This window comes from Aedes aegypti, chromosome 3, assembly GCF_002204515.2.
Source record: "Aedes aegypti strain LVP_AGWG chromosome 3, AaegL5.0 Primary Assembly, whole genome shotgun sequence".
In the NCBI taxonomy this organism is placed as follows: domain Eukaryota; kingdom Metazoa; phylum Arthropoda; class Insecta; order Diptera; family Culicidae; genus Aedes; species Aedes aegypti.
The window spans coordinates 227,035,685-227,612,400 of NC_035109.1; the positions used below are offsets into that span (position 1 = coordinate 227,035,685).

General features: G+C 37.3%; 6 protein-coding genes and 1 long non-coding RNA gene across 13 annotated transcripts; 4 read left to right on the plus strand and 3 right to left on the minus strand.

The window, feature by feature from the left end:
* Positions 1–2,631: 2,631 nt before the first annotated feature.
* Positions 2,632–47,233, plus strand: LOC5572990. 3 transcript variants are annotated; one of them, XR_002501295.1, is made up of 13 exons: positions 2,632–2,838; positions 2,901–3,097; positions 3,186–3,413; positions 15,833–16,094; positions 28,560–29,484; positions 36,797–37,052; positions 37,112–37,291; positions 37,947–38,454; positions 38,520–38,848; positions 38,907–39,331; positions 44,742–45,614; positions 45,673–45,757; positions 45,832–45,924. XR_002501295.1 is itself a non-coding variant. In XM_001654267.2 (13 exons), exons 2-13 carry the CDS (start codon positions 2,915–2,917, stop codon positions 47,147–47,149), a joined length of 5,385 nt encoding a protein of 1,794 aa, XP_001654317.2. In that variant the 5' UTR covers positions 2,632–2,838; positions 2,913–2,914; the 3' UTR covers positions 47,150–47,233. The 3 variants fall into 3 exon arrangements, 2 of the variants coding, with proteins under 2 accessions (XP_001654317.2, XP_021705665.1); XM_001654267.2 differs by lacking the exon at positions 45,673–45,757 and adding an exon at positions 46,145–47,233 and having other exon boundaries at positions 2,913–3,097; positions 44,742–45,575; positions 45,832–46,081; XM_021849973.1 differs by lacking the exon at positions 45,673–45,757 and adding an exon at positions 46,145–47,233 and having other exon boundaries at positions 2,633–2,838; positions 44,742–45,575; positions 45,832–46,081.
* A 4,168-nt stretch (positions 47,234–51,401) lies between these two features.
* LOC5572989 (NEDD8 ultimate buster 1) lies at positions 51,402–55,332 on the minus strand. Its single transcript, XM_021850440.1, has 6 exons — positions 55,220–55,332; positions 55,015–55,163; positions 54,700–54,959; positions 54,427–54,637; positions 52,646–52,888; positions 51,402–52,589 (listed from the first exon to the last, which is right to left on the minus strand). The coding sequence occupies exons 2-6, from the start codon at positions 55,144–55,146 to the stop codon at positions 51,555–51,557; spliced, it is 1,881 nt and encodes a 626-aa protein (XP_021706132.1). The 5' UTR covers positions 55,147–55,163; positions 55,220–55,332; the 3' UTR covers positions 51,402–51,554.
* A 17,677-nt stretch (positions 55,333–73,009) lies between these two features.
* Positions 73,010–99,659, plus strand: LOC5572988 (ATP-binding cassette sub-family A member 1). Its single transcript, XM_001654265.2, has 8 exons — positions 73,010–73,109; positions 73,381–73,671; positions 73,746–74,983; positions 90,495–91,848; positions 91,909–92,218; positions 97,477–98,420; positions 98,492–99,223; positions 99,289–99,659. The coding sequence occupies exons 2-8, from the start codon at positions 73,406–73,408 to the stop codon at positions 99,464–99,466; spliced, it is 5,022 nt and encodes a 1,673-aa protein (XP_001654315.1). The 5' UTR covers positions 73,010–73,109; positions 73,381–73,405; the 3' UTR covers positions 99,467–99,659.
* Positions 99,660–110,521: 10,862 nt separating this feature from the next.
* LOC5572987 (pheromone-regulated protein PRM7) lies at positions 110,522–414,452 on the minus strand. Of its 4 annotated transcripts, XM_021853726.1 has the most exons (5): positions 413,331–414,450; positions 304,098–305,066; positions 229,309–229,363; positions 176,408–176,434; positions 110,522–113,974 (listed from the first exon to the last, which is right to left on the minus strand). In XM_021853726.1, the coding sequence occupies exon 5, from the start codon at positions 113,929–113,931 to the stop codon at positions 111,856–111,858; it is 2,076 nt and encodes a 691-aa protein (XP_021709418.1). In that variant the 5' UTR covers positions 113,932–113,974; positions 176,408–176,434; positions 229,309–229,363; positions 304,098–305,066; positions 413,331–414,450; the 3' UTR covers positions 110,522–111,855. The 4 variants fall into 4 exon arrangements, 3 of the variants coding, with proteins under 3 accessions (XP_021709418.1, XP_021709419.1, XP_001654314.2); XM_021853727.1 differs by lacking the exon at positions 413,331–414,450 and having other exon boundaries at positions 304,098–305,086; XM_001654264.2 differs by lacking the exons at positions 176,408–176,434; positions 229,309–229,363; positions 304,098–305,066; positions 413,331–414,450 and adding an exon at positions 114,715–114,736.
* LOC110679339 lies at positions 345,809–346,281 on the plus strand. Its single transcript, XR_002502408.1, has 3 exons — positions 345,809–345,848; positions 345,905–345,982; positions 346,048–346,281. It is a non-coding gene; the product is annotated as an uncharacterized LOC110679339 (long non-coding RNA).
* A 76,721-nt stretch (positions 414,453–491,173) lies between the features above and the next one.
* LOC5572986 (actin-1) lies at positions 491,174–494,694 on the minus strand. Its single transcript, XM_001654263.2, has 2 exons — positions 494,556–494,694; positions 491,174–492,756 (listed from the first exon to the last, which is right to left on the minus strand). Exon 2 carries the CDS (start codon positions 492,723–492,725, stop codon positions 491,595–491,597), a length of 1,131 nt encoding a protein of 376 aa, XP_001654313.1. The 5' UTR covers positions 492,726–492,756; positions 494,556–494,694; the 3' UTR covers positions 491,174–491,594.
* Positions 494,695–549,260: 54,566 nt separating this feature from the next.
* On the plus strand, positions 549,261–552,939 carry LOC5572985 (actin, indirect flight muscle). Of its 2 annotated transcripts, none has more exons than XM_001654262.2 (3): positions 549,261–549,373; positions 551,177–552,130; positions 552,191–552,939. In XM_001654262.2, the coding sequence occupies exons 2-3, from the start codon at positions 551,206–551,208 to the stop codon at positions 552,394–552,396; spliced, it is 1,131 nt and encodes a 376-aa protein (XP_001654312.1). In that variant the 5' UTR covers positions 549,261–549,373; positions 551,177–551,205; the 3' UTR covers positions 552,397–552,939. The 2 variants fall into 2 exon arrangements, with proteins under 2 accessions (XP_001654312.1, XP_021710979.1); XM_021855287.1 differs by having other exon boundaries at positions 549,267–549,617.
* Positions 552,940–576,716: the final 23,777 nt, after the last annotated feature.

Genomic DNA, 576,716 nt, shown 5'->3' on the forward strand with positions numbered 1-576,716 from the left:
CAAGGAAGTGGTTGCTTTGCAGCAATTCTGTTTATATTTGGATTCTCACAGCAAACAAAAGCAATGTTGTGACAGTTTTCACAGCAAACAAAGAAAATTTTGTCAACATTGCACTACTACGCAGGCAATTGGATTGGACCAGGTCCGTCCCACTCGGGCTCAGATTGGGTACCACTTCTAGTACTGCATTTGGTCCCTCGGTAGTGCAAAAGGTACCCAAGTTTGACAGATCGCAGTACACTTTGTACGGCATTCTAGATTACCTTATGAGCCATAAAATTTTGGGCAATTACAAGGGACATGGGGGTCTTTAATTTGTCTTTGATTGGACTATGGCTCATTCCCAGGCCCATGACAACCATATATCGATACACAGTGTTCTTCGTAGCCAGGATGTCCCGGGCGATAAGTGAATATCGCCCACTGTCAGTTGTAAGAACTGTGAAAATAAAGGCCATTGTTTTGTTTAATTGTTTGCTATGGTTTGATTATCAATTTTTGATATTGTTAAATCAGCTGCTAATGTGCCAAATAGTTGAAGCACATTCAACATTTCGATGGTTTTGGAAGGAGAGCAAACATTAAAAGGCATCCTGCAAGCCTCCAAGCAAGCAAACAGTGATTTGATTGCGACACTTGCTCGATTATCCACTTATCCGCGAGCGGGAATGGCGGCTAGTGGGTGCTGCTTGATGGTGGGTGGGATTCAAAATTTGACGTTTGTTGGAGGTCGTCAAAGCAAATTTCACCTACCGGAGACAGCAGTCTTGTCACCCAGAGGAGAAAAACAAGCATCTATCGGAGAGTATACTATATTTATAAATTTGGCAATTGTCTTAAACCATGATAGGTGATGATAGTTTTGGAAAAAAAAGTAAATCTGAATGTGTAAATATATTTTAAAATGCATCCCGGAAAGTGTCCTTCCACAGATTCCCATCCTATCCCAATTCTAAGCAATCAGAGCGATGCCGGTGGTACAAACAAGCTAGGATCACCCATGAAAATGAATGAACTCTCGAGCTATCCCGATGCTACGTTCCTGCGGAACACATATTTCTGAGGAACAGGATGTTCAGATAGCGTAGGTTCCGGATATGCTACAAGAAGAGTGTTTTGTTTTACGAGAGGAGCTTGGTGAGCAAGTTCTTGTTATAGCTTCTGAAAGCTTAAATTCTTACGAAATTGATGTTGGCTTGGTAGGGCGAATTCCTGGTTATGGTTGGTATCCACTTCGTAATGGCCGGTACGCTGATCATAAGTACTGTGCAAAAGGATAGGACAAGAAACGGTCAAGGAATGATTTCGCTACCGAAATTACTTGAGCTGTACGCTGCTGCGAAGTAGAGCTGATTTCATAACGTCGGTAACGCCTGCCGTACAAATCAAAGGGAGCTGTCACTTTTCCGAACGGAAAAATGTGCCGCTCAATTATTCCGCAAGTAAAAGTGACATTACGCTCATACTGAATCAGCTGTCAAAATTACTTCGGTAAAAAGGAGAAATTTTACTTGAGTGATTTACGTTTCAGGTCCGTACTTGGCTTAAGTACTGTGCAAAAGGATAGGACAAGTAATGGTCAAGAAATACTTCAGCTGTTCAAATTACTTGAGCTGTATCCAGTTGACAAGTAGAGCTGATTTCGTAACATTGGTAACGCCTGCTGTACAAATCAAATGGAGCTGTCACTATTCCGTACGGAAAAATGTGCCGCTCAATTATTCCGCAAGTAAAAGTGACACTTCGCTCATTCTGGATCAGCTGTCAAAATTACTTTGGTAATTAGCAACAAATTGTACTTGACCGCTCTACTTAGGATGTGGATACTAGGCTTTAAATATAAAAATAAACTTTTTTCGGACAGTGTGCTCAATCTAGCAGTTGGCATTTCAACAACTTTTCTACAACGGAATTCGAATTGTTCAAGTTAAACTTTTATCAAAACGTACCGCTCTTTCACATTGATATTTTGCAAAAATCAAACCCAGCGTGTACAAAATTTTCACTGGTGGGTGCCCTTGCTTTGACGACCTCCAACAAACGTCAAACTTTGAATCCCACCCACCATCAAGCAGCAGCCACAAGACGCCATTCCCGCTCGCGGATAAGTGAATGGATCATAAACATTAAACAAAACTTCGCATTCTGATTGCACTCTCGATTCAAATTACCCGAAAATGAGTAAACACATGGAGATGTTGACTAGGGACCGTTCAAATATAACGTAACGCAACAGGGGGAGGGAGGGGGTCTAACATAGTGTTACGGTCCATACAAAAATTCAAAATTGTTCATACAAAAGCTGTTACGTGGGGGTGGGAGGGGGTCTAAAATTGACAAATTTTGCGTTACGTAATATTTGAATGAACCCCTACGCTAAAAGTTGTCCCGTGCCATGGGTCTGCTTAGAGTGCCTGTAAATAAGAGTGACGTCATGTTCCAGTTTTGACAGGTCTCCTGCTCGATTGGAACGCGGATTTGTATGGAAATGACAGTTCGCCGCTGTTCCAATTTTGACATTGACGCCACTCTTATCTAGATCCACTCTGGGTCTGCTCATTCCTTTTCTTGTCAGTAGCAAACCAGCCTTAAATAATCAATCGCGAGCACCTAAGAAAATCTGGCAACGCTGCCCATTTCGCCGCATGCATCCTGGCCCGGCGGTCTGCAGACCGAAAAAGAACGCCACCGAAATTTGTGTGCACACAACACAAAACCCAAAACAGAGACATCCATTTTTTCATCGATTGATCTGCACGCATTTTCTTTTTGCAGAAATTTAAAACTAACGTAGATCGGTGATTGTACTTTCGGTTTTCGTTTCAAATTAGTTTGAAGGTAAATATATCTTAAATTGTTACTTTTGCAATAGTTAGTTTTAGCTAAATGCATAATTGCAGACCCAATTCCAGCTATGGAAGACGACACCATCCGCATTACGCATTTCATCAATCCGCACATGTTTTGGTACAAACCGGTGTCGGCCTATGTCCACAACCTGGAGGAAAAGCGGTTCCAGTTGGCCATTGACGAGTATTGCGAGGAAAACTTCCGGCGAATCGATGAGGACCGTGTGTGCGAATCGTTTCCGGGAGAGGTTAGAATACCATCTACTTGGGAACAATGGCAGAACCGAGACGCCATATTTTGTTGACCTCGCACTGTAATCGTTTCCTTGTTTTCAGACCGTAGCCGTTCTGGACTTTGACCGGAACAAGTGGTGCCGGTGTGTAGTGGACCGGGTCCTAGAGGACAGCAACGGCGAAAAGCGGTACAATCTGTGGGCCATCGATGATGGAGTGCCGATTCAATCGTCTTCCCGCTATGTCAATCCGTTGCCGGATAAATTTGCCAGAATCTCCATCAGTAAAGTTCGTCGAGGCGCCATCAAGAACATTCTTCCTTCGGAACAGGTGAGAGGATACGTTTTTCGGTACAGGGCTGGTAGCGGGTCTTGTGAGGATTGATTGATGGATGTCTCCAAGTCTGTATTTTCAACGGAAGGTCTCTAAAGTACCATGACCCCACAGTTATGGATCAAATAGTGTGGAGTCCAACCTATAAAATTCAATAAAACGACATGGAAAACCTAAAATTGTAATTTAAAAGCACGAATTGAATCGTTTCAAATTGTAACTTCGGTTAGTAAACTGTTTTGAGTGTAATATTTACATAGGATTGCATAAAAGTTAAAAATTGTATCGGTTTTTGAAAACCATATTATGGATCAAATTGTGACATATTACGGATCAGTGCGCAAAATCAAGAGATTTTTAACTCAATGCATCTGTATTGCAGGATTTGGCAAAAGTTAACAATGTGTCACATATTACAGCAAAAAATAGCAGTGTTAGAGCTGGAAACAAGGGTAAAATGCCATTTTTTTTGTGATATTGCATTGTAGTAACTGAGACATGTAGGGGCAATGGAGGCAATATGAACATACGGGGCAATATGAACCACCCCGGTTTTGACCTCAAAAACAGTGTTTTAATGTCTAGTGTCGTTACGATCTGCTAGAGGATGCCTCAAATAGCCACCACAATAAAAACCGTAAGAATATTCGTTTAAACACTCAAGATATTTATCAACATGTACAAATTTGTCCTTCGTCATGAAAAGCTTATAATTTTGGCAGTTTTTAATTAAGCCTATAAGACAATTATATTTATAATTCTGGTAAATTTTACCAATCCATTGAAACTTCTGATCATAATGAACAGTTCGTGAGCGAAATTAGATTCGTTCGTAAACAAAATTATTGAAAAACAATATATTATTTTCAAGATGAAGGGGCGGGGCAAAATGAGCCACCTAGATTTAAGCAAAACAAAGGATGTTTTGAGCATAAAAATGCATTGCCTAAATATACCAGATTATTTTTTTACTGCATAGCCATCTTTATGCACCATTACAAGTGGAACACTTTGCTAGAAAATACGTTGAACCAAGTAGCGCAATTCAGTACTAGTACAACATGGTCTGTTTACTATGTATTATGTATCTTTAAAAAATAAGCCGCTAGAATCAATAATTTCAAGCAAAGCTAATACAATTTCCTTTCCAATGATGTACTCTTCACCACTAACTCTTCTCTATACTGTTTAAATAAAAATTATTCGATTGAATGAGGTGGCTCATACTGCCCCGTAGGGTGGCTCATAATGCCCCATATGGTTGGTGACCACGTAGAAAAACATGGTTTTTCAAAAAGTTCCTGAAATAATTTGCAAGTTGATGTTAACATTATTTATCGACGTAACATGGAAGATAACATTTTATAGTACAAGTCACTTGCATTTAAACCATATTTTTTGCTGTTTTTCTAAGCATTCCATGACGTTTTCCTTAGGCGGCCCATATTGCCCCGATCACCCCTACTGTTTTCGCTCCACACCAAATTTTCCACCCATTTCTGTCTGCTAAAAAATGAAAATTACAGACCTTGATGTTTTATTAGTTTTATTCTTAGTGCTATTGTCTGAAAATGTCGATTTCAACGCTTAGAATGGCAGAAATCAACATTCTTCGGAAGTGATCCATAACCGTGGTTAACAATCATTTCCTAATATTCGGTATTTAGAATCAACAATAATTTGCTAATATTCGGTATTTAGAATCAACAATCAAGAAAAATGTTTTCCAATGATGAATTCATACTAAATCGAAGCGGACGAGCATGTTTTATGCTATAACATTTGAATTTTACCACCTGTAAGAGCTTATGAATGCTGACGGCACTTCTTACATAAAACGACCATATAGTGATAGCTGTGTAGTACCAAATAAACATTTGTCAAATACACCGTTATTTAGCGGTTGAATGTTGTGATTAACGTTACAAATGGTAGAAGACAAATAGTATAACATGGGAAAAATATGTTACGTCAAAGTTTATGTTTTGAGCGAGTTATCCGATGTTGAACGCCAAAGTGATCCGTCACTGTGGGTGATCCGTAACTGTGTGGGCAGGGTAAATGTAGAAATACAGGTCGATTTTCAACCTACAAATGGCCACAATAGAACATCTTTTTCAAATTCTAATGTTCGTATATATGGGCTTATATGTTCTTTAATGCATCAACATTTTGAGCTTCTGTTCAGTTTCAAGTATTTTATACTAATTTAGATAATTTTGGTTTAGCCGGGATCCCGGTAGTCCAGAAAAAAGACCCTATTTTTTGGATTGTTCTAACAATGTATGTTGGAAAATCAAAGTTTTAGATTTTACAATCAAACCTTTGTGCCAATCACTGTCGAATGCTTTTTCTATGTCTAAAAGAGCAAGACTAGTTGAAAAGCCTTCAGATTTGTTGGCAGGAATCGAATTTCACATGTGAAATTTAATGAGTGCTTAAATGTCCATGTCGAAATCCTAACTATTCATTGGCAAACATCGATTTTTCGTTGATGTGGACCATCAATCTGTTCAAAATAAATGTTTCAAAAAGTTTATTAAAGGGGGAAATCAAGCAAATTGGGCGATGACTAGAATGTTCGGCAAGATTTTTAACCGGTTTTAAAATTTGATACTTCACATCTTCCAAGTCAGTCCCCAAGAATTTTCGAAAACGTTCTCGTGATTGAGAATTCTTTCAAAATTTTGAGCAATTTGATTTTCAATTGATCAAGTGCGTCGTAAGTAAACATTGTGCGCGCTTTTAAACTGCATATTGAGTTTTTGAGTTTTTTCGCAATTGTTTAGAAAAAAATTGTTTTCCTTTTTCAATGCCAAAACCGGCTTTTGGAGTTCTTTTTTTTTCAAAATTTTAGACGATTTCCAAAAAGGCTTGAAGAGTTTTATTCAGAAATTCTGTTTTGAAAATTTGTGTTTTTTAATTCAGAACAATTTGTGTTTTTTAATTTCTCTTTGTAGTTCCTGTCATAAGATTTTCATAGCAGGGTCACGAGTGCGTTGAAATTGCCTTCTCCTCGCGTTTTTAAGATCTTGATTCATCTTTAAGATCGTCGTCTATTATCACAGATTCGAATTTTACTTCACATTTTGGTTTTGCAATGCTTCTTGCTCAACAATGGAATTGGGTAAAGTTTTGAGACCATTGTCAATATGATGTTTTGTTTGTTAAGAAATTCACTTAACAAAAATAAGCCCATTTCAATTATCTCTATTGCTGATAGCTTGCAACTCAATTTTGCACCTATCAATTATTGAAGTTTTGCTAAGCAAATTAAAGGGATAATCTGTTTCGTGCGACGCGCGATCTCAGACCTAATATTCTCTACACGCTCAGCGCGATGTATGCTGTGCAATAGTTTGTTCTAAGCTACACTTTGCCGCTGTGACGTTAGAACTAACGCGTGCACTCTCATCGGTAAACGCGTTGCCCTGTATCGTACACGCAATCCTATATATGTGGTAGAAAGCTTTTTGAACTATAAATGCCAGTGTGTAAGTAGCCATAGCGTCAACTTTGGCCGGTGCACAGTTTTGCTGCATCGATCAGTGCGCGCGTGCAGATGAGGAGACAGGAGAGAAATCACTCCACAAGAGAGTATCTGATTCATTAGCTTGCTCTCTTTTGGCCTTCGCGCTCACAGCATCACCACGCTTGAAGTTTTAAGTACAGGCGGCTGACGGTATTCAAGTTGACACTCAGTATTCACGATGTTGTTTTTTTATACTGGTAAAAACCTAGCTTTTAAGGTGAAGATAAATCGAAGCCAAACCTCAAATTTTCAAACGCACGGATTTGGAGAACCAAACATCCGTTTAAGGGGCGGTCCATTAATTACGTAAAGGTTTATGGGAGGAGGGGGGGTCTGAGATTTCTTACGCGCCATACAATTTATTTTTAATTTTCATACAAACAATCTTACTATGGGGGGAGGGGGTGTTGAAAAACCCCGAAAAATGTCTTACGTAATAAATGGACAGCCCCTAAGCTGAAAACCTAATCGATTGGTCACTCGCTGTTGGTGACCGATCGATTAAGGTTTCACATCAAACGGGTGTTCTCCAGATCCGTGCTTTTGAAATTTTTAGGTTTGGCTTCGATTCATCTTCACTTTAAAGGCCCAAGTAAAATTGGACCAAATGTCAAAACTGAAAAAGCAGTTTTCTCGAAATTAATCAACAATTCGGAAAAAGTAAAAACACACAGCTGTTTTATTTGCGAAATAAAAACAACTGTGTGTTTTTACTTTGTTCTATTTGTCGAATAAATTCGAGAAAACTGTTTTTTTAGTATTGACATTTGCTTCAATTTTACTTGTGCCTTAACATACAGTATTAGCGCGGTGGTACTTACGATGGTCAATCAGATACCAACCAGAAAATTAACTCAAAAGTGCGGTCGCGCCCTCCGTCATCGCCAGCATCTTCATGCTTGTGCTGTGTTTTAAAAGCAATGATGCGATCTATTACTAATTATAAGCAAAGATATCATAAACCGGGGTGAACAAAAGAAGTGGGCGAATAGAAACAAAACGACTTACAGTTAGAAATGCTACTATTACGTAATGATAATCTTAAAAAAAAAAAAAAAAAAAATCAGTGCGCATCGTACCTTCGTGCTGTGCGTACACGAATTCTCTCTGCTCTTGGAAGTTTTCTTAAAAACTACCTAAAGCAATAAAACAGTACTTTTCAGTGCTACAAAAACAGTACTTTTCAGTGCTTAAATTATAAACGGTACTTTTCAGTGCTACTAAAACAGTACTTTTCAGTACTATTTTTTCTACTATTGATCCCTTTACGATCCTTGTTTGGACCCGTGCCTTCGATTTTTCGTTGGACCCGTTGGCGAAAGCTAGCGGTGGTAATCCTTCTTGGACACCGTCTTGGGAAAAAACCTTTCGAAGGTCACGTCTTCTTTCGTTTATTAATTAAACATGGTATCAACAACAAACAAAAGGAAGGGTGAATCTCTGAATTCACTACTTCCTTCCAAAAAAGTGGGTTTTAAAACTGTCACTACACGTGGCAAGAATGGAAGAAAGGACGTTTCCCCGGAATGCGAACTTTCTTCCAAGGGTGAAATGAATAATTGTATCGAAATGAGCAATCAGTTCGATGCTCTAGACAAATTTTCCGAACACCAAATCGAAGCAGCCTCTAGCCCAGGCTCTTTGATTCAAGTGAGGAAGCAAAGAGTGCCGCCTATCGTGGTCAGTTGTTCCGAATTTGGGGGATTTAGGCAGGAGATCTTCGTTGGTGGGGATTGCTTATCAAACCTTCCGGCCCGCCTCATAGTTACGTACTATTTGGTGCTGGGTGTAGTTCTTGTTTTTCCAGCTGTATTGAAAAGCATGAGCCATAGTCTTTGGCATACAATCGGGTCTTTCTTTAGCAGAAAAGAACCGAAATGTCTATCGACGACCGGTGATTGCTAGCAGATATAGTGGAGAGCTTGTCTTGATACGTTCATCGCTTCAAGCTAGTTGAAAAACTGAATACACTGATTGCCTGTCGATCAGAGCCGAACTAGGCATAGATCGTCTACATACATCTGAATCTACATGTCTCCGATGTATTACATCGTTCCAGGTGGGAGTTATCTGATATGTGAATATGGTACCATAACAGAATTTTCCATCTGAACGAAGTGATAAATCATAATATTCCGCAAACTGTATCACACATCTACAGAATGTATTGCGTGAAGTTAAGACACAGCAGAGTATTGGGTACATAGGACCAAGTCCCTGCCGGGTGGCGCGAAACTGATGAGCGATAGACAATAGAATCAACAACACTGCCATAAGGGATAGTAAGCATGTGACTATTGTCGAAACTATGATTAGGAGGCAAATCAACATCCCAAGATCAAATTTTTGTTACAACCCAATGTAGGTATTATTAAATTAGGCTGTAGAAAATGATAAATATCTGATCACTTAGGAACCTTGCAACAGGTAATAAATGCCCGTAGTCTGTTTTATTCGAATACACATGTATACATTGTTAAAATTGCCGAATCATACGCGGAATTTATTAAACGGATCATGAAATTAGGACTGAAATCATAATGATGATAGATTATCAACTTTCCTTTCGTCTTACTATTTGTTACCGTTAGAATCACCAAACTGATTGGTTTCCCACTACTGACACCAATACAACAGCACGAAAACTGAAGTATTATAATCGCGCGTTGGAACTTTCAATATCCATATATTACATCAATAGTGAATTCTTGTATGTAGCCAGTATAAATAACAGAATCATCAACTTCTTGAACATTCTTCAACTGAAAACAGGATGCTTGTTTTATCAAACATGCTCAATCTGCACCTAAAATCTCGGATCCAAATAGTTTTCTAAATAAAAATTGTATCTAAATAAAACGTGTAGGCCAACAAAACATAATTGAGTAGGAGTTTACAAGTTACTTAGCACATGAAAAGCAGTTTAAATTAATCTATTACTAGATCAACACTAATGCTCACATTTTTATATTCTCATTTCATCATGGTCCTCATTGCTCGAGCGGAGACGAACACCCTGGAGATGGAAAAATCGACAGCGCTACGATAAGGAAACGTAACAGATGAGAAACTATCGATACATTTATCAATTATAAAACCCCGTTTTAATGTTAACACTTTGTTTCTGTTTTTTCTGTTTTTTTTCGTTTCAGCAATCAAATAACCGAACCAACTCTACTATCTTTTCGTTTCTTCTTCGTTATACTTATAGTCCTTCTGGCACTGAACCGAGTGGTGCGCCTTCCGCTTTCTTACTGGTGCTGTTTTTCCTGTACATTTGGCATAGTGTCGGAGGTGGTGTACTGTATTTGCTATACAACGCACTACTTTCGATATTGTGCTTGGCGTGTGGGGAAGCAGTACTAGTGGTGAAGCGGAGGGCGCCATTCGGTTTAGTGCCAGAGGGACTAAATCTATTTAATGTATCTGAAGCTTGTGGGACCGCTTTAATTCCGGCGCCTGCTTGTGGAAGATCCCGGTGTGCTAAACGGTATAGGACATGTTAACGGGGGAGGCTAGGTAGGTCCTCACCCAGCCCGTGTCTAGATGGGCGGATAATTGTCTGCCAGGGTGTGGATTGAGCAATTACAATTACAAAATTACAATTTAGGCAGGAGATCTTGAATTCCATTAGGGGAATCAAGGTTTCCTTCCAAATCGCAAAGAAAGGAGACTGTCGCGTTTTGCCGGAAACTCTTAAAGATCGTGAGCTTCTTCTCAAACATCTTGAAGAGAAGAAGCACAATTTTTTTACTTATGACGACAAAACTGAACGTTTGTTCAAAGTTGTCTTGAAAGGTCTCTCAAGTGACTATAAATCACCTGAAGAGATCAAAAATGGAATAAATGATTTACTTGGATTTTCCCCAGTCCAAGTAATCATTATGAAAAAGAGAACCCAATCTGGCATTGTTCGGAAAGGGCTTTCTCAAGAATATTATTTAGTTCACTTTAACAAAAAAAGAACTAAATGATATTAGAGCTTTAGAAAAAGAAAAACTTTTGTTCGATGTCCGTGTGACATGGGAACATTTCCAGAAACCTGGAGGAAATTACCAGAACCCCACTCAGTGCCGTCGGTGCCAAAAGTGGGGTCATGGTACAAAAAATTGTCGCATGGATGCTAAATGCATGATTTGCGGAGGTTCTTCTCACGCCAAAGACGTCTGTCCAGTGAAGGAAGATACCACCAAATTCATATGTTGTAATTGCGGGGCTAACCATAAGTCCAATTTTTGGAATTGTCCTTCACGCAAAAAGGTCATTGAGGCTCGTGCCAGGCAGATGAAAGATAATATCCGTTACGATAACGGTCGTTTCCGGAATTTGCCTGGTAGAGTATCGAACAATGCTCATTTTTCAGTTAACGATCGCTTGATCATGAATCATACCCATCAGGAAGATCATAATCATACTCATTCACAAACTAATTTTAATCCGTCGGGTAGCCGTTCGAATCTTTCTATTTCGAATGTATCTACCCACGGTAAATCCTTTGCCGATATCGTAGCAGGAAATTCGAACTCCTCCCCTGTTCGATCCATGGGTACCCATTCTACTTGTTTCAAATCAAATGGAAAAAACCCTACCGCCACAGGTAATTCCGCTTCTTCGTCTACCGGAAAATCCAATGGGAAATCACATGACATGTCTGCCTCTGATTTTAATTTTCTAACTGAACAATTGAATCTAATGATTGATGCAATGTTCAAAGCCACCACTATGACTGAAGCTGTCCAAGTAGGTGTAAAATTTACAAATCAAATTGTTATTGGATTACGTTTTTCTAATGGATCCAAATAATAATTTAAATATTTTAAATTGGAATGCTCGTTCTCTGAATGGTAAAGAGGACGAGCTGTTTAATTTTCTTACTGTTAATGACGTGCATATAGCAGTTATTACCGAAACGTATTTAAAACCTGGATCTAAACTCAAAAGAGATCCTAACTTTTTTGTTTATCGTAATGATCGACTTGATGGGGCATGTGGGGGAGTTGCAATCATCATTCATAGGCGTATAAAACATCAACTGTTTTCATCATTTGAAACTAAAGTTTTTGAAACGTTAGGTGTTTCTGTTGAAACACAGTTTGGTAAATATACTTTCATAGCTGCCTATTTGCCTTTTCAATGCTCTGGGCAGCAAGTTAATTTGCTCCAAACTGACTTGCGTAAATTGACTCGCAATAAGTCAAAATTTTTTGTCATTGGTGACTTTAATGCCAAACATCGGTCATGGAATAATTCTCAAAGTAATTCCAACGGCAGAATTTTATTTGATGAGTGCTCTTCAGGATATTTCTCAATTCAATACCCTGATAGCCCCACATGTTTTTCCTCTTCTAGAAATCCATCTACGATTGATTTGGTCTTAACCGACTCTAGTCATCTTTGTAGCCAACTGATTACTCATGCTGATTTTGATTCTGATCATGTCCCTGTTACATTTCAAATATCCCAAGAAGCGATTCTCAATCCTATCAGCTCCACTTTCAATTATTTACGTGCCGACTGGAATATATATAAAACGTATGTTGACTCCAATCTTGATGTTAACATTTCTTTAGAAACTAAACTTGATATTGACAATGCTCTTGAAACTTTAACAAATTCCATTGTTGAAGCCCGGAGCATTGCAATTCCAAAATGTGAAGTAAAATTTGAATCCGTGATTATAGACGATGATCTTAAACTCTTGATCCGTCTTAAAAACGTGAGGAGAAGGCAATTTCAACGCACTCGCGATCCTGCTATGAAAATTATATGGCAGGATTTGCAGAAAGAAATCAAGAAACGTTTTGCTCAATTAAGAAACAAAAATTTTGAAAATAAAATTTCTCAATTGGACCCTGGCTCTAAGCCCTTTTGGAAATTATCTAAAATCTCGAAAAAACCTCAGAAGCCAATACCGGCATTGAAAGAGGAAAACAAATTATTACTAACTAATTGCGAAAAAGCTCAAAAACTTGCTATGCAGTTTGAAAGTGCGCACAATTTTAATTTAGGACTTACTAGTCCAATTGAAAATGAAGTTACTCAGGAGTTCGAAAATATTCTCAATCAAGAGAACGTTTTCGAAAATGCCTGGGAGACTGATTTGGAAGAAGTGAGAACTATTATTAAAAAATTCAAAAATATGAAAGCTCCTGGCGATGATGGAATTTTCTACATCCTCATCAAGAAACTTCCAGAAAGTAGCTTATCATTTTTAGTTGATATATTTAACAAATGTTTTCAATTAGCATATTTTCCTGACAAATGGAAAAATGCTAAGGTTGTTCCAATTTTAAAACCAGACAAAAATCCTGCAGAAGCTTCTAGCTATCGTCCAATCAGTTTGCTTTCCTCCATCAGTAAACTGTTTGAAAAGGTTATTTTGAACAGAATGATGGCCCACATCAACGAAAATTCAATTTTTGCCAATGAACAGTTCGGATTCCGCCATGGACATTCGACCACTCATCAACTTTTACGTGTAACAAATTTGATCCGTTCCAACAAATCTGAAGGCTATTCTACTGGTCTTGCTCTTCTAGACATAGAAAAAGCATTCGACAGTGTTTGGCATGAAGGTTTGATTGTAAAATTAAAAAACTTTAATTTTCCAACATACATTGTTAGAATAATTCAAAGTTATCTGTCAAATCGTACACTTCAGGTTAATTATCAGAACTCCAGATCTGAGAGACTTCCTGTAAGAGCTGGTGTTCCTCAAGGCAGCATTTTGGGACCAATATTATACAATATTTTCACATCTGACTTACCTGAGCTACCTCAGGGATGTCAAAAATCTTTGTTTGCGGATGACACAGGCCTCTCCGCCAAAGGACGAAGCCTGCGTGTCATCTGTAGTCGATTGCAAAAAAGTTTGGATATTTTTTCTTCATACTTGCAAAAATGGAAGATTTCTCCTAATGCTTCCAAAACTCAACTAATAATATTCCCACATAAACCAAAAGCTCTTTATTTGAAACCTTCAAGTAGACATGTTGTCACGATGAGAGGGGTTCCAATAAATTGGTCAGATGAAGTTAAGTATCTAGGGCTCATGCTAGATAAGAATTTAACATTCAAAAATCACATTGAGGGCATTCAAGCCAAATGTAATAAATATGTAAAATGTCTCTATCCCCTTATTAATAGAAAATCAAAACTTTGTCTTAAGAACAAGCTGTTGATATTCAAACAAATTTTCAGGCCAGCCATGTTGTATGCTGTACCAATATGGACTAGCTGTTGTAATACCAGGAAGAAAGCTCTGCAGAGAATTCAAAATAAAATTTTGAAAATGATTCTGAGACTTCCTCCCTGGTATAGTACCAATGAGTTACATAGAATATCCAATGTTGAAACATTGGAACAAATGTCAAATACAATCATTAATAATTTCAGGCAAAAATCGTTACAATCTTCTATTGCCACGATTAATGCGTTATATGTTTAGGTTAAGTTAGGTTAAGTATATTAAAAAGGTTTTTTTTTTCTCTTATAAGCAGGTGAAATCAACTCACCTGTAAAAAAAAACTGAACTGCTACGGCAAATGAAATGTAATATGTTGTTAACAAAATGTTAATTAAATCTTAAATTTGTTTTACCAAATTAGGATGATAGTGTTGTCAAATAACACAGAACACCTAGATATAAGAAATGAATGTAATGTTTGAAATGATACTAATAAAGAAATTTAAAAAAAAAAAAAAAAATCTTAAAAAAAAAACACTGAAATACAATTGATATTATTTTTTAATACCGTCGTGCGGGGTGACATTGGTCCATAAGGGTGACTTTGGGCTAAGATTTTTACAGCAAACTAAAACCAGAATAATGAAAACAATGTGGCAAGCTTCAAGAATACGTTATAAATAGCCACTGGATGGTCATGGATTAGTTTTTTGCCTCCCGTGCTAGTCAAGAGATGCATCGAAAAGGGCGGTCAAAGTCACCCCCTAGGACCAATGTCACCCCGCACGGCGGTAGCAAAAGAGTAAAGTGTCTTTATCTATAGAATATTTTCAATTTCAAAATGTTGCTACACTTCTCATAAAAAGTAAGAAATCATTTTTGATAGCTTCAAACATCCGCATTTGCAGATGTCATCTTAAACGTTTTAAATCAACTGAAAGACTAGAAGAAAATTATATTTGAACACGAAGGGATCAGTGATTACTAACCTTCGTGTTCAAATACATTTTTACTGACTTGAAAAAATAGTTTGAGTTCAAGGTATACCTAATAATATCAAAAATAAAATGACACTTATTCAGAAGTGCACAGGTTGATAATTGGGCCACGCGACGCCTCTGAGATTATTATCTTTGTATGTTTTACACGTATTCCAGTCAGCTCTTAGATAACTGAAAGCAGATAGGATTGAGAATCGCTGCATGGGATTTAACAGGAACATAATCAGAATCCATGTCAGCATGAGCAACCAGTTGGTTACAAAATTGACTAGGTCTGTTAAGATCAAATCAATCATTCTCGATCCATCATGTATTACTTCAGAATGCTCTATTTTTAGTGAGTGAATTATAAAACCCTATAATTTCCGAAAAGTCGATATTTTTCTAAAGACATCTCTAAAAAAATTCTTTGTAGAAAAATCTCAGGAAGAATCTTTGGAGTTATCCCTGTAACTATTAATAGAAAAAAATTGAAATCTTGAACAAATTCCGTCATTATAGTCTTAATGATAAAATAAAGTTAAGAAGGGAGTTATCGAAAATGTCTTAAACATATTGTTAGTCTCTTTTTGGTTCCCTTTTGGTGTTTTTAGGCAAGAGGTTTGCCAGTCCCTATTTTCTAGCCACTTCGTCGCTACCAGCTCTGTCGATAGAGTTTTTGGATTGCAATTTTTATACGTTTTTTTTCTTCTTTCAGGTGTACGACTTCCAAGCGGACAGACTTATGCCAAAAATCAGCTCACGTTGGGATCCAAGTGCAGCGGAAGTATTGCAATCCATCATTCGCAATTCGGCGCAGATCCACTTCCGCAACGTGACCAAGCATACGGTGCACAACATGATGATCAATTTTGGCGAGTTGAGGCTGGAAACCAACAAGAACAACGTTTACAATGCGGCCCAAGTGTTGAAGGAAATGCGAAAGGCATTCGAAGTAGAACCGAGTGACTTTATCGCAAGTAAGTACCTACCGTATAATCCGGAGTCGAACCGATCGCTGATGTGGATTGATTAGTTGCAAACTAGTTGGCAATTCCTTTTTAGATTACGGACATTTAATATTTTATAGTTTCTTCTTTTCGGCGTTACGTCTCAATTGGGACAGAGTCTGCTTCTTAATAGTATTTTTGAGCACGTCCACAGTTATTAACTGAAAGCTTTCTTTTCTTCTTTTTTAGAATTGGGCCATCCTGGTTTAAATTCTGAAGGCTACAGAGAAAATACTTCTATGGAGTTATCTCTTTGGCTTTTTTTCCACAGATTTTCCATAAATCTCTTCTTAGATTTCGCGATGAAAAGTTTCAGGATTTTATTGGAACACTGTCAGGGATTTTTTTGTGGGCTTCTTGGCCGTGCGGTTAATGTTACCACCAAGCATTTAGTCGCATCGAGTCAAGTAGTGTAAGTTCGATTCCCGCTTCAGTTCTGAAAACTGTTCGACAGTGTGGTGCTTCCTTCAATGGACAAATCGTCCACTGGAAGCATTACCGTGTCGGTGTCTTTTTTTCTTCGCAAGAATTTCCTCCACAATTTTCTCCAAGAAATCGTTGAACGTTACACTACTATCTCCAAAGGCGCTAGCCAGCGCCTTAGTTTCATAATTTCACTCAGATACTTTTCGGGCTTTCCCATTAGTCCAGTATTTCCTCCAGAGATTTGCCAACTAGTTCTTTCATCGTTTTAGCCAAATGTTAACTCTAGAAGATTTTCTAAAACTTCCTACTGCAGCTCATGCAAGAAAATCCTCAATGCTTTATTTCAGATTTTTTGAAGAAATTTGTTTGGAGATGTTTTCAAGATTTTGTTTTTGTTCGGATGAACCTCTGCGATCATAATGTTGTGCATGTCGCATTACTCCATTTCCATTGATAGGTAATGAAGTATCAATGTATGTACAGTTCACGTTTTGATTCCTTAGAGATTGATGGAAACAGAATATGATTAAAAGGTCACGCTATCTACACCCTTCAGAATGAAAAATCTGGTCAAAACTCAATGATAGCAAAAACACCGCGAAATTTTGAGTTTTCAATAAAAGCCGACCGCAAAATTTAATTTCCAGAGATTACTTTAGGATTTGCTTTAGTAATACCTCTCGAATTTTTTGAGTTTCCTATATTACTTGAGGAGTTCATTGAGAAAAACCATTTGTTAGAGAATACCTACATTGTACCTTAATGGCTACAGTGTATCGTCACGCCTTTGCCGGGTGTATTGTAAAGCTCCTTTTTCGTCGGTCTTAGGCGATACTTTTCCAGTTTTCCCGAACATTTAGTATGACCAGATCCTCTTCCATTGCGTACAGTTACGAGGTCTTCCACGATGTCGCCTACCTCTACCTAGTTCCCTGCTGAATATTATTTTCGCAATTCTTTCTTCCGACATTCGCATTAAGTGACCAGCCCACTGAAGTATTTCCCACGCTCAATAGTATTCGTATCTGTACCCATTTGATACAATTCGTGATCCATGCTTCTGCGCCGAGTTTCCTACCGAGTATTGATCGCAGCACTTTACGCTCGAAAACACCGAGGGCTTTCAGTTCTGTCACTTTCAACGTCCACGCTTCGTGCCGGTAGAGTCACCGAAAGAATAAATATTTTATACAGGGCGTATTTTGTTTCCGTTTGCAAGTTGCAGGATCCCCATCAAACACTACCTCAGCACCTACACCACCAAGTCTACTTCTATCTCTAGCTGCAGTCATGTACTTCGTTTTGGTACATTCAAAATAATCCAAACGTCATTGTTACGTGAAAACATACGTGATTCTTTCCATCGCACTTTTTGCGTACCGCCGTGCGGGGTGACATTGGGCCTAGGGGGTAACATTGACCGCCTCTTTCGATGCATCTCATGGTTAGTAGGAACGTCAAAAAACTAATCTATGGCCATCTATCGGCTATTTATAAAGCATTCTTTAAGCTTGACACAATGTTTTCATTGTTCTGGCATTAGCTTGCTGTAAAAATATTGGCCCAAAATCACCCTTATGGACCAATGTCACCCCGCCTTACGGTAGCTCTTACGTGAATCATAGGTAGCCCAGAATGAACGCATGAACTTTTGAATTTCGTCCATTCCACCGGCGCTACACGTAAGAGTTACGTGGATTTTCCGGTAGCCTTTACGAAGCGTTTTATTATGACCTAGATGGTTTTGCATTAAATTTAACTGTAATAAAAACCAATCTTATTTCTGATAGGCTTTGGAAGAAAACTAATTCCCAATTGGAAAATGTAAACAAACTTAAAAGATTGTGATATTTTTATTGTCAATCTGAACATTTTAAATCCTGTTTCACGTGAATTTCACGTAAGTGCGATAGGTAACTTCAGTAAAAATTACCGAGTCACTACATATTTGGTGGTTATGAATGGTTTAGTGATCTTTATCTTAGTCAGGTGAAGTGGAAGTAAAATGAATTTGGAATGATCTACGTGATTTTTCACGTAGCAATGACGTTTGGATTTTTTTGAGTGTAGAATTAATGGTCAGACCTATCCTCGATGTTTTTCTTTTAAGGGGCATGAAAGCCTCCTCCACTAACCTGCGATTAATTCCAATAAGGTCGATATCGTTCGCAAAGCCGAGGAGCATGTGTGACCATGTGGTGATCTCCTCATAGCACCTTCAAGTGCAATTTTGAACAGTATATTCGTAGTACGTATCGGCCTGATTAGTTTCGCCGGAATACCATGTTAAGACATTAGCTGTCATAACTCATTTCTTCTGACTGAATCGTACGACGCCTTGAAATCAATAAACAAAGTTATACTCCCGGAATTTATCTATGATCATTTGCAAGGCATACATCTGGTCCTTGTCGAGCGGCTCTAACAATACCCAGCTTGGAATTCGCCGACGAAGGACTCTCGGGCGGTCTCAGTCTGTTAAACAGGATGCGGAATTCAGCAGTGTAATTCCTCTGTAATTGACACACTCCACTCTGTGCCCTTTATTGTAGATTGGGCGTATACAGAAGTATTAGGTACAGGTGGCCACCGAACCGGGAAAAGCGGGAAAATGACGGGAATTCGAATCCACCGGAAAAAAGACGGGATAAACCGGGAATTTCAGATGGTCACTGGGAAAATCCTATTGAACATACGTTTTTGAACTCGAAATTTGCAAACCATCAACAATAAGTTGTAGAAAGTTGTTATGTTTTACTTTATTTTAATTAGGCATTTGTAATTTTGTATACCTAATTGTGTAATTTTGGAATGTATTATAAAATAAATTATTTGATTTTCTAGTTTGCTACACTACGCTTCTCTGAAAGTTTAGCTTTCTCAATATTTAACGACATTTCGAATTATTTTTTTTAACTTGCCTCCTGTCGAGGGTAACATTTTTTGGAATTATTCGCTAGCTTTGACACTTAAAAATATTCAATTGAAATCTTTCTCAAGAAACTGAACATTTACACCACAATTACTTACAATCATTTATTTATAAGAACTTCTAATATGTCTTTAGTCAACTAATTTACTAAGCAATGAATAAATAACACAGCGCAACAAAAATTACATTTTTGCGTGTCTCAAGGATCAAATTATGTGTCTCTAATAGATTTGGGGTCTCAGAAATATTCAAGAACGTCACAATTTTAAGCTACAGGTCGCCAAAGTTGCATAAAACACTGGTTTCATTGATGTTTACATCAAATTTAAACAATGATTTATCAAAAAAATGGAATCTAATCCACCAAGCATGCAAAAGAGGACTTTAACTTTAATTTCAGATATAATTTGGTTGAAATTACACGATTAAATTTTTTCAACATGCTGGTAGCCTCCATACAAAATTCTTTATTTCTCTTATATGGCAAAGTACAATACTTTTCTAAACGAACACAAAATAACTATGGGGCATCGGAAGTATTATGAACTTTGTAGATAAGTATTGTTATATACATGAAGTTTGAGTTCTGAGGCAAATTAAGCAAATAAATTGCCGTACATGCTGGAAAACTTGCATGCAAGTTGGCTGAAATAGTCAAAGGAGATTGGGCAAATCTGGGCCCGGAATGTACACAAATGACTCATATGACATTTGAAACATCTAAATGAGACAAGAAAAAGTTGGTATGGGGTCAAAAATATCCGTCGTGGGAGAAAAAAGTTATTCCGCATGGTTTGAGATGGATTTTCTATGTATTTTATTATATTTTTGCTATATTTTTTTATCGATTAAAAATGAAAACATACAAGGTGATGTTAGACCATAATAACATTGAAAATCATTTTAAAACGATTTTACATACATATGTATATTCAGTAAAGTTTTCTACCAGACCCTACTACCCACATTATACTAATCAAAATTCCCAACGGTTTTTAAACCGACTTATACGATATTTTTTGTTCGTAATAAATATTACCCGACTTGTATTTAAGTAAAAAAGTCGGCCCCATTCGATGAAAAATAATTGGGAAACAGTGCTTAAAGAAAAGTTTGTGGTGTCTTATGAAAGAACTGACTGCAATTGTTTTTGCTGAAGTAAATATTTCTCCAGAACGAATTTTGCGAAGACATCAATAAAACCATCAGCTCAACCTCAATTAACAACATCATCAGCATAAAAAAAGTTTAATGTAAGTTGAAATGCTCATTGCTAAATGCTACGCAGAAACATATGCGTAGTTTTAGGATTTCATGTGTATAAATCAATGACAATCTATCTCGCTAGTATAAACCATCTCGTGCTGTATACTGCATACTCTGGAAGATGGTATGATTACTTCTAAACATTCACATTATTGACATCCTGATGAGTATTTAGCGTTCTTAGCAAAGCATTTGTAGAGCCACATGTGCTCCGGCATCGCCAATGGAGCTGACATTGATAGCAAACTGAAGTGGTTCTGCTCGGATTATTGGCAGCTTGTTCGCAGCAAACAGTCAAACATTACAGTTACTTCTAGTTCAAATGATCTCCTTCTCTAAAAAGCAATAGCATGCTAGTATAATGTTATTGATATCAAAGATATTAGTGTGGTAACAGTCGCGCGCATTTCCAGCACGCTAAAGCTGTGTACGATAAGCGAGGTATTTCTTCCATGGTAGTACACAATACCACAAGGCAACCACTGTAATGTTAAAACGGATATAGTCTGAAAATCCTCCCTGAGTAAACCACCGGTTTATACAAACATATTGCTAGAACACTGAAATAAGATAATACGATTTGATATTTGTGTCCAACTGTTATCTAAAGTGACGTGTTTGTCAAACGCTCATACCTATATCTTTATATTATTTATCTCCGTATGTTTTAAGTATTCACATTTCAGCAACTCAAAACGTTCTGAAATCTGTGTCAAATCACAACATTTTTAAAATATTTACAATTAAGATAAAACATTCCTAAGCACATAAATAGGCACGAATTCATTACATTAGCGCAAGCAAATATTATTAAATAGAAATCTGTCCAAAACATACCTCTTTTTACACCATTCCAGCACACATAACTTTTTTCTCCCACGACGAATATTTTTGGCCCCATATCAACTTTTTTTTGTCTCATTTAGATCTTTCAAATGATATATGTGTCATCCGTGTACATTCCGGGACCAAACTCCATACATTTTTGCCCAATCTCCTTTAGCATTTTCAACAGCAAATATGTCAAAAACTAGACGTGCTATGATATTTCTGAAAATGGCAATGGAACCCTTAATTAAGTAAATAGCGGTATTTTGATACTTGAGACAAAACCGTGTTCCGCAGTGTAATGTAGGTAGATATACATTATTTTACTTGCGTGGCTTTGTTAGAGGCTGTAACTAAGGGAGCGATCCCCTCTCTTTAATTGCCTCAGGGTCGGCGTACGCGCTTGACTATCGCGACCAAGAACACACTTACCTATCTTTACTGAACACAAACCTACTTTGTTTCCAATTTAGCACAATCAGGTACCTTTATTACTCCCCCTTTTTAACGCTATCTCCTACCTCACTTATTCTCATCTTCTTCATTATTGGCGGGCCCCTTCTTGTCCCGCTACTTCACCCATGCTTCCTCCTCTAATAATCGGCGCTCCGGCTGGATTGCTGGCGCCCTTCTACTCCTCCGCACAGTATTTCAGCTTCCTCTTCACGACCTTGTCGGGCACTTCAGACCTTCGGAAGTTGGCTTGTACTTCTCCTCTTCACACTGCCCTTCGACTCCGAGCTTCAGGCCGTTCACAAAATGGCCGCCTCTATTCACCGACTAGGTGACGCCTATGGCTCGCTGTGGCAGGCTACGGAGTGGCACCCTTGTCGACTCTAGCCAACTCCGAACTATGCCGAGGCCACGATGCTTCGGACGGATCCATTCTCCGGTTCAGGGCCAAACCCAGGGGAAAGCTCAGGGTTGAACTATAGGGTCCTGTTGGAGAAGGTGGCGGTGGTGTGCACTCAGAAACACGTGTAGTCACAGAATGACTAAATTTTAGTAATTTATGACTATTTTCTATCTGCCTCTCTTTCATCCTGCAGGGAATTTTATTCCTATTTGTCAATTCACCTGGGTTGAAGCATCGCTAAGCTTCAACCCAGTCGAAATGACAGTTAGTGTGAAAATACACAGCAGAATGAAAGAGAGGCAGATAGAAAATAGTCATTGATGCATAAACTTCAGTATTTTTGTGAAATAAAAATATCTGAGTGTGGTGGGTTTTGGCGGTTAGTAATGGGGTTCTAGTTTTGATGGGATAGTGGTTTACTTGGATTTATATCTTTCCTCACTTGTACCACTTTACACTATCTTTAACGATAGTTTTTTTAAAACTCTTGGACTTTAGCATTCAACTTATATGCACGTCTTTATCTTATGATTGCTGCAGACTTAATGATCTTTGCGATAGCGGTTACTTATCGACGATCGCAACCGTTGAAGCATTTTTCCGCCCATCCATATTCGCCTCATCATGGCCCCCTTTACACCACCCACTATGGCCGCCCATCCTTATGCTCCTGTGACGCCTGGTGGTGAGTAGCGGAACTAATGATGCGGCTGCGTTCTTCACAGTGGGAGTTGGGAAGTGTCCAGTTTTATATAATTTTGTTGTGAAACCATTTGTAGTAAGCCATGATTTATGTGACGTTTGACTTAGAAAAATAAATTTCCTTATTCTTGTTCCAACCTTTACACGAGCAAGTCGTTTATTTCTGCGCTACTCCCAATAGGTTATGGGCCGTTCGCATTATTAATTCGACGCAGAAATTGTGAAACGTTTTCTCGATCAAGAATCCAAGATGACCTCGAATACCGCCAGATCCTCAAGCGCTGCTGGTAGTAGCATAGTCTCTTCAAGCCTTCCTGCAATCGATCGTTTGATTGGAAGAGAGAATTGGGCGACCTGGAAATTCGCTATGCAAACATTTCTGGAACTTGAAGATCTCTGGTGCGCTGTGAAGCCGAAGAAGAAGGAAGATGGAACCTACGAAGCCGTGGATGCAGCCAAGGATTGCAAAGCAAGATCGAAGATCATCCTGTCTCTTGAACCTACGAATTATATCCACGTTCAAAAGGAGAAGACGGCGCGTACAGTTTGGTCGAAGCTGGAGGAAGCCTTCGAGGACTCGGGTCTGACCAGGCGAGTCGGGCTTCTCCATAATTTAATCAAGACTGATCTCCTGTCGTGCGGATCCATGGGGGAATTCTTTAACCAAATTATATCGACTGCTCATCAACTCAACGGGATTGGATTTGCCATTTCCGAAGAGTGGATCGGAACGTTGCTGTTGGCTGGCTTGCCCGATGAGTATCGTCCGATGATAATGGCCTTGGAGAACTCGGGCATAGCCATCACCGGAGACAACATAAAAACCAAGCTGCTTCAAGAGATGAATACGTTCTCAAGCGAGGCGGCGTTTGCTGCTAAGAAGCGATATGGAAATCCGGGTAAGAATGTGAAGAAATCGGATCCTCCCAAAGGTCCGAAGTGCCGGAAGTGTTCCAAGTACGGCCATATAGCAAAGGACTGTCGAAGCTCAAGGAAGGAGAATGCGTTCTGTGCGGTGCTGTCTACATTCAGTCCGATGGAAGATGAAGATTGGTACTTCGATTCGGGGGCGAGTGTCCATATGACTCGTAACAGCCATCTTCTGAAGAACGTGAAACCTTCAAGTGGCACTGTGGTGGCAGCTAACGGTGGTAATATGAAGATTACTGCGACTGGATCGTTTACGCTGAAGCCATCCTGCAACGAAGACGAGATTCCTGTTCACGACGTGCAGTATTTGCCAGACCTATCTGCGAATCTTCTGTCGGTCAACCCGATCGTGAAGAAGGGCCACACCGTTATCTTCAACAATAAAGGATGTAAGGTGATCGACCGGGACGGCGATGTGATCGCTACTGGAAGCCATCGAAACGATTTGTTCAAGCTTGATGAACGGAAGCAAGGTAAGCAAAGTGCTCTGGTTAGTTCTTCGGCAGGAAGTCTGGAAGTTTGGCATCGACGTATGGGTCACCTCAACGTCAACGGCGTGCGCAGCCTAGCCAACGGACTAGTGACTGGTGTCAATATCGTTGGAGGAAGCATGACGGACTGCAAGGTGTGTCCGATGGGTAAACACAGTCGACATCCGTTTAGCAAGTATGGATCCCGTGCTGATGGTATACTCGATCTGGTGCATTCGGACATCTGTGGACCGATGGAGGTGAAGTCGCTTGGAGAAAGCCGCTATTTCATCGCGTTCGTCGACGACAAGTCACGCAGGATGTGGACGTATTTCTTGAAATCGAAGTCGGAAACTGAGGTCGTTCAAACTTTCAAAGATTTCCACGCTATGGTGGAACGACAATCTGGACAAAAGCTGAAAATGCTCAGATCAGACAACGGTAAAGAATACGTCAACGCTGGATTCAAGAAGTACTTGAAGCAACATGGAATTGTTCACCAGACGACGAATGCTTATACCCCGGAACAAAACGGCATGGCAGAGCGTGCCAACAGATCAATCGTGGAGCGTGCTAGGTCCATGCTGCATATGGCGAAATTTTGGACGGAAGCTGTGGCAACCGCCGTATATTTGCTGAATCATTCCCCGATCAAGAGCCATGATGTCACCCCGGAAGAAGCTTGGACCGGTAAGAAGCCTGACTTGGGTCACGTTCGGATCTTCGGAACATGTGCGATGGTCTTCGTTCCGAAACAGAAGCGCAAGAAGTGGGACGCCAAATCTGAGGAGTGCGTCCTGACCGGCTTCGACGAAGAAACAAAAGGGTATCGATTGTACAACCTTCAGTCCAAGAAGATTATCATCAGTCGTGAAGTTAAATTCATCAACGAAGGTGAAGCTGTTCCTGTCCGAGAAGCGTCTCCTCCGAAGAAGATCATTCTCCTAGATCAAGAAGAGGTCGTATCCCTATCACCATGCGAAGATGACCAGAATGAAGCTCACTCAAGTAACGATGAAGACGACGAATTCTTCACTGTTGTCAACGATGAAACTTCCGATGACCCAGATGACACTACCGATGGCGACCCAGTTCCCAGTTCCCTTCCTTCTCAGCAACACACCGTCAGCCAGAGCGAAATTGAAACCACCATGGGGCCCAAGAGCCAGGGTCAGTCTAACGATGCCGCGATTACTCGAAGCGAGGCCTGCAGTTCACGTACGGGACCCGAGAGCCAGGGTCAGTTCGGCGGGATCGCAACATCCAAATCCGAGGCCAGGAGTTCAGCTGCAGTGGAAGATCCGTACACTCACCAGGATGCACTGTCGTGTAACGACTCCGAACGCTGGAAAATAGCGATGCGAGAAGAGTACCAGGCACTGATGGACAACAACACATGGACGCTGACGAACCTCCCCGAAGGAAGAAAGGCGATCAAATGCAAGTGGGTGTTCAAGACAAAGCACGACGCCGCTGGAAACATTGACCGCTACAAGGCGCGGCTAGTCATCAAGGGCTACTCTCAGCGAAAGGGGGTGGACTACGACGAGACCTACTCGCCAGTGGTTCGTCACAGTTCGCTTCGGTACTTGTTCGCGCTTGCTGCCAAACACAATCTCTACGTCGACCAGATGGACGCCGTTACCGCTCTTCTCCAAGGTGACCTGGAAGAGGAGATATATATGGAGCAACCCCCGTGCTTCGAACAACCTGGCGAGGGACCAAAGGTGTGCCATTTGAACAAAGCTCTGTATGGGCTAAAACAGTCAAGTCGCGTATGGTACGCAAAACTGGATGCAGCACTCAAGAAGTTGGGTATGAAGTAATCGAAGTACGATCCGTGCTTGTACCACAAGATCAACAACGGAAAGATTCTGTTCATCGCAATCTACGTGGACGATCTGATGCTGTTTTCGAACGATGAAGACTGGAAGAACGAAATCAAGGCAAAGCTGAGCTGCATGTTTCACATGAAGGACCTCGGACTTGCTTGGGGATCCGAATCACACGCACGGAGGATGGCATAGCTCTCGATCAAGAAGGATATGTCGAATCAGTCTTAGCCCGGTTCAAGATGCAAGATTCGAAGGCCACTCCGACACCGATTAATGCAGCCATTAAGCTGACTAAGGATATGTCACCGCAAACCAAGGAAGAAGTCGAGCAAATGGCAACGGTACCATATCAAGAAGCTGTTGGGTGCCTGATGTACCTTGCCCAATGCACTAGACCAGACATCCTGTTTGCCGTCAACCAATTGAGCAGATTCTACACCAACCCCGGACCGAGTCACTGGCAGGCCGTCAAACATCTGATGCGGTACCTCAGAGGGACGTCGGCAATCAAGCTTCAGTACTCCAGAGCCGGAAACGAGGAGATCACGGGATATTCTGATGCTGATTGGGCCGCTGACGCAGATGACCGGAAATCAACGAGTGGGTACATGTTCCTACTACAAGGAGGAGCGGTATCCTGGAGCTGCAAGAGGCAATCAACCGTGGCGTTGTCTACCTGCGAAGCAGAGTACATGGCGTTGTCCGCAGCAGTACAAGAGGCTTCGTGGTGGCAAGGACTGCTATCACAGTTTGGAAGGAAACAACCGATCGATTTGTACTGCGATAATCAAAGCACTATCTGAATTGCTAAGAATGGCGGATATACACCAAGAACGAAGCATATAGATATACGACATCACTATATTCAAGACGCTTTGGATCGGAAGATAGTGAACATCACGTACGTTAGCACAGACGACCAAATAGCTGACGGGCTCACGAAACCACTACAACGTATTAAGCTGGAGCGGAATCGACGAGCCATGGGAATCACACAATAATTGGCTTAAGGAGGAGTGTTGTGAAACCATTTGTAGTAAGCCATGATTTATGTGACGTTTGACTTAGAAAAATAAATTTCCTTATTCTTGTTCCAACCTTTACACGAGCAAGTCGTTTATTTCTGCGCTACTCCCAATAAATTTAATATTTTCTTGGTATTAGCTATTTGACAATAAAACGATACACAAAATCACGATAGTCTCACAAATCTTGGAAACTTCAACACAAGGCTGTACCTATTAAATATTCAGAACTAAGATCCCCCCTCTCCCCTAAATGACCTCGTGGTTCATGGGTATGGCCCGGTATTTTTACGAGATGAATCAGCCTTGGGCTGCAAATCTATCATATAAAGATATCTGTATAACTGTTTAATGTTCACCGTTAACTTATTTTACAGAACTTACTAGTTTCATGAAGAAGAAATCTATAGATTAGAAGTTGGGAATTGGTTACTTCAATGATTTACATAGTTGGGTTTTTGTAGGCCAAGTTGTCTTGGCAGTAATCATAAAATATTGTTGCTAAAATGGGCTCAATAGCTTTCAAAAAATCTCCCTGTCAAAGTGAAAAAGTTCCAGGAATAGAATCCTTCTCCCTGCACAATTAAAAAGCGGCAAACAATCTGGAAATTATACCGGAAAAACCGGGAAAAAAGCGGGAATTTGAAAATGAAAATGTGGTGGCCACCCTGGTATTAGTAATGACACTACTACACTACTATTTCAAACAAATTCTGATAAAGCTGCTGATTTTCACAATGCTTCCTTTTATCAGAAGCAATAATATGGGTATTTTTCAAAAACTACCACGTCACAATACTAATAAAAAACAGTGTTCATGTGGGCACCATAGCCTAGTCCGTCTGAGTATTGGTCCTGGTAGAGGGGAAACTTGGCAAAAGCCAAACCGAGGGTTCAGTCTTAACAAGTTAAGCTGTCAGGCAGCTCCAACTGAATACCATACAAAAAAAAGTAGGCCAAAATCACCTATATCGTTCGGAAAGCACGAACTTACACGAAAGCAACGATAGTTTCTAACCCGGTATGAATCCAACGTATGACCCTTGAAAGGACTGGGATTTTCAACTTGGCACTACAGCATGGCTTGCAACTATACGAATACATTTGAACTTTTTCATGCATTATACATATATCGACTAACGATAATACTATTACTTAATTTTAGGACTTGCCGAGATCCAAACTATGAATGTCAGTCGATGTCCTACCAATAACGCAAACGGAAATATCGTTAAAGACAATCAAGACAAGCCGATTGGCGTGAGCCCGATGAAGCCGTTGAGCCGATTGGAGCATAATGGGTACACGAAGGTACCAAATGGAGTACCTGACAATACACGTGATCTTGATTTCAATGCTATTGAAGACGACTACGATTTCAATGAAAGCGCTAGTATGATAAAACCAAACAATGTTCAAATGACTTCTCGTAAGCCGCTGGTGGATCCTATTTCAGAAGGCTCAAACTCTGGCGAAGAGCAATATCCGCTTACGTCGCAATTGAACAAATCCGGAATGAGACTTGATTACGAGAAGGAACTTTGGAAACAAAAAGTTCGTCCAGTTAGCCAGCAATCCATCGCTTCAATTGAAAATCGTGAATTGGGCAACAAAACTAAAACTACCATCAACTCCAACGGTAGCTATTCGGGTGGAAATTCGAATAGCTATTCGAACGGTGCATACTCGAAACAAGAAGACGTATTGGAAAAGCCAAAATCAACAGTCTCGTTCTTGCATAAGCTTGAAATGCGCAAAAAGCAACGAGCAGCAGCCGCCCAGAAACAACCAATTTCTGAAGAAGTGGAAGATAGATCGCGCTATGCAGAAATCAACATCATCCCAGCCGGATATCAGATTGGCACCTTGAAATTCGAAAACGGGAAAGTCATCGCCGGAGAGAAGGCGGATCCACCGGAAAGTAAGCCAAATTCGTGGGGTTACAACAAACCGCGGAACATGGGACAAGAGCGTAGCAAACATCAACAACAGCAACAGCAGCAAAGTGACGAGTATGATACTGACCATGGAAAAGTCTACGTGACCAAAAACGGAAGTCGATTTGATCGAGTGATTGAAGACGAAGCATGGTAAGCAATTGGGGTTCCTCGTCATTTCTAATTATATGATCTGATGGAGAAATTTTGAGAGACATGTGGTGTAATTACTGCCCATTACACAAGGTTTTAGCTAGGAAACTCAATAACTTTATTGTTTTATGCAAACACATCAATATTTTTAAGTTATTGATTTTTAGCAAGGCGAATAAACGCAACGTTCACTTAGTCGTCTTCATATTGACCAAGGTAAACAAAAAATAGATTTTAACAAGAGAGAACTGTTTTTTTTTCCAACACTGTCAATTAATGTATTCCTAGTTTATTGAATACATTATAAAATACACACACCTTGAAAGAGAGAACAGTATTAGGCTGATTAACAGTTAATACAAATCCATTTTCTAAATGTTGAAACTATTCTGGCCTAAATCTAGGTTAAGTATTCAGGATTTTGCAGTATCTTTGATATTTATTTAAACATCAGTTTTTACCTGTTATAAATTGTTCAATTCGTTAAGTAGTTTTTGATCTTTCCAATATTTATACAGTCGACTCTCCACATCTCGATATTGAAGGGACCATCGAGATAGGGAGAGATCGAGACAAAGAGCACATTTCTGATGAATACTAGATTGAAAAACGCTCCGTTGTCAGGAAAATAGGAAAAATAATAGACGTCATCTCGTATTTCTATAAAATTTAATATAATGGGCTTCGATAATGGGCATATCGATATACGGAAAAAAAAATCGAGAATAAATAAAAATCAACAAGAATACATCGAGGCATGGTGATATCGAGATAAGCAGAATGAAGGGAAAGAAGAAATCATCGACAAAGGGAGAGATATAAAGACATCAAGATGTTGAGAGTCGACTGAATTACAAGCCAGTTTCCAGTTACACTATACATGTGTTTGAATAATATTAATTCCAAACATTGGTTACAAAGATTCTGAGGAGGCGAATAAATTGTTCTCCTGTTAGTCTGTCATGCAATAAGTGAAAACATTACCTATTTATCTGAGAGAGTTCTGATTATTTATGATTATTGTAATTCACCAACTTCCAACTGGCACTAGCTGACTTGAATTGGTACGATGTTAATTGCGAAAAACTTTTACGCATGTTCTGCTCATAAGAGCACTACATTATTGAAAAATGAAGGCATATTAGTCTCCATATGTAATTTCACCCCCATAGCAACAACGAAACACGACTTATGTTCAAGCTTATGTTTTTATGATCAATAGTGTCAGAATGTATGATCTGTCAGGTGACCCAATAATAGATTTTTTTTTCACAATTTGGCTGCGTTAGTAAATGGCGTCTCGAATAGACATGAAAGCAAAATTGAAGAGATATAAATTAATTGCTTATTGCACCAAGAAAAAGAAGTTGAAAATTATTGTCATTCAGATTTCACCTAGTGAACTTGTAATTAAAATTGAATTTCGGCTCCGTAAAACGTTACATGCAATTGAGCCAGATAAATGAATTATAATAAATGTCTAATCACCTTACGACGAAATTTTGTTCAATTGACACAGACAGTTTACTACACTCTTGCTAGTAAATAATAGGGATTTTTTATATGAAAGATTCGCGGAAACGGTTATTGTCGTGCTTTGCTGTCAAAATGTGAGTCAATCAAGTAGCGGAAGCTGCCAAAGTGTAAGCCAACCGAAATGCGTTATGTTTGTTTTGAACTTTTTCTTGTAGAGTAATGTAGGTAATCCAATTAAAATTGTTCGGGTAAAAATTGTTTTGCGTAGAGAAAACTATATGAAATATTGTATATTTTACATTTTTTATTGTGATGTTATGTATACACTAAGATTTAACCCTTTCTTCCCCATGACAGCTCTAGAGATCATGCATAATTTTTTAAAACGACGTTTCTAAACACTCGGAATGATTCGAGAAAAATCCAGTCGTGTCTAATGTAGTTCTTCCATAACGACCGTTGTCGAAACTTTAATAACAAGTTGAGTTGGAGTCAGATTTATACAAATAAGTTAGCGTGCTTATTATGCGTGGCGTGTGAGTCGAGACGACTCGCTCTCACCGCGAGTGACGTGAGACGACTAATGTTAATCAAATGGGAGCGAGTCGACAATTGTCACCTCATTCGACTCGTGTCACCTCACACGCCGCGCAGAATAGGCACGTAGGTGTTGCTGTTTCTTTATATGATTCCTTGTCCTTATTGGCCAGAACCTGAAACACCTATGTGCAAGAATATAACAAACGAAGAGAAAATAGTCAAGATAATCGAGCCGAAAGAAAAACGTCGCCTTCCGCTATGATCAACCTCATGTAATATTATAAGTAAGAAACGAAACGAAGCGAAAAGCACTCCATTTTTCCAAACTTGCTTTATTCCGAGAATTATTGAGTTTTTCACTATAACTTCGTCGGTTTTCTTTCGTCGTTGGCTTCGTCCGATTTTGCGTCCCGGTCCGGAACGATGGAAACGCTTTTGAAAAGCGAAATGTTGCGTTCGAACGGAAACATGCTGGTGCGAGACAAGTGACACAGGAAACAACAAACTTCGAAATATTTGATTGACTGCAAAAGTTGGTGGAAATGCAGGAGAATTCCGATAAAATCCAGTGCGAAATCGAAGACGCAGCAACAGAGGAGGAACTGCCATCGGTGCTGAATGTTGGAGAGGATTACGAGAAACTGTTCTATTTTACCAAAGGAATGTTTACTCGTTTGGTAGAGTTTGACCGGCCGAGAGGATCTTATTGCGGAAGTAGCGACGGATAGCGGACTGTAGGAAGCAGTTCGTGTGCTATTTGAAACGGAAAGATTAACAAGCTGTAGCTTCATCTACCATGGCCAGTTTCGTATGATGTGTAAACATCCAATCGCCACACAACTACCATCATTCAATCCTCCGTCGTTCAAGGGCGACAGGAAACAGTGAGCATCGTTCAAGGATATCTTTGTCAGCAGTGTGGACAAGAGAAACCTTACGAGTGCGCTTAAATTGCATCTTCTCACTTGGAGGGAAAAACAAAAAGCCGCGTTAGTAGTTATGCAATTACCGATGTGAACTATAAAGTGGTGTGGGATACAAGCCAAAGTTTGCAGTTTTGGCGCTTGTCCAGGAGTTTTGTGATCAGCCAGTAATCAAGATAGCGAATCTCATAAATCTACGGAAGTTCGTATCGACCTCCAACGAGGTTCCAGCGACTGCAATCAGTGAAACTGAACACAACACTGAACTCGTTTCTTGTTCGACGAATGTGAAAGCAACTACTTCAGTCTTCATAACTACGTTGCCGACTGCTGTTGTTCGTGTGAGAAGGAAAGACAAGCAGTTTCATGAATCGAGGTTGGCAGCGGTGCAACGGAGACCACCAAAGGGGTGGTGAATTTGGAAATCTCTTTTCGCTTCGACAACAATCCGATATGCCGAACGAAGGCATTCGTGCTGAGTAAACTTGCAACGAATCAACCAAGCCGACAAATCGATACTAGTCGTTTAACTTGCCTTGAAAGAAGGTGCTTCCAGTGGCATTGAAAACCGCGTTCGGTTGGATTGTTGATGGTCAAGTCAGAGCTACAACTGATCTAATATGCAACACTGCTATTGTCACTATGTGCACCGAATTAAATGTTGATAAAACGCTACAACAGCTTCGGGAAATCGAGGAGGTGATCAAGCCGAAGCCGATAACAACGGAGGAACAAAAAGCTGTCGAAGTATTCCAAGCCACCTATCAAAGTGACGAATCTGCGTCATATTTGTTCGATGAAACTACAGCACAGCTAGGGTAATCTCTTCCAGCAGCCGTTTATCTCAAGTCAATGCTCCGGAAATTTGCAAGCGATCCTGTTTTTAAGAAGCTGTACTGTGATTTTATGGCGGAGTATTTGCTACGAATTCCTGATGCAGAGATCGAGATGCCATCGGATTAAATATATTGACAGGTCAAGGTGCGCAAGGAAGATACCAATTACCAACGCATTGTTTGGTCTCCTGAGCCCGGAAAATCTTTCGATTATTATAGGCTACTAACCGCCACGTATGGCAGCTCATGTGCTCCGTACTTGGCAAATGAATCACTCCGGCAAGCAGCACGAGATTGTCATTCGCAGTACTCGGAAGCAGCAGAGCGTGTTTCAAAGAACTTTTATGTGGATGACTTGCTCTCGGGTAACAACACGCTCGAAGAAGCAATCATGCTAAGGAACGAAATTATCCAGGTAAAGGACTGAGACGGACGCTGCAGTTCCACTTCATTTGGCGCCAGATGCTGACTCGGTGATGGCATTGTGAATACAGTGGTAACCTGCCACTTTCGGATACCAGGTAAAGATGGATTCCAACAAGCGAAATACGAAACGTCAAATGTTATCAGACTCAGCTCGACTATTTGATCCTTTGGGCTGGGTCGCTTCGATCATCGTTCGTATTGAGATCCTCTTTCAATCGTTGTGGTTGCAGGATTTACTGTGGGTTGATTCATTACCGACGGCAATAGATGACGCCATCAGTTGACAACCGCTCTCCGTGCGCGACAGACGCCTTTTCGTACGCAGCTCTTACCAATCGTTAATTGAATCACCCGTGACACCTGCTGCGGAAGAGTTTTGTAGTCCATGCAAAATGTCTTCCCACAGGAGAAACACTCTTGTCGTCGACTTCAGTGTCCTGCCAAGACGGCCAGGAATGTCCCAAGTGGAGGAATTCATCAAAGACATCCTCAAAATCGACATGGCCGATGTGAAGAACATTCAGATCCACAACCTGAAGAGCTGCGTTTACATGGAAATGAACGACCCAGGCATCGCGCCACGACTACAAAAGCAACACTATCTGCGGCACTGGTTCAATCATGAAGGTATTAATTACCATATTCCAGTGTATGTAGATGGACCAACTACAACTTTGAGGATCCACGAACTTCCACCGCAAATGTCCAATACTGTCATAATGGACCATATGCAACAGTACGGCAGAGTGTTATCCATCCACAAAGAAGTATGGAAGAAGTTTTTCCCAGGAGTACCGAACGGCGTGCGAGTGGTAAAAATGAAGGTAGAGAAACCGATACCGTCTCATATTGTGATCGACAATTAAACCACACTCGTCACTCATCCGAAGGCATGCGAACAGTCATCTCTCAACGACAAACAGAAACAACTCCCCACACCACGAAGCGCCAAGAAACAGCAAAGTAGAAATGAAGATAACCAATGCGGCATTGTTGATCTACTACCGGACCAAAGCGACACTAGTGGATCGGAGTCAGATGACGACACGGCAGAGAGCAACGATAAAAAAGCAGACGTGCATAGCACTGAAAGTGAAAATGGAGCGGAGATAGACCTAGAATGCGGCAACTGGAACATCGAGTGGGTCGAAGGAAGAGAATGGACCAAAACGATCGTGCGCGCTGAATGGCAATATAGATGATGCGGAATGGAAAGTTCATTATACTAGATCCAAGAAGAAAAACACGAAATTGTAGTATAGTATATTATGTTATTATAATTGAATTTAAAATACGACACGAATGCACTTCTCAAGTGTAAAATGTCGAAAATAAAACAAACAAACAATAGATGACGCGTGGAACAAAATAAAGAACGACTTGCAAGCAAGTGAGAAGATTTGTATTCTAAGATGGATTCCACACCATGGAGGCTGTTTGAATTTGTCGATGCTTCGGTGGCTGCACACGCGGCAGTGGTATACGCTCGGTCAACCGACCAATAATGTAAGATTTTCGTATCTCGGATAACAAGCGAAACGAACGTGGCACGAATCCAGCAAGTGTCTCTTGGATTGGAGCTCAACGCTGTGGTGGTGCTTACCGACCTCATGAAGCAACTTATGCGGTTTTTATCGCAATTGAACGTTACGTGCTACGCGTTGTCGGATTCGGAGATCGTTCTGGGTGGCTATCGTCGCATTCAAGATCGCACATCAACGATCTTAGCCCAAGACAAAGATAGGTGGCGTGGTACAGAGTTGTTTTCTTTTTTCTCTGGTACTGCACACAAGATGTACATCCACAAGACCGTTAAGTGAGAACCACAGAGCCTAAACCCCATGTGCTCGCCAGATAGCCGGGTTAGGTAAAAGCTTCCAGCTTTGCTAGAAGTGCAAAAACTCTAGAAAAAAAAACATCTTGCTGGATGCGTCGGTTTCACAGTTTGTTTCGCACTTACTCCACATCAGATACACCGGTTTTTATTTTTAAGTTGCACATACGTCGATTTGTAAATGAAAACTTAATTATATTAGTTATTTTGTCAGTTCAATTACGAATATCAATTATCAAATGTTTCCAATTTCACCTCGACTAACAGAAGCACCGGACGAAGCCGTGAGTAGAACAGTAGAAGTAGAACAAACATTTGTGATACATATTGCCTAAAACCGAACAATGATGATGTTCCACATCATTTTCCTGCGATGTAGAAATCCAAATCTCTCAATTTCCAACATGTTTAGTGATTCAGAAACAGTATGACGCATCTGCTGATTGAAATTTTATGTTTTGATTCTGCACATAGGTCGTTTTACTATGAGTACGGTGTATGTGTTAGCATGAAAAATATTTACAGTTGCAAACGTTACACCCCATGTAGCGAAATAAAAAAACTCTGAATAAAGTACACATAGGACAAAATTAAAATTTATTTTGAAAAATCAAACAAATGTTTTATGAATACTTTTGTGGACTCGTTTGTCACGAGCACATGTAAAGCAAGTCTCGATTTGTTTATTTTTGCATATACGTCGGTTTGAAAAATTATGCTTTTATTTTGTAATGAAATAGTTGATCAAAGTCGTAGGAAAGATTATATACCGAGCTCGGTTTAATTTTACACCAAATAACGTCGGTTTATCAATTGGTAACGACAAATTAGTTAAACTTTAGTTTTTTTTGGCAATATGTTATACCTAGATATCACAACCTAGATCGCGGTTGATTGGATGGGTTTGAGTATGAAGAAATTGGCTAAGAAATGCTTGAGCAACATCGTGGGAAATGAAGGCCTCGAAATCTCTTGGCAATCTGTTGTAGTGCCCTTTGGGCATTGTTTCATAACATTACGTACTATGTCGATACTAGTGAAATAGATAGTAAGGAAAAAATAATGCTTAATAGTATGCAAAGTAGTCCAATAAAGAATTTTCTCTGACCTAAAATCGAATTATTTTATTCTATCACGATGAGAACTCTTTACGTAACAAATTAGATCAGGCTCTCTAGGCGTCATCCCGTGCGGTACTCATCGAAATAACCAGTTAAGTTTTCATTTCGGATTTATCCCCACTGCAACCAATGCCTTATCTGTTCTTTTCATTGCAGCATCCGGTCAAAGCTGAGCCACCAACGGTTGCTAGTGCACGGTAAGCGAGTTCCGAAACCGGTGGAAAACCTGGAGAGTGCTAACTTCTGCCCAGAGGTGCACCGCGAACTGAGTATGCTGAATTTCCGATCGATCCACCGCATCCAAACGTACTCGTGGCCGCATATACTTCGAGGGAACTCGTTCTTCTGCGTCAATGCGGCGACTACTGGCAAAACGTTTGCATATTTGCCAGCTATTTGTTCGTCCGTTATGGTAGGTTCTAGATAGAACATTGGTTATGATTGAATATAGCATCATCATTACAATTTTAGAAAATGTACGACGAAGAACTCGCAGCTAAAGGTGCTGGTCCGTTGGCGATTATCGTTTGCAAATCCTCCAGGGAAGTGCAACGTGTAACAAGGCATTGCAGGAAGATGTTGAATAGCGCAGTGAATCCTTCCATGACAGTGGTAGAAGCATTCGGGGCCAGAGATATTCCTAAAGCCTGTGTAAGTTGTCTTCTCAAACGTGCTATGTCCATAGAATATTTGAGGGTCCTAATGCAAAGGAGTGTAGGTGACGTATTGGTCGATTTTGAGTTCAGGGCTGTTTGCAGGTTTCTTTATTTATTTTTATTGTCCTTGCAATGAATTCTGATTCGAAATAGCTAGCCAGGAATTACTCTGAAAGTTGATTCAGAGTTTTACTCCAGATTTTGCAGTAGATCTTTCAAGAGCTTTTCCGAGAAAGGGTTTATTCCAATATTTCTGAAGAAATTCGTTGAAGGTTTTTACAAGAACCCCTACAACAATTCCTCAAGGAGCTACGCTGATTTTTTCAGTTATTTCATTCAATCATTTTCATATGAATTACTAAAATTGGTTCATAATTCTTCCAGAGGTTATTCCCGGAAACCCATTAAGAACTCTTCCAGGAAACCTTTCAGTTTCTCAGAAAAATTTCATCCACGAATCACTCCTGCAGGTCGTATTTTTTTTTCGAAAATTTTTTTCATAGATTTTTCAAAATGTCTGGCCGGATTTTCGGAAAAAAAATCTTGTCAAATCTTTAATTGCTGCACATTTTTCAAGCCGTTTTTATCACTTACACTCTATTGCTTCTAAATCCCTCAGTTTGGAAAGGTAATAATTTTCTATTTTACAGAACCTCTTGTTAAACGGATGCGCCATCCTCGTAGCCACTGCCCCAGGTATAAGACGAGTCTACGAAAATATGCCCAATGCACTTGTCAAGGAACGCGTTCAGTCCGTTGTAATCGACAACATCGATATCATAATCGAGCGCTTCGGCAACGAACTGCAGTTGCTTTGCAAAATATGCGATAAGCCTGAACTGCAGATGGTCATCACAACGACATACTGGAGTCCATTGTTCTTTGGCTTTTTGAAAAGATACAAGAATATGATTATGTGCATTGGAGCATACCTAGAGGCGGCCATATATGGGAAATCAAACTTGTTGTTGCAACTGAATTCCAAGCTCACGAAAATTGACGAAGTTTTGCACTTCGTACAGCAGACCAATTATCAAAACGAACGAACCATGATCGTATGCAGCGAAGCTGAGGAAGTTTACGAATTGGTTGAAATGTTGAAGTCACAGTCGATCTCTCACATGTTTTGCAACGATGCAACCACATTGGCGCAAATGGGTAAATTATAATCGCAGAAAATTGTGTGTTCTTGTTATTAACGCGTATGTCTTTCTATCATCCAGATGGCTTCAAAGAATGGGACAATCAGCTGCCTGGCGAGATGCACGTGTTGGTTTGCTATGACGGAGTTATCCCCGATTTGGAGATCAGCAAAGCGCAACATATAATACACTTCTCGTTGCCCAACTCTTGGACCATGTTCACCAGACGATTCGCCTGCTCGTTTGGGTATTACCGAGATCCCTTCCGTGACGATGACAGTAAGTCGCAAAAACCTGCATCTTCGGTTATACTGTTAGACGAGAATAACAACGAACAACTTCCCAAGCTAATTGAGTTTCTGAAAATTCACAATCATGAAGTGGCAGAGCCAATCATCAAATTGGCAAATGTAAGGATCTGTTTAACCTCGACCGTTTTTGTTCTAATCATAATTCTATTTCGTATAGAATATTCGCATCCAGCAAGAGGAACAGAAGCTCGCGGAAGGCAACTACGTGGACTTTTGTCCACAGGTGCTTGAGTTTGGAAAATGTCGAACGCCCGGGTGTATGAAGCGCCATCTATTCACGATCAGAGATCTACCGTACGGCGATGTGCCTTCTAGTGGCATTGTCAAACTGAAGGTCTTCAACATGTTCTCACCGACGCACTACACGGCCCGGGTTCTGGAGCATCGGGACTACGGCGCCAAGAGCTGGACTCCGGTGAATAATTCCCAAGACTATTTCGCCCTGGACTTGGCCATACAGCAGCATTATGCCAATGAAGATCGCCATTGTGATCACGGCCCCGTACACTACAATGATTGGTGTACCATATTCGACGAGTTCCGCTACTGGCGTTGCCGGATTGTCAGCATCGAACAGAAAAAGTAAGTATAGAAATGAGCTTTAGCTTCCAAATTTGAACGAGACTTCTCTTATGAATGACAGGATCATGTTCATAGCTTTAGCTGGAACCAGAAACTGACAAGAGATTGTTTCCTTCGCTTCTAATCTTTAATCATTATTTTGTCCATACTAGTATAACAGCCCCATTTATATAGGAAATCCCTTAGAATATGGGACTTCTAAGCGACTATGGGCAGTATAACACGCCTTCATTTACGCCTGATGCTCTGGTAACCAAATAAGCAGAGCGAACATCTGTCTTAAATCGCCTTACCCCCAATACTTACACAGTCTTGTATGAACTTGCATAGATGCAGTGGGATATACTGTAGACCATATATGGGCGAAATAAATGCAACACCAATGCTTCCCACTTTCCCTCATTTGTCAGCAAACTGGGTATGCCTGTTAGCATCAGGCAGTCATTTAGTTCTAAAGCTCAAAACTCATACGACTTGCTAAGCAGCCTCTATAGAGTATTTCTTTAACGCTTCAGAGGTCGCACGGTTGTATTTTATACAACACCAGTGGGAAAACCTCACTTGTCAACTGCATGGTGATTCTGATGATAGCAAACAGCGTGACAGCTGGAAGGTTCAAAGTTATTCTGAATAAACAAAAATTGGCGGTCAGTATGGGCCACCTTTGATTTGAGCTTGAAAACAGATTCTGACCCCGAAAACCTTAAGGGTCCATAAAAGATTGTTCAACTAGCCACCACTGTGAAAACCGTGCAAAAATCTGATTTGATACTTCATATATTTATGAAAACATTCCTTCGCCGTGTGGTTAGAGTCCGCGGCTACAAGGTTAAGCCATGCTGAAGGTGTCTGAGTTCGATTCCCACTCGGTCCAGGATCTTTTCGTAATGGACATTTTCTTGACTTCTTTGACTTTTGCAAAGAATGCTCTTAGTTAATAACTGTGGGAGTACTTATAAGAACACTAAGCCGAGAAGCAGGCTCTATCCCAATGGGGACATAATGCCAAGAAGAAGAAATATTTATGAAAATGTGAAAATCTTACAAGATTTTGGACATGAAAATGAGCTATGCAAAAAGTTTTGTCAATCGTATTAAGATTTTGCAAAAGTAGCGCTGCAGTAGGTGTGTTGCACAGGAGTAATGTTGCGAACGTTTGGAGGTAACCATATCATCTACCAGAGCTGCGATAACACATGTGAGCTGGGAACAGCTTTTATAGTCATGGACGATATGCAAAGGCGCGTAATCGGGAGGTGGTCGATCAACGAAAGAATGTGCAAGTTGACAATTAAAGGCCCATTCTTTAACTTTTATCATAATCAACGTGCATAGCCCACAATCCGAAAGGACTGATAATGACAAGGACGCATTTTACACGTAGCTCAAAGCACGACGTCAAGCTCATCATAGGAGATTTAAACGATCAGGTTGGAAAGAAGGAGGAGTTCAGACCGACGATTGAAAAGTTAAGAGCCTAGCGGTCAACGAACGAGAACGACCTACGTTTGTTAGATTTCTCGCGTTGAGTATCATACAAGCGTATCTGCAGTAATCGTTTTCTCTTTGTCGATTCTCTCATTTGATTAGTACACGAAGTTCAATCATTTTTGGTAACATTTTACGATGCAACATGATGAAGGACAATTAGTTCATTCTACTGAATCGAAAAGAGCAGTCGTAAATAGTTGCCCGACTAAGTAATTGGCTAGAGAAAATCGATGAAGAGAAATCGATCATTACGCCCTTATGATACTGAACGCGAGATTTCGTCGCCTCCAAGAATATGGCCATTCTCCGACATAACCGACGTCAGAATCTATCGTTGACCCCGACCACTACCTGGTGATGGTGAAACTGCGCCCAAAACTATCCGTCATCAACGAGGTACAGTACCGACGCTTGCCTCAGTACAATCTAGTACGACTGAAACAACCAGATGTCGCCAATGCATACGCACGTACGTGTTTGTCGAGTTCATCTACCTGTGATCCTTGCTGACAAGACGACTGACAACAACGATAGTCGGAAAATACGAAGGCGCATTATCTGTGGAAGTCGTGCCTTCTATGGGCTCCAGAAGAAACTGCAAGAAAGTTTCACCTCCACACCAAATGTACGATGTACAACACGCTCATATGACCTGTAGTCCTCTACGGACGTGAGACGTGGACTATGCTCGAGGAGGATTTGCAAGCTCGTGAGGTTTTTCTATACCGAGTACTAAGGACGATCTTAGGCAGCGTGCAAGAAAACGGTGATTGGCAGCGCAGAATAGAGCACGAGCTCGCTCTACGGTGAAGGTGGCTAAAGCTGGGAGGATACGCTGGTCAGCGTATGTTGCAAGAATGCCGGACAACAGACCGGTAAAGATGGTGTTCGTTTCGAATCCGGTTGGAGGAAGCGTGGACTGAAGAATGAACTAACTTTTGAGTACTTCATTTTCTCCGTGTAGGGAACCTGCTGAACAGAGCAAGTCCCTGTCATAAATCATCTTTTTTTTTTGGAATTTAGTTGGAGCCGCCTGACAGCTTAACTTGTCAAGGCTGAACCCTCGGTCTGGCTTTTGCCAAGTTTCCCCTCTACCAAGACCAATACACAGACGGACTAGGCTATGGTGCCCACATGAACACTGTTTTTGTTAGTATTGTGACGTAGTTTTTGAAAAATACCCATATTCCCTTGCTTCTGAGAAAAGGAAGCATTGTGAAAATCAGCAGCTCCATCAAAATTTGTTTGAAATAGTAGTTTAGTACCGTGCTGCATCAATACTCGGACGCTTAAGCCGACAGCAATGCTTCTTCTTAGATTTAGGTATGTTTGGTTAAAATATTCTTGTAGTGTTATTATTCAATATATTTTTACACTTCAGATCGACGTAAGTTTCTCCCTATACTGTTACAAAGAACAACACGTAACTAATGTTAGTGATTTCATTACCTGAACTGAAACGCGTGTAGCTTGAACTCGTTAACGTATGGCTGGAATCTCAGATAAACACAATCAATTTAACATCACACCATTTCTTTAAACTCACAACATTCTATATGTATATATTGCTAGTCTTCTCTTGTTTTATATATCAAAAATACAACTAACACTAGTAAAAAAAGGGGTCTTCCACGCGATGTCCGGGTTTAAAATCACTGACCCGTAATCCCGGACAGTTTCTTCACACTTCTTTAAATGCACATTTGCTTCATAATTCACAACAGCTACGTTACGAAACATTGAAAGTATGTCTCTGTATTTGATTGTTTCAAAACACTCCTTAAAAATATACTTTACACACTCTTTCTTCAACTTTTGGTTTGGGTTGTGCGTTCAAAGATTGTTAATCTTCAATGACGTCCGATAGAAATGATTAACGTATTGTTATTTTTATTAATTATTTGGCAGTGTTAACTAGATTGAAAATGAAAGTATAATAATCTTAAATGTTTAAAGTATAGATTATGAAACAATCCCAAACATAAAATTATTCAAATTATGCATAAATTAAAAAAAATTATCAAAGTGTCCGGATTTTGATTCACCACGTGTCATTACTACCGTAAGGACGCCATTCTCCGCTCATTTAACAGCATTTCAGCATGTTAAATTCTGTCAAAAATCAGTCGTTTGATATTTTTCATAACTTTTTGCGCTAGACGCAAGATAATCCATTTGTTTTTGCAGGAAAAAAGTTGAAATGTGAAAAATGTATAATGGTACCGAATAACATGTATGCCAATGAAACAGGTTTAGGGCGCCATTCACCGCTCATCCTAAGTATGAGGCCTTATACACAGCACTAGTTGGAATCAATTTACTTTATTTAGCTGATTGTTATCTTTGTACTATAGTACGGCAACATATTTAACATAAGCAGCTAAGACGCATTTTTTTGATCGGCCATAGTAAAATCATTGTTGAACTCATATTTATTGCCTTAAACAGCCTAAAATTGTTTTTTAGAAAAAAATGTATAAGATAAAATCATATAAATTTCATTCTGATACAACCCTTTTTGGTATACCAATACATGCTAATAACTTTTATAGGGAAAATGTGTTCAGATTTTTCAAAATAATTCAATGAGCGGTGAATGGAGCATGAGCGGTGAATGGCGTCCTTACGGTAATACTGTCTAGTCAAAATGGTTTTGAATAATTTGTCATTTAAGTGCTATTCTGATTACTCCTGTCTTTTACGTAAGATTAGAGGCTTAAATGTCAATTGTCGTGAAGTCCTAACAAAATTAGGCTGTTTAGTAGTAGTTCTAGTTAATTTCTTTTTTTATTGTTAAAAGTATTTATTGGTCATTACGTTCATGTATCCTCAAAGAAAAAAGTCACTTTCCTGGTCTGTTTATCAATTTCTCGAACCTAGCAAGTGAACCCTAATGATCGATCTCAGCGTCTTATTTTCCATAGTCATTTCTATAGTGAATATTTGAGAGTAAAGTTACTATAGGCTTCTATAACAGTCACCTACAAGATTCACTTTTCGGTGGCAAATGCAATGCTTCACAACGCCTACTTTCTACTTGTAAATTTTGCGAAAATGAAGCTGGAATTAGATTATTTATACCGTTGTTATAAAAGAGGTATTGCTTTTTATGGCAATGTAAAAACCAGAGTTTTCATTCCCGGGAATTGAGATTTCCCGGGAAATGATTTTCTGTTTCACGGGATTCCCGTGTTTTCCGGGTAGCTTTTTAAAAAAAGGATTTACTATCTTTTTTCAAACAAAAACCATCATATGGGCTAATGGATTATGCCCTCCCATCGCGGCAAGGTCGCATAACCAAGGGGAGGGAAGTCCTTGTCATAATGTCATAAATCATCTTGCCTCAATACATACACCTCTGTGTACCTTAACGCTTTAGTAAGAATCAATCATTTGTCAAAACTGGAATAGAGCTACTTGGGCACTTCCAAGATTCACTTTGGCATGGGGGGTTTTTCTCGACCAAATTGTCTGAAATTTTGAAGCACTTCATAGCGCCGCATATTGTGGCCAAATATGAGTTCATTACCTTTAAAAAGGTGTGAATCAAAAGTGCTAAGAATAAGATCCGGCTCCCTAGCGGTTATTTTTTCGACTGATCAACAAATCAGCAACAAACCTTTTTCCTTGATTCAACCCTCTTTTTCTCATGATAGCTTCAGAGCTCCATTGATTTCCGTTGAACGCGAGACAAATCGAAACTTTAGCCCTTATGTAACATTGTTTCTTCCAGCACTTTTTATAGAAACGATTTTTTGGTATAGGAATAGTCAATCAAAGTCCTGGGGAAAAGAGGGTTAAGGAGTCCTATCCTAACGTTTATTCGTAGTCTATTTTGTCCTAGCTATTCGTAGATTTTTACGTATAGCCGTCCTAAGGCACCTACCTGAATGATTTTTTATTATTTGTATTATTCCAGAGAAATTTCGGTAACACGGAAGGTCAAAGTAAAATTGCTTGACGTTGGCCGAACTATTGATTGCGTGTCATCCGAGTTGCTGCATCTGCCGGAAGAATTCCGCCGATTGCCACCGCAAGCAATCGATATCCGCATCGTGGGAGTGGTTCCACATGACTTCGAACTGGAGTGGGACAAACAGGCTACTCTGAACATTCGTGAATGGATCTACCGGTATACCAACAATGACAAATTCCACGTGGAAGGCAAAGTGATGCTAACGATCAAGGATACCATTTGGGTGGACACAATCCGGCTGGTGCAGCACCTAGAGGGCATCAATACCGAAATAATGGAAATTCACGTGAAATCAGAGATTGTTGGTAAGAACTTTGGCGTAGTTGATAAAGAGCCACTGGAATTGTTATCTCAGATGGTGGAAAATTGCCAAGCGTTCCGAGAGAAAGCGATTGCGGAAGGACTTGAAGAAGAAATGGAATCTGTAAGGCAGGAGATCGACGAGAATGACGAGGGTCAAGTTTCCAAACTAGACCAGTTTGTCCAAAAAATGGATAAGTTGGATATAATCAACAGGCCAGTGCAACCCAAAATACTGAAACCCATGGAGTTGAGTGAAACAGACTCGGATGATTCCATCTCAGAGCAAAACGTACCTGAATATCACGACAGTGATGTAGATAACGAATCGAAAGTGGAAAAAGAACTGCAGCTGGTAAAACCAACAATGCGCAGCTTCAATGAAGTGTACGACGAAATCGAAGAAGACGCTACCCATGAAGTATACATTTCCCAGTATTATGCCCCAGACGATTTTTATATTTGTAAAGTTGACAAGTATGTTTCGTAAAATCTCGATAGCTTTTTCAAACAGATGTAAGTAACACCATTATGGATAAAGTTAAGTGAATTCAAATATTTTTCTCTTATGCAGCCATGAAAACATGATCATGTGATCTAAGATGCTTAATCATTAACATTCATACGATTCGCAGTACCGCAAAGCTTACTTCTGTTACGTACGTCTCTTTGGAAAACGTATCGAGAAAGCTTTTATATTTAAACTTTATTGAATTGAAATTTTGCTTGGTAGGTTTTCTTTTATTTCGTCTATGATTCACAATTTCACTGAAGATGAAACAAACCTGATTCCCCTCGAAACGGTTGCAGTAGGAGACTACTGTTTGGCGTTGTACGATAGTAATTACCAGCGCGCCAAAGTGACGCACATTGAAGGACGAGACATCCGGCTATTCTTCCTGGATCTTGGTGGCTACGAAACCTATAGACAGATCGACTTGTTCAAACTCCCAGATGATCTTCTTAAGGCGTCAGCCTTTTGTGTAAGTGATGGTCTTTCAACGAACTTATAGCTTTTAATAACATGTTTTTTTTTCCTATTACAGGCCATCAAAGGAGAGGTGGCATGCTTGAAACCACGTGAGAATGAAGAACAAGGCTGGAACCCAGAGATTGGCGATAGAATCTACGACGAAGTGCTTTGCCAATACAGAAGCTTTAATGCGAAAGTGATCGAAAAAATCTCCACTGCTCATGTGGAATCGCTCATCAAGTGTAAATGTTATCGATTACTGCTATTCAGCCCAGAGCATGAACTTGAGTCGTGGATTTATGACGATATTGTTGAGCTGCAACTTGCCCGATATATTGAAGAAGAGAGGCCCTTTTCAATCGACATCCACTTTGAAGATGATGTTGTTCGGCATTTGTTGGACCCGAATTACAAGCAGCAAACATCTTCAACCGATGATGAGCAGGAACCTCGCATTGTTGAAATCGTCGAGCCTAAAGATAAAGCTTCTTCTGCAGAGGACCAAGTTAAGACAACGAAACCATCGAATAAGCTTGCCTTGCTCAAAAAACGATTGCGAAGGAAGAAGTCCATTACGAGCATTGCTTATCCTCGCCTGAAATGTGACTTCCGTAGTCCCAAAACTATCTGGCGTCAAGACGAACAACTAATTGTGATACGTGCAGTGGCTCCGGAGAATGTTCGGTATGATCTACTAGTTGACTCTGATTCGCTGAAATTATGTTACATCGACGCTGACGAAAAATATCTTCTGTCGATTGTGTTCTTCGCTCAAATTATGCCTGAGTTGACGGTTCATGAGGTGCGTGGACTGTCAATTGTGATACGTTTGGCAAAGTTAGTTCCGGTGGTGCAATGGCCATCACTGATGCGAAATGGAGACAAGGTACCCTGGCTGCAGCAGTGTATCGAGTTGTCCAACTCGGATGAAACGGACGGAACGGATGGAATGCGCAATACTTCGCCAACAGTGCCAAACCTGGAATCTACGGACAGTTTAAGTGAAGAGACCGATTACGAAAATGACTTCGACCGATTTGATCCATTGGCAGATGATTATTTCCTGCGGGATGGTTAAAAATGGTCTACAGTTTGTTTTAAACGTTGTAAAATAGTTTTTTTTTATTACAAATAAATATAAACCGTTAATGACAACCATGAAGTTCTCTTTTTTATGTACTAGATTAGAAGTAGGTTTCGTGGCAGTGCGGTTAGCGGCGTCAGTCGTTTAGGCGTATTGTGTTACGAAGGGTGGGTTCGATTCCCGCTCCAGTCGGAGGAAACTTTACGTCAAAAGAAAAAAATCTTCACTGAGTGTACCGTGTTGTCCGTTGCCTAATATTACACTGAGGAAAGCGGTCGTAACACTGTCATAAGATTTGCTTATGGAATTACGACACAAGAAAAATCTTTGAAACTCATGAGACCAACGTATGATTTTCGGCAGATGTTGTTTCCATAACATACCTCCTAGGAATTTCATAAGATGATCTTATGATCCAGCATTGACATGATAACAAAATCCATGGATAGTCTTATGAATTACGTTCTATTCTTTGCTTGGTTCCATAAGACTGTCTTGTGTAATTTCAGCTTCAGATTATAAATTTCAATAAATGAATTATACTATTCCGCGTTGAAAAAAAGATTAACCATCTTGCAAAAATCAAGTTTGCATCCATTTTGTCACGCCGCAATTCGAGAGTGCTTCGTGAAGCCCAAGCAGGACAGTTCGGTTTTGCGTCGTCCGATTGATTTTGCTGACGGATTCGCGCGTGTTTTCGTTGCCGGAGTTTTTTTCCCTGTTTTGGAGCGTCTTGCTGGGTAGTGCTTTGTGAAGCCAAGCAGGACAGTTCGGTTTTGCGTCGTCCGATTGATTTTGCTGACGGATTCGCGCTTGTTTTCGTCGCTGGAGTTTTTTTTCCCCCTGTTTTGGAGCGTCTTGCTGGGTAGTGCTTCGTGAAGCCCAAGCAGGACAGTTCGGTTTTGCGTCGTCCGATTGATTTTGCTGACGGATTCGCGCGTGTTTTCGTCGCCGTAGAATTTTTTTTCCCTGTTTTGGAGCGTCTTGCTGGGTACGTATTTGGGAAGGCCCAAGCAAGACGGTTTGTTTTCGGGACGCCAAGAAGTTTTGCTGTCAGTGTCAGTTTTGTGTTCAGTCGAGAATGGATTACCAACTGGTGAGTTCGTTTCATGCTTATGATAACACATTTTTTCTTGAAAGCGTAACTTTTATGTAATATTAAAACAAACTTTGTATGGTTCGTCACTATATGTGTCGGCATTATGCTTTTTTCTTATACAATTTCAATATACATATATTTTTCTCTTTTTGACATTATTAAAAATTATCTCTTGAATTGTTCGACATTGTGAATGTTGACGTACTTTCTAAAACTTCTACCATATCGAGACAAAATGCACAGTAATACTCATATGTAATTTTCAAACAAACTATGTATGGTTCGTCACTACAAGTGTCGGCATTATTCCTGTTTCATATAAGTTAAAATATATACATGCAATTTTCAGTTTTCGTCATTAATAAAAACGTCTTTTGAATTGTTCGACATTATAGATGTTGACGTATTTTTTCCATAAACTTCTCGAGACAAAAATACAAAACTAGCTTTAAATACAAGTCGTATATTTCCCCCTTGTCCATGGATCGCATCACCGACCAGAGGTGACTCCCAGATCTTTTCCTCCCTCACTATTTCGGAAGCCATATTTAATTTCTGATAGTGAAATGCCTGTGCCGAGAAAATTTGCCTCATGTGGCTTTTCACAATGATGAGTAAAGCGTAAGCGTTCTTATGACATTGACAATTGATAGTTATGAAAAAAAAATACACTAGTCGTATAAATTTCAATCTCGTCGTATGAAATACACAAGTGTCTTATGAACCAACAAAAAATAATAAAAAACGCGTTCATTAGTGGGGCACAGATAGCCGTAGCGGTAAACACGCAGCAATTCAGCAAGACCAAGCTGAGGGTCGTGAGTTCGAATCCCACCGGTCGAGGATCTTTTCGGGTTGGACATTTTCTCGACTTCCCAGGGCATAGAGTATCTTCGTACCTGCCACACGATATAGGCATGCAAAATGGTCATTGGCACAGTAAGCGCTTAGTTAATAACTGTGGAAGTGCTCATTGAACACTAAGCTGAGAAGCAGGCTCTGTCCCAGTGGGGGCGTAATGCCAGAAAGAAGAAGAAGATTTGTCTCAATAAGGTATTTTAATTTAATATAGCATTATAGAAGCACATGTTTTGAGCATAACATCAAATATAGAAAGATATGAAACAAAAAGATTGCTTGAAAAATTTACAAACTTTCGATAAAAACTCTAATCTATAAACTAGCAACACGGCCAGGCTAGCAACAAAGTGCCCTGTTGCAATCCAACTCAACGATGTGAAAGTAGCCCTTTGCCAAAACGACCAATGGGAAGTGGTCTTTTTTGACAGGCAATTGGTTTCATTTTTGTACTTTGACCTGTCACGGCTTGTCTTAGGCACGTACAGAGGCTCATACAGTGTTGTTATAATGCGACAAGACTCGAGCACCATTCTCGCACCAACTAGCAACGCAAAACAAAAACAAAACAATATCCGAAGAAAAAGACATTTACCACTACCAAATTGCACAAGACGTTAACCAAAGACCATGGTTTTCTGAAATAAGACTTCCAACACAGCACACTATTACTATTAATCGACTAAGGACAGGACATTTAGCAACGAAGGACACCTGATGCTGCTGCTGCTTTGCGTTTTGTTTGACTGACAGAATCGATGAACTGTGGCAAATTGTGGTCACAGTTCTCAAGCCTGCTTGGAAGTGTGCAAAATAAAAACTTTTCAACGCGAAAGCAAGATTTCTATATAAAAACCATCAGCAATAGGTCTATTCAAATGACGTCTCAAATCAGCTGATCGAGAAGCACTTTGACATTTCTTCTATGAAAATGACAGGTCCGTGTTAGGGTTCGTTCAAATATTACGTAACGCAACAGGGGGAGGGAGGGGGTCTTACATAGTGTTACGATCCATACAAAAAGTTAAAATGTTTCATACAAAAGCTGTTACGTGGGGGAGGGAGGGGGTCTAAAATTGTCAAATTTTGCGTTACGTAATATTTGAATGATCCCTTAGCACCGGTCCTCCACCGATGTAAACAAATGCATAGACGGATCTGTCACATGAAAAGGCCTATTATCGTCGTCTTCATCTGCTTATTGAGAAAATACAGAAAGACTTTAGCTCGGCACATCCCACGAGCCACTGTATTTTAGATCTACGGTCAAGGCTTACAGAAGTTGCCTGAACAATTTGTTTCGTCATTCTGGATCTCCCATAAAACAGATTAGCTAGATTCGTCCTGAATCAGGTTGTTCTCGAACATCTCGAATCATTTCCATTGGATTCCATTTCCGCATTATCCAAAGGATGATCATCTGGGTCTATCATGACTGTAAACGCATTCCACATCATGACGTGTGTTTTGAGAAAGTATTCAATCCGATGCTTTTTTATCTGGTGATTCATCCATGGATATACAAAATACTGTCCGTAACTCGCTATTCCAAATCTCGATATTGAATTATAGAATGTGTAGTAAATGTGGGGTTTCATGGATACCTCGATGGTCCCTTTTACCAAAGTTACCCTGATTTTGTGTTCTTTAACACGATATTTCCCTAACTCGATAGTCGCCTTAACATCGAGTTACGGAGAGTTGACTGTACTGTAATAACTAAATGTCTACGGCCAAAGAATATAAATTGCAAATGAAACAACCAGTGCTATTAGTGTTTTAGTAGCTGTCGAACGAGCCTATGAACATGATGGGACTGGTATGCAAATATGTTGGTATATTAAATCGTATATATTCGCATAACAGTCTCGCTACGATTTTTGTGCATTTTTAGGCAAAAATATTCAACTTGAATTCAAAAGAAATTTATTTGGTTTGTTCGTGTACTCAACAAACAATGATATGTAGAAATATAACACATTTTAGGCGAAATAGAGACTCAAAATGGAGCGAAATTGTTTCCACATGTCAACCGTCTTTTTCTCAGTTTGTTGTTTTCCAACATGGGACTGTTGTGCAAAGAGGGGCAGTTAGGGTGTCCAATGTCCATACTGCCCCGTGTCCCTCTAGTAGTAACCATTAAAGTTTTTCTTGTTTTTTTTTTTTTGTTAAAGTATTTTTTAGTAATCACGCCAAAGTATGCGCTACCATATAAAAGTAATGCCATGTAACATAAAAAAAAAGTCTGTATTACAGGTGTTGAGTGTCATAAAATTTAACTCTAAGATATTTGGCGATCGCTATAACCATATTACTAATATCCGCATTATTGCTGCGTATCTCTATTTTATTGAATATTGTATATAAAATCAGGTTTGTAGTACAAAAATAAAGTTATTGTATTAGGTATAATGGCATTTCCACCTAAATCACTATCCTTCTTTACATGTTCAGTAGCTTTTTATATTCATTCAAGATCGTTGCTTCCTCGATCAACGGTAGATCTAGATAAGTATCACTGCTCGTATCCATATCCTTGGAGAAACTCTTATACAGGATATCCATCATCTCCTTTTTAGCGTTATTACTGTCGTTTTTGGCCTTTTTACGGGAAGGACCTGCCTGTTGTTCCGTGTCGGTTGCTTGATTAGATGTCCTTGCGGTTGAATCTGCGCTGTTAGTTGCAGGTGTCGAGGCATTTAACGATTGCAAATCAGTCAACAGTTTGTCATATTCATTGTTCTTTCTTGCAGACACGAGAAACTCAACAGATTCTTCAAAATTGTTAATATTTTGCCGAAGAGCTGCTATTGCTGCTTCTCTATGGAACCCTAGATCAATTAGTTTGGTGATGAGATCTTCAGAAGGAGTAATGCTACTTGCAAGCTCTCGCTTGAGCACTTCGTGGTTATTTTGCAGTTCATTCAAGGCTACCAGAATATCGTTATTCGACTTCTTCAGTGCAATGGCAGCATATGATTCTGAGTAGCCCATTTCAACTAGCTGATCAACCAGATCAACGTTAATGCGAACTTCATCAGCGTTTTCATAACCAATCTTCTTATACAGGTTTTTCTCTCGCTTTGACTTCTTCTCGTTTGCTGCAACAATTTCCCTCCGACTGTTGATGAAATCTACTGCTGCTTCTACATTATTTGACGTAGCTCTAAGGGCGATTCGAGATTCAGACAACTCGAACCCAAATTCCAGCAAGGTGGTCAATGCGACATCATCGACTCTGAGAGATTGAAGTTCGGTTTCAACCACCTGGAACATGATTTTTGCCTCTTCCCGTTTGTTCTGGTGAAAGAAGAGAACTGCCTTTAGCAAATGCAGCCTAAGTAGTAGTGCTTTCTCACTGCACTGTTGAGTGCCCTTAATGGTCGCAACGCGACGCATGTTTTCTCCATAGCTTTGCCGAAATTTTTCCTCGCATAAACGTAATCTCTGTTCGGCATCAGGCAGTTGATTGATGTTCTGAAATAAGCACTGTAAATTTCGAGCTTTATGTTCAATATTAATACAACTTATACCTTAAGACAAAGATAACACCAAACTATATCTAAATTCAGGAGGGCATAGTTATCGACCATTGTCAGTAGTTGAGAATTACAGGTTCGAAAATCATTATCGGCTTCCAGAAACAGTAAAAGGGCTTCTTCAAAGTTTTCTTTCCGCAGGGCCACTTTACCTTTCTCGTAGAGAGTTAAGGCCATCAAAAGGGAAGACTTCTCAGCCTTGGGAAGATGAATTGCGTTGCCATCTTGGTCTTCCAACTAGAAATAAAATGAAGTTGATTTTGAAAGCCGCGAGAATGGAACATACACAATAGGGTGGGTAAACCGTTATATAAAAAACCAATCCAACCAAATCAAAAAAATGTTTCGGCGCGGTCGATTTAAACATAGATGCAGAAATACAATATATTCAACAATAATGATTTCCTACAACTTATGGTTTGTATATTTAGAGTTGAAAACATCTTCGTTCAAAACCGGCCACCGGGGGTGGCGGGGTTGAAAAATGCTCAAAATTGCCTTACGTAATTAATGGATCGCCCTTAGGAGCTGATTAATTCAATTTCAAATTAAAGGCCCGCATAATTTCTCTATTTTAATTTATTACCTAACAAGTTACATTACTATTGTAAAACCTCTTAATTTTCGACGAGCACTTGAGCTATTTCAAGAGGTCCACCACATAAAAGTGTCCTCTACATGGTAGAAAACCATAGAAGCTGCAATATTGACCATCAGTTTCTCTGTTGTAGTCAAGAAAATTCTTCGAAAAAATCTAAAGAATACGGTAGACCACCAAAAACTGGATGAATCAATTAAACATCTACTTGAAAAACATCTTTATCAATACCATGGCCGTTCCCAAACTCGATGGTGGCTCTTTCAGTTGCCTATACAAGTTTACCTGTCTAGCACAATATTTTCATGCAAAATTTAAATGTGTTCAAATTTGATTAAAATGAACATTTAAATGACTGTTTCGAAAGCATTTTGTCCAAATAACGAAAATTCGGTCCTTCTGAGGAATTTCGTTCAAACATGTCTAGTGATGTCCTGGTAAAAAATAGCACGAAACTAAGATAAAAGTGTGCGCGCTGAAATAGACTTTCACAATAGTAGTTTACGGAACAAGTTGCAGAATGATGATTTTTACAGCACGAGTCGTAAATTTATCCTACGAGGCTTGCCGAGTAGGATAATTACGACGAGTTCTGTAAAAATCGAGTTTTGCAACGAGTTACGTACAACGTTTTTTGCAATTTCGTAGAAGACCACTTGATGGTATCAGAAATTATATCGGAATGCATTCACCATTATTTTACAATTTCTGAGGAATTGTGTTATGATTCATTACGCAACTCAAAACAGTTGCGTAATGAGAAAGCGTTGCGTAATGAATCATTACAGCACTGGTTTCAGTTAGGTAAGGAATATTCCCGCACTGCGTACTCCAGTGCAGGAAAGTAGGCCGTTTCATGACAGATTGGCGTGATGGAAAACAGCCTATTACGATGAGAAATTGCAAAAAAATATAAAACTTGTCATGGCGTTCATCGTGTTCGAAAGATATGGCCAATAAACTATTACTAGGTCCGAATTGGACCATGTTTTCCCATAATAAGCAGGGTTTCCCATAAAAATCCCATACAAATTTCAATTGTGTTGCTCACATGCATATCAGATGAAACCGATCACTCTTAAATTTTGCAGTTATTTGCGGCCCTAAATGAATCCGATACCTTGATCAGGAAAAATGGTCACAATTACCCACCTTAATATACAATTTCTATACATACGCTAAGAAAATCCGAATGGTCGTTATCACTGATCAGTAGTTCAGCATCAGTCCGAATTTTATGAACACGATCATACAGACTATTTTCCTTCTGAGCTGCATCTACGCTTTGGGCCATAATCAACGCCATTACAGTTGCCCCGTTGGGCACGTTCTGCTCGGAGAGGGTCTTACTGTGGTTTAGAACTTTGCCAGCACAAACCAGTTTGATTCTGATGCAAATAAAAATGATATTTAAACAATAAACTTTTATAAAGCGAAGGCAAATATTCACCTGAGAGTATTGGCTCCCAAATGTCCAGCAACGGTTTCGGCCAGTTCCTGCGCTTTGGAGCTAATCTTAACTTTCGCATTGAAGTGTTTATTTGCTGAGCCTTGCATCGGAGTCCTTATCTTCAACGTCGCTGTTCCGGTTTTAGTGAACTCGTCTTTACTCTTCAGGTTATCCAAGGCATTTCGTTGCAGTTTTTTGATGGCATTCAAACAATCCTTGACAGATATTTGCAGCTGCTCATGAAATTCTATTGCTAATTTCTGCAAAAACACGTATTAGACAAATGTTGAGTAATCCCGAATATGACAAAATTACTTCCATTTCCGGAATGGAACATTCTTCGGTAGCAGCATTATAGTACGGAAGTTCCCAGAGCTTAACTTTTTGCTGGTTCAGTTTGGCACGGATTTGAATCACGTAACTTTCGTCCTCCAATTCATTCGTCATCCTTAAACTTTTTAGTTCTAGAATAAAGTTCAATAAAACTGGTTCACGGCAGATTTCTGGAAATACGCTGTACTTCACTTAAGACGTTTTGTTCACAGGATGAGTCTGTTAATAAAATTTCGATTCAATTTTCCTGTTCTTTCCTGGACAAAAATCAAAATAAAACTAGCGGAGCAAAACACAGCACAGAAAAATAAATACGTAAATCAATCGTCCAAAGGTAACGCGTTACGTTGTTACGTGCCGTTACGTATGATTAACACACTGAAAAATTGCGGGTGCGTTTTTAAGCCAAGTACGGACCTGAAACGTAAATCACTCAAGTAAAATTTCTCCTTTTTACCGAAGTAATTTTGACAGCTGATTCAGTATGAGCGTAATGTCACTTTTACTTGCGGAATAATTGAGCGGCACATTTTTCCGTTCGGAAAAGTGACAGCTCCCTTTGATTTGTACGGCAGGCGTTACCGACGTTATGAAATCAGCTCTACTTCGCAGCAGCGTACAGCTCAAGTAATTTCGGTAGCGAAATCAATACAGTACCAGATTAACGGCCTAACTGACAAATGTAAACAAACTGAGTTTTATTCACCTAACAGTTTGTTTGATAAATTGCAATTATATAATGCACATCTGTTCCTTAAAAATAACGTTTTTCACGAACTAAGTAAGAAAAACATAAAGGCGCATTTGATATTCTCTTTCGATTCGAATTCTGATGTCAATTTCGCCCATCTTCCCCCTCTGCGCTAACCGGGCGCAATTGAGCTTGAGTGTGGCAGCAGGGCGCATTTCAAACTGAGTGTGCAGAAGGGCGTTAGTGATAAAGGTTCGTGCGAGAGAGCGTAGCAGAACGGCGAAGCTGATGATAGTCAAACCAGAAGGACGAGGTCAAAAGGCGCAAACGCTGTTGCCAAACTGAAGAAGACGAAAAACCGAGGGGCGCAACAGCTCTAAATTTTGTTGAATGGCGCATGATGGATTTTTATTTATTTTAACATGTTATTCATAATATTTAAATAAGTTAAATGTTTTGCTACAAAAATAATATTGCAATGGATCCTACAAAAATGCATCATGCGATTAAATCGATCGGAATCATAATATAGAATTAAAATTAAACCCGCAAACTTCAAACCGATTTTACAGAGAATGTATTAGTCTTCACATTCGCCCTAGTTCTGACTCTGTATTGAAATCATTCCTTGACCGTTTCTTGTCCTATCCTTTTGCACAGTACTTATGATCAGCGTACCGGCCATTAGGGGTTTTAGGTAGTGCGTTGCACTTATCAAATAGGGTTAAAGGCCTTTTCATGTGACAGATCCGTCTATGCATTTGTTTACATCGGTGGAGGACCGGTTCTAACACGGGCCTGTCATTTTCATAGAAGAACTGTCAAAGTGTTTCCCGATCAGCTGATTTGAGACGTCATGTGAATAGGCCTATAGGCCGTCTCAAATCAGCTGATCGGGAAGCACTTTGACATTTCTTCTATGAAAATGACAGGCCCGTGTTAGCACCGGTCCTCCACCGATGTAAACAAATGCATAGACGGATCTGTCACATGAAAAGGCCTATTGAGTGATATGAATAAAAAACTTTGAACTTTACTACATGTAGATGTTTGAACTACACTTTGGGGCCATGCACAAATTACGTCACGCTCCAAGGGGTGGAGGGGGTCAAGCCAAGCGTGACAGGCCTTACAAAATTTTCGGAGGACTCATACAAAAATTGTGACGAAGGGGGGGAGGGGGTCGAACAAGTTGAAATTTAGCGTGACATAATTTGTGTACCATCCCTTTTGGTATGAATAAAAAACTTTTCGAACATGTAGTACTTACCTGAGACGAGACTCTCGAAGACGGTCTTCTTTTTCTGTGATTGCTGAGTTTTTTTCTTATTCCACTTGGTGTTTATACCAATTATGCGCAAGCCGTTCAAATCCTCACATGAACCTCTCAGCAAAAAATGTTTGAGTTTGCATCATATCGAATCATAAATAGCCGTTTGAGTGAAATTTCATGCCAGCAAACGTAGCAGATATTAGACATAATTAATCTTCTGCTTAGATTTATCAGCAACTTTGGAAAAAACTGCTCAGCTGACTGAGGGTTTCAATAACAATTTACTTTGAACACAATACTTTTCACTTTTTCAGCCATAAAAACGGTGGGCTGCATTTGACGTTTCGTGAGAGGGGAATCTGGGCTGCATATGACGTTGATATTTTTCCTCTTCGCGAGTCTCTCTCAGGTACTTACTACTTTCGAACATGAGCAGTGACTGAAGCTGCACGTTAAGAAATTTCCATTCAGAGTGCAGAGTGATTCTGCACGTAAAGAATAATCTATTCAGAGTGACGCTTAAAATTAATACAATCATGTATATGAAGAAAATGCATGGAATCTAATCGATTACGTGACAATTTGCACAAATCATGAAGGTGCTGTTATTTGACAAGATTTGTAGTGTAATTTTGCGATTAGTCTGGTATTCTCTCTATGTCCATGATTTTATGATGATGGTACATCAAAGAATTTTCTGGGTGGTTTTCGGCCTTCGCCAACGCCGATGATTTTTTAAATACTAGCTTAACATTTATGAAGAGATCTTGAGATTACAGCTATCAAATTTGGAACCACATATTTTCTAGCACCAGTACTGAGATTCCATTTCCGTCAGACCTTACCCCCATTTTTTATATTTTTCTTCGAAAGGCAATTATTTTTAATAATTATTGACGCTTTCAGATGTTTTTTATATGCACTCCTGATTTTCTTACAATTTTTTGAAAAATAGGGAATTTGAGGTGAGTTTCGTCATGCGGCACAGTTGTTTCAACCCTGTGGGTATAGAAAGTGGAGACTTTTCCAAAACTTATACAACATCCCTGCATTGGATGTTTGTAGACCCAACAAAATGTCAAATCCAGCAGAAATCAAAATATTGACTCGCTTCATTAAAAATTCATTGAGCTGGAAAAAAATTAATGGTCTTCTTCAACAATGAAACGACCATAACAAATAACCCATTCATCTCATTATCTGAACCTGCTGGGGTGCGCCGGATGATCCGCGGTAGGTTTCGAAAAGGATCCTGCTCTCTTGTGGTTTTGTAGTCGGCGGCAGACTGGCAACGAAGATTTCACTGTGCAAAAGCGTATCATTGTTATTCCCGGATATCCGTGGAAGCCGGGCGGAAGCTCTTGCAACCTTCCGGATTTCCATTCGAGATCAAATAGCTTCAATATGCTGCCATGCAGTGAAATCGATCGCCAATTTTCCACTGGCCGCAAAACCAGGAGAGAGTAGAACTCTTTTCGGAAATTATTCAGCTGGAGCACCACAGCAACTTCATGTGAAGGACATGAAGAATTTCGTCGTGACGGCTCTCTTCGTGTCATGATGATTCCAGTTTCCACTTGGTTGGTGTATTGGGAATAAAACGGGGAAATATGTCTGCGCACGCAATTAACATAAGGGTTCCGGTGTTGAACCTGTTAATATAGATATTTGAACGGCCAGTACCAGCACCAAGGTCGTTTCCGGGACGGATGAGGGGATTTCAGTCACCGCCATTACCAAAAAATGAAAAAGTAGTGCATTCAAATCAGAAGATCAACAAAGTTGAGACCAATGTTCTGAATTTACTTAGGTGGCGCAAATCATAGACTCGTGCCACTATTTCTTTCTTTTATTTTCCGGCTGACGTCACTATTTGCTCTGCATAAGAATAGCGAAAGAATAAAAGAGAGAACTAGTGTCACGCATCAATGATCTGCACCACCTGAGTAAATCCAGAAGCTTGAGTGGAGACCGTAAAGGAACAGCGGGAACAGCTGATCAAAATTCACCACAACGTGGAGATAAAATCATAGGGGAAAAAGGGGTCTGATAAAAATCGGAGAGTAATAAATTGTAGGGGACCGTCGGGCGAACTGTCGTGCCGCCAGTTTTTCATTGTTTTTCAATGGTTAGGAGCTTCAAAACATATGGGTTCCTTAGAGAAGTTTGTCTAGTAAATTGAAAGAAAGCTCATGAGCAAATAAAATTTTTTGACGGAAATGGTCTATTGCGGTAGAATTTTGATGCTCCTCGTGTGTTTTCTTAACAGCATAATGAATTCCGATGTTCTAAGTGTTTCTGTGATATTCTCGTTATTTTGGTGGGGTTTCTGATAGTATCCTTGGAATGTCTAGAACTTAGAATGTAGAGATTTTTATGAGAATTGTAGTGATTCCATTGGTAGTCGTTAGAATTCAATGAGGATCTCCCCTAAAACACCAGGGTTCCCTTTGAAATTATTAAAATTCTTAACGATTCCACAAAAAATCCCATTGAAATCTATAAAATATTTACCGACATTCAAATCGTTTATATTAAATCGATATATTCAAGGTTTACTTTGAAATTCCAACGGAACTGGAGATCAACGGAATCTTAAAGGTTTTTACAATAATTACAAAGATTGATTTTCGGAATTACAAATATTCACACAATAATTCGCAGGAATCCCACCGCAATCTCATAGATTCTTACAGAAATATCGTCTCAAAGATACTCACAGAATTCCAAGAGATTAATATTCGGAATCCCATTCCCACCCCAATTCTAGAGTTTTTACCAGATTCCTAATATTTCCGCAATATTCCTAGAATGGTATTTAAATTTTCAGAATTATCATAAAAAATCCGACATCCCTATCGGAATCTCAAAGTTCCTACAGGAATTCCGGAATTCAAAAGGAAATCTGAGATGTCAGAATTTACACGTAAAATTCAGAACTACTTTATCAATATCTGAATTCCTACCGACATCCTAAAATTCCTAGAAAATAACATAATTATCGTAATGCCAGAATTCACACGGATATTACAAATTGCTACTGCCGGTAATCTTACCGGAATCTCAGATTTGGCGGAGCGAAAGTTTTCGTAACCTCAGAATTCCTTAGCAAAACTCAAAATACCTTCCGATATATCAAAACTCATATCGTTTTCCCATGATTTTTACTCAAAAGTAAATTATTCCATTCAATTCCGCAAACTCAAAGCATGTGTAGCAACCTCTGAAGCTAACTACCAGTAGCTTTGTAGTAAATGCTACCTTTATTCATAGCAATGCGTTGTTTGTAGTATGTTCGAAAGGTGTAGAAAGGAAAATGACACAAACATGTTCCACTCGTGTTCCACATATAGCGTTTACTACCGAGATTGTAGTAAACTCAACTTTACTACATTTTATTCATACGGCCCATTAAGTCCGAAACTGGCGTTCAGTTTGTGACTCAGAAATATAGCCCATAGGCCTATTCAAATGACGTCTCAAATCAGCTGATCGGGAAGCACTTTGACATTTCTTCTATGAAAATGACAGGCCCGTGCTAGCACCGGTCCTCCACCGATGTAAACAAATGCATAGACGGATCTATCACATGAAAAGGCCTATTTTACTAGACGTTTTTGAACAGCTGATCGCTTTTTTATGAATGACATTTGATAAATATTCACGTAATTTCTTCACGTGATATGTCTCATATTTCCCTTGGAACACAAAGGAAACTTAGTGGCATCGTATAGAGGAAGGATATAGCTTTCATCAAAGACTAAAAAATGTTGCTGGCCATTTTGAATTTGGCCGCCATCTTGAATTTTGTAAAAAAAAAAAACTATTTTTCACCATTAGCGCACCGCTCGTTTGGCAGCGTCCATTTATTACGTAACGCTAAAATTGGAAATTTCTGACCCCCTCCCCCCCTCCGTAACGCTTTTTGTATGAAAAATTTCAAATTTTTGTATGAGCCGTAACGCTTGAGCCTACTCCCCCCCTCCCCCTAGAGCGTTACGTAATTTGTGGATGCCGCCTTTAGAATAGACCAGGGCTGCCCAACGTACCCAACTAACAATAGGGTCCTAAAATGTTAAATGAATTCTTGTTTTCATTTGATAACACGAAAGAGCATCCCAACTAACATTCAGTGCAAATGTAAACATTCTCTAGGCCCTCTTTATACGGCTTTATGCTGAGTAAAGGCGCTGTACATATGAACGAAAGCTTCTATGCGATCCTTTTATCAACAAATCTGGCGAATCTACTCAGCTACTTTTAATCTGTGTTGGAAGCTCTTATTCATACCGATCATTGCTCTATCTCAACAGTTATACGACAAGTAGCTGTGTAACATCTTCGGAAGGCGCTTTCTCAACCATTTCGCAACTTTTGAATAATTATTATACAGCTTCGCTGTATAATCGATTAAATATTATTGTCAAGCTGTTTCACAGCTTCCGGAATTCATATCATAAGTATCTGAATTTAATGTTCCCAACGTTACCTGCCACCGCTTGGAATCGAACTCACGATCTCTGCATCCACAAGTCTCGACGCTGTCCTTGTTGCCACCACAGTCTATATCGAAAGGCAAAGAAAACACACCGTTTTGTTCTACATCGAAAACGGTTCACACAATATTTTATAATGATCGTAAAAGATGCCATAGCCGCGCTTACACCACTTCATCAGGCTGTAAAAGGGTGCGAAACGTCAAACGCAATGTTTACATCCAACAAGCTGAGTAGATGCGTCACAAGTTGTTGTTTTACAGCATACTGCTGTATGCTCGCTGTATAACTAACGACAAAGTGCTTCTTAAATATATATTGAACAGCATAACTAATCATATTGTATAGAAGCAGCCGGATTGATGATGGCGAGTTTTATTTCACATCATTAGGTTTCTATCTTTTACTTTATCTTTTCTTATCTTTTTTTTTTTTTATATAGAGTTACAGCTTAGTGAAAGCAGCAAAAGCGATAACTGTCGAAATTTATTCAGCTTAGATTTGTAGCTGCAAAACGTTTGCGTTACAGCTGTATTAACGCTAATCGTTCTATTTTTGACAGCTTTCATTTTTTGCTGCGTTCGCTGCTTCAATTCAACTGTTATACAGCACAAAGCAAATAATCTTGGCTTATAGCGCTAAAATTGTTAGTTGGGATGTTACTACAACCTGGGAGGGAGGCACAGATACTACACACGAAATATAGAACAACGTTTGTTTGAACTGTAAGATAACTCCAGCTTGCCAACAACAATCAAGGCAGGCTTGAGGAAAATCGCTAGTTTTCTTTTGTTGTGTACTTTCGATCTTTCCTGACAAACATGGAAAAAGGACCACAGTTTTCTATGCACTAAATATTCATTTTCATTGGAAAAAGTGAAACGATGCGTTTTTCAATGCTTTATATTCAATCAGATTGAAAGGTGCTCACGTGACATTACTTGCATTTTGTGCATGGATTGATTTTCATTCGATTTTTGTCACTTTTGATGAAATGCGAAAATGTGTTTTATTCAGTTACGCGCTTTTTCCATGTTAGTTCAATGTTTGAGATCTGGGCTCACAGTGACAGTTCGTGACAGCGGAATCTCGGCTCACTATGACGTACAGAAGTTTTGTATTGGTTTCTCCCTCCCAGACTACAACTACTTTAGCCATTTTTCCCGCTCAAATAACGGATATATCATATAAAAACTTTAATTTTGAAATTGGATCCATAAATGAGCCTTGACACTTGAGATCATGTTTGACGTTCGCTGAGTCGATAAAAATACCACAGGGGTTTTAGTTTTAACACTGGGGTTGTTCCTTTCTGACATTTTGGAAGGGACACGGAAAACAAAATACACCTAAAATTTGAGTTTAAACCAAGGGGTGTGACAAAATCTACAAAAAACATAAAAAAAATGTTTTTTTTTTGTACTTAAACAAATAAAAAACATTAAAAAATTGAGTAAACATGTGTTTTTGGCCTAAACTTAAGCGTTTGGCACTAAAATTGGGACATGGTTTTAGGACCCTATTCAGAGCCACAAACAAGCATGCATGTTTAATTATTGTTCAATAATGGTATTGGTTGGTTGGTTTGACTTTATTAACGAGATTTTTAGCCCTGGGCTAGTTCATCTCGGGACCAACGGCTTTACTTCCCTTCCGAAGGAAGTCGTCACTATAACTTTTTACGTCATAAGTGACTATGTCGGGGATGGGATTCGATCCCAGGTCCTCGGCGTGAGAGGCGAGTGTTCTAACCACTACACCAGGTCCGTCCCCAATAATGGTATTGACCATTGCACGAATTTTTAGATTCTAATGAAATTGTTCATGTGCTAGATACAATTTACACACTCACTAACATCAGCAGGCGTATGCTTTGAAAGCTGTTCATGACGTTTCAAAACAATTCAAAGCAGTCAAATAGATTGCATCGAAGCTCTTTCATCGTTATGTTTATTTGAAAGCAACCAGTATCGGTGTTAAAGAAAAATCCACCGTATTGCCAGCTACATCCCATCAACATACTTCATCTCCCAACGAATGATCCTTAAAATCGCGAACGGCAATTAATAGCCAGCAATCGTAAAGATCATCGGGAAGCTTGAGAAACTCCCCAATGAGCTTTATTGTCGTTTTCGAAATCAGATTCGTTTCCCGTTGCCAGATTCAGGAAGTAATCGATTGGCGATTAAGTATCCCGACTAGCGGAAGAACTTTCAGAGGTCCATCAACAAATTTCATAACGCTAAAGGGGGTTGGTGGGTGTCCTTAAGTTATTAAATCCCATTCAGTTTTAGGAGAATATCCATACAAAAAGTATTGCAAATGGGTTTGGGTGGGTGTCAAAAATGTCATTTTCAGCGATAAGAAATATACCCTCAGCAACTTGACCTTCGTCGTTGTCTATCGATTCACCCAACACGGAGAAAAACGGCCTTAGTTTGAAACAACCATTTCGTTGGTTGAAATTCAATGTAGAATTTTGGTTGTTTTCAACTGTAGTTTTGTTGATGCAAATTATTATTTTTTATTGAAACAGAATAGATTCATAGTTGGTGTCAACCTAAGAAATTAGGTTGTTCTCAACAAAATGTTGTTCGATTTAAACTGTCATTTTATTTGTTTTTAACAAAAGTTGGTTTTATTTTTAACAGAATGTGAGTTGTTATATTTCACTGTCACCAACATTATGTATTTGTTTGTACACGGAGAAAAACGGCCTTAGTTTGAAACAACCATTTCGTTGGTTGAAATTCAATGTAGAATTTTGGTTGTTTTCAACTGTAGTTTTGTTGATGCAAATTATTATTTTTTATTGAAACAAAATAGATTCATAGTTGGTGTCAACCTAAGAAATTAGGTTGTTCTCAACAAAATGTTGTTCGATTTAAACTGTCATTTTATTTGTTTTTAACAAATGTTGGTTTTATTTTTAACAGAATGTGAGTTGTTATATTTCACTGTCACCAACATTATGTATTTGTTTGTATGCTACATATTAACGAAGTTTGTTTCAATATGTAATTGCCGATTAAGTTATTTTTAGTTTGGAAGTGAAACCAGGTAATGTTGATTTGTAATATAATACTGTTTGTTTCATAGATATATAATATTTTGATTTGATTCCAGAATCAACCAGAAATACGAGCTTATATCTTTTGAAATGTTTCCTGTACTTCACCAAAGATGGAGAAAGGTATTTATCCATTAGGTATTCAAATTTTAACACCAAAACATTTAAACTCTTGTTTTATCCACAGAAACATTTTGATATCGCGTCACCAAAATCCAGCGATCCTGGCGAGAAAACCAAGAAATCTGGGCATATTAAATAAAAGGAAAAATCAACGCAGGATGCATTCGAAAAATGTGGATCAACTTTAAAATCTCATTAAGAAATACATAGTTTTTTTTTCAAATGCAACATCAATTAATTTAATTATTATTAAAAATTATAAATCAACCTGAAGCGAGAAACAGTAAACCTAATAACAAGCAATGATTTGTTTATTTCAAACAAGAAATTTGTTTGCAACAAACTCAAGATTGGTAACTTCGAACTAATTTGCGTTATTTGAAACAACCTAAAGCGTTGGTTGTTTCTACAAATGTCAAAATGAACAACCAATATTTTGTTTGTTTTGAACAAATTTTTGTTGAATCTAAATGTAAAGCTGTGAAAAAAAAACAACCAAAATGTTAGTTTGTTTTAACCACCATGCTAGGTTGAATCAAACTAAAATTTTGTTTGTGTATAATTTAACCTAAACTTTAGTTTGAAAATAGCTAAAATTTGGTTGTGTTTACCATATTTTTTTCACCGTGAAGTACTCCACGTTGAAGATTGAGGAACGAACTGAATTCGTCATCTAGAGGTATAAATTCTCTGGGTACTGGAGCATTCTTCCGGCGGTGTTTCTGGCAATATTCGGTTTGCATTCTTGAACCGAGTGAATTTAGTTCACCGGTTGATAAGTCAATTATGTTCCGCTTAACGTTCGCACCAAATCAAAACAAAGATGAAAAAAGTTAGTATCGGAGCAGCCGTCAAACTGTAATGTAAGTGTGTGTGTGAGGTGTGCAAATGTTCACTGTGCAAATATTTTCTGCACAGTAGTCTAATAAGGTGCAAAACGCTCAATAATGACAGCTGAATAAAAATTTTGCCCTATAAAGAGCTGAGAAGGTGCTTTTTAATACAAACTTAGGTCAATGTTCAACGTTATACATTAGAATGAACAAAAGTTGAATCGCCACTTATTAAACGTTTCCAAAGATTCTCATTCGACTAGTCAAGATTGTTTTACTAATGAGCTGAACAAGACATTTTTCCCCCACTTAAAAAGCCAATATTCCACTAAACAAATGTATATGTATAAAAGGATATTCAGAAGACGAACTTATGTTTTGCTTGCGTCGCACTTCAGCTATTTCTACATGTTTAACATAAGCGTGAATAAGAGCTGAATAAGTGTCTTATAAAATCCTAATTCAGCTTCAGTATATTATAAGGCCAGTTGATCCAATAGAGGCCAAAAATGACGATTTACAAACACATTGTTCAGCAATAAATAAGCCTTGTAAAAGCGATCACACTATAGCTAAATTTCATAAAATGGACAAAATATCCGAAATTCGTGTTGAGTTCTGAATGCATTTCAAAGCTTATCACTTATGCTTTCTCAAAACTTTTTAAATAGTCGTTCAGAAAATAAACATGGTCAACCTCCAGAAATTTAGGATTATTTTGAAAAACAAAAACAAACATTACGCATCCTAGTAGGAGCGAAGTACTGACAAACAAAGCGTGATATTGACTTAATTGACATAAAATTTTGTTTGTTTTTTGTATGTAGTTAATTTTAGATATCGTTTCCAGATCTTATATATATTATATCTATCAAGTAACATCACTATCCATATTATAATTTGCTATTGCTAAGCTTTTTTTGCCTGCTCGGGATGTTGTTTGCTACATTTGAAATGACATTTTTTCACAACTGAATAGAGCGATCTAAGAAAAATGATTTACATGGCCATTTCTGAAAAAATCCAACGCGTCAAGATATTTGAACATTTTTCTATTCAGGCGCATAGTCCTCAGAACACTTCAAATGATTTAAATGTATTCATACAGAGGACTTTTTCTTTCATGCATAATAGGTTTATGAAAAATACAAATCTATAATATAATTAATGAATACTATTAATACTATTAATAGTCCCATGTTTCAACATATGCAATCGAGAAAAACGCGTTTAAAGATTTTAACTCATTTTGGCCTCGTATTGCCCCGGTTTGTGATAAATCAAATTGAAATCTTTGCAACGGTTTAAAGAATAGCGTGTTCATTAGAATCAAGAGTTTGGATTATGGGAAAGCCCTCACAGTTGAGGTCAAAATACGCGTAGGGGAATTAGGGACACATTAAGCAAATGTTCGATTTAAGACCATAAAATGGCATTGTTTTCAATTTACCTCCGGCTAGTTTTCAAGTTTGATGTTAGCACGACGTGCTACATTCATGCATGGTGATAAAAATCATATCATATGTCAGAAAAGCGAGATAGAAAATTGGCTTGTTTAGGGGTATCAATTTTCTTACATATTCTAAATCTACGCTAAAAATTGAACTAGAATCCAAAGTTTCACAATTTTCCGTCACCTGGAACTATTTTTAAAACACGTTTGAAATTAGTATGGAAATCACTTTTGAATCACCCCTCGGCAAATTTTACTTCGGGACGAACTGTCATTGTGTAAATTGAAACGTCATTGAGTCAACGGATTGAAATTTTTGTTAATCATTTATAATATGAACATTGAGATATTGGAGTGCAATAAAATCGTGTTATATTTAGAATGATGTGCTCTTTCGATCAAGCTGCAACAAACTGTGAATTTTTCTTCACTAAACAACCCAATTGGGTCGAAAACAAGGCTGGTAAAAAGGTTTCAGGGCGAAATGAACACTTGCATGAACTTTAGTGATTTCAATATATTTAATAACTGTCAATCGTTCCGATTTACCAAGGGCTATCATAATAGCTAAAAAGAACCTTTCTGGATTCGTTAATTTGCTTAGATTTTTCCACGGCCTTACTTATATGCCAATTTGGAACTGAGAAAAACTTTAAGTCAAATTTTGAGGGTCAATTGAAGCGAAAAAGGAACTTTTATACCGTCAAACATTTCGAGTGCAATACAGATTTCATGCAGTGTATAAATTTTCGATGAAGTATGCACATTCTCAGATATTGAGAGGGTGTCCATTTCACCCCGTATGTTCATTATGCCCCTAATCACCCTATCTGTCAAAGATACAAACTATGGTAGAATTAAATGGTATAGTAAATAATTCGGTTTTTCATCTACTTATAGGTATTCCACTAAACAGCTCGAAGATTATTATCACGATTTTATAGTTTGGGATGGAAAGCAAAGTTTTCTGTATGTATGATAATGAGAAAATGTATCAGTTAGTGGAAGAAAGAGTGGATGAGTAAGTAAAATAGTTTATAAGGTTTAATAAAATCCTATATCGACTCTTCCAGCTGCAGCCTTGAAAGAAACTCATCTTCAAATTCAAGGTTTTTATGCGGAGTAAATATTTAACTCAGAAATCATGTCACAAATCTTAACATGATTTGTCATTTCTTTGGACGTGGTTTGTAAAATCATGATAGTTGATACATCGCAAATTAAGTTTTAGATTCGTCAACAAATTTGCCATTTGCACCGGAAAACCAGTTATCCGGAGTAACCCAGTATGTGTCCAGGTCATCTAAGATCTGTTGAACTATTCTTCTTTTGACTTGAATTGCAAACTTATAAATTTTGATATGTTTCAAGATAGGTCTCAGAATTACCAATACAATAGCCACTTCCTCTGGGGAACAGGGTATTCAACCTGACATCAAGTCATCCAAAAACGTTTGAATTACCCTTCTTTAGCCTTGATTTGAGAATTTATGAAGTTTGATGCCGCCAGCTATGTTTCAGAACCGCCAATTTAGTGGCCATTTAATTTCGGGTATCCGGAACATACTATTTTTATTTATACTTGAAATGCTTAATCATGAAGTTGATTCGTCACAAGCCATGGACTCAAAATTGAAGTTGGGTTAACTCAGTACACCCCGTGATAAATCCGGTAAATTTCAAACCGATGACCACGGTTCCAAAAAGTAGAAGAATTTTGCGATCAACCCAGAAAATTCAACAACAATTCGTTAAATAATGGTTGAGAAATATTATTTGGAATTGAATATTTCAATCAAATTTGACGTCAGGCACGCAGGAATGATGAAAGCCGCCCCAACAATACAAATAAATAAAACAGTTTTTGTTCAACATGGGATGTAAAGCCAACGTAAGAAGCTCATTGTATAGTATGACAATTATGCGTAGAAATATAGTAGTGGGACAGTTATGCGTAGAAATTCAACAATGGGACAAATTGACTTGACTTACTTTTCATTGAGTTTCCGAACAAAGTTATTTTTTTGGTAAATGTTTTCTAAAACTACAAGTAAAAATGAAATGTTTGATGACAAAAAGTCAAAATGCACAAAAAGTAACATGGGACAATAATGCGTATAACGGCAGGGTGGTCCTCTATGGACATGAATCATGGACCATGTTGGAAGATAACCTGCAAGCACTTGGAGAACACGTGTTCGAACGAAGGGAGCTTAGGTCCATCTTTGGCGGTGTGCGGGAGAACGGTGTGTAGCGGCGGAGAATGAACCACGAGCTCGCTAGGCTCTACGGCGAACCCAGTATCCAGAAGCTGGCGAAAGCCGGAAGGATGCGCTGGGCAGGACATGTTGTAAGACTACCGGATAACAATCCTGCAAAGATGGTGTTCGCGTCGAATCCGGTTGGCACAAGAAGTCGGAAGTATACAGCCATAGACCGAGTAAATTGGCGTAACATTGTTAACGAGATTTTTTCAAATTAATTGATGTAACACCAACTACATAAAATAAATAATAATTGTAGAACATTTTACTGTGCTATATTTTGTAATAAAAAAGTTTGAGAGCGAATTTCAAAAGCTATAAAATTTGACGCTTAGGACACTTTTGCATATAACGTGCCTTGACCAGCAAAATAAATATTCATAAGACACCAAATATTTATCAAGTTATTATTTATTTATTTATTTATTTATTTATTTATTATTTATTCCACTTAATTTCGTCCCCTGGCCTAATGTGCATTCTTTGTAGATCTTTTTCCAATACCTAATAGCAAATGTCATCAATTAGTTTTAGTATTAGTATTTGCATTAAGCAATTCGCGCAAATTTGTAGATGGTACTGTCCTACCTTTGATCTACCTTTGTAGGTGGTACAGTCCTAATTTTTGACTCTTAGACAAGATTGACGGATCCTCTAATAGTTGAAAGCTGTCCATGCGAATGCTGAGGAATGGGAAGGAATGCTTTTTTTCAGTTCATTTATTTAACAGGCTCAAACGTGCTTTGCACTTTACGGAGCCGAAACACATAATTGGAAAATTATTACAATTTTAACAATTTTAAAGTATTTAAATTTACAATTACCGTGGTGAATCAAAATCCGGACGGTACCAATATCCGGACACTCTGATAGTATTTACCAATTAAATATAAAATTAAACAATAAAAGTAGGTTTATAATTTATAATTATAGCTATCAATGTTGCTCTTCATTTTAATTCAAATTTTCATCTAGTAATCCTTTGCAATAAAATATTAGAAATAAAAACAAATAGGCCGCACCAGTTGAACGTCGTTCCTCCAAAGCACCAATTCCATTAGTGAAGTTTTCGACAAGGACGTCAGCTACTTTCGACTTACGATGAAGTTACTTAATCATACAATTTTAATATTGTACGTCTCTGAAAAGTGTTTGGAATAATAGTGTTGAAGTGTAGTGCACGAAATAGTGAGAAAACTTGTGCAAATAAGCATTTGCGGTGTGAAACTAGGCTGCCTCGAACGCTGTCCGGATTTATAGCCTAGTGATCATTAATCCGGACGCATCGAAAAACCTTATATTTATTGAGCTTTTGAAAAATATTGTAATGTGAATTGGGGCAAAACTGTACAATAACATAACAAAAAGTGTAACAAGTTACCTGATAATGGATTTACGCAAGAAAAGTATTAATATTGAGGATCATTTCAGTGAACCTAAACTGCAGGCTGTTGGCACGGGGTGCAGATAAAACTACAGTAATTTTCGTCAACGTTTTGGCCTTTCATATATTTTTAAGCATATTAATGCATCGAATTCTATTGTAATCAAGATTTTAGGTTTTAGTTATGTGTCTTTTATTAGTTTTCCATATGTTTTGTCAACTCTAACGCTTCTGTCCGGATTTCGATTCAAAAACGTCCGGCATTTTGGTGCATGTGTCCGGATTTAAGAACACGACATGCTTCAGTAATTTAACGTTTTACATGTTATATTTGTATTTTTAACTATATTTTTGGTCCATGATACAAAGTTTAGATGTGTACCTATGTGAATAACAATAACACTTGCACTAAATGTGGCAGAAACATATTTAAACTAGCGTTTGAACTTTCGGAGTTGCTTAAGTGTCCGGATAATGATGCATCACGGTAGCTCTTTCGCGCTGTCTTTTTTGGGTGCAGCACCTCCGTGGACATGGATCCCGCCGCTGCGAATTGGGCTCGTCGCTCGTTCGCTTGATGCTTATCCATGGCAGTGTTGGCTATGTTGACCATTTTAGCCAGCTCGGCTAACGCCTTTTCCTGCCTTCCTTTCCGTTCAAATTCTTCCTGTTCTTTCTTTTGCTGTTCCAATTGTAGCTGAACCGTTGTATGTCCTTCTGCTGACTGAACTACTGTCTCCTCAATAATTTCTTCCTCTATAAATTGCACATCATCCTGAAAATCCGGCTCTCCGCATTCCACAACTCCAGCATACGTCTTACCAGCCATTTTCTTTTCCTTTATCTTCCTGGTTTTCCGCTGTGGGCAAGCATCTCTATGATGGCCTTCCAGATTACACAGAAAGCATTTACCTTTCAGGCCCTCATAGAAGATCCTCGCCTTCCATCCATTGACTTCCATTGATGGTGGAATCTCCTTCTCAATGGCAATGAATGCCCCGCGAATTCCGGTGTAAAGATGATCCAAGCCTAACCCAGAAGGAAACTTCTCCCTGGTAATAGTTCTTACTTTTCCGTACTCCGCGAACATCACGGACAGCTTATCGTCGGGCACCTCCGGGGGGAGATCAAATATTCGCACGTAGCTGATCCTCTTTCCCGCAATAGACATAAAAACGTCCACTGTTTTTCCATCGGCGTAATTAAATTTCAATATTTCCTGATTGTGCCGTAGCGTTTCCTCCATTGCCTCAAGCGATTTGTTTTTTATACAAATGGATCTTTGTTGAGGCAATTTGTAGACCACTTCCATTGACATGGGATTCGAACGCAACCGTTTTGTGAACTCCGCGATTTACACCCATGACGGCGGCGAGGCTCCCTCAGGAAATCTAATTTGCACTGTGTTGCAAACAACCTCCATCGTACGAAATCGAAAAATTTCAATTTACAGTATACTAATCGAACAGCGTATTCCGTACGAACAAAAGATCTACCTAACAAAGGGAAACCGATCGACCGAGAGCAAAGTTGCTGCTGCGTCCAACGCAGGCTAATGCAGAAATGTAACTGGGAAGGAATGATTAATTGAACACCTACTCAATGAAGATGCAGATATAACTCTACTCTTACGGGATATTGTGGTATGTGGTAACGGGATGGGATGGGCCATAGGATACGTTTGGTAGATGTTGGCACATACGAATAATATTTGCGCATTGGATCATTATTGGAACCAACTCAACGAATTCTGCAATTCCAACCTTTCTGCAAGTCAACGTTCAATTGACCGTCCAAATTAAAAATGTCTGCACACGTGGTTGTGTAAATGATCCTGATGGCTTGAGTCGCCGTCACAAAACAAATGCCATTGATTCGACACAAATCGATATCGATCGTCAAAAAAATCACTTCCTATTCGTTGCTCGGGAATTGCCTTTCTCAAATTTGTATGTTGTGATCCGCAAAAGTGAGTCAATCGTGTCACTCTGTGCACATGTACTTGAACTAGATCTGTAATATTCATCATATTTGTTTGATCTTTTCAAGTGTCTAATGTTGTCGCCCAGTATGAAACGATGATTCATAAAGCTGTGTTGCAAATATATCGGTGAATCCTTTGCGCTTTGTATGTCTTTGCTAATGAGATTTAGATGGGCGTCTCGATTGATTCACACATTTCAATGTACGAAAATAGGTATATTGCGATAACAGCTGTTTTAACCTGTGTTATCAATTTTGCTAGAGTTATGCTACTGTGCATATGTATTCGCTCATTTGTACTTCCGCTGTTTCGTGGTTCACAGGCGATTACGTTTATCGACAATTGATATGCTTTGTTATCTAGTTTATCGACAAGTAGTTTTTATCAATTCACCGATAAACACACTGGAACCTGTCGGGGTAGATTCTTTTTCCGACCCGTAATCGGTTTTACGCTTTAGTTGTGCGAAGGAACTGCAGAAATACGGACTAGCGTTGTTAAGTCAAGTAATTAGAACGAGCAAATTTTAAGTGTGAATACAGTTTAATTTATCATTCAAAACCATTCACTCACATTAGTAAAGCTTACTCAAATCATAATAACAAAAGTTTATCCGAGTATTTGCAATAGATTTATGACGCGCTAAAATTGTGAAATTTCATTAAGAACTTATCTTTGTTCAGATAGATTAAACTGATAATGAAAATCCCTTTCGATACGAGTTGACTGAGTTTCGGTTTGCATTTCTAAAAGCCAAATTTAATTCGCATTTTGTAGGTTAAAAAGTGTGAGTTGCCAATAAATGACCGTCATCACTGCTCAAGGACCATCTACCGCTAATGTCCTTACACAAGCAGCAGGAACCACGAACGGTGCAAAGTTCGTTCTACTACTATGGAAGAACTTCCTGCTCCATTGGCGGAGCAAGATCTCTTCTATGGTAGAGATATTTATTCCGCCATTCTTCATGCTTCTTCTGGTAGGCCTCCGAAGCCTAACAGAAGTAAAGATCAATTCTTATGAATCGATATACGATCCGTTGGATGTAACCAACTTTACTGGAATTAGGTAAGCACATGTCGAGATTCCCAAGATAGCGATTCGGTTTGTGATGACTCATTTTTTTTATTCCCTCGACACAGAAATAACCTAGTGGTTCCCTTTGCACCTGTGATAGCTTACACACCGAATACGACGTTTCTTCATGAGTTGATGCAGCCTGTAGCAGAATGGACCGGACTAAGTTTGGAAACCTTTTCTACAGCTAACGAAATGCAATACTTTCTAATGGCTTCGAATTCCTTCGTTGGTGTTCAATTCGACGATCGTTATGCGGAACTAACCAATCTTCCACAAAAACTGAATTACACGCTGCGTTTTCCCGGTGAGCTCCGAGCACAGTTTGGAATAACTCACACTTGGCGTACGTTTTCGCGCTTTTCGTCACGACCTGATGGAGGCGCTCGGTTCTACACGTACGACGATGGTGGACCTAGTCCTGGCTATTTCCGCGAGGGATTCCTTAGCATTCAGCATTTTATTTTCAAATCGTTTGTGGACAAAGTAAAAGTGTTGAATGAAGATGTACCAGATGTGATAGTGCAACGATTTCCATACCCACCGTTTATGGACGATAGCTTTCCATCCAGTTTGACAACGTTCTTGCCCATATCAGTGATGCTGGCATTTATCTATCCGTGTATCAGTATAGTGAAGTCAATAATTTTTGAAAAGGAAAAACAAATTAAAGAAGCTATGAAAATAATGGGACTAAGTAACTGGATTCTGTGGTGCTCATGGTTTGTGAAGTGTTTATTTTTTATCGTAGTATCAATATCGTTGGTGGTCTTGTTTCTTAAAGTGCCTTGGTACACTACTCCCAACGTTTCCGTACTCACGCACTCAGACTGGGGTGTGATATGGCTGTTTTTCTTTATCTATGGAATCGCGATTATTACGTTTTCTTTCATGCTGAGTACACTGTTTTCGAAGGCAAATTCTGGAGGAGCTGTGGCTGCGATAATTTGGTTTTTGGCGTTCGCTCCATTCGCTGTTATGGATCAGGATTATGGAAGTCTCACTAAATCTGACAAATTAGCGGCATCGCTTTTATTGAATACGGCTATTGGATTCGGATTGCGATTGATAGGAGTCTATGAAGGAACTACCGAAGGAATGCAGTGGTCAACGTTGTTCCATGATAGTGACGTCGATGATATAACTCTCGGCATGATTATGCTAATGCTGTTGGCCGACGCTGTCATATACTTGCTGATCGCTTTGTATATAGAACAAGTATTTCCTGGAGACTTTGGATTAGCGCAACCTTGGTATTTTCCATTTTCGAAACGGTTCTGGCTGGGAGAATCTCCGATGAAAGGTAAGGATGTTAACCATATGCAGCAAGATATACGAAATGACAATTTGAACAGCCCATGTTCTACACTCAAGAGAAACAATTTTCAATGTGTCAGGAACATAGAAATTCAGTGAGGATTATGTTTCCATATATGATAAAGATTCCGTTAAATCACATCAAGCGTTTTTTTTTTCAAAAGCGAGTTTTTTAAAACAGTTTTTTTTAAATTCTTCATTAGTATCATTCTAAACATTACATTCATTTCTTATATCTAGGTATTCTGTGTTTGAAAACACTATCATTCTAATTTGATAAAACTAAATTACTTAAAACATGAATTTTGTTAACAACATTTACATTAATATTTTTATTCGACATTTGTTCCAATGCTTCAACATTGGATATTCTATGTAACTCATAGTAGGTACAGTCGAATACTTTTTCTATGTCTAGAAGAGGAAGACCGGTAGAATAAACGCAAAAAATGTGCGGTAAAAACTACCATTGTAGGGGGTTAACTTAAGCGCTCGCACATCGGCAATTTTCAGCAGACCAAAAATGCGCTTGATTTTATCATGTCTGTGGTCGAAATCAGATTGATGGTAATGATTTCTGTCAAATGTACCAGTAATGTAGTGGGATGTACTATAAACATAGTTATTTGTTTTGAAATTCCATGGTAATTTTAGGAATGAACACAGTTAGCTAAAATAGTATTTTTTACCACAGAATGTTTAGCCTTCAGATTTGTTGGAACATATCAAATCTATCACACGTAAAAGTTGGTAGGTTGACGAATGTCCATGACGGAATCCAAACTGTTCATTGACAAAAATTGAATTTTCGTTGATGTGGGCCATCATTCTGTTCAAAATTACCTTTTCAAAAAGGTTACTGATGGAGGAAAACAAACTGATTGGACGATAGCTAGAAGCTTCTGCAAGATTTTTGTCTGGTTTTAAAATTGGTACAACCTTAGCATTTTTCCATTTGTCAGGAAAATATGAACAGTTATATAAGAACTAAACTAAACTAAGAATGATAAGCTACTTCCTGGAAGTTTTTTTTGAGGAGAATGTAAAAAATTCCATCATCGCCAGGAGCTTTGATAGTTTTCAATAATATTTCTCACTTCTTCTAAATCAGTTTCCTAGGAATTGTCGAAAACGTTCTCTTGATTGAGAATACGTTCGAAGTCCGAAGTACCTTGATTTTCAATTGGACTAGTAAGTCCTAAATTGATATTGTGCGTGTTTTCAAACTGCATAGCAAGTTTTTGAGCTTTTTTGCAATTAGTTAGTAGTAATTCGGTTTCCTCTTTCAATGCCGGTATTGGCTTCTGAGGTTTTTTTCAAAATATTAGATAATTTCCAAAAGGGCCAGGCTCCAATTGATAAATTTTATTTTTAAAAGTTTTGTTCCTTAATTGTGAAAAACGATTCTTGATTTATTTCTGCAAATCCTGCCATATAACTTTCATAGCAGGATCGCGAGTGCGTTGAAATTACCTTCTCTTCACGTTTTTAAGACGGATCAAGAGTTTAAGATCATCGTGTATAATCACGGATTCAAATTTTACTTCACATTTTGGAATTGCAATGCTCCTGGCTTCAACAATGGAATTTGTTAAAGTTTGAAAAGCATTGTCAATACAGGTTGGACTCGATTATCCGGAGTATCGAGTTTTTTTTTCACTCCGGATAATCAAATCTTCCGGATAATCGAATCAATAAGAAAAAAATGAATTCTTGTGTAGAAGAACTTAAGTTTTATCTTATTCCGTTGTTTTATTTATATGATGTTTTGGCGTAGCCAGAAATTATTTCTAGGAACAGTAGGGGTCTTTACAAAAAAAAAACAATATTTGACCAGCATACACAAAAAACACTTTTTCAAACCCCTTTTTCTTAAATACTTTCAAAACTGCAAAACTATTCATATTGTATATTGCAGAGGCGCGTCCACGTTCGAAACCATGGGTAGGACAAACGTTGACAAATATTTTGTGCACAGTGAAGCTAAGAAAAGTTTGAACCCAATGGAATCTTAGGCTGGAAATAGAAAGTTACTATATTTGTGGGGCTCAAACGCAAAGAAGTGTGACATTTTTTTTTGTTTTTGCGTTGAAAATAAAAACAAAATCTACTGTTTTCAATCTTTCAAACGATATTTTTTCCGAGCGATTTTTCCTAGCAACAGTAAGAACATTATTCTTATAATAAAAAAATGCTAAAAAAGTTCAAAGTAGATTTTTTCAAAATTAGGTTTTTGTCCCTGACACCCCTTTGCTTCTAATCCCCTAATTTTCATGCCAGTCGTTACTACAAGACTAAGAATGCGCTTTCAGGGTATCTACCCATTTACAGAATTGAAATTCCTTGTTATTTCCAGTTTTTTCCAGGTTGAATACAAATATAATCCTGAAAGGAACAGACTTTTCTCTAAGAATATTTCTAACACTTTTTTTGAATTCCTTGTGGCATTACGATTAGTATTACTGCTCGTTTCACTGTAGTTTTCTTTCACATTTTACTCCGAAGATCTCTTCAGGGGGTTGTTCAGTGATTTCTTATGAACTTTGTAAGTAATTCTTTTTAGAATTTCGTTTAAGATACATTTAAGAATTTAATTTGGAATTTTTCTATGGATAGCCACATAAATTACTACAGAGATTTCCTCAGGAATCCACCCACAGATCGTTTCAGAAATTGTTCAAGGTCCCAATTTCTCCATATATGTGTCCATTGATTTACCTATGTGTTCCTCCAAAATTCTCGTAATTCTTTCAGAAATTCTTCCAAATTGGTTAGAAAATATCGATATCGAGTAATGGAACATCGACCCATGGAGGTTTCACTGTAGTTTACCTGGTGTGGAACATTGAAAGAATTTTTTTAAGAAATGTCTGAACCGTAGCAATAATATTTTAATAAAATGCTGTAGCGAAATTTCTGGAGAATCTCAAGGTCGAATCCCAAAGGAATTCTTGGAAAATTTTATAATAGATTTCATCGAATAATGAGCAGAATTTTTTGAGCAATTTCGGGGAGTGATCCTGGACGACTTTCTAAATTAAACCTTATTAAAAAGTCTGGAATAAATGAAACAATCGGCATATGAATTATTGTAGGGTTTCTTTGAAAAATGCCGAAACATTTTTTTTTTAACTTTGGAATAAGCCTTTGTGACCAACTGGAGTAAACGGTGAAAGAATCAGTGGAAACACATCTGGAAGAATTGGTGAACTCGCCAAGGGCGAAAACCCACAGAAATAAAGATAAACAATTATAATTATACATGTAGAGAAAAAATGTTTAGTATATTTTATGAGTACATTACTGGAGGTAAAAGCGTTGGTGGGCTCTGATTTGCCAAAAAAAAAAAAGTTAAGAGAAATTGGTTCCGAATACTTACGGTTAAAGGAGTTTCTTGTACGACCTTTATCGAGTTTGTTTGTATATTGAACAGGTCATAGGTCTGTTGATCTTTGTTTTTTATTGTTGAATCATGAGTAGGACAAATCATTGACTGTCCTACCCAGCTATTTTTGTGCGTAGTACATGCCCTACCTGTCCTACCCACTTCCCGCGCCACTGGTATATTGCAATAACAAATCATTTCAGATTTATGCATAAAAATTGAAAAACAATAACATCAAAAAACAAATTCCAGATAATCTAGTCTAAAATTCCGGATAATCGAGACACCGGATAATCGAGTCCGACTTGTTTTGTTTGTAAGAAATGTTAACATCAAGATTAGAGTCAATATATGTATATTCCAGTCGGCTCGAAAATAGTTGAAAGTGAGCTGATGGGGTTGAGAATCGCTTCATGGGATATTTGAAATGTAATAGGGACATGATCAAAATCAAAACCAGCATGAGTAACTAATTTGCTACAAAGATGCCTAGAGTCGGTTAAGACCAAATCAATCGTAGGATTTTTAGAAGAGGAAAAATATGTAGGGCTATCAGGGTATTGAAATGAGAAATATCCTGAAGAGCACTCATCAAATAAAATTCTGCCGTTGGAATTTCTATGAGAATTATTCCATGACCGATGTTTGGCAAGACAAATTTAAACAAACGTTCAGTTTTGTCGTCATAAGTAAAAAAATGTGCCTATCCTCTTCAAGATGTTTGAGAAGAAGTTTGCGATCTTTAAGTGTTTCCGGCAAAACGTGGCAGTCTACTTTTTTTGCGATTTGGAAGGAGACCTTGATTCCCCTAATAAGTTCAAGATCTCCTGCCTAAATCTCCCAAATTCGGAACATCTGACCACGATAGGCGGCACTATTTGCTTCCTTACTTGAATCAAAGAAGACTGTTTCGATCTGGTGTTCGAAAATTGGTCTAGAGCATCATACTGATTGCCCATTTCGATGCAATTATCAACATTATCCATTTCACTCTTGGATGAAAACGCGCATTCCAGAGAAATGTCCTTTCTTCCATTCTTGCCACGTTTAGTGACGGTTTTAAATCCCCATTTTTTAGAAGAAAGTTTTGAACTCAGAGATTCATCCTTCCTTTTGTTTGTAGTTGCAACCATGTTAGTGAATAAATGAAAGAAGACGAGACTTTCTAAGAGGTTTTTCCCAAGAAGGTGTCCAAGAAGGATTACCACCGAAGGCACGGGTCCAAACAAAAATCGTAAACGGATCAATTGTAGAAAAATAATACTGAGAAGTACTGTTTTTGTAGGGTCAAGAAATTTCCTACAGAGAACCCCATTTGAAATGATATTCTTCTCAACTGCGTACGTAGTGGAAAAAGTACCGTGTTAATTCTGAAATCGGTGTAAATAAGAAAAAAAAAGCCGTGTTAATTCCAAAATCCGTGGAAATAAGTAAAAAAACCATGATAATTCCGAATTTCGTGCAAAAAAAAGTACCGTGTAAATTACGAAAGGCGTGTAAAAAAAACCGTGTAAAAATAAAACGTGCAAAAAAAAACGTGTAAAAAAAACTTTAGTGTAATAATGCAAAATGGCCACTTTGGCAAAGCGAACACTTGGTTAACCTTTCAGTCGTCGCGTGATTTTCGATCACCAGAGCCACCACGCTGAAGCTGTGTTCGCCAAGCGAGGTTTTCCTACCATTGTTGTACACAATACAACAGCGTGACGACTGAAATGTTAATAACTATGGAAGTGCTCCTAGAACTAGGGACGTTACGATACTTCCGATATCCGGAATATCGATATTTTGCTTTCGATATTCGATATTTTGGTATCGATATTTTCTATTCGATTTATCGGTAATATCGATATTTCCTTCCGATATATCGTACATTAAAACAGTCAGTGACAAAAGTTAGAAACTGAAGGCTGTTTTCCCATACAAAATGCCCAAGTTTGGAGATCTGTATCTTAGCTTCTGGTAGTCCGAATTGGGTAAAATTTAGATGGCGAACTACAAATAACCTGAGGTAATATGTATACTGATATTGTTAAATTTTAGACATTTTCCAAAGAGTTTCAGAGGGTTGTTCAAAGGAAAAAGTAAGTAACCAAGAGATTTTTTAATTTAGTTCAAAAATGATAGGTTGGTTGGATTGTTCGGCAAAGTTGTTCAGTTTCAAAAGTTACACAAACTTACAGAATACCACACCAACCAACTTACCGCTTTTCGATAAAATCGAAAAAATCTATTGGTTACTTTTATGTTTGAACAACCCTCTGAAACTCTTTGGAAAAGGTCTGAAATTGAATGATCTCAGTATGTACAAAATTTGAGATTATTTGTAGTTCGTCCTCCAAATTTTATCCAATTCGGACTACCAAAGCTGAGATTCAGATCTCCAAACATGGACTATGGAAAAATAGTATTTGTTTACTTACTTATGTCACTAATTTTATATGGTAAACAATTGTGGTACAGTCCTAGACGGCTGTATGAAGGTTCCCGTCCGTTACCATAAACAAAGATTTGGGACAAATCTGCCTCTTAGACGAAATTGACGCATCTTCTGGCAGTCGAAAATTGTCGTGGCCACATCCTTGCGAAAGCTAAGAGATAGGAAATAATAATTGACTGAACACTTATTTTGGAAAACACTGGTAGGATTTTCTCTATATGAGGTACAGTGGGGGAAGTGTATCAGTGGGGTAAGTGGATCATTTGTCAATATAAAACCTAAACACTTGGATATGTTGAATGTTTTCGCACCATTGCTTCGTTTTAGGTTATATTCTTACGCCCTCACTGATACTATTGCAAAACTGGTACTACACGTACACTAACACAAGCAAACTTGTTCGCTGTAAAAAGTAATTAATTTGAAAATTGTTTTCCATCAATCAAAAATCCATTGTATCTCTGTCTAAAATCAAATTCTATTATTTTTTTCGACACATGGTGAGCATTTCAGTTCTAATTGAATGAATCACAATGAAAAATATGTCATTTTTATGAATAAATACAAATATATTGGACATGGTACACTTACCCCTACTTTTTAGTGGGGTGGGGTAAGTGGATCAAGAACAATTATCATTTATTGGCAGACTGCTTAAAAAAGTTTTAATAAGCTTCAATACCCGCAAATGTTGTTTTCCTTTATTTTGTTCCATTCCCAGCTTGAATTTGTTAAATTGGCCATAGAAAATTTGAATTAATCCACCTAAAAGTTTTTTTAACCTTTCTGGTATAAAAAAAATATAAAAAGAATAATAATTTCAAAATTCACACGAAACTTTTCGTGGTTTATCTAAGCTGAGTTGAAAAGAGCAAAATATACTAATTTTCCAATCGAAAGCATAGTCTCATACATGATTTGACCATATAAATTGTTTTAGACAGATGATACACATATATTCATAAATAAAACAGAAGGATTTCAGTTTGTTATTCAAAAGTGACTGTAACTAATATTTTTAAACCAAGAGTGCTTTTTGAAAATATCGTTAGGAATAATCCTACAATGCTTCTGTATAACTTATGCGTATAAATGGATGAATTTTCTCCAAACTTTTCTTTGTTTTTTTTGTTTTTTTTTGTTCTAATTAGTATGAACTAGTATATACATACTTTTTATTATATTTTGATTAAATAAAGATACTTTTTAATTTTAAAGTAATAAAATGTAACATTACTAGCACTACTAACAAGTGCGAGGGTAATATCATTCTTAATAATCATAATCATACTACATTTGTTTCGAGAACAGATTTTTTTTAATGGTGATCCACTTACCCCACCATGGTGCAGCAAGTGGATCATTTGGCGCAAATTTTTAAGTTTCTCATTCTCAAAACATAACAATCAGAAAAATCAAAATAAATGACGATTTGAAGTATAATAGTCCCTTATTTGTTATCCACAGAAAAAAGTTTGAGTTAAACTATTCACGTTAGCTGTACATAACAATGAAGTTAACTATTGATTTTTCTGTATCCACTTACCCCACGGTACCTTATATTATTATTTGTTTTGTATTGAAAATAGCAATAATCTTGAATTTTTCTCCATTTAAATATCCCAAGTAACAATTTTAGTTTTACGAATTACACCCAGGGTGCTATAAATAAACGCCCATAAAACCACGGTCAAGGTACTTTTGTCTTCATCGTGTTCCCCAGTGAGATTTACTGTGAAATGTGATGAAAAAGAAGCAAAATTGCGTGTACCCCTTCTGAAAGTGCTATATTTCTAGTTATTTAGCATTTGCTTAAATAAATCGCCAAGTGATGAATTAAACACATTCAGCAGTTCTTGTTTTGTTTGGGCAGTAATTGTGCTTTAAATTATACTTCATCAATTCAAACATCATACCATCGCATCTTTTGATCAAATTAATGAAGATAATTCGATTCGAAAATAGTTAAATTGTGCCAACCGGAGTGAAATTAATATGGCGGAACCATAATTGATAGTTATGATCGACAAATGCTGTTTTGTCATCATAAATACACAAATGAGAGCACAATGTTATGATTCGGCATTTGTGCATGTAAAATTGCCTTAATAAATGCTGATTGAATATGATTCAGCTTTTTTTCACTTTTTATGGTAGCCAAGCAGCATTCAACGAAGTTTGACAGTTTGAGCGTGTTGTTATGAAGAATATACGCAAAGTCAATGAAAATGGGTTTTAGTTTTGTATTTTTCCATGAGCATTAAGTGTTTTTGAGTATTTACGCAACGTAGATTATCATTATGTTGGTGTAGTGATTAATAAATTCGCAATGCTAATGGTGTAATCGCATCTTGAGAGCCCAAAACTGATCTAAGAGTAAAAGATAATGTAAGTTCTCAAGATACAATTTTAAGTCAATCAGTTTGAAAGCAGCTTTTATGGCAACAAGATTTCTTATATCAATCTTTTATCATTGCCGTTACAAATAAGTGTCATTCAGCCACTACAAGCAGTTTCAATGCGGTGTTATATGCTGCAATGAAGCTGGTTTTGCAGCCACAAATTTAGATTTTATATTTTGCCTCCAAAAGGTTTTGAAAACAACTAAGAGCTGACTTACAAAATATCATCTTCTAGCATCGTTAAATTATTATTATTATATTTTAGCTTTATTAAGGAGATTTTCAGCCCTATGCTGGTTCATCTCCGTAGCAGCATCGTTAAATGTCGCCTCTAGCTACTACAGCACTCATGTCATAAAACATTAATAAATCCACACGAATGCCTAATTGCTGTGGAATTGTTACTTAAGATATCATATGATATTCCGATATATCGATATTTTGAATCAATATATCGGTGGTATCGATACTTTGATTCGATAATCGTATCGAATCAAATATCGATACTTTGCAATATCGGAACGTCCCTACTTAGAACACTAAATTAAGAGCTTGGGTTGGGGCGTAATGTCAAGAGTATGAACGACGCTGTAACTGCTGCTCATCTTTTGAGTTTGGTTGTACACATCCCGACTAGACGCAAGAAACATGTTTAGAACAGAATGTGTTTCCCTGATATGATTTTTTTATATCACCGGTTGTTATAAATCATGTACCGTTAGTAGTTAAAATAACAAAAATTCTAACAAAATTTGCACCAAATTAAACTAAAATATAACAAACCCTGTTATAATTATATCAAAATTATTACAGAATGTGTTGCAAGGATGTTACAAATTAACAAAATTATTGCAAACTATGTTACAGTTTATGACATCAGATGTTATTTGCAACAAACTTAAAAAATGGATGTCAAAAATATAACAAATGTTGTTATAAATGTGTTACTAATAATATAACAAGTTGAGAACAAAGCCATCTTGATAACAAAATTTTATCAACATCTGTTATTTTTAACAGCTCCTGATAGGAATGTGCTATAATTTTGTTATGTGGTTCTGGTCGGGATATTATTAGAAAATTTTTCATCAGAGATTATCCCTTCTTTATATTGAAGGTTGTTCTTTAGTGGGCTTCGTGGCCTTGCGGTTAGCGGCGTCAGTCGTCTATGCGTATTGTGCCACGGGGTGTGGGTTCGATTCCCGCTCCAGTCGGTGAAAACTTTTCGTCAAACGAAAAATTCATCACTGGGCTACTGGGTGTTTCGTGTTGTCAGTTGCCTAATGTTAGTGATCGTTCAGTTTGTGCAGCCTATGTGCTGAAGACGGGGTGAATTGTATTTTCTTTTTTTTATAGTTATACTGTCGACTAAATTATTACTAATAGTGCTGCTAATGTTTTAAACAGAAAATGTTTCTTATTTTATAACCAAACTGTTCTTTTGAGACATACTAATGTCACTATTGCTCTTAAAACTTTCATCATACATTTTCCCTTCTTTGAATCATACCCAGACAACCAGAAGTCGCATAGCAGTATTCAAACAAAGTCGTTTATTTGTACAAACTGCATCACTCCCGCACTACATGGTGGATGAAATCGTTCGATCGATGAGTTTCCTCAAATAAAACGCTATTTTATGAGTTCATATGTACATTCTGTTTCGTCCCGTATACTTTTACAATGTAAGTCGGGTCAATCCGTAGCAGCTATCAAATAAACTTTGTTATCATAAATTAAGTCGCATAAGAGTACATACTAATTCGCAAGAAAATCTGCATACTCGCATTGCATGTTGTGTTTCATCATATAAAATATGAACGTATATCGCCTCCACTTTTGCACGTATAAGGCACTTTCGCGACATCTTATACGTGAAACTTTGCACATATAAGCGTCGCATAACGCAAAAGGTGATTTGGTTATACGTACATTCTGGTTGTCTGGGTAGGCTATTCTTTATACTTGTACGGTCAATTTAATGACTGTAACAAAGGGACCTTCTTCCAAAAATATGCTGTTGAGGATTCTTGCAGTTATAATAGTCATTGGAATTGTAGATGTAAATATTGCTGTGTGCGTTTGAAATGCAAATTTCAAATGCAGGAACACCAAACGCGGTAAGATTTTTAACAAGGAAGGCGATGTCAAAGTTTGATTTACTTTGCTGTGTTGGCGGCAGGCATTGCAATCTCATCTGATGAATAAGATCATCTTCGGATAAAGGAAAGATATTATCTTTAATCCAAGAGCGCTCTGGAATGATATCATCTTTCAATCCTGAGCATTAAAAGATAATCTTGACAGCTGCTTGGTGGTTTGGCCCAAATTACCTTCCTAACTAACTGTTCTTATTATGCTTCATTTTCCTTTTCATTTCCTTTACAGAATTAACAACGTATGCCTGGACAGCAGTTTTGGAAAATATCGTCGTGTTCGGAAATCAAGAGTGGCAAAAAATAGTCTTAGAATAATGAACAATTGTGGTCAGCCTTTGACTTTTCAAGCAGCGAAAACTGAAATTTCTGGAATTTATAGTTTGAACAACAATGTCAGACTTGCATTATTGTTCTTGTAAAATAATAGTATTTCAGAGAATAAAAGGCATAATGTTTTGGCATAGAGTTACTATGGAGGTTCTCTTGAATTTGTTTTTCTGAATACCTACTATTTAATTAGATTAACGAATGCCCACATATAAGCGGTTTCTTCACCACCGCTTAGGCCTTAAACCTAGTTTGACCATATGAGAAAAGCTGTTTTGTGGCGTAAGCTGAGGTTAAGAAATCGGCCCTTAGTGATTGGTTGAGTTTTGAGTTGTTCAATAATCAGGGAAATCCAGACTGTATGACATTTGTATCACGAACAGTTTGTTTACTTATCTTGCCATATATAGCGCACTTCACCTACGTGGTGTCCTTGTGGGATGGTTTCGCGTTAATGAAAATTCGTAGCTTACGTCAATTTAGTTAAACAGCTATCAAACATAATTTTCGTTTCAGTGGATATTGGAGTAAACGCATTGTAATTGTTATCGGTAAGAACCATGTTTGAAATAATTGACCAGATTCCTTAATGCCACGGTTGTTCAGGGTACGTGAGCTAATGCGAGTCGTACATGGGGAAAGCTGAAGGTACATGCTTTATGAATAAATCACAAATATCAAAGTGCAATTATGAAGATGAATTGAAATAAAAAACATGCAATTCTTCATGTTATCAACTAAAGATATTTTTATTGATTCCAGCAACTGTATTACTTCATGTCATCACAATTTTATTTTTACTTCCGTCTTTTCTACAGAGGTGAAATGTAGCAAACCCTAAAAAGTTAATTAAGATGAAAACGAGATCTCATTTTAATAAGTATTCCTCACTAACCTTAGTTGTGATTGAAGGGTTCCGCTATAGCTAAGCATTTGCCCGGTTAGCCATTTCACTATCAATCCCTTGTCAAAAGTGTGTATTCATACAAAGTGTGTGCGTTTTCGCCAAGTAAATCAAATGCGTGGATTGCTGAGTTCAAGATGATCATCTGAGCATGAGATACTGAAAGAAAATCTATCACAGAGCTCTATGATGATATCTCACAATTCGATCCATATCATGCTCAGATGATCGAAAGATGGGATGAAATGCAATGCCTGGTTGGCGGTGATATAGATCGTGGTTGCTAAGTATCCTTTGGTTACTCTGTGTTACCGCGTTTGAAGCCCAGTTCGGCTGGATTTGCACGTCAAACGCAAACAGCAATATTTCCATAAAAAATGCTACTAATGAATACTATGCTATGTTTAATTTGAGCATGTCTGTTAAATTAACTTTGAAATCACTTTGAAAAGTAACAAAACTCATCGAATTTCACATATTTTAAAGGTGCTTTCAGTGTGGCTGACCAAATTTTTTGAAAATCATCGGAAATTGTTGACAGAAGAGGTAAAGGAACTGCTTTTACCACATTAAATTGATGAGCAAACACGGAGTGGGAATGTAGCGCCTTTATTGGCGTCACACTACCAGAATATTATTGTTGAAGATAATTTCACCTATCATAACACGAATTTTTGACTTGTCCCTAGATTAAAGTGACCAGACGTCCCGCGTTTCGCGGAACAGCGCAATTTTCAAATTGATGTTAGAGCGTCAAATCTTTTTTTTGACTGAAAATAGCATTTAGATCATGTATTAGGCCTAAAATGATTGTAGAATACATATCCAATACGGAAAATGTTTGATTGGGAACGAGATCTGACAGGGCGTCCCGCGTTTCGCGGGACATATATGGTCGCTTTACCCTAGACTAAAGTGACCAGACGTCCCGGATTGTGCGGGACAGTCCCGGGTTTGAGCAACCTGTCCCGCATCACCAAGCGTCCCGGAAAATGTCCCGGATTGTAGAGATAGCCAAAAATAACGGAATTTATACTTGAAATATGAACAATGTAATGTTATTCATTGTTATATGGACATTCAATATTAACATCCACATACTGGTCGGCTTTCTCCATGGTCCAAGAAGATTCTAATCGGGATCTTAACAAGACATTGTTCTTATTCCTACAAAATTTATGTAAAATATTGGCAAAATATTATTGGCATTCTAACATAATTCTCTTTACAATAAAAAATTGTTGCAACTAGGGTAAAAGCGCCGGTTTTGGCCAGCCTAAGAGAAAATGTCAATAAAAAATAAATGGGAAGCCGTATTTATACTACAAATATGTCAAATGCAAGCTTTCAATCCATATTATGTGTGTAAAATATCAAAACTGAGCTAAAACCATTTTTTCGCTTTCAAAATCCCGTTGGTCAATATAGGCCAACGGAACCAGTTTCGGCCAGAGATTTAACTTCAGTTCCTAAATTGGCCAATTGCATTGATTTCTCATGAGAGTGGCCAAATTAGGAGTGCCCTGGCCAAATTAGGTGTATGAAACTTAAAATTATAAAGAAAATGAATTGTTTTTCTTACGTTTTGAATCAATTTGGACGAGTAAATGAATGTAGCTCTATCATATGAATGTGATCTACTGAACACAAATGAAACCTTTTGGCTGATTGGCTATGTAAAATGGTGTATAATCCACTATGGCTACAACTGGCGTATGACCAAAACCAGTGCTTCTACCCTATTTATTTTCTGATCCAAATTTATAGAATCCACAAATTTTCCTATAAACCGGAATCCAAACAAAATTCAAGTAAAAATTATAAATTCCAGATTGTTCACGCTTAGAAACTTTTATAACATTTCAGTCGAAGTCTTGTCAAAATACTTTTTATTATATTTTGACTAATGATTTGGTTCACAATGTTCTCATGCAAGTGTTAAGAAACCTCTCTTGATTCTGTACAGAATCTTCCAATATTTTGAATTTATTCTGTTCTAAAAATGTTTTCTCAATTTCTGGTATAAAAATGAATGGAATCAGTTCTGAAATCTTAGGATTATGCTAAGCAAAAGTACCTGAAACAAATTAAGAATCGGTGTAGATTTAGATTCTTTCTTGGATTACATATATTTCACAAACTTCCAAGGATTTTGATTGCAACTCCTTAACAATTCTGGATCGAAAATATCACCGTGATTCAGAACTAAACTTATACTTATTTTGTCATCATTTATCTGCACAATATTCTCAACAAACAATTTTGCTGAATAAGAACTTTACAAACCTCTATTAAGCTGATTTCAGTTTAATAAATTATTGTTCAGTAACAAATGTTACTTGGGTTTAAAAGAACAGGTTTTGGAAATCTCACAACAATACTAGAAAACACATGTAAATTTTTGAGCAATAGTAATAGTGCAAACTAGTAAAATAACTGTTAAATTAAAAATTTCATAGAAATAACCCGAGGAATCTATAATTTTTGCTCGAAAATTTTATTTTTTATCATTTTCAACACAAACAATAAGAAATTGTGTACTTTTTAATATTCCTTACACTTATTTTCAAAAGTTTACCATTTTTGTCCCGCATTGAGGCCAAACATATCTGGTCACTTTAGACTGTTGTTTTCAAGTAAATCTTCCATATTATAATTAGTAATTATAATGCAAATGATTGCATTATAATTACTAATTATAATATGGAAGATTTACCTTGTTTAGACTTAACCCAATTATGTAAGAGAAATATAATAAAAAATGTCAAACTAATCAAACTAAACATCTATAGAAATAAATAACACTTGCACATCGCAAATATAAATGGATACTTACGAAAATGGATTGAACTGGGCTTTAGAATGATAACAATGACCATGATTACAATCTTGCGACAATGGATTCATTGTAAAATTTCATAAAACCGGAAATAGTAATTTATAAGCAACCAATTAACCCACCCTCTCGTAATGCTTTTTGTAAGAATTTTCAGCAAATTTGGCCATTAAGGATAAATCCCTAAAGTGTTCTAGTACCAGAGAATGGTGGAATATTATTGTTTTTTAAGCTAGAGTAGTAAAGGATACTAATTTGTTCATAAAAGCAAGGATTTTTATTATGCGAAATATAATGCTTAACTATGATGAACAATTTTTCTTAGGAGTTTGGGGAAAAGTTATTTAGTATTTCAACCGAAAGCATTGAATAAGATTTTATATTTTCATAATATTGTAGAATAATAGTTGAACGATGCACAGAAAACCGATGAAGATTTTATGAATAGATAAAAAGGATACAGCATAAACAAGGTGTCCACTTTATAAAATGAACAGTCCTTAGTAATGACTCAGAGAATTCCTTCAGAGTTTATTATAATTATTTTTTTCAGAAATTTTTCTAATACATGGGATTTCTACAAGAATTATTCAAAAGCTTTTCTTCTGATCATTTTGCCATCAGGTAGTTTAATTTTATACACACCTTAGTAATTCCTGCGAAAAATATTTAGAAGTTCTTTGAGAAACTCATTTAGAGATTATGTCAAAAATTTATCGAAGGAGTGTATCATAGGTTGCAACACAGCATTTATCGGTGATTTCCAAAGAAACTGTAGAATAAGTTTCTTCAATGATGCGTCCTACAAATGTAAAATATTGATAAGACATGATTGGGCGTAAACTAACTTTTTGATTAATAATATTGTTAAATGCATTTTGTGCGTCATTATTTGGATAAATTTGTCGGTAAATGATCTCACTCTTACGCCTGAACATTAAACTAAGCTTGAAATTCAAAATTTGAATTGAAATATTCTTGTATTCTAGAAAAAAAAAAATGATTTAATGTATCTCTCGCATACTTTTGTTTTCCTATTTTCAGAATCAATAGAAAGCGAACCCAACTCTGTTGACGAAAACATTGAGGATGATCCGAAAGGACGCCCGGTGCGCATCCGAATCAAATCGTTGCGCAAAGTGTACTCCAACAAAAAGGTAGCTGTCGAGGGATTGACTTTCAATTTGTTCGAAGGTCACATCACTGCGTTGTTGGGACACAACGGTGCGGGTAAAACAACCACCATGTCGATGCTTACCGGTATGAAGCGGCCAACGTCAGGAACGGCGGAAATTTGGGGCTATGATATTCGACATGAAATGCAAAGCATAAGAAATTCGCTGGGATATTGTCCTCAGCACAATATTCTATTCGATCAGCTCACAGTCCGGGAGCATTTGTATTTCTACGGGAGATTGAAAGGATTATCGAAGACACAAGTCGAATATGAAATTGAAAAATATATAAAGTCGTTGGAGCTGGTTGATAAAACCAATGTGCAGGCCTCGAGTCTGTCTGGGGGTATGCAGAGGAAGTTGTGTGTTGGAATCGCTCTTTGTGCGGGATCGAAGGTTGTTCTTTGTGACGAGCCAACTTCTGGAATGGACCCTGCAGCAAGAAGAGCTTTGTGGGATTTATTGATAGCTGAAAAAAGTCGACGCACTTTGATACTGTCAACACATTTTATGGATGAAGCGGATATGCTAGGTGATAGAATTGCCATCATGGCCGATGGTAAATTAAAAGCGGTTGGTTCCTCATTTTTCTTGAAAAAGAAGTACGGCGTTGGATATCGATTGATTTGTGTTAAATCGCCAGAGTGTAACGTAGATGTAGTAACCGAATTACTCCGAAATCATATCATGGATATATCGGTGGAGTCGAATATTGGATCTGAGCTATCGTACTTGCTTCATGAAGAACATTCACATAGATTCCAACCAATGCTGGAAGAACTTGAGAATAATTGCGATGCATTGAATATACTGGATTTTGGAATTTCCTTGACAACTTTAGAGGAAGTGTTCATGAAGGTTGGATCAGATTCAACACACATTAGTGATGCGGTGAGCATGTCAAGTCTGTTAACTAGCTCAACTGATGTAGAAACGAATTCCAGTGTAGGAGATTACGAGTTACTCGAGGGATTCCGACTATTCCTGTGTCAGATAAAAGCATTATTCTTGAAGAAGATATATCAAACGTATCGCAACTGGTTCTTGCTGTTGGTGCAAATTGGCATTCCCATCTTGTTTGTATCAGTTACTATTGCTGTAGTTCGAGCCTGGGTTGGATCACGTGATATGCCACTTCGAGTACTATCTATCAGGACCCACAATCCATCGGTAACGCTCGTGCAAGTGGATCCGCAGGAACAGCGATCCGGGTTAACAAAAATGTAAGTACTCCATAAAAAATGTGTATCTATATAATTCATATTTTTCACCCACCTGAACAGAGTATTGGAAAATTACTTAAACCATCTTCGCTGGACGGAAGGCCTGGTTATAAGTTTGATAAAGAAATTCATTATTGAAATATTTTTACTACTCGCAAATGAGAACCTCATTGTGGTGAACCGATTATACGTAATCGGTGCTAGCATTCTCAATGACAACTACACGGCATGGTTTAACAATGAGGCACTTCATTCTCCTGCGATCTCGTTAGCCACTATGCACAATGCACTGCTGCGTACTTTTGCAAACTCGACAACATATCGGATTGACGTTGCGAATCATCCACTTCCCTTCACGGACGAAACAAGAGTAAGTATTGTTTTGAAATCATTGTAAAATTGCACTAAATATGGTCAAATCCAAATTTGTTATCTTATTGCGTTCAAATAAGTTTACGTCCCATTTTAATCGCATTTGTCTTCAGCTTTGCTAGAAATAGCAACAAAGCAGATAAATATGAACAAAAAACGCTTGTCTCGGTAGGTTTGAGCGTAGAGTCCAAGCGATCCTTTAAGCATTTAGGGTTAATGATTTGTAACAAACCCAGGTTCACTTCTTCTTCTTCTTGCTATTACGTCCCCACTAGGACAGAGCCTGCTTATCAGCTTAGTGTTCTCATGAGCACTTCCACAGTTATTAACTGGAAGCTTTCATTGCCAAAGTTGCCATTTGTCGCATTCGTATATCGTGTGGCAGGTACGATGATACTCTATGCCCAGGTAAGTCAAGGAAATTTCCCTTACGAAAAAATCCTGGACCGACCGGGAATTGAGGACGTTGAATATGTCTGTAAAAACTATTGCGGCGCTTACTGAGATGATAAATGTCCCTGTGGTTGTTCAACTGTTGCATTGGCTGAGGATTCAGTTTACGCGTTCGGCGTGAGGTGGGGTTAAACGACAAAATAATATTCAAAAGCCGCTCAGTTTCCGGTTCTGGGACGAACTTGGATGAGCCCTCGAAACGCCATATGCTACTGAGAATTGGTGTTTTCCAAAAACATGTCCAATTCATGTTTCTGAACGTTTTCGAAAATTTCGGATATTGCTTCATGTAATTTGATGGTGCCCAACGTTTTCAATACTGGGGCTATTCCAGCTAGGAAGTCGTCTACTGGATGGGGTTCCTTGGTAGAGCTTTCCAAATACTTCAAGAGCTTGACATATGTAGAACCTTTTTCGTCCTTGCTAGTTCATGCGCAGTTATGTAGTAAACTTTTCTCCGACGATGTTTTCCTTGATGTAGTTGCATTCTGTGCATTGGGTACATCCGCCATTACTGATTCTAAAACATGTAAGATTCCAAATCATTATTTGGGTGATTCATTTCGGTTCCCGTCGGTTTCAGATTATTGCAAAGCTCCCATCATTCAGATTATTGCAAAGCTCCCATCTCCCAAACTTCAGAAGTGTGGAAACGTTTTTTTGTATTTTTGCCTCTGGCGGGCTAGTAATGACAATCACAATGGTCGGAAAAAAATTAAGTATGGCTAAACTCGATGAAATAAGTAATCTGAATATGCCAAATAGCTTTTATTGCTTGAAAAAGGGTTATTCACAATTATAAAAAAGTTTTTTTTAATTAAAAATCTGGGTTGAAAACACCTTTTTTTTGTATTTGACCGATTTTGATCAAAATGTGTACGAACAATGATTAAATATATTTTAAATGAACTTTGTATGAAAAATATCTTTTAAATACATATATGTAAAATATTGAATTATTCAAAGAGCTCCAATTTGCAAATTAGCAAATTTCTGCAAAAAAAACATTAAACGTTTTTTGTAAAAAAAGTTAAACGTTTTTAGAGATCATAACAATATGATACATGAGGTGTATTTTAAAATGATAAAGAACATAAAAAATCTCAAAAAAGTTTTTGGTAGTTTTGACCGCTCCTTTATCTGGAGCCCAACCATTGTGCTGTATTCATAAGGAAGGGAAATATTTGTTAAAAAAAAAAAAACAAAATTGAAATATAAACACCACAAAGGAGTCTAAGGGGTCTATTTTGTAAGTCGAGCAGATTCGTGTGACTCGTCTGTAATCACTGTCGATCAAAGTAAGCATGCATATTTCAGATGTCACCCGTCGACTTCCATAGTAATCTAGTCACATAGAGTGACAACAGTCGAAAAACTCGAGTGACAGAGCCGTGTCGAACAAATTTTTTGGTCGACGGTGACTCCAGTCGAGTCATTTTGATCGACTCGACTTATAAAATAGGGCCCTAAATAACGGTGAACACGCAGCTGTTCAGCAAGACTATATTGAGGTTTATGGGTCCGAATTCTTCGAGCGGCAAAAGGCATTGATTGCATCAAAAATTTCCTTGACTTCCCTGGGCACAGAGGCACATGTAAAAGTATGGTAAACTGACAAGGACAGCTCTCAGTCAATAAAAAGCATATTTTACCTATTAAAAGCCTAAAAAATGTGTTACAAGTGGATGGGTTGGTGTCGAAAATGGACATTTTTGGCGTTATGAATGAACCCTAGATCTGCGTAACTGAGCTGAGGAAGCACTGACCCGAAAAAAGAAGATGAAAATAGATTCCAACAGGATATTTCGAGAAAATAGCTGATATAAGAGAGAAGGGAAAGTATATGATGATAATTTTACCGATGAATTTTACGCATCATTCTATTTTGTAAATCGAGTGGATTCATGTGACTCGTCTGTAGTCATTGTCGATCAAAGTAAGCATACATATTTCAGATGTCACTCGTCAACTCCCATAGTAATCCAGTCACATAGAGTGACAACTGTCGATAAACTTGAGTGACAGAGCCGAGTCGAGCAACATTTTTGGTCGACAGTGACTTCAGTCGAGTCGTTTTTGGTCGACTCGGCTTATAAAACAGGGCTCTAAGGGGCCTATTTTATAAATCGAGCAGATTCATGTGACTCGTCTGTATTCATTGTCGATCAAAGTAAGCATGCATATTTCAGATGTCACCCGTCGACTCCCATAGTAATCCAGTCACATAGAGTGACAACTGTCGAAAAACTCGAGTGACAGAGCTGAGTCGAGCGAATTTTTCGGTCGACAGTGACTCCAGTCGAGTCATTTTGATCGACTCGACTTATAAAATAGACCCCTAAGTTGACACAAAGACGCATACATGAATGGTCAATCTGTCATAACAGTATGGTCAACATTTTTTGTCCACTGAACAAAATACTGCACAGTATCTTTACTGTTCGCGGTAATGGCTCATTCGGGGTAGTGGCGTTCGGGGTAATGACATATTCGGGGTAATGGCTTTCGGATTAGTGACCCATTTTGGGTAGTAGTGTTTGGGATAATGAAATGGAACCCACCCTGGTTTAATATGATTCTGGATTATGGAATTCAAGGTAATGGTATATGTGGTACTCGTTGACTTGACAGCATGAATAAAAATGCAATCTATAAAAAGCACGGCCTGCTCAGTGTAATCCTTTCTTCGACAAAACATGGGCTTTTGATCTAACTAAGGAACTTTTATTTATTAAAACTCACATATTGCGCTAAATACTGGTATGAAGACTGCTATAATTAAACCTTTTTATTGGAAATTGGCCTCAAATGTGTTGTTTTTTCTACTTCTTTACAGATTGCTCGCCATTCAATCCCCTTCGTGACTCTTCAATAATATCTGAATTGATTTGTCTTGAGAATGAATGACTATTTAAGAAGCGCTTTCTGATTTGTTATACATTTCTATTTTACAATTCGTTACTACATTAAATTTTTATATTTTTACACAATGGATCTGTTTCGTCTATTTTTTCCTTGAGATTTAATTTTCTTTGTTTTTTTTAAGTCGATTAATCTGATTTACTATGACTTACCCAACTAACAATTTAAAGGAATAAGAGTTGAACAAACCGCTGATAAACATATTTCAGCTGAATGAACTGTTATTTAAATACTTATGTTTTTTGGGTTATCCCTGTGAAGTGAGCTTCCGATTTTACCGCTGGACTGATCGCGTCACTTGCTCTTGCGTGGGCGTGTGATGAACACTTGTTTGGCGTATAACGCGATTATCGAATTATATCGTGAATCCGATTAGGCGTGATTATATCATGGATTGTATCACCAACCACTGGTGACTCCCAGATCTTTACCTTATCCCACTAACCCAATATCTATTCCATGACAACTGTGGAGATGCAGAGGTGATCTCGGTCTCTAATAACTACGGTTGTCGAACTAACATTACTTCCCTTTCCCGATGACCGTAAGGACGCGCCCGGCGCCGTTATTGACTTTTAAAATTTGAGCTCTTGATTTGTGCACATTGAAGAATGGTAAGCTAACCCCAAGCCTCATTCATTAAATCTTTGTGCAATTTCGATCGTTCTGGGTTTTCACCGTTGAGGCGTCTCCCTACCATTAGGCGAGACATTTTTCTTGCCTTCTCCAGTCAGATTTTCATTCGTCGTTAAGGCGTCTCCCTATTTTCAGGCGAGATTTTTCATATCCCTCATACCTGTTCCGATCAGATGTTATCCGTCGGAAATTCAAGTAAATATTCTATATTTACCCTTGATGAGTTGAGATTCAACTTGAAATCCGTTCTTATCTTGAATCCGATGCAGTTTCTCTACGGTAAGTTCTTGCTCGTCGCCAATATGGTACTAGTTGACTTGACAGCTTGAATAAAAATGCACTCTATAAAAAGCACGGCCTGTTCAGTGTAATGCAAAACTACCACAGCATATTTAATAATAAAATCCAGAGGATGCGTGGAGTTGCTGTGATTGCAGTGCCAAGAGTCAGCTGCAGAGAGTTAGTTCTGTAGACGTTGATCGTTTATAAAAATATTTTAGTCGGATAGATGGGGCTGTTTGTCGAGGCTACTTTTGCTATATGTGTTCAAAAAATTCCCGTCGTGATTTCTTGGACCGCGTTCACAATATTTGGTAACCTTTTAAGAACGTTTAAAACGCTATGGGTACCAAGATGAACCTTGGTGTTCTCTTTTTTTACATAGATTTCTCGCACTTCTAGCAAAAGCTAGAAACATTTACCATCTACGGCTGTCTTGGCGCCGATTGGGATTTGGCTCTGTGGTTCTCATTCGTATGTCTTCTATAACTACTCCGATTCACTTGAGTTGCTGGGAAAGAGGAAAAAAGGGGAAAAAACTCAATCACACCACATATAATCGGCTTTTGGAAAGAAGTCTATGTGTCCCCCGGAACTAGTGTTCTCTATTTACCCCTCATAAACTCTTCAGAGTACCTAGAAACCTTCCGGGCACGCCAGTAAATATCTAAAATCTTTTGAATATCTTAAAGGGATGTTTAAGAATCCTCTAGTCTAGAAACCTTTAACGATACTCTCGGAGATTAATCATAATAGCATTGTTTATATTAATATTTATGGTAATATTTTAGAAAAAAAAAAATGTTGCAAACACAATTCTAAAGGAAAACTTTGTTTTATGTACTTTTCTCTATTCTTGGATTAATCAGTGATCATTTTCAATTAAATATCTGATTCGTATTTGTCACAATATATTGCTCATATATTTCTAAAGTTTACTAATTCTAAATCATTTGATCATTGCAGGTGCAAATGAGCAGAGCCCACAACAATCTAGGCTTCCAATTGGCTTACAACACGGGCTTCGGTATGGCCTTCGTATCTGGATTTTACGTGATATTCTACATTCGCGAACGAGTGACCAAAGCCAAGCTGCTACAGTTCGTCAGCGGAGTTAATCGTTTTGCATACTGGTTTACTGGCTTCATTTGGGACTACTTCACATATTCCATCGTTTGCCTGTTCATTATAGCCACTGTTGCCTGTTTCCAGGAGCCAGGGTTCAGCACAGGAGAAGAAGTGTTCCGGTTATATGCAATTCTTTTGGTCATCGGCCTTCCAGCGCTGCCACTAACCTACATTACAACACTTTATTACACAATACCGTCTTCTGCATTTATACGCGTCAGTGTTGCATTTATCGTCACTGGAACGGCGCTGTTCATATTCGTATTTTTATTGGGCACAGACATGTTCCAGCTAGACGATCTTGCTGAAACGTTATCAACGGTGTTCCTTATATTCCCACATTTCACTCTATGCGACGCCATCGTTAATTTAAGTCGCATGTCGTTAACGATGAACATGTGCGAAGCGCCAAGACCTCCAGGGGTAACACCTTTGCCAGTTTGTGGTGAAGATCTGCATTATGTGCAGTGGGATCGCCCTGGAATCGGTCGACACTTGTACTACAGCTTAGTAATGACTGCGGTATACTTCGGTTTATTATTTTTACTAGACTTTGCAGTATTAAAAGTACTGATTCAGAAAACGAGAGAGTGGTATTATAGAGGACAATACAAACTGGAGGAAAATAATCATGAGTTGGATTCAGATGTTCAAGCAGAAAAAGAGCGAATGGAAGCGATGACTGATGCGCAAAAGAAGGATACTAATTTGGTTGCTCATAACATGACAAAGTACTACAATCGTTTCTTAGCCGTTAACAAGCTGAGTGTAGGAATCAACAGGTAATATTGATTATGAGAGCGTATCATAGCGCTATCCTTTCGCCAATAATGATGTTCGATTCACATTTCAGCTATGAATGCTTCGGTTTGCTTGGGGCGAATGGGGCTGGAAAAACTACAACCTTCAAAATGCTGTCCGGTGATGAAAGCATTTCATTCGGCAACGCCTGGATCAAAGGCCACAGTCTGAAGACAAATTTGAAAAAGGTTCACAAGCACATCGGTTATTGCCCTCAGTTCGATGCGCTAATAGAAGACCTTACCGGGCGGGAAACGTTAAAACTGTTCTCACTGCTACGGGGTGTACCGAATGATACGATCCCTCAGATAACGCTATTTCTGGCGAAAGAGTTCGGTTTCGTGAAACATTTGGATAAGCAGGTAAAAGCCTACAGTGGAGGAAACAAGCGAAAGTTAAGCACGGCATTGGCTTTACTCGGAAATCCATCGGTTATTTATCTGGATGAGCCAACGTCAGGGATGGATCCTGGGGCAAAGAGAAATTTGTGGAATGGAGTTTGTCGTGTGCGAGACAGTGGAAAGACTATCATTTTAACATCACACAGCATGGAGGAATGTGAGGCACTGTGCACACGACTAGCCATTATGGTGAACGGAGAGTTTAAGTGCATTGGGTCAACGCAACATTTGAAAAACAAGTTTTCCCAAGGATTTGTGTTGATTATCAAAGCAAAACGAGTTGAAGCAAACCCAAAGGCCAAAGAAGGATCGGAGTCTCATGTGACTGATCTACAGAAGATTAAGGACTTTGTTACAGTTAACTTTTCCAACACACAGCTAAAGTAAGTACATTTAAACATCTTATTGAATCGATTCTAATTAATTTTGAAAATACAATGATTCACAGGGAGGAGTACCAGGATTTGCTCACATACTACATCCACTCGCAGGATTTGAAATGGTCACAAATATTTGGTTTGATGGAGAACTGCAAACGAACACTCAATGTGGAAGATTATTCGATTGGTCAAACTAGTCTAGAGCAGGTATTTCTTCTATTCACAAAGTTTCAAAGAGAGGAATAGACGACGGGCAATGTATTTAGATAGTGCGATATCGAATATTGTTAACGTTTTAAATAGTTTAATATTAAGACTTATTGTTAGGTATTTATTTACACGAGCTAGAGAGCACACCGGGAAAGAACGAACGAAGCGTTTATTATTAAGCGTTGTCGGAATAGCTGAAAATTAGAAGAACAATTAATGGTACTCTTTATGATAATTTAATATCTATTTTGTTCCGAACCCCTTGGCTCATGTCATTGTCTTTAGTAAAAGACTTATGAAAACATCAACGTATACCAGACGATATTTTAAGGGAATCCAAATCAACACGATATCTGCGCAGTGACGGCATACCTATAGTTAGATGAGATTGTTTTATAGTAAACTGATGTGTAATACTAGAAACGATCCAAATAATTCCGCAAATAATATGCATTCTATGATTAACTACATTTAGAATTTTCTCCGAAAATTCGTGCTGAGATACCGCTGAGAAAATCTCCAGATTTTCAGCAAAAAATTTTTTATTTGTTATACAAATAGTACCAGAATTCTTACCAATAGTGTTGATGAACTCACCTTGAGCTGAAAACCGCTATAAAGAGCAAGTGTTAATTTTCTAGAAGCTCTGGTAACGACATGTGATTTCTAATGTATTCCTTCAGGGATTTCAGGTAAAAATTGCACTCAAATCAACACCGAGCATTGCTCTGATGATCTTTCACTGGGCACTCGTAATTTAATACAGTACTAGTGAATTTACGCTAATAACAACTCAAATATCGTCCTCATCCGTATCTGACCGAATATTTTTTTATTGTGAACGTTCAATTCCACTGATTAAGATGCGGTTTTCACTACATGCAGCAATGCTTCTAGTTTTATATGTTGGTATAAGTGAACCAATTTATTTCCTATAGCCGGAAATATTCCGGTGTCCTTTTAGTTTCAGGTCAGGTAAAAATTCGATCAATTTCCTTTCCTGAACAGTGAAATCATAGTAAATACAACAGAAAACCGATATTATATATCCTCGGGTAATATTGTGGTATTGTTGGGTAACCGATTGCGGTCAATGGCTCCTTATGGTCCTCCGGAACATCCGTAAAAGTGAACGTATACTAAAAGTTGACCTAGAGAGCAGGGCTTTTTTTTCAAACGGCACTACTGAAGTGCTAGATAAATGTATTTTTGAGGTTATCTTAAAAATACGTCATTGAGTCCCTGCGATTTTTTTTATTTTTGTTGAAAAAACTTTAAACACTGGTTTTTGGGTGATGCTAATCTTAAAAGTGCTGCAGTACTTGGTATTGCAACGATTCCATACTTTTTGGTGGGTAGTGTTTAAGAAAACATGCGAATCAAACAGAGAGTGAAAATCACATTTTGAGTTACTTGTTGCATTGCCTCGCTCCCCCCTAAAGTCCGTAGAAAAAAAATGAATGAATTAGGGTAGAAGTACCAATTAGGGCAAAACTGGGAACAAAAAGAGATTTTTTCTTATTTCTCCACTAGAATATAATGGCTCATGAATGATGAAACTATTTGTTTTTGATGACAACTAGACCTTGATAAGGACATTCGTGCAATACACTTATTAGCAGTTTCCTAAAGGAAACCAGTTACTTATGCGATGTAAACATGAATACATGTAAAGTTAAGTCTGAAATCATGCAATAATGAGTTTTATGTCACGTAATTCCTCAGGACCTGTTGGATTACATGGCATTCAATTGAAGTTTACATGACATATTATGTAACTATTAATTATATATCACTGAAGTTTACACATTTCGTTCAAACCGTGTACTTCTATGATAAGTGTATGTTGCCTAGCGAGAAAAAATGAACAAATTTAGCTATGAGCTCAAATTTACCTTTTGAGGTTAGAAACCCATGGCGATAACTGGTATAAAGTGTGTATTAGAACCTAAATATGGCGAAATTCTGAAAGCGGTTTGTTTCCTTTTTTGTTAAGTGAAATAAAAGAAGTTAAACTATTTTACGGGTGACATGAAATGTGAGTTCATTAACCTTTGCAGTACTGCGTGCCGACAACGAAGATTCAAAATTCTTTAACTTCACAATCGTTCGATTAATTTTGATGAAATTCATGAATTGAAAATTTCGAATTCCGTGATGGTATTGGCCTTTGGATCAAACTGCTTGGGGTACCTAAGGTATTCCGGAATGGAAATGATATTCCGGTTGGGTTGTAAGGCCATACACAAAAAGAAGCATATGCCGATATTTATATTCAATTCTTTTCGAAAAATCATGATATTCAAGCCGTCAAGGAATGACTGCACAAGAAGTTCCAAAAGTGGTCATTGGAAGCCCTATCGGAATCTGTCACCTAGTGTCCGAAAATGATCAGAGTCAACTTATAATTCATGCCATGGCAATTATACTCTTATGGGTAGAAATCGTGTATTTGTGTACGTCAAATCAATAGGCTCTTTTGGCCCCAATTATTGAATCTTATATCTAGTTAATAAAAAAACAATAGTTTATGGCAAACAACAACAAATCATAAGTAAAAACAATCGAACTTTTACTGTTAAACGTTGAATTTTTAGTACACTCTTAATTTTGTTCATTCTTAAGGGCTCCATACAATCCTTTGCTGGTTGATAAATTCGCGGCATTTCATTTCGCGTGGCCAAGTATCGGTGCTTATAGCTGCCTTTCTCCACCTCTCGTCAAGATCTACTTTGAATGATATGTAGTCTAGCTCCTCGCCTGCCTTCTATTTCAGTACAAGTTTCGTAACTTTGAAACATTCATCGTTTGAAATACCGAACCGCTCAAACACAAGCCTATCAATGTCTTGTTCCGTTCGTTACTCGTCAAACGACATTAGACAACAGTAATGAGAAAGAATGATCTCTGCCATGATCGCGACACGAACGATTCACATAGCTAGTACCTACTATTGTTCGCTGATTTGGTTGCGCCATCGCATTCAGGAGATGATATCGGTGTTGAAGACTGTTTCGGCGGTGTTGACTTGTGCAATCCATCAGCAAGCGATAATATTTTAACTATCTCAGCCACTTGTGCTTTCAACTCGTCCACATCCTTCATAATTTTAGCTTCAAAAGTGCAGAGACACCTCTGAGAAAATTTTTAGGAAGTCTTTTTGAGTAGGTATTATCTAGAAATGCCACATATTTTATAGAATTCTTTCAATTTTTTTAGAGCGATTACATTAGAAATTTTGACAAGAATGCCAGGATTAAACTATTCTTTAAGCTAAGGTGAAAAAGTGAAAAACCACTATCTATATAAATAAAAATGGAATGGTGTTTGTATGTCACGAAATAGCTTGATAACTGGCTATCGTATTTTGAAAATTATTCCTTAGTTATGCTCCTGAAGTGTTCCGACGTGCTAGTGTGTACATAACAGCTCAGAATGTTCAGCGGGAAAGTTGTAAAAAATGGGAGTGGACGGAACTGTAATTTTATATGGGACGTTCATAGCATTTTTCAGCAGCCTACTTGATGGCAGGGCGAAGTTTGCCGGGACCACTAGTTTCTAATAAAGCTAATAATAATATTACATCATTTCCTACTAGGAAAATTTTTAAATTTATCGAAGCTTTGAGCAAGAAAATCCTTTAGTCATTCCTCAATTCTTTCAAAGAGTTCTCGAAATATCTCTTCAGGATTTTTTCAAGGACTAGAACACTTCCATGTACTTATAGAGACATAGACTGCCGTGAATTGCAAGTCAGTACTGTGGTGTACAGAGTCTGCGTTACGAGATTTGGATAAATCGTATTTTCTCGTACATTTCTGAAAAGCTAAAAATGATAGTCTTGTTTGTTTCAGTGTTTTCAAATGTTAATAGCTCATGATGAGCTTTGCATCTGGCAAAAGCTTTTCAATTTGAATCGACGTAGCCTTCGTTTGTATTGGTAAAAACGAGAATGAGCTGCGTGTTCAGTCAAATGCTGTACCTGTTGCATAGCCGTGAATGATAAAAGAAAAAGAAAGATGTTCGGCAGATGGGTGCGAATGAAACAGCGCTGATGGTTGGTGCGGGATGAGTAGGTATGTGTGTCTTTTTCGAAGCTGTTGTCAGTGATGCCACATACACAGATTTATCTCTAATTACACAGATTTTTTCCTGTTCTTGCCTACAGATATCTTTGATCACAGATCACAGATTTTTTAGATGAAAAAGATTTTAAGATATTTCACGGGTTTAGGACATGGTTTTGAAAGCTACAAATCAAAAATGCCATTACTCTGTTTAAGTTTTCTCAAAAACTTAAAAATTTCAAATTTTAAAATCAATTATACATCTACAACTTACTTTTTGAACAATCAGTTCAAATTAAAAATCTCTAACATGCCAAGAACAGCCAAAATACGTTCGTAAGAATACTTTTTGATCAAAAAATAAATAAAATTTTGGATTTTTTGCAACACAGATTTTTGCTAAGATTTTTTAAGCTTGACTTAAGATAAAAAAGATTTTTTCAGCCGAAAACACAGATGAGAGTTGGAAAAAATGTGGCAACACTGGCTGTTGTGAGGTTGAATAATGTTCGGCTGGAGGTTCAGTTTGTTAACGGATTTTGCGACGAACACACGCGAAAAAACATACTCTCGAAATTGAGCCGGCGAGTATCGGTTACCACAAGTACCATCTGCATTTTTGTCAAAATTAAGTTGATATCTAGAGGAATTAGCGATTAGGGCCTATCTGACAAATCAATAACAATGATAAAATAATCAATGAAATTTTCATGTGCAATTTTAAATCCCAATTGGAGAAAATATACTCAAACTTTAACTTTTTCACATCAAAACATATTTCATAAACCAAGTTTTAAAATCCTCGTCAATACCACACACATCTCCTACAATTCCCCTAGCTATTTCGTACTCAAAAAATCTTTAAAGGTTTCGCCTAAAACGTACTCGAGAATGCCAGTGTCGCCCAATGTTATGAGCCTGTAATCGATATTATTTTCAGTGTCGCCTATTACTTTTGCGCCGTGTTTACATTCTGGTTTCAATTAAGCCCGCCATGTACGCCTTGTTTATTTTTTGTTTGCAGTGTCGCCGTTTACTCTCACCGTGTTTTGATTTCGATTTCAGATGCGCCCATCACTTTGATAAACAAAAACACAGGCGTAACCAATAAAGTGTGTGGTTTGGCATGAGGTGAAGTTTCGTCTTCTTCAAATTTGCGTTTTTTGAATTGTTAAATTATCGATAGGGGAAATCGAGCTACAATTTCAACGCTATATTTTCTTAAATTGTGTACATTTTGTCAGTTTAGCCTGATTCGCGAATCTTTCTAGATATCAATTTTCAACATATCTTCTTGGTCTTAAACATGTGTTGTTCGGTAAAATTAGGAAAAAAAAAACACCAAGTTGGATTGCCCCATCTAAAAAAGTAACCGCATAGCAGTCCCACTACAGATTTCCACAACGTGTAACACTAATATGAGTCGTGTTTGGGTCGTCTTCATATTTTTCTCGGAAAGTTTCTAGGAAAGTTAGAGTGAAAAGAAAATTGTAAAAGTTTCATTCAGTTTCAAAACTATTAAAATATTTTGGATTTTTTTGAATATTCATATGAAAAACGAGTTTGTAAACTTCTTAGTCCATTTTCTCAATGTCTACTTTTTACAGATGGGACTGATTTGCGATTCACGGCAGTAGATTTTCCACAAAACACCGTTGGATTTCTTTTCCAGGTGTTCGTTGCCTAGTATATTTTTATGTTTCACTATTTGTAGAGGAAGATCCTCTGACATTCTATCTACGAAGTTAAATGGATTTCCTAAAGGGATGTCTCTTTGTTTTTTTCACAAGCGTTGGGGAAGGGGTGGTAAAATTAACATCTTAAGAAGCATATCATCTTGTTTCTGATAGAACAACGAGGAATTATATTGCACAACATCAAAAATAGTATTGTTATCTATAGCAGCGACTCGAATTCAAACTGAAATAGCTAAATTTTCACTTTTTTTTATCGCTAGCAAAAAAAAGGAGATGTAAATGTTCATTTTACCTGCACTATGAGGGTAAAATGAATAGCTGTTGGTGGCAAAATGGACATCATGCAAAAAAAAACGTGAGCAAAACAAATATTTTTGAAAATTTTCATTGCATTCCCGAAACTATATCCATTAATGGTTGTAACCCATTCTAAATGAAATCTAAGGGTATCAGATTTGACATCATATATCATAACGATATTTATCTGACTGAAAAACCTGAAGACTCCCGAGCTAAAAGTTACGTCAATTCTAATTATCAAAAGTGCCGAAAAGCTAAACATTACATATAACACAGCGTAACTTAAATGACATTTTTGCGTGTCTCAAAAATCAAATTATGTGTCTCTAGTAGATTTGGGGTTGCTGAATCTGATGTCGTTCTCAGAAATGTTCCAGCACGTCACAATTTTTAGCTACAGGTTGCCAAAATTGTATAAAACACTGGTTTCATTGATGTTTACATAAAATTCAAACAATGATTTATCAAAAAATATTATGAACTAATCTACCAAGCATGCGAAATAGGACTTAAACTTTCATTTCAGATATGATTTGATTGAAATTGTACGATTGAATTGAGCTTAAATCGTTTTTTTCAACCAGCTTGTAGTCTCCATACGAAATTCTTCGTTTCTCTTATATGGCAAAATGCAATACTTTTCGAAACCAACAAAAATGAACTTTTGTGCATCGGAAGTATTATGAACTTTGTTGATAAGTATTGTTATACACATGAAGTTTGAGTTCTGAGGCAAATTAAGCAAATAAATTGCCATACAAGCTGAAAAACTTGCATGCGAGTTGACTGAAATAGTAAAATTTAGCATTTTCAACAGCCAATATCTCAAAAACTAGACGTGCTATGATATTTCTGTAAATGGGAATGAATTCAGCAATTCCTAATTAAGTAAATAGCGGTATTTTGGTGCTTGAGACAAAATCGTGTTCCGCAGTGTAATTTGCAGATGGACAAATTGATGTGAAGATTTGCGAAAAAGTTACACGTCTTCTCAGTGAGAATCGAACTCACGACTCCCTGATCTCTAGTTAGGGCGCGTTACCCATACGCCATGAGACCGGTCGTTAGAGAACGTCGCAACCCATTGGAAGCCCACACAATAGAAACCTCAGCCAGTACAGTTGCTGGCTAGTGTTGTGTGCTATTTCATTACCTAAAAAATAATGCGCTCTCGGGCCAAAATTGGATATAAATAGAAAGCGTTGTGTTTGGATGGGCATCTAATTCTTCCGAAAGAGGTGCACTTTACGAAAAAGGACCACGTGATTATTGAGCTGAAATCTTGGCTGAAATCGAATTCAGGTTAACTTCTGCGTTCATGAGTCCTCTCATGGCGTAGGGGTAATGCGCCCTAACTAGAGATTAGGAAGTCGTGAGTTCGATTCTCACTGAGAAGACGTGTAAATTTTTCGCAAATCTTCACATCAATTTGTCCATCTAATCAAATTGCAAATTATATGTAATGTTTAGCTTTTCGGTAGTTGCTAAACTTCCACTCGGCTGGTTAGCCGTAAACCACGATTCACAATTAAAAACAAGTATCAAAAGTGGTTTTCTAAAATCTTAGTTTTCGTTAATATTTTCACTTCAATCGACCCCCGTATCAACCCGAACACTCCGATTTATGCTCTAAATCGTCCGTACGTGATTAAAATTTAATCAAATTTGTTTTTTATCGGTAAAAGGTACGGTGCTCATTTTATACCCCCCCCCCCTTATTCATTTTGCCACCATTTCCCCTACCTTTTCGGATTCTTCCAGGAATTCTTCAGTACTAGTAGTTCCGGCAAACGTCGTCTTGCCATCTAGTAGGCTGTGCAAGAATGCCGTGAAAAGTGTACTCACGGCATAAAAATTAACAAGGCAGGCTCTCTACTGCCCATAACTGCATATTTGTAACATTCAACAAAAGTAGGCATTGAGTAAATGGAGCACCAAGTGTGCGTTTTGTGGCAGTATGGGTAGAAACTAAAATTTATAAAAATTCCTAAGAACTCAAAAATGCTTATTTGAGGCTGAAATTGTGTACAGCTAATATTGCATATTAGGTGAATAGTCAAAAAATATTTCTGATGGAAATTTCATTGCTACTACATTACTAAGCGCATATATAATCTCAATGTGACTGTTATGCGGTTATAATTACCAATGTGACAAAACAACTTGGTATTTTTTTCGAATTTTCTAGAACAATCTCAGAGACTTCAATAAGTTGATCGAAAGTATTTGTCATTTGATGACTCTCCCCGGTATTAACTCCAAATTGTCAAAAATGTCGAATGTGACTGTTATGCAGTTATGGGCAGTCTACTGATGTGAATATCAAGTTTGATTGTAAACATGTGACGTTACTCCTATCGTACCATACACCTGACGGACAACTAGATCATTTTTTTCGTAAATTTGTTCGAGGTGGATAGGAATGACGTCGTCAAGAAGCTGTCAGTTTTCGGAATATATTGTTCGTTTTGTTGACGAATAGATTCTCGTGCACATTTTCAACGCGGAAAAATAAATACTCACACGTCAGTTTACATGGCACTTTAATAGAAGCCCGCACCTTGCATACAATGTACAATCCAACAGAATGCGTTACTTGTGCGTTAATTGTTGGTTTTGTTAGCTACGACGCAATCCAATATATGGCAAACATGGTGGGAGAATATTTTGGTGTGACAAAATTATTTAGGTGTGAGTTTATTAGCGGGCAAAATCCTCAATATTCGTTTTGAACCGTTAGCGATCGCCATCGTTGGTCAAAGATCTATAAAGAATTATGAAGACTGGTTGGTCGGGTCATTTTATGAATGAAAATTTGACAATAGGCGGTTGCGTATCGTTTAAAAGTAACAGCAATATCATCAATGTTGTCGTTTCGTAAAATGGATTATACAAGGTGGTTTGCAAATACCCTCTAATGAAAAAAAAAAATCCTTTTTAACAGCTTAGACCGAGCAGAAACCTAAAGCGGTTGGAAAACACGTATAGGATCATGTGCTCAAGAGCATCATAGCCGGGATGACACCCATCGGGCTCATTATCAAGGAAGATGTTTAATGCTTTAACTAAAGAGGTACCAGAGGAGTCCGCAACTCGTGTAAAGAGGCAACGCTCAGGCAGCAGGAATGGGATAACTTCACCAACTCCAACTAATACCAAATGTGTCAGATAGGTATAAACAAAAATCAACGGGGAAGTGAACCCAGTAAGCATATGATCGTGTATAATTTGATATGATAGTACGATTTTGTAGGCGATATACATATGTACATTTTGCATGCATCCTAATGGCGTATGTACTTATATTATTTATTGCCTCCACTTTTTTTTACTTTTATGCGAGTTATGTGCTATTCGAGTCTTGTGTTTATCATATACGAGCTTGTGTTTACTGGGAACTTCCACCTGACACAGTTTCTGTCAGGACATGGTTGCTCTAAGCAGTGCCTGCATAGGTTCGGGCACTCAGAATCTCCTGCGTGTCCCAATTGTGCTAGTATGGAGGAAACAGCGGAGTACGTGTTCGATTGTCCCTGTTTCATTGTTGTGAGAGATCGCATGCTCGCTACTTGCGGAGGGAATACGTCACCCGACAATATAATAGAGAGAATGTGTGTGGATGCCGAGTGCTGGAATGCAGTAACTTCATCTATCACTCATATTATGTTAGAATTGCAGCGCCTATGGTGCGCCGATTTAGAATTGGCTGCAGAGGATTAGCGCTGCCGAGGCTGGTCCCTTATAACATTGTTTAAGTCGGCTAGGAGAAGCAGTTTGCCTAGGCTACTTCTGCTACATGTGTTGTGCTATATGAACTGGCCCCTCCCCGAAGAAATACCGTAAGGTGATTTCGGGGAGATGAGGGTCTGAGGCCAAGGGTAATGTCGGTGCACTCTGTACATCACTTGAGCAATTCAGCGAGAATTGCTGATGTAGTTAGTGGGTCGTCGTTGGTGCGGCATCCCCACACTCCCTGAGTTACCTTCTCAGGGCTACTGTAGTGTGAATCTCATGACTTTTTCAAATGGGCGCGTGGTACACAAACACCATTCCAATTTTATTTATATAGATAAATATTGTTTAGATATATTATAATATTATAATGATCTAGGAGAAGTTAATACTATCAATGGGTATTGATCACCATGAGTGTAGACAACTTATTGGCTTTTATGGACAATAATTCGGATACCACCCAGGAGTCCCAATGGTCTCCTTTAAATAAACTCACAAGTGTTTTTAAGGGTAACTCTGAACGGAATTTTTAATTACATCTTGAATGTATTCCATTAAAAATCACCTGAGAAATTTCACAGCAGCAGATTTTCTGGGTCCGATTTCTGGAAAATTTCTTAGTTAAAGTTAAATCTGAACATTTTGTGAAATCCTCAGAAAATTCCTTCATAATCCTTAAAATAATTTATGGAGGGTTCTTTGCACAAATGAATGGAAAAACTCTAAAACTAAAGATAGCAGTCTTGTGCTTTCAAAAGCAAAAATATGAAGTTTTTTTCCTGCAAAAGTCTCTTCCAGAAAAATATCTTAAATATTACTTAGATGTCTCTAGAGGAATGTTGAGATAAAAAACAGAGAAATCGCTATTGATGGATTTTTTCTAAAAATCTTTAGAATTCTTCTAGAAATTCTGATCAAGACGTCTGCAGAAATTCTGGACTTATGATCAGAAGAAATGCTAGAGTAATTTCTTTTGATTTTTTTTATCGGGTCTCTAACTAGCCAGGACACAACCGCCAACCTCATCATCAATCTTTACTATTAACTAGTCAAGAGATAGAATTAAGTAGCATTTTTACCCCATTTTGGATGATTCACATCTTTCATAGTGTTATGTTTCATGTAGAAGTTTTAAATAATCACTCAAAAATGACGATGAAGGTGTCAGAGATTACCCCTTTGGGTTGAATTGACGACAGACTGCTTTGGGGACGTTTGCTCTGAGGTCTGAACTATCTTTTCAATTATAAATTGGAAGGTCATCATAATTCAAGCATAGAAAAAAATCAACATTTCTTTCATCAAATAGTTTTCCGATCAACGTAGAAACTGGTAGGCAGCTACCGACCGTTAGTTTATTTTCTGCTCATTCTTTGCGCGTGTTGAAGGTTTGCATCCTTATGCGTCGAGGTTTTCTACCTGCTAGTCACATGCGTGTTACGATTATAGTAATTTCAATATACATAGTAAAACTTTTGGCAATTTTGCAAATATTTTGTGTGTTCGCTGCTTATGTTGATTTCGCTTTGGCACCATGCGTGCTGACACTTGACAGATATTTTTGCATGTATCTTTTCATTCGCCTTTACAGTGAACATTTGTGCTCGAGTAATACCTTCTAAACACTAATCAAGTTAAATTAAATATTTGTTGTTTTGTTTGTGTTCGGTGATTAACAATATACACACTAAAACATTCATAATCCTGTGAATACTAATGCCAGTTAGATCTGCTCGCAGGAGATTCGCATTCCTTAAGTATATTTACAGATAGCGTTATCCGTTCGTTCATCAAGTATGGTTGTGTGTGTGTTCGAAATTTTTTTGGACTGCTATTGCATTATTTTTATATGATAAAAACATGCAAAACACGCAATCTTATATAAATAACAGTGATGATTTCTTTTAGCGCTTCATAAAACATTGATTTTTTACTTTTTGGCACATACATACATGTAGGTATTTTTCTGCACGTTTCATTAACGTTTTTGATTTATTTTCGAATATACTGATGAGCGGTAGTATGGGAGTTTTGTTACATCAGATTATGTAGACATTTGTGATAACAGGTTTTTCTTATAAAACTTTTATTCGCCTGACTTTACAACACAATAAAAAAGATACGGACAGTGGATATGTACAATAAAAGGGAAACGCTTGAACTATAATAAGCAAGGATAAAATGTGCCTCCTAATTGAAATGGTTTAACCTGCTGAAATGTGAGGATTCACCGAATGAAGCATACGATTTCAATATTTTATCAGTTACGTGATAAAACAAAATCTGTGCAGAAAGTGTGAGTAAATGGCGTTTTGATTTTTGTGTCAAAGGAAGGTATTTTTAAGAGCTAAAAATACTCCTTTCGGGGGAATTACAAAAAGGGTAAAATATCACAGTTGCAACGCAATTTGTCATGAAAATAACATAAAATACTCGTTTATAAAATGGTGAAGTTGGCATTCCTCACATTTCCCTGGCGTGTGTACGTGTTTCTTTAGGGAGTATGGTGGGGGATCCTTGAACCATAAATCGTTGTACCTCTAGTTTTGTTTCGTCTATACACATTTTCGTTTCAATTAAATAATACTTAAAGCTGAGAGAGAGACCGAGACAACCGCTGGTGACTTTATCTTTTGTGGTTTAGCTGATGGGCATTCAGCACCTTGTAGACGTCCTGCGACGATACCTCTTTGTAAAAGTTCTCGCTGGGGCTCTTGGAGTTACCCCTGGGCGACACCGATGATGAAGCCGTGCTGCCTGACGAAGGTCGCCATCTATGAGAGTTATTATTGGTGCTGAGGCTTGTAGTGGTCAATGATTGATCTCGCACAAGTGGCATCCTTGACCAGAACCGTAACAACATAGGCTTTTGACCGGTCTGATCTACTTCCCAGCCGGAGGGAAGCCACCAGAACGGTGGTCGCTGAGTTGTACTGTCTGGTGATTTCTTTGGGAAAATATCGGGAATTCGATTGGCATGCTGAGTGACTCGATTAGAGACTGATCCAGGGAAACGAACTATTCCATTGCTGCTAGAAGCAGAAACCATATGATCTTCGTCTTGCGAAGGGAAACGAATCCTAGAATTGCTGTTGGCTGTCTGCTGATGTCGTTGTTTATTCTCAGCAACAATGTCATTGATCATTTTTAGTTGATCGACATAGTTGTGGTCTTGTGTTGTTGTTGAAGTAGAAGGAGTTGTTGATGGAGCATGCGATGCTGGCAAATGATGATACACAAATCGGTTGTTTGTATCCATTGACTCTCGAAGGGTATCTTTCATTTCTTGCCGATGAATGTTGTCTCGATTTTTCTTATCATTTTCGGTATCGTTGATGATCACAAGCGGAGCGTCAGTTGAGCGTTCCAATGCAATTGTGGTAGTCTCGGGGGTAGCTCTGGTTGTGCGTTCTTGCTGGGTATAACTGGCCACGATGAATGGCGGAGGGGTTACACCTGGTGGGCTGTACCATTTTGTCTTCACCGGTGTTACAATTTGAAGGGGCTTTTGAGACACAAAAGTTCTCCTCGTTGTGAAGCGTGGGATGGCAAGTGTCGTTGACTTTGTCGTATTTATGCTATCTGTCGGACCCTCGGAACTTTCAGTTGATGTTCTATCCACATCGACCTCAAAATCAGACATGTCAGTTGATGGCAGATCAGTAGTTGTTGAAGCCGATGGTTCCAGCATGAAAGATTCTTCAGCTAGCTCTGCTTTGAAATTCTCGATGTCTTCATTTGGCGAATCATTGAAACTAGCTTGAGTGGTGGTAGCAATAAAACTTTCACTTGTTAGATATTGCTCTGTTGGAACCACTGTAGTTGTAACGGGTGCTGAAGTGGGACTCTCTGTAGTGGAGCTGCTGAATTCCTCTACAGTAGTGCTACTAAGTGTAGAGGTAACATCAGAGACACTACTTGCCACAGTGCTAGTGCTAGATAACTCAACAGTTTCTGCATCAGTAGTATCGGCTGTTGTGATAGTTGGTACAGCAGGTGTAGAGGAAAGTACAATTTTCTGAACAAATGTCCCATTTTTACTGTCCATTTCGACGCGACTCGATAGCGTTCCGTTTGGTAAGCTTTCGAAAGCAAGAAATGAAATATCGGTATGACTTTCTGCCGCGGTTTGATCCATCGGGTCTCGACTTGATTCTGTGAGAAATGTAGAATGTGGCTTTGCTGTAGATGTTTGCTTCAAACTGGACACTTCTATAACAGAGCCATCATAGAATGTTTCTTCCGGAGCAAGCTGTTGAACAGGCTGTTCCACTGGCAAATCTATACTCAAAGGCAGATTCACTTGGAACGGCCCCGATGAATCGTAATAGTCGTAATCGGTATCCACGTCGGTATTCGGTGATCCACCTCCATTTCCCAGTATACTCTGTAGTTTGGTCACTAGAATATCTGCCGGGTTGATATGAACTACTTGAATGCATTTTCCGTCATAATCCAGTTTGCTATTTGGTGGGCACAGAGAATTGTTGAATCCAACTATTTGAGGTGCGATGAAGATAGATCGGTCGGATTTTTTCTTCGCTTTGCCTCCTATGCCAACATCCCACGTCAAATGGTCCGGACTGTTGTCCAGCGGTTTCGACGTGATTGGTAGACCATTCGCCAAAGCCAACATACAGGTACAGCAGCACATCAGGGTAAGCGCCAGTGAGGACATTGTTAATTTAGCTCGTTTTTTCATTGTTCCGGTCGGAATAGGACTCACTGCATTTCCAGCAGGCAATCTGCAAATAGAACGAAGAATAAAAAAATGTTAGGAGAACCAGCGGAAGTTTGCCTTATTCCGAAGCGAGCCTTTGCCATGATTGAAATTCATGCAAACTGACTCTTTCGGCTCTATTGACAGAGTTCAATCGACGGGAAACATTTTGGGGACTCTTTCCAAGTGAATAGAAATGAAATGTGCACTATTTCCGTTGGGATTGGTTCGAAAACTGCTTTCCGCTATGAAGAATGTCTTTTGTCGGCGTTAGCGACAGATGTTAAAAGTTTATCCAAGCTTCCAAGGTTTAAGCAGACTAATGTGCCATTAATGCCGTCAAGTCAGTTGATAGCTTCTACACGTTGCACCGCACGAGTCGTATCCTATGGCGAAATTAATGCTGTCGATTAACGATGCCAAACATATAAGTTGCCAACACGCAACCTGTCGAAGAACGTGACGGATGCCACCGCCGCCGCAGGAAAAGTTGTATGACAAGACCATCAACTGGCTTGGCATCTTGAAAGTGATTTTCTAGGTCAGAAAGTGAACGTTTGAGCGCGCGAAGGAATCATGGGGGTGCTTATGACTTCGGTTTCATTCGATTGAATAGTGACCGCCGTCATCACACTAACTGGTATCACGTAATTTATATAGGGTTCAGAGATTTATCTGCAACTGGCCGTCAGCTGCAGTTGCAGCTTGATGCTTAATATTTATAGCTTGAGATATCACTTTCATTCCTATTTGTTTTATAATTACCTCATTTGTTGTTGTAAAATCGTTTTCGAATCACCGCACTAGTTTTCGAAGATTTCTCATATTTGGAATTACACACATAACTCTTCTATAACTGATTATAGCAAGTGATTTTTTCTTTAATATATTAATATCGTGTGTTGTCGGATCGTGAACTCGTAGCTTATGACTTTGCACTAAAAATTGCCATGCATATTATTTATGCCTCACATCACCATCGTATACCTGGAAAGTTACGTACGTTGTTTCCCCGATGTATAAATACATGCCGAAAAAAAACCGTTAACGTCAGTTCAAGATCTGCATGCTACCCAACTTTGGGACAAATTAGAATTGCCTTCCATTCGATGGAATCCCCTTTGAGCGTTCTGTCTGGATGCTCATTCGTTGTTTGGTATCGATTTAAAAATGTGAGAACGATTTGAAAAAGTCATTCAAATGAACATTCGATATTACCTGATCATACTGTGTAAAAATATAGTCACTACCCGCATGGAAGCTTAATTATTGGGGACGTAAGAAGGCCGTATCGTCATTATTTTCAGACATAGAGCAGTGGCGTCGTATGTGATTGCAATAATTGATTTGTCATGTGCGAATACAATTTATTATGCGACGTTTACATCAATCAAAGTTTAGAAAATCCATCAGATTGATTAGTTTATCCAATTAGTTATACATTCCACGAATGATGAATATATTTGTTATGATCCAAATTAATCATCAGGTAGATTCCATGTCAAATCTATCAGTTACAGAACTCGGCTATCCTCGATGATCGATGATATGGATTACATGTCAAACATGTTTACGGTATGATAGAATATGTATTTCCCATAGATAAATCAATAATTTTGAATCAATCATGTCTTTTGAAAATGGTCTATGAGTTTTTGTATGCAATTTGTTTGGAAAATTGTAGTTCCATAACTGCTACTTTTAAACAAAAACGTTCTATGGGGAAGTTGTAGTGAACTGCTTGGACTACAAGACAAAATACACTGAATTTAAAAAATATTTTTGTCATGAAAAAAAAACAATTAAATTGTAACTTAGAATAATATTGAAAAAAAATGTGTAAAATTTCATTCAAGTCAAAGATTATCGGGCACGATTTCTAATAATTTCGACCCATTCAAGATGGAAGTCGTCATTATAATTTTCAATCCATGTAGGAAATCTACGTCAACAGATGTCTAATTGCAAAAATAAGATTTCTTACATATCGTACTGGAAACGCATTGGTACGTTTCTTTACACAAAAGGGCCAAGTTTAGAGATCTTAAACTCGTCGTCTATGGTTCCAATGGACTTGAAATTTTAACCTTAGCTCAAAAATAACATGATAATTACACTCAGCAGAATATTCACATTATTTCAAACAGCAACATTTGAGTTATTGCAAATCATTAAACAGCATTTATATATTTTGTAAATGTTTTGAAAACAATCAATTTTATTGGAAAATGTTATTCCACAAACTAGTTTATCATATTAAATTAAACAATTTTGCATTTTGTTTTCAATTTGCGATTTAACAATTTATTGTTTGAAAATCATATATTATACAATTTAAGAGTTGAAAAACACACCAAACAAAAACTTATTTTTTGAAAAATAAAATAAAAGATTACGCATTCGGAAAAAAATATTATTGATCCATTTGTTCGAGAAAAAAAATAAATACATCAAATATGTTTCAAGGGATCAAAAATATGTGTTTCTGCATCCAAACAATAAAATACAAAAACAAAACAAATGCAATAATGATAGAAACCAAACAAACCATAGTTTTCTATATTCTTTACTACAAAACTTAAGTTTAGTGCAATTTAAGAACAAAATATTTTGTTATGTTTGTCATGTCTACCTATCTTAAGTGATAGTCATTATCATACTCTATGACTCTGGTACCATCTACTTGTTCGTACCTATGAATTAAAAAAAATGTATGTGTTTTCCGAAAAAAAAGTAATTCATTTCAAAAGATTTTTTTTTTCAAAAACTGATCTTCAATTTTGTTAAATGTTTTCCATTCGAGCCTACGTTTTAGAAAAGTTGTAGAGAGTTTGTGATTTTGTGAAAAAGGTATTTATACAAAATCATTCTAAATTATTTTTATCTCTACAATTTTTGGTTAAATAAATCATTGGAGTTTATTTTCTAATATTATGTTTGAGATAATATAAAGGGTGTTAGTTTGGTTGATAAGTTCGTTTCAATTTAATCCCAATACAATATGTGTATTTTAAAACTGTAAAGTATTGCTAAGGACATAGGGTTTACCGAACCGGAACCTGGCAAATAATTGTACCGCATGTGAAGTTGAATTTTGCGCGGAAGATGTAGTTGTATGCTGTGAGAGATTTTGTGAAAATCTACCGTAAAATCGGGTGTAATTGATCAGGAGGGTGAAATTGATCATCGTATCACACGATTATATTTTTTCGTAATGGAGCACAAATATCAATGTAAGCTGCAGTAAATGAACGTTGCTTGTCGTAACTATTGTCGAATTGTGTGTTGTGAAGTTTTTTTACGTTAAAGAATGTTTAATACTATGAAAATAACGTAAAATTTCAAAATCATGCACGATGCAGTAATGACAAACACATATGAACTTCTATTTATAAGCAAGGATTCGAACATGGTATAAACCTGAAAGTTTGTGAGGATGCTTGAGATATATCCCCAAACCAGATTTCATCACCAAAACTCGTACCAATTTGCTCATATGGTTGAAATAATTGAATTTCTGTTAAATATCATTTAATTCCTTAGGATATTGCATACATTTAGGCGTTTTCGGCGTAATTCTTGAAATTTAACTATTCGTTATTTATATAAATATTGCATTGTTAAGAATTTTACAGGCATATTCGGATTCAGGGAGCTCAAATTTATCATATAGAGTTGTTTTGGAAACTAACAATAATGGCATTGACCAGTGATCAATTTCACCCCGAAATGAGATCCTCTGATTTTTTATTTTAGAGATATTTGTTAACACTAAAATGACATTTGTTAGAAAATTTCGGTACATTAGTCGATGAGGCTTATCTTCGTACTTGTTTTCCTGCATTTAGTTGTTTGTGATTGTTAACATTATAGAAAACAGACTAGAAAAACCGTGAAAAATGATCAATTTCACCCGAAATTACGGTACCTCATTTCGACGCAAAATGTGTTGCATATCCTACGATGAAGGATACGCATGCGTACACCAAAATATATTCTGGAATCTGTGATGCCTTCAGTGTAGGGTGCGGCTTATTTTTCAAAAGTTCTCCAAACCAAAAATTTGTGTGCTTTACTGAATTCAAATCACATTAAAAGAGAAACCTCAAAATCTGAACCAAAAATATTGACATTTAGAAGTGGCGCAAGCGTCTTGAAGGTGAATTTTCAAATTTTAAAAATGACCTTCAATGAAGTACACATAACTCTGGTATTTTTCGATTTTAACACTTTTAGCATCAATACCTTCAAAATAAAATTTGTAAAAACTTTGTTGAACACCAAGTTTGTCTAAAATCAAAACAAGTTTTAGTTAAAAGGAATTTATTACAAATTTTTCCTCATGTTACTAAAAATTTCATCTTTGTTTGGCCATAACTTCAAGATTGCTCAACCGATTCCAAATCTTTGAATATTATCTCTAAAGCTGAAACTGGGTTTTCTTATCTTTTGAACCTTTTGAAGGACTTTGCAACAATTTTTAAATAATTTTAAAACAAAAATATTTTTGCATATGTTAAAAAATATGTGCACTATTCAACTCGTAATTAAGGCAAGATGCTTTATAAATTCAAGTTTAATAGAAAAAAATGCAATTTCCGGCGAAAAAACTTAAATAATCCAAGGAAATTTGATTTTTCCATTAAAAATCATGGTTTTGGATAGGTTTTGTTGAATACCTGAGTCAAAATTATTTTTTTAGAAAAATGTGTTATATGAACAGTTTGAAAACAACTAAATTTTCTTCAAAAAACATGTGAAAAGATTCGAAATCGATTGAGTATCAATGAAGTTATGGTCAAACAAAAATGATTTTTCTAGACAAAATTTTGGAAGAAAGTATTTTTAACTAAGACAAGTTTTGATTTTAGACAAATTCAATGTTCTACAAACTTTTCATAAATTTAATTTTGAAAATAATGGTGCTAGAAGTTTCAAAATCGGTTGAAAAATAACAAAGTTATGTTTACTTCACTGAAGTTTATTTTTTATAACTTGAAAATCCACCTTCAAGACGCCTGTGCCACCTCTAAGTATTAATATTTATTGCTCATATTTTGAGGTTTCTCTTTTAATGTGATTTGAATTTAGCTTTGAGAACTTTTGAAAAATAAGCCGCACCCTACTGCAGAGTGTAAATTGAAAACGGTCGTTTTCGCAGTACAAAGAACGAGGAAAAATCTAACAATTTTGCGACGAAATCGGATGTTACTCTATTGAAAGCTGAAATAGAGCGTATTGAGCATGAACATTGATGACCGTACAATTCGTAGTTGCTACTCGGTGATTGACAAGAATCATCGAAATTGTACAGGGAACCAAGGTTTGAATCTGTAAATTTTATAAAACATGAATTAGCGCTTATGTCAACACTTAAAGTGACGAACTATCCATCATTTGTTCAACAAATTCTTAAAAAATACATGTTATGATACAAATGTGTTATTACAAGCATGAAACGAGCTCACCAATTGGTAATCCATCCTCGACGCAGTGTCAACACGTATAAGCAGGAATATAAAATAACTCCGATGGCGCGCGAATGAAGTATTAACTGAACGAAAAAAAAAACACTCCGAGCGCGCGAAAATTGAATCGGACAGCTTGGGTCTTCGCAAAGCACTACCCAAGCGAACGAAGCCATCGAACACACACTCCGAGCGCGCGAAAATGAACCGGACTACTTGGGTCTTCGCAAAGCACTGGGCAAGCAAACGAAGCCAGCGAAAAACACTCCGAGCGCGCGAAAGTGAATCGGACTGTTTGAGCCTTCGCAAAGCACTCTGAAAGCTGAAATAGAGCGTATTAGCCAGAAAGTAACCGAAATGTCATCACTTTGCTGCACCGAGTGAAATTTCACCGCACCAACCAGTACAATTTGAACATTCTATGCACGCTTCTCCATTATCGTCAACAAAATTTGTAGCTGTGGATCAAACTGTTTGCGCTCCAAGAGATACAAGCTTTGACTTATACGTATGAAAAATCGTAATCGATGTTCCCGAGTATGAAGTTGTCCAAATGGTGTGTAAATATTTGGGAGCAAATGAAGTTCTACCTGCCAAACGATTAGGGTAAATTATGTATTTCGGACAGGCTAAGGATATATCTGGAAACGGCGATCGATTAACAGCATAAGATACTGGTATTTTATTACGTTATGAAACTTATATGCTTATGTCTCACTGTACTTTGAGTTTCTGGGGGAGAAAAAGCTTACACAGTTGGAACGAAACGTGTAAATTTCTGAGACATATAATGCACATAATTGGAGCGTGGAATATCATGGATATTTATATGATACTAGTGGTCCCGGCAAACTTCGTCTTGCCATCAAGTAGGCTGTTGAAAAACGCTTTTGATCGTCCCATATGAAATGACAGTTTCGTCTGCGCTCGTTTTTTCAACTTTCCCGGTGAATATCCTGAGATTTTTATACACACAAACACGTCGGAACCCTTGACGAACAAAACTGAGAAGAAATTATTCAAATCCGTGGACCCGTTCGTAAGCCATTTCGTGACATACAAACACCATTCCATTTTTATTTATATAGATGTCATATAAACTTCAATTATATGTCATGTAATCCAGCAGGATTCTGTGTGGTTACATGACATATAACACATTTTTACATGATTTCAGACTTAAATTTACATGACGTTATGTTTACATCGCATAATTGAAGTTTACATGACGTGTAATCTTCATTATTTTTAATAGTGTACAAACTGTAGCATTGGCTGCCAAAATAGCGCTTTTAAGCGGCCTGTCTATTATACATTTTGGACACCAAATATACTTTTTGGACACCCTCGTGTGAACATAATTTGGACAGAGGCGTTATCTCAATGTTCATACAATGGTTTCTTAAAAAGACGATCATATCATAACATTTTACATGTGACTTATGCATTTTTTTCGCTTATTGGATGTGTAAATTAGTGATAATTGAAGAAATTATTGTCTTTTAATGCATGCAAATATTATCAGATTCACGAAAAACGCCTGCAAGTATGCATGCATGCAACATTTCAGTGTGTTTCATCAGATGGCCAAATTATATCAACTGAACAAAAACCATAATTTATTTTGGGCACCACCCGTTTTATGCCTTATTTACTCCTGTTAAGATTTTAGATGAACTTAGCTTAAATTTATTTTTTCATGTTTCCACCCCTAAAATTTTTATGAATGCCAATTCTGAGCGCTATTATTGCGTTAAATGTATGTACATTTTACATCCTCTTGCATTCATATTTATTTATATAGATGTCATATAAACTTCAATTATATGTCATGTAATCCAGCAGGATTCTGTGTGGTTACATGACATATAACACATTTTTACATGATTTCAGACTTAAATTTACATGACGTTATGTTTACATCGCATAATTGAAGTTTACATGACGTGTAATCTTCATTATTTTTAATAGTGTACAAACTGTAGCATTGGCTGCCAAAATAGCGCTTTTAAGCGGCCTGTCTATTATACATTTTGGACACCAAATATACTTTTTGGACACCCTCGTGTGAACATAATTTGGACAGAGGCGTTATCTCAATGTTCATACAATGGTTTCTTAAAAAGACGATCATATCATAACATTTTACATGTGACTTATGCATTTTTTTCGCTTATTGGATGTGTAAATTAGTGATAATTGAAGAAATTATTGTCTTTTAATGCATGCAAATATTATCAGATTCACGAAAAACGCCTGCAAGTATGCATGCATGCAACATTTCAGTGTGTTTCATCAGATGGCCAAATTATATCAACTGAACAAAAACCATAATTTATTTTGGGCACCACCCGTTTTATGCCTTATTTACTCCTGTTAAGATTTTAGATGAACTTAGCTTAAATTTTAGACATATTTTTTCATGTTTCCACCCCTAAAATTTTTATGAATGCCAATTCTGAGCGCTATTATTGCGTTAAATGTATGTACATTTTACATCCTCTTGCATTCATAGGTTTCATCGATGCTCTGTTGATACAATTTAAAATTTTGATATTTTTGAAGCCAGTTTGTAATTATTATGAAAATGGTCATCATTAATAAGTAGCATAGTGTATTAATAATGCAATACATGATTTCCTGTACATAAATCTGTCAAACTGTCAAGTCAAGCTGTTATTGTTTGTTTTGTGCTCCGCTTTTTTTGAGTTGTTTATGCTGTTTTAATCGCCCAAATAATATACAGTCTGCATTATACCGCTCATTGCATCCACCCACGCCACAATCAGCCACAGTTTTATCCGTCAAGCAAAGGTAGGACCCAAAAACTCGCCTCCAAAAGTAGGCTCGAGAGTGCTTAGCTGTGTACACCCAGCAATTGTTCTACCTCGCCTCGCTGCCTCGCCAAAATCCACCACCCACCGCCACCGCCCACCGCTACCGCCGCCACTCAAGCCTCATTAACCCATCTACCAATAATTGCAACCTGCCACTTCTGTCACCAAAATAATTGCAAGTCCGTATCTGCTCCAGTTACTTGAACTTAATAATTGCGTCGTTCTGCCAAAGAGCTGTATCTTCGAAACACCGTTCGCAATAAACATCGCCCTTTGCTGCTGTGTTATCAATCCACCGTTAATCCGAAAGACCCACAACAACATTAGTCTGCATTGTTTCGCACATTCATCGAGTAAACAAACAACGTACCTGCTTTCTCGTCAACCCATTCGCCTCGCTCATCATCCTCCAGCTACAAGTAAGTTTGTCTAATAGTGTGAGAGTCGATACAACGTCAACGTTTCTATCAGTGAATCGTACGCACACGACCCGTACTTCGAAAGGGGTTCGTCGATTGCCAATTTCGATCAGCGCCATCTGTTTGTCAGTCTGCATAGAAAACCACGGATTACGTATCAGAGGTGTGCAGCTTTCATTATGGTTGATGTGTGCGAAAGTTGTGATCATGAGCTGACTGATCAAATCGTTGTAAAATGTAACGCACTTTGTTCGTCGAAGTTCTGCCAGCGATGCTCGAGAATGCCTGATGAGATACTACGCGCTGTGAATAGCTCTCAAAATCTGTTCTGGGCCTGCAATGCATGTACGGACTTAATGAAAAAGAGCAGGTTTCGCAACGCCATGGTATCTGTGAATGATGTCAACCACACAACGATTGATGAATTAAAAGCAGAAATTCGTGATTATGTGCTGGGAGAAATCAAAACGGAAATAAGGCTTAATTTCAAAAATTTTGCTGACAATATGCCGGTAACTCCTATCGGAACACTTCGTCCGTTGGTGCAAGTATCAACAAGAAGCAAGCGCAACCGAGAAGATGACATCGATCAGACAAGAACACGTCCGCAGAAACTTTTCCGAGGGACTGGTGTTGCAGCTTCATCAGGAATGACTACTACTGACGGTGGTCCAACCATCCACGAAGAAGACCGGTTTTGGCTGTATTTGTCAGGAATTTCTCCTGAGGTGACTGATGATGCAGTATCCAGCCTCGTTTCCAGCGCTCTTGAAACTAATGATTCCATCGTTACGAAGCTCGTCCCGAGAGGAAAAGACATGAGCACTAGACTGATGCAAATTTTGAAGTTTTTGCTCCCCTATGCTTAAACGATGTCAATTATGATGAAAATGATCCTCCCAAAATTTGAAGTGATTCGGAAGAAATTTGGTTGTGCACACGCTATTTGAAGTTTATATGGAAATTACTATGGAAAAGGCAAACCTTTTGTGTTCAGTCCCCTAACTGCTCGTCAAAATAATTTATGGAAAAGTGAACACACTCATCTCATGTGAAAACTTCCCAGCTACAACTTTGCCGAAGACCACATTTCGATGGGACGTAAGGATAATTTGTTATTATTGATAACAAAGTCTTAATCATGCTGAGATGATCATTCAATTACTTTCAGAACAACACTGCTTTTTTGCTGTAGAACATAGTAGCCTGGATTACTTTGATCTATTCTTCCCGCCAGGAGCACCACTGTTGCCTGCCGAACAGTTGGTGGAGCATGCTACATGCAAACCAACTTTATGATGATGAATAACAATTTATCCTGAGGTCCAATCAAAAAGTGGTCTTCGGCAAAGTTGTAGCTGGGAGGATTTCACATTAGAAGAATTTGTTCACTTTTCCATAAAATATTATGACGAAGAGATAGAGGGCTTAACACAAAAGATTGGCGTTTTCCATAGTAATCTCCATATAAACTTCAAATGGCGTGTGCACAGTCAAATTTCTTCCGAATCACTTCAAACTTTGGGAGGATGCTATTTACCATAATTAAAATCGTTTAAGCATAGGGGAGCAAACATTTCAAAATTTGCATCACTCTAATGAGCACGTTAAGTTTCATATCTTTCAAGGTAGGTCTCCACCCCAGCTTGAAAGAAAAAGCTATGACAGCGTCGTCTTGGCCTAGGGGCCTCGTTTTTCGTGAGTTCGTCGACGACACACGTGACAATCGTCGGGGTTTTTGGAAACCGTCGATCACAACAGCAGACACAGGTCCAACTCCAGCGACGATCATTCAGTAATGTTTCCAAATTCGCATCTTTCCGCTACACCCGCCAAATCGAAAATATCCGTGTACTACCAGAACGTTGGCGGTATGCGTAGCAAAATTCGTTCATTTTTTCTAACCTCTGTTTCACTTGACTATGATGTCATCGTTTTGACCGAAACATGGCTGTATGACGGGATACGTAACTCAGAGCTGACTGAGGAATATACGATTTATCGCTGTGATCGCAATTCAGCATCTAGCAACTTTACTCGTGGCGGAGGGGTTTTGATCGCTGTAAGAAAAACTTTGCCATGCTCATCCGTACACCTCCATGATAGCGAGCATCTAGAACAAGTAGCCGTATCCATCAAACTACCACATCAGTATGTTTACGTTTGCGCTATTTACATTCGCCCGAACAGTGATCCAACCATATATTCTACGCACTCTTCATCTATTTGCCAAATTCTTGACATGGCTAACGCCGATGATTCCGTGGTTGTCGTTGGTGATTACAACCTACCCCGCTTAACATGGCACTTTGATGACGAAGTTGATTGCTACTTGCCTATTAACGCTTCTTCTGAACAAGAAATCACGCTCACCGAAAATATACTTGCATCTGGACTTAAACAGATTTGCGACGTTACAAATGAAAACGGAAGATTACTGGACTTGGCATTTGTGAATACTGTTGCCTATGTAGAATGCATTGAACCTCCATCTGCTATTCTACGCGTGGACAGACATCATACGCCATTTGTTTTGAGAATTGACGTTCAGCACAATGATGAGTCTGAACCGCCACCCTCACCGTCCGACGATATTTTCGATTTTAACCGCTGTGATTACGATGCATTAATTGATGCTCTTTCTCAGTATGATTGGAATGTCATGCTACTTGGCTTGACCACGGATGAAGCCGTATCGCGTTTTTACGATATGATCCACGACCTTCTTCGACGATTTGCTCCGCTCGCTCGTCGTCACACAACCCGCACAAACCGGAAACCCTGGTGGAACTCGGAACTTCAACATCTGAAAAACGTTCTTCGCAAGGCACGGAAACGCTTTTTTCGAAACAAAACTGTTCAAAATGGACTATCAGTTAGACGTTTGGAGGATGAACTCAAGAGTAAAATGGACTTGCAATACCGAATGTATTTAGGAAATTTGCAGGATGACCTAAAGGTGAACCCATCCAACTTTTGGAGATTCATCAAAAATAAACGTTGCGCCAATACCATTCCTTCCAACATCACATACCATGGACAAAGTTCGCACTCGACAGTTGAAACCACCGAATTATTCGCTGAATTTTTCAAAACTGTATACAGTTCTCCTATCAGTACCATATCCGATGACTACCTTCAGAGTTTACCGTCATACAATATTCATCTTCCTCCGATATCCGTGACTAGTAACGACGCACTCGCCTCATTGAAAAGATTGGACCCCAAGAAAGGCCCTGGCCCTGACGGTTTGCCGTCAGTTTTTCTAACACGTTGCGCTGTTCAATTAGCAACACCTGTTTCGCTCATTTTCAACAAGTCCATCGCGGAGGGAACTTTCCCTAGGGCATGGAAATCTGCCGCCGTTACACCGATCCACAAGACAGGAAGCATCCATTCTGCGGAAAATTACAGAGGGATTTCCATTCTGTGTCATTTATCGAAAGTTCTGGAATCGATTATCTACGATAAACTGTATGCAGCTGCTCAACCAATACTCTCAGAATTCCTGCACGGTTTCGTGAAAAAACGTTCGACGGTGACGAATCTGCTTTCATATATAAGCACGCTGAATAGTAGCTTGGAAAAGCGGTTACAAATCGACTCGATCTATATCGATTTCTCGAAAGCCTTCGACAAGGTTCCGCATGAATTAGCATTGAAAAAACTTGATCGTCTAGGATTTCCGGTATGGATTGTACAATGGCTTCGCTCTTATCTATCGGAAAGAACATCGTTCGTGAAAATAGGATGCCACAAGTCAGAATCGTTTCGCACGACATCGGGCGTGCCTCAAGGTAGTCACCTAGGGCCACTGATTTTCATAATTTTTGTCAATGACCTGTGCACTTATCTAGAGTCGTGCAAACTTATGTATGCTGACGACCTAAAACTGTACAGAATAGTAACCTCTGTGTTAGATTGCGTCGCTCTCCAATCAGATGTACAGCGGTTAGAAGAATGGTGCAGCTTGAACGGCATGGAGGTGAATGCCAGCAAATGTAAAATAATTCGATTCAACAGAACCCGATCCGATATAGTCTTTGACTACAAGCTGATTGACAAGACTCTAGAGAAGGTCACATCAATACGGGACCTAGGTCTGATTGTGGACAACAAACTACGCTTTTCTGAACACATTTCAGCAACAATCGCCAAAGCTTTCGTCGTACTCGGATTTGTGCGGCGTAACGCTGCTGACTTCGAAGATGTTTATACGCTGAAATCTCTATATTGTTCGTTAGTACCGTAATCCGGGGTATCATTGATCAGCGGGGTAACATTGATCGGCATGACTCATCTCATCAAAAATACGTATTATCATTTATTGATGAAACATTTCCAAATTATGAATGGTGCTTCTTTTTCTTATATTCATGAGCTAATGAAAGTTAATGTTTTTGAGAAAATTGAGTTCACCTTATACGTAAATTTATCAACTTTTTGAAATAATGATTTTAATTGTTAAGGATGACACTACCGAAGATTCATGTCTCACACAAGTTCTGCAAAAGATATAAGCAAGGAAAATGTGATTCTTACTAAAAATGGCATCGCCGAAAACGATTCCGTTGTCAAAACTTTTATAAGTATGCTCAATTAGGCAACATTACCGAATTACTGTTAAGAATGTAGAATTCCCTTAGGAAATTGCCTACCTTTAGGCGTATTCCGTGGTTCGAGGTGTTTTTAATTTTAAAATAACTCAAAAAGTAAATGACTTGTAAGCGTTTGGCCTTCATATTCGGCTTCAGGAGCCATGGTTTAAGTAATTAACGACATTTTCAGTATTACCGAACTTTGTTTATATATGTGATCAATGTTACCCCATATCAGATAATTCAAAAAATCGCCTAAAACATTTTTTTAACATGCTTAAATCTTTCAATTAACAAAATACAGTATATAGTCTCGAGCTATGGGTGGCAGTACTTGTTTTAAAAATATAAAATTTGCAACATTTGCATTTTCAAACGAAATATTAAAGAAACATTCAGAAAAGTGATCAATGTTACCCCGGATTACGGTACGCAGCATTTTGGAGTACGCGGTCCAAGTCTGGTCTCCCTATCATGCCATCCAAGCAAACAGGATTGAACGAGTCCAGAAGAAGTTCTTGCGATTTGCACTCAGGAGGCTGCCGTGGAATGACCCGTTGCGTCTACCACCGTATGAGCAAAGATGCCAACTTATCTCCCTGGAGACGCTTGCTTCGAGAAGGACACTTTCTGAGCGAATGTTCGTATTCGACGTGCTGTCTGGCAATTTGGATTGCCCAGAACTTCTCCAAAGGATTAATTTCTCCGTTCCGTCACGTTCGCTCCGTAGACATTCTGCACTGTGGCTGCCCAGGCATCGCACAAATTTCGGCGAGAATAATCCGATAGATCGCTGTTGTCGCAAATTCAATGAAATAGCTCATCTACATGAATTTGGCATATCCAAAAATGTTTTTAAATGTTGCATCCGTAATGTTTTATAGTTTTAAGCATCAGTCTGTAGAGTTTTTTTTTAACTGAAGACGTAGAACAATAAATAAATAAATTCCTCACCATCTCATTGTAAATTAGCATAAAACGACCAGCCTGTCCAAATTATATGCATGTTCAAGTTATATACGTTACCCTAGTTGCTGCTAGAACAAATATTTCCGAACTGGACTACGTGTCGTATAAAATTACCGTCGACTCAAGAATAAACAGTTCTATGATCGCGTGGAGACCTGAAAGCCGAAAGGACCAAGGGCTAGTTAAGCTATTTTTCGTTTGATAACTGTTAGTGACACTGTTGTTTATTATTGGAATGTCGTATTGCTTTTTGTTCTTCAAAGTTTTTGTATTGCATTTGGTGAATTAGCGTTAAGTCTTGTCAAATTAGTACATAAAAAAGTAATCTGTGCGACTTAGTCGAAGATGAATAAATAAATAAAAAAGGTAATTGTAACACACTCGGAAACAGAGGTACGTCCGCGTTCAAAACCATGAGTAGGACAAACGTTGGCAAATATTAATGGAAATTTAAATGAATTTATATATATGAAGGGCTCAAACGCAAAGGAGTGTAAGTAACATTTTAGTCGGTTTTGAGTTGCGTTGAGTCGAGTTGAGGAACTATTCTCTAGTAAAAAAACCGATGTACATCAGCACAAATTCTGTCAGTTTGTGTACTTCTTTTCTTTGCACCGAAGTGACCTGGCTAAATTTTCTTGATAAACTTAAGATGGTTAAAAAATGTTCCATCGCGCAGAAACTTCATCAATCCTAATAAAATATTATATAAAAAAAGCAAAAAATACTATTTCATATTCGATTATGAGCTTGAATAAAATTTTCATCACAGATCAATGGTATTTAAAATTATTTCTAAACTGTAAATTAAAAAACATGCGGAAAAGAAGTGGTGAAATTTTGCTGAACTTACCATTGGGACCAAAACTATAATGCTTCATCCTCATTCAAGACTAATAAACAGCTAGAGATTCTAACGAATGCATATTCAGAAAACTAATGGATATGCAATTGCATATTCGATTAATTTGGAAAAGGGTGTCATTTTCAGCTCAAAAAAGCCGGAAGAACATATGATCAAAAAGGAGGACATTTTTTCCCAAAGGATACCATCTGGAATGCCTACATTTTGTATCTTTACTATCGAGATCATGTCAGGTCAATTTTACTCCGTGAAGGTCACCTCTAGGTACCGTAATTTCGGGTGAAATTGATCATTTTTCACGGTTTTTCTAGTCTGTTTTCTATAATGTTAACAATCACAAACAACTAAATGCAGGAAAACAAGTACGAAGATAAGCCTCATCGACTAATGTACCGAAATTTTCTAACAAATGTCATTTTAGTGTTAACAAATATCTCTAAAATAAAAAATCAGAGGATCTCATTTCGGGGTGAAATTGATCACTGGTCAATGCCATTATTGTTAGTTTCCAAAACAACTCTATATGATAAATTTGAGCTCCCTGAATCCGAATATGCCTGTAAAATTCTTAACTATGCAATATTTATATAAATAACGAATAGTTAAATTTCAAGAATTACGCCGAAAACGCCTAAATGTATGCAATATCCTAAGGAATTAAATGATATTTAACAGAAATTCAATTATTTCAACCATATGAGCAAATTGGTACGAGTTTTGGTGATGAAATCTGGTTTGGGGATATATCTCAAGCATCCTCACAAACTTTCAGGTTTATACCATGTTCGAATCCTTGCTTATAAATAGAAGTTCATATGTGTTTGTCATTACTGCATCGTGCATGATTTTGAAATTTTACGTTATTTTCATAGTATTAAACATTCTTTAACGTAAAAAAACTTCACAACACACAATTCGACAATAGTTACGACAAGCAACGTTCATTTACTGCAGCTTACATTGATATTTGTGCTCCATTACGAAAAAATATAATCGTGTGATACGATGATCAATTTCACCCTCCTGATCAATTACACCCGATTTTACGGTACTAAGTACATGGAAACTCGGAGGACGTGAAATTTCGACAAATGGATACAGTGTTGGTAAACTCACACCCAAATCTCAATCATTGAGTTCTTCCGCGAGAGCATACTCATTTAAGGTCTGCTTCGCAAAGCTCTCGCATGAGATTTTGATGCAAAATCACTAGCAAACAACGTCATCAGACAACCTACACTCCCGTGCATAAGTTTGGGTTCACCCCTTAAAAAACATGCAAAAGTGTTCTGTCCATATCTCTGTGATTACACGTCCAATTGAAATTCTCTAAGTCGCATTCGAAAGGCAAAAAGTTATTCTTACTTCCTATGTATTTTTCCAAAAACATTCTTTGAACTTTGTGTACTAAATTTAAAATTATAACTGATTTCCTCAGCATTGGGTCGACTAAAATTTTAAATCAAAGTGTCATTAGAATCGTAATCTTATATTCTTTGGAGAGACCCCACGAAATTTTGGCGGAAAAATCTGGAAAGTATTCAAAATCAATGAAACAGTCAGTCAAGTCATCGTGCAAAAGTTTGGGTTCACCCCTCAGTATGATGCAAATCGTGCGAAAGTTTGGGTTCACCTGAGCTGCACGCACATCATTTTTGTCAATATCTCTGCCATTTTTCAACCGATTTTAATAGTTTAAAGCTTTTTTGAGCGCAAATAATAACACGTACATGATTGGTTTGAGATTTCACAGATTTAAGTAAGTTCAGGTGAACCCAAACTTTTGCACGACACACCATACTGAGGGGTGAACCCAAACTTTTGCACGATGACTTGACTGACTGTTTCATTGATTTTGAATACTTTTCAGATTTTTCCGCCAAAGTTTCATGGGGTCTCTTCAAAGAATATAAGATAACGACTCTAATGACACTTTGATTTAAAATTTTGGTCGACCCAATGCTGAGGAAATCAGTTATAATTTTTCAGTGTGTATTTTGAAAAATGTCACAACTTCAGGTAAAAATTTAGTACACAAAGTTCAAAGAATGTTTTTGAAAAAATACATAGGAAGTAAGAATAACTTTTTGCCTTTCAAATGCGACTTAGAGAGTTTCAATTGGACGTGTAATCACAGAGATATGGACAGAACACTTTTGCATGTTTTTTAAGGGGTGAACCCAAACTTATGCACGGGAGTGTACATATTGCGGTCACTTTAACGCTTAGACAAAGAGCACATGGTGGGGATTCCGAGTGGATCTCTATTTTATAAAAATAACCAATTATGTATGTACTTCACTGCCCATAAAGGCATAACTGTCCCATACGAAAAAAGTAGGCATCGAGAAAAAAGCATTCAAAGTTTGAAGTGTTTCTGCTCATACAAATATTCATATTTAGCCATTACATGAAAATCCGATCTAGCAGGTCACCGAATTCCGTGAAAATTTGCTACAGTGATACCTCAATGAGTCGATGTTCCATGACTCGATATCGACTCATGGAACCATACTAAAACAAAATTTTATGGTTACTATGATGGTCCCTAGAAGCACTCTTTCCAAAGGATTGCTGTTCCATGACTCGATATTTCCATGAGTCGATGGTCCCTCCAATCTCGACTCATGGAGGTTTCACTGTATTTTGTTGCTTATCCGAAATAAGGATACACGTGTTTATTGGATTTTTTGATTAGTTGGTTAGTTGGTTCTCTACGTAAAAATAAATCAATAATTTCCGTTTTTTTGTGTTTTGAAGGCCTCGGGACCAAAGAAGCTATTGCTGCTCTCATTTTTTTCTTGAAAGTTCAGTAAATTTTCCGTTTACTGTCGAATTCTCAGCGATGTATTTTTTTTTAATTTTTGAGATATATTTTATGAAAATAAAAAATCAGTCAGTAGATCTCAGCGGAATAGATTTTTTATTTAAAAAAAAATCATAACTTTTGAACAGCTTTTTTATGAAATGAAAGCTTAGGATTTTAGCTTTTCAGAAAAATATGAAACCTCGAAATTTGTTATTCAAATGAAGAAATATAAAAAAATCATGTTTTTAAGCAAGTTGTTTTTTGAAGCCTTAGGCATGATCAAAATATATCACAGGTGTTGTTTTTGTTGAAATTTATTAAATTTTTGAAGCATGAAAAAGTGATGTATTATCACGATTATTTTTAGCGACGGAGTAAAACCGCCCACCTACGGGGTAAAAGCGATTACCTTGATTTCCGTACACAATTTTCCAATTTCACAATGATTCTAAAAAGTATAATGTTTTATGAATTCTACATTGATTAACGTGGATGTTGAATCATCGTTAGGGTTAATTTATTCAATAAACTTAGATGTATACCTATCATCACCTCAAAATACCCATATTTTTGAAAAAAAGCGGATTTGGATTGAATTTTTGATAAAATGATTTCATTTTACTAAATTATGAATGTACAACGTAGTTTTTCTTCTTCTTTCTGGCATTACGTCCCCACTGTGCTTCTCAGCTTAGTGTTCTTATGAGCACTTCCACAGTTATTAACTGAGAGCTTACTGTGCCAATGACCATTTTTGCATGCGTATATCGTGTGGCAGGTATGAAGATACTTTATGCTCTGGGAAGTCGAGAAAATTTCCAACCCGAAAAGGTCCTCGACCGGTGGGATTCGAACCCACGACCCTCAGCTTGGTCTTTCTGAATAGCTGCGCGTTTACCGCTACGGCTATCTGGGCCCTACAACGTCTGGGTACTACAACGTAGTTACAATATTAAAAATGTTTTAGCCATTTTATTTGGTATAAATTAGGGGTGGCGGTCTTACCCCATCAACTGTGATCGGCTTTACCCAGCTTGCGCAATTTTCACAACTAGGGCCTTATGTCAAAGCTACATATTTACAATTCATATTTCACTTTACTAAACCATATTTCACATTTCTGTTAAAGCATGGACGGGTAATTTGTTATGTTTTTGTGTCATGCGTTATTACAACTTTATTTGATGAGATATTCCCGTTTTAATCCAACTCTGATCCATATCTGTGTGCTATCCATAACTGTGGGGTGACTGTAAATATCATTCTTAATGGTTCGGAATGTCAAAAATCATGTGTTTATGGATTGTGCATGGTGAACTTTTAAGAAAAACCGCCATTTTCAAGCCGAACTGAAGGTGATCCGTCTTACCCCGTCTTCCCCTACAGCAAACCGCAAAAGGTGATGAGCAGATTGTTTTTGTTTGATCATACCAAATATTTTTACTTTTGTTATATTGTTCACACTTAATTTGGGCAAGTTACTTGAATTAAGATAATATACATCATAAAACTAAAAAACTGAGTTTCCACGGCAGAAAAAGACTGAGAGGAAATGGTGTTTAGAAAATGGAAAATGGGAAATGGCAACTCTCCATAACTCGATATTGAAGGGACCATCGAGTTAGGGAGGTATCGAGTTACAGAATACAAAACCAGTGGAACTGCGAACCAAGGAACCACCATGTTAGCCATGAAAACCATCTTTTAGTACGATTCTCTAACTCGATATCGAGATACGAAAAATCGAATAAGGGAGAGTTTACTGTTATAGGATTGATTGATGTATTATTTTCACGGGTTACACTGGCTCCAAATCTATAACAGAACACGAATTAATTATGTAATTTTCGTTTTAAACAATTGGGCATTCCAGTGCTTATTTAATGCCAGAAAAAAAGGAACATGCCATCTTATCCGTATCAGTCTTTTTAATTTGTCTATCTAAACCCCTCTACTAATAGCATCATATTTTCACTACAAAACATATACTCAAATCGCAATAACTTTTTTGTATTTCGATATTTTTGCTCCATTTTTTCACAAGTCTTCAAAAAACTCATCTACTTTTAGAATCCGTGATTTTGATTGTTGTTCATCTGGATCTGAAGATATTTCGAAATTCCATGGGGGCCGAAGCGCATAAATTTCGCAGGCTATATAATTTTTCTAATGTTCGACTATTTGCTGTTCAAAACAATACTTTGATGAGAACCTTTTCTGATAATAAATTAAACAAATTGTTTGAACCGTTTTAGAGTGATAAATACTCATTTCTGGAATCACTGGCCAAGAAAGATGTTGAAAATTAAAAAAAAAACGTCCTATTATAATATTTAAATTTCTTAGAAACAACTCAACCGAATTATATGATTTTTTTCAGAGAAGCTCCTCATTACCTGACATTGTATAGCCCACATTATATTTTTTGATAAACTTATCGAAAAAAAAAATCGCGGCCAGAGCAATTTCACATGGAAAGCGTCGGCCCAAGCAATATCGGAATGTTTTCAAAATCAGATGAATGATGGTCAATATCGACACAGATTCTGAAAGTAGAATAGTTTTTTGAGAAGTTGTGAAAAAATGGTACAAACATGTTGAGAAACAAAAAAAATTTCACGATTTGAATATTTTTGTGGTAAAAAAATGAAGCTGTTTGTAGAGGGATTAAGGAATTAAACTCAAAATTGCGTGATGTTACACTGCACAGTGGTCCAGGAATCAGTTTTACGCGGAAAGATGCATTTTGAGCTTTAGAATGAAACATTAGACGAAAACGGTCTTCTACAAAGTTGTTTGCATTAGTTAAGCCCTTGGTTTAGTGTTATTGAAAATTAGGGTTGACCACATTTCCATAGAAATTGTGTAACTAACTTTCTTATTTTTAGAAATTATATTATACATACTTCAGCAATGTTGTAGAGCATTAAATTTCAAGCAACTTTGCCAAAAATAGCTTTTTAAAGTATCTCTTAAATAGATCGATTTAGTAATTTAGTATTATTTAATATAATATACAATTTTATTTTATCTTTTGAATGCCGTCAAAAAATATTTTTCATGTTTGCCCCAATCAGAGATATTCACAATTGAAGTAGGCATGTTTTTGTGAGAAAAACAACAATAACTTCCAAACGGAAGGAGATAGCGGGTTTCTACACTCACCCAATTACGCATTTTCCAAAGCTCTAAAAGTGTTTCAAAGACAACTTTGATGAGATATTTAAATTGAAAACGCTAGAGCCAGAAAATCAGTTTTGTTCGGACCAAACCCCCACCGTAGAAAAAAAAAATCCAAATCGGTCAATTTAAGAGATACAAAATAAAACTTTTTTTGCAAAGTTTGCTGAATCATGTATTTCTACAAATAGGAAAGTTAGTTACACAATTTCTATGAAAATGTGGTCCACCCTAATTTTCAATAACATAAAAAAGGGCTTAACTAATACAAACAACGTTGTGGAAAACCGTTTTCATTTAATGTTTAATTCTAAAGCTCAAAATGCATCTTTCCGCGTAAAACTGCTTTCTGGACCATAGTGCACTGATCACTAACTGTTTTAGGGACAAATGGGGTTTTAAGCCGCACTCAAAAACAACAACAACATTACTAATTGACAGTGAGATAGAAAAAAATAACTTCAAAATGATACATTCAATTTTTGTTTCGCCAAATTCACGGATTTATTTTGTGGAAAAATTACTTTTACCGCTAAAAAAATATTCAAATTGCGATAACTTGTTTGTTTCTGGTATTTTTAGCTCATTTTTTTCACAATTTCTCAAAAACTCTTCTAGTTTAATAATCCCCCAAAGAATATCGCAATATCTCCGGGTCCAGATTGCCAATGATCAATTTCGGCACAGATTCCTAAACTAGAAGAGTTTTTTTAAGAACTTGTGAAAAAATGGTGCTAAATAAACAAAAAAGTTGCTGCGAAATAAATATGTGCGTGATAAAAAAAATGATGTTGCTAGTAGAGGGGTTAACAATGTTAAATTTTGCAATAAAATGGTCAAATTGTGAGAATTTGAATTCATTTTTAGCTTCAGGAGACCTAAATTTAGTAGATAGGAAATTTTTGTTATGCGAAAACCTGCTTTTCTATATGCTGATGAATTTCGCCAAGTGTGTCATTTTCAGTTTTCGATTTCAAAACTTATATAAAAAAGTGATCTAGGGCAATTCGCCTAATGTTAAACGGATAAAAACGTCGCCTATTGTTGAACAGTCCGTGTATTCCTTATGGCGAGTTCAACAATTAGCGAATTTTCCAATTTGATTTCGGATTACGGTGCCATATCTCCCCTTTCGGCAGGCGATAATGACCTGTGCCTTTCAAAGTATTTTCAAGCGTTTCTACTTTCAAATAAATAAGCCTTATGAAACACAAATCGGTCAATAAATTGTCTATTGCAAGTGATTGAGAGTTGTGATGTTTAGATAGACCACGTATTTTAAAATGTCTTTCAATTTTGTAGAAGGTATGAAAAATGTTAAAAATCTTGGAAAGCACAAATATGAAAAACCCTTCTTTTTGTTTCTGGTATTACGTCTCAGCTGGGACATGCCCTGCTTCTTACGAGCACTTCTACTGTTACTACGTATGGCTATCTGGGCCCCAAGAATCTGAGAAGTTTATTACACTACACTAGTGGTCCCGGCAAACTTCGTCTTGCCATCAAGTAGGCTGTTGGAAAACGCTATGGATCGTCCCATACAAAATGACAGTTCGGTGCACTCTCGTTTTTCCAACTTTCCCGGTAATTTTCCTGGGAGTTTTATACACACAAACATGTCGGAACCCTTCAAAAAAATAACAGTGAAAGAATTGTGTAAATCGGTTGTCCCGTTCTCAAGCCATTTAGTGACATACAAACACCACTCCATTTTTATTTATATAGATAGATATAGATAAAGTTGCAAAGACTGAATCTACCAAGTAACTACCACGGGATGATCAATCCTAGGGCAGAAAATATCAATAATGAAGTAAAAAAGCTGCTCTACATAATTATTTCAGGTAAAATTTACTTGGACTCAGAACACAAACTAGCCAATTCGCACGTACTTTTGTTTCTAATTACCCTCGATGAATGGAAATAAATATTTCTTTCTCTCTCTCCTAGTAGGAATGAAATCACCACGCTAAAATCATTGACCAGCGTTTTATTGTACTAGCCTCGTTTATATGCACGGCATAGGAATTCCGCAATAATGTTGAATTGTTGAATAATTCAGCCATTCCAAACTGGTCCCAGCCAAAGGCGGTGGACCAATTTTCCATTTCAACGAAAGTGAACGTTTTGCCTCTTTTCAGGCCGAATTCCGATCCGGCAAATTTCGTGTTTTAGTTTTCTTTCCGGCTGGTTTGGCTTTGAGCTTCCTCTCCAGCGGAGGCAATTCAATGGAGTAGCAAGTATCAACATCTTGACACATTCTCAGACGCACGATCAAATGAAGCCATTGACGAAAGATTGGCTTCCCACACGTATAAAGAGTGATTAGCGCTCGCAAGCGGAGGAAAAGAGCATCAAACAGATGCCGTAGTTTGGATTTTGACAAGGAAACCCACCGAAATCGGATTGCTAACGACTTTTTATTACACGCGATTTTAATCTAGTGCTGATTGGCTTCAAACGGTGGAGAACGGTGCGGAACAGAAGATGACATATTCATTTTGTTTTAATTTGCGCTGTCAGGAGCACAATATATCGTTTTTAATATATCTTTATGTATTATCAAAGTAACAAAAAAAAGGTGTATAATGTATAAATTTGAAGGTACATCGACCTGATCGAAGAGACGTTACAGAAAAAATAACACAATTTTATCAGTAATTCATGGTTATGTCATTTTTTTTAAATATTTTGCTGAGTATTGATCTGAAACACCTTTCCATAATACAAAAATTGCTACACTTTCCTTTTCGTGGTCTTTTGTCCAAACAAAAAAAAAATCAAAATTTGTGAGGTCTTTGACCAAATTTTTAGCCATGAATACACTAATGTATGAGAATTATAAGTATTAAATTTCAAAACCGATCGTAATGAGCCACTATGCAATTGATTTCAGTACAGGGAAGTAGGCCGTTTCATGACAAATTGGCGTTTTCTATCAAGGTTTGCAACGCGGAAAAACAGGAAGCTTACTTTTCTGGAAGCAAAGAAATCCAACTATCGTTACAAAGCTTCTCCCAATTGAAAAATTTGCCGCAGAAGGATGAATGGTGGTAGCAGAACATCTTCTCCGTGAAAGACCTTACCAACCTTTACCTTTACCTTATCGTCGTTCAATCTACGAGTTATGTTTGTTTTTATTTACCTTCCAGAAACTGGTTGAAACTGTGCTTCATCCTGGGGGTTACACTGTTTACCTTTTATCCCTTATCATTTCCCCTGGATAAAAAAAAATACTGTTTTGTTTGCGCAAAGGTCTTCCGGACCCACCCGTGCTAATGGCATTGTGCCATAGCATCAAAGTGGATTTCGAACCGGATTTTTTACTTTTCCATCCGATGGAAGATTTAAGAAGTTATTTTTTTCCTAGGGAGATATGCCGGTTTCCTTTGAATGCTATTTACTGGAGACATTTTATTTTTGTAGAAGCTTTGAGATTTAAAACTTTTTTTTTTATATATACAGTTTTGGACATATAAAATTCACCAAATCCGTTTTCTCATACAAAATAGTCAAGTGTAATTGTGGGCTTCGTGGACGTGCGGTTGGTGTTACCAAGCATGTAGCCGTATCGAGTCAAGGAGTGTTGGTTCGATTCCCGTTGCAGTCCGGAAAATTTTTCATCAGAAATGTATTTCAACTGTGCCACTGGGCGTTGCATGCTAGTCCGTTGTCTAGTGTGGTGCTTCTTTCAAAGGGCAAATCGTCCTCTGGAAGCATTAACGTGTCGGTGTCATTTTAACTTCAGAAGCTATATCTACGCCGTTTCTCAACCAATTCTTTTCATTTTTTCTGTGACGAACTACAAATTGCCTCAATTTTTGAAAACTATTGTCAAATTTGTGTGAAAACTATTGATTCAAAAGTTACAGATAGGGTTAATTTTGACATTAAAAATGCAAAAATTGAGGCAATTTGTAGTTCGTCACAGAAAATTGTTCCTTATCCGAAATAAGGATACACGTGTATTTGGATTTTTTGGTTAGGGTTACCATTTCCGAAATAGGATGACAAGAAAAACCGCGACTTTTTATTTTTTAAGAAATGTTTTTTTTTTGTGTTTTGACGGCCTTGTGACCAAGAGCGCAATTGTTGTTCTCATTTTTTCTTGAAAGTTCATAAAATTTTACGTTTACTGTCAAATTTTTAGCGATGTGTGTATTTTAGTTTTTGATATATATTTGTTGGAAAATAAAAAATAAATCATTTTTGTTCGGCACACACTGTAGGTCTCAGCGCATTAAATATTTTATTTCTAAAAATCAGAACTTTTCAACAGCTCAACCGATTTTCAATCTTTTTGTATGGAATGAAAGCTTAATAGGATTTCATCTTATCAGAAAAAATATATAATATATTTTTTTTACACGAAAAAATATAAAGTTTTTAGTTTTATAGGCTTTTTCCAGTTTTTTGTTTTTTTTCGGTTCTGAGACCAAAGAGGCATTACTGTTTTCATTTTTTCTAGAAATTTCAAAAATTTTAAATTATACCCTAAAATTTTCAGCGATGTACAGTATTGGACAAAACATTTGCAACTTTTTTGATTTTCCATACAAAATGACCAACTTTGGTAAGCTATATCTGTTAATGGACCGATTTGGACGAAATTTTGGCCGAACATCATACATAACTTGAATTTTAACATATATTTTTGAGTGATTTTGCCAATCACAAGTTCAAAAGCAATAACGGTTTGACTAAAGTGAATTTTTTGACGATGTTTCTATAATTGACATAACTAAACATATTGAAGGAATAGTCTTATAGTATATTCAGCAAAGTTGTAGATTTTAACGAGATGAACAAGTTTGCTGAAGACAGTTTTTGTATAGAGGTATCAGATTTTGAGATAAATAGTTTGAAATTTTTCGCCAAAATTACACTTCAGTTAAACCGATATTATTTATAAACTCGTGATTGGAAAAATTATTCAAAAATATATGTTAAAATTCAAGTTATATCTGATGTTCTGTGAAAGTTTCATTCGAATCGGTTCATAAATAATTGAGATCTAGCTAGATCTAGATTTAGATCTATAAATAATTGAGATCTGAAGTTGGTTATTTTGTTTGTAAAATAAAAAAAGTTGCAAATGTTTTGTCCAATATTGTATGTTCTTTACTTTTCGAGATATATTCTTTTAAAATTTAAAAATCTGGTGTCCTACAATGACAGATTATTTAAAAAACTAGTGAACTTTGATGAAACACAGCTAATACTGATTTGTATTTATCAATCAACTGGAGTTTTAGGAAATTCATAAATAAATGGAAGAAGGTTGAAAATCGGCTTAACTTATATAAAAATACTTTATAGAAAAATGTTTTCGTCTAAAGTTTCATTCTATAAAGCTCTAAATACATTTTTCCGATTCACACCCCTCGTCATATGACCCTGCCTAGCCCAGAGTCAATATGATTAACGAGTCCCAGTGAGAATTCAATCAATTTATTTTTCATTGGATTCAAAAATATGCCTAAGCCCTCTCAATCCGAGCAATTCAATGTAACAAATGCATTGATGAATGTTTTGACAACAATCCACATTGGCTCCGCAACGGCATGGCAGCAGCTCGCGAAACGTGCGTCGAATGCCGATATACTCTTGCATTGGATTATATCCTCGACCGTAGGGAAAGGCCGCATTCAGTTCGGTAGCCGGCAGTTAAAGAGTAAGTCTCTATCAAAACATGAACGCAACGCATTCATGTGTGCACTTATTTATGAAGTCAAGAGCACTACACAGATTGTGATGAAATGTAGCTCTTTAGGTGCAGTTGTATTGGGATTTCCAACATATTGTTTAGGAACAGATGCGTGGTTGAAAATACTTCAGAACGCAAATTCAACTGTAAAGGAACAAGTAAGATTGCAAAATTTAAATAGGGTAGATGTACCGATATTCGCCATAGCACCAGTATTTGTCGCTTTGGATAATATTCCGTTTAATGTCACAGATGCGCATAATTCGTTTAGTGCTCATTACATTACTTTGAAATAATGTTATCAGAAACCTCAAAGTTTTCTGAGAAAATAATAAAAAAGGAAAAATCCGTATGCATTTTGATCCTTTGTATCTTATTTTGCCTTGGTGTTCCCAAATTCGCCAGATTCCATAAGCAATCAATGTATATAGCGAATTTAGAAAGCGAAGTCAAATAAATTTCCAGTACAGTAAGTTGGAGTTCGACTTTAGTGATTATTTCTAGGAAAAACTATAACAGTAGAAAAGAAACAAATACCACATGATTTTGCTGGATGAAGCTTGTTTTAAATTATTTACCCATTACTCCAAAAAGCATACTTACAATAGATTTATACATAATTGATTTATACATAACATATTTTCTTACGGTGGTGATAACTGGTACACTTACCCTCCTATAACATTACCGGGAGCATTATTCTATTAAAAAATCAGGATTTTGCTCCCGCAATGCAATAAGGGAGTAAATTGTAATATGACCGTCATAACACGATGTTGATATACAAAAGTATAGCAGAGGCTGACATGAAATATGCATTGTTGTGTCTCATAATCTCATTCGTTATACCAGGAACGTGATGGAATTGTGTGTCAGTCGACGGTAATCACATTGCGCAAAATAATTTGCTCCAATTATTATTATTATTATTATTATGCTTTATTAGAGACACTTTACCACATATCTGAGCTCCAATTATGTTAACAATGTTTTCTTGCTGCGAGTCGATCGTTTAGGCAATTGGACTCTCTATCGTTCGTTTGCATTTGGCTACTTGTGTATGTATCAGGATGAGTTGTGATACAGAAAAGCTGAAAAAGTGGAACTTAGTGACTCACAGTAGAAGCTTAGATATAAAAACAGGAAATGCGGTGCTTGTTGATTTGACAAATTGAAATATAAATTCGCAAAACACACATTTGTGGATTCAAACACATGACATTGTGAGTGTTGCAATAGTACCAGTTAAATAACTTAGCCTCATGAATTATTTAAAATTTAAAATTAATAATTAGTTTCAAATTATAGAGCAGCTTGTTTGAACAAACCACAACCTTAGACACATCAGAAATGAAAAATGTATGACTCACACAGAGTTTTAATCATCGCCTCAATAGTCTCGCCTCTTCAGTTCACTGTTCTTTATACTGTATGGAATTTTATGCATTGTGTAGAAAAAGCATACCGCAATAATAGAAACAAATCAAGCAAAAAGTCATGTCTCCTAATTTTATTTGGAATTTCAACAAATAAATTGCGCCATTCAAGTTAGTTTCAGAGATGTCAACATATGATCCACAACTTTGGCAGTAGCTGGAGAAATTAATGAATACAGCTTCGGAAAAACATAAGTTACAACCCCCAAATGTGTTCATTTGGTCCTCTAGAGAATAGACTGCCACAAACCCGAAGTCAACAAAAATATAGGTTGGGAAAATAAAATTCGGGTTTCTCCTTGGGTGGAACGATGGGTTTTAAATAGATGTACCAACCTTCTGTTTAGGTGTTTAGGTTGGAGTATACTGCTCTTCATATTAATATTTAAAATAAAGTATGTTGGCCATATGAAGTATTAACCTTCTAGTAGTCGCGCGGTTTGCCACCGTCAGAACCACCACGCTGCTGTTGTGAATGAAGAGTGAGGTTTTTTCAACAGTGTTGTACAAAATACAACAGCGCGACGACTGAAGTGTTAAAAATGTTCTTTACGAGATCGTGGTGATCCCTAACTAGGTATCCTATATTTTTATGGTGGGCTTCTGAAAATTTTTAGAACGTATTCTTGAGGGTACTGAATGAAATGTGAATATTCCTATCGGACTTCAGAGGTTTCTTGTGGGATTATGAGAATGTTTAATTAGTTATTAGGAATGCAGCACGAAATTTCAAAGGCGTTCTGTGAATTTCTAGCGGAATAATGTGAATTTTGAGTATCTGTGGCAAAATTTTAAGGGTTTTGATTAGGTCTCCAGAAAAATTTGGGGATTGCTAGCGATAGACTGGAAATTCCTAATAGACTTTGAGGAATTTCCATCGGATGATTTTCAGCAATATCGCAGAGGAATCTTAAAACGTCCTCAAAATTCCTTGCTCTTGGGCAGAAGTCAATTTCTATTTGAATCCTAAGCAAAATCCAAAGAACTGTAAGCAAGATCCTGTAGATTACTAGCAAGCTACTTAAGTATCCTAGCGGGCTTCTGTGGATTCTTAACGACCACCTGAAGATTCCTTCGAGCTCTTGGGGTTTCATAGCGAGACTTTGCGAATATTCGTTCATTTCATATGGTTGATTAATAACTTAAAATTTCGCAAACACAGGTAAAACTTCTTTCAAATTTAGGTGATAAGAAGCTTATTTGTGTATTTTGCGAAATTAACGGACACAGTTATGGATCACGAGGGCTGCATGCTGAGCACCACTATACCGTTTATAATAGGTTCGTTTGAAATATAACATCCATATAGGGCGTCCCAGAAAATATGGGCACTACTTTGATAAAGAGAATCAAAATATTTTTTCAAATAAATAAATATTTTTAATTTTTTGTATTTTTATTTGGGGGATTTTATATGCTGCCTGTGAAAATTTTGTTTGAATATATAAACTTTTACATGGAAATTTTCGATCAATTCTTATCTAGCCACCACTGACCCCACTTTTGTGTTTTGTAGGAACTTGCCTAGTAATAATTGTTTTATCATAATCCTTTGATGTGATGAGTTTAAGTACATTGTCTCTAAGACGTTCCACAAGAATTTTTGTTTAAAATTTTATTTGGCTTTGCTGGAAAACATTTGACAAAGTGGTAAAATTCTAAAATAATGCAAGTGTTTCTCTCCACCTACGATAGCTTCAAGAAATCATAGCTTTTCAGGTATTTTCAATACGAATAAAATTGTTTGATTTCAAATTTACTTACGTCAAATATCTACACTTTTGGATAGGCAATGCATATTTTAGGTATTTACATGTTTTATTTGATATACACGGACTTGATTTTGACCCTTTCAAAAATCGACAACAGCAAAAATCGGATTTTTAGTTTCTATTCACATTTCATATAGTTGAATACATAATTTAAAATAAAATTAGTGATACTCTGATTATATATCGTATCGGCAATGATAAATATTTTTTTTTTTCAGATTTCTATTGTACGTACTTTATGACCCAGCACAAATTTCGAACAATAAAGTCGCTCAGAAATAATGCAATTTGTGCAAACCTGATAAGAAGAGCTTCCAGAAGTGTGGCACCATCAACAAACAGGTAGCGAAAACAATTGTTAAAAATTAAATAACTTCTCTTGTTCATGCTTCACAATATGCTTTCAAAAGCCCTAAATAGAAAGATTCCATTGTAGTCGAGTGATGTAGATGAAGCAGAAGATTCCCTTCATGTTGCCTTTGTACATCAGTATTGTTTCATTTCTCGATAGATACCGAGCGCGAATATAGTTCAATTTCGACCAAACTTTAGTGTTTCAATCCGCAATAATCCCGCAGGATTACAAGAGTAGAACAAACCAGAAAGGTGTTCTCCGGCTATCGATCAACTCTTGATAAGTGATGGAATAAAATGTGAGACAATCAGATTTTTATCTGCATTAGTCTCGAAATGGCAGTATGGTAAATTCGTGTCCATACTTTCTGGGATATCCTATAACCTATTGGAGGCTAAGTCAATATTCTGTGATTTATTGTGTACATCAATTAATTTCAGCTGTTTCTGTAGTCATTCGATATGAGGTGCCTTATTGTGCAAGAGACATAATTTCGAAGAGCCATGTCCAAATTACCACTAGGGCAAGATAATCTGTGGTTTTAGGTTTATTCATTTTAAAAAATCATTCAGTTTTATAAATAATAACCAAATTATTTTTTTGTAAATATATTTCTTGTTAAATTCGCATATAGTTTTAAGAAATTGTTCAGTTCTTGAATAAAGGTCCCTTATGCGATTATTGATTTTATAGGAGTGCTTCGGAAAGTCCAAGCAAGACGGTCCGTCTAAGGGACGCGGAGAGTTTGTTTTTATTTGTTGTTTACCAAAAACTTCTTGAGACAAAAAAGCAAAACTAGCTTTAAGTATAAGTATTTTTTTCTTTTTATCCATATATCGCATCACCGACCAAAGGTGACTCCCAGGTTTTTTCCTCCCTCACTAATAAACATCCTTTCCGCGGTGATTGTGGAGATGTAGAGATATTCTCGGTCTCTATAAGCAACAATCATTACAACCTAACATTCCTTCCTCATCCCAACTGACTGTAACGACTTGACCGGCGTTGTTATTGATCAATAATAGGGTAAAAGCACCGGTTTTGGCCAGCCTAAGAGAAAATGTCAATAATAATTAAGTGGGAAGCCGTATTTATACTACAAATATGTCAAATGCAAGCTTTCAATCCATATTATATGTGTAAAATATCGAAACTGAGCTATAACCATTTTTTCGCTTTGACAATCCCGTTGGTCAATATAGGCCAACGGAACCAGTTTCGGCCAGAGATTTATCTTCGGTTCCTAAATTGGCCAATCGCATTGATTTCTCATGAGAGTGGCCAAATTAGGAGTGCCCTGGCCAAATTAGGTGTATGGAAGTTAAAATTATAAGGAAAATGAAATGTTTTTCTTATGTTTTGAATCAATTTGGACGAGTAAAAGAGTGTAGCTATATCATATGAATGTGATCTACTGAACGCAAAAGGTTTCATGCTGATTGTCTATGTAAAACGGTGTATAATCCCCTATGGCTACAACTGGCGTATGACCAAAACCGGTGCTTCTACCCTATGAGATCTGCTAAAATGTGCACTTCGAGAGTAAGCGGAAACTCGCATCCCTTATTTATTTGTATCGTAGTGCAATTCTTACCAGTTCAGATCAATCACGGACTAACAACCATTGGCATGTACAGTCAGTCTATGCTATACTGTGCTATAAAAGTTTTAAAAATTGTCACAACTTCGAATTTTTTAAACGAAATTTAAGGAAATCAATTTCTTAAAAACCGTTTTACCTAAGTTGTATGTATTTTGTCGCAATTGATGTTTCTGCTAATTGTAGACAGTAATTATATTGCTTATCATATTATTTGGGGCATCTCAGATATTAATTTAAAAGGTTCTAGGTTCAGTGGAATACTTAAGGAGATTATAAAACGAAGCCAAACTTTGAATTTTCAAGTGCACAAGACTGGAGAATCTGACAACAGTTCGCGTTGAAAATCGATCAAATTGTTTGCTTGCTGGTGGTGACCAATGGGATAAATTTTCATCGAGAATCGAACCTCCAGTATAGATTTGCCATTATTCATGTGGCCACGAATTCCACAAATTGAAAATCGCCTTTCCCCAACAACATTGCACTCCTACGTCAGGGAACGTGATGGTCATTCGCCAAAATGTCACGTGCTACCGTTCGTTGACGCCATGCCAATTCAAGGAGAGATCGGATCATACCAACGAATAATTATTATTCTAATCATACAATGCGGTCACCCTTTAGAGAATGCTTATGAAAATCGAACGTTGACCCATATATTCATTCTGTTGGTAGTTGGTGTATGAATTTGCAGAGTGAATGCAAATGATTCTTGACAATAACAAGTAATTTGTGTATTGAATTAAACATATCCATCATATTTCAGGCAAATCAAAACATTTGTTTGTCATCCGACAAAATATAGGGTAAGGTGGGTCAGGTCGATGTTTCACGAGGAAAGGTACCGTTTTGATTCATATTACGGACACTTAAGGCCTCAGTGAAGTATTACTGATCAGAAAGCATATAAAATAAATCATTCTGTATGATTCCTCCACGTTATTGAGCCTTCAAAGCGCTTAACTTTCGAATGGCGGGTGAAGATTTTGATTCCACAACATGAATAATTTTAAATAAATAGAATTTAGTGGACTTTTCATGATTCTTATTCCGGACGCTTCCTTACTTTTGCCTCATATTCCGGACACTTCGATTCGAATTCCAGACAGCTCGTGAAAATCATAAATAGAAAAGTCAAATCATCAATTGAAATCGGTAAACCACTAAACAGACGTATCAGGAAGTTGGGCATTATAAATTTGCATAGATATTTATGGAAAATGTTTATTAAAACGAGCCTCGAAAGTAAGAACATTTGAGCGGCAAAAATTGAAACATTTCGTGTGAAATATTTCCCATACAAAGTTGAGTGTCCGGAATTTGAAGCTGTCCGTAATATGAATCAAAACGGTACGTCATTTTTAAGTTTTTTGGTTTGTGTAAATAATCGTCAAAAGATGAATTCCTTTCATAAACTGACGTTCCGTGTAATCTGCATTCTTTCGTCAACTCGTTTTTCTCCGCATTACTTATTTGTTATCCAAACTATTGTGAGAATTTTGATGCAACTCACTCATACATACGATAAACTCCCACGACATGACCAGGAGCCGATGCATCATCGAAAAAGTATACCGATTGCGTGCCTTGTCTCCTCCAAAGTGTGAATTACTTGTGCATTGCTTTAGTAATCTGAACCACTTGGAAAACGTACCAACTTTGGCAGCGCCCTCAAGAATGCGGGAGCGGATTTATTTGTTTGAGTAATAAATTCCATCGTTTACACGACGAGAGCCAGCTGGGAGCACCAACAGAAGAAGTAGCTGAACATATTTGTCGCTTTTCCTCTGAAATATTCGCTCTGTTTAGCAAGTACAGTTAGTGTTTGAAGTGAATATATTGTGGTGGTATTTTGCCTTAAGGCTTTCATATCGTTTACCACCCTTGTCAGGTGAGATTCAACAGTTCATAGCACTCAATGGTAAAAGCACTTTGGGTAGTACCAGTACATCGACTATGTGGTGTGCTATAACGACTCGACGGGCAGCATAATCATACGTTTATACTTCGGGGTACCGTCTTGTTTGTCGTTTTATGTTCATTAAGGAACAGCGAAAGCCACTTTTGAGCAGCTGCATACCGATAATTATTGTCACATAATTAGTACCGGCTTTATGATCATTTTACATATTAATAAACTGTGGTCAGTTGTTTGAGCAATCCCCAGGAATGATAAACGTAGATGTAAATACCATCAGCCAGACCACACAAACCACTTCAATTGAGCGGAGAGTGCAGGCACGCGTATGGTGAAGATAATGATGTGAATATTTCAGAACTGTTTTACATATTCTATGTGCATTGGCATTGTTTATCTGAATTTAAATGACAGAGCTTGCAGTGCCGGAGCAATGCTCGTAAAATCAATTCCCAATTTAATTACTAATTTCATTTTTTCTTTGAAATTGAAACTAGATCGTTTTAAATTAGATAACGAATATACCTATACTTTGCAGTAGGATTAAATGGACACATTGAAGGGAAATGCATCCTCGTGGTCGTGCGGTTAGTATTGTCAGACATTTAAGCGCATCGTGTCATTGGGTGTGGGTTCGATTCCCGCTTCAGCCACTGAAACTTTTCGTCAGGAATGTTTCTCGGCTGTGCCACTGGAGCATGCTTGTCCGTTGTCTAGTGTTAAGTTACAGTCTGTGCAGCTAAATGGCTGAAGACGGTGTCCGTGTCTTTTTTTTAATCTGTGGCGCTCAGGAAATTGAACATTTGGATTGATCCTGGTACCTTTTTTGCTACAAATCAAACTTCATGGTTTTGCAAATCAGTTTAACTACAGTTAAAGTAATACTTAAAATTTAGTATACATTGAATTGTTAATAAGACTTCTGCGAGCAGGCATACACTATGTTTCATCTTTTAAAGGAAAATTGTCTGATAGTCCGAAAGATTTCAAGATTCAAGAACCTGAAGATGGTTCAAGAAAATTGATATAAACATTACTGTTTATATGGCCCTAGATAAATTACTGAATTTATTGCCCAAAACAAGTGTTAAAATTTAAATGAAGAGATTATTGTCCATTTAAGTTTTCAACATATTTGTCCAATATTCCAACTATTTTACAGTTAATCTTTTTAAGCTTAGCTTAGCTTAGCTTAGACTGACTACACATATCAATGGTTGCTATTCCGTGATTGACCGAAGTCAGTGAAAATGCACAAAGAATCAACTAGAAGTTCGGCTGGGATTGGTCATAATCTTCTTCAATGTGCATAATTCAGTGCCTCAGGTGCAGTCAGGTGGGATTGGGGGAAGGAATGTTAGTGTGTAACCTTTGCTATTTGGAGACCGTGTTTGCCTCTGCATCTCCACAAAGGTTACTGGGAAGGATGTTTGTTAATGGGAAGAATCGTTGGGTCACAGGATTCACTTTGATAAGCGATTAGACCATGATAAATAATGATTTGTGAGATATATACATGCTTATTTGTAAATATAATATTTTCATTTTATATGAACAATTTCTATGTAAAGGAAAATTATGCCGACACTTGAGGTGACGAACCATTCAAAGTTTGTTGAACAAATACCTAAATGTAACATTCCTACAGCTGTCAGGACGAAAGCATGTGTTATTATATTTTACTTATTTGAAAAGAAACAAAAAACTCGATTGGTTGGAACATCATAGAACACTCTTATTCTTATGCCGACACTTACAGTGGCGAACCATCCAAAGTTTGAATAAGTGAACCCTTCGCAAGTCTACACTTGTAGTGTTGAACCATTCAAAGTTTTTTTTTTAAATACAAAAATAAAGGTAAAAAGGGGTGTTCTGAAAATTAAAAAAAAAAGAAAATGTGAAACATAAGTAATTCATGAATCAGAGTTTGTGTCGACACTCACAGTGACGAACAATTCATAGTTTGTTGAAAATTCATATTTACGTCCCACAATTGTAACGATTAAATGTGCAGTCATACATATTTTATAGATTAGAAATAGTAGCATGAAACGAGCTCACCAATTGATCCTTTATCCACCACTGTGCAGCCACAATCCACTCTCAGCCTCACTCGTTTGCTCGGCTATATAAAAGCACTCAGAAAAAAAAGGGGTGCGACCCGAAAAGGAAAAAAAACTTGGCTTTCTTGACGCACTGCCCAGCAGCAAGCGTCAAGGTCAAAGGATCAAAAAGAACTAACCGATCACGCCACTTTTTCACTTACTAGACCGACGCGCGACATGTTTGATCCTGCCCTCGTCGCTGGCCCCCGTAGGAGCAAGCTTCAAGGTCGAAAGATCAGACAGAACTCTATTTTACAGTTAATCTTTTTAATGCTATTTATGTGCCATATTTTGATCAGCTCCTTCAATAAAAAACAATCGAGAGTTTGTCGAATATTTTCGCACACAAAGCACTACAAAGAGTTTATGCAAATAATAAAAAGAAGTTTTGATATTTAGGACAGAGAATATTGCCAAGATATCCTCTAGAAGTTTAAATAAAAATAACAGAATAGAAAACTTTGTCACTAGTTAATAAAAACTTCTTTGAAATGTAACAGATAGTTTTGTACAGATTTTCAAGAAATTTTTATTACCAACATTTTCATGAATTCAATCGGTTTTAAGTTTGTCCGGAACATTATGTTGGAGATCGTAGAAAGCCGCGCTAGCGACTGGTCGCAAAATTGCTCCTGTCACGAACTTTCTCGAGAATTTTCACTCTATAGTTTTTTATCGTTTTGGATTTTTCGGCTGACGAGTGTGCCATTTGAAAGTGACTTGGAATTTCCAATTTTGTTGAAGAAGAGTTTGATGTAATCATACGAAAAGTGGCCTGTTTTGTGTAAAATTGATAACTTTCCTGGAACATAGTGAACAGTCTTTGCAGTAAATCTGCAGGCAAAAAATAGACCATACCAATCTGAAGAAACTGAAACTGAGAAAAGAAAAAGTATTTCTCATCGGTCAAGATTTGTAAAATCGAAGCCTTCGTGAGATAAGGAACAGCAGGATTCCAGTTGGGTTTCTTTTGAGCTAAAAAAATAGTTGCGGCGGCTACAATGGATGAGCTTCCTATGAAGACATGATCTGAAATTGTGACTTCAGTCGAGGATTCCCAACTGGTGAGTTCGTTTCATGCTTGTGAAAACATACAATTGTATCGTGGCAATGTTTCATTTATTTAATCATTAAACAAACTATGGATGATTCGTCACTGTAAGTGTCGACATAAGCCCATATTCCTGTTTTAAAAAATATGAGCTACACGAGCATATTCTTTTATATATTTGTCGCAATAACTAGAAAAACCTTTGAATAGTTCAACATTGAAATTGTCGACGCAATGATAGATAACTTTTTAAAATTGAGGCCAAGGTGAATCCTGATCACCTAGATAAATTTTCACATATTTCCATCGCTATCAAAAAGCGATGCAAATGTTCATTTTACCTGCACTATGTGGGTAAAATGAACAGCTGTGTGTGGTAAAATGAACACCATGCAAAAAACGTGAGCAAAACAAATATTTCTGAAAATTTTCATTGCCCCACCGAAAATACATCCATTAAAGATGGTAACCCATTCAAAAAGAATTCTAATGGTATCAGATTTGACATCATATCATAACGATATTCACCTCACTGAAAAACCTCAAGCCTTCCGAGCTAAAAGTTACGTCAGTTCTAGTTTTAAAAAGGAGATTTTCTAAAATCTTAGTTTTCGTTGATATTTTTACTTCAATTGACCTACGTATCAACTCGAACACTTAGATTTATGCTCTATATCGTCCGTGTGTGATAAAAAATCATCGAAATTTGATTTTTCTCGGTAAAAGTCACGGTGTTCATTAAAAATGTCTACAATATTTTGGGTTACGTCAATTATTAAAAATTGTAAAAAAACCTTAATTTTTGATCACCACGTATTTCTGCAAAATCAAATGGGCCGTTGGCCACACTAAGCAAAGGCAGAAAGTACCCTTTTGACCCGTTCCTCTAATTTACGAAAAATTACATTTGACATGTGATCATGTAAAAAGCGCAACATTTTGTTTGTATATATATTACATGCGTCGTAACTTGAAACATATCATCAAAATCGGCATTTTGGGAGAAGTTGCATAATTTTGTTAGTAAAGTTGTTGAATACATCTTGATATACTTGACTTCATAGATGCATTGCATTGCATTGCATTGGTGAGAAAACTTGCAGCAAAACTTGTCGTTTCAATAACGTAAAACGTCAAACACGGTGTGAAATGCAACTTCATTGGAACGGCGATTAAACTTTATGAGGTTTTGAACTATGTAAGTTAAAATGAATGCACAAACTTTGAAATATTGCATAAAAATGTTTGTGTTCCTGCGAATTGTGACATACTTTTCTATGCCACAGATATTGACAATGGGATATGTTGCTGAATACATATCGAAATACTACTTCATTGCTGTTTGCAGAGAATATTTGCAGCAAAACTTGTCGTAAGCAAATGAAAAACCGAATTTAGTACTATACTATTTAATTCCACTAGAGTTTGTATCCTTTGATAGATACGCGTATTTCGAACTCAACTGTAAGGCCAGGATACGGATAAGGAAATGCGACGGAAACGTCTTTCCGTTAGTTCTTTTTGCATCTGCATAGAGGCTGACACGGAATAACCTCGATAGTTTGCTCACATGCAAATTCTCGCGTAACTTTTCAAAACGACTTATCTCTTCTTCTAATTCTTGGCATTAACAGCCAAGCTCAGCTTAGTTTTCTTATGAGCATTTCCATAGTTATAAACTGAGGCAGGTGGCCGTGTGGCAGGTACGATTATACGCTATGTTCAGGGAAGTCAAGGAAATTTCCATTACGAAAAGATCCTGGACCGACCGGGAATCGAACCCAGACACCTTCAGCATGGCTTTGCTTTGTAGCCGTGGACTCTAACCACTCGGCTAAGGAAGGCCCTAAAACGACTTATCTTATATTGAAATGCCCTCTTTGTTTACTTCTTCTTCAATCAATAACTAAACCATTGAGGCCCAAGTAAAAACGGTGCAAAACTCGAAACTTTTTTTTTTTTTAAATTTCTTTATTAGTATCATTCCAAACATTACATTCATTTCTTATATCTAGGTGTTCTGTGTTATTTGACAACACTATCATCCTAATTTGGTGAAACAAATTTAAGATTTAATTAACATTTTGTTAACAACATATTACATTTCATTTGCCGTAGCAGTTCAGTTTTTTTACAGGTGAGTTGATTTCACCTGCTTATAAGAGAAAAAAAAGTTTTTAATATACTTAACCTAACTTAACCTAAACATATAACGCATTAATCGTGGCAATAGAAGATTGTAACGATTTTTGCCTGAAATTATTAATGATTGTATTTGACATTTGTTCCAATGTTTCAACATTGGATATTCTATGTAACTCATTGGTACTATACCAGGGAGGAAGCCTCAGAATCATTTTCAAAATTTTATTTTGAATTCTCTGCAGAGCTTTCTTCCTGGTATTACAACAGCTAGTCCATATTGGTACAGCATACAACATGGCTGGCCTGAAAATTTGTTTGAATATCAACAGCTTGTTCTTAAGACAAAGTTTTGATTTTCTATTAATAAGGGGATAGAGACATTTTACATATTTATTACATTTGGCTTGAATGCCCTCAATGTGATAAAAAAACTCGAAACTAAAAAAGTAGTTTTCTCTTTTTAAACAAACAAATCGAAGAAAATAAAAACACATAACTGTTTATTTACCAAATAACAGAGCTAGGGTCGGTGTTTCCTATAATCGCACTAGTGGCTTTTTGCGGCCGTTTTTCTATAAATCGTTGCAAAATATTTTCTGGTATGAAGGTCAGGAGCTATTTTTCTAAGTACCATTGATACACAGCTCGATTTTGTTCAAAAAATGATCGAAATAAATAGTTTTGCTTAACATTTAAGCTCTATTGCACCTATAGTAAACCTATTGTTCCTATACTAGCACTATTAAAATAAAAAATAAAATTTATTAAACGAAAAAGTTGATGAATTAAGAACTTCTTAACATCAATTGAAAGTTTTTGGTCCACACTGTGAAGGAAATATATAAAGGTTTTGTAAACATACGGTTTTGGTTTGTATTTTACCTACGCCTTGAAGCTAGTGCAGGAACAGAAATTAGAAATAGTGCTACTATAAGCACATATATTTCTATAGTGGCACAAGCGATAATAAATACAAAAATTAAGCGTGTGCTGGAATAAGGGCGTAAGTCGCATGATCAAATTCTCTTCATCGATCCTTTTTTCTGTGAATAAAGGTGACAAAATGCGGGTTTGTTAACATTTTTTTCACTTCAGGACGCTAGGCAGCGATGCAATCTTGCGTCCTGAGGTTAAAAAAATGCTGACAAACTTGCGTCTTGTCACCTTTATTCACAGAAGAGAGGATCGACGAAGAAAAATCGATGTTGTTACATAATCCCTTATTCTAGCACACGCTTGAAATATGAGTTTTCGTAGTTTTCATATTTTTCAACAAAATCAAGATAAAAAGCTTTCAGATGATGTAAAAATAATGTCGCAGTTTCCAAACATGATTCAGATGTAAAAAAAGTTAAATATTCATTTAGGGGGAAGTCCTCTATGCCCGGACACTTTTTGTATTTTGGTAATATTTCAAAATCTACATTAGTTTTACCGTTAATTTTTGTACAGTATAATAAAATCACAATATTTTAAGTACAACAAAACTAAATCTTTAAGATTCCTTTTTATGATGGATTGCATTATGTACCAAAAATGGTGTGCACTGAAATGTGTCCTCTATGGCCGGACACTATGTGCTCTATGCTCGGACACTATGGTTTTCACCATCAAAGTTTATACCAAACCCACAGAAAGGTCGAGGGATGCTTCGTATGTCAACACATGCATTGTGGGTTCAATCTTTGCATGATATACAGCGTATAAAGCATATTTGCGAGATCATAGGTCAGTTCCATAAACTCTTTCTTGATCAACGCCATAGATCGGTTCGCCATATGTCGCCGTCTATGTTGCATTAGCGGTTGCTCGTATTCAGATAAAAATGTCTAACGCGTTTATAGTTTTTACAATTTCTTTGTCAGCTCGAAGGTTAAAGTGTGCTCTTAGGTACAGTCAACTCTCCCTTACTCGACCTCCATATCTCCATATCTAGTTTGAGAACCATAGTAAAATTTGGCGTTCATGGCTACCTCGGTGCTCCCTTGAATCGCATATTAGCACGGTTTTAATATTCTGTAACACGATATCTCCCTAACTCGATGGTCCCTTTATTTCCGAATTATAGAGAGATGACTGTTCATCATATCTTGTGGCTGCTTCTCGTGCGCTCATTTCCCTTAAAAGCATCATAGTTAGAGCACTTAATAAGGCTTCCAAGGACCGAAAGTTTTGTTGTTTATGCTTTATTTTTGATGCTATTTGTTTTTTGTACCCTACATTTATGAAAAAGCGAATTATAAATTTGATCCCAGTTATTAGGTGAACATTTTCACTGTCCGGTCATAGAGGACAAGAGGTGTCCGGCCATAGAGGACTTGCAATGGTTCACAAAAAAGGTTGCATTTCTTTGTAATTATACATTTTCTTAATAAATTTTGCATTGTGATTGATGCAAAACATACTAAAGTCAACGTACGTAGACAATTCAGCATAAGTTATAAAAAACATTTGTGGCTACACTTGTATGAAATTTTATCGTTTCACATTTTTTTGGTAGATTGTATCAGAGTGCAACTTTTAACAGCTACTGTTTGTTTACGTTTCGACATGAAAACGTCATAGTTTGTACACACTGCAAAAATGTGTTTTGGTATAATCCTGGAATACTAAAACCTTAATATCATTATTCGTTTTTGAAAAATTCAAACTGTCCGGGCATAGAGGCTGTCCGTCCATAGAGGACTTCTCCCTACAATATCAAAAAATTATGACCTCATACAAAAAATACGAAACAAACAATTTTAGATTGCAGAAAAACACAATTTTAAATATTTTAATTATTTTTATCATATAATCTTGATAGGATACAGGTAGTTGGACAACATTTCATGATGGAGAATTTTTTTTATTTAAAAGTTTTTTCTAAAGGCAACTTCTGATCGATTTTTTAAAATTTGTTTTATTTTTTTCAAAATAAATTCGTTTTAATGATACTATTGTATCATTAAATATATACATTGTAACCAATGTATTTTGGACCCCTTTATATTTTGGACCCCCTTGGCCATTTTCCTGCAAATTTCCCAGTTTAAATCGAAAGACCAACTCAATTTGCATACCATTTAGGAAGATAGGACTATTCCGCACTTGCATCAACCGTTTGTACAAAGCAAATGTGTTTATTTTATCTGAAATTAATTTAATTGAATCGGTGCATCCATGCAACCGTTACAATAAGTTACACACAGAAATTGAAGCTGTCAGAATTTTTTCAAATGTAAACAAAAACTTTTTTCAAATTTCTGGCCAACAGCGTAGAATTTTCTTCGGTTGTCCATTGTCGATCGATTGATTAGACTTTAGACTTTGAGGGTCCAAAATGTGTTGGTGCTTCACAATTCTATTACAGTTAACTCTCTCATACTCGATATTCCGTATCTCGATATCGAGTTAGAGAACCATATTAAAAGCTTGTTTTCAGCTTGGATCGCAGTTGTACTGGTTTTGTGTTCTGTAACTCGATGGTCCCTTCAATATCGAGTTAGGGAGAGTTGACTGTATTTTCGACGTTTTTTGGATCCTACATGACCGTTTGGGCATTTTTATCTCGTAGAGGAAGTTTTTCTCTACATTTTGACATGTTCTTTGACTTGGTTACGCTGTGTAACCGTTATCCTAAATATCTTGGAATTATTGTAAACCATATTGGCCCAAAGTCACCCTTTTGGACCAATGTCACCCCGCACGACGGTATTCTTGATGGAGAACCGCGAATAACTAATGGAAATGGCCTATTTTATTATTTTAATAATACATTTTTGTATGAAACTCAAAATAACTTTAAAATGGTTCTAGAGAAGTTATCGTGATAATCGTTATATTATATTATATTGAACTGATCTAACACAAGGTTTGACTAATGAAAATGTTTTCTTTCATTCATGTCCATGGCCTACTGCTCTCTAGCAGGGTCAAAACATAAATATAATTTGAAATATCTCAGCGAATGCACTGGGCAAACTAAGTTTAGGACTCATAATAAAAAAAAATATCTCAGCAGATATTTGAAATATGGATTACAATTTCAAGAGTGTATTTGTTTAAGTGTCAAAAGCTTCTATCAAAAATTAGATCCTTGGGACAAACAGTTCATTTAAAATAAGTAATCAAAAAACAAGTTGTAAATAACACCTTTAGACGTAACGTCAGAAAATAATGATTTCAACTGCCGTAATCATTCAAAAATACTCTAAAATATAAAAAATCAAAATTTTTGGGACAAAATTGAGAAAAATGGGCACTGTCACTCATTGACACTAGTGTTCTCCATCTTATTACCCAGATTATTCTAAACTAGATAATAATACATTTATTTAGCCAAAATGGGGGCAACTTATTTCCAGTAAATCATTTACTTTCGTGTAAAAACGTCAAGGAATCGAATGGTGGAGGTTTGCTGAGCCACAACCAGTCGCATGAATTAGGTGCCATTTTGGGCCTACTTTTTCCCAAAGGTAGACTTTTTATGATTCGGTAGCGGAAAATTTTAATCGAAAGCCAATTATGACTCACTGTCTCATTTCTAGCGGATTGTAACATTCTTTCAGATTGTGCAGTGCCCAAATACTTGGCTCACTCCAAGAAAGTCATAAACGAATATTATTAGGTCATTAAGTTGCTGCACACCCTCTTCGATGCACTTTGTATTTGAAAACTGCGCTTCTGTCCGTCATCATCGAGTCGAGCCGTTGATCTTTCGATTTTCATCGCCATCATTTCGAGCACACTTCTGATGCTAGTGATGATGCAACGCACTTGTTTCTTGTAAAGGCTGGCTTTTCTTCTGACACACTGACTGCCTTCCTGATGCAGTCGTCGATTAGCTGAAAAAGAAACCACTCTAAGCTGATGAAAACAAAACAGAGAAAATTAAGTTGCAAGTTGCATAATCGAAATGGCAATTTATGCATTTCAAGTTTCGTTAAATGGTATCCAGATGGAAGAAAAGTGGGAGCGCAGAAGTACTGATTTTGTGTTGTGCTCCATGTTCGAGTTGTATTATCATTTCGTAAAATGTGATATCAACTGTATTATCAGCTTTCAATGTCGCTTTGATTTTACATGAATAGTACATTTATCATTTCTAGATGGTCCTCCAATTGGTCTAAATTGCCCTATAAATCAATTCAAAATCACTGAATCATAAATAACAAGACTGCACGTGAAACAACCACATGGTATCTTCCGTTATCGACCCTGCGATGATATTATTGGCTCTGATTGCAGTTAAATTTATGGTTATCAGTTTCAGAGCCGCCAGTGCCGAACAGTATCTGCTTTCCTAGCTACTCAACGGATCACTTCTGAAAATTCTTACCGATTTCGTCACGTATTATTTACGATCGTGCATGAATTTATGAATGTTTGCCCGGGCACTTAAAAGCGGTTAGCAGTGTTGTAAATGAGTTGTTGATTTGTTTATTGGAGTCAATGCAGCAGAATGGTTTGAAAGCCATTAGTTGCGATTGTAGGATCCATATTCTTGACGGAACAGCTAAGATAGGAGTTTTGAGGTTTTTCGGCTCACGGAGCACTTTTTGAAGGTTGAATTGTTGCACTCATTTGGTTATTAATGCCAAGGTGGAAAAATATGATTGAAACTTTATACTTTATATTTCTGGCCAAATTTGTCGCAACTGTAGGTGAGCTTCTGACATTTGATTTAAATCAAATGAAATTGTGGATTTTTACGTGAAACGTTCTGATTCCCGTGTAAGTTTCAACATTAGAGTTAAAGTAAATTATTTTAAGGTGATTATAAAGCGAAGCCATGCTTTGAATTTTCAAGTGCACAAGACTGGAGAATCTGACAACAGTTCGCGTTGAAAATCAATCAAATAACTTGCTTGCTGGTGGTGACCTAGGGTTTAAATTTTCAACGCGGAGCGCTTTTTGTTTCTCAAGTCTTGGTCTCTTGAAAATTTCAGGTGTGGCTTCGTTCTAAAATCACCTTAAAATATAATAATCATATGCAGGTAGTCAGGTTGAAAAACATCAAAATTGTCTTTCAAACACACTCTTGACAAAGCATGTAGTGTACATACAAACAAAAATTTAAGAACGTTAAGTTCAATCATAAGTATCCTCTAAGGGCCGCGTATCACCAAGTGCTCCGGGGAGCACGATCTGAAAACCGCTTAGTTAAGGCAACACCACCCCGTGAGTTTGGGTGCGGGAAAGAGAAGGGGGATCCGAAACGGTCACAACATTGTGTATCGAGTACGGTCGCGAGACTTGTTTTATGAGTGTCGATTATTATGTCAACATGATACCCGCGGTGTAATGAATGCACAATTCTCGGTGAGCTTTGCGCTGCCGTCGATCGTCTATGAATTGGAATATGGAAATGCTCCCGAACTAACCTTGCCAGACGGTATCTGTTTCAGCTGTTGACATTTGAAATGCACGCATGTTATTAATTAGCTGCTGAACGTGCTTTTTTTTCGTTTGACATGATATCCATGGGAAATTGAGTTTATCAATTGAATGCAATTCAATTTTGAATGCTTTATTTGTTTTTATTTTTGTTTATTAATAATTTAGGGCAGCCTGTTTATCACGTGGCCAGAATGGACTTTTTTCCCTTTCATGTGAATTTGTCTAACAACTCGTTTGTATCCACTCAATCTGATCAAATGGACGCCAGTAATAATCTTACTCGTTCCCGCTTCAAAACCTACCCGATCGATATTTGTTTCCTGAAAGTTAAAGGCATGTTTGAAAAATGTTTTGTGCGATTTTTTTTAAAGTTTATATAGGGTAACTATAGTTGTGATTTGTGAAAAGCATATTATGGAATGCTTTCAGTTTAGAAACCACCGCTCTACAATAAGGTTAGTAACTTCAAATAATCATTTTTTGTGATCGCTCTCCAAAACACTGAGAGAAGTGTGGGAGGAGGGAGCGGAAAGCGAAGGGGGAAGTAAGGTGCCATATTAGAGGCCATTTTGGTACTCATGGGGATATGTCCTTAATCACTCGCGTTAAAATTTTCCGGTAATTTTAAAAATTGATGACCCTTGAAGCCGAATATGAAGACCAAACTCATACAAGTCATTTACTTTTAAAGTTGTTTCCAAATCAGGATGATTATAGAACGAAGCCACATCTCGAATTTTCAAGAGCTTCTTGAGAACCACACAGTGCTCTTCGTTGAAAATTTATCCGATTGGTTCCCACCAGTAAGCAAGCAATTTAATTTTTTTAAGGTTGGCAGGTTCTCCAGACTTGTACACTTGAAAATTCAAAGTTTAGCTGTTTTAGCTCAACTAGGATTAATTTCAAACCGCTGCCTGGCCCATATCGACCTATCAGTGAGTAATTGTATCGGAAATTTCCGTTTTAGTCAAACTGTTTTTGGGTTCATTTTAGATAGTCATTCGTTTGAATATTGCGACAGCAGATGAAAATTGTTTTGTTTGGAACAAATTGATGAGTTCCTGGCTTGCCAAAAGGCCAAACAATTGATGTAACATTAGATTTTTCAATAGTTTTTGAATGTTTTACCTCAACCTCTTTTCGGTAAACAGGCTTTCTTTTCATTTGGGATAAACAAATCTTTAGTGCTGCCTCTGTTTATGGTTTTGGTACAAGATCTTTAATATAATTAAATTTATTTACTATATAAAGGGATTTCCGGCCATTTCGTCGAATGCCGTGATTAATTTTAAAATCAATATCAAAAGTAACTTGCTGATCTGTCATTGGAAATTGTTTGCATGAAATATGATGATAGGTATATCAAAATACCAACAGTGGCAATTTCAATATAAGACAAGTCGTTTTGGTTAAAATACAGTTAACTCTCTCTTACTCGATATTCCACATCTCGATATCGAGTTAGAGAACCATAGTAAAAGCTTGTTTTCATGGCTACCTCGATGGTCCCTTGGATCGCAGTTGTACTGGTTTTGTGTTCTGTAACTCGATACCTCCCTAACTCGATCGTCCCTTCAATATCGAGTTGGGGAGAGTTGACTGTATATATAAAAAAGTTTTTTTTAGTTTCTTTGAAAAACCATTATATTTGTAGAAAAAGTTGCACTAAAACTTTTAATTGCTTTCCGTGTGGACAACCAAAACACTACGAATTGATTTTTCAACAAAACTGAATAAATATCTATAGTTCAATCAATAATAATTAGTTTTCAATGAGTAGGGTACCTTGTTTCTGATTATTATCATGCTTTCACTGTAGTATATTATTGAATAATAAAAAATACGGTATTGGTCAAGTTTTTGATAGTTATCTTTAAGAAGCACTGTGTGTTGCATGTTACCCTATATTAGGTGTTGCAAGAAAAATCTAAATTATCATGAAATAAATACCGCGTGGTGTTCTTTACGAGGTGATTAGGATATCATTTGAATCCTTAAATTTTTCATCCATATAGCATTGAAGTTGAAAACTGTTGCAAGTTACTCCATTTGACGGTACAATGACAATTTTTAACTCGTTTTTTTTAATGAATAAAATTGTTAAAAAAGGAGAATGAACTGTTAAAAAAAGGAAATGTAACAGTACAACTTGAATCATGTCAGCAGATTAGAATGTTCCATCGTTATTTGAATAAATTCAAACTCTTAGATATTGATGAATCAAAAATTTCGAAGCCGGGATAAAGTTTGCTAAAATAGGGGAAATGCATTAATTTTCGACCTACAAGAATTCTGTGCCAATTTTTGGATTTCCATACAAAGTAGGCCAAAATCGTATGGATGGGTCGAAAATTGGTGCTTTTCCCCTAGTGGGGTATTAATTCTTTTGTTATTGCTTGACGTGTAAAATTTTCAATATTGCAACGCATCGCAAACATGCTCTAGGAACCATCGGATCATTTTATGGCGTACGTATTTGGATGAAAATGTTAGACTTACAACACCGAGGGAAAGTGTACCAGTTATGACCATAGTGGTTTTCTATTTGGCCATATGCAAAATGTTGAAAAAATTTATATTTTTAATCTTTTTGAATGTTTCAACATCAAGATATATCCTACATTTAACTGCTAAAACACAAAAAACTTTTCAAAATGTGAAGGCATTCAAGATATTACGTATGGCGAAATAGGGAACCACTATGGCCATAACTGGTACACCTACCCTACTTCCTATTTTTTCAAGCCCATTCCTAGTCACATGGGACAATTTTGCATTTATGGGCAGTAAAGTGCTACCGTTTTTTTTAAAACAGGGTGATTCGTCAAATGAAATACCAATTAAATGATGATAATTAGGTAGCGATCAAGTTGATCAGAAATTATTTCTATCTTATCGACACATGTTAGTAAATTTGAAATAATGACGACTGTCCCTTAGGTCAAAGAAGCAAAACAGAAACATAAAATTCTTTAGCTATCAGTTTAAAATACTTTAAAATCATATCAATGTAGGGTTACTCTTGAATCGCCCATATTTGAATAGAAGACATCTCGCATATTTAGGTAACACATAAGACCGTGTTATTTTCAGGTTCCGGGTCATTTGGCCGAATGCCGTTTGGCCGAACGCCATTTGGCCGAAAGGGTCATTTGGCCGAATGTCATTTGGCCGAATGCCGTTTGGCCGAAATAGGAAATAATAGTGAATTACAGTTAGCATGTTATTGTAGTGAGTTCGAAGCTGAATTTAAAAGAACTTATTCAACTTATTTTTAAAGAAGGTTAATGATCATTGATATTCACATCTTCGATGTTAGTTCAACAAACAGTCAGTGCTGAAAGAAGAACATCCTAAATGTAAGCAAATATTCACTTTTCTGTTAGCGGTAATAGCTGCCAGCAGAAGTTTTTGTATTGTGTTTGTAGTCGGCTTTTGACAGTAACTAAAACGGTTCACGACTTATTAGTCCTGCTGCAGGACTGGATTGCTTTGATCCCTCGAATCGTATTAAGTATATAATTCTAGTAACCGCAAATTTTGGCTTCTTCTTTTCACAACGGAGAAACTGTGAGCTTTTTCCACGTAATTGTTCACCGAGTCAATCGGTTTACTGCTATACGCAAGCAACGGTGCAGAGCTCTGTTCACACGTTATAATCCTAATATTGGAGGAGAAACAGAGAGAACAGCCTATGATCAAAAGAAGGAAAAATCTCTTATGAAAATTTAAGCAAGTGCGATGCAAACAATTTTTATATTAGTATAACTACAAAGAACTGCCAATGATTCAAAGAAGGTAAAATTCCCAATTAAAATATAAACTGAATTATTGCCAATAGTAACGAAACCAGTATAACTCGGAAGAATAGCCTATGCTTAAAAGAAGGAAAAACTTGTAATGAAATCATTAAAAAACTGGAACCTTATCATACCGTTGGTAGCCCCACCCAGATGAAACAACCATGAGCTTTGAGTCTTGATGCAATGAGTGGAGTTCACAACTTAGTCCTAAATGAGCAAGTAAATTTTATCATTTTCTTGGAGCACTTATATAGTGACAAACATGACGTCCCGTAAATTAATTAGCTGATCAATTATTGGGTAACACCTAAGAATCTAACACATAAGTGTTGCAGTAATTTGATAATTTTTTTTTCGTAATTCGGCCAAACGGCATTCGGCCAAATGACCCGTTCGGCCAAATGGCATTCGGCCAAATGACATTCGGCCAAATGGCGTTCGGCCAAACGACATTCGGCCAAATGGCCGGACACCTTATTTTCCCTATCTTTTGTCTAATTGTTACAATTATAATCAAAAATTTGCAGAAGCAAATCTCGAGTTTAAGTTTACCTTTGCAGCTGAAAATTTAATGCGTTTTGAGCTAAATATATAGAATTAAAGAGATAAATTTTCACGTCGATGTAGAAAGTAGTACTTTAAATTTGCTTCTTCAAATGGAAAGGGTCAATACAATGACTTCTTGTACGGCTTTAAGTTATTACTACCTAGAAAGCCATTGATAATCATGTGTGTAGCTTGTTATTTCTGAACATATGATTGACTTTAAAATTTCAACAACAATTTCAATATTCATTTATCTTTCAGTGGTAATGATTTGGATGCTAGTTAATGATTTTTTCCAGAAACAACCTGGTTATCACCTGTTTACAACCTGGAAGGACCAGTACATTTCGCACTTTAACACATGTAGCAGCAGTAGCATAGGCAATCTACTTTTCCTAGTCGACAAACATTGTTACAGGGAATAAGCCTCGGGGAACCCTCTGCAGCCCATTATTGGTTTGCAATTCCAGCATAATGTCAGGGACAGCCGTAGTTACTGTTACTGCTAGAGTACTGATGCATGGTCAAAATCAGTATCATTCAATCAGGTAATGGCCGAACCAGAATGAGGGGCGTGCTTTCGAGAGTTTAATGGGGACAAACTGTTTTCTTTAAAATGTATATCAGTGTATCTGGAGAAGTTCTTTGCCAAATGTTAAAAATAACACAGCGTAATAAAAATGACATTTTTGCGTGTCTCAAGGATCAAGTATTATGTGTCTTCAGTAGATTTTGGGTTTCTGTATCTAATTCTGTTCTCAGAAATGTTCCTGCACCCCACAATTTTTAGCTACTGGTCTCTAAAGTTGTATAAAACACTATTTTCATTGATGTTTACACAAAATTTAAAGTATGGTTTATCAAACTCTTGTGTGATCTAATCCACCAAGAATGCAAAATAGGACTTACACTTTCATATAATTTGGTAATATAATATTATAGATAAATATAATCTGGTTGAGACTACACGATAAACTTTAGAATAAACCGATTCTTTCAACATGTTTGATGTCTCCATACAAATCGACCATGCGTAATGAAAATTCAATCAAATTTTGTTTTACTCGGCAAAAGACACGGTGACATTTTACCACCCCTCTTCATGTGATTACTACTTTTCCTATCGTTTGAGCATTGAAAGTGAAATGAACTTTATTGATAAGTGTGGTTATACACATGAAGTTTGAATTCTGTAGCAAATTAAGCAAATAAATTGCCATACAAGCTGACAAACTTGCATGCAAGTTGGCTGAAATAGTCAAATTTCGCATTTTTTACAGCCAATATTACGGTTCTTTTGAAAATTTTGTTCTGCGGTAGCCGCCAAGTTCTACCGCAGCTGTCAAAGTTCTACCGCAGCCTTGAGAATCATTTTATCATTGAACCAACCCATCTAATCAAAGTATGCTAGTAGAGTCCAAAGCCTTGAGGAACAGCCGGAAACAACAATCATCAGTCTGGTCTCCAAGGTATCATCGCAGCCGATCGATGATGATTTGGGAAAATCAGTAATGTGACTGCTGCGGTAGCTTTCTGTTCAACCGTAAAACGGAAAGTTATCTCTAAAATTGCAATATCTCAAAAACTAGACGTGCTACGCCATTTTTTAAAACGGCTATGGATTCAGCAACCCTTGATAAAGTAAATAGCGGTATTATGGTGCTTGAGACAACAACGTGTTCCACAGTGTAATGATTGTATAGAATGACAACTAAGGACAAGAATGTACCGTAATCCGGGGTAACATTGATCAGCGGGGCAACATTGATCGCAATGACCCTCCTCGTCAAAAGTTCAATTCAACGTTTATCGATGAAATATTTTCAGTGCATGAATGGTGATTCGCTTTCTAATATTCATGAGCTAATAAACATTAAGGTTTTTGCAGAAATTGAGTTGTGTTCAAGCGTAAATTTTTCAACTTTTTGAAACAATGATTTTCATGATTATGGATAACACGCTCAAAGAATCATGTCGCACATGAGTTCTGGAAACGATATGAGCAGAATAAATGCAGTTTTTACTTAAAATGACATCGCTGAACACGATTCCGTTGTTAAAATTTTCATATATATGTTCAGTTAAGCATAATTCACAAATAACTATAAACAATGCGTAAATTCCTCTGGAAATTGACTACATTTAGGCGTATTTCACATTTAAAGGTGTTTTTAATTTTGAAATAACTGAAAATGTATATGACTTGTAAGAGTTTGGCCTTCATATTCGGCTTCAGGGACCATGATTTTAGTAAGTAATGATATTTTCAATATTGCCGAACGTTGTTTTCATGGGTGATCAATGTTACCCCATATCAACTAAATCAAAAAAGCACTTAAAACATTTTGTTAAACATGCTTTAAACTTTCAGATAACAAAATACAGTATATAGACACGAGCATTGGGTGCCAGTACTTGTTTTAAAAATATAAAACTTGCAACATATGCATTTTCAAATGATTTTTTTAAGAAATATCCAAAAAAAAGATGATCAATGTTACCCCGGATTACGGTACAACAAAAGATCAGCCACTGGTCGCAGTGGTTCATTTGCAGTTTAAAAAGCTCATGTTTTTATCAAATATATGAAATGGAATGGACCAGTTGTGCTACAAGCTGTTAACCTAACTCTTAAAATGTGGAACAACACTTCTACAAATAAATTATGGTAAGTTGCTCTCTTTCCAATTGTTGCCAATTTGACCTATATCTGATTACATAAAACTGTCAGCAAAGAATGCACAGATGCTTCAGAGCCCTTAACAGAACTAACAAAATGAAACATCGCTGTTTTCTCAAGAAACAACACGTTGATCGCTGAGGCTCTTCTTTATACACGACGCTAACGTGCAGATTTGTGCCATCGCGTTTCAAAAGGTGCCGGCCGGCAGGAAGCAGAGTGGAACGGTTCCCGGCAGTTGGTTGAACAGGCCATTTACTCGGCTATAACGTGAATTTATATGTTTTTTCAGCATTCCCATTCTGTATCTCAATCAGTTCCCGGGCGCAGATTCTCGTCATCGACCTCTACAGACGGCAAACGGAGTGATCACACGTAGATGGGTTTGCGGTGGCCGACAGCAATGAAATAACAACATCAATGAGCGGTCCGATGGGATTCCTTCCCATTATGTAATTCGTTCCAAGAGATTCTTTCACTCCACTTCGATGGATGCTGGCGCAACTTCAGTTTTATTATCTTTCCTCAACCGTAATCGTCTACGCTGGATGACGGACATTATGTGTAGCTGTACCAGGCAAGGGGAGGGAACACGTTTTGGGAGAAGTGCCGAAACGAGGGGTTTGTTTTGATTGCTTCTGTTATGTTGTTCCCGTCAGGTTCCCCGATACGTTTTGCGCTTTGAATCCCACTTTTCGAGTTCTGCACTTTCGCTGTTGACTGTTGAGTGGTTCCCGGCAGAAGATGACGCCCCAAGACCGGTGATGACGGTGAACCGGTTGGATGAGGATGACGATGGTGTATTATACGATGAGTTGTGGAAAATGTGATCACGACTTACTTTTTTAACCTGATGGTGTGGAGTAGATTAACCTGCCATGCCATCCATGTCATTAAACTGAAGTCAGTGAATGCTTAACTGATGATTTCTGAAATATCTCGGAGCCAGAAAGTTGATGGATGAGCAGTATTTATGCTAGAGCTATGGAGATGCATAATGTGTTATTTTGTGTGAAGCGATTGATACATTAGATTTGATTGACAGACAGAGATTTTCTTCTCTATTAGTGATTTAAAAATTTAGGTATAGAGTGGATTATCTTATTGGTTCGACCGAAATGATTGTTAAATAGACAATAATATGTCAATTGAGTGACAACCATTATGATTGTAGAATCAACAATGATTACAGGTTGAATTAAGGTGAAGATGAATCGAAGCCAAACCTCAAATTTTCAAGAGCACGGATCTGGAGAACCGAACACCCGTTTGAGCTGAAAACTTAATCGATTGGTTACCACCAGCGAGTGACCAATCGATTAAATTTTCAGCTAAAACGGATGTTTGGTTCTCCAGATCCGTGCTCTTGAAAATTTGAGGTTTGGCTTCGATTTATCTTCACCTTAAGGCTCAAGAATCCATCATTCAATCATCAGCAATCATCAAAAATGAAAAACCAGTTTTTTTGTTCAAATTTAAAGAAATCCTCATAAAAATCTATCATTGCAATCCAGATAGCAAGTATAATGCAATGATAGATTTTCTTGAATATTGCTTAAAATTTGAGCAAAAAAACTGGTTTGGAAAATTTGTAAAACGATGATGGTTATTTTCCTCTTAAAGAAAAGTTACTGTAAGTCCTGATATGACGAACCAGTTTGCCGAGTATATGCTATCTTTGATTGAAGAATAAATTATTCTACGCAAATGACGGGGCCTATTTTGTAAATCGAGCAGATTCATGTGAATCGTCTAAATTCATTGTCGATCAAAGCAAGCATGCATATTTCAGATGTCACCCGTCGACTACCATAGTAATCCAGTCACATAGAGTGATAACTGTCGAAAAACTCGAGTGACAGAGCTGAGTCGAGTGAATTTTTCGGTCGACAGTGATTCCAGTTGATTCATTTTGATCGACTCGACTTATAAAATAGACCCCGACATTCTGTTTTTTTTTTTTTTTCAGAAAACCTTGTCTAGGGTATCATTTTCGATACTTCAAATTTTGTGATAATTCTACATACAAAACGCTTAAGGGTAATCCCAACAAACATTGTTACTGCATAAGAGTTGAACAAAACATTCTTCAGTTGAATACCTAAAAAAAAGCTGAATAAGCTATTTGGGATGCTGATTAGACACCCGGCTCGAACAAAGAATTTTATGTAATAACATAAACATTTTATGTAGCAACATTAGTGATGCCAAAATCTGCTATTTTTGGGTATAATAAAATTAACCTTGACACCGATGGGGCAAAAGTTTGTTTAAAACTATTTTTAAACTATCAATTTTTAAACTATTTCAGTTCATTCTTCATAACTCAATAATGAATTGACCATCAATTTACAGAACACAAAACCAGTGAAACTGTCGAACATGCCAAGTTTGTTGAACGTATCAGTAAAATTCTGGCGCCACATATGCGGACGACTTGCGAATCATCGCTATGTATCAATGCTTTTCGCATGGAAGCGCATAATATTGCCGAATATTAGAAGATTTGACCATAAAAAATCCTTCATGACGAAAAGAACAAGACGGCTGAAAATACGTAAGATGCCCTGTATAGCTTTTTCAAAATAGTTAAGAAATTTTGAACAACGTTTCAAGAACAACCATTTATGAAAAATTCACCATTATCACCAAATACCAAATGGGCTTCGTAGCCGTGCGGTTAGTGTCACCAGGCATTTAGCCGCATCGTGCTAGGGAGTGTGGGTTCGATTCCCGCCTCAGGCCGGTAAACTTTTCGTGAGGAATGTTTTCCGACTGTGCCGCTGGGCGTTGCATGCTAGTCCGTTGTCTAGTGTGGTGCTTCCTTCAAAGGGCATAAATGCCCACTGGAAGCATTAACGTGTCAGTGTCTTTTTTAAATACCGACATTTAACATTTTTCAGAAGCTAGTTGTTTTCATTTTTTATTATTATATTATTTCAAATATTTTTAAGAATACTGAAATTTTTCTATTGTCTCTGAAGGTTGAAAATTTTTTTTTTTGCGCAATTAATGCTGAAAAAAGAAATGAACCTCATGTTCATATTAAAAAGTTGTATAACCAAGCAATAAACGGTAAACATGAAAATCTCGAAGATTTTTTTTGTGTTTAGGATATTTTTTTTTATAAGGAGATTATCAATTATTCACTATTTAGGACTTTGGCGGTTTGTGTATAGATTGCAACGAATTACTGAGTTTAAAATTTATTTACAATACATTATTTCTAAGTGTGCAAATAAATTTGAACATCTCTGGTTTGACATTGAAAATTAAATTAATTTGGGATTTCATTCAAAGGTAACTTGGAACCTTTTATGTTGTATCTAGAAAAGGATGCGCCACGTCATTCTAAGAAAGTTGTTAAGGGCGCCATGAGCTCGAAAAGTTTTGGGAACCTCTGGCCTAAAGCCTAATGTGTTCGGAAAACACTCACAAGATGGCGCTAGTGGGCAAACATTTTATCCAGTTATGAGATACAACATTGGTGTCTTCGACAAAGTTGTACAACTTAATGAGACCTAATCGCATACAACATTTCCAAGATGGCGCTAGTGGGCAACAAATTTATTTGTTTATATTTCAGTCAAGCGATTAGATGTAAAGTTGGTGTCTTCAACAAAGTCGATCAACGTAATGCAACCGCCCAACGGTTATGCTACTTTTCCGCGAATGCCCAAATGCCAGATTTCCGAAGGCCAGTTCCCCGAATAGCCCATTTCCCCGAAAAGTGTTTGGTACTCAGAAATGTGGCAACTTCATACATTTTATTATGGTAAACGAAGTGGCGGATCTTCAGAGTTACATCGACCACGTCATCTTTGGCAATTTGTGCATAGTTGAGACTGGCCATATATCACCTTCTTTTGATTGCTTATCGTTCTTTCTAGTGTACCACGCTGTTACTGAAGACTATTCTTGCCTTTTTTAAACTGCATCACATTTTTGTGTAAGAAAGTTGTCGACAATCACAAAATTATTGTTTTTTCACGAAGACACTAACTATCTTCATCATCTTCCTTTAAATTTTTTGCGGCATAAGGACAAACTTTTGTTTGGCATCAATGAAATTTTAATATTGTCAGATATATATTTGGGTAGCCTTCAGGTTCCAACTTCATTGTGAACTATTAACTTGACTCAGAAAAAAAAGTAAGATAAAAATGTTTTCACTATCAGCTGCCAAGCTTTATAACATCAGACAAGTCTTCAAAGGCCTGTAGTTTTATTATAACCAAAGTTTTAGACGCAACGATGATTTTGATTTATGTTTAGTGTAAAGTGTGTTAGTGTGTATGATTGTGCGTGCATGCATGGTTATATATGCCTATGTCTTACTTACGTCATCTCATTCTTCTTCTTTCTGGCGTTACGTCCCAACTGGGACAAAGCCTGCTTCTCAGATAAGTGTTTTAATGAGCACTTCCACAGTTATTAACTGAGAGTTTTCTTTGCCTATTGACCATTTTTGCATGTGTATATCGTGTGGCAGGTACGATTGTACTCTATGCCCAGGGAAGTCAAGGAAGTTGTAATAGTAATAGTTATTTATGCAACAAGTTGCAAAATGATGATTTTTTCAGCACGAGTCGTACATGTATCCGCTTGCCGAGTTGGAGAAATACGACGAGTGCTGAAAAAATCGAGTTTTGCAACGAGTTGCATACAACATTTTTTGCTATTACGAAAAATGCAGTTTCAGTTGGATTATTTCCAGGAGCACAATCAAAATTGAAAAGAAAATTCACATGAACAGCCATGCGTAGAAGCGCTCGGTATTTTCAATCAGGTAGGCTGTGATGCAATATAATATGACCATAAACGTAAATGTCACAATTTTTTTCGCTTCATCCAAACTCAAATGGATCTTGATTCTTAATTCATGAAAGGGACAGGTAAAACGCCGCTTGCAGTTTTCGTTTGTGTTGTAGGTACAGTTATTTATAATGGGTCAAGCTTCCTACATAAACTGTGTAGGAACAGTTTTGATCTGGCTCACCTACCGCCTCTACGTTCACTGGACGAGCCGATTCCGCATCCGTATGGCTCATCAACGGATACGGATCACCAAATGAATAAAAAATCGTAAGCTTGTAGTCATTGAGAACCACAGAGCAATTTTATGAATTGCGTATGAAGAGACACCGTGAATTGCGTATGAACTGGGAGGGAGAAACCGGTACGAAATTTATGTACGTCAAGGTGAGCCGAGATTCTGCTGTCACGGACTGTCACTGTGAGCCCAGACAAACATGATAAAAGCGCGTAACTGATTAAAACATATTTCTGCATTTTAACAAATGTGACAAAAAATCTATTGAAAAGCTATTCATGCTTATTCAAAAGTAATGTAACAATAGCAACTTTTATTCTGATTGAATATAAAGTATTTGAAACGCATACTTTTACTTTTTCCAATAAAAATGAAAATGAAATGCATAGAAAACTTTGGCCCTTTTTCCATGTTTTTCCAGAACGATCGAAGGAATACAACAAATGAAAACTAGCGATTTTCATCAAGTCTGCCTTGATTGTCGTTGGCAAGCTGGAGTTTTCTTGCAGTTCGAAATAGCTTTGTGCCATATTAGGGAAGTAGGCCGTTATGTTGTTCAAACTACTCATCAAATGTAGGCTAATATGATGCGGAATTGCAAAAATAATATACTTACTTACTTATTTGGCTTTACATCAATTATCTTGATAAAGCCTCGCCAACAATATTTCGCCAATTCCCTCGGTTCATGGCCGCTTCTCTCCATCCTCGACTGTGACCCACACTCTCCAGGTCCTGGTGTACCTGATCAATCCACCTAGCTCGCTGCGCCCCACGCCTTCTTGTTCCGACCGGATTCGTGGCGAACACCATCTTTACAGGGTTGTTGTCCGGCATTCTTGCAACATGCCCTGCCCAGCGTATCCTTCCAGCTTTAGCTACCTTCACGATACTGGGTTCGCCGTAGAGTTGAGCGAGCTCGTGGTTCATCCTTCGCCGCCACACGCCGTTCTCCTGCACGCCGCCGAAGATCGTCCTTAGCACTCGGCGTTCGAAAACCCCAAGAGCTTGCAAGTCCTCCTCGAGCATAGTCCACGCCTCATGCCCATAGAGGACTACCGGTCTTATGAGCGTTTCGTACATCGTGCATTTGGTGCGGGGGTAAATCTTTCTTGAACGCAGTTTCTTGTGGAGCCCATAGTAGGCGCAACTTCCGCTGATGATGCGCCTTCGTATTTCCCGACTAACATTGTTGTCAGCCGTCAACAAGGATCCGAGGTAGACGAACTCGTCCACCACCTCGAAGGTATCCCCGTCTATCGTAACACTGCTTCCTAGGCGGGCCCTGTCGCGCTCAGTTCCGCCAACCAGCATGTACTTTGTTTTCGACGCATTCACCATTAGCCCGACTCTTGTTGCTTCGTGTTTCAGGCGGATGAACAAATCTGCCACCGTTTCAAATTTTCTTCCAATAATATCCATGTCGTCCGCGAAGCAAACAAATTGTCCGGATCTCGTGAAAATCGTGCCTCGACTGTTAAGTCCGGCTCTCCGCATGACACCTTCAAGCGCAATATTGAACAAAAGGCACGAAAGTCCGTCGCCCTGTCGTAGTCCCCGCCGAGACTCGAACAAACTGGAGTGTTCGCCCGAGATCTTCACGCAGTTTTGCACACCGTCCATCGTTGCTCTAATCAATCTTGTGAGCTTCCCGGGAAAGCTGTTCTCGTCCATGATTTTCCATACCTCTACGCGGTCGATACTATCGTATGCCGCCTTGAAATCGATGAACAAATGGTGCGTAGGGACCTGGTACTCACGGCATTTCTGGAGGATTTGCCGCACGGAAAAGATCCGGTCCGTTGTCGAGCGGCCGTCGATTAAACCTGCTTGATAACTTCCCACGAACTCGTTTGCTATAGGTGATAGACGACGGAAGAGACTCTCGGATAGCACTTTGTAGGCGGCGTTTAGGATGGTGATTGCACGATAATTTTCACATTCCAGTTTGTCGCCCTTTTTGTAGATAGGGCATATAACGCCTTGCTTCCACTCCTCCGGTAGCTGTTCCGTTTCCCAGATTCTGACTATCCGCCGATGCAGACAAGCGGCCAACCTGTCCAGGCCCATCTTGATGAGTTCGGCTACGATACCATCCTTGCCAGCGGCTTTGTTGTTCTTGAGCTGTTGAATGGCATCCTTAGCTTCCCCCATCGTGGGAGCTGGTTGATTTCCGCTGTCCGCTGTGCAGACGTAGCCATCGCCTTCGCTGTCCTGACCTTCTGTGCCTGTGTTCTCTGCGCCATTCAGGTGTTCATCGTAGTGCTGCTTCCACCTTTCGATCACCTCGCGTCCGTCCGTCAAGATGCTCCCATCCTTATCCCGGCACATCTCAGCTCGCGGCACGAAGCCTTTGCGGGATGTGTTGAGCTTCTGATAGAACTTCCGCGTTTCTTGAGAACGGTACAGCAACTCCATCTCTTGGCATTCCACCTCTTCCAGGTGGCGCTTTTTGTCCCGGAATAGGCGGGTTTGCTGTTTCCGCTTCAGTCTGTATCGTTCCACGTTTTGCCGCGTACCATGCTGCAGCATTGCAGCCCGCGCTGCATTCTTCTCCTCTTAAACCTCCTGGCACTCCTCGTCGAACCAATCGTTTCTTGAGCTCCGTTCCACATATCCGACAACGCTTTCGGCAGCGTCGTTAATGGCTGCTTTGACTGTTCTGCAGCAGTCCTCAAGAGGGGCCCTATCGAGCTCGCCCTTATCCGGCAACGCTGCCTCAAGATGCTGCGCGTACGCATTGGCGACATCCGGTTGTTTCAGCCGCTCGAGATTGTACCCGGGCGGGCGTCGGTACCGTACATTGTTGATGACGGATAGTTTTGGGCGCAGTTTCACCATCACCAGGTAGTGGTCGGAGTCAATGTTGGCGCCACGATAGGTTCTGACGTCGGTTATGTCGGAGAAGTGCCGTCCATCGATCAAAACGTGGTCGATTTGCGATTCTGTCTGCTGAGGTGATCTCCAGGTGTACCGATACGGGAGGCTGTGCTGGAAATAGGTGCTACGAATGGCCATGTTCTTGGAGGCGGCAAAATCTATCAGTCGTAAGTCGTACTCGTTCGTGAGCCGGTGGGCGCTGAACTTTCCAATCGTCGATCTGAACTCCTCCTCCTGGCCAACCTGAGCGTTCAAATCTCCTATGATGATCTTGACGTCGTGGCTTGGGCAGCGGTCGTACTCGCGTTCGAGCTGCGCGTAAAATGCGTCCTTGTCATCATCAGTGCTTCCGGAGTGTGGGCTATGCACGTTGATTATGCTGAAGTTAAAGAATTAGCCTTTGATTCTTAACTTGCACATTCGTTCATTGATCGGCCACCACCCGATCACGCGCCTTTGCATATCACCCATCACTATGAATGCTGTTCCCAGCTCGCGTGTGTTGCCGCAGCTCTGGTAGATGGTATGATTACCTCTAAACGTTCGCACCAATGCTCCTGTCCAGCACACCTCCTGCAGCGCTACGATGTCGAAACCGCGGGTCTTCAGTACATCGGAGAGTATGCGAGTACTTCGAATGAAGTTGAGAGATTTGCAGTTCCACGTACCGAGTTTCCAATCGCTAGTCCATTTTCGTCGCTGTGGTCTTTGCCGATTGTTCCGATCCGTATTCTCTCGTTGACGTTCCTGTGCTGATGTGTTTTTACGGACGGTTGGGTTGCAGGGCCTGACACCAACCCCCTAGATTTCCGGAGGACCATTTCCCCTAAATGTTCGGAGGGCCATAGTGCGCAGTTTAGCTTAGAGTCCTTCTCTGGCACTCGGACGATGATCAGCTGCCCCTGACATGGGGAACAGACGCTGTTGTGAGCCGCTCCTAACGTGGAGTACAGACGCTCCAGGTTTGCAAAAGCAAACCCCCCCTTCCCTGTCAGCATACGACCAAAGTTCCCACCGGGGGTTGGTTACCCGATCTTCCCCAAGGTTACTCGTACCCCGGCCAGTACCACGAGGAGGTAGGGATAGGAGTTGCTGGGCAGGAGGCTAAGGACCGCACAAAGGGGTCGATTTTATTCCTGCAGGTACGCGAGGTACCAATGGTACGCCATGCCCAGCCATTTACCGCGCCTGCAAAAATAATATATCAAGTTAAAAAACTATCAGGGAAATCTGAATATCGTCGGAGTGTTCCGGCTAAGTAATCTAGTGTTACTTCTTTTCATTTGTTGAGTAACTCTTTTCGATTCTAAAGTTAATACCTGCTTGATAGCAACATTCCAGAAATGCTTTACTGATTTTTACAATGGCAGCATTCTTTGTCACTGTACTCCACTGGAACTATTAGAAAGAAAACACATTAGTTTTTTCGATGGTGATGCTGGATGTATGAGGAATCAAAGCGACTTATAGCGGTGTTTTTTCATCAAAGCAGTTACGCCGTTGTAAAAAATTTTCAACGGGTTGTTTTATTTGTGGTAAATATGATTTTATATGGGTTTAACAACATTGTTTGTGTATGCGGCTTGTTGGATTTTTCATGAGTTGTTAAAGAATAAAACAAGATAAATTTGCAGAATGCTGTTTTATTTTATTAATTATATCATGGCGAGCAAACTATCGGAAATAAAAAATAAATAAAATTTAAAATTATGAAATAAGAAAAAATAGTCAAAAAAAATGCAAAGTATAAAGAGATGAAAAGGGAAAAAATAATAAAAAAATGTTAAAAGGATTGCTGGAAACCCTTCCGGGTAGCTAACGTATTGTATTTTTTCTTCTGTTAAAATGTTTATTGCGGTTTTATTTGATGTTACGTACCTTTCATGTTTACTGCCACTCGCAAGTCTGAAATGATAATAAGAGAAATATTAGTTAATCAATTAGCTTAGGTTAAGTTTTGTTCTTGTGGCGATAATTAGTCTTGACTCTTGATTATTGTTTACAATAATTTGTTATATAGTGAATCATTTTAGAATTTTCTGTGAGATAAATGTACTAACATATTATTTGAATCATTTTGCATATCTAACCAAAATTTCGATATCTTCCAGACTCAGTAATGCACAGCCTTACTTTTATTATCAGACTAAATATATTAAAATCATTAGATCTGGGTGAAATAGGATCAGTTTTACCTAGTTTGAAAATCAAATATATTTCGATTGACTTTTTAGAAAATCGCGAATAGCCTATCGTGCGAAAAAAAAATGTCGCATAAACTTTCTTAGAGAACGAAATTCCTGTTAAATCTTATACAACATAATATTCGCCTTATTAATTTGCTTTTGAAATAGCATTTTTTATAGGATATTGAATTTGGTCGAAAAATAGTAGAGACATATAAAAAAAGATTTTCATGCGACGCTGGTGACCTCAAATGTGAATGATAATTTCATTAATATTAAGAAGTTTTCAGATTTTTCCGCATAAATTTTGCAAATGATCATCAGAGTAAAGAAATAGGATTCTAATGCCACAATGATTTAAATTTTCGGTAGTTACAATGCTGTACAAATTAAATTAGTATATCAATGTAGATTATGGGAAATTTCATACTCCCATAGAAAAACTAAGTGAGCCAATTTCAATCAATATTTTGAATTTAATACACATGCAATAAGATTATTTACATTATTGTTTTTAGAATGACCCATAGTTGAGGTAATCACAGATATGTACAGCGCAACGAGCAAGGAAAAGGTGTGCCGGAAAAGGACAGGCACGATGACAGATGGCAATCCGTTGTCAACACCAAAGATAAAAAAAGAAACATAAAAAGAAGGTGAAGAAAAAAAGTACGAGAAGAAGAATGCATAGAGACGACCGCAGCGTGAGTGGCCGAAAGGAGATGCCATGCTTGGTAAAGCAAATGATCAAAAAACGTACGCAGATATCTTTCGAAAAGTTAAGGACGACCTGAACCTGAAGGACCTCGGAGAAAACGTGGTTAGAACGCGACGCACCCAGAAAGGGGAGATGCTGTTTGAGCTGAAGGGCTAACCAGCGATCAAGAGCTCGGCCTATCAGGAGCTAGTCGCGATGTATTTGGCGAATGAGGCGGACGTGCCTCTCAGTAGGCATTTACTCATTTACGAAGTAGTTGTTGAGTGCAGATATCGGGACGAGATAACAATCGTGGGCGAGGTGAGTGAGTCGTACGACGGCACACTACCAGCGACGATTCGACTACCAGTTGACACGGCGAACAAACTGGTGGAGAAAGGCAAAACGTGAATTGGCTGCATATCGACCAGCCACTGAGGCACGTCACCCATTCGACGGACAACTTCCATTGCCGTGCGATCGCAGACCAACAGTAACGGAGGTAACACAGATCAACCTGAGTCACTGCGACACCGCACAGCAACTGTTGTGGCAGTCGATAAAAGCTGAACCGTATTGAGTACCACTCAATAACGCCAATTGGGTGGCGGATAGCATAGGCGCAGCGGCGATATGAAGTAATTGCCAGCTCGCGGGTTTCGTGATCGCGAAAATCAACGGAATTTACTTTTGCAGCTGCTACGGGCCTTCAAGAAGGATGCTCGGAGAATTTAGTCCGATGTTGGAGGAGTTGACCGACGAGCTAGTTGGTCGAAAACCAGTGCTGATTGAAGATCACTTTAATGCATGGGCCATGGAGTGGGGTAGCAGGGTAACCAATGCCAGAGGTTACAACCTACTGGAGGCTCTAGCAAAGCTAGACTTACGATTGTCCAACGAAGCGACCATTCGGAAAGATAGACGGGAGTCGATCATCGACTTAACATTTTGTAGCCCATTACTGGAGGGCAACATGAACTAGAGGATAAGCGCTCCAGGCGATACGCTACAGAATTGGCCAGCGGAACACTGCAGTGCAGAGGAACACAATTGGCGACCGGCAGTGGAAGACGGAGGCTTTGCACGGAGATCGCTTCGTTGAGGCACTTCGCAACGACAGCGATGCCCTGAACGGTTGGATGCGTAGGGCTGGCAACAGCGATGGTAACGATCGACGTCCCGCGTACTGGTGGAATGAGGTACTCAACGCCCTCCGCGCTACTTGTCTCAAAGCCAGGAGGCGTTACTAAAAAGCAACGAACGTAGAAGCCAATGAGAAGCGAAAGGTCGTATTCCAAGCAGCCAAAGCTGCTTTTAAACGCGAGGTAACGCTGAGCAAGTTTGAGTGCCATAATGAGCTGTTCCGAGCAGCTCGCACCAACCCCTGGGGGGACGTTTATCGAGTGGTCATGGCGAAAGTCCATCAATGCCGGTTGATACGTGTGCTGAAAAGCTGATGGTTTTTGGCGAGGGTTTCTTCCCAACGCATGATCTGACACCGTGGTCATCCACACCTTATGTCGAAGGAAGAAGCAAACGCCGAAGACGAAGGTCACTTCCCAGATATATGGAAGATTCAGAACCTGGTGTTGCTACCAGGAAAACCACTGGGCAAACTCTTGGAACGAGTCATCCTAAACAGAGTGGCTAAATGTACGGAGAGCGAGAACGGATTATCAAAAAGGCAGTTAACAGATTCCGGAAGGGAAAGTCGACGGTACACACAATCCGGACGGTCCTGGAGAGTTCGTTGGTCAAGTGGCAGCAATCATGGGAAGCCTCCGAGAGTCATCCAGAATGTGTCGACCTGGGTAAGCAGAGTGCATGGCGAAATGAACTTTCACCTGACACAGTTCCTGTCCGGTCACGGTTGCTTCAAACAGTATTTGCATCGAGTCAGCCTGACGAAGATCTCCCCTGCGATAGCCGCCGGTAGTCGGGGCACCATCAGTGCGTAAGGGAAGAAGAGGATGAACGACGGAAGGAGGCAGAGAAGCGGAGGAAGATAAATAGGTAGTCTGCTCAACATGCAAGAGCAAACCACTGAACTGCCAGACTGCGCCCCAGAAGAAGTCGCATATAGTGGAATCCGATAGATCCAGGCTACCGCCGAAAGTGAGGACTAGTGTTTAGTGGATAGGCACGCAAGTGAATCCCACACAGTGCCGAAAATACGAAATGAAATATAAATTATTCTTCTAAGTAATACTGCTAAAATGATTATTGTTACTCAGCTGATAATATTTCAATCAGAATTGTTCCAGTTATTTTTTTTTTCATTTAAAACGTTTTTTTCATGTTCTTTCGCATTATTTTACAAAGATTCTTTGCATGGATGCTAAAGAATGCTGCGAGTGGTGATCGAAAATCTGTCAAAGGACACTCAAACGCACTTTCGATTCTTTTTATGGAGATTCTGTTCAGAGAGTTCAAAAATCGTAAAAGAGAAAGACACATTAGACACCACTCGAATCAAAAACCACTCACTGTATATAGTTCCTACTTTATAAAATCTTATCAAATCGTTTCATTTATTTTAGATGCTGTAGTAGCTTTGTTTTATATGTAGATCTTTTCAAATACTGATATACACATGAATGTGAAGAAACGTCTATAAAACTGCACATGCAGTGGCATAGGGACAATATCATGGCTAACATGTAAGTGAACCTGGAGTTAAATGCACCAGTTAAGGAAGATGTGCCGAAATGAAGACCATACGACATGTAGAGTAAAGTGGGGCAAAAGTTCGAGTGGGGTAAGAGTTTCTTTTTAAGATTTTTAGCTCAATTCAAAACAAATCTTATAAATGTCATGGTGGTTCGAATGCTTTTCAAGTAAGAGACTTTCACTCCAAATATCTTAAAAATCGATTGAGATTTTGAAAAGTTATGGCGATTTGTTGTTTTTCGACGTGAATATTGTAATTTTTGGTCAAAATTTCGTTGCATGGAACCAATTGAAGATAAAACCTTTTCCAATATTTTATTTAAGGGCGTTTTTAGGCCAATCATAAGGTTGCTTTGAAGTGTATTAGTTTTTGCATAATTGCTTGAAAACAATTTTTGGCCCATAGTGGGGCAAAAGTTCGAATCAGCGGGGCAAAAGTTCGACCCATGCATAAAATCACGGAAAAATTTGCAAATTGCCTAAAATCCACATATTATCTTCAAATTTAATTAAATTTGTCTGATCGTGTGAAAATTGTCACCAAAATTTTACATTTCCACTTAGTTTTGCAAAAAACTGCTATTTTTGAGTATATTTTGATCAACCCGGTTTTGGGAAATTTTTTGATGAAAATTTAGTGTGTATTTTTCGTCAAACTTAAGTTTACGGCTGGTGTGAAGTGTGCCTGTCATAAAAGGATTGATATTTTATGTTTTAGTCAGCGAACTTTTGCCCCACACTAGATTCGAACTCTTGCCCCACCGGTGGGGAAAAAGTTCGAATAAGACAATCAATTTTGAAACTGTTATAACTAAAAATGGGTAAATATTTTAACACAAGTTTGTTCAGCAAAATTATAGCCAATATATTGAAGGTTCACTGTATGGTATTTGTTTTGTTTTAACTGCTATTGTTTTCTTGGAAACTTTGATTATACCACTAAGGTCGAACTTTTGCCCCACCTTACTCTATGCAGTGTAAAAGTACATGGATCTTATTGGCTTTTGTCCACCCTGCATGGTGATGTGCCAGCTTTTATGAGAACTGTATAACTATATGACTATATGATACAGGTACAAAAGATAAACTTTTTTCAAGCACTAGTTCTGGCTTGTTTTTAATTATGAAGCGTGGTTTACGGCTAACCAGTCAAGTGGGAGTTTAACAACTACCGAAAAGCTAAACTTCTGCGTCCATGATTCCTCTCATGGCGTAGGGGTAACGCGCCCTAACAAGAGATCAGGGAGTCGTGAGTTCGATTCTCACTGAGAAGACGTGTAACTTTTTCGCAAAACTTCACATCAATTTGTCCATTTAATCCAATTGCAAAGTATATGTAATGTTAAGCTTTTCGGTACTAGTTCTGGGTAAATTATTAGTCATGCGGGGCATGAGTTTTGGATGATTTTTGCTTACAAGATGATACAATAGAGCATAATAAAGTTGATGAAGACTTGAAATGACCTTACTTTTATGATTGTAGTTTATTTTGGAATGAATCATTCTGCCCTATCCAGTCGAGTGCACGTTGCCTCAACCGGGAGTTTAAGAAAAAAAAAAAGGTTATGGAAAATATAAATCATCTTGTTGATGAGACCCAGTCTTCAATTATATGTTTTGCTGTTGTGAATAATTTCAATTACCCTATTTTATATAATTAACAAGAGAAATGATCAGGAAAGTGACACCAAAACCGTGCTTTTCAAATTAATCTGCTTTTTCCAGAGAAATTGGTAAGGTGCAATTTGCCTTGACAGTGCATTTTACCCCAGGCACACCTATTTTGTCGCTGCGAAAATATCGCGTCGATAATGAGATGATACAAGTATTCAACACACGCGTATTCAATAAATTTCTTCTCAAATAAAAAGCTAACAGGAACAGAAAAAGACAACGAATGCATTCCTCTTAAACACAAGGTGTTACAATCTGAGTAGAATTGTCATATATGAAGTTTTACGGTTCTGTGAATAATGATCGTAATGAGTTTATATCAATCTGTCAGAAGAAAAAAAAAATATTGCCAGTCATGATTGATCATTCCTGAATACAGACTCGGATGGATATACAACCTGTCTGCGAAATTTATGTTATACGTTTAATTTATTAAAATATTTATGACATGGGTGAGTCTAGTCAAACAAAGAAAAAGTATCATGGATAGACGCACCACGTTTGGAGCCGTTCTTCATTATTCAACGATGGTTTCTTTATTGACTACAACAAAACTTCTGCTCATGAGTATCTTCCTTTGGCTCCATTGTATTACCTTCTCGAGGGGTATCTTCCAGAATCGAATTACTTGCAAAGGGCAATGGGGCATCCCAGAAGCATGATCTTCTGACGGTATTAAATTCAATTTAAGCCTATGGCTCCCATTAGCAGAGCTTTAAATGAATTAATTCTCTTGTGATCTTCTCGTGGGACGCTTCATGTTTAAGCGGTTCCGGGTTAGAGCAATGTGGCAATTATATTATGACACACCGAACAGATGACAACGGTGCGAGTGACCGATGTTGTTGAGAGTTTGTATACAATGTGTGCGTGATTACATGTGATGTCAGAGTATGACACTCGTAATATCGCCATCGTCAGGCGGCGGCCATTCAAGTGGGGACCTTGAAGACAGTTAACTTTTGTTTCTATGACATCTTTTGATGTTATGTGACAGTGATGAATGATGCATCAACACGGATACTTAACGTGAAAAGTTGTACAGAAAGCTCAGCTTGAGTTCTCATTCGATTTTTTTAAACCAAAAGTGACAAGTTCATAGACAATTTTTTGGATGTATCAATGGATTCTACCCCATTACCCCGAATGCCATTTCCCCGATTACCATCACCCCGAATTCCATTACCCCGAATGTACCATTACCCCGAATTCCATCACCTCGAATGCAATTTCCCAGAATTTACAATTATCATGACATGATGATATTGATGACATTTCCCCGCGATATTGGAATTCGGGGTAATGTCATTCTGGGTGATGGGACGTTCGGGGTTTTGGAATTCGGGGTAATGGCGTTCAGGTTAATGGCATTCGGGGTAATGGGATTCGGGGTAATGGGGTAGAATCTAAACAATGAAATGCAATTTATTTTCATATGCAAATTGAAAATTAAAATTCACATACTAGTCGGTTTTCTCTATGAACCAACAAACTTCTAATCCAGATTCATACAGGATCCATACAGATTGCTGTAAATATTTGATTTCTGATCGGAATTTATGAAATCTTCAGATTTAGCTATAGCCAGAGTCACAGAAGGTGTTCATAGGTAGACATTTTCACAATATTTTAGCCAAAGCTGATCAAAATACTTACAGGATACGGAACAACATTTATCATATTTTCAGCTCATGATTTAATTCAGGATTTTCCCTTGGCACTGTTGAAAACTTTCTCTTGATTCTGTTCAGAAGCTTCCAATAATTTGTGTTTGTTCTGTTTTCAAGATATTTTTTTCAATTCCTGCAAAGATTTTTCCTATAATCAATTCTAGATTCTGAGGATTTTGTTTAGCATACTAACTCACCGAATCTAAATAGATTTAGATTCTTTCTTTTAGAATATTCAGTCCAGAATCTTAAAAGGATCCAGTTCGAAAAAAAAACATACATTTTTGCCTCAATGTCTTTGAAACTGGTTTGAAAAGCTGACAACATACTGGTTGATAACCCTTCAGAATTCTGGCTCGAAAATAAAACATAATGCAGATCTCAATTTATACTTGTTTCGTTATTCCTTATTCATTTCATTTATTTAGTTAACATTTTAATATAGAACACTGAATCAACAATGTCACGCATGTTATTCTTTATATATTTCGCATTTCTTTCACCACTATCGCAGAAGTTTTTACAAGTGCGGAAACGCCAATAAAAGTGCGCAATGGCATCTTATCGGGTTGGTGTCTTCGGGGGACTTATTCTTTGTAAATCAGAGAATAAGTGCCAACATGATTCGATGCAATCCCGCACTTTTATTCACACTTTCGCACTTATGAGGCCACACTTCGCAGTCCAGTAGTGAAAGAAATTCACAATCAATATCGAGCAATCAACAGGTTATAAAAATAAATGTGAAATTTTCATTAAAAATGCAAAAAATCCTGAACATTGAGTTTTTTATTTATTTTAAAAATTAATAATAAGAAAATGAGTAATGTTCAATGTTATTGACACTAATTTTTAAAAGTTTATTTTTTGTGTCCCGCATTGAAGTCTAAAATATGTGGTCACTTTACATTTAATATATGTCCAAATCCCATCAATAGTGAATCACACTTAATACGGCCACGAGATTCGACTTTGGAAATAAGTCAACGTTTCAGTGAACTGCTTTTGTAACTGACCGCTAACACAATCACCTTCGATGGTAGACTGGACAAGATCAGCACCAGTTGCCATTTTCGGATTCGTACATCATATGGCAGTTACGATGATACTCTATGCCCAGGAATGTCAAGGAAATTTCCATTACGAAAAGATCCTGGACCGACTGGGAATCAAACCCAGACATCTTCAGCATGGACTTGCTTTGAAGCCGTGGACACAAGAATAAGGGAGTCTCCTTACTCAATATTGCGTATTTTAATACGCTCTTCAATACTTACACCATAAACCAGTATAGAATTATTGCCTGTTCAGCCAATAACATTTTGGAGCTAATTTCGTCAATGCTGTACCGGATATGCATCTGCAACGTTCATTGAGATCAGGTGCACAAGATCTTGGTGCTAAAACGATCGTTGGGTGATTGCCAGCACGTGTACGCAAAACGACTAGGAAACGGTGCCAGATTGCTTTCATTGCGGTGATTTATTTCTGCTACGTTTCAGTCACTTCCTTTGGCAGTCACGCTTATGAATGAAAGATCCATACTGTGGGTTTGACAACAGTTAGTTCGACTTCATTCAAGAAACCTGCATGACGGCAGCTGAGCTGATATATTTAGAATTTTCGCCAGTTGGCACTCGAGTCACACATTCAATATTGTTGGTTTGCTTTTCAATACTTTTCCATGTGTTATTTATATACAGTGAAGAACAAAATAATGAGACCATTTGAGAATAAAAACTATAACTCTCAGGGATGTATTTGTAATAATCCAAAGTTTTTGTTACAATTCATTCACATTGAGGCCCTCTTTGTCCTTTTACACATTTAGAGAACAGAAGAATGACTAAAGCAAAACAGAATGACCGTCCACTTCAATGAAACAATTTTTTTCCAATGAACATTTCGGATTTCGACCTGTACATTCGATCACTCATCAACTTTAACGTGTAACGTATTTGATACGTTACAAAAAATCTGAAGATTATTCAACTCGTCTTGCTCTTCTAGACATAGATAAAGCATTCGACAGTGTTTGACATGAAGTTTTGATTCCAAAATTAGAAAAAAGACTTATTTTCTATCCTAAAATGTTAGAATAATTCAATGTTATCTAGCAAATCATACACTTCAGATTAATTATCAGAACTCCAAGTCTCAGGAAGTCTTTGAGTCTTTGAGAGCTGTTTCTCAAGGCAGCATTCTGTGCCCAATATTATGGAATATTTTCACATAATATTCTCACATAAACCAAAGGTCTTTATTTTGAATTTTCAAATAGACATGTGGTCACGATGAGAGGGGTTCAAAAAAATTGGTCAAATGAAATAACATATTTATCTATGGCTCATACTAGATAGAAATTCAACTTTCAAAAATCACAATGAGGACATTCAAGCCAAATGTAACAAATATATAAAATTTCCTCCCTGGTATAGTACTAGTGAGTTACATACATTGGATAATATGGAAACATTAGAATGAATGCCGAATAAAATTAGTAAAAATTTTATAGAAAATCGTTGAAATCTTCTATTACTAAGATTAATGCGTTATATGTTTAAAATAATACTCAATTAAAGGGTTAATGTGAATAAATAATCACTTGGTTTTACAACTGTTTTTACGTTGAAACTTCTTTGTTAAAGGTGTCAAATTGTAAATGTCTCTTTAGATCCTAGGACCTACGAGCACAAAGATCATCTCAGGCAAGATTCAATTACAATTTAATTTAATTATACTGAGTTATATACATAGTCTATGCCCTGAAGCTACCCCTTACACTTTGAGTGCAAGCAACGACAATAGTCCACAGAGGCTGACCAGCCGACACATCGTAACACTTCAAACAAACATCATCGTCGTCGTCGTAGTCAACGGAAGAACAAGTTCCAGCAATTGTAATAAAATCTAGCACCACCGCACTTTGGGGCAGAAACCTACATTGGTTGTCCAAAAGCTCGCGCGCTCTGAAGAAGAGAATACAGAATTTTGAGAACAGGGTGCACGCTATGTCTGAACCAGAAGATAATAAAAAACGAATGTAGGGTAAATGTTCCAATAGTGGAGGTACTAAGCACGGTTCAACTTCATTTAACCCCTCAAAATTCAAGTAGCGCAATGAATGTACATATTATTCTTGTAACGGGAAGTAACGACCATTCACTTAATGCGAAAGTTGATTCTATCGCAGTAACCATCGGGATGACAGTAAAAAATAATACCTCCACTATTGGTACTCCGTTCCTTTAGTTGAGGTAAATTTTAAATTTGTGTTCCTTTAGTTGCGGTATCCGTTGTTTTCTTATGGGATCCTCCATTATAGGAACACTTTGCCGCAACTATTGGTACAAGCAGTGAAAAGGGTAAGCACTTTCGCTGGTATTTCATCAATTTCAAAGGAATGCCAATAATATTTTCAACTGTTTCAGGTATCAACAAGCCAACATTACGATTGCCAGTGCTTATGCAGCGCCGGATCTGTTTCAAATTCAATGAAACCAGCATTGAAGTCATTACCGCAACTATAGGAACACCCACAACCATTGGATCACTTACCCTACATCGGGTATTTTTTTTCGTTAGATTTCATTATTTTGGTTATATTTTCATAATCGGAAGGTCTTCAAATATTCACTCTCATGAATATTCATGAAAATCTTTTTTTATGACGCATTTTCAGTCTATACGAAATGTATGAAAAAAAAAATCACTGAAATATTTTGAAACCTTTCGATTATGAAAATATAGACCAAATACTGCTAGAGATCATCAGAAACCATCCGACGACACTCGATTTCTTATAACCGTCTGGTTCTGACTAACCGTCAAATATTTTTTTCATGCATATTTTCACGGAAAAAAATCGGTCAAAAACGATTAGTTTACAGAAAATTTGACAGAGCACAACTTTGCAGAAGATACTTTTTGGTAGGACGCTACAAAGAATTAACTAATTAAGATAAGTTGTTATCTAGATCGAATTCAATTCCGTCAAAAGGAAGCTCTTGTTCACCCAATAAAAATTGACAAAGACATCAAACCTCTAAGACGCATTGAGAACCTTAGAACGCTTGAGGTTTTGGCCAACCAAAGGCGGTTTCTGCCCCATAGTGCACCGTAGCCGCATGCATGCAAGAGGTGAAATAACAAGTCCATTAAATTTATATACGTCTGTTGTCTCCGAGATTGCGGTCAGAGATGGGTGCTAAAGAGTAAGGGTTGCATTGCAGATGATGATCTGAATCCGGCACCCGAGGCACAAGGGATTCACACTGCTGCAAAGTGAACATAATTGACGACAAGTCTTCATTTTGCATCTCTAGCTGTCGTCACGGGCGTAGTCAGGATTTCCATCAGGGGGGGCGAGCGACCTCAAAAGTTTATTCACGATTTTTTTCAAAAGCAGCAGCAAGTTCCTCCAAGATCGTGTAGGGATGGTTGTAGAGATTGTTTTCATGATTTTGATTATGTTTTGCTCTTCGAGAAGTTTGCATTCTACAAGGAGTCCTTCCAAAAACTCTTCGATGTATTCTATCAAATTGATTGCTTTGAAGACACAATGCATGCGTTTTTGAGGTTTATACTAACATTTGTTTCAGAGGAGTAGTGTTTGATTCTTCGATCTTGACGCTTGCTCCTGCGGGGGCGGATGATGAGGGCAGGATCAACCATGTCACGCGTCGTACGCTCAGGGAAATGAAAAAGCGCCGCGGATCGTTAGTAGTGTTTGATAGCGTCGCTTGCTCTTGCGTGGGCGAGTGACGAACACTTGTTCGGCGTACAATGCGATTATCGAATTATTTCGCGAATCCGGTTAGGCGTGATTATATCATGGATCGCATCACCAAACATTGGTGACTCCCAGATCTCTACCTTATCCCACTAACCCAATATCCTTTCCATGACAACCGTGGAGATGCAGAGGTGATCTCGGTGTCCAGTAACAACGGTAGTCACACTAACATACCTTCCCTTCCCCAATGACCGTAAGGACGTGGCCGACGCCGTCATTGACTTTTAAAATTTGAGCTCTCGATTTGTGCACATTGAAGAATGGTACGCCAAACCCAAGCCCGATACGTAAATTCCCTGTGCAACTTCGATTGTTCTGGTCAATCACGGAGTAGCAACTACGAATTGTACGGTCATCTATGCCCATGCTCAATTTGACAAGTACTTGAATGACAGATTCATCCACTTCCCCTAGCCTACTATTTATAACAGATTGTCCAGCATATAATATCGTTTGCAATTTCATATTCAAGATGCAAGAAAGCATGCAATATTGGAGAATGTTGCATACAAGATAATAGTTTCCGTACAGAAGGGGCTGTAGTCAGATGTTGTACAAGAGTGGTGTTGAACGTAAAGTGCTAGCATTCGGTTTTGGTATTGACGTTAAATGAAATAAATGTGACAAAAGCTTTAATATTGAACACGAAACGTCTTCTCTTAACAAATATTGCATGCCAAACGGCTAGGTTTACATGATTTTCACGCTGAAAATTCAATCATAAATAATGCACATCAAACGAAAACCCGTCGATTCATCCGTTTGCATTAAATATGACAGAATATTCAGTGTAGAATCATGTAAACCAAGCATTCTTGTTTGCAATTTTACTTTCTTAAGGGCGAACACGAAATTATTGCGACACATTCAACAGGGCATAACTTTTCTACCATTGGGTAAAAATCAACCAAATTTGGCACACTTTCTCAATCGACGACTAAAACTTGGGCACGGAAGCTCTACGAGAAGATGCTGACAAAATATGGCTGCTGTGTGATGGAGGACGAAACGTATATAAAAGCCGATTTTAAGCAAATTCCGGGGTTAGAGTTTTTACCGGCAAGAGTAAGTTTGATGTGGACGACAAATTTAAGAAGAAGAAAATGTCGAAGCTTGTCTCCAAATATCTCATTTGGCAGGCCATCTACTCTTGCGAATTGAGGAGTGAACCTTTCGTGACAAAGAGCACAGTAAATGGCGAGATCTTCAAATCTGACTGCCTCGAGAAGCGCCTTTTGCCGTTCTTGCAGCAGCACGACGAAGCTCCGCTATTTTGGTCAGATTTGGCATCATGCCACTATTCTAAAAGTGTCCTGGAGTGGTATGAGGCCAATTCTGTCCATTTTGTTCCAAAGGACATTAATCCGCCAAACTGTCTGGAGCTGCGCCCGGTGGAACAGTACTGGGCAAAATGAAGCGGGAACTTCGGAAGAGCAAGAAGACAGTCAAAGACGAGAAGGACATGTTAAGAAAATGAAAAACAAAAAAACTGAGAAGCCGGAGGTACCGGATAACACTGTAAACACTTTGATGGAGGGCATCAAGCGAAAATGCCTTCAATTTTACACTCAAGGCTCCATCGATTAACTTTTCTTTTGATTTCTGACGTGAATATATGTATACTGCCCATAACTGCATATCAGTCACATTCGACATTTTCGACAATTTCGAGTTAATACCGTGGAGAGTCATCAAATGATGTATACTTTCGATCAACTTATTAAAATCTGTGATTTTGTTCTAGAAAATTCGAAAAAAATACCAAGTTGTTTTGTCACATTGATAATTGTAACTGCATAACAGTCACATTGAGATTATGCATGAGCCTCATAATGTAGTTACAAAGAAATTTCCATCAGAATTATTTTCTGACTATTCACCCAATATATAACATGAGCTGTACAAATTTTCAGCCTCAAATGAGCACTTTTGAGTTCCTGGTAATATTTTGAAATTTTAGTTTCTTCCCATACTGCCATTGAATTCACACTTGGTGTTCCATTTTCTCAATGCCTACTTTTGTCGAATGTTACAAATATGCAGTTATGGGCAGTATAAAACTACCCTAAAATTTTGGTTTGATTCTAAACATTATAAGAAAATTGGAATGACATTTTCGGTGTCGCAATAATTTCGTGTTCGCCCTTTAGATGGAAGAAAACATTCAATATTGGCAAATGTTGGATAGAAAATCATGAAATGTTCCAGTTTCACTCAAGATTGCAAGCATTTTCGAATGCAATGAGACAGTGTACATTATTTATCGTTGAATATTCAGTTATAACTCGTTTTACATGATTATCATAAAAGTTTACGTGTCACGTAAACTTATGATTTTTTTTGCTGTTTGTGTACACATCAAACGATCTCCCAAAGCGGCAAAACGTCCGACGCTTCTCACAATGGAACACTCTCTGGATGAACTTCGTTGGTGACTGAGACAAGACAGCAGCAGCAGCAGAAATAGTAATAGTGAGTGTAACGACGCCTCTACGTCGATAAAGTATAAATAGTCAGTTGATACAGCAATAAAAATAGGAATCTATGACATTTGGTCGAAAGACATTTGGTCGTATGACATTTAGTCGAATGACGTTTGGTCGAAGGTACATTTGGTCGAACTGACATTTCGTCGAATGGACATTTGGTTGAAAAGTTTAGTTGCAACAGGAAGCATATGATTTTTAGTCGAACCGACATTTCGTGGAATGGATAGGGCTCGAATCTAAATAGTATGTAAACAAAGTTTTACGTTTAGTCTGACTACCGTCGACGTATCATTTTGTCGCTAATAGAGAATGATTGAATAATTGAAAAAGTATCAGCCATTTTACCAACAATCTATATGCGATTAGCAAAATTTTGTTATTCAATTCGATGGACGCTCTTCCAACATATTGATCAACCTCTTACGTTTTCCACGTTTCATGCTGCTTTTTCGTTTAGGCATGTTCTGCAACTCGAGATAAGCGTATCTTAAATGTAAACAAGCCAACTTTTGTCACCTCAGACAACTCGTATTCCCTTACCCGATATGTACATAGCATTAGCACAATTTTCATTTTTAATAATCCATATTTTCTAATAATAGCATCTACTTCAAACTCTGTTATTCACCCGAGCTCACCAACACTGTCAGCAAAGCCATATATTTGCTTGAGGAATGTTGTTAAACTGGAAGTCACAATAAGCCAATTGGCCATAAGTAGACTTACCGACAGCTAACATGCATTTCGCCATTTTCCTCAAGCTGGCATTTTAATTTTAATTTCCACATTCAAAAATCTTACCCACGTCCGTGAGCTGCAAGACCTGAAATTCAATAAATGATCCCGAGCACTCTCTTCGAATGCTTCTATCAGATGAGCCAATCTTCATTACGAAGAACGATGATATTTCAACAAAATAATAAATAAATAAAACATTATGTTTACATCGTTGAGTAATAAAAGAACTTGTTAAGTAGTTTTACAAATAATGATGATATTTTAAATGAATAATAAATTAACTAGAGCTCATTGTAATCCCAGTTTTTGGCAAAACATCAACTGACAAAAAGGTTTATTAAATTTAAAAGTAAAACTACATAAAATGTCCCATTTTTTATTGAACAATGATGCAAAAAATACGTTATATTATCAACTTTGCAAAACTTAGAAAACAATAGTCAATTTTACCAAATGATCTTTCAATAAACCATTTCAAAAAAAGCTTACAACCAAATTTCCGCTCAACTAATAGACGTTCTAAAGTAATTCGACCAAATGTCCATTCGACCAAATGTCCATTCGACCAAATATCCTTTCGACCAAATATCCTTTCGACCAAATGTCATTCGACCTACACCCATGTGCTGTTGTGCTGTGCTGCAAGGGGATTACCTAGCTCTATGGTAACGATGATGCGGTCTTCGTCCATTTGAGCGAGATGAAGTCCAGAACATCGTTTGCACGTTTTTAATCAACGAATTGTTCTCCACTAGAAGGGTTCTGCTGAACGATGGTTTTTTTCTTCTGCGTTTCAATGAAGATATTCAACTACAAGAAATATAGTAATGACACAAGAAGGTCATTTTAATCAAGCTAATTAAAAATCTTAACGATTTTGCACAATATAGGGAGCCAGCCTCAGTTGGCTAGCTGCTTTGGGTCAACTGTATTTGTTAAGCCATTCACAACGCCATGACTGCTTTATGTAGAATAGGTAATCATACCAGCCAAAGTCAACAAAATTGTTGTTTATATAAATTAGTCTTGCGATGCCTGCGGTCTACCATTCTAAGCGCTCTTCTTATCGTACAAAGTAGAGTACTTACCGACCGGTAGAATGTGCCCGCAATTGCTTTCAACCCAGCAGTCATTTCACATCGGAATGAGGAAGTTGACGGGACTGATGGGACTATCTGATGGGAAATTTATACGACTGCCGTAGGCAGGGCACTGTTCATAGTCTATGGGTAGAAGAGACCATCTTTCGAAAGATACTATGGGAGCGCAATGGTCGGGGAGTGTAAAGTTCTTGAAGTTGGTATCTACCCGCCGTGGCCGTGCAATTGGGTATTCGTGGTGGGGGTGAACGATGGCAGCGGGTTGGCTATTGGGAATAAAATTTATACGCCCAGACAACGCTTTCCGTGTGGCATCTTGAGAACATGAAAAATGCATTAGGCACCCAGCGGAACGTTCTGGGTTGGACGTAGGAAATGGATTACAAAGGTGGAATTTGCTCTACTCTACCATAGCGGTGAGAAAGTATAATCACTATACCTGAAGCATAGCATAATTCCTGTAGAACAAAACGGTCGCTAAGAGCACTTATGCCAGGAAAGAAATATATCATAACATCTGTAGGGGACAACTATGGGTAAGGCTAAATTGATAAAAAAACAATGGTAATATATTCGCGAAATGAGATTTTCGTTTTCCATTAGGTAATGTTATATCAGTTGGAATCATAGGCTAGTCATTTACGATCATGTTAATTATAAAAGTGTCAAAACGTACACGTTTCCTACAAACACAATATATATATATTTAAATTTCCTTCTTAGTGCATTTCACACATTTCATTTATGCAGATTAAAATGGGGTAAATACGTGTATATTGAAAATCACAGCCGAACTTTCATTGTATGGAACAAAAAAAAAATTAATTTGATTTTTTTTATGTAAGGGCGCTTCTAGAGCTATCATAAGTATGGTTTTAGGTGTATTAGTTTTTGCATAAATGCTCGAAAAACTCTTTTGCCCAAAGTGGGGCAAAAGATCGCATCAGCGGGACAAAAGTTAAAGCCATATTTTATCTCGCGAAAAATTTCAATTTGCCGAAAATCAACATGTGTAGTCTCAAAGTTTAGCATTATATGCCTGAAATAAATCACCAGAATTTCATGTTTTACTTTAGTTTTGCGAAAACTTGCTATTTTTTGGGTATTTTACATGTATTAAAGTTTTAAGTATTTTTTATCTATTTCATTTTAGTATGTATTTTTCTGCAAACATAAGTTTATGGCTGGTTTAAAGTATCTCTGTCCTCAAAGTATAAACATTTTGTGTTTCAGTGCGCGAACTTTTGCCCCATCTTACCCTACCGGTGAACAACACAGCGTAACAAAAATGATATTTTTGCGTGTCTCAAGGATCAAATTACGTGTCTCTAGTAGATTTGGGGTTGCTGAATCTGATGCCATTCTCAGGAGTGTTCCAGCACGTCACAATACAGCCGACTCTCCACATCACGATGTTCTACATCTCGATGGCTTCATCCCATTACCCCGAACGCCATTACCCCGAACGCCATTACCCCGAACGCCACTACCCCGAACGCCACTACCCCGAATAGGTCACTACCCCGAAAGCCATTACCCCGAATGGGTCATTACCCCGAATGGGTCATTACCCCGAACGCCACTACCCCGAATGGGTCATTACCCCGAACGCCACTACCCCGAATGAGCCATTACCCCGAATAGTATGAGATATACTGCAGTATCTTATTTTGCGGGCAAAAATGCGTCTCTAATGAAAGCTGGTAATTAATGGCGCGTAAAATTCGTCGGTAAATTATACACCAAATATTTTCCCTTCTTTTATATGTCAGTTATTCTTTCAAAATATCTTGTTGGCTCAGTGGGCACTTTCGTAGTTCAAGGGTTCATTCACAAATTTCATAACGCCAAAAATTGCCATTTTTGACACCTACCCACCCCCTCATACTTTTTTTTTGTATTGTATGGAAATTCTACATATTGTGTATGGGCTGTAACATTTTGAAGACAACCACCCACAACATTTTTTGCCTCCTTCAGGGTTATGAAATTTGTGAATGGGCTTTTTATAAAATAAGCCTTTTATTGACTGAGAGCATTCATTGTCAATTTACCATTCTTGTACATGTGCCTCTATGCCCAGAGACGCCAAGGAAATGTTCAATGCATATGATCCGCCGCCGGAGGAATTCGAACCTGTAACTCTCAATATAGTCTTGCTGAACAGCTGCGTGATCACTGGTATTTGGACTTCTTGGTGGTGCTCATAATTCAATTTTGTTTTTAAACAATTATCTTCCTTTCTAATGAATATAGGTTGTGCCATATCATCACGTTGTTACAGTGATCATACACGTCATAGTTGCAAACATTTCACCAGATGTTTGCCCTTCTTTCTTAAATAGGCTGTTCTTTCAAGTAGTCGTTTGATAAGCTAGTCACTAGTATTTCCACTTAGAACAGCTTTTTTAAAGGAATATATCCTGAAGGCATTCACTAAAGTGAATCCTGCTATAATTCTAAGAAATTTTCCTTTCTTTTATTTTTTTGTATTAAAACAGACAGGTCTCTTATGGATTTGCTCATCACTTTTCTGCCATCATAATTTCTTCATTGTCTTGAATCAAAAAAAAAAATATATATATATATATATATGTGGTTATCTCATCGAAATTCTTAACTAATGATCCCACAAATCAACGAAAGTTTTTACTGTAGCGGCAATCAGAGGCCACCGTTTTTTCTAACATGTACAAGTGTATTAACGTTTCCTAGCTATAGCGGAACGATTGTCTATCAGGTTGTCTTTAAGCGTGTTCCATAGAACAACACTTGCAGTGACTATCTCAGGGTGATCATCCTTCGCCATCGTTTACGAAACAAAATCTTTATGGAGATCTTAATGCTAGTAGCCTGACACCTACAAAAATAAGTAAAATAAGTGGGTACCGATTTCTAATAAAAGACTTTACTACATCTTAATTTTGTACATAGCTGTATAGCTATCCTTTTCATAATAAATTCACCCTTCTTTTTGAAAAGGCTGTTCTTCAAGTTCTTTGCAATGTGGCTGTGCGAATCTCACCAAAATAAGAGGACAAATCCAAAGAAAACTTAGTATGAAAAAATATTTGCTAAAAAACTAGCTGCTTTTTTATCTTCTGATATTTCAAAAATACATAGTTAAATACTCATAAGGAATCGTACAATTATCTCCCCACTCTCTAACTAGCATAAGCCTCAAAATGTTATGCATTCGGGGTAATGGCGTTCGGGGTAGTGACCCATTCGGGGTAGTGTCGTTCGGGGTAATGACCCATTCGGGATAATGGCTTTCGGGATAATGGCGTTCGGGGTAGTGACATTCGGGGTAGTGGCGTTCGGGGTAGTGTCATAGAGTCACATCTCGATATCTCTCCCTATGTCGATGATTTCATAAGTCCCTTCAAACTGCATACATTTTCACTCTCCCCTATCTCGATATCCTCCTTATCTCGAAATCTCCATATCTCGATGTGTTTCTGTTGATTTTTCGTTCTTAATTTTCTCTCCGTATGTCGATATGACCAATATCGAAGGTTACTAGACCAAAGTTTTGGGATTCAAAACTAATTAGGAGCACGAAATGACGTTTGTTTGTGTTTTACTTTCTTGGCAACGGAGAGTTTTTCAATCTAGTATTCATCAAAAATTTGTTCTTTGTCTCGATCTCTCCCTATCTCGATGGTCCCTTCGATATCGAGATGTGGAGAGGCGACTGTATTTAGCTACAGGTAGCCAAAGTTGTATTAAACACTGCTTTTATTGATGTTTACATGAAATTTAAAGTACAACTTTTTTGTAATCTAATCCACCAAACATGCAAAATAGCACATTAACTTTCATTTCACATATATAATTTGATTGAAATTGCACGATCAAATTTCGATTGAACCGATTTTTTCAACATGCTTGCAGTCTTCATATAAAATTCTTCGTTTCTCTTATATGGCAAAGTACAATAATTTTCTAAACCATAAAAATAACTTTTCCGCATCGAAAGTATAAGAAACTTCGATGATGAGTATTGTTATACGCATAAATTTTGAATTATGTGGCAAATTAAGCAAATAAATTGCCGTACAAGCTGGTAAACTTGCATGCAAGTTGGCTGAAATAGTCAATTTTCGCATTTTCAACAGTCAATATCTCAAAAACTAGACGTGCTATTATATTTCTGAAAACAACAATGGATTCAACAACCCTTAATTAAGTGAATAGCGGTATTTTGGTGCTGGAGACGAAAACGTGTTCCGCAGTGCAATCAATTTTTAAAGTGTGATAACCAAAAATTGGTAATTATTTTGACACAAGTTGGTTTAACAAAACAGTAGCCAATATGTTTCAGCAAAACTAAATGTAATAACAATTTGGTTTTACCACATTAAGTTTTCATTTGCACTTTGTTTATAACATACTACATTTCATTTGCGGCAGCAAATCTGATTTTTAAGTGAATGAAATCCACCTACTAGTAAGATGGAAAAATACTGCAATAAACTGAACCGATTTTTTGCATATTATTTTGATGATTTTCATTGGCTTAGCTGGGTTTTTTCTTCTGGGCCTTGTGGGGGCCAGCAAATTTTGATTTTAATGAAGAAATGAAGAATTTCGTAGTTTGCATAGAATTGTAATGATATTATATATTTGTGGTTTTGTCTCATATCGCTGCACATTAGAGATTTATGTAAACTTAAATTTTCACTACGGAAAACATTAAATGCATCTATTTAAATGTTATTTAATAAAAAATCTTAAAAAAAATTTCTAAAGAATTTCTTCTTCTTCTTCTATCTGGCGTTACGTCCCCACTGGGACAAAGCCTGCTTCTCAGATTAGTGTTCTTATGAGCACTTCCACAGTTATTAACTGAGAGCTTTCTTTGCCAATTGACCATGTTTGCATGTGTATATCGTGTGGCAGGTACGAAGATAGGGTTTTGTTCTACTTCGTCGTAAGCGCTACTATTCGTCGTATCAAACTTTAAATGTTCCACTACGGCGGATATTTAAACTTACCTGCAACATAGATTCATTATCCAAGTGTAATTTTGTGAAAGCTGTTATGGTTTGTACACTTGTACACCAAAAATGCAATAAAACTACTGTATTGCGGTAAATAACTTCAGTTCAATTATCCACTTTGCACTTTTTCACCGAAATCGCATGGACGAAAACGATTTGAGAGAAATGCTTAGCGATCGACTGAGCCACACCACTTTCCAACACAAGTTTCTTCCCGCCCCCGTGGGTGACTTACTTTGCCGGGCACTTATTTTCACTATGGAAAACCATCGTACTTCTTCACTGAAGGATTTCATTCCAATCACACGCCGTAAAACTTCAATAAATCACCAAATTTTACGAAATTTTCTCAACCGCCGCGTATAATTGAGAATGTAAACAAAGTTCAATCCGTCGTACTGAGAAAAAAAAGCTTGTGCGCATCAATGTGAATATAAGGTTTCTTTGATTGTGTTGTTTTCGCTGTACTGTGAGCAAATGCCATAATTGTACGGTCAAAAGGAATTGTGTTCATATGTTTGGGCTGAATTTTGATAACGAACAATGAATTTCAAAGGAATTTAGTATATTCCATCATGCTGAAGGAATGGAGGGAGATGCCAGTAGATCTATATATTCTAGTAAAACATTTTATTATAGCGTTGATATGTTGTGTTTTAACCATTCAATACACACAGTGAGCCGTAAGTTGTGAGACGAATCTGGAAACTGATTGCGACGGAGTTGAAAACGATACGACGGACTGAGAATACGGTAAGATGCATTTTCTTTGCATTATTTCTAAAAAGAGGTCAAAATTTATCAAAATGTTATTGTACAATGCTAAAGCCGTTTTGAGAAAGAATTGTTTGGCATCGGTTTGTGTCAGCATCATTCACTGCAATACTGGGAAAATTGCAGTTCTCACTGATCAATGCTTAATACGATGGATACTAGCACATCACCCTACTCTATGCCCTGGGAATCGAGAAAATTTCCTTAACGAAAAGATCCTCGACCAGCGGGATTCGAACCCACGACCTTCAGCATGGTTCTAAAGAGTTCTAAGTTCTAAGTTCCTCTTGGGATTACCACAGAAAATCAGTAGAACTAATCCCATAATCAATATTCAAAAGAATTTTCTGTAGTTTCGTTAGACTTTCCGTTCTTACTAGAATATTTCTAAAACAATTTTCATCAGATTGTTAGAAAAATCTTTTGAAGGAAGAACATGCCTAAGCAATTTTTGAAAAAAACTCTTCAGATGACATACATTAGTTTCTATAATAATTTGAGAAAGATTTGATAGAATTACTAAACATTTTTCCAAGTAATAGTTCTAGAAATTCTATGATGAGATTCATGAATATGAATTCTGGCAGAAGTTGCGAAAACAATTTTGCTAAATATTTCTTCACAAATTCCTTAACTGCTATGCTACTTTCAGAAGTATATGTATGTCTTGGGGATTTCAACAAATTTCCTCAAGAAATTCCCAGAACCAAATATTGAGGAAGCATTTCAGAAACATGTTTTGTGGATATTTCTTTCATGATACAGGGATTTGAAGCAGAATTTACAGAATAAAACATAAATGTAAGTAGATGAAAAAACCGAATTTAGTACTATACCATTTAATTCCACTAGAGTTTGTATCCTTCGACAGATACGCGTATTTCGACCTGGAATTAAATGGTATAATACTAAATTCGGTTTTTTCATCTACTTATAGGTATTCTACTAAACTGCTCGAAGATTTATTAACATAAATGTAGTTTATACGTATTTTGTGATGCATTATGAAAATATTTCTGGAGAACTTTGCGAGAGAATTATTTGTAAAATTTTTGGAAACAGTATTTTAAGTAATTCAGAGAGAAATTTCTAATGAAAAATTCAAGGAAATATTTCGATATAAGATTTGTCGTAGTTCTGCTTTTTTGTCATGGAAACTATGGAGCTTTTAAAGGTTTAAAATGTATGGTTGAATCTGGGAATATCTAGAATTAATTTGTAAATAAAAAACAGGCGTAGAAAGAATGATTATCATATAATTATCATATAGAATATTTTTATGCTAAAATTCCTGCTCTCTATTGTCTTAGAAATTCCTCAAGCAATTTTGACTTTTTGCAATTGATTTTATCGGACATTATACAAGTAATTCATGTATGGAATATATAATGCAGTAAATATGGTTTAGATCTATAATATATATAATTACATAATTAAGAAAGTACAAACTATTTGGAGCTGAATTTGCAGTATATTGACACACTTTTGTATTTTTTGGAACGGAGATGTTGAAAATCTTCGCTTATCGCGCACAACAAAAACAAACTGGTTTTAGTGGTAACAAATCCAGTGAAAGCCAAAAGATTAGTATTTTGGTTGTCGCACGATTCATCGAAATCAGAACAAATTTTTGGGGAGGGCCTGGACGGTTCTAGAAGGGGCCTGGCCCATCTGGCCCCCTGTCCCTACTCCAATGGTGATTTTATTCGTCATTTGTACTAATGTTTTAAGACCTAATAATCAAATAATTAGTTTTATACCAGAGGGCAGTTCCAGAACCATTTTCAAACAAATGTTGGATGCTCTTTAGAACCTTATTTCTGGTATTACAACAGCGGGTCTATTTTGGTACATCATTAAGCTTCTGTTAAAAAGTAGATAAAGAAATCATAAATGCCCTTAATGTTATTTATTAATTTTTTTTTTTTATCTCTCATGAGTTTTATTCACTAAACTTCAACTGACTACTTTATTGAAACCGTTCTCATCGTGACAACATGTCTGCTTGAAGGTTTTCAATAAAGAGCTTTCGGTTTATGTGGAAATACTATATGTTGAGTTTTGAAAACGATAGGGAAAATATTAAGGTTTTGCAAGAATAGAGAAAACATATGTAAACTTTTTTTTGCAATCTTCAATAGTTGACACGCAGGCTTCGTCCTTTGGCGGAAAGGTCTGAGTAATCCAGAAAAAAGATTTCTGACATCCCTGAGGTAACTCAAATAAGTCAGATGTGTAAATATTGATCATTATTGGTCCGAGAATGCTGTCTTAAGGAACACCAGCTCTTACTGGAAGTCTGGCAGTCTTCGACTCGTGGTGAATAAAGTGAAAGATTTGATGTATAACTTAGTATTGTTCTAACAATGTATATATGACGGAAAATTAAAATTTCCTTTGTTTTACAATCAAGCCTTCATGCCAATCGTCGTCGAATGATTTTTAAACTAAACTAGTGAGACCAGGGCAGCTGAATGGCTTTCAAATATATTGTATTGGATCAAATACATTAGACATAGAATTTGATGAATAGTAGAATGCCCATGGGTAAAGAATGAATTTTCGTTGTTTAAACCACTATTCGGACCAAATAACTTTTTTCGGATAGTTCACTGTTAGGAAAGCAAGCATATTGGACGATGGAAAGAAGCTTGATGTGAAAATCGAGCTTAAAAGTCATAATTTTACAATTTTCTGCTCAATATATTCAATTTGAGTTTAGAATTTTGAATGCGGTTATATTTGAGGATTGCTTTCCGCATTTTATTCTGATTGATCGATAATAAAAAAAACTAATCCTGGTTCGCCTTGGAATTTTGGATCTGGGAAAATTTACTGATCACTTAGATTAGTTCGGTATACCACAAAAAAAAAAACTGAATGATTTAGGTACTCTAAACTCAACTTAATTACACGGTGTCTGTGTGGAGCAACTTTATTACAAAAAAAAAATAGGTAAGCCTGAAATTTCAAACTAAAAACAATTAGACTTTGCTCTTTCATTTGCGACCAAAATCAAAAAAATCGGTCGGGGGGTCCAGAACATTTTTTTTAATTTTGTGTAAAGAATTTATAGATATGTGTTTTTGTACCGACGCACATTGCGTTGAACGTATGGAAATACGGGACAAACTGCAAAATCAAACCATTTGAATACCTTGGCATGGAAATTAAAGTTGTTCTTGGTCAAAAGAGCTGCAATAAGCATAAATGACATATGATATACGCATATTGTGGGCATCGTAGCCTTGCGGTTAGCGGTGTCAGTCGTTTAGGCGTATTGTGCTACGGAGTGTGGGTTCGATTCCCGCCCCAGCCGCAGACATCATGTATACGCGCTTCATATCAAGAGCTTGAGATCAGCTTGCCATGAGCGCACAAAAATAATCGGGCGCTTGAGCACGTGCTATGGTGAGACACATTTTTTTTAGATCCCATGTAGCAATGTACTAGCTCAAACGATCACATCTGCACTGGCTCATGCGCCGTCTCATGAGAAAATCTCAATGTGACAGTGCATTTGAGCCTCGAAGCGAAGGTTTTAGAAGCAAGGAAAAGAGATTAAACTATGAATTAAACTGCCCGTAGGCAGTTTGACAGGACTGAAATGGTTCGACGCGGTTGAGGTTCTAGCATTTGAATTGTGCTGACCACAGAAGAAGCATAGGCATAGACCGAAGTCGTATCCGTATGCTTCCGTGGGGTTATTGTACTAGGCAAACATAACTGCATAAAAGTACTCCTAGTAAGCGCATGCGACGAGCCTCACGAGATGTCTCATGAGACTCGCTCACTAAGATACATTTTGTACGTATCCGTATCTCGTGTCTCACATAATCTTTTCTTTTCTTTCTGGCGTTACGTCCCCACTGGGACAGAGCCTGCTTCTCAGCTTAGTGTTCTTGTGAGCACTTCCACAGTTATTAACTGAGAGCTTTCTATGCCAATGACCATTTTTGCATGCGTATATCGTGTGGCAGGTACGATGATACTTTATGCCCTGGGAAGTCGAGAAAATTTCCAACCCGAAAAGATCCTCAACCGGTGGGATTCGAACCCACGACCCTCAGCTTGGTCTAGCTGAATAGCTGCGCGTTTACCGCTACGGCTATCTGGGCCCCTAGAATCACATAATCTATGAGCTGCGAAATGAAATATCGCATGGCACACTAGCTCATTTAGGTATACATGAGAAACACGACACTCTGCCCAGCCGGAGAAAACTTTTCGTCAAACGAAAAATTCTTCACTGGTCCACTGGTCGTTCTGTGTGTCCGTTGTCTAATGTTAGTTATGTTCAGTCTGTGCAGCATATGGCTGAAGACGGCGTAAATTGTCTTTGTCTTTATAATCGAAAAACTATCTCAAGCATCATTTTAATTATTTTTCACGAAAACCCTTGAAAATCGTACTTAAATTGGTCATAATGATGTAAGAAGTTATTAGAAAATATTTCTCGTATAACTTATGATCTCGTCCTAAGGTGAAGATGCATCGAAGTCAAACCTCGAATTTTCAAGAGCACAAATCTAGGGAACCTTACAACCTTTTACGTTTATGTTTATGTTTTATTGATTGGTCGCCACCAGTGAGTTATCGGTTGTCTGCTTTCCTAGACTCGTGCTTTTGAAAATTCGAGGTTTGGCTTCTATGTATCTTTACTCTTAAAACCATTTGTAACCGTGTGTGTAGCTCGTTGTTATTAAGCAGATAAACGGACCAAAATAAAAACTGTCACCGCTGGGAGACAGAGGAGGATCTTCTCTTCATCGTAGCATTGTAAAATAACGTTTAAATCCATTCGTTTTGCTCAGTAACAACAAGCTGCACACTCTGTCACCTATGGCTTTTAGGACGTGATCATAAATTATGCAAGAATCCTCTTTTCACTCGTAGATACAAAAGTGAAATATCTTTTCAAATGTATTACATACTTGCACATAAATTGCAAATCTTGATAAATTATTTTTTCATTGATAAAACTTGCTTTATCTGTAAGTAGATGAAAAAAACGAATTTAGTACTATACCATTTAATTCCACTTAAGTTTGTATCCTTTGACAGATACGCGAATTTCGACCTCAACTGTAAGGCCGTCTTCATTCGGTTTTTTCATCTAATTATAGGTATTCTACTAACAGCTCGAAGATTTATTATCATTGCTTTATCTGTTATTATAATAGGTGGATACTAATAGATGGATCACATTTTTATAAAATAACCGGTCGCATTTGAAAAAAAAGCACTGAAATCTCGACTAATATCCATTCTCCAGTATTCCTAGTAAACTTAAATATTAACTTACAGATATACATACGTACATTCATTTATATATACATCCAAACATATGTACATTAGTGCGATTCAAATGTTTAAAATTGTTTGAAAATCCAATCTCCCATATGCTCCGTAGCATGCTTACCATAAAAATAGTGTTCTGTGAAATGTCCAGCTTTCTAGGTGATGATTTAAATGTGGCCCAACGACAATGTAGGTTTATATGGAAATTACTATGAAGAAATTTTGAGAAATGTTCCAAACACGCTAGTACTGTAATTTAAGTAGAAACTTATCATCACATATTGAAAACTCATTATTCAACCTTAATGAAGGATGTTGCTTAAGAAACAAATCCCTTTGAGCTAATTTTGTTTGTGATTTTTGTACATGTTTGCAGGGCTATAATCTCATATTAAGCTAAAAAATAGCAAACAAACTCATGAATATCTCTTCTGCTACCCGTCGGATTGAATTTCTCTCTTCAGCAGATTTCTTTATAATGCTTTGAAGAATGAGTTTTCACTATGGGATAATAAGTTTGTACTTACATTACAGTACAAGCGTGTTTGGAACATATCTCAAAATTTCTTCATAGTAATTTCCAAATAAACCTACATTGTCTTTGAGCCACCTTTAAATCACAACCTAGAAAGCTCAAAATTTCACAGAACACTATTTTTATAGTAAGGATGGCAAGGAGCATATGGGAGATCGGATTCTCAAACATTTTTAAATTTTGAACCACCCTAATGTACATAAACAGATAGATACGCAAATACAAACGTATCAGCAAGTATTATTCTTTTTACAATTTTACTCTTATACACCAAAGGAAACATTCAAACGAAGAAGTTTTGGTAGCGATGACTGTGAGCACCATCTACACTGAAATGAATTTTATTGTTGAAATTACTGAATCCATGGTAAAATTAAGAACTGCACCAACGATTTTCAACCGACTACATTATTCTGTCAACTTTACCAAAACATAGTGAACATCACTACACAAGAAAATATATTCGATTTATTTAACTACAGTTGCAGTATTTCTGACTAGAAACATTCGTGATTTGACAAGTTTCGCATTGTACTTTTGACCACACTGTGTTTTTTACCAGATTATAGTAAACTTAACAGATTTTTGTAGTCGGTTGAAAATCGTTGGTGCAGTTCTTAATTCTACCATGGATTCGGTAGATTATACAACAAAATTTGTTTGCGTGTATGAAGAGCGACTAGGTAAGGATTTTCAATTGTTGGGAATCACAATATCCAAATAGTGATGCAAACTGAAGAAATAGTCTTCGCTCAGATTTATGAAGATGACATACTCCTTGGGGATTCCATTATCGCCCAAGTAGAAATTCATATATCAACCCTGTAAGTTGTTGCTTTTAGTTGCACTCTTAACAGAAGAAAATAAGTACACAGTAAACATTTTACATTTTATACCTTGCAACGGGGAGGTTAGAAACTTTTTCTTATTTCAACTGACGAGTAAGTATGTCGTAATATTGTAATTAAATGCGATGCTGTACAATTTTTAACGCAGTACTGGAATTTTTGTCAGGCTAGCTGACTTCGATTCCACTTTATTTGTTACTGTGCTAAAGAAGTGCACCAGCAGCATCATCAATTTGTAGCTACGCTGTGCAAACTTTACTATATATTCACTTCAGGGATACTCCCAACCAGCCAGACAGACAGTTTCAGTGGGAAAAAGTGTTTACGTCCATTACCGTATTAATAACATCAGCAGTCATATTTTCCCAGCATGCTCAAAACAAGATGGCATCAGTGGTGGAACTTTCAGCATACCTTAGGGAGTTTTCACTCAGGTTGAAAATTAGTTGCAGTTATATTTCATTGGAATGAGAAGGTGAGTTAGATTCAAGGTCTTTTCAAGGTTTTATCGTAATGAAAATTCCCCTTACCTTCTATGGCAGAGAAGCGTAAATGCCACGAATGACATGATATACGAATGCAAAAATGGCAACATTGACAAAGAAAGCTATGAGCTGAAACTGCGGAATTGCAAACTGAGCTGAGTAGCAGGCTTTGACCTAGTGAGGACGTAACGCCAAGAAGCAGGAAAAAAAGACGCAAAACTTGTGATAAGAATAGGTAGGTAGGAAAATGACGCTCCATATATTCTAGTACCATCAGTTTGTATCGTAATACAGCGGACTCTCCACATTGTTAGATAATTACGACGAGTGCTGTAAAAATCGAGTTCTGAAACGAGTTGCGTACAACGTTTTTTTGCAATTTCGTAGAAAACCGCTTGATGTTATCAGAAATCATCTCGGGGTGCGTTCATCATTAACTTGCATGTTTTGAAAATTGTTGTGTAATGGTTCATTACGTTTCCCAAAACAGTTGGAAATGAAAAGCGTTGCGTAATGACTATAACGGCACTGCATACCTCAGTGCAGGAAAGTAGGCCGTGTCATGACAGACTGGCGTGAGGAAAAAGGGCCTATTACGATGAGAAATTACAAAAATGCTTATTTATCTAAAACAAAGGAAACACCTCTCTTTGCAACCATTTTATATGTTTGTCAAAAATGTACATATTGCGTGCATCTACGGTTTTGACAGATAGTTGCAGTCCTTGACTATTTGCAGTCACTAACAGTCTCCCAAGGCTGACTTACGCCTAACGACGCGACACATAGTGGCTACACTGCACTATGGTCCAGGAATCAGTTTTACGCGGAAAGATGCTTTTTGAGCTTTAGAATGAAACATTAGACAAAAACGGTCTTCTACAAAGTTGTTTGTATTAGTTGAGCCCTTTGTTTGGTTTTATTAAAAATTAGGGTGGACCACATTTTCATAGAAATTGTGTAACTAACTTTCTTATTTGTAGAAATTATATTATACATGCTTCAGCAAAGTTGTAGACCATTCAATTTCAAGCAACTTTGCCAGAAAAAGTTTTTTTGTATCTCTTAAATTGACCGATTTAGATCTTTTTTTCCTACGGTGACATAGGGTGGTCCGAACAAAACTGGTTTTCTGGCTCTAGAGTTTTCAATTCAAATTTCTCATCAAAGTAGTCTATGAAACACTTTTAGAGCTTTGAAAAATGCGTAATTTGGTGAGTGAAGAAACTCTCTATCTCCTTCCGTTTAGGAGTAATTGTTGTTTTTCTCTCAAAAACATGCCTACTTTGATTGTGAATATCTCTGATTGGGGCAATTATAAAAAATATCTTTTGACGGCGTTCAAAAGACAAAATAAAATTGTATATTACATTAAAAAATTACAGATGTGTTATTTTTGTAACTCTAATAAAACGTCTTGAAAGTCAAATACTTTTTATCACAAAAACTTTAATAACTTTTGAACTAAAATAGATATCAACAATCTTGTTGCATGAAAATTTGCGTTTTGTTAAGTTCTAAAAGCCGTTCATAGACGACTTTGACGAGAAAATAATATTGAAAAAACTAGAGTTGAAAAACTTATTTTTGTTGGACCACCCTGCGATGATTAGGAAAAAATGCTCTAGATTGGTCAAATTTTGAGCTACAGAAAAACATTTTTTGGCAAAGTTGATCAAAATTTCAAGTTCTACCGCTTTGCCAAGGAGCATATACCAGTATTTTTGCAAATAAAAAAGTTGATGATATGATATGTGTGATATTGTGAACCACCCTAGTTTCAAATGACACAATATGTAAGCTTACATTTTTAGAAACAATTTTGTAGAAGATCATTTTTGTCTTAAATTTCATTTTCATGCTCAAAATGTAAAATAATAAAGAAATACATACTATGAAAATCTTCAAAATAGTTTTAGAGATTTCTCGTCAAAACGGTCTATAAACGACTTTGAGAACTTAACAAAACGCAAATTTTCATGCAAAAATATTGCTGATATCTATTTTAGTTCAAAAGTTATTAAAGTTTTTCTGCTTAAAATCCATTGTTTTTCAAGGTGACGGGGTTGGTGGTCTGATGGCTACCGCTTCTGCTTCATATGCAGAAGGTCATGGGTTCAATCCCAGGCCCGTCCCTTTCCTCGTACTTTGTAGTTGTATATCTCTCACTTGCTTCTATCTTCCATTCTAAATATACCACACTCAAACTATTCGTTCATAGCAAACGCTAGAACCAGAGACGGACAAAAAACCGTTTCCCTAACGCTTCCTACTTCCACGCGCACGCCTTTCTTACGCCTGATACATAGGCAGTCTGCTAACCACAAAAGCAAACTTTTCTGCCATGCCTTTCCCCCAATCCATACACTCCCGCATGAACTGACGTGGATGCAGTGGAATATACGGTCTACGTGGGAGTCAGTTCAATGCATCATCAATTCCTCCCCCTTCCCCTCATTGGTCAGCATTCTGACGTGGCAGGTGCCATTGTTGCCTAAAAATAGAAGATCACCAGCACTTATACACTGAGGATGCCTGTTAGTCCCAAGCAGTCATTCGGTTGGTTCCTTGTGTAAGTGCAGCTGATCTGGCGATACTGGAGTGCATCCACGGGCGGCCAATCAAGCTCAAGCTCAAGCTCAAGCTCAAATCCATTGTTTTTCAAGGTATTTTATTAGAGTTACAAAAATAACACATCTGTATTTTTTTGATATAATATACAATTTTATTGTGTCTTTTGAATGCCGTCAGAAGATTATTACGTATTTTTCAAAGCTCTAAAAGTGTTTCATAGACTACTTTGATGAGAAATTTGAATTGAAAACTCTAGAGCCAGGAAACCAGTTTTGTTCGGACCACCCTATGTCACCGTAGGAAAAATGCTCTAAATCTGTGAATTCAAGAGATACAAAAAAAAACTTTTTATGGCAAAGTTGCTTGAAATTGAATGGTCTACAACTTTGCTGAAGCATGTATAATATAATTTCTACAATTAAGAAAGTTAGTTACACAATTTTTATGAAAATGTGGTCCACCCTAATTTTTAATAAAACCAAACAAAGGGCTTAACTAATACAAACAACTTTGTAGAAGACCGTTTTTGTCTAATGTTTCATTCTAAAGCTCAAAATGCATCTTTCCGCGTAAAACTGATTCCTGGACCACTGTGCACTGCACACAAAAGTTGTCCAAAAGTACAAATTCGTGCTAAAATCGTTAAAAATTTCCAATTCATCGACAAAATATGATTTTAAGCAGTTTTTAGGAGTTATTTATGCTACAACAGGAATATGTTGCCTATTTAGTTTATAGATCAAATTCAACATAAAATTATACTGAAATGTAATGGCAGCATTTTGGAGCCATTATTGTACAATATTTTCATATCTGACTCGCCTGAGTTACCTCAGGGATGTCAAAATTCTTTGTTTGCTGATGACACATGCCTCACCGCCAAAGGACGAAACCTGCGTCCACCTGGCTCTTGCGTTAACAATTGAATTAGTTAAAGTTTCGTGAGCATTGCCAATATAAAAAATTGTTTGCAAAGAAATGTTAACATCAAGATTACTATCGATGTATGTTGCATATGTATTCCAGTCAGCTCGTAAATAATTGAATTTTATTTGATTAAGAAGCTGTTTTGGCTAGGTATGGGCCACTGTGCGACGATGACTATCAAATGCATCATCACACGGTTTGTTGGGTTCCCCAGCCATTGGTCGCCATCGTCGACGTTGCCGTTGTTCACCGGGTAGAACAGGTCCTCTGTTCACTAAACTTGTTTGAAACAGGTTAACATTTAAAGGTGTGTAAAAATAAATCTCTAAAAAAGTCAGCGAAAAGATTGAATGTGTACATACATTATATTCACACACAATTAAGACACACCACACGCTGCTGGAACATGGCATTTGATCTGGCTACGGCTTGTTTCGAAGTTCTTTCAAGTAAGAACAACAACGTTCAATAAACTTGTAGCTATCGTCTCTTACATACATGTTATAAGCACATTCGGGTGGCCCGGATGGTTAAGAAACAAAAAGATTATATTTACGGTAAATAAAATTCGGTTTTTCCTCGGGGAGACGGGTCCCGCTCATACTTTCACAGTAGCTTGTGAGCTCCAAATGATCAAATTGGGTAGGTGTAACAAATGATTTAGTTTGATCATCATGGACCACCCTAAAGTACATACTGCATCAAATGCTGCAGCATGCAACCTCCACTATCTCCAGTCGTTCTGACTCCTATGGTGGTTGTGTGATGTACATTATAACAAATCATCGATACTTATGACATCGATGGCATTTTGAAGTATGGCTGTTCCCTTGATGAGGATGGACCAAGTGTTGGTAGAGCATCCTCAGAAGTAACTGGAATTTGATCGCCTGTGAGGTTCTGTGCAATTAATTTTCAATCCACTCTCGTAAGACGTGAGGTAGAGCTTTGAAGGTTAATTACCGCATTGAATCGTGTGTCACGGATTTGATCATAGGCCTTTTTCAGATGCTTGGAAGAGTGGATAATTTTGGATGACTTTGTGCAGGAGAGATATAAAGCTAGAATCTAGAGGCGCTTTTAAAACATTCATCATTTAGCCACGCTGTCTCATCAATCCTACAGAAGTGGAAACGCCTGATGCTGATAGTGAATGTGTTTGTTATGGTTCAAGAGTCAAACGATTCTGATAAGTGTTCATGCTCGGATGATGATGCTTCTGGTGACGTGCTTGTCAAGTTGTATTCAAATCTGATTATCTACGTTGCAGCAACTTCAGCATTGAAAATGTTTTGGCTAATCGACAGGAATTATTTGAACTCTTGGCTTAGTTTGCTGAGGTACAGTGAAACATAAATTTATGTTTACGTTATGAGTTTTGGAAGCATTAGGAGAAATCTATCATTTTTTCAAGTATGAAGAAAAAACATCCATTTTTTTCAATCGACTACAGATGACACGCAGACTACGTTCTTTGGCGAAGAGGCCTGTGTCATCCGCAAACAAGGATTTTTGACATCCCTGAGGTAACTCAAATAAGTCAGATGTGAAAATATTGTAGGGGGAGATCCCCCAGTACCGGACAGCACCCAATACCGGACAAAGTCGTAACATTGAGAAATCATGGTCCAATCAAGATGGTGTATTAGTAGAAAAGGAAGCTATTATGGAGACTAATGTTTGCGTAGAATAACACATCCTTGAAATATGCATGCCTTCTTAAAAAAGTACAAAAGTTTGAAAATCTTGAAAAAATTGACGTATTGCCCTAATTTTTAGCCTATTTAGTAATTATTTTGAATATGAAAAAATACTTTGGACTACGCAAGTATGTTCGAACATAATCCTAATTTGAAAGTATGAATGTATTTTGTACCATAATTGAACTAAATATGGACAAATTACAATTTTGGTTAAGCACCTTCTGTCCCCCAGTTTCGGACAGCTTGATTTGTTATATTATATCTTTGTAATTATTGCACCAGTGTCTCAAAATACATCCATTTTTAATGGATTCCGTCGTTCATGGTATCAAACATGCAATAAAATTAAGAAAAATTAACATTCAGAACAACGTCGTAAAATGTGCTATTTTTTATCATATAAGAAAGAGATTTTTGATGGACATCTTCCAAACTGATAATTATTCAAATTGTTCTTGTAAATGTTGCAAATGCATTGAATTTGCAATTATATACTATTCCCATAGTAAACACAATCAATAATGTTCAAATTTACAGAATTCGAGTCATTTTCATATTTATATTTTATTTATATTTATATTTTCGAATTTATTTTTGTACACTATAAAAATGTTTATATTTATCATAAATGGGTAACAAGAGCACATAAAACCAATATATTTCGAACTATGTATTTAGAGGCTTAAGTGTCCGGTACTGGGGGATCTCCCCCTATAATGTTGGCCTCGAAATGCTGCCTTGAGGAACATCAGCTCTTACAGAAAGTCTTTCAGACCTGGAGTTCTGATAATTAACCTGAAGTGTGCGATTTGACAGATAACTTTGAAATATTCTAACAATGTATGTTGGAAAATTAAAGTTTTTTAATTTTACGATCAAGCCTTCATGCCAAACACTGCCGAATGCTTTTTCTATGTCTAAAAGAGCTAGACCAGTAGAATAGCCTTTAGATTTGTTGGAACGAATCAAATTTGTTACACGTAAAAGTTGATAAGTGGTCGTCCATGGCGGAATCCGAACTTTTCATTGGCAAAAACTGAATTTTCGTTGATGTGGACCATCATTCTGTTCAAAATGACCTTTTCAAAAAGTTTACTGATGGAGGAAAGAAAACTGATTGGACGATAGCTAGAAGCTTCTGCAGGATTTTTGTCCGGTTTCAAAATTGGTACCAGTGCTGGAAAGCGTCAATGTAAATAGAGGGTGTCGCACGACTTTTATATTGATGCTTCTCTCAGTGTCATCGGACGGCGAGACAATGACAGAAACTTTCTTCAAATTCTCCTTCATTTTTCCGTCGCTACGGCTTGTGGTGGAATTGTTAACTAGACTATGTTTATTTCATTATCAGATATGATTGTTATTTATATCGCAAGAATCATGAAAGGATATCCTCTTGACTTATCAAACACATTTGCTTCCCGAAATTTTTCAAAATAAGATAAAAATTTTAAAAGCACATAAAATTAGATAGAAACTTTAAAAGCACAAACTTTACAATTGCTCTCATGAGAGCCCCGTCATTGCGACCTGACGAAGTGAGCACATGAAATATAGCTTCGCTTAGTGACAGTGAGAAGACTGGTTTCGTCAGTTTCGCAAGCCGGTCATGATTCTTAACAGCCCTACTTTGGGGTCGTCCATAAATGACGTAGCTTTTTAGGGGGGAGGGGCGATTCACGAATTTGTGACGAGGGGGAGGGAGGGGTCCTAGCTAGTGGACGTAGCATTTTGAATAACGTCGGTAAAATAAGAGGCGCTGAAAAAATGACACACAATTATTTTTGTTTATCAAACTTCTTTTTTCATTGCTTGACTTATTAAGTTGGATTCTAAAACGATGATTCAGCTTCAAAACATTCATATGACAAGATTGGAAAAATTGTAAGAAATTTTAGATTTTCTGTAGTGCAATCAAACAGATTTTTTAATGCTTTGAATAATTATGTGCTCATTATATTCATGTACTGTTTTGACTCATATTTCGAACACTTAAGGCCAACAGTGACTTCAAATGCATCTGATTGGCATAATTTGAATGAAATTGTTAGCTGTTGGGTGTAACAATAATAATGTGGATTTTATGAGTTTAAGTATTGTTTTAACGTAAGAGCATGGAGTAACATTTTGATTTAAATGCCGAACACTGTGTTCATTCTGTCTAATATTCCGAACACCTTGATTCAAATTCCGAACAGCATGAATAAATCTTATTGAAATTAATAATTTTACAAATCAATTTATCAGAGTTTGTTCTACTGGTCTCACACTAGAGAGTCATCACTACTCCTGCGGTATAAATTATATTGGAGACGTTAAAATTGAATTGCAATTGACCCCCATTTCCTTGTTATTTGGGGACATATTTCAACGAAACATTTCAACCAAATTGCCATACAAAAACCAAGTGTTCGGAATATGAGTCTGTTGGGAATTTGAGACAAAACGGTATTAATAAATTAATGTATAAATAAATAAATTCAAAGGTAAATAAATTAATTAAACATCAAGGCTTTAACGACTTGGAAAACATTGTTTTAGTTTTATAATTTTTTTTTAACAGCTTATTTCTTTAAAAAAACATATGTTCATTTTGGCAAATATTACCTTAAAACAAGATATTTATTCCGTGAATTATGCTCTGAATGTTGCAGAAGATCTCCACCCATTCAACTCATCGATTTGTTTTGATATATCAATGCTCTTGATGGAATAGCCTGAATAAAACTTGAAGGAAAAGCCTGGACAACAGATTCGAGTGTTATTGAAATTGTTCTATCATTAAATTTTCTTAATAACTTGGTAATTTGAAGAAAGATTTTTTTTTTAGTATTTAAATGTTTCGTTATAGGTTGTGTAAGATTATTTCAGTATGGGGAACGATAATGAAGTTAAGTTGAAATATCAATAAGGTTGAATAACTTGTGCAATAATTTTCATTTCAAATATTACAAGTGTAATCTTTTCTACATCTTGCACCTGATTGCTAAATGGATTTGAATTATCCATTTCAAATCAAATATATCTTATCTTGATCATTTTCATTGAAATCTATTTCCTAACAACGAATAATTAAAAAACAATCCTCTATTGATTCTTTTTCCCCATAAATCATTGTTTTACTAAACTTTTTTGTTTTGATTTATTCAATTATCATTGATACTTGTAATTAAGCACAAAAGCTTTTGTTTACATCGTGTTTAGGAGACACCAGCTCAGGGTAAACAAAATGTAAACAAACACCGTAAGAATTGAAAAAGTTTTATCTGTCGCAACTTTTCAACTATTCGTTTTTTCTAGGTATGCACAGATACGAATCGAGAGCGAAAGAGTCATTCTTTGAAATGGTGAAGACCAAATGAGAATTGATTTACACAGCAAAGATTTCTGAAGGTACAAAGTGGGACCAGCACAATTGTGCTGGTGCTGGCACTTACCCGGTCGATGTTCGTTGTGGACTACCAATTTTCATTTTCAGTATCATGTTAAGTGGCTGAATCTGGTTCTACTTACCACAATAGTGCAAAATATTGCATTAAAACATGAATGAGTGGTTACATACGAATCATAAAAATTACGTACCGTTCAAAAACTATGAAACAGAAACTCATAGCTTTGGTTTAAAACTCTTTTTAAAAGTCCATATTTGAAATAGATTGGGAATCACATTTGTTGTCTTAAATCTCCTATAGCAAAGTTTAAGGTAACGTAGTAAAATTTTTGGGGGACGTTAAGAAATACGTCAATCATTTAGGGGAATGGGGGTGCACGAAAGTGTAACAGTGCATGTACAAAGGGCTTGGGAAAAAGCGTAAAATTGAGCATAGGAAGGATTTGGATAGACTTAAAAACAATGGACGTAATATTTGAATGTGAGGATATGCACAAATGAATATTTTGAGGATATGCACAAATGTATGTTTACCCATTTTTCTATTACGTAGACTAGTTCTTGAATTATATCGATAAACGTCATCGTCACCTAATGATTTGAATCTTAGAGAGAATATGAAGTGTTTTTATCTCTCGTACATTGTTTGCGATTCATTAAAAAAAAAAAAAAAACATATAAATTAAAGTATGTTTCTTAAAATTTTAATGTACATCAAAAAATCAACAAAATTATTTCTGAATTTTTGGGTCACCCTATCCCAAGAAAGAGCACCCTAATGACGAAATAAAAAATACGGGTCAATTTTTTTTAAAATGACGTCACTGGAACAATTTTCTGAAGAAATAAAAATAAAAAAATCGAACATCGACCGCCTTAGGGACGGACCTGCACAATTGTGCTGGTCTGAATTTGACCCTAAAAAGTTCATGGATTGCTAGAATAGCCAAAATAAAGAAAGATTAGTTCTACGAGATGGTAAGTTTATAAGGTAAATTTTGAAATAATCACTCAAATATGGTCCGTCCCGAAAGGGATATATGTTTCATGTATATTCCAGTCGGCTCGAAAATAATTGAAAGTGGAGCTGATGGGAGTGATAATCCCTTCATGGGATATTTGATAAAATTCTGCCGTTGGAATTACTTTGTGAATTATTCCATGACCGATGTTTGGCATTAAAATCACCAATGACAAAATTTTTTGACTTATTGCGAGTCAATTTTCGCAAGTCAGTTTGGAGCAAATTAACTTGCTGTCCAGCACATTGAAAAAGCAAATCGGCAGCTATGAAAGTATATTAACCAAGCTGTGTTTCAACAGAAACACCTAAAGTTAAAAAAAAAAATTAAGTTTCAAATGTCGAAAACAGTTGATGTTTTATACGCCTATTAAAGAAGATTGCAACTCTCCCACATGCCCCATCAAGTCGATCATTATGATAAACAAAAAAGTTAGGATCTTTTTTAGTTTGGACTCAGGTTTTAAATAGGTTTTTGTAATAGCTGCTATATGCACGCTTTTAGCTGTAAGAAAATTAAACAGCTCATCCTCTTTACCATTCAAAGAACGAGCAAATTTAAAATATTTAAATTATTGTTTATTGGATCCATTAGAAAAACGTAATCCAATAACAATTTGATTAGTAAATTTTACATCAACTTGGACTACTTCAGTCAAAGTGGTGGCTTTGAACATAGCATCAATCATTCGATTCAATTGTTCAGTTAGAAAATTAAAATCAGAGGCAGACATATCACTTGAAGTGGGTACATTATCTGATGATTTTTCGTTAGAATTTCCGGTAAACGAAGTGGCGGAGTAGAAGTTACCTATGGCGGCAGGGTTTTTTCCATTTGATTTGAAACAATTAGAATGGGTACTCGTAGTATGACAAGGGGAGGAGTTCAAATTACCTGCTACGATATCGGCAAAGGATTTTCCTTGGGTAAAAGTATCGAACGGCTACTCAACGGATTAAAATTAGTTTGTGAATGAACAAGATTATAATCTTCCTGGTGAGTATGATTCTTGATCAAGCGATCGTTAACTGAAAAATGAGCATTGTTCGATACTCTCTCGAAATTCCGGAAACGACCGTTATCGTAACGGATATTACCGATCATCTGTCTGGCACAAGCCTCGACGAATCGCCTACGCGAAGGGCAATCCCGAAAGTTAGATTTATGAGGGCCCTTGCAATTTGCGCATTCAAGCTTTTTAGTATCTTCTTTCACATGACAGACGTTTTTAGCGAACATTTATGCGGCAATATTTTGTTCCATGACCTCACTTTTGGCACTGACGGCACTGAGTGGGGTTCTGGAAATTTCCTCCAGGTTTCTGGAAATGTTGCTATGTCACACGGACACCGTACATAAGTCTTGCTTTTTCTTAAACTTTAATATTATTCAGATCTTTTTTTATCAAAGTGAACTAAATAATATTCTTGAGAAAGCCCTTTCCGCAGAATGCCAGATTGGGTTCTCTTTTTCATAATGATTACTTAGACTGGGGAATATCCAAATAAATCATTTATTCAATTTATGATCACTTCAGATGACTTAGAGTAACTTTGGAGACCTTTCAATACGACCGTGAACAAACGTTCAGGGTTTCCGAAAAAATGGGACTTGGAGGAAACCTTGATTCCTCTCATGGAGTTCAAGATTCAAATGAGTTTTTTGGGAATTCTTCGGAAATTTCTTCATAATTTACTCTGTCAATCGCTCCAGGGATCCTCGAATCAATTCCTGTTAGCACTCGTCATAGGCTATGAGATTGCTCACCATCCATACTGTTATGATAAATAATAGTTTTCCTTTTATTCATATTTACCCTTTGTACCGGTCCTTAGTAAGTAATTCAAAAACGTGTCCATAATTCTTCATGTAATTGATAATGAAAATTTGACATAGCGCACAATGTTTTACTCGTTTTCATCTGCAAATCATGATCATATTGAACCATACCGGTTGGTTAGTCATTGGTGACGTAGTGCATTTCTCATCCCATATTAACATGTGCTGATGTTGAGATCGTTCACCCTAAACTGCAATTCACCCTAATTCCTAAAAAGTGCCCGAAACATGTTTATACTTCGTGTTTTGAGCCCAACGAATGAATGGTCATCATAACAAAAAAAAATTGGCACATCTTGACGAGTGGCAGGAAATGTTGTTTTCGGTAGACTTCGCGGAACCATAAGTAGAACAGCACAACAATGGACTTTCGGGGAGCAGCAACTAAAATGATCGCTATCGCGCAAAAAAGTGTGCATATTGTTGTCACTTCCATCGGTTCTGCTTGCAATGCAGCAAACGTGAGCAACTCATTTTGATTGGATCGAAAAGGTTGTCTGATACCAGTGATCGCTTCAAATTTTTGTTCTTGGATAAGAAGATGCACGTCAAAATATCCCATCAGAACAATTAGAACAATCGAGAATATAACCTTCTTACTGACATAACAATCCAACTAAGTTGTATAGAGCTTGATTCCTAACTTGGCTTGCTTTACAACTGTGCACGTGTATAGTCTACCGCTGGAATGAGCAAATCCTCTAAAGTTTTATCATTAGCGAACCGAAAAAAAAAGTTTGAAACATATATTCGTTACACGTTTAACATGCTGTTCATTTCTCCGGTTGGTTGTACGTTCCCGTTTTTACAGCTTAATCCTAGCAGAATCTGCGAGCGGATGATAAACTTTTTCCGTCTATAGCAGCTATTCGCCAAAAATCGTGGAAGTAGTGGCTCATATTTCAACAGGCCCGATTCATTGCATGCTTCCAGTGGTTGAAATCATAACGCATGAAATCCGAAACTCAAATGCCAATTAGGCAAATTTACTTGAATTGTGCGTGCACTTGTGTACGATTCCGGCCTCAATTTCCTGTTTATGGCTTATTGAATGAAGTTGCATCATGGGCATTGTCGTCGAAAAAAAAAATGTTCAGATTGCGTTTTGTTATATTACAGAAAAATGTTAAGCATTCACCTACTTTCCAAGAACGTGTACATTGAAACCTTTATTTGCCTAGTAGGTCAGGGTTATGTTAATGAAATTTTACCAAAATATAATCATTCGTAATTAAAGTTTATGTTACGCAAATGTAATTCCCATACTCATATTTCAATTTGTATTAAATATAGTAGATTAAAATGAAGCAGACTTAAAATTAGACTAGTGTGACATTGTTTGCAAAAAACATTGTCAGACTTATGTTAATTTGTCCTCGTATTCTAGATCAGACAGGAACTTCTAACGTAACAATTTTTTTTCAATGTTTCTTTTCTTTTCTTGAATGTTTTTTACAACATTCATACATACACTCCCGTGCATAAGTTTGGGTTCACCTCCTAAAAAACATACAAAAATGTTCATTCCATATCTCCGTGATTACACATCCAATTGAAACATTCTAAGCCGACAAAGACAAAGAGTTCTTCTTACTTCGTATGTGTTTTTCCAAAAATAATTTTTAAATTTTGTATACTATATACCATAAGGTTGTGACATTTTTGAATGAAACATAGCTAATTTCCTCAGCATTGGATCCACCAACATTTTAAAACAAAATGTCATTAGAATCGTAATCTTATATTCTTTGAAGAGCACTCACTATTTTTTTTTGCGAAACTATCCAAAATCAATGAAACAGTCATTCAAGTCATCGTGCAAAAGTTTGGGTTCACCTGAACTTATTTGAAAAACTAAAACTATCTGAAATCTCAAACCAATCATGTATACGCCATTATTTGCGTATGAAAAAGCTTTTTTTAATTTCGTGGATGCTCTTCAAAGAATATAAGATTACGATTCTAATAACATCTTATTTTAAAATTTTGGTCGATACAATGCTGAGGAAATTAGCTATGTTTTTTCAGTGTATTTTTTGAAAAATGTCACAAATTTAAGTAAAAATTTAGTATACAAAACTCAAAAAATGTTTTCGGAAATATACATACGAAGTAAGCACAACTTTTTGCCTTTCAAATGCGGCTTAGAGAGTTTCAATTGGACGTGTAATCACAGAGATATAGACAGAACACTTTTGTATGTCTTTGAGGGGGGGGACCCAAACTCTTGCTAGGACAACATGATAGAGGGCAAGAAATCTGTGTTGGTGTACTTGTATTTCTTGAACAATCTTCAAGCCTTCAGTATACAAAGACTGATATTTTGGGATTCCAGTTGATCACCCACACTCCCCCATATAACCAATTAACCCCTTGCATAGTTAACATCACTTGATGTCATCTTCTGCGAGTAAGATGAATCGCGGCGAGCTGATCTCAAATGGAAGCAAATAATTTTTTGTCACCAAAATCGACTAGTCTCACTTCAAGCGATTCACATGTTAAACATAATTCTCTTTGACAGATACGCGTATTTCGACTACCACTTGTAGCTTTCATCAGTGTCAGTTACTCGTATTCACAGTGGATTATGTTCGATCTAATTAGTTATCAAATTATTATCAATCGAAGTCATTGACTCCACAAACAGTCACGCTGTAAAACTTGATAGGTAATAAAGGATCCTAGCACTCACTTTGGAAGGACATTGAATAAAGATCAGCAGTAACATAATCAATTATAAAGAACGATTACATTTTGAGAGAATAATAAATTCAACAATGCTGAATATTCCGATAACTGAGCGACGAGAATATTTTGGAGGATTTTTCTTTTTAAAGAATGATGATATTTTGTAAGAATAATAAATTCAACCAATCATTGTGTTTCCAACGTTGAGCAATAAAAAGACACAGTTATTTTTTAACTTCTACAAATTTGGGTAAAATAAATCGGTCCGTATTCCATTCCAAAAATGGCTGAAGAATAAGAACATTTTCAAGAATTAGAACATATACTTACCACGTTGTATAGCATGGGTGACAATTATCATGTAGATAGATTTGGTTTTGAATTCTGATGAAAATTATGCTTGCCCAAAAATAAACTTAAAATCATCCATTGTGCAATAAATCTAGATCGGTTTTGTATCTGTTGAACCGGATGATTTTTCGACCAACCTTCACTAAATAATCTTTCGACGAAATAATATTATTCGACCAAATGTCCATTCAACCAAACGTCCCTTCGTCCAAATGTTCTTTCGACCAAATGTCATTCGACCAAACACCATTCGACCAAATATCTTTCGACCAAATGTCTTAAAGCCCTTTTCAGCGTTATGAATTCTGTGAATTGGCCCTAAGTTGTCTCCAATACATCCAAAAATTGCGAAATGCTGTTTTTGAATGTTTCTAGATCCAAATTACCCAGACACTTTGAAACCCGGACGGCGGCTTTAATTCACCCAAATAAGGCTGATACAAATATTAATTTTCTTTTATGTCACCCCCCCCTTCAAAAATCCGAAAATTTTGAAGGGGAGGAAAAAAAAAGATTCATCATTTTTTGACATTAGTTACGGTTTTTTATTTTTTTTTAAGTAAAAAACAAGTTAAATAATGATCCACAGGACGATTGAAAAAAGTTTAACAACTATCGTTAAAAATAAAAATTCGAAAAAATAACTTTTTTTTCATTTTTATTTTTTTGTTCCTTATTTATTTTTATCCCCCCCCTCGTACCTTCCAAGTGGTCTCGGACATAAAAGAAATTTAATATTTGTATCAGCCTAATATTGTTTCGTCAACTTTTATATATGAGCGATTCTCGCTGAAACCAGGTCGCAATCGCACAGTGCTGCGTCCCTTGGACAAAAATGAAAAAATCAACAATTTTATTGCACCAAATCAAGTATGCTACTTTGTTTGCATATATTTGAACTCAATTATTTATGAGACTAGACTAACCCAAGTTGTTGAATGTTTGATTAAATGGCGTAGATTCTATAAATTTGCGTAAATTACAATTTATATCTTGTAGCTATCTATGTCGTTCTATGAGATTTTTCTAAGTGATAATCAAAATGGTAAGCATCAAACTTAATAACTTCTATACATAACACTGTAAATAATTGCGATTTTTTCCATACAGGAATTTTGTGAGATCTAAAGCATCCATATAATTTATATAATTTCTTTTTCACATAGAACAAAATAACTAGCAAAACTTCAAACAGCTAAAACAAAAAATCACCTCGAAACACCTCTCTGATTTTTGCATCAGTTCTTATTTAGGATGCCTTTTAAACACTGAAAATCATTCCAGCTGCTCCCGTCTGCTCTTTAGACTGCAATCTTCGATTTTGTGGATGATGTTCTTGCGATAAATAACCAGGGTTTTTGAACGCATGTGCAATGCTGATCTATTGAAACACAATACAAACCTGCTTAGCTTCCTATGCAGTTTGGCGTTAGGTCCCAAATGGATCAGAGCCTGCTTTTCAACTGTGTTATAAAAACCATTTTCACTGTTTACTACACTTTTTTAATTTTATGGAAGGTATTATTAGAGTATGTTTTAGAAAAAAAAACTACTTATTGAACTATAACACTTCAGTTCACTTTTGCAAAAGAAAAAATAAAATACTAAAAAACACTAGTAAGGCGAACAAATACCTTTAAACTCTTCTTTAGGCCTATTTTGTCTGCAATTTATAAACTTCTTCAGTGTCGAGTGCTCGACTTTCCACTGTTACTAATTGAAAGCTTTTGTGCCTATTGATCACTTCTGCATAACTAGCACTTTTTATTAAATCATACTTCTGACCATCTTTACTTTAGCGTTACGTTCAAATTGAAACAGAGCCTGTTTCTCAGCTTAGTGTTCTCTACTGTAATAGATTGAGAGCTTTTTTTGTCAATTTTGTCGATTTTGTCAAAATCATTTTTGCATTTGCAATCATACATTTTTGGAGGAATTTTTGAATAGTTTCGTTGAATGGTTTAAGATTTTGATTTGTTTGCAATAACCTGCATTACTCTACTCTGAATTTGTACGGTAAAAATTTACTTTCTTGTCATTTGGGTTCATTCACATATTTCATAACGCCGAAAATGGCAACTTTTACACCCACGCACTTCATTGCTAGAACAACTGCTTTTATTGTTTGATTAACATCACTCACAACTTGGAGAGAGTTTACGATTCTTTAGTTTCAGAATATGCTAGCGATCAGTGACATAAAATTGGAAATCTAACGATGCGTGCCGTTGGCGACCTGGTTTCAGCGAGAATTGCTCAAATGAAGAATGTAGAAGGCGTCTTGATCATGTACAAGGCAAAATGATTGAGATAGGCAACATTTTGCCTAATTTCAAATGCTTATAACTTTATTAAAAAAAAAATGATGAAATTTAATGCATCCAGAAGCAGTCGACGGACAACTTGGTCTAGTTTCAGGAACTTGCTTGGTCTTGCATATTGACCCCCAGATACCGGAGATGTTTCGGGTTTTCCGAAGTTGTGTTCAAATGGCATTTTTCCTGTCGCTTTTATTTTTGTGCGTTGTATAGCTGTTTCAATTTTCCTAGAAACTAGAGCATATATGAAGGTAATTGCTAGCGGACGCATTGGTTGGAAATTATCAGAAATATGACCATTTCCGTAAACTGGTTCCGGAAAATATGGTCAGTCATGATTGTATTTCCAATCATGTATATATTATTAACCCGGAGTTATATCCAAGTGAGCATAAAACTTCAAGATGATACTTGCGGCAGCATATTCATAATTATTAGACACACTGATCGCTATATAGTGAGTTTCAGGTGCCTTGAGGAAAGTAACCAATTATGACCATGTTTGGAACCATATCAATATAGCTTGAGCTTGAGCTTGATTGGCCGCCCGTGGATGCACTCCAGTATCGCCAGATCAGCTGCACTTACACAAGGAACCAACCGAATGACTGCTTGGGACTAACAGGCATCCTCAGTGTATAAGTGCTGGTGATCTTCTATTTTTAGGCAACAATGGCACCTGCCACGTCAGAATGCAGACCAATGAGGGGAAGGGGGAGGAATTGATGATGCATTGAACTGACTCCCACGTAGACCGTATATTCCACTGCATCCACGTCAGTTCATGCGGGAGTGTATGGATTGGGGGAAAGGCATGGCAGAAAAGTTTGCTTTTGTGGTTAGCAGACTGCCTATATATCAGGCGTAAGAAAGGCGTGCGCGTGGAAGTAGGAAGCGTTAGGGAAACGGTTTCTTGTCCGTCTCTGGTTCTAGCGTTTGCTATGAACGAATAGTTTGAGTGTGATAGATTTAGAATGGAAGATAGAAGCAAGTGAGAGATATACAACTACAAAGTACGAGGAAGGGGACGGGCCTGGGATTGAACCCATGACCTTCTGCATATGAAGCAGAAGCGGTAGCCATCAGACCACCAACCCCGTCTTGTTCGGAACCATATCAATATAGGCATCAAACTTAAAGATTTTTGATGGTGATAATACCGAGAGCATTTCAAGAACCACTGTATCCAGCTTTTTACGCTCGCTATAAATCAACAAGGGGTGATTCAATTTCGACATTTCTTGTCTACAGATTTTATAGTTAAGTCTTAGTAGGCCATGATTGAATTTTGTTGATTCAACTGTCATTAATTTTCATTTGATTTGTTTGGAGCTAAAATATCTTTGTATTCAACTTTTCGTATTTACATCAACCATTTTCTTATAATTTAAAATGATTTATTTCTGATTTTAGGCACTCTATTATTAGGATCCATTACAAGTTATTTGGTGTGAACAAATTTCCCGGAAATTTAAGAATACTCGGATTAATTGGTGTGGATTGTGGAAAACTTACTTTACGAATGTACAGCGTTTTTCCTAAGGAAGCAATTCGTTTTAAATGGCGATCGAATCGGCTTCCATAGCCTATGGACTAGACCTGTTCAAATATGAAAAAATGTTTGGAAAACTTCCGGTCAAGCAGTATTCTGCATTCTCATGCTAAGAACAATGTCTGGTCAAATTTTCAGCTCATTTGATAGAGATTTCACTATGCTTCAAGTTGAAAATGTGTTTTTAGGCTTAAAAAATCATAACTCAATACTCATAAATCAAAATCATTTGCTATTACCACCTATTGAAAGCTAATTCTATTTTGTTAAAGTTTGTCAAACACGCCAATAAGATTAAATTAAGTTTAAGCATCGTTTGATCGAGATTTGTTCTCCACAGTACCCAGAAATCACGGTTTTCTGAATATGTACGCTCTAAAAAACACACATTGGTTTTATTATTCCAGGCCCTAGTCAACGGCAAACAAACATAATAAATCTATGAAATCATTAACCATTAACAGCTTACATGTTGCTTTAGGAAATAAATTACAAACAATGCTCAAAGATCGAACAACCCATCGCAACCTGATGATAGTTAAATCATGCATGACACATGTACCGTCGAATGAATGAATTGAACAAGTTAGCATTGCTTTTTCTTTTCGAGTAATGATTGTTTTGATCGTATTTCACTGACTATTCAGAACGATTTGAAAACAATCATTATCATCAACTGTAAAAAAGCAGTGCTAACGTGTTCATTTTTTACGTTCCTTGAAGCTCACGATGGTGTTCTTGGCTTACCCACAGCGGATTTACGAATGTGCTTCCTAATTGCCTATTTTTTACAATTTATTTCCTTAAGATAAAAGGTATCTTTAAAAGGGATTGAGTTTTAGAAATACATAGTCATCATGATCTGGAATTTCAAAATCCAAAATTTTCAAACAGGTATGTTTTTCGGGGAGAACACTCCCTAAAAATAGTGATTTTCAAGAACCTTGAAGCACAAACCTCAACCAAACTATGTTTAAACTTGCTCCAATCATAAAACCGTGTTCAACAAAAGTTCGTACAGTTGAATAAACTACTATGTAGAGGTATTTCCGATAAGTTTTAATGTTCCGTTCAGTAGTTATGAATTTTCAAACTTGAAAATAGTCCAAAAACACATAATTGATTTGAAGCACATCTAAATTTTCTCCAAATTGAATGAAATTCTGACCACAAGTTCATTTTGACATGAAAAATCAAAATATTGGTTGACTGAAGAACTTCCAGACATTTGAATAGGTCTACTATGGACCATAGGAAATTGTTTTTTTTTTACTAATTGGTTATCAAGAAAATAGATTCAGAGAAGTTCGACAAACTGAAAGCTTTGCACGGAAACTAGCTTCTATTACTAATGTTTTTTTTTAACCAGGAAAAGGTATTCTTCCAGGCATTTGAGCTTATTCTGTGCGGCGTGTGAGGGGAGACGAGTCAAATGAGGTGACAATTGTCCACTCGCTAACATTTTATTAAGTCATTAGTCGTCTAACGTCATTCAGGTGAGACCTAGTCGTCTCGACTCACGCCGTGCAGAATAAGCACAATTATCATTTTCTAAGGTCCAGCAGCCTTACGTTATATTCCCACGACCTTGCCCATAGCGCCAACTTAAAAGACACCGACACGTTAATGCTTCCAATGGACGATTTGCCCTTTGAAGGAAGCACACAACTTTCGCACATTTGTGATATTTTTGGCTAGAAAAGCCTTTTCTGAGTCCAATTCTATTTCTATTCCCCCAATAACCCTTGATAAATATTACAATTTAGCATTATTAGTAACGATGGAACCACCAGTTCTTGTACGATAACAAACAACCTGCCGTCCATCCCCGTTTAATTTTCGACTGCAAGTCAAAGACAAATTAAATATTTGTATTGTATAACCTTTCCTTGGTTATTAATGAATATTAACGGGCTACATCCAGACTTAGGTGATCCTGCATGTTGATGGAGGATTTACATTTCATTCCATTGATCATTGGTGACTCAACGGATCTTTCGCGTTTATTGTTTCTGCGAAAAATTCCCAACTCAGTTTATTGGCTTAATTGCTTATAATCCTGCTGAATGTACCTAAAATAAATAATTACCAAAGTAAAAATATAAAAAGGAATAAACTTAAACCAAAAATATGAAATGTTTTGGAACCTTCTTTTGGTTTTGGTCTCCTGGAAACACGTTTGTCAACTAAAAAATTTTCTTCATCATAAGGGTTGCTATTGCCTGTTTGGAATATGACCACATTCTTGGGGACACTGACGGACTCACGGTTCGTGACGGACTTTGAATCGTTATCCATTATATGGCGTAATTGGTTAACAAGCCCAGTCTAGCGTATTTGGAGCCGTGGGATCGAAGTCCACCAGAACGATTCCATTATTTTTCACAATTTTACATCTCAATTTGTCCAAATTGACTTTTGTGTCTACGAACTTCAGGTTCTTTTTTCAAAACACCGTCGACTGGTTAAGTCGTAATAGACATGATAACCCTAGTTGCGTAATATGCTGAAACCCAAATTTGCACGGGTTTTGTTGAAAATATATTAGTTAAGTTTTGAAGCAAATATTAAGGACATGTGTAGATATTTATAGTCTGAACAAGTAGAAAAATATTTTAACTTCTGAATTGTCGTATGTATTATTGGGTAGTATATATAGTAGATATAGTAGATGAATGTTTGACTTTGTTTTTCAACTATAAAACTATGTTTGGGATTGGGGTTTTCGTCAGGTATTTGGAAATATGAACCTATGTGCGCCGTTATTGATCCTGTATAAATAAATGCACTGAATTATACACACTGAAAAATATTTTGGTCAATCCCAGCCGAATTTCTAGTTCATCGCTTCCCAAACTCGGCTTTCGCGACCCCCCGACATGTCAGCGCCTCGCTTTGGTCGGTCAATAATAAGCGAGGTTACGAGGTGTTGGGGGTCGCGAAACCCGAGTTTGAGAAACGATGTTCTAGTTGATCCTTTATGCATCTTTACTGACTTCGGTCAAACACGAAATAGCAACCATTGATATGTGTAGTCAGTCTAAGCTTAGCTAAGCTAGAAGTTTCGTAAACAGAGGATTCAGTGTATCGCATATACACACTCAATCTGTTCGGTAAAAATAACTGGGTTTTGGAACTACCGAAAAAGTCAGTGAACTAAAAATATATGTCAGAAATCGAAAAACAGAGATTTTTTACTGAAATTTTGCAGAGAGTTTTCTTTTTGTATCATATATCGATAAAAAATAAAACATGGTGAAATTTGCTTTTCAATTAAGCTTGGTGACAGTTTTCATTTTACTGACTTTTTCGGTAGTTCCAAAACCCAGTAAAATTTTACCGACCCCAGTAATTTAATCTAAGTGTGTAGTACAGCCAACCATCAACATGAGTCGACATCTTCATGAGGCCCACACACCAAGTTCTATTTTACGGCTTCATTACTGACCCATCGATTGTAGGGGTCGAAAGATAATAATTTGTCTCATCAGCAACATTGAATCGTGTATCCCATTTCCAAAGCAATGTGCGCGAAGATGATTGGTGCATAACATTATCAGTTTTATGAGCACGTTTATTTTGCAATCAACCTGCAGTTAATCAAGACGCGATCGCCGTTGAGACGTGGAGAAATTTCAACGCCATCATGAACGAAATCCCACTAAAATCAAGCTTACGAAGAAATTGCTTACGGCGTAAAGCCGGCTGAGCTGTGTTGTTGTTTTAAGTCGAGCTCGTTTTCTCATTGGGCAGGGAAAAAGTTTCTCGCGCATTCACTCGTTGGAGCGGCAACTTCATTGTTGTATGATGGTACCTTTCTCGTGGGGTGTGATTTGATCGAACCGCACGATAACGCTGTATAAACTAATTTCAGGTGATGTATTGCGGTGCATTATGACTTCTTCTCATCCGTCCTGATTGGCGAAAATTTAAAGTAAGAACTCGCTGGTTGAAAAATTGCGAAGGAAGCATGAGAGGAGGAGATTAATGATCTTCATCGGGTTGAGCAAAAAGTGAGAGATCGAGCGATTATGATGTTCTGAACACTTGAAGAAGCTTTCTATAAGCATTTCTTGCTCCATGACTTTTAAAAAGCCAACATACAAACTTAGGTAGGAAACTGAAATCCATACATCCTTAAAATATATTAACAGTCATCAATCTTATACAAATGCTTTCACCGACGCAATCTAAGGATTTCCGCTTTGAGGTATTTCAGCAGATAATTCTTGAGCAATTTTCGACAGAAGATTCTAGCAAAATTGTTGTAACAATTCTGGTGGGATTCCAAATGAAATATCTGGAGCAATTACAAATGAAAGTTTAGGTTCAATCTCTTGTTGAAATAACTACAAACAAACAGGCAGGCTGTCTCACATTACACCACTGTACAATCCACAACTGAGCTTCTTCTGTCCTCTAAGTTCCTCCTCCAGCTCAGCTGCTCCTTATACCTAGCTGACTACCGAATTCCTTCCAACACCGCCGAGCTCGTCCTTCGATCAGTCAGCATCCGCAACTCTGCAGTCTCGTGCATCGCATCTTGGCCTTTGGCTCTTGGTATCTCGTCCAAGCTACCTTTTTGTCCAGACTACTCCTCCAGATACTACCTCATCGTCGAGATTCTGACTCACAGTCCAAGCCTTGTCTCGTCGTTCAGGTTTTGCTTCCTCGTGGTCCCTCAGCGAATCAGTCTTAGCATTTCTTCGCCGGCGGGATTGGACCCTCGACTATCAGACACGGTCTTGTCGAATACGTAGCAATTACTTGACTACCCAGATTTGGATCGTGGCGAATTTTTATTTTTGGGTTACACAGATTTCATTGCGAACTGGTTTTCCTTACACTGTACCTACACCACTGGAGACGGCTGTAAACTATTTCTAGTCTACAAGAATTCCTTTTCAAATAAATAACTGAATAGCTTTAAATCACATAGAAACATATTTCTGATTACGAGAACCATTCCAGTACAATGGATATTTTAACAAATCGAGTATAGGACTCTGATATAATACATCTTATGCGTGTAAACCTCTTATGCTTTTGAAGGTCGTAACCGCCAACGAATAACATTACTTGAAATGGTGTAATAAAAATTAAACAATTGACACCTACAAAAAATACGTTTTCCCATGGTGTACCGTGCTACTTCAAATTGCCGGACACTGGCCTTTTTGACGGTATGTTTAGACTGAATGCGGATTTTTGCGCTTGGGATTCATAATTATGGTGTCTTCTGCATTCTGCATTCATGATAGTTACCAAAATAAAAAAAAAAATGGGTGAATTAGAGATAGTGTCCGGAAAATTCAAAACAATACGGTATATTTGCTTACTCGGATAAGCAAGATTTAGGGATCTGAATAGAAAACAATTTCATGCCGCTTTATATTAGTTATTTATGAACCGTGCTCATAAATATAAAGAACTAACAACTTACCAGTCAACGACGACCATCTTGTTTCAAAGCATTTTTAGTCTCTGTGTGCTTTTATCTGAAATTGGATAGAATAAAAATAATTAATGTCGGCTGATCATTGAGCATGGAGAAAGCTAAGGAAACATATGAACCGAAAAAGAAAAATTTGTTTGAAAGTTTTGTTAAATAGATCTTAGAAAACGAATCTATGACAAAGGCCGAAGGACAAAACGTCGAAGGGACAAAAGGTCGAATGGAAAAAAAGGTCGAGTGGACAAAAATTTCGGAAGAACAAGGCTATACTCTAGATAAAATAGCAAGTTGTCACTAAACCAAGCACAAGTACTACAGCTAAAATAGACGTGACGAAAACGCGCATATTTTCAGAAAGACCGTGCTGAGGGAGCTGATCAACGATCTTTTCAGGGTGAAATTTTGTTAGCCTTATGTACAAGAGCCACATTCCTTTCAGCCTAAAAGTTTCAGACTCACCCCCTCTTGAGATATTTCTCAATGCGTCTCATGCGCTCCATCGCATGCGGTGTTGAAAAACAGCCTTATAATTGAAGTGAAGACAAAATTTTAAAACTAAAATCGAAATTGTATCTCCCGGATCGCGCGTCTTCGACCGTAACATGTAGACTATCCAGATACCTGCATAATTAGGTAAAAATAGTCGTAGAGACTCTTCGTTACTAAGCACTTGTTTTACAACTTGGATATCGATGGCGAGCGTAGCACCGAGCAGCACATGTAACGAATCTCCCCTAGCGTGCGCTTTAAGAATTTTCGTGAACCTTCGGCTAGCGCAGCACACTACGATTCTGATGCGTTGAAAGGCGGTTTGGTTGGAGACTCGTAAGTTCATTTAAGGGAAGTGGTGATAAAATAAACACCGTGCCGTTTACCAAAAAAAGCAAATTTCTATGAATTTTTATCACGCGCAGACGAATAAGAGCTTGAATCAGAGTGTTCGGATTGATACGGAGCTCAATTGAAGTGTAAGTGTAAGTGTACGAAGATACTCTATGCCCTGGGAAGTCGAGAAAATTTCCTTTACGAAAAGATCATCGACCTGTGGGATTCGAACCCACGACCCTCAACTCGGTCTTGCTGGTTAACTGCGCGTTTACCGCTATGGCTATCTGGGCCCCTACAACCGATGTCTACAACATCGGCTGTAGGGGCCATTTTTATAGTCTACAACAGTATAAGATCAGGGGATTTTTTTTTATTGTCGGACAATTTGGGCCGGAGGTTCTCCGATTTGCATGAAATTTTCACCAGAGGTAGAGCTCGTGGATACATGACCAAAAGTGAAATTCAAAAATATTATAGTGGCCTATTTTCCCGGAAAACTCTAGATGAATTTTCACGATTTCTCCATATACCTCAAACTTTAAAAATTAATATCTCCAAAACTATGCATCGTAGAACAAAAGTTTTTTAGTGAAATCGAAAGGAAATTTTCTCAGCAATCTGTTAAAAATATAAAAAGAAAAACATTTCTCGGAAAATTTTTCACCATGGAGAAAATTGTCGGAAAAATAGCGAAAAAACTATCGTCTGTATCATGAAAAATTTTCAAAAAAATATTTTTTGTTTCATCAATCCATACTCTAACTTTCGTCCATAGACGCCAAAGTGGTATCTTTTACCGTTTAGGCGACAGAACTGAAAAACCGATGTCCACCCGCACGCTTCTCATAGGAAAATGTGTTCTATTGTGGGCCTCATAACCGTGCGCTAACGGCGGCAGTAATTTACACGCATTGTAAGTGTAACACAGTAAACCATCCTTTTCTTTCCAGTAAGAAGAAGCTTTTCGTCAATCGGACCACTCTCCATTGGTCAGTGGGGTGTTTTGTATGCCCTTCATCAGCAACGTTATTTAGTATTAAAGCTAACAACCTCTATGAAAGCCGCCAGGGAAGTACTTGTTACAATCAATCATTATGGTAACGTTTGAAGGATCAAATCTCAAGATCCACTTTCTTTGAAAACTTATGAATATATTGTTAATATGTTGTTTCGGCCAGGACGTCTTTCCTACGTTGTGTCTTTTACGATACAACGGACGGCAAATCAAGCAAACGGCTTAACTTTAACAGATTTATTACCACTGAGAGGCAGCATGACTACTCGCTGGAGAAACGAAAGAAACTACATTCTTACAAATTCAATGGGTGCGCCTTATATAGGCGCACGATACGGCCAGACAAAACATATCGTGACTCCAGTTGGAAACCGGAATCATCGACACGCGACAATAGATTTTTCTCAAAACCTATGTGTTGAACCTAACGTCGGGCATAGTGCGCTGGACAGCGGATCTGGTGGACTACCCAGCGCACCTAGCCCGACGTAGCTCCGACGCATAGGTTTGAAGAAAATGCGTTTTTTGCGTGTCAAAAATTCCAGTTTTCAACTGTGTGAATAATACAATAATTATTCATTACGCGCGTACGCTTCTCAATACAGTTTGGCGCGCTGTTGGGTTGGCGTCAACTGTAGAGGCTGCACGCTGACTGACAGTGGAATATTCCACAGCAGCCATCAATGGAACAATAGATAGCGTCCCTGAGTGTTATACAGTTGATTGATATTATATACATGCAAATACTATACTATATTCTTCCAAGGAACAATCAGAGCACAGTCGGGAGCGAGAAAGCCAAAATTCGGACAAAGGACAAACATTTGAAAAGGGCCCAAGAGGAGCCTTTTTTCAGAAACGTTGCTGTTGAGCCCTTTTTAGCCCGCCCACGCAAACTAACCCCACTATCAGAAAGATTGGTGTTAGCTCTTCCTGATAGTGGTGTTGGTGAGCGTGATCGAGTTGAATTGGGTTCAACAGCGGCTTGCAAAGCCAATGTTTACCAATGTCCATGTGCCCTTTTGAAATGTTTGTCCAGGAATGATTGTTTACATTCTGATTCCGTTCAAATGGCATTCAGGTTGAGTGCTAATGAGCGTTCACTGACTGGCAGTCCACACCACGGAATGATTCAGTGAGTAGGAACCCTCTCAGTCAGTTCAATGCATTCGGCGAATGGATGCTAAGTGCATTAACTCCTGCCTCGCAGATACAAGTGTATTGGTATTCACTTCTCTTCGCGTTCCTTCCGAATGTCGCTTTTCGGGTGAGTGAGTGAATTTTCCCGTGCTTGCTGAGGGTCAGTTCCTATCACCTATATTATTAAATGTTAGGATCGTTTTCAATTCAAGACTGTTGGTCTCAATAGTAAAGGTTACGAATAAAGGACATACAAAACACCCAACAGACCAAAGGAGAGTGCTCCGATTGACGAAAAGCTTCTTCTGACTGGAAAGGAAAGGATGGTTTACTGCGTTACACTTACAATGCGTGTAAGTTACTGCCGCCGTTAGCGCACGGTTATGAGGCCCACAATAGAACATATTTTTCTATGGGAAGCGTGCGGGTGGTCATCGGTTTTTCAGTTCTGTCGCCTAAACGGTAAAAGATACCACTTTGGCGTCTATGGACGAAAGTTAGAGTATGGATTGATGAAACAAAAAATATTTTTTTGAAAATTTTTCATGATACAGACGATAGCATACGATGCATAGTTTTGGAGATATTAATTTTCAAAGTTTGAGGTATATGGAGAAATCGTGAAAATTCATCTAGGGTTTTCCGGGAAAATAGGCCACTATAATTTTTTTGAATTTCACTTTTGATCATGCATCCACGAGCTCTACCTCTGGTGAAAATTTCATGCAAATCGGAGAACCTCCGGCCCAAACCTGTCCGATAATTTAAAAAAATGCCCATCATTATAATGTATAACCCTAATGTTTAAAAAAGGACAAATCTCTATTGAAAATGTATCAAATAATAAGCTTTTTAATATTTACTCTATGCTTTGGAGTATCAAAATAATAACAACCGAAGTTCAGAAAATGAACCTTTTGCTTGGAAAATAATAGCTTTAATACACATTATTGCTTCAAATAGTAGTTCTAAGGAACAGCTATCATTTAAAAGAAAGAAAAACTTCAGATGAGAAGGGAGAAATTTATGATCAAAATGTTAGCAACTGAGTGTACGGTAATTTTTTCAACGGACCAATTTGGACCTTTCGTCCATTCGACCTTTTGCCCATTCGACCTATTGTCCATTCGACCTTTTGTCCTTCGACCTTCGGTCCTTCGACCTTTTGTCCTACAGCCTTAGAAAACACCTGATTTATTGTGTAAGAGATATCATTCAGCCATGGGCGTAGTCAAAAGGGCCTGAGGGTTGTCGCCTCCTCTCCTTTAGTCAACGAAAAAAAAAATCATGTATTTGCTACGTAAGTTGTTTTTCTTTCAAAAAATGACTATAGCCATCATGAAAAATGAAAAAATGCTTCTTGCAGATATCGTAGAGTTCAACTTAAAACCAGGATCTAATCAAAAATCATTCGGACACTTCATCAATGATCATGCAATGAATCAGTTGCAGAATGTTTTGGGCCGATTCATGATTTTTCAACAAAGGTACCGGGCTGCAAAGGTAATTTTAAAAGTTCTGTCAAAATATGTATCCTGACGTTGATTTCAAATACCTAAAATTTAAAATAAAGAATATATTTTTCAAAAAATATTGAGTTTTAGACACAATAAAATTTGCAAAGAACGATTGTGTTTCATTGAGAGATTATCTCCTTTTTCGATCTTTTTCGATTATGACTATGCAATATTAAAGCTTTTGGATAGTTTTTCACTATAGAACGAAAGACATCCTTGGCTAGGATGTTTCTTTAATCGTTTTCTGACTTATTATAAATTCCTCCAGAAATTACTGTAGTTTATTTCTTACATTTTCAGGATTTGTTTTAGAATTTCTCACCAGAGACTTTGAGTTTAACCAATTTTCCAAAAATATAACCAGAAAATTTTCTAGAACAATGTTTCACAAACACATAAGGAAATTACTTCACGAACAGTGCAAGTAGGTTGAATATAGCAATCTCAAGAAAAATACGAATTTTATTTCGATTCTCTCATGTATTTTTTTTTTTCTTTTATTAAGGCACTCCGTGCTCGTGGCCACTGCTGTGCCGGAATCAGTTTTATCTGTATCTTCCTTACCGATACAGTTCTATTTTTAACTGATCTATATTTACATCTGCTTTCACTCTCTTCTGCTCTTTTGCTCTCACACCGAGCAGGTAGGAGAGTGCTCTGCTGTTGGTCCAATCGATTTCCATAAGCCATAGTCCATTGCTCTTGCGGTGGTTCGTTTTGCCGTGTTCCTGAGTCGTTTGAGGCTAGCTGCCTGCGAAGTGGGTCAATTTGTCTCAGTCACCATCTGATACTGACGGAGGATGGATGTGCTCCCCTATGCACGGTCCTCCGTGCGGCGTCTTCTGGTGGCTGGACGGGTTATTTTTTGGAGGGGCTGGGAATTGAATCCATGACCTTCCGCTTATGAAGCGAAAGCGTAACCTCAAGGCTACGGACCCCCTATAATCTCATGTATTTGTATGGAAATTTCACTTAACCACCACATTTTTTTTATAATTCCGAGAAATTTTGTTTTAATATATTTAGTAAATTAACCCCCAAGAAATATTTTTAATTTGCTCCTTACTATTCTCCTGTGATTCTGCCTTGATCATTTCATGTACTCCTAGATTTTTTTCAAAGATTTCTTTTCTGAAATTTTTTTCAAAAAAATTCGATAAATTACAACTTAATTCGTTCTTCTTTAAAAGTTGTTCAAAAATCTGAGATTACATCCTCTTAGGAATGCCAGAAAATAATATACATATTACAGAGTTTTGAAATATTCCTACAAGGATCTTTCAAGGATTTTATCAGGATTTTCAATCAAACTATCTTCAAGCATTTTACAAGGTAAGGTTTCCCCAAGTGATGCCATCATGGAATGCTTCAAGCATTGCTGGAGTATTCCTTAAGATAGTTACCTGAGGAAAAAGCAATAAATTAATTCTTTAAAAGCAATACATTTGATAGAACAAGTAGTAATTTTCATATACTATCTTGATGAATTCCTGACATTTTGTTTAGTTTAGTTTCTTTAGTTTGCTTCGGATTTCTAACTAGTCAGGTGAAAATCGGCGCCGATTAAACCTGCAGACATTTTCAAATCCGTCCAAAACCGTTAACTAGATTCAGTCGAAATAAAAAAGAAACAGTTCGCCTTTTGGGCTCCACTCTGCCCACTGTACTAGAAAGGATGGCTTATGTCCTTCATAGTGCTACGTTTCATGATGTTAAGTTTGGGAATAACTACACAAACGTATGCAAAAGATATCAAACACTGTAGTTTTGTGAAAAAATAATGAACTGTGCTTCTGCGATCTTTCACCCTCTTTGAAATCCCTAAGTCCTTACTGTGGTAGCCAGAGTTGGTAGAATTAGATTCAGATTCGTTTTCAATAAATACTACGTTATATGTTCTTATTTGAGTATTCATCGATAAATGCTGATTGCTTATTTTTGAGAGTGTCTGAGTAGTGCATGCGTTAAGGTGAAACATCTCGGAATCCAAAGATGGCCGGCACAATGGCCGACTTCTTCCCCTACTCACGTTTTCAAAGGCACAAAACTGGAGAAATAGTTGGCAAACGTTCCTGATCTTCTTATTTTAAGCTTTCTACTAGTGCACAAAGCCAAAATAAAAAGTGCAATGCCGTGGGATATTTTCTTCGCGAGATTTGTGCCTTTGAAGTTTTAGTGCAATCTTAGAAGATGATTCCAAACTGCTTCACCTTAACCTTTCAGTCCAGAGTGTATGACTGACAGCAGAACGGAACGAACGCAATAATGCCTGTCACGTGATACCAGAGAGTCAGTTTTGTGAACATTTTTGTGGCGAATGGCCGGTTTGAATCCGGTGCTTTCATTATCAATTATTCGGCCGATGGTGGAATCGGCCGAAAGTAAATTTATAGAATTCTCGGATACTACACTTACGTGGACGTTTTACATAATGGACGTTTGGCATGGATAAAATTATGTCCTCTACTGTTTTATAAACGACCAAACCTTCAAAATTTTGTCCTTCTTTTTTTTCCAACAGCCCAACTAAGGGGATTTGTATTGCTTTTGTCCTTCAATGTGATTGGTCTTTCTCACATCAAACACAAGCAATGTTGTGACAGTTCTCATAGCAAGCAAAGAAAATTTTGTCAACATTGCACAATGGCAATTGGATTAGTCTATTGACTGTTTAACGATAAACTTGCGACGATCGACGCGCCACCATATTTCATGTAATGGAGGTTAATAGAACTAACTTGGAGGTGATGATTTTGAGGTTATTTGGCAATTTGTAGGTTAAAATCACCTCCAAACCAGAGATGCACACCAAATTTTTATTGCTGGAAATCAGCAAATTTTTGCTGATTTTTTTTGTGCTGTAAGTCCAGCAATCCATCCAGCAAAATAATAAATTACTGATCATCCAGCAAAGTGAATTTCGATGAAAGTGACAGTTGTTATGCTGAATATTCAGCAATTCAATTTGCTGATCGATCAGCAATTGATTGTTTTTTTTTTTTAATTATTTGCTGCTTTCCAGCAATTGAAAATTCAATTCGTTTTTTTTATGATAGTAGTTGGTAATTTCCATATAAAATATTGTAAGACGGTTTGTTATTACACATATAAAACACTTTTATTGATATTCAATAATTGAACAATTAAATCGGAACAACAAAAAATCATGCGCTGGGGGACAGAGATAGAGCCGATCCAAATTTCGCTTGTCCGATACTGTCACCATCCTAGAATACAATCGCAAATTAATATTAAGCATTATTAAAATGTTCCTTACTTACCAAATATCACCTAGAATTCAGATATGTACCACAAAAAAATTCAAATAAATAATGAAGTAAATAAATTTCAACTTTAATGTTCGAACAAAAAGAGTGATAGAAAATCTCCGGTTGTACGTTTGACAGAACGATCTGTTTGCTGGTTTACAGCAAAAAAAAAAGATTGCTGATGTAAAATCAGTAATGATCTTTACTGATTTACGGCAAACATTCAAATTTGTCAAATGAAATACTGTAAATCAGCAAAACTGAAAGCTTTGACAAGTATTCAGCAAATCATATTACCGAATTTCAGTAAATAAACCGAAAAGTACTGGTTACCAGCAAAACTATGCATTGCTGAAATGATTTCAGCAAACGAAATTGCTGAAACATGGATAGGAAATTTGGTGTGTGCATTTGAATGCGTTCTGTTCATGTTCTGTTCAAAGCCTGTGCTCACGAGAGCCGTGTTCAAGTTCAAACAACTTCCGATGTTTGATCACAGTGCGCTGTTCATCTCGTGGCAACCGTTGCCGTCATTATTTGGTGTACTGCCAAACAGAAACCCATTTCGATTCATCGTTGCATTATTCCTAGCAAGTATAAATTCATTGTTTGTAATAAATTTAAAAAAATACTTCAGACTCATTTCTTATTCAGGATCATACTTATTTGGAATTTAACGTTTGAAATAGGACGAAATTATTGGTTAAACAATGACGGTGTCTAAGACGGTATTTTAAGCCTGAGCCCCTTGGCTGGATGCATTTGGTTGCTGTTCAGTTCATTCTGTCTAGGCGCAAAATATAATTAATACCGTTTTGCAATCTTATCAGATAATTTTTAGTAATTTTATGAATAAAACGTAAGCTATACAGATTCGAAATTGTGTTTTTTATCGCCCAATAAGAATTTACTCGCCATTTATTGTAATACAAATAATGTAGACTATCCAAGTGTTGATTTGGCCAATGAAAGAAATATATGTTCATCTCACTATTGACTACGATGCATCCACACCGGTGCTGATCTTATAGCTGCCATCCGGTTTTTAACAGGCTTTCGTCAAAGGGCACAAGCTCAGTTTATGTGAAAATTAGTACTTAAGTGTTCTGAAAGCCGAAATCCAATTATCATCATCTGAGATTATAGTCACTTCATATGTAACATTCCGGAGCATTTATCTCAGTTGAAAGTTGCTCTGATTGTTCTAGCCAATACCATTCACCGGTCGTAACCCAAACATCGAATCCGTGCTGTACCAAAATCTTGGTATATGGTATGATGAAAAGCATAAGGAGAAAAAAACGTATCTAATTGCACGTCCGTCGACAATTTTCGAGATCACAGCTCTATGATCAATCTAGTTATCATATGTGTATTCAAGAAACTGAACATGAACTCGAGAGCAATCAAAGGATCATTTGAGAACGCTCACAGAACATGAGCGTTCAAAATGCGTCTCTGCTCCAAACACTAGGGATTTTGCGGTGGGATGTTGACGTTTGATCACGAATAGGGGCAATGTACCGTTTTGTCTCAAATTCCGAACAGACTCATATTCCGAACACTCGGTTTTTGTATGGCGATTTGGTTGAAATGTTTCGCTGAAATATGTCACCAAATAACAAGGAAATGACAGTCAATTGCAATTCAATTTTAACGTCTCCAATATAATTTATACTGCGGGAGTAGTGATGATTCACTAGTTTGAGACCAGTAGAACTAGCTCAGATAAATTTATTTGTGAAATTATTCAGTTGAATACGGTTTATTCGTGCTGTTCGGAATTTGAATCAAGGTGTTCGGAATATGAGACAGAATCAACACAGTGTTCGGCATTTGAATCAAAATGTTGTTTCATACTTTTACGTTAAAACAATACTAAAACTAATTGAATCAAAATTATTATCGGTACACGCACCAGCTAACAGTTAGGCGTTGCGAAGAAATTAAAATTTACCTAAATATCTGCTAATTTATGCCAATCAGATGCATTTGAAGTCACTGTTGACCTTAAGTGTTCGGAATATGAGTCAAAACGGTAATTTTGTGGCAGAAGCGTTTGCTTTTGTTTAGCAGCATGCCTATGTATCAGGTGTACGGAATGGTATGCTACAATGATGGAGGAAGGGAAGCGTAGAGAAATCTGGACAAACATTTCAAAAGGGCACATCGACATTGGTAAACATTGGTTTCGCAAGACGCTGTTGAGCCCAATTCATCTCGATCACGCTCACCAATACCACTATCAGGAAGAGCTAACACCAATCTATCTGATAGTGGTGTTGGTTTGCGTGGGCGGGCTAAAAAGGGCTCAACAGCAACGTTTCTAAAAAGCACAATGTTTTGTGCGTCGGCCAAAAATAAATCGTCAAGTTTCATGTATACCTCCACCCACAGAATTATGTAGGCAGTATTACTAGCACACGTTTCATACAAAGGTATTATTGTCGATATGAATTTATCAACATCTTTAAAAAAGCTCAAAATCACAATTTATTTCATTTGGTAGTGAAAACATGTTTTTTTGACCAAAATTATAAGCATTTTTCACACAATGCGTGTGTTGTTTACTTTTTTGGCAGTTTTCTCCTCTCTTCTCTCGCTTCTCACGGACGGAGAAACTTGCCATCAGTATGCATTTGAATTCTACAGTCAATTGTACTGTATAATATCTTATATTCATTTTTGCTGTTAAATTGCGTCGTTAATCGTTTTTCTCACGCATAAAAATGTTTTGCTGCACTTGTGACATTAGATAGATATCTTTATTTAAGAGATTTGCAGCCCGAGGCTGACTCATCTCCTAACTTGTGACATTGTACACCTTATGAGTATTATGAAATTGTTAAATACGTGGTTGTAGCAAGTGTATGAATATTGAAACAATTTTAATTCCAAACATAAAAACTGACATCAGTAAGAGCGGCGCACCCGATTCATAGACAATGTTGGCTCAGTGAATTTGCGTTCCGGGGCTGTTTTCGAGCACAAATTGACGGATTTAAGTGATTTATTGCCCCCAGGAGCATTGTGTGTGAAAAATCAAAGTGTTTCAAGTAACGCATTAGATTTTTGAATTGCTACGGTGAGTAGAAATACGATTAAAAGTGAGTTTAAGAACGGGCACCGAAAAGTCTGCAAACAATACCTCAATGCGTGAAGAAGAAATGGTTCGGTAGTGCGTGGTATCACAGCAATAACTACGTATTTGAATTCAAAAACTGGTAATTTGTGAAAAACACATTATGGAATGCTTCCAGTTAAGAAACCACCCCTCTACAATAAGGTTAGTAACTTCAAATAATCATTTTTGTGATCGCTCTCGAAAGAACTGTGAGAAGTGTGGGAGGAGGTCGCGGAAAGTGAAGGGGGAAAAGGTGCCATATTAGAGGCCATTTTGGTACTCAAGGAGATATGTCCTTAAACGAATAATCTAAATGTTATACATTAAGAGTGAAATATAGAAGCTAGTGAAATAAACAAATAAAAAGTACGAGGAAAGGGGCGGGTCTGGGATTGAATTCATGACCTTCTGCTTATGAAGCATAAGCGGCAGCCATTAGACCAAGAACTCCGTTAAAATTATTCTTCACTGATTTGTTATATAAAATAAAACTGTTTTTGAATACTTTGATGGAAAGCATTTTTTTTTTCAAGTTAAATATTTCCATAAAAGTTTCAATCAATCCCTCATAGGCATTATTCCCACAATATGACGCTTGTTGTATCCAACAATCTCACCTCGTATATTTAATCCTCAATCTAAAGTATAGTCCTGACCCTGGCGATTATGATACGCGGTTTACTACTAGTCAAAACTTATAATTTCTTTATTCGATCAATCGTAACTATTCGTTCAAGTTTTGTCGCGTTCAACGATTTCGCAATCACGCGCATGGTCAAGCAAAAATACTGGCACTGACCGAATAGGTAAGTGGTCGCCTCAAACCTGACCGTAGGAATTACCATCGATACTGACCATTGACTGGCCCCGAAGCCAAAGGGGCTCTGTCAAGAGTGTAGCGATATGCATACGGTAATCACGTACCATTGCTCCGTCTACGAATGGGGACCTGTTACCATCACGTGCCATACCTTGACGAACGAGGGTACGTTCCCCATGGTACACTTGACTTGGTTGTAAGATATTGTGATCACCATGTGAGTGAGGATCGACCTTCTTGATCGATACCTGCAATGCAAGATTGCCAATCATTCGTCCATTTGAACGCCAATGTAATGTCACATATGAGTGTACAGTATCGTAGTTTGAAAAGAGTATGATTATCGAATCAAATACGAGCGCAATGCATTTATTTGCCTCAGTGCAGCCCCCGTTGTTGCACCTTATTATTAAAGCTTCATATTTTTCAAGCTAATCGTTTCGAATGTCACTTTGCTGGAGGTAAGCTTTGTCACAGCTCAATGCAGTTTGTACTTTCATTTTTGTATGCCTTTATGTAATGGTGGCGCCTTCGGAATGTGATTTAAAAGCGGTGCAATGACGCTCAGATTTGTGGCCTTAATAAAATACGGTTACACGAGATACAATCTGAGCATGCTGATAAAATCAAAGATAGATATAATGCTAATTTAGTTACAGTTCTTTGCCATGACACAATAAAACAACTCCTTAGTAGCATACCCTTTATCTTAGACTTCTATCAGCAGCACAGATTCGTACCAAGCAGTTCATTATCGCGTTTTATCGCAGAATCACGAAATAATTGAGACGAAAAACCAGTCCTCGAAAGAGCTCCCGCGCGTGCTAATGACTCTTAATTTCCGTTTTATGTCTTGAACCGTATCCCCAGAGACCCATTAAACTTGCAACCAAGCAAGCAGCCAAAGGGCAGGGAATGCCAGGAATGTGCCAGCATCCATAGTACGGGAAACACGTAGACTAATGTGGGGTGTTTGAGAACGTTTGTTGTGTAGTGCCGTTACCGTAGATTACTTGCAGACAGAGATTTGTGTAAGCATATTTTTTTTCTCTCACTGTTTACGTTAAAAATACTCTTATTATTTTTTATTCTTTTATCCGTATCATTAATAACACTACATCCATTTCTTATATAAGGTTTTTGTATTAATTATTGCCTAACCCAAAAACACAACTAACCCTAATTTGGAAAAACTAAATTAAGCTATTATAATTATTTGATAACAATACACTCCCGTACAAAAGTTTGGGGTAAGGAGTGTATCGAAAAGTAGTCGCAAACATTCAAAACGGTCTCAAAAATATTGGGTTGATCCTACAAACAGTTTTTTGATCAGAAATGCTTTACAATGTATTTAAAAATAATGACGCGGTGATATTGTTTCAATAAAGTGGCATTTTGTATGATAGCTTTGCGAATTACTAACAGATATCGATGAAAATCTTGCACACCTCTGAAAAAATTCATATGGTAATAAATATATCAAATTTTAAGAAAAAATGGTTTTTGTTTATGCTAATATATTCTGTGCCACAATTTTCATGACATAGTGTAAAAATTATTTTGAAAAATATATTAACAAGCATTTGAGAGCAAATATAAAAATTGAAAAAAGTCGATTCTTAAGGACCTCATTTTTTGATTTTTTCTTTATTCACGTTTATGGTAATATCGAACAATTGTAACGAATAAAAAATAGTTTTTTGATTGGAAAAGTTTCTTTACATATTCATGAAGTAACGTAAGCAAAAAAATTTACTCTAAATAATTACCGCTGTATATGACAGAGCTTCAAAAGTTGATTATGCAAATGTAACTTTCTAAAACCGACCTTATTGCAATAATTGAGCTTTCTAAGAGCAATAATTTATATTTTTGAAATCCGTTTTACGTGTTGTGTGAAGTAAACATATTTTCCGATAGAATAAGCTTTTCATCCTATTTTGTTTGATATAAATTTTCTTCTATACAAATCATCGAATCTTCAGAAGACACTTCAAAAATGTAATTTTGTGCAAGATTTTATTTTCTATGCTTTATAAACCTTGTTGTATTTATATTAAGACTGCATATTATTCAATATTTTTTCAGTTGCTTCAATATTTGATGACATGATGAAGATTTGCGTGAAAAAAGCTTTTAAAAAGATGAACTATGCTCTAAGATATACCGTTCTGAATGTTTGCGACTACTTTTCGATACACTCCTTAATCCCCTGCAAAAAAAAAACTTACAAAAGTGTTAGCTAGAACGTTACTTAAACTTGTAAAATTTGAAACTGAAGAAAACCACGATTGATTTTCTCACCATTGGATTGTCCAAAATTTGTACCAATCAAGTAAACCCTATTATTTTCGTTACACTCTTAAATCTCTGATGGTCCCATTGGGCCGTACTTGGACCCACCTCCATTCCATACGCTTCTTTAGTAGTTGAGAAGCTTGTTGAACGAGTCATCATATTGATATTTGTTTTTTGCTTCATGTTTCTTCATTTTCACTTTTATTCTTGGTTCCGCATTTGTCTATTATTATTAATCATTTAATCCATCTTTAACACATCATACATACATTATCTTAAATCAATAAAGGCTTAAATAAATAAAACAGATAATTCAACTTCGGTAAGTAATTGGTTAAAAAGTTGGTATCCTTTGAAAAAGAGAGAGTTTTAAGCTGAAAAATGGCGAAGCTTTTGACAAAAATGATTTGCTTGCGGTCCAAGTGACCCCAAACTTTTGCAAGATACATACGTCATACTAAGGGGTGAAGCCAGACTTTTGCCACAGAGGGAGCTTATGACTTTTGCTTATCCTTGCTAAACTACCGAAGTTAGTTACAGCGAAGAAACTTGTAGAGGAGCTGCATGAGTATATCGTCAAAAGAAGCAATGTGCACAAAGGCATCAAACTGTTGGTGACAATGATCCAAGGAGCCCTTGGAACGACCATCAAAGAATGGAAAACCCTGGAGACGAGGGCTGATGCAGCCGTAAAAGAGCTTGCGGTGACCAAGTCGGCAATAGAAGCAATGTAAGCCTCAGCATCGCGTAAAGTGGAAACAAGTACCGTCAAGCTTCCATTCACCGTGCATTTAAGGAAAATTTGCACTTCAAAAAATTGTATAACTTTTTCAAATAATTTGAAGCGTACTAGAATACCGCTACATAGCGTGCAATTATATCATAATTTAGGGAAAAATCTAAAACTAGTGATGCATAATAAAAAATAACTCGAAAATTATGTTTGAAAATGTCATGTTAAGGTCACCTCGTACCGTTCTATGTCACCATTTACCGTGCACACTAGTGCACCATTCACCGTGCGTATAGTTTTCGTCATGATTTTATTTCGTATCTTAAAGAAACGTTGTTGATGGAGCAACTATGTTGCTAGTAGTGTGTGCACTCGTTTTTAAGAGTATTCAAATATTCATTTACAATAAAAACCATAAAAAGTTTAAAAATTGGCTAAATAATTATTTTTTCATTAAAATCGTTCTAGGAGGTTTGACTGTATTGTCGAAACCATTCCATATTCCCTCAAAAACTAAATATGAAGTAGTTTAATCACGACATAACAATAAATCTAATATGACCGAATAATTTCATGCCTATTATACTAATGCACGGTAATAGGAACCATATATATTGCAAAGGGTCCATTCACCGTGCATTTGGGTTTCGACTGAGACACAATAAAAATTTCTAATTTGCTTAAAATCTCATTGCTCATACGATGAAATACATCCTACAAATAGTATCCACAGTGAAAACTTGTTGTAAATTTGAAAAATTTCATACTCTAACGTTAAAATGAAAAATGTGAGTTTTTGGCGTTTCTACTATGAGTGTTGAAAAATCTCGTTATCGAACAGAATTCACATGAACTAGTTGTTTCAAAATGCTTTGTGACACAAACTACTTTATTTCATCAGTTTTATCTTATTTTGCTGACAAAAGAATAATTTGTGAAAATTGTATGAATATTATGTAGGAATTTGTATATGTGCACGGTGAATGGAGGCCGCACGGTGAATGGTGACTTAACGGTACTGCAATGGGCAAACCCGCCGTGTCGAACAAAATCTCAATAGCTTGCAAACCACGCCCTTCTTCACGCCGAAGAAGGCTAGAGCGTCACCAGAAGATGTTAGACCGGGTGGTTAACACTTCAGTCGTCGTGCTGTTGTATTTTGTACAACAATGGTAGGAAAACCTCTCTTGGCGATCACAGCTTCAGCGTGGTTCTGGTGATCGAAAATCACGTGACGACTGGAAGGTTAAAAAAAGCACAAGAACACCCCCGTCACTGGAGTATATCCAACAACTGAGGAAGCTACAGCCATACTCCGTGGCAAGTGGTCGAAAAGAAAAAAGAGAAGCCAAGTAAAAAACCCATCCGAAAATTTGCGTGTCCTTTAAGGGGTGGAACAAGGGTGAAGCGCTCATTCTTAAAGCAAGTGACGATTCGTACATAGAGGTTTTGCGTGCTATGCGGTCGAATCAAGATCTCAAAGAGCTAGGAGAAGACATGCAAAAAGTCAGACGTACCCTGAATGGTGTTGCATACGGATAGGACAGAGGATAGAGATTATCGTTCAATGTATTCCATCGATCAGGAATTTGATCTGATTTTCTCCAGGATAAATGCCATTGCTGCTTCATAGGCGCAGACTTATGACACGAAGCTTATTTGAAACTGATTCAAATAACTCTCATGTAAATTTAGCGCATAAGGTTCAGAATTTAGAAGCTCAGCTGAATTTTGATTCAGAGCGATCAGAAGCAAAAGCAACCTGAAGCAACATAATATGCGAATAAAACCGGGACAATTCCTAAGAATTCAAGAAGTCAAGGTTTTCTACCAATACACACTGGGTCTTCATTGGGAAATGTATTTGCGAACGTAAATACCGGGTACAATTTCAGGGTGAACTCAGCGGGAAGGCAATGCGACGAAGCTGAAGCAAGTCACGTACCAGATAATTGGAAATTAGCGCAAGGAGGTCAAGTTGGTAATTTCTTACAGTAGCAGGATGCTAGGCTGCAGTTGCCTGATCCCGTAGGTCAGTTCCAGAGAGAGGATCAGCTCAACAACTCTTCAGTGAATCAGCCTTTCAGGTTCCAAAGAGGTCAATTGACTGGGAACACCGGATCGGGACCGTAAGGACGATTTTCAGGAGTAGCACATCAGCCTGACTGGTACAACGGTATGAGGAATGCAAACTATCGGAACAGGTTTTTGAGAAGTCCGTCTGTCCACGAGAGTGTTCAAAGAGAGCATAGGATGCAGTATGACAGAGGAATCAAAAAATGGAACATTTTCTTTGCGGGTACGCCGAAATCACTAACTTTGGAAGACATTATTTATAAAGTCAAAGTATTGATGAGCATGAACGCAATTCCATTTGACAGCTTGATCAGCCACATTCATTTATTGCTAAGAGATGAAGCTTCAAACTTTTTTTTTACATATTACGAGGCAAACTGTCTCCAATCCCAACCAAGACCAAGGGGACCATCAGCAGATTTACGAAAGAAAGCAACTAAAAAGGGAAACTTTTATAGCTTTCGTCACAGAAGTCGAGAATAAGCTGTTGACAAACCCGCTATTTCCTCAACGATAATTTGAAATCATATGGGAGAATATGCAACAGCAGCGTATTTCCAAGTAAATAACCTAGACCAGCTGATGCAACTCAACTATCGTTTCGATACCAGCAACCCAAGTCTACACCCGGTCATACCGAGACATGTGGTCAATAAGATCGAAGTGGATTCTGAGGGCGAATCAGCGAATGAAGAGGATATCAACGAACTTAACAATCGGTATCAATGAGGTCAAAGCGGTTCGAGACAGCCACAAAAAATCGGATCAAGATCTGAGGATGCGACAAGATTACCACTTTAGAGGATTTGTCGGAGAAACGGGCATTTCTGGAGGGAATGTAAGGAAGCCAACGTTTTGTTACGTTTGCGGTAACCCAGGGACAATATCGACAATCTGCAATAGCCACCCGAAACGGGATTCTTCTCGGGGTGTTACAGCTGCACCGAATTCGGGAAACTGATTCAAACGACGAATACAGGAAACACACAAGTAGAGACTTTTCACTTCTTTTTGCATCCGATCGAGACACTACCGACACTCGGAAAACCTGATCCGGATGAATCGCTGGATATTTCCGGACTGGAGCCTACAGGACCATCACAAGCGATACCGGAGTCGATCGAAACGGAGCACGAGTTAACACCGGATGAAAGGGCGTTGTTAACAGAAGTAATACGCGAGTTCCCTTGTACATCTGAAAACAAACTAGGTCGAACTAGGTCGTTATACTGCGTGAAGAGTCGAAACCAAAAAGGCAACCGTTGTATCAAAGACAATCCATCTACGGCGGAGTGCAGATGGAAGACGGAACGTGGAGAAGGCGGATGAACCATGAATTGCACCAGCTGCTGGGAGAACCAACCATTGTCCACCTCGCAAAAATTGGGAGGCTGCGGTGGGCCGGGCATGTCACCAGAATGTCGGATACCAACCCGGTGAAAATGGTTCTCGAAAACAATCCGACCGGCACAAGACGACGTGGTGCGCAGCGAGCAAGATGGGTCGATCAAGTTGAGGACGATCTGCGGACCCTTCGCAGAATGCGTGGCTGGCGACGGGCAGCCATGGACCGAGTCGAATGGAGACGTCTCCTACGTACAGCAGAGGCCACCCAGGCCTTAGCCTGACTGCACACACACTGTATCAAAGACAAATTAAAGACCTCCATGTCCCTTGCAGTTGCCCAAAATTTTATGGCTCATAAGGTAATCTAGAATGCCGTGAAAAATGTACTACGATCTGTCAAACTTGGGTACCTTTTGCACTACCGAGGGACCAAATGCAGTACTAGAAGTGGTACCCAATCTGAGCCCGAGTGTGACGGACCTGGTTGTATCGTTGCACTTCTTCCATCCAAGCTGAAATGGATAGAAAGATTGAGCGCTACAAAAAAGTAGATGCGATTGAAGAATGGTCGAGTGAGTGGGCGAATCCTTGGGAACCATTCAGGATAGGAGGAAGATCTGAGATTAGCCATGCATCAACAGTGCGCATTGACGTTACCCAATGGCAATTCGTATGAGAAAAGGGCCCAGAGTAAGTAGCTTTGGTCAGGCAGTTGACGCAGCGAACAAGGCCTCAAAAACCGGCAAGATCGAAGTAGGCTATCGGATGGTAGCGTGCCCAAGTGCGGAAATAAAGTGTGACGTAGCTATCACCTCTGAGCCATACCGAATCCCACCTAAAGATGGTAATTGGGTAGCAGATAAAGGTAAAACAGCGGCAATTTGGAAGGTGGGAAGATACTCCTTTCAGGAAGTCGCGGGCTGCACAGAAGAAGGCTTCGTAATCGCCAAAGTTCATGGTGCGTACATTTGTAGTTGCTATGCAACTCAGCGATGACCGTTAAAAGAGTTCAACCGTATGCTGGACGAGTTAACGGAAGAGTTTTCCGATCGTAAACCAGTCGTCATAGTCGACAACTTCAATATTTGGCTGATCGATCTTCACAAACGCAAGAGGATTAAGTTTGTGAGAGGCGTTAGCAAAGCTAGATGTTCATTTTGCCAACGAAGGTATCATCAGCACATATCGTCGGGAAGACACAGTGCCCATCTTACTTTCTGCAGCCCGGGGATAGCAAGTCACATGAACTGGAGAGTGTACGAATAGTATATCGGCAGGGACTATCAAATTATCCGGTACCGCAATGGAGGCAGCTTCCAGACAGTATATTGTGAAAGACAGACAAACCTAGGAAGGTGGAAAACTGCGGACTTCAAGAAAGAGGTGTTCGTCGAAGCGCTTAGACACATTACTTTAAACCTCAGCGCAGATCTTGGCGATAAAGCAAACCCGAATCCGTGGGACGACGCGTACAGAGTAGTCATAGTGAAGTTAAGAGGACCAGCTATGCCACTGGAAAGGTGCCCAAAGAGAATGATGGTCATTATTAACGGACTGTTCCCGCAGCACGAAGCTACAACCTGGCCGTCCACTCCCTACGGACTGCAGGATGGAGTCTACGATTAATCCCGAATAACAAATTTGGAGTTGATAGGTGTGGTGACAGCCTTGGACACAAAGAAGGCCCCAGGATCAGACGGAATACCAAATCTGGCTCTGAAAACAGCGATCCTTGAGAACCTCCAAATGTTCAGATCCACACTGCAGAACTCCATTGACGATGGCAGCTTCCCAAACTCCTGGAAATGACTAAAGGTAGGTGCTGCTGTCAAAGCCGTGAAAACCGTCTGGCAAATCTTCAGCGTCTAGGCCGATATGCTTGCCGGATACGTCCAGCTAACTGTTCGAGAGTAATCCTATTCAGGCTTACGAAGCATGCGGAGAGCGTGAACGGGCTGTCGAATATGCAGTTCGGCTTCCGAAATAAAAGGTCTACTGTGGACGCCATCCAAACTGTTGTGATACAACATGGATGGACACCATGGATACAGCCCAGAAGCAAACACAGAGAGGGAACTGTTATTGCGCGGTGACCACACTAGATATGCAACTAGCTGGATAGTAATCGCCGATTCGTTGCATAGCATGAGAGTACCTGAGTACATCTATCGGATTCTGAAGAGCTACTTTGAAAACCGGTTACTGATATACGAAATAGGCGAAGGAGTAAAAAGAACTTCAACTACGGAGGGCGTTCCTAAGGGCTCTATTCTCGGCCCGACTCTGTGGAATATTACGTACCATGGTGTCCTGAAATTGAATCTTCCCAGAGGCGTAAAAATCGTTGGCTTTGTGGACGACATGGTGCTATTGGTAGTTGGTGAATCAAGAGAGGAGGTGGAGGTTACTCGCCACCGAGACAATCGATACTGATTGGATACGGGACAACCTGGCGATAATCCACCACAAAACTGAAGTGAGGGTGATGATTGATGATCGGCTTAATTTTAATAAACAATCGACTATGTCTGTGAAAAAGGGGCGAAGGTGATATTGGCGTTGGATCATGGCAAACGACTCGTCGATTAAAAGCAGGTAGAAGCGGCTGCTAGCGAGCGTGACAACATCGATCATCAGATATGGAGGTCCAGCATGGGTGACTGTACTGAAGACCGAAAGGAATCGATTTCGTCTTTGCAGTAAGTATAGGTTGATGGCTAAGCGGGTTTCAAGTTCGTACCACACCATTTCATCGGAGGCAGTCCGTGTGATAGCAGGGATGATACCTATATGATTTCTTCTTGAGGAGGATAACGAGTGCTATAGGGACCGCCGCACAAAAGAAGTCCGAGAAAGAGTACGTGCTGACACCATCAGGAGATGGCAATACTAGTGGGATCAAGCCGCGACGGGCAGATGGACACATCGTCTTATCCCAAGTCTGCCGATGTGCATAGTGAAGTAAATTTTCACTTGACACTGTTTTTGTCTGGACACATTTGTTTCAGACAATACTTGCTCAGCTTCGGCCATACACGGTCCTTATCCTGTTCCGAGTTCATCAACACGGAGGAAACTCCGGAGCATGTATTTTTTGCATGCCCGCGGTTCGATCTGGAAGAGAGGAGATTAAAGCCATTCTTGATGAAGACGGAAATGTTGACAATATCATCCATGGATATGCAACGGCGTGGATAAGTGGAATGCGGTGGTACAGATAATTTTGGCACTACAGCGGAAGTGGAGTGTAGAGCAGCGACATGAAGCGTAGAGATCAGTCCTTGGCTTCGGGTCGTCGGAGCGCCAACGAACTGGAAGTCATTGTCAAACCGGCATCGTCAGACCGATTTCGGCACTTGAATACCGGTTCGGGATGGCCTTGGGTTGTAGGGGCGCTAATGAACCGGAAGTTATTCCCCAACCTGATTCGCTGGACCGACCTCGGCACCCGGCACGCCAGCCGACGAAGAATGAAGAGGAACTTCGGGTATGTACGGCACCGACAGTGCGGACGTCATCCCCATCATGTCGGATCACTTCTGCAATCCGGAGATGAAGACTGCGCATAGCGCGAAATTTCCCCTGCGATATCCGTGGGAAGACACGGCCCCACAGTGCGGTCGTTTTTCCTCACCGGAACTAGTTGACAACCTCCGTCGGCGGGGGGAGACAACCAACGAGCGGGAGCCAGCGTAAGGACTGCAAAATGATAAGTCGACGGTGTCCTCACAAGTTCCTACCTCATGCTTCCACGGGTCGAGGGATGACAAATGATCGCCAGCTAAAGAGTTGCGTGCTTAACTGGTAGTGCAGCATGGGCCCTGTTGTCCTTCTGACTTCAGCTAGATTGAGGAGGTGCGTCCACCGAGCGTCTGTTCACCAAGGAGGAGCGGCTCAAACAGCGTCAGACTGGCATCCAGCGGCTGAATAAAAAAAAGCTCTTCCCTGGAAGCTACACCTAAGATGGGAGAGGGAACCATAGGCTTACATCCTACTGTCCCCGAAATTTAAAAAAAATATTGAAAAAAAAAAACGACAGAGAAATATTAGGAACTGATTTAACGGCAACGACTTTTAGCGCGAAACAACGGACACGAATTAGAACATGGCACGTACTAACCCTAACCCAGCAGAGTAAACTGGCACAACTCGCCAACGAGGTGCATCGCATGAAACTCGAGATTCTAGGACTGAGCGAAGTCCGTTGGCCAAATTTTGGTGAACACAGATCCAGGAGAAGATCGATGCGACTCTCAATCGGCAGTAAGCGGGATTCCGTACCGGACGATCATGTGTGGGTCATATTGTTACGCTTGAATTCCAAAAGTCCCTGTATATGGTATTCATTGCCTACGAGAAAGCTTTCAACCGATACAAACCGAAATTCGGCAACGAAAGTGGGGGTGGGTGGGCCCCACTAGTAGAAGCATTAACCTAAGAACGCTAATGTCGCTGCTGTTCGTGTTACCAACATCTAGTTTGCGACGAATTGACAGCTTGAGTACCGGGCCTCAAAGTGTCAGATTAATTTTAAGACCCATACAACATCATGGTATAGAACAAACAATGAAAAACCATAATTTAAGGTAATAAAAATTGAAATCAGTTTTGTGACAACTGCGCCATTAGCGTTCTACTTCTAATATTTCTATTGCCACACTCTACGTCGGGGCGGAAACAAAATCTGCAAACAAGCGCTGGATTGGAATCCAGCAGGACAACGCGGCAGAGGCAGACCCAGAGGCTCATGGCGGCGAAGCCTCAACAAAGAAACAAAAAGTCGACGACAATTTGACCTGGCCGCAGGTCAAAGTGATAGCTAGCAATCGCCCAGGATGGAAATCTTTCACGTCGGCCCTATGTACCAGATTAAGTGTCTAAGAACCATAAAGGAAAAAAGACAACAACTCAAGCGAACCGGATTACCCAGTCAACATTTTGGTTGGTATATTTTTTGCTAGACATCATTATATATGCGTCAATTCACTCGTATAAAATGCATGAAAAGGCTGTATACATACCAAAGTGGAGGCCATATACGCAATACGCACGACTTTTTCAGACTTTCCGTGGTCAGCATTACGATGCCACACATTTCCGATGAAAATAAAAAAAAGTTTCCAGCAAGACACGAACTCGTGACCTTTGGATCCCTAACCCGTAACCATACCACTACACCATCAATTACTTCATATTCAAGGTGTGATTATTTGCCAATATGAAAAAAGGTTTGCTATACAGCACACCCGCTCTGTCGTTCTTTGAAGCCCACCGCAAGAAGATAAAAACAAATAAAATGTTGTTTCAGTGTGATCTCAAGTGTTTATTTTGACAGCAGATAAAAGTTGACATAAAAAAATTATAAATTCTAAACGATGGGTCGAATTGACATGGCGACTCTCAATTTTTTTCTGCACAAATGGTGTACAGAAAAACTGCCGTTCCGAGATTTGGCTTAAATCGCGAAGTGTCCAAATTGAATTTTTTCAACGCTGTGGCCAAAACAGATATTCCTGACGACGTACGATACATCCCAACAGAAAAATTTGGGAAAAATGATTTGGTATGGCAAGCAATTTGCTCCTGCGGTATGAAAGTACTACATATTTCACGACGGGTTCAATCAACGGCGAAAATTACAGAAATGAATGCATTAAAAAATGGCTTCTGCCCATCTACTGAAAGCATACCATGCCTCCATTGTTTTTGCCAGACCTAGCATCGGCTCACTATGCTTCAGCTACTTTGGAGATGCTCAAGAAGGAATAAGTCGAATTTGTAGAAAAATGATCGAATCCATCAAATTGCTCAGAATTACGCATCATTAAAACATATTGGGCAATAATCAAACGGCATCTTAAGAAGGATGGAAGAGAAGCAAGCTCCATCGATTTTTTCAAGAGAATGTGGTCAGCAGTTCAAAAAGCAGTTCGAAAAGTTCCGAAAAAAGTTGTGCAGAATTTTATGGGAGGTATCAAAAGAAAAGTAAGAGCATTCTCCAGCAATGCTCAATAAATGTTCAAATTTATGTGAAATTGATCGAAATTACGTTGATTTCCATGTATTTTAGGTAAACTCATGAATTTGTTCGAAAATAAACAGTTTACTGTAAAAAAACACGTGTCCCCTTTTTAAATGAACAGTCCTTACCAACCTCGGGTGACAAGTTTTGCTAAGTTATTGCGATTTCATTCAGTGCGCATCGTACCTTCGTGCTGTGCGTACACGAATTCTCTCTGCTCTTGGAAGTTTTCTTAAAAACTACCTAAAGCAATAAAACAGTACTTTTCAGTGCTACACAAACAGTACTTTTCAGTGCTAAAATTAAAAACGGTACTTTTCAGTGCTACTTAAACAGTACTTTTCAGTACTATTTTTTCTACTATTGATCCCTTTACGATCCTTGTTTGGACCCGTGCCTTCGATTTTTCGTTGGACTCGTTGGCGAAAGCTAACGGTGGTAATCCTTCTTGGACACCGTCTAGGGAAAAAACCTCTCGAAGGTCACGTCTTTCTCGTTTATTAACTAAACATGGTATCAACAACTAACAAAAGGAAGGGTGAATCTCTGAATTCACTACTTCCTTCCAAAAAAGTGGGTTTTAAAACTGTCACTACACGTGGCAAGAATGGAAGAAAGGACGCTTCCCCGGAATGCGAAGTTTCTTCCAAGGGTGAAATGAATAATTGTATTGAAATGAGCAATCAGTTCGATGCTCTAGACAAATTTTCCGAACACCAAATCGAAGCAGCCTCTAGCCCAGGCTCTTTGATTCAAGTGAGGAAGCAAAGAGTTCCGCCTATCGTGGTCAGTTGTTCCGAATTTGGGGGATTTAGGCAGGAGATCTTGAACTCCATTAGGGGAATCAAGGTTTCCTTCCAAATCGCAAAGAAAGGAGACTGTCGCGTTTTGCCGGAAACTCTTAAAGATCGCGAACTTCTTCTCAGATATCTTGAAGAGAAGAAGCACAAATTTTTTACTTATGACGACAAAACTGAACGTTTGTTCAAAGTCGTCTTGAAAGGTCTCTCAAGTGACTATAAGTCACCTGAAGAGATCAAAAATGGAATAAATGATTTACTTGGATTTTCCCCAGTCCAAGTAATCATTATGAAAAAGAGAACCCAATCTGGCATTGTTCGGAAAGGGCTTTCTCAAGAATATTATTTAGTTCACTTTAACAAAAAAGAACTAAATAATATTAAAGCTTTAGAAAAAGCTAAACTTATGTTCGATGTCCGTGTGACGTGGGAACATTTCCAGAAACCTGGAGGAAATTACCAGAACCCCACTCAGTGCCGTCGGTGCCAAAAGTGGGGTCATGGTACAAAAAATTGTCGCATGGATGCTAAATGCATGATTTGCGGAGGTTCTTCTCACGCTAAGGACGACTGTCCTGTGAAAGAAGATACCAGAAAGTTCCAATGCGCCAATTGCAAGGGCCCTCACAAAGCTAACTTTTGGGAATGCATTTCACGCAAAAGAGTCGTTGAGGCTCGTGCCAAGCAGATGAAGGATAATATCCGTTACGATAACGGTCGTTTCCGGAATTTGCCTGGTAGAGTATCGAACAATGCTCATTTTTCAGTTAACGATCGCTTGATTAGGAATCATACCCACCAGGAAGATCATAATCATGCTCATTCACAAACAAATTTTAATCCGTCGGGTAGCCGTTCGAATCTTTCAATTTCGAATGTATCTACCCACGGTAAATCCTTTGCCGATATCGTAGCAGGTAATTTGAACTCTTCCCCTGTTCGTTCCATGAGTACCCATTCTACTTGTTTCAAATCAAATGGAAAAAACCCTACCGCCACAGGTAACTCCTACCCCGCTTCTTCGTCTACCGAAAATTCCAATGGGAAATCATCAGATGATATGTCTGCCTCTGATTTTAATTTTCTAACTGAACAATTGAATCTAATGATTGATGCAATGTTCAAAGCCACCACTATGACTGAAGCAGTCCAAGTAGGTGTAAAATTTACAAATCAAATTGTTATTGGATTACGTTTTTCTAATGGATCCAAATAATAATTTAAATATTTTAAATTGGAATGCTCGTTCTCTGAATGGTAAAGAGGACGAGCTGTTTAATTTTCTTACAGCTAATAACGTGCATATAGCAGTTATTACCGAAACTTATTTAAAACCTGGATCCAAACTTAAAAAAGATCCTAACTTTTTTGTTTATCGTAATGATCGACTTGATGGGGCATGTGGGGGAGTTGCAATCATCATTCATAGGCGTATAAAACATCAACTGTTTTCGTCATTTGAAACTAAAGTTTTTGAAACTTTAGGTGTTTCTGTTGAAACACAGTTTGGTAAATATACTTTCATAGCTGCCTATTTGCCTTTTCAATGCTCTGGACAGCAAGTTAATTGGCTTCAAACTGACTTGCGAAAATTGACTCGCAATAAGCCAAAATTTTTTGTCATTGGTGACTTTAATGCCAAACATCGGTCATGGAATAATTCTCAAAGTAATTCCAACGGCAGAATTTTATTTGATGAGTGCTCTTCAGGATATTTCTCAATCCAATACCCTGATAGCCCTACATGTTTTTCCTCTTCTAGAAATCCATCTACGATTGACTTGGTCTTAACCGACTCTAGTCATCTTTGTAGCCAACTGATTACTCATGCTGATTTTGATTCTGATCATGTCCCTGTTACATTTCAAATATCGCATGAAGCGATTCTCAATCCTATCAGCTCCACTTTCAATTATTTACGAGCCGACTGGAATATATATGAAACGTATGTTGACTCTAATCTTGATGTTAACATTTCTTTAGAAACTAAAATTGATATTGACAATGCTCTTGAAACTTTAATAAATTCCATTGTTGAAGCCAGGAACATTGCAATTCCAAAATGTGAAGTAAAATTTGAATCCGTGATTATAGACGATGATCTTAAACTCTTGATCCGTCTTAAAAACGTGAGGAGAAGGCAATTTCAACGCACTCGTGATCCTGCTATGAAAATTATATGGCAGGATTTGCAGAAAGAAATCAAGAAACGTTTTGCAGATTTAAGAAACAAAAATTTTGAAAATAAAATTTCTCAATTGGACCCCGGCTCTAAGCCCTTTTGGAAATTATCTAAAATCTTGAAAAAACCTCAGAAGCCTATACCGGCATTGAAAGAGGAAAACAAATTATTACTAACTAATTGCGAAAAAGCTCAAAAACTTGCTATGCAGTTTGAAAGTGCGCACAATTTTAATTTAGGACTTACTAGTCCAATTGAAAATGAAGTTACTCAGGAGTTCGAAAATATTCTCAATCAAGAGAACGTTTTCGAAAATGCCTGGGAGACTGATTTGGAAGAAGTGAGAACTATTATTAAAAAATTCAAAAATATGAAAGCTCCTGGCGATGATGGAATTTTCTACATCCTCATCAAGAAACTTCCAGAAAGTAGCTTATCATTTTTAGTTGATATATTTAACAAATGTTTTCAATTAGCATATTTTCCTGACAAATGGAAAAATGCTAAGGTTGTTCCAATTTTAAAACCAGACAAAAATCCTGCTGAAGCTTCTAGCTATCGTCCAATCAGTTTGCTTTCCTCCATCAGTAAACTTTTTGAAAAGGTTATTTTGAACAGAATGATGGCCCACATCAACGAAAATTCAATTTTTGCCAATGAACAGTTCGGATTCCGCCATGGACATTCGACCACTCATCAACTTTTACGTGTAACAAATTTGATTCGTTCCAACAAATCTGAAGGCTACTCTACTGGTCTTGCTCTTCTAGACATAGAAAAAGCATTCGACAGTGTTTGGCATGAAGGTTTGATTGTAAAATTGAAAAATTTTAATTTTCCAACATACATTGTTAGAATAATTCAAAGTTATCTGTCAAATCGTACACTTCAGGTTAATTATCAGAACTCCAGATCTGAAAGACTTCCTGTAAGAGCTGGTGTTCCCCAAGGCAGCATTTTGGGACCAATATTATACAATATTTTCACATCTGACTTACCTGAGTTACCTCAGGGATGTCAAAAATCTTTGTTTGCGGATGACACAGGCCTCTCCGCCAAAGGACGAAGCCTGCGTGTCATCTGTAGTCGATTGCAAAAAAGTTTGGATATTTTTTCTTCATACTTGCAAAAATGGAAGATTTCTCCTAATGCTTCCAAAACTCAACTAATAATATTCCCACATAAACCAAAAGCTCTTTATTTGAAACCTTCAAGTAGACATGTTGTCACGATGAGAGGGGTTCCAATAAATTGGTCAGATGAAGTTAAGTATCTAGGACTCATGCTAGATAAGAATTTAACTTTCAAAAATCACATTGAGGGCATTCAAGCCAAATGTAATAAATATGTAAAATGTCTCTATCCCCTTATTAATAGAAAATCAAAACTTTGTCTTAAGAACAAGCTTTTGATATTCAAACAAATTTTCAGGCCAGCCATGTTGTATGCTGTACCAATATGGACTAGCTGTTGTAATACCAGGAAGAAAGCTCTGCAGAGAATTCAAAATAAAATTTTGAAAATGATTCTGAGGCTTCCTCCCTGGTATAGTACCAATGAGTTACATAGGATATCCAATGTTGAAACATTGGAACAAATGTCAAATAAAATAATCAATAATTTCAGGCAAAAATCGTTACAATCTTCTATTGCCACGATTAATGCGTTATATGTTTAGGTTAAGTTAGGTTAAGTATATTAAAAACTTTTTTTTTTTTCTCTTATAAGCAGGTGAAATCAACTCACCTGTAAAAAATCTGAACTGCTATGGCAAATGAAATGTAATATGTTGTTAACAAAATGTTAATAAAATCTTAGATTTGTTTTACCAAATTAGGATGATAGTGTTGTCTAATAACACAGAACACCTAGATATAAGAAATAATGAATGTAATGTTTGGAATGATACTAATAAAGAAATAATAAAAAAAAAAAAAATTGCGATTTCATTTGATGCTAGTCTGCATTGATATATGATCTGTCAGTTTATATGACTTGACGCGATTCTAGATTATACTATTTACGGCATGGTTTGTTGTCACCAAAGTTTGTCGATAATGAATCGTAGTGGAGAATTATATGCAATTTGTGTTAACATTTATTCATTTTGATTTGGCATATTGAGCGATTTGGATTTTTAACGTATGAATATGAGATTTTGGGCGAACATTCTTATACGATACGTGGTTCACTGGGTAGTTACAGTAAGCATAAAAAGCCAGACTTTTGCTGGGGGGTTTGGCATCTGAGCCGAAAGATATAGGGAATTTCGAAAAAAGACGTGTTAATGGTAAGTACTGGGATTCAGTTTGGCTTTCTATTCCGCAGAATCGTAGGGTACTCTGTAGCTTACTTGGGTAGAGCGCCGGTCTTGCAGATATGAAGCCGTGCGTTCGAGTCTCACTAGAACCCATAATTTTTCGGTTCAGTGACTTGATTGTGAACAAGGCTTTTTCACTACATGAATTTCGAATTTAGAGATGATTGTGAATTATTCTCCTATTTCTAGGTAGCCAATATCCTCGAAATGATCTCTTTCGATCATGTCTTAGCTGGTTTTTCAAAATGATGAAGGTCTCTATTAGTTCAGAAGAAAAGTAGAATGGACCTATTTGGGGCCGGTTCAACGGAGGACTCATAATAAATCAAAAAAAGGTCCAAGGTTGAACCTTGTTCCATTATCTGTACTAGTTATAAACTGATGTGCTTTTTCAAAACTTTAGGTATTGGGGGATTGGGTAAAAGTTGATAAAAAAGGATGATTTTATCCGATCTGACCAAGTGACCCACCGGTATAACTTCGAAACGATGGACATCTCCAAAAATTCCAATGATCCTAGAAAATTAGACATCTAGATGATTTAATTTCAGCAAAACTGAAAGCTGTCCGAAGAATTGCCGAAATGACAGCAATTTAGAACTTTTTTCTGTTTGTTGGGCGGATTCAAATTACGATCAAAAATAGAAATTTGGTTTAGTATATGGAACTGCTTACTTCTGTGCAAATTGTCGGATGCGAATGTAAATTTTCAGCTAAGCCTAATTTTGTTTTTTTTTGCATTCTGCTAAATCTTTACGGATTCCGAAAAGAAATCTGGAATCGCAAGAAAAGAAAGAAGTTGAAATATACTTGAATAAGCAAAGAACGAGCATCTCTTCTCTCCAGGTTGCTTATTCATACCAACTGAACGTATTTTACCGGCATCAATTTCACGGCACCAATCGCAGACAAAAATCGCTTAAATTTGGGGGAGCCTTTAAACTGAAGCTTACTCCTTCCCATCTGCACAAGGGTAACGATAATTTTTAACGTAGCTCATTATCTTTACTTTGACGCTTTTTACAATTATTTAATTTAAATATACAATTATCTAAATTATCCATATGTGATAGATTAATTAAAACTTGGTTATATTACACTTATTGTTCACAATAAACAAAGATTACCCCGATACAATATGGTATTACAAATTTTTACTCTATAACTGCGTTTAATTCAATCCAAAACTCCGGTTGCTTCTGCTAAATCACTTTCAACCCGATCGAGTTCTCCAGACACGACTAATGTTTACTATTTTCGCTTTGTTCTCACACACGATTTGACCCGATGTCGCAAGCAGAGTTACTGTTCGATAGCAATCTATTAAGCTGGTTTTGTCGCTGAGTTTAATGACATAAATCTGCTTTTCGCATTAGGCATTATCTTAAGCTGCACGAAGTGAAACGTGTGTGGTTCCATTTGGGTTGATCTTCAGCACTTTGATCGCATCTCGAATCGAACCGGGAGTAAGAACTAGACTCTTCTCGGACTCTAGCAAGCGACACTTTGCCCATGAAAAGACCGCCCACGGGAGTTTTAATCCGGTTGAAAGAACGAGCAGCTAAAAACAGCATTAACGTCGCCAAATCTGAGAAAAACGTGTGAGGGATCATGTTCAGTGAGTGCTATTAGCGTTTTCCTTTCGAAGCTTTAGCAGTTCGTTTGGCTCTGACGTATTTCAGTAGTGGAGGTGTTTGAAAATAATACAATACATATAAAAATATATAACCTTGACTGATTAATTAAATTTGGATTAAATTGATTTGACAACACACAACACATTTCTAAACAAAAAAAAACTTTTGAGCATCGAAAGTATTATGAACTTTGTGAATTAGTATTGTTATATGCATGAAGTTTGAATTATGTGGAAACAATTAATTTTTGCATTTTCAACAGCCGATATCATAAAATGTGCAACAATTTTTTTTTTATCGAAAACGTTGACTTTTTTTCGGTTTCAAATTGTTGATTGAATTAAGGGGTAAATTATTGGAAGTGCACTGTTGCTTATAGATGCCGTTTATGAATTGCGCTCTGGAGTGTTAGTAAGCCTTGTGTGAATATTTGTTGTTTTTATACAAAGTTTTTAACAAAATGTATCAATTCGAGAACTCTAGAAGAGAAACTAGCTCAGATAAATTTATTTGCAAAATTTTTCATTTTAATACGATTTATTCGTGCTGTTCGGAATTTGAATCAATGTGTTCGCAATAAGAGACAGAATGAACACAGTGTTCGGCATATGAATCAAAATGTTGTTCCAATTTTTTACGCGAAAATAATACTAAACAAATTTAAATAAACAATTTTATCGGCACACCCAACAGCTAACAGTTATGGCGTTTTCGGTTTTAAATCTGGGGTCAGAGCTGACCCGACTCGCAATAAACGAACGAAAACGGATCCAGGTTCGAGTCAAATCGAATGTGTTATACCTACATTCGAACTGTCAGTCACACAGTTTCATGAAATTTCGCTTCTCTGAGTGCAAAATCACAAAATAAAGTCTCAATATTAATGCAATAAATAGTTTCGAATGCTTTCGTAAACATCTCTTGTTATTAAAATTATGCTTTAATCGTTAATTTTGATAATTATAAAAATGTAAACAATCAATTTTTGACAGTTGAACCCCGCTCAGGTTGGATCGCAAAAAATCGACAGAGCGAACCTCGTTGTGTTTGGGTCGAACCTGGGGCGGATCCGGGTTCGACCCGACCCAATAAAAAAACGTTTTGACAGCTGTTAGAGCGGATCCAGGGCGAACCTAGGTTCGCCCCAGCAATAAACGAAAACGCCATTAGACTTTGCAAAGAAATTAAAATTTCCACATACATCAGCTAATTAATGCCTATCATATGCGTTTGAAGTCACTGTTGGGCCTAAGTGTTCGGAATATGAGTCAAAACGGTAAACGATATATTGGCCGACCAAATAAATAATATACCCGCCGATTTTTTTTGGAGATTTTGTAAGAATAATTCGTGAACGGATTCTTACAACAGTTTCTGGAAGCATTCCTTGAATATTCTCGGGAGTACTTAGAAAACAGAAGAGATTCGTAGAACTCTTATAAGTTTAATATTTCAATACAAATTTCAATATCTTTAAATCACTTCCATTTTTTTTAAGATTTCCGTAAGACGTTTCACGAAGGATCCCTACAGAAATATCTCGTAAAAATCGTGACAGAATTCACGAAGATTTATTATAATACCATGAAGAATTCTAGGTGAAAGTAATTTTCTTAAGTACCTCTTTAAAAATATGTAAATGTTCTTAGATCACTGCTTGAAAAATCTTTATAAAATTTCTTAGATGAATTCTATATCAAGTTTTAAAATGATTTTATGCAAAAATCTTCAAAAAAATGTCTTGTTGCTATCCTTGAATAAAATTCATGAAATACCACCATTTCACTAAGATTTCTAATAGATATAGAAGATTGAAGAAATGATTTCTCGAATCAATATGGCACTTTTAAAAACCCCCCCTTAAATCCTTTTGAGGAATTGTATAACATCTTCAAAAATATAATTCGCAAACAATAAAAAACTCAGGATGATCCAGGACCGTGTACTGACTAGGGAGAAATACACTATTGTTAATCATGGCATCCCTATTATACTTACCAGCTTAAGGCAAAAGTCGTATGGTAAGCATCGTCAAGAATTGCTCACCATTCTGCCAATGAGAAGATGCTGCTATACCTACAGCGCACCATTCACCTTCCTCCCATCCATCGATCGTGATCACTTTCCCTGGTTGGGACTTACCGTCCTGAGAAGGCACTGCACTGCAGTTCGCTGCCTCTGTGGAAAGGTGACGTCAAAACATCATCTTCCCATCGTAGCTGCTCGCGTTGGTTGTTTTGCTGTTATTAGGGGTACCGGGTGTGAAATTCGTCGTCGGGGTAAAACGCGCCACCTCAATATCTCCAAGATACGATATATTTACCCAGTTAAACACCTCCCACCTCCCTTTCAATTTCTATTTCAAACAAAAATAAATCATATGATTTTTGGTCAATGTTGCCAAAAATCATATGATTTATTGCTATACCTATTGGTTGCCCGGCGGCAGAAACCCAAACTCAAACGACACATAAAACTGCATAGTGTCCGCCGCATAAATTTGGAAAATAGCTGGATCACATACACCGCTGTATCGAAAATAGTTAATCATTGTTTAATTTCTTTCAAATATAATTTCTTAGATAGGATTGCCTCAATCCAAAAACTGTTTTTAGTCATTGCAAATTTATTTATACGGCCTCCATGTAAACCCAATTAGAATAAAGTTTTCAACTAAATTCACGATTAAAATTAAGTTTTTCTTCAGAGGGCGCATATTACCCCTTCTACCCTCACCTACTGTTGCCGTCGAAGCGCGATATGTTTCGCTTCATGTTCGCCCCCGAGTTATTGCCTTCTTGCTGGGTTTGTTTCGGTCTCGACTTAATGGAATTAAAATTAATTTTCATTGAACCTTTGGGTTGATTGCGTTCAAGGTGGTCGTCGTCGACAAGAACAGTGCGAGAAAATCTTTCTTCCCGCGTCGTCTTCATCTTCGTTGCGGCCGGCAAGTCAACGCTCTTTCGCTCTTAGGGTTCTTAACCTATATTAGGACTGAGCCGACGACTGAGCCTCTCCAGGTCTATCGAAGACCAGTTGCTGTTCGATTGGTAGGATGCTTCTAGATCAGCGTGTGATGTGAAGGAAGAAAGCACTGGACCGCCATTTCCAGTGATGTAAAGCGGCTTTCAAAACCGTTAACTCTCCGAAGGTAGTCACATTAAATGACATCCGTGCGAAACTAAACTGCACGGTCGATCGAATGATTTTACAACGTATAAGAAACCGGGTTTGCATTGGCGTAAATAAGGGGGAATATAGGCTTTCCAGATCTGGGGATGGACCCTCCAAAATATCTAAAAAAATATTGACAGAATAGTTAAATACATATTCAATTATCGAATGAAAATATACGGTAATATTATTACAGGGTGCTCACTGTACACGGTGTTTGAATGCTCATCTTTAACTGTTCTTAAACCTCAGATTTGGATATGTCCTGTTCTTTAAAGGTTAAAATATGCATGAAGAGTACTGTCCATAACCGTATAGGTAGACGGATTTCACACCAACTAAAAAGGATTGGCAGCACCCCTTCAGAATTCAATGAAACTTTCTGGGTGTGAAGACTATGTGAAACTAAGATACTTTAGTACTAGTATGTACTTTGTTTTTTTTTTCAAAATCGATCTAGACTAACATTTGGAAAGGGTCAAAGTTTTTTTTTTACTTTTTTTTTATAAACCCGTATAACTCAAAAATAGTAAGACCTACAAAAAAGTGTTGTATGAGGGACTGTCGTGAAATTTCCTGAAGTTTTAGAAAAAAAATATTGAATAAATAAAAAAAAACATTTTCTACACTGAAAAAACAATGATTCAGAATTATAAAATCGATTAAAAAACTGCCATTTCAGATTTTGATCGTTCTTAGGCAAAAAGTTTCGCAATTAAGTTTACTAAAAGTCGTCCATACATTGCAAATTGGGCATATTTAAGGGAAAAAAGTTTTTCTAACAACGAATTTTTCGAGTCCAGAACTGATTTTTTTTTCAAAGGTTTTGTTCTAAACCGTTTAATATGATCGTGTTTTCAAGTGAGTTTGAATCTGAAAATAGATTGTATTTTTTATTGAGAATAGTTAAAAAACTGAATTATACAGTGATTATGTTTTTCAAATGAAGGCAATCAATGGACTTCGCCTCTGCCTATGAGAAAATTAACTCTGTCTAACAATCCGACGGATTTTTATGGTTTGAAAGATATCACAACAGTATTGCAAACATTGAAAAGTAACAACCTTATCCATACCCCATTAAATTCTCTTCTAGAAAAAGTTTTGTAAAAAAAAAAAACTTACTAAACGTACCTGCGTTACACGCCTGTGTCGCTATTGGTGGCACTCACGAGCGAATGGCCAAAAAAGAGCAAGTCTTGCAAAAGACTATGGAAACACAATCGCAACTCCGCGAGAACTATTCGACTGGGCAGTGAAACAAACTGATACATGTATCACCAAATTAAATTTCTGTTATATATCTAATGAACAATATGTTAAAATGTCAGAGGAATTGGTGGAATTGTTTGTTAAGTGATACACAAATACACAAATTGCAGCCAAACGGTATGCCAATTCAGAGGATGAACCAAAAATTATCAATTTATTCAGTAAATCCCAAAAATAATGAAAATATTCATGTGTAGATACTACGTTTTAGGATTTATAGCAATAATAAAAATAATAATGCATGATAAAAACAAGCCACGACTTATTTTTTTTTCATGATCATAATATTGACCCTTTCCAGACACCTGTTAAGATTGGCTTCGACCAAATAAGAAACGAAATATTATTGTGATATCTTTCCAACCATAAAAATCCATCGGATTGTTAGACGAAGTTGATTTTCTCATTTGCGGTTTGGTGCGAGATCAATTCTTTTTAATTAAACAAAAACTCTGTATAATTCCGTTTTATTTCTTTTAACTACTCCCAATAAAAAAAAAATATAATCTGTTTTGTGATTACAACTCATTTATCACTTGAAAATACGATCATACTAGATTATTTAAAGCGACATAAATATAAAATAAAAAAATAATTTTGGACTTAAAAAAATCGATGTTAGAAAAACTTTTTTCCCTAAAATATGCCCAATTTGCAATGTATGGACGACTTTTAGTAAATTTAAGGTGAAGATGACTCGAAGCCAAAGTTCAAATTTTCAAGAGCACGGATCTGGAGAACTAAACAACCGTTTGAGCTGAAAACCTAATCGATTGGTTACCACCGGCTAGTGACCAATCGATTAAGTTTTCAGCTAAAACGGATGTTTGGTTCTCTAGATCCGTGCTCTTGAAGATTTGAACTTTGGCTTCGATTCATCTTCACCTTAATTACGGAACTTTTTGCTTAAGGATGATCAAAATCTGAAATGGCCGTTTTTTTAAATCGACTTTAAAGTTTTGTATCATTCTTTTTTCAGTGTAGAAAATGTTTTTTTATTTTTTCGATATATTTTTCTAAAACTTCAGGAAATTTCACGACAGTCCCCCATACAACACTTTTTTGTAGATCTTACTGTTTTCGAGTTATACGGGTTTATAAAAAAAACTTTGACCCTTTCCAAACGTTAGTCTAGATCGATTTTGAAAAAAAAACAAAATATGCAAAGTATCTTAGTTTCACATACTTTTGACATCCAGAAAGTTATAATGAGTTCCGAAGGGGTGCTGCCAATCGCGTGTCGAATTGGCGTGAAAACCATCTAAATTTGTAACATTGAACAAAAGTAGGCATTAAAAAAATCTGAATAAATCTGATAGAAATTGCTACATTGCTACATTGCTGGCCCATGTATAATCTCATTGTGACTGTTATGCGGTTAAATTATTATTTTTTTTAAATTTTCTAGATCAGTCTCACATATTTCAGTAAGTTGATCGAATGTATTCATAACTTGATGACTTTTCACGGTTTTAACTCGAAATTGTCAAAATGTCGAATTTGACAAATATGCAGTTATGATCAGGACAGGTTATAAATATTTCCGATAGATAATTAACTTCAAAGCTTTTATCAAAAGTCTGATAAATTTGGTATGTTACAGCAAGAGTTTACAGACTTTTTATTTCATGGAGTGCTTTTTGAAATTAAATTAATCTGTGGAGCATCTTGTTCTTTGTCGCGACGAAGTTTGAAATCAGAATTTTTGGACACGCGTAAATCTACCCTACTTTTGTAATGAACTTGGTGAAGTGAAATTTATGTTGGCCCCAATTTTAATCATTTCTATTTATTTTTTTAAAACAACTGATCCTAATATTGAAAAATCACTTTCTTCGATTTAGCAAACTGCTTAAATTCAGGCAACGATTCTAAACATTCACGATCAGAAGGAATAGCGAGCTTCTAAAAATCAAATACCAAGTTGAGTGATAACACCTTGGCTTATTTTTGATTTGCTATTATTTGGACAAGTGTGAAAACCTGATGAAGGTCATTTTGAGTTATCGTAACAAAATAAGTTTGGTTTATCAATAGCTTTTTTTTTTTTTTTTTTTTTTATTCTATGTAACTCATTGGTACTATACCAGGGAGGAAGTCTCAGAATCATTTTCAAAATTTTATTTTGAATTCTCTGCAGAGCTTTCTTCCTTCTTAAGACAAAGTTTTGATTTTCTATTAATAAGGGGATAAAGACATTTTACATATTTATTACATTTGGCTTGAATGCCCTCAATGTGATTTTTGAAAGTTAAATTCTTATCAAGCATGAGCCCTAGATACTTAACTTCATCTGACCAATTTATTGGAATCCCTCTCATCGTGACAACATGTCTACTTGAAGGTTTCAAATAAAGAGCTATTGGTTTATGTGGGAATATTATTAGTTGAGTTTTGGAAGCATTAGGAGAAATCTTCCATTTTTGCAAGTATGAAGAAAAAATATCCAAACTTTTTTGCAATCGACTACAGATGACACGCAGGCTTCGACCTTTGGCGGAGAGGCCTGTGTCATCCGCAAACAAAGATTTTTGACATCCCTGAGGTAACTCAGGTAAGTCAGATGTGAAAATATTGTATAATATTGGTCCCAAAATGCTGCCTTGGGGAACACCAGCTCTTACAGGAAGTCTTTCAGATCTGGAGTTCTGATAATTAACCTGAAGTGTACGATTTGACAGATAACTTTGAATTATTCTAACAATGTATGTTGGAAAATTAAAGTTTTTCAATTTTACAATCAAACCTTCATGCCAAACACTGTCGAATGCTTTTTCTATGTCTAGAAGAGCAAGACCAGTAGAATAGCCTTCAGATTTGTTGGAACGGATCAAATTTGTTACACGTAAAAGTTGATGAGTGGTCGAATGTCCATGGCGGAATCCGAACTGTTCATTGGCAAAAATTGAATTTTCGTTGATGTGGGCCATCATTCTGTTCAAAATAACCTTTTCAAAAAGTTTACTGATGGAGGAAAGCAAACTGATTGGACGATAGCTAGAAGCTTCTGCAGGATTTTTGTCTGGTTTTAAAATTGGAACAACCTTAGCATTTTTCCATTTGTCAGGAAAATATGCTAATTGAAAACATTTGTTAAATAGTTTCTTGATGAGGATGTAGAAAATTCCATCATCGCCAGGAGCTTTCATATTTTTGAATTTTTTAATAATAGTTCTCACTTCATCCAAATCAGTCTCCCAGGCATTTTCGAAAACGTTCTCTTGATTGAGAATATTTTCGAACTCCTGAGTAACTACATTTTCAAGTGGACTAGTAAGTCCTAAATTAAAATTGTGCGCACTTTCAAACTGCATAGCAAGTTTTTGAGCTTTTTCGCAATAAGTTAGTAATAATTTGTTTTCCTCTTTCAATGCCGGTATAGGCTCCTGAGGTTTTTTCAAAATTTTAGATAATTTCCAAAAGGGCTTAGAGCCAGGGTCCAATTGAGAAATTTTATTTTCAAAATTTTTGTTTCTTAATTGAGCAAAACGCTTTTTGATTTCTTTCTGCAAATTCTGCCATATAATTTTCATAGCAGGATCGCGAGTGCGTTGAAATTGCCTTCTCCTCACGTTTTTAAGACGGATCAAGAGTTTAAGATCATCGTCTATAATCACGGATTCAAGTTTTACTTCACATTTTGGAATTGCAATGCTTCTGAGGGATTCCACGGAGGCATGCAAGTCGATTCTGATCGACCATTTCAAAAATATCTGAAACTTTGCACAGTTTTTCAGTTCCATCTAAATCGTCATTTTCCGATATCAAATCTTCAAGTTGAGTCACGACTAACTTTTCAAAAGGGTGTATGTGAAAATGGTTCAAAAATATTCAAAAAGCTGCACAGCAAAAACGGTTCGTTCGATTGTTAGACAACTAAAGAAACAAAGTTAGACAACTAAATAAAGATTCCAAAAAAATACACACAGTAAAAAATTTTTTTTTTTTTGCATTCAAAAACATCATTTTTGTCACAAAAACTCAAATATCTCAAAACCCTATCGGAATACCAACGTAATTTTTTGAGGAAAAACGGTCCATTATATTAGCTATCTACCATAAAAATTTGGTGATGGTAAGCCAATAAAAAAAAAGTTATGACATTTCAAATATTTCACAAATTTGACACTTAGTGAAAAAAAAATATTTTTTTCATTGTTAATTTTTTTAGGACCGCAGTTTGTTGCTGAATTTTTTGTGAAGGGTACCACATGAGGTTAACAAGTTGTTTTCATGATATTTTATTTAATTATTCATAACTATTATAGCATCTATTAGAGAGTTAGACGCGATCCAGTGTTGTGATCTAAAGTCTTGATAGTGTCATATTTTTATTGCACGTAACTGAAGAAAAATTCTCTCAATAGTGTTGAAACCTTTTGATAAAAGAAACCTATAAGAAATCTAATATTGAAGACAAAAGCTACAAAAAAAGTTTTCTATACAGGTATACGACTAGTTTACCTGCAAAAAGTTTACCTCGTAGAGAACAAGGCGGGTCTATAGCCAGGTGATCTAGTATACGTAAAGCAGGTCGGTTTTCTCGGCGCTGGTTTTCTCCACAAAGTTAAAATCTGATTACACCTGGGTATAGACCCGCCTTGGTAGAGAATAGACTTTGTTAATCATATTTGGGAGAAAGCGAGTAACTTCAACAACATCAAAAACATGATAGGTACATACCATGAACATACTCACGAAAAAGCTAAAAATATACTACCACTATGGTTATAAAAGATTTAATTGTAAAATTTTTCTTTAGTCAAGCAAACGACACCAAACTAGTCAGTAAAAGCTTAAAAGTGATTTTGTTTATTAAAATCTAACGAGCAACATGAGTAGTCGCTTTCTCAACTGTTGCAGGCCGTTTGCAGAAAAAAAGTGTTCGAAAGAGCTACAAAATCTCACCGAAAGCACCATAGATAAACTGAAAGCGGCTGGTTATGCTCCAATGTCTACATTGAATACAAATTTACGCATTTGTACGTCCTGCCGTTTAAACGTTGACAAACGGGAAATCTGTACATCATCGGTGGATCAGGTTGCAGGAAGTTCGAAAACAACAACAACTGAGGAATTACTAGATGCACCGACAACAACTGAGGAATTACCAGAAGTACCAAGTGCAGATAGTCTTGCCACGGTACCATCAGCGACATCTGTTTCAACAAATCAATCAGAAGATGAGTGCATCCAGAAGGTCAACATCGAACGCTTCAACGAAGGGATAGCTGGAATAAAAGTGACTCCGATTAAATGGACGAAGATGGGTTACGTCAATTATCCCGAGAAAAAATACCGTGAAATCAACGAAGCTGTACGAAGAAACCTCAGGGATGTGGAAAATACAGACTACGATGAGGTACTTATGAATATGAAGGAAAGGTTCTCGAATCTAGTCACGACAAGGAAAGAATAATTATTGATTTTGTCGATGCTGCCAAGCTCGTGGTCTATTCAAGACGCCATTGATGAGTTCAAAACCAATAGAAATACAGCAAAAGAGGCAAAACAATTCAAAAATAACTGTCTTGCAACCAAAAATGCTAGGTCGAGTACTTCATTAACAGATGAGACAAAAGAAAAAATAATTCAATATTTTGAAGACGATGAAGTAAGTAGAGCTATGCCTGGCCAAAAAGATTATGTATCTGTAAAAAAAGATGGAAAGCGTCAAGCAATCCAAAAACGATTAATGATGACTACTTTGAAAGAAGCGTATACACGCTTCAAGGAAATTAACGAAAATATTAAGGTAGGTTTTTCCTAATTTGCAAGCCTTCGTCCAAGGCAATGCAAGCTTCTATCCAATTCAGGAACACATAATGTTTGTGTGTGCACAACACACGAAAATATTAACCTAATCTTACATAGTTTGAAAAGAATCAATTGATATATTTCATATCTGATGGAGCAGCATCGCAGTACAAAAACCGTAAGAATTTTTCGAGCCTATGTCAATTTAAATCAAAGCATTTCTTTGCTACGTCACATGGCAAAGGTCCTTGTGATGCTATTGGAGGAACCATAAAGCGCATGGCCACAAGAGCAAGTTTAGCCAAAGAACGTGAGCATCCAATTAAAACTGCAAAAGAACTATTTGATTGGGCGAATCGCAGAAAAGAAGAAGATTTAACAAAATTATCATTTTGTTTTACTACTACTGAAGAGTACGAATCAACGGCATCAGAGCTCAGCGAGCAATATAATAACGCGAAAACGATCCAAGGAACCCAAAAATTTCACTGTTTCATTCCATTGTCAGAAAATAAAATTAAAGCAAAACTATACTCGAACTGTACCGATAATGATGCAAAAGTGTTCGATAACAATAAATAAATAAATAAGTATTAATAAAATGTTTTCATGATCTCATAACGCATACCCAAATCGAAAACTTTTAAAGTTTATATATAACATTTAGAAACTCATCGATCATACTCTAAAAAAAATATCCTGGTAAAAAAAATATTTTCGTGTAATCTGTTAATTCATTTTAATTTATACATATATACATATACATATAATATTTATACATATACATACAGTGAGAGGCAAAATAAAGTGCCCACCTTACCAGTTTTCGAATTTCTCTCATTGATTTGGTTCAAATTAAAGTTAACACACCTAAATCTTTTGTGATATTTTATTTTTGATGTTCTTTTAAAGTTGCACTTACGAAATTTTGATTAAAAAAAGAATTTTACTTAAAGAAAAAGAAAATCAATTTGTATTGAAAAAAAAGTAGTGACAAAAATAAGTGCCCACTTCCTTCTTGGCCCCAGAAAAGATGATTTAAGAAAAATAAAAAGCAATTTAATAGTTAATGTGTCCTCCTTTGGCCTTAAGGACTTGCTGGAGGCTCTTCGGCATGCTTTTCACCAGGTTTTGTAGGTGTTGTGGATCTAGTTCTTCCCAGGCGCGCTCCAAGGCTTCAAAATAATTATTTTTGTTGGTAACACCAGTTTTTTCAACCCTAGCATCGAGAATCGCCCACAAATTCTCGATGGGGTTGAGGTCTGGGCTTTGTGGAGGCCATTCCAGCGGTTTAATCCGACAAGACCGGAAGAAAGACTTGGTCTTCTTTCCAGTATGCTTCGGGTCGTTGTTCTAGAGAAATATGAATTTCTCTTCAAGGCCCGTCTGGATCAGCGAAACCTCCAGATTTTCCAGCAAGATGTTAATGTAGGAATCTGCCGTCATTATTCCGTCGATTTTCACGACGCTTCCTACTCCACTCCATGAAAAACACCCCCAGACCATCACATTTCATCACATCACACTTCCATGCGTCACCGTTCCTTGGATGTGGCGCTCCTGAAGCTCGAGCTGTCTAACCGAGAGCGGCGGGCTCGTGTGTGATGCAGAGCACCACATCCAAGGAACGGTGAAGCATGGAGGAGGAAATGTGATGGTCTGGGGGTGTTTTTCATGGAGTGGAGTAGAAAACCTCGTGAAAATCGACGGAATAATGATGGCAGATTCCTACATTAACATCTTGCTGGAAAATCTGGAGGTTTCGCTGATCCAGACGGGCCTTGAAGAGAAATTCATATTTCTCTAGAACAACGACCCGAAGCATACTGGAAAGAAGACCAAGTCTTTTTTCCGGTCTTGTCGGATTAAACCGCTGGAATGGCCTCCACAAAGCCCAGACCTCAACCCCATCGAGAATTTGTGGGCGATTCTCGATGCCAGGGTTGAAAAAACTGGTGTTACCAACAAAAATAATTATTTTGAAGCCTTGGAGCGCGCCTGGGAAGAACTAGATCCACAACACCTACAAAACCTGGTGAAAAGCATGCCGAAGAGCCTCCAGCAAGTCCTTAAGGCCAAAGGAGGACACATTAACTATTAAATTGCTTTTTATTTTTCTTAAATCATCTTTTCTGGGGCCAAGAAGGAAGTGGGCACTTATTTTTGTCACTACTTTTTTTTCAATACAAATTGATTTTCTTTTTCTTTAAGTAAAATTCTTTTTTTTATCAAAATTTCGTAAGTGCAACTTTAAAAGAACATCAAAAATAAAATATCACAAAAGATTTAGGTGTGTTAACTTTAATTTGAACCAAATACATGAGAGAAATTCGAAAACTGGTAAGGTGGGCACTTTATTTTGCCTCTCACTGTAATATTTATACATATAATATACATAATACTAATGAATACATGAAAACGACTTGTTTAATTCACGCAAGGCCCTTAACAATAAAATCAGCAACAAACTGCGGTTCCCGTAATAATTTACACCGAAAAAAAATTTTTTTTTCTACTAAATGTGAAAATTGTGACATGTTTGAAATGTCATAACTTTTTTGTTTATTGGTTTACCATCACCAAATTTTTATGGTAGATAGCTAATATAATGGACCGTTTTCCCTCAAAAAATTACGTTGGTATTTCGATAGGGTTTTGAGATATTTGAGTTTTTGTGTCAAAAATTATGTTTTTTAATGCAAAAAAAATTTTTTTTTACTGTGTGTATTTTTTTTGGAATCTTTATTTAGTTATCTAACTTTGTTTCTTTAGTTGTCTAACAATCGAACGAACCATTTTTGCTGTGCAGCTTTTTGAATATTTTTGAACCATTTTCACATACACCCTTTTGAAAAGTTAGTCGTGACTCAACTTGAAGATTTGATATCGGAAAATGACGATTTAGATGGAACTGGAAAACTGTGCAAAGTTTCAGCTCAATAGAAAAAAATGAATTAAAAAATTTACCAAATTTTGGTGCTGTTGCTTGGAATCACTCTTCTGGCTTCAACAATGGAATTTGTTGTTTATCAATAGCTCATTTTGTTATATGAGTTATGGTCTTTTTTATAAAATTTGATTGAGAGTAAAGACTCCACAAAACTTTTAGAAGCTTGGTTTGGCATTGAAAACAATTGCAATAACATGGTTTGCTATATATTTGTTATTCAGTATTGAAATATTTCAATTGAAATATTTCAATTGAAATATTTCAATTGAAATATTTCAGTTTGTTGTTGTGCGGAGGTCATTCATGGAAGTTTTCCATTATATACTTACTTTTTTAAGAAGTAAATATCAAATTATGACTAATAGGGAGGTACCCAAAATTGGTATTTAGCAATCAAAATAAAATTGTAAATATTCATTATTTTCAATTGAACTTTGGAACGTATCTTGTTTTCGTGTAATGGATAAACAGTTTACCAGTTAATCAAATACCGCCATTATTTAGTTCCTTGATAGGTTTGAGGAAAAAATGAAAGAAATGTGACTCCGGTATTTGTGAAATATAAGAACACTTTCCGAATATTTTTCATAAATACAGAATTAAAATATTTGTAGTACAGTCAACTCTCTCTTACCCGATATTCCGTATCTCGATATTGAATTGAGAACTATAGTAGAAGTTGGTTTTCATGGCTAACTCGATGGTGATCGCATTTGTACCGGCTATGTGTTCTGTAACTCGATACCTCCCTGTAACTCGATGGTCCCTGCAATATCGAGTTAGGGAGAGTTGACTGTATATATGTAATATGTAATATACAGAGTTAAAATTTAAAAAAAAAACATACAGTTTTAAATGTCGTAAGTATTGCTATGCTTGTCATGGTCTTCCATATTAGCCAGAAATAAAACCATGTTGATTTCCAAGCAATGAATAGCACGTACCGCGTCTGAAACCCGGGTTTAGGTATTACAGGTTTATTACCATACTGCCATATCTGTCCCGCGGTCCATAAGGTTTACATAGAACATGGGACAAGTAGGCGTAGATGGGCAGTATCCAAGGTATCTAGAATTGGATTGTTCCAAATAAAAACTTCGATTAGTAAACTATATTGTGCGTTTTATTTGCTCAGAATTGCTTAAAAATTCCATTAGTTTCTGTAAAGTCAAGTTTCAACTCAATGCATTTGTATTGCAGTGATTTGACGAAATCAAACAACGCGTCACATCTTATTGCAAATAATAGCAGAGTTGGAGCTACAAACCCGGGTAAAACGCCGTTTTATGAACAGAAGGAATAAAAGATGGATCAATAAATAAGGCGCATCTCAGAGAGTTTACACTTATAAGAAACCCCGAGTTGTCCATTCAACCATGATGTTGTGTTGTGAGAAAATCCTCAAGATTATCCTTCGAAATAATAATTTGCCTCCATCGCGCCCTAGGTCTGATTTCTTTTTACGCCTATGAGCTTGAGTCCAACTAATTGATCGAATCGAGTCGAGAAAAACGCAAAACCAGTCACGAATCAGCAGCTACTTACTGCCTAATCGCAATGTATGTAGATGTTGTTATTTAGGAGCAGCTTAAGATTCGTGCAGGCGACGCAGTTATCGCAGATGGAAACCTCGACTCGACACCCACGAACTTTTGGCCCGCGAGCGCATGGATCTGCTGGCGTGTGTGGTGTTTTTAATGACCTTACTGTAAACATTTGTTTTTGCGTTACACCACGTTTTCCAGACGCATTGCGCGAATGCGATTTAAAATTTTTGCAAGTTTTCCTTCAGTGAAGTCTAAGAAATGATACGCATAGTACAAGCTTACTGGATGCGATAATATAAACTGACCTCAGTTCAAAACAGGATGAACTATATCACAAGTTTGTCAGTAGCATTATGGCGTTCTCAAAATATGACGGTTTGATCAAACTTTTGACCCGCGACGACCTAGTTATATTGCCATTGTCAAACCAGCATGTCTAGTTGTTTACCATCCCAATATTTGCCACACCGCTGGTTGTGCAAATCCAACGGGAACACTGTTGATATCATTAAACTTTGCTTATTTGTTTCATCGACCAACCAAGACGGCACCAGCTGAGACGGCGAACCCAAACCTCGATATCAGGCCATGTGGAAATGTTTTTATGCCGATCCGGCTGTAGTAACATTGAAAGAAACGGTACCAAGTTACCTACTTCCTCATCCCGAGCCAGAGGTACCAACACGAAGGCTAGAGCATCATAAGTACAAGTAATGCATATAAAATGAGAACGATTTCCGGAGTTCTTTATGCTGAGCCGATGCCTAAATGTAGAATGATTGCATGTGGGTTCTGAGAGATAAAGTACCGTGGGATCAGACTGAGTTGAGTTTGAGGTTACGTAAGATTTTAAGAATAATTTAAAATGTCATTAGAAGCTGTAGCCAATGCCATTGAATGCAGAACAATAAATATAAATTGCTGGATTACCAGATTCTACGATTCTATAACTTATAACTGCGTTAGTTTTTTTTGCATGAGGTTTTTTTGTAGGACCTTTCTTAGCCAAGCGGTTACAGTTCGCGGCTACAAAACAAAGCCATGCTGAAGATATCTGGGTTCAATTTCCAGTCGGTCCAGGATCTTTTCGTAATGGAAATTTCCTTGACTTCCCAGGGCATAGAGTATAATTGTACCTGCCACACGATATACGAATGCGGAAATGGCAACTTTGGCAAAAAAAGCTCTCAGTTAAAAACTGTGGAAGTGATCATTGAATTTCCCACATCTTTAGATCTGATTTTAAAATGTACTGTTTTTTTAGCGTTGAAGTAAAATTTGTGAAGGCCCCTAAAATATGGGCCATGGCCCTCTAAGCCTATCTATGGGGATGCGGCCATGAATGTTGAAGTAAGATTGACTGGATGAATCACGAAGCTTTTCAGAAGTTTTTCACTATAGCTCGAATGAAAATGTCCTGTGTAAGCGTTTCTTACCAAAATCGCAACAGAAGAGGTTAATATGGCCCAGTAATTGATTCAAGGGAAAATAAACCAAGAGAATCTCTCAATGTTAGATAAGTCCTTCTGAAAAGTTACGTGAGAATTTTTATTATCAGAAGTTCCTTCAGAGATTCCACCTGGAATTGATCCAGAGATTATATCAGGAGTTCTTAAATGAAATGCATCAGAATTTCTTTTGGAGATTTCATAAGGAGTTCCTCCAGAGATTCCATCAGGAATTCCTTCTGCAATCTTATAAAGAATTTCTCCAGAAATTTCAATAGGAGTTCCCATAGTTTCCCATTTCATCAAGAGTTTCTCTAAAGATTCACCTGGAACTCATCCAGGTGTTACATTAGAAGTTTTTCTAGGGATTACATCAGGAGTTCTTCTGGAGATAACATCAGGAGTTCCTTCTGGCATTTAATTGGAAGTTCCTTCAAGGATTCCAATAGGAGTTCCTTCGGAGATTGCACCTGGAATTCCTCTAGAGATTATCTCTAAAGCTCTCCAATGATTTCCATCAGGGTTTCTCCTTGGGTTTTTATAAGGAGTTCCACCACGCATATTATCAAGAATCCAGGAATTTCATCAGGAGTTCCTATAGAGATCCCGTCAGGAGTACTTTTAGAGATTCCATTAGATGTTCCTCCAGAGATCACATCAGAAGTTCTTGTAGGGATTGCAGCAGAAGTTCCTCTAGGGATTCGATCGGGATTTGTTCTAGCTATTTTATCATGAGTTCCTCCTGGGTTTCCAGAAGAAGTTCCATCAGGGATTCTACCTGGAATTACTACAGGAATGATATTAAGAATTTCCGTAGGGAACCCATCATGATTTCGTCAAGAGATTACATCAGCTCCAAGGATGCCATCAGAAGTTTCTCTGGAGATTTCATCAGCAGTTTTTCTATAGATGTCATAAGGAGTTTCTGCAGAGATTACTTCAGAATTCTTCCATGGATTCCATTAGGAATACCGAACATCCTCGCTAATTTGAACGATACCTCATGCAAACCTTCGGGGTTCATTTCTAGTCTCCAAACGTACAACGAAATAACGTGTTTCTGGTCACCTCATTGGCTGTTTTGTTTTAATTTGCGTTCCGTTTCACAACGTTCTATTTTACTCCATTGAGTTACCTGAGCTGAATGACGTTTTTTTAATTTGAACGATGCGCAAATTAACGGTGTTCAATTTAAGAAGTGTTCACATTAAAAACGGTCAAAGCAACGGGGTACCCGATACTTCTAAGATTTCATTATGAAATCCTTCTGGGATTCCATCATGAACACCTTATGGGATTCCATCAGAAGTTCTGTCAGGGATTCTATCAGGAATTCTTCTAAAGTTTCCTTCAATAATTCTTCTAGGGTTATTCTTAGTTTCATCAGGCTCATAAAAGAAATCACTGGAGATACCAGGAAGAATTTTTTAAACAAACACTGGAGAAATGTATAAAATAATCTATTGAAGAATCCCTAGAAGTATCACTGGAGGCCGGAGGATAACCTTGGAAAACCTCTCAAAAAATTGCAAGCGGAATCTCTTAAGGAATTCCTGGTGGAAATTCCTGGAGGAAGTTGTGGTGAATTCTTTTGCAGTATGTCTTGTGTAATCCATGAAAGCTTCCTGGTGGAATCCTAGGAGAAATTCTTTGTGAAATCTCTGGAAGAATTCCTTGATAAATCCTTGGAGAAATTATGGGTAGAATTTCTGGAGTAAATCTCTGCATGCATTTTTGTAGGAATTTTTGAAGGAATTTCTAGAGAAGATTGTGAAAGAATGTTTGGATTAACCACTGAAGGATTTTCTGGAGAAATTCCCACAAATCATTGGTAAAATCACTGGAAGATTTTTGATAGGAGGGATTCCAGGTAGATTTTTTTGTGGAATTCCTGCAGTAACTTCTTGAGAGGGATTCTTTGAGCAATCTCTTCAAGAGTTTCTATACGAATTCCTGGGGGAATCACAGAAAAACAATCCTAAAAGAATCTGATTATGAACTCCTGAAGTTTCGTTAGATGAATTCTTCTGGGCTTCGTGGCCGTGCGGTCAACGTCGTCAGGCAGTTGAGCGCATCGAGTCATGGGGTGAGGGTTCGATTCCAACTTCAGTCAATTAAACTTTTCATCAGGAATGTTTCTCAGCTGTGCCATTGGAACATGCTTGTTCGTTGTCTAGTGTTAAGTTACAGTCTGCGCAGCTAAATGTCTGAAGAAAATGGCCGTGTATTTTAAATTAATATTTGGATGTTTTGGTGGAATTCTTGGAGGAAGCATTGGAAGAATCGCTGAAGAAATTCCTGGTGGAATTTCTGGTAAAACTCCTGGTGGAATTTAGGAAGAAATCACAGGAGGAAACCCTGACAAAAGTCCTGGTGGAATCCCTGGACAAGTTTTTCAAAGAAATTGTGATGTGATTCTTGGGTAATGTGTGATGGAATCCTTGAAACTTACTTCAAGAGGAATTCCCAAAGGAATATTTGAAAACATTATTATAGCAATCTCTGGAGAAATTCATAGAGGAAGTCTTGGAGTAAGCTCTGAAGAATTACTGTAGAAATCACTCAAGGATTTTTTTGGATTGATCGTTGAAGGAAATCCTAAATAATTTGTAGTGAGTCTTTGAAAGGGAAGGAATTTTTGGTTGAATTTGAGGATAAATTTCTTGAGGAATTATTGATAAAATTCTTCAACGAGTGCCTGAAATAATGCCTATATAAATAATTCCTGAATACTTTGTGCGAATTTTAACTGGAATTCGTCATCAATATCCATTTTTTCCGGTATTTCAATTTCGAAAGTATTGCTTTTCCATACTAAAAAACGAACGCGAAATTATTGCGACACATTCAGCAAGGCATAACTTTTCAACCATTGAGTAAAAATCAACCTTTGACTAACTTGGGGGGCGGAATCAATGTTGGTCAAACCGTCTGTGCGTCTGTGGGCTGCACAATGCGAGTGCGAAAAGATGTTCGTGCTCAGTCGAGAATGGATTACAAACTGGCGAGCTCGTTTCATACTTTTGCAAGCACAGGCAACATTGCGTTTATTCAATTTTTATACAAACTATGGATGGTTCGTCACTACAAGTGTTGGCATGAAGCTTTATTCCTGTTTTATTTAATTTATAAATACACATACTTTTTTCCGGTACTTAAAACAACCCTTGAATAGTTCGACATTATGAGAATCCACGTACTTTTTTGAATTTAATCTTCTACCAATATCTTTTCACCACGATGTAGCAATTCAATACTAGTTTTAGGTAAGAGTAATATTTTTCTTCCTTACCCATGGAACGCATCACCGACCAAAGGTGACTCCCAGATCTTTATCCTACCTAACTAACAAACACCCTTCTCGTCGTGGCTGTGGAGATGCAGAGGTATTATCGGTCTTTGTAAAGTAGTATTAAAATGTTGTATATGTTTAATTCAAAATTCAAGTATTCAGGTTGAATCAAGGCAAAAATACGAGAAAGTAAGTTTTTAGGCTGTATTCAAGAATTACAAGCATATTAGCTATTGTTTTATGCCTTCAAAATCTGCATAATTTTAGTACAAAACACAAAATAAATCTCAAAAACTTTATTTTTTGTTTTTCTTTATGTTTGCTTAATTTTTTCAAGTTTACTAGAAACTTTTCTTCTTGAAAATTGTTGTTTTTTTTTAATTAATTATGAATTGTGGTTTACGGCTTACCAGCCGAGTGCAAGTTTAACAACTACCGAAAAACTAAACATTACATATATTTTGCAATAGGGTTAAATGAACAAATTGATGTGGAATTTGCGAAAAAGTTTATAGGCATAATTTATTTATTAAATTTCCTTCCCCAAGCTGAATGATCGTACATTTCTTTTAACACTGCTCACGAGATCCTGGGCGCGACTTTGCCCATCTTTCTTACAAAATTTCTCCCAGTTTTTTTTTCAGAGCTTCATCAGTTTTGTATGTGTTTCCACTCTTCTTCAACTGCTTCTGCATTATCGCCCAAAACTTTTCGATTGGATGAAGTTCTGGTTTATTTGGCGGATTCGCCTCCTTTGGGACCATATTAACGCCCTTCGCTTCGTACCAATCCTTTACAGACTTGGCGTAATTGCACGAAGCGTGATCTGGCCAGAACAGCGTAGGCCCACGGTGAGAGCGGAGGAAGAGCAGCAAGCATTCCTCTCGATAAATTTGCCCGTTTATGGTGCCGGTTGTAACGAACGGCTTGCTGTACCGTCCGCACTCGCTGATCGTCTGCCACAACAGGAATTTCGTCATGAATTCGTCCATCTTTTTCTTCCGGAACCTCCATGTGGGACGTATCGATAACAAACTCGAGGCTGGGGATTTGTTTGGTGTACTCCTTGATGTATGTCTCGTCGTCCATGACGAGACAGCTTGGCTTGACCAGCCACTCACGGTACAGCTTCCGCGCACACAATTTGGCCACCGTTTTTTGCTTGTTGGTCCCGTTTGGCACCTCACCTTAAAAACAAAACACGTAGCCCAGCCCGCAGCATGGTCTGCTGGACGAACCACTTCGACGAATTGACCTTTTTGACCACGTCTAGGATTGAAAGGTTCGTGTTATTTTTAAAGTACTGCCTTATCTTCCGCGCCTTATCTGGGTATTCCGTTTTCGATTTTCGGCTCGATTGCCTTCATCTCCTGGAACATCTTCACAACGCGGGGCACGGTGGAATGGTGGATTCTAAGCCTTCTGTGTGACTGACCAGGATTTTCGATCACCGCGCCCAAGATTTGTTGGCGTAGCTCTTCTTATTTCGAATGCAACTCGAAAACTACTTGTTAGATAGTGATTGCACACATGACACTCTAAACTAGTAGTACTGAAGATTTCATTGATTTAGACCCACTCGATAAAAAGTTACCCCCAAAACAAAGTGTCGCATTTTTTTCCGAGTCCAATCGAAATTGATCAAAATTAAATGTCAAAATTTTAATTTTTCAAATTCATATATAAGATTTTTTGCTTAACATTTAAAAGAATATATGTTAACCATGAAGTACACAGATTTTGACAAAAGAAGTCCATGTTATAACATACGATTTTTCCTATTTCATTGTGAATGGCGCAAAAAGTACAACACCAATTTGTAGCCCTTGACCAAACAAACCTCCTTAAACGACTTATCAGATTTATATCTCTTTGGTTGTTAGCATTTGTCAATAAAAGTTACAACGTGAACAAACAAAACGATGTTGCCTTCCATCCAGCATCGCCTACAAAAAGATTGTTTACAGAGTCCGAAAACGTTGATTTCTTTTCCATCGTTGCTGGACTCGCAAAAACAATTGCAGGGTAGTGGCTCCAACTTTCTGCATAAGAACAGTTTGGTGGGCTACTAGTTCAATAAGTGCAACTGTTGTTTCCAGTTTTGAAGAATCTTTAGAAAATAAATGATTTTTGTTAAACGTACAAATTTACATCTTATCAAATTCAACTTTATAAAAAAAATCGTATAATATAACGAAAATATATCCCGCCACCCTTCTCAACCGGGAGTCGGAAGTCAGTCGGGGAGCGCAGTTTGCAGAATCATCTGGACATTCTGCCGGTAGCAGAAAGCAGCAGCGTGGCATTTATGGCAAAACAAGCGAACGGCAAGAAAATGATAAATGTAATAAGGAAGAGCGATAAGCGACACAATCATTTCCATTGACCAGAAGACAGATACGAGGGTAGAATCGTCGATTGTGGTACCTTTCGTTTTACCAAGGAAGATGTGAAACATTTTCTGGTGTGAAATCAGTTACGACAGAAAACTTTTGGGGAATGTTTTTGTTTCTGCTGAAATGGTGTCAAATATTAACTCACCACTCGTGAGCCGACAAGCTTCGAGCTCATGGCTTGGATGATAGCCAAATGGGGCTTGAGACAAGAAGTGCAAATCGTTATTTATGATATGTTTGTTTTCGCTTTTGTGCGCAAACGATGAGAAGAAAAGCTCAGAAATGATAAATTTTCCCATTGTGTTGGATCGACTTGTTCATGACGATTCGTCGGTCTTGCGGGAGCTTGGTTGAGTATTGACATGCTTTACTGCATGTCGGTCCCTCAACGGTGCACATTTCTGCTCTTCTAATTGCATTAAAACTTCATTCATCAATATTTGATTGGTTTTGGCAAAATTCACTGCTCCTGCCGGAGCATAAATATTCCACTGAATTGCTCAATCTTCCGTTCGTCGCCCGTCGTTGAGGCTGATCCTGCCAAAGGGCATAGGAAATCGAGCTATCGAACGCGAGGGAATTTAATTTCACTCTGCAACTTCCAATTCATCAAATATTTACATACGAGTTATGTGCGCTCATTCGTTCGGTGCCCTCGGATCCCAGTTTGGCTAAAGCCAAAAGTTGGTTAATAATGTAGTCGGCTGTTGATGCGGCTTGGTGCTAGCTTACGTGCACAGATAGCACAAGATAGTGTCTAGAATAGTGGTGCTCATGTCACCAGCTTTCTATGCTTCGTCTAGGTTACGTTGCATGGGATACGGCTTTCGAGCGAAGACGCAATAGCTTGCAGAGGTTTATTTCATCATCCATCGGTGAATGCACTGGGAACAAAATTAGAACTAAGAACATTGTGTGCTTGCATAAACCTTTTGGCAGTATTTGAAGTCCCTAATCAACATCTTATGCAAGTAAAACTGTTTTCCGATTTTGGACGTACTTCATCTACGCGGTTTTCATGTAGGATGGAACCGCGTAGATGGAGATCTGTGGCTTATGGGATTTAGGTTGATTGATTCCAACATGGAATACCATGTTAATTTTAGTATATCATAAGATGCATGTCTTTAACCAGGTTGATCACAAAGATATCGACAAGTTAAAGCTGCCAGTGAGCATTTTTACCTGTAAAGGAAGCACCTTAACGACAATGCTCACGAAAAGTTTACTGAAAATAAAAAACTGAAATGGGGAACCGAACCCACACTCCTAGATACGGTGCGACTAAAGCCTGACGACACTAACCGCACAGCCATAAGAGCACACACGTTTGTGAAACTACATAGAAAGATGGCATTTTCGGCATAGTTTCTGAGCAATCCAATGGTTGTCATGTTCAGTAGTGTAGCTAGGGGGGTACGGTGAACGCGATCCACACCATGTCCCGGGTTTTAGCGGGCCCCTAAACCATAGTGAAAATTTCTCATAGCAGTATAAAACAGGTTTGGAAACATTTAGTATCCTGAATTATACACAATTCATACACAATATTTTATACATTCTTGAAAAGTAGCAAGGTCCGAACACTTTAGTTGAGAAGTCAGCAGACAAACCTTAGCCGATATTTGCACAACTGAGACCGACATTCTGATTTAGGTGTGTATGGAATAGTTGCGTAGTAATCCTTAAAAACACAAAACTCAACAGTCATTATTTTTGGAATTCTTCGAAGAGTTCCATTCTAGATTTCTCAGGGATTTCCTCTAGAAAATCTTGCGGAAAATTATGCATGATTCCGTTTAATAAATTTTGCAATAATTAATTTAAAAATTTCAGAGATCTTCCAAATACTTCTCTCTTGTTTGAATTTATCGTATATTTCTTCAGTGATATCTTAAGAATTTCGCCATATTGACATATTACTCTTCATAAATTGACATTTCGATTACTAAAAAAGTAAAGTGTACTCTTTTCCAGATACTGATTGACAACTGCCGAGTAAATTGTTAACCTGTTACAGAAACCAGAACAACTTCCACAGATTTTCAACAAATACTGGCAAAATCGAGTTGACAAGATAAGCTCAAAAATGCATTGAACAATTTATACGCTAATTTATCTCAAACAATACAGAAATAAGTGATCAAATGGTCTACTATTGGTAAACAATTAACAAACTATTGATTTTAAAGTAAGTGATTTCGAATTTGAAATGGTAGCCTATTTAAAACACCAAAACGATTTGTAGTACTTGCGGCGATCTACTCGCATTTGAAGAAGTTTTCAAGATCGCCGTCACGATAAATAATCGCGCAATGCACAGTATTGTTGTAGATTTTGTAAAGAACATTCATGCTAAATACCTTAAAAAGTTTTTCGAAGCGAACCCTAAATGAAACACAATATAATTACAAAAAGTCTAAACACTTAATGTTATATGCGTTTTATTATGTATAAGAAAAGTAGGTTTTGAAACGTAGGGAAGTGGCTGTGATTATGATTCTGACAAATGTTCACATTAGTTAGGCGAGAACAACACAGATAAAAAAAATAAATTTCAATGTAGCGTAAACAGAAGAGTATAGTAAAAGTAAATCAAATCCATCTATTGTTACAGCATCACGTTTACTTTTCAACTAAAGATGCTTGTCTGTCACATGATCGTGTAAATTTAAAGAACATTCGATTGAAAAATAAGCGTTTCGGCGTTGACATTTCAGTTTATTTTGATGCTCCAAATATGTGCATGAAAATAAACTGAAATTTACAGCATAATTTTAGCTGTGAAGTAGTCAATAACAATATTTACATTCCTTGTCTTCGAAATCTAACTTTTGTATGTCAATAAGGATTTATTCACAAATTTCATAACGCTATAAATGACTATTTTTGACACCCACTTACCCCCTCGTAACGCTTTTTGTATGTTTATTTTTCAAATTTTGTATGAGTTGTAACTGATTAAAGACACCCACCCACCCCCTTAAGCGTTATGAAATTTGTGAATGGGCCCTAAGTTTAATGCGACCAACGTTCTAACAATTCGAACAACAACAATAAAAATGGCCAACACACGAAAATAATGACAAACATATTGATAAAATTGCATTTTTATTTTTCAAGTTAGACGAATTGTACTCTTTTGTACTCTTGTAAAGGGTTGGAAAAAATATACTCTTACCGATGAGAGCAAATATGGTAACCCTACTCTGAATCTGACTCCGCATCGGGCCCCGAAAACCCTATCTACGCCACTGGGCATGTTTTAGGTAAGAAGATATCAAATTTTTGCCATTAGGCAGTACTACTGAGCATGCCATTTTTATTTGTAGACATCTCATGATTATGACTGCTGAGAAAGATGTCGTCTTCAGCAAAGTCGTTCAGCAGGTCAAGAATATTCATATTTTCGTTCAGCACATTTGATTTTATGCCAACAGGCAGCGCTAGTGAGTATGTCATTATTCTACTAAGAAAGATGGCGTCTTTGACAATGTTGTTCAGTAGGTCAAGGGTTTTCATGTTTTGGTCCAGTACAGGGTGATTACTATTTCCTGCCAGTAAAGTAAATGATCGTAGATAAAAGATGTATGTATGAATTTTAATTTCCAGTGTACATCCTGTTTTGTACATTTATAACGTTTGTTTTGACAAAGTAAAGATTAAATCTTTTTTCATTTACCTTAGTTGTTAGTCATATGTGTTGTTTTAAAGGCATTACACCTGGCACGCACGTTTTCCACAGATAAGTATTTTTGACTTATCCACTGAAAAATTTGCCTGATTGAAACAGCATGGCACCACAATCTTCAAGCCTTACAAGGGAATAGCATGAGACTGATTATGGAAAATTTGAGCGAAAAAATATATCTTTTATTTTTAAAATATATGCTTCTGAATATCGGGCGTGTTAACTGTAATGCTTCTGAAACAACGCTGTGGCTGGAAATTAAAGTAAAAAATAAATATACAGTCGAAGTGCGTTATGACGACATCGCAAGGGACCGTCGCAATAGAGAAAAGTCATTATAGAAAATAGATATAACATTGAAATATTTTTCAAGGGACCGAAAAATTTCACTATAGAGAGTTTTTGTCGTTATAAAAGTTGTCGTTATAACGAGCTTCGACTGTATTATCTATGTATAGTGAAGACAAATGTTATAGATGTCAAAAACTGGAAATGCACTGGTAATAAAAATTCATAAAATTATCTTTTTTCTTTGATTACTTATTTTACTGACAGGAAATAGTAATCACCCTGTAGATTTAGAACTCTGCCGCCAGGCGACGTGATTGAGCATGTAAATTGTGATCCAATATTGGATAAACATGGCGTCCAGTGTTATTGATTGTTTTGGGATTGACATATGTTATTATGGGTTAGAGACATACTTTGCTGATGCTCTATAAGCAACCATATAATGGAAAAAAGGCGTCAAAAATTAAAACAGTGTTGCCTTATTACCTAATCGTATTTCAGGGGTAAAATTTGAATATCATTTTCAGATATTTTATCTTTTATCAAGTTAACATCCATTTTAGACATCCATTTCAAAATTTGCTATTACTAAACTCCTTTCTCCTACTTAAAATAGGCGTAACAATTTGTCTGCTCACGTGTTTTAATTTTTTCGAACTTCAATCTGACTTGAAGTGTCCATCCCGGAACTTATTCTTTCTGGCGTTACGTCCCTATTGAAGCAAAGCGTGTTTCTTATTTTAGTGTTTTATGAACGATTCCATTGTTATAAATATAAAGCTTTCTTTGCCGGATGACCCTTTTTGCATGAGTATATCGTGTGAGTGGTACGAAGATATTATATCCCCTGCTCCTACTAAAACCACTTAAATTTTTACGTTGAATCGAATGCACCCTACAATTAATCATAATACATGAATTGAAAAGTTATTAGAATTTCTTTGATTTTTTCAAACTGTTACCATCCTAAACACTTATCGAACACTTTTAGAACAGAAATGGCTCAAATGACTATTCCATTTATAACTTCGTAGTACTTTGATAAAATTGTTTATGTTTATAAATACTGTGAACAGCTGACCTAATAAAGTTTCAAGCCCATATAGTGTTGCCAAGGTTTCTATTGCGTGAGCCGAAAAATAACCCACTGTAATCTTTTGCTCCGAATCACTCTACACATTTTGGAAAGCTTCAAATTCCGGACACTACTTTGTATCGGAAACATTGCGCATAAAATGTTTTAAGTTTTGTCGTAGGAACATTTTCATTGCATTTTCCATAGATATCTATGAACATTTATAATGTGCAACTGCCTTATACGCTTCTTTAGAGGTTTGGCGATTTCAATTGATGATTTGACTTTTTAAGAGCTGTCCGGGATTCGAATCAAGTGTCCGGAATTTAAGGCAAAAGTAAGGAAGCGCCCAGAATAAGAATCATGAAAAGTCCACATATTTCTAAAAAAAAGAATATGCGTATTTATGTTGCGGAATCAAAATCTTAACCAATATTCAATAGTATAGTGCTCGGTATCGCGGATCAACCATACAGAATGATTTGTTTTATGTGCTTTACTGCAGTGTGTTATACTACACTAAGTCCTAAAGCATTTCCATCGACCAAGTTTTCAACAATCATTTTAAATATACCGTCAGACGGAACTACTTTTGATTCAGGGGGCTACTTTGGATACTCATGTTTTTGATTTATTTGCAGCGTTATTATTAATCTGAACTATTTTGTGTCTTCAGCACTTCACTTTTATTAACCAATACATGCTCTCCAACAAGACCTGAAAATTTTTTGGAAGAACATCAGCAATAACAGGATAAACAAGACTACTTACTTACTTGGCTTTACATCAATTATCTTGATAAAGCCTCGCCAACAATTCTCTCGTTGACGTTCCTGTGCTGATGTGTTTTTACGGTTGGCTTGCAGGGCCTGACACCAACCCCCTAGATTGCCGGAGGACCATTCCCCCTAAATGTTCGGAGGGCCATAGTGCGCAGTTTAGCTTAGAGTCCTTCTCTGGCACTCGGACGATGATCAGCCGCCCCTGACATGGGAAACAGACGCTGTTGTGAGCCGCTCCTAACATGGAGTACAGCCGCTCCAGGTTTGCAAAAGCAAACCCCCCCTTCCCTGTCAGCATACGACCAAAGTTCCCTCCGTGGGTTGGTTACCAGATCTTCCCCAAGGCTACTCGTACCCCGGCCAGTACCACGAGGAGGTAGGGATAGGAGTTGCTGGGCAAGAGGCTAAGGACCGCACAAAGGTAAGGTGTCCAAATACTAATCTAAAGGTCCCGCGTTCGAGGCTTGCTGGGAACTCTTTTTTTATTTTCATCCAGATTTTGTGGCATCGTATATCTGATCGCAGAAAGTTTGAAAAAGTCGTGCTAAGTACGCATATAGCCTCCACTTTGGTAGGTATATAGCCTTTTCGTGCATTCTATAAGATTGAATTGATTCATATAGAATGATGTATAACAAAAGTTATACCAACTAAAATTTCGACTGGGCGTTATTTGAATTTTTCACATATCGTGGAAAGTTGTTGGGAGCGTCACAAAACTATCAAATCGTCATGTTTTATAGAAATTTGTGATTATTTTATGCTAAAAATTGTTGTTTTACGAAAATAATTGATCAAAGGTCCTTATTTTACGACTTTTATTTTATTTTAAAGTGTTGGTTTGTATATTTTACAACTTAAAACAAAAGTTATTAATCATAAAATTATATTTGAATACGTATAAAAAGCAAACTCATAATATTCCTTCAAAAATAATTCTCGGTTATATTTTACATGAATCTGTAGTGCAAAGCTACTGTATCCTTCATCACTAAATTACCCTTAAGCAATCTCAAATCGATTGAGAACCAAAAAAATTCTAACAAAAGCTAAATTTAAATTGTTTACGATCTTGCGAAACATTTTTTTTATGCTTCATGTATCGCACTTTAAATAAAAATTACTTTTACTTTCAGGAATTAATGAGATCCTTCTACATATCATTCTTATAACATTAAGAATCAGAACTAATGTTAATAATTATTAATCAGACCTTATTAATCGTCGCAGTACTGGGTAGTTGCATCATTCGTTTGTATCAACTTAAACAATCAAGAATTCGTAACTGACAGTTTCATTTTGAAGGAAGTAACTTGAAATTTCATGCTTGGAATTAGAAACTATGAACAACATGTTTTGCTTAAAAGTATTATATAGATATGTGTATTTTTTCATGCAATACAATATTTTCAATTATGCTTATCAACGGAAAACATTCAACAACATCATAATAGATGATAATCTATGGAATCTGTTCAAAAGTTATGCGATAATAATCATTTTATTATCAAATCGTTTTGCTTTATAAAAGTGTCCAAAGTAGCCCCTTTTTATTTTTTGAGGACACATATTTTTAGCTATTCAAGCATTTTTTTATTTCATGAAAAATTTGCTTCATATTTTGTACATTTCTCGCATACTCTGAGATAACGCCCTAAAAGCCATTGGTAGCCACGTGTGTAGCTCGTTGTTTCTTAGAAAATGAAAGAATAAGCATCCAAACCAACATCACGGACAGGTAGATAGTGATCCTTTATTCCACATAGTGTTGTTAAATAACATGAAAATCCATCCAAATGGTCAGAAACAACGAACTACACACATGGTTACCAATGGCTTTTAGGGCGAGATCAGAAGTTATGCGAGATTTGTCATGTACATATACAACTTAGATAAATGCAAGAATTATCTAAATCTATCCATAATTATTAGTTGAAGAATGTGGAAATAATGTCAAAAGAAGCCCCGTTTGATGGTACTACGTTTCATTAGAGCGATGCAAATTTTGAAATATTGGCTCCCCTATGCTTAAACGATGTCAATTATGGTAATGAGCATCCTCCCAAAGTTTTAAGTGATTCGGAAGAAATTTGACTAAGCACACGCCATTTGAAGTTTATATGGAGATTACTATGGAAAATGCCAACCTTTTGTGTCCAGCCTCCTATCTCTTCGTCATAATATTTTATGGAAAAGTGAACAAAACCTTCTCATGTGAAATCCTTTCAGCTACAACTTTGCCAAAGATCATATTTTGATTGGACGTCAGGAAAAATTGTTATTCAACATCATAAAGTGGGTTTGCCTTTTACATGCTTCACCAACTGTTCGGCAGGCAATATTGGTGCTCCTGGCGGGAAGAATAGATCAAAGTAATCCAGGCTACTATGTTCTACAGAAAAAAAGCAGTATTGCTCTGAAAGTAATTGAATGCTCATCTCAGCATGATTAAGACTTTGTTATCAATAATAACAAATTATTCTTACATCCTATCAAAATATGGTCTTCGGCAAAGTTGAAGCTGGAAAGATTTCGCATGAGAAAAGTTTGTTCACTTTTACATAAAATATTACGACGAAGAGATAGAGAGCTGAACACAAAAGATTTGCCTTTCCCATAGTAATTTCCATATAAACTTAAAATGGCGTGTGCACAACCAAATTTCTTCCAAATCATTTCAAATTTGATTTTTACCATAATTGACATCGTTTAAGCATAGGGGAGCAAAAATTTCAAAATTTGCATCAGTCTAATGTTTCATACCTCACAACCAAAGGCGCGAACATCGTTTTCCTTCGTGTTTGACGTTCCACACTATCGCCATCTGCTGGTCTAGACGCACAAAAAAAGTATTTCTTACAACACGCTCACTAGATGATGATGGTGTAAACTGGGCGACGGGTTATGACAACTGTTTGTCTGTGCCTTAAGTGCCTATTACATGAATCAAAACGGTGCATTTTTTATCACAATTCCCTTCAACAATTGTTCTATTGTGCACCTCAAGCCTCGATTTAGATCTCCTTACTCGTCGTAAAAGTATGACGAGATGTAGTGCCGAAACAAAATTATCATGTAAAACGTTTATTCTTTTGTTAGTTATTGTTCAAAAGTTTGCTCCTAAAACTTGGGGTGGTACACAAATTATTTCACGCCAAATTTCAGCTTTTTACAGGCTTTCGACTATAAAACAAATCCTAACTCATGGTCATAAAGCGTTTTTGTACATTTAAAAAAAAAGTTTCTACAAAAATACTATTTATGTTGAATATTGGAGAAATCCAGAGATCGCGGGAATTCATCGGATTAGCTTCCAAAAAAGCAAAACGTTCGGGAAATAGACACTTGACATGAAAAGTAAAACAAACAACAACATGTTTCAATGTGCATTCAATTTGACCAACATTTGATCGAAATCGGTGATGGATACCCGTATGGACCTTCTTTGTAGACACTTGGAATGGAATGACCCAAATGATGTGTCCTTTGAATTGAGCAAGTGTTTCAACATCACCCCACAGAGCAGAATGACATATGCTAGAAAATTACCCATGCACCACAAGGGCACAGGATGGATCACCGGTGTTTCCTTCGCTTTGACGACCGGAAAGATCAACCCATTTAAATACACGCAGCCGTACCATAGTGACATATGTGTAGACGGATCTCATGCCCCATTTGCGTTTGTCATCATGATGGGCAGCGGATAAACAACTATGCAATACAAAACGTCGATCAGCCTTGGTCAAGGGTGATAATTTTCAGATGACAGTGGAACACGATATTCTGAGATTATTCCCAGACTCGGCGATGTCCCTATGCTGCCGGTTCGATGAGTAATGTTGGAAAAATCTTCTTCCAACCGGAGCGCAACAAAGCCAATGCCTCCTAAAGCCGATCAACATCATAATCTCGCCTCAGATAAATAGACGTTACACTTAAAGCAAATTTGTTTTCTAGGACTAATTATCATCGTTTGAAAAAAAAATCAAAATCAGGTTTTTGCTAAAATTAAAGCAATGCTCTTAGAAATCTATCATTGCATTGCGCTTGCCATCGGTTATGTGGTGACATATTTTCATGAGATTTCATTTGTATTCGAACGAAAATATCAGTTTTTAATTTTTGACGGTTGCGGATAATTGAACAATGGGTTCTTGAGCCTTAAACTCCATCGTCCAGTTCACATCATCATCTGATGAGTATGTTGTATGAAATACTTTAAGTTGGAAGTCGAGTCTAGTACTCGACACTGTGGACGGCCTAACAGTTGCGGTCAAAATACGCAAATCTAGTCAAATTAAATGGTTTAGTACTAAATTCTGTTTTCATTTACATATTAAATACTGTTTCCTTCCACAAGACCTGCAGACGGCGGTAGAGTGGAATGGTTGGGCTTCAAAGCGTCGAATTCCAAAGTCTCGAAAGGACAAAATATCAAACGTCGAAAGCAGAGAACTGGGAAACTAGGAAGGAACGATTTTTTTGGAAGAATGAATCTCTTAAAGAAATAATAATAATAATTCGACGTTTTATCCTTTCGACGTTTTGTCCCTTTCATCGTTTTCGCGTTCGACTTTTTGTCTTCCAACATTTTGTCCCTAAGCCTCGTGAAACGTCAAACGATAAGCGCGCCTCTGATTGTGAGGTTTGAAACACTGCGAATTTGAACTGATAGTGAATACTAGGTGGATGGAAATTTAGTCAGTGTTACGTCTGTTTATCTATGATCTCGCCTTTGCGGTGTGCAGGGTAGATGACTTCGTTCAGGAGATAAGTCTGTCTCGAATCGTTTTTTGTTGTGACTTGGCATCATCACCGTGAGCGATGCGATATGTTACGCATTTTAGTTTGGGTAATCAACCACCGCCGTCGGCTCTGAACTGGACAAGGTTTCTTTCACTTTGCGCCTTTATAATGTCGGACAGCTAGGTTTTGAGGAATGATGAATCATTTCCTGAGTTGGTGTAGTTCACAAATTATTCCAGTTGGACGATGACATTTGGCATATCTCAAGGAAAGTGGATATTACAAAGTGATTCATACAGGTAGCAGAAAATGTACTGGGAAGTTTGTAGGGATCTCTCGAGATAATTATCTAAGATTCCACCTTCGAAAATGCTTCTCCATATTTTTTGGATATATATTCATGAAGGAACGCAGATTTTTTTCACCATTACGCGTTCCTTCTCTAGCTCAAATCAAAAACATAATTACGATTTAGGAATTATGTTTTTTTTTTTGTTTAACCCGTATAGGCCTGAGCAAATAGAAGATTAAAACTCTCGCCTCTAAGCGAATACTTAAGGTAATTATAGAACGAAGCCACACCTCAAATTTTCAAGAGCACAAGTCTTGAGAACCAAATTTATCCCATTGATCACCACCAGCAAGCAAGCAATTTGATTGATTTTCAACGCGAACTGTTGTCAGATTCTCCAGTCTTGTGCACTTGAAAATTTATAATCACCTTAACGGTGGGTCACTGAGTCAGGTCGAGTGAAAAGGGTAGTAGGCAAATTTAAATTCACAGATAGTTTCTCCAATCGGCTAAAATGTGACCACTTTATCAATGAATTTTGAGAGAAACGCACCAGTGTGAACATTTTGAAATACGATTAAATTGTAAAACCATGTTTCGTTAAAAATGATCATTTCCAGGTCTCCGGGACGCCTCAAATTGACCATTTAGTGGCAAATTTGTATCTAAACATATGAGCCAAGTTCATGGAAATGCATTTTTATGATCTACTATGTTTGAGCTCATCATTTCGAGAATTAAAACGGTTTAGTATCCAATAAATCTACTTCAATAACGATTCTTCAGAGCATTGAAATGATATTCATTGCAAACAAATAAACATTACCTGGCACCTAAAAAAGTAGTTTTTTTTACCCGACCTGGCCCAGTGACTCGCCGGAATAACTCCAGCCACAGGAATATTCCCGAAGTCCTCTGGCCACGTATAGAAACTACATATGTGTACGAGCATACTGACAAAAAAATCCAAATCCGTTAAGTACTCGATGAGCGGTGAAGGTTTAAGCACTTTCGCATTCACTTAGACCTGTATAGAGCAAGGTGGGGCAAAAGTTCGACCTTAGTAGTATTATTAAAGTTTCCAAGAAAACAATAGCAGATGAAACAAAACAAAAACCACACAGTGAACCTTTAACATATTGGCTATAATTTTGCTGAACAAACTTGTGTCGAAATATCTACCCATTTTTAGTTATAACAGTTTCAAAATTGATTGTCTTAAACGAACTTTTGCCCCAACAAGAGTTCGAATCTAGTGTGGGACAAAAGTTCGCTGGTTACAACACACAATATTAATACTTTTATGACAGGCATACTTTATACTGGCCGTAAACTTATGTTTGCCGAAAAATACACACTACATTTTCATCAAAAAATTGTCCAAAACAAGGTTAATTCTAATATACCCAAAAATAACATTTTTTAGAAAAACTAAGCGGAAATGTAAAATTTTAATGACATTTTTCGCACGATCAGGTAAATTTTGCTAAATTTGATGGTATGGTGTATTTCAGGCAATTTGCAAACTTTTCCGTGAGTTTATTCAGGGGTCGAACTTTTGCCAAAAATTGTTTCCAAGCATTTATGCAGAAAATAAAACACCTCAAAGCATCCTTATGATAGGTCTAGAAACGCCCTTGCATAAAATATTGAAAATATTTTATTTTTTTTCATTTGGTGCCATGCAAGTTTAACCATAAATTACAATATTCACGTCGAAAAACAACAACAAGCCATATTTTTTTTCCAAATCTCAATCGATTTGTATGATATTTGAAGTGAAAGTCTCTTACTTGAATAGCATTCGAACCACCATGACATTTATAAGTTTTGTTTTGAATTGAGCTAGAAATCTTAAAAAGAAACTTTTGCCCCACTTTACTCTACGGGTTAAGAATCATTACAAGATCGTTTTTTTCAAATAACTCTGTAGGTTTGTAGGTCTTGATGATTGATCCTGATAAATTTGTCGGGATTTTTCCTTTAATGACTCCATAAAGTCCTTCAAAAATCAATTTTCTCTTGCATTCTTGCAACCTGCGGCTAACAAAATTGCGTTCTGATTAACCTCTGAGAACTCTTCTGCAGTGTTGATAGACTCACACTCAAAATATCAATCAATACGCTCTCCCGCGAGAGCAAACTCATTAGAGATCTGCTTCGCAAATCTCACGCTTGAGATTTTGATGCAAAATCAACTCAATCAACTCAAACCGTAAAACATGATTCAGTCGCAAAACCTGACAAAAACTCGTGAAACCCGAATGTTGTTGTTTACGTTAGAAAGGATTAACATAATTTTACCAGACTAACAAGAACATATTGCCGTATGTAAGTTAACTGTGGAAATACGAGACAATGAGTTGAAAAGGTTAGCCAACTCATCCATGATTTATTGACTGCTGAGTTGCATGATTTAAAACTCACGCATGACAAATCTCAAGCGTGAGTTGTGAGAAATTGAGTTTTTCACAATACTGCTCTTCTGGATATACTTCCAGAAATTGCTTTGCTTTTCTGGAATTAGAACAGAGTTTACTCCAAACCAGGAATTCCAATGAGAACATCTCCTAGCAATGCTTAGGCAGGGATTCTTGAAAAATACTCCAAAGATTTTTCTCAGTAATTAGCTAGAATAATCATAAGAGGGCTTCTTTAACGAAGTTTGCGAAATTCTTTCGATAATTGGATATTGTTAAGGAAGTTTCCTTGTATATTCTACAAGTAATCCTTCTTGGATTATGTCGGGAATTACTCCAGGTATCACATAAAAAGATCTTATAGTGATTCTTGTAAGAATTTCTCCAGGAGTTTCTCTGAAATTGCATCTGAAATTTTCCTTGCAATTTTATTTAAAAATTGAGAATTTATTAACTTTCTGGCTGTCGCGCTGTTGTACTTTGTGTTATAATGCAGTAAAATAAAAAAAAATACGTAGAAGTCGCATAATAATGAACGCACTTTATACGCTTCGAGTAGACTATAGTGTGTTCAATTTGAAATCGATATATTTCAAAATCCAAATAACTTCGAAATATGGGGGGTCTTTAGTAAAGTTGTTCTGGATGTGGAGCGCATTCTGATGGTACCACATTTAATTCGGAAATTAATTAATAGGTGGCACTAGTGTGCATGAAACTTTTACTTTTGTTTTGCAAATATTTTAGGAGCCTGTCCATTTGGAAGGATTTTTACAAAGTTGTTTAGCAACTCAAAGGCTGTTTTTCTGTTGCTCAAGTTGGTTCAAAATGTTGACACCATGTGGCGCTAGTGAGCATGAAAGTTTTGTTTTGCAGATATCTCAGGAGCCTGTCATCTTAGTAAGATGGCGTCTTCGGCAAAGCTGTTCAGTGACTCAAGGACTATCATTATATTTGACAAGAGTTTCTAGATATTTCCACTAGGTGGCACTAGTGAGCATGAAAATTTTGTTTTGCGGATATATCAGAACCACTTAGAAAGATGGCGTTTTCGGCAAAATTGTTAAGTATCCTGTAGCCTAAAACTTTATGCAACCACCATAAAACCGACTACATTCTCGTGACATACACAAGTTACGGTTTACTGAAAAGGGATGCAAAATAGCTGCAGGGTGCTCCGTTGATACCGTTGAAACACGTCTCTCGCTTGATTGCGCTGCTTCGTGGGAGAAGCACAGGCTGACTGCACTTTTGATGGAAGCTGCCGTCAGGGAGGATAAAAACCTGCCGGTTGGTTGCACCAGTTGATTGAAAATGTTATAATTGAAGAGCAAAGAGAAAAATTGAAAAACGCAATTACTTTGATTACAAGCATCGAAACCGAGATTTAATCGAGCAGTTTAGTCTGTGACAGGAATAAATGTATGTACGGCAACCGTCTGATAGAGATGTCAAGTTGGAATTCTTGGGAAGAATAGTAATGGGATGAGAATCGTATCGCCAAACGAATTAGGTAAAGGGGACCTATAATGCAATTTGCTAGCGAGTGTAATGAGAGCCCTGTTTGTTTCTGGTCAAGTCGGGATGTAAAAGTTACCTACTGATGGTGACAACATGGGTTCATTTGTGCAACACGAACACGATACAAAGTGATAAGTTCGTTTTCATTCTTGCTACAGCCTGTCCTATATGGTCGTTGTATGTCACATGCGCCAATTACATATAATTGATCGCAACCACTCATTGTGTTCCAGAAGAACCCTCAGGACCAGTGGTTCCCAACCTGAAGCAGTGACCTTCAAAACTTTACAAACGTTCCATGGATTATTAAGCATGCGTGTTCTCAAAATGAAAATTTATGGAAGCCTTCTAATGATCTCTTTACAAATCAAGAGATTTCTTTGGAAAGCACATACAATTACGTATAAAATCCACCACAGATAATGCAAGAATTCTGTTTAGATAATCTGGATCTCACAGTTTTTTTCAGATGTCCGTCAAAAACGTTCTTGCAAGAATTCAACAAAATTCAAGAACATTGTCCGTCTATCTAAAGTGAAAAAATCCCCTAAAGGTTTAGTATTGCACTGTTATAATCGATAGAGAGTGATAGAGGAGGGCATTATTCATTATAACATTGGTTTCCTAGTAAAGTTCAGTGAGGTTCAATTACAATGTTTTTGTGAAATCGTCACGGTTCCCTAGGGGACCGTGGACCACCGGTTAAGAATCCCTGCCCTAGTCGGCTGCACTTGCTCCGAGAAACCTGTTCTATGGGTGTTCTGTTTACCCATAATAGACATATGTACATCGCACCGAAAGAAGCAAGCCGTGTCAATCAATCAAACTGGAAGGGAGAATCTTTGCTCCGTTCTTTGGCCTATCGTGGAAAGAAGGCTTTCTCGTGCATTGATACCGGTTGTCGCTCTGCCCAGCCCCAGAATGAGCTGAACCATAAACGCTATACATATCTCTGGTAGATACTCTCTTCTAGTGATAAATTTATCATTCGATTGCTGTTGTGAAGGGTCTACCCCATAAATCAATCACGATTTCCTCGTTTGCTTGTATACGCATGTCTTAATACAGAAACCCTTGTGCCAATACTATTTCATATGCCAATACCTGTTCATGGAAGAAGATGTCTCTAATTTTGATGTACGCTACCGTTTACACGTTTCATCGAGTAAAAAAAAAATAAAAAAATAAAATTGTCTGGGATTCCTACTCAGAAATCTGAAAAAAATCTATCAGAAACTGTATTAACTTTGAAACTTTGAAAATTCTGCCCAGAAATATATGAGTTGAGCAACTACAATTTTCAAAGAATTTTGCTTAGAATTCCTTGAGAAATCCTTTTCGTGTTCTGTCAGAAATACACTAAGGATTATGTGAAAGCTTTGTCCAAGTTTTCCTATGTTCCGGATTCTAACAGAATCCTGTGTATAATTCTGATTACACTGCTAAATATATGGTGGATAACAATCTTTCCCAAGATTCTGCAAGTATCCTGTTAAGGATTATATAATAATCCTACTCCAAAGTATGTGTGAATCATTACCAGGATAGTAAAACAACTTGCAAACGGAAGCAAAATACGCCCTGTATAAAACATTTATACTGCCGGTTACATTTATACTCTACGAGCACGAAGCGTGGACGTTGAAAGAGGCAGACCAGAAAGCGTTAGGTGTTTTCGAGCGTGAAGTGCTGCGGACAATACTCGGCGGGCAACTCGAAAAAGCGCAGACCAGTGAATCAATTGTCACCCAACACGCAGCAACAAAGACATTGTCATCTTCTATTCTTGTTGCAACAATTTCATTCCGCTACATCAGTTTATCACCACATGAAAAGAATATGACAATGATCGATCACCACGTGCGCAGCGATTTTCTGGACTTCACATTGCAATTTTCGAGAACTTTCTCCGTGTAGGTAAACATTGACACATTATTGAACAGCATCCATAAAAAAATTTGGTTTTGTGTTTAAAATAAGTGATTAATCGCGAGTTGAAAAGGTTGCAACAATATTGGGCTCTGTGATGGTCATGACAAGTTTGCTTTTGATTGTATCCTTATCCGTGACAGTTGGGACAAACGGTTGTGAGCGAGCTTACTTTGATATATCCAGGGAATGTCTGAAAACTCAGTGCTGTGCCAAAAACATGCGTGCCACTCTGAAATTAATTATGCGTCTCCCATTCTTTACGAGTAAACTCAAAACAAGGTGCAGGAGACAATTACTCGCTGAACATTACTAAAAGGACCTACACGCTAAGCCAGCTTCAAGCAGCGCATGTGTTAAAACTACACAGGATGAGGCAACCAAAGCAGTAGGTACTGGCTGACTTAGTGAAAATTCTGTGAAGGTCGCACTCATTCTGTGAGTAGCCGACGTGTTGGCCTTCGGCTGTGCGGGGATCGATGGAAACGGAACTGTCAATCATCTCCCGCGCGGCAGCAAACAGTTGGCCGTTGGTAAGATGGGTAGTTATCCGGAATTTTTTTTAACGAAAAGCCGGAAGATGGTCGCAAATGCGGAAGATATTTTCCCCATTTGCTTCCGCTTTGGCTATTCGAATGAAAGAATCTCTGAAAACTTGAAACTTTGAATGTTTTTTTTTAATGTTTTCAGAAGCAAAACAAAAATGGAAGCGAATTCCGCATTCCAAGCGTTCCGCCTCTGTGCGCATTTCACTCATTCGGTTTGTTTACCACCGTTGGGCCATTTTTAATTCACTTGTAGTGCCGTAGTGAATGAAAATTTTTCTTCATTTTTTTTGGACAGTTGTTAATGTACCATCAAAGTACATACACACCAAAATTGAAGTTTATTGGAGTTAAACTGCGATAGTTATTCAATAAATAATTCGTACAAATCCTTTTTTGACCCATTCTCACCCCCCAACGACGGTACAATGCAGAACTGTTACATCTTAGCTTAAATTTTAAGGTTTTCAAAAGCAACTATTTTCATTTTTGCTTAAAATCTGTATAAATTTGAATAATTTTGGCTGAATTTTTTATAGCGAATCTGTTTATCTGTATTTTTTCAAATAATCTGCAATCTGTACTTACAGATTCGTGGTCTCAACATAAATCTGTAAAATACAGATAAATCTGTATATGCAACCCTGCTCACAGCAGAGCGTGTAGCACCGATAGATATTTAAGTCGCATCCCCTTCCTTCCTTCCTTTCTGGCGTTACGTCCCCACTGGGACAGAGCCTGCTTCTCAGCTTAGTGTTCTTATGAGCACTTCCACAGTTATTAACTGAGAGCTTACTATGCCAATGACCATTTTTGCATGCGTATATCGTGTGGCAGGTACGAAGATACTCTATGCCCTGGGAAGTCGAGAAAATTTCCAACCCGAAAAGATCCTCGACCGGTGGGATTCGAACCCACGACCCTCAGCTTGGTCTTGCTGAATAGCTGCGCGTTTACCGCTACGGCTAAGTTGCACCCCATCCCTGGTAACCAATATCAAGTGGATAAAGATGCGAATATTATTAAGAGTATAAAATACGGCAGACTTCGATGGGAAGGTCATTTAGTGCGAATGGTGGAAGAATGAATTGCGGAAATATTCAGCAGGGAGCCAGGTAGATGACTTCTTGGATTACCACGAATACGCTGGCTGTACTCAGTGGAAGAGAACCTGGCGAACCTAAACGTTCGGGGCAACTGGAGAACCCAAGTAACCACGAAGCTATATATGAATACTTTATGTTTGCTCTATAGTATGCTATCAGATTTTGTTTTAAAGTGACATAACCTTTAAGAGCTTTATAAAGCATAATTAAAGTGGGAAAGAGCCCCACAACAACCAAATTAATGCAATACTTGGTAAAGCAGTTTTAATGCACAAGCCCTACTAAAGCATTTATGTTTGTATATTTGGGGTTCATGATGTATATTAGCTTAAAATAATGTATGTTTAGGGCTTGCGTTAAAAATAAACAAAACAATGAATCCATTGGCTACCTTCCAATGGTTTTCTTTACCATCTGAATGATTTTATTTTGTTGGAATCAGGATTCGAACCCACAACTAGGATGATGGTGTGCTGGATGCCTGGCGCGTTGGTGTCCTGTGCAAAAGCTGCTGATGTTATAAGGTAGGATAAAAGTTCCTTATAAACGAAGCCACTGTGTGTGTTAACATTACTATTTGGCCAGTTATTACGAATAGACAGAATTCTCTTCGGCGATTGATGTCCTTTCCTCACCAAATGAAACATCAATAGAAATAATTTGATCACCATTCTTTCTCGTAGAGGAAATAACAGAACGTAACCCACAAAACAAAGCCCTAGCGCATTAAACTGATTTCGGGGGGAGAGAAATTGATCGACATTTCCTCTCACTCCTTATGAATAAAAGAGTCTCATAGATAAAATACAACAATTTTGAATGAATACATATATCCTTAGATCATGAAATGGGGGTTCGAGATGAAAGAAAGTCATTTCATTATTCTTCCATATCCCACAAAACGCAATGAGCGAGTGCGAACGTGCTCGATCGTCTTACTTATTTATTACAGATTCGAGTGCGTTTAATGAGGTTATGTAATCTTGTATGACAGCATAACTGTATATTCACTCTAAACACTTAGCATAATGCTATATTAAAATAATGCTACAAAGCATTTACAATGTTAATCAAATGCATCATTGCTTGACAGTTATTGAATAAATGCATGATAACATTATTAATGCAAACAATGTTGACTTTCGACCAAATTAATGCAATGGTGTAATGCTTGTGGTTACTTGGGTTGTCACTTAAATTTGGCTGTTAGTTTTTTTTTTATCAAAATAATAAAAACTAATGGCATTTTTATAAAGTTTTGACGATATTGAATGTAAATAATGTCCCATTTGGTCTGTTTCTAACCCTTGAGAAAGACAACATAGACCATCGAAACGTTGGGAATATAATAATCGTTTCATTGCTCCTAAGACTGCATTGACGAAAATATCCCCGAGTGCGAAACATACCAGGCATCAAAAGGATAACTGAAGATGGAGCATCTTAACAACATCAATTCCTATCAACGAAGTGGTACTGCAGCTTTCGAAATCACATCCATTCCTTACAACATTGAATGAAATCATGTGATTCTAAACCTTTGGTCCAAATTTCTGTCAAGTAGGTCAAATTTCGCATGTCCAAAATGATTTCATGGGAAATAACACTTTAGTTCGAAACATTCACAACTAGAAGGCATTTCAAATGTCTGAAAAATCAAGGAAAATGCTTTTATTTTAATTGAAAATTGTATGCCTACAAACAGACACATTCATTCGAGTTCATTGCACGTTTTACGGTACTTTCAAAATATAAAATTTAGTTTGAACGTTGCTCGTATTTGTTATGTTGGCGCTATTGCGCTCTTATGTAAAGCACATCAAAAGATTTACATAACTTTGACCAATTTACTAGAATTTTTCTCTACAATTTTGATTAGTGTAGATAACGTAAAACGAAAGAACTAATAACGTTTCGTTGGTACCTACCATAATTGCCGTATAGGGTAAAAGAGCAAACGATTATGACTGTTTTTCCCGCAGTTGTTTTCTTATTTTCGATGTTCAAGAACATCATAAGTCATTCAACTTACCATTCTTCATGTACCTTGTCACCGGTTCCGGGTCATTTGGCCGAATGCCATTTGGCCGAATGCCGTTTGGCCGAACGCCATTTGGCCGAATGCCGTTTGGCCGAAATTGAAAACACAAGTGAACTACAGTTAGCATGGATATATGATAAATTCCAATGAACTTATTCAGCTTATTCATAAAAAAAAGATAAATCATCATTGTTATACATAAACTTTTTAGTGTTAGTTGAAGAAACAGTCAGTGCTGAAGGATCCTAAATGTAAGCAGTTGTTCACTTCGATGCCAGCGGTAATAGCCACCAGCAGATGTTTTGGCATCGCGTCTGTAGTTAGCTTTTGACAGTAATTAAAACGGTTTAAAACTTATTCGTTCTTCTGCTGGATCGGCTTGCTTCGATCTCTCGAAACGTACTAAGTAATATATGTCATAATTCTGGCATCAACAAGTCTTGGCTTCCTTTTCAAAACGGAGAAACAGTGTGTTTCATTGACGTAAGTGTTCGTCGAGTCGTTAATTGCTATACTCAAGCAACGGTGCAGTGTTCAGTTCTCATGTTGTAATCTTAATCATGGAGGAGAATAACATCTCACAAAAGTTTACCCTTGAGCTAAAAAATATGTTTTGAATAAAATTTATTATAAGCTTTAATTCCAATAACTATGAAAAATATTTCTCTCTTGAAAGAAAAGCCTATGATCAAAAGAAGGAAAAATCTCTTATGAAAATTTAAGCAAGTGTAATGCATATAATCATTTCATCAATACAACTACAAAGAACTACCGATTATTTAAAGAAGGAAAAAATCCCAATTAGTATAAGCTAAACTATTACCGATAGTAATGGAACCAGTATAACTCGAAAGAATAGCCTTTGTTTAAAAGAAGGAAAAATTTCTGATGAAATTATTTAAAACACTTGAAACCTTATTACACCGTTGGTAATCCAGTGGCATTTCAATCATCACCTCAAAGTCTTGACGCGAAGTGTGTTGTTCACAGCTTCGTCCTGAATAAAAGGTTCGATGTTATCATTCTCTTGCAGCTCATATAGTGGCAAACATGACGTCCTGTCACATCATAAAAATCGACATAGTAATTAGCTTATCAGTTATTGGGTCACACTTATGAATCCTATACTTCAGCGTTGTAGCAAATTTTTTTGTTCATGATTCGGCCAAACGGCATTCGGCCAAATGACCCTTTCGGCCAAATGGCATTCGGCCAAATGGCGTTCGGCCAAACGGCATTCGGCCAAACGGCGTTCGGCCAAATGGCCGGACACCTTTGTCACCAACCATAAACAATCAAGTAGAAAAAAAAACTCATGTTCATGCTAATTCGATAACGAAAGCTTACAATCAGAGATCGTTTACTTACAATCGTTTCCTTGCGTCAGCTTCCAGAAGAAGGCCCCTCGAGCTACACCAGTCGCGTCTGTTCGAATAGTACCCTGCTGGGCCAGTGTCCGGATAGAATCGCTTCCTGAATGTAACTTTACCACCGTTCAGAAATCGCACTAATCACACGGTATTTATCAATCTTCTCTGGACACAGCTGTGGGTTTAGCATACAGATGAAGATCTTTCAGAGACCAGCACCTAGTTGGCACTTCAACATAGCTTCGTTGCAAAAATTTGGTATGTTTCCGCCTGTTTCACAGTAATTGAATGCCTTCACACCGATTGCTCAACAATCTTTTCACTCTTCTTAGTCGTGTCGCAATTTTTACAAGTTGTTCGCATCGTTGATCAAGTCACTTCCCTTCAGGACATGCCCTTTCCCCTGTATTCAACAGTGCCGTATCCTATTCCGCTTCAGACACTGTCAGGTCACCAGATATCATTTTCAAGGTTAGACACTTTTGCTTTCTCTCACTGTGGCTTCACTCATTAAATTGATTCCACTCTCTCTTTCACTTGGGCTAACTCTTGGACGTTGATCGCACAGATGAAAACAGACCGCCGCAGGCCACGAGTCCCACCAACAATTTCTTCCTCTTTCACTGTCACGATCTGGGTGGTAACCTTTCGTCGGAGCGGATAAAATCGAAAGTGACCAGCGAAATGCTCGAAACGTAATCACACTTGATCGTGTTCCGCCAAAGATTTGCTGTTGTGAACCGGAGTTACACCGGCCAGATCTGGGTCTTTTTGCGGAAAGCTCTGAAACCGGATGACTTGCGTAGAACTTTTTTGCGTTTTGGAGCAACTTCGATCCGATCTTGAGAACCGTTGATGCACTACTGCACGGCAGCTAGCACACCACAAGAAGGCTGACTTAAGGATGATATAGCAGTTCTCGACGACCCCCGTCCCGGTCCGTAGAAGGTGGGGTATACGGCACTTCCTGGAAATAAGATAGCCACGCGGCAGAGAGAAAGAGAAAACAAAGCTGGTCGTTACTATAAAGATGTCTCAAACCAGTGCATATAAAAATCAATCGCACCACAACGCACTACGAGGCGCATCCGAAGAGCGACAGCAAAACAGTTATGTGATTATAGGGAAATAAATCAAGCGCGTATGCGCAGAGGGAGTAAGTATGGAGCCGCCGCCCCACACCGGTACCGATTACTTGGGGAGAATTGCGGAGGCAGTGTTGCTGGGTGGTAAAGTGCATTTAGTGATCGGTTTTTTAAGCATGATTCTGAAGTAATTTTTGGATCATAATGCTTAATAAGTATCATGATTGGGAATATTTATCTTTTACCAAGATTATAATGATAGGAAATATGAGTTGCATCATGAGAGCTATAGGGTGTCCCAGAAAGTGTAGGAATGACTCCATCATACTGCCATTCACAGGCCAGTGCAGATATAAATCTGATTTGCAAACATTTGATTCTTGCACATATCAAGAGCAAATGTTGAATTTCGATCGATTTATTTTACTATATTTATGTTGATGACGGCACTTTTTCAGAAGTGTTTCTTTCAAGTTTTGCACAAATAACGTTATTTCTGAGCGACGTTGTTGCACAATATCTGTGTCGATACAACTACTGATCAGACTTTTATTTATTTTAATGGAAATGAAAATTTTTTATATGATATTCAAATCGACAAAAAATCCGATTCTTTGAAAATGTTTAAAACAAGTCCTTGTATTTATATTAAAACATGAATACAAGAATGTAGGCTGTCCAAAAAATAGAGATTGACATAAGTAGAACTTGATGAATTATTTTTATTCAATTGTTAAAAAAACTAGTGATGTTTTAAGAATTTTGCCATTTTTCAAATGATTTTTGGCAAAGCCAAATTAATTTTTTAATGAAAAATCCTGTAAAACATCTTAGATACAATGTACTTCAACTCACACACAGGTAGCAATGAACACACCTCTTAAGTTCCAATATGCAAAAATATTTATTTGTTAGACAAATACTATGATTCTCGTTATCAAAGTCATGCCCGTATTTTATGGGACACGCTATAATATGAATTCACAACAATGAGCATAATTTACAGCTAGGTTATCCGGTGTACAGCTCGATTATCCGGAGACTCGATTATACGGGGACTCGATTATCCGGGATACGGTTATCCGGAATTTTAGACTCGATTATCCGGAATTTGTTTTTTGATGTTCTTGTTTTTCAATTATTATGCATAAATCTGAGATAATTTGGTATTGCAATATATAATATGAATGATTTTGAAGTTTAGAACGTATTTAAGGAAAGAGTGGTTTGAAAAAGTGTTTTTTTGTGTATGATGGTCAAAAAAAAAATTCTTTTGAAGACCCCTACTGTTCCTAGGAAAAAATTCTGGCTATGCCACCGCATCATATAAAAAAAATAGCGAAAAAAGGAAATATTTAAGTTCTTTTGTCGAAGATTTCAAATTTTTTCTTAGTGATTCGATTAACCGGAGGATTCGATTATCCGGAGTGAAAATAAAAAAATCGATACTCCGGATAATCGAGTCCGACCTGTATATGAATTTTGCGTGAACACTGAACATAGAGTAATATGGGGAAAATCTTTAAGCAGTTGAGTGTATAGTACAGTGGACTTTCACCATATAAGCTACAATTTTTCTGAACGAACTTGAGTCAAATTGTGTACCCATTCTAGTTCAGCAGTTTTAAAATTGATGGTGTGTTATGCGATCTTTTTACTCGCCGTTTGGGCAAAAGTTGAGATTTAGTGTGGCGTAAAAGTTCACTGACTAAAACACAAAACGAAAACAGTGATGGATTTGAACGCGATCAGTTCGCGTTCCAGTTCATTTTTCAGAACGAAGTGATCAAGTAGGCTTGCTCATTGTTCAGTTCAAACATTTGAACTCTAGTAAGCAAAAATTTGAACGCAGTTCTCGTTCAAAATTTGAACTTGTTCCGTTCAGTTTTGGCTCGCGTTCAGTTTAAAATGCATCACTGGCACAAAATATTGATGTTTGCTCAAAAGTATACTCTACATTTCAATCAGAAATCATAAAAAATAGGATTAGTTCAGGTGTTCAGATGGACTGGACCAAGTGTTTTTTAAGATTTCAAGGAAACGTACTTCAGGCATTTGAAATATCAAAATATTGTAATGTACCCAAAAATGGCCGTCGTTCGTAATACTATGGTAAGCCTTGAAATTATAAAAACATTATTCACGTAATCAAGCGTATTTCGCAGAATTTGGAGATGATATGTATTTGCACATTTTTCCGTGAGACAATATAGGGCTTGAACTTTTGCCCCGCTGTTTGAACGGTTACCATACATTTCTGGACAAACATTAGAGAAGGGCACAAGAAGTCTTGAGCCTTTTTTCAGACACGTTGCTGTTGAGCCCTTTGTGGTCCGCCCACGAAAACTAACACCACTATCAGGAAGATCAATGTTAGCTCTTCCTGTTAGTGAGTGTGATCGAGTTGAATGGGGCTCAACAGCGTCTATTGTTTACCAATGTCGATGTGCCCTTTTCAAATGTTTGTCCAGTTTTATACAGAAACTACACCGTAACATAAAAAATCGGCTGAGCGTTTATTTTTATTTTGTTGTGTGGAAATTCAATCGATATTTACAATTTTACGTCAAAAACAACATATATCCATTACTTTTGCAAATGTCAATCGATTTCCATAATTTTTGGAGTCATAGTTTTTTTTTTACTTGAACAGCATTCGAACCATCATGGAACTTATAACTTTTGTTTTGTATTGAACTAGAAACCACAAAAGAAACTTTTACCTTATTTTTATCATTTTTTTTTAACATAAAAGTAATCTGAAAAGGGATGAGAATGATTTAATATTAATACATTTTAGGTAGGGTAAAAACACCGGGTTTGGCCAGCATAAGAGAAATTGTCAATAAAAATTAAATGGAAAGCCGTATTTATACTACAAATATGTCAAATGCAAGCTTTCAATCTATATTATGTGTGTAAAATATCAAAACTGAGCTATAACCATTTTTTCACTTTAAAAATCCCGTTGGTCAATATAGGCCAAAGTAACCAGTTTCGGCCAGAGATTTAACTTCGATTCCTTAATTGGCCAATCGCATTGATTTCTCATGACAGTGGCCAAATTAGGAGTGCCCTGGCCAAATTAGGTTAAATTAGGAAATTGAATTGTTTTTCTTATCTTGAATCAATTCGGACGAGTAAATGAATGTAGCTCTTGGCTTGGCTATGTAAAACGGTGTATAATATATCTAGTTTTATACCTATGACTACAACTTGCGTATGGCCAAAACCGGTGCTTCTACCCTAGACGAAACTTTTACAAGCATTATAAACTAAATCAAATAAACTACTGCAACTCATGCAATGCACACTTCTCCAAAGGTTTGGACATAGCATTAGTGTATGGAACAAATTTCTTTCCATGCAATAACGAAACTCTGTATTCGATTTATTTATTTATATATTTCGTCAAGAATTATATTGTATTGTAATGCTTAACTTCGGTTACGAATTAGTTAGTATCTCCCGACGCCCAAAAACTTCTTTATCTTTTAACGCAATTTCGCAATCATTAATGTGTACAATTGTGTACAAAACCACAGGCATAGTGAGACTCACACATCTAATACGTAACCGAAGTTAGGAGTGTACAATACACTGATGGCTTAGAAGGTAAAGCTGGAGCTGGTGTATACACCTGGTTGACGCTTAAATGCTTTCCAGACGGAAGTATCTCCGATGGCATCCAGAAATCGCATAAAAACTTATTTTGAAGTCAATTAATTTAATTTGTTTAATATTATGCACTGCCCACACTCGCATTACAGTCCCCTATGAATTGTCGCCATTTTTGAGTTGGTTACATCAAAAGTGTTTATCTCTAATGTACTTTTTGAAATCATATTCAAAATTGTAACTTTTCATGGACAAAATACGAAAAAAAAACAACTCATGTGCGTCCCTTATTGAAAATACTCTTATAACGCATAACCTATAAAGCATAAGGGGATTTTTTTTTATTACCGTACGGGTTTGGGCCGAAGGGTCTCAGATTTTCATGAAACTTTTTCCACAGGCAGGGCTCATGGATATAGGAATAAAAAAAAATTGAGAAAAATTCAGGGTCGCCTATTTTTCCGGAAAACTCAGGTGGAAATTTTTTGTTTTCCCTTGACACTACTTACTTTAAAAAATCATAACTCAAGAACGAAGCATTGTAGAAACAAATTTTTTTATGAAAATTTAAGCAAATTTTCTCAAAAATCCAAAAAAAATATGAACTGGAAGAAGTTTTCCACAAAATTTTCCACCGTTGGGAAAATTCGTAAAGAAAAGCCGGAAAAACTATGCTCGAACTCGTGGAAAATTTTCAAAAAAATATTTTCGAGAAGGTAATTTTATAAGCTTTAATCACTGAAATTTTTGGAATGCACTTTTTTTTCGTTTTTGAGTTATGGCCAATTTTGTGAAAAATGTCCAGATGTGCCATATAAGACTTTTCTTTGAAAAATCATAACTCAAGAACGAAACATTGTAGAAAGAAAGTTTTTATATGAAAATTTAAGCAAATTTTCTCAGAAATCCAAAATTTTCTACCGTTGGGGAAATTCATAAAGAAAAGCTGGAAAATCTATGCCCGAGCTCGTGGAAATTTTTTTATAAAATATTTTTAAGAAAGAAACTTTATAACCTTCAATTCTGGTAACTTTTAGGATGTACTTTTCTTTAAATCCTGATCTATGGTCAATTTTGTAAAAAATGCAAAGATTTGCCATACATGCCTTTTCGTTAAAAAATCATGACTCAAGACTCATCATGACTTGTCGAACCGGATTCAAATTATCTCAAAAATATGAAATTTTTGAAATGGAATCAGTTTCCCAGGACATTTTTCACTGTTTAAGAAAAAAAAATGAAAACCCGATTAGCTATTCCAGCTTTCAAACAAAGTATATTTGAAAAGAGCGATCAATAAGATCCAATCCTACAATATTTTTCAATACTTGGAATGGAAAAGAAACAGTTTTTTCAGCTTTGCGGTGTAATGTTTCATGAAAAATATAATCCAATCCGACTTATACTTCATTAAAACCAATCCCATATCGTTTCTCTCAGATCTTTTAAAAAATTTGCAATTGCTTTGATAAAAAAAACCTTGTTTTTCTGATGCTTCGATTGAAATATGGGTTTTCAAAGAAAAGGCTAATATGGTCATTTTTCACAAAATTGACCATAACTCAGGAACAAACAGAAAGTACATCCTAAAAGTTACTAGAATTGAAGTTTATAAAGTTTCTTTCTCAAATATATTTTAATAAAAATTTTCCGCGAGTTCGGGCATAGATTTTCTAGCCTTTCTTTATGAATTTCCCTAACGGTGGAAAATTTTGTAGAAAACTTTTTCCAGTTCATTTTTTTTTTAGTTTCTGAGAAAATTTGCCTTAATTTTCATATAAAAACTTTCTTTCTACAATGTTTCGTTCTTGAGTTATGATTTTTCAAAGAAAAGTCTTATATGGCACATCTGGACATTTTTCACAAAATTGGCCATAACTCAAAAACGAAAAAAAAGTGCATTCCAAAAATTTCAGTGATTAAAGCTTATAAAATTACCTTCTCGAAAATATTTTTTTGAAAATTTTCCACGAGTTCGGGCATAGTTTTTCCGGCTTTTCTTTACGAATTTTCCCAACGGTGGAAAATTTTGTGGAAAACTTTTTCCAGTTCATATTTTTTTAGGATTTTTGAGAAAATTTGCTTAAATTTTCATATAAAAACTTTGTTTCTACGATGCTTCGTTCATGAGTTATGATTTTCCAAAGTAAGTAGGGTAAGTGTTCCCTTAGTTGTGGGTGTTCCTATAGTTGCGGTAGTGCCGTTTTCACTGATTTTATTCCATTAGCCACAGAACCGACACTGCCAATCGACGTATTGGCTTGTTTATACACGGAACAGTTGAAAAGAGCGTCCAAATTGCTTGAAAACTGATGAAAAATCACTAAATTTGCTAAAACTGTTCTTGCTTGTACCAATAGTTGCGGCAAAGTGTTCCTATAGTGGAGGATCCCATAAGAAAACAACGGATACCACAACTATAGGAACACAAATTAAAAAAATACCGCAACTAAAGGAACAGCGTATTATTTTTCACTGACATGCCGTGGATTACTGCGATGAAATCATTTTTCTCATGAAGTCAATAGTCGTTACTTCCCGTTCCAACATCAACATGTGCATTAATTGCGCTTCTTGAATTAAGGTGATTAAATGAAGTTCAATCGCGCTTAGTACCTCCACTATTGGTACATCTACCCTAGTGTCAAGGGAAAACAAAAAATTTCCACCTGAGTTTTCCGGAAAAATAGGCGACCCTGAATTTTTCTCAATTTTTTTTTATTCATATATCCATGAGCCCTGCCTGTGGAAAAAGTTTCATGAAAATCTGAGACCCTTCGGACCAATTTGTACGATAATAAAAAAAAATCCCCATAAGATGCTTCGAGGCCAAATTTTCAAGAGCACAAATCTGAAGAACCAGACAACCGTTCACGCTGAAAACTTGATCGATTGGTCAGTCGCTTGTGGTAATCAATCGATACAATTTTCAGTGTGAACGGTTGTTTGATTCTTCGGATTTGTGCTTTTGAGAATTTGACGTTTGGCTTTGATGCAACTTTACCTGCATAAAATATAGTAAAGTGGAGTTTACTACATTCTCGGTAGTAGTAGCATTTGCTATGATAATGTATCCAGCTCAACTTCACAACATTTTTTTCAGGTGAAAATGCATCGAAGCGAAACGTGGAACAATTTGGTGTCATTATACCTCACAACACCTTTCGTACATACTACAGTATGGCCCATAAAAAAAATACGAAAATTGTTTGACCGTGAATTAAACATCCACAAGCGTTATTTTCATTGTTTTCGTGAGTAAATGCAATTTCTGATTACTGTACTATATTTTGACATATCTTTGCTTTCTAGGACGATTTTTTTTCATATTTTTCTTTTTAACCTAAATGATGTACTGAAGCAAAAAAGTTTGAAGGTTTCGTTCGATTTAAGTCAGAATAAGCGATTAAATCACACTTGATTGTTGAAAATATTAGTTTGTTTGGTTGCCGGGGTCATAGTTTTAGGAGCATTTGTGTCTTATGGGTTTGATGTGCCTTTGTTTCATGTTCGAGTTTAATAAAAAATAAATACAGAGGTGTAAAAGAGTTTTTTTCATGAAGAGATTTGTTCCTACGATTAGAAACAACTTCGATCAGTACTAGCTCATAGGTTTTGATCACACTTATAAGAAAATGCAACAACAATGAGCCGTTTATTTAAAAATATATTTATGCCTCCAGCACTCTAGTTATGAATCCATTCTACCATTCGATATGGACGAATGTTCGAGAGAAGGCCTGTTAAGAATCTAACTCTATCGTTGGTGTTTTAAAAGCTTTCATCACAAAGATACTGAACTAATGATAAAATTTGAAGGTATGCTTCCAATTCCTCTCTAGTAAGGTGAAGAAACAGATAAAAATCGAAAAACAAAGTCCAAACAGGTTAAATAGCACAAATAATGAATAACATTTTTGTTTCGTTTCCATGTTCCATACGAAAACTAGAATAAAATATGATATAACGACTTTCGCCTTTTTTTGGGCCATACTGTACATACAAGGCGTTAGTATGAATCAAGGTATTGTTTACTATAATAATGCTACTGGTAGTTATCTTTAGAGGTTACTATACATGCTTTGAGATTGCGGAATTGAATGGAATAATGTACTTTTGAGTCATTGAGTCCTTTGATCATGGGAAAACGATGTGAGTTTAGATATTTCGAAAGGTATTTTGAGTTTTCCATAGGAATTCTGAGGGTTTGAAAAGAATTCTAAGATTCTCTGAATTCTAGTATTATTATATGATATTCTAGGAATTATGGAATGTCGGTGGGGATTCAGGTATTTATTAAGTATTTCTGCGGAGACGGACCTGGTGTAGTGATTAGAACACACACCGAGGACCTGGGATCGAATCCCATCCCCAAGATAGCTACTTATGAGGTAAAAGTTATCGGGACGACTTTTTTCGGTAGGGAAGTAAAGTCGTTGGTTCCGAGATAAACTAGCCCAGGGCTAAAAATTTAGTTAATAAATATAAAACAGTAATTCTGCATTTTAAGTGTGAATTTTGACATCCTGGATTCTCAGATTCCCTTTGGTATTTTGGAATCTTTGTTGGAATTTAGGGATTCCGTAAAAAAAAATAAGTTTGGCCAAAACTAGTTTCATCGCCTCAATCGATGAAATATGTAATATTAATACGTTATATGGCGTTTTCATTGTTTCAGAAGGGATTATTTACATATTACGTAACTTTTCTAAAAAAAGATTTTTTTTATTAAAAATGTTTTCAAGCTTCGCTGAAAGCACAAATATTATTTGTATTTGACCAAGTTTGATCAAAATGTGTATGAACAGTGGTTAAACTTTGTATGAAAAATATCGTCAAAATATATGTAAAATATAGACTTATTCAAATAGCACTAACTTGCAAATCAGCAAATTTCTGCTAAAAATGTTAACGTTTTTTGTAAGATCTAAGGATGCTTTTTAATGTACAATATTCGAAATGGCGGCGACATGACATCAAAATTACTATAGTGTAATATTCAATAGTATTAAAACTTGAACCTAATATTTTTTTCATCCTCATGCTCTATAAAAGTGTTGATCCATAAGCTTTCAGATAGTGCGTAATTTTGGGGAAATATTGCTTTGCTAAATTATAAATTTTGTAGTATATTTCATAATAACATTTTTCAATTTTTTGACTTCAGCCGATTTGTCGTCATAAAAGTCATAGAAACTTAAATTTTAGTTCAATTTCAATTAAGGATCCTAATAATATAATACATGAGGTATATTTTAAAATGATAAAAAACATAAAAATCTCAAAAAAAATGCTTGATTGTTTTGGCCGCCCCTGTATATGGAGCCCGACCATTGGGCATTGTAGGATTATTGTGGAACTATTAGACATCTAGTAAAAGCTCAAGAACTTGAGTGCGAATAGGATTCCGGTTACTATACTCTTGGAATTCTGATGGAGTCTTTTGTAAGAATCTATGAGATTTCAGTGGGATTCCTCTGAATTCTGGTGTGAATCTGAAGTCAATCTTTGGAATTCTTGTCAAAACCTTTGAGATTCCGTTTATTTCCAGTTCTGTTGGGATTTAAAAGCTAAGCCGTTGGGGTTTTTGTGATATCGATAAGAATCTTAATATTTTCAATGGTAACCCTAGGATTACAAAGGGGATCCTCATTGAATTCTAACGATTACCATCGGAGTTCCTACAATTCCCATTTAATATTACCAGAATTCTCACCAGATCGAATTGATTACAAGATTTCAACGAATCTTAATGATTTTATTACACTCACAAGCGTTTGTAACCATTGGGGTGTCTGTATGGACAAAACGGCTCATTTGAGTGAACGGATCCGATCCAAATCACTCATTTTAGTGTACCGGATTTTTTAACGGTTCAGTAGCGCTCAGAAGCTCGCAACAAAAAAGTGAACTGAACCGAAACAACGGAGAAAAAGAACGTTTCACTCCCTGTTGCGCTACATGCATCGTACTTGTCGTATCTTTTGTCAAATGAACGAAATGAACCTACTCTCGCCAAAAAGTCACGGATCATTCATTATTTTGAGTGATCCGGATCTTTTGAACGGCTCCGATTCGTTTTGCCCATCTCTAGCCTGTATGTCCGAGATTGTTGAGTTTTTCGGGATGTAGTGTGTATCATGTAGTATAATGTATGAAAAAACCAAGAAGGTGTTTGATTACTTGTGATCATCACCACCCATCGCCCACTGGACAGCATACAGTCATAATGTGATTTGTACCACTGGGGGGTGGTGTAGAAGGAGCCATGATTGGGCGAATTGCGATACTGTGGGAAACTGTAGGTCGAGGGATCTGAGAAGGGCTTCCACCATTGCTCTGGATCATTATTGCGCCATAAGTTAAGCAAGATAGACGTCTTAAACAAAGCTATAGAATAATCGAATCCTAGTCTGAGAAGGAAGTTTAATGAGTAAGACAGAGGTAAAAGTAAGAAATTCTTGAGCATCCAGTTAATAGATCCTCGACCACAACCAGATCGCACCCATCATTAAAACACCCCCCATTTTTTCTCCAAAGCCCGCAAGGCTCTTGGTGTTACCCTAGGAGTGATCTTGGCCGTTGCCGTTGCCGCCCTTGGCGTATAACGTAGGCCGTGGAGTACGCGTAGTAGACCCGAAGACCTTGAGTGGTCCAACCGTCTTGAAGTACGCTGCAGTGCTCTTACGTTACTCTTGAGACTGCAAAGCGAGCGTAGAAGTACATTGCGCTTTGGGCCGCGTCTGCAAACCCAATTTAGCAACATCGTCAAGCCAAGTCCTAATACTACAGTGATGACAGAAGGACGAACGCAGTGAGAGGAGTTACTGTAGCCGTCCGTCTGAAGAAAGGAGGGAACCGGTGACGTTGAAGGAAGTACAAAGGTGTGGTAGCGTAATAAAGAAGGGGTCTCGCCACCAGAAGAGTTGGATAGGCTGTTAGGAAGTGAGAGGAAATAAAGGTACCTGTGTGCAAGCAACCGTTCAATAAAGAGGGTTTCACGGTTTTCCAGTGGTTTCTTGGTCGTGGATTATCAAGCGCATATGCCGGAGGCAATGTAGGAGAGGGTCTCATTGATTCCGAATTGAGAGGGCTGTCCCATTAGTTACAATTTTTTATCATTTCTACTAGAGTTTTTTAAAGACCTTTCTCAATGCAACCACTATTGTGAGAACTGGTTTTTATTTCTATGAATTCCAAGGAAAGTACTAGGAACCATACCAGAATAAAAAGAATATCACAGAAACACTTAGAATTTCCATAATTCAACAAGCTTTTAATAAAATGTACAGGGAGCCTCAAAACTCTACCGCAATTTCAGATTTATCGCAAAATTACACTAAACATCTTGTTAAATAACAGCACCTTCATGAATTTGTGCAAATTGTCGCGTAATCGGTCGCATGCTCAATTAGGCGATCAATAACATAAATGTACTTCTGTAATAATTGCTGGAATGAAACATTGTAGTTTTATTAATTTAAAACTATTTACTTCTCTTGTACAGGTAGAACCACAACTAGCAGTGCGTTCTTGTCAATAGACTCTAAATTAATATATGGTTCCTCCCTAGGTCAATGCATTTAAATGCTTCCTCTGTTATAACTATCGGTCCTAGGACGATTATTAACAAAATCTTCTGGAAGCGCATTACCCAACGGGGTGGAGCGGTTATCTTCTTGGAACATTGCGGGATTTCGATATCGATATCGGATTACGTCGACAATGTTTCCATTATCAAACTGAAAATTTTCACAATTAAAAACTTTGGTTTCGCATCCACAGACCACAGCAAGATTTTCCACGATTCATAATTTTTCCTAAGGTTCGAATTTGATTACTGAAAACCACCACATCGACTGCATCTTAGTTTGTCTTATATTGCAACGATAATATGTTGATCAATACCGCTGGGATTTAATATTACAAGCAGCCGCGAGAACTTTCACAATAATCTTTAGATGCATTTTCCCAGACCTGATGACTTTCATAATGGGAGTTTTTTTTCAATATACAGTGCATTTGAAGTATGTTTCTAAGGACAAACTAGAACTAGAGGGGTTTATTTTGAACTTTGGTTTTAACATAATGATGAATAGGTAATTTATTTACTAAACTAACATGTCGAAGCTAATGGAAGTTCTTGTATAGTTTGAATTAATAACAAATGTATGAAGTGCAAGCCCTTGTGCGTAATTGACATGTTTTCGCGTATTAATCATTATCATGTGGCGGAGACATGTCTACATAAAAGGGAGCTTCGAAATCAATCACCGCAATCACTATCGCCCAGTCATGCACCCGTATTACACAACGAAAAATAATATTGCAAACGTCGAACCCATCCGCCAATCATCCCGGGCAATCTGGAAACCCTGAACCACATGGGTCATCGTAGCGCGTAAAAAAAGTCATAAAGAATACGTACGACTGTTTCATTGATTGAGTGCAGCTCTTCTTTGGTCGTGCGATGCGAATAGTTCTGCCATGGATCCCCAAGCGGATCTTCACTTATTCATCAACCGCGATGGGTATTCGCCCTTCGGCCTTACCGGTTTTTTGTAGATCTTGCTAAAATGCAAAACATAAGAAAAATGTACAAACCGAGAACCCGCTCAGGCCATTTTGGGATGAACCCATCTTCATCATCGATAAGCCTTTCACGCATCATCGCCAGGTTCAAGTGGAGCCGTGGTGCCGCTAGCCGAGTGGAGTGCTGCTCAACAACACGTTCGGTACAATACTGCAAGACGACATGGCAACTGTAGTCGACGGAGAGCTTGATTTAAATTTATTACCGTTTAACTTTTACCGTATTTTAATTTTTGGCGCAGTATACGATTTTTACGGGTACGATAGCCTTGAGGAATCGTTGTTTACAAAGTCTTTCATTATAGTTATAACTACATCTTGGACATTGAACGATTTGAAGCATTTCGCCCAAGGAAGCCTTTCCATGAAGGTAATAGAAGCTGCATTCGGATGGACATGGCAGCATTCAAGCGTTTTGAAATTGATTCACACTTCCCGGCAGACGCAAATATGGCACAGAGATATCTTCATACTGTGTACATAGGAGTCACACGATTATTTTCATGGAAAAAAGTTTTGAATGCGTTCAAATAACCTGTTACACATTTATAAATAATAGAAGCTCAGATTTTCCTGTTTTGTAATAGAAATCACCATTTCACAGTCGGCCCTTGGGATTTCATATGCTTGTACATAGATGACTGTACAATTCGTAGTTGCTACACCGAGATTGACCAGTACAATCGAAGTTACACAGAGATATAATAAATTAGGCTTGGGTTTAACTAATTATTTTCAGTGCAGTCGGCACAAATCGAGAGCTCAAAAGTCAATAATGGCGCCGGACACGTCCCTACGGTCATTGTAGAAGGGAAGGAATGTTAATTGAAGAACTAACTACTAGAGATCCAGTTTACCTTTCCATCTCCACAGTTGTTATGAAAAGTATATTGGGTTAGTGAGATAATGTAAGGATTTGTGAGTCATTTATGATTGGTGAAGCGATCTATTAACCTGTCTTATTCGATTTAATGCGAGTTTCAATACCTAACTTCTGAACCTGACTGGCCTAGAAAATTAAAAATTTTCCGTGTTCGAGTTCTGATTGGGTTCGAAAGGGTACAACATTATCGGGTACAGATCGGGTTCGAAAAAGATTGTGCTTTAGTAAAGTTTCGGTCTGATTCAATCAGCAGAGCATTAAAAAAAGATTTTGCAAATGTTTATAACATAAATGAAGTTAAGCATTATTTATAAAATAGCTAAAAAAATAATACGTTTTTCTTTAAAACTGAATGATAAACAAGTTAATAAGCAATTCACTGTTAAAATAGTTATTTATGCAACGAGTTGCAAAATGCAATTATTCAATTATTCAACGAGGCTCGCCGAGTTGGATAACTTCAACGAGTGCTGAAAACAATCGAGTTTCACACAACAATTATTTCTAACAGCACAAACATATTTCAAGAGTATCCACATGGCCCTCCATGCGACGCATAGTCTCAGTAGTTTTCAATCAGGTAGGCTGTGACACAGCAGCCTGATCTTGAGTATGACAGGCAAAAATGTTCACGCTTCAATCGATATTCAATTGATCTGATTACGACGACGGACCAGGTAAGGCGCCGCAAGCAATTTTTGAATTATTTAAATTATTCCTCATGTGCCAAACTGCCTGCACGAACTGTGAAAAAGCGTGAAGTTAGGTCCCGGACATTTTGGTATTAACTTTTCAGCAACCTTCATAAACACCTGATTTTAAATCAGAATGGCTCTCAGGGCACCCTTTAGTCGGATACGAATCGCCAAATGATTGCAACAGCAGAAGCAGCTAGTCATTGAGATTCACAGGGCAGATCAATAAATGGCGTATGAAAAGACGCAGATATTAAATTGGTAACTCCCAAAACAGAACTGAAAAGTGCAATTTTTCAGTACCGAAAGAGTGCTGAAAAGTAGCACTTTTCAGCACTGTTTTTGTTGTCAGGAAAAGTAGGCTTATATGCAACGCACTGGCTAGTAGTTCACGCAACAAGTTGCAGAATGACAATTTTTACAGCACGAGTCGTACATTTGGCTTGCCGAGTTGGATAATTACGATGAGTGCTGTAAAAATCGAGTGCTGCAACGAGTTGCGTACAATATTTGTTTGCAATTTCGTAGAAGACCACTTGAGGGTATCAGAAATCATATCGGAAAGCATTAATCATTGTTAAACATTGTTTTTGAAATTGTTTTGTAATGCGAAAGCATTGCGTAATGGATAATTACAGCACCAGTTGCGTACAGACTATTACCGCACTGAATAATTCAGTGCAGAAAATTAGGCCGTTTCATGACAGATTGGCGGGATGAAAAACAGCCTATCAGAAACGAAAAAATATATTTTCGTGACATGAAGGAAGCAACTCTTCCAGATTATTATGCACTAATTCAATTCGGTCAATATTGGAACTTCTTCTGCCGTTGTCGTAAGCTGGCATGAGCTCCATGATTTTTCACGAAGAAATGAGCTTAGAGCACTTCCACATTTGTAAACCAAACAAAATATGTGATTTTTCTTGAAAATTTCACCAAAACCAATCGAATGTTGACGAAGTTATAGAATTACGAAACATCGACAGTACTGTAAAGGTTAATAACCTTTCTAACCCTAAATGCATGATTTGCGGAGATTCTTCTCACGCTAAGGACGTCTGTCCAGCGAAGGAAGATACCACCAAGTTCACATGCTCGAATTGCGGGGGTAATCATAAATCCAATTTTTGGGCTTGCCCTTCGCGAAGGAGAGTCGTCGAGGCTCGTGCCTGGCAGATGAAAGAAAATATCCGTCCGATAACGATCGTTTCCGGAATTTGCATGCTAGAGTATCAAACAATACTTCATTTTTAGTTAACGATCGCTTGATTAGAAACCATACCCATCAGGATGATCATAATCATACTCACTCAAAAACTAATTTTAATACGTCGGGTAGCCGTTCGAATCTTCTAATTTCGAATGTATCTACCTACGGTAAATCCTTTGCCGATATCGTAGCAGGTAATTCGAACTCCTCCCCTATTCATACTATGAGTACCCATTCTATTTGTTTCAAATCAAATGAAAAAAAAAAAAACTCTGCCGCCACAGGTAATTCCTACTTCGCCTCTTCGTCTACTGAAAATTCTAACGGAAAATCATCAAATGTACCCACTTCAAGTGATATGTCTGCCTCTGATTTTAATTTTCTAACTGAACTATTGAATCTAATGATTGATTCAATGTTTAAAGCCATCACTATACTGGAGCAGTCCAAGTTGGTGTAAAATTTACTAATCAAATTGTTATTGGATTACGTTTTTCTAATGGTTCCAAATAATAATTTAAATATTTTAAATTGGAATGCTCGTTCCTTGAATGGTAAAGAGGACGAGCTGTTTAATTTTATTTTCTTACAGCTAAAAACGTGCATATAGCAGATATTACTGAAACATATTTGAAACCTGGATCCAAACTTGAATAATATTCTATCTTTTTTGTATATCGTAATGATCGACTTGATGGGGCATGTGGGGGAGTTGCAATCATCATTCATAGGCGTATAAAACATCAACTGTATTCGTCATTTCAAAATAAAGTTTTTGAAACTTCAGGTGTTTCAGTTGAAACAATGCTTGGTAAATATACTTTCATAGCCGCCTATTTGCCTTTTAAATGTCCGGACAGCAAGTTAATTTGTTTTAAACTGACTTGCGAAAATTGACTCGCAATAAGTCAAAAAAAAAATTGTCATTAGTGACTCATGGAATAATTCTCAAAGTAATTCCAACTGCAGAATCAAATAAAATTCTGCAAAATTGAGTGCTCTTTAGGATATTTTTCAATTTAATACCCTGATAGCCCCTCATGTTTTTCCTCTTCTAGAAATCCATCTACGATTGATTTGGTCTTAACCGACTCTAGTCATCTTTGTAGCCAATTAATTACTCATGCTGATTTTGATTCTGATCATGTCCCTGTTACATTTCAAATATCCCATGAAGCGATTCTCAATCCAATCAGCTCAATTTTTGATTATTTTCGAGCTGACTGGAATATATATGAAACATATATTGACTCTTATCTTGATGTTAACATTTCCTTACAAACAAAACTTGATGTTGACAATGCTCTCGAAACTTTAAAAAATTCCATTGTTGAAGCCAGGAGCATTGCAATTCCAAAATGTGAAGAAAAATTTGAATCCGTGATCTTAAACTCTTGATCCGCCTTAAAAACGTGAGGAGAAGGCAATTTCAACGCACTCGCGATCCTGCTATGAAAATTATATGGCAGGATTTGCAGAAAGAAATCAAGACACGTTTTGCACAATTAAGAAACAAAAGTTTTGAAAATAAAATTTCTCAATTGGACCCTGGCTCTAAGCCTTTTTGGAAATTATCTAAAATTTTGTAAAAAGCCTCCGAAGCCAATACAGGCATTGAAAGAAGAAAACAAATTATTACTAACTAATTGCGAAAAAAGCTCAAAAACTAGCTTTGCAGTTTGACAGCGCGCACAATTTTAATTTAGGACTTACTAGTCCAATTGAAAATCAAGTTACTCAGGACTTCGAAAATATTCTTAATCAAAAGAACGTTTTCGAAAATTCCTGGGAGACTGATTTGGAAGAAGTGAGAACTATTATTAAAAATTCAAAAATATGAAAGCTCCTGGCGATGATAGAATTTTCTACATCCTCATCAAGAAACTTCCAGAAAGTAGCTTATCATTCTTACTTGATATATTTAACAAATGTTTGCAATTAGCATATTTTCCTGACAAATGGAAAAATGCTAAGGTTGTTCCAATTTTAAAACCAGACAAAAATTCTGCAGAAGCTTCTAGCTATCGTCCAATCAGTAAACTTTTCGAAAAGGTCATTTTGAACAGAATGATGATCCACATCAACGAAAATTGAATTTTTGCCAATGGACAGTTCGGATTCCGCCATGGTCATTCGACCACTCATCAACTTTTACGTGTAACAAATTTGATCCGTTCCAACAAATCTGAAGGCTATTCTACTGGCCTTGCTCTTCTAGACATAGAAAAAGTATTCGACAGTGTTTGGCATGAAGGTTTGATTGTAAAATTAAGGAACTTTAATTTTCCAACATACATTGTTAGAATAATTCAAAGTTATCTGTCAAATCCTACACTTCAGGTTAATTATCAGAACTCCAAGTCTGAAAGACTTTTTGTAAGAGCTGGTGTTCCTCAAGGTAGCATTTTTGGACCAATATTATACAATATTTTCACATCTGACTTACCTGAGTTACCTCAGGGATGTCAAAAATCCTTGTTTGGGGATGACACAGGCCTCTCCGCCAAAGGACGTCTGCGTGTCATCTGTAGTCGATTGCAAAAAAGTTTGTATATTTTTTCTTCATACTTGCAAACTAACTTACAACTAATAATATTCCCGCATAAATCAAAAGCTCTTTATTTAAAGCTTTCAAGTAGACATGTTGTCACAATGAGAGGGGTTCCAATAAATTGGTCAGATTAAGTATCTAGGGCTCATGCTAGATAAGAATTTAACTTACAAAAATCACATTGAGGGCATTCAAGCCAAATGTAATAAATATGTTAAATGTCTCTATTCCTTTATAAATAGAAAATCAAAACTTTGCCTTAAGAAAAAGCTTTTGATATGCAAACAAAATTTCAGGCCAGCCGTGTTGAATGCTGTACCAATATGGACTAGCTGTTGTAATACCAGGAGACAGAGAATTCAAAATAAAATTTTAAAAATGATTCTGAAGCTTCCTCCCTGGTAAAGTACCAATGAGTTACATAGAATATCCAATGTGGAAACATTGGAACAAATGTCAAATAAAATAATTAATAATTTGAGACAAAAATCGTTACAATCTTCTATTGTCACGATTAATGCGTTTTATATTTAGGTTAAGTTAGGTTAAGTATATTAAAAACTTTTTTTTTTCTATGAAATCTACTTACCTGTAAAAAATCTGAACTGCTACGGCAAATGAAATGTAACATGTTATTAACAAAATGTTAAATAAATCTTAAATTTGAGTTATTAAATTAGGATGATGGTGTTGTCTAATAACACACAGAACACCTAGATATAAGAAATGAATGTAATGTTTGAAATGATACTAATGAAAAAAAAAAATAATACCCAAGACGCATTGCCGCAGCCCATATAATAAGTAGTTCAGGATTCAACAGTTTTCTCAAATTCAATGTCTGACATTCCATATCATATCCAAATCAGATTCAAATCCAATCCAAATCCAATCCTTATCATCATGCTCTTCATCTGAACCAACCATGATCAGTAAGATTAGCATAGCGTTTTTCAAAAGACCTGATTCACAGTGACATTGTCCTACTTTCGCCACGTTATGTCAACAGACATAAATGCAAAACCAGGTTGGATACTGCGATTCCCAATTTGCGGAGATACCAAAAAATAAACATTTCCATTGCAACACACCTCCAACTTCGGGCGCCGCCATCGCCGTAATATGATATTACGCGTACTCCCCCACATTCTCGTACACTCGACAGTGGGGTGACACGTAAGATATGTTCACAGTGGTGATGATGACGACAACGACTCGACCGGCCATCCCCAGGCAGCGACGCAAGATATTCCGGCCTAACTGTTTGGTTGCGTGTTGTGAGTTGTTCTCACTTTCATTTTCACTTTTGGCAAGGGAACCGGTTTTGGAAGTTAGGTTTGTTGTTTTTATTTCTTGTCATTCCGTGTTTCTTGTAGCGGATTTGGGCATCGCAATCGCAACCAAAGCCAAAGCCGGTCCAAGGAAGAACGCTTCGTGTGGAGGAGTTGTTGCGTTGGACAACCGGAACGTTGTTGGTGCCTTTGATGAGATGGGTGAATGTTTTCATTGTATCTGCTCGAGTTTTGATCACTTCTTGTCAGCGACGTCTGTTTTGCTTTCATCTGCGTTCAACTTCAATGCTATAGGGTTACGGACGGGCAGTCGGATGAAGTTTTAAGTATTACAAGTAAGCGATGGTACATAAGTTATAAAATTCTAAATTTTAAAATTTTCTTCCAAACTGGCACTTTTAGTTTTTATGAACAAGTTAAATTTATAATACCAACAACCTGATTTTACATTTGTATTCCTTGTTCAATGTGTTAGAATGAAATACTTTGCAACTTGTATCAGAAGGCCATTTATTTGTGATGATTTATGTAATGCGCTAGCTCTACTGTTTTCTGTATTTATAGGGGAAGATGCTATCAATACTCGATTCATCTCGGTTCCGCGATATTTTTAATTCGTTGTTCGATGTTGTGTTGAAAATGGTGATGATACTATGCCACCCAGCATATGTTTCGGAGAAAATTGTATTTTTTTTGTAATGGCTGATAGTTTTGTAGCATATCTATGCCATGATGTGTGAGTAATGAAAGTGAACATAGATGCGATCGGTAGTGTTTTGTTATACGTTTCAATTTCCTTGTTTTCAAGATTTTGTTGATAATTTGGATGGTGATGCGGATGGTACATTTCGTGTGACCCATGTGTGATGTGATTGGAATTGGATTTAGATAAAACCAAAGACAAATGTGATAAAACCGTTGTGAATTATATGATTTTTAGGTTTGTGCAAGGATCACTTCTTCCTTATTGAATCAGAATCTGTGTGTGGCGCTTGGTCATTCGATGACTGATTGGTTTTATAATAAAACTAAAAGGTTGAATGGTAGTTTCCAATGAAAAAAATCTTGATCGTGTCGTTTTCTCGCACGTGCTTATGAGCATTTATCAACTTTCGGTCATTGGCACTAAAACGGTTCTGCTGATAAGTACTTTTATGTACCTATGTTACTTTCGTTATTAATTTGTTAAAACAATGGAGACTAATGTCGACGACAATAATAAAGAAACCAGTATTGAATGCGGTCATTCCCAGCTCGCCAAGTAGAGGAGTTTTTTTTTTGGAAATTGATGACAATGACAATTGTATTATTTCTGTGAGTTCGTTCCTACTTATCTATAGTTTTCCCTTTTCCTCTGGACAAATAAGCCCATAAGGAGCTTTAGCTTTTTGTAACACTGAAAACTTGTCAGCTGTCTTTCATGAAACTAGTTCTTAAAATCTTACTCTCAAAATTCACAGTAGCATTCGCTATTTTTCTGGAACAAAATGCACTTTTGAATTAGGTTTCCTTTATTTCTATATTTTTCTTACATTATACACAATTACGTGAAATTGTATTTTATCAACATTTTCATCAAATTTACTTATCTTGTTTCGAATCTTTTGCAAATAATGCATTTATTACTGCTGTGGGAGAGGTCAAAATATGCATTTCTTTCCGTTTCAGAGAGCGAGTAATGGCGCTGTAGCCTGGGCTTTAGAGCCAGGACATGAGGGAGAAATACCCTTGTCCCAGGACATGGAAAAGGACCATAAACGGAGTGAGCATTAACATTCTTAGCAAAGCCACTTCCAACGATTTTATCTTTATTCCTTAAATGAAACGGTTGGTACGGTTGTCCCCGTTTCTTCAACGAATTTGAAAATTTTCGTCTATCATGTTATTCATACGTGAATAACCTGATCGTCGCAAATTTTTGAATTATCTTTAAACCTGCTTAATTTTTTAAGTCTGCACAGTGGGCCTGGCCATTGTAATATTTGCATTATATCACTGATATTTTGCAAATATTAATACTGACAAGAAAATACCAGAAATAGTTTCGGTATTTCCAGGATGCTATTCATTATTGGCTGTACAAGCACTTAGAATTGAATAGAATAGGAAGATGCTATCAATACTCTTCTGAGGATTGCTTCCGGTTCACTCGCGTTATAATAACGCAAAGTCAGTGATTCGCCACGATCGATACTAGGGTTTCGTTCTACTTCGTCGTAAGCGCTATTATTCGTCGTATCAAACTTAAATTGTTCCACTACGGCGGATATTCCAACTTACCTGCAACATAGATTCATTTTCCAAGTGTAATTTTGTGAAAGCTGTTATGTTTCGTACAATTGATCATCAAAAATGCAATAAAACTACTGTTTTTCGATAAATAACTTCAGTTCAATTATCCACTTTGCACTTTTTCACCGAAATTGCATGGACGAACACGGTTTGAGAGAAATGCTTAGCGATCGACCACACCACTTTATGATACAAGTTTCTTTGCCAGGCACTTATTTCCACTATGGAAAACCTGATTCTATACCATTACCCGGAATACCATTACCCGGAATGCAATTTACCGGAAGACCACTTACCGGAATGTACCATTACCCGGAAAAACCATTTACCGGAATGCACCATTACCCGGAAAGCTAAATCTTCCATTTTCGACGACCTTAATCAGTACATTTGTATATAATTTTTATTCTCTTTCATTAATGCTCAGCAAAAATTAAACACTTTTTTCAAAAGACATCTCCAAACAGCTATGCGCAAATATGTTGTTCGTCTGGGCTGGCGTTACGACTCAACTGGGACAAAGCCTGCTTCTCAGCTGTTCTAGGAGTACTTCCACAGTTAATTGCTGAGAGCCTATGTAAACTGACCATTTCTGCATCCCTTTATAGTTTGACAAGTATGTAAGTACTCTAGCTCTGAAACGTCAACAAATTTGCTAGCCAGAAATAATTTTGAACCGGCGGTATTCAATTCTACCAACCTCTGATTGATCTCTCTGAATAGCTTCACTTTGCCGCAACGCACAGTGGTTCCATTTGTTCTACGAAGCGGTCATAAATCATTTTACTCAATAGCTGGTGGCAAATACCAACAGAAATTGTCAAACTAATTATTTTTGACTGGTAAAACTCCGTCTAGGTTGGTGTCGTAATTCATATCATTTCAAAAGTTCTGATAAGTATGCGGAGATCATAATGCAAAGGCTCTGTTATATGAATGATTATATGTGCATAAAATCGACTTGGCAATTATCTCTCCTTCCGTGTCCAAAATAAATTAAAGTATTTAATATCTTGAAAAGAACCATGAAATCTATATATTAAAAGCAATATATCAGGATTATTTTTTTCCAACTTGAGAAGATTCCCTGCTAAGAGTTGCTTCCCATGCTCAGAAGCCTACTTTTTAGTATGTGTATATAAAAAGCTATTGAACACTTTTCTAAGTGCTGAAGATGTATATACCAAATAAATACTTGACATATTTATTAATTGATAAAGCCAATTTCACATCAAATCTCTACCAAAACCAAATAACGAACATATCACCTAATGTAATTAACCTTATGTTTCAAATACTTATAACTAAAAAATAATTAATGAATTATTTGTTAATTTATTGTTGCTTTTTAATATATTTTTTATTCTCACAATTTTATTTTTTAGGGCTGGATCTAAAGATACTGGAATTTCGTTGAAGGTCTTGTTTTGATGCACAAAATAAATAACATGTTCATGTAGTTCCTCCTACACTTTGGGAAGTCATGTCATATATATTAGAGTGGCTGATGTACCATTACTAATATATTAGGATTTTATTGTCTCAGCGCCCTCACTAAAACTACTCATTTAATCAAAGTACAATGTTGCAAGTGTATTTATATTGAATTGAAGCATTAGTAGTGAAAATTTTATTATTTTATGCATCCATGCCAGTTAGCTACAATTATACTGGTATGTAATGAATTCTATGAATATTTTTATCATTACCTTTATTGGTAAAAAGGCACGCTGCTAACTTATTTGCAAATATTTGCCGCTAGAACCTGCACAGGTTCATTTTCCTACTCAAACATGATCATGTGATGGTAGAAGTTTAATTAAATGTGATTAAGAACATGTTCAATAACGTACTTAAAAAAAGTGATGTAGTTACCAAGTGAGTATATTTCTATCCTCATTACTCACATCAATACTGACTCCTAGATGTCACATAACTCTCTAAAATGTATTGGAAGTGATAGATATACATCTGTACTAATGTTCTGTAATCTAAACTGATTGAAAAATCGATTGATTTTGGTTTGTGAAGACAATAAACAAAGAGCTGAAATCGCTCAATTTTCAACGTATTTTTGACACATGAAAAACACACTCCATCATTCATAGCCCTACTATGAATATTATACAGAAACGTCATTAATGTTTATGTTTTTACAATCTTGAGATCATAATAGATCCATGAAAAGGTAAAGGAGTGAGAAACAAAACATTTTGTTTTTTGATTTATGTCCTATGGGCGGTACCACTGTGCAACGTAGGCTTTAAGCTATGTACGAATATTATGATACCAAAATTTGATTGACCATGTAATTTATTTGCGATTCAATTAGAAAAGAATCGCCTAAAAGATCGGAAATCTTTGTCTTCAAATCTAGGCTATAAAACTAAACATTACAGGCAAGGATAGAAAGAATGAATAGAATTATTTTTTTATACATATTTGATGCCAAATATTAACGAGGTCGCCTTACAAATAAGGTAGGGTGCATTTGAATAAATGGAACATCTCGCATCAAAAAATGCTGGATGTTATGAACTTATTCCTTAAGTTAAAACAGCTTAGAATCCAATTTCAATACTGAATCAAAACTAAAAAGCACTAATCTTGCGAGGGAAGCGACATACAACAGTGCAATTCTCATTTTAGCTTTGTGGTTTGAGAAAAGCTAAAAAAATCAAGTTGAAACTAAGGGGTCTATTTTATAAATCGAGCAATTTCATGTCACTCTACTGCAATCACTGTTCATCAAAGCAAGCATGCCTATTTCAGATGCCACCCGTCGACTTCCATAGTAATTCAGTCACATAGAGTGACTACCGTTGAAAAGATCGAGTGACAGAGTTGTGTTGAGTGAATGTTTTGGTCGACAGTGACTCCAGTCGAGTCATTGTGATCGACTCGATATATAAAATAGGCCCCTAAATTTGCTTTAGTGATAGAGAGTAGGGCACTATTTGCCATTGTGACGTCCATCTTTGGATTCCGAAATATTGAATCTCAATTGAAATGCAAATATATGAAGATGGTGCATATTAACATGATCAAGTATAAAGATATCTTAGACTCCTCTTCGATGCTTATGTATTTTTAAGCAAGAACACCCCCTGTCATTTTAAATATTTTAAAGTCAACATACTGACCTGCACGTAATATGTAAAACGATTAAAATGACGTAATTACGTAAAACGATTAAAATGACGTTAATGAAAAAAGTCGAGAAATGGAGAAATAATTTTCCGGTAAATGGTCCTTCCGGGTAATGGTTTTCCGGTAAATGGTTCATTCCGGTAAATTGTTTTCCGGGTGTTGGACTTCCGGTAAATTGCATTCCGGGTAATGGTTTTCCGGGTAATGTCGGAGAACCGAATCTTCGTACTTCTTCACTGAAGGATCTACTGTGTATCGAGCCTACTTCAATTTTGGTTAGATGCTCTCTGATATCTTCAAATTACCCATCAAGGGCCCTCTGCTTACCGAATTCCAAGTTATTTCATTCCAGCACAGCTCCTGATGTTTCTGTTTGCGCTTCCTGACTTCATATTTCGCTGATTTAAGGTGATTATAGAACGAAGCCACACCTCAAATTTTCAAGAGGACAAGACTTGAGAACCAAACAGTGCTCCACGTTGAAAATTTATTCCATTAGTCACCACCAGCAAGCAAACAATTTGATTGATTTTCAACGTGAACTGTTGCCAGGTTCTCAAGTCTTGTGCACTTGAAAATTTAAAGTTTGGCTTTGTCTTAAGCGAACTTAAGCGAACATCGTGCCAATCTGTACATTGCGGAGACTTTATGTTAGGTTCGCAAACAATCCGCAAAGATATCCAATTCTGTATTTTCTAGCCACCTTCTTTCAAGCTTAGTCAAAAGAGCTGTCGAAACTGCGTCAACTAAAATTTTACTTCCTCAAGAAATTCCTTAATAAATCCTAGGTAAATCGGTCAATTCTAGTGTCGAATGTTGTGAATTACAGGATACACCTCATTAAACGCCTAAAGGTATGCAATTTTCCTTTGAATTAGCAATTCGCTCACAAATAGAACGTGCTTTTGCTCTGAAAATGATATTTTATCCTCAATGCATATTCTAATTTGAGTTCACAGAACACATCTGGAATGTATAAAACAGTTTATTTAAATGGTGTTTTTATATAGCCTTGGCAATTGTCGATTGTTTTGTAAAGAACCCTTTAACAGTTTATCAAACATTTCATAAAAAATCTGTTTTCTATGGTATAATTATCTTGCATGTAAAAACGAACTTCAAAACATCAAGAGCAGATATCAGGTAATGTGACATCACAAAATTTGTGATAATTGAAAACTGATCATAGATAACTGTCATACATGTGGGTACGGGAACGATCCCCACTGATCAACTATACCTCGAATTACGGTACTGTGTTTGTGTTTGTGGTGTGCTTGAATCAATTACTCTGCTCGTCATGTTCTACGGGTGGACCGGTTTGATGCCGCGGTCGGTCTTTTGATTCCAGTTGAGGGGTGACTTCCGGTTCGCAAGCGCCTCGACGACCCAAAGTCGGCGGTTCGTTGTGATTGATAATACTAGGCAAAGTTCCCGACGATGAAGCGGTTCATTCTCCGATATTGGCCAGTAGAGTACCGAAGTCGGCCAAGCGATTCCGGTTGGAAGATGGCTTCCGGTTCGCAGGCTCAAGCCGGTGGTACGCTCGTAATATTCAGAATAGCCCCCGACGGTGGATCTATCCTACAACAAATAAGATTTCCCCGGCGGCGAAAGGTCTTCCGAATCGACGCTATCCGGGCAGATGCCGGATTCACAGGCGCCCCGATGATCATTTGCCGGTGCTACAACACAATCTACTCAGCTAGTCCCCGGTGGAGGATCTAGCCTACTCCAATTAGATGGTGGTCGGCCAAGGTCAGGGTCAGTTCTGCAATTCCGGTTGAATGGCGACTTTCAGTTTGCAGGCGCCTCGATGACTTATTACCGATACTAAGTTACGCTCGTTTTACTTGATGTAGTTCCCGACGGAGGATCTAGCCTACTGTGGTCGCACCTGATGGTCTCCTCTCCACAATAGACTGACAAGTCGAGTGCCGAGCTCAGTCCAACGATTCCGGTACGAGTTTAGCTTCCGGTTCATCGGCACCCCAACGACCCGACGTCAAGCGCTGCTCTGTGCATCTCGTTTCGCTGCTCTACTCGTCAGTTGCTCTGTAAACCAGACATCATTTGCACCGCCATATTCCAAAGATCGAGATCGCTTATCATTCCGTGTACCACTCCTTCTTCGCTGAAGTTCCTACCAAAAGCAGCCGCCACCGTGTTTCGGGCAGTCGAAGACAGCATGTTCTGGCGTTTCTGCAATCTCCATACACTAAGGACAGAATTGTGAAGACGCATGGCCGAATGGATACAGATACTGCTTTAAGCAGCTGTGACCTGACAGGAACTACACACTTCTCCATGCACCCTGTTCACCCAGGCTGATAGATTCTGGATAGTTTGTGGTGCGCTATCTTCAGCATGACTCTCTCCATCCAATCCACACTGGGCCAGGAGCAGAATTTAGCCAGACAAAACCTCTAGCGCTTTAGGAGTGCATTTTTTCGGGTTGGTGTCAAAGGAGACTTGTCTTGAATTTGTTTGTTCTTCAATTTGATGATAAAAGTTAGTTGGAAATTTCGCCGCATAGGTGGCACTGCGATGCAAACTTTTTTGTTTTGCGTCCTAGAGCTTTCGCGTCTTGGGCAATGTTTTAGAACGTGTAAAAATACAACAAGTTGTCGAAGACACCAAAGTTCTAGGACTTCAAATAACAAAGTTATGGTAAAAAAGTGTGTTAATCACTTAAATTTTACGTTTTTTCTACTTTTTACCTCAAAATCGTAAAATATTTTATTTTAACAACCGTGCGTCGTTTAGTTTCGATGACATGCATGTACTGTATGAAAAAAAAACTTATTATTATATAAATATTTGAATTTTTGAACAAATTATTGTAAAAACATCTTAATTTTTAACATAACTTTACTCAAAAAGTTGCAAGTTTTTGCAAAAGCTTATCAATGTACCGAAATACGCTATATTTCATCTACCAAATGTCAAGGTTTGCCAGATGTATATTTTGATATATTTGAGATATCTTAATTCAAAATAGCCATCTCTTCATATAAGTAGAATGGACTTATTATTAATTTTATCATTATTCTACAAGATTTTTGACACATTGCGTCAGTCAAGTTTTATTAATCAAATACTTTTATTTTGATACTAGTGATTTGTAAATTGTGATTTATGTCAGAGAGAACTGTCTCGACGCGGTCATAACAGGATGTAAAAAATGAATTATAGCAGGCCATAGCGAAGTTCTAATTGGACAGTTGCTGGAGATGACATAAGAGCCACACAATAATATGAAAATATCTAGATACTGTAACACCTGACTAATAAAAAGTATTTGATTAATAAAACTTGATTGACGCAATATGCCTAACAATCTTGTAGTACAATGCAATGATACAATTGATAATAAGTCTATTCTATTTATTTGAAAACGGTGGTTATTTTGAATTCAGATATCTCAAATATACCAAAATATACATCCGGCAAACTTTGACAATTGGTAGATGAAATATAGCGTATTTGGGATCATTGATAAGTTTTTGCAAAAATTTGCAACTTTTTGAGTTAAGTTATGTTAGAAATTATCATATTTTTACAATAATTTGTTCAAAAATTCAAATATTTAAATAAAAATAAGATTTTTTTTCATAAAGTATAAGCATGTTATCGAAATTAAGCGACGCATGGTTGTTTAAATGAAACATTTTACGATTTTAACGTAAAAAGTAGAAAAAACGTAAAATTTAAGTGAATTACACATTTTTTACCATTACTTTGTTATTTGAAGTCCTAGAACTTTGGTGTCTTCGACAACTTGTCGTATTTTTACACGTTCTAAAACATTGCCGAAGACGCGAAAGCTCTAGGACGCAAAACAAAAAAGTTTGCATCGCAGCGCCACCTATGCGGCGAAATTTCCAACTAACTTTTATCATCAAATTGAAGAACAAACAAATTCAAGACAAGTCTCCTTTGACACCAACCCGAAAAAATGCACTCCTAAAGCGCTAGAGGTTTTGTCTGGCTAAATTCTGCTCCTGGCCCAGTGTGCAATCTTCGACCAGACCAATTGCCTCCATTGCCAGCATTTCTACTTCCTCTTGCGTTTCACCAATTACAGTTAGGACGGCGTCATCGGCGTCGACGATCTCAACCCCCTTGGGTAACTCCAGCGATAGGACCCCGTCGTCCATCGCATTCCAGCGTCGGGCCCAGAATGGAACTTTTGGGACTCCAACCGTTATTCTTAACTCCTTCGGGCCGGTGTCGGTTTCATACCACAGTACTAGGTTTAGGAAATAGCTCTTCAAAATCTAGCACAAGTAGAACCCGCATTCTGTGCAGCGCTTAGGCTATGGCCTTCCAGTTGGCGCTGTTGAACGCGTTCTTAACATATATCGTGAACACGATACAGTAACGATCTCCTCTACGCTTTTGTTTCCATTTCCACCGTCGACTTTTCTATTTCTGGTAGGTAGAGCTCTTGATCACCGGATAGTTCTTCAGCTTGAAGAGCATTTCTCCTCTTTGAGTACGCCTCGTTCTGACCACGTTCTTTCCGAGGTCTTTTAATTTCGGATCATCGCTGACCTTACGAAGAATCGCTGCGTACGTGGTTTGATTGTTTGTCCCAACAACCCTCATCGACCACTCACGCCGTGGGCGGCTAGTCACCTTCTTCGTAACCTCCTTTTAATTTTCACTTCCTTCGCCGTGTTTCTTCCCTCTGTTCTTCTGACGGTTTGCCATTTTCATCGTTTTTTGCTCTGTTCAGCAGTTCCTGTCCATTTCTCTGTTTTTTTTTTTCGAAAGCGCTTCTTCTCCTGGCGAGACCCTATCACGCTTCTTCGATGGCTTGTTGGCATGTGCCTTTGGGATTTAACACGCGTCAGTAACTATTTGTTCCTTAGTATTTTGTAGTACTTTTTCGGCTGCTCTGGCTCTCATTTTTGGCGCTTTCTGATCGTTTTCGGCTGCGTTTATGGCGGATTTTATGCTCGCTACTAGATTACTAATCTTGTGATGCACATTAGTCCTCTCTTTCATGTAGTCGTAGAGTTCATTGACCTTATTTTTGATCTAAATCACTTGAATTCCCCGTTAGGCCTTCCTGGCAAATGCTGTTGCTTGTTTTCGGTGTGAACAATGGGCTTAGTCCTGTTTGGAGTCTAGAATTTTCACTTTATAACGCCCTGCTGCTACTTGCTGGTATCTCCTGTTGTGCTACTGGCGAACGTTGTAGCTTTCCGCTTCTCGCGAACGCGTTTGCATTCTCACCCTTTTCTGCTTCAACCTCCATTACGGTATTGTCTGAGATGTTCTTCATTTTGTTGGGTCCCCCCTCCAAGCCGCTGTCTTCCTCCGTCGTAAGTAGTCGCCATCGTGGTCCCATGGTGACCTTTGCAAGCATTGAGAGCCATGCTAGGGTTGACACGGTCCTTCATGGGGTACCGTGTTCAGAGCCAGATCAGCGCAAGACAGGAAACGTTCAACTGTGCCTACTTCCACCGACGGATTTGGAACGTACTCGGAGGTTTTGAGGGGACGGGGGCAATCGCACTATTAGCCCACTCGCCGTTTCGGGGAGGTGTCATCCATCCTTACTAGAGAAGTGGAATAACACGGCTGTCAGCTCTGCATCATCGGTGTCTATACGTATTCCGTAATCGTTTCCATGTTGGTTGAGGCCAGTATACCATAATCAGGGTTTTACTGGCATCCGACCTGATGTGCCGGTTGCCACTCCAGGGGGCTAAGGCACTTTGGAAACGGTTCCAGGTCGCTTGTTCAGTGCTACTTGCAGATATGTGGTTTATTGTAGACATTCAACAGAGCCCACTGATAAACCCCCGCCACATCCTAGGAAGACCATCCTTGAGCCCCTGGTCAGATGTACCAGACGCTCGAAAACCTCCCGGAAAAAGTGCTTAAGGTGGTATTCCATACGGCTGGATGGATGAGTTTCGCTTAGAAAAGGCAAGAATCTAAAGCTCCCACCTGGTATTGCCACTCTAGATGATGTCAGAAGGGCAACAGTACGCAACTCTGTTGTCGACTTATCATTTTGCAACCCAATTTTGCTACATGTGTTAAGTGCTATATGCGTTGACCACTACCGAAGAAAGATCATAAGGTGGTTCCTGGATGAAAAGAGTAGCACCGTAGCAGTGCCCGCCATGTGAAAGGAGTACCTTCAGTAGTTGTTGAACGGAAATGCAAATGACGGTCGAGCTATGGAACCATCTTCCATGGAAGAGGTTATAAGACTTTAAGCAAACAAATTAACCGTAATGCTGCTGGAAAGGACTAGATCCCGGTTGAGCTTCTCAAGCACGAATATGAGCGGCATCTTTTCATTAATTTAACGGCAGTGTGAAATTCAGGGAAAATATTTTAGCTGTACTAGATAATTTCCAAACATCGTTTTCCTGCGGAACTAATGAGGCCGATACGTGTTAAGATGAATGGTTCGGAATCAGACGAGGTATGTTCTACGTTTGTGAATTGTTTATGGTAACAGGTAGAGAAAGAGGGAGACCTGTTGTAGTTGATACGTAGGCAGTGTTTGATGGGGATGTGTTTGAAATTAAATAATCTGAGATTATTTGTAACATGCGACAAAAAAGAACAAGACACGATGTAGGTTCTGAGGACATCTGAAGGCTTTATGGCTCAAAATTACCAACAGCATTTTAAGGTGATTATAGAACAAAGCCACACCTCAAATTTTCAAGAGCACTAGACTTGAGAACCAAACAGCGCTCCGCCTTAAAAATCTATCCCAATGGTCACCACCAGGAAGCAAGCAAGTTGATTGGTTTTCTATGCGATCTGTTGTCAGATACTCTCGTCTTGTGCACTTGAAAATTCAAAGTTTGGCTTCGTTTTATAATCACCTTAAGCTGCAATAAAAACTACATTTTTAAGATTTTGTCCGACACAATGTGCCAAAGTCACGGAGGTCCCAAAGTAGTTATTTTTTCAATTTTATACATTCGCAAGAAATTTCAATTTTTCGATTCCGCTAAAGCATGCAAAATATAACAATTTTGTATTACGACAAGCCTAAACCGCTTTTTTCTTAAAAGATAATTGTAAGTAAATGTTTTATTGCTCGTCTTTCATCACATGTTTCTCAAACGACAAATTCGACAAGAATCTCAAAAATCGATGCACTCACCTCCAAAAAAATATCACCATCCATCACACGGTGCTTCTGCTGCAGCTCTCCCAAAATCGCATCACGAAAACTGGAAATAAATTGTTGCAGCTCCAAGCTGCATGGCGTGGCTCCACCTCAACCACGCCACCTTCGATTCGGTTGTCGTTTTGCCTTTCGCTTGAATAAACCAATTTTTTAAGGTCACCATCCGTCGCCGCCGGTGCAGAATTGATATTTAATTCATGAGCAAGTGCCACCTCCACCGCCCGGTTCCGACACTCTTCAAGCGGACCGGTTAGGGCAGCGAAACTAACAAGCATTTAAAGAAGGGAAACACTGTGTATATGAGCAGTGAGTAATGGAAATTTGAAAAATAAGCACATAAACTTCTTAAAACGCCAATTGAAAGCTAATTTAAACATTAAACAAATCAAACAGTTGACAATATAAATTGGTGAACTTAAAATAAAATAAATAACAAATAAAATTTTAAGTGCCATGTTCTTCTTTGGAAATTTTTTAAAATTGTTGTGCTTATTTGAATATTTTCTTCGAGAACATTTAGGATTTAAATGCTAATTTAAGATGTATTACTGCTTATTTATACGATTATTTCCACAATAAATATATTCCATTTTTTTGTTGCTAGTTAGAGAACAATTATTGTTTATTTTTATGACTATTTCTGATAAGCTAGTGATGGTTATCCTTTCCCTTGGGCATGATAATATTTTTCTCGATCGGTAAAGTTCGTGTTTAATTTTTGCTGCGAAAAAAAAAGGTTCAAACTTGCCTCTGGCCAAACACAATCGAGCCAATGCGACACGACGGGTTAGATGACGACGGACGGGTGTCCTGAGGAGGTAGTCGGCACTTAAACTGGCCCCAGTTCAGTCCGTCAAAAGGCCACCGAAAGGGAGAAGCCGGCAAGAGAAGACCCGCTTGGTTTCATTGGAAGCATAGCTATAAGTCAGCTGCTTAGCTGCGCTACCGGCAATAATGGCAAACAAAGCACACGACTTTATGGAGGAACTTGCACTTGACTCCACCAAGAAGCTGGGCAATGTTTGTCAAACGCCGATGAGCGAAATAGTGGCTCAAATGTTGGGCTTAATGGTCAAACTGCAGAACAGTTTTCAACTCTTAATAGGTCACCTGATAAGACTATCTGTTTCGTAGGATTTATAATCAAATCAGGTTAGGTTTCTATACTTTACAACGGCGTCTTCAAATAATTCAGATGATTCCTGCTGACATTTTGAAAACTTGCCAAACGACATATAAATTGTATCAAAGTCATTCTACGGACGACTCCAATACATATTGAAATTGAAAGTAAAAAAAAAATAAACGTCGTATATTTTTTGATTTATTTTTTTTTTTCTTTAGAACTGTATAGAACGAAATTTAGCTTTTTCCATAATCTTTTCCATGAACGTGTTCTAGTGAGCATACATTGTGTATGAATAAAATATTGTTCCGTTCCAGTTTCCAAGGAGCAATATCGTCGTCGGCCACATCCTCACCTATAACGAGAAAGAGAAAAGAAATGTGAGTTAATAACGCCTGTACACTACCGAAATAATTTCTAAACGATTGATATGTGATACCTAATGAGTGTCATCATTTTTTAACAGGGTCAAATTTATCAATTCAACCGGCTGCAGTTCCAGTCCTAGAAATTCAAACTACAAAATTTACTATTTCCTTGAAATCTAACTCAAAAATGGGAGAGTTCAAGAACCGTTTCAATTGAAACATCTGTTTTAAAAATTATTATCTCGCATACATGCAATATTATAATTGAACTTAACTTATTGTCATTGTCGGTCTTGAATAATACTTTTGCAGTTTATTTTTTCTTATTATGATATTATCTTAAATTTAATCATAGTGTTGATTTTAGCGTGCCGTATTAAGAATAATATGAGATAGGCGAAAACAGCTATTAAGCCGCAAGTGCACTTGCCATAATGTACAACAACATTGACTGTGTCAGTTACAACATTTAGCCAGGCAAAACCTTTTTGCGCTTTAAAAGTACATATTTTCGGGTTGGTGTCTTCGGTGATTAATCTTGAATGAATAAGTTCCTTAACCCTCTAATACCCAACCCCGCCTTTAGACGGGGTACACATTGGAATTTTGTGTATTTTTTCGTAGCTCGGAAATTAAAATGATTTTATTTTTGGCCCAAACCTTGACTCATAACACGCATATAAGAAAAGTTTTTTATGATTTTTGAAACTTTTTTGTATTATTGAAAATTGTTTGAAAAATTGTATTCTTATATAACCTACAAATGCCTGGGATTCATTTAACGGGTATTATAAAAAATCGTACCTTTTATATTTTTCTACGATCAACCTATCACAGAAGAAGAGCCTGATGGTATTGAAATGATTTCAAATCTGTTTTTTCGTTAGTTACACGGAAAATAAAAAATGTTCAAGAAAAAAATTAAAAAATTCATATTTTCAAAAGTATAGTAAAAACTCAAATTATTATTATTGTCAAAAATTAGTAACCAGAAGAGGCTTCAAGAAAAAATTGAAAAGGAAAGGGATGTTCAAAAATAAAAATAATAAAAATCAAAAACCAAAATTCAAACCAATTGCGAAGAAAAATAAATCATTGGCCAAACCGTGTTTAGAATGATTTTAGATAACGAAAAATAATATTTAGATCGAAAACAAAAATTTGGGTATTAGAGGGTTAATATGATTATAAAAGTACGTTGGGATTTTTGCCCTCTGCATTAAGCTTTCGCGGCTTCGGCAAAGTTTTAGAACGTGAAAAATATACGACAAGTTTTAAGTATACCATGAACCTACACAGCAAAAAATAAAATAATAATAAAAATAAATTGAAACCGACGTAAATTTTGGTTATGTATCAAGAATCGCACGTGAATTAATTCAATATAATCCATTTCAAAACATCATTCCATTCAAAACGTAATTGCTTTCCCTCAACAAAAATGACAAGAATTCCAACTAATTCTATCGATTGCTAGACCCCGACTATCAGTAGTCGTTGGCTGGTTTTGAACGTTTTATTGATGTAATTGTAAATAATTTTTGCGACGGGACTTATGTACAGTTAAAATAACGTGATATTCCAATTTATTTTTTGCTGCGTATGCATGCCATTTGAATTTTAGGGAAATTTCAATCAAGGATCATAATAGTATAATATATTAGGTACATTTTAAAATGATAAAAAACATAAAAATCTCATAATCATGTATGGTAGTTTTGGCCGTCTCTTCATATGGAGCACGATTATTAGGTACTAATGTCACGTAGTTATGTACTGAACGCGAGAACTTTTCATGTGAATATAATTAATAAATATTGTTATTTATATCATTATACAACCAGATTTTCAAATTAATTAACTCATTACGCGTGGTAAAGATGGACAAATTATGGGTGAAATTAAGAAAAAAAATCCACGTGCTCGGCTGGGATTTGAACCCAGGACTCTTGTATGCTAGACGAGCGCTTTACCAACTAAGCTACCGAGCCACTTGGTGACCCAATAACTGAGTTGGTTACAAGTTATTTTAGAATTCAAATCCCTACAGACCACGCGGACCCCTTTCATAACCCATATCCATCCATATCATGTTCCTACACACGCGGAACGAGCGAGTGCGATTTATTTAGTGTTGAAACTGTTTGCCTATCGTACCTACATCGCTTCCACAACAACTGTATTGTGGAAGAGTAAAGATGTGGGAAGGCTATGAACGTGTCGTTCTCACTCAAGCGACGACATGACTACTACAGAGAGGCAGTAAAACTGTAATATAAATTGACAATTATATTGAGCTGTTCGGTAATCCAATCCGCATGGTTATTAAGTTAATTAACTCATTACGCGTGATAAAGATGGACAAATTATGGGTGAAATTATGAAAAAATAAATCATCTTGCTCGACTGTGATTTGAACCCAGGACTCTTGTATGCTAGACGAGCGCTTTACCTATGTCCTTTACCTACCTTTGTCTACTGGCGGAAGTGCAGAGGACTCCTCGGCTTCCAAAAAGCAAGTAACACGTCAACATTTCCCTCCCATCCCTAAATTGACCTGCATTCGGACGCAGCCGGCGCCGTTATTGTTCATTATAATAATGAGATCACCAGTACTTACACATTGAGGATGCTACTGATCCCGAGTAGTGTCTGTTGGTTCCCTGTGTAAGTACAGCTGTTCTTGCAATAACGGAGTAGCATCTACGGGCGGTCAATCATGCTCATGCTCATGCTATTATTATGACGAGCAAATAGAGGACTGAACACAAAAGGTTTGCCTTTTCCATAGTAATTTCCATATAAACTTCAAATGGCGTGTGCACAGCCAAATTTCTTCCAAATCATCTCAAATATTGGGAGAATGATTTTAATCATAATTGACACGTTTAAGCATAGGGGAGCAAAAATTTCAAAATTTGCATCAATTTAATATCCATTATGCCCCCAATCCCCCTAGGTGTGTCGTGAAGTGTCGTAGCTGTTGTGCAATTTTTGTTTTAACTTTATGCGTTAGCGGACGAATATAGAAGTCTGCTACACACTTGAATTATTTTACAGGAATCCGTGAAATTCACCGTTATTTCAACAGTTGGAATCAATTAACGGAGTACGGTAAATTTTAACAGTTCTCGGTAAATTTTTAGCGGCATCCGTAAATTTCGACGGAATAACGGTGTTTTATTTTACCGAACTGTTCAGCTGTTGAGATTACGGTGAAATTCACGGATTACGGTAAAATAATCTAAGTGTGTAGTGCATTAAGTTAAAAGAAAAATTTCACTTATGTTTTATGCTTCTTTCAAGAGTCTTTGAACAATATTAAAGGCGGTTTCTATGAGAGTGCTTCGTAAAGCCCAAGCAAGCCGATTCATTTTTTCGTGGCGCTGGCGAAAGAGTTTTTTAATGTTCGTGCGTTTTGCTGGACAGAGTAGTTTGTGCTTGTGATTCCGTTGCATGCTCCTGTGGGGCGAGGATGGAATGGCAATTGGTGAGCTCGTTTCATGCTCATGATTACAAATTTTTGTCGTTATGTTTATGTTTTTTCAAACAAACTAATGTTTCGTTACTGCAAATTTCCTTAAAACCCCTATCGAGCAGTTGCTCTTATCTATCCGTCATGTGTTTGCTTTGTCCCTAACGAGTGGAACGTTCCCATCGGTTTGGAAGAATGCTATCATTTTTCCAGTTAACAAAAAAGGCGACCGCAAGGATGTTAGTAATTATCGTGGGATCTCGTCGCTTTGTGCTATTTCAAAACTCTTTGAGTTAGTAGTAATGGAACCGCTAATAGCTCACTATAAGCAGTTCAATGAGCAACATGGTTTCATTGGAAATCTACTACCACCAATCTCTTGAGTCTTACATCCCACGTTTCCGAGAGCTTCGCTGAACGTGTTCAAGCAGATGTTATTTATACGGATCTGACTGCATAACGATCGCAAAACTAGAAAGGCACGGAATTTCCGGACTAATGCTACGTTGGTTTAAGTCCTACCTTACAGAGAGACAGCTGACGGTCGGACTGGAAGGACATTTTTCAGACACATTAACGGCTACTTCTGGAATACCTCAAGGAAGTCATCTGGGTCCTGTGATCTTTTTATTGTACTTTAATGATGTGAACTACGTAATTAAAGGGCCACGATTAAGTTATGCCGACGATTTAAAAATGTATCTCCGTGTCCGTTCCATCTGTGATGCTATAACTCTACAGAACGATTTGGATGCTTTTGCAGGATGGTGTAGTTTGAACCGCATGGTTGTGAATCCTGAAAAGTGTAATGTTATATCGTTCTCACGGAGAAAAGAGCCTGTCTATTTCAACTACCAGTTATTCGGAAAAATACTTCAACGAGTTGATTATGTGAAGGATTTGGGTGTCATTCTGGATGCCCAACTAACTTTCAAGCACCATATGTCCTACGTCATTGCGAAAGCTTCCAGGAATTTAGGATTTATCTTCCGTATTGCTAAGGAATTCACCGACGTATACTGCCTCAAGTCGTTCTACTGTTCGCTTGTACGTGCGACTTTAGAATATTGTTCGACGGTTTGGCACCCACACTATCAAAACGGCGTTGAAAGGATTGAATCGGTTCAACGTCGTTTTATTCGTTTCGCACTCCGCCGACTTCCTTGGCGCGATCCACACCGATTACCAAGCTATTATAGTAGATGCCAATTGATCCATCTTGAGACGTTACAGTCACGCCGGGACATAAACAGAGCGATGATAGTTGCTGACCTGGTGCAAGGGAGAATCGACTGCCCCGCTATTCTTGGATAGGTAGATATAAGTGCTTGCCACTGGAATTTGCGAGCTAATTCTATGTTACGACCACCTCTACGACGAACTAATTTTGGACAAAATGTAGCTATGAATGGGCTGCAACGCGTATTCAACAGAGTAGCACCAGCGTTCGACTTTCATCTTCCAAGACATACAGTCCACCGTAATTTTGCCGAAATACTTACTCGAAGAATTGTTTGATTTTTATTGTGTATTTGTTTTTACACAATAAAAAAACGCAACAGAAGAGATTATTGATTAAAGAGAAATTAAACAAACAGATGCGATCGTCGTTGGATTTATCTTGGTTTGATGTAGTAGCAGGGATGAGAGTTCTCCAAAAGTATTTTTTTCTATTCAATTTTGTAACTGAAGAAAAAATGCAGTGTGTTTTGATAAAGTTAATATCGTGGAAATGACTATGTAAGCGTTATTTACTGGATCTCAAAAACTTTTGTTCAACTCTTGCCATTTCTCATTAAGATGGATAGTGTCGGATAGGGTGGAAGTTTCAATGAGTTTTTTTTTTCAATGATATGACTATTTATAGAAAAAAAACACCTTTATATTGTTTTAAAAAGATCTACTTTGAAACTTAGAATCATCAAATTGACTATAAAATTGACGCTTCTTTTTTGGGACCATCTAACATGTTTCCAACTTGTTTTGGATACAATTCCTATTGTTTGTTTTAGTATCAAAAAGTCCAGACACTATAAGTGTAGACTTGCAAAATTTCACTTTATTCAACAAACTTAGAATGGTTTGCCATTGTAAGTGTCGACATAAGAGCGTTCTGTGAAGGTCCAGCCAATCGAGTTTTCTTTCTTTTTTTTCATAGGATATAAGAGCACATGCTTTGTCCTGACAGCTGTAGGAATGTTGCGTTTAGCAATATGTTCATCAAACTTTGAATGGTTCATCATTTCAAGTATTGACATTATTTTATTCTACTTGAAAATTTTGCATATAAATTGATAATATTATATTTATAAGCATGTTTATATCTCACAAATAATTATTTATCATGGTCTAACTTATCAATGTGAATCCTGTGACCCAACGATCCTCTCTATTAACAAACATCCCTCCCAGTATCCTTTGTGGCGATGCAGAGGTAAACACGACCTCCAAATATCAGATCTTACATACTAACATTCCTTCCACCAATCCCACGTGGCCACTGCACACTGCAGAAGATTATGGCCAATCCCAGCCGAACTTTTATTTGATTCTTTGATTCACTGATTTCGGTCAATCACGGAATAGTAACCATTGATATGTGTTGCTAGTCAGTGTGAGTTAAGCTTCTTCTTCTTGGCATTACATGCTAACTGGGACAAAGCCTGTTTCTCAGCTTAGTGTTCTTATGAGCACATCCACAGTTATTAGCTGAGAACTTTTCTTTGCCAATATTGCCATTTTTGCATCCGTATATCGTGTGGCAGGTACGATGCTACTATATGCCCAGGGAAGTCAAGGAAATTTCCTTTACGAAAAGAACTCAGACACCTTCAGCATGGCTTTGCTTTGTAGCCGCGGAAGCTAACCACTCGACTAAGGTAGCAGAGCATCGTGCACATCTTGTCTGCTGCGGTTCAGGTTATGTTGAGCTCGCCAACATGGACTCTCACTCTCGTCCGTCAGTTTTCACAACAAGAAGCTTTCTCCGCAATAAAAAGTGTGTATGTACTGAGGCCACTATGTTGTACTTTTTTTTAAGTGTAACTAGCGAAAATAAAAGTTGAAAAGATTAAAGCTTGTTTTCAGGGTAAGTGCCTGATAATCTTCCATATTTTTGGTACAAGGGTTTTTGCTGCTTGATGCGAATTTAAAGATCCTCAAAACAGAAGTGTATGTAGTTGCGTCAGTGTAAAATCGTTGTGTGACTGTTGAAGGAATCAAAAACAAATCCTTTTTCTAATTGTTTAAAGAATGAAACTCTAATCTAATTTATAGAATTAAACTTGTATCTGTTTGTTCTTGCAGCCGTTAAGATGATACAATTTGAATGGTCATTATACATACAATGTTGTTATATGGTGTAGGTTGATTAATAGTTTTTAAAAGCATATTATTAGTGACAACAATCATTAATCAATTTGACAAATCATTCAGAAAACTCTCTGAAAATTTTAGTCAATAAAAAAAAGAAAGTCAAATATATTTTTCATTTTGCTTTAAATTTAAGATTTGAAACTTTATTGAATTCTTCTTAACCAGTGTTGTCAGCGTGACCGGTGCCAAACCCTTTTTCTACGGTACTACAATTTTTTTGATTCTTCAACGACTGCAACTGGATGAGATTGACCTCTCATAGCTAGATTCCATGTGCTCTACAAACACATTTTCATTTTTGATAATTCTCCCAGGGCCAATCGCCCTCAAGAGCAGCACCACGTGAATATGTAGTTTCGTTCATTTTTTATGTAAATTGCCATTATATTCCGTTTTTCTGGTTTCATTTCCATTGCGATAGCGTTTCGGAACAGCTGTAACCGGTGGTTCCAATAATTACTTGCCGGCTCCACCGCAAGGTCCTTTTTCCTCCATTAAACCCACCGTGCACTATCACCACTCAATACGGGCGAGAGTAACTCTCTTGTCGGTATTCAGTGTGAGTGCCGATTAGATCTCAACACCAACATACATGTCATGCATGGTATTTGTTTGCAGCGGTTTGAGCGCAAGCAAAAAAAAACTGAAAGCTTGCCTTACGTTTATCACTGGCCTTCAGATGTCGCATGCTGGAAGGGTTGCCAAACAGTCAGAACATTCCGAATGTCGGCTAATTTCGTGTTCGGTCGTATCATTTTGATCATTAAAAAGCTCAGCTTTCGGCTCGAACTCTTTAGTCTGTCCGTAACCATTAACGGGAGTAGTAGTGCGCGTCGGAAAATTGTTACTTAATTTAGACTGTGAGTTGAATAATTAAAAGTGGTGAAATTTTCTAATTATTGTTTCTCTTTATTAGGTGGTAAAAGTAAAATTTAAAACGATACGCTATAATAACGAAAACACAATTGTTGAAGAAACGAAGATTACATGTATGGTTAGTGACACAAAAGGTGCATTGTTAGTAGGATAAAAACGGTATTGATATTTCTTTGTTAATAGGTTTTTGTTAAGCCCAAAACACACGTGTACATAAAACAGAACAAATAGTGTTAGTTTGCGGAGAAAAAGGTCCTGTAAGCGGGCCTTTTTCTCTTTTCTGCATTGCTTGGCGGAGCAAGCGGTGGTTATTTCATCCACAGGACAAAAGCGGCCCCTCTTTCACTTCAAGCGCACCTAGCTTCATCTCCCAAAACGCCAAGGACGGACAGACGCTGAAAAGGGTGCCCACGTTACGTGCTACAATCTCCATCCGGAGCACGAAACCGGCCATTTTGGATTGGCCACGCTCAGATCCCGGGCGTCGGTCATTGTTCTCGGCCATCACATTTGGTCTTTATCATCTGGCCATTGTCTTCACCTGTGCCCAAAACCGCCATTGTTCCGTGCCACCAAGCCGTTCAGGAGAGCGACTACAAAGCCGTCGAAGCCAACAAAGCCATTCTATCCATTCCGGACGTTATCGGAAGTGAAATTCGCCCTACCGTAGACGAAGTGCAGGTTGAAGAAACGGTTGTCGATGAAGACTCGGAGGCAAATTTTCCGGTCTCCAAGGAACCCGAAATAGAATTAACCGAAGAACAAACTGCTCGGTTGAACATTGTAAAAAATCAATTTAAAATTGCATCGGAGGGTATACTGGATACCACCGATTGGATAAGCCACAGAATAGAACTTACAGAGGAAGCCAAAAAGCTCTCCCCTGCTAGAATAAATCCGTTTCCAGTTTCTCCAAAGAAACAGGAACAGATCAATAACGAATTGGACAAAATGCTCGAATGCAAAATAATTGAGAAATCTTACAGCGACTGGGCTTTACGTCTGGTCCCGGTAGACAAATCAGATGGAACAGTGCGCCTTTGTCTGGATGCACGCAAGCTGAATGAACGTACGGTCAGGGACTCTTATCCCCTCCCACACGCCGACCGTATCTTGAGCAGACTAGGACATGCTAACTACATATCTACTATAGACCTTTCTAAGGCTTTTTTACAAGTCCCTCTGCATCCTAGGTCTCGCAAGTATACGGCATTTTCCGTGTTGGGAAGGGGACTGTTCCAGTTCACCCGTATGCCTTTCGGTTTGGTCAACAGTCCTGCGACACTATCACGACTGATGGATCGAGTGTTGGGCGGTGGTGAGCTGGAACCAAACGTTTTCGTCTACCTGGATGACATCATCGTCATTAGCAAAACGTTTGAAGAGCACCTGACCCTACTTCAAGAAGTGGCATCCAGACTTAGAGCTGCCAATCTATCTATAAATCTAGAAAAGTCCCACTTTTGCGTCACTGAAGTTACTTACTTAGGCTACATTCTGGATCGTGATGGTCTGAGGCCGAATCCAGATCGTGTGGCCGCGATTGTAAACTATGAGCGTCCTACGTCTTTGCGGGCTCTAAGGAGGTTTCTTGGGATGTGTAACTATTATAGACGGTTTCTAGCCAACTATAGCAGGTACACACAGCCCCTAACTGACTTACTTAGAAACAAGCCTAAGACAGTTTGTTGGAACGACGAAGCCGAAGAGTCATTCCGAAGGATAAAAGAACTTCTTATCAGTTCCCCAATCCTAACCAATCCCAACTTTAATCTACCCTTTGCGATACACTGCGACGCGAGTGATGCGGCCATCGCCGGTGTGCTTACGCAGACGCACGACGGGATTGAGAAGCCTATAGCGTTCTTCTCGCAAAAGCTGAGCACCACCCAACAAAGGTATTGCGCGACCGAAAAAGAGGGCCTTGCGGTCCTCAATTCGATCGAGAAGTTCCGATGCTATGTGGAAGGCAGCAAATTTACCGTGTACACAGATGCATCCGCTCTGACGTACATAATGCGCAGTAGCTGGCGAACATCCTCGCGTCTATCGTGCTTATTCTGCGCGGCGTGTGAGTCGAGACGACTCGCTCTCACCGCGAGTGACGTGAGACGACTAATGTTAATCAAATGGGAGCGAGTCGACAATTGTCACCTCATACGACTCGTGTCACCTCACACGCCGCGCAGAATAGGCACGTATGTCGCTGGAGCATAGAGCTACAGAAATATGAAATGACTATCCTGCACCGCCGAGGTGTCGACAACATCATAGCCGATGCCTTGTCCAGGTCCGTCGAGGAACTGGAGGCCTGCGAAGAGGATGACGGCTGGTATGCGGATCTTAAAAGGAAAGTACAATCCGATCCAGAGAAATACAAAGATTTTAGAATAGATCATGGGGTCCTCAAGAAGCTTGTTTCAACACTAGACGACCTTTTGGATTACCGATTCTCTTGGAAAACCTGTGTTCCAAAATCCCTCCGAGAAACAAAACTCGTTGAAGAACATGATGATAAAATGCATCTTGGAGTCGAAAAGACTCTGGCGTTAATAAAGAAAAAATACTTCTGGCCGAAGATGATTGAAGACGTGCGAGAGTACGTCAGAAAGTGTACTATTTGCCGGCAGAACAAACCAGCAAATCGGTCTCAAATGCCCGAACCAGGTCAACAACGACTGACTGATAGGCCTTTTCAAATTGTGGCGTTGGACTTTATTCAGTCCCTCCCCCGCAGTAAACACGGCAATACTCACCTACTGGTAATCATGGATCTTTTCTCGATATGGTGCTTACTTACCCCGGTGAAGAAAATCTCGGCTCCGCTGGTAACCAAGATTCTCGAAGAATCTTGGTTCAGAAGATATTCAGTTCCAGAGTTTATTATAACCGATAACGCTTCGACTTTCCTAAGCTCAGAGTTCAAAGCTCTGCTGGCCAAATATCAGGTCCAGCATTGGAGAAATGCCCGACACCATAGCCAGGCAAATCCCGTTGAGCGTCTGAATCGCACGATCAATGCTTGCATCAGATCGTACGTTAAAGACAACCAGAAAGTTTGGGACACGAAAGTGTCCGAAATAGAACATTGCCTTAACAATACTCCCCACTCCTCTACCGGGTTTTCACCCTACCGAGTACTTTTCGGACACGAAATAGTTGGGACAGGTGAGGAACACAGGATGGATAGGGAAAAGGAAGAGGTATCCGAGGACGGGAGGTTGGAAAGGAAGGGGAAAATCGATGAGCAAGTTTATTCCACTGTTAAGAAAAACCTACAAAAATGCCATGAAAAGAATATAAGAACTTATAATCTACGTTCCAAACAATCTGCTCCGGTCTACGTGGTGGGCCAGAGAGTTTTTCGGCGGAACTTCCGACAGTCATCCGCAGCGGACTCGTATAATGCCAAACTGGATGCCCTATACGTTCCGTGTACCATCCTGGCTCGAGTGGGAACGAGCTCGTACGAGCTAGCAGACGACAAGGGAAAACCTATTGGCGTATTCTCGGTCTGTGATCTGAAGCCCGAAGCCTAAAAATAATCACCATCCATTAACATCTTCAAGTGGGTCGTTTTATTTGAGAAACACTCACCTTCCATTCATACGTCCGGACGTAAAATCATAGAAATTCTCCTCGGATTGATCCCCGAGATCTAGAAAAATTGAAATGAAAACGGTTCAACACTTTGTCGTGATTGTGGTCGATTGCACACTACTCGTATCATCGCTTACCTGGCCAAGCTCCAAATTTCCTCCTCCAGCAGCATATTCTCACCTCCAGCTGATCCCACAAAAGTCCAATGGAAACTCGACCGGTAATAGCTCTTCCGATCGCTGGACACGCGCGCAATCAGAATTTGCTCCTGGAAGACACGCATTTAGACGAAAAACGCCGGAAAACTCGCGGAAACCGTGAAAACGCGTCGAAAAAGACACTCGCATGCACCGTCGTTCGATCGCTCCGAGTAGTAAATAAAGGTTGACGATTTGACAGTTCTCAACACAGTAGTGTTGGTAAAATTGAGTTACCTTTTCTTCATCGTGAGTACGATGAAGGTAAATGGAAAGTACAGGGTGGGCCCTAGAGGTTCATATATTTAACATAAATCGGAAATCGATTAATGTTGTAATTAATAATTAGTAAACTCTGATTGAAAAATAAATGCTGATTGAAGCATTCAAAAAGGGGGGAATATAAGGTAATGTAACCGGTGGTTCCAATAATTACTTGCCGGCTCCACCGCAAGGTCCTTTTTCCTCCATTAAACCCACCGTGCACTATCACCACTCAATACGGGCGAGAGTAACTCTCTTGTCGGTATTCAGTGTGAGTGCCGATTAGATCTCAACACCAACATACATGTCATGCATGGTATTTGTTTGCAGCGGTTTGAGCGCAAGCAAAAAAAAACTGAAAGCTTGCCTTACGTTTATCACTGGCCTTCAGATGTCGCATGCTGGAAGGGTTGCCAAACAGTCAGAACATTCCGAATGTCGGCTAATTTCGTGTTCGGTCGTATCATTTTGATCATTAAAAAGCTCAGCTTTCGGCTCGAACTCTTTAGTCTGTCCGTAACCATTAACGGGAGTAGTAGTGCGCGTCGGAAAATTGTTACTTAATTTAGACTGTGAGTTGAATAATTAAAAGTGGTGAAATTTTCTAATTATTGTTTCTCTTTATTAGGTGGTAAAAGTAAAATTTAAAACGATACGCTATAATAACGAAAACACAATTGTTGAAGAAACGAAGATTACATGTATGGTTAGTGACACAAAAGGTGCATTGTTAGTAGGATAAAAACGGTATTGATATTTCTTTGTTAATAGGTTTTTGTTAAGCCCAAAACACACGTGTACATAAAACAGAACAAATAGTGTTAGTTTGCGGAGAAAAAGGTAAATTTAATGTTAAAACATGTATATTGTACAAATTAAAAATCACAGTGACGTCACAAGGGTACTAATCACGGGGGTAGGTCCTGTAAGCGGGCCTTTTTCTCTTTTCTGCATTGCTTGGCGGAGCAAGCGGTGGTTATTTCATCCACAGGACAAAAGCGGCCCCTCTTTCACTTCAAGCGCACCGATCTTCATCTCCCAAACCGCCAAGGACGGACAGACGCTGAAAAGGGTGCCCACGTTACGTGCTACAATCTCCATCCGGAGCACGAAACCGGCCATTTTGGATTGGCCACGCTCAGATCCCAGGCGTCGGTCATTGTTCTCGGCCATCACATTTGGTCTTTGTCATCTGGCCATTGTCTTCACCTGTGCCCAAAACCGCCATTGTTCCGTGCCACCAAGCCGTTCAGGAGAGCGACTACAAAGCCGTCGAAGCCAACAAAGCCATTCTATCCATTCCGGACGTTATCGGGACTGTCGTACTCCAGCACCCCGGTCCAGGTCCGTGAAGGATTCCATCACCCAAGTTCACGGTGGGACAGTTGCCAAACTTCCCGTGGAACCGATCAAGTCACTCCGTAGTTCGCCTATCACCATCTAGTCCGCCGGCTGGATATCTCCCATACACCAACCCGCGGAGAATCGCCGCCTGTCGCCACCAACCCGCCATCAACCACCACCACCTGCCACCAACCGTTGCCGCTTCGAGCCTCCAGTCGCCGCCCTGCCAAGAATGTACCAAACCGCAAGTACCCTACCCCAAAGTGTTGTGTCGTCACTATTCAGCCGATTATGGCTAATAAATTAGCATGTTAGAATGAGAAGTTAATTTGTACAGCGCATTCATTTAAAGAGCAAGCCTTGATTAGTCTCTTTCGCCACTTTCACTTTGCTTTTCGTTACCGGACTCACAAAGGAGTCGCCAAGCCTCGCCCGTTGTGGTTGAGCCAGAATTGATAGTTTGAGCAGCTTTTGAGTCCCCCTAGATACGACACTGATTGCCGATTTTTCCTCCTTGTTGCACTGGTGGGCACGTGTCGCGCAACACACGTGCGTGTGTAGCTCCTACTGTAGGTGAGTACCACCGTGAGTGTATGTAATGTTGAGAGTAAGGTAAACGACCCTATAATTGTCTCCCTTCCCTAGCTTCGGTGAGCTAGCAGGTAACACAGCAGCGACCGCCCGAATGGTCAAAGGAAGCTGAACTGCAGACACACCCGGAGGAGCCATTTAGCGAGGGTTGTGCGATGCTTTCGTCTATCGCCAGTCGTAAAATTATTTAAATGCTACGTTTTTGCTGCTGGCAAAATTCAAGAGGGCCCCAAGTTGCGACTTCCACTGGTCGCGTCCGTCCGTTTGGCAGAACGCACAGTTGTCGCAATAAGAATAAAAGTTGGCCAACAATACAAATTCCATGATTGCCACTGAAATATTGTGTTTCCCGGTTTTATCGGTAAAAATTTCAAATTATTAAAACTTCATTTCGTAAAGACTTCTTTTAGGAGCTGGTGTTCTTCAAGGCAGAATTTTGGAACTAAAATTATACAACATGTCCACATCTGACTTACCTAAGTTACCTCAGGGATGTCAAAAATCTTCGTTTACGAATGACACAGGCCTCTCCATCAAAGGACGAAATCTGTGTGTCATTTGTAGTAGGTTGCAAAAAAGTTTGGATATTTTTTCCTCACACTTGCAAAGATTACTCCAAATGCTTCCAAAACTCAACGTATAGTATTCCCACATAACCCAAAAGCTCTATTTTCAACCTTCCAGTAGTAATATTGTCACGATGGGAGGGGTTCCAATAAATGGGTCAGATAAAGTTATGTATCTAGGGGTCATGGTAGATAAAAATTTAACTTTCAAAAATCAAATTGAGGGCATTCAAGCCAAATGTAACAATCCACTTAACTTTGCTTGGTTAGCACAACTGTTAGCTTTGAGCCACTGTGCAACAGTAGAACGAACGGCTTTCGCATTAGCATGACGATTGTAAACACAGATCGATGCCAGATGGCCGTCGCAAGAACCACATGAACCAAACGGAACACACGGACCCCCATCAGCGAGGAACCATTTCGCTACACGGTCGAGTTGGGGTTGAATGAGAGCGTGTGTTGTTCTTGATGTGTGAGGTTCACGATGCCAAATGATGGGTTTTTTGTCCGGTCGAGGTGAATCGCAAAAAAGACCATTCGACGACGAATGATGAGTGAGGTTCAAGTGCCGGGAATTCTTCTTCGTCGATTCGGAAATGGGAAATAAATGTTCGACGCGAAGTAATCTGAATTGCAATCTTTATTGAGTATGTTCTATTTAAAAGTTTTAACATTAAAAGTACGATTGATGGAATGGACATTTGGTTGAAATGCATTCAGTTTCAATAGGAATCGATTTCAACATGGCTGAAAAGGCATTTAATTTATTTGTCAATTTTTAATAGAAACTGGGTGGAAGTAAAGAGTGACATATGTAATATTAGTTTTTGCAATTTCTCATCGTAATAGGCTGTTTTTCATCACACCAATCTGTCATGAAACGGCCTACTTTCCTGCACTGAAGTATGTAGTGCGGAAATAGTCATTACGGAACTGAAACCAGTGCTGTAATTATCCATTACGCAACGCTTTCTCATTACGCAACTGTTTTTGAGTTGCGTAATAAATCATTACACAACAATTTTCAGACATTGTAAAACTATAATGAATACATTCCGATATAATTTCTGATACCTTCAAGTGGTCTTCTACGAAATTGCAAAAAATGTTGTACGTAACTCGTTGCAGAACTCGATTTTTACAGCACTCGTCGTAATTATCCTACTCGGCAAGCCTCGTTGTATAAATTTACGACTCGTGCTGTAAGAACATCATTCTGCAACTTGTTTCGTAAACTACTATTAGGGAACAAGTTGCAGAATGGTGACTTTTACAGCACGAGTCGTAAATTTATCCTACGAGGCTTTCCGAGTAGGATAATTACGACGAGTGCTGTAAAAACCGAGTTCTGCAACGAGTTACGTTCAACATTGTTTGCAATGTCGTAGAAGAGTACTTGAGGGTATCAGAAATTATATCGGAATGCATACACCATCATTTTACAGTTGCGTAATGAGAAAGCATTGCTGTTGTTTTTGCAATTTCTCATCGTAATAGGCTGTTTTTATCACGCCAATCTATCAAGAAACGGCCTACTTTCCTGCACTGAATTATGCAGTGCGGTATTAGTCATAACGCAACTGAAACCAGTTGCATAAGGACTATGACCAAACGCCTTTCCATTACGCAACTCTTTTGAGTTGACATGACACAACAATTTTCATAAAACAATTCTAATAAATTCCAAAACAATTGTGAATGATGAACGATGAATTTCAAATAGAGTTCTGAGCTAGATCCCGTATCTCATTAAATCGGAAAAAGCGTTCTATGTTAGGAAACTTGTCAATCAAACGATTGCATTCACCGTGTTGTGCGGGTATGATGTAATTTATACAAGTTGCAACTAAACGACTTTTCAGGAAAAATCGTTTGGTTTTTCGGGAGCAATGGTCTTGAGGCTCTTGGGGTCGGCTGTTATGGCTATCAATTGCTCTTTCATTGCACTTTTCAGTCTACAAAAAATGCTTACGAAGATTTAGCTCTCGGAATTGCCTGTTTGCCACGTGGATTTGAACCAGGTCCGTCCCACTCGGGCTCAGATTGGGTACCACTTCTAGTACTGCATTTGGCCCCTCGGTATTACCAAAATGTACCCAAGTTTGACAGATCGCAGTACACTTTTCACGGCATTCTAGGATACCTTATGAGCCATAAAGTTTTGTGCAACTGCAAGGGACATAGAGGGCAGTTGGAGAGTGGCTACTGGTTCGTAATGTCGTGATCAACTTCCATGGGCCCAAATTCATCAATTGGATCAACTTTTCATTGTGTCACTTGGCTGAGTTCGGAAAATTTGGCCGAACGCCATTTGACCGAATGCCATTTGACCGAATGCCATTTGGACGGATACCGTTTGACCGAATGCCATTTGACATTTTCGGTTTTGATAAACTGCAGTTAGCATCACCCAGCAAACACATGGTCGTATATGAGAGGATATAAGAGTACAAAGGCGGAGGCGATATACGTACACTTTGCATTCAGCCTTATGGCACATGTACGTATATCGCCTCCACATTTATACTCTTATGTGCCATCGTATACGAGTTTGTGTTTACTGGGCAATAACAATGTAATTTCAAAGGAATTTCAATGAGCGGCTTATTATTCAAGAAGAATAAATCATCATTGAAATACATAAAAATAGCTCTTCAGTGTCAGTTCAAGAAACAGTTAGTGCTGAAAGAAGAACATCCTAAAGGTGAGTTCACTCTCTACTAGCAGCAATAGCGGCCAGTAAAGATTTTTTCATGTCATTTGTAATCAACTTTTGACAATAACTAAAAATATTAACTACTTATTCTTTCCTCAAGTATCGTATTCAGTAAATTATTTCATAGTTCTAGCAATCAAACTAACAACTAAGCACGAAATTGTTTTTTTTTCACAATGGAGACACCGTGATCTTGTTCACACCCAGCCGTTTTGCTGCTTCTCGCAAGCAACGATGCAGAGTTCAGTTCGCACGTCGCAATCTTAATTTTGGAAGAAAATGACATCTCCATTAATTCTTGTGCTATTTTAAATAAGACTCGTTAAGAACGTATTATTCTTATGAAAATTAGTATGGGTCCATGGTGTTAGGCATACGGACGTTAGGCATAGGTACGATTGACATAATTTTCATATATTTACTTATAATTTTCAAAATTAACTTGAAGTTATTCAAGCGACAGATGGTGTGAAAAAAAGTTGGTTATCATGGGTTTTATAGAATACTTAAGAGGTCTAAAGTTATTTAGTCAATCTTTATAAGAAAATATGATAAGCAAGAATGGTGACGCTGTAGAGACTAAATATCCGCTTAAACGCTGATTGATTCTATAACTCTGTCAGAGATGTGGGTGAATGAAGAAGGATCCAGTTTCAAATTATATAAGATGCACAATTGGGGCCTAGATAGCCGTAGCGGTAAACGCGCAGCTAATCAGCAAGACCAAGCTGAGGGTCGTGGGTTCGAATCCCACCGGTCGAGGATCTTTTCGGGTTGGAAATTTTCTCGACTTCCCAGGGCATAGAGTATCTTCGTGTCCGCCACACGATATACACATGCAAAAATGGTCGACGGCATAGTAAGCTCTCAGTTAATAACTGTGGAAGTGCTTATAAGAACACTAAGCTGAGAAGCAGGCTCTGTCCCAGTGGGGACGAAACGCCAGAAAGAAGAAGAAGATGCACAATATGTTGGTAGTCATCTTATGAGTGTAATTTTAATACATATACAATCATTAATATTTCCGTCAAAGGTTATCCTTCTTCAAATCAAAATAAGTTCTTTATTGTTATACTATCGATAAATGATTGAATATAGATTGATTAATATTGAATACGACATTTTTTTTATTAAATAAAGGACTTTCTTTATTTAATACGCTATTGTTCTGAGTCCTACCGTTCCAATATCTACAAGCATTATAGCTCAAAATGTCTTCAATGGTTTTTCCTCCTTCAAATCAAACAAAGTGTGTACCAAATGATAGAAACTTACTAAAAGTAAATGATTGGTAGAAGAGCAATAACCAGCTGAAATGATTGACATAATGCTCTCAGTTGCTAACTTTGGAATTTCTCCCACAACACTGTACTGATAGCTAGCTATGGTTCTACTAAATATGTTATCTAAAAAGAGAACTGCACTACTTTTCCCCAAACGCCAGTTTCCCGAATTCCAGTTTCTTGAATACCCTGTTTCCTCGGACTGCTTATTTCCCCGTTTTTCATAATTGCCCTAATTTCATACATTTTATAGTGTTGAGCGAATCGATGATCTGATATGCACCCTTATTTGTTTAATTTGATAAAGTACCAACAAACCATTCTCCTGCACACCGCCTAAGATCGTCCTAAGCACCCGACGTTCGAAGACTCCAAGTGCTTGTAGGTTCTCTTCGAGCATCGTCCACGTTCCATGCTCGTAGAGGACTACCGGCCTTATGAGCGTTTTGTACATGGTACATTTGGTGCGGGCGTGAATCTTTTTTGACCGCAGCTTCTTCTCAAAAATTCTCACAATCTAACTTGTCACCTTTCTTGTAGATGGGGCATATTACCCCTTCTTTCCACTCCTCCGGCAGCTGTTCTGTTTCCCAGATTGTGCCTATCAGTCGATGCAGACAAATGGCCAGCCTCTCCGGACCCATCTATCTTTATGAGTTCAGCTCCGATACCATCCTTACCAGCAGCTTTATTGTTCTTGAGCTGGTGAATGGCATCCTTAACCTCCCTCAAAGTGGGGGCTGGTTGGTTTCCATCTTCCGCAGTACTGACGAAGGCATTTCCTCCGTTGTACCGTCTTTCATTGCCTGTGCTCTCAGCGCCATTCAGGTGCTCGTCGATGTGCTGCATCCACCTTTCGATCACATCACGCTCGTCCGTCAGAATGCTCCCATCCTTATCCCTGCACATCTCGGCTCGCGGCACGAAGCCGTTGCGGGATGCGTTGAGCTTCTAATAGAACTTACGCGTTTCTTGAGACCGGCACAGCTGTTCCACCTCCTCGTACTCCGTCTCCTCTAGGCGGCGTTTTTTCTCCCGAAAGAGGCGGGTCTGCTGTTGCCGTTTCCGTTTACAGCGTTCCACGTTCTGCCGGGTCCCTTGCTGCAGCATGACCGCCCGCGCTGCATTCTTCTCCTCCAAAACTTCGTGGCACTCTTCGTCGAACCAATCGTTCCGTCGACTCTGTCCCACGTACCCGACGTTGCTCTCAGCTGCATCGTTGATGGCTGCTTTTACTGTTCTCCAGCAGTCCTCAAGAGGGGCTTCGTCCAGCTCACCCTCTTCCGGTAATGCAGCCTCGAGGTGCTGCGCGTATGCCGTTGCGACATCCGGTTGCTTGAGCCGCTCTAGGTCATACTGGGGCGGCCGTCGGTACCGTACGTTGTTAACGACGGAGAGTTTTAGGCGCAGTTTGACCATTAGCAGATAGTGGTCAGAGTCGATGTTAGCGCCACGATAGATCCTGGCATCTATAATGTCGGAGAAGTGCCGACCATCAATCAGAACGCGGTCGATTTGCGATTCTGTCTGCTGTGGTAATCTCCAGGTGTATCGGTATAGAAGGCTGTGCTGGAAGTAGGTGCTACGAATGGCCATATTCTTGGAGGCGGCAAAATCTATTAGTCGTTTAAGATAGTGGCACCAATAGCTGAATTTTCATACCACGTCGCTGCACATCACTTATTCAGATAACTTTCATAAAAAAACTCATAATTCGACCAATGACATCGTTTTGTGTTTGTTAATAGAATATTTAATATAACTTTACGTATCATTCACGACATGAGCGATTTACAGCGAAAACCAAGTGATGTTACTTATTTTGGTTTCGGCTATACCCTGGGAAGAAAATATGTTTTACCCGAAGAGATCGATGACCGACGGGATTTAAATCCGTTGCCCTCAGTATGATTTTGCTCTGCATGCATGCGTGGTTTCAAATGGAACATATTTTTTACAAAAAAACACATTTTTATTTTTTATATTTATACTAAATTACACTCATGTGTAACACTTTACAGTTTAAACAAGTAAAATCTTTGCTCAATTTCACCTTCATTTACTACGCCATATTGGATGTTTACTCTTCCACTTGGTAGCTGAATATTGATCCAACCCAATATATTCACCTGTAAGTAGAAACAATAATAAAAATTAGCGTCATTAGGTTAAACACGATAGATTCGTTAGATTTAGTTGGTTTTTAGTTCTAGTACGTTGCTATTTTGAGCTTTCTATGCCAAAGTTGCCATTTTCTCATTCGTATATCGTGTGGCTAGTAGGTACGATATACTCCATGCCCAGAGAAGTCAAGGATATTTCCTTTATGGCCTTGCTTTGTAGCCGCTGACTCTAACCACTCGGCTAAGGAAGGTCCTATTTGACTATTATTTTTACTGTTTAAATCATTTCAATTTTAATATCATTCGAATTAGAACCGTGGAAAATCATATGGTTTATCAAACAATGATTGATTTACGTTCATTTAGGGGACGGTAGGGAGTGTACATTGGTGAAGTTATAAGAGAACTACTTGAATGCTCGCATTATATAATCCGTTCATGAATATGCGTTTCAGTTTGACCTCAATGATTATTTGAATACTCTGCCAAAATTAATATGTTGGTAATCAGATGAAGCCATCAAATTAAACATCCAATTTCATCAACAAAAAAATACAGGAACACAATTCTACAATTATCATGTATAAATTAAGCATCCCCATGCAAATTCAAAGTGGTCCGATCATATAACGAAAAATAATTAAATACCTAGTAGGATACCAAATACCCGCATTTTTCTAATCCATTAACCGACTCGATGTCTGCTTCGATGATGGGTAAACCACCACCAGTGGCGGTCGGAAAAGCTCTCATTTGTTTGCTCCCCGGTCAAACCGAATCCAAAACATCGGCTCATCAAAAATCACCGTACCCGCTGTTAACTGGTAATTATTGGCGTTTTTTATTTTGCTTCAGAGATTTGGACGCCCATTTGGCGGACAAACTCACTCACCGGCGTATTCACACGCATTGATGCGAGTGATTCGACTGATGATGATCTTTAAATGATTTCACGGCCCGACGACGGTTATTGCCCGTTTCCAACCGCCGCACAGTGCTTCCAAGGGCCTATATTCGTGATCGAAAATGTTTTGCACCAGAATAGTTGGTTTTAGAGGTATGGTGTCTTCAGAGAAGTTGTTCGGGATGTTGAAGCCCTTCTTATGAAAGAATTATTTTTGTGATGAATCCACCTAGCAGTGAGATAGATTTTCACTTTTTTGCAAAAGTGGAGATACAGCAATGGTGTCTTCGGCAAAGTTGTAGATAATTTCACTACATGAAAATTTGCTGAAGACACTTTTGCTCTATCTATTGAATTTTAAGAAATATAGGTCATTGTTTGTGAACGACCCCTTAAAACTAGTTTTTTCGTTATATCCCTTTCTGGGTATTTTTGAGATTTTTCACATGTTCTACAAAGTTGTTTAAATTGATAAAATACGCATTTCTTTAGAAGACACAAAAAATGTATCTCTTATATTTTCGGAGTTATATGATATTTTATGTTGAAAAATTGACTATTTCACCTTCCTCTAACATTTACAGGGGCAAATTGGGGCAACATTTTTAGCTTGCATATAAAAGAGTAACTTAATAGCTATCAAATCCATGGTAACGGACACGTGGCACTGCGTTCCTTGCCTACAAAATATGTTCTGTAAAATATTGAAAAATTAAAATTATGCAACTTTTAATACCGTTTATTTTTAAATACGCCATTTTTCAGGGCTGAGTGACAATTTTCAGGTCTTTTACGCAATGATATATTCGGATTGGCTAATGGTGATATTGCCTAAGATAGGATATCTTGAAATCAAACGTCATACTTCTCATTTACAGTGAAAACACGATGTATGAAGTGGCGTGACATACGAACAAAATGGCTTTCAAACGGACTATCACTCGTTACCATAAACAAGCTATAATTTCGCTGATATGTGTATTTTTAAGATTTTAGATACTACTTTTTGAGCATGTGAAGAAGAAAATTTAAAATAAGACCCTTTTTATATATATCTGTGCGATAATACAGTCGACTATCCACATCTCAATATTTTTGCCTATGTAGATTATTTCTTTGATCCTCTCTCTCAACAATTTCTTTCTCCATAAAAAGACTATCTTTTAACTATTATTATTACAAAAGTGTTCATATGATGATATGTAGTCTTAGGCGAATTGGTTATTTACATTATCCACTGTGCTTAAAGTGAAACATATCGGAATCTAGAGATGGTCATCCCAATGGCCGACTTATGTTATATCTCTGTCCGCATTCTAAAAGCACTTAACTGAACAAATATTGAATTAACAAGCATTATATTCTTATTTTATGCTTTCTACTACTGCACAAAGCTAAAATAAAAATCACTGTTGTTCGATGCCTTCTTCGCCAGATTTGTGTCTTAAAAGTTTTAGTGCAATATTTACTCAATATAAGTATTTCACGTTAACAACATCCAAAAATATTTAGTATTTGAGAGATCACGTTTTTACAGAAGACCTGATAATTTTCCACTCAGCCATGAAAAATGGGAACGGTTCATCTGGCTTAAAACCATTTAGCATATGGTCATTTGGCATAACCCCAATTGAAATAATGGCCATTTATCATAATGGTCATTTCGCATAATTAGAATAAAATTCTTTCTTTCAAAATATATGTGTTTATGTTAAATGACCATTGTGCCAAATGACCGTTTTGCCAAATGTCTTTTATAACAAACGGCTTGATGCCAGATGAACTTATGCCAAATGGCTTTATACCAAATGACCCAGACCCATGAAAGATGGCGTATTTAAAAAATACACGGTATTAAAAGCTGCATACTTTTAATTTTTCAACATTTTACGGAATATATTTTGTAGTCAAGGAACGCAGTGCCACGTGTCCGTTACCATGGATTTGATAGCTATTAAGTTACTCTTTTATATGCAAGCTAAAAATGTTGCCCCAATTTGCCCCTGTAAATGTTAGAGGAAGGTGAAATAGTCAATTTTTCAACATAAAATATCATATAACTCCGAAAATATAAGAGATACATTTTTTGTGTCTTCTAAAGAAATGCGTATTTTATCAATTTAAACAACTTTGTAGAACATGTGGAAAATCTCAAAAATACCCAGAAAGGGATATAACGAAAAAACTAGTTTTAAGGGGTCGTTCACAAACAATGACCTATATTTCTTAAAATTCAATAGATAGAGCAAAAGTGTCTTCAGCAAATTTTCATGTAGTGAAATTATCTACAACTTTGCCGAAGACACCATTGCTGTATCTCCACTTTTGCAAAAAAGTGAAAATCTATCTCACTGCTAGGTGGATTCATCACAAAAATAATTCTTTCATAAGAAGGGCTTCAACATCCCGAACAACTTCTCTGAAGACACCATACTTCTAAAACCAACTTTTCTGGTGCAAAACGTTTTCGATCACGAATTTAGGCCCTTGGAAGCACTGTGCGCCGCCTCATCCAATCCAGACGAGTTCCGTGGTACCGTAACGAGTCAGTGGCTCGCAGTAGTTAAATTTAATAAACGCTCTAGAAACATATTATTATCTGCCTACGCCCGGCCGGACAGGTCTCATTGGAACATTCGTTATTAAATAAGCTGCATAGATGACGTATACGCTCACCGAATGAAGATTCACTTTTTTGAACATTTCTCGCGTGTCTTTTCAAAAACACCTAGGTAACATTAAGAAGTTCTTTTTGTTTACTTTCTCTGTGTTACTAACATCGATTCAAAAAATTGTTTAATCGGAACAAAAAAATCCCGGGGAGAGTCATCAAATGACAAATTCTTTTGATCAACTTACTGAAATTTTTGAGATTGTTCTAGAAAATTCGAAAAAAATACTAAGTTGTTTTGTCACATTGGAAATTGTAACCGCATAACAGTCACATTGAGATTATATATGAGCGTCATAATACAGTAGCAACGAAATTTCTATCAGATTTTTTTTCTGACTTTTTACTCATGTTCCTGGAGAAGAAATACGAGACTCTTTTAGAATATGGCAGTGAGTCGTCGACAGTGGTGAGTGCCAGCGAGCCGATATTTGACCAAGCGTCGAAGATCGAACAATGGATGGTCGATACAGATCGTCTTGGAGTCGAAGACAATTCCGGACTTGCGGTTGAGGAGGTGGATGTGCACGTGGTGAGCAACGCCTACAGATCAGTCCGCTCGAAACCTCGGACAAGACGTTGATCAACCCGAATATCACCAGAGCCTACAACCGCTACTACCGACAGGACAAAACTTCCAGTTCGTGAACCCTTCATTTACCACCAGTCGTCAAGCGCAACCGCAACCTCCGTACACGAGGAGGGATACATAGGTGCAAGCGAACCAGTTCGTTCCAGAACTGCGATCAACTTCAATGATCATCTCGAACCGATGTCTCAGTCAGTGCAGTCCATCGGCGATGAAACGGTCTGCGTTCTCAGTCGAAGCCAGCTAGCAGCACGGCAAGCGGTTCCAAAAGAGCTCCCAGAATTCAGCGGAAATCCGGAAGATTGGTCCCCTTTCTTCTCGGTTCTCAACAGTTCGACTCAAATGTGCGGATTTTCCAACGAGAAGAACATGCTGCGTCATCGAAAAAGTTTAAAATAAAGTGCGTTGGAAGCAGTGATATGCCATCTGCTCCATCCTTCTAACGTCGCAGGCGTGATGTCTACGCTACGAATGTTGAACGGCAGGCCAGAAGCGATCGTACAGGCGATCGTGAAGAAAGTTCGACCTCTACCGTCGCTGAATATCGACCGACTAGAGATGGTTGTAAACTGCGCGCTCACTGCAGAGAACTTGGTGGCAGCGCTTCGCTGCGGTACGAACTAGTGGAGAGGTTACCGTCATCCAGCTAGTGAATCCGGAAATGGCAAGCTTCTAGTGGTGTCATCAAAGGAGGAGAAACAAATAATTCCCAGCGACGCAGAAAAGCAGTGCCTAATCTGTAAGGGCGGATGCCAAACCGTCTTGAAGTGTAAGCGTTGATTCAAGGTTCATGAATGAAAATTATGTAGAAAGTGCCTACGAAAACACAATGGTTCGTGCCTACAACAGAAGCCTTGTGGTACGAACGGTTGCTCATGTTTATCCTCTTCTCCACACCGCCGAAAGATAACGGGCGACGGCAGAAACTAGTTCCGCAGCCCCTGCCGAAACAACGCAGCAGAGTTGTAATGTTCATCAAGGCCAGTCTAAACTTCTCTTCCGATTCCTTCCAGTCATCCGGACCATCGGAAACTGTGTGAACCTACGCCTTTATCGACGACGATTCCGTCTTGCAGATGAGATTGGTGTGAAAGGACCGAGAACATCGCTATGCCTGAAGTGGACTGGAGGTTCACAGCGTTTGGAAAACTCTTCACAGAGAGTGAGTCTACAGATCTCTATCAACAAAGATTTGACGAAAAAGTACCAACTAACATCTACATGTATTGCTACATGCAAGAAATGTACCGGCACCTCGCCGGCCTTCCATTAGAATCGTACGAGAACGCTAGCCCAAGGATTTTGATAGGTCTAGATAACCTTAACCTCGGTCATCCGCTGACCGGGAGCTGTTCTACAGATAAAGTAATGACGCTTCCATTCCATCGAAATATGCCAATGTAAGCAGTATTATGGGGAAGACCTTCATCAAGCAGTGAAGAACTACTTTTCGCTTGATAGTATGGGAATCGTGAAACCGGATAAACTTCTCCTGTCGCAGGATGACCAAAAGGCGCAGTTCCTGCTTGAATCATTCACAAAGTACCACGACGGACGGTATGTATCTGAGCTTGTCTGGAAGTACGAAAACGTTCGTCTTCCGGACAGCAGAGCAATGGCGCTCAAAAGATGGGAGTGCCTAAGTCGGAGGATGAAAAACGACCAGCAACGGCCGTCGTAAGGGCAAAAATCGAAGATCATGTCGCTAAAGGGTACGGACGGAAGCTGACAGACGAAGAGCTGCAAGCAGAATATCCACGTTTGTGGTATCTACCGATATTTCCAGTAGTAAATTCGAACAAACCAGGCTCGTTTGGGACGTTGCAGCAATTGCATATGGTGTCTCCCTCAACACTGTGTCGTTGAAGGGCTCGGATTTGCTCACTTTACTGTTATCTTTTCTGATCCAATTCCGAGAATATAAGATTGCAGTCTGTGGTGACATCCGAGAAATGTATCACCAAGTTCAAATCCGAGACGTTGACCAGCAATGCCAACGCTTCTTCTGGAAGGAAAACATTACTGACGCCGAGCCAAGCACGTACATCGTACAGGAGCCTGTTGCTCACCGAGTACGGCGCAGTAACGTGTCTCACAATACGCGCCATTCACTTAGAACTAGCCCACACACTGACAACCGATTCCTGTGTCTTGGCAATCCGCAATATCATGGCCCGAAGAGGAACGCCTGCGGTTATATATAGCGACCGTGGCACTAATTTGCAGGGTGCCAGTAAAGAGCTAAGAGAAGCGGTTCAGAATATCAACCAGGATTAAATTTTGGCAATCTGGCCAAACTTCAGAGAAGAATGCTGTATAGCACGCTGTTAGAGATTAAGAACGTGGTCAACTCGAGGCCATTGACGGATATCCTAATCGACAACGACGAATCACCAGTCCTGACTCCGAACAATTTTTTGATTAGGTCATCGAACGGACTAAAACCATTGGTATCTTTCAACGATAGCCCTGTCATACTCCAAAAAAGGCTATAGACTGTAGCAAGTTATGGCCAACGAATTTTGGCAAATGTGGTTGAGGGATTATTTGCCCGATCTGACCCGACGCACCAAGTGGCTCACCAAGGAGGAGCCAATCCTAGTCAACGACATTGTCGTAATCTTAGATCCTAAAGCTCCTCGCAACAGCTGTCCATTAGGCCGAGTCATCGCTACTAGACCAGGTCCAGACGGCCAAGTAAGAAGCGCCACAGTGCAAACCAGTCACGGTATCTATGCACGTCCTTCCGTGAAACTCGCCGTGCTCGACGTAGGCGTTAGGGATCAAGACGTTTCAGGAGGGCCTTCGGCGCATTCCGAGGGGACTGTAAGCGAGCCCATTGTGTGTCGCCTACCACCATGCTACCTAAAATAACTACCACCGTTTGACACTGAAGTGAACTTTTGAACCTAAAATTATCATTAGTTGTTCTACTTGAATTAATTTACATACTATAGATGCCTATACGCTAAAAAAACGTCCACAACAAATACGTGAGTTTGTTGTCAATTAGTGATCATATTATTCTCCTCTTTAGTAGCGAAAATCTGTTTAGAAACTAGTGATAACAATCTACTATTTACGATAATCTGCCTATTTGTCTACGAAAGCGATAAGAGAAATATCTTTAAACACATTATAACTATAAACTAATGCACTTATTGAATTTTGAACAGCCGCCTTATAACTTGTTTCAATAAAGTGTTGATAAATCAATCAATTCCGGCGACCTTCGCAGCTTTTATTCCAACAAATCTTTATGATCGTTTTACTGCAAAGTCTTACACTTTTAAAACCATGTACGCATATTATCGAACTACAGCGAATTCAAAAAGTTTTTCTCCAATTATTCCAATTGATAGTCTCAGAATAAGATATTATGAGAATAAAACATGGACATAAAATCGATATTATAACAGCAGTGTTGCCAGTTTTGATGATTGTAAATCTGTTTTGAGAGGTCTTCTGAAAATAAAGCATTTGTTTTTCTATTGTACTTAAAATGTGACGTTAAAACTTAATTAGAAACTCTATGAAGGCGTTGGTAATTTTTCATATTAATACTATATTAGTACTTCCGTCAGGACGTACTTTTAGCTTAGCTTAGCTTAGCTTAGACTGACTACACATATCAATGGTTGTTATTCCGTGATTGACCGAAGTCAGTGAAAATGCACAAAGAATCAACTAGAAGTTTGACTGGGATTGGCCATAATCTTCTTCAATGTGCATAATTCAGTGCCTCTATTTATACAGGGTCAATAACGGCGCCGGCCACGTCCTTGCAGTCAGGTGGGATTGGGGGAAGGAATGTTAGTGTGTAACCTTTGCTTTTTGGAGACCGTGTTTGCCTCTGCATCTCCACAAAGGTTACTGGGAGGGATGTTTGTTAATGGGGAGGATCGTTGGGTCATAGGATTCACTTTGATAAGCGATTAGACCATGATAAATAATAATTTGTGAGATATATACATGCTTATTTGTAAATAAAGCCTGTCAACGATAAATTTCGGACACTTTTTTTTTCAGTGTAGGTTTTGAATTATTTCACGGATTGCTGAAACGTTTCACTTATTCTTCTTTTCTGGCGTTACGTCCTCACTGGGACAGAGCCAGCTTCTCAGCTAAGTGTTCTTATGTGCACTTCCACAGTTAATAACTGAGAGCTTTCTATGCCAATGACCATTTTTGCATGCGTATATCGCGTGGCAGATACGAAGATACTCTATGCCCTGGGAAGTCGAGAAAATTTCCAACCCGAAAAGATCCTCGACCGGTGGGATTCGAACCCACGACCCTCAGCTTGGTCTTGCTGAATAGCTGCGCGTTTACCGCTACGGCTATTTGGGCCCCCGTTTCACTTATATGACAGCTGAAACTCTCCACTTTATTTCGTGGTACAACATGTTTACATTATCGTAACATTCACTGAAATGGCGTCCAATCAAGTGGAAGTGCGCAAACGCATTTTGTTTGAACGGCAGCAAAATCCGAATTTATCGGTACGCGATCTTGCCAAAAAACTAAAGCTACCGAAAAGTACGGTATTTAGTGTTTGCAAATCATTTGACCAGCGCTTGACTGTGGATCGGAAGGTTGGAAGTGGAACAAATCGAAAAGTATGCTCCCGACAAATGGATAAGAAGGTGGTAGCCATTATTGAGAAAAATCCCAATCTTTCTGTGCGAAATGTGGCTCGCAAAGTTGGAAAGTCAAAATCATACGTACAAAAAGTGAAGCAGAGGCTTGTCAACTGTTTATTTTGTAGATATAACTCTTTTATTCTGAAATAAACAATTGTTTTTGTTGAATTATGAGTAACTTTTTTTTGCTGCCATTATTTGGGTGTCCGAAATTTAACGTGGACAGGCTTTATAATATTTTCATTTGATATGAACAATTTCTATGTAGTGGAAAATTATGCCGACACTTGAGGTGACGAACCATTCACAGTTTGTTGAACAAATACCTAAATGTAACATTCCTACAACTGTCAGGACGAAAGCATGTGTTATTATATTTTACTTATTTGAAAAGAAACAAAAAACTTGATTGGTTGGAACATCATAGAACACTCTTATTCTTATGCCCACACTTACAGTGGCGAACCATCCAAAGTTTGTTGAATAAAGTGAACTTTTCGCAAGTCTACACTTGTAGTGTCGAACCATTCAAAGTTTTTTTTTTTTAATTACAAAAATAAAGGTAAAAGGTGTTCTGAAAATAAAAAAAATGTGAAACATAAATAATTCATGAATCAGAGTTTGTGTCGACACTCACAGTGACGAACAATTCATAGTTTGTTGAAAATTCATATTAACGTCCCACAATTGTTACGATTAAATGTGCAGTCATACATATTTTATAGATTAGAAATAGTAGCATGAAACGAGCTCACCAATTGATCCTTTATCCTTCACTGTGCAGCCACAATCCACTCTCAGCCTCACTCGTTTGCTCGGCTATATAAAAGCACTCAGAAAAAAATAGGCGCGCGACCCGAAAAGGAAAAAAAAACTTGGCTTTCTTGACACACTGCCCAGCAACAAGCGTCAAGGTCAAAGGATCAAAAAGAACTAACCGATCACGCCAATTTTTCACTTACTAGACCGACGTGCGACATGTTTGATCCTGCCCTCGTCGCTGGCCCCCGTAGGAGCAAGCGTCAAGGTCGAAAGATCAGACAGAACTAACCGATCGTGGCACCTTCCATTTACTCTAACTGATCACGCCACTTTTTCACTTACTAGACCGACGCGCGACATGTTTGATCCTGCCTTCGTCGCTCGCCCCCGTAGGAGCAAGCGTCAAGGTCGAAAGATCAAACAGAACTCACTTCCGTCAGGACGTACTTTTAAGCTAAAAACTCTACTCATATCCGTTTCCCTTAAATTTAAAATATCTTTTTTTCTAGAAATCGGTGGGAAAATATTTTCTGACAACTAAAAAATTGTTGCTCCAAAAATTAATTGATATGTTTCAACAGGCTTCTGATAGACCATACTTTCGGAGAACAAGCCTTTTTTTGGAAATAAAAAAGATAGTCGAATTTTCTAGCCAATTTCTACAATCTCCAAAATTCGACCGTCCTAATCGTTGTTCTTCATTCGAGTAAAATTTAATTATTTTGTAGGCTTTTTTGTTATCACAACATTATACAATATCAAACGATTTACAGAAAACCGCGATTTCATTGATAAATTATTACATTATTTACACAGAATACTTCTGTTCTATTTTCTGCCAGGAAAGTGATTCAAAAAAAGATTGGCCCCAAGAAGGATAATACTGGATTAGTGTTTAAAAAATTGAATATTTGTAAAAGTGAGAGATTGCCTAGTAGACAGATACAAATTTTGAAATCCCTCCCCTATGCTTGAACGGTGTCAATTATGATCAAAATCATTCTCCCAATATTTGAAGTGATTTGGAAGAAATTTGGTTGAGCACACGCCATTTGAAGTTTATATCTAAATTACTATGAAAAAGAAAATGCTTTTGTGTTCAGTTCTCTAATTGCTTGAAATAATAATCTATGGAAAAGTGAACAAACTCTTCTCATGTAAAATTTTCCCAGCTACAACTTTGCCGAAGACCATATTTTGATGGGACGTAAGGAAAATTTGTTATTATTGATAACAAAATCTAAACCATACTGAGATGATCATTCACTTACTTTCAGAGCAACACTGCTTTTTTGCTGTAGAACATAGTAGCCTGGATTACTTTGATCTATTCTACCCTCCAGAAGCACCACTGTTGCCTGCCGGGCAGTTGGTTCAGCATGCAAAATGCATTCCCAGTTTATGATTATGAATAGCAATTTATCCTGCACGGGTAAAAATCAGAATCCAAAAACAAGATTATGGCTCATGATATCATGATTCCAGCGTGTTTTCGTCTTATGAAAATACACCATGATTTGGATTCATGATATCATGAGTCAGATTGCCGTAACGCAACACACACGTTAGGTTTTTGTAGCTGATTGCTCGGAATCATGATTTAAATGCCAAAAATGCTGAGTCGCGCATCCGTTTATGATCGACAAAATAAAAAAGGTTAAAAACAGCATACATTGAGATTCAAGCCAAGAACCTTCCGATTGTGAGCCACGTACTCTACCACTTAACCGCTTCGTCATCTTGAATTACGAGTGATCGATACGAATTAGATGAAGCAAAGTACGCCGCTTAGTGTTTTCACACTGGATGTTACGCTTATAAGGAATCATGATTATGACTCCAGGAACCATGATTTGTGATCCTGATATTATGACCTAACCAATTTATGAATTTCATGATTTGTAAATCATGGTGTGGGGATCAGATTTTTATCCGTGTGACGTCCAATCAAAATGTGGTCTTCGGCAAAGTTGTAGATGAAAGGATTTCACACGAGAAAATTGTGTACACTTTTCCATAAAACATTATGACGAAGAGATAGAGCGATGAGGGGCCCAGAAAGCCGTAGCGGTAAACGCGCAGCTATTCAGCAAGACCAAGCTGAGGGTCGTGGGTTCGAATCCCACCGGTCGAGGATCTTTTCGGGTTGGAAATTTTCTCGACTTCCCAGGGCATAGAGTATCTTCGTACCTGCCACACGATATGCACATGCAAAAATGGTCATCGGCATAGTAAGCTCTCAGTTAATAAATAACTGTGGAAGTGCTCATAAGAACACTAAGCTGAGAAGCAGGCTCTGTCCCAGTGGGAACGTCACGCCAGAAAAAAGAAGATAGAGCGTTGAACACAAAAGATTAGCGTTTCCCATAGTAATCTCCATATAAACATCAAACGGCCTGTGTACAGTCAAATTTCTTCCGATTCATTTCAAACTTTGGGAGGATGCTATTTACCATAATACACCCGATTCTGTTTTTGCACGGGGGATGCGTACCGTGCAAAAAAAGTTTTCAGTTCAAAATTTCAAAAACCGTGTAAAAAAAGTAACACCATTTCTCGACGTTTCATGTAAAAATAAGGTTTTGGCAAAAAATTGGAAACTTTTTTTGCACGGCCGTGTAAAAAAAAATCCGTGCAAAAACAGAATCGGGTGTACATATAAGTCGTTTAAGCATAGGGGAGTCAAAATTTCAAAATTTGCATCACTCTATTGCCCAGTGAAATACGCTTGTGGTGATTTTTCACTGAGAATTCAATCTCATAACATGTTTCTAGCTTTACATAACATCATAACAGCTCATAATGGATGTAGGTATCATAGGAAAATTCATCACTTGCCCCCAAACCATTATCTACAAAGATAATTGTTTGAAAATAATTCCGTTTTTCGAATCGTTTGCTGCGTGGTCAAATGGATTTTCACATGTTCAGTCCAACTATGTAACCACGCTTATGAGGCAGCAATCATAATCCAGTCAGCCAACGAGACGTGCCTCCGCCGGTCGGACATGGATTGATTAAATGATTACCACTTCTATTTTGATGCGTAATAATACATAATTTCGGATCCTCCCACTTGTAGCAGAGTATTGATATCAATGACGAAACTATGCTCACGTTCCGATTTACGTTCACCAAAACAGGCAGAGATCAAATGCTAGGGTACAAGGTTGTTGAACCTTCAAAAGGAAAGTGCTTTACGCAGGTGGTGAGTTAAATAATAGATTATCGTCTGATTTCAGGTGAGGTCTCAACGTGGACGACTGATATGATCGGATAAGGTTTTATTATCGTTTTTTCCTATGTCAATGTGAGCTCTTGGTGGCGATCAACCGTCAGCTACTGTGTGCAGAAAATATAAAAACTGTCTGTTCAAGGTGGAATGATTGCTGAAATATCACCGATAGTCATTGGGCAGCTGCGAATTGAAGTTTCCCTTTCTCTTGTCGTTTTCAATCACCCTCACAGTCCCAGAGCATGAATGATGATGGCAATCGCTAATAAATTAACACAGCAAATGATTGATCGCGTGTAGAAGTTATTGATGATTGCGGGAAGGTTTCTACCTCCATCGAAGTGAGATATGAACTATTCCATTAGCAATCGAATCGACGACAGAGGAGCAGGAGAAAAATAGTCACTCAATTGATTGCATTGATGACATTTGCATATGGGTCCATTGCTACATACATATGATTGTCCAATAGGGCAGGATCCAAACAATGACGCACAACTTATCAATGTGAGGCAACTGTCCGATGAATGATGGCTGCAATGAATTGTATGGAAAGTTAATTCAGAAGAATTACAATTGATGACAACGCTATGGGGAAAGGAGACATGCTAATTGATTGGAGTTTAACTGTCGGCTGCTGCTGTATGAATAACGTTTGTCTGGTGCTATGTGAGATACAAGTTACATCACAATTCACATCAAGGTATGTTTTTTACTAGATTCGTTTCTGAAACAATACCCGACACACCAATAAAATGAAAGTTTAGTCTGTTTAATACAATGATAGAAGAGTAAAAACTCAAATTTATTGATAATCATCAATTTGTATGGTACACCTAGTATGATTTGTAGTATGATTATAAATCTGAAATATGTTATATTTACGGACTCTTAATTTTATAAAGTGTACACTTTGTTTCGTAATCGTAATCGGTTTTCTGTGCATCGTTCAACTATTATTCTACAATGCCATGAAAACATAAGATCTTAGAAAATGCTTTTGGTTAAAGAACTAAATAGTTTTCCCAAAAACTCCTAAGAAAAGCTTTTCATTTTTATGAACAAATTGTATGTTTATATCATTTACTACTCTACTACTAATAATCGCTCGGTTACTTACTTTTCTCTTTGACCAACCCTCTGAAACTTTTCGAAAAATGACTGAAACTTAGTGAACTCAATTTATTTATTTATTTATTTCGTCAAGCATAGGTAGACTACATACAATAAATACAATACTTTCTTACATGCTATGGGTTACTTCTATTGTTTTTTAGTCGTATTTTGAGCTGCTCTTTAGGCATAGTAATGCCAATGATTTCGCAATGTATATTAAACTGACGTTTATTGGTCCGTTTTAAGCATAATGCGTTCTGCATGATTTTTTCTGAAAATAATTTTCTTGTTCTTGAATGCCGAGAGGGTGTGTAGAAGTTTAATTGAGAGAGAAGTGCAGCAGAGCCTACACGGTTTGAAATACTGTTGTTTATAAAGAGAATCATTGCGAATTCCCGGCGTTGCTTAAGTGTTTCCAAGTTGATGAGCATGCAGCGTTCTTCAAACGACGGAAGTGGGCCACTTCAAGTGGCAGTACAGTCCAATTCAGTTTCCGAAGGGCGTATGAAAGGAATTGCTTCTGCACTGATTCTATGCGTTCTTCGTGTACGACATGGTACGGGTTCCATACTAGGTGACATTATTCTAGAATTGGTCTAACATATGTAATATATAATAGTTTAATAGTATATGGGTCTTGAAAATTGTTACTGAACGTCTTAATGAAGCCAAGCATGCTGTTTGCTTTGTTTATTATAGAATTAAAATGTTCTACAAAAGTGAGTTTAGAGTCTAGGATTACGCCCAAATCTCTTATAATTTTACACTTCTGCACTACTTGATTTGCTGAAAATACTTCAATTGGTGGTGTCACATATTTTCGACTTAATGCTATTGAATTATTTTTTTTTTGACATTAAGTTGGATTAGACTTTTTTTTGCTTCAGGTAAAGAATAAGTTTGTCATTCTGGAATTCTTCTGCTTCACTAGAAATACTTACTTCCATGAAAAGTTTCATGTCGTCTGCATATGTAAGAAATTTTATTTTTCCGATTAAAAAGGAAATGTCGTTTACATACAATATAACATAAATACAGTATTTGTAGTTCGTCATCCAAGTTTAAGCCAATTCGGCCTACCAGAAGCTGAGATACAGATCCCTAAACTTGGGCATTTTGTATGAAAAAACAGCATTTGGTTACTAACTTTTGTCACTGATTGTATGTGCCAACGAACGATGATCCCGATAACATGAAGGTTGAGTAGTATGAGGTCCTAGATAAGACTTACGGATTGTGCCCATAACAATATATCAAGATAGATTGGCTAGTCAGCGATGCAAATGCACAGATTGAGAAAGAAGACTTATTTCGACCCGTCATTGGAACGGCAAGCCTGCATTCCATTACCAATGATAATGGACTGCAATCAGCAATACCTACTTCGTACGCAAAACACCTGGCGATATCCGAATGCCTGCTCCTAAATAAAAAATCGTGCTGGTTGAAGGGCGACATTTTTCAGATGTCATAGATGTGAATACGTTTCGATACGCTATACGAGTGTAAGAAATAACAGATGGATACGATTCAATATTCAACGCTTGACGGATGGAGTAGCTGCACAGTACCGTCAGCAGCTAGACGAACAGTTGGAAAGAATTATCGTTTCTGGTCCTGATGCCAACATCTTATGGTGTCCTATTCATGAAGCTGTGATCACAACGGCGTGGGATGTGATTGGCACTGGTCAACGACGAAGGCGAAACGACTGGTTCGATGAAGAATGCCAGAGAGTGGCAGACGTGGAGAATGTCGCCAGTATGCTTGTGGCCGGTACCCGACAGAACAGAGAGCTATACAGAGCAGCGAGCGCTAGAGAAGAGTGAATCCACCGCAGAAAGAAAAGGCAACACGAAGAAAGAGGGGTAGCTGAACCGAAATGATATGCGGAGATTCTATGAAGCGGTCAATGGCGCGAGGCACAATACAGTAGGTATCAGTGCCCGCCATGTGCAATGATCAAGGGGGGAATTCGCTGGCTGATAAACCGGTGGTGGTTGCCAGGTGAAAGGGTCACTTTCAGCAGTTGTTGAACGGCGAAAATGGAAATGAAGGGAGAAACAGGGTGATAAAGACGGTCAAGCTGTGAGCCCACGGACCATAGGAGTGCTGAAAAAGGCTGTCAGCGAGCTTAAGTACTGTAAATCAGCTGGGACTGACAAGACACCGGTCGAACATCTCGAGCACAGAAAGGAGCAGCATTACCAATCGATCAAGCGACTACTTCTGAAGGTATGAGACGAAGACTTATACGTCCAATCTAAAAGAAAGGGCACAGATGATAGAGCGCTGTTCGGCGTACAAGACTATGTCGCGCACCCTGTTTAACAGACTGAGACTGTTCGAAGAGTCCTTTGTTGGCAAATACTAGGCTGATTTTCGTGAGGGCCGCCCGACAAAGGACTAGATATTGCGAACGGTCTTAGATAAATTCCGGGGGTTTAACTGGCAAACCCTCCTTCTGTTTAAAGTTTCAATGCAGCTTACGATTGTGTCAACCTCGATTGTGACGTTAGACAGATGAAGCAGGGAGACGCATTTGCGAATTTACTGTTCAGCATTGCACTCGAGGGTGCTATTAGGAGATCTAGCATGCAGAGAAACGGCACTATCATCACACGATCGCACATGCTCCTTGGCTTTGCAGACAATAGGTCGATTATTGGAATCGATCGCAGGCCAGTGGAGGAGGCCTACGTGCCTCTGAAAATGGAAAAATACATATAACGAAATACATGGTTGCAGGTAGATATAGAGGTAGGTGTAATAATGTTGGTGCTGAGGTTGTGTTTTATAAGGATGTGTTCGAAGTTATTGAAAATCTTCACCTTGGAACACTTGTGACATGTAACAATGGCGTATCCCGCGAAGTGAAAAGACGTGTTGAATGAGGCAGACTCGAAACCTCCGGTGTTTTGAGCGTAAAATGCTGCGGGAAACTGGAAAATGGTGTGTGGTGCAAACGCATGAATCGCCAGTTGTAACAAGTGTTTAAAGATCGAAGCGTGTGAAATACAGCAGACTTCAGTTGGTTGGTCACTAAGTGCAAATGTCGGGTTGAGGTAGGAGGCTTCGTGGAACACCACGAATTCGCTGGCTGTACGTAGGGGAGAGGATCTGTCCACCTTAAACGTTCGGGCAGCTGGAGAAGTATCGCTTAAGACCGACGAAGATGGAGGTCTAGAATACGCCCGGCATTGGCGTGACGTTACGCTATAACCATCAAGGTATAAGATAGGTAACCCCTTAACGTCCTTACGGTTATCAGGGAAGGAAAGGAACAGTAGTAGGGTAACGTATATAACTTGGACATGCATATAATTTGGACAGGCTAGCCATTCTACGCTCATTTCCAATAAGATGGTGAGGAATATATGTACGGGAAATCATGTATTGCATTATTAATACACTATGCTACTTTATACTGATGACCATTTTCAAAACAATTACAAATTAGCTTCAAAACTATCAAAATTGTAAATTGTATCAATAGAACATTTGTGAAACCTACGAATGCAAGAGGAAGTGCATTTCAAGAACATACATTAAATGCAATAATAACGCTCAGAATCGGGATTCATAAAAAGTTTAAAATTGGCAATATGATAAAATATGTCTAAAATTTAAGCTATGTTCATCTAAAATCTTAACATGAGTATATAGGGCATAAATCAGGTGATGTCCAAAATAGATTATGGTTTTTGTTCTGTTGATATAATTTGGCCATCTGATGAAGTACACTGGAAAGTCGTATGCATGCATACTTGCAGGCGTTTTATCGTGGATCTGATGATATTTGCTTGCATTAAATGAAATTATTGATTATCACTAATATACACGTCCAATAAGCAAAGAAAATGCATAAGTCACATGTAAACTCCCAAAGTTTTATGAAACAATCGTCTTTTTAAGAAACCATTGTATGGATATTGAGATAACGCCCCTGTCCAAATTATATTCACATAAGGGTGTCCAAATTGTATATTTGGTGTCCGAAATGTATAACAGACAGGACGCCAAAAAACGCTATTTTGGAAGCTAAAACTACAGTTTCTTCTTCTTCTTCTTTCTGGCGTTACGTCCCCACTGGGACAAAGCCTGCTTCTCAGCTTAGTGTTCTTATGAGCACTTCCACAGTTATTAACTGAGAGCTTACTATGCCAATGACCATTTTTGCATGTGTATATCGTGTGGCAGGTACGAAGATACTCTATACCCAGGGAAGTCGAGAAAATTTCCAACCCGAAAAGATCCTCGACCGGTGGGATTCGAACCCACGACCCTCAGCTTGGTCTTGCTGAATAGCTGCGCGTTTACCGCTACGGCTATCTGGGCCCCAGAACTACAGTTTGTAAGCTTTTTTTTCCCAGAAACTCAAAATACAATAAGACATTTAGCATATAAGTATCATTACGTAACAAAATATTAGTATCTAATGCAGTTAATCGATCGCCATTTCCAGACATATCCTTAGCCTGTCCAAAATACATAATTTACCCTATGGCATCCATTGTTACTGAAGATCTCTGATCTGCATGGTTGTCACGCGAAGGAGTTTTTGTTAGTGGGAAGGATTCAGATGCATGAAACATGAATCAAAATAGTTTTCTATCAGTCCATAAAGAAAACGTCAACACGTATTGTGCCGAATCATTTTAGATTTTTAATTGCAAAAATTGAAGTAAAACAGTGCGCTGACGCTTGGAGTCAACCCAATGATTTTTTTTTAAATAAATACTCAAATGCAACATTCGCATCCTTTTAACGATGTACAAGTAAGTATACATAGGTCACTCATTTAAAATAGAAGCATGAAACGAGCTCACCAATTGATAATCCGCTGTCGATAGGGTAGCTCCAAATCACTTCCAATATCGTTACCACCATGACGAATGAATACAAGTCCAATGAATAAGGAACCGGCTTGCTCGTTTCACAAGAGCATGCAACAGAGCCCAAAGACCATACACTACTCAATAACTATATCAATTTTTAGAGATCAAAAAGTGAAGTTTTGATTTCGGGGTGATGGTCATAACTCACCGCGATTGAGTTCTAAAATTAAAGAGATGTGATACTCTTTAGACATGGGGGCACTGAATCTGAATCTGAATCAAGTCTTAAAAATCTTACAACTGGTTGGTAAATTTTAAAATGAAGTTTAAGGAATAACAGAACTAACTACAAAAAACGTTTAAATGTAAACAATTTCCATTGACATTGGCAATCTGTTTATGATTTTTGAAAATAAATTTGTATTTTCAATCCAAATTTGCAACTGGGCTTATAAATTAATCTAGAATGCATGAGACAGTTTTTTTAGTCTGAGAAACTTGCGAAAAAATGCTCCAGAACAAATAAGAAGGTCATTTCACGTCAAATGTTTCTTAAAGAAATTCCTCTGAATTTATCTGAACCTCCGGAGATTTCTTTAGTATTGAGTAATTCTTGTTGAGACCGGCCCACTTTTTACACTTGGTATTTCAGAATGTTTAAAATTATGCTTATTCGAAAGCTCCTCTCTAGGAAATAAAGAAACTGCATTCGGTTGGTCAAATTGATGAACGCCTCGGTAGTTATAATTAATTTGTGGGCTTCGTGGCCGAGTGGTTAGTGTCGCCAGGCAGTAAACGCTTTGTGTCATGGGGTATGGGTTCGATTCCCGCCTTCAGCCGTCGAAACTTTTCGTCAAGAATGTTTCTCGGCTGTGCCACTGGAGCATGCTTGTCCGTTGTCTAGTGTTAAGTTACAGTCTGTGCAGCTAAATGGCTGAAGACGGTGTCCGTGTCTTTAAAACAGTTTCAGATGACCCCTCGATTTTTGACAATTCTTGCCTCACTCAAACTGCCCAAACTCAAAAATTGTTATAAAAATCCCTTTACAATGACAGGTTTTTGAAAGAGAAAACATAGGAGCTTCATTTGCAAAAATAAAACTTTATTGCGGCCATATTGAATTTCTCCGCCATATTGGATTTCAACGGAAGAATTCAATTTTCATGGTGTTTGCAACGGCCGATTTTTAAAGTTTTTGCATCAATGGAAAGCTGAGTTAGTTTTACACAAAATATGAAGACTATTTCTTATCACGCTGGTGTAATTTGCGGTCATATAACGGTGCCATAGCGATTGCTACACAGTTCGAACGAAACGTAAATTTCTGAGACATATAATGCACATAATTCGAGTGCGGAGTTTCATGTATATTTACATGATATGTCATGTAAACTTCAATTATATGTGATGCAATCCAGCAGGATCCTCTGTGGTTACATGACATATAACACATTTTTACATGATTTCAGACTTAAATTTACATGACGTCATGTTTACATCTCATAAATGAAGTTTACATGACGCGTAATCTTCTTAATTTTTAACTGTGTATGGTGTATTTGAAATGGGAAATTAACTCCAAAATGCTTAAAATGAGATTTTGGTTTTGGTGCTATAAAAGAGGGGTACAAAGAAGGGGGGTTTCAATACAGAAGGCTCCCCCTAGTACACGGAGAAAAAAATATGGTAAAGACAAACAAACATTAGTTTATGTCAACCAAAACTTCACTTTGAATTTTGCACAAACAAAAAGTTAGTTTGCTTTTACTCAGCGCGTTGGTTGAAATAAACTAAAATGTAAAGTAAATGATGTAGAGACCTTCCAGTTAAATTCAACCAAAATTTGTTTGCAATAACCATTCAATTTGTTGTTTCATTTTGACAGTTCCTAATACAAACCAAAATTATGGTTGTTTCAAACAAATCGAATAGTTTAGATTGACCAATATTTGGATTGAATCAACTAACTTTGTTGTTTGAATCAAACAATGAACATGTTTATTGAAAAGCGTTACCTCCTTCTTTTGTTCGTTTTGTTTTTTTTTTTTGTAAATGATTATGCAAAATCGATACTTCTTCATCATTTTATTTTTAAATCGACATAAACACTCATAATGAGAGCGTAAAAACATTAATTTTGATTTCAACATGAGTTTACATGAGAAATTCGATGTGTGATGCCCCGGCGGCCTTTATGGGAAATGTTGTTCTCATCTGAAATGCAATCGAAAAACATAAACATTATTTTCATATCAAAATAATACAAAATATGCAATCAACCTTGTTCAAGGTTCAGGGTAAAATTTATTGGCCGGCACTTTCACGTGTTTTACCTCGAATTGGTGTCACAAGCCTGCTGCATCTTCATTCGGTTCCCGAACAGGTAACCTACGATAAATCATTTAAATTTACTAGCGAGCTAAAAACTACTTACATGAAAGCAATTTGTATTTGGTTTTTCCTCAAACTTCAATTATTATTCTAATTTTGGATCAGAGCACGCTATTCTTCAACACGAATTAAACATAACAAGTCGAATAAACCATGATGAGACAATGGAAATTGAAGCCTGCTCTGTACAAACTACAAATTGGGGTTGTAAACTACAAATTGGGGTAGGTAACCTTTGTTCTAGTTTGTATTTTCTTCAAACAAATTATCGATTTATATTAACACAGTGTTTTTGTTGAGATAAACAAGAATTGTAGTTTGAATCTCACAGCTCTGAACAAATTGAAATATGGTAAAAACAAACTAGATTTTAGATTGAAACAACTAAATACTTACTTTGAAGCAAGCTTATTTTTTGTTGACATGACAAAAATTTTAAGTAAAAATCACCCAAACATTTAGGTTGTTTCAAACTAATGGCATAGTTTTGAAACAACAAAACAATAGTTAGAAACAACTAAAATACGAGTTTGAAAATCAATCAAAATTTTGGTTGTTTCAAACTATGCTCATTTTTCTCCGTGTATTGACGGGCACACATACCATGTTGTTCTCACTTTAGATACTTCATTGGGGGGGTCACACGCAAATCAAGCTGCACTTCAAGAAGTGATGCAAGTCAGGCAGAGCGTGACACGCTTAAAAAAATCATCGGAGGTCTTTTACAAAAGACGGTTTCAAGGAGGGGTGTAGAAAGGCGGTCAAAAATATCCTTTTCAGGTCTAAGTCCGCGTGCACAAAGGTATCTGGGTTCGACTCTCGGTCGGTTCAAAACTTTTTCGAAATTGAAATTTCCTTGACTCCTCTGAACATCAGGTATCAGGTATTAGAAGGCTTGTCACACGATTGCGGAAAATGGCAACAATGACAAAGGAAGTTCTCAGTTAATAGAGCTCAGTGACATTTGAACTTACGAACATTCGCATACACTCGTCATACACAGTTTGTTTTACACTATTATTGGTTCAAAGGAGCAAAAAGTTAAGCTTTTTAATTTGTTCTCTACTATTTCTGTACAAAATCCAAAAAATATGCACTTTCATTTTTTTACGAGGGCAATGTGAGTTTCAGCGTATTTTAAGCAATTAAAATATTGTGTGCATTTTATAACACACAAAATTTACAAGAATTTGTCAAAACTTGGATGCTTTGTCAAGATGAAGAATTGTATCTTTAAAAAATATTTTGGGTGTACAGTAAACTCTCCCTTACTCGATATTAGTAAGTTAAGTAAAAAAGTATAATACATAGTAAAAGTATGTCCTCGTGGTTACCTCGATGGTCTCTTGCAAGGATGGAAAAAAATCAGCTCTAACGACAAACAACACGGTATATGAATGGTCCAAGAGGGCCGTCGCTCTTGCTGCAACATGATTTCAACACCTCACCACGCGCGCTAATCATAGATATATCGAGCATCCGATGAACTGTTTGTCGTAGGACAAAGGGTTTGTCGGATATTGTAACATGTTGCGATCAATGCGAATCAATTTAAAATTCACGGATAATCTTTCTCTCATACCATGCACGATTGACTTTCAGATTAAAAACGACAAGCTAGGAGACAAATCGTGGAGTGAAATCAGAAAAATCCTCCAAAATTATGACTTTGATTCGCGAACAATTGATCGTCAACTCACAGGTCGAGCGATTAATTTTTCGCGGAGCGGAGTTTGTTGTGATGGCTTGACGACTAAGGGTTTATCGTTGTTGCTATGGTCGCATGATAAAGAACAATCACGGTGCATCATTTGTTTTGCAATGATCACTAGATTTCCATCCTTGGTACCTTGGAGTGCATTTGTACTGGTTTTGTATTCTATGACTCGATACCTTCCTAACTCGATAACCCCTGGAAACCCGAGTTATGTAAAGTAGACTGTAGTTGAAAAATAACACTCCTCCCCCTTTACGAAAACTCTAGATGTTGAATATATATGTGAAAATCTAAACATCTCTTCAGAAAATATAGCATTTAAATAGAATTTTACTTATTTTTAAAATATGAACTACCTTAAGTTATGATTTTACATACAACTCCACAAACAAAAGAACATGTCATTAATTTGATCAGTTCTGCTGATTAATCTATTCAATACCGTTAGCATAAATACCACATTCAAACGACACGTGTTCCCTCAATGATTTAGCTCCATCCACCAGTGCGCGACCGACTATTTCGACCTACAAAAGAAATGACCACCACGCTACAAGTCAGCTCCAGTTCCGGCCCAAAGACCTGTTATGAAATCCACATTAGTGATAATTGAGTGTAAAATTAGGTGCGAAGTAATTTTATTATGACTGGTACGGCTGATGGGTTTGCTGTCCAGTCCGATTCATGCGTGTCAGTAACACCGATGTTATTGCTAGTGGATGAATTTGGTAGGTAGAATGAAGTAAATAAATGAAAGAAAAAAAAATAGGCACATGTGGAATACATAAATCTAATCTGACCGAATTTTTCACACAAAACAATATTTTCAAATATTTGTCAGATCTTTCAACAAACGCGAAAAATTGCTGAAATCACATATTGAAAAGCATAACAATAATAATTGAAGGCATTATTTTACTCAATCTTTTTGACTACGAACCATATTTTGTCTGATTGCATTATTATTCATAAGCACAATGGTCGGGCTCCGTACAAAGAAGCTACTAAACTACCACAAGTAGATTCTATTTGGTTTTATAATTCTAAATTGTTCAAACATGTACTTGCATTTTGGATAGAATATTTTTCCTAAAAGAATTATTTGCAAACATTTCTTTATGTATGAATAGTCCCTTCTGAAACAATAAAAAAATAAGCAGCATCATATTAAAATTTGTAATTGCTTTGATTAAGGCGATAAAACTAATTTTGGTCAAATTTTCTTGTTTTCCGACCATTGTAATATGATTAGAAAAAAAATTAATGCATTCAAGTTGTCACCATGCATGTGATCCATCCAAAAAGTTGTCTAGTGACCCTAATACAAATATTCATAAATCAGTTTGTGTAAACGCTAATCGCGATCGATGATTTAACACCTAATAATTTCCTCAACAGATAGTATAACTGTCATGCAATCGTTTCCCAAGAGCGGTCTGTTTTCTTTGTTCAAGCGTAATAAATGTCAAACTACTGTTTGTGTTGCGTTTACGGCTCTTTATATTCGCAAACGGACAATTGACGGGCAGATGTGAGGAGACATGTGGTTCCCCGATCAAACGAATTGTCCGTTACATGGTTTCCCAAACTATGGGTTTCGAGCCTATGCGGTGTGGGAGAAAGTTTTATGTTTTCGAGGTTTTACATGCGGCCAAATAGAGAACCACTAATGCAATAACTGGTACACTTTTCCTATTACTTATTTTTGGAACTCATAAGAAAGGAATATCAAATACCAATTCATGCTGGTGGGTCGCAAAAAGTATGTCTAATGGATAGGTGGGCCGCGCACTCCAAACGTTTGGGAACTGTTGATCCATTAGAATGCATATGCTTTGACACGGCTTATGGAAAGACGGGGTAGGGGTGATATAAGTGTTTTATAGTGGAGTGAAAGATCAAATAATGTTCGCAACTTTAGACAAACGCTCACACACCAGACTGCAGAGATAGCACACGGAATGTGAGTTCGAGCGGTTGCTTGTCATAATTAATTGCTCGTAAATTTCGCGCTTGGCGCGTACCAGCAGAGAATACGTGCAGAAGCTATGTGGGGCCTCCTGTTGTTGTAAAGTCACGCCACGTTCCGTCCGCAGAGGCGTAGGTTTCCTCCGTGTCCGATCCGGGGTGCAGCTTAGACAAAACTGGGTGACTTTATTTTGAAAACCTCAAACCGGTAACGTCCCAGGTTCCGTTGTTTTCTAGCGGCTCCGAAAAAGTAGCGCGTAATTAAATGGATTGGAACGACGCGACTACTTTATTATGACAGGAAATTATTCGGGACGGGAACTTTGAAGTGAGCGAAAAAGACCTATTTGCAGAAAATAAATGGATTGTCGTAGATTGAAGAAGGAAATTGAAGTGTTACCCAATGACGGTATGTTGAAAGTAGGGTGAGATAATGCTGACCAAAAATGCACTATGCACTCTTAAAACATTTATACGCTGAATAATCTATGTCCACTTAGAAGAAAGAAGATCCTTTGTTCTTTGATTCATCACAAACTTAAAGGGGAATTACTTAAATCCATCAAGTAATTCCTATAAAAATTAAACAATGGATTATGCTTTCTCGGAGCGAAAACAATAAACAGTGGATATAATTTATTTTCTCTACGATAATCGTTTCAGACTATGTGTGATGAAAGGTGATGATGGTCGTTCCATATACGGACTTTTAAAAGATGTCTTGGAGAGTAATGGCTCACATGCCAACCAATGCAGATCAACAAGTAGCTGCTTGCATGTTCAAGATGTAGGTGATATTTTTGCACTGAATAGAAGTTTACTCGTAAGTTATTCTAGAGGGACAATTTCAAATTATGACATTTGATGTGACATGGATAAATTTAAATATTTGGTTCGAGCAATATGATGTTCTCAATGAAGTTTGCCAACACAAAAATTTGTGTTAAGCGTAGACTTCAGGAAGACATTCCTTTTCTTATATATCTGTGTATTTTATAAATGGTCTGAATGAATAGTTGAGTTCAATTAGTATTTTCATCGCCTAACAACTCCCTGGAATATAAATCTTTGGATCTACGCGCATACTGGAAGTGAACTAAATTTAACAAAGATTTCAATTGATATAATTGGGATATGAACCAGGCAGTCCACCCACAGGAACCACTGGCGCAAGGCAACAGCAACCCGTGGATACGAGTTGCCTACATTAATCTATCGACTAGAGACTCTAAACCTTGGTGACCTGCAGCGGATTCGTTACAAGCTGCTGAGAGTTTGCGTGCCCCAGTCTTCGATTTTCAAGGTCCAAGAAGAGAATATCGACACAGCAATTTAATAACATGCTCTACCAGCCTGTCCAACCGGAAAGGAGAAAACCGAAAACAGCGAAACGTAGGAATTTAGGTGAGGCCGACCCTCGTTATCAAATTGGAGGAAGTGAAATACGCCGAGGTTCTGAAGGCGATGCGAAGCACGGAGAAGTAATCGCCATTGGGCGCAGATGTGCGGAGCATAAGTGGGCCAGGATGAAATGATCCTAATCTTAAAGAAGGACGACAAGCAAAAGGGTGCAATCTATAAGTAACTGGCACAAGAAGTACTTGGCGACGAGGTTGATGTAAGATCCCTAACTGCAGAAGTGACTCTCCAGTGTAAAAATCTGGATGAGGTCACCGACGCAGCGGAGGTCTCGGCTGCCCTTAAAGAGCAGTGTTACATCGACGTAGCCAGTAAGGCCATCCACCTTAGAAACGGTCCTCAGGACACCCAAGTGGTGGCCTGCCGGTCGCAGAGGCCAACAAAGCGAAGAACTTGGACATAGTCAGGGTAGGCTGGTCGGTTTGCCGGCTGAGCATACAACAGCCTCCTGAAGTTTGCTTCAAGTGTTTCGGGAAGGGCCATAAGTCGTGGAATTGCAATGGTCCCGACAGAAGTAAGATGTGCATAAAATGCGGCACCGAAGGCCACAGGGCAAGCAATTCGTTTAATGTCGATAAAGCAGACAACGGACATTTAAGTGGTGGACCCAAATGTCCGGGCACAAGCGGAGTATCAAAGCAGCCAAAACGGAAGTAACATAGTTGAACTTAAACCACTGTTAAGCAGCCCAGCAGCTGCTTTGGCAGTCAGTCTCGGAAACCAAGACTGACGTGGTTTTGCTATCGGACCCATACCGCATACCAGCCAACAAGGGGAACTGGGTGTCGGATAGGTCTCAACAGCTAGCAGCTTTATGGGCGGCATGACGATACCTAATCCAAGAAGTAGTCTCCATCTCAAACGACGGTTTTGCGATATTGAAAATCAACGGCGCACATTGGTCCAGTTTTGCAAAATCATAGCAAAAATTGCGCATTCTCAATATTTCACCATTACAAGTGTTTTGGAACATGATTTAGGGTGGAAGACTCTATTTTGGGCATAGTCACAATTATTTGGTTGTCACAGGGCAAAATTCTAACAAAAATGCTGTTTTCTCATACGTTTTTTGGCTCTCAACTTTTACAAACAACTATCGTTTAGGCAAGAAGAGTCTTCTTCAAACGATTCCTTAGTGTTAAACGCGCGTTTGAGCAAGATATCTCCGCGGGGAGTGGCGGGGAGCGATTTGTACGGTATAAAGAAGCTCTTCTTTAAATATTTAAAGTACCTTCGACAATAACTATTAATTTTATAAGGTTAACAACACTTAAATAAATATTTGCATCCGAAGAAGTTGAATCTATATGAGAATGAGATAGCGATCAGAAAAAAATATGCTGAAACCAAAATTTGACCGGGTTTGATTAGTTGAGTTTTGAAGCAAAAATTAAGTTTTTGGACATGTGCAGTTATTTAACGTCAGAACATGTAGAAAAACATTTTTATTTTTAACTTATCTACGTATTCTCAACTATCTGATATAGTAGATGAATGTTTGACTTTGTTTTTCAACTTAAAACTAAGTTTGGAAATGGGGTTTTTGCCAGCTTTTTGAAAATCTGGACCAATGTGCGGCATGTTCTATTGCAGCTATTACGCGCCCCAAGGTGGTCGATTGAGGAATTTTCTCACATGGTCGACAGGATGATAGCCGAACTAGCTAATTGGTAGCCAGTAGTGATAGCTGGTGACTTAAATGCATGAGCAGTGGAGTGAGGTAGCCGCTGCACCAACCTAAGAGGCCATCTATTGTTTAAACCCCTGGCTGCATCACAAGTAGAGCGGCAAATGTGGGTACAGTGAGTTCTTTCCAAAGAAATAGTACAGAATTGATCGTCGATGTGATGTTCTATAGTCATAACCTTCTAGGTACCATGAGCTGGCACGTTGATGACAGTTATACTCTTAGTGATCATCAATCGTTTCGCTATAGTATAAGACCAGGGCGGCGGAAGGTAGTGCGATGTAACTCGACCAAAATCCGAGGTGAAACTGTAAAGAACTTGTTGCTCTGATATCACGAGCGTGTGATGCTGCCATGCCGAGAAAAGCCCTTCCCAGAGAGAATAGACCACCGGTGTACCCAAGTAACAAAACTAAAAATGTATCAATAAAAGCATCTGTAACTTACCTAGTTCTAGTTCCGTTGCATATTATTATCAAAAGCTCATATAGTTTTATTATCGTTCCAATAAACTTGCATTCCACCCCTTGTTTGACATTTAACTTTACCGAAACAACGAGATTTGCTGCAAATATTTTCTGCAAACAGCGATAAAGTCAAGTTTATCAAGATGTATTCAGTAACTTTACAATCAAACTCTTGCAACTTCTTCCAAAATGCCTATTTTAATGTTATGTTTCAAATAACTTTCAATTAGAGCATCCGCAACTTGAGTTTATTGCATTTAAGTTCCGTTTTAATGCCCACTACTCAATAAGATCCATCCCAGTTGCACGAAAGTTGCACTTAACTACGTGTTTGACAGCTAGAAGTTTTTTTGTTTCAATTCAGTTGCAATATAGTTGAGTTTCACATTGCGCACATGTATGGCAACAGTTTGTCTGTTTAAATTATGTTTCTCATATGTTGCGCGAAAGTTTTTGCAATGACTTTGGTTTATTTGAGGTGTGGCCTAATTTCACCAGTAATGAGCTTGTATGCCGAAGAGTGCAGTAAATAACAAACAACAAGCCTTCATTAACAGGAAATGTGGTCGCTTATTATAAGCACAAAGAAAAGAACGCGGTGCAGCATTCAGAGAGACAAAGTTGGCTCTCAAAAAGGAAATCAAGAATTGAAAACGGGCATGCTTTGATAGTCTATGCCAGAGTGCCAACTTGAGTCCGTGGGGGACGCCTACAGAGTAGTAATGTCTAAGACTAAAGGTGCCATAGCGCTCTAAGAGAAGTCGCCCGAGCTGCTGCGATAGATAATCGATGTACTCTTCCCGTATCATGCCACAAGCCCATGATCTCCAGCGCCGTACGCGGAAGATAAAGGAGAAGAATTGGCGAGGGTGACGAACAAAGAGCTGGCAAAAGTCTTGAAATCGCGTCAAGCAAGGCACCGGGACCCGATGGTATCCCGAATGTGAACCTAAAAGCGGCAGTTGGTGCGAATCCGAGCATGTTCAGAACCGCGACATAAGGCAGTATAGATCAAGGAAGCTTCCTGGATGCATGGAAGTGACATAAGTTGGTGCTACTACCAAAGGCGGGGAAACCGCCAGGTGACCCGTCGGTGTAGAGACCTATCTGTCTACTTGATACGACGGACAAGTTGTTGGAGAGGTTGATCCTCAACAGGCAAGTACCGTGTACGGAAGGTGTGGACGGACTGTCCAACAACCAGTTAGGATTCGGAAGTGGCAAATCTACTCTGGACGCTATCCCGTCGGTCGTTAAGACAGCTGAGGTGGCAGTCGAGCATAAAGGAGCGGCATCCGTTACTGCGCGGTTTTCACTTTAGATGCGAAGAATGCGTTCAACAGCGCTAGCTGGGAAGCGATAGCCCACGTACTTCACCGCCTCAAGGTACTGGTGCAGTTGCGTAAGCTTCTAGGAAGCTATTTTGATGGTAGGGTTCAATAGTGTGACACATAAAAGAGATAGAAAAGCGCTCGAGTTACCGCAAGAGTACCTCAAGATTCAATTATGAGCTCAATGTTATAAAATGCGATGTACGATGACGTACTGAGGGTCCTACCTCTAACGGGTATTGGTATTGCTGGCTTCGCCAACGATATCACCCTTGTGCTCTATTGGGAATCGATGGGATGGAGGAAGTGGAGTTGTAAGCAGCGCATTCTATCTCTATAGTAGAGGAATGAATGAAGTCTAGGAAAATGGGCCAGTCAATCACAAGACTGAGATCGGGGTGGTCAACAACCGCAAATCCGAGCAACGGGTGCTTGTCTCAGTAGGTGATTGCATCATAGAGTCCAAGTGATCCCTTAGGTATCTTTGGGTAAAGATCGATGACAAGCCCAGCTTCGCTAGCCACGTTGGATATGTCTGTAAAAGGACATCTATGGCAATAGCGACGCTTTATAGGATGATGTCTAACAGCTCTGCTGTAATTACCAGGCAGGCGTGACGCTATCCATACTGAAGTGTGGTGGACCAATCTGGTCAAAAGCGCTCAGAACGGGCAGAAACCCTAAGCGTTTGGAAAGCACGTATAGGATCCAGAGCCGTAGCGAGGTCTCATGGCGCCCTTGGCGAACAATCATTTGAGCGCCCCTTATTCAAAGCAAAGTTCACAATGTTTTCCTTTCTCTCTTTTAACGGATTATCTGCCGAAGGCATGTTCATCTCAGCAAAACATTGTAGAGGTAAATGTTAAAAATTTCAGAAAAAACATCAAATTTTGAAAGTCTATGGAAACTTAATGATAAAGCTTAAGCATTAACTGAGAATTAGATAATCTAGAGAACCAGACAACCATTTAAGCTAGAGTAGTGTTTGATCCTTCGACCTTGACGCTTGCTCCTGCTGGGGCGGGCAATGAGGGCAAGATCTCGGACCTATTTTCTCTGAGTGCTTTTATATTGCCGAGCAAACGAGTGGAGCTGAAAGTGGATTGTTTCTGCTCAGTCAAGGATAAAGGATCAATTGGTGAGCTCGTTTTATGGTACTATTTCTAATCTATAAGATATGTATGACTGCACATTTAATCGTAAATATGATTTTTCAACAAACTATGAATGGTTCGTCACTGTGAGTGTCGACATAAACTAATTCATGAATTATTTATGTTTAACTTTTTCTTTTCTCAAAACGCTTTTTTCTTTTTATTTTTGTAATTAAAAAAAACTTTGAATGGTTCGACACTACAAATGTAGACTTGCGAAAGGTTCACTTTATTCAACAAACTTTGGATGGTTCGTCACTGTAAGTGTCGGCATAAGAATAAAAGTGTTAGGAATGTTACATTTAGGTATTTTTTCAACAAACTTTAAATGGTTCGTCACCTCAAGTTTCGGCATAATTTTCCTCTACAAAGAAATTGTTCATATCAAATGAAAATATTATATTTACATATAAGCATGTTTATATCTCACAAATAATTATTTATCATGGTCTGATCGCTTATGAAAGTGAATTCTGTGACCCAACGATCGTCCCCATTAACAAACATCCCTCCCAGTAACCTTTGTGGAGATGCAGAGGCAAACACGGTCTCCAAATAGCAAAGGTAACACACTTACATTCCTTCCCCTAATCCCACCTGACTGCAAGGACGTGGCCGGCGCCGTTATTGACCCTGTATAAATAGAGGCACTGAATTATGCACACTGAAGAAGATTATGTCCAATCCTAGCCGAACTTCTAGTTGATTCTTTGTGCATTTTCACTGACTTCGGTCAATCACGGAATAGCAACCATTGATATGTTAAGCTAATGATGACCTATCGATCAAGTTTCGAAACGCTGAAGTTTTGAAGTATAGCTTTAAAACATCCTTTAATAAATAGCTAATAACATTACCTTTATATGGTTAGAAGAGAATTCGTAACAACTATTGTATTTTTATCATCGTTAAAATCTCGGTAAAACTCTTTTTCTTAAATAAATAGTTGTAGGCATTTCCAAACCATTTATTTTGCATCAGTGTACTACATTTGGTCAATATTCCAATTTAAATGTTTTTAAATTTCTTAATGTAATTTATTATCGACATTTTGTTGACATAAAAAAACTACAAGAATATTTTTAATGAATTTCAACTTCTTGAAGAATTAACAATAAATAAATTAATTCCAAGATATTGATTTTTATGAAAGTTGTTCAAAGAATTTGTGTAAAAATTAGATTAAGTTTTATATTTTATGACATACTCAAAGCGAATAGGAGGATTCTACCCTTCACAAAATTTTCATCTAAATACTTCATTAAAAATAGAAGCACGGAATTGAACAAAAAGTTTTGAAGCTAATCAGTGAAACCTTTTTTAAATGTTAGAGAATTTTGCTCTGATTTCTATAAAATTCTTGTTAAAATTTTTCAATAAATTCGATCTGTTATAAGTCAGTTTGAAGCATTTGTTTGGAGAAACTTAAAAGAATGATTGTTGTTACGAATAATAACCAACTTTATGTTCTTTCCATGGTAAACAATTCTCTGAGAATTATATTTACGTTTCCTTTATAATTGTGCTCAGTGTTTCATCTAAATTTTAGCTAAGACTCTATGGGAATTTTGTACAAGTTTCATGAGAACATCGTCCAGTAATACTAAAGCATCCTGTTTAAATTTATTATTTTTTGTAGTAGGGTTATGGATTATTTGACATGGCTTTCAATAGGAGTTGCGTCTCGGATTGTGTGAAATTCAAGCAAAGACTTTTGTGGCGTCCGGCCTCATTTGCTATTTGCCTAATTTTTGATACAGACACCATGCGTAAACTGATTTACAAATAATTGTCATGGAGAACTATTTTAAGAAATCTTTAATAAATTTGAAAACTTGTAATGTTTATGTTTTCAAACATTGAATTTAACGATGCCGTTACTTTATATGTATTTCCAAAACATTGACCAAAGCGTCACGCATTTTGGCGCCCCCCTGATCGCTTGCGCCCTTGGCGGGCGCCAACCTGGCCAACCGCACGCTACGGCACTGATAGGATCATGAGCTTAAAAGGAGCAAGCTACTGACATAGTATACTAAATGGTTTCTAAGCAGCCGTGTGCATCATAGCCGGGATTACGCTCAAGGAAGATATTCAAGCAAAGCAAAGGAAGCTCCAAGCAAAGAGCTGACAGAGGAGTCCACAAACCGTGTGAAGAGACAATGCTTAGAGTTTGTCAGCAGGAATGGGATAACTCCATTGAAGGAAGATGGACCCAGCTAATCAGTTAATACCAAATGTGTCAGATTAGTATAAAATATGCCATGGGAAAGTGAAGTTCTATCTGACGAAAAGATCCTCGACCAGCGGGATTCGAACCCACGACCCTCAGCATGGTCATGCTAAATAGCTGCGCGTTTACCTCTACGGCAATGTTGTTGATGCCGGCTATAAGAAGCAATTTGCTGACATCTGCTACATATCTTAAAGTGCTATATGAAATGGTTTCTCCCCGAAGTAATACCGTAAGGTGGTTCCATGGAGAAAAGGGTCTGTGCATTCTGTATATCACATACATTGCAGCTGGTTTTAGTGAGTCGTCGTCGGTGGTGCGGCATCCCTAATTCTATCACTCGTCCTCGCAGGACCTAGCATCACAGTCGAAGGACCATACACTACTAAAGTGAACCGCGTCACTTTTTCTTCTTAGCAGGTGCTCTTTTTTACATCTGTATTATCGTGTGCACAAAATTGTTTTTGTCAATCAACAATTCGGATTCCGACATGGACGTTCGATCACCCACCAACTTTTACGTGTAACAACACATTTGATTCGTTCCAACAAATCTGAAGGCAATTCTTCTGGTCTTGCTCTTCTAGACATAGAAAAAGCATCCGACAGAATGCTCATCACAGAATAATTCAAAGTTATCTGTCAAATCGTACACTTCAGGTTAATAATCAAAACTCCAAATCTGAAAGACTTCCCATGAGAGCTGATGTTCCTCAAGGCCGCATTTGGAACCAATATTATACAATGTTTTTACATCTGACTTACCTGAGTTGTCTCAGGGATGTTAAAAATATTTGTTTGCAAATAACACAGGCCTCTCCGCCAAAGGACTTGTCATCTGTAGTAGATTGCAAAAAAAGGCATTTTTTCTTCATACTTGCAAAAATGGAAGATTTCTCATAATGCTTCCAAAATTCAACCTAGCTCTGCTTCCAAAAGCTCTTCATTTGAAAGCTTCAAGTAGACATGTTGTTACGATGAGAGGGGTTTCAATAAATTTTCCAGATGAAGTTAAGCATCTAGGGCTCATGCTAGATACAAATTTAACTTTCAAAAATTACAATGAGGGCTTTCAAGAATATTTGTAACAAATATATAAAATGTATATATCCACTTATTAACAGAAAATCGAAACTGTACCAATGTGGACTAGCTGTTGTAATACCAGGAAAAAAGCTCTGCAGTGGATTTAAAATAAAATTTTGAAAATGATTCTGAAGCTTCCTCCCTAGTATAGTACTAATGAGTTACATAGAATATTCAATGTTGAAACATTGGAATTGTCAAATACTATAGGCAGTGGCGTAGCTACGGTTTTCGGGGCCCGGTGCGGAGTTCGATTTAGGGGCCCTCAAAATTAAGGTGAACGTCGTCTAAATGTAAGATGCTTTTATAGAATGATGACTAAAGTGATGGGACTTATGCTGATATATTGATATGATGTTGTAATAGTTTGATTGCAAACGTGTCAATTAATGAGCCTATTCACATGACGTCTCAAATCAGCTGATCGGGAAGCACTTTGACAGTTCTTCTATGAAAATGACAGGCCCGTGTTAGCACCGGTCCACCACCGATGTAAACAAATGCATAGACGGATCTGTCACATGAAAAGGTCTATATTCATTCTATTCTTAATTCATGTTCAGAAACACATTAGTTTAATAAAAAATTGTCGAGAGGACTTACAGTAAATTTACATGGAAGTGGAAATTATAGCTGGCAAAGTAGCACTAGAAAACAGTGATTCATTACAGCTTTAATATGGTAGGGTGCCGAGCACTTCCATGACTCATTTTGACATTGGGATTTTTCTCAGCCGGATTATCTGAAACTTTTCAATTATAAGCGCTATAAAACGACGCATATTGTAGCCAAATATGAGCTCTACTAGCATTAAAAAAAATACTGCCGAAGGGAATCAAAAGTGCCAAGAATATGATCCGGCTCCCTATTCTAAGAAAGTTTGGACATTTCCTCAATTTTGTGTTTTTGAGTCGGGATTGATTCTTGATGCAAGAAATGCCTTTAAGATCGATAAATTTGCCCAAGGTTTGCTTAAAATAAATCACTAAATGAACTCCAATTATTTCTTAAGGAGTTCATTTTATGAGTTTCACGTACGTAGGATTTTTGCTAAGGGTAACCATAGAAGTTACCTTAGAGATTCCATCATGAATTGCTTCTAAGATTCTATTAGAATTTAATCAAGAAAATTATAAGTGCTCAAGGAATGTATCCAATGATTTTACCATCATTTTCATAAAACTTCCATCCAGATTGTCGTTTACATTCATACATCTTTGAGATTTCAACTATTATTTTTCCAGCGATTTTATAGAATTTTCTTCAAAATTATCGTTCAGATTTCAACCAGAGAATTCCTTCAAGAATTACTCCAGTGATTTTTGCTAATATTTTTTCAGGATGAAAATTTTTCAAGGATGTCTTCAAATAATTTCCCCAGTAATTTCATTAGGAATATCTCCAGAAAGACATCAAGGTTTATTTTTTCAGAAATTATTGGTGAAATTTTTCAAAAATTCGGGAGATATTTCAGAATGCAAACTTAATGATGAAACTTGATTTAATTTGAAAGTAACTCTTGATGAACTCCCACAAAGTTCTCTGAAAGAACTCTTGGGCTAATGAGAACATCTCGAAGGATTTCGTAAGTGAATTGCTAAAATTATTGAAATTACTTGAATGTTTGCTGTAGTACAGGTCGGACTCGATTATCCGGAGTCTCGATTATACGGCGCCTCGATTATCCGGGATTCGATTATCCGGAATTTTAGGCTCGATTTTCCGGAGTATGTTTTTTGATCATCTTGTGTTTCAGTTTTTATGGCTTAATAATATAGTTTAGATAATTTTGTATTGCAATCTATACTTATATGAATGGTTTAACAGTTTTGGACGCAGGAAAGAAAGAAGGTTGAAAAAAGGTTTTTTTGTGTGTGCTGGTCAATTTTTTTTCTTCTCACGGCCCCTAATGTTCCTAAAAATAATTTCCGGCTACTGCATCATATAAATAAAACAACGAAAAAATATATGATTTAAGTTCTTTTATCGCAGGTTTCAATTTTTCTTTTAGTGTAGTGTGGAACCTCAGATGAACTTTTGAGCAAACCGTGAAGATTTTACTTGAAAAAACACACGAGAAATTGTTTAAAAGAACTGCAGGAGTAATTTCGCCTGAAATGTGGGAGAAATCGTTACAGAAATTTCTGAAGGAGCTTCATGAGGAATCCCAGGTAAAATTTGAAGAGAAATTCATGGAAGAGTATGAATTATATATCCTCGGATAATCCCACTGGGAATATTAGGGTCAACTCCTAGGGCAAATGTGGATGGATGCTTGAAGGAATCCATATAATAGGGGAACATGGTCCAAGACGCACTGATGGGGTAAAATGGCCCACGTCATTAAATCATTCCTAGTTCGTTTAAATTTGTATTCTTTGTCAAACGAAGTTAAAATATGTTTAGCTAAGAGTTGCTGTCAAACCCTTGGACATTCAAATTCAACATTTTTCCCTTTTTTGCCTAAACATTAAGGTTTTCCGATGATTTCATAAAGGAATAAGCGTTTCCATACCACAGAGCAAACTCATGGAGAAACATGATTGCTAACTAGTAGTTCTCTATACTAAATGGCATTCTACCTCATCCATTTGGTCATTTTGAACCACCCCCATTTTTCAACCAACTTTTCTACACGATTTAAACCCGTTACAAACTCAAATTTGGGAAATTTTTTCATGATGGTAGCTAGCAAATATTGTAAAGTTACTGTTAGGACTTCGAATGGCGTTAAAATGTGGATCTCATTAGGAGAAAACGACACAAATCCTTAAAGTGGCATTTTGGACCATTTTGCCCTACCTGAAAGGATAACTGGAGGAACTGGCCTATGAATTCACGTAGATCTTCCTGGAAAAATCCTCAAATAAATTTCTTCAAGAACTGTAGAATGATTTTTTTTTTATTTCTTGAGATAACTCCTGTAGCAAACTTCGAAAGATCTGTTAAAGTTACAACTGGGGAAATAAAAATAGTCAAGAAAAGCGTTGAAGTGCTCATGGATTTCCTAGAGAAAATTACGAAAAATATCCTCTAACCATCCCTTGAAACAACGCTGGAAGATTTTTTGGAAGACTTGGTGGTGGAATCAATAGAGACTTTTCTGCAGGAGATCCCAGAAGTATACTTGAAGAGATCTTTGTACTCATCACAAGAAGAATTCCTTAAGTTTTTCCTCGAGGAATGTGAAAAGAAATTCCTAGAAAACCTGTGAAAATATCGCGTAATAGTCTCTGAAGGTATCTCTGGAACCTCTAGAAGTAAAATTTGCTGCAAGCAGAATTTCTTCATTCTGCTTGCAGCAAATTTTACTTCTAGAGGTTCCAGAGATACCTTACTTTAATAACAATTTTGCCTTAAATAGAGACTTTCGAAACCTTCTGTTAAACATAGAGACTTGCATTAAAATAGAGACTTAACTTATAAAACGAGATCCACTACCAGTCTTTAATTTTTCAGACCATGTCCCGAAGATGGTAACTGATTTATAGTTTCAACTATAATTGAAATAAAAGTCGGCTAGTTCAAGAATATGGTCTGTAACATACCTCCAAATCTGTTCCATATACAATTATGGGCCCCGCACTTTTAGGTAGATCCGTCTAAATTGCAAAATTAAACCGAGTTATCGAGAATAAATTTCGAACAGGTATTTAGGCTACTACTCTAATCACTAATAATGTTGATCATGGGGCCCCTATACATTGCCGATCAAAGTCACCTTCAAACAGAATTCTTATCTGCTTCTTTACGTGTTAGTTTTTTGGAAATCAATATCATTACGGTAAATGAAATTCTTACCACAATTTGGGGCCCCCTATGAACTCGGGGCCCGGTGCGGACCGCACCCACCGCACCCCCCTAGCTACGCTACTGACTATAGGGAGCCGGATCCCTATGCCGTTGGAAGCCGAGAAAACTGCTAAAATGATTCGAACCTACGACTCTCACCATGGTCTTGCAGAATCGATGTGCGTTTATCGCTACGGCTATTTGGGCCTCAAAACAAGTATATAGGTTAAACCATGACAAAGATAATGACCACATGAATGCTTGGAAAACTTAAAAAACACACCATAACTCATATTGGACGACGATAAATACGTCCTCTCGATCACACTAACTGCGGCCGCGTTTTTTAATACGGCAACTAGCTATATCGACAGAGGCACCTGGAAATGGGTTACAAACATTTTCGGCGGCTTCATTATTTCGCATTATTGTCCGAAATGTTCACACTCTTATTAAATTGCATGCATGTATCGTCTGTCAGCATCAGCACTTGGTGCGACTCGGTTTGGTCTCTTTTCGGTGGGAATACCCGAGCTATCGTCAGGCAGTGGCAGTGGCAGTGGTCGACAGTGCGATTTAATCTGACCGCTGAGAGTATCAACATACCTACAACAACAAAAAAACTTGCACCAGCCAACCAAATGAATTTACGGGATTGTTGAACTTTTGCTACGGAACCGGTGGTGTGTCGGCGTTCGGTGTGGTGCAAGCATCAACGTTGTGCGGTACAGACTTACGTACGACTATTACAATTACTATCCGTGTTGGGTCTCAAGTTGCCCTGTTTTATTTTGACTCTTGTTTCCGTCCCTCGTTGCTCCTCCTCGAACGATGCACATGGGTAAGAGGTTAAGTGAGCATTCGGAAAACCAGTCAAAACCTTTCCGTGCTGAGGAAGCTTAACCTTCTGTCTATGCTAAAGAAAAGTTACGTTGTCTGTGCCTTGGGGTCACATTGACCCCAAATTAAAATCGCAATTACTTCGCGAAATTTAACCCCTCTACTAGCAGCACCATTATTTTTCAACACAAAAAAAAATAAATCGCAATAACTTTTTCATCTTTCAATATTTTCGTAACACTTTTTCACAAGTTCTCAAAAAACTCTTCTTTTTAAAAAATACTTATTGATTTTGATCCATCATTTAGATCCGGAGATATTACAAAATTCTTTGGAGGACCGGTCTGCAGCCACAACTCACGTAAACATCTCAGGCTACAGGATTTTTCTCATCTTCGGTTATTCACATTTCGAATCAATACTGTAATGGGAGTCTGTTGTGAAAAAAATGAAATAAAAATTGTGCGATCATTTTTGAATAAAAGCATGGTTCTGGTTCAAAATTCTTCAAATTTGGAAAAAAAACGTCATATTGTAATTTTAAGATTTCTTGCAGACACAACTCAACCGATTTGTATGATTTTTTCATATATGCTCTTTATTACTTGACATTGTTTATTCAACATTTTATTTTCATGATAAATTGACAAAGAACGGCCAAAGAAATTTTATATGGGAAGTGTCAGTCCCCCAAGCAATATCGAAATTTCTTTAAAACCAGACAAAGATTTTGAAAACAGACGAGTTTTCTGAGAACTTCTGAAAAAAAAATTGTTCAAAAGTATTGTGAAAAAAAAAAATGTTTGAAATTGTAGTGAAAAAATGGAGATGTCGGTAGAGGGCTCGAATTGAATTTCGAATTACACTGAAAAGAAGGTTTACAGTAAGGCTGGTATAAAGTACACAAAGGACGTTTTCCACACAAAATGGTCAAGTTTGGAGACCTGTATCTCTGTGTCTAGAATACCGATTAATCTTATAATTGAACTGCATGACAACTTCAAGTTAGATCTGCGAAGAAATCATCAAATTCTTTGCAAGAATTATAAAATTGGTAAAATAATGACAAAAATGACATAACTTTGATTCTCAAATATTTAGAAAACAAACAATTTAGAACACATAATATATTCGACAAAGTTTTTAATTTTGTCTAAGTCGATAAATCTGCAGAAGCATACCTTCTTCCAAATTTTAATGTTTCAAAAGTATTTTAATTTTAAAATTCAGGTGTTTTTCTCAAAACTCTTGTAAAAATTTAATTAATTTCTATCAAGTCGAAGTTCAAATTTGAGGTCAACTGGTTTGATATGAACAGTGATAAAAGTCTCCAAACTTGATTATTTTGTACCTCTTCTTTCAATGAGCAACTTTACTGAAGATATAATTGTTCCCATCTTCATAACACATTCATGGTTTCATAAAAAAAAGCATTTTCTGACCTTGCTTCACCATGCGGAATTTCCCAACTAACCTATGAAGAATACATAATTTTATACAGTACTGTTGCTGAGACATAAGTGTCCAAAGTCTCAAAATTTCATTGTTTTGAACATATTTCCATACGATCAAAATTTATAATATCATATTGACCCAAGAACACACACAAAGGGTTGACAGCCCCAAAACAAACACGCACATACGGAATATTCATTTTCTTTTTGGTTTCATTCACCGACCACAGCCAGGCGTGGGAATTTACCACCTCGACCCGGCAAATCATAATTAGCCACCGTGAAGCGGTTGCATACCATCAAACCACGCCGTCAAGTCGTGGCACCACATTCAAGGTGCGAAGCTACGCGGGGGTGGGCTCCGGTAATTATTATTTCATTTTTGTTTTAATCGGCTCTTGTCCGCACGCTCACTGCTCTCGTTGCAGCCGTCGGTATTGTGTGTAGACAGCCGACAGACGACCCACGAATACAGGTAAAATAATTTCCCATCGGTATGCAACAACTCCAGCCAATGCCGGTGTGGCTCTCAGGTGGGCATGAAGCATGACAAATCTCCACCGAAGGATCAATAACTCGAAATCCAACACAGTCAGTGCTGGGTCGAGTGGGAAAAGAATGCAAAAGGGTTCACGTCATTTGAGGGTCTTCTCGTGTTGCAGTAGTTTTTTATTGTGTGATGTTAGCTGAAGATTAAACGCGTTTTTTTGCAGGAGATGACTAGGCCAGTATACGCAGCTTAGTCCCGATTAGATTAGTGTTTTTTTTTTTTTTTAATCTGCTGTTATGCTTCAAGAGAAATCCTCTATGGCTTGTTATAGGATTATATGTGTTTGCCTCTATCCTATTCCAAGGCTGTGGAATGATTTATGAGTTCGAAAGCTCGCCTATTAGTTTCCTGTGTTGTTGAGCAAGAAGAAAAAATGCAATCAAAGATCACAACTATCTCTGAGACCCTGATAATTCATCAAGGGAAACAAGATTTGCTAGTTTTTTAATCTCTTTCATATGGAATTTAAGGACTATTTCAAACGCAATAAAACCAAAGTTGTTTTATCGTTCATTTCCATGCAAAAGCGATACTCCTCAGAATCCACGTTTTATATATTGAGCATGAGCATTGATGACCTACAATTTGTAGTTGCTACTCTGTGATTGACCAGAATAATAGAAATTGCAGATGGAGCTTGGGAGTAGCTTACCATCTTCAGTGTATAGTTTCGAGAATTCCAAATATTATAAAGTCAATAACGGCGCCGGCCACGTCCTTACGGTCAGCGATGAAGGAAAGAAATGTTAGTGTGACATCCATTGTTACAAAAGACCGAGTATACCTCTGCATCTTCATGCTTGTCACGGGAAGGAGTTTTTTTAGTGGGAAGGATTAAGAAACTATACATTCTGGATTCACCTTGGTAAGTGATGCACGTAGTGGTCTTAGGACCACTTCCACACTTATGAGAGCTTTCTTTGCCAATCTAGTACGATGAAACTCTGTTCCCAGGGGTGTCAAGGAAATTTCAATTATAGAAAGATCATGGACGGCCCGAGAATCGAATGCTAATTATATGTTGAAGGCTCTCAGTTGATAACTGTAGTTTGAGAAGCAGACTATGTCCCAGTTGAGGGTTATGTCAGAAAGAAGAAAAAGAAGAATATATGTGAGCGAAACTGGATTGACCTGTTCCCTAGCCAGCTTGTGACATACAAACACCATTCTATTTTTATTTATATAGAAAATAAAAGCTAGACAGATGAACTTCTTGCTTCCGAGATATGTATTATTGCTAGCACATTGCAAAACATAATGGAACGTCTTTGATTATTTTTTGGCTCATCCTAGGTAGCATCCACAAATTACGTAACGCTCTAGGGGGAGGGGGAATAAGCTCAAGCGTTAAGGCTCATACAAAAATTTAAAATTTTCCTTACAAAAAGCGTAACGGAGGGGGGGTCAAACATTTCCAACATTAGCGTTACGTAATAAATGGATGCTGCCCTATCTCATTCGTATTTTTCTTATTCTTATTTCTGGTGGCACGGTTGTAATATAAAAAATAATAGTTTTCACAAATGTCGTATTTTTCATGTATATTTTGTTGAAAGGATGTAAAAGTGCGTCAAATTGCTTTGCGCTATATAGGTATCAGGAACAAATTTTCCCTGATATTTCTATAGAACTTATTTTGGATGGTTTTATGAATTTTTCTATGGTATTATCCTGGAATTTACCTTCAGTGATATCCAAAAGAATACAATATTCTTGCGATTTCCATAGGAATTATGATAAAAAGGGAAATTAGATGTACACATATATTGTTAGGAAATTGGGAATTTACAAACAATTGCTGGAACTTTTAAAATTTTCTTAGTGGACCGTTTGGCCGAAATTTAAAACAATAGTGAAATACAGTTAGCATGCATTTGTAATAAGTTTCAAAGCTGAATTTCAAAAAACAGTTGATTCTTAAAGAAGGATAAATCATCATTGGCATACAGTTCTTTATTGTCAGTCAAAAAAAAAAAACAGTAAATGCTGAAACAAGAATATTCTAAATGTAAGCAATTATTCACTTCTAAGAAGCTTAGGTTTTCGCATTGCATGTGTAGTCAGCTTTTGACAGTTACTAAAACTAAAATTAAAACGGTTTACGACTTATTCGTCTTTCTGTAGCATCGATTTGCTTCAATCCTTCTAATAGTACTTAGTGAATTGATTAATTTCTAGCAACCACAAGTTTGGCTTCTTTTTTCACAACGGAGAAACAGTTAGCTTCTTTAACGTAAGTGATTACCGAGTCATTCGGTTTAACTTTTAATAAGACTCTATGAACGTATAAGAAGCCTTAGTTCCACTAACTATTAAAAATATTAAACATGAAAGAACAGCCTACAAAAAAAGCATGGAAAATCTCTTTTAAAAATTTAAGCTAGTGTAAAGCAAATAATTGTTATACCAGTATAACTATATAAACTGCCGATGATTTGAAGAACGTAAAACTCCCAATTAAAACATAAGTTATATTTAAAAGAAGGAAAAATTGCTTATGAAATTATCAAAAACATTTCAAACCCAAGCACACCGTTGGTAGCCCAGAGACGAACCAACCATGAGCTCGGAGTTTCAACGCGAGTTCACAACATCGGAATGAACGGACAGTTTTATGTATTCTCTTGGAGCACTTATATAGCGACAAACATAACGTCCCGCCCAGTGAATCAAATTGTCATCAAAAGAGACGAAAAACGAACAACAAAGCAAGCTCGCTCACAACCATTTGTCGCAACTGTTGCGGATAAGGACACAATTAAAAGCAAAATTGTCATGACAATCACAGAGCGCAACAGTGTTGCAACCTTTTCAACTCGCGATTAATCAGTTATTTTAAACTCAAAACCAAATTTGTGTTATGGATGCTGTTTGATAATGTGTCAATGTTTACCAACACAAAGAAAGTTCTCGAAAATTGCAACGCGAAGCCTAGAAAATCGCTGCGCACGTGGTGATCGATTTTTGTCATATTCTGTTCAAGTGATGATAAACTCATGTTGCGGAATAAAATTGTTGCAACAAGAATAGGATGTGACAATGTCTTTGTTGCTGCGTATTGGGTGACAATTGATTCACTGGTCCCGCCACATCATAAAGATCAACAAGTTAACTAGCAGATCAGTTATTGGGCCACACTTATGAAACCTACATATCAGCGTTGAAAAAAAATGTTTTTGATTCAGCCAAATGGCTGGACACCATTCCAAACATAATATCTGAAAAATGTTTTACAGGATTCCCAGAGTAATATAAATTGTTAGTATATCCCAGAGTAATATTAATTTTAATTTTTAAATACGAATTACGCAATTTCTTGAAGAAATATTGCTTTTATTGTTGAGCATCTGGGAGTATTTTTTATGAAATTCCAACTGATATGTCTTGCTGGCGGAATGCAGGGAGGCCTTGTAATGGAAATTCAAAAAGTTTATTTTAGTCAAAAAGATTCTTAACATTGCTGTATTTTGAAACTGAAAATACAGTCAACTCTCCTTAACTCGATATTGAAGGAACCATCTATATAGGGAGGTATCAAGATACAGCACACAATTTTTCATTTTTTGTATTTTTTTTATATTTTGACAAAGTAAATTCAAAATAATATTTTAAATGTGAAAAATAGTATACTTTTAGCACATTTATCAATGCGATACTTTAAAAATAATTTTCAAAAAAACAAATTTTAGCACCCTGAAATGGCTTGTCGGCCATTGATGAAATTAAAAATTTTCATGATAATTTCGAGTTAGAGAGGCAAACTTGCACAGGAAACTAAAACAGAACGCATCGAGTTAGGGAGGTATCGACTTAGGCAGCGTCCATTTATTTCGTAACACTAAAATTGAAAATTTATTACCCCCTTCCCTCCGACCGTAACGTTTTTGGTATGATTTTTTTTTTAATTTTTGTATGAGCCGTAATGCTTGAGCCTACTCCCTCCTCCCCCTATAACGTTACGTAATTTGTGGATGGCGCCTTACAGAGGTTGATCTCTCTGTATGCTAAATTGAATGGACCGTTCATTCCATCGAGTTAGGGGAACTATCGAGATACAGAATATCGAGTAAGGGAGAGTTGACTGTATATTTCTATTCTGAATCTTGTAGAATTTATACTTAAGCTTTTGGGAAAAAAGCACGAATATTTAGCAAGATCAATGCAAATATTTTGAAAAAAAGATTGTAATCTTCTTGCGGAAGCTTCTAGTGAACTTTTTTTTTGCGAAGTGCGTGTGAATTAATTTGGTGAAATGTTAATGCAATTATTGGGGAACGGCCTCAGAAGCTTCTGAATGAGTTGTCAGGTTATATTTTTCTGCATTTTGATGGAGTTTTTTAAGGATATTTCCTATTATGTATTGTGGTAATTTGATTTCAAATTCATTACAGCACATTTGGAAAAATATGTCATTTTTTTCAGTTATCTTTGAGAAATTTCTTTCTGAAATTCTTGATAACCTCTTACCTCTTGGAATTCTAGATGAAATAATCAAATAAAAAATCTCCTACGAATTATATGACTTCTCATGTAATAATTTATTTTATAATTGATTTTATTTTCTTGTTTTAGCTTGACGTACTTCATTGTGAATTATACTAGAGCAGTGTTTCCCAAACTTTTTTAACTTTCGCCCCTTGAGGCCAATATATTTTTGCAATCGCCCCCCTGATACACTTTTGAAATGTGATCGATATATTACCATAAGTGTACCGAAAATTGATTAAGTTATCAAGTCTACTGGTGTAATATGTTAGACATGTGTGGTTTTAAATTGTATATTATACTCCCAAAAATTTCCTCGACTCAATTATCGACAAACCTATCTGACATACTTTTTTAATTTCAATACTTACAATAATTGATTCAATATAAAATATAATACTAACCTAGATGTGTATTACAGACTATTGGGCCTGTTTGCACTGCAATAAATAGATTTGGCCCATTTTCTGTATTGTGAAACTCAATTATTCGATTGGTTGAAAGTTATTTTCATTAGAAATACCAGTTTTTTTTATTACGCCAGTACAAGTACCTCCTACTCGATGATCCCTTCAAGTTATGGAGAGTTGACTGTAGGTTTCAGAAGCTTCGAATAATAAGTGTTTGAAAATTTTAACAAATCCAAAACCTTGGAAAAGCCAGAAAATTTTCATAACCTTTTTTCCCTGCAATGTAATATAGAACAGAAATTTTAGTTAAAAGAAATCCAGATTTTTATCTAAAGCTCTACGGACTCTCTCCGTTTTTTGGTAATTGGTGATTTTTTTGTGTTATATTATTTCTGAAATTTGCTCATAAGGTAGTATGTACTATAGTAAGGGCACCAAAGCTCGTAACATTGACTGCCAAATTTTGCAATGCTTCAACCAAATTAAACATTTAACATCACATTATTCTTTTTATATTTTGGAACCAATTTCTAAAATTTTTTATAAATTTTCACATGTTGTTTACTTTTAAAATACCTTCAATGCTATCTGTGACTACAAAAAGATACAAAAAATGTCTTTCGAAAAAAATCATTTATCAATTTGTAATTCTAGTGTTAAAATAGTGAATTAATATTTGTTTGATAAATATGATCGTAATATGAGCACGTTAAGAGGCACACATAGAGGGAAATAGATAGATGTGGAATCAATTGTTCTTCAGAGTATTTGAGCATAATCCTCTATTAAATTGAGTGATTTCTTCAAATGTTATGAATCATTGTTTTTAGTTTATCACATTTTCGCCCCCTTTTTATTATTTTCGCCCCCCAAATTCCATTTTACAAATAATCGCCCCCCCCCCGGAACTGAAAATCGCCCCCAGGGGGGCAAATTCGCCCACTTTGGGAATCACTGTACTAGAGTTTTCATAAGGAGTATCTCCTTCCGAATTTCTACCAAATATTTCATCAATAATAACATTCTAAATTACTGAATGAATACGTTAGTTATTACATCTCGAATCCTGATAAGATATCTGCCAAAATTTCTTAATTTAACATAGGGACTCTCCAATGATTTCACAGCATTCTATGTTATAGTTCCGCCGATGATTTTTATCATAATATCATCCCAAGAGTTATTATATATTCAAAAAAGTATTTTCAAGTAGCTTCCCAACTAACATTTAGTGCAGATGTAAACATTCTCGAAGCTTTCTTTATACGGATTTATGCTGAGTAAATGCGCCGTACATACGCAATATTTACATCCAACAGGCTGTGTCGTTGCACAACATATTGTTATTATATAGCTTGTTGCTGTATGTGCACTGTACAACAAACAACAAACGACAAAGCTCTTCACAGAGAGAAATTTCTTGAAATATTTCCGGTAGGATATTTTGAGAAGTACATTGTGAAACTCAATGAAATAAAATATAAATCTATTCATGATAGAATATTCCTCAAGAATGTCTAAGCATACTCTTGGTAGGACTCGGCAGAACAATTCTCGCAAAATTCCGGTACAAAATTATGGAAAAATGAAGTAGAGAGTGTTTAAAGTGTTAAATAAAGTTAGGCTGTTGGAAAACGTCAAGAAATCCCCCAAACAAAATGATACCTTAGTCTTCTCCCATTTTCCCGATTATTCCGAAGACTTTCCCGAACTTTTTCCTCACACGACCACGTCGCATACTTTATGGCGAGCAACAGTGTAAATCTTGCGTTAATCCGTTGACCCATTTTCAAGGCATTTCGTGACAAACAAACACCACTCCATTTTTATTTATATAGATAGATGATACCTGATAAATAAAAGTAGGGTTACGCTTTACCCATCGTCGACATAGTTTTAAATCGCATTTAAATTTATTTTCTATACCTTGCCATTTTTTAGATAAAATATATTTGTAATAGTCTACAAATTCGTATTTACAAATGTTGAGTTATGTCTGAGAAGTCATGTCAAAATTGAGATCAATCGGAGTCCTAAAAACTGAGTCCTTCATACTTTAGTTTTTGCTGAACAAATAATAAATTATTTCCAATTATGTAATAAGATCAGAAATTTACAGCAGAATTTTGTGAAGTGATTGACTTAACAAAAAAATGAAATGTTTATAACTATTGTTTTACATTTGTAAATAGAATTCAGGAGAAGTTTGAGATGACTATTCATAAGATATTACGTAAGTCAATTTCACCCTCACCTTAATTATTCTTTCTGAAGTATGGTAAAAACAGAAAAAATGTACTGGTGAAGGGCTGTCGATTGTCTGAATTTTTTGAGTAGTTTTTGGATTATATACTTCTAAAATTAGCTTGAACATTTTTTTTAAATCTGATCCTACGTACCGGGCTTTTATTGGTCCTTTTTCTGAGGTCAAATATTTAATATTTATTTTGTGGACCTAAACTTTCCAAACCGGTTCTACCGATTACTACACCCCGATTTGTGTCTCGCTAAGATTCTACGCTGTTTCATCTAATGTTTTTATATATTTAAAAAATCTGAACTTTCAAATGAGATACGAGAAAATCCAGAGAGTTTCCAGTTAAATTTTGAATGATTTTTTCATTAGGTTGGTGCACATTGAGAGTACAAGCACAGATAGTAGTAGCGGTAGATGCACAGCTGTTTAGTATGACCAAGGGTCAGAAGTCTACCGGTCGAAAATCTATTCCTAAAGGAAATTTTCTCGACTTCGGCATCTTCGTACTTGCCAAACAAATGTAAAAATAGTCAATTGGTAAAGAAAGTTCGTAGGGAAAAAGCATTGATTTTCGACCCACAAGAATCCTGTGCCAATTTTCAGATTCTCAATTCCGTCAAAATCATATGAATAGGTCAAAATCTAGTGCTGCTTAGAAAATTGCTTCTCCCCTGGTTATTATCTGTGAAAGTGCTCATAAGATGACTGAGCTGAGAAACAGGTTCTGTCCCTGTTGGGACGCAATTCTAGGAAAAAAAAACGAGAGAGAGATTGAGAATGGTTAATTAATCAGAAACCTTATTTTAGTGATTCTTTGTGCATTTAGGTGCGTATAGGTAATTACGCATTGTAAAATCATCAATGCTCATTAGATGAAGTTAGGGCCCAGATAACCGTAGCGGTAAACGCGCAGCTATTCAGCATGACCATGCTGAGGGTCGTGGGTTCGAATCCCGCTGGTGGAGGATCTTTTCGCAAAGGAAATTTTCTCGACTTCCCAGGACATAGAGTATCTTCGTACCTGCCACACGATATACACATGCAAAAATGGTCAATTGGCAAAGAAAGCTCTCAGTTAATAACTGTGGACGTGCTCATAAGAACACTAATCACTTCTCAGAAGCAGGCTTTATCCCAGTTGGGACGTAACGCCAGAAAGAAGAAGAAGATGAAGTTAAAAACCAATCAACAGATTATTTGGCAATTGAGATGCAACTTGGTTACAATTTAGAACAAATGTTTGAAGAATGAGCCTTCCTTAGCCGAGTGGTTAGCGTCCGCAACTACAAAGCAAAACCATGCTGAAGGTGTTTGATTCCCGGTCGGTCCAGGATCTTTTCGTAATAGAAATTTCCTTGACTTCCCTGGGCATAGAGCATCATCGTACTTGCCACACACGAATGCGAAAATGGCAACTTGGAAAAGAAAGCTATCAGATAAAAACTGTGGAAGTGCTCATTAAACAGCTGAGAAGCAGGCTCTGTTCCAGCGGAAACGTAAAGCCAAGAAGAAGAAGAAGAAGTTCGAAGAATGCTCTGGAAGATCAATATAGTTGTTTCTCTTTTTGTCATAAAATTTTAGACAACAACTGTTCTGAGAACGCAAATAACAAACATCGCATTTCTCCGCTATCAAAACATTAAAGAACGTCATCCATCCACAATTGTAGTCATATAGTCCCAGCACACCCGGTGCATCAACACTGAACGTGTTAGAGTACAAGTCTTATCGGAATTGCAAAACTTTTTTCTTCTTTCTCAATGAAAGCCCCTAGCAAGTATGCGAAGAACGTGATAAAACGAATGTGGAAAAGAAACACTTTCATCTTTCTTGCGAGCACACATTGTTTGTGAAGGGATTTCTATTGTAAAGCTAGCTGGCTTTGCGGGGCTACGAGCGGAGAAGTGTTGAATTTCTTAATTCGGTTTGGCTTTAGGTGAATGGGTGAAGAAGGTGTAAATCTTTGCGGTGGTTCGGAGCAAATTTCACGTTTTCGGATTAAAATGAGAAATGATCGAACCGATTGGTTTACCATGTATGGACGGAGCACTACTACAGCGTCTAACGAAGCTGCCCGAAAAGACTGGTTGGATGCGATGTTGATAAGGGGATCGACATCAACGCTGGACTTTTTTTGTTGGGCTTGATTTTTTTTTTGATGCTTAACTACTAACAAGCAGTGAATATAAATCAGTGATCAAGACCGTGAGATTCAATGGGTGATGAAAAGGGAAGTGGAAAAAATGATGGCTAGTGACAAAGGTAGAGCATGCCTGCGTACATATAAAACCAAATTTACTGTAGTTAGGTCAAATTATTGAGATTTGGCCACATTCAAATCCAGCTTCATTTCTAAACTTCCTGAAACAATTCTTGCATAAATGTACTAGTAAATTTCCTAAATTTGTAACAAATACAACAGGAGCCTTCCTCAGCTGAGTGGTTAGAGTCCGCGGCTACAAAGCAAAGTCATGTTGAAGATGTCTGGGTTTGATTCTCGGTCGGTCCAAGATCTTTCCGTAATGGAAATTTTTATTGACTTCCCTGGGCATAGAGTATCATTGTACCTGCCACACGATATACATATGCGAAAATGGCAATTTTGGCAAAGAAAGCTCACAGTTAATAAATATGGAAGTGCTCATAAGAACACTAAGTAGAGACAGGCTTTGTCCCAATGGGGAAGTAATGCCAAGAAGAAGAAGACTTGTGATTAATTCCAATAATATATTATTCTCCTTGACATCCTCATTTGGACAGAGCCTGCTTATCAGCTAAGTATTCTATGAGCACTTCTACAGATATTAACTGAAAGCTTTCTTCTTCAAAGCTGCTATGTTTGCATTCGTATATAGTGCGGCATGCACAATGATACTCTATGACCTGGGAAGTCACGAAAATTTCCATAATGAAAAGATCATGGATCGTAACGGAATCGAACCCAGACACCTTCAGCATGACATCCATAATAAGCAAAACATCCTATCCATCAGGCTTGACAGAAGATTTTCTGCGATATAAAAATGAGGCAATTGGCGATTACGAGGTATTTCTGAGGATTAAAATTTGAACTCAAAATTTTCAACACAAATCCTCAAATAGTTCGAGTGAGGTTGCATCAAAATGCGACGGGTTCGGGTCGGGTTCGGGTTTGAATATTCGAAATTTTTCGGGTTCTGGTTCGGGTCGGGTTTGAAGGCTATACATTTTTCTGGTACGGGTCGGGTTCGGGCTTACAAAAACTCGGGTTCAAGACGGGTTTTGGTCGGTTTTGGTGAGAATCGTGAACAGAGTAACAACCTAAAGCTTTCCTATGCATCAGAAACGATGAATTTACCAGCTTTTTAAACTCGTGTTTTACTCGGGTTTTTCTAACAAATTTTTTTCGGGTTTCGGGTCGGGTCCGGGTTTGCTTTTCAATTATTATCTCGGGTTCGGGTCAGGTCCGGGTTTGATGAAATTAAATAAGTCGGGTATGGGTCGGGTTCGGGTTTGAAAAATGTGAAACCCGACCATCTCTAGTAACTCATAAAAGGATCTTTTTTTTGTAAAAAAAACAAAGAAATTCTTGGAGAAATTTTTCGAGGAGTTTGTAAAGATTTATTCTTAAACCTAGCGAAATTTCTAATGAGATTCCTTAGGAACTCCATAGAGAAATTACTGAAAATATTCATATAGGTATTGTTAGAGGAATATCTGGAGAAATTGCTGAAAGAACTAATGTAGGCATGTTTGGGAAAATTCTTGGTGAGTTTTTGAAACCATTTCTGGAGGAAATCTAATTCTCTTTTACGAAAAAATCCTTGACCGACCGATAATCTAAACTTTTCCGATTTCTTTGGTAAGCAAGATCTCAATTATTAAGGGACTAACTTTAAACAAATTTTCACAGCCCATCGCACATAACTTAAGTTTGAATAATATTTTTGAATAATTTTTCCAATCACAAATTTGAAGGCGATAACAACTTCGCTGAAGTGAAATTTTCGAATAAAAAATTCAAAACAATTTATTTGAAAACCTAAGAGCCGTACACAAAAACTGTTCTCAGAAAACTTATTCATCTCGTCAAAATCTACAACTTTGCTGAAGATATCATAAAGTTATTCCGTCAATTTATTTAGTTATGTCAAATATGAAAATTCGTCGAAAAATTCACATTAGTCAAACAGTTAATGCTTTTAAATTCGTGGTTCAAGATATTTCTCCTAAATATTTGTTGAAATCCAATTTAGCCAATCCAATTCTGAAGAGCTGTGAAAATTGATTTAAAATCGACGTAACCATAGGGTTCAGGAAGGCCCAGTAGTCGTTCAAAGTTGCCAATTCAAATTTTGGGCATTTCCATGAGTAACCCAGTATCTAGCCAAGCAGAAATCGTCCTAAGGTCTGTACCGAAAGTAATAAGTGACATTCAAGATGCTTGTTCTCCAAGCCTCATGCATGTTTTTTGAACCGAAAATTCTGGCAAACCTTTATTGTTTTTTGATATTTGAGATAGGGCAATATGTTTCTGAAAAGATTAGTTGTACATCAAAGATAATGGAGGGTCCATCGAGTTATATACAGAACACAAAATCAGTGCAAATTATTCAAGGGACGAACGATGTAACCATGAAAATCAACGTTTACTATGTTTATTTAACTCGATATCGAGATACGAAATATCGAGTTTGGGAAAGTTATCTGTATTCAATAAAGATGTGCAAATATCTTCTTAGTTTTAAATCTTCACATATATGATTTTTGAAACATAAAAAAAGAAACATGATTTTTAGGTTTATTTAATAAACCAAAAATCAAACATTTGAGCATTTGAGTTTTCAGAAACCATGTGATTAAAAAAGGTTGATTTGAAAATCACAAACCACTTCTCAGGCATTGCTATTAACAATTAAAACACGTATGTTCAGAAAGGTTTCCCATTCAAAGAAAATTACATGTTGAATTCCGAACAAGGAGCATGTTGAAAACATTACTTTCTTCAATTTTTATTATCAAACAATCATGATGAATTTCGCCATATGATAGGAAAAATGTATTTGAATGTTCCAGCGTAATGAAAAAATGAAAAAAGCACCGTGTCATTGAACATACAGGATAGGATATACAATGTACTTAGAACCCTTTAAAACTTGGTAAGATGGACTCAAATACTCTGAGACAGTTGTTTTGATAAAGTTTTTTATAATCAATAAAATACGTGATTTTGGAAAAAAAATAACCGTTCGATTTCACCATGTGGTTCTGAATGCTCATGTTTTATTTGTAATGCATATCTGATACTATAATGATAAAAAAAAAAACTAAAAATATACATTCATTTTTTTCAAAACTAAAAATATTAAACATTTTGGTACGAAAATAGTTTTCCCAGTGTTTCCCAAACTTTCTTGAACACTTTAATACCCGTTTGAGGCCAGTCTACTGTTTTATCACAACCTGATATACTGTAATAATTTTTGACTATGTATTATTGTTGGGTAGAATATTTCACTTAAATTGTATTAGAAGCAGGCATTGCATAATTCGTTCTCATTTGATTTCCAAGCACAAAAAAGCAGCGAAAGTGAGCCCCAAAACGAGATCGATGATAAAACCCATTTTTCTTGCATATTTACCATTGGGGTTAGGTGATAAAAAATCCCCGAGCAATAGTTTCCCCCAGGTTTGGAACTTGTTTAGATGGGATTCACCATGCAGCACTGTTATCCCATCGATCAAATCAGAGCTGTAGCAGAAGATGATAAACAGGCACTCAGAGAACGCCAAGTGAGAGATACTCTCAATTTACACAGAATTCAATCGCTGATTAGATGTGTTAGAAGTGTCGATCACAAAGTCAAATTAACAATTGTAATGTTCGAAAAAATGTGATGAAAATTAAAATGAAAAAAATGTGATGAAATGAAAATTTCAAGCCAGTTTTCGTTAATCAGTGGTCAATGCACAATATTGCAGTATTAAGCTAGGTATGCTGTTCTGTTCAAGAAAAAAAACATTTATGCGGAAGTAATGGTCAAGAAATTTTCGTACTGCGATCGAAGAAAAATGCTTTTCTTGACCATTTCTTGCAAGACATTTCCCACGCATCGAGATAGGCATTTACTTTTCTATTGAAGTGCATACTTCACATCATTACCGGAAAATGTAATAACTCATCAAAAATTTAAGATTTTATTATCAAGAAATGTGTTGCGACGCGCAGCAAACCCCTCGGTCGGATCAAAGTAGTTACAACAGGGCATCTGTATAGGATTGGGAATAGGACATAGCGCAACTATCGCAAACGGAGATGAGGATTATTTGATCCGTCAAATGATTAGCAGAATAAGTGACGTTGAGTGATTGAGCTATTTCTTTATTGATTTTTTTTTTTTGGATTGGTTAAATTACTTATTTTCAAAGATGAATTATATCTTTTTTCATACTCCCGCACGGTAAGAATATAATACGTTTGCATCTAGATATGGACTAAATACTTTTTGCATTGTAGTGAGCTTAGGGGCGATCCATTAATTACGTAAGACAATTTTCGAGGTTTTTCAACCCCCCCTCCCCCTATGGTAAGATTTTTTGTATGAAAATTTAAAATAAATTGTATGACGCGTAAGAAATCTCAATGATTTTTATTGAGACTTGTATCACTAGTTTACCATGTCAGTAATACTTTTCCAACAAGCGGTGACTAATGCAACCCTTTCTTCCCATGCAATCATTCGCTATCAAAAAAAACAGAAAGAAAATCGCACCGAAAAACTTTCTTCAACAAGATCTCACCTTTTTGCCTGCCGCTTTTTACCCCCGAAGATCCAACGCTTTTCTCCGGCTTTTTAGTCTCCGCGGTCAATCTTCGCCACCACCGCCGCTTTTATTGGTTATTGTTATTCCCTTGGGCACCGATCATCACTTTTTGAATTTTGAAATTTATTTTTGTTTTCTTCCTCTCCGGGTATGATTTTTTTTTCTTGCTCGGTTTTGCTCCTTTAAGGCGTGTCGTCGCTTCTTTTTTCTTATTTTAAAACGCACTGGCCGTCTTCTGTCGTCACACAATATAGGTCACAACCGCGCACCAATTTCAATTTGCTTCAAAATTTGTATTTGTCATGGAAGTGCCTTCGGCTTAAATCCCAACTACATATATCCACACAGCTGGACACCGCACATCACTTCGCGGCCCGATGAAGTCCGCAGTCGACGATTTCGGCTACCCCAACGGCTATACAAAAACAATAACCAAATTAGTACGATTTACACGTCTGCTGCTGTTTGGCTCGGAGGAGTGTTGCAAAAACTTTTATTACATACACACTGCTCGCGGCTTGCTCAATTGAATCTTAATTGGTGAAATGTCTCACCGCAGCCAGGTTTGCCTTTCGAAACGCCACCAAAAATACTCAACCAGCATTGACAATCACTCTGACTGCAGGGAACTATGATACACTAGCTAATGCACATCAAACATCATAGACAGGTCATATGCACTACCATCAAGAGTAAACAAGAATGCACTATCACTTCTTCACGACTATTGGCTTCAATCTACCCATAAATGTTGATACCGCTAATATCTTCTGAACATTATCAACATGAACTTCACTAGATCAAACCAACGGATATTGAAGTCACCTGCTACTCCGGTTGCACAATTAATGTCAAGATCTTACATAGCCACGATCAGTCGTGTCCAAGATCTTCCGTCCCATTCAACAGCTCCTCCAAAGAGACACGACAACACAACCGGCTCTTATCACCGCTATGACACCCAGCAGAAGTCCACAGAAATACAAATACACCATGCAGAACGTTGCACGAGACACAAATATTAAACGTCGATAGACCCGGTTTCAGCTAGCAAACATCCACTATTCGCGATCGAAATACGACTGAAGAGTGTTAGAAGCTCCGATGGAAAGCAGTACCATGTCCATAGCGGTACGCCTCCGCTGCTGCTGCCATCAATGTTTCGTGAGTGAAAGAAGAGCAAACGACTCGTTCGCCTCTCAGAGAAAAAGACCATACAAAAAAAACCAGCGACTGCTCACTTGCTTATAGTTGAGCATCACACACCAATTCCGTGCTCTGCCTGAACAAGAGTGGACGTTGGAAGCATGGATGGATGGAACACGCGGTAAAGTGCAAGATACAATGCAAATTGCGCGCGTTCCGTGTACTGATAATAAAGTGCGATTAACATCCTCCAAGGTGTTGTTTTCCTTCACACAGATGCAGATTGTGAACTTTCATTGACTTGTGGACAGGTCAGGTAGAGTAAACATGTATAACGAATAACAAAGGAGCGTTTGAAGTTATTATTTCACCGCTGTGTAGTTTGGTTCAAGCGTGTTTCGTTTCCCAGAGAGGAAACTGGCCGGACCCGGCTGAGAGAAAATGTGGAAAACCGGTTCCGAGATTGAGAGTGGGTGCCTTTTGTCTACTCTACCAGTGCTTCCAGTAAAAATGGTTAATATTTCAATACAGAAGTTTACTTGAGGCTGAGCCAGAGATAAAAATATGTTTCTTTAATCATGATTTACAAGTCACTAAATGCATTGTTTGGTTAGGTCATAATATGATGACGACAAATCGGGATATTGACCTTCCATAAGCATAACATCCAAAATTACATCACTAAGCAGTGAACTTTCAACTCATTCGTATTGTCACACATAATAGAGAATCTCGCTATGACATTTTTGATTTGCTTTTAATTTACATTTACATTTAATTTACATTTAAAGCCCAACAACTTTTGACAAATAGATCATAAATAAGAGTACGAGTCAAGGGTTTCCAATTCTGGGAAGAAATTCTCGGAAAATAATATTTCCCGGGAAATAGTTTTCTTTTTACCGAGATTCCCATATTTTTCGGGATTCCCATTTCTCCCGGGAAGTTGTATCATTAAAGAATCGACCATTTGTATTCAAACCAAACTATCACGAAAAACAAATTTCATTTTATACTAGTCAGTGTCTCAACTAGATCACTAGTTATATTTCAATGTTTATTTCACGTTTTTCTTATCAAATATTACTAATAAAATGCATATCTTTTCGGCAATACGTTTTACCAAGAAAGTTTATATGCAATACAAATCTTTCGAGAGAGAGAGAGAGAGAGAGAGAGAGAGAGAGAGAGAGAGAGAGAGAGAGAGAGAGAGAGAGAGATCCCTTTCATGAATTAAGAAAGCATGAACAATGTTATATAAAATTGAGTACAAATCGCACACAATCGAGCTATTCTTGACTAACACATCATATGTGTAATATCAACACATTCTAAAAAACTGCTTCTTTGCTGATTCCTTCTGCTTTTCTGTAAAGTATGTGGTACATGCAGATGCATAGCAATATGAGGCATTACAATGTGGCATGAAAATTGCGGAAAATGGAGTATAAATCGGCACATAATCGATTTTTCAGCATATTTGAAATTGCACACGGATGTGTTAGAATAGAAGAGCCTGATTTTATGAAGCTTTTTTTTATGGAGTGAAAAATCATTATGGATTATGTTCAATGTAACAGTAAAAATTTCAACGTAAGACTTTATTTACTAGTTCTTATTCTTGTGCTTAATGAAATCAACTCAATGTTGGTAAATATGATATCAAGGGGGCAGGATCCGTAATTGATTTCGAAATTTTCAAGAGCAGTTTATTCGTTCAAAATCATGCAAATTTACTCAAAAATTTGTTCACAGTATTCTATTCACTAAACCAACACCAAAAGTGAACGCATTTTCATCGAATAGTTTTTAGTTTTGAACAGAAAAACTGCTTTTGAACTTTTGATGATGACGATGATTACGGATCCTTGATGTTATACGATTCGCCAGGAATGAGCTTCACTTCCAAGTTCATTTCATGGACCTTGAATTAATTTTATTTTTAAGACTCTTGTTCGAAACGAAGGCAATAGATCGGGAATCAAATCCCGGGGAAATTGGAAACTCTATGCAAATCATATTTTCTTGAGTTTTTTTTCGTGATTCCGAGCAATCAGCGCTTCTGTCTTTAACGATCCATGTTTTGTCGCTACACGCGCTTTGTTCTTCTCCACCAGATTCATTTTACATTCCTCGTCGAACCAATCGTTCCGTTCAACGTACCGTAATTCGGGGTGTAGTTGATCAGTGAAGCGAAGTTGTTCATTCCCGTACCCACATGTACAGGGTGTCCGCAAATTATCCGAACAGCAGAATATTGGAAAGATGTTCTCGCATTAAAAACAATGAAAAATATCCATGTACCTTTTATAATACATCTATATGTTAACACAAAAAGCAACTTTAAAAAAATTTCGGAATAATTGCTTGTTACTGAGATTGGCAAATCTAAATTTTTCGGAGACGTTTTTCCTGAGGGCCGCTAGTCATACTGGAGATGACAAACCTTAAAGAGATGAATCCAAATGTCCTATTATTATTTGAAGTAATCTACAGGTTAGAGGCTTCAAGTTAGACTGGAAATAGAAAATTGTACGGTTCAAATCCAGTGAATTATATGGACATTCCTCTTCCGTCATAAAGCACGGAAAACAGCTCCCTTCAAGACACCTCAATACATTTGGGTTGGTTTTGCAATTATTTGAAGCTGCAAATGTGTCAAACTTACTTCTTAAAAACATAATAAGCTAATGTTTAAAACAAGAATATTGAATTTATTATGCTTGATTGTATAGAGCCATGCCTTCTAAGTTTGTACGGATAATTTGCGGACACCCTGTATAAACAGTCAAGCTATGATCCGACTTCAATTATCACAATTTATGTAATGTCGCATTACCTGATATCTTCAGGCAATTGTCTCAAACACTTCGCGATAAAACTCACAGATGCCCCTGAAAGACTCAAAACGTTAATGTTAGTAAGAAGGGCTTTTTCCATAAATAGTATAGGTCAGTAATACTCAGTATAGATTTATTATGAGGTTCATAAAAAAGTAGAATTGATGAACATTACAACAACCTGCAAAATTAAACGAAATATTCTTAAACTATAGCCACAAAGCTGTAGAAAAAGCTTCAAAAATTCTCATTAAATATATTATTGAGGCACCCCAGAGCTAGTGACAATCCGAGGACTTTCATAGAATTTTAAAATTTAACAAGAATATAGTGGAAAATATGTCCTGTTCAATCAAACTTTAAAAATAATTCCGTCATGAATGTGGTTTCCTTACATACATAACAACAATAACACAATTTTTCGACAATTACTGCAGTAATTAAAACACGTAAGGAGCCTTAAAGAGCACTATTTAGTATCAATCGTTTTCAGCTTAAATTAGTACGAAATTTAACACTGAAATATGTAATTGAAGGAAAAACTACGTGAAGGAAAAACTACGTGAAGTTGTTATGAACAACGTATTTTTTCCAGGGTGGTTGGATTGATCTCATCGGACGAGAATATTTTCCTTATAAACTTCTTTCCAAACAATATACAAACACATTAATGAGCGATTGATGAAGTAAATTCTCAATTAATAAGTATCCGAAAAACTCTTAGCTGAGAAGCTGGCTTTGTCCCAATTTGGGTGTAACTCCAGACAGAAGAAGAAGAAAGTTCTAACCATGAAAATAAACAGTTATAAGCCTGAATCAAATACACACTTTGATCAGAATACCGATCTCAGCTGTGCAAATCTTGGTTAACCCCTCTACTGGCAGCTTCATTTTTCACCGCTGAAAAAATATTCAAATTGCGATAACTTTTTTGTTTCTTGATATTTTTGCACCATTTTTCACAAGATCTCAAAAAACTCTTCTAGTTTGAGAATTTAAGTCAATATTAATCATTGGTGATCTAGTTTTGAAGATATTCCGATGGAGGACCGATAATCTCCGTATAAAATGTCTTTGGCGGCCATTTTGTTTTTTTGTCAATTTGTCAAAAAAATAAAATGTGTACTACACAATGCCAGGTATCGGTTCAGTATTTTTAGAGAAATCGTAAAATAACGATATGAGGTTTTTTGGAGTTTTCAAGATCTTCATTTGTCCAGCGTGGTACCAGAAACATTAATGCTCATTACTCAAAGACGGATGCACCAAATGGCTTCATTTTTTCACAACATACTTGCACTAATGTATCATTCCAAGGAGTGAATATCCAAATACGATAAAAATTCTATAGTCTAGATATTTACGTGGATTTTGGCTACGCGTCAGTTCCCCAAGAAATTTTGGAATATCTCTGGATCCAGATGACCAATTATCAATATCGACACATATTCTAAAACTAGAAAAGTTTTTTGAGAGCTTGTGAAGAAATGGTGCAAAAGTATCAAGAAACAAAAAAGTTATCGCGATCTGAATATTTTTTTAGTGGTAAAAAATGAAGCTGCCGTTAGTGGGGTTAAAGGTCATTTGCTGACATCTCAGCACAAGTGACGTTTGATTTCAGCGGTACCTAATGGTGCTGCTTTAAATCAGGCCTGCCCAACCTTTTTGGCTCTTTTTCGACATGAATGGTTGGTGCGTTCGCAAGAGCAGACCAATATGAACAAAGTTATTCTAAAATGAAAGCTTTGTAGTATATCTGTCCAATCCATGCTGCAAATTTAAAATTTGAATCTATGACGAAAGTTCGAAAGACAAAAGGTCGAAGAACAAAAAAGAAGGGACAAAAGATCGACAACCTCTTTTCAAAAGAGGAAAAATTTCCCACCAATCAAATCATTTTCGACCTTTTGTCCTTTCAACTTTTTGTTTTTCAACTTTTTGTCTTTCGACTTTTTGTCTTTTGACTTTTTGTCCATAAACCATCACAACATGTAACCTTATATATCTTTGTTCTATCAACTTTCATTTGAAATTTAGGCTACCATCGAGCTTGAGAGAAAAAAAACTGCCTTTTACCATGATCACATTTGGAAACAGTGTACTTTAAGCAACAAAGAATAAAAAAAACATGTTCGGGATCCCTCGGTGGATTTTTTGGGGAACATGTCAAATGAAAGCTAAAAACCTATATTTTCGATTGGTGAAAGATTTAGCGATGCCTATTTTTTTGTAATAATATTGTTCTACCAGACACGCCGTGACTAGTACTTGTGTTAAAAATGTAAAATAAAAATCTTTGAAACAGAGGGCTTCAGGGTTACTTAACTTGTGATGGTTTATGCGTTAAATGCGTGTGAGATTCTTATCGCTTTATTTTGTCAGTTAAAAAAACTTTACCACGTTTAGATGTTTTTTTGCAGTTAGCTCTAAAAGATACAGTATTTGGAATTAAACGTAAAACATTATTGCAATTACGAGTAGTACTAAAATATGCGATTATTTTGTATTCATTTGAACTGTGAAGGCTTGTTAAATAATAAGTGGTATATGTGAGGGTCCCAATTTTCCAATAAAATACACATTTCAATACACAAGTTAACATTATACCAATATTCTTAAATAATAGTTCGGCTTGAATTTGTGTGTAAATCGACCTGTGGTTTGGCAACGAAAACCAGTTTAGAAGTGACAATTTTAAACGAGCTGCTTGCAGCCAGTCAAAAAGAGATTAATAGAACTCATACACGCTCCTATAGTCAAGCGCTACAGCAATAATAAATTGCATTCGCGAGATCACCGAACAGCTCTATTTAAGGTAACTAGAGCCAAAATCCACAGGACCAGACAATCTTTCAAGCTGAAAACTTGATCGATTGGTCACCACCAGCGAGCTATTCAACACACAATTTCGTGATAATTATTGTTTGTTACATTGGATATTGCAGGACGTTTGAAGTCTCAATATAAAGGTTCTTAAAATTTATGAAATCATTTTTGGTTCGTAAAACAATTCGGCAGACTATTTTCGGCCATATGTGTCCAGAGAATCACGAAGAACTGATGTGTGTAAGATAAGTAATAATTCATTGGTGTAGTAGGCCTTGAACTGGCAGGACGTTATTTTTCTAACGACTGACATTTTTTTCTCTTTTCTAGGTGAGAAAAATTTCAAGACCTACGAAGTTTGGATTTGGTGTGTTTGCGCCTGTGTGGTGCGGTACTTGATCATTCCCTGTGTGGTGCGGTAGTAGACGATTCTCTTTGTGGTGCGGTAGAAGAAGATTCCCTGTGTGGTGCGGTAGGAGTAATTCGAGGGCGGTCTGAAAGGACTCATTGTCGGAGCATATAATTCCTGTGTGGTGCGGAAGGAGAATAGTATTTCCTGTGTGGCGCGGAAGGAGTTTATCAAGAGGACATTATTTGCCTTGGTTTTTGAAAATTGAAGCCACCTTGGTTGCAGTTTGGTTCAACTGTAGTCTGTTAAGTATTTTTTATATTTTTTATTTTTATTTCTTTTTTCTATTCTTTTAAATTATAATAATACTTTAAAACTAATTTTTGAGTTTCCATCATGGAAACTGATGATGGAGAGGGATCAATAGAAAATGTTCTACCTAATGATCCCTCTTCATCGATTATATCCTTTCGAGTAAAAATTTATCCGTCTAGTTTTCCTGGACCTTTTGTAGTTTACTTTCGTAAGAAAGAAAAACCTATCAATGTTTTATTAATCTCTTCTGAGATATACAAATTATACACGTCTGTTAAAGAAATTAAAAAATTTCTCTGGACAAATTGCGTGTAATTTTTGGATCAAGAGATGATGCTAACGCTCTTCTTGAATCCAAATTATTTTTTGATTCCTATCGCGTTTATGCTCCTTCTAATGCATGCGAAATTAATGGAATTATATACGATGAATCTTTGGATTGTGAAGATATAAAAATTCATGGTTCAGGCGTTTTTAAGAACAAATCCATTTCTCCTGTTAAGGTTTTGGATTGTGTTCGTTTATCTAAATTATTCTTTGCTGGTAATGATTCAAAATACATACATTCAAATTGTATAAAAATAACGTTTTCCGGTTCAGTTTTTCCGGATTACGTTATGATCGATAATGTAAAATTTCGCGTGAGACTTTATTATCCAAAGCTCATGCATTGTGATAAATGTCTTCTTTTTGGACACACTTCAAAGTTTTGTTCAAACAAACAGAAGTGTCCTAAATGTGGAGAACCTCATCAGTCATCCGAGTGTAATAAAATCTCGGATCTATGTTTTTATTGTAAACAAAAGCACAACTCTTTAAAAGAATGTGTTGTTTATATTGATCATCAATCTAAATTCAATCAAAAAATTAGGAATAAAAATCTATTGTCCTACGCTGAAATAACAAAATCTACTGATAGTTTTTCATCTCCCAATTCATTTGATATTTTGCATGATGTTTTTGAGAATGAACCATCACAAAATTTGAATAATTATGTTTACAAACCTCCTAGTAAAAGGAAAAGAATTTCTAATAAATCTTTAAATAATAATTTGTTTTCTGAACCTCAACCATCTACTTCTTTTGATACGAATTTCCCTCCCCTTAGTGCATCCGTTCCCTTCAATAATATTCCTGGATTTCAAAGAATCGATTCTTCCCATTCAATTAACAAAAATGATCAAAATTCGAACAATATTTCCAGTGATAAAAGCAATGAAAATTCTAATCAATCAATTTTGAATATTTTGGAAGAAATTGTAGATTTCTTGGGATTGAGTGATTTTTGGAAAAAAATAATCAAATTGATTTTACCATTATTGGCCTCTCTTTTAGATAAATTGAATTCATTTGTTCCCCTTATTTCTTCTCTATTTTCGTCCTAATGGCTTCAATCAATTCCAAGAAATTACACATTTTACAATGGAATTGTCGAAGTATTATTCCAAAAATTGATAGATTAAAAGTTTTATTGAGTAATTTTGATATAGATGTGTTTTGTTTAAATGAAACGTGGTTAGGTACAGCTAGATTTTTCCGTATCCCTAATTATAATATTATTCGAAAAGATAGAGATAATATTGAATTTAAATACTTAAATGTTTCCTTCCAAACACAAATAGAATATGTGGCTGTTACGATTAGAAATGGAAAAAATGAATTTTCAATTATATGTTTTTACATTCCTCCAAATGCAAGTTTTAGTTTGTCAGAAATTAAAAGTGTCTTAAATGAAATCCCATCACCATTTTATATACTAGGAGATTTCAATGCACATAATTTCGCCTGGGGTAGTGAAAAAACTGATGGTAGAGGTTCATTAATTATGGATTTGATTGATGATTTGAATTTAAATATTCTTAATGATGGATCGATTACTAGGATTGCTGTGCCTCCTAATAATCATTCCTGCGTTGATTTATCTTTATGTTCAAATAATTTATCAATGCTTTCATCTTGGAAAACTATTCATGATCCAAATGGTAGTGATCATTTACCAATTTTGATTAATATGCAAACTTCTGAAGACAATGAAGTGTTTTATGAAGCTTTTACTCCAGATCTTTGTAAAAATGTTAATTGGAGTAAATTTTCTGATCTTGTTTCCATTTCATTAATCAATATTGTCAATTCAGGTACTCCAATTGATAGTTACAATACTTTTTCAAAGTTGTTAATAGATTGCTTGCAAAAATCTCAACATAATAAACCATCTTTGAATACTACAAAAAAAAATCGTCCTTCGTTTTGGTGGGATAATGAGTGTTCCATATCTTTAAGAAATAAATCTAAAGCCTTCAAATTATTTCGCAGATCAGGCTCCAGAAATGATTATTTTCTATATTGCAAAGCTGAAGCACAGTTTACTAGACTTACTAAATTTAAAAAGAGAAATTATTGGAAAAATTTTGTTGAAAATTTGGACAGAGAGACTTCATTGTCTACTTTGTGGTCCGTAGCACGTAATTTAAGAAATTATAATTCTTCTCCACCTACTATTGTAGAATATTCAGAACAATGGATGGATGATTTTTCTTAGAAAATTTGTCCTGATTTTGTTCCTCCGTCCATTGATTACAAAACTAATTCAATTAATTACTTTCCTGAACTATGTAATCCATTTTCAATAGCTGAATTTGACATGGCTTTATCAATAACCAAAAATACTGCTCCAGGTATTGACAACATTAAATTTATTGTACTTAATAATTTACCTTACGAAGGAAAACTTCATCTACTTTCGATATATAATGCTTTATTTTGTCAAAATATTATTCCTTCTGAATGGCGTTTCATTAAAGTTATAAATATTGTCAAACCTGGTAGAGATCCAGCATTTGCTGATAGTAGGAGGCCAATCAGTTTATTGTCATGTTTGCGAAAATTATTAGAACGTATGATTTTAAATCGTCTTGAATTATGGGCTGAGGACAATAATATTTTTTCATCTTCTCAATTTGGATTTAGAAGAGGTCGAGGTACTCGTGATTGTATTGCACTTTTAGCTTCACAAATCCAGCTTTCATTCAATAAAAAGCAAGATGTTGTGTCAACATTCCTAGATGTTTCTGGAGCCTATGATTCTGTTTTAATTGATTTATTGTACAATAAAATGCATAATTTGAAAATTCCAAATTTAATATCAAATTTTGTATGCAATTTATTTTCTTTCAAAATCATGAATTTTTATCATAATGGTGAATCGAAAACAATTCGTTGTAGTTATTTCGGTCTACCACAGGGATCTTGTTTAAGTCCTTTTTTGTATAATTTATTCACAAGTGACATTGCTTCAATTATTCCTAATGGATGTTATTTATTACAATTTGCTGATGATAATGTCATTTCTATCAGTGGCAAAAATAGAGAAATTATAAGACATTTTATGCAATGTGCCCTGAACAATATTGATATGTGGGCTCATGAAAATGGTTTTTCTTTTTCTGTTCAAAAAACAAAATATATAATATTTTCGAGAAAATATTTGACTTCTTCAATACATTTATATTTAAATGGTATTGAAATTGAACAAGTTGATGAATATAAATATCTTGGTATTTGGTTTGATTTTAAACTGAACTGGAATGCTCATATTAAATATATTCAAAAAGTTTGTTCAAAAAGAATAAACTTTCTTCGTACAATTACAGGGACTTGGTGGGGCGCAAATCCTTCTGATTTAATTACACTTTACAAAACTACTATCCGTTCAGTAATGGAATATGGTTGTTTTACATTTGGGAGCGCTACACGTACATATTTTGTGAAATTGGAAAAAATACAGTTTCGTTGCTTGAGGATTTGCTTGAAACTTATGAATTCAACACATACTCAATCAGTAGAAGTTCTTGCTGGTATATTACCATTAAAGATTCGTTTTCAAGAATTGAATTGCAAATTTGTTATGAATTGTTTTTCAAACAATCATCCTCTTATTGATTTTTTGAAATCTTTATTTGATATTAATCCTACGAGCAAACTGTTAGATTCCTTCATTCATTGCTCTACAGAAAATATTGAACCAATTCCTTCGTATGCCTTTTATAATTCAAACATTTCCATTCATTCATACAAACCATTAATTGACTTGTCTCTATTCCATGAAATGAAACAAATTCCAAAATTTCACCATTCTCATTTTGCTAACATTTTATTCGAGCGCAAATTCAATGGAATTACTCCCGCACAATTTTTTTATACTGATGGTTCATTGATTGACGGCATCGCAGGTTTTGGTGTCTATAATTTATTTTCTGGTCATTTTTTTAAATTGCAATCTCCTTGTTCTGTTTTTTCAGCAGAATTAATTGCTCTTTACTTTGCATGTAACTTAATTAAAGATTGTGCACCAAATATTTATATTGTTTGTTCGGATAGTTTGAGTTGTCTACAGGCTTTAAATACAATTAATTTCAACTTCAAAATTCATCATGTTATATTAATTATGAAGAGATTATTACTTGAACTTAGTTCTCGAGGATTTCTCATTAAATTTGTTTGGATTCCTGCTCATTGTAAAATTTATGGTAATGAACAGGCAGATACGTTAGCTAAATTTGGTGTTCATCACGGAATAACTTACAGCCGTATTGTACTACCTTCTGAATTTCATCCAAAATTGAAAGTTAAATCTCTTTTGGATTGGCAAACGTGTTGGAATTCAAGTGACAAAGGACGTTGGTGTCATTCTATTTGTCCTAAAGTTAAACATTTTCCATGGTTTAAAAATATTTTATGAAGACATTGATCATATAGTATTTCAGTGTGACAAATTCATTACTCCAAGAAATAAATTAATCAATAATATAGTAAATTTGGGTCTACCTATTCCTGTATCTGTACGTGATATACTTGGTACAAAATGGTATCCTTTAATGAAACTTTTGTTTCAGTTTATAAATGAGATCTCATATTTGGTTTGATACTCTTTGTTTTACGTTTATTTTCAGATGCCACGTTGGATTCGATTTTGATTCTCTCCCTCACTGGTTTTCGATGACACTCCTTACTTAACGCTGATTGTTATGTTTCAAGATTACGGCTCTGTTATGGTTTACTACCGTGTGAGCCTTTAATTTTAAGTTTGATTTGTAACGTTTATTGAAAAGATTAAGAGGTTTTGTGCCTCTTTGAGAAAGATTTCCAATTGAAATCACTCAAAGGGGTTTTTCCCTCTTTCAAAATTTTAGTTAAAAATAAAATAAATAAATAAATAAATAAGATAAGTAATGAAAAATATTCTATATCCACAGACAAGCAAAAGTAACACTTAGAACAAATTCCATCACAATCCATCGCCCATTTGACACCATCATCATCTAGTCATCATGTCGTATTGTTTTGTGCAACAAGGCCTGCAGTTGACGCTAGTGTGGAACGTCAAACACGAAGAAAACCTATGCGCGCTCCTCTGGTTGTGACGTTTGTAACATAATGAATTTGAATTCATCGTTAAATGAGTGATCAATTTCGTCAATTTTAATTCAATTCCGTCAGTGTTATGTCTATTTGTCTGTGCTATATCCATGGTCATACAATCATATTTTTGGCATCGACACTGACTATTTTGTTCAATATTTAAAGAAGCATAAAATCCCTGTGAACAAATCTCTCCGCATATCGTGTGAAATGAGATGTGTGATTTTGATCACTAGTAGTCAAAATATCAAAAATATCATGACTAAATTTTCTAGAACTGTAGAAATACAATACAATACAAAAAGTACAATAAGCACTCCTTTAATACCATTAATATTTAGTTTTTAACCACAAAAAATAAAATGCTCCTAGGGTGCCGGTGCCATTAGTGGACTACCTAAGCTATAAAAAATCATAACAAAATAACGAAAAGCCTTAACAAAGATCTTTTGGCCTCAACAGAAAGATTTCAACCTCTACTATATAGGAAAAATATAAAAAGAGTGATAAAACTAATTTTTTAACATAAAATCGCTTGAGCCACTATTGGTACACGTGTTCCAGTAGTTGCGCTAGTGCTCCAGTAGTAGACGTTTGGGAATTATACAAGGAATTTTAAACAAAAAGGCAAACTTTTACACAGGTTTAACATTTTTCCCTTCGAACAGCAACTAATATCTTTCGAATGAAGCATTAAGAACATCTCTGGGACTTTTCTTCATTTTTATACATCCATTTTAAAAACTGCTTCCATCCGTTGATCCACTACTGGAACACGACGGCAACTATTGGTGCAAGGGAGCAAATTTTTTGCGTAAACTTAATTATTTATATGACTTTTTGATGAAATAAAAAGCTGAAATTTGGCAAATCGCTTAAACTAGAGACGATCTATCCACCAAAAATAGCACATGTCGTTTTTATCAAATAATATACGTTTTATTCCATAGTCCAATCTACTGGTACATTACAACCATTGGTACCGGCACCCTAATACTATTTATATGACGATATAAATACATTCAATGATTTGTTTCTTTTGTCAGTCATGTAATGACATTTTGAACAATTGCGATGAATGGACACAATTGCTACCAGTTACCCTATTTTCAGCCCAAACGAATAAAAATTAGCAACAAATGGAAAACAAGAGCCACAACCGAAACCAAATTCCACGAAAAATGACAAGCAGTTCAAGTGTGAAAAAATACTGACCCTCTTACAGGGGGCTTTGCCTCGTCATCCAATCCTTTATCCACAGCACTCAGTTCAATTGCCGATTTGCAAGCAGTTGTAAAAATAAATGAGAATGACCCAGCACAAAGCCGGGCGTGTGGACAAGTGCCAAAATCTGCAATAAGCCAACAAGAAAGCAAACTTCGGAAAATTTTTGCATTTGTTGTGATTAAGATTCTGCAAATTTGAACATCGTTCGACGAGGGATAATTCGATTTGAGAGCCGCCCAGAGAGTGAGTGTCATGCGAGAGCATAAAAAGAGAGAGCGCAGTCATGCGCTCAGCATCGAAATCTCCAATGTGGAACTCCAAAATGCAACGACACCTGCCGCATGATTTATGCATTCTGCGAAAATTTCTGTTTGCGAATTTGACCTGCGTCCCTGCTCACCGTAGGAGGCATTGGACAATAAAAATGCATTCACTTTTACGGTCTTGTGGAAACGAAAGTCAATGGTTTGATTTGCTCTTGCTACATGTTTATCAAATAGAGGTCGAGCTGCAACTTTGGAGGCGTTTGACTGTATCCTAACTCGGATCACATTTTAGCAATATTTCTACCAATGAGTTTGCTCAGTAATGAGAATTTCAATAAATTGCTTCTCTTCACCAGTGAAAGAAGTAACTAGTTCTTATTAGTTAAAATTTATTACGACAATGACAACGTTTAGGAAATAATAAAAAAATGTCCTTGTTTAAAACTCACATCATATCAAAGTATTTCCAAAATGTAGGTGAAACTTCCATTCATTTGGTGTCTTAGAAGCTTAGAATGATCCAGAGCTCCAAATTTGTTCAATTTTTTCTTATTCAGTACCGTAAGCAGGTTCTGGGGCCTTCCTTAGCCGAGTGGTTAAAGTCCGCGGCTACAAAGCAAAGCCATGTTGAAGGTGTCTGGGTTCGATTCCCGGTCGGTCCAGGATTTCTTCGTAATGGACATTTCCTTGACTTTCCTGGGCATAGAGTATCATCGTACCTGCCACACGATGTACGAATGCGAAAATGGCAACTTTTGCAAAGAAAGCTCTCAGTTAATAACTCTGGAAGTACGCATAAGAACACTAAGCTGAGAAGCAGGCTCTGTCCCAGTGAGGATGTTAATGCCAAGAAGAAGAAGCAGGTTCTGCGCAGAATATTCTGGGTATTTATCAAACACAGTGTCATGACTGCGCTCCAATTAAGAAATTCACGACAGTTGCAGTCGCGGTCATTCACGCAAAAAGATGCACTAATCACACATGGCTAACGGCCGATGATGGAGTCACAACGCAACGGTAATGCTCTCATTTTCACTGCCAGGGAAGATTTCGATCAGCTTCATTAATGAATTAGATTGAAATGAATGATAAATGGGGTCGCTAGTGAGACCGAGATGAATTTGATTGATTTCAAACGCTGTGGCTTACATTGCTACACATTAATATGTGGAATTATTGTTAGGAGCAGAAAAATATACTTTAAAGCAAACATTTTCGATTAGGCGTAGAGTAAAGTGGAACAAAATTTTATATTTAAGAAATGTTATAAATATGATAAGAGTTGGAATGCTGTTAAAGTGACGGGATTCGACTCTAAATATCATATATACTAGCTTACCCGACGTGGCTAGCCACGTTCCAACGAAATTTCAAAGCGAAAAGCTACCGTAATCCGGGGTAACATTGATCAGCGGGGTAACATTGATCGGGATGGCTCATCTTGTTAAACGTTCAAATAAAGATTTATTGATGAAACATTTTCGAACCATGAATGGTGCCTCTCTTTCATATACTCATAAGCTAATGATAATTAAGGTTTTTGACAAAATTGCGTTTAGTTCATGCGCAAATTTGTCAACTTTTTGAAACAATGATTTCTATCATTTTCACTTACACTACCGAAAATTCATGTCCCACATGAGTTCTGCAGACGATGTGATCAAGGAAAATGCGGGTGTTACTAAAAATGGCATCGCCGAAAACGATTCCGTTGTTAAATCTTTCATAAGTTTATTCAATTAGGCAACATTAACTAATTACTATTACGAATGTAGAATTTCCTGAGGAAATTGCCTACTTTTAGGCGTATTCCGCGGTTCACGGTGTTTTTAATTTTGAAATAACTCAAAAAGTAAATGACTTGTAAGAGTTTAGTCTTCATATTCGGCTTCAGGGGCCCTGATTTTAGTAAGTAACGACATTTCCAATATTAGCGAACGTTGTTTACTTGGATGATCAATGTTACCCCATATCAGTTGGATCAAAAAATCACTTAAAACATTTATTTAAACATGTTTAAATCATTCGAAAAACAAAATAAAGTACATAGTTAGGAGCGGTGGGTGCCAGTACTTGTTTTAAAAATATGAAACTTGTAACATTTGTATTGTGAAATGAAAAATTTAAGAAAAACTAAAAAAAATGATCAATGTTACCCCGGATTACGGTACGTAAAATCTTTCAAATCGCATGATACTGATGACCTCAAAATCGCCTAAATTTATGCTCAGGCAATACTCCATCGATCACGTGGCCTCAATACTGTTGTAGTGTTCTAATCTGAAATAATTATAGCCTTATATGCTGTTGTAGTGTTTCTTAGGTTGTGAAATATTTCAAAAGTTACAGAAGATTATATGAATTAGGCGCCGTCCATAAATTACGTAACGCTCTATAGGGATAGAGTAGACTCAAACGTTACGGCTCATACAAAAATTTGAAATTTTTCATACAAAAAGCGTTACGGAGGGGGTCAAAAATATCAAATTTATGCGTTACGTAATAAATGGACGCTGCCTATGTGAACCTAAGATGGAACTGGAACAACCCGTTTCACATTTTCAACTCACACCCGATTCAAGTTCGACCGAATTGCAATTTGCGTGAAGTTCATTAGTTCACGTTTTGATCACTAACCAAATTCCAAAACAGACGACAATGATGAAGAGTTCAAAAACATTATACGAATGGAAATGAACAAAGTTCCAGAGAACTCCAGAACATTCTGTAAAAGAGCCATTGTAGTGCTCCACAATTTGTAATTGTAATGTTCTTATATTAAAATTGACTGTTGCAGTGCTCCTAAACTGCTGTTGTAGTGTTCAACTAAACTTTTCGATGAAACATTTCAAAGCGTTACTGACAGACAGACAACTCTGGGATTTTATATATTTGATTTATTGATATTATAGAAAGTTTGCAATTTTTGGTCAAACTTTAATTATATGGAACAAAATGAAAATAAAATACTATTAGATTTTTTTATGTAAGGGCCTCACCGACCAGTGGATTACAACAAAACGGTATCACAATTACATCAAAATTTGTTACTAATAACCCTCTGAGTTGTTTGAGGAAAATATAACACAATTGAAACCAAATCAGTTATAACAACAAAGGTGGTTTTAAACCTGCTTTTACTATAAATATAATTATAACACAATTTGTTACAAAGATCCTGAAAATTTTATGTTTTGGTAAGAAAATAACAAAATTGAAAGAGAACACAACGATTTATAATTTTGTTTAATTTATAACATAATGAGTTATATTTTTGTTTCAATCATGACATATTTTGTTTCAAATTTCTTTAATAGGAGACGCCCAGATAGCCGTAGCGGTAAACGCGCAGCTATTCAGCAAGACCAAGCTGAGGGTCGTGGGTTCGAATCCCACCGGTCGAGGGTCTTTTCGGGTTGGAAACATCCCAGGGCATAGCGTATTTTCGTACCTGCCACACGATATACGCATGCAAAAATGGTCATTGGCATAGTAAGCTCTCAGTTAATAACTGTGGAAGTGCTCATAAGAACACTAAGCTGAGAAGCAGGCCCTGTCCCAGTGGGGACGTAACGCCAGAAAGAAGAAAAAGAGACGAAAAGATTCTCTGGCTGATGCGAGAATCGAACCCACACCCCATGACACGATGCGCTTAAGGTGAAGATGAATCGAAGCCAAAGTTCAAATTTTCAAGAGCACGGATCTGAAAAACAAAACATCCGTTTGAGCTGAAAATCTAATCGATTGGTCACCACCAGGTAGTGACCAATCGATTAAGTTTTCAGCTTTAACAGATGTTTGGTTCTCCAGAACCGTGCTCTTGAAAATTTTAACTTTGGCTTCGATTCATCTTCACCTTAACTGCCAGACGACACTAACTGCACGGCTACGAAGACCACAAAATATAATTACTAGTTTCATGTTGTTCGGTTATGTAAAACGAATTCACGAGTGAATGTTACATGTTTGATTCTCCTAGTTGAGGTATTTTAATTAAAGTTTAGAACATTCAAAGCTTGTCATTCAAAGTATATAAACAATATACTCTTCTATTATAATTTGATTTGTTTTTCAAGAAATAGTAGAAGCTTAAATCGGCTTTGAATCCAAACTGGGCGGCGTTAAGTCAGAGTAGATTGAGTGGCATTTTTAATATTCTGGGAAAAATGGGCTTAAAGTCTAACACTTTGTAATTTTTTACTCGTCTATATTTTTGATTAATATTTCTTCACATCTTTGTGTTGCCTTTGAACAATATAGTATATAGTGTGAAGTAATAATTATTATTATTGTTATTTTTTTTATAGATATGATATGGTGAGGGATAAGTGTGGTATATTGGACTAGTAGGATTGTGGGGCTTGGGGATGCTACAAAGGTCATTAGCCAAATACTTCAGTTTACCGTAGCGTAGCTGTAGTATAATTGGTAATGCGTCCGTGTACAGAATGGAAATTGTGGGTTCAAGTCCCGCCGGATACATAATCTTTTAGCACAATGTTACCACAATTACACTTAATTTGGCAAACATATCTCTATCTGCCGATATTGAATACCTTTACCCTAAAAGTAATAATTATTATATACAACCTCTGCACAGTTTTTGCATGATACATGCAATTATGCAGATATCCACACTATTTTTACATAGTAAGCAAAGTGAAGTCATAAACGCGTCTTGTTTCAATGTTGAGTGACTGGTCTATTTGAAGTCTTGGAGAATTACCTATTGGAAAACTCTAAAGATTCCATTCGTTATGGTCCCTTTGATTGTCAATTTTGCCCTGACCAGTAAGACGAACGGAGTCAACCTAAGTTCCTAGCTATACATATTCTTAAAATTATCTTTGAATTTCTCCCAGAACACCAACATTTCTAAAGAGCATCATATTAAAAATCCTCTATTTTTTAAAAGCTCCTTCGAAATAGCATGAATAATTGCCTCGAAGCTTTTCTTGAAATTCTTTTAAGAGAATTAAAAGAACATTTCATCCGTAAATTTTCGAAAACATTATTTTAAAACTCATCCAGAAGCGTTTTGAACATTTTTACATGGATTTGACCAGGAATGTTTGTAAAAATATTTCTAACAGTATGAAAACCAAAAATAAATCTTAAGTTTCCATGGATTATTTTTTGGTTTGTTCTTAGTGCAGAAGTATTCATAAATTACTTTACATGAAGTCGTGAATAGATCTCAGAAATTATTCCTATACCTATGGGATGATTCAATGCTTCAAAATGTTCTTGGTAAAATACCTGGTCAAATTCCTGAAAATTTCGTAAGATGGTTGGAATTAAAGAGAAATATTTTTTTATGAATCCTAGCTAAAACGTCATCTAGAATATTAAAGTAGTTTCTTAAAAAAATAAAATAATTCTATAGGAATTTCGGGTGTAGTTTGTGGTCGAGTTCTAAAGAGAATGCATGAAGAAACTTTAATTTAAACGAAAAACGCCTTCAGTGTACCCAGTATGTTTCTGAAACAATTTATGAAATTATTTTTTGAACATTTCTGATAAAAAGATTCAGTAGGTTTCCACAGATTTATTTTTGAAATAGTACTAAGAGAAACTTTCGAAGAAATTCATGACTTGACCTAGTTTTTTTGTCATGAACTCTGCTGTGTGAATCTCGTTTTTATTTTTATTTGAAGCATTTTTTAACTAGAAAATGTAACGAAACACGATTTAGAGGCCGAGATTCGGCATACTATAATAAGTTTTTTTGGAAGTATTCTAAGAGGCATCTCCAAAAACACCTTACAATTGTGTTGAAGAATCTCCGGAGAAATTCAATGTACTCTCAGGAACGAATTATAGAATATTTTTAGGAATAATTGGAGAAAGACGATAAGGAAATATCTAGAGGAATATAAATGAAATCCCGAGATAAATGCCTGAAAAAAAAAACGATGAGCTTCCTCTAATTACTTAAATGATAATACTCTGCTGATAATATATTTGCAGAAACTTTTTGAGTTTCCTAACAGATTTGATAAAAACTTTCCGCATTATTGGACCGCAAATTGCATCAGCACGACAAGATTTTTTTTTTACGAAATCGCATATAATTTTTGATCAAGAAAACATACACCTCTGTATTTTTTCATATTTTGTGTAAAACTAGCTCAGTTTTCCAATGATTCAAAAACTTTCGAAATCGGTGGTTGCGAACACCATGAAAATTCAGTTTTTCCGATAAAATCCAATATGGCGGCCAAATTAAATATGGCCGCCGAATATTTTTATTTATTGCAAATGAAGCTCATATGTTTTCTGTTTCCGGAAACATAGTATTGTGTAGGGTTTGCTGAAGAAATTTCTGAGTTATGGCAGTTTGAGTGAGCCAAGAATTGCCAAAAATCGAGGGGTACTCGAACACAGTTTCCATTATAACTACCGAGGGGTCTATCAATTTGACCAACCGAATACAGTTTCTTTACTTACTCGACAAGAGGTTTCGAATGAGCATAAATTTGAACATGTTGCAAGATCAAGTGTAAATAGTGGGCCGGTCTCAGCGAGAATTGCTCATTTGTATAAATACGAGCGCTGAAGACAATCTCTGAAGAATTCAAACACAAGATTGATTCCCGTAATAAAAGGCATTGCCATTGACCCCTCTGGCTACGTCCATGCGTGCATGAAATCATCATCAATTTTAATGTAAACGTGGTAAAAAAAGACGAAAACAATTTTTTGACAAATTTAAAATAGGCTGATAAAATCGGGTCAAAATGCTGACAAAATCGGGGGTAGACAAAATCGGGGGAAGACAAAATCGGGTCAGCACTGTATTTAAATAAAAAAATGTTATAAAATTCATGAAAAATTGTTATTAAGACCATTTGAAGGTGAATTAAATGAGAAAAAACAGTTTCAGCTCAAGTTATGATGTGCAACTGACAAATATTTTAAGAATATACACCCGATTCTGTTTTTGCACGGGGGATGCGTACCGTGCAAAAAATGTTTTCAGTTCAAAATTTCAAAAACCGTGTAAAAAAAGTAACACCATTTCTCGACGTTTCATGTAAAAATAAGGTTTTAGCAAAAAATTTTGTATTGAAACTTTTTTTGCACGGCCGTGTAAAAAAAATCCGTGCAAAAACAGAATCGGGTGTAGTGATATACGTTGAAGTTTCACGTTTTTGGGCAGTTTTTGTAAATTACTTAGTTAAAACTATTTTAAAATTAATTTGTTGTACCCACAGTTTGAAAACGACTAAATTAGCTTCGAAAGCATGTAAAACGATCTGGAATCGGATGAGTATTTATGAAGTTATGTAAAAACAAATATGATTTTTTTTAAGTAAAAAGAGGAACAATTTAGAGAAAACTACTTTTAACGAAGACAAGTTTTCATTTAGACAATTTTGATATTCTACAAACTTTTTATAAATTTAACTTTGAAAAGAATGATGCTAGGATCTTCAAAATTGGTTAGAAAATGACGAAGTTATGAAGACTTCACTGAAGGTCATATTTTAATAACTTGAAAATTCACCTTCAAATCGCTTGCGCCACCTCTAAATCTCAATATTTTTAGCTCGAATCATACTAAGTAATATATGTCATAGTTCTAGCAATCACAAATCATGGCTTCTTCTTTTCACAATGGAGAAACAGTGTGTTTCTTTGACATAAGTGTTCACCGAGTCGTTCGGTTTATTGCTATACGCAAGAAACGGTGCACAGTTTAGTTCACATGTTGCTATGTTAATCTAGAAGGAGAATGACATCTCAAGGGTTACCTTGAGCTAAAAAAAATATGTTTTGAATAAGATTCTCTATTGACGTAATAATAATAATAACTTAATTCCAATAAAAATGAAAAATATTTTTCTTATAAAAGAACAGCCTATGATCAAAAGAAGTAATAATCTCTCATGAATATTACAACAGTGTAATGCATATAAGCATTTTATCAGTACAACTACAAAGAACTGCCGATGATTTTGAGAAGGTAAAATACCCAATTAAAATATAAACTAAATTGTTGTCGATTGTAATGGAACCAGTATAACTCGAAAGAATAGCCAATAAGAAGGAAGAATTTCTGATGAAATCATTAAAAACACTTGAAACCCTATTACACCGTTGGTAATCCAGAGACGAATCATCCATCAGCTTAGTCAACAAATTAATTAGCTTATCAACTTATGCATCCTACATGTCAGGAGGATTTCTTGGTCGTTATTCGGCCAAAAGATATCCGGCCAAATGACCCGTTCGGCCAAATAGCCGGACACCTTAAAAAACAGTACAGTTTTACACCGATCACATTCCAGAGCACCATCTTCGTCGATATTTTCCGAAATCCCAGCAATTATTAGGTTCCTATACGAACTTATTTACTTCGGGTTGGTCGTGTGTTCACAACGTTTCATAGCGTCATTTATGTCTATAAGTATTTCAAATAGAGTTATCACGTCTTTTCATAGGCATCCATACTGTGTCACTAGTCACTAAGTACACTTATTAAAACCACTTTTCTTCAGATTTGAAACAACTCGAACGTGTTTGTTGAACGTGTTTGTTGAACGTGCACAAATTTTGTCTCAGATTTTCAGCTCATTGTTCTTATTATTGTTTAATAACGTGCATTGCATATGTAAAAGTAAACTACATTATAAATAAAAAAAGTCGTGTTTCTTAACTTGTGTGGAAATTCTTAAAATAAATTGCGTTATTCAAGTAAATTTCAAAAGTGTCTACATATAATCCATAACTTTGGCAGAAGCTTAACAAATTGATGACCAATCTGTTTCGTTTTTGGGCATATACGTTTTGTCACTTAAAATTCTTCAAAAACATAAGCCAAAATGATGCAAATATGGTGAAATAAGCGACATAATACGATACCAAAACAGAAGCCAGTAAAACAATACGTATCTGTAACCTTACAGAGTATTTTTGTTTGTTCAAAAACGGAATCCCACTGTATTTGTTATTTTACAGGGTGATTACTAATTCCTGTCAATAAAGTATATGATCGTAGATAAGAGATGTATGTATGAATTTTGATTTCCAGTGTACATCCTCCTGAAACAACGCATGTGGCTGGAAATTAAGGTAAAAATATAAATATGTTATCTATGTATAGTGAAGGCAAATGTTATAGATGTCCAGAACTGGATATGCACTGGTAATAAAAATTCATACAACCATCTTTTTTCTATGATTACTTATTTTACTGACAGGAAATAGTAATCACCCTGTACAGTGGTTCCCTACTATATTGCATCAGTGATATTATAACGATATCGTTTTGGAATATCATCCGGATTTTTTTAGAAATTCTCACCAATAATTTTTGAAAAAAAAAATACTTGGCTTCTACTTAGAGATTCTATGAGAATTCTTTGAGGACTTCTTCGTGAAATTTTCAAAAGGTATCTTCAGGAAAATAAACTTAAGGGTATGATTAGAAAAAAAACTGATGGAATTCTTCAAGGTATATCACACGAAAATCCTATGGGAATTGCCTCGGAATGTGTGTGGACAAATCGTCCAATGAACGTGGCTTAATGAAATCCTCGAATCAATAGTAGAAGGGAACTTTAAGCAAATACCTGAATTACATTCTCATACATTTTCTGAAGAAAACCATTAAATACATTTAGCAATTTTTGAGGTAACATCACTAGGAATCTCCACAAATACTTTTAGAAAGACGCTTTGGGAGATGTCTTGCGCTATCAGCCCTGAAGTCGCATCGGCATATTACTTTTCATTAATTGACATCTTGATTAAATGAAGGCTAAAAACGACTTTTACAATAGATAAACACAAGGTTCATCATTTTCAATCAGAAATCCTAATACTTGTTGAAAGTTTATTACTATTTCGTTTAATTGACTTTGTCGATTGCCTAGCGGCAAACACTTCTCTTTTGGAGAGCCCCCGAATCTGAGTCCGCACCGGGTCCGAAAACCCTAACTATGCCACGGCCAAGATTTGAAGCTTGGTCTTGCTAGTGAAAATCTTGTACAACACCTCTCGGTCATCTCACCAAAACTGTGTATTTTTGTCTTTTTGTATGAATAGTGAGTGTGGTAGAGTTCTGAAGGTTTATATTATATCGAGGTTATATATACACTGCCCTCATTATAAAATGTGTTACCTGCCTTCTAAAATATTGATGAACCAAACAAACAATCAACTCCAGTAGAGGTTCAGTTATAGGCATTCATTTATACAAAGATTCTATCAAATAGACCACCAACAACCGAGGAGCAATCAATTAAAACCCTTCCGCATAACGTCCATCCGGTGGAACGAGAAGACATAGATTTATCAGTCAGAATGCCCAAAGGGAACACAACTTAAACAGCGATTCATCCCCTAAGGTCGCCACGAGCGCGATTCGTCCTGTTGGTATTGGGTCGTCCATAAACCACATGTCCATAACCACATATAAGCAGGAGAGGGTATCTGACCATTAATCACGGTTCATATACATTTTAAAGGAAGAGATACGACCACGTTATTTATGGACGGCCCCTATCTATCAACAGAATCGCATTTGGTATCGTGCTGTTCCATTGGGGGTGTTTAATTAAATTATTAAAAACCGTTTGCTCATAGTACGCGTGCTCCGATGCGGTGACGACCGTTACGCTTCATAGAAAAGGGGTTATTGCAGCCGCCGCCGCCACCGGCGTAATAATTAGAACCAAATGTCCGCGGCAGGTTCGAGGTCTGGTAGTGATTATAAATTCTCCAACATGCCATCCATTTGATCTACGAATGGACATGGTGGGTACATTGCCACCCATCCATCCGCTTGGCACAGCCGTGATCGATCACATTCGACGATGGGATCTATGGGATGCTATGAGAGTATATCAAGTGCGGAAAAATATTTTTCAATTAACGGAATGAGGTCAAATTGCAAGGCATGTGCTCTTCAAATGTTGAATCGTTACAATTGTTCGCTCTGTTACAGCGGGTAGTGCGAGTGCAAACGAGATTGATATCTGCAGATGGAGTCTTGGGCCGTTCTTGTGATGGAATTCTAATGTGAGTTCAATGTAAGTATTTATTCCTCATATGATGTGAATTATAATTGTTGAACAACAAATTAAAAAAACAAATCCTGATAACAACAAATTGTACAGATATATTTTGTAAGAGTGACAAATCGAATAAATTCTTAAGCATATTCTAATGATTAAAAAAATCATAAATCTCTCGTCGTTTTTTGAAACCGCTTAGAATAGCAAAGACTGAATGTAGATGGTAATGGTTGCTACTCCAGTTGGATGCTTTCGACTGTTATAAGTTGCACCGGGGATTTTCTTAGCGGCTTTTAGTCTCAACGGCAATCAGAACTAAAATATTTCTTCTAGGGGATACTACACATATTATATCACGCTAAATTTCAACTTTTTCGACCCCCTCCCCCCCTTTGTAACACTTTTTGTATGCGCTCTCCGAAAATTGTGCTTGTCACGTATGGCTCGACCCCCTCTCGCCCTTTGGAGCATGACGTAATTTGTGCATGACCCCTAGACAGATTTCTTTCCAGACAAAGAACAAAATTTTCCAACTCTCGAGAAAGATTGAAAATACAATCGATGCGTTGGGCTTAGAAGAAATATTTTAATTCTGATTGCCGTTGAGACTGAAAGCCGCTAAGAAAATCCCCGGTAATTGCTACTCCGTGATTGATCGGAACTGGCAAGAATTGCAATTCGATGGAAATCAATAAGGGATGGGAATTTCGGCTCATTCTCGAAGTACACATTTTAACAGATCTCATATCGGTAATCAATAAGGCCGGAACAAATCTTAAAATCTTCTTTTGTCACCTTCCACTAAAATGTGTCAAGGGGGGGGGGGACAAAACATAATAAAATGGAAATTCAGGAAAAGTCATCATTTTTCAATTCATATATCCGTCAAATCAAAATGTTTGAATAATAAACATGACATTTTTTTATTCTTAACATCGATCGTATAACATTTTTCATAAAACGGCTTTCAAATTGTACTCTAGCTATTAACAATTATAAGAAGACTGCGAAAATGTTGCACTTATATGCAGTGCCGTAGCGTGTTATTGGCCAGGTTGGCACCCGCCAAGGGCGCCAGCCTTTAGGGGGCGCCAAAATGCGTGTAAAATTTTAGAGGAGACATATTTCATTAGGGGATCTCTCAAAGAGACAGTTAAAAAAACTCTAAACATGACAAATGCAAATTATGGGACCTAGATAGTACTAGCGAAAAACGCGCAGCTACAATGAGGGTTGTTAGTTCAAAACCTATATTCTCCTGGGCATAGAGTACATATATTCGTGCTTGCCACACGATATCCAATCCAAATGCAAAAAATGGTCAATTGGCAAGTAAAGCTTTCAGTAAAAACACAATTTCTTCTTCTTCTTCCTTCTGGCGTATGTCCCCACTGGGACAGAGCCTGCTTCTCAGCTTAGTGTTCTTATGAGCACTTCCATAGTTATTAACTGAGAGCTTACTATGCCAATGACCATTTTTGCATGTGTATATCGTGTGGCAGGTACGATTATACTTTATGCCCTGGGAAGTCGAGAAAATTTCCAACCCGAAAAGATTCTCGACCGGTGGGATTCGAACCCACGACCCTCAGCTTGGTCTTGCTGAATAGCTGCGCGTTTACCGCTACGGCTATCTGGGCCCCACTTAGTTTAGTTTTATTGGAACATGACGTAAAGATTTTTTAGCAATTGGAATAAAACTAGTCTCTGATAAAATATTCTAGTGAAGACATTTTCCACATCCTTCCAAGTGATTTTTTTGCCTTTATTGGTTGCTCATTCCAATAAACCATTCCTCTCACAAAGAACGAGTCACCATACATCCACCATTTATCTGAAAAGCAGGCTCTGTCCCAGTCAAGACGTAACACCAGAAATACAAGGTGAAAAATGAGAATTTGAAAAAAGTGTTAATCAATTGATTTTAATGAAATATTATTGAAGAAACTTGAATAAAATCCAGAAAAATTAACAAAATAGTTAATTTAAAACTACTATGACAAATCTCAGACTTATCAATGTACATTAAATAAAAATTTTCCAATTCCAGCAATGATTTGGAGATCCCGACACAAAAATTCAAAGTTAAGGCGAAACAGTCGAGAAGACAAATGAAATATTGGATCAAAACTTTGAAGGCACAAATCTTTTGAAAGAAGCCGCGAACAACAGTGAAATTCTAATTTAAGTATTTTGTGCACTTGCAGAAAAAAACAAGTTTGGTCAATTAATTTACTATTTCTTCAGTAAAGTGCCTTTAAAACGGTCATTGGGGTAAATAGATTTCGACAATAATTGGATTCTGAGATGATTCACATTGAAGCAGTAGGATTCCACATAATTATTATTCATATTATCACACAAACCAGGCCACAATGTCCATTACGAAATCTCTTTTAAAATTTCCACATAGGTATACAAGTATCATGTATGTGGGACTTTGACAGAATACCATGCGAGTTTTTGACAAAATTTTAAGTAGGATCCCTAGTCAGATTTGGGCGTTTTCACGTGATTCTGAATCGAATAGCATCTTATTCAATAATCAGATCGAATATTCAGAACAATTCTCACAACATTCCAAATCAAGTTATTAAAAAAATAATTGACATTGAAATGAGAACAGTAGCCATAATACTAAGTTTTACTCTATTATCTAATAATTTAAGAAACTTAAGCAAAAGTATATAGGTCAGCAATTGTCAACAACCATTTCTTAGGAAATATACACTATACTGATATTTCAATAGATCCCTGTGGTCTTAAGGTGAAACATCTCGGAATCCAAAGATGGCCGGCACAATGGCCGACTTCTCATCCTACTCACGTTTTCAAAGGCACAAAACTGGAAAAATAGTTGGCAAACGTTCCTGATCTTCTTATTTTATGCACTAGCACAAAGCCAAAATAAAAAGTGCACTATTGTGGGATGCTTTCTTGGCGAGATTTGTGCCTTTTAAGTTTTAGTGGAATCTTAAAAGTTATTTCCAAACCGTTTCACCTTAACAGGAAATGTATTAGAAAATTCAATAACATCCGGGCTATCAGACAGTCCTCCTGAGAATAAAATTTGGTATACTGTGTATGACTTCTTACAGAACTTTATCCCATCATTGAATGTCTGTATACAAAGTTTTAATAAACACCAATATCATAATCCTTGAGAATTTTGATGAACCGTTTTTACAGAAGTCGCGCTAGAATTTCGTGTATTACAGGTAATATAATGCTTTCTTAATATATTTAAAAACAACTTGAGCTTCAAACAAGGGGCGCTCAAATGTCGGTTCGCCAAGGGCGCCATGAGACCACGCTACGGCTCTGCTTATATGCAACTTGAAATCATATTTAGATTATTTCAATTTGGTCCAACATGTATGTAATATTCCCGGTCTTTTCGTTATAGAAATTTCCTTGACTTCCCTGGGCGTTAAAGGTCATCGCACCTGCCACATGATATACGAATGCGAAAATGGCAACTTTGGCACTGAAAGCTCTCAGTTAATAACTGTGGAAGTGCTCCATAAGAACACTAAGCTGAGAAGCAGGCTCTGTTCCAGTGGGGACGTAATGCCAAGAAGAAGAAGAATCCATGTAAATCATAAAAAAATCTATTTTCATAGGCCACACTCTTACAGTAAAACAAACAAATTGAGGACTTGTAATCCAATAACACATGTTATCTCATGTAATACAGTAAAGACGAAAAACAAAACTAGCAAAAAACACGGAAAATAATGAAAATCAACACTGAAAATAAGATAATTTATTTATTTTCCCCTTCTGACTTTTTGAAAATTTCAAATTTGTTCCGGCCTAACGGCACTGGTCAAGTCCTTGCAGTCAGCTGGGATGGGGAACGAAATTTAGTGTGAAATGATTGTTGCTTCTAGAGATCGAGAATTCTCTGCATCGCCACATCCATCACGGGAATCACGGTGTTGATTAGTAAGGCAGGAGAAAGATCAGGGAGTCACTTTTGGTTGGTGACGCGATCCATGGATAAGGAGGAAAAATACAATCTTACTTAAAACTAGTTTCGCATTTTTGTCTCGTGATGAAAAGATCTTGGTAGAAGATCGAAAATGTATGTCGATATTCGTAATTTCGTTCTAATCAAAACAAAAAGGTAAATGAAAAAATGAATAAGGGTTCATGTCGACACTTGTAGTGACAAATCATGCAAAACTTGTTTGAGAATACATAAAAGTAACGTTACAATATTGGAGACCATAAAAAACCACAGATTTCTCAACTTTAAATAGATCACAATGTACTAGATGTCGTGTCTAAGATGTACTAGATGTCGTGTCTAAGATGTACTAGATGTCGTGTCTACTCCTTAGGCAGTATTCTTCAGTTTACTTAAAGAGTTCAGTACCTTTTATATGCCAACTTGAACGTGAATAAGGCAGCTGCCCAAAACACGACGTTAAGATCATCATCATTCTTCTTTTTCTTTTTCTTGGCTTCATGTCCTAACTGGCACGGAGCCTGCTTTTCTAAGCTGAGTTCAATGAGCAGTTCCATAGTCATTATCTGAGAGCTTTTTTGCCAAAGTTGGCATTTGCGCATTCGTATATCGTGTGGCAAGTACGATGATACTCTGTGCCCATCAAGGTCAAGACCCTGGTCCAACAGGGAATCGACGCCTTCAATTGCGATTTTACGTAAAAATGATGTTCTACAAAGTTGTTCCTATTATAAAAAGAAATTGTTTTGGTCGGAACGAAAATTAGGGTGGTCCTTTGTAAAAAAGATAATCATAAAAACTTTTTTATTTCAGGGAATATTGGTATAGTTCTACAAAGTTGAAGAGCAGACAATTTTAAGCTGATTTGACAAAAAAAAATTTTAGAGCATTTTTTGCAATTGATGTAGGGTGGCCCTTCAAAAACAGGTTTTTGTGTTTAATTTCTTTTCTATTTTAGATTTCTCAGATTTCTTGATTTTGGCCAAGCTCATCGTAGGAGATTAAAAGTTGCAGGTTGGCCAGTAGTAAAAGTTCAGACTGACAACCGGAAAGTTCCGACGTCAGAACTATATTGCGATGGTGAAACTACTCCTAAAAGTATCCGACATCAATTATTTGCGGTACAATCGCTTGCCTTGATAAAACCCAGTGTGGTCGACACAACCACAAACGCTCATTATCTTAAGACAGCGTTGCCGAAAAGGACGAGCTAAGTATAGTAGCATAGCTAGGGATGTGCGGTTTGCACCGGGCCTGAAGTTCATAGGGATCCCCAAATAGTTGCAAGGATCTTATTTAATATTATTGACAATTCGAGTGACAATTAGAAGTTCGGTAGTCAAACTTCGGTGAAGTTTATAATTTGGTGCTTCGCCGACGCATAAGGATTACCTTTGTCGACGTATCACTTCGGTAGAATGCCGACACCGAACGTCGGCGAACTTTTGTCGGTGATATTTCACTTTTATTATGAATTTCGGTCTGAAGCTAATCTGAATGCACAATATGATGGCGTTTTGAATCATATTCGGGACACTTAACACCAACGGTGATTTGAACTGCATCTGATAGGCACAGGCATTGCAGGATTCGCTCTCATTTGAGTATGAAGCACGATCAAAGCAAGCAAAGAAAAACATCCCATCTGTTGCGGTCCACGATCGTCATTGTATCGCAAGGTGTAACAAGTCTGATAATTGGAAGCAGCGAGCGAGAGCCCCAAAGAGAGAGCGATGATAAATCCATTTTTCTCGCTTGTTTACCGTTGGGGATAGGTGTTTTTCTTTACTGGCACGATAAACAATCCACGAACTTCCAATAGCAATAGTGTCCTCCAGGCTTGGAGCATGTTTAGAGGGGTTTTATCATGCACTACTATCCCCCCAATCTGATCAAAGTTGTAGCAGTATACGATAAACAGTCTCTCATAATGTGCAGCATGTTATGATAGTTACAGAGAACGATACGTGAGAGATTCTCTCAATTTTCTCAGAATTCAATCCCTGGATAGGCATGAATAAGATGATATTAGTGAAATTTTCAACTTCTTCGCAAAGTCTCACTGTTAGCGGTTGGGTGTGCCGATAAAAATTTAATTTCAACTTGTTTAGTATTGTTTTTACGTAAAATTATAGAATAACATTTCGATTCAGAAGTCGAACACTGAGTTCATTCATTCTTATATTCCGAACACCATGATTAAAATTTCGAACAGCATGAATAAATCGTATTCAAATTAATAATTTGGCAAATAAAGTTTTCTAAGCTGGTTTTCGACCTCGAACTACACAGCTAAATATATGTTGTAAATTTAAGTTTATTTTCATGCACATATTTGGAGCATCGAAATAAACCTAAACACGAATTTTATTTATTTTTACAGTAGACTACAGTTTACATCACATTGAAAATTAAATATTTTTTTCTGTTTAGAGAATCAGCACTACTCCCGAAGTATAAAACAGTTTAACATACGTTGAAATTGAATTGCAATTGACTGCCACTACTTAGTAATTTGACGACATATTTCAGCGAAATAATTTCAGTGATCGGAATATGAGTTTGTTCGGAGTTTGAGATAAAAATTCAGTTTGAAGGTGACCTTGATGATCATTGTTATTAGTGGATAAGCATAGCCTAAATACCTATTTAAAAATTCATTCTCAATTACTCGCTTTAATTTTTTAATTCAGATGGATTTAGCTAAATGTGCTAGACCCATAATTGTATCTGGAACTGATTTTTTCATCTCATTTATTTTTTAGTGATTTCGATGTATGTTACAGACCATATTCTTTAACTACTTAGTCAATTTTCATTTCAATTATAGTTGAAAAAATAAAGCGGTTATCATCTTTTGGACATCGTTTGTATACATTCAGGACTGGAAGTAGATCTCATTATAGAAGTTTAGTGTCTATTTTAACCGTAGGTCTTGAATGTCACTAGTTTAGGCAAAACTATCTTTAACGCTACTTTATTTCATTCTGCTTGTAGTAAATTAAGCATCAAGAGATTCCAGAGATACCTACAGAGACTATTACGCATCTTTTTCACAGGTTATTCAGGAATGTCTTTTCAGATTCCTAGAGGAAAAACTTATCGAATTTTTCCAGTGATTTATACTATGATCTTTTCTTAAAATTATAAATTACAATTACAAAGTTCTCTTCAAGTATTCTTCTGAGATCTCCTTAAGAAATGTCTCTATTGATTCCACCACCAAGTCTCCCACAAAATCTTCCAGCGTTGTTTCAAGGAATGGTTAGAGGATATTTTTCGTAATTTGCTCCAGAAAATCCATGAGCACTACATAGATTTTCTTCAATATTTTGATTTCACCAGTTGTAATGAAGCTCTTCTAAAGTTTCCTATAGGAGCTATATTGAGGAAAAAAAATTCTACAGTTCTTAAATAAATTCAATCGAGGATTTTTCAGGAAGATCTACGAGAATTCCTATGCAAGTTCCTCCAGCTATCCTTTCAGGAATTACATGGATTCTTTGAAGCATTCATTCACATTTTCTCTAGGAGTTGGTCCTAAAATTCCTCTTGGGATTATCCAAGGCTATATAATTAATACTCTTTCAGTAATTCCTTTTCAAATTCGACCTTGGATTCTCCATGAAGCTTATTCAGAAATTTATCTAAAGATTTCATGCGAAATTACTCCTGTTGTTCATCCAAACAATTTCTCGTGTATTTTTCATGGCTACTTAAAACCCTGTGAGGCTCCACACTAGAGCTAATAATACAGTAAATATTCTTGTAATTCCAATCATCTTAGCAATTCCTTCGATACTTCCTCAAGAGCGCAAGAGTTATTTCAGAGAACTTTGTGGGGGTTCATCAAGGTATACTTTCAAAGTAAATCGAGTTTCACCCGATGTTACTTTGAGATTTGCTTCTGATTTTTTTTTTCTAAAAATTTCACCAATAATATCTGAAAAAATCCTTGATCTCTTTCTGGAGATATTCCTGAGAAAATGAATGGGAAAGATAGGAAAGACATGTTTGGAAAATGTATCTATAATTTCTAGAATAATTCCTGAAGAAATATAAGCAACAATCACTGGAGTAAATCCTGAAGAAATTTTCTGGTTGAAATCTGAACGATTATTTTGAAGAAAATTCTAGAAAATCCCTGGAGAAATCTTGAAGATGTTGTAAACGAGAATGGAAGTTTGAAGAAAATGATGGTAAAATCATTGGATACATTCCTTGAGCAATTATGATTTTTAACAGAAAAGACTGCGTTGCCGATATTTCATCAATCATTGAAAATACAGTCGAACTCTCAGCGGAAAATTATGATTTTCTTGCAAAAATTCTGAAAGAATCTTTGAAGCAATTCATGATGGAAGTTCTGAGGTAACTGCTATATTTTTTCATAGTTGATTTTTTGAAGGTTTAAATCGAAATCCTTCGGAAGTCTGTGAAAATCACAAAATGATCTCCATAAGAAATCATTGGAGTTCATTTGGTAATTTATTTTAAGCAAACCTGGGGCAAATTAATTGAAAAAAAAAGGCAGCTGAAATCACTTCTATGTCAATTCACTGGAAGTCCTAGCGACATCAAGTCACGGCGATTTAACGAAACCCACAAAACCTATTTGTTCATTGTTTATTTCAACAGTCGGTTTCACAAGCGTCTTACATTAAGACGGCGTTCACCTTAATTTTGAGGGCCCTCGAATCGAACTCCGCACCGGGCCCCAAAAACCCTAGCTACGCCACTGGCTTAGTAGCTTAGTGCAGTGGAAGTAACCAGCCGAGAGCATCGTCAGGACAGGTAACGATCAATTCGATTTTGCAGATTTTGGAGAAAAAGGATGCACCGTGGACTGCTATGCTGCACCAAGGGACGCAACAAAACGTGAAGTGATATAAAAGAAAAATAGAGTAAACCCACCTAGGGTGTTTTATGTATTTTGGACATGAATGAATGTTATGAAACGGAACAGCTTACTTACTGTTGATGGCGCTACGTCCTTCAAGACATAATCTGTGCGGCAATAATATGCCAACAAACTGGTTGTGCTACTTTTCCCCGAATGTCGGTTCCCCGAATGTCGTTTCCCCAAACGCCAGTTCCCCGAATGCCGGTTCCCCGAATATCCCGTCTCCCCGAATATCCCACTTCCCCGAAAAGATTTTGGCACTCATATTTGTTGTATCTTCATACATATCATGATGATCGTACTGGCCATCTGTTATGCACCCTTCTTTATTTGATACCCCCTTCTTATCATTGCTTATCGTTCTTTATAATTCACCATCCTGCCACTGGAAATTATTCTAGCACCTATTTTAACTGCAGCCACTTTTCGGGAAAATGGCAGACAAGTAGTCAACCTGTCTGGGTCTATTTTAATAAGTTCCGCTCCAATACTATCCTTCCCAGCTGCTTTGTTGCTCTAGAGTAATTTAATAGCATCCTTCATTTCACTAATTATGGGAGTTTGCACGTCTTCCTCATCCTCCGTAATGATGAAGCAATTACTCCTGCTGCCTTGGTCTTCCTCCTCTGCGCCATTCAAGTGGTCATCGTAGCGTTGCTTCCACCTTTCGATCACCCTATGTTCGTCCATCAGGATGCTCCCATCCATTTCTCTGAACATTTCAGCTCGCAGCACGAACCTTTGCGGAATGCGTTGAGCTTCTGATAAAACCTCTGCGTTTTTTGAGCATGGTACAGCAACTCCATCTTTTGGCATTCCACCTCTTTCAGGCGGCGCTTTTGGTCCCGGAATAGACGAATTTGCTGTTTCAACTGCAGTATGTATCGTCCCACGTTTAGCCGCGCACCCTGCAGCATGTAACCTTAGGCTCCATTGATTACATGCTGGTTCGACCATCACTCAAAACCCTTTTCTTTTCCAATGAGAACCCTTTAATAATTGGATGTACTGACACTTGTGAAAATTTGGCTGTTGAGTAAGTGGCTTGCACCACTTTCGCAACTGCCCAGTGGGCTTGATTGATTATGTCAGAAGTGCGAACGGGGGAAAAATATCTCACTACCCTATTTAGTCCGATACCACTACAGTTGTTGTCGGTGTGAGAAGTTATGCCAGCCACAGCATAAACATAGCTGTTAAACGCTAATAGCAACAAAGGGATTAAAATATAAAATCCATTTGTTTCGACAAAACCACTCTCTTTTGCTAGCTGATCCTCATCCGGAGGGCAGAACGCGCGTGAATTCTACAGTCGAATTTCGTTCGTTGCACTATCTTTATGTGGGCTTCGTTTTAATTGGGCTCCCGTTAGGTGGGCTATAGCCCACTTAAAACGAAAACAAACGTCACTCTTTGACATAAATCTAGATTTATCAATGTTGGTAGCTCTTTCTTTTGTATTCGATATTTTGACGACTGAAAACTGACAATTAGTGAAAGTCTTTCACTAGATGGGCTACCGATTTAGTGCAACGAACGAAAGTTGACTGTATTTTGTATTACCGTATAGTGACGAGAAACAGTAACACCTCGTGGTAATTTCAATTATCATTTGAGTGTTGTGTTTTGTCATATGTTAAAAGTTCAATTATTTACGGTTAGTTGTGTGGCGATAACAGTGAAATCAGAACCGTAATTTGCCAATTTAATTGTAAAAATTGTAGATTACCATAGCTGCGACTGGTGAAAAAGGTAATGTAACTGACATCACAGGAGTTTAACCGGGTGATTAGGTCCCAGATAGCACCTTTTTCTTTTGATGTTTTTCCCTGTGTTGAGCAGCTCATCAGATTTTCCCCGAGCGAAGGAAACACGTTTAGAATTGGATCCATCCTATTGTGCGAAGCCATCTCGCGGGTGATTTAAAGGCGTAATATTGCCGTAATTGCTCCATCTCCCCTCGTGAAACCGTCATCGAGTCTTCCACGCTATGGAACAATCTGCGTTGAGGATTTGAAATCTTTGGTTCGGCATCCGCCGGCATTCAACCGTCACTTTTGTTCGGCAGGCATCTCATCATTGCCTCTGCCTGACCGTCGGCCGGCACCTCATCACGCTTCTGTCCGGCCTCCGGCTGGTATCTCTTCAATGGCTCTGTCCAGACCTTGACTGGCATTCCATCATCTCTTCTGTCCGGCAATCCGCTAGCATAAGAACATCGTTCGGCATTCCGTCATCGCCTAGTGGCTGGCGAATGGCCATCGCCTCCTTTCGGCATTCGCCAACACTAAAAAAAACACTTCTGTTCAGCCAAGCCGGCACTTCCGCTACACTTCTTTCTAGCATCCACTGACATCCAAGCATCGCTTCGGTTCGGCACCAGGACGGATTTAGACCAAGGCTTTAATCCGGCTCCCTACTGGCATTCGACCATCAAGTTGCAAGTGAGGTTCGCAACAACCGGAATGCCTAAGTCACCCCTAGGACCGGTCCACCTTTCATAACCACTGTCCAACCAGCATGCATGCAAGAATAAACCACAGACTGTGGCCTTCAGTCCTCGCCGCTTTTGGATCTGTATGAGCTTGGCTGAGATACCCTGGCGTATCGTTGGCATACTTTCTTCTCATAAGTGCAACAACTGTAAGAAGGCTTTTTAACCAGTCGTTCCTGCGAAAAGTAACTTATCCGGCGATGCTTCCAGTTGCGTCGGCTGCTTTGACTGTCTTCCAGTAGTCCTCAAGAGGAGCCCTATCGAGCTGGCCCTTATCCAGCAACGCTGCCTCAAGATGCTGTGCGTACGCATTGGCGAAATCTGGTTGTTTCAGTTGCGTTATATTGTACCGAGGCGGGCGTCCGTACCGTGCATCGTTGATGACGGATAGTTTAGGGAACAGTTTCACCATCAGCAGGACTGCTTTGGACGAATAAATCGAGTCCTGTTAGAAGTTAGTATTAAGATTTGATTTAATCGAACAATTATATTTACCACAAAATACATTACGGAGTGGATATATTTTGAACTGTTCTGCCACATCTCTCAGCTCTCCTTATCGCGCTGGCTGATAACGGACAATGCTATGGTGATAATGATCTGCTACCTACGATCTAGCTCTTCATGATTCTTGATGCTAGCTGTGATCGTTCTGCTGTGTTGTGGTGGTTGATATCGGTCAAGGACCAATTAAACCGAAAATGATTTTCATTCCAGGGTTTCTAGCCTTGTTCCGTTTGCGGTGGCGAACAGTCAGTCATAGACCGTTCTCGTTTGTCAGCCGATAGGCGCTGAACTTTCCATTCTTCGGTCCTGGCCAACCTAAGCGTTCATATCTCCTATGATGATCTTGACGTCGTGGCTTGGGCAGCTGTCGTACTCGCGTTCAAGTTGTGCGTAAAATACGTCCTTGTCATCATCAGTGCTTCCGGAGTGTAGCCTATGCACGCTGTTTATGGTGAAGTTAAAGAATCGGCCTTTAATTTTCAACTTGCACATTCTTACACTTTAAAGCTGTTCCCAGATCACGTGTATTGTCGCAACTCTAGTAGACGGTATGGTTACCTATAATCGATCGCACCATTGCTCCTGTCCAACACACCTTCTACGGCGCTACGATTCCGAAATTACGGACCTTCAGAACCTTGGAGAGTATGCGTGTACTTCTGATGAAGTTGAGAGATTTGCAGTTCCAAGTACCGAGTTTCCAATTGCTAGTCCATTTCCGTTGTTGTGGTCGTTGCCGATTGTTGTGGTTCGTATTCTCTCGTTGACATTCCTGTGCTGCAGGGCCTGACACCAACCCCCAAGATTTCCGAAGGACCATTTCCCCTAAATGTTCAGAGGGCCAATGTGCACAGTTTAACTTAGAGTCCTTCTCTGGCACTCGGACAATGATCAGCCGCTCCTGACATGGGGAACAGACGCTGTTATGAGCCGCTCCTAACATGGAGTACAGACGCTCCAGGTTTGCAGAAGCAAACCCCCCTTCCCTGTCAGCATACAACCCAAGTTTCCACCGGGGTTGATTACCCGATCTTCCTTAAGGTTCCCGTGCAGTACCATGAGGGAGGAGGTAGGGATAGAAGTTGGGCAATAGGCTAAGGGCCACACAATCTATTTTATTCGTGCAGGTAGGCGAGGTACCAATGGTACGCGATATCCAGCATTTACCGTACTGAAAAGGATATCAGATCTGAAATCAACAAGCTGGTATTTGTGTGCACTGGCTGATAGACACAATCTAGAAAACAAAACAGCTCCTGGAGAAGTGGAACGAATGATGAATATGTGACAGGTATCAGAAGGCAAAATGTCATCAATACCATATCCCAACGAACTCTCATCGATTTCAAGGCGACATGCGATAATGATGATGAGTACGACACGTTTTATCGTGATGGTTTATTGTTTTTGTTTTCAATATTGCGCTATTGAGTGTTCTGTGGAGAGCCAGGTTCAACAGCCGTGATACGATTGTCACCAGATTCTGCCAAATTATTTACTGTGCGAATTATATGGACATTGCCGGATGCTGGCAGCCAAAGTCGTGTATTAAAAACATTCAAGTGCAAGCAGTGTGGCGATGGATGGTAGTACCTTTCGAGCTCTTCAATCTTGGATCCTTGCTGACTACAGATAAAAAAAGTTAGCCGTAAAATACGGAGGCACAGGTCCAATTCTGTTGATTCTGGTAAGGCTCTTTCAAAGGCCGCTCTGTCACTATAAAGTCAGGATTAGTACACGTAGTCATCTTCAAAACCATTGAAAAGGGAAGATAAAGACTCCGTCATTATGTTGAAAACTTAAAGATTGAATAGGTAATGGGGAGTGTTGGTTTGCTGTGAAAATAAGAGATAGCAAGCAGTATAGAAATGGGTACAAGAATTTAGTAAATTGTAATAAAAAGTAAAGTCCATTGAAGTGTGCGTTTGCTCTATTGTTAAGTGCAAGAATTGCCTGTTCATGAGTTACGTAGGATGGTTGGAGCTCATGAGGTCATTGATCCAGAAAGTCATAGTACAGCTAACGGTCGACTAGGCCGATCATTACGGATCAAAAAGCAATTAATATGGTATGCTCAACGATTTTCAAAAGGCTGTTTTCTGCCTTTTCAAACTGTATTGAGTGATATCACTATTACTTTCAGGAATTGACGACAACAAACTAAATTTTTGAAAGTGAAAGTGCTGGATCGAAGCGATCCTGTTCCTGCATGCTGGAAAGGCGTCAATCCAAATCAAACACATCGACTCCTCCGGAACATATCATTTTCAGCCCGAAAATGTAAGACAATGTTATCCCTTTTCACCAAACCCCCTCCTCATGTTCGAACTTCAGTTCAACTGTCACGTTCAGTAACAACGCATGCGGTCAAGTCCCGCAAGGTTGCATGCATAAATGCGTGTTGAATTACTAAAAGTCAGTGTCGATCTAGAGACTCTAAAGGTAGCATGTGCGGGGTGCAACATATGAATCAACATTGATGAACGATCCGCCCTGCAGGGTGAATGTTGTTTTGTGTGGCGCGCTTGTGTGGCAAAACTATCACGTTCCGATATCCGCCCTGTGTGCGCAGACCACGACTCTGCCCGAGAAAGGAAATTCTCCCAGCTGATACCACTTGGCAGGCACGCACAACAACGGACACTCTCTTTCCACTTTCATACTCGTCGTATGAGAAACAACGGAAAAACATGTTTATGCTGCCCGCCGCGCGCTCTTTGCGTAAGGGTATGTGATATGCACTTTTTTGTCAGTTCGAAATTAAACGTAAGTATATGAATTTCTAATAGTTATAATAAAGAAACGAAATAGGAAAAAGCTTAAAACATTTATTGTTTAGTAGATAATAAGATGAAAAACCCATTCTATTATTTAAAAACAAAATCGCGTCAAAAATCAGGATGGCCGCCATTTTTTTTTTAAATAAAAAAACGGTTTTTTTTGTCGAAGTTCAAGATTGCAATTTTTTTAGCTTCAAATGAAAACTACATCCTTCCTCTATACGGTGACACTGAGTTTTCTATGTGTTCCAAGGGAAATATGAGACATATCACTAAAAGAAATACTTAAGATTTATAGAAAATGGGCTTCTTCGCAAACTGTAAATGTAGCTAGGGAACGAGATTAGCATACACTAGCGATCAGTAACATAAAATTGGAATTCTAACTATGTGTGCCGATGGCGGCCTGGTTTCAGCGAGAATTGCTCAGCAAAATAGGTAAAAAAAATTTCCTTATTTGATTTCGTTTATTTTACGCGGTACAGCGGGGAGTCGCTGGTTGGAACACGACTGCCTTCCATCTAGCGAATCCGACCCGTTAGTTGGAACGACTGACAGCTGGTGAAAATGCTCCACACTAAGGCATCTGGAGAGCAAATCGTCACGAAACGCACATATACATACACATTTGTCAGGTCCGTCACACTCGGGCTCAGATTGGGTACCACTTCTAGTACTGCATTTGGTCCCTCGGTAGTACAAAAGGTACCCAAGTTTGACAGATTGCAGTACACGTTTCACGGCATTCTAGATTACCTTATGAGCCATAAAATTTTGGGCAACTGCAAGGGACATGGAGGTCTTTAATTTGTCTTTGCATTTGTTCTATATATGGAGACATCTATAGGCCTTTTCATGTGACAGGTCCCTCTATGCATTTGTTTACATCGGTGGAGGACCGGTGCTAACACGAGGCTGTCATTTCCATACAAGAACTGTCAAAGGGCTTGCCGATCAGCTGATTGGAAACGTCTTGTGAATAGGCCTATGCGACGGTACTTAGACGTCAAAGTCGGTTTGACATTTTCTGTTGACATTTAAGTGCTTTTTAGTTGGAATATTTTCCAACCAGCGAACATCCAACCATCGAGTCATTCCATGAAGCGGAGTCCCAACGAGCGAATCCCCACTGTATTTTACGAAATCATTCAAAATATCGAATACCCTTACCTATGAGAGCTATGGAAGCTCGCTGACTCTGACTCACTGACTGCATTAGGTGTTGTTTATAGTTTGAACCGCTATAAAGAAGGCAAAACAGGCAGACCCCAGGCACCTCCATAAGCTACTATAGCTTACCCCTACCGAACAGCGGATTCGTAAACAGGTTGATCGTGAACTTGACTTTGTTATCATTTTTGGTGTGATTCCACTCTATAGATACCTACCTACTGCCGGGAGGTTCGTGCAAGCTCGCTATTGTAGACAACAGTCGCTAAGGCAGTCGTTGCAATGTCAATGATCAGATGACCAGTTCGGAGAAGGAGATATAAGCATAGTCCAGCGCAAACCTAACCAATGCGGCAATAGATGAATGTTCAGCGAAAGATTGCTTTATGGCCTTATCACGTTTACTTATGCATTGATTTGCTTTCATGTCAGGCGCTTTACTTTATTTACGTGGTAAAGAGCTTTTACTGTTGTCGTTAAAGTATATTTCTCTTAAGTTTATAGTATTCTCTTGAATAATAACAAAAAAATTGAGACAGTTCTTTTATTCTATAACCTTCAATACGAGATTGTATTGCTGAAAAAATCCTAAGAGAAATCACTGTAAGAACGCCTGTTTTTAGAGAGATTCCTTAAGAAATTTAGTGTTATGCTTGAATGCATTCCTCTCGTAAAAAAATCGTGGGGATCTCCTGGAAGAATCTTTTAGTTGAATACTGAAAATACCGATGGAAAGTTTTCTGGAAGATTTTTGGGAGATTATCCGGAGATTTCCTAAAAAGATTCTTTGGAGATTCATTACAGAAACAAAATGTGTACTAGCTAGAGGAACTCATGAAGGATTCCCTTGGTGGATTTCTTTTAAAATCCTAGAGGAAACCTTACTGGTTTATTTGAAAAGTTTCTGCAGATCTGAAGTAATCTTCTGAACTCGGTAGTAGAGCTTCTCGATGAATTTCCCCAAGAAAGTCTATACACAGTTGCTATGAAAATTTTTGGAGCAAAGTTTGTGGACATCAAAAAGGAAGCCAGCGTAGGAATTTCTGAAGGATTTTCTGGAAAAAAAATCAGAGATGCATGTACAAAACATGACCTTGGCTACACAGTTTGCGGGGTGTTTAGAACATGAGTAGTGAACTGAAATATGTCGATATCAATGGTTTTTAGATTCAAAATTGAACGCATTATAATTTGCATTTGCATCATTCAATTGGTCACGTGTTTCTATATTTTCATGGTTTCTGCAAAGCATGTAGCGAGCCACTGCCAATGGCTAAGAACATGAACTTGATCGAATCATGAACAAATGCGTCTCTGGAGGATTTTCTTTGATAACTCCTTTAGTAATTGCTAGACAATTTCCTAGAGGAAATTCAAGATGAGTTGTTAAAAAACTTCTTCATGATTCTTTCAGGGAATTTCTGGAGAAATCCTAGGTAGAATTTTTGGAAGGTTTTACATGAGGAAACTCCTGTTGAATTCCTGTACAGATATGTCTGGAAGAATTACTGAAACCTTTACTGCCCACAACTACATGTTTGTCATATTCGAGATTTTTGTCAATCTCGAGTTAATAACGTGGAGAATCATCAAATGATAAACACTTTCAATCATCTTACTGAAATCTGTGAGATTGTTCTATAAAATTCGCAAAAAATACTAAGTTGTTTTGTCACATTGGTATTTTACGTTGAGATTATAGATGAGCCTCGCAATGTAGTAGCAATGAAGTTTGTATCAGAATTATTTTCTGGCTATTCGCCTAATATGCGATATTAGCTGTACAAAATTCCAGCTTAAAATAAAAACTTTTGAGTTGTAGGTAGTTTTCTCAGAAATTTTAATTTCTTCTCATACTACCATAAAATGCACACTTCGTATTCCATTTACTCAATGCCTTCTTTTGTCGAATGTTACAAATATGCAGTTATGGGCAGTTCAGAAGTAATACCAGGAATATCGTCAAGGGTTTTCCAAAAATTCTTGCAGAAATTTTGTAAGGAATAATTTTATTGATCTACCAGGAACTTTTCTTTTTTATCTACACTTTCTCTAAAATTTCACACAGAATTTCGTTCATAATCTCTTGAAAAATATCTTAAATATTCCAGTTGAATTCCTGTTGGCACGGTAGATGGCTGGGCATGGCGTACCATTGTTACCTCGCGTACCTTTAGGAATATAATAGACCCCTTCGTGCGGTCCTTAGCCTCTTACCCAGCAACTCCTATCCCTATCTCCTCGTGGTACTGGCCGAGGTACGAGTAACCTTGGAAAAGATCCTGCAGAAATTTCTTCAAAGATCTATTTAACCTCTAAATTGCATGCGAAAAATATTGCCTATGTCTCCATATGTTAAATTTCCCAAAAAAAAGCACAATTTTCATGTGTCGATGCATGATCACTTCAATCGAGTCACGACGGAGAGTTCTCAATTTGTTACATATCAGGGATTGAATCTTTAGAGAGAATTTAGAGAATCTCTCTCTTATCGCTCTTTGTAACAATCATAATGAGTACATTATGAGAGCCTGTTTATCGTATACTGCCACAACTTTACTTAGATCTATCCCCCGATCTGAGTAGTTCAGTGCATGATAAAACCCCTCTAAACAAGCTTCAAACCTGAAGGACATTATTGCTATGAGATGTACGGGATTAGAAAAATATAACACCTTCCCTCAAAGGTAAACAAGCGAGAAAAATCTATTTTAGCATCGCTCTCTCCTTGGGAGTCTTGCTCGCTGCTCTTATTTATCAAACATGTTACAATTTGCGATACCGCTTCAGGTGGGATGTTTATCTTTGCTTGTTTTGATTGAGCTTCAAAATCAAATGAGAACGAATTCTGCAATGCCTGCTACACATTGATTCTTGCAAAGATGTTTGAATGATTTTTTCCAGCTATTTTAAGAGGAATAGCTTCAGTGAATCATTTACGGGTTCCTAACAAGATTCCTCAATTTATTTCTGCTAGAATTTCCCCAGGTTCTTCCATCCATTGTTTGAGGAACTTTTGCTAGGATTTATTCAGAGGTTATTGAAGAAGTTTTTGCCTGAAATGTATCCCAAGATATTTCTTCAAGTCGATGCAAGAATTCCTCAAATCAATTCGGCAGATATTAATGCAGAGCAAACCTAATGAATCCCCCAGATATTTCTCCTTTGTTGTTTGTTTTTACAATACCTCCATAAGTTCCTTCCATGAAAACTCATGTAAAATTCCTCACATGTATTTTACCACATTTTCTCTATGTATTCTATCAGGATTTGCTTCAAGATTTTCTTCTTCTTGTTTTTGGCATAACGTCCTCACTGGGACAGAGCCTGCTTCTCAGCTTAGTGTTCTTATGAGCATTTCCACAGTTATTAACTGAGAGCTTTCTTTGCCAAAGTTGCAAATTTTGCATTCGTTTGTTGTGTGGCAAGCATGATTATACACTATGCCCAGGGAAGTCAAAGAAATTAACATTACGAAAAGATCCTGGACTGACCGGGAATCGAACCCAGACATCTTCAGCATGGCTTTGCTTTGTAGCCGCGGACTCTAACCACTCGGCTGAGGAAGTCCCCTTATATTTGCTTCTTAAATTTTCCTATTAATCTCTGGAAAAAAAATATGAGATACACAAACACTTATTATTTATTTTTAAATAACGCTAAAACATGTTACATTGAGCTTATGATCTATACAGATTCTGCAGTCAATTATGAAAGGATTTTGTTTTATATTCAAAAATAAAATAAAATGTCGACGATATTCCTCTGTGGTTTATATATGTGGGCACTCATTGTGGTGTTTTACAGTCCATTTGTAAGCACTATGGCGATGGCTTGTAAATCTGTCTTTGAACTCAGCCCTGTCGTCCTGCTTAGTCGCGCTTAGTCGACGACTAAGAAGCTTTTCTCAGATTTGTTTTATAATTTTTTACCCGAAGACATAAAACATAATGTATGAAATCAACAACAATCTAACGCCCCATAAGATATCAATCGAAATTTTCAACCTGTACCTACCAACGCCCTGGAGTAATTTAAACCTATTTGCATAGAATTTCATATATATCATGAGCACATCACCGCCCTGTAGAAAATCAATCGAAATTTACGAGCTGTATCAACGCCCTAGAGTAATTTCACCACATCGAATGGAAATTCCAGGCATTATCAACGCCTTAGAATAATTTGACCTTATTCCAAATATATCAAAATCAAAAACTCCAAGCAGTATCAACGCCCTGGAGTAATTTGTCCCATATAGAGCCGTAACATCCTAACGCCCTGTATGACATCAATTAAAATTTCAAGCTTTTTCAACGCCTTGGAGTAACTTGACCTCACCTTATGTAGACTAAGTGCATCTATCAACGCCCTAGAGTAATTTGGACTCATGCCATGTAAATCAGTTGCATATTAACGCCCTAAGGGACAAATGTCAAGATGTATAAATGCCCTTGACTAATTTTATCTTGTCTTACGTAGATGTGGTGCACCTCAATGCCCTGCATCGATTGAAAACTCCAATCTGTATTGACGCCCTGGAGTAATTTAAACTTGTCTCATATAGATCAGCTGCATTTTACGACCCTGTAGGACATTATTTAAAAAAATCAAGCTGCATAAACGCCCTGGATTAATTTGATCCCATGTAAATCAAGTGCATCTTGACGCCCTGTATGACATCAGTAGAAACTCCAAGCTCTATCCCTGGAGTAATTTTACCTTATCCCATATCGATCAAATACATCTCAATGCACTGTAGGACAACAATTGAAAATTTAAGCTTTATCAGTGCCCTGGGAAAATTTGACCTCATTTTTCGTAGACCAAGTGCATCTTTAAGCTCTGTAGGACATCAATCGAATATTCCAAGATATAATAACGCCCTGGAGTGATTTGACCTTGTTCCATGTAAATAAGTTGCATTTTAATGCCCTGTGAGACAATTGTCAAAATGTATAAACGCCCTCCACTAATTTGACCTTGTCTTACGTAGATCAGGTGCACCTCAATGCCCTGTATCGATTGAACATTCCAATCTGTATTGATGCCCTGGAATAATTTGACCTTGTCTCGCGTAGATCTTAGATAAGGTGCATATTACGCGCTGTAGGACATCAATTGAAAATTCCATGCTGTATCATCGTCCTGAAGTAATTTGGACTCGTGTCATGTAAATCAATTTTATGTTAACGCCCTGTTCGATATCTATTTTCCTTGTATTTTGACCTTGTTTACTAACGTAGATCAGGTGCAACTTAATGTTCTGTTTCCATTGAAAATTCCAAGCTGTATCAACGCCCTGGAGTATTTTGACCTAATTTTATGTAGATCAGGTACATCTCAACACCCTGTAGGACATAAATTAAAAATTCCAAGCTTTAGCAACGCCTGGAGTAATTTGGCCTTCTTTCACGTAGTTCAGAAACATCTTAACGCTTTGTATGACATCAATCGATCAAGCTATATCAACGGTCTGAAGTGATTTGACTGAATTCCATATTGATCTTTGTGAGATCTGGAGCATATTTACGCCCTGTTGAAAATCAATTGAAATTTCTTAGCAGTATCAACGCCTTACAGTAATTTGACTGGAGTGACTGACTTCTTCTATGATGATCAGGTACATCTCAACGCCCTGTATGACATTAATTGAAAATTCCAAGCTCTATCAATATCCTGCAGTAATTTAACCTTAGTCCACATTAATGAATTGAATCGTAACGCCCCGTAAAAATCAATCATTTTTTTTTAATCTGTATCAACGCCCTGAAGTGATTGTACCTTGTTTCACGCAGATAAGCTGCAACTTAACGCCCTGTAGGAAACCAATTAAATTTTGTTTGCTTTATGACCTTAACTAATGTATATCAAGTGAAGAGTAGTGTTTGGTTCTTTCCGTTTTATATGTTGTTTATAATACCTATAGTTTGTCTTTACCATTTATCAAACGATTGTGACACTTTTCCTCGAATGTCCTTTCCACGAATGACAGTTTCCAGAATAACCCTTTTCCTCGAATGCCATTTTTCCGAATGGTTTGTCTCTTCGAGAAGTAATGCAGTTCATGAAGGTGCAAGAATAGTTCTCAGTGTGCGTACCAGATGACTGGTCCGTTCACTACCCTGAGTTGTGAAACGGGATCCCTTAATTTAATGGATATTACTATGGCTGTATACGCATGATCCCTAATATTCGTTATTGTTAAAGAAAATGTTGGTTAAATTATCTCTACAAATCCTTCGATAAAAGCACGTGGTCATTAAGAAGCCCAAGACCACTCTCGAAGTTTGATGAAATATGGTAACGTTTAAAAATGAAAGAATCTTCAACTTATATGTTCTTATGACAGTCAGTTAATACCCTTGTTTTTTTCTGAACCAATAATTTTCATGTGATAGTGTTAAATTTCATAATCAAGTATGCACCACGAGCAGCATTTTTGTGTTTTTAAATTTGATGAAATAGGTTTGAAAACCATCTGTAATTGATACTTGATACACTAATATATCTATCGTAAAACTACCGTTTTGCTTCGAAATCCGGACTCCTAAGAGGCAGTGCAACTTCAAACTTGAATTTTATAAGCAAATTCTTGTATATCTTGAAGCTATAAAATATTTCCACACCGTACATAGTTCAATTTTTGTTGCTGTGCAAAGAAAAATACAATGTTTGAGGAAAATCTCACTACCGTGGTGAATCAAAATCCGGACCGTACCAATATCCGGACACTCTGGTAACTTCTATTGAATACAATGTGAATTTGAATAATTATGTGGTTTTAATGATTCACATCTGAGCTTTATAACATTGCTCATGAACATGGAACACTTTAAAACTGTGAAAACAAGTGTATAAGGACATTTTTTCGTGTGATAAGTGAGTGTCCGGATTTGTGAACCATGGATTTGAAATCCGAACGCTATATGTTTAACTTGTAGTTTGCTTGAGTGAACATCTATTTTGTAATAAAAATGCACCAAAAACTGAAATAAATGCAAGAAAAAGTGGATGGTCGTGTATGTATTATTCTGTAGTGGAAAAGTCGACTTTATGATGACGATTGTTGCAGATTATTTGCTCGCGGCTACAACCAAAAGATATGAGTAACCGAAATACAGAATAATCTTGATTATTCATTTTTTTAAATATTATTATGTGCTTCCCTATATTTAACAACAAAAAATATGATAGAATAGCCACATTTAAATTGAATTTTCTTAATTTTATTTGAATTAAGCTGGCTTAAACACCGATGTCCGGAAATTGATTCAAGAATGTCCGGTTTTTTGATTCACATGTGTGGCGTGTGTACTTTCGGAGAAGGCACTAGTCTCAACGGTGTCTGATGTAAGAATCTCTCGTATATTTCATTTCAAATGGTTTTTATAAAGTTACATAGTTTAGTTTGCTTCACCTATACATAGAAGTTTGCTTATATCTAGAATTTGTCAGAGAAGTTTGGAGCTTACATGGAACGAAGGAAAAGGTTTTGAAAACATGTACTAGGCGATGTTTTAACAACTCGCCGCTTCGGATTTCAATTGGTCATAAACATTAAACGTTGCGTCGTCTGTTATGCACATGGTGCGGAAGAGACATAGACGTAATGGTAATGTTTGTAAATTGAGTAAGGGTGAAAAGACACATTCAGCATTGTTCTACTTTTACCAGATGTGGGTCGAAGCAGAAGAATGTCAAGTGTGTTCTGTAATTTATTGTTTTGCTAGAAAGTAGGTTTCGTATTCTTGGCAAAGCAAAGAGTGCTTGCCCTGGAGGATTCATGTGTTGATATATTGATAGCAGAATGGGTAAATGAAGATGCAGAGATGCCACACCTTCCCCCTAAGAGAAAAATGATTGAGTATCGCGAGATCATTTTAGTTTTTTTTAAAATTCAAGCTCCAAAAATCTTTGCATTTATAAAAGTTTTATAATGAATATAGTAATTGATTGGTATGTATTTAATAACTATAAATGTTGATTTAAAATTGAGTTTAGTAGTTGAAAATATACTATTCTATGCTTACTTAAGGAAAAAAATTGTTTTCTGTTTTATTTGAATTTAACTAATTTATTTTTGTGGATTGTGTAATATTGATTTTTGTTATCGTTAAATATCGTTACATTTGGATGATTTATCTCTGTTACTTTATATGGACCTTTATAAATTTTATCGAGTTTTGACCTATTCTCATTTTCTATCATAACATAATCTCCTTTTTTGATTGACGATGGTTTTGCAATATTTTCTTGGTTTTGTTGTCTTTTAAGTTTTGCTTTGTTAATTAATTCTTGTGTTCTCTGTGCTGCAGTTTTCATTTTGAATTTCAGTTCTGAGTAGTATTGTTCATAATTATATATTGGTTCAATTTCTTTAGGATTTTTTAGATTATTTGGTAGCGTTGCTGTTCTTCCAAATATAAGTTCAAATGGTGTATATGGAAAATCAGAGTGAGGAGTCGTGTTGTAACAAAATGCATAATAAGACAACCAATCATCCCAATCATTATGTGACTCATTGACAAATTGTCTTACAAACTCATTTAGACAACGATGATTTCTCTCTAGACTACCAATTGTTTCTGGATGATACGGAGTTGAAAAATTATGTGTAATTTGTAACATTTGATTGATATTATTGAAAACTTCGTTTTTATACTCAGTTCCTTGATCTGTTCGTATAATGGATGGAGAACCATAAATTAAAATGCAGTTTTCAATAAATGCTTTAGCTAATGTTTCAGCCTGTTTATCTGGAATCGGTTTGACGATAATATACTTTGAAAAGTCGCATTGAATAGTTAATGCGTATCTATTACCTGAGTTTGATTTAGTAAATGGACCGATAGTGTCCATAGCTATTATTGAAAACGGTTTCTGGGGAGTTGGAGTAATTTCAAATTTTTCATAAGTTTTGGAAGAATGTTTATTTTGTTTACATTTAATGCAATTATTAATGTAATTTTTAATTGTATTTTTCATGTTGGGCCAAATATAAAAATTTTTCAGTTTTTTGTATAGTCTGTTTATACCAGTATGTCCACCAATTGCGGAATCATGATTTTCTTGTATAATTTTCGCGATTTCATTTTTGTTGTCAACCTCTTGCTGGGGTTCATATAGTAAAATGTGTATAAAACGAAGATGTTGGTTGCATGCTTTTTTAAATTCGTTTATACTCATCATTTTAAAAATTGTACTGGATAACGCTAGAGCTATCCGTGTAATTTTTAACTTGTGCGCTTTTTCATCAATTTTCGTTAAGAGTTTACCTAGGGTTTCCTTCATTTTGTTGATTTTCAGAGGAATAAATGGCGCTCGAGCCAACTCCTTATTGAATTTTTTGTTCATAATTTTGCACATTATACCATGGTTTTTAATATTAGACGTCTTTTCGATGGTAAGTTTGGGTAATTCGTATATCTCGTTGATGTTAAGTGATTCAAAAATTTTGAGTTGATCAGGCTCATCATCTAGAATCACATTTGTTTGTTGTTCATTACTTAATTGTTGAACCTTTTGTTTTTTCTGTGCTCTCGTTTCGACTCTTAAAATTTGTAAATTTTTTAATGTTTCAGAATCTATATTGATTCTAGATAACGCGTCGGCACCTACGTTGGTTTTGCCTTGTACATACTGAACTTCGAAATCATATTCTTCGAGTTCTAAACGCATCCTGGTTAATTTTGACGATGGATTCCTCATAGAAAACAGATACACTAACGGTCTGTGATCCGTTTTAACGAGAAATTTTCTTCCATATAAATATGGTCTAAAATGTGTAATTGCCCAATGGATTGCAGTTAATTCCTGCTCAATAGTAGACTTGTTAGATTCACCTTTTGTAAACGCTTTGCTGGCGTATGCAATAGGTAAATCAACAGCATCATACTTTTGTGCTAGTATTGCACCGCATGCCACTTTAGAGGCATCAGTTATTAAGATAAATTGTTTCTTGAAATTTGGAAACTGTAAAATTTGTGGTGATAAGAGTTGGGATTTAAGGTGAAGATGAATCGAAGCCAAAGTTAAAATTTTCAAGAGCACGGATCTGGAGAACCAAACATCCGTCTTAGCTGAAAACTTAATCGATTGGTCACTAGCTGGTGGTGACCAATCGATTAGGTTTTCAGCTCAAACGGGTGTTTGGTTCTCCAGATCCGTGCTCTTGAAAATTTGAACTTTGGCTTCGATTCATCTTCACCTTAAGTGTTTCAAATGCTGTTTTACATTCAGTTGACCAGTTAAATTTTACATTTTTTCTTAATAATTTGTTTAAAGGATGTGCTATTTCAGCAAAGTTTTGAATAAATCGTCTATAATAATTGCAAAACGCTACGAAACGTCTTACATCATCAGTATTTGACGGTGTTGGATATTTTTCAATAGTAAAATATTTTGAAGGGTCAGGTGAAATACCTTTATCCGTAATATGATGTCCTAAATAAGTGACATCACTACTAAAAAAATGACATTTCGATGGGTTTAATTTCAAATTATACTGTCTAAGTTTTTCAAAAACCATAGTTAAATTTTTCAAATGATGATTTATTGAACATCCCACCACAATAATATCATCGATATATAGAAACGCACACTCTGGTGGTAAACCACTCAGAGCGATTGTCATCATTCGTTGGAAGCTATTGGGTGATATATTCAACCCAAAAGGTAAACGATTAAATTCGTAATGTCCTGAAGAACTAGAAAATGCGGTATATTTTTTTGAATTTTCATCTAGCTCAATTTGATGAAATCCTGACATAAGGTCAAGCGTTGTAAAATATTTCGCTCTGCCCAAATTGTCAAGAATTTCATCGATACGCGGAAGTGGAAATTTATCCGCAATTATTTTCTTGTTTAGTTGGCGAAAATCTATCACCAACCTCCATTTCTTTTCGTCAGAGTTAGATTTTTTCGGTACCAACAGAATTGGTGAATTGTATGGAGATACCGAAGGTTGTATAATTTTTTCATTAAGCATTTTATCAATCTGTTTGTCAACTTCAATTTTATGAGCCTCTGGTATGCGATAATTTTTTATGTAAACAGGGCTTTCATCTTCCATAGTTATTTTTTGTTTGTAAAAATTATTCGTACTTAGAGAATCATTCTCTAGAGCAAAAATATCGTTATAAGTTGTGCACAGTTTCACTAATTGTGGTTTAATATCATCTGATACTTGTGTTAGATTCAATTCTTCTTTCAATTTAACGACTCTGTTTTTATTACTTTTTCGGGTGATTTTATTATTAACTTTTTCAAATTCACTCGAATCTAAAATTTTGATATTTGATAATACATCATTCATTGAAATTTTTTCAGAACAATTATTGACGTTCATTATGTTTATATATTGAGTATCTTTATCTATTAATCCGTTAGAGTAAAATACTCCTAGTTTAATTTGCTTTGAAAGTACAACACTTTCTTTGGTGACATTTATTAAGTTTATTTGTTTAATAATTTGACATCGAGGGGGTATAATGAAATGGTCGTTGTATTTATCTTGAATTGGTATCTCGATTTTTTCATGATTATATTCAAATGTTAAAAGCCATGTTTTGAGACATATATTACATTCATAATTAATTAGAAAATCACGGCCAAGAATTCCATCAGTAAAAATAGGAAAGTCTTTAGTGACCGCTTGAAATGTATGTGGTATTTGAACGTTGTTTAAAAGAATATTCGTATATGTACATCCGATGGTCTCAAGTTTTCCATCCGTCACTCCATTAATAATACAATTCTGTTTTATATATATATTGGTAAGATGTTTCAATACGTTCTCCTTAATTAATGAAACATCAGCTCCGGTGTCAACAATTAATGTGACAGGTTTTTCACACATTTCTAATTTTAGTGTTACAAAATTTGAATAGTTAATATTGCAATTATATACATTCATTGATTGTTTGTGCGTTGCACTTGCTGTATTGGATTTGTTGCTTGGTGTCGGGTTTCCCCTTGTTGGTTCATTGGCACGGCACAGCTGGCCTGGGGAGTTGCAGCTGGCCCGCGCCCGTTTTCCGTAGAGTAAACATTACGATCGTTGCGATCAGTGTTGCAGTTATGATTGTTATTATTGTTGTTACTACGCCAGTGACCATTTGGTTGGTGGCTGTAGTGACCTTGCTGAGTATGGTTAAAATTCTGCCTTCTAGAAAAACTCTGTCGATCATCATTTCGACCTTCATATCTATGACCATACTGCTGATGTCGCGAACTTGACCTACCTTGGCTATTTGGATTGAAACGTTGGTTTGAGTACCTGTTGCCAAAACGATTTTGGTTGTATGGTGCATTTCTGCTCATCCAAGTCTCATTAGACTGACTCGGTTTGTTTGCATTTCGGTTTGCTCTTGCAAACATTACATTGGCTTCGCATGTGGGGTTCACTTCATGTATTTTGTTTATTGCTTCGGTCAGCTGGTTGAATGTTCCAGCTTGTAAAATGAGAGCCGTCTTTTCATTTTTCAGGCCAGAAGCCATGTGTTTGATAGCTTCTTTTGTAGATAACTCTTTTGCTACGTCATTTGGAATCTTTTTTGAAATATAGGCGTTTTCAAGTTGAGTCGCAAGTGATTCAATTTCCGTTGTGAATGTTGCTAAATCAGTTTTTTGTTTAGTCGCGATCATTTTTGAAATTATTGTTTCGGGTGGTGTAACCGTTACCACTGCTTTAAGTTTGGTTTTTAACTCTTGTAAATCTGCTGGCTTCACAACAAATGTGTGTCGTGCTCTGCCACTTAATTTGGTTAAAATAACGTTTATAATGGTAGCTCGGTTTGCATCGGTTACCAAAGTTTCTATGACCTCTAAAGCATCAATTGTACTATCTAGTTTGTCCATTGATCCATCATAAGAAGGCATCAATGTACTCACCGTTTTGATTATTTCAACATTGGCCATCGTAAAAGTTTTCCTGAATCTCACTACACTTAATACAAGAATGGCATAAGTTTTAAATTTGCTAGATGTTGTGGAAGTTACTAACATCTGATGCAACTGCAAATAAATTGCGCTAGAAATTTCCTTTGCTTTCTTGTTAATTTTATTAAAGGTTTCGATATCCAAATCTGTCTCCAAAATTGTTAATATATCACTTATATTATCATGTGCTTCCTTAGTTTCTTTTAATTTATTCAAAATTGTGCTCCTTGTGTAAATTCTATTTTTCGGCTTTTTTAATAAATTATTTCTAATATTCTTTAGTATTGAGAATTCAAATTCTATCTGTTCCATTTATTTGTATGTATTCATGTTGTTCATATTCATCGACCTATTTTTCGCAAAACGAATTAAACACTTTAAATAATGATTTTGTACATTAAATGAAAATCCACACTTAGTTCAAAAACAAAAAAAAATCATGTTCATTCATATCTCATGTATCAATAAAATCATATTTAGTTTCACTTTTCTTCACTCCTTCCATGCGCTTCTTGGTCTCATCGCGCTTTGCGCTGGGTTTAATTTTCCTTTTATTTACCTTTTCGTCGCTGCTGCTGCTACTCAGTGTCGTTCATTTCTGGTGCTGCACACTGCATTCCGCCTCCGCTGCTATTCATGGATTGGTACTGCTGCTCGATTAATATTTTTAATTTTGGGTATTTTACCCTTTTTTATCACTGTTCAGCTTAAGCTGGAATGTTCAATGTTCACGGAATTGTTTTTCTTAAACCACCTCCATCACTTTTGGTTTACACTACCACCGAATTGTTCAATCTTACTTCTTTGCGAGTTGTTCGCTCTATCTTGGCTTTCATAAATTTGCCGTGGAGACGCAAAGCTCCGTATACTACGGCTAATGCCAATAAACCTACCGCTACACCAGCGATAACTTTGATCTCTACCGAGTTCATCGATTGTTGCACGTAGGTGTCCCCGAAAAGCCACGACATTTTGCAAGTGTATTTTTGAAGTTTATACTTTGCACTTTAACTTCGCACTTAAACTTCGCACTTTAACTTCGCGCTTTAACTTCGTACTTCGGTTTCAATCTAACGTGACTACTATCTTCTGAAATCTGACGTGACTGGATTTAAACTTAGATTCTACTAATTTACCATCAAGACTGTCGACGGTTCGCCATGTGGCGTGTGTACTTTCGGAGAAGGCACTAGTCTCAACGGTGTCTGATGTAAGAATCTCTCGTATATTTCATTTCAAATGGTTTTTATAAAGTTACATAGTTTAGTTTGCTTCACCTATACATAGAAGTTTGCTTATATCTAGAATTTGTCAGAGAAGTTTGGAGCTTACATGGAACGAAGGAAAAGGTTTTGAAAACATGTACTAGGCGATGTTTTAACAACTCGCCGCTTCGGATTTCAATTGGTCATAAACATTAAACGTTGCGTCGTCTGTTATGCACATGGTGCGGAAGAGACATAGACGTAATGGTAATGTTTGTAAATTGAGTAAGGGTGAAAAGACACATTCAGCATTGTTCTACTTTTACCAGATGTGGGTCGAAGCAGAAGAATGTCAAGTGTGTTCTGTAATTTATTGTTTTGCTAGAAAGTAGGTTTCGTATTCTTGGCAAAGCAAAGAGTGCTTGCCCTGGAGGATTCATGTGTTGATATATTGATAGCAGAATGGGTAAATGAAGATGCAGAGATGCCACACATGTCCGAATTTGAAAACGAAACATGTGTAATAAAAAACATTATTTCCATATTATATTCGCTATTTTAACTAGAATATTTGCAATTATCATCAAGATAAAAGTCGAAACGATTCGTGACACGGTAGTGCGCTAATCAAATCTAATGCAATTATATTGATATTGGAATTAGATCATGCTGCACCGCTTAATCGTCCGGGTATTGATTCATCACGGTAAAATAAAAAAAGTTCCATTGTATGTCTTGCTTCGAAATCCGGACATCGCTTTCGAGCTGATTCAAATTCCGGACACATTTGCTTCGGATTCCGGACACTCTTATTTAATTAAAACTCAAAGATTTTGTAAGTATTTTATTCGAATTGAATTTTTAGCACTTTATTTAAGGTTATATCACCAGCTTTCAGTATTGACTATTAAACAGTCATAACTGATGTGAAAAACAAAGACAAATCACACAACTCTTTTCTATCGCCGCATGAGATTCAGTGACGGGTGACATCTGGAACTTAACGAGACACATTCTTTTCAAATTATTTTTTCCGAAACGGAAGGTAACAATTTAGTTTTTTTTTACCGAATGTTCTCTAAATCACTTTTACCATCATCAATTGTCCATTTTGATCATAATGATTAAAATAGAGGCACATTTCAATTCACATTCTCGGATGTCCGGCTTTTGAAGCAGCTGGAAATCATGCTTCGTAATCCGGACACTTGAATTTAACCATTATTAACCTTCCAGTCGTCGCGCGGTTCGCCACCGTCAAAACCACCACGCTGCTGTTGTGAACGATAAGCGAGGTTTTTTCGATAGTGTTGTACAAAATACAACAGCGCGACGACTGAAGTGTTAAAGAAATGTTCATATAAATACCGGTAAATTTCACTAGCTGGCAACAAAACAAAAAACTCACTTTTTTCCTCCTGCTCGTCACGTTTAACAACACAGAAACGTATGTTGACTATGAAAACTTCGAGCACATATCCGAGCACCAACCTTAAGAAATTGTTTATCAGGCGGAAAATGAACTGACGATTTCACGTGCAGTTTATTTTTATTTTTGTTTTTATGATTTTAAAGCCTTCTGCAATACGTTGACATTCACAATAAACATTTTAAATCAAAGAATCGAACTGAGTGTTAACATTACAGTTACACCTTCTTAAACATGGCAAAAAATAAGAAAATGTTCAAGGTGTCCGGCTTTCGAAGCGTTCGGAAATTCGATGCAAAACGGTACAAAAGATAAAACCATTGTGAAATATATTGAAAACCAGAGAAATTGTTGACTTTTTCCATATTGTTATCAATTCAACAGCGATATTATTTGTAATTTAAGCCATATATTTGGCTGAAAATCGAACACTTCTTCTTTATGTAAAAAAATAGTTCAAATTTTCTAGATGTTCTGCTTTTGGAAAACTCAAGAAAATCTTAGTAAACTTAATTATTTGATTCATTTTTTCAAAAGAAAAAATATCATATATTTCTCTAAGTATGCTTCATATATTACTTTACGTACAAACATAATCAAACATTCGAAACATCGAATCTCAGGTATTGATTTATTTATGTTCAACTTTAAAACTTTTCTTCGCATTCTAGTCAAGTCTAAATTTTTTTCTGGTCTGACATGACCGCATAATATTTCGTTCAAAATGTTCCGAGTTATGGTTGACTAATAATCGCTGAAACGCGGTTACCATCGACATATATAATTAGAATTACAGTTTGCGTCGTATTTTGCCTAAATTTTATAAAACTATAGGAGAAGCATTTAGGTTGACTCAAATTGTTGGACCATAGCTTGACAGTTGGCAAAAAGCTCAGTTTTTGATGAATTCTATGTATTTCTTCTCGTATCTTCTTCTCATATATTCCCTGAAACACAAACAATCTTAAAAAAATTTAAATTTGAGAGAGACCCAAAAACGGTTCTATGTGGCTTTTAGATCGGCACTAGATGATTCCTTTTACACTGAGTGATAGGTTCTTCAAGACTAATTTTATTTCATGGATTATGATTTCTATTTGAATGGTACATCGTAATAGGATGACTCTAGGAAATAGTCACATAGCATATACAGTAGGTATTGTTAAGGTATATTCAATTGACACTAGGACAAAATAACATTCACTTTTTACAACAGAAAATTTTTCAACTAAATAATGTTTAAGTCCATGTATCTTGACTTCGTTCCATATTTCAATAGAAATGGAACTCAAACTAAATACGTGCAAATGCATTTTGGTTTTCATTCGTTAGGAATGTATGTTAAAGTATGTATTTGTGATATTTGCAATTATTATGTATTAAAATATTGCCAAGGGTTTTTGGATTTCCGTTTATGATCTATATAAACTGAAAGTCGAAAACTCATAGCAACAACACCTCCATCACAGTTGATCCCTATATATTAAAATATTTGTGATATTTCTTATGAGCCGACATCATTAACGCCTGGGAATAGAAGCGCCCTCTGGGCTACAGCAACGCCCCCCTCAAAAAGGGACGACTAAGAACCTCAAATTTTACGACGACAGGGCTGCTTTAAACTTTACTTGCTGTCGGGAATGCTGTGAAATGATTTTCAAAAAGATTTGTTTGAATTATAAATAGGGTTACTTACGTATTTTCGGCAGTCTAAGCTGATGTCGCGTTATTTTCGTTATTTTCTCGGACATCAGCAGACAAATTACGTGTTTGGCTGTTCACACTTATGCGCTGCTGAATCTTCTATAGATTCACACCGACAGATTTGTTAAAATCTTTCTGGAAAAGTTTTTACAACGATGCGAACAGCTCTTGTCAGTGTGACTATTGTCGGCAGTATCATTCACTTTGGCAGATTTCCCATAAGCGCTGCAGGTGAATCAGTTCGGCAGCTCCAAATCAGTCGCATTTTGAGGCGTGTTCGTTTGAATTGAAATTGTTTGTTCCGTCTCGGAAATCTCGTCAGCGGGAAGCTGACAGAACAAAGAATCATTTGAATGTTTTCATTAGTGTGTTTTGAATAGAAGAAAACTGTGTATTTGGCGTTTGAAATTTGGTTGCCGATAATAGTCGAATGGTGCCAAAGCCGTAAGTCTCTCAATAATAAAAATGAAAAAATGGGTTTGAATTTAAAATGTTCGAATCATGGATTCTTTATTGCTTATCAACAATCAATTGAAGTCACTTTAATTAGAATTATAAATTTGCCACGAACCTTTTGTTATTAGCTCTTTTGACGTTAACTACGTCTTACGGCAATATACTGGGTGTCAATTGAAAATCTAAAATGTTGCGACCTCATAAGATTTTGAATACTAATAATTCAGCCATTTATCGGTAGATTTTCAATATTTTCCCACCAATCAGTCGGAAGTGCACTATAAAAACAGACCAATTTCTGCTTCTTCGCTCATTCTTCTTTTGACGTTAACTACGTCTTACGGCAATATACTGGGTGTCAGTTGAAAATCTTACAATATTATGTTAGAGTTTGAACTAAAGGAAGGCTGCAACTATGACAATCGACTAAAATTCAAATGCAGAAAATCACTTGGCGTCGTTAACGTCATGCGGTCGTGTCTTGTACACAACCCCTTCTGATTTTTAAATATTTTACATGTACATACTAAGTAGCAAATAAAAAATAAATCACTAGGTAATATATGTGTTTACAAAATTGTTTTATTAATTTACTCTCACATACATTATGCGTTATTGCTGCAAAAAAAAAAAACATTACAACTTGACTAGTCAGACATTTCTCAAGTTCACCGATAGCACCGACGACCCGACAACCCTTTTATCTGACTGCTTTGGGATAATAAATATGGGCACACAGGTAACTAAATAAAATTGTACAACTTTCTTCCGCCCCGGCCGGCAGCACGTTGTTAGCGTTGTAAATATAAAACCCGACGAGAAGACTGGCCTCAGCAGCAGCGTGGATGTGCGGATGAAAATAAAAGTGAAATGCTCTCCCTGGCCGTTTTGGGTAGGTAGGTACGCAACGTACGTAACATTGGTCCATGCCGGAGAAATCTCGTTCGCCGCTCAGCTTACTCACGAGCAGTTCCAGCGCAAAATGAAAATATAAGTGGACTGACTGATTTCCCTGTACAAGCAGAGTTCGCAGTAGACAGCGTGCGCAAACGGATGTTGAATTATGTGGGAAACGGAATTGATCTGTCACGTTTTCATCGTCTCCGCAAATTATTAGATTCGGCTAGTGAAACGACTGGAGCAATTTTTGAGAAAAAAAATCTATAGCGTATATATTCTGCATGCGTTCTGCTGGACATTGCTTCGTTAAAGCCCAAGAAGCAGGTGTAGATGCATCGAAGCCGGGCCTTAGATTTCCGGGAGCTCAGGTCTGAAGAGCCAGACGAGTAGTGTTTGATCCTTCGACCTTGTTGCTTGCTCCTGCGGGGACGGGCGATGAGGGCAGAATCAAACATGTCGCCCGTCGGTCGCGTTATAGTGAAAGAGTGCCGCGAGCCTCTGTAGTGTTTGATCTATTGATCGCGTCGCTTGCTCTTGCGTGGGCGGGTGATGAACACTTGTTCGGCGTACAATACGATTTTCGAATTATATCGCGAATCCGATTAAGCGTGACTAAATCATGGATCGCATCACTAACCATTGGTGACTCCTAGTTCTTAACCTTATCCCACTAACCCAATATCCTTTCCATGACAACTGTGGAGATGCAGAGGTGATCTCGGTCTCTAGTAACAACGGTTGTCGAACTAGCATTCCTTCCCGTCCCCGATTACCGTAAGGACGTGGCCGCCGCCGTTATTGACTTTTAAATGTTGAGCTCTCGATTTGTGCACATTGAGAATAATAAGCTAATCTCAAGCCTTATTCATTAAATCTCTGTGCAACTTCGATTGTTCTGGTCAATCACGGAGTAGCAACTACCAATTGTACGGTCATCTATGCTCATGCTTATCACACCTTCGATACTTGTCTCATCACACTTTCGATACTTGTCTCGAGAATGCTAAGCATGAGATGGAAAAAGACTTTAGAATATGTTGTAACGAATTTTCAATTGTTGGTGATTTGTGGAACTAGTCGAAATAGTAAATTCTTGGAAACAGGCCTGTTTCTACGCAAAATTTTCTTTCCATTCGGTAATAATAATTTTTTTTTGTACCTCTAACCATTCTCAATTTATTGTGAGTTTTATCTTTTGAATCATAGAAGAATTAATCATCCTGTGAAGAAACTTGAGTGGTTTTCTTGAAAAATCACCATGAACAGTCTAATGTTCTGAGTATGAGTTATACCCGGAATTTGAGACAAGACGGTATCTTCGTCTACCTTTCTAGGTTGTGTTGCAAAGTTTAAGCAATGATTGTAATTTGCTACTGGAGATAGAATATATAAAAACCTCGTAGGATATGGTATTGAAAAATCTACTTTTCATGTTATTTAACGTAGTGTCACGATGATTTGAACTCTTATTGCCTATTGTTCTTAAGTTCTGTCCTCGATCTCCATGAGATTTTTTCATCAATTTCGTTAATATGAAGCTCAATCGCATGAAAAGCATTATAGAACCGACTGCCATTTTTTATTATTTATTTCAACTTATGCACCTCGTGAAGTTGAAAAATTACATTGCATCTACAGCAGGTCCGGATTTGGATGGGGGTGAGGGGTTTGCCAAGGGGGCAAATGCCCCGGGCCCCCCGATTAAGGGGGCCCTCCAAAAATTGAAAACAAAGTGAAAAACGATTCAATTATTGACTTTACTGTAAATCCGATACAATTTATATCAGGGATATTATGTAGTAATCCTTCTATTCGCTAATGCAAAACTTGAATACTCTTCTCAGGTTTATTAACAGCAAACTATTACAGTTTTCTGGAAATATAATGCTGAATAACAGTGCTTTATGCCCCTGGAATAGTATAGAAAAGATAAAGCTACTCGGTAATTCATGCATTTTCTTGATATTACTATCAGGGTACTGAAACTGCTAGCCAGATTTTTTATAATTATGTGTTAATATTTTCATGGTTTTGTTTAATTATTGCAATTTTCACCAAGAGCTTAGAATTTACCATAATATCGACTGAAATCTTCAGTAAATTTAATTATATTTTCCTCAATCCAAAAATTATTAGCCCATATGTATAGATTATCAAGGTAATTTTGGTATGGTCATTGCAAGATCTCTGCACGAGGTCTATTGACAGAAAATAATAATATTATACGCAACTGTTGTCAATATCTGGAATATAAACATTATAAAGCAAGGAACTAAGACATGAGCCTTTGTGAGGCTCATGCAGCTAATTCTGGAAGTTGTTAGTTGACCGAGAGTGAAGCTCATGCGCTTTTCTGAAAGTAGTTGCTTCTTGTCCGCAAAGATTAGTTAGAAGAATATCTAATTTAAGCAACGTTACATAATCGTTTCTTTCTTTATCGTTAAGAAAATTAAATTGAGTATTCAAAAGCATATTGTATAATCTACTCGCGATATGATCATTTTTTTTTTCATCATCAGAAAATTTCGACACAGGTAAATAAAAATAGTTGATCAATTTGCTTATTGCTTCAATAAAGATTGTTTTTCAAGTTATTAAATGGAAATATCTGCAACAAAATTGAAAAAATATATAATCTTTGCTATACACTTATTCATTTATTATTCAGTGAACATTCAATCTCATCAATTATCATGTATTCAAGTGTTTTATGCAGATGATTTATTTTACGCAACATTCGCGGTATACAACATTTACGGGTATAATAAAATTCGGGTAATATCATAATTATTTGGGGTTTCGAAGTATTCTATACTAAGCGTTTTTCGCTCATTTCGTACCAAGGACCCCTTCAAGAGATCTAACCCGGGCCCCCCGAAGCCTGATCTACAGCAATGGTCTCCAAGCTGTGAATCAAATTGTCATCAAAACAGACGAAAAACGAACAACAAAGCTCACTCACTCACAACCATTTGTCCCAACTTTTGCGGATTGGGATACAATCAAAAGCCCAATTGCCATGACAATTACAGGGTGCAACACTGTTGCTACCTTTTCAACTCGCTATTAATCAGTTATTTTACACACAAAACCAAGTTTCTTTTATCGATAATCTGTCAAAGTTTACCAACACGGAGAAGTGCGAAGCCCAGAAAATCTCAGGGTCTGTGGTGATCGATCATTGTCATATTCTGTTCAAGTGGTGATAAACTGATGTTGCGGAATAAAATTGTTGCAACAAGAATAGTAGATGACAATGTCTTTGTTTTTGCCTGCTGGGTGACAATTAATTCACTTTTACCAACCTTTTTAAAGCTGCTATCCCTTTTGAAGTTCAACAAACATCTCTCAGACTCCAAAACAAAAAGTTCAATCATCATATTGCGACTGTTGCACTCCTTTAGACTTACCCCAAATTTCTTATCACCACAGTCGGATCTCGCATACGATTTCGCAGTGTCAATCTATACAAGCATACTGTTATACGATAGATAGTTTCAAGTTTTTAACAGTTGACCTGATAAACGAAACTTGCTGTACGCAATTAAGTGATTTGTGTGCAATAAATGCAATCCGAGTCTAACCGGGGGAAAAATGTCACAGCGAAATTATGCTTGGAGGGATGTCAAAATTATCAAAGAAATCTAAACATTCGCGAAAGACCCAGTATCCTAAATCAATGAATCAACAGAAATCCTCTGTTGGCAGACATACCCACAAGTCATGTTATTACACCATCATAAATAATACAAGACGTCTGATGAATCTTTGGGCTCCTCTAAGAGTCAACCAAGAATTTAGCCAGGAGTTAACGAAAACCAGCAAATTTTCAAAGATATTCCAAAGAGTTTGATGATGGTTCCTCAGAATCATCAAAAGTTTCGCACGATTTAGGAGATTTCTTCAGGTATCCCTGAGGATTTACCCAAAGTCCGCGAGATTCTTGCCATTTGTTTAATATATGTAAGCTCCGTTGAATATTTTAAGAAATGGGCTTTTAGGAGCTGACTTAAAGCCGCCCAATGATTTTTTTTAATTTCACCAGGAACTTCTGGTTAGATATCAAACAAGAATTTTTACAGACATTTTTCAAGAATCACTACTGCAAATATTATAAATAATAAAAAAAAACTGATAGATTTCAAAGAGCTCTGCCAATGGTGTAAGGGAGCATTTTAGATTTTCTGTGCCACCAATGGTTTAAAAAAAAAAAACCCTGGAAAATATTCTGACAAAGCCAGTAAATTTAAATATGAAATATCTTACTCAATAAATGACAATGGAAATATTTTATCAGTATTTGTGAAGTTTGAATAAAAGTATTATAAAACTTAAACCTTGCTAAACAAGCATAGGGGGAGGTCCAAAGTACTGGACACTATAGCCATTAAATTCATAACTTAAAATATATTGGTTATATGTAATCATGTTACCTACTTATGATAAATATTATCATTTTTGTAGCATACGACTACCTGGACACAATCTAGAAATGGTTCGATTTCTGTATATTTGTACATTATTACATTTCATAGCCAATTTAATGCATTTGCAACACTAACAAGCATATTTTGTGTATTACTTAGTTTGCAAGATGTCAATCAAAAACCGCTTACCGCGTTCTGAATGTCTTTTTTTTATTATTATTACACATTTGATACAATGATCGACAGAATCTATGAAATATCAGTGTTATCTGTCTAGATGTTAACTAAATAAATGAAAAAAATGAGCGCAAGATTGTATCGCAGACAAACGATCTGGAGTGAAAAAATGCTAACAAACTTGCGTCTTGTCACCTTTATTCACTAAAGATGAAGAGACACACGATGAAGAGAAATCGATCTTGCGACTTACGCTCTTTTTCTAGCACAAGCTTGACTTATTTACAAATAGCTTCACGAACCCCTTGAGAAGTCATCACTGCCCCCTAGGGGTCTACGGACGACCGGCTTGGAAACACTGATCTACAGTTTTAAAATAAAAATTACGCTTGTTGAATACATGACTTTCAGCTCAAAACGTAGATCGCGTAGACACTTGTTTTTTTTATAATGGAAATCAAATGTTTTTTTATAATGGAAAGCATAGGAACATTTGGTCACTTTTCTATTAACACTATCGCTTTCCTAGATTGTTTTTTCAAAAATACATTGTGAAAAAAATCATTATCATACATTATAACCTCCAGGAGAAGCAGGCACTGTCCTAGTGAGAACGTAAATCCAGAAAGAAGAAGTAAAAACTGTTCAGGGAAGATTCAAATATGACGTCCATTGTTTTTCAGGATTTCCAGTCCCTCTTTTTCCAATACCTCATACATGCACTGTCACACTTTCGAAAATGTTAACTTAACTGAGAAAAAATATCTTGCTAGTGCTAAAAATTTTAGCTTGTGACCATATTAACCCCTCTACCGGCAGCTTCATTTTTTACCGCAAGAAAAAAAAATCAAAAAGCGATAACTTTTTTGTTTCTCGGTATTTTTGCTCCATTTTTTTACAAGTTCTCAAAAAACTCTTCTAGTTTGAGGATCCGTGACGATATTGATGATTTGTGATCTGGTTTTAAAGATATTCCAATGTTCCTTGGGGGACTGACATTTTCCATACAAAATGTCTTAGGCGGCCATTTTGTTTTACGTCAACTTATCGAAAAAGTAAAATGTGGGCTATACAATGCCATGTAATAAGGAGCTACTCTGAAAATATCATACAAATTGGTTAAGAATTCTTAGAGATATCTGAAAATTACGATATGAGGTTTTTTGAAGTTTTCAAGATCTTTATTTGGTCAGCTTGGTACCAGCAACATAAATGCTCATTACTCAAAGACGGCAGCTCCAAATTGCTTCATTTTTTCACAACATACTCTCATTAATGTATTGTTCCAAAATGTGAACACCTGAATACGTTAAAAAAATCTGTAGCCTAAGATATATACGTGGGTTATGATTAAGCGTCGGTCCCCCAAGGAATTTCGAAACATCTCTGGATCCAGATGACCAATGATCAATATCGACACGGATCCTCAAACAAGAAGAGTTTTTTGAGAACTTGTGAAAAAATGGTGCAAAAATACCGGGAAACAAAAAAGTTATCGCGATTTGAATTTTTTTTCTGCGGTAAAAAATGAAGCTGCCGGTAGGGGGGTTAAATCAGTTTTCTCAAAAACTTTATTTTCGAGTTTTTTAGTAAGCAAAAATATTCGCCCATATATTTTGAAATTCAGTCTAGAATAGTTCAATAGTGTTAACAAATATTGTTGAGCACAGTAAAAACTTGGACACTTCGAATAACATTTTGAAAGGCCAACGTGACCCAAGTAACCACTAGCATTATTTTACTGCACATATTCTACCCTACATCAATACTTTCAATGCAGCGTTGTCTTCATTCAACAATGTTCAAAATGTTCAAACAATGTATAATTACCCATTTCTATTTAACCCTACTTTAATGTTTGCCTTAACGTAATGCAGTTGCCTTATACGAGCCATCATGGTGCTCCAATTACCGTTATTATCAAATTAAATATTCCATCCAAACGGCAGTCGGCAGATGATTTCTGACGTTGTTCTGCACCTCTGGGCCGAATTTGAAAAAAAACCTTAGTCAGAATTTTGAGTTACGCCCTTTTGAAGTTTATATGATATTAATCACATGGTGTATGCCACTTTAACTTGTTTGAACAAACAGATTATAATAAAATTTTGCAGTTTCATTTTTTTTTATCTGGTAAAAAATACCTTTTTCTAAAATTTATCTAGACCGACATTTGAAAAGAACCAATGCTATGTTCAGTTATTACTAATCAGCCAATACACGAAAAATGATACCTACCAATATAACGCCTGATAGTGATTTTAGGAAATTGTCCAATTCCATCCATAATCAACGATTAGGTGCATACATAATTTTTACACCTTTGCGGTTGTTCTTATTTCATTCAATTTAGCAATTTGAATAAAATTTACACGTATACATATTGTCTAGACTGACTTTAGAAAAGGGCCAAAGTATTATTGAAGTATATACAAATCAATATAGCTGAACAATGACTGCATCAAAAATGATCGAAACACTCGAACATCACATATATGTATCTATACTTTATAACTGTATTATATTTAATTCTGTGCTATTCCAACCTGTTCTTTTCTATTCAAATCTACTCAACATATTTTTACAAATGGTCACTGTTATAATCAACAACTGCGCTCAAATCATTTGAACAGTACCAGTAGCGCAACCAGGATTTGGCTTTAGGGGGGGTTTTGTGAACTTAAAGATAATGTGTTTTCGGAAAAATAAAACGGGTATACAACATTTCGGGCGTAAAAATTTAAGTTTATTGCGAGATAACCATAAAAAACGTAACACCATATGCAAACTTAAGCTTTTCTCGTCCATCCTGACACATTTTTCAACGAACAGCATCAGCATTGCAGAGATTGAAGCATTTCCATATTGTAGACGAAAATGTGTGATTTCCAGCTTAGCAACGGAACCACCATCTCCCATAATAGGGGAAGACGGGGTAAGACCGCCCGCCTAAGCAATTAAATTCATATGTCGAAATCAAGAATCCATAAATCCTTTTTCGATGTAGCATCTCGTTTTTTAAAGTCTTGTGTTAAAAAATATCACAGGTGTTGTTTTCGTAAAAAAATATTTATTTCTTGAGGTTTGAAAAAGTGATGTCTTATCACGATTATTTTTAGCGACGGGGTAAAAGCATCGTGGTGGTCGCTTCGTACACAATTTTGCTAAAAAATATATCAGTTCCCTGTGATTCTAGAAAGTGTAATGTTTTATTAAATCTACATTGATTAACGTGAACATTGAATCATTTTTCGGGTTAATTTATTTACAAAAACTTAGTTATATACTTGTTATCATCTTGAGACACCCATATTTTTGAAAAATATGCGGATTTGACTTGTATTTTTAACAAAATTGATTTCATTTTACTTGAATAGTAATCTACAACGTAGTTATAACTTTTAAATGTTTAAGACATTTTATTTGGTATAAATTAGGGGTGGCGGTCGTACCCCATCAACAGTGGTCGGTTTTACCCCGCTTGTGCAATTTTCACATTTAGCGCCTTAATACTTATAATTCATATTTCACTTAACTAATGCATATTTCACATTTTTGTTTAAGTATGGACGGGTAATTTGTTATGTTTGTACAAAAAAACCCTCCCTGAATCCTTAAGATAGCATCTGTTAAATTTAGATCAAATTCAATATCGACAAGCAGAAACTTTGTTTTTGACATTTGTTATGAAAAATTTAATATCACCCTTAATGGTTGGGTATGACAAAAATCTTGTGTTTATGGAAAGTACTTGGTGAAATTTCAAGAAAACCGCCATTTCCATGCCAAACTGAAGGTGGTTAAATCTTAAAAGGTTTTCAAATTAGAGAGCCACAACTTGAAACAACATAAATGTTAATAAAACTTACTGCTTCGGTGTGGATTTTAGTGTTGGGTTTCATAAATATATTTAAATTTTCTTATGATAAATTATTGCGCTGGGGGGGGTTTTGACCCCCAAAACCCCCCTTGGTTGCGCCACTGAACAGTACACTTTCGATGTTTGTACGACTCTATAGCACTGACAGGTCTGTAAAACAGCGCTATGCATAGACTCCGACGCCTGCTCATTATGCCAGCCTAGCCCTCGACCAGTCGTATTGCAGAAGACCTCTACATAAAACTTTGTGATACGGTATTTCGAAGATTACCTTGACAACTGGGATCCAGCTCGTATGAAAATACATGAAAAAATAAACATATACAAGTTGAAACCCTTATTTGTACTTACAGAGAAATAACCAATCAAATCTTATAGCATATGAGAAGCATGGATTAGGAGACAGAGTCTGTGCATAGCGATTTTTCCCAGACCTGGGAACGCTAAAAAGCCGTACAAACCGTACAAACATCGAAAGTGTACCGTTCAAATATTTTGAAAGCAGTTGTTGATTAATGCAGTGTCAGTTTTTAAAAATATGTATGAGAACAATTACTGTAGAGTAGAATTGAATAGAATAGAACAGACTATAATAGAAAATAATTAAATAGAATTGAATCGAACAGATATATAATACAGATACAGATATGTGATGTTCGAGTGTTTCGATCAACTTTGCTGTATTGATTTGTACATATTTCAATAAAACTTTGGCCCTTTTCTAATGTCAGTCTAGACAATATGTGTACGTGTAAATTGTATGCAACCTACTTAATTGAATGGAATAAGAACAATCACAACGGTGTAATGATTAAGTATGCACCTCACCGTTGATTATCGATGGAACGGAATTCACCATGCAATATTCTTTCCATACACTTCAAAAGGGCGCATCTAGATATCCTTTCCAACAATTATTCATACATATTTGAATGCTTTTGACAATTTCCTAAAATCACCATCAGGTGTTAGATTGGTAGATATGGTAGATTAGTAATAACTGAACATAGCATTGGCCTTTTTCAAATGTCGGTCTTGATAAATTTCAGAAAAAAGTATTATTCAATATCTAAAACCAGATAAAAAAAATGAAGCTGCAAAATTGTATTATAATCTGTTTGTACAAACAAGTTCAAGTGGCATACACCATGCGATTTCTATCACATAAACTTCAAAAGGGCGTAACTCAAAATTATGACTAAGGATGTTTTCAAATTCGGCTCAGCGGTGCAGAACAATGTCAGGAATCAATTACTAACTGCCGTTTGGATGGTATATTTTATTAGATAATAACGTTAATTGTAGCACCGTGGCCATGGTTATTAGGGTATGTTATGGCGCTGCCTGGCAACGCTGCACAACTGCTGGAATCTGAACCATTATCTACTCAATCCAAGCGATATGATAATGACAAACCGGCGATCGCCTTTGACGACGGAGATGTAGATGACAACAAACCGTGACAAAAAGTCTAACTCTAAAACGTGGAGACCTAAATTAAAGTTTGTATCCCTAAATAACCTAAAATTGATCCCTAACAGGTCAATAGAATCGTATTGCCGGAATAAATGAAATTGATACTCGCCTAAAAACGATCGTAATAAGTTTGTGAGTTTAATAGGAGAATTTTATCGAGCTAAGAATGAGTAACTGCGCTTATATAACTTCAGTATACGTTACATCCTCTGATACCGTTACCGTTTATAATTTCCTTAAATATAATAAGCTTACACTAAATTGTAAGTATGATTACATATTGATATTAGAACTGAAATCTAATAAACATATACTTTTAGCTTGAGCTGATCTGGAACGAATCTGTTTCAACTGCTAAAAGGAAGTGTAGTGTCTTGTTATTCAACAGGGTACTAAAAATATGTACATATAACTCTAAATATTACCATCAAATTGAAACAAAATTGTGCATAGGAACTGGTTCTTATATCATAAATATCAACAATGGAACATTTCAACCTGTTTTGCAAATCCTTATCTTTTTTGGCATATTTTCCCGCTCAATTGACAGATAATTCATAATGTATTTTTAATTTAAAACATGCAGCAGGCCATAATCGAACCGAGGATCTGGTGATTTTTAAGCGCTTACCGCACGGCTATCGATACTGTTAGATTGGGAGGGAACAAAACGCAAATAAAAAGTGTTTTGATTACTTAATCGTCGTTGGAATAGTAAATTTAAAAACTCGTTCATAATTCGCATTACTTCAACGCTTGTTTGTTCAGTGGGGTTTAATTTTGCAACACTAGAGTTGTTCCTATCCGACATTTCGAAAAGTGCACAAAAAACCTAATCCACCCAAAATATGAGTGGAAATCCAGGGGACTGATATGAACTCAATGAACAAAATTATTTGTTTGTTTATTTTGTTTATGACTTACAGCAATACAAAACATCAGAAAATTGAGTAAACGTATATTTAGGGCTTTAGCTTAAGGTTCCTCTTCGGAAAAGGTAGTGCGATTTGCGTTTCGATCTGGATTTGCTCTCACTGCGTTTCCTTCTTACATCGTTCCTCCGTCCGTACGTTTTACTCGAAAGAGAGCTAAGCTGTCGGACGCTACTCGTCGCTTCGTTCGGCCGGCGAAACGCACATCCATTGCATTGCACTGCACGTCCCGCACTTTGGCCATTCCAGATGTAATTATTTTATTTGAGGGCGGCAAAGGCAAACACGATCTCGACATATCCGTCCCTTTTCGTGTTTTCTTTTGCGAACAGTGTCTCCCTCGGTTGTTTTATGCGTTCTCTTATCTGTCCTTTTGCCATCCATTAAAAGGTATCGTCGATAGAGACGGATATTGTTGCAGTTGTGTTGAGATTGGGTGATTAGGATATCATCATGTTTAGTACCGAACCGGTTACTGCATTGAGAATTTCTTCCTTTGAGGCAATCAGTAGCGTATGTAAATTTGCATCTTTGGAGCAATTTTCAGTAAAATCTATCATTGCACTTGCTATCTGTTATTCGGTAATGTATAAATCGTGCTTTTCTTTTTCTATTCATAAGCTAATAGAAATGTATACAACCTATAGGTTTTTTTGTATAAATTGAGAATTGTTCATGCATACATTTTTCAACTTCTCCAATCATCGATATCTATGACTATAAATGATACTATCAACGATTCATGTTTGACATAAGTTCAGCAAAATATATTAGCAAGAAAAAAATGTTTTTACTTAGAATGGCTTCGCGTTGTCAAAATTTTCATAAGAATTAGTAATTTAGCGAATTTGATGAAAGTCGAGTCTAATAAACGAACTTGAAAACGGCCACAGTTTCAATAATGTCGATAATTGTTACATGGGTAATCAATGTTACTCCATAGCAGCTAAATCAAAAATTGCATATATTTTTTAGAATGACCCCTAAACTTTCAGAAAACCAAATATAGGCTATAATCATGTGCAATGGGTATCAGTACCGTAAAGTCACCACACGCTATGACTGAACCAGACGATTGCAAAATTCGAATTCGGATTTTTTCTCGCTATTTAGTATTTGGTATAGAGTAAAGTGGGGCAAAAGTTCGAGTGGGGCAAGAGTTTCTTTTTAAAATTTCTAGCTCAATTCAAAACAAAACTAAGAAAAGTTATGATTGTTCGAATGCTATTTAAGATAGAGACTTTCACTACAAATATCACTTGCCGGTTTGTGCGAAAAAGGTCACCAAAATTTCGCATTTTCACTTAGATTTGCAAAAAACTGCTATTTTTGGGTATATTGCAATTAACTGCAATCCGAACAAGTTTTCTAAGAGAAACCCGAGTTCGAATAGATGATAAATTTTGTTGACATTTGTGAAAAGAATCAAGGCTTAAGTTTGTTTTAAACTCGAAAAATCAGTTTGAGTTCGCCAATCTTGAAGCTGTTTCAAACTAATCCATTGTTTGAAATCAACAAATTCGGACTCCGATCCTACTCAAGGGATTTTGATTCACTTCGGAAGTGGGGTTTTTTGAAAGCTACAGAGCTCATATTTGGCCACAATATGCGTTCTACTGATGCGCTTCCCATTGCAATGTTTCAAATAATTCGGACGAGAAAAACTCCTTATGCCAAAGTTAATCATGAAAGTGCCCAAGCGGTTCTGCACCCTCATTGATTGTTTGTAGGTTTATTGCCTTTCTTTAATTTTTTTTGTCGTTAATAAATAAAAAAATGCTTTATCTGATAAATATACATTCCAAAATTTGACTTATAAAGTTTATGTTTGCTACAGTTCATAATATTTCTTGGAAAGAATGAAATCCGATGCTGCTGTTTCTGCTGGCTTTCGGAATGCGAGAATCACATCAAAGGATTACGTTTCGCGCCTCAGGCCACTGTCAGAATGGACAACACTGCCCATGTTGAAATAATCGTATTTTTTGTTAAAATCTTTCCACAAACACAAATTTTAAACAAAATAATTTCTGGTGAAATCAAAATAAACTTTGGTTAGAGAAAACGCAGATCTTGATTTGAAACAAACATAATCTTTGATGAAATGAATTAGAAACTCTACCTTAAAACAACCAAACCAGCAACCTTGTATCAAACGAAGGTGGTGTATCAATAACAACAAATTATAATTTAGGAACAACAACCATATTTTTGGATTGAATATCAACAAAATGTGGTATGGGCTCATTCACAAATTTCATAACGCTGAATGGGGTGGGTGGGTGTCCTTGGCGTGTTACAGCTCATACAAAATTTGTTGAATAGCGGACTTTGGGGCAAGTGTGCCATAGGGGCAAGTGTGCCACCCCTGCATGTTATAAAAAACTACAATATATATTTTCTCTTTGAGCTTAACAATATGTTCCTTGATAGTTAACTATACAATGATCAAAATATGATTAAAATTGCTCTATTTTTCACGTATTTACATCGACTTTTGCAAAGACAATCAGATTTGAGTGGATTTTTATAAGATTTCGTTGTTTCTGAATAGCATAGTAAAAGGTAAATTATTAACAGATTTTTCTAACGTACTGTATATCGTGAAACTATTCAAATCTGTAAGTTATTGTGGCATTTGAACGAAAAAAGTATTTAGTTTTACATCCGAAATCCAGTTTGGATGAAATATATACTTATTGTGGCAAGTGTGCCACCTGTTTGGTAATGAAAAATTGTTGAAGTGAAATTTATAAAAATGTGTACATCATCAACAAAATCATAATAATAAACTAAAATGAGGCACCGGTAGTGGTTTCTGAAGTATAGTAGGGGAATAACTGACATGTTTGCCCCCCAAAATGATTTTATCTCAAAATAGTCAATCATAACATGTTTTTCGGCTTATTAGGTACCGTTTTACATATCTACATCAATATTTAACCGTTATTCAGTGTTGATCCAGTGTAATATTATACATATTCGCCGTAATATAAGGGTTCTACTTATATTGTATAGAATGGAGACAAAAATAAGCATTTTAGTTATTCGAATGAGTAATAGAGAGTTACGCATGTTTTGAACCTTGTTACAAAGCACCACTTTATTACGGTAAACTTAAAATTATTTTTTAAATTATCGATTAGCGTCTGCTTTTTAAGTAATATCAATAGTAAATAAAGAAAATTTCATTACTATTAGAATTACATGCGATGTTCATTCGGTGGCCGTCTTGCCCCATATGGGTGGCACACTTGCCCCATAGTGTCGAAAAATAGGTTATTTTGGATAATATTTGAGATGCTCCAAAACTAATACTTTTTGAAATTATTTTCTTTTCAAATGGCACAGTGGTTATGAAAAGATGTGAAACTAACATCATGAGGCTAAATTGGTGCATTTCATAAGCGTTGGGCAAAGTTAGAGAACAATTTGCTTAAGGTGGCACACTTGCCCCAAATTCCGCTACTCATATAAAAAGCGTTACAAGGGGGTGGGTGGGTGTCAAAAATTGCCATTTTTGGCGTTATGAAATTTGTAAACAAACCCTATGCATATACGTCACCAAAGCATTCATCCGAGACATGTAATGAAGATATCGCAAGACATCATTAAGCGTCACAACGTGATACAATCCATCCGTGCTGCCATCTGTAGGAAGAAACGATCGAAATGTATAACAGTATAATGGATCATAGCATGGTGAGTTACTTCTCTGTAGCACACTGCGAAGTACACGCTTATTATCCTTTCGGCACCGCAAACTCTATTGGTGCAGAGAAGAAATAATGTTTACTCGCAAAATGTTCTGGAATGTTGTTTCTCTAATTAAGCGTGTGATAGGGCTGGTAGCAAGTCACTTATTAGCCCAACAACACAAATTTTGAAAGAAATTTGAAATCGGGCATTTTGTATGGAAGATTGGCTCAAGTTAGTGCCACCTCAGAAAAACTTTATAACAATATCAACGTATTAATAACACAGCGTAACAAAAATGACATTTTTGCGTGTCTCAAAAATTAAATTATGTGTCTCTAGTAGATTTGAGGTTGCTGAATCTGATGCCGTTCACAGAAATGCTCCAGCACGTCACAATTTTTAGCTACAGGTCGCTAAAGTTGTATAAAATACCGGTTTTATTGATGTTCACATAAAATTTAAACAATGATTTATCAAAAAATATTATGATCCTATCTATAAAGCATGCAAAATAGGACTTTAACTTTCATTCCAGATATAATTTGATTGAAATTGCATGATCAAATTGAGGTAAAATCGATTTTTTCAACATGCTTGTAGTCTCCATACGAAATTCTTCGTCTCTCTTATATGGAAAAATACAATACTTTTCTAAACCAACAAAAAATAACTTTTAAGCATCGGAAATATTACGAACTTTGTTAATAAATATTGTTATACACATGAAGTTTGAGTTCTGAGGAAAATTAAGCAAATAAATTGCCATACAAGCTGAGAAACTTGCAAGCATGTTGGCTGAAATAGTCAAATTTAGTATTTTCAACAGACAATATCTCAAAAACTAGACGTGCTATGATATTTCTGTAAATGACAATGGATTCAGCAACCCTTAATTAAGTAAATAGCGGTATTTTGATGCTTGAGGCAAAATCGTGTTCCGCAGTGTAATTCAAGGTATTTTTGTTTGTAGGAAAAAGTTAATCTTTCACAAAATTCTGATTGGTTTTTCAAAAAGTAGGAAGCCGGATCCTATTCTTGGCACTTTTGATGCAGTTCGACAGTAGGATTTGTTGAAAGCTACTGAGCTCATATTTGGCCACAACATGCATCATATTAAAATGCTTCTTATTGAAAAGTTTCAGACAAATCGGCCCAGAAAAAAACCCATGCCAAAATAAATCATGGAAGTGCCCAAGTAGCTCTGCACCCTATTGTTAATATGTCACAAGTTCATTCATGTAAAACTCAAGATTAACATTTTCAATTACCTATTTTATAATCCTGGCAAGCTAATCATTTTTCATATCTATAACATACCTACGGTAAATTAATTGAACGACCATGATGTGAAGTATATCAGCTTTGAACAAAATTTCACCAAATCTTCAATAAGCATTGTAATATTGGCTTAAACCCCTCTTCCGGCAGCCTAATTCTTAACCACAAAACAATATTTAAACAACAGTAGTTTTTTTTTGGTTTCCGATACTTTTGCACCATTCTTGTGAAAACTTTTATTTTTAGAATCCGTATCAATATTGACCATTGGTCATATGGTTCGTTATTTGGTTTTAGTCCATTTATCAAAAAACTAAAATGTTGGCTATACAATGTCAGGTTATAAGGAGCTTTTCTGAAAAAAAATTCAATTCGGTTGAGTTGCCTTCAAGAAATCTAAAAAAAAAAAACAAAATGATTTTGAAGTTCTCAAGATCTTCATACGGCCAGGTTGGTACCAGAACCAAAAATGTTCATTATTCCAAAACGGTTGCACCAATTTGTTTCATTTTTTTCGAATAGCGAATGATCATGAAAAAATTTCTGTAAACTGATTTACGTTAGTTATGGCAAAGACGGTTTCCCAAGAAATTTCTGAATATCTCCGAATCCAGATGACCAATAATCAATATGGACACAGGTTTTCAAAATAGTAGAGTTTTTTGTGGGCTTGTGAAAACAAATAGTGCAAAGCTGTGAACAAATAGCAAAAAACAAAAAGTTATCGCCGTTTGATTTTTTTTGTGGTACAAAAATGAAGGTGCCGGTAGAGGGGTCAACATTAAATCGCAAAACGTTAAGAATCATGCTTAGGTGGATGTTCTATTTTACAATTGACAATTGACTCAAGAAATGAGAAAAGGCACCAAATCGGTTCTATAGTCGATTTAAAAGCATAGTCAACAGGGCCAATTGAAACTATATCGTAATTAAGACTACTTTAAAGCCAATTTTGGCGAATTGTTCGGCTGATAAACGGCCTAATCATACTTTTCGTTCCGGGTCTCTGAAGCGAGATGTCAAAATTGTGTAGCACGAGGCTAAGAAAAAAGGAAAAAAAGGTTTTTTTTTATTTTCTGTACTCTTTCTTTTTTCTCATGTCCTCATCGAAAGTGTTTTTTGGTTGAGTGATCCAGATTCAACTGCACTTTATCATGTTTCCGAGGATCTTTATAGATGATTTTTGGGCACATTTTCCAGCTGATCCACCGACGCTCTGACGATTGACATCGTCCAGCGGCATATTTGAAGCAGAAAAAGTTGAAGATGCTGATGCCATTAAGATAGTTTGAATTAGCCCTGGATATAAATATTTCTTATCATATTGTCGCAGAATCAAATCCCCTGTAAGCTGAGTGACTATGCATTCTTAAGTAGGAGTTCATTGTCTCAAAATAACCTACCACAGCTCCCCCGAGCGCTTTTATAATGTATTTAGTAGCATATATTCCAGAAACTAATGGGTTAAATGCATGCCATGATTCGCTACTCGCCACATCGTAATGCATATGCGCTAATATCTATGCACGAAAAATCGCTAAAAGGTAACCCGAAAAATATTTGTATGGCGAAATGCATCTAACGAATTATTTCTCAAAATTGGGAATTATTTTCAAAACAATATTTGATACCGGTTGTGCGTGATGATGATGGCTATCACGCCTACCAAATATTTTTTCGATTAGAGCTTTCATTCACAAGATATTTGAAGTTTGATGCCTTTCCCCATACAAAATAAATTTTACATACAAAGATATCGACCGTGATAATTATATTTTGAATTTGTTTATCGGCATATCGGTCTATTTTGCTCGAAGTAAAAGGGAGCATGGAGAAGAAAGCAATGAAAACTAGATGGATAGGTACCGTAAGGGAACGGCGAGAGAAATCGGATTAGATGTTGAAGAGGGCATACCATATGAAACAGTATTACTTGAAACGTCCTTCCTTGTGGCTAACGTCCCCTATGGGAACGGCTTGGTGTGTTTTGAGAATGACACTACCAAGACAGCCTGATAGCCTATCTATCGCAACTTATTTGAATTGTCATCACAAGATAAGAGAATAATAATAACATTTATGTTACAAAAGGGATCTTACGTTTATTATTCGATTGTAAAATATAACTAAAAGTAAATCTGCTAATTACACATAATAATAAATAGTACAATTATCCGTTTCAGAAACTTTGAGATCACTCTGATTAAGTTGATGTGAAATCAATACGTTGTTTAAAAACACATGACCAATTCGTTTTGGACGCTGACAAGTATCACAACAAAAAATTAGGATGTCTTTCTATGTTTTCGGTGTTCCATCATGGATGAGCTTTCCAAAAGCTCTTACATGTGGAATAGTATCTTCCGATGGGGATGTTCGTTAGATCACTGAAATTCTTATAAATTTTTGTGAACAGCTATGTTTGTGAAAAAACGATAATAATACTATGGGTCTAGGTGTGTAGATCTTTGGCTTTTTCCTATTCTTCAGGATTAACTTAGAAGCACTTGCGGTGAACAATAGCTGGGCCAGATTCATCGTACTCCTGCTTGGAAATCCACATAGCCTGGAAGGTAGATAGAGAAGCCAAGATGGAGCCACCGATCCAGACGGAGTATTTACGTTCTGGTGGAGCAATGATCTTGATCTTGATAGAAGATGGCGCCAAGGCTGTGATTTCCTTCTGCATACGATCAGCAATACCTGGGTACATGGTGGTACCACCAGATAGGACAGTGTTGGCATAAAGATCCTTACGGATGTCGACATCGCATTTCATGATGGAATTGTAGACAGTTTCGTGGATACCGCAAGATTCCATTCCCAGGAAGGATGGCTGGAAGAGAGCTTCTGGGCAACGGAAACGCTCGTTGCCAATGGTGATGACCTGACCATCAGGAAGTTCATAAGACTTCTCCAGGGAGGTGGAAGCAGCAGCGGTGGCCATTTCCTGCTCGAAGTCCAGAGCGACGTAGCACAGCTTCTCCTTAATGTCACGAACGATTTCACGTTCAGCGGTGGTGGTGAAGGAGTAGCCACGCTCGGTCAGGATCTTCATCAGGTAGTCGGTCAGATCGCGACCAGCCAAGTCCAGACGGAGGATGGCATGTGGTAGAGCATAACCTTCGTAGATTGGGACGGTGTGGGAGACACCATCTCCGGAATCCAGAACGATACCAGTGGTACGACCGGAGGCGTACAGGGACAGAACAGCCTGGATGGCAACGTACATGGCTGGCGAGTTGAATGTCTCAAACATGATCTGAGTCATCTTCTCACGGTTGGCTTTGGGGTTCAGTGGGGCCTCAGTCAGCAGAACTGGGTGCTCTTCTGGGGCAACACGCAGTTCATTGTAGAAGGTGTGATGCCAGATCTTCTCCATATCATCCCAGTTGGTGATGATACCGTGCTCAATTGGGTACTTTAGGGTGAGGATACCTCTCTTGGACTGGGCTTCATCACCGACGTACGAGTCCTTGTTACCCATACCGACCATCACACCCTGGTGGCGTGGGCGGCCGACAATGGACGGGAAAACAGCACGTGGGGCATCATCACCAGCGAAACCGGCCTTGCACATTCCGGATCCGTTGTCAACAACGAGGGCAGCAGCATCTTCATCACACATCTTGAATGGATTTTAGTTTCTTGATCTTATTCTGCAATAGAAATATAGAGTAAAACAATATGAAATTAGTTTATCCAGATGTTTAGGCTGCTACGTATAATTATTCTTCAATTGATATTTCAACCGTCTATTCGCATAGTACAATTCCCTTGTTAGGAACCTAGTGGCATTATATCATATGCCATATGTATGCCAATTTCCGATATGGACCATGGTATTTGTGCTTTAAAGATTAGTATAAATAATATTACAATATGATAACGTTGGAATGACTAACTACACTTCAAAGACAATTTTGAAGTATGCACACAAATTTTACTTCATTGTGTATAAAATAAGAATTCTTTATGAAGCTGAGGGTCGTGGATTCGAATCCCACGAGCCGAGGATCTTTTCTAGTAGGAAATTTTATCGACTTTCCAGAGCATATGGTATCTTCGAGCTTGCCACTCGATATACGAAAACCAAAATGGTCAATTGACAAAACAACTCTTAGTTAATAACTGTGAAAGTGCATATAAGCAACCTAAGCTAAAAAGCAGGCTCTGTTTCAGTTGGGACGTTACACCAGAAAGAAGAAGAACATATAAAATTTACAAAAACTGACTAATTTTCGTAGATTGTCAACCCAGAGTAACTACATCGTAAAAAAACATAAGGTACTGTGAGGTAAGTGGGTAGTAAATGTAATTTTCACAAGAATCTTAATTTTCATTAGCTCATGAATATAAGAAGAAGAAGCGCAATTCATGCTTTGGAAATATTTCATCAATAAATGATGACACAAACTTTTTACGAGATGAGTCATTCCGATCAATGTTACCCCGCTGATCAATGATACCCCGGATTACGGTACAAAAATTCAATTGTTAACTTTATCTTTATACTGTTAAGTACCCTCATTTAGCGGACGCTCCTAGTTTCGCTCACTGACACTTTAAACATGTTTTGCGAAAGAAAATTTTTTGGGGAGTATTTTAAATAATTCTACTTCAGCCATGGTTACATAACATGCAATTATGCATCAACAAATATGAATAAAATAGCAGTGAGCAAAATTAGGAGCGTGCGCGAAATATGGTAGCATTATGGTATTCAGCTTACATGAATAATGTAATTCTGACTTTTTTTCTGTGAATAACTAATGAGGGATGAATATATTTCAAATCGTCATTTGTTTCGATGTTTCTGATTTTTATGTATTCAGTATGAGTGATTTGAAAATTTGCGCCAAATTATCCACTTGACCCATCATGGTGGGACCCCTTGATCTGGTATTGGATTTAGTAATCTTGATCATGGTTTTGTACCTCGTACCTCATCACACATTTGCACGTAATCATGGAGAACCCCAATAATCCAGAATAATGTTTGGCGATATTTATCACCTTTGACGTTACGTCTCAACTGTGTCAAAGCCTCCTTTTGTGCTTTGTGTTCTATGAGCACTTCCACAGTTATAAACTGAGAGCATCCTTTCCCAATTAACTTCTGCCATGCAAGGCAAGAACTAAGATATTTTGTGCCTTAGGAAGCCCTGCCGATTTGATGTTGTTTGTCAAACTTCAACCAAATCGTCCATTGCATTCTTATTTTTTTTAACGTATTATTCACTTTTGTAGATTTGTTCAATGTTAAATATTGCATTGTTGAATCACTCCACGTACTCTTCATTCAAGCGTTCAACTGTTTCATCTTTGCAATTTTCATTTTCGTAATTTACATTGTTCGAGTCTTTCTCACATTATGTAATATTTTATTCAATGCAGTTAGTACACCATATCCAATCATTTCCACATTAATTATCCATCAAAGGCCAATGACACTCACACAAAAAGGAACTTCTATCCGTTGGTTTCTTCTGCACACACTAATCCTCAAACGGCAGTCACTCCGATCGAATGAGAACGATCGCGAACACGTGGCACGGCAAACGGTTTCGGAACTAGAATGAATGCCGTGGCGGTTGGGCTCAAAGTTTATATACGGTGCACATGACACTATCTAATACCAATTTGGTGCTGAAATTCTCGCGAACTCTTTCTCTCTCGCTCTTCCCGTGATCCCAAACTTGGAATTGATCACAACAAAACACGACGCAGCCACGCGGGGAAGGAATCGCTCACTTTCGAGCTAAAATAAACATGACTGGGAGACGAATTTCTCATATTTTTAATTTATCTCGTCCTTACTCATCCCTGACCGAGCTGTAGTGTTTTACCTTTGCCTCCGCCGCGCTGCGTGACTGGGTAGCCGCTTTTCAGGACGTGACGGTTTGCCAAAAACGGTTAGAAGAACCGCCGCCGTCGTCGTCGCGACGTCACACGCGCAAGAAAGCATCATTAGAGAATGTTTCACCTGTTACTTTTCTTAGTTGTGCGACAAGTATTGCGAACATGTTTCCGGAATACATTTTTATCGAAAAATTGCTCATGTTGGAAGCAATAAATTAGTGATTAAATCAAATGAAATTTACATCATGAGCAAAGAACGTACAAAAATTGAAGTGCAACATTTTGAAGGATTTTCATTGGGATTTTGAAAAAAAAAAAAAACGAGAAAAGTGCAAATAGCTGTAGCGGTGCGTTCACCGTTCACAGCTATTCAGCAAGACCAAGGAAAGGCTCGTGGGTTCGAATCCCACCGGTCGAGAATTTTTTCGAATTGGAAATTTACTCGACTTTCCAGAGCAATATACACATGCGAAAATTGTTAGTTGATGAAGAAAGCTCTCAATTTTTATAACTGTGAAAGTGCTCATAAGTTGAGAATCAAGTTCTGTTGCATAGATGTATTTGACCTGTAAGTGTCGGTCTGCTTCTTTCAATGTCCGTGCTTTGTGCCCGAGGAGAGCCATCGGGCGAATCATTGTTTCATACAGGATGAATTTTGTTTCCGTTTGCAAGTTGCAGGACTTAAGTTGGTTACGTAGTCCGTAAAACGCCCTATTCGCAGCCCCAACACGTCTTTTTATTTCGCGAGAAACGTCATTGTCACATGTCACAAGTGCTTCGAAATAAACTAAATCTTCGATAACTTCAAACACATCCCCATCAAAGATTACCTCAGTACCAGCACCACTAGGCCTACCTCTATCTACCATATTTGTTGTTTGGGTAGAATTAATAGTAAGGCCAATCCGTCTCCCTCTCAAGATGCACGAAGGCCTCCTTCGCTGATCTTCGACCGATTCCAATAAGGTCCATATCGTCCACAAAGCCAAGGAGCATGTTGCACGTATCAGCCTGATCAATTTCGTCGGAAAACCATGTTCAGACATTATCTGCCACAGCTCATTTCTTCTCATTGAATCGTGCGCCGCCTTGAAATCAATAAACAGATGGTGACTCTGCAAGCTAAACTCCTGGATGTTATCTAAGGTCATTCGTAAGGTAAACATCTGGTCCGTTGTCGAGCAGCCCTCACAAAAACCAGCGTGGTATTCGTCGACGATTAACTCCTCGAGCAATCTATTCGACAAGATGCCCGACAGTATTTTGTACGCTGAATTGAGCACTGTTATCCTTTTGTAATTGTTGCACTCCAGTCTGTGTTTTTTCTTCAAACCAGCCGGTGGGCATTTCTTCGCCCTCCTATACCTTCAGAAATACTCGGAGGACTTTCGTGTTTGAGAAGTTTGACAGGGATCTCGTCCTTCCCAGCTGCAGTTCTTCAGCTGACTAACAGCCTCTTTAATCACTTCTATGGTTGGTGGGTCTACTGCTCGAACGTTATCATCAATGTTCATCCTGTTTCTTACTACATTTTCATTTTCACTCCACTCTATGTCTAAACCAGCAGATTAAGAAAATTGAACGTACCTCGGATTTCTTCCCGCTAGATATCTGTATTTGGTCTATAATTTCACAATCGGAAGGTTTCAAAATATTCTATCGGTGATTTTTTCCCATACATTTTGTATTGGCTAAAATGTGTAGGAAAACGTGATTTTCATAGGCTTCATAGGCTCATCGGTCCCGTTCCAAAAATACCCATAATGCATGAGTTTAAACTGATTTTTACAAAACGGAAGTCGCCATATTGAATTCCAAAATGGCGCCAGACATCGATTTCCGTCATCTACTCATCGGTCTCAAATCGACGTTTATATTGAGCTGTTTGGTAATCCAATCTGCATGGTTATTAAATTAATTAACACATTACGCGTCCATCTTTACCCACGCGTAATGAGTCACCGGTCTCGTTCCAAAAATACCCATATTGCATGGGTTTAATGTGATTTCCATAAACCGGAAGTCGCCATCTTGAATTCTAAAATGGCGTCAGACATCGACTTCCGGCATCTACTCATCGGTTCCGTTCTAAAAATACCCATACTGCATCGGTTTCAAGTGATTTTCACCGGAAGTCGCCGTTCCAAAAATACGCATTTTGCATGGGTTTAAAGTGTTTTTCGCAAACCGGAAGTTGCCATCTTGGATTCCGAAATAGCATCAGACATCGATTTCCGGCATCACCTCATCGTTCCAAAAATACGCATTAGGGGCGGTCCATTAATTACGTAAGAAATTTTTATGAAAACTTAAAATAAACTGTATGGCGCGTAAGAAATCTCAGACTCCCCCTCCCCCCTTAAACTCTTACGTAATTAATGGACGGCCCCTTACTACAGTGGTTGTTGTGGGTCGATATCAGGCAGGAGCGTAAATTGGATTTTTGGAGCGTAAAAAGAGGGAGCGTTATTTGTAATTTCGAGCGTAAATAGAGGGAGCGTAAGTTGGAATTTGGAGCGTAAATAGGGGGGGCGTAGGTGCCATTTTAGGGGCAGTGATGCATTTGAACGCGTTCAGTTCGCGTTCCAGTTCAATTTGTTGAACGGAGTGATCAAGTAGGCATGCTCATTGTTCAGTTCAAAAATTTGAACTCTAGTGAGCAGAAAATTGATCGCAGATTGTTCTGACAGGATTCACGGCATCTTACCGTTCCAAAGTTGTTTAAAATGCGCTCAAAGCAAGACATAATATATTTTTTTATAACCAAATTGAATTTACTATTGATTCAGGCAATCTTTTCCTGGTTAAATCTAAATCTATGCTTTGATTACCATTGTGATTCATTGAGATCTGAACGGGGCGTTCGAGTTCAGCAGTGTGCTCTGGCTCGGGAGTTCACTGTCTACTGCGTTCTCGAGCAAAATTTGAACTTGCTCCGTTCAGTTTTGGCTCGCGTTCAGTTCAAAATGCATCACTGCTTAGGGGAGCTGAGATATAGTGGGTTGAATTTAGCGTTCCAACTGATCTTAAAGCTCAGTCATCGGCGAGTTAATGAAGTTCTGTTTTGAACAATTTTGATATAACATAAAAATTTATTCCATAAGAGTTCTTATGATGAAAACTTGAAAAAAAAAACTTGGTGACCCTGCTAGCTTTAATAAGATTTAGATTTTTTTGAATGGGTTAAAAACATTTTTGGATATTCTTACGGGAATGCAATGAAATTTTTTAAATTTATATGTTCTTCTCACGTATTTTACATGATGGTCATTTTACCACCAACAGCTGTTCATTTTCCCCACAAAATGCAGGTAAAATAAACATTTTTCGTCGTTTTTTTGCTGGCGATAAAATCATGTGAAAATGTAGCTATTTTACTCTGAATTCGTGTGGTTGTTTTAGTTAACATCCCTATATTTGATGCTGTGTGGTAGAACTATACAAATTCCTCGTTTTTCTTTGTTAGAAACATGATGATATCCTTATAGTGTTCATTTTACCAACCCTCTCCCTATAATATGTTCTAGTATCTCGGCTTTGGGGCAATAGTTCGCAATCTCCGTGTGGCAAAAATACGAATTCGATTTTCATAGCATAACCTCTAAAATATATTTAACTACTTCAGTTAAAGAGTATATCCCTAAGGAAACCTCTAGAAATCGATGTTACGTAGAATAGAAATACTCAAAACATTATGACAGTGGTTTTCAACTAAATCTTCCAACATCTCTATTTATGGTTGGTGTTCACACAGACCGGAGTAGATGATATTTTCGGCTTTTAAAGATCAGTCGAGTACTCCATGTATTATGATTTTTGTTTTCCAATTTTATTTTGAGACAAATGTTTCATCATATGAAGTCTATTCCATTTAGTATTTGGCCGCTTCTGTTAAATTGCTGTGGCGACTGTGGTTGTCATAGCAACAAACTTATTACAGCCGTTTGATCCGGAAGGGTTGTTAATCATGTAGTAAAAATTTTACGAAAATTCATACATATTTGCAAAATTTATCAAAGTCGGAAGGCGGAAGACGTGAGATAATATTACACAATTGGATTGAAAACCCAACATCGTCAGTTGAAAAGCTACTTTTAATAATTTATTTTTTTAAACTGTGCGAATAATTTCACCCTGCAGAACGTATTTGGAACTACTTATCCTTTTTGTTATTATTTTGAGATATTTTTTACCTATTCGGTATAGCATAGCTGCAATACAAGATCATACTGAGAATCAATTATTTTCTTATAAAGTTTTAATAGGAAGTTTTTCATCCTTCTCAGCTTTCAGTCCATAATAAAACCTTTAACTAATAAATTAAGGGTATACTGTTGTAAGACTTATATCTTTGATAAAAAAAATTCCATTATTAAATAAGGTAGGGAGAGATCTCCCAGTACCGAACACATAAGCCATTAAATTCATAAGTAAAAACATATTGGTTTTATGCCACCTTGCTACTCATTTATGATTAATATTATCATTTTTGTTTCGCACAGAAATAATTTTGACAATTTAAATACGAATATTGAAATTATATTTTGATGATGTATTCTAGTACAAAAATGGCCAATTATAAAAGGTGGCTTCCAATACCGGACACAATCTGTAAATTTGTAAATAGTCGAATGTTTTTACTCCACAAATAGTTTTTTATATCCAATTTAATGCATTTGCAACATTAACAAGATGAATTTGAATTTTACTTAGTTTGCAAAATTTCAATTAAAAACCTCTTCCATATATGATGGAAAATAACACATTTTACGATATTCATCTGAATGTGCATTTTTCTTATTTTTATTGCATGTTTGATACCATGAGAGACGGAATCCATGAAAAATGAATGTAATTTGAGACTTTGGTGCAAAAATCACGAAGATATCATAAAACAAATCAAGCTGTCTGAAACTGGGGGACAAAAGGTGCTCTAGCAAAATTGTATTTATCCAAACTATTTTGCCATATCCCAACATTTACTAATTATGCTCAAACTTAGGGTGATACGTAATTCTTTTTAAAGATTTTTACACATCTCTACTTTTTCAAAAAGGCATGCATATTTCAAGGAAGTGTTGTTCTACGCAAACATTACTTTTCATAATAGCTATCTTTTCTTCTAATCAACTAAATCGGACCATAATTCTTTAATTTGTTGACTTTGTCCGGTATTGGGTCCTGTCCGATGCCGGGGGATCTTCCCCTACATCTGGTCGGCCTTAATTCACCTGGCTTTATTCATTGATATTTTATAACGGCCATTTATTCATCAAATTCACATTCTATAATAAACTCAATCTTCGAATTTTGGTCACTTACACGCCTTTGCTTGTGATCCCCAAATTTACAAGTCATATGACTTTATTCGATCTTTAGCCCAGCACAATGCAAAATTATGCCCACACTATGGGGATAAGGTTCGCATTTGAGTTGTAGAAACGAATATTTATATTTCTTAAAGTATACATGAACGTTCTAAAAATCAAGCATTATGTTTTGAAAGTAATATATTGATGTGTAACCTGCCTTACAAAGACTAAACGTGTATATGCCAAAAGGTGTGACATCGATTTAGCAAATGGAAGTGTCCACTATTGATTACGCAGATCAAAACTTCAAACTAAGATGCAATGGTTTGTTACGTAATCTACTAGTCGCGCAATTCAAACTGTACAGTGGATTAATCATTTAAAATATGTTTGCCTCATTTACTTATGGCATTTTGATATTTACTTTTTATTTTAGCATCTTCTATTACACACGTTCAACACATGTAGCATTTGATGACATAGGGTGGTCACACATATCTTCTAGCATTAGTCGTATCTGTCAAATATTGTGATGTGTAATATATATTTATTTCGATTGAGCATTGAGCTAAAGTTTTACGATAGAAATGCTAAAACCTAATTGAAACTAATGAATGAATAGGGAATAAAGCCGGTACTTATATTACAACGATATTTTCAAACAACGATTTATGCGTTATTGTGTTCCTTTACTCTGGTCATAAGACACTCCAAATATTTTAAGGGGACAGTTAAAATCGGTTTGGTTGGTGTCCAGGCAGACAGAATTAAGTGTTTTTAAATTTCCTAAGAACGTATCGTTTTGACTCATATTCCGAACACTTAAGGCCAGCAGTGACTTCAAATGCATCTGGCTGGCACAAATTAGCTGATATTTGTAAAAGTTCTAATTTCTTCGGAAAGCCTAACTGTTAGCTGTGTAGTGTGCTGATAAAAATGTTTTTATGAACTTGTTTAGTATTGTTTTAACGTAAAAGTATGGAAGAGCATTTTGATTCAAATGTCGAACACTGCGTTCATTCTGTATCATATTCCGAACATCTTGATTCAAATTCCGAACAGCACGAATAAAGCGTATTCAAATAAATAATTTCGCAAATAAATTTATTCAAGCTAGTTTTACTGGTCTTTAACTAAAGAATCATCACTACTCCCGAGGTTTAAAATACATTTAAAGACGTTAAAACTGAATTGCAATCGACTGCCATTTCCTGGTTATTTGATGACATATTTCAGCGAAATATTTCAACCGAATCTCCATACAAAAACGGAGTGTTCGGAATTTGAGTCTGTTCGGAATTTGAGACAAAACGGTACTCCAAGGATTCGGAATAACAAAATGTTTTTCCAATGGATCATTAAAATAACCAAAACGGTCGCTATGGAAAGCATAGATAGCGCTACCGTAGCCTTGCGTGTTTGACATAACAGCGATGCTGTCACAATGTTGAATCCCATATACAGTGGCGCCTTTGTTTCGATGTGGTGAGCACTGACAAAAACATTCAATGTTCCATTTGCCCTCAATATGATATCAATATGACTCTATACAGTAATGCTCACTTTATATACACGGTATTTATGCATAAATTGCAGCTTGAGCAGCATGGTTAGGTACTTGGGTGAACACCAATCAATTGTGGGTAGCACTCGTCTTACTTCTATTAGCTTTTATTCTCTTATTAGCTTTATGTACTTAGTACCTTGGTATTTCATTCAAACAAATAGTTCTTTATTAATTTTGGCTGATGAAATTATCTAGCCACCCTATCAACAAACATGTGCGAATAGCTTTTATATTTTCCACATTATTCATAATGTTGTCGAAATCAGCACTTAATAGATCAAAATGGTTTACATCTTGATCGATTGAGTCGTGTATAATACTTGTCGACGCTCTGTTAAACGTCTAACACTTGGTAGTACATAATTGATATTGTATTTTTGCCAACCGTAATTAATTTCCTGTCCCGAATGCAAACAGACCTATGCATTATTCGAATGATGAGGCTGCCGCTGAGAGCGCTGCACTTTAAAATTAGATCGAGAACAGGCCATCTCTTTCTTGGAGCATAACTGTCGTGCTGCCGAGTACAAAAAAGGAAAATGCTGCTGGCCTCCTGTAGAGATTCGCCATCCGTGAGAGTAATTCGAGTGATCTCAGTATGGGTATATTGTGATATAGCTAAGTGAAGATCATCCGAATGCTAGAGAATGAGATTATTAGATCAGAACAGAACGGTGAGGTGAGCGCGAGATGACGTCAGGAGACAGTTGTTTTTTGGTGTTCCGATTGTGATGTGTCGCCTCAGGCATGACTGATTTAAGCGATCTTACCATATATGGTCAGAAGGTGCACTCTGTGGATTAGTGATTTAGGAACAAAGTTCGAAATCAGATTATTTTTAGGCTTCGTGATTTATAATGAACACGTAACCACGAGGGAATTCCTTTGCTGGTAGAAATGATTCATTTCGAACTTAAGCATTAGATTTGACTTTTTGAGTTTTGAATCACATTCCATTTTTCGATCGAAGTTAAAGTAAGAATAAAAAAAAAACACCAGGGAGCTCCTAAATGCATGAAACATTTAGCATGCATAGCCAATTTAGAAGAAACTTTGAAGAATTCCACGTCACATGTACCTTTGACATCTACATCGTAGCAGTGAGACGCTTTACTTTACATTTGGCGCAATTTTGTCCCATTGCAATGTATGTGCTTGTGTTCTTGACGGCGTTTGTTTGTTATGTGTACTGCGGCTCGTTTTTCGCCTTCACAGTGCGCTGCAGTGATCTATCGCAAGGTGAAACAAATTTCAAATTATTGAAATTCCGATTATGCATAAAGTTAATTCCAATTTTAAAATAAAAGGATGCCATGGATGTTGTCGATTTCAATATAATTCAAGAAATCCCCCATACGTACAAGGAGTTGGTGCTTTAAATTAAACAATGAGTTGGCTGCCTTCATTGACCATAGAATAGTGAGCTCCTTTTGATATATTCTTCTCTTTTTTTCAATCTTTTCGAGGGTTTTTGTGATTATTTCGGCACGAGCATTTGTCTGGATCTGGTCAATGAACCTAGATTTTCTAAACTTTGCTTTTCAAATAACACCACAAATAGAAGTCAGGGGAAGTCAAATCAAGATTTTCCAATTCAAATCGAATGTCATTTTAATGACATCAGAAGTCCTGTGTATTTTCATTGCAGAAACTGAAAGGATTGATTTGCAGTGAGACATGGAGCGCAGTTTAATTGAAACCATTTACCGCTAAGACCTATGTCACGCATTTGCGGACAGATTTAATAAGTCCACATCCAAATAATTTTCTGACTTCTCTTAACTTCTGAGAACGATCATTTTTGTGCTAAAAGGAGCTTTCAGCGACCTCAAGGAGCAGCGCTACAAAAAAAGTGTCACATTAAGCATTAAGGGTCAAAAATGACACATGACTTCGAAACGCTCTCAAAAATCCATTTTTAAACCAATTTTTTTTTGGCTTTATATGAAAGATATGGAACTGTAGAATGAAACGCTGGTAATTTTTGTGGGTATGGATATTCCGGGCACAAGGGAACCTAAAACCTGTTTCAGAAGGAACTGGCGTATTTAGCAGTTCATACACATGTATGTAACGACGGTTCAAATTTCATAGTTTTTCATTCCGATTTACAAGAGGACCAACATTTAGATTTGGCCGGCGTATTCCGGAACCGGTTCCGCTAGGATGTAATGTGGACATTTTCAGACCATCATATAGTTCCATCATGTGACGGCTCAAAATAAACGATTTTTCATCCAGGTCCAAATTGACACCATGTGAAACATCTGGCGTTACGACCCTATTGGAACAGAGCCTGCTTCTCAGCTTTTTTATGAGCACTTCCACAGTCATTAACGGAGAGTTTTGCCATTTGACCGTTTTTGCCTATGTATATCGTTTAACAAGCACCAAGATAGTTTATGCCTGGGAGTCGAAAAAATTTCCAGCCAGGAAAGATTTTCGGCCGGTGGCATTCAAATCCATCTTTCTCAGTTTGGTCTTACTAAAAAGCTGTGCGTTTACCGGTAAGCCTCCCAAACATCAAATAATTATATTCGAATATCATTTCCGGTACGGCAAAATTAGAATAGAGTGATTATACAGTCAACTCTTCATAACTCGATATTGAAGGGACTATAGAGTAAGGGAGGTATACAGTTAAAGATAGAGTCACTGTGCTGTAGCCTTATGTGTAGGAGCAACCAAATCCAAGATAATCTTCACTGTAATCCTTACAGCGATTTCGTCAGGGATTTCACAAACGGTTTCCCAGAGATTTCCCAGGAAGAAATTTTATTCGCTACCAGACCAGTTCCGATAGGGCTCCACAAATACCTTCAGAAATTCATTCATTGATTTTAGCAGGAGTTCCTCCAGGGATTTCTTCATTGATCATTAATTTTTGCAGAGATATATCTACTGGGATCGCCAACAGTTTCTGAAGGATTTTCTGCTGGAATGTTTCCAGTGATTCCTCTATAGATTACTCCAGTAAAATCTTTACTACGATTTCTCCAAGGATTCTTCAGGGCCTAGCAAATACTTGTTTTACAGAAGTAATGTCGGTCGAAATAATCATAATTTTCACAAATTTCGTAGTTTTAACAGTTTTAAAACTATTTATTCTTTTTGTAATTCAGTCAAAAATCCTTCAAGAATTCTAGCAAAAAAAAAACTCACAGGAATGTCCTTTGTGATTCTTCCACGATTTTTTCAGGTATTCAACCATGTGCTTTGAAGAGATTTCTTAGAGAATTCCTTTGGGAATTTCTTCATGATATATTTTCGTACTTTATTCAAGAACTCCTTTGCAAGTTTTGACTGAGTGCCTCCTGGGTTTCCCACGAAAAATCATTCCCAGACTTACTGACCTTACCAGAAAATTTCTCAAAGAATCTCTATCAAATTGCTTTCTTGATTTTCTTGGAGAATTCCGTCACTAATTCCGTACTTATATTATTCCAATAGTTAGGTTTTATTCTCCAGTTGATCATTAAAAATTTGTTCAGGATTTTCAGGAATGACTGGGGATTTCTCCAAAAATAAAGTACAACAAATTCTAGGAGTCTCAACAAAAATGTCTTCAAGATCGCCAAGCAAGGATTCATTCCACGAATTCTTCAGTTTCAGTTCTTGAACTTTACTTCAATGTTGTTCAACTTCAAATTCTCCCTAAAGTTTCTCTGTGGGATCTTTTGAAAAAATCTCAGCAAAAATTATCCAGAATTCTTGCAAAAAAAAAGATTCTCGTAATATATTCCACAAGAATTTCGTGAGCAATTAAAAAGAACAAATTGGAGAAATGCTAATTCATGACTTCTCAAAGAAGTTCTCCACAGATCTATCTGTTTTGTTCACAGATACACATTTTTAAGATTTCCCTAAAATCAAGGAGTAACACCCCGCATTCCTTAAAATCCCTCTCGAATTTTATTTTTTTTTCAAATTTGTCTAACTAAGAAATACTTAAAGAAATCTAACATTCCTATAAAGTTTCTAGCGGAATACATGCAACTGTCTTACAAAAACTCTTCCGCAAAAACACTTAATAATTGTTATTGTTTTCCTAAGATTCTCCCGTAAAAAAATACCAGAGATTTATTTAAGTGTTTTCAAGAGATTTTTTTTCTTCAAACCGCACTTATGATTCTTTTGGGATTTTTTTGGAGAAATATTTTCATTAGAATTACTCAGCTATTCAGCAAGACCAAGCTGAGGGTCGTGGGATCAAATCCCACCGGTCGAGGATTTTTTCGGGTTGGAAATTTCCTCGACTTCCCATGGCATAAAGTATCTTCGTACCTTGCCACACGATATACACATGCAAAAATGGTCATTGGCATAGTAAGCTCTCAGTTAATAACTGTGGAAGTGCTCATAAGAACACTAAGCTGAGAAGCAGGCTCTTTCCCAGTGGGGACGTAACGCCAGAAAGAAGAAGAATTACTAAGATTGTGTAACTGATTCTTGAACTTCTTAAAAAAAATTCTTCAGAAGTTCGTTTACCAAAAAATCTTCCCAATTATTGAGTAATCCTGAGATTTGAAGCAAAATTTCTAGAAAGAAAAACAGTATAATTTTTGACACAATTTGTGAATTTGTTATTAGACTATTGGAAAAACTATTTGAAGAAATTCACAGAAGAATTTCTAGTAGAACTCGCAGTGAAACATCTAAGTATTAGATTTGACAGAATCAATGATTTTTTGGAGGAATTGCGAGGGAAAACTGAACTTTTGATAGATAAAGTACCTTTTTTTTAAAAGAAAGTCTGAGAACATTTTCCGGAATCAATTTGCTAATAAAAAAAAAACATAGAAGGAACGGATGTCCACCAGGAGGAATTCGCTTTGAAACTATGAGCTATGCTCTGGCTGCTTGGGCACGTCAGGAGTTAATCATCAATATTAACCTCCTTTTCCCGAGCAGCCTAGATAGCCGCGTAGTGTCGGTAGCGGTTGTTTCAACTGGCTAAGTATTAACACTACGGATTGCCTGTTCCGGTGGTAAAAGTCCACCTCACAGGTGACCCCTAATTTATGGTGTGATGCGTACCGTGCCTAAGAATGAATGGTTAGGGGGGTCTAAATAAAACCTAACCGCAAACGGAGCCTGTGGGGTACCAGGGCGCCCTCCACAGTATTGAGTCCTTCCTGTGCTACCCGGAGCAATGGTGCAGGTGACCTTGTGTTTCTCCGAGATAATCGGCTGCCCTTCTTCAGTCTCTATCTTGAGGCTTAATAAGGGTGGGATTATGAATATGTTGACATTTAATTTAAATTATCACCTATATGGATTCGCATTATGCGTTTTACACAGTGTATTCTGTGCTCTTTCGCCTTTGGCGACTTTAAATAGATACCGATCTGGTTTTTTCGTTGCTGGTCTTTTTCGTGCTGAGATTGCAAAAAGCTTAATCCTGCCTAGTTTGGGTAGTGGCTACGGTTAGGTTAGCTCAGATCAATCTTCAGCATAAAAGAACAGCAACGATCAATCTTTGCAGACTCATGCAAAATGGTGCAGCCCAAGTGGCGCTAGTTCAAGAACCCTACTTTCGTAGAGGGAACTTCTATCTAGGTAACCTTGTGGACCCAGTTTTTGCTACTTTTAGCAAGCTTGAAATGGCAAACTCGCGCTCCATGCCCCGCGCATGCGTGCTCGTAAATAAAGCAATCGTTGCTACACTCATTTCTGAGTTGACGACCAGAGATGTATGTGCTGTCACAATTGATGTTTCTGTTGGTGACCTCAACAGGAAATACGTCTATTGTTCGGTATATTTACCACATGATGAACCATCCCCAACGGATGACTTCAAACGAGTTGTCGTACACTGCGTAACAAAAGGCCTTCCGCTGATTGTGGGCAGTGATGCCAATGCTCATCACATCATCTGGGGCAGCTCGGATATCAATTTGAGAGGCTCCAGTCTGATGGAATACTTAAGTAGTACAGACATTGGATTACTTAACATAGGCAATCGCCCAACCTTCATGGTTTCTAATAGAGAAGAAGTGTTAGACATAACGCTCTGCTCGAATAGAATCAGTCACGAGTTGACGAATTGGCATGTATCAGATGAGGAATCATTATCTGATCATCGTTACATCTTCTTTGAACATTCAAATGTAACTGCGCAGACTTTGCGTTTTAGGAATCCCCGGTCAACAAACTGGGAACTCTACATTGAATTGGTTGCGACCAGATTTCATGGATATTCTCCGTCCATTGAAAATCCAAGTGATCTGGATGATGCCGTTGATACTACAACATCCTACATTATGGAAGCTTTTGAAGAAGCATGTCCTCTGCGGTCTGTAAAGACTACAAGACGGACCCCATGGTGGAATTCCGATCTGACTAGACTCAGGAAACAATGTAGAAGGAGTTGGAACAGACGCCGTTCAGCTGGATCAGAGTCGTTCAAGTCAGCTCGCAAGGCTTACAAGAAGGCTCTTCGTTCTGCTGAACGATCCGGCTGGAAAAACCTTTGTACAAATGTTTCCAGTTTGAGTGAAGTCAGTCGGTTGAACAAAATTCTTGCAAAATCTAAGGATTTCCAAGTGAACGAAATTCGCTTACCTAATGGTGACTTTACTTCTTCCGATGAAGAAGTTTTAGAATGTTTATTCAATACACACTTCCCCGGATGTATGGACATAGCATCTACGGATGAACCAAATGTCTTTTCATGTAGTTACGAGTCTCTGGCCTCGGCTCGCAGTATCGTAACTACTGAATCTATTCAATAGGCACTTAATAGTTTTGCTCCTTTCAAATCTCCAGGAGCGGATGGGATTTATCCTGTTCTGCTCCAAAAGGGATTTGAGTCTATCAAACATGTTTTGAAAAAGCTACTTGTAAGCAGTTTTGCTACCGGGTACATTCCCAAATCCTGGCGTGATATTACTGTAAAGTATATCCCAAAAGGAGGACGTGCGTCGTATGAGGAAGCGAAGAGTTTTAGACCAATCAGTCTGACCTCTTTTCTTCTGAAATGTCTTACCAATCTGGAAAGTCCACTGTGACTCTTTTACACAAAGTTGTATACGATATCGAGAAAGCATTCGCTCAGAAGCAATCGTGCTTGGGTGTTTTCTTGGATATTGAGGGTGCCTTTGATAACGTGTCTTTCGATGCCATATTGGAAGCCGCACGAAACCATGGGCTACCTACAATGATTACCAATTGGATTCATCAAATGCTCAAAAACCGACATCTCTTCTCGACATTGCGTCAAGCAGCGATTCGAAAATTGAGTGTTTGCGGATGCCCCCAAGGGGGAGTCTTGTCACCACTTTTGTGGAATCTCGTAGCAGATACGCTATTGAGGCAACTCAATAATTGCGGTTTTCCAACTTATGGATTTGCCGACGACTATCTAGCTCTGATAGTTCTGTCTTTTAAAAAAAAGGGAGTACAGTATAAAGTTGGTATGTGCATAAGCACCCTATTCGACCTGATGCAAAGTGCTCTTCAGGTAGTCGAAAGTTGGTGTCGCCAATATGGCCTTTCGGTTAACCCGAATAAAACATCTATTGTTTTTTTTTACGGAAAGACGAAACCGCGATGGAATTCGACCTTTACGTCTTTTTGGCACTGAGATTAATGTGACTGATCAAGTAAAGTATGTCGGAGTCATTCTAGATTCCAAACTTTTATGGACAGCTCATATTGATTTCAGTGTCAAAAAAGCTTGTATGGCCTTCGGTCAATGCCGGCGAACCTTTGGTAAAACTTGGGGCCTCAAACCCAAATATATCAAATGGATTTACACAACAGTTGTTCGACCAATATTGGCATATGGATGTCTTGTGTGGTGGCAAAAGGGCGAAGTGAAGACAATCCAATCAAAATTGGGCCATCTCCAAAGGATGTGCTTGATGGCGATGTCTGGTGCGTTCTCTACAACTCCCACAGCAGCGCTCGAGGCCCTTTTCGACGTTGCGCCACTACACATATATCTTAAACACGAAGCACTTTCTTGCTCTTACCGTTTATGGGTACTGGATCTACTGGAGAAAAATCCAGTGAATCGTAGATCTACACACACTTCGTTGTTTCCACTTTTGGTGAATTGGGACAAAATTGTCCTTGCTCCAAGTGATTTCACAATTGCTTGTCACTTTCCTTACAGGACATTTGCCACACAATTCCCTTCACGGGAAGAGTGGACGTCTGGCTATTTGGAAAAAAGTATATCAAACAATATAGTATGTTACACTGATGGCTCCCTTCTTGAAGGTAGAGCTGGTGCAGGAGTATATTCTCGTGAGCTAAGGCTGAATCAGTTTTACTCACTTGGTAGAAACTGCACCGTTTGTCAGGCGGAAATATTTGCTCTTATGTGTGGAGTGCAATCAGCACTTCAACAGCGCGTAATGGGTAAAGTCATATACTTCTGTTCAGATAGTCAGGCTGCTATAAAAGCTCTCGCTTCGGCCAACTCAAGGTCGAAGCTTGTTATCGCATGTCGAGCTCAAATTGAGGAACTGAATTCAGTCAACTCTGTAAACCTTGTATGGGTACCTGGCCATTCTTCCATCGCTGGAAATGAATTGGCTGATGAGCTAGCTCGCGATGGAGCATCGCATGACTTCATTGGCCCTGAGCCGGCTATTCCAATTTCGAAGTGCTGGGTGAAGCTTAAGATAAACTCTTGGGCGGCAACTCAGCACAAGCAATATTGGAATAGTTTGGAGTTGTGTCGTCAAACAAAATTGTATATTACTGAGCCATCTCCAAAGGTGGCGAAGTATTTAACAAATCTGTCAAAGCAGAATTGCAGTCTCTTGGTCAGAGCGTTGACAGGCCACTGCCGACTCAACTATCACATGGCAAATATTCAGCGTGCTGACTCATTTGTGTGTGATAGTTGTGACTCCGATTATGGAACTTCGTATCACCTGATATGTAACTGTCCAGTTTTTGCGCAAATGCGATTCCAATTACTTGGTAAACACTTATTAAGTGAAACTGAATACAGAAGCCTGAATCTTCAGGACATCCTGTTATTCTTAACCCGCTGTGGTAATGAGCTATAGGCTCTCTTTACGCTCATGCGTTTTGCAGTGCCCTTTTTAGGGCGCTGTTCGAACCCATTGTGGTATGGAGCTACATGCTCTCATTTCGGTTGTAGGACATTTCCCAGAAAGTCAAACCCCAGAACGACATTTCCCAGAATGACGTTCCCCAGAAACCCATTCCCCAGAATGGGACATTCCCCAGAAAACCATTCCCCAGAATGGGTTTGATATTTGAAATTTCAAAAAGTTTGTACGGTCAAAAAATCACGAAGGGGAAAAGAGGTGGTTTTGTGGCTAAGTGGATCATCGGCAGACCCAACCATAATCTTAGGAGGAAAATGCTGTTTAAAAATTTTCTTAATTGTGTCTTAATTAATTTCATAATTGTGTTACTGTCGTTTCCCTGAATATCATTTCCCACCTCTCCGAATGACCCGTTTCCCCGAATAGTGATGCAGTTCAAACAGGTGCAAGAATAGTATTTAAGGACTGGGTGCTGAACTAGAATGAATGATTAGCAATTAAAAGAAGAAGATAATATAGATTTGAACGTCATCCTCGACTAAATATATCTTGCCAAAAATGCCAATGATGGTGAAACTCGAAAGAACCGCCAATCAAGTGAAGAAGGGTGCATATTAGATGACCGGTTCGTTACCACCTCAAAACACAAAAGTTATCACATAGTTATTCTTCCGTCTTTAAAAATTGGCTGTTCTTTCTAATTGTACTTTCAAAGGGAGATTGGTGTAGTGCAATATGTCACAAAGTAAATTAATGGAATTTGTTTTTCGGCTTTCATGGCATATTCTCCCTTCTTTTGAACATATGCTGTTCTTCCTAGGTTTATTGTCTAAATAATTAGGGATGGTACACATATTATGTCACGCTAAATTTTAACTTTTTCGACGAAAAAATCGTCAAATATATAAAAATCGCCCAAATGGTTCGAATTACATTTCCGATCATAGGTGGTTAATTTTAAAGAATTTTTGATTTAAAGATTCTCCATTCAATCAATGAAAGACTGCAACAAATCGAAAGTCATACCGTTAAAAAAAAAACAATACGAAAATGTTTTACCTTTGAAAGTTATGGTTTTCCTCGAATTTTCCAGTTAGATGCATTCACTATTTACTATTTACCATTTTCCTAGATTTGAACAACTCAAAGATCTCTTGTTATTTTTTTTTCTGGGGAATGTCCCATTCTGGGGAATGGATTTCTGGGGAATGTCCAATTCTGGGGAATGGCGTTCTGGGGAATGTCGTTCTGGGGAACGTCATTCTGGGAAATGTCGTACAATCCTCATTTCGCTTATGCGATCTTCCCTCTTCAAGGGACCCCACTCCTATTTCCTCCCATCTTTCCCTTCCCTTTCCTCTCCCATCGGGTAGATGCTGAAATAGGCTCAAATATGGGGATGGCACAAATCTCCCAACTGGTGGGGAACGTGCCTTTGGAGCCGGCCTTCTGATACCTGATACCTGATACCTTTTTTTTAAAAGAAAGTCTGAGAACATTTTCCGGAATCAATTTGCTAATAAAAAAAACATAGAAGGAACGGATGTCCACCAGGAGGAATTCGCTTTGAAACTATGAACAACTCCCACAATATTATGTGACAAACTTCCAAGAGATATGCAAAAGTTCTAGACACCCTTTCTTGAAGAATTTTATTTTACCAAAATTCTATAAAGAGCATCGAAAGTTTGTTTTATTTAATATTGCTACAAATCTGTTGGAAATTAAATAAAAAAAAAATAGGAAACAATAAGTGTTTTTGAAATAAATATACTCTAAGAAATTTATTACTTATTTATTCATGCAAAAATACTTCAAATATTGAATCAAAATCAAAGAGGGAATTTATTGCTGGAACGCATTCAGATTCAGAATTTGCTTCTTCTTTTTAGTAGTTGTTTGATTCGTGGTTCAACCGCAATTCAGTTCGCCTACAGATGATCACAGACAATTTAGAAAATTTGAACACGGAAATCGTCAGCATAGCTCATCGATTTCACCATAAGTAAAACTCACTGAATCCGTGTTGGGTAATGATCTATGCACCCATAGGTTGACGCAAACAAATCTGAACGGGAAAGTTTCTGGAACTTATGTGGAAACATTATGAAATCTCTGTTGTCGGTTGTAAAAACAGTTCATAAGGCAAAACTAATGAATTGATTATGTAGCACACACGAAGTTTGCCAGAAAATCACAACAAATTGATGTGGACGTTCATGGATCGATCCACAATTTGAAGCACATACTGTCAAACGGGGCTTCTTTTGACATTTTTTTCTGCATTCTTCAACTTTGAGGATTTGTATATCTAACAATTATGGATAGATTTCGATAATTCTAACATATATCTAAGTTGTATATGTGTGTAACGAATGTGCAAAATATTAGGCAAATCCATCAAGAAATACAAAATTTGCTTGAATAGCGAAAAAAGTGTGTCCTTCAAATCAAAAAGGGGCAACTTTGGACACTTTCAAAAATCTATTCATTTTGATAATAAAATGATTTCTTATCATAAACTTCAAATTAATTGTATGGATTATTGTCAATTATTATGTTTTTCAACGATTTTTCATTAATAAACATAATTTTGAAAATTGTAAAGTTAAAAAAATTACACTGTTGGCAAACCTGGAGAACGACGACGGAGATCACGGCCAAGAATTGTGATGGCCAACAACAGCAGCAGAACACCAAGAGCAAACAGCAGCAACACGACGATTCGAACGGTACGGCCGAGAACAAGGCGAATAATACTACGGCAAACCGCTTATAGTTCGAAGGACTTCTATGGTTCTTCCTTTCGCGCGAAAACGAGAAAATACACCGGAGGCGAAAACGAGAAAATACACCGGAGGCGATTTTTACTTTTGATGTTTATTCGATCAGTATCGAAGCAAGACTAACTCTGCTCTAGTAATCTTCTCTTAGAGAACCCCAAATGATCAGGGCCTACCTAACACTATCGCGCAAGCTCGATCGGCACGGCACTGATCGGATTCTCCCTACTCTCCTAAATTTGTGGTGAGTTACAAATGCAGTACTAGAGTACTATTTAACGTTGCTCAAATGGGGTAGTTTAATGATTATTTTGATAATAACGAATTCAATTAAATTTCAGCATGATTACGAACAACACGGTTACAGTGTTATTTTCCGCCCAACACGTTATTCATAATTTTAAGTTTGTTATTTCAAGTTTACTTCTTTTTAAATAGGACTGACAGTTTCGCATGTCTGACTGTTTAAAATGATACAATCAAATGATGCAACTACCAAGTATTGCGATGATGAATTACTTTTGCACAAAAAACATTCCTTCTGATTCTTAATGTTATGTGAATGATATGTAGGAAGCTCTCATCAATTCCTGTAATTAAAAGTTATTTTCATTTTAAATGCAATCCATGAAGTATAAGAATAATGCTTCACAAGATCGCAAGCAATTAAAATTTTGCTTATGTTAAAAATATTTTAGTTCTCAATAGTTTAGAGATGGCGTAATCGTAGTTTTAGTTTACCAGATGAAGGGTGCAATTACTTTGTACTGTGGATTCATGTAAAATATGACCGTAAATTCATTTTTAAAGATTATGTTGTGAGTTTTCTGTTTATACGTATTGAAATATATATGTTTTATGGTTAAAAAACTTATCTAAATTATTATTTTTAAATATTTTTTTGTTTTGTAAAAAGTACAAAGCAAAAAAATAAAAATAAAATAGAAGGCGTAAAATAAAGACCTTTGATCAATTATTTATATAAAACAACAATTTTCTACATAATTTCGTAAAACTTCAATGAAAAATGACTTCTCGATTGTTTTGATGCTCCCAACAAGTTTGCACGATATGCGAAAAATTCAAACTATGCTTACAATGCAAATGTTTTGTACTTTGCGAATATTTGTTCAGACTTTTTTTGATACATATTCTTGTTTATCCTGTTATTGTTGATGTTGTTCCAATAAATGTTCATGCCTGGTTGTATAACATATATTGGTTTATAAAAGTGCTGAAGACACAAAATGGCTCAGATGAATTTTTATGCTGCGAACAAATTGAAAACGTTAGTGTCCAAAGTAGCCCCGTTGACGGTAGATTATAGAGGGACAAACAAAACATTACTTGAGTCGATTTTACACTGGTAGAAAAACGTTGTAAGCAATCGAATAAAACGTTGTTTCATTTTGTCATAATCTTTTAAAGGTAAATGATAAAAGTTACCTAGTTTTTCAACGCTAGCTGATTGCATGCAAAGTTTAAGCGATGTACACGGCAAAAAAAGTTTAAAAGAGAATTCTTTTTGAAACACTTTTAGAAGATTGATTATGATTCTTCTTAATCAATTTCTGGAAACCGTATGAAAGCTTCTTACGACGATTTGAAAAAAGTCATCGATAAATATAGTTTTTTGTTTGCAGTTTACTCCGAAAAGAAAGGGAAACGTTCCTTGAATTGACAAATTGATGCTATTAAACCCATTAACCACATCCAACAATCACCATTTCATCGAATTGCATTATTGCTCTGTTAATATTTAGTTTCATTCTATCGTTACTCATCTCATTATGATAGACCACCAAACCACAGCGGATGCTTCGTTTTATCGGATTTCAATCCATTTGTGCCATCCATCCATGATGGCAATTGGGGATAATGATGATGGTGAATATTTATCCGCCTCGTGACCAAACTACTAGGTGTTAAATCGTATCACTCATTGGACAGCCATTTGCGGTAAACGGGTGTTTATTAATTTTCACGCAACCGCATAATCGTTTGGCCATCAAAAGCATTTGCATCGAATTTGCGCGAAGTGTGGCACTAAAAAACAACGCTTCATTTGTGCCTTCTCATTTGGATTACCATGCTGTGATGAGCGACAATGCCAAGCATGAGCTTTTCGTCGACAAGTAGCAGTAACGCTGTAGCTTGGATTTACTGATATGGAGGGGAACGCCTTAAAGAAGACTATTGTCGATGAACATCGCTAACGTTTAGTAATGAAAGCTTTGAATTAGACAAAAGTACGGTATAGGTTAGCGTTAGCATTTTGCTAGATATGAGTGATCGTTTTTATTGGCGAAAATTTCAGTCAAAATGTTTAAGTCTAAAAAAAGTGTATTCTTTAAATATTTTAGAATCGTGGCTTCCTATCAACAACATTCCGAGTATTTTTAGGACAGTTAATTATATAAAGTGGACACTAGTGTGGGACAATATTTAGATTTTCGCTCCAGTCCACTTTTTGGATTGCACTTGGGTCGCATAACAACTGTACAAAATTTCAGCTCGATCGGAGAAACTATATGTTAGCGCCAGCCGTTCAAAGTTTGTATGGGATTTACTATGGGAAAACTTACTTTTGCAAAGAAAAATCGCCAGAGGTCGCCCATTGACCTCTGAATACAGACCACGATAGGTATTTTTACGATGAAGAATATTGCCGAAGACCGCAAAACAATCCGACGCTTGTAAAAAAAGTTATTCAATGAAAACCTATTGGCAAGGCGACGTTGATTAACACCCAGGTTAGATACATGCGTGGGAAATTCCTTGCAATAAATGCTCAAAAAAAGCATTTTGCTTCGATCGCGGTACGCTGTTGAAAAGAAATGTCAATTCAAATGGAGCTCACTGTAGAAAATTTCTTGACCATTTCTTGAGCAGAAATTTTTACTTTTCTTAAGCTGAGCAGCATACCTAGCTTATCAATGAAATTGAAATCGGTCTTCTGTTCATTATTTGACTAATATTGCACAATGTTGTGATAATAAAAAAGCCTCTCGAATATATATTTTTTTTTTTTAACAATGAATGATTTTTTCAAAATCAATGATTGTTAAAAATAGGCTGTAAAATTCGACAATCTATATTTTTTTATTAAAAAAAGGCTTGCTAGTCAAAAACATCATCAATTAGAAGCCTGCTAAAAGATATCAAGTAATTTTTGGAGTAACATTTTTCCAGATATCATAAAATCATTTTCACAGATATTCTAAGAGAAAAATATTTTTAATTTAAAGGAAACTGATATGAGTAAATGTTTTTTACGGACGGACGGAAGTACTAATATCTAGACTAATACAGTATTGACATTAAACATAATTTACGCAGTTGCTTATTTAGTCTCCTTGTCACAATTTAAGCACAATCGAAAAGCAAATGTTTTTTTAAAGACCTCTCAAACACATTGACAGTTGTCAAAATCGACAACAATGCTGTAATGAAATCCATTTAATTTTCCACAAGTTGTTTTCATAATATTACCGATTGGAATATTTGAAGAAAAACGTGTACAATTTGCTGAAGAACGTAATATTTGAACGATTTCTATGAGATTTTTAAGTAAAACGTTATGGTCGAGAGTAAAATTTATACTAGAGAGGACGAATAAATCTCACGATTTAGCTCTCGTTTATTCAAATATAGTTCTTCTGTAATCTAAGCTAGTTTTGAACACGCTTTTTACTTTTGCTGGGAGTGAAAGGATTGTATATCGGCCAATTTGGCCATAAATGTATAAATAACTAAAGTGACCTAGTGTCAGAGAAAGGGGGAATACTATTGATTTTTTTAAAGCTCCACCTTGAGTAGAATAGTAAAGGATACCACCGTACAATTTGCTCATGTAAATGTGGAGTTTTTAGAAAACTATTTAGTTCTTCAACCAAAAGCATTTTGTAAGATCTTATGTGTGTATAACATTGTAGAATAAGGAGTGTATCGAAAAGTAGACGCAAAAATTCGAAACGGTATATCTCAGGGCATAGCTTATCTTTTTAAAAGCTTTTTTCACGCAAATCTTCAGTATTGAAGCAACTTAAAAACTGTTGAATAATATGCAGTCTCAATATAAATGATTGTTAGAAATGAGCAGTAAAATCCGATAATCTATATTTACAAGGTTTATGAAGCTTCGAAAAAAAATTGTATTGAATTAAATGTATATCAAACAAAATAGGATGAAAGATAATTCTATCGGAAAATACGTTTACTTACGTTGCTTGATTAATATACAAACAAACTATTCGAATAAACACATTGACAAATTGATTTGTTCCTATCGTTCGTCATTGCCATTAACGTGTAGAGAGAAATAAATAAAAAAAATGAGGACCCTAAAAATCGACTTTATTCGACTTTTGTATCGGCTCTTGAATGCTTGTAACTATGCCATGAGAGTTTCGATACAGAATGTATTAGCATAAACAATAACCATATTTTTTAATATAAAACATTTGTAAACATATCCTTTTTCCAGAGGTGTGCAATATTTTCAAGGTCATCTGTTAGTAATTTGAAAAATAATCACACAAAATGCCACTTTTCGGAAGCAATACCACCATCTCATAATTTTAAAATACATTACTAGATTGCTTGAGACTATCTTTCTCATTGCTGGCATAATTTTGATGTCTTCATCGGCGGATTGAAGGATGAAGTTTACATTGAATTTCTAGCTCACTTCTAGTTCCAATGGAGTTCCACGATTTTTGCAGAACGTTAAAAGTATCTCAGTTACAAACTCATTTCAGAAAGTCGAAGGATATTTTCTTTTTTACTCCGCCCTAATCGCTTATCGTTTGAGCGATACGCGTACTTCGTCTACCACTCATAGCCTCAGTGGCGTAGCTAAGATTTTTGGGGCTAATGTGAAATCGACTGTTGAAATAAACGATGACCAAATAGCTTTTTATAGAATTATGACCAAAGTGATGGAAGTTATGTTGATATGTTGACAATGTTGTTGTACCTAGTCGATTATTGGCAAAAATGCCATTGTATTATTTTTTTAAATTATTGTTCAAAAGTTTACTAAAAACTATCGAGAGGACTTCCTGTGAATTGCCATGGAAGAGGAAATATAAGCTGGCGAAGTAGCTCTGGAAATCAATGATTCATTCTTGGGAATTCTAGAGAAATATTGACATTTCCTAAATTTTGTGTTTTGAGTCGGGATTGATTTTGAAATTCTTGAAGGAAGTAATGCCTTAAAATCAATATAGATGCTTACTTCAACTAAATTACAAAATGAGCTCCTAAGATTTACTCAGAAGTTCATTTTGTGATTTCACGAATTTCCTAAGGATTATGATACTTTAAGAAATTCAAAGAAGAATTAAAAGCTCAGAGATGCAAGCATGAATTCCTTCAAAAATCTTTCAGTTTTCAAGAAAATCAAAAATACTCCAGGAGCGTATCCAATGATTGTACCATCATTTTCTCATAACTTTCACCAAGATTCCCGTTTACAATTACTTTAGGATTTCAAATAGTTTTTTCTTAAAGGATTTTCTAGAATTTTCTTCAATATAAATTCAGATTTCAACCAGTGAATTCCTTCAGGAATTACTCCAGAGATTGTTCCTATGATTTTTTCGCGAATTATTCTATAAGTTCTTAGAGAAATTTCCCAATGATGTTTTCAAATCAGACATCGTACAGAAATTACGTAACGCATTATCGTTGTGAGGAAGAAAGAGTTTCTGGTAAGGTACACCGGGATAAGTTGAAACGGTTGGGGTAAGATGAAATGACAAGGCATCATATTGAAGTTTTATAATGTTGCGAAATTTGCCTGCAGCAACAAAAAGTTAAAAGATGGAACAAACTTTTGGGGAAGAAAAATCTGGTAAAATATATTTGCATCATATTCACAACTTCGCATTTCATCTTGCCCCGGTGTACCTTTACTTATTGCTACATTTGGCTCTGGTTACCGTTTTCGAAAATCTCGATTTTTAGCGTTACGTAATTTGTGTACCAATTTCCCGAGCTATTTTCCCAGAAATGTCTCCAAAGACCAAGTTTTTTTTTAATAATTGGTGAAATTTTTAAAATTCTGGAAGATATGCAGAAGGAAATCCCACAGAAACATACGATGAAACATGATTAGGTTTAAACGTAATCCATAATGAACTCTCTCAATGTTCTCTGGAAGAACTTTTGGGATCTTGAGGAAGTTAATTGAATTGATAAAAACAGAACCGGATGTACACAGGAGTGCGTGGAGTGTACATGGATGTGAAGACGAATATTCCACCATCAATAAATGCTGGCGATAGGAAAGGGAGGATATTTTTTATGAAGGTCTGAATGACACTTGCTTTCTGTGTCGAGGATTGAGACACCGGAAAGACTCTTGCCTGCAGCGTCATATCGAAACAATAAGGAGAAGATGAAACTTGGACATTCTGGATCTTGTTCATATGCTGACGTCGTGTCTGGTGAAACAAGTGCAGCAGAAGCATTGACAATATCGGAACCATTAGAGGAGGACGTGATCGAAGTTCTTGAAGAAGAATAAGAAGAAGAGTACATCGACCGATCTACGGAAGTATTGGAAGCGGAACAATTCGTATGCGAAACTGGAGCTGATTCGGAAAAAGAGCGAAGGCGGAGAAAAAGTATGGAAAAACTAGGAGAGGTGGCTAAAGCTATCCATGAGGCAATGTTGAACTCGAAAGCAATCCAACGGCGGGCCGACTTCGCGGCTTCACGCTCTGGTTCTGGTTCCAGTACAGGTGCCGGGCCAAAAATAAACGTCGCTCGCAAGACCTGCTATTGATTATTTAGTACGTTTTTTAGCATAAGCATAAGCATTGAAGACCGTACAATTCGTAGTTGTACTCCGTGATTGACCAGAATAATCGAAGTTGCACAAGGACCCAAGAGATGTAGCTTGGGAGTATCTTTCCATTTTCAATGTACACTTTCGAGAACTTGAGACATGAAAAAGTCAATAACGGTGCCGGCCACGTCCTTACGGTCATCGGGGGAAGGGAAGGAATGTTAGTGTGACATCCATTGTTACTAGAGACCGAGATCACCTCTGCATCTCCATGGTTGTCATGGGAAGGAGTTGTGTTAGTGGGAAGGGATCATACCTGCATGATCAGGATTCACCTTGGTAAGTGATGCGACTCATGAAACCTCAGTTCAAAAAATCACCCATCAAAACTCTAAAGACAACGTGAACATACGATAAGTCGACTCTTTTAGTGTCGAACCATTCAAAGGTTATTTTTTTTTAATGATAAAAATCAGGCAAAAAGAAAGGTATGGGCTTTTTAATGTTAATGTACAAGAGTCTATGTCGATACTTACAGTGTTCATATTTTGTTAGGACAATTCATTTAAGTAACATTCCTACCGTTGTCATAATATAAAGATGTTTCATAATATGTTTTATATTTAAAATAAAAGCATGAAACGAGCACACCAAGTTGATCCTTGTTCATTGCTTGTTTCACAAAACAAAAATATTACTCCGGCGACGCGAGAACCTAATCTCGATTGCACTTAGAACGCGTGCAAACTAAAACGAGGAAAAACTTCCGGCTACGCGAAGACGCAAAAAACACGATTTTTGTAGTGAAGATGAAACGAAGCCAAAACCCAAACCCCCAAGACACGAATCTAGAAATCCAGACAGCCTCTCAAACAGAAAACCTTATCGATTGGTTACCGCTAGCGAGCGAGCATTCGATCAAACCCTCAGCCCGATCCGCTGTCCGGCTCTCCAGACCCGTGCTGCCGAAAATTTGAGATCCGGCTCAGATGCATTTTCACCTTCTGCTTGGGCTTTAACGAAACACTAACCAACAGAATGCGTGCAGAATAACCGTTTCATTTTCGCCAGACACTTTTTTTTCACAAACTGCACCAGTCGTTTTACTGTTTTCACCAGCCGAATCTAGTAATTTACAGAGACGATAAAAACGTGACAGATAAATTTTCAACACATCCGTTCGCGCGCGCTGCCTACTGTGATCTCTCTATATAGTACGTTTTTTTTTAGAAAAACAAATTATTCTATAAGATGTTCGGCTTCGTAGAGTTTTAAGAAAACAATTGAGCCTACCGTATAATCTTCTTCTTCTTTCTGGCGTTACGTCCCCACTGGGACAGAGCCTGCTTCTCAGCTTAGTATTCTAATGAGCACTTCCACAGTTATTAACTGAGAGCTTACTATGCCAATTACCATTTTTGCATGTGTTTATCGTGTGGCAGGTACGAAGATACTTTTATGCCTACTGATACTGGGAAGTCGAGAAAATTTCCAACCCGAAAAGATCCTCGACCGGTGGGATTTGAACCCACGACCCACGAGCTGCGCGTTTACCGCTACGGCTATCAGGGCCCCAGCCTACCATAAAAACGATTAGAAAAAAAAACATTTTGTTAACATTATATTACATTTCATTTGCCGTAGCAGTTCAGATTTTTTACATGAGATGGTTTCACCTGCTTATAAGAGATAAAAAAACATGCTTTCAATTTACTTAACCTTACTTAACCTAAATATATAATGCATTAATCGTGGCAATAGAAGATTGTAACGATTTTTGCCTGAAATTATTGATTATTTTATTTGATATTTGTCCCATTGTTTCAACATTGGATATTCTATGTAACTCATTAGTACTATATCAGGGAGGAAACTTCAGAATAATTTTCAAAATTTTATTTTGAATTCTCTGCAGAGCTTTCTTTCTGGTATTACAACAGCTAGTCCATATTGGTACAGCATACAACATGGCTGGCCTGAAAATTTGTTTGAATATCAATAGATTGTTCTTAAGATAAAGATAGAGACATTTTACATATTAGTTACATTTGGCTTGAATACCCTCAATGTGGTTTTTGAAAGGTAAATTCTTATCTAGCATGAGCCCTAGATACTTAATTTCATCTGACCAATTTATTGGAACCCCTTTCATCGTGACAACAAGTCTACTTCTTCTTCTTCTTCTTCTTGGCAAAGTTTTAGACACAGTTCAAATGTGACTAAGTTTTTTTCCAAAAGTAAGTAAACAGATATAAAATTGGTTGAGTTTTATGTAACTATGGCCAAACAAAGATGATTTTATTTAGTAGAATAAGGAAAAATTTGGAGATAACTACTTTTAATTAATGCTAGTTTTGATTTTAGACAAATTTAGTGTTGTACAAACCTATAATAAATCATTTAGTTTTGGACAGGATAATGCTAAAAGCTTCTATATGCATAAGAAAATAACAAAGTTATGAAGAATTCACTGAAAGTCATGTTTTGTAACTTAAATTTTTTTTTTTCAAGTCGCTTGCGCCACCTTTAAATCTTTTTTTATATACAAAGCAAAGCCATGCTGAATGTGTCTAGATTCGAATTCCGGTCGGTTAAGGATTTCTTTGCCTTTCCTCTCCAAGCAACCTCTAGCACGGTTATTCTCCTTTTTGAGCTTATAAGGCTATTATACGGCTTAGTTAGGGCATATTAGCACTAAAATAGCACTATAGTAGGACGCAGGATGAATAAAAATGCTAACATTGGCAATGAAAGTTCTCAGTTAATAACTGTAGAAGTGTTCATTGAACACTATGTAGAGCAGCATGCTCTGTCCTTGTGAGAACGTGATGCCAAGAAGAAGAAGAACTTTCGAAAAATAAGACGCGTTCTAATGCACATATAAGACAGCTGAGTTTTTTTTGCTAAATAACAATTGGATCTCAGCGGCTACTAGAAAAAAATAATGCAACACTTTTTAAAACGAAATATAATCTTTTTCAATTTCACACAAGTATATTTTATATCGGAGGAAAAGCATGACATTAGTAGAAATTGAATGAGAGTTTGAATAAATAATTGAAAGTAATCAACGCACATCTAAAGCGTGTAGTTCAACAAAGCAATCATCTAGTAAACATTGTACAATCACGAATAGCATCACTTCCATTACTGTCTTTGAAACCAAGATGTACATCGCCCAAATGCCATAAGCTAATGAGCATGTCTGAGCTAGTTATTTTTTCTCGGCCAGCTCACTCCGACAGTGATAATTGCCACTCAGTCGATGATCTATGATAGTGCACTCTTCGCACACAGTGCTAACCGTTCTCGAGAGGTAGGGCTCGTCATACTCTCGGTTGATTCTCACTTGTTTAGTTACAATTGTTTAGCACCTTACCTTCAATTCGGTTAGGTAACTACCGAGTGGTTCATTCATAAAATGATGTGACTATATTGGTGCCTTGAGGCCGGCAGCACTCGGATTTAGTTTTTGGCAACGGAAAAATGATAGGATAGCAAATCGCGACATATTTGGCCAAAGACTGAGAATGACAAAATGGTTGCTCTGTGATGAAATTTTTCGTCTTGTTCTTTTTCTTATGAAAGATATACAAGCTATTTTTGAGATCTGTGAAGAATTGCAATGAGATAAATATGGGTAAAAAAAGGTACTGAATGATGTCACTATAATTTGCCATTTGAAAGTTAAGCGATCAAATAATGTGATTCGGTTGTTCATTCAATGCAAATTAATTGGCATAAAATAAAATGCAAATTGTTGAGACTAATATGACGAATAACCTTTACAAAAGTTTACTCTTTAAATTTATAATTTATCGCGTTTGCTGCAAACCAGCCGAGTGAGAAATCTAATAACGTCCAAAAATCTAAACATTACAGAAGAGGGCCACCTTATTGGGTTGAATTTAAACTCATGTTGCCTCTTGCGTGCATTGGTGCATTCGTGGCATAGTTGGTAGCGCAACTTTATAGAAATTTAGGTGGCATGGGATCTATTCTCATCGAGAAGACGTCTTTGTCACAACTTTAACTTCGGTTTGTTCATTTTATCAATTTCCAAAGTATATGTAATGTATAGATTTTTGTATGGTGTTATAAGTTTACTGCAAAACAGTGTTCTTATTAGAAGATTTTGTTTTTCAAGCAGACTATGTGAAGCTTTTTGACTCCAATTACAATAAAATATTATAATAACCGCCAACAATCGTTTCCAACACCGAATTCATTATTGAAGCATCCAAACTCCAGCATCTTAAAATACAACAGTTGGAAAAGATGTTTCCCATTAGTTGCAGACGTTTGCTGTTCGCGAGTCTGTTATTTTCACCAGTGGAAATCTAGCCGCGAGCAAACTTGCTAAAATTATTGCACTTCTGCACGCTATGTCACTGTTTTTACGTGTTATCTACTTAGCTCCAGCAGGATGTTGAGAGGCTGATCCCGAGTCTTTACTGCTATTATCATTATTATTACTGTTTTAGGCAGAGACCCAAGAGCCAAGGCGCCTTTTGGCAGAACACGACCGAAGCTCTTTCTCTCCAACAATTGCAAACGCGGATTGTTGTTTTGTGCAAAAGTTGAAGATTAATTTCCGACTGAAGGTGAAGGGTTCTTCACTGGAGAAAAAGCACAAAAAGGGAAAGTTTTACTTCTGTCTGGCTGATGACTGTGAAGTGCAATCGATGCCGGATTCAGCAACTTCTAAAAGATTTGTTCTCGAGTTGTTATTGTTGGCCCACTGGTATTTGCGGGACAAAACAAGCTACTTTTTGGAACGCGATAAGACGTTAGAGAATAATACCAACTATATGACTGTTCTGCACAAGACTGAAAAGTTCATTGTCTTGAAGCGGTAGACTTTAAACAGAAGAACCTGAATAATTTTATGTGACGGATACGTTGAACAGAGTCTTTTAATGAATAATACCCGTGTCAGTGTGGTTATGGTAAAACAGCTTTGAATCCACGTTCAAAATTGTACCAAAACTTTGAACGAAAAAATCTCGCGAATGGTGCATCATTTGGCAGAGTAATTTCTATTTTAGATTTGTGCATTTGCACAAAGTTTAAAATGAGAAGATCGACTTTGTACATTATTTCTGTGGATTAGTGCCTTGGACTTATGAGTAGGAGTACAAGCCGGGCCGGCCATTATGGCAGCCATGTTTAGAGTCCAGCTTAACTTTAATAATTTCACCTTAATTTCATGATAATCTATGCAAGCTGGGTGGCAATGCAAGGATTGACGCAGTCCTTCATGGGGAATATGTTCAGAGCCTGATTCTGCCCAGTTAGCCCAACCAGTTAACGGATTTGGAACGTACTCGGTCAGGGGAATCCAAGAAAATTTCCAATCCAAAAAGATCCTCGAACGGTGGGATTAGAGCCCAAGTCCCTCAGCATGGTCTTTTCAGTACAACCGTGAGCGTCTACCGCAACGACAATCTGAGCCAAGAAATATGTTTTTCAAATTCCAGATAAGGAAATACTAGTATGTTTGATATATGGCCATTTTTTTTATTGTAAGTAAACGGTTTCAATATCAATATTTTGAATCATTTTTGTGTTCAATTCTCTCTTCGCCATAGCACCCAGTTGCCAGCACCACTCAAGGCTTGTTAGCGGCGTCAACAGTAATAAATATTCTTAATTATGCGATAGAATGGTTCATTAAATCCCTTTCACCTTTCTTCTGTCAAATGGAGAATACAGCGGGTGGTGTCCAGGCCATGTGTGCTTCCAACTAACCAGCCAGCTAAAACTTATGATCCGTAGTGCGTAAGTACATTACAATGAGGTGTGCAGCTAAATCATGCCACTTTGAATATTGTGCGCGTGAGTTTCATTTCAACTTGGCACATTGCCTCTTCTCTGCGATTCTTTATTCATAACTGATGGTCAATGGAAGGTTTATTTTTCTCCCAGTTTGGGGCCCTGTACGAGAAGGGTTAATAAATGAACAAAATATGTTCATTTGTTGAAAATTAACGAAATATTCCCATTACCAAGCCTAGTTACAGTACAATCAAAAATACATCACTTTGATTTCATTTAAAGTTATGATGACATCTCTGGCTAATTCTAAATCTTATTCGTGCCTTTGAGCATATTATGGTAGTATTCTGAGTTAAGAATCATTGTTTTAATTTGGTCATATTTAGAAACAATGGAAATTGGCAACAACATTCTTGAAATTTCGCGGGTAACCAAAGCGATCAAATCAAAATTTCGTGGCTTTGTCGCGGTCCCATACCGCTTTGATTCATATCACGGACAGCTTCTTATTCCGGACACTCTACTTTGTAAAGGAAACATTTCACACGAAATGTTTCAATTATCACCGTTCAAAAGTTCTCACTTTCAAAGTTTGTTGTAATAAGCTTTTCAATCAAAACACAATCTTGTCGCTCCCTTGCGACGCCTATCAACCTATTTATTTCATCATTTGTAACAATCTTTTAAAGATTCCCTTTACCTTTGGATCGCATGACCGATATAGCCATAACAAAATAAGATACAATTCAAGATAATAGGAGCCGGATAAGGGTGGATGGTTGTGATGGCTATGATCGTGGTCATCATGTAAAGAACAAACGGACAATGCTGTAACGTGTCAGCACCGAGGAGGCAGCCCCTCTAGCACGATGTAGGTAGCGCAACTCTGGTTAGGTGGCCTATCGAAGACTCTTCACCAACCAGGAAAGGCAAAAGTAGAGCAAACGGATTTATTTTACGGCAACAGACCCGGCATCAAATAAAGGACAACGATTGGAATGTTGGATCTTGGAACGTGAGAACTTTGAACGAACCCGCGCGTGTTGGGCTCCTGGCTCGTGAACTGCGGAATGTCGGCGTGAACGTGGCAGCTATCCAGGAAATACGCTGGCCGAGAACCGGAGAACGTGAATTCCGAGCGGTGTACCCCGTCGCCAACACTTCATTCAAGTACCACATCTACTACAGCGGTGTCGGCAGAGCAACGTGGAGTTGGCTTCATAGTGATTGGGAAGCAGATGAAGCGAATTATTCGGTGGAAACCGGTAAGCGACCGAATCTGTGTGTTGAGAATGAAGGTCAAGTTCTCAAACTACAGCCTGATCAGCATATATGCGCCAACGAACGATAAGCCCGATGACATGATGGAGAGCCTGGATAAGGCCTACGGAGAGTGCCCAAAACAAGACGTCAAGATAGTCATCGGAGACGCATATGCGCAGATCGGGAAAGAAGATTTCTTCCGACCCGTCATTGAAACGGAAAGCCATCATTCCGTTATCAATGATAATGGCCTGCGGCTAGTAACCTTCGCTGCTGCTAGAGGGATGACAATCAGCAGTACCTACTTCGAAAGAATATCCGCAAAACCACCTGGCGACACCCGAGTGGCGATGCCTGCTCCCAAATAGACCAAATGCTGGATTATGGGCGACATTTCTCAGATGTCATGCATGTCAGGACCTTCCGAGGCCCTAATATCGACTCGGACCATTATCTCGTTGTAGCTAAAATTCGGGCGCGGTTATCCAGCGTCACGAGTTCCAGACCAAACAGAACGCTGCGCTTCAATATACAACGCTTGTCGACTGATGGGGTAGCAGCACACTACCGCCAGCAACTAGACGAGCAGTTGGGAAGAATCAACGTTGCTGGAGATGTCGACAGCCTGTGGAACCCTATCCACGAAGCTGTGACAACGGCGCGGGGAAGCGATTGGCACTGGTCAACGACGAAGACGAAACGACTGGTTCGATGAAGAGTGCCAGAGAGTGACAGACATGAAGAATATCGCCAGAAGACGTATGCTTGTGGCCGGTACCCGACAGAACAGAGAGCGGTACAGGGCAGCGAGAGTCGAAGAAAAGCGAATTCACCGCAGAAAGAAATGGCAGCACGAAGAAAGTGTGGTAGCTGAAGCTCAAGAAAGCATGAACCGGAATGATATGCGGAGATTCTATGCAACAGTTGATGGCGCGCGGCACAATACCGTACCAGTGCCCGCCATGTGCAATGATCGAGAAGGGAATTTGCTGACCGATAAAACGGCGATGGCTGCCAGGTGGAAGGAGCACTTTCAGCATTTGATGAACGGTGAAAATGGAAATGTAGCGAGGAACAGCATGAATATTGATGATGACGATCAAGCTGTGGACCCACCGACCATAGGAGAGGTTAAAAAGGCTATCAGCAAGCTGAAGAACTGTGAGGCTGCTGGGTAGGACGAGATCCTGGTCGAGCTTCTCAAGCACGGAAGTAAGCAGCTTTATCAGTCGATCCACCGAGTACTTCTGAAGGTATGGGAGGACGAAGAATTTCCCATCGACTGGTTGGACGACCTCATACGCCCAATCTACAAAAAAGAGCACAGGCTGGAGTGTGCCAATTATAGAAGAGTTACCCTGCTCAATTCGGCGTAAAAAATTCTGTTGCGCGTCCTGTTTAACAGACTGAGACCGCTCAAGGAGTCCTTCGTCGGCGAATACCAAGCTGGTTTTCGTGAGGGCCGTTTGACAACGGACCAGATGTATAGCTAGCGAATGATCCTAGATAAATTCCGGGAGTATAATTTGCATACTCCCCATCTGTTTTTTGATTTCAAGGCGGCGTACGATTCAGTGAAAAGAAATGAGCTGTGGCAGATAATGTCTGAACATGGTTTTCCGGCGAAGCTAATAAGGCTGATACGTGCAACGCAATATGGTTCGATATCAAGTGTTCGGATCGCAGACGAGGTGTCAACCTCGTTCGTGAAGTAATAAGGACTGGAGCAGAGACACGCACTTCAGAGAGCGCTATTAGGAGATCTGGCGTGCAGAGAAATGGCACTATTATCACAAGGTCGCACATGCTCCTTGGCTTTGCGGACGATATAGACCTAATTGGAATTGATCAGTGGAAGAGGCCTTCATGCCTCTGAAGAGGGAGACAGCGAGGATAGGCTTGACCATTAATTCTACCAAAATGTACATGGTTGCAGGTAGAGATAGAGTCAGGCATGGTGCTAAGAAAGTGTTTGATAGGGATGTGTTTGAAGTTGTTGAAGAATTTGTTTACCTTGGAACACTTGTGACATGTGACAACGACGTTTCCCGCGAAGTGGAAAGACGTGTTGCGGCTGCAAATAGGGCCTTTTACGGACTAAGTAACCAGCTTAGGTCCCGCAGCTTGCAAATGGAAACAAAATTCGCCCTGTATAAAAGATTGATTCTTCCGGTGGCTCTATTATGTATTATATCAAGTGTACAAAGGTGCGAAGTTTAAGCGGTCGCATGTCTAGTTTAACCTATTATTTATGTTTGTCTCCTGGTTCACCGGAAGTGACCCTACAACCCAGCCTTGACCATAAGGTAAAATTGACAATATTGAGAGTCGATGTCTTGTATTGGCTTTCTGAGTTGATTTCATGACGTTCAAATAGCCGCATATGTTGCATCGGGTCAAATTTACATGTGTTCCTTTGTCTCGGTTCTTACCCGGAAAGTACTTCCGGAACCAGGTTTCGGCTTTCGTCCCATGCAAGAAAATAAACCGAATAGTATACTCTAGTCTTGGTTCGTTACATAATGTCTAAAACTTAACGTTGTTTAAGTTGTAAAATATGTGACCAGGAAACACTTATTTCCGGTTGAAAAACATGTCCAGACCTGAACTTCCGGTTTGAAAACCCCACTCGCAGGAAGTCTAACAAATCCCATCGATCATAGTGAAAACCGCATTTCGTCAAACTTATTAGTTTCTGAGCACCAGTCGATTGAAAATAAAATGTCTGTCCCGGGGTTTTGAGGGTTAAGTATATAACACTTGAACAAATCATGCTTCAACACTGTTCTTGCTAGCCAATTTTCAAGTGAAAATTGATAAACCTAATGAAACAACGAGAATTTTTTTGTTTTGGCTTCTCTATCAGCTTAAGCCAAATTTACCGGGTTCATGGGGCCGTTCGTTTGATGATTTGCCTCGATCCACACATGTAATAAGAACCTACCACAATAAATTCAACTTGTTTTCAAAGACTAAATTTCGTTTTTTTGGCTATAATCCATAATTCTCACATTTTTTGCAGTTTTTACTCAAAAAACTGTCGAAATAATGGTTTTTGGTTGAATAAGGGCCGGAGTACGGGCAATTTGACTCATCATGATATGAATAACAAAAAGGAAAAACTGAAATGAACTACCTACCAAGTAAGACCATTTTTTCTGCATCAAATATGTATAAAAATGATTCTGGGGAACGACCCAAGGCACGTTTCCCATTTTGGAGAACATAATTTTTGGGAAATGTCGTTCTGGAGTTTGTCTTTCTGGGAAATGTCCTACGAACTTACAAACGTCTTTAAAACGCTACTGAGTTCGGTAAACTGTTAACTGTCATTCAGTTGGTTCTGAAATTTCTTCAGAAGTGATATAAGTAATTACGGTCAGTTCATGTCCTATGGTTCTGCATTGTACGTAAATTATTGATGCTAAATGAGAACATTGTACTGAACTTTCACATTTTACTAGAACTGTGCGTCATAGACCACATTATACATTCCTAGCACAAGCTTGACTGAATAACATGCATTGGTATATTCCTGCAGACATTAGCCCGTATCAACCTGTCATCCACTCATTTCAGCTGATTTTCAGCTATGTAATCACGAAAAATGCGACTTGACATCAGTCGCACTATTTTCGTATTTCACAAGAGCAATTGTTGAACACTTTTACTACTGCCGGTCTGATTGCGAGTGTAAGTACCACCAGTGTGAAGCTCAGACCGACTGGCAAGTGAGATTCGTCTAAGTACTGGGCAAATCGTCTTCGCGATACGAGGCTTTGCACTTATACCTCCGAATTGTTGGCGGCGTCCGCGATCAGTATTAATAGATAAGTACCTATCTATGTTAATGCAAGCCAGGACCATTCTCTTTCGATAACAGTACTTGTACGAATCAACTGCTGGGCCCATACTGAGATAGTTGCGTTCGTTAGTGTTGGTCGCCATGTAATATTCAACGAAAACAGACGACCAGAGCCTTGCCTTATAAGGCGTTTTGGCCCTTATAGAGACGCATGTCGCGACCCGACGACCAAAGATGTCATCTGGTGCAGAAGAAAGCAAAGTACGACAGAATATATGATACTATGTATTGTCGCGCTAGTACGGGTGGTTTGGCATTCCTTTTGATACTCTTAAAATAACCTATAGTCATCTACGTTTCGTGATGGATTAGAGATACGTGGCAGACTGGGGAAATGCGGCAGTAATGCTGATGACGTTTTATTGCGCTCAGCTATCGAAGTACGATTTTTATTTCACTTTGGTGACGATTTCAAACACAGACCGGGTTTAAAATAAGACGTCGTCTCACCCGGCGTACTTCGTGGTGGACCATAAATCTTCTTACTCTGTTTGGGCATGATCAGGATTTGCACACTAGGAGGTTGATGCGGTTTTATATGACGATGACATTGGGTGGCTAGCAGTGAAAGCGTTGGATGTTTGCTATGTTTACGGAAAGTATGCCAAAAATGTGCGAATTCAGTTACATGCAGGCAAATTAAGAAACTTCACAGAAAAAAAGAACATTCCATGTAAAATTCAGCGAGAGATCAAATACATTGGATCAATGTCAAAATTATTGCATATTTTCATTACACATCGTGTAAAACTACATCAACATCATGTTAATATATGCAAATTATCGCGTAATCCGTTAGAGCCAATGCTGGATTACATCAGACTTCCGATGCAGTTGTGTAAGTTTCTAAAATTCATCACTCTTATGGTCTATGGGTAATCGTTGGAGCAAGTTGAGTTGACTGCAGACCGCTCTATCTCTATGATTGAAAAATGGATTAGGTCAACGACAACCCTAAGTTTCAGTAAAGGACATTTTCCGAGTGACACACATGTTACAATTGTGTATTATAAACTTATATATGACTAGTTTTAGTCATATATCAGTTGATAATACACAATTATAACATGTGTGTTGCTAGGGTTTCCTCCTTTGTTAGAAGTAATGAGGATTATACATTTAATGTCAATGAAGTTATGTAAACTTGTGTTGAAAATCATGTACATTTTGCTAGTTTTCGCGTAATCTGCAGACTTTTGTTGGGTTACATGATATAAAAAAGACACGACACCGTCTTCAGCCATTTAGCTGCACAGACTGTAACTTAACACTAGACAACGGACAAGCATGCTCCAATGGTACAGCCGAAAAACATTCCTGACGAAAAATTTCAATGGCCTCAGCGGGAATCGAACCCACACCCCATGACACGATGCGCTCATTGCCTGACGACACTAACCGCACGGCCACGAAGCCCACTATGATTTTCTAAAGTTTTCAATGATTTACTACACAAAACCTAAGGGGGCGAACTCGGATACTTAGGCCGTTAAAATTTGTCACAATGTGTCTTCTATAGTGTTCAATAACCACAGTATATAAATACAACTCAAATTGCAGAATTTCTTTATCTAAAGTATACAAAATGAAACCTTATATTTTAACTGAACTCAACTTTTGTAATAAAAAATTCACCATGATAGCAAAATAAACAACTCACTTTCTGTTTTTGATTCAACAATAAATCTACCTATCCTCCTTTAAGCTTGCCTGTGACATATCCAACTGCTAATCAGCGTTGGGTCATTTGCATAGATCGAGGGGTATCGTGGGCAACATCCTTTCGGAACATCCTCTCCCGGATGACGACGGAGGTTCCGCTTCTGCGTCATTAAATCGTCCTACATCCAAAAGCGCAAGTTTCGCCACAGCACGTTGTAGGATTCCTGTATTTGTATGAATATACGCTTTTCTAACTACGCCATCCTGTCTTGCATAAGTTCGAATGAGTCCATCTATTTCAAAGCTTCTCATCTGCAATCATCACAAGTTCACTAACCTTAATCGGTTGCACATATTGGAACCATTTTGACCTTCTTGTAATCGTTGGTAGATAGGGGGAAGTCCTCTATGCCCGGACAGTTTGAATTTTCCAAAAACGAATAATGATATTTAGATTTAAGTATTCCAGGATTATACTAATACGTATTTTTGCAGTGTACACAAACTATGACGTTTTCATGTCCAAACGTAAACAAACATTAGCTGTCAAAAGTTTCACCCTGATTTGATCTTTTAAAAAATGTGAAACGAGAAAATTTCATACAAGTGTTTGTGGCTTCTTATAATTTAATATGAATTGTTTCCGTATGTTGATTTCAGTATGTTTTGTATGAATAACAATGCAAAATTTATTAGAAAATGTAGAATTTCAAAAAATAGCAACGTTTTTGTGAAACCATTGCAAGTAAACGGACAGTAAAAATGTTAATCAAGAACTGGGATCTAATTAATCAATCGCTTTTTTCATAAATTTAGGATTCAAAAAACGAACACCATCAAAAATGGAACATAAACAACAAAACTTTTTGTCCTTAGAGGCCTTTTAAAAAGTGTGAACATGATGCTTTAAAAGTGATGCGCACGAGAAGCAGCCACAGAATATGATGTACAGTCATCTCTCCATAACTCAATAATGAAGATACTATCGTTTTCCAGAACCCTAAACCAATGTAAATGCGATTCAAGGGACCATCGAGGTAGCCATGAACACCAAATGTTACTATGATTCTCTAACTCGATATTGAGATACGGAGTATCGAGTCGAGGGAGAGTTGACTGTACCTGAGAGCACACTTTAAAACTGCATAAAAAGCCTTCGAGCTGACAAAGCCGGACGATTCGCGAAGACAATCTCACCTCAATACGAGCAAACATTGATGCAACATACGACTGATATTACGAATCGTTGTATGGCGCTGACCAAGAAGGAGTTACTGGAACTGAGCGATCTCGCTAATATGCTTCATTCGCTGTACATTATGCAAAGATTGAACCCACAAGGCATGTGCTAGCATACGAAGCACCCCTTGGCCTTTCTGTGGGTTTGGTGTAAACTTTGATGATGCAAATCATAGTGTCTCGCCATATCATTCCCAACAATCGTTCGCCTCCACATTCCTGGTCTAGAGTCAAAGTCTTCACTACTGTAGGGTGAACCTCTCCTATTGCTCTCATAACGTCCTCCTTGTTAGAGATCTAGTTCCGGATATGAACCTTATCATGAACTTCCATGACTTGTGTAATGAGTTCTATAGCTTCATCTACGGAATCGACACTATCTAAATAGTCGTCCACATAGTGTCGCCGAGTTATCGCAATTGCCGCCCTGGGATACTGGTGTTCGTATTCCATAGCATTTAGATTCTTGACGAATTGTGCTTGCGTAGGTGAGCACGAGGCGCCAAATACTGCCACATTCATAACCATCGTGCCCAAAGCCGATTCAATCGAATTCTGCCACAGATACAGCAGAGCACTGCGGTCTTCTTCATACACCAGAAGTGGAACTTTTCTTTTACATCCGCTGTGATGGCCACCTCTCGTTCACGGTAGGTAAACAATACATGTAATAGAGGCGTTAACATGTCAGGACCTTCCATTAACATTGTATAGGCCAGGGGAAGTGGTTCACCCAGAGTGTATTTATAGCAGAGAAAACAGTAGATTTTGTATGAAAATTGACAGGAAAATGAATGACAAGTTCATGCACTTCTCCTGGCCTATTGAGCGATACTCCGTCGACTGTAGCAGCGTACCTTGTTGGGTTTTTTGGGGTTCAATACCACCCCTAAGGGTAAGAACCAAGTTCGTCTAGGGTCGAATCGTTGCAGTTATTCAACTGTAGTTTTATGAGAATATCCTTTTTCTTGATATTCCGCTATTTGTTTTCAAACATTGTCGTACAAATCAGGTTTTTTGTGTAGTTTTCGTTCCAAACACTCCAATCTTTCAACTCCATCAATTTGCTGTCCGGAAACTTAAAATCATCGTACTTCCACAAAAGGGCAGTTTTGAAACGTCCACTAGGTGTCCGCACCATTAACTCGTTAAGAATAAAAAAACGCTCATTGTTCTTCCGATCCTTTCACTTCCGCGACCACCAGCTTTCCAGCGCAAAAAAACTTACGAACTTAATCGTGTAAACTTTAATCATCTTGCTTCGAGCAGATATACATCTGATGGAGAGAAAAGTTGACCTCTGCTGCTCGTCGACTTCCATAAACAACCCAGCCCAAACGGGTCTTCGTGGCAATCGGCTCGTGCTCTCGTCCTTCCCTCAATGATAAGAATGCCAGGAACAGAAGAATCCAATTCACGAACCGGTAGGTTCTTAAGATGCTCAAACTCATCGGCTAATTTACGGATCGTCATTGTTTGCTCAGGTAAACCCAGATTACGCACGGTGTATACTTCCGACATTTGATACCGCTTATTGTTTTCTTCGCCAGATACTTGTAGTGAAACCATCTGAGTATTCGAATAGTTCTTCTTAATTCCACCAGTCCAATGGACACAAATGGACTCAGTGACGCCTTCCAAGCCAAGTGCATCGGCTATTTTGTCCTCAATCAGAGAAACAGACTAACCGTCGTCAAGGAAGGCAATTTTTCCTTTTTACCATAAAGTGTCACAAGAATAATCCGGAAAAGGTTGAACGATGATGGTTGGCGGTGGAGAGAAACGGTCTCATTCTTTCCTGTATCGATCTGTTTTGGCACTGATGAGTTCTTATCATGGAGAAGTCGATGATGACGCCTTGGGCAACCATCTATTCCACATACTTGACCTTTGCACGGCCAACGTGTATGGAAAGCGAGACATCGACCACACAGTCGGTTCTCCTTCACAACCTACCATCGATCGTCGATATACAGGGTGTTTGGTTCCATGTTTTTAATAATTGGAGGGTAGATAGGTCTCCATGAGATATGAAAAAGTGCCCATGGAACATAGGGTCGCAAATCACTGCTAAGTGAGTTATTCACGATTTTAAGATTTTCAACTTGTTCATCTTTGGAACCACATATCTAATTAACTATGCGTCATACATTTAATCTCAGCACATGAATCAAAAGCTTATGATCTAATCTATCTTAGTTTCTTGGACGTAATTTTTGTAGAAAATGATTCAAAGGCTCAAATTACGAAAAGTTTGCAAAAAGTGACGGAAAAATCAGCATTTTTCGACGTATTTTTATGAATTTTATTAAAATTATCGTAATTAATGTTAAAAAAAATTCTTCTACAAAATATGCATTAACTTGTTAGCTACCAAAGTGTCTTTGAGAGCAAAAGTGTATCTCTTGTAGATTCGTCACAATATCATTTTGAAAGTTGTGCTTCAAAGAGCAAAAAAATCAAAATAAATATCGGCTGATAACTCTATTCGTTCGTCCGTTCGTGTGTTGATGCCTCCGCGTGTGGATGAAGTGCTCGGAAACGACAGATGTCGGTCGTGCCGAAGCGAAGGGGAAATGAAATCGCTTCGCAACATGCGCCATTATTTTCTTCTCTTCGCGGCGTTTGGTTTGCAAACAGACGCATAAATAGATTTAGTGCGGTCGCCGCACGACCACCGCAGTAGCGAAAGTGTGTTCATAAAGACTGATCCCTTTAAATTCCTCGCACTAGTAGCTGAGCTACGGTGCAGAGCAGATGGGGGGTGCGCTTGCGCGTGTAGCGAGGACTCAATTTATGCATTTCTCGCCTATGACGTGGAACTTTTGATGCATTTTGAAGGGTTTTAGGTCGTCTATTAATTACATAGAGGTGGACAAGTGAGAGTAGAATTTATGACGTGCCATTCACGCCGTTGTAAAAGTACAACACTACCAAGTAAACCTCGCCCGTGATACACAGCACGAGCGAGGTGAATTCTTAGGTTCAATAAAGTTATTTAGGTATCGCACTAATGCTCAGCGTGAACTGTTGGAGCAGCAGGATGAAATATCTCACAAAATAAGTGACCGTCTATCCTACTACAGCTTGGTTTTCTGTATAAGGTTGCTTACAAATTATGTTCAATAGATCAATAATCTCTCAGTTAACTATTTTTATAAAATCAAATAATAGACCTACATGTAATATTTCATATAATTTTCAGTGTCGTATCCAGAAAATTGCTCAGGGGAGACGAACGACGCAAAAAAGTGGATAGTTTTACAAAAATTGGGATGGCTTAAGACGGTTCAACAACATCATTTTGTTTTTCTTTTATCCAGCAAGATAATAGAATAACTGCATAAAATTAAGAATTTCTTTTGAAATTGAGACTGGCAGTTTAACAGGTTCTATGTGCAGTCACAACAATTAAAAGTCACAATTTGTAGATCAGTACTTTTCTTAAAAAAAAAGCCTGAAGCCTTGCAATGTTTGTAATATGAAATCAAATATAATGAAAAAAAAAATAAATCAAATAATTCATCAAATTCCAACATTTTTACTTCATTATTGAAACAATTTATGATAGATTGAACGAAAACGACACAATTTTATCAAGCAGGTTGATGCGGTTCTTGTACAAGAATAATAAAATATAAATAAACCTTTTGTTATGCTCTAAATTAAATAGTAATCAGATCAGTACCCAAATATTTGTAGTTCAAAATTTCATTTTTCTCTCTCTCTCTCTCTCTGTTGAGTTACTGAGTCTTATTTTTTAAAATTTGAATTAAAAACCAAGAGAAGTGTTAATTTTGAACGATAACATTTGAAATATTTGCAGTTTGCTCTAATAGATGGAAAATTAGAAATCAAATTGAATATAATTTAACAATTAAATGTATTAAAATGAACTTAAAACAGTCACAGTCACAATTAGAAATTGAAGCTCTTTCCAAACTTTAGTCAAGTTTTAATCATCAAGTTAACTGTAACTCTAGCGATGGCAAAACCATTTGAAATTTGACTCATGGAACATATTCAAGGCATAAATGTGTATGATTTTACACGAATTAAATTAAAAAAAAATACCTGCTGGAAACCCACCAAAACCCGGAAATATGAGAATATGTCATTTTTCAAACAAAACTAGTTTCATGTTATTTAAAGCTCCCACAGCAATTTACGGATGCTAATGGTTGTCACCATGGCAAGCCTGTAAAATTTCGTGAAGGGAAATATCCTTCATCATTTTAGTAACAGAACCTCCGAAATGTCAAGAAGGCGAAAGTGTAAACACGACACGTAGCAAAACATTTTTTGGGATGAACAATATTTCATTAATAGTATCAAGAACTTTGGTGATCACTAAAGCCTCTCACTAATTTGAATTTCAAATCCAAATGTTTAATTTTAAAAATAAAATTCAATTCACATTTTCAAAACTGAATAAGCCAAACATGGTTTTAAGAGCATTTTTCGTATTTCAAGTGGTTTCACACCAAAAACTTACTCCAAAATCCATTAAGGGGGAGAGGGAGGGAGGGTTGACCCTCAAACACACCCCCTCCCACTGATCACTTGTTTCTGTTTTGTAGACAATATGATCTTAATTTTCTTTCTGGCGTTATGTCCCAACTGAGACAGAGCCCTGCTCCTCAGCTTAGTGTATTTATGAGCACTTACATAGTTGTTAACTGAAAGGTTTTCTCAGCCAAAGTTGCTGTTTTGTTTGTGTATATGGGCAGAGGCATATACGTTTTAAATATTTTATATGGGACAAAGTCCACGAGACCCCTCCCAGCTCTGAAATTCTTTGGAAATGAGCATGTAGCTTAAGGACAGCCAAAAAAGCACTGCAATATTAAATAAATGAAAAAAAAAACTCTAGTGGAATTAAATGGTATAGTACTAGATTCGGGTTTTCTTTTATTTATAGGTATTCCACTAAACAGCTCGAAGATTTAATACACAATATTCTTAATTTTTCTCATGATCTCAATTAAATGCTTTTCACACAAAACAAAAGCATGATTACTGCATTCACATGAAAATATTAATTTAGAAAATATTCAAGATCTATCCTGCAATTTCCAAGTTGTTCCAATAATTTCTCCACAAATTCCTTCAGGAATTCTTTCAGTTAATGTTCTCAGGAGTTTCCCAGGGATACCTTCAGACTGAGACCACTTGAGGAATCCTTTGTCGGCCAATACCAGGCTGGTTTTTGGGAGGGCCGATCCGACAACGAATCAGATATTACCAGATACATCTTGCAAATGAACTTAGATAAATTCTTGGAGTATAACTAGCAGACTCACCATCTGTTTGGATTGGAGACGAGGTGTCAATGTCGTGTGTGAATTTAGATGGAAGTAAGGAGACGCACTTTGGAATTCATTGTTCAACATTGCACTCCAGGGTGATATTAGGAGACCAGCGAGCAAAGAAATGACACTATCATGACTCGGTCACATCTTCTTCTTCTTCTTGACATTACGTCCTCACTGGGACAGAGCCTGATTCTCAGCTTAGTGTTCTTATGAACACTACCACAGTAGTTAACTGAGAGCTTTCTTTGCCAAAGTTATCATTTTCGCATTCGTATATCGGGTAGCAGGTACGATGATACTTTATGCGCAGAGAAGTCAAGGAAATTTACATTACGAAAAGATGCTGGACCAACCGGGAATCGAACCGAGACACCTTCAGCATGGCTTTACTTTGCAGCCGCGGACTCTAACCACTCGGCTAAGGAAGGCCTACGGTCACATATGGTCCTTGGTCTTGTGGACGATATCGGCCTCATTTAAATCGATCGCAGGTCAGTGGAGGAGGTTTTCGAGGCTCTGAAGAATCTGAATATCTCCAAGAATTCGTTGAGGAATATCTGCAAAACATCTTTCAGCAATATTTTTAGGGATCACCCCTGATACTCCTTCAAGAATTATTTTATGAATTTCTCCAGGATTTTCTCCAGAAATTGTTTGGTAAATTCTGGCAAATTATTTTTCAGGGATTTCCTATGAGATACATTAAAGGATTCCTCTAGGAACTCCTCTAAAATTTCTTCGGGGATTTCGCGGATTTCACCTAGCACTCCTTCTCTTAGGAATTCCAATAGCAATAGCTTCTAAGATTCCTCCTGAAATTTGACCATGGGTTCCTCCTGATAAACTTCAGGATATTTTTATCAATTTCTCCGTCATTTGTATAGGAGCTGTCTAGTAACATCCTGTAACTCCTAATGCATCTGAAGGAGAATCATTTCTAAACTAAACCATTTTCATGATTTCCTTTATCTTGGACTGCTTAGAAATCTAAGCATGTTCCGTTTAAAATTATGATAGAAAACACTGAATGATTGTCAAAAACAAAATGTTTGTAATATGCATTCATTTTTTCCATATCATGTGAATGATCGGTATTTGAGATTTTCTCTGAATCGAAAAGATAAATCACTGATATCATTGAGAACACAGATAACATGTTTTGAAAGTTCAAAACATTTATCTGAGAATTTTAAGTAATTATCCCAATGTTCAATATTGAATATTGAATACCAGGAACTTTTTTGTATGGAACTTTGAAATTAAGGATTGTTCATTTTATAAAATGGACACTTTGTGCATGCTGTAACTTTAAAATTTATTAATGATATTTCAATCGGGTTTCTGTACATCGTTCGACTAGTGTTTTACAATGTTGTGATAATAAAAAATCTCCAAAATAATTAAATTTCACACGAATATAGAACAACGATTAGAACGTTCGATTTTTGGAGGTTATCAAAACCAATGATTGCTCAAATTGGCTGAAAAATTCGACAATTTATATTTTTTATTTTCATAAAAGGATTGTTCATAAAAAAAAACATCATCAATCAGAAGCCCCTATGGTAAAAATCGAATTATTTTTGGAGCAACAATTTTACAGGTATCATAAAATCATTTTTCCCCTATATTTTTTAGAGAAAAATATTTTAAATTTGAATGGAACTGATATGATTAGATTTTTTTGGTTTAAAGTACGTCCTGACGGAAGTGCTAATATATTTAGTGTTAATATGAAAAATAACTTACGCCTTCACAGAGTTACTTATTAAGTCCCAATGTCACATTTAAAGCACAATAGAAACACAATTGCTTCATTCTTAGAAGACCATTCAAAGTACATTGACAATCATCAAAATTGGCAACACTGCTGTAATGAAATGGATTCTATTTTTCACATATTGTTTTCATAATATGTTATTCTGAGATTACCTATCGAAATATTCGAAGAAAATCGTTAACAATTTGCTGTAGATCGATAAATATGCGTACAAAACAGAGTTGTTAACGTTAATCAACGATTAACGTCGTTTCGTTAATTCGTTGACGTTAACCTTAAACAGTTTACGAAGCATGCGTTGATTGCGTGGAAATACGAAGGAAAATAAGCAAAATAATAAACAAGCAGACGTCATCTTATGCACCTATATTATTTTGAATCACGAAAATTTGAACTAGTATCCTTTGATAATGGGCATAGCGACGTACGGAAAAAAAATCAGGAATGAAAAAACTACAAGACTAAACTATCCATATCTGCATATTTGTAACATTCGACAAAAGTAGGCATTTAGTAAATGATATACCTAGTTTGCATTTCATTGCAGTATTGAAGGAAACTAAAATTTCAAAAAAATCACTATGAATCCATAATTGCTTATTTGAGGCTGAAATTTTGTACAACTCATGTTGCATATAGGAAGAGTAGTAAAAAAATAATTCTGATAGAAATTTTGTTGCTACTACATTATGAGGCTCATGTATAATCTCAATGTGACTGTTATGCGGTTACAATTGCCAATGTGACAAAACAACTATGCATTTTTTTTTCTAGAACAATCTCATAGATTTCGGTAAGTTGATCAAAAGTATTTGTCATTTGATAACTCTCCCCGGTACAAACTCGAAATTTTCAAAAATGTCGATTTTGACAAATATGCAGTTATGAGCAGTACATCGATCGACGAAGACATCGACACATGGAGATGATAATTATATGCAGAATAAAAGAATTGAAGAATTCATCGACATAGGGTGAGATATCGAGATGTGGATAGTCGACTGTATAAAATACTGTTCAGTTAATCGTTTTTAATCATTGTCCGATAACCGACAATATTAAGGGATATGCAAATCGAAGACATTTTTTGGCATACATATGTGTTTCATAAATTAAAGTGGCGATTCCAAAAAATATTAGCCTAAAGGGGGCGAAAGTTAATAAAGTTTGGGAAACACTGCTCTAAGAAGTTCCTCCAAGAATTCCTTTAGGATTTCATCCAACAATTTCCTTAGGAATCTCTCCGATGATTCCTTCCGGAGCTTCTTCATTGGTTTCTCCAGGAATTCTTCCAGAGTTTCTCCCTGTTTTTAAGAATGGATTGATTCCTGAAGGGGTTACTGTAGAAATCTCCATAAGAATTCTTAAAAAGATCATGAAAAATATCCTGAAATAATTCTAAGAAGGACTCTTTGAAGTTCCAAGAGAAAATCCAAATCGTTATTCTTAAAAACAGGGAGAAACTCTGGAAGAATTGCTGAAGAAACCAATGGAGAAGCTCCGGATGGAATCCTTGGAGAGATTCCTAAAGAAAACCGTTGGATGAAACCCTAAAGGAATTCTTGGATGAACTCTTTAGAGGAATGCCTGCAGGAGTCACCGAAGAAAAGTTTAAACAGAATTCCAGAAAGACTCCCTGAAGGAAATCTTCATAGTTTACTTGGAGCAATCCTTTGAGATATTCATGGAGGTAGGATATTTCTGAAGAAATCTTTGAACGTTTTCCAGTAGGGATTCATGGGTTTATAACTGACGGAATCCTTGGAGGTATTCCTAGAGAAAACCCTAGTGGTACTCTTGAAAAAAATCAATGGATATGTTATTGATTGCTAGAGAAAACCCTGACGGTTTTCCTAACAAATCATTGGAGATATTCCTGGAGGAAAAAATGAAAGTATTTCTGGAGGAATTTCTGCTGGAATCTCCGGAGGAGTTACAGGATGTTACTAGACAGCTCCTATACAAATGACGGAGAAATTGATAAAAATATCCTGAAGTTTATCAGGAGGAACCCATGGTCAAATTTCAGGAGGAATCTTAGAAGCTATTGCTATTGGAATTCCTAAGAGAAGGAGTGCTAGGTGAAATCCGCGAAATCCCCGAAGAAATTTTAGAGGAGTTCCTAGAGGAATCCTTTAATGTATCTCATAGGAAATCCCTGAAAAATAATTTGCCAGAATTTACCAAACAATTTCTGGAGAAAATCCTGGAGAAATTCATAAAATAATTCTTGAAGGAGTATCAGGGGTGATCCCTAAAAATATTGCTGAAAGATGTTTTGCAGATATTCCTCAACGAATTCTTGGAGATATTCAGATTCTTCAGAGCCTCGAAAACCTCCTCCACTGACCTGCGATCGATTTAAATGAGGCCGATATCGTCCACAAGACCAAGGACCATATGTGACCGTAGGCCTTCCTTAGCCGAGTGGTTAGAGTCCGCGGCTGCAAAGTAAAGCCATGCTGAAGGTGTCTCGGTTCGATTCCCGGTTGGTCCAGCATCTTTTCGTAATGTAAATTTCCTTGACTTCTCTGCGCATAAAGTATCATCGTACCTGCTACCCGATATACGAATGCGAAAATGATAACTTTGGCAAAGAAAGCTCTCAGTTAACTACTGTGGTAGTGTTCATAAGAACACTAAGCTGAGAATCAGGCTCTGTCCCAGTGAGGACGTAATGTCAAGAAGAAGAAGAAGATGTGACCGAGTCATGATAGTGTCATTTCTTTGCTCGCTGGTCTCCTAATATCACCCTGGAGTGCAATGTTGAACAATGAATTCCAAAGTGCGTCTCCTTACTTCCATCTAAATTCACACACGACATTGACACCTCGTCTCCAATCCAAACAGATGGTGAGTCTGCTAGTTATACTCCAAGAATTTATCTAAGTTCATTTGCAAGATGTATCTGGTAATATCTGATTCGTTGTCGGATCGGCCCTCCCAAAAACCAGCCTGGTATTGGCCGACAAAGGATTCCTCAAGTGGTCTCAGTCTGAAGGTATCCCTGGGAAACTCCTGAGAACATTAACTGAAAGAATTCCTGAAGGAATTTGTGGAGAAATTATTGGAACAACTTGGAAATTGCAGGATAGATCTTGAATATTTTCTAAATTAATATTTTCATGTGAATGCAGTAATCATGCTTTTGTTTTGTGTGAAAAGCATTTAATTGAGATCATGAGAAAAATTAAGAATATTGTGTATTAAATCTTCGAGCTGTTTAGTGGAATACCTATAAATAAAAGAAAACCCGAATCTAGTACTATACCATTTAATTCCACTAGAGTTTTTTTTTTCATTTATTTAATATTGCAGTGCTTTTTTGGCTGTCCTTAAGCTACATGCTCATTTCCAAAGAATTTCAGAGCTGGGAGGGGTCTCGTGGACTTTGTCCCATATAAAATATTTAAAACGTATATGCCTCTGCCCATATACACAAACAAAACAGCAACTTTGGCTGAGAAAACCTTTCAGTTAACAACTATGTAAGTGCTCATAAATACACTAAGCTGAGGAGCAGGGCTCTGTCTCAGTTGGGACATAACGCCAGAAAGAAAATTAAGATCATATTGTCTACAAAACAGAAACAAGTGATCAGTGGGAGGGGGTGTGTTTGAGGGTCAACCCTCCCTCCCTCTCCCCCTTAATGGATTTTGGAGTAAGTTTTTGGTGTGAAACCACTTGAAATACGAAAAATGCTCTTAAAACCATGTTTGGCTTATTCAGTTTTGAAAATGTGAATTGAATTTTATTTTTAAAATTAAACATTTGGATTTGAAATTCAAATTAGTGAGAGGCTTTAGTGATCACCAAAGTTCTTGATACTATTAATGAAATATTGTTCATCCCAAAAAATGTTTTGCTACGTGTCGTGTTTACACTTTCGCCTTCTTGACATTTCGGAGGTTCTGTTACTAAAATGATGAAGGATATTTCCCTTCACGAAATTTTACAGGCTTGCCATGGTGACAACCATTAGCATCCGTAAATTGCTGTGGGAGCTTTAAATAACATGAAACTAGTTTTGTTTGAAAAATGACATATTCTCATATTTCCGGGTTTTGGTGGGTTTCCAGCAGGTATTTTTTTTTAATTTAATTCGTGTAAAATCATACACATTTATGCCTTGAATATGTTCCATGAGTCAAATTTCAAATGGTTTTGCCATCGCTAGAGTTACAGTTAACTTGATGATTAAAACTTGACTAAAGTTTGGAAAGAGCTTCAATTTCTAATTGTGACTGTGACTGTTTTAAGTTCATTTTAATACATTTAATTGTTAAATTATATTCAATTTGATTTCTAATTTTCCATCTATTAGAGCAAACTGCAAATATTTCAAATGTTATCGTTCAAAATTAACACTTCTCTTGGTTTTTAATTCAAATTTTAAAAAATAAGACTCAGTAACTCAACAGAGAGAGAGAGAGAGAGAAAAATGAAATTTTGAACTACAAATATTTGGGTACTGATCTGATTACTATTTAATTTAGAGCATAACAAAAGGTTTATTTATATTTTATTATTCTTGTACAAGAACCGCATCAACCTGCTTGATAAAATTGTGTCGTTTTCGTTCAATCTATCATAAATTGTTTCAATAATGAAGTAAAAATGTTGGAATTTGATGAATTATTTGATTTATTTTTTTTTCATTATATTTGATTTCATATTACAAACATTGCAAGGCTTCAGGCTTTTTTTTTAAGAAAAGTACTGATCTACAAATTGTGACTTTTAATTGTTGTGACTGCACATAGAACCTGTTAAACTGCCAGTCTCAATTTCAAAAGAAATTCTTAATTTTATGCAGTTATTCTATTATCTTGCTGGATAAAAGAAAAACAAAATGATGTTGTTGAACCGTCTTAAGCCATCCCAATTTTTGTAAAACTATCCACTTTTTTGCGTCGTTCGTCTCCCCTGAGCAATTTTCTGGATACGACACTGAAAATTATATGAAATATTACATGTAGGTCTATTATTTGATTTTATAAAAATAGTTAACTGAGAGATTATTGATCTATTGAACATAATTTGTAAGCAACCTTATACAGAAAACCAAGCTGTAGTAGGATAGACGGTCACTTATTTTGTGAGATATTTCATCCTGCTGCTCCAACAGTTCACGCTGAGCATTAGTGCGATACCTAAATAACTTTATTGAACCTAAGAATTCACCTCGCTCGTGCTGTGTATCACGGGCGAGGTTTACTTGGTAGTGTTGTACTTTTACAACGGCGTGAATGGCACGTCATAAATTCTACTCTCACTTGTCCACCTCTATGTAATTAATAGACGACCTAAAACCCTTCAAAATGCATCAAAAGTTCCACGTCATAGGCGAGAAATGCATAAATTGAGTCCTCGCTACACGCGCAAGCGCACCCCCCATCTGCTCTGCACCGTAGCTCAGCTACTAGTGCGAGGAATTTAAAGGGATCAGTCTTTATGAACACACTTTCGCTACTGCGGTGGTCGTGCGGCGACCGCACTAAATCTATTTATGCGTCTGTTTGCAAACCAAACGCCGCGAAGAGAAGAAAATAATGGCGCATGTTGCGAAGCGATTTCATTTCCCCTTCGCTTCGGCACGACCGACATCTGTCGTTTCCGAGCACTTCATCCACACGCGGAGGCATCAACACACGAACGGACGAACGAATAGAGTTATCAGCCGATATTTATTTTGATTTTTTTGCTCTTTGAAGCACAACTTTCAAAATGATATTGTGACGAATCTACAAGAGATACACTTTTGCTCTCAAAGACACTTTGGTAGCTAACAAGTTAATGCATATTTTGTAGAAGAATTTTTTTAACATTAATTACGATAATTTTAATAAAATTCATAAAAATACGTCGAAAAATGCTGATTTTTCCGTCACTTTTTGCAAACTTTTCGTAATTTGAGCCTTTGAATCATTTTCTACAAAAATTACGTCCAAGAAACTAAGATAGATTAGATCATAAGCTTTTGATTCATGTGCTGAGATTAAATGTATGACGCATAGTTAATTAGATATGTGGTTCCAAAGATGAACAAGTTGAAAATCTTAAAATCGTGAATAACTCACTTAGCAGTGATTTGCGACCCTATGTTCCATGGGCACTTTTTCATATCTCATGGAGACCTATCTACCCTTCAATTATTAAAAACATGGAACCAAACACCCTGTATATTCTTTAAAACAATCCGCTGGCTTCAATCAGGTGGACTCTATTCTTACATGATGGGCACAAAGGAGTATTTCCTGAAGTATTGGATTGTTTTTATTGTGTAACAATGTATTCGCGAATCTCTCCGGTGTATTCACGTCGCCCTTCTGGCGAATTTGGGTTAGAATGTGCGTTGACGTACGCCCGGTCTTTTCCCCTAGCTCGATCATCTTTTGTCCCTTTCGATGTATCTCAATTCCAAGATACAACACAGCTGGTTGCAGACACAACGTTTGCCATGTATTTACCGAAAGCACTCAGATCAACACTGGAAGTTGACGTTGATATAGAGCCGAATTGAACTTCACCGCTGTTGGTAATTACTCTACAAGTTCATTTAGGAGAACCGGATTCGAAAGATGATTTTCCAGCGTTTAGCTTTCAGATGGCCGCATACATTTTGCACCACCAAACCGAAACTCACTAGCGTATCCAATCGTTCGTTTTTTGGTGCCGGTGTGTTACGAACTTTAGCTATCAAGCTAAAGCAATTTGCTCTGGTCTTCCGTGCTAAAAAGAAAAAAAAACTGTTTTTTTTTTGGTTTTGATATTTGCGCTATTTTTACTTGGGCCTTAATTGAACAAACTTTTGAAAGTTTCCACAGCGAAATCGTTTTCGACGATGCCATTTTTGGTAACATTTGCATTTTCTTGCTCAAATTGCTTGCAAAACCCGTGAAAGACATTAATATTCGATAGTGTCATCCAAAATCACGAAAATGATTGTTGCAAAACGTTGAACAATTTACACATGTAAAAAACAACCATCGATTAATGTTTATTCAAACTTTTTACAAGAAGGGTTATTCTGATCAATGTCACCCCGCTGATGAATGTTACCCCGGATTACACTTCTCGAAAAGTGGTTCAAAATGCTACTTGAGAATTTTTATCTGTCAAAGGAAGCAAATTCGAGTCGAATTAAATGGTATAGTCCTGAATTAGGTTTCCATTTACTTACAGGTATTCCACTAAATAGCTGGAAGATTTATTTTACACAATAATGATAATTCGTACCCCAAAGAGTGTAGCCCTACTTTTTTCTCTCTTTTTTTTTTGTAAATTTTCATCGCTGCGTGCCAGCTTACCGACATGTCGCGACAGCATAAAGAGCCTGTCAAGAGATGAAGAAAAATGACAAGGAGTCAGTGGTCAGGTCTCTGTATCAATATTTGACGTCCTGACTTTCCAATATACCTTTCCTTAAAGAGTAGAGATCATGCGATACGTGAATAAATATCGTTTGGACTTCGAAATAGAACATAATTTAAGGTAGCTGATCAGTAGTTGAACATCTTCAGACTTCTGGGACAAGAAGTGTTTTTTTGTTTGTAGAAAAGGTTTTTGTTAAATTATATTTGTAAGATAATTCAATGAATATATCTCTGATTCAGTAATCAATCCGTACCACGCACCGTTTAAGAAACACCCTGTAGGTTTGCATCACGTCTCAGACAAAAGTGTATCGATGTGCGAACACTGCATACCGGCGCTTTGCAAATAATGCCAAATTTAGATATGCATTACATTGTCACTTCGCAAAACACACACTCCCAAATGCGTCGGAAACCTCACCCGAACGCACGATCGTAACGCGATCGATCGCCGATTGATTGATCGGAATTAACTATCTCAATCGATCCTTCTATGGACTGATGCATGGGCCGGCACTTCCGAGTATAAAACCCCGGTAAACCCAAGGAATCACTCACAATCGGATTTTGACGCTCGCTCTGGTACAGTTCGATACGGTCTAGTGAAACCGAGGATAACGACGAAGGTTTTTCCCCATTGATCCAGGTCGGTGTTTATGATTGGTGGAAAAAGAGCTCGAGAAAAGTTCCATCGAAGCCGTTGGAAATGTGCCGTCTTCCTGTGACGTCTTGTGGATCCAGTTCCTTGTTCACGTCTGGTGATCGTGTAAAATGTGCTGTCTTGTGGCGTCATATGTGTTCCAGATCCAGTGATTACGATCCGATGTGATGTTGATCCCTTGTGAACGTCTTATCCTGTTCCGTGTGCACCATGCATAATGTCGTATTACGTAAGTTCTGAAGTGAAACAGAAGAGTGAATTGAAAGTTTTTTTATTCAACATCAACCTAAATATGGACTTTACTTTCCAAGAAAATTATGCCTGATCAACTGTGGATAGTTACAAAAAAAAAAGGTTTATTAATTAAATTTTATGATTACATAATGTGTTGAAAAGAACAACTGAAATTTTAGAAGAAGATCTTTTCGTGCATCAGGCTTTGCCAATTAATTGATGATAAATTATCATAGCAAATTAACGTAGAGACTAAAAGGTATATCGTCAAATAGGGCTTCTTTTGACACTATTTTGGCATTCTTGCTCTTTGAGAACTTGCAACCCTAAAATGGGATCTTCATCAGCCTAGTGGTTAGATTCAGCAGCTACAAAGCAAAACCATGCTGAAGGGTTCGATTCCCGGTCGTTTCAGGATCTTTTCGTAATTGAAATATCCTTGACTACCCTAAGTATCATTGTGCTTGCCATTTACGAATATACATATTACGATATACGAATGAGAAAATGACAACTTTGGAAAATAAAGCTCTCAATGTTTCAATAAGAAATAAATACTACATCAGTATTGAAGGCTAATAACAATTACAGATTAGAACCTTTAAACATCATTTCTGCAACAGGCTGGATAAAGTACAGTTGGAGGATTAAATTATGCGATTTTGCAATTTTTTCCGATTAAATTCATATTTATTCCTGGTTTGGTTTTTACAAAAAATATTTTTACATGACGTTTGACCCCGATTCCCTCAACTTTGATTGTTATATTTTTTTTTGGACAGGTTGAGTTTGTGGGTTTTTTCCTAGTGTTGCTTTGCTTTATGGGCTCTGGTTATTTAAAATTAAAATTTGACAATCTTACTACACACTCCGAAAAAATCATGCGATTTTACGTCTTTTGGATGCACATAAAAGAAGCGAGCCAAATGAGGTGAATTTGTGTCACATTTTAAATACGATGGTGTCTGATTCGGGAAATGTCAATGATAGTGTCATTCAATCATAATGTGAATTACGTCCGCAGTAATTTTCATTATTTTTAAGAGTGTACTACTATTTACACTACAAAAATTTTGATACCCCAGGGGGGAACGAGGTCCCGGATGTCCAGCTGGCCAGATTGTTGGCAACGAGCCCTGTACCTATTGATCGAGTCACCAAAGCACTCCTCAAGTGTTTTAATCTCGACCAGACGGTGGACCTCGGTTGTTCTCATTCTCGGAGGGCGATTTCGCAATCATTAGTACCAACCACATGTCGAAGTCGGGAGATGTTATAAAATTATAACCAATTATTCAAAAAATGACATCATTCAATTTGAACAAACGTTCGATAGAAATTATATATGATTTCACATGATATTAAACTACGAAGAAAATTTTACATAAGGAAGTGGTATAAAACGTAATATGCTTAATAAAAACTTTAACCCTTTTGGGAGGATAATATTCAGAAGTTCTGATTCAGAACCATCTCTCATGTTATGTTCGTTTTTTGTTGCTTGTCCTTTATATGCCACATGAACAATAACACCAATATCTATCCCATTTCCAGGACCTAACGGACCTTGAAGCGGCGCCAAAATGTGTGACGATGATGCTGGAGCACTAGTCATTGACAACGGATCCGGCATGTGTAAGGCCGGTTTCGCTGGTGATGATGCCCCACGTGCCGTCTTCCCGTCCATTGTCGGCCGCCCTCGCCACCAGGGTGTGATGGTCGGTATGGGTCAAAAAGATGCCTACGTCGGTGATGAAGCCCAATCCAAGCGAGGTATCCTCACCCTGAAATATCCCATAGAGCACGGTATCATCACCAACTGGGATGATATGGAGAAGATTTGGCATCACACCTTCTACAACGAGTTGCGAGTAGCTCCTGAAGAACATCCAGTATTGCTGACTGAGGCTCCCTTGAATCCAAAGTCCAATCGCGAGAAGATGACTCAGATCATGTTTGAAACATTCGCTTCGCCAGCTGTGTATGTTGCCATCCAAGCTGTTCTGTCCCTGTACGCCTCCGGTCGTACTACTGGTATTGTTCTGGATTCCGGAGATGGTGTCTCCCATACCGTCCCAATCTACGAAGGTTATGCTCTGCCACATGCCATCCTCCGTATGGATTTGGCTGGTCGTGATCTGACCGACTACCTGATGAAGATCTTGACCGAACGTGGATACTCTTTCACCACCACCGCTGAACGTGAAATCGTTCGTGACATCAAGGAGAAGCTGTGCTACGTCGCTCTGGACTTCGAGCAGGAAATGCAAGCCGCTGCCGCTACGTCTTCATCCGAGAAGTCTTATGAACTTCCCGATGGCCAAGTCATCACAATCGGCAACGAGCGTTTCCGTGCTCCAGAAGCCCTTTTCCAGCCATCCTTCCTGGGAATGGAATCAACTGGCATTCATGAAACGGTCTACAACTCGATCATGCGTTGCGATGTCGACATCCGCAAGGATCTCTATGCTAACAGCGTCTTGTCTGGTGGTACCACCATGTACCCAGGTATTTCTTATATTTAACCACTCAACTCTGCATCATACTCAAAACCTCCCTCTATTACAGGTATTGCTGATCGTATGCAGAAGGAAATCACTTCCCTGGCTCCATCCACCATCAAGATCAAGATCATTGCCCCACCGGAACGTAAATACTCCGTCTGGATCGGTGGATCCATCCTGGCCTCGCTGTCTACCTTCCAAGCTATGTGGATCTCCAAGCAGGAATACGACGAAGGTGGCCCAGGAATTGTCCACCGCAAGTGCTTCTAAGCCGATCCCGATTGTACTGATTACCATAAGCGACATTGCCAGTGAAAGCGACAACAGCAGCATCAAAGTACATTTGTCATACTGATTCGGCTACTACCACCATCCGGAATCAGCTTGCATCGAACATCAAATCACGTTATTCAATGTATCTGTCATCCAGCTCAGACAAGTCGGAGCTTTTCCAGTCGCGAAAATCTGCGACTCCAGCGGAAAGCACCGAACCACAGAGAGGACTCGTATGAAAGCCAGGGAAGAAACCATCATTCACCTTGCAGCAAATAGGAAAAAAAAACGGACATCTTCAACAAACAAAAGCCCATGCGCTAACTTGGTTTAGGAGTTTAGTGTGACACCATGACCCCGCTGATGATCTTTACTTAGCACACCATAACCACCTTTATGCGTTCGTTCATCCAAAATCTACAGGATATCACTGCAGCCGCGAGAAGAACTCGTGAACCATCCTGTTTTCTTTTTTATTATATTCTTACTTTTAACTTCAAATTATTTTCAGTAATAAAACGTCTCAAAATAATAAGTTCATAATGAGTTTAATTTTACGGAATAAGAACAACCATTTAAGTTATTAAATCCTTAGATTTAATGGAATTAGATTGATTATATGGAACCCAGACTTGGTAAAAAATAAACTCCACGTTAAATTTCTTTCTGAGACTTAAAATTCTTTCGGGAAAGCTGGGAGCAATTCTCGCTAAGGAGTCGTCCACAAATTATGAAACGCTTTAATTACGTAACGGAGTAGGCTCATGCGTACGAATCATACAAAAATAATACAAATTTTTCATATAACAAGCGTTACGAAGGGGGAGGTGGTCGAAAATTGACAATTGACCGGCCCAATCTTTGACATTAGTTTTCTTTAATAATTAAAATTATGCTTGATTTAAAATTCATCTCGAGTCATCTCTGAATTCGGTTGTTCAATTGCATGGGTCCTTCGTTAGTTATAATTAAAAACGTGTTTGAGGACGTCTCGATTCTAAACTGTTCTTGGTTCTTGTTAGAGTTATTTTTGTAAAAGGAGAAATAATAGGGTGACGGTCGTATTTTGGACCCCCTAAGGAAGTGATTTCGGTTTTTTGTTCCAATTAATTAATTGCACAGCGTAACCAAGTCAAAAAACATGGCAAAATGTAGAGATAAACTTCCTCTACGAGTTAAAATGCCCATACGATCATTAGGGATCCAAAAAACGTCGAAAATAATTGAATTGCGAAGCACTGTTTTTTATTATTTTGGACACACTAATACATTTTGGATCCTCAAAGTATACACTTTGGACCCCCGGCATTTTTTATCGTTTGGCGACAAAGTCCACGATACTGGTTGTATAATATGCTTGCCCATAGTCTAATCAATCGATTGACAATGGAAAACTGAAGAAATTCTACGCTTTAAGTTCAGAAATTTGAAAAACAGTTTTTGTTTACATCTGGAAAATTTCTGACGGCTTCAATTTCTGTGTGTAACGTGTTGTAACGGTTGCATGGATAAACTGATTAAATTAAATTAATTTCAGATAAAATAAACACATTTTCTTTGTACAAACGGTTGATGCAAGTACGAAATAGTCCTATCTTTCCAAATGACATGCGAATTGAGTTGGTCTTTCGATTTAAACTGGAAAATTTGCAGGAAAATGGCCCAGGGGGTCCAAAATATATAGAGGTTCAAAATATATTGGTTACCCTATAGTAAATCTATAGCTTCGTTCACTTATGCGTTATAAATGTGTTCTCTTGCATTATTACCATGATAAAATAACTGATGAACAATAGTTATTCTGGACTAGCCTTATCTCAAAATACACATGATCGAGAGTTACAGTGATGATTCAAACATTTTCTAAAATGGGAGGATGGGGCAACCTATGATGTGTGAGTGAGCGTATGGGGAGGAGAATTGGAAGATGGAAGAACGAGTGATAGAAGCTGACATTTGTCCGGTGTTTGAGTGTGTTTCTTGACGTGTATATTGTTAGCCAAATAGTCGTTTGTGTACCTATGTAGAATTGTAGAATATCACAACAGGGATTTCAGGCAATACACATCTCTAAATTCCTTCCCTATCCGAAAGATGAGTCTAAGATTCCTTGACGCCTTCTCAGTTATGTAGGATACATGTTGCCTGAAAGTCATTTTGGAGTCCAGTATCATACCAAGATCTTTCATACAGCTTTCTCTGCTTAACCTTTCGCAAGACAAACTGTAATTGTAGAAAACTGGGTTCTGAACACACCAATTTGCAAATATGAGTAACTGCTTTTATAAAAAAACTCGCATCGTTTGGATAGGCAATTTTCTTCTTCTGCCCTTCTTAAGATCTCACGATGGCCCGACACTGTTTTGGCCAGATTTGGCCACTTGCTATGTCCGCCTTAGACTGGTACAAAAATAATACCAAACCTCGTTTAAACTTAAAAACTGATAGAAAATGAACTTCAACTAAAAAAAAGTGTAGTTAAAAGTAAGTAAGCAAGTCGCTCCTATAATTGCCCAAAATAGAGATTCGACTTTCCATTTATTAGTGGTAGTAAGTATTCGAGGCCTTCTTTAGCTGAGTGGTTAGATTCCGCGGTTACAAAGCAAGCTATGCTGAAGGTGCCACACGATATACGAATGCGAAAATGGCAACTTTGGCAAAGAAAGCTCTCAGTTAATAACTGTGGAAGTGCTCATTGAACTATAAGCTGAGTAGCAGGCTCTCCAAGTTGGGACGTAATGCCAAGAAGAACAAGAAGTATTCGGACGAGCCATTCTAAGGGATTTTCTCCCAAGATGGTGTCTAAAAACGATTACTTACTGCTAGCTTTCGCAACGGGTCCAACGAAAAATCGAAGGCACGACTCCAGACAAGGATTGGAAAGGGATCAATACCCAGATATAAAAAATAGCACTGGAATGTACTATTTTTGTAGCATTGAGAACTCTTTACTGTTGCTTTAGGTAGTAGGGGGAGATCCTCAGTACCAAAAAGCACCCAATCATGATGCATTGGAAGAGACGAAAGCTGTTATGGAGAGTAATGTTTGCGTAGAACAACACATCCTTGAAAAATGCCTTTTTTAAGAGATGTTTTAAAATCATTGAAAAGGTATCGTATCGCCTGAAATTTGAGCCTAATAGTAAATAATTCAAATGTGATGAAACTAAATTAAAAAAAAAATGAATGTTTTTGTACCATATTTAAACTAAACGTGGACAAACTGCAATTTTGATCAAGCACCTCCTGTCCCCCAGTACTGCATGCTGCTTATGTCTTCGTGATCCTTTTCAGCAAATAATTGCTAGTTGAAAATCTATTTCTTAACCAGAGGTTCACTATCCGGTACCTATTATGGTCACCTATATGTGATATAATTTACCAACAAAAAATAAATAAATCATAAAAATACCAAGACTGCGGGCTGCCGCACCAAAATAAGCCATATCGTAGAATAATATTGCCACCGACTGATTCTGCTCAGTGCGGCTCCCATCTGTTCAAAAGACATCGGGAAAGGATGGCATGCGACTTGGCCGCAGTCCGGGGAAAGGCCGGGTAATCGATGTCACATACTTGGAATGTACAACGAATGAGCGATGAAACGAATATCTTTATTTTTGGCAGACTTAACTTGCTGTATGATGTACTTGGCCCATGACGGGATGATAGGTTGATTTTGCTGTTCCTAGAGTGTAGGGGGGATGGAAGCCCCAGCGGTTGGGGAATGTTGATATTTCTGAGTAGACTCAGAAAAAAACTGTATGTTTGGGTGCTAATGCAGCTTCGTCAGACATTGGTGGAGTATAAACCGAAAGTGAAATATTTTACACGAAGAAATAGATTTACACATGTTTTCACATCTGATTTACCATACTCAAACGTTCAAAACTAAAGTATAACTGCTAACGCAATGCTTAACAACTTGAAATTTATACTATAAATTCTTCTAGCTTGTTTTAATATAAATCTTATTCAATTTTGTTTGACATTTTTCTAAACTCATATTTTTGGCAACGCTAGCTCATATGCGTATAAAAAAACTTAAGCGTTTGTTGCATCGGGAACTATCCGTTTTGTTCTAGTCAGTGATTCTCAACTTATATTTAACGTTATGTCTTGATGGCTATAACCTAACATCACGCCCAATCCGGGCGTATTGTAGATCTACATCTTCCTCTATCTTGGGCAACATTTGCCAAGCTACCAGATCGTTCCCGTATCCACACTGGGCCAGGAGCAGGATTTAGCCAGGCAAAACCTCTAGCGCTTAAGGAGTGCATTTTTTCGGGTTGGTGTCATCTTATTATATTTTATTCAGATATCTTAAATAATTTAAAATATACATCCGGCATACTTTGACATTTGATAGATGAAATATAGTGTATTTCGAAACATTGATAAGTTTTTGCAAAAACTTGCAACTTTTAGAGTAAAGTTATTTTGAAAATTATGATATATTTACAATATTTTGTTGAAAAATAAACATATTTCATGAAAAAATTGGGGTGGGTAATGTCTGTTACATTACCGCGGGGTTGACGTAGAACTACTATGGACACAACCTCGATCAATTCTTACAACAGTGCGGTAGCTTTTTGTAGATGATAGGATGCTTGATGATAGGTGCTGTGATTGTGAGTATTCAACAAGGGAGATCTGTCATTTGGTTTGGAAGCTTTTTCAGAGTTTCGGATTTCAAATTTCAAAGTAAAATACTTTAAAGGATTTGATTTGATTATGATGTTTGAATAACAGTGAAGTTTGAGTATGAGTGTAATGAAAGATTGTTAATAATTTGTCATATGTATGAATTTGTAAGTATACTAGTTTTGTGTTGTTATTGATCGGAAGAAGTTTTCAGAAATTAACTCTTTTTGGACTCATTTTGGTGGTCCTGAAAAGGACCATTTGTCGTTCTGTGGTTCCGAGAACCAGTGTTTGGTGTTCCAGGTATAATCCAGTGTTATGCCAGATGATTGAGTTTGTATGTTTGGTCGTCGCTTTCTTGTGTTGTTTGGTTGGGTGATCGGTTTCAGTTCTGGCTCCAGCTATAGTTCGCCAAACTCCTCCAGTAGATTTGATGTTTGATAGCTAGGGTGCTTTGATCGTGATAATCGGTCTATGGTACGAAAAGTATGAACAATATCGACTGCACACTACACTTATATTTTTTTAATAAACATTAAATCGTACAAAAAGCTACCTAATGTGGTCGCTTCATTTGGACGATTTGCCAACGTCAAATTAATGAAATAGACAAATTTAATATTTTCTTGTTTGGAAACATCAATATTAAAGTAACCGGTGACTACAATAGTAGTATATTGTTTTACATAATTGAATAAATTACGGGTCATGAACATTTTCGTATCTTGCACAGTACGTTGAAGGCCGTATCCTTCTGGTAAATCGCCACACCTCCAGCTCTCACGCCTGAGCGTTTGAACTGGTTATGCAGCTGGAGCCAGCAATGTCGACGGAGGAGTGATCGTTTAGCCAAATCTCACTCAGTGCAAGGAATTTGGTCTATAGCAATATCCATTGCATAAGCGCATTGCATACGTTGATACTCATCAATGTGCAGGCAGGGTCACTATGATCCAGTATGCCACGCAGTTCGTCTCCAAGCGTCCGTAATCGATGATTGCCCAAGCGATGCAGCTCGTTCCTCAAGTCAACCATCTTGGAACTTTCCATAAATGACGTAGCATTTTAGGGGGGAGGCGGGAGTCTACAATTTTGCATCAAACTTTATACTAGGAATGGGTATGGGGGGCGTGTCAAAAATTGACTAAAAAATGCTACGTCATTTATAGATGCTGCCTTGGGAGAATTGCTGCCTATGGCGTGATGGAACTTGAAAGAATTGGTAGAGTTATTTTATTTTATTTTATTTTATTTTATTTTATTGATGTACAAGGGGGTCAGGGGCCAAGTCTCCAGCATAAGTTTGAAAACTCACACCGTCCATAATACACCGGGGGGTTTTGGAGTTTGGGAAGTAGGCAACGCAACATCTTTGACCAGAAGGTTCTTTAAGTTTTGCTTCTACTCTTGACTTCCAATACACGTATGAATGATGCAAGGTCAAAAGAACATGAATCAGTCATACATATAGCGGTAGTGAAGTGTTTTGCCTAAGGATATGGGAAAGGAGGGATTTTGGGTGGTATTTTGTAAATAGCTCTGAGGAACAAGTTTGTTATTAGTTTAAAATTTAGTTAATCTGGTTCACCTTGCAATCAGTAATACGAATATTTACAAAAACATGATACTTAACTTTTCTCGGCCAATACGCTGCCATGTCTTTCTTCTCCAATGGATTTTTCCTCGTTGTAATGGCGGGTTAGATATGAAAACAAGGATAAAGAGAGAAGAAAAGTTAGTGATTGTTACATGCTTTATTGCTGTATTGGCCTGCAATGAAATCATAGAAAATTCGCTCTTTGGATTCCCATGATAACAATCCGCATGCAGCTTACGAGAAACTCCGTGGCAATGATCACTGTACGCCATGTGCGGCATTCAGGACATCTCAACAATACTGAGGACGAACAACCAAAAATGAACCCAAAAGAGCGAAAACCTCAATGTTTCAATGTAGGACAATTCAGCTTTAATGCATGTGAGAAGTTCTTGGTGATATTCTCACAACGGCCATTCAGAATGGTTCGACGGATGTAGATAAAAGATCAATATGATAAAATTAACGCGACGACATGTTAGTGAACTCAGAACGATTATTGTATTTGCAACTGTTAATTTCGATAGTTAAACTTAGGGTCAGTTATTGTATATAACTTTTAAGATAAGCAGGAGTAAAGCACAAACGCGAAGTAATGACCTTCCATCCCATCTTCAAGTGCTCCCCACAAGCACAACACTTCATTCTGGCACTTTAGAACGTCCATGTTATAACTTGCTCACACAAGAAATCTGCCTCGTCCGAGTTGGCAGAACGCGCCCATACCCCTTTCTGAACCAAAGGACAGGGAACTTGAAAGAATTGGTAGAGCTTGTCAAAAATAGTCCTTGTAGTGAAGTAACAAACCAACAACCAATTCCTGATCCTTGCTTTTATCATAGACGTACACGACTTCGGGGAAAGTTTCACCTTGCGACTTATGAACAATAAAAGCACAGGCACTAACCACCAGAAACTGAATGCGTATGTATTTGATTATGCCGTTCAATTTGATACTATAATAATAATTCTCTGTATAGAAGTGAAATTGGAATTTCAAAACCAAGAACGTTACGTTGGCTTACGTTTATAACTTTTTGCTGGCTTAACGAAATTCCTTGATTAGCTCTATAAAATATGTATGACTGCACATTTAATCGTTACAATTGTGGGACGTAAATATGAATTTTCAACAAACTATGAATTGTTCGTCACTGTGAGTGTCGACACAAACTCTGATTCATGAATTATTTATGTTTCACATTTTTTTTATTTTCAGAACACCCCTTTTTACCTTTATTTTTGTAATTAAAAAAAAAACTTTGAATGGTTCGACACTACAAGTGTAGACTTGCGAAAAGTTCACTTTATTCAACAAACTTTGGATGGTTCGCCACTGTAAGTGTCGGCATAAGAATAAGAGTGTTCTATGATGTTCCAACCAATCAAGTTTTTTGTTTCTTTTCAAATAAGTAAAATATAATAACACATGCTTTCGTCCTGACAGCTGTAGGAATGTTACATTTAGGTATTTGTTCAACAAACTTTGAATGGTTCGTCATTTCAAGTGTCGGCATAATTTTCCACTACATAGAAATTGTTCATATCAAATGAAAATATTATATTTACAAATAAGCATGTATGTATCTCACAAATCATTATTTATCATGGTTAATCGCTTATCAAAGTGAATCCTGTGACCCAACGATCCTTCCCATTAACAAACATCCCTCCCAGTAACCTTTGTGGAGATGCAGAGGCAAACACGGTCTCCAAATAGCAATGGTTACACACTAACATTCCTTTCCCCAATCCCACCTGACTGCAAGAACGTGGCCGGCGCCGTTATTGACTCTGTATAAATAGAGGCACTGAATTATGCACATTGAAGAAGATTATGGCCAATCCCAGCCAAACTTCTAGTTGATTCTTTATGCATTTTCACTGACTTCGGTCAATCACGGAATAGCAACCATTGATATGTGTAGTCAGTCTAAGCTAAACTAAGCTAAGCTAAGCTAAGCTAAGCTTAACGAAATTCCTTGATTAGCACCTCAATTGAAACACAAGGCAAAGTCATGTCATTTACTTACTGAATCCCACATACCTGCCCAAACAGTTTAATAACTGTTTTAAAAGAGAACGTTGATTTCAAGCAAATCTATTAATAGGGGTGCTAGAGAAAAGTTGACGTCATTTGCTATTCACCCTCCGCTGATCGCATCTCAGCAGGCAACAGATCGGCTTGCTTTGCCCAGGCGTGCTTCTCAGGCAAAGACATCCATAGCAAACGACCCCCCGTTTGTCGTGCTTCGCTCAAATCAAACTGTCGATCGAGCGAGAGAAGATGCCGCCCGAAGCCAAAGCCATCACCGCTGCTGCCGCCAAGAAGAAGAAGAAGCAGTCCACAGCAGAATGAGATGGTTGTGGCCGTCATCGCAGTACTAAACTGTGATTGTGGCTGCCATCCTAGAAGAAGGATGAGAAATTTACGGAGATGAACCAGCCAAGGGCTGAAAATCTCCCTAATAAGGATAAATAATAATAATAATAAGGATGAGAAAAAGAAGGCAGTTCCTAAGCAAAACCCCACCAAGTTTGAAAGAGCTCCGTGATGTAGAAGACTCCGAAGAAGCCGCCATCGCAAACCTCATCGGGCGAGGAGGATTTCAACCAATCAATCAATGTGTCCGTGTGACTCGAATTCAACAATTCAATCGACTAATCGACAATACGATAATTTGAGGATGTTTCCGAGGACGCTCCTGCAGTGCCGTCGGGATGCAATAACGGCTCATCTTGTAGATCCCTTGCCAAGACATGAGTTTCATATAGCTTATTTCCTATTTAGGCGGCTTTCATTTATTACGTAACGCTAAAATTGTAAATTTGTGACCCCCTCTTTCCCCTCCGTAACGCTTTTTGTATGAGAATTTTTAATTTTTTGTATGAGCCGTAGCACTTGAGCCTACTCCCCCCTCCCTCAAGAATGCCATTTTGCCGAAAGGGTCATTTGGCCGAATGCCGTTTAGCCGAATCATGAACAAAAAACATTGCTACAACGCTGATGTATAGGATTCATAAGTGTGACCCAATAACTGATAAGCTAATTGATATGTCGATTTTTATGATGTGACTGGACCAGGCTTGGGAACTGTGACCACAATTTACCACAGTTCATCGATTCTGCCAGTCAACCAAAACACAAAGCAACAGCAGCATCAATACCATCACGCTTTGCGCTGCCAACGGTTCACACACTGCTTGACTGTTTTTGTCTCTCCATTATGATCGTTTTCGGGCAGCCATCCCAAGGTGAATGATTTAAACAAATGTTAAATAGTTCAACCGCTAATATTTCGCTTGTATTTTCAACTAATTGAAATCTAATAGTGCTAACAGCAAGATCACAATTATTCCGTTGCGATACATATAAACAAATTCAATTTTATGCCGCCTTTGTCGAGCAAAAATGCAAAACTCCGAAAAAATCGTGTCACCACTGTGCTCGAGTCATTTCGCATTCGGGTTAGAAAAAACGTTGCGAAGAAGAAGTTTACAGTTTTGAAGAGCCGTGACATTTTTTTGTTTTGAACGGTCACGGATTGCTTTGGATTTTGATGGTCGTGTAGAAACATGTAAATGTAGAGGTGGTAAATGTTGGCTACAGTACTTTTCTCATCCCTGGACAGGACGTAATGTTTGCCACTATATGAGCTCCAAGAGAATGATAACATCGAACCTCTAATTGAAGACGAAGCTGTGAACAACACACTTCGCGTAAAGACTCTGAGGTGATGATTGAATCGCCACTGGATTACCAACGGTGTAATAAGGTTTCAAGTGTTTTTAATAATTTCATCTGAAATTTTTCCTTCTTATAAACAAAGGCTATTCTTTGGAGTTAAACTGGTTCCATTACTATCGGTTATAGTTTAGCATATATTTGAATTGGGATTTTTTCCTTCTTTAAATAATCGGTAGTTCTTTGTAGTTGTACTGATGAAGTGATTATAAGCATTACACTTGCTTAAATTTTCATAAGAGATTTTTCCTTCTTTTGATCATAGGCTTTTCTTTCAAGATAGAAATATTTTTCATAGTTATTGGAATTAAAGCTTATAATAAGTTTTATTCAAAACATATTTTTTTTAGCTCAAGGGTCAACTTAGGTGAGATGTTATTCTCCTCCAAGATTAAGATTATAACATGAGAACTGAACACTGCACCGTTGCTTGAGTATAGTAATTAACGACTCGACGAACACTTACGTCAATGAAGCACACTGTTTCTCCGTTTTGAAAAAAAAGAAGCCAAGACTTGTTGATGCCAGAATTATGACATATATTACTTAGTACGGTTCGAGAGATCGAAGCAAGCCAATCCAGCAGAGGAACGAATAAGTTTTAAACCGTTTTAATTACCGTTTTGACTCATATTCCGAACACTTAAGGCCAACAGTGACTGCAAATGCATCTGATTGGCATAAATTGGCAGATATTTGTGTAAATTTTAATTTCCTCGCAAAGCCTAACTGTTAGTTGTTGCGTGTACCGATAATAATGTTGATTTAATTAGTTTTAGTATTGTTTTAACGTTGAAGTATGGAACAACATTTTGATTCAAATGCCGAACACTGTGTTCATTCTGTCTCATATTCCGAACGCCTTGATTCAAATTCCGAACAGCACGAATATATCGTATTTAAATGAATAATTTCGCAAATAAATGTATCTGAGCTTGTTCTACTAGTCTCAAACTTGAGAATCATCACTACTCCCGCGGTATAAATGATATTGGAGACGTTAAAATTGAATTGCAATTGACTACCGTTTCCTTGATATTTGGTGACATATTTCAACGAAACATTTCAACCAAACCGCCATACAAAAACCTAGTGTTCGGAATATGAGTCTGTTCGGAATTTGAGACAAAACGGTACTGTCAAAAGCTAACTACAGACGCGATGCCAAAACATCTGCTGGTGGCTATTACCGCTGGCATAGAAGTGAACAACTGCTTACATTTAGGATCTTTCAGCACTGACTGTTTCTTCAACTAACACTAAAAATCTTATGTATATCAATGATGATTTATTTTTTTATGAATAAGCTGAATAAATTCATTGGAATTCATCATAAATCCATGCTAACTGTAGTTCACTTTTGTTTTCAATTTCGGCCAAACGGTATTCGGCCAAATGACGTTCGGCCAAATGACCCTTTCGGACAAATGGCGTTCCACCAAACGGCATTCGGCCAAATGACCCGGAACCCTCTATAACAATATAATGTGAAGTGATAATCATGAAAAATCATAATTTAAACCTCTAATAGAACGATTTTTTTGATGGCCTATGTGTACTTGGTCCACTCTGACTGAACTAAAGACCACCGTTCAGTGAGTTGGTTCACTATGACTGAACAATTTCTTGGAAAATAACAATCATTTGATGCTTGGATGGTCAAATTGGGTGCATATCTCTAAAATAAACAGATTATCCAGACTCTTCGACACCAGTATCGTAAATTCTACAATAATCCATATGTATAGTCAATGCCGAAATCAGTGGCATAACGATAGCTTGAATATTAGGGTTTTGCAGGGTCAGGGCATTGAAGACCAGAAATATTCAAATATGCGTTCAGTCAGAGTGGACCAAGTGAAAATCTTGAGTACCGACAAAAATATGCTGGTCCAATAAGCGGGTCCTAGGACATACCATACACACACAATAGAACTACCATAAACTTCTATCGGACTCTGAAATTGACTCAAAAAATGCAATATTTAATTAGTTTATTGCTTTTCAACACTTGGCCCGCTCTGTCTGCAAAAAAATTGTTGCAATTCTGACCACCCATCCGAATATGGTAAATGATCAAAAATTAAAATCAAATGCATCGAATTAAGTAATATTTATAAATTTATATTAAAATTAAAGGTAAGTATAAGAATCATTCGATGTCAAAAAATCTGACAAATCTCTTGAAATGTCTCTCGCATTCCTCATCGCGCTGATCATTTTCGCTGTTATGGTAATAAGCACTTGGTCCGCTCTGACTGCACAATTTCATCGATTTTTATTGATCATCCAAAGTAAATTTAATACCTATCTCTCGCAGTTTACGGCATTTATCAAATCTGATCAAAGTGTAACGGAGTTTTGTACTTGGTCCCCTCTGACTTAACGCCGACCATATGACAACCACAGGGATTAATTCGAAATCTGGAAACGTAGCTCAGTCTTGAGCAATACCACATACCCGAAGATTGGCAGCTTTTCAGATCAGCCGATCATGAGCCTCTTTGTAGTGGTGCCTAACGGGATTGTATCTTAACTGTACCGATGCTGCAACTTTCACGAAGAGCTCTTACTAGCTCTAAAGTTTAAATGAAATGAACCGAAGCAGTCGAAAGTAGTATGTTTTACACAATTTGAATAGCAGACGATATTTCTCCCTTCCTTATTCTTCGCCTTCTTCTGATCGACCAATCTGAGACATAAGCAGTGTTGCCACATTTTTTCCGAATCTCATCTGTGATTTCGGCCGAAAAAATCTTTTTTAATCTTAGGTCAACCTCCAAAAATCTTGGTAAAAATCTGTGTCGTGCGAAAATCAAAAATTTATGTTTTTAGATCGAGAAGAACCTTTGCAAACGCTTTATTACACGCTGTCAACTAGACTATCGAAATGTAACATTTTGCCTTATGCAAGATGGAACGGTTATTGCAATACGAACGCTTCATGTATCGTTTTAGCATCTACTCACATCAAGGCGTCGTTAGGCGCGTGGTGTACGCACGGGTCTAACGATCGCAAGGTCCTTGGTTCGATTCCAGGTTGCCGCGAGAACATTTAATTGTTTTCAAAGTTTGGTTTCATAAAGCAAAGCTATGAATTTCAACCCGATTTATTGTGGTTCCTAATAATTTCGATAGCCCATTTGCCTGAGTGTAGTAATTTGAAGCTGCATAATTGCTTCTAAAAGTTCAAATAGTTAAATTTTTGAGAAAAAATAAACAGAGTAATGGCATTCCTGCTTTATATCTTCCAAAACTGGGTCTTTACTCGTGAAATATCCTAAAATCTTAACAATCTTTTTATCCCAAAAATCTGTGATCTGTGATCACAGATATCTGTAGGCAAAAAAAGATAAAAATCTGTGTAATTACAGATAAATCTGTGTATGTGGCATCACTGGACATAAGGTATATAATGTTGATGGCTTGGTTAGGGATTCACATAACTTTGAAAATTCATGGACGCATTCGGATGGACAATAAAACATTATTTCAATAGTTTACAATAAATGCAAAAACACGGATGTTTTGCCTTAGAGCAAATTTTAAATATTTCGGATAAATTCTGATAAATATTCTAATTTGTAAAAGTTATGGAAATCAGAATTCGAAACCCAATACAAGCGTTAATATGAATGCTCTGCTTAATATAATATGACATTTGCAATGCATTTCTTCATTGAAACTAACATGTAAAAAAATTTCAGATCAATAGATGCTCATTACAACTGGTCAAAAATCAGTTTAGTGAACAGTATTAAAAATCTGTTGCAATTTTAATACATTTCCCAATTTCTGTACTCAAGAATTTAGCATGTGTTCCCCCATTATATGATAAATCAACGATGCTGTTAGAAATGCCATGCAATGCTGAGTACTATGATGTTATTACGGTCCAACGGCGCTGCAGCGGCGTCCACGAGTATATTCTCAAATTTCATGAGATTATGTGGTATAAATTATGTGAACCAAATCAAGTTTTGTACAATACCGCTAGATTAAGATCATGATAGATAAAGCAGGAAATATTATTCTATAAACCCTTTTAAGAACGTTTGATGGCTCTCAAAAGAACCGATTGAGCTTGTATGCTGTCACAGATGAATAGCACTATGGGATGTTATCAGTTGATTGTCATGGTTAAACAGGGACACCCCAACCAAAGTGTATATGTGAATAAGCCCTATTTATAGATTTGCTTGAAATCAACGTTCTCTTTTAAAACAGTTATTAAACTTTTTGGACAGGTATGTGGGATTCAGTAAGTGAACGACATGAACCTTTGATGCCTTGTCTTTCGATTGAGGTGCTAATCAAGACATTTCGTTAAGCGATAAGTTATAAACGTTTAAAATATTTCATGCCAACGTAACGCTCTGGGTTTCGAAATTCCAATTTCACTCCTGTATAGAGAAGAAAGACGTAGTTCTACGTCAAAACAAGATGTTTATGCATACAGAACATGCATGTTTTCTAATTTAAGCGACACATGGTGTTTAAAATGATTTTTTTTAGATTTTGAACAAAAAAGTGTTGAAAACATAATATTTGAATGATTTACACATTTTTTGTCATAACTCTGTTAAGTCGTATAACTTTGGTGTCTTCGACAACTTGTCGTATTTTTACACGTTCTAAAACTTTGCCGAAGACGCGAAAGCTCTAGGACGCGCAATGAAAAGTTTGTATCGCAGCGCCACCTATGCGGCGAAATTTCCAACAAACAAATGAATTCAAGATAAGTTTCGTTTGACACCAACTCGAAAAAATGCACTCCTAGTGCGCTAGAGGTTTTGTCTGGCTGAATTCTGTTCCTGACCCAGTGTGCACTGGCAGACTTTCTGTAAAAAGCTGGTGTTTTTCAAAAATCTTTGTTTGCGAATGACACTGGCCTCATATGCGAACTGTTCCTAACATTTTATTGGTTTTTGACAAAAATAATAGTAATAGAAGGATATTCATTGATTAATGGCAATAGTTTTGTGGCCCCTATGCGACCGTCCGTAGTATATTAGGTAGAAGGGGCAGTCTTTAATTTAGTATTGGTGGAAACATGAAACATGCATCGGAGGAACATGAAACATACAAACCTGACAAAAAGCAATGGAAACATTCTTCTTCTCCTTCTTTCTGGCGTTACGTCCCAACTGGGACAAAGCCTGCTTCTTAGATTAGTGTTCTTATAAGCACTTCCACAGTTATTAGCTGAGAGCTTTCTTTGCCGATTGACCATTTTTGCATGTGTATATCGTGCGGCAGGTACGAAGATACTCTATGCCCTGGGAATCGAGAAAATTTCCTTTACGAAAAGATCCTCGACCAGCGGGATTCGAACCCACGACCCTCAGCATGGTCATGCTGAATAACTGCGCGTTTACCGCTACGGCTATCTGGGCCCATTGGAAACATTAACAGTCAATATTTCCTAGCTTGGTATTTGAATTTGAAAGTTTGACAACCACTGTATATTTCAGGATGAATGGATGCCCCAACGCAGTGCCCTTAAAAGCATAACTGTCCCACAAGTAAGAGGCCGTATAATTATTATGTAAGGATTTATGGGGGGAGAGAAATTTGAAAATTTTTAACAAGCCATTCAAAAAAAAAATGCCTCCATTGTAGATATAAAAACTGGTATATTCAAAGTTTCTTTGTCAAATTTTGTTTTTAATTTCCCTGTTAATTCATTAACATTACCTACTGTAGACTGCCACCTAAACCATTCCATTTGAGCCATTTAATGGTCGGGATGATGGGTCGATAAGACCCAATTAGCATTGAGATGTTTGATTGCCAGATTTTCTCATACGTAGAGAGCAGACAGAGAAGGGCTATGTTTGTAATTATGGTATCGCAAAATATCGTTTCACACTCACCGTTGGGAGAAGCTCTAGCTCTAGCTCATAGCGAAAGCGAAAAATGGGTAAGCGGGATTAACTCGATTAACATGCGGTGAAAAAGAACATTTCGGCTACTCCGGAGTGTATCTCGTTTTATTTGCCCGGCTTTGATTGTGCTCTGCATCGGCACGTTTCCCGTCGGCTGCTATATAAATAAGCATTTAAAGAAGTGTTGTGTTTTATTAGAATTGAAATAATAAAACATAAGCATGCAGTTCGAGATTTTTTTTAACAATGATAAAAGTTAAAAATAACACTAGAAATATATTACATAACGGTAAACAAAAAATAAGCAACGACACATTAGAAACAGACAATAAACAAGCAATTGATATTTATAAAAAAAATGTAGATTAGCAATCAAAAAAAAAAAAAAAAATGAGCACTTAAAAACAAAACAAACACTGAAAATTTCAAAATATGCCAGCATTTAATAATCAAATAAATTTCAAAAATCCTTTAAAAATTAAACAAAATGCCAATGAAAATAATAAAAAACAGCTTTAAAAAATCAAACAACCCGACCAGTGGATTACAACAGATTTTGTTACTTAGTTAGGTCATTTTTTCTAACAAAATGTGTTATAATTTTGGCTAGTTAGTAGCTAAAATAACAAAAATTATAACACAATTTCCGCTACACTGAACACAATTATAACAGAATATGTTATAATCTAAACAAAAATGTTACTTATTATGTTTCAAATCAAACAAAAATATATCTCATTTTGTTATTTTCCATAGAAGAATTATAACAAAATTTGTTATAAACAATTGCTCTCAATTTTAAGAACAAATTGTGTTATAAATATGTTTTGAATTGAAACAAGTTTGTCACAGCCTTTGTTATTAAAACTGATTTTGTTTTATTAATGTTATAATTTCCTCCATCAACTCAAAGTGCTCCAAATAAAAACGAAATAAAATGTGTTATCTACTGGTCAGGAATTACGAAAATCAAGCATGTGCTAGAATAGTCGATTTCTGTTAACCACCATTTCTCTTCTGCGACTAAATGTGACAATGGGAAAATTTCTTAGAACTTTTTCACTTCAGGACGCTAGTCAGCGAAGCTATCTTGCACAAAATTGCATATTGTAATCTTAATTCACATAAGCGAGCATCGATGAAGAGAAACCGATCGTGTTACATTCGCCTCTATTTCAATACTAGTCTCGGAAAACTGTCTTACCATCAAGTAAGCTGCTGAAAATCGCCATGAAATTTTCCATACAATATGACACTTGGGAACTTTTCCAAGCATTTTCCTGAATCGTCACAATTTTGTGCTACAGGTGGGTAAAGCACTGGTTTTATTGGTTTTTACATGAAATTTTAGGTATGAGTATTCAAACTGTTTAGTAATTTATTGCATCAAGTAATTCAACGTCCATGCTATATGTGCATTAGTTTATATTGCGCAATTTAATATAGATTGAATCGACTTTTTCAACATTATGATTATATGACAAAATACAACACTTTCTAAATCATAAAAAAAAACTTTTGAAAATAGAAGGTATTGTGAACTTTGCTGGCAAATATCGTTTCAAACTTTGCCGGGACTTCTAGTTTGTTTCCCAATTCACTCGTTATATTAACACCTGTACACCCAACCGTTCAGATAGTCAGATGTGTAAATTTGACCAAGCATATCTCTGTCGTTTTCTAAGCGATTTCAATTTTTTTCAGTAATGAAACCGGACAATATTTAGGATGTAAATTTTTAGCTTTTTTTAAACAGATCCGTCTACCCAAAGTTATTTAGCACAGTTTTTTGAAAAAAAAACGCATTTTCTTCACAAATTCAACAATAAAACTTGTTGAACAATTGAGTGTAGTGAACATGTTTTTTTTCTGCTCAAACATGTTCACTACACTCAAACAAGCAAATGGATGTTGAAAAAACTATATATCACTGCTTTCAATATTTTTTTACTGTTGGATTTGTGAAAACAAAATCGATTGCACTCAAATGTTATATGACTTAAAATATTTGGACCCGTTTGCCTGTAACTCAAAGTTCAAAGTGATGAGATACAATGATGTCCCAATTTTGTCAGCCCCATGCTGCATTTAGGGTTGACAGAATCAGTGAAGAGCTAAAATCGGGAAACAATTTTTCGACTAGTTTCAAGTTTTATTTCATTTTAAGGACATAGTTTTATAAGTTTGTTAATATAAACATAGTTTTTTTTTTGCTTTCATTTTCTATGTACCGCAATCGAAAGTAACATTGATAAGTTTCTAGGATAATTATTAAGAATTTAAAATTTAAAATTTCGGTTTGTAGATGGTTGTATAGACGTGGTCAAGGTCATAATTCACTTTATGCACCCAATATTGCCAATATAAACGTCTTCTTCTTATTGGCATTACGTCCTCACTGAGACAGAGCCTGCTCTCTTCTTAGTGTTCTTATGAACACTTCCACAGTTATTAACTAAGAGCTTTTCTTTGCCAAACTTGCCATTTTCGCATTCGATATTCTATGCCCAGGGAAGTCAAGGAAAATTCCATTACGAAAAGATCCTGGAACGACCGGGAATGGAACCCAGACACCTTCAACATTTTATCGAACATAGGTTGTTACAATTTTGACGCAGGATGTTGTTAAAATAACAAAATTTAGAACAAAAAGTTCTATGAATTTAAATCTATCAAAAACATATCAAGTCCAGTTATAATTTTTGATACAAAATATCAAAAAAAAATATATATATATATATACATATATATATATATATATATATATATATATATATATATATATATACATATATATATATATATATATATATATATATATATATATATATATATATATATATATACATATATATATATATATATATATATATATATATATATATATATATATATATATATATATATATATAGATATATATATATATATATATATATATATATATATATATATAGATATATATATATATATATATATATATATATATATATATATATATATATATATATATATATATATATATATATATATATATATATATATATATATATATATATATATATATATATATATATATATATATATATATATATATATATATATATATATATATATATATATATATATATATATATATATATATAAGGTACAGCGGGGGAAGTGTATCAGTGGGGTAAGTGGATCATTCGTCAATATTAAGCATTAATACTTGAATATGTTGAATGTTTTCGCACCATTGCTTCGTTTGAGGTTATATTCTTACGCCCACACTGATACTATTGTAAAACTAGTACTGCACGTACACTAATACAAGCAAACTTGTTAGCTTCAAAAATTTATTATTTTGAAAATTGTTTTCCATCAATCAAAAATCCACTGTATCTCTGTCTAAAGTCGAATACTATTAGTTTTTTCGACACGTGGTGAGCATTTCAGTTCTAATTGAATGAATCACAATAAAAAATATGTGATTTTTATAAATAAATACAGATATATTCTACATGGTACACTTACCCCTACTTTTAAATGGGGTGGGGTAAGTGGATCAAGTATTATTATTATTTATTGGCAGACTGCTTACGATAATTTTAAAATGTTTTAGTATCCACAAATGTTGTTTTCCCTTAACTTTATTCATTCCCAGCTTAAATTTGTCAAATTGTCTAAAGAAAATTTGAATTAATCCACCTAAAAGTTGTTTTAACCTTTCTGGTATATAAAAATAATAATTTTAAAATTTACACGAAACTTTCCGTGGTTTATCTAAGCTGAGTTATAGAAGAGCAAAATATACAAATTTTCCAATTGAAAGCATATAATCATACTTTATTTGACCATATAAATTGTTCTAGACAGATGATACAAATTTATTCATAAATAGAATAAAAGGATTTCAGTTTGTTATTCAAAAGTAAATGTTACTAATATTTTTATACTACAAGTGTTTTTATAAAACATCGTTAGGAATAATCCTACAATACTTCTTTATAACTAATGTGAATAAATAGTTGAATTTTCTTCAAATTATTCTAGCTACAATATATGTTTTGTTCGAATTAGTGGAAATCAATGTATAATATATGTATATAAATATAACTTGATTAAATAAAGATACTTTTTAATTTCAAAGTATTAAACTGTAACACTACTAGCACTAATTACAAGATCAATAGTTATACCATTCGTACTATACATAATTACACCACATTTGTTTTGAGAACAAAAGTTTGTTATTGGTGATCCACTTACCCCACCATGGTGGGGCAAGTGGATCATTTGGCGCAAATTTTGAAGTCCCTCGTACTGAATACATAACAATCAGAAAAATCGAAATAAATGACGATTTGAAGAATATTAGTCCCTCATTTGTTATCCACAGAAAAAAGTTTGAATTACATTATTCACGTTAGCTGTACATAACAGTGCAGTTGGCTTTTGATTTTTCTGTATCCACTTACCCCACGGTACCTTATATATATATATATATATTATATATATATATAAATATATATATATATATATATATATATATATATATATATATATATATATATATATATATATATATATATATATATATATATATATATATATATATATATATATATATATATATATATATATATATATATATATATATATATATATATATATATATATATATATATATATATATATATATATATATATATATATATATATATATATAATATATATATATATATATATATATATATATATATATATATATATATATATATATATATATATATATATATATATATTTATATATATATATATATATATATATATATATATATATATATATATATATATATATATATATATATATATATATATATATATACAGGGTGTTTGGTTCCATGTTTTTAATAATTGAAGGGTAGATAGGTCTCCATGAGATATGAAAAAGTGCCCATGGAACATAGGGTCGCAAATCACTGCTAAGTGAGTTATTCACGATTTTAAGATTTTCAACTTGTTCATCTTTGGAACCACATATCTAATTAACTATGCGTCATACATTTAATCTCAGCACATGAATCAAAAGCTTATGATCTAATCTATCTTAGTTTCTTGGACGTAATTTTTGTAGAAAATGATTCAAAGGCTCAAATTACGAAAAGTTTGCAAAAAGTGACGGAAAAATCAGCATTTTTCGACGTATTTTTATGAATTTTATTAAAATTATCGTAATTAATGTTAAAAAAATTCTTCTACAAAATATGCATTAACTTGTTAGCTACCAAAGTGTCTTTGAGAGCAAAAGTGTATCTCTTGTAGATTCGTCACAATATCATTTTGAAAGTTGTGCTTCAAAGAGCAAAAAAATCAAAATAAATATCGGCTGATAACTCTATTCGTTCGTCCGTTCGTGTGTTGATGCCTCCGCGTGTGGATGAAGTGCTCGGAAACGACAGATGTCGGTCGTGCCGAAGCGAAGGGGAAATGAAATCGCTTCGCAACATGCGCCATTATTTTCTTCTCTTCGCGGCGTTTGGTTTGCAAACAGACGCATAAATAGATTTAGTGCGGTCGCCGCACGACCACCGCAGTAGCGAAAGTGTGTTCATAAAGACTGATCCCTTTAAATTCCTCGCACTAGTAGCTGAGCTACGGTGCAGAGCAGATGGGGGGTGCGCTTGCGCGTGTAGCGAGGACTCAATTTATGCATTTCTCGCCTATGACGTGGAACTTTTGATGCATTTTGAAGGGTTTTAGGTCGTCTATTAATTACATAGAGGTGGACAAGTGAGAGTAGAATTTATGACGTGCCATTCACGCCGTTGTAAAAGTACAACACTACCAAGTAAACCTCGCCCGTGATACACAGCACGAGCGAGGTGAATTCTTAGGTTCAATAAAGTTATTTAGGTATCGCACTAATGCTCAGCGTGAACTGTTGGAGCAGCAGGATGAAATATCTCACAAAATAAGTGACCGTCTATCCTACTACAGCTTGGTTTTCTGTATAAGGTTGCTTACAAATTATGTTCAATAGATCAATAATCTCTCAGTTAACTATTTTTATAAAATCAAATAATAGACCTACATGTAATATTTCATATAATTTTCAGTGTCGTATCCAGAAAATTGCTCAGGGGAGACGAACGACGCAAAAAAGTGGATAGTTTTACAAAAATTGGGATGGCTTAAGACGGTTCAACAACATCATTTTGTTTTTCTTTTATCCAGCAAGATAATAGAATAACTGCATAAAATTAAGAATTTCTTTTGAAATTGAGACTGGCAGTTTAACAGGTTCTATGTGCAGTCACAACAATTAAAAGTCACAATTTGTAGATCAGTACTTTTCTTAAAAAAAAAGCCTGAAGCCTTGCAATGTTTGTAATATGAAATCAAATATAATGAAAAAAAAAAATAAATCAAATAATTCATCAAATTCCAACATTTTTACTTCATTATTGAAACAATTTATGATAGATTGAACGAAAACGACACAATTTTATCAAGCAGGTTGATGCGGTTCTTGTACAAGAATAATAAAATATAAATAAACCTTTTGTTATGCTCTAAATTAAATAGTAATCAGATCAGTACCCAAATATTTGTAGTTCAAAATTTCATTTTTCTCTCTCTCTCTCTCTCTCTGTTGAGTTACTGAGTCTTATTTTTTAAAATTTGAATTAAAAACCAAGAGAAGTGTTAATTTTGAACGATAACATTTGAAATATTTGCAGTTTGCTCTAATAGATGGAAAATTAGAAATCAAATTGAATATAATTTAACAATTAAATGTATTAAAATGAACTTAAAACAGTCACAGTCACAATTAGAAATTGAAGCTCTTTCCAAACTTTAGTCAAGTTTTAATCATCAAGTTAACTGTAACTCTAGCGATGGCAAAACCATTTGAAATTTGACTCATGGAACATATTCAAGGCATAAATGTGTATGATTTTACACGAATTAAATTAAAAAAAAATACCTGCTGGAAACCCACCAAAACCCGGAAATATGAGAATATGTCATTTTTCAAACAAAACTAGTTTCATGTTATTTAAAGCTCCCACAGCAATTTACGGATGCTAATGGTTGTCACCATGGCAAGCCTGTAAAATTTCGTGAAGGGAAATATCCTTCATCATTTTAGTAACAGAACCTCCGAAATGTCAAGAAGGCGAAAGTGTAAACACGACACGTAGCAAAACATTTTTTGGGATGAACAATATTTCATTAATAGTATCAAGAACTTTGGTGATCACTAAAGCCTCTCACTAATTTGAATTTCAAATCCAAATGTTTAATTTTAAAAATAAAATTCAATTCACATTTTCAAAACTGAATAAGCCAAACATGGTTTTAAGAGCATTTTTCGTATTTCAAGTGGTTTCACACCAAAAACTTACTCCAAAATCCATTAAGGGGGAGAGGGAGGGAGGGTTGACCCTCAAACACACCCCCTCCCACTGATCACTTGTTTCTGTTTTGTAGACAATATGATCTTAATTTTCTTTCTGGCGTTATGTCCCAACTGAGACAGAGCCCTGCTCCTCAGCTTAGTGTATTTATGAGCACTTACATAGTTGTTAACTGAAAGGTTTTCTCAGCCAAAGTTGCTGTTTTGTTTGTGTATATGGGCAGAGGCATATACGTTTTAAATATTTTATATGGGACAAAGTCCACGAGACCCCTCCCAGCTCTGAAATTCTTTGGAAATGAGCATGTAGCTTAAGGACAGCCAAAAAAGCACTGCAATATTAAATAAATGAAAAAAAAATACTCTAGTGGAATTAAATGGTATAGTACTAGATTCGGGTTTTCTTTTATTTATAGGTATTCCACTAAACAGCTCGAAGATTTAATACACAATATTCTTAATTTTTCTCATGATCTCAATTAAATGCTTTTCACACAAAACAAAAGCATGATTACTGCATTCACATGAAAATATTAATTTAGAAAATATTCAAGATCTATCCTGCAATTTCCAAGTTGTTCCAATAATTTCTCCACAAATTCCTTCAGGAATTCTTTCAGTTAATGTTCTCAGGAGTTTCCCAGGGATACCTTCAGACTGAGACCACTTGAGGAATCCTTTGTCGGCCAATACCAGGCTGGTTTTTGGGAGGGCCGATCCGACAACGAATCAGATATTACCAGATACATCTTGCAAATGAACTTAGATAAATTCTTGGAGTATAACTAGCAGACTCACCATCTGTTTGGATTGGAGACGAGGTGTCAATGTCGTGTGTGAATTTAGATGGAAGTAAGGAGACGCACTTTGGAATTCATTGTTCAACATTGCACTCCAGGGTGATATTAGGAGACCAGCGAGCAAAGAAATGACACTATCATGACTCGGTCACATCTTCTTCTTCTTCTTGACATTACGTCCTCACTGGGACAGAGCCTGATTCTCAGCTTAGTGTTCTTATGAACACTACCACA

What these genes read in the sequence shown, in the direction of transcription:
- LOC5572990 (XM_001654267.2), top strand. Translation starts at nt 2,915, where the DNA reads ATGGAAGACGACACCATCCGCATTACGCATTTCATCAATCCGCACATG. An exon ending in ACATTCTTCCTTCGGAACAG is followed by an intron (nt 3,414 to 15,832) that starts GTGAGAGGATAC and finishes TTCTTCTTTCAG; the next exon opens with GTGTACGACTTCCAAGCGGA. An exon ending in GAGATATTCCTAAAGCCTGT is followed by an intron (nt 37,292 to 37,946) that starts GTAAGTTGTCTT and finishes TCTATTTTACAG; the next exon opens with AACCTCTTGTTAAACGGATG.
- LOC5572988 (XM_001654265.2), top strand. Translation starts at nt 73,406, where the DNA reads ATGACCGTCATCACTGCTCAAGGACCATCTACCGCTAATGTCCTTACA. An exon ending in ACCAACTTTACTGGAATTAG is followed by an intron (nt 73,672 to 73,745) that starts GTAAGCACATGT and finishes CCCTCGACACAG; the next exon opens with AAATAACCTAGTGGTTCCCT. An exon ending in TTTTCCAACACACAGCTAAA is followed by an intron (nt 99,224 to 99,288) that starts GTAAGTACATTT and finishes AATGATTCACAG; the next exon opens with GGAGGAGTACCAGGATTTGC.
- LOC5572985 (XM_001654262.2), top strand. Translation starts at nt 551,206, where the DNA reads ATGTGTGACGATGATGCTGGAGCACTAGTCATTGACAACGGATCCGGC. An exon ending in TGGTACCACCATGTACCCAG is followed by an intron (nt 552,131 to 552,190) that starts GTATTTCTTATA and finishes CCTCTATTACAG; the next exon opens with GTATTGCTGATCGTATGCAG.
- LOC5572986 (XM_001654263.2), bottom strand. Translation starts at nt 492,725, where the DNA reads ATGTGTGATGAAGATGCTGCTGCCCTCGTTGTTGACAACGGATCCGGA.
- LOC5572989 (XM_021850440.1), bottom strand. Translation starts at nt 55,146, where the DNA reads ATGACGAATGAATTGGAGGACGAAAGTTACGTGATTCAAATCCGTGCC. An exon ending in TTGGGAGCCAATACTCTCAG is followed by an intron (nt 54,638 to 54,699) that starts GTGAATATTTGC and finishes TATTTGCATCAG; the next exon opens with AATCAAACTGGTTTGTGCTG. An exon ending in GGTGTTATCTTTGTCTTAAG is followed by an intron (nt 52,590 to 52,645) that starts GTATAAGTTGTA and finishes TGCTTATTTCAG; the next exon opens with AACATCAATCAACTGCCTGA.